At 39.5% G+C, this 562,795-nt stretch overlaps 24 protein-coding genes and 1 long non-coding RNA gene across 37 annotated transcripts; 13 read left to right on the forward strand and 12 right to left on the reverse strand.

The window, feature by feature from the left end:
* Positions 1-8,305: 8,305 nt before the first annotated feature.
* On the reverse strand, positions 8,306-17,085 carry stc1 (stanniocalcin 1). Of its 2 annotated transcripts, none has more exons than XM_015011803.2 (4): positions 16,796-17,085; positions 14,971-15,110; positions 14,633-14,844; positions 8,306-12,831 (listed from the first exon to the last, which is right to left on the reverse strand). In XM_015011803.2, the coding sequence occupies exons 1-4, from the start codon at positions 16,977-16,979 to the stop codon at positions 12,537-12,539; spliced, it is 831 nt and encodes a 276-aa protein (XP_014867289.1). In that variant the 5' UTR covers positions 16,980-17,085; the 3' UTR covers positions 8,306-12,536. The 2 variants fall into 2 exon arrangements, with proteins under 2 accessions (XP_014867289.1, XP_014867288.1); XM_015011802.2 differs by having other exon boundaries at positions 14,971-15,113.
* A 37,904-nt stretch (positions 17,086-54,989) lies between these two features.
* Positions 54,990-58,266, reverse strand: ido1 (indoleamine 2,3-dioxygenase 1). The gene is made up of 10 exons (XM_015011796.2): positions 58,122-58,266; positions 57,523-57,618; positions 57,323-57,442; positions 57,111-57,229; positions 56,989-57,003; positions 56,798-56,897; positions 56,525-56,642; positions 56,389-56,440; positions 55,556-55,704; positions 54,990-55,472 (listed from the first exon to the last, which is right to left on the reverse strand). The coding sequence occupies exons 1-10, from the start codon at positions 58,212-58,214 to the stop codon at positions 55,093-55,095; spliced, it is 1,242 nt and encodes a 413-aa protein (XP_014867282.1). The 5' UTR covers positions 58,215-58,266; the 3' UTR covers positions 54,990-55,092.
* A 4,882-nt stretch (positions 58,267-63,148) lies between these two features.
* Positions 63,149-72,691, forward strand: rhobtb2a (Rho related BTB domain containing 2a). The gene is made up of 10 exons (XM_015011798.2): positions 63,149-63,517; positions 64,962-65,163; positions 65,272-65,375; positions 65,450-65,635; positions 66,559-67,499; positions 67,589-67,707; positions 69,666-69,816; positions 69,920-70,008; positions 70,280-70,385; positions 70,623-72,691. Exons 1-10 carry the CDS (start codon positions 63,456-63,458, stop codon positions 70,823-70,825), a joined length of 2,163 nt encoding a protein of 720 aa, XP_014867284.1. The 5' UTR covers positions 63,149-63,455; the 3' UTR covers positions 70,826-72,691.
* Positions 72,692-75,270: 2,579 nt separating this feature from the next.
* On the forward strand, positions 75,271-137,297 carry pebp4 (phosphatidylethanolamine binding protein 4). The gene is made up of 7 exons (XM_088008967.1): positions 75,271-75,404; positions 77,732-77,835; positions 78,011-78,143; positions 101,393-101,488; positions 125,906-125,951; positions 127,431-127,544; positions 137,085-137,297. The coding sequence occupies exons 1-7, from the start codon at positions 75,309-75,311 to the stop codon at positions 137,174-137,176; spliced, it is 681 nt and encodes a 226-aa protein (XP_087865093.1). The 5' UTR covers positions 75,271-75,308; the 3' UTR covers positions 137,177-137,297.
* Positions 137,298-143,998: 6,701 nt separating this feature from the next.
* On the forward strand, positions 143,999-152,571 carry egr3 (early growth response 3). Its single transcript, XM_014982251.2, has 2 exons — positions 143,999-144,681; positions 147,169-152,571. Exons 1-2 carry the CDS (start codon positions 144,528-144,530, stop codon positions 148,245-148,247), a joined length of 1,233 nt encoding a protein of 410 aa, XP_014837737.1. The 5' UTR covers positions 143,999-144,527; the 3' UTR covers positions 148,248-152,571.
* A 179-nt stretch (positions 152,572-152,750) lies between these two features.
* On the forward strand, positions 152,751-186,438 carry bin3 (bridging integrator 3). The gene is made up of 9 exons (XM_014982255.2): positions 152,751-152,879; positions 158,921-158,969; positions 161,909-161,949; positions 165,694-165,755; positions 168,388-168,524; positions 173,860-173,900; positions 179,793-179,934; positions 181,652-181,786; positions 185,134-186,438. The coding sequence occupies exons 1-9, from the start codon at positions 152,872-152,874 to the stop codon at positions 185,278-185,280; spliced, it is 762 nt and encodes a 253-aa protein (XP_014837741.1). The 5' UTR covers positions 152,751-152,871; the 3' UTR covers positions 185,281-186,438.
* A 58-nt stretch (positions 186,439-186,496) lies between these two features.
* On the reverse strand, positions 186,497-205,154 carry acsl2 (acyl-CoA synthetase long chain family member 2). Its single transcript, XM_014982246.2, has 20 exons — positions 205,066-205,154; positions 196,518-196,732; positions 196,301-196,415; positions 195,446-195,510; positions 195,253-195,342; positions 193,556-193,655; positions 191,963-192,141; positions 191,828-191,860; positions 191,584-191,635; positions 191,352-191,425; positions 190,961-191,038; positions 190,746-190,880; positions 190,525-190,659; positions 189,124-189,292; positions 188,955-189,043; positions 188,761-188,877; positions 188,379-188,522; positions 188,175-188,276; positions 188,019-188,090; positions 186,497-187,927 (listed from the first exon to the last, which is right to left on the reverse strand). Exons 2-20 carry the CDS (start codon positions 196,728-196,730, stop codon positions 187,790-187,792), a joined length of 2,100 nt encoding a protein of 699 aa, XP_014837732.2. The 5' UTR covers positions 196,731-196,732; positions 205,066-205,154; the 3' UTR covers positions 186,497-187,789.
* Positions 205,155-205,737: 583 nt separating this feature from the next.
* Positions 205,738-216,265, reverse strand: prkg1l (protein kinase cGMP-dependent 1, like). Its single transcript, XM_014982249.2, has 19 exons — positions 216,076-216,265; positions 215,827-215,950; positions 215,484-215,650; positions 214,474-214,587; positions 212,035-212,140; positions 211,768-211,831; positions 211,537-211,614; positions 211,289-211,383; positions 209,978-210,043; positions 209,757-209,834; positions 209,586-209,682; positions 209,322-209,461; positions 208,235-208,324; positions 207,863-208,004; positions 207,630-207,793; positions 206,512-206,634; positions 206,301-206,363; positions 206,128-206,194; positions 205,738-206,032 (listed from the first exon to the last, which is right to left on the reverse strand). Exons 1-19 carry the CDS (start codon positions 216,263-216,265, stop codon positions 205,949-205,951), a joined length of 2,052 nt encoding a protein of 683 aa, XP_014837735.2. The 3' UTR covers positions 205,738-205,948.
* Positions 216,266-217,804: 1,539 nt separating this feature from the next.
* On the forward strand, positions 217,805-223,489 carry ubl4a (ubiquitin like 4A). The gene is made up of 4 exons (XM_014982278.2): positions 217,805-218,008; positions 221,428-221,533; positions 221,625-221,845; positions 222,868-223,489. Exons 1-4 carry the CDS (start codon positions 217,961-217,963, stop codon positions 222,973-222,975), a joined length of 483 nt encoding a protein of 160 aa, XP_014837764.1. The 5' UTR covers positions 217,805-217,960; the 3' UTR covers positions 222,976-223,489.
* An 86-nt stretch (positions 223,490-223,575) lies between these two features.
* Positions 223,576-234,302, forward strand: LOC106914988 (dynamin-1-like protein). Of its 2 annotated transcripts, XM_014982270.2 has the most exons (18): positions 223,576-223,913; positions 224,368-224,490; positions 224,986-225,127; positions 225,368-225,406; positions 225,599-225,645; positions 225,741-225,812; positions 225,900-225,986; positions 226,121-226,283; positions 226,706-226,826; positions 227,376-227,714; positions 230,266-230,386; positions 230,475-230,630; positions 230,714-230,803; positions 231,307-231,405; positions 231,615-231,731; positions 231,822-231,931; positions 232,082-232,241; positions 232,362-234,302. In XM_014982270.2, exons 2-18 carry the CDS (start codon positions 224,389-224,391, stop codon positions 232,416-232,418), a joined length of 2,022 nt encoding a protein of 673 aa, XP_014837756.2. In that variant the 5' UTR covers positions 223,576-223,913; positions 224,368-224,388; the 3' UTR covers positions 232,419-234,302. The 2 variants fall into 2 exon arrangements, with proteins under 2 accessions (XP_014837756.2, XP_087865100.1); XM_088008974.1 differs by lacking the exon at positions 225,368-225,406.
* An 8,088-nt stretch (positions 234,303-242,390) lies between these two features.
* disp3 (dispatched RND transporter family member 3) lies at positions 242,391-256,778 on the forward strand. Its single transcript, XM_088008975.1, has 20 exons — positions 242,391-244,456; positions 245,324-245,543; positions 245,632-245,768; positions 245,860-245,994; positions 248,028-248,188; positions 248,330-248,505; positions 248,624-248,715; positions 248,844-249,008; positions 249,996-250,157; positions 250,831-250,968; positions 251,043-251,179; positions 251,261-251,430; positions 251,507-251,637; positions 251,941-252,125; positions 252,293-252,419; positions 253,029-253,174; positions 253,284-253,443; positions 253,545-253,658; positions 253,764-253,936; positions 254,987-256,778. Exons 1-20 carry the CDS (start codon positions 243,478-243,480, stop codon positions 255,341-255,343), a joined length of 4,065 nt encoding a protein of 1,354 aa, XP_087865101.1. The 5' UTR covers positions 242,391-243,477; the 3' UTR covers positions 255,344-256,778.
* A 2,108-nt stretch (positions 256,779-258,886) lies between these two features.
* Positions 258,887-298,957, reverse strand: bmp1a (bone morphogenetic protein 1a). Its single transcript, XM_014982259.2, has 20 exons — positions 298,121-298,957; positions 286,395-286,508; positions 282,555-282,680; positions 282,139-282,256; positions 279,940-280,118; positions 279,547-279,652; positions 273,297-273,421; positions 271,159-271,274; positions 270,451-270,553; positions 269,902-270,018; positions 269,442-269,587; positions 269,155-269,350; positions 268,830-268,955; positions 267,454-267,614; positions 266,530-266,710; positions 266,291-266,416; positions 266,041-266,168; positions 264,556-264,769; positions 264,202-264,452; positions 258,887-260,323 (listed from the first exon to the last, which is right to left on the reverse strand). The coding sequence occupies exons 1-20, from the start codon at positions 298,263-298,265 to the stop codon at positions 260,189-260,191; spliced, it is 2,913 nt and encodes a 970-aa protein (XP_014837745.2). The 5' UTR covers positions 298,266-298,957; the 3' UTR covers positions 258,887-260,188.
* Positions 298,958-300,063: 1,106 nt separating this feature from the next.
* kansl3 (KAT8 regulatory NSL complex subunit 3) lies at positions 300,064-313,678 on the reverse strand. 6 transcript variants are annotated; one of them, XM_088008968.1, is made up of 21 exons: positions 313,498-313,678; positions 311,769-312,041; positions 311,468-311,638; positions 311,272-311,362; positions 310,836-311,021; positions 310,604-310,732; positions 310,157-310,273; positions 309,960-310,058; positions 309,604-309,675; positions 309,427-309,501; positions 309,171-309,328; positions 307,470-307,722; positions 306,919-307,075; positions 306,530-306,607; positions 306,119-306,292; positions 304,594-304,681; positions 304,248-304,375; positions 303,753-303,862; positions 302,821-303,019; positions 302,028-302,146; positions 300,064-301,210 (listed from the first exon to the last, which is right to left on the reverse strand). In XM_088008968.1, the coding sequence occupies exons 2-21, from the start codon at positions 311,975-311,977 to the stop codon at positions 301,205-301,207; spliced, it is 2,619 nt and encodes an 872-aa protein (XP_087865094.1). In that variant the 5' UTR covers positions 311,978-312,041; positions 313,498-313,678; the 3' UTR covers positions 300,064-301,204. The 6 variants fall into 6 exon arrangements, with proteins under 6 accessions (XP_087865094.1, XP_087865095.1, XP_087865096.1 ...); XM_088008969.1 differs by having other exon boundaries at positions 313,637-313,659; XM_088008970.1 differs by lacking the exon at positions 306,530-306,607 and having other exon boundaries at positions 313,498-313,677.
* A 559-nt stretch (positions 313,679-314,237) lies between these two features.
* Positions 314,238-315,476, forward strand: msmbl (microseminoprotein, beta-like). The gene is made up of 4 exons (XM_014982279.2): positions 314,238-314,346; positions 314,536-314,617; positions 314,726-314,840; positions 314,942-315,476. The coding sequence occupies exons 1-4, from the start codon at positions 314,344-314,346 to the stop codon at positions 315,069-315,071; spliced, it is 330 nt and encodes a 109-aa protein (XP_014837765.1). The 5' UTR covers positions 314,238-314,343; the 3' UTR covers positions 315,072-315,476.
* Positions 315,477-317,338: 1,862 nt separating this feature from the next.
* On the forward strand, positions 317,339-342,915 carry antxr1a (ANTXR cell adhesion molecule 1a). Its single transcript, XM_014982272.2, has 18 exons — positions 317,339-318,397; positions 321,572-321,643; positions 321,724-321,795; positions 323,516-323,597; positions 323,767-323,800; positions 324,835-324,914; positions 325,501-325,569; positions 326,686-326,766; positions 327,265-327,325; positions 329,035-329,133; positions 332,583-332,652; positions 332,779-332,857; positions 333,137-333,232; positions 334,613-334,654; positions 336,095-336,190; positions 336,322-336,489; positions 337,302-337,382; positions 339,944-342,915. The coding sequence occupies exons 1-18, from the start codon at positions 318,216-318,218 to the stop codon at positions 340,358-340,360; spliced, it is 1,881 nt and encodes a 626-aa protein (XP_014837758.2). The 5' UTR covers positions 317,339-318,215; the 3' UTR covers positions 340,361-342,915.
* Positions 342,916-343,873: 958 nt separating this feature from the next.
* Positions 343,874-362,522, reverse strand: LOC106914987 (glutamine--fructose-6-phosphate aminotransferase [isomerizing] 1). The gene is made up of 19 exons (XM_014982268.2): positions 362,418-362,522; positions 360,745-360,852; positions 359,305-359,412; positions 359,082-359,207; positions 358,916-358,974; positions 358,683-358,817; positions 358,540-358,601; positions 358,320-358,399; positions 358,123-358,231; positions 354,410-354,573; positions 353,121-353,216; positions 351,987-352,084; positions 351,704-351,824; positions 351,315-351,472; positions 348,563-348,677; positions 347,809-347,936; positions 347,314-347,481; positions 346,481-346,642; positions 343,874-345,433 (listed from the first exon to the last, which is right to left on the reverse strand). The coding sequence occupies exons 1-19, from the start codon at positions 362,422-362,424 to the stop codon at positions 345,389-345,391; spliced, it is 2,049 nt and encodes a 682-aa protein (XP_014837754.1). The 5' UTR covers positions 362,425-362,522; the 3' UTR covers positions 343,874-345,388.
* Positions 362,523-363,418: 896 nt separating this feature from the next.
* On the reverse strand, positions 363,419-367,481 carry nfu1 (NFU1 iron-sulfur cluster scaffold homolog (S. cerevisiae)). The gene is made up of 8 exons (XM_014982291.2): positions 367,363-367,481; positions 366,437-366,537; positions 366,113-366,248; positions 365,621-365,687; positions 365,003-365,120; positions 364,834-364,897; positions 364,574-364,748; positions 363,419-363,815 (listed from the first exon to the last, which is right to left on the reverse strand). Exons 1-8 carry the CDS (start codon positions 367,431-367,433, stop codon positions 363,783-363,785), a joined length of 765 nt encoding a protein of 254 aa, XP_014837777.2. The 5' UTR covers positions 367,434-367,481; the 3' UTR covers positions 363,419-363,782.
* Positions 367,482-367,485: 4 nt separating this feature from the next.
* cunh9orf78 (chromosome unknown C9orf78 homolog) lies at positions 367,486-370,575 on the forward strand. Its single transcript, XM_014982290.2, has 9 exons — positions 367,486-367,671; positions 367,828-367,887; positions 368,396-368,447; positions 368,533-368,603; positions 368,699-368,776; positions 369,123-369,320; positions 369,443-369,579; positions 369,671-369,775; positions 369,868-370,575. Exons 1-9 carry the CDS (start codon positions 367,589-367,591, stop codon positions 369,963-369,965), a joined length of 882 nt encoding a protein of 293 aa, XP_014837776.1. The 5' UTR covers positions 367,486-367,588; the 3' UTR covers positions 369,966-370,575.
* A 268-nt stretch (positions 370,576-370,843) lies between these two features.
* On the reverse strand, positions 370,844-374,975 carry med22 (mediator complex subunit 22). Of its 2 annotated transcripts, none has more exons than XM_014982294.2 (5): positions 374,865-374,975; positions 374,533-374,679; positions 374,340-374,420; positions 373,669-373,877; positions 370,844-371,654 (listed from the first exon to the last, which is right to left on the reverse strand). In XM_014982294.2, exons 2-5 carry the CDS (start codon positions 374,653-374,655, stop codon positions 371,468-371,470), a joined length of 600 nt encoding a protein of 199 aa, XP_014837780.2. In that variant the 5' UTR covers positions 374,656-374,679; positions 374,865-374,975; the 3' UTR covers positions 370,844-371,467. The 2 variants fall into 2 exon arrangements, with proteins under 2 accessions (XP_014837780.2, XP_014837778.2); XM_014982292.2 differs by having other exon boundaries at positions 370,844-371,660.
* A 703-nt stretch (positions 374,976-375,678) lies between these two features.
* LOC106914993 (AP2-associated protein kinase 1) lies at positions 375,679-399,671 on the reverse strand. Of its 4 annotated transcripts, XM_088008979.1 has the most exons (19): positions 398,852-399,671; positions 395,058-395,176; positions 394,560-394,668; positions 393,998-394,140; positions 393,746-393,867; positions 393,577-393,658; positions 393,107-393,239; positions 392,891-392,994; positions 392,618-392,697; positions 391,912-392,075; positions 391,423-391,598; positions 390,410-390,598; positions 389,472-389,659; positions 389,004-389,194; positions 388,863-388,931; positions 384,756-384,857; positions 383,563-383,724; positions 383,174-383,260; positions 375,679-377,944 (listed from the first exon to the last, which is right to left on the reverse strand). In XM_088008979.1, exons 1-19 carry the CDS (start codon positions 399,009-399,011, stop codon positions 377,142-377,144), a joined length of 3,183 nt encoding a protein of 1,060 aa, XP_087865105.1. In that variant the 5' UTR covers positions 399,012-399,671; the 3' UTR covers positions 375,679-377,141. The 4 variants fall into 4 exon arrangements, with proteins under 4 accessions (XP_087865105.1, XP_087865102.1, XP_087865103.1 ...); XM_088008976.1 differs by lacking the exons at positions 393,998-394,140; positions 394,560-394,668; positions 395,058-395,176; positions 398,852-399,671 and having other exon boundaries at positions 391,423-391,595; positions 393,746-393,892; XM_088008977.1 differs by lacking the exons at positions 393,998-394,140; positions 394,560-394,668; positions 395,058-395,176; positions 398,852-399,671 and having other exon boundaries at positions 384,789-384,857; positions 393,746-393,892.
* Positions 399,672-439,001: 39,330 nt separating this feature from the next.
* adrb3a (adrenoceptor beta 3a) lies at positions 439,002-461,613 on the forward strand. Its single transcript, XM_014982296.2, has 3 exons — positions 439,002-440,778; positions 456,799-456,999; positions 460,719-461,613. Exons 1-2 carry the CDS (start codon positions 439,511-439,513, stop codon positions 456,980-456,982), a joined length of 1,452 nt encoding a protein of 483 aa, XP_014837782.2. The 5' UTR covers positions 439,002-439,510; the 3' UTR covers positions 456,983-456,999; positions 460,719-461,613.
* Positions 440,785-455,464, forward strand: LOC148157716 (uncharacterized). Its single transcript, XR_015764284.1, has 2 exons — positions 440,785-444,427; positions 447,580-455,464. It is a non-coding gene; the product is annotated as an uncharacterized LOC148157716 (long non-coding RNA).
* A 26,076-nt stretch (positions 461,614-487,689) lies between the features above and the next one.
* On the forward strand, positions 487,690-491,517 carry prlhr2a (prolactin releasing hormone receptor 2a). Its single transcript, XM_014982297.2, has 2 exons — positions 487,690-488,752; positions 490,181-491,517. Exons 1-2 carry the CDS (start codon positions 488,292-488,294, stop codon positions 490,809-490,811), a joined length of 1,092 nt encoding a protein of 363 aa, XP_014837783.2. The 5' UTR covers positions 487,690-488,291; the 3' UTR covers positions 490,812-491,517.
* Positions 491,518-494,340: 2,823 nt separating this feature from the next.
* rab11fip1a (RAB11 family interacting protein 1 (class I) a) lies at positions 494,341-509,388 on the reverse strand. 2 transcript variants are annotated; one of them, XM_014982300.2, is made up of 6 exons: positions 508,647-509,388; positions 501,281-501,717; positions 500,227-501,148; positions 497,076-498,752; positions 496,383-496,485; positions 494,341-495,518 (listed from the first exon to the last, which is right to left on the reverse strand). In XM_014982300.2, exons 1-6 carry the CDS (start codon positions 508,994-508,996, stop codon positions 495,315-495,317), a joined length of 3,693 nt encoding a protein of 1,230 aa, XP_014837786.2. In that variant the 5' UTR covers positions 508,997-509,388; the 3' UTR covers positions 494,341-495,314. The 2 variants fall into 2 exon arrangements, with proteins under 2 accessions (XP_014837786.2, XP_014837788.1); XM_014982302.2 differs by lacking the exon at positions 497,076-498,752 and having other exon boundaries at positions 508,647-509,381.
* Positions 509,389-511,655: 2,267 nt separating this feature from the next.
* adgra2 (adhesion G protein-coupled receptor A2) lies at positions 511,656-560,963 on the reverse strand. Its single transcript, XM_014982298.2, has 19 exons — positions 559,558-560,963; positions 539,401-539,472; positions 521,230-521,301; positions 520,295-520,366; positions 520,123-520,194; positions 519,422-519,585; positions 518,353-518,566; positions 518,088-518,252; positions 517,803-518,001; positions 517,572-517,721; positions 517,124-517,285; positions 516,687-516,887; positions 516,382-516,571; positions 515,721-515,929; positions 515,505-515,632; positions 515,297-515,420; positions 515,066-515,214; positions 513,857-513,946; positions 511,656-513,712 (listed from the first exon to the last, which is right to left on the reverse strand). Exons 1-19 carry the CDS (start codon positions 559,857-559,859, stop codon positions 512,296-512,298), a joined length of 4,152 nt encoding a protein of 1,383 aa, XP_014837784.2. The 5' UTR covers positions 559,860-560,963; the 3' UTR covers positions 511,656-512,295.
* Between the last annotated feature and the right edge of the window lie 1,832 nt (positions 560,964-562,795).

The following is a 562,795-nucleotide window of genomic DNA, read 5'->3' on the forward strand; positions in this document are numbered from 1 at the left end:
AGTCAGTTTTGTCTAGTGTACAACACTCTTGCAAGGTTTCATGAAAGTCTGATGAAATCTGAGTAAGCATCAGAGCTGTCCTAGTTTAATACTAACTACTTCCAACAGCCCCTCCACATGTTAATGTACCCTTAGCGATGGTACTCAACCCTGAGTCTCCAACATCAAAAATAGATTTACACACTAATTTAAAGTTCATTGTAATTTTTTAAAATAATATTCAGATGATATCTCTTCATATCTTGTTATGATAACAAATCATAGCAATGGATAACAGATCAAATTCCCGTTCTTTCTAAATGATCTTTCCAGAGAGCTGTTGTTCTCTGGGAAGCTAAATGGATTCAGATCAAATTAATACACCGGTTGATTTATGTATTAATGTGTGAGATCAATCAGTTAGTTAGGTATGCAGTAGCATCATTTAATTTAATGCTAATAGCTGCTGCAGGCGTTTTACACTTTTTGCCAGTGTTTGCTTTAATTATTTTTCATTTGAATTTTTGGGCCTAGTTTATGCAGTTCAGAGTTTATTTTATTTTAGTTTGGTAAATGGCATTTGGTTATTCTGCCTTCACTGTCATGAGTATGGATGGGGTTTTGTGTTTTGTTTCTTTAATAAGGAATCTAAGAATTTAAACAACACTGAGCTTCTAAAAGCCATTTTCTTTGTAGAAACCTACAAACCTGAACTTCAAAAGCACAGATGAAAAAGAAGACTTTCTGCCTGACACCCAGGGCATTGCTGCGTATCCGATTATGATGGGTTAATTACTTAATTGCTGCAACAGTGATCTCTGAAGCCTTGCAGCGGTGCTTTCTTTGTGAGTACTGTTGCTTAAAAATAATCAGAACCTTTCCTGTTGATTTTTCCCTCATGTCCTCTATCTGCAACATAAGAGGTACAGTTTACCACCAAAACCAGTAATTCATCATGCACAAAATAGGCGACTGACGGCAGCTGAAACAGTTGATGGGGTCAACTTACAGGGGGGACAAATTAACCCAAACTCCCTACAGGCTAAAAGTTCTTGCTAAAATGTGTCAGCATTATAAACGTCTCACCTGTAGCGTGACAAGTAGTTCTGTGGTTTACATTTCTTACCTTCCTACCTACCCTTTGGTTTGCACAGACGTGTAGCAAACATGAGAGATGTCATTTTAGACAGAGTGAGCTAGAGGCTATAAATGAGCTGCAGAGTGAGCGACGTGGAATACCAGAGTGAGCATCAAAAGCGTGATTTTTAATTTTGGAAAGTCGCTGAAGTGGAAGGCGATTGGTCAGCGCTCTACACTTAGGATTTGGCGCTCATTTTCAATACACCCTGAACAACATATCAAATTGCAATCATCATCATCTTAGATGCAATATGTTATAGAGTAATAATTGGAATTGACTTTCTATTGTGATATTCAACAACTGCAATGTCTCCATGCATTCTGCTAGATTTCCTTAAATAGAAAACCCTTTAAACTCATTTGAATAATGAACTGAACTTAGTGAACTAGGATTAATTGTAATGGATGCGTGACTGAGTTGAAATTAAATAAAGTGCCTCAAAATGACATTTATTGTGAATTCTACCAAGAATTTAATTCAAATATTGTAAAATGCATGTTTACCATGTATTGGTACAACCTAATTTCCAAACCAAGAAAATATTGTCATGCTATGCTTTGATGCTACCTAAGGTGTAGGAAGTAGAGAGCCCTTAAAACATCTGGATGTAGGTGGATCCGTTTTTAACGTTGTACACCTGAACTAGAAAAAAATAAGATGGTGAATAATTTTGACATTTGCTCTTTTTAAAGAAAAAGGATGAAAGATTAGTCATCCTTACCAATTATTTCATTTTAATTGTTTTGTGCCAGTTCCCAAAACCAACGCACTTTACAGAAAACTTCAATCAAATCCTTCGGATAGATTCCATGCCAAATATGAACTTTAATCACAAATTGATCTTAGTTATCAAACAATACAGTCTAGTCGCATAAGACGGCAAAAGACGGCAAAAGACTGCAACAAGTAAATTCAGTTTAAAAACAAAAATCAAAGAAAGCTACTGAATAAAACTGAATTTTATCATAAAAAAAACATTACGTGGACCTGTTGTAAACCATACCAATGTTGATTACAGTGCTGACACCTGCATATCTGTGTTTCATTTGACATGTTTTACAGAAAGGTCTGAACTTGATCTGAGCAGAAACTGCGAAACCCCGTTATGGCCACGAGATGTCGCTGCTGCACCGCGTCATGCCACATGGCCTTGTTCATTTGGTTCCACCAGCCGCTGTGGTGAAGGCGGAGTTTCACTGCAGGCACAGCACAGCTTTGTGAAAATGAATCATGAAAGAACCGGGGAGCCTAAAGCACTTTGCAAAGGTATTCACCCCCCTCGAACTATCTCACATCGGCAACAACAAACCCTACTATATTTATTGAGATTTTACGGAAAAGAAAAACTCAATTTAGCACATGATCGAAAAGAAAAAAGGATGCATAGTTTTATTATTGTTTTTAAATTATTGTTGGCAAGAGTATTTACCGTAAAGGTAAAGGTAATTTTATTTCTATAGCACATTTTCAGCAACAAGGCAATACAAAGTGCTTTACGGGAATTAAAAGGAAATACAAACAAAATAACAAACCAAAGGAAAGAGCAAAAGAAGAAAAATAATCTAATGTTGATCTAAAGTATGAAAGCTAGGTGCTCCTGTTCAGGGTTGCTAAGTATCTAACTCCATTTCTGGGCTGGAAGAACAGGAGTCTAAAACGTATTTGCTAAGGTAGAGGCGGCCAAGAGAGCCACAACTCTGTAAATAGGAGAATCTGTCAACAAGGCAATTAATAATTCAGCCTTTATAGAAGACTATCAAGAAGAAAGCCATTGTTAGAAAAAAAAAGTGACTGGAATTCTTGACTTAAGTTGTCAGAACTTATATTTGGGACACATCAAACATCTGGAAAACAATTGTAATGGCCACAACATGTGTGATGAAAACACTAACACTGAACGTGACTCTGAAAACACCATGCGTACTGTGAAACATGGCGGTGGTAGCATCATGCTTTGGGCATACGGGGGACATGAAGCAGCAGAGTCGATGTGAATATGTATGGAACTCAAGCCATGCCAAAAAGTCTGCCAGCTGGATGACAACTCTAAGGTTACGACCACAGCTTGAATGGTTTAGATAAACGCTTGTGTCCAAATGGTCCAGTCAAAGTTCAGACCTAAAGAACCTGAGGAAATGCTCGGGAATGAATGTTGACTGACACTCTGTCTAATCTGACTTGGCAAAGAAGAACGTTGGACGTGCAATTGTGATTGCAGCAAACCGTGATTCTACATTGGCATTACTTCCTTTTCAGATCTTTATCATTATCTTTTTCATTTTCCTTCCTCTTCAGATTTATTCACTTCATACTGCTCTGTCACATAAAATCCAAATAAACTTTGCTGAAATCGGTGGTAGCAATGAGATAAAATAGAAAAGTTCCTCGCATTGTGAATGCTTTTCTGCAGACACCTCATTTGTCTGTAGGACTGGATCCCTTTGAGTTATATGTTTGGCAGGTTCCGAGTCGAAAGCTGCATTAGATTTGAATCCAAGACAAATGCTTTTTTTTCTCTCTCTCTCCACGCAGATGCTTTGGCAGAGATGGAACGTGCTCCGTTTCATCTCTTTCCCCCTGCCACTCCAGCTCTCTCTTCAGTAAAATTTGATCTAATTTTCTTTCCCGTCCTTGGGTATTTCCCCACAGAAATGAAGGGATAGTGATTGCCGGGTAGGATTGGAGTGGATCTAATCTTCCACTGCTCTCAGTCATACTCCATTTCACTGCACATCTAATTTGTCACAGTGCTGATGAATATGCCACAAGTTTCATGGGAAAGAGAAGGACATAATGAATATAAAACACACTGGGAGAGGGAAGAAGCAATTGCTGCACCGCACTAACCACAGCACATTGTTCATTTTCTCCATCAGATTGCTGACACTGTGCTTGCACTATGAGGACATTGCTTTCCTCCCCCAGAATTTGATCAAGAGGTTAAAACAATTTCAAACAATGCGGGTTCTGTTGCTCGCCCTGCATGGCAGAAGCAGAAGCACTACGATCGGTTAAGATCGCTGACTTCAGGACCGCTGTGTTTGCCCAAAGAGGGGAAGGCTGCGTCCCCGTAACGCTGCACAAAACCAGCGTGCCTTTGTGACCTGCAAGGCATTAAATGCAAAAGCTCTGCATGCACATCGATTTCAGGCACATGCATGCTTGCAGAAGGGTTATCATTCCATAGCAAAGAGGCCTATAAATTGTGTTTGATGGCTCAAATATAGCCCGGCATTGATTTGGAAAAGCTGTGACATCAAACAAATACATCCATATACACACACATGCACTCATCGCACGTGCACACGCCAGCAGATGGTATGAATTGCATCTGCATAATGACATTGTAATTTTGTCATTATTCATTATTGCTCTGCTTGTGATTGTCAGCGTGGTGATACACTCGGCAGCGGTCCAAGCAGCGAAATGAATAGGCAGGGTCAAAATTCTGCTCAAATGTTTCCTGGCAACGAGATGTTTCTCTGCGTTGAAAGCTGTAATTGCTTTTAAAAGTTGCCCACTACACAACTACAGCTATGTTACTGGGCTCAAAAAGAAAGAGAGAAAGAAAAAAAAAAACATCACAGAGAGACAGACTTTTAAAGAGACCACATGGTGAAATGAGAAGATGTTGTGTTGTGTCCGTTCCTCTTGTTCTATCTGCGGATTGAAAGCGGATGTCTCTTTAAACAAGGACATGATAGGATCAGCGCGCAGAGCTGCTGCATCACCTATCCGTGAGACGGGAGAACGGCTGATGAGAAAGCCCTTCAGGACTCTTCTCTAAATAGGCATGAAATTATATCTCCCTCTGACTGAGATTAGTGTTCACGGAGCCTCTCGCGTTCTGCCCCCTCTTTTTTCCTCAGGCTCTCAAACCAAACAGTCGCTCTGCAGTTTCAGCTGCTTTTGTGCTAAGTTTAACTAAGTTCATTTTCAGCTGGAGCCACTGTCTGTGTCCCCTCGGCTTCTTTCATGGAGTATTGCAGGATTTATAACACATGCTCATGGCTTGCGGTAAACCAGAGTGATTTATTTTTGTTCTAATTATTGATGCTTGATTGTGTAGCTGTTGTAGCATTCACCACAAAGAATGTAAGACTTTGTTAGTTTCAGGGCATGCTGCACAGAGCTCGCTGCCACAAAGTTAAGCTTTTCAAACAGAGTCTTTGGGAAGGCAGGGGGGAATTATGAAGATATGCAACAAAGTGTATCTGCAAGTTGCGGATCACAATCAAACGTGCAAAAACTTTCATTTTATTGTGTTTTCCTTCATATCCAAATTTGGTGTCGAGCTGAGAGCTATAAGATTAGGACTCTCCGTGGCAGGCTCGACATATCCGTGATCTGTTTGAGATCTTGACTTGTTGTGGAAACAGAGGGCCCCTCTGCAGGGTAATTAAGCCTGGCGACTAATGCCTACAGGAGCTCAAACTACATAGAGGAAGGGCAATTATATTCACATCAGTTCGAAGTTAAATGTTTTTAGAACAGGAATGAGACAAAGAGGCGGAAAGCATACGAAGCCAACGGAGAAGTGTTTCATTTTCCAGCAAGACAGTGACCCAAAACGTTCAACCAACCAGTGAAAAGCTAGTAGATGTGCCTCAAAAGACTCGTCGGTGAAAAGGTTCCTCGCAGACCTTTCTTATTCTTTTTTGTGAAAGGGAAAAAAGTAGGAAAGGAAAAGGGAAAACTGTGTATTCCTTTTCTTTCATTTCATTAATGTTTGTATGTAAAACAGTGAAATGTGAGAAAGTTCACCAGGTATGAACATTTTCCTAGCGTACGATACACCTTATATATTATTTCAGCAATGTGAGAACATGCTTAATGATGCCAAAAAAGAAATAAAGAAAGATGACTGATATAGTCACAAATACACACTCCTTGAGTTATTTACTCTCTTATCCTCTTTCCAGTAAAGGAAATGAATCAATCCTGGAATGAAAGAATTGACTGACTGACTGATCCAGGACAAAAACTGCAGAATTTACATTACCTCACACACACCATGCTCACAAAAGGATCCATGAGGATGTGAGGAAACTGTTTCTGTCATCGGTCTGTTACTGGTGTGCTTCGCTTTTCTTCTGGAGGTTGTGCTTCTGTCATTTGCTTTTTTCTGTTGCTGCCATTGTCCATTTTGCATCTCGCGTATTGTTTCCAGTCTTGCCTTCTCTCCAGTTTCCCCTTAATGTTTCCACATTCTCAAAGAGGAAATTTATCATGCTTCCATAATCCTTCTCTGCTTTGTTGAGTCTGTCTTTGTTTTAGAGTTTTAGCAGGTCAGCGATTACATAAGGCTAAAGTTAGATGACGATGATGATGATGCAGTGAGTGACTGAAACTTTTAGTTTTGATTCTTTAGAGCAATTTGAACTCACTTTCCAACCTTAGATATTTACGAATGGTAGATTTCTAGCTGAACTGGATATGGAGTCATAGCTCAGGAAGCTGGAACGGTGTGTTTTCTTTCTTCCTGCTGCTAAGGAAATTGTGGGTTTCTAATAATTCTAAATTTTATTGCTGTTTTATGTGTGACACATTTACTGCAAGAGACGACAAACAGTTATTAATACCTGTAAAATACGGACAAAATGAACTCTATGGTATTTGTGCCTTTTTCCCCCCCGTGTTTCCATGTTTGTTATGTTATGACCTCAAACTTCAAGTGATAATTTAAATTTTCTGTGACCAACACAAAGAATGGCAAAGTTAATAACAAAAAACGGAATTTGCAAATTTATATCCCGCACCACCTCAGTCAGAAATGTGTAAAACCACATTTCAACACAATTATGGCTCTAAATCTTTTGATATATGTCTTCACTGACTTTACACATCGATGGACTGAAATTTCTGCCCATTATTTGCAAAATGGCTCAAGCCCAGTCCATTTTAGATGGAGAACCATTGTGAAAAGCCCTTTTCTGGTTTTGCTGCTTCGCAGATGGAAGGGATTTTGCTTTTACCTCGGCAGAATTGTTATGATGCATAACCTTAGCAACAAGGTATTGCTTGCTGCAACCCGGACTATGTCCCCAAACCTCGGAGGAGTTGAAAACTAAGCTTCGTCAATATAGACGAAGCTTAGAGCAGGACAGAAGCAGAGAAAGAGGAGAAGGCTCAAACCATCTCTTCCTTTCATTATATTGGGAAAAGGACATGTGTCTGACTCCGATGTCTCTCTCAGCCCAGATTTCCGAGCTTACAAACAGACAGAGATTTAAAGAGAAGCAGCAAAAGTAAATGAAGTGGATTAGCAGTGCTTGCCAACAAATGATTATGTCTTATAAGAAATGTTATCCCCAATTGGCAGATTGTCTTTCAGAGTTGCCCTGTATTTAGTCCCATCCATCTTCCCTTAAACTCTGACTATAGTACCAGCTAAATCATCCCCACTGGATGATGCTGAAACCATCATGTTTCACCTGAGAGGTAGTGGTGTGTCCAGAGGTGTGTTAGTTTTCTCACACAAAAGGTGTTTGGCATATACAGCTCAAAAAGTTCATGTTTTTCCACGCCTGATCGTAGCTTTTCATCCCTACATATTTTTATTGCATCTCCATCGCAACATGTGGAAAAACCAGAAACCAGAGTTTTCCCCAACAATGGCTTTCTTTGTGCTCCACTAACAGTGAACAGCTTCTCCCACCTTAATTGTGAATCTCTGGAGCTCCTCCAGAGAGACTTGACTGCTTCCCTTGACACTGTTAAGCAATTGGTTGTCCTGGATTTTATTTAGGAGTGTTACAGTAAAAGCAAAATGCCTTTTTTTTTTCTTTACATAAAGTGTATTATAAAATGCAATAAAGTTTGCAGATGTAACATAAAAACAAATCTGAAAAGGTCAGGATAAATAAATACCTCTGAAATGAGCCGTATACAAAGATCCCACCCAGTAAGTCAGTGAAACACTGAGGGTTAAATCGCTTTGCTTCTTCAGGATTGTTTGTGGTTTTCCAATGAGACATGGGAAAATATACCCTTTCCTAACCAGCACAGTTTGATAGATATACAAAAAGTCAAATTATAGACGTTTGAGAGAGCGTGAGAGCAGCTCAAAGGGAAGAATTAAGGCCTGAAGGACTTTGAAATAGTAGATGTTTTGTGCAAAAGGTGCCTTAAGATGAGTTCATATGAGTTAAACACGAGCAGAACCACACATTCCACACAGCATGCTAGATTTGAGAAATATTTTATTTCTTATCAGCAAAAGACACACAGTTGATGCATTTGTATCTTTTATGACTTTTCAGTACAGAGGAAAAACCCAAACATATACACAGTGTGGGCATATATGTGTATGGGTATATTTTAAAGTGCAAGTGATTCACAAGGGTTCATCATGCGTTACATAGAATCTGTTTTGAGGAACTTCAGTGATCCATAATAGAGACACGCTTTTGGATCTGATATATTTGAATCTGTAAAAGTAAGCGTCGCTGTTGTATGGAAACGAAAACAGACTTTAACTAATCACTGAAGCTTTTCAAATTAAAGCACAACAATCTAGTTCAAGTTTCGAGGGGAACGAGTACCATGAAACTCCAGAAGTGAGAAGAGGGTTTTAGTTTCGAGTAGTAACAGGAACAGTCTGACAAAGCTCACCACGGGCCAATTTAACAATGCTCCAGTTTCATCTTAAACTCTCAATACCTGGATTAAAATGGAGAAAAGAAGGAATTTAAATAAAAACCCAAGACAAAACTTCTACGACTTTGAGCTTTCAACGGCCGACTCAGGCCTGTCCTTGTCTGGAGACATTCAGTATTCAGGTACATTCTCTAAAATTACTGTTACATTTTTACTTGGTGAGGAAACAGTCGATTTGCCCTTGCCAAATGAGTCCGACATGACAGAAAAAAAATAAAATAAATATGAAGACACGGATCAACAGTGAGACGTCTAAAATGACTGATGCCGAGCTCGTTGTGTGCTGACAGGTTCCAGCATCATACAGGGTAGTTTTAGCAGCAGCTGTTGGGTTTTGGATTTACCCATGGTCAACAAAGATACACACAAATGGATCAAGAGGACATGAAGAAGCCCTGACCCCCTCAGGATACGCGGTATTCAAACTCATCTCCATTCACTGGGTAAGTAAAATATGCCTCAGTTGCACACATGCTGAATGTTTTCAATGCCCTTTATAGTGGTTAAGATGCAAAGTGCAAATTCAAAATAAAATACAAGCTAGTATATACTACAGTGTCACTATAGTTCTTAACTACCCAGTATTTCTTTCGGAACGTCTCCCCCCTCCCCGCCCCTTTTCCCCCTCTGCACAGCATGACATGAAAGAAGCGCTCCTGTTCACAGAACAAAAGAAGAACTGGTCTAGACAAAGCACGGAAAAAGAAAGCATCATAGAGGTGCGATGCCTTCACACCGTGAGTGCAGCACGAGAGCACGCGCATGGTGCAGCTTTACTCACGCAGCGTCAGCTGGCCATGCATGAGCTAAAGATCAATTTCTGTGTTGCAGTGAATCCTTTGCGAGTGATTATTGCATAGTTTGGAATTCTTAGCGTAGCTCATAAAGTGAGACTGAAAAATAAAACTTTTTCTTTCCAAGATCTGTGCTTCACTCTAAACAATCCAAGACAAAATTGTTCTCATTGAAAAGAGACAGCCATCAGTTCCTTTAATGAAGCCAAAATAAAAAATTATATATAATAATAATAAAATAATCACTTTAAAAAAAAAAACTATAGTAATCAAAACAATTTGTGGTGTTTAATATTTGAAATAATTGATATTCTAAATCAAACTTAAATTTAGGTAGAAGTTCGCTTCTATACTGCCTTCTTTGAGGTGCACGTTTTTTAATAAGTTGGTCTAATTGAGCTAAACTTACTCCACTCTAAGCCAACAGTAGCCGTCTACTAGAAGTCCACAGTGCCAAACCATAATCCATCAACCGGGTTCTAATTAAAACAAACACCAGCATGAAGACCCTTCTGAGTGGCCCAGGGCTAAACCTATTTAATCTGAATTATTGTGTTACTGTAAATGAGCTGAGTTTAAAATACAGTCACTTAAGATTGACTGGAAGATTTCATGTTGTGGTGAAAATGAGAGATGCGTCATAATATCAGAAGAAGCTAACGACATTGTTACAAAACAAACTGCCTTTGAAATGAGTTCAGATAAATATGTGAAGTTTGCTAATTTGAATACAGCGAAAACGATGCATTGGTTATGCCGGTCAAGTATGCTAATGTACGTATATGTCTTACGAGCAGTATGATTTCTTCTTAACGTAAATAACAAATGTCTTCCCCCAACAAGACGGTTAGAAACTATTTTTTTTTGTTTGTTTGGATGTCTTCTTACTTCATAGTTTTTAAGAGAAACTACCAGAATCTGCTAAAATTGGTGTTTGCAGTTCAAGGACCAGTCGTCAAAATCAGTGACAGAATAGCGAATAGTGCAGAATATTCCTGAAATAATTCATACATTAAAAAAAAAAAAAAAAAATATATATATATATACTTTTATGATTCCAAAAAAGCACATGCGCAAACAATTGCTCCAAATGGGGATGCAGACAAATGTAGAGCAAGTAAAAGACACTAACAAATGCTCCCTAGGCTTTGTGAAGGCCACTGCAGATTTTGATTTTCCTTGCAATCCGAGGAATATTAGCAGCTGTGGCTGATTGCCAGAGGGACTTTTAATGTATATTAAACAGAAACATTTGACTAATGGCCACAGCAGCAGCTAACAAGCTAACAAACATGGCCACCAGATATAAATCCCACAACTTTAAAGGCAACGGACGCTAAACTGCAACTTTTCTAACTTCCTGTACGAGTTAGCTGTCCTGCAGTGGTAAGTTTAACTTACACACAAACTAGGAAAAGTCGAAAGTATGTTCTAAATGTGTTATTTCTCTTCATGCTCTGCTGTTTAAAAGCACTATTCAGAATAAAGACATTTATATGAATATTCTGATTTATTTGCTGACTTTTGTTCAAAACTAATGCTACATCGCTATGTGCAGAGTAGCCAGACATAGCAGCACATCACTTTCTATGAAAACCAGATTATAGATATAGTGTAGATATATTAGGGAACACTTCATAAAAAAAAATAAAAAAAGTACTTTACACTGGTGTTTGTTTTACTGACTTAGTTATTCGTCACTAAAGTGCACAATGTTCTCTAAAAGTGGACTTCTAGCAAACCACAACAGCAACTTTTGTTTTAAAACCAAAACAGTCTCTTGAAACACCCATAAATTAAATCACCTGACCTGAATGACCAACCTTGTTCCCCTATGGCCAGCACAGAGTCATGACATGGGTCCCATTCAGTCACCAGAGTGTCATCTCGCCTTTCTCTCTCTCTTTTTTTTTTTTTTGGCATAGAGCTCATGTTCAAATAGGAGTCATGTCTAAACTGCTAGTAACCTGTAAACTATGCAAAACTACAATAATGCATAACATAATAAAAACATTAAATAATATAGTAGGAAAATAAATATCATCAAGGCTTTTTTTTGTTTGTTTGTTTTTTTTTTTTTTTAAATAATCAGTCTCTATCTTGATACAGGAAGTCAGTGTTACATGATTCACTTCCGAGAACGACGATCACCGCAGTCCAAAGAGATGGCTGTTCTCACTCTCAACAGTGAACATGTCATTCAGCTACTGCGCGAAAACATTGCTGCTCCGCGCTCAGTTAAGAACTAAACTGGTCCCGCATGTAGCTCAACAGTCTTATGCATTGCAAGTGTCTGGATATAAGATATTTGATAGACTTGGCCACGACCTGGACAATCTTTTTTTTTTTTTCTGCCATCAGAAAATAAATCCTAAACTCTATGTGATATATATAGCTAAACGTAATTTTGGTATTTTTTTTGTGGATAGCATTCAGGGCAGTTTTTATGTGTTTTTTGGTCACTTTAAGGTAACCTCGCGAAGGTTCTCCAGAAACCTCTACAGACCTAGTCCATATGAGCGCTCTTTTAGAGGGCAGATTATGGCTGTCTCATATAAGTTAGTATACAGTACATTTAAGTGTTATGTTAAGTGCTATGACACTCATATCTCATGCTCATAACATACATCTACCAAAAAATTTCAACCAATGACAGTCAAACCACTGACTTATATTCATGAGCGAATTTTGAATAACGACACCTTGTTTTTGTCGGCCACATGTTCAACACAGACTGTGAGCAGACGTATTTGAAATCAGTCAATGAAAGACGGGTTCACTCAAGCCTAACATGTAGGATATACAATATAACAACAATCAAACTGATATCAACTGTATGGGTGGTCCGGTATTCCTAAGAGGTGCATGTTTCAACAACTTCCAAACTAGCAGAGACATAGATTTCATCACCGCTGGGGAATGACCGAACTTACTGGGTGGCTATTTCTTAATCTGAGCCGAAGTTAGGACCCGTCGCTGCCAGGGCGCTTTTTGCCTAAATGACTAGCAGAGTCTCTGTTTCGCAGATTAGGCTGGATCTTGTACATGTTGGGACCCATGGACCAGCGCCAGCGGGTCTCCGCGCTAGTCGGGACGACTGAGGCCGCTGCCCCGGCGGTGGATGGGCAGGGCTTGTTCTGCAGCAGCTGAATGAGCATGGTCATCTCCGGGCCCAGCCGTGGCACCATGCTGGTCCTGATACGGTCAACCGTGTCCTCATCACAGTCCATCAGGCTCTGCAGAAGCTTACCATAAAACCTAGGACAACAAAGAAACAGAGGATTTTTCTTCAGAGATTGCAACATGATTGGAGAAAAATACAGAGCACACATGTGCATTTTTTTGTCACGTTAAACCTCTAACATTGATGCATTTTAGTGGGATTTTATTAGATCAGCACAACGCAGTGCATTATGGTAAATTACAGTTGTAATCAGCTCCTTTAGTTGGACACTTCTAAATACAATTGAGTGCAACCGATTGACTTTACATAGTAAATCAAAATCTCATTATTATCTTTTCTATGAAAAATACTACATTTACAGTCAAAGACAGTTAGAGCACAGTAGTGGGAAAAAACTGAATCATGAAGATCAATGTCAGAGATAAAATTAAACATCTGACAGAGGATTGTTCAATCTAAAACCAAAAAAGGGAAAGAGTGAAGGACGCCTGCACCTTGACCAAGACATGTCCCTCCCTGAACTGACAAATCTCTCAAACAGCATGAGGTCTAACCTCTGGGGGAGCTGCAGAGATCAACAGTGCAGGTGGATCACCACTGCTCACAGGCGTGTCACGATAACAAATTCTGCTGGACGATAAATTGTCCCAGAAGTTATTGCGATAAACAATAATATTGTTGTTTTGAGACCATTTTCAACCAATTGAAATTTTTTGGTAGATGAAGTTGTTTTAATTTATCATTAATAGATTTGTTGCTTACTGCAACAGGCCTAACTAGCTGAGAACTCTACAAATTTGGCCCTTCATGGAAATCTGGCAACAAGAAAGCTATTGTTAAAAAAAAAAAAAAAAAAAAAACGCCACATAAAATATATTTTGCAATTTTCCACAGAACATACAGAGGACAGTAAACACCCAAATGAATGTGTTCTGGCCAAATTTGGACTTTCTGGTATTGTGGAAGCAAAAACTTGAACAGGGTCCTGAAGGTGAGGCAGCAGGTCGCATCATCATACGATGGGAATACTTTTCTCCAGCAGGGACATGTAAGCAATCATCTCAGCCACACAGCTAGAGCTGTGGCATAGTTTGGATCAATGTGTATTCATATATAACAAATGGCCTCAAAAATTACTTAAGTCCAATTAAGAATGTGTGGTAACTCTTGAATGGGGTAAGACCTCTGTTCACAGAATATTAAAACGTAACAAGTCTTCAGAATGGATCTTGAGATATTTTGCAAAGAAGACTTCTACTTCCTAGATGCACAAAGCTAAAAACATATTCCAAGTTGTTCTTTTTTTACTCCTGTAAATGCAGCAAATGCTGGTTCTACAAAGTTTTGACCCAGGGAAATTAAATGTATCTAAATTATAAACAGAAAAAAAAAATCATCAGTTGCTTACAGATCCCAAATATGTTCTACTTTCGGTTGATCTGTCACTTAAAACTGAAATGAAATATTAACAATTTCTAATTTTGCAAGCAAATATATATATAAAAGGTAAACATTTGCAACACGTTGTAAATTAATTAAGTGTTCTTTTGTCTTTCATTTGCATTCATGTCCATGCTGTGTTATCTGTTGTCATGCGTATGGGAGTAACAAAACTGCAGTTCTAGCCCTGACTGAGTCTCGCGCTCCACCCTCCGATTCTTTTGTGTCCACTCCTAAACTGCAATCCAGCATGTATTACAGCAACAAAAGGAATGAAAACATCCAAACTTGATAGTCTTGTTTGATTCTGTCGTACGGTATGGAAAATTACTTAAAGAAAACAAAAAGAAGATCACAGGAAGCTTCAGAAATAAATAATAAATTTAGTGTTAAGCTTGTTAGACCAAGGGGGAAAAGGCGAAGGGAAAAGCTCACCTATTGGGGAAATGACTTGGCAGCTGTGCAACTTCACCAATAGCATCTGGGTTGGCTTGGGCAACGTTGCAGATGCCCAGCCTGCTGTAGCACTCCTCCTGGACTTCGGTTATCATTCTTTGGAAGGTGGAGCAGCGGCGGATGGTGGGGAATGCCTTGGAGATGATGCCGTTGGCGATGCACTTAAGGCTCTCCTTTACAAACGCTTTACCCTGGAAAGAAAAGAGCAGGGCTTCACACGTTCTCATGTCCTGCACAGTTACACCCATGTAATCTGACCCAGCGAGCAGCAATCAGAGAGAGGAAGCGGTAGAGAAAGAGAGATTTAAAGTGTGTACCTGAGTGTCAAATTTAGCAGCACTGTACAGGAAGGACTTGCAGATGTCATGTAAGCCATCTGTGTCGCACGTCGAGTTTTCCAGGCAAGCGAACGCTCCGCAGCCAACTTGGAGGGCACTGTTGAGGCAGCGTGCCACATCTGCTGTGTGCACAGAGAATGATCTGTCAGCATGGGAACCGACAGCGGGTTCACTGGGAATCACTGAGCTCATTACACAAGAGTTGCCAAGGATTCGGCAAAAAGAATGCAGCCAACAAAGGGGAATGTTTCATACTTTGGTGGTTCACAAAAGATGTACAGTCACTCAAGGCTGAAAGTGCCTTGACTGGAGTTTGGACACCTTAAAGCTCCAAGAATCTCAGACTCGGTCTCTTTGCAGGGACTACCGTTCGGCTCTTTTAAGTAGCATTTAAATGACGAGGACAAAGAATAGCAAGGCTGTAGATATATCTCTGTATAGCAAATGAAGACATATCCTGAATGTTTGAAAATTAGTTTTAAATGTTAAACAAAACTGAGCCCTTCAGAACCTGCCATCAACAATTAGCTCAGCTTTGATAGGTGGAATGGATTTTATACATGTAGAAATTATTAAATATATATTTTTTTAAAAATGTTGCATTGCAGGAATGTTGTGTGACTAGAATAGTTATTAGGCTGATGAGGCAAACAATAACCCCGATATTCAAATTCTCTGAAATGGCACGATCCTCAGCAATGTTCACTCATTAGATATTTGTGCCAACCCAACCCCCCCCACCAAAAAAAACCTGAGCTTGGTCCACAGCTGAAATTTCACATTACCCATCAGAACAAAGCAATAAAGCACATTGCTGAAAATCACAATGTTGACTTCTTCTTAATTTTTGATTCAAGAATCCATGGAGGAAGAGGGACTCAGATTCTACCCAACTGAAGAGCCTGCGCTCTCTTTGCAGTCATCTGAATCAGGGACCCTCTGTGTTTGACCCGAGTCAGATAAAGTGTGCCTGGAATAAGGGGCTCAGAAATTACTCTGAAAATTCAGCTTGCCATTCCAAAAAAAAAATCTTATGATGATGAAGCAGTTTCTGCAGGAGAGAATGAGCATCCCTGTTCCCATTTGCTTTGTATCGCTGAGCTAAAAAACAAACAAACAAAAAAAACAATACAAGATTTACATTTTGCAGTGCGTTTTCCTGCAGAATCAGGATTTTGATTCACCACTAACAGATAATAGATTCCAACTAATAGGGTTAAATGATTGCATCTAACCTCCCCACCCCCAGTGGCAGGCAGGTTTTTTTTTTTTTTTTTTTTTTTTTTCTGAGCCAAGCTGGGGAAAAAATGTACACCAATGTAACCTACTTCTATCTCTAACTTCAAAGCTGACATTAAAACGCTACATTAAAAGTCTTCCACTACGCTGATATATGCAGCGGAGACAGAGACTAACAGCATGACACAGCCTGTGCGCTCAGGTGTCAGCACCAAGCTCCATGCTCATCTGTTGCCGGCAGGACACCGGCAAAAACCACAGCGTTAATCCCGCACCCGTGAAGCTACTCGCTCGATCGCACAGAAAAAGCCTGCATAGGCCAAAAAAAGAGAAAGAAAAGAAAGAAAGAAAAAAAAAATGAGGAGAAGAAAAAAAAATCTCCTCGTAGGTAAACCAGTGCATTTGTGTAAATGATGTGTAAATATATATATATATATATATATATATATATATATATATATATATATATATATATATATATATATATATATATATATATATATGTATATAATGATAAAGCAGTGCTCTCTGAAATGTATGCAGATGGAGGCATCTTGCTACTTACAAGGGCTGTTGACAGAAAAGCGTACTCTCCTGGGTGAATAGGACTCGTTTTGCTCCAGTTCATATGCAGATGCATTCAGCACCATCAGGAGAAAAAGTCCGGTCCTCAAAGGCATTGTCCTCTCAGCGCAAGAGATCGCACAACTAAATGCACAGAGACGCTTCCTGCTTTGTGTGCAGTTCATAAGAATGAACGCTCCTGGAGCCTCGGCTGAGCAAATCTAGGCTGGAACAAGTAATTTCCTCCTACTGTGCACTCCTCTCTATCCTTTTGACTTGAATGACAGATTGCACCGATGTCAGGTCTGCACGGGTTTATATGGGAGCGCTTTATGTTACGAGTTCAGCGCTCGGACCAATCACAATCCAGCAGCAGCGTGGCGCTGCTCTCCCTGCTATCATCAATTGATGGAATAATCTAACAGCGGTCAACGCTACCGGGTCATGCAGATTGACATCTGGGCTTTAGCGCCTGATTTACTGTACGATGCAACGTGTTTTCTTTTCTGTTCTGATTCTAATGATGACTTTTAAAGAAGTCTTGCCCGAAAAGTCTTGTTTTAGCATTAAAAATAATAATAATCTTTCAGCATGAGTTACATTTTACTTAACCTTAATAACAGAAAATTGCAGCTCTCCTCATGAACATAATGGCAGTGATGGGGCTGACTCTAAGTAAGTCAAATTTACTTACTTATATTTGACTAAGTAAGTCAAATATATATATATATATATATATATATATATATATATATATATATATATATATATATATATATATATATATATATATATATATATATATATATATATATATATATATATATATATACATATATATATATATATATGTATAAATTCCTCATAATTTCAGGATGAGGAATTCTTTCCAGGTATGGGCTATATGTGCTTTTTACATTTTTCTAAAATCAACGAATCTGATGCCAAATCTGTTTGTTTATAGCAACATGTTGCTCAGCTTTCTGAGTGAGAAGAGTGTCATGATCCTCGGGTTATTTGCATAATTTCCCTAGTGTTTATATCTGTTTAATTTTCAGCCATATTCTTTTCAGTTCGCCTCTTTCTGTTTACTTTCTTAGTTTGTTTTTGTGTTCTGTTCTGTAGATTCAAAACGATGTCCCTTTTTCGTTGAGTACTTTTTTTTATCACCTGTGTTTGTTTTTCATTTTCCATCAGTCTGCCTGTTGGCCTTCACTAACAGGTGCATCTATTTTGTAATCAACCACTTGTATCTTGTTAGCAATCACTCACACAACCAGTATCTAAGCCTTTCTGTTTCCTGCTGGATTTTTCTGGACAGTGTTTCTAGACCTGCATTTGCTGCAGTTTTCCCCTGTAAGTTCTCCATATTATTCTTCCTTACACAATAGTCATTTTACTTGAGTCAGATATGCATTTGGATCCTTTATCAAAGAGCATGTTCCCTGCAATCTAAAGGTGATGGCTTTGACTGCAGCTTCCACTGCTGCCACATACCGGTGTGCCCCTGAAGTTGCCTACCAACCTGCCTATTGATGTTTAAGTGTGTGCATTTATGAGTGCGACTGGCGATTGTGACTGAAGTGTAAAGCGGTTCGAGTGCTCAGCATGACTAGAAAAGCACCATAGAAGTTCAATCCATTTACCATTTGTTGAATTTCTCGTTACGAAAACGGGACCATTAGATTTCCCAGAAAATGTGGACTGCAGACTTAGCTTGAAACTATAAAACTTGAAAGAACTAAAGAGCGAGGTTAGAGTTTTTAAAGCGAAGTTATGTGAAGTTATTATCAGTAATGGCTGCCTCAATTGGAGAGCCTTGTACTATAATGGTAAGGGAACTGCTATCATTAATGATTTCGCAGAATCTCACTTTAAAACGTCTGAACTGTTCTGTCAAATCACAAACGCAATCTCATTTAGGATAAAAATGACATTTGTGAGCATATGTTCTGTTTTTCATGTATCAATTTGTAAAATATAATGACATTTTGTACTTGAGGTCCATCTATAACACACACTTTTCTCCATGGTGGGTGCATCCATGGATTGTACATGCTGAAAACTTTAAATTACTTCTGTCAGAGCTGTTTAAGAATATTACAGTACAGTGGCACCCTGTTGTCATATGTTACATGTTACAACAAAACCTAAAAATCATCACTAAACTTGCTTTCAGCAAACATCTGTGTAACGTCCATGTCTCTTCTGAACAGCTCAGATTTTGCATAACTGGCCAAGTTACACAGACTCCCCAGCTCTTTAACACATTAATAACATTTTTAATCAACAAGTGTTGTAGTCAAATTTAGCAGGTACTTCACCAGATGTCAACAGCCCTGGCTGAATGTCAACCCAAAACATTCAAATGACATATTTCCTTTATCGCTCTGACATTTTCCTGAACCGTGCTCCGTGATGACGCCATTGTTTCTTTGGCTTTAGGAAATCAACTTGACATGGAAATGAGCTACTCACACAAACTGCGGATAATCGCCGCCCTCTCTGGAACTGCGAAAAAGCGCTGGCTTGGAGTCCAGCTGCACGTGCCCGACATACAGAGGATTATGTGTGGGACTGTAAGCTATCATTTATCATGGAGGCCTCACGCCTCCTCACATCGTGCAACGCTCAGCCGTTTCAGACAGGATGGAGGCTGAAATATTCCGATAATCAAAGGAGGGAAAGATTCAGATGGAGATTTACTGCTACAGGTCCCCTGACAGTCATGTAGCGATCCTATTTCTCTTATCACACATGTTGGGGATCAGCTAGTCTCTCTGAGCCAAGCATACATGAACTCCAAATACTAAATAACCTTGATTTATTTATTTTTCTTATCCCTCCCGAGTCAGAAACAGTTAGTAATTCAAAATCATTGCGCCGTCTTATTAATAGCAGGAGTTTAACATCTTGTCAAACTGTTGGATCCTGATGCCTGGCGAGAAAGCCAACGATGGGCCCTTGCCAGCTGCACCAGTGCCCTTTTAATGGAAAAATAAGATACTTTAGTCAGTCTAATGAATAAGCTGCTACCAACTGTCCCACTAAATCTTTCTCAATAATCTAAACACAAACAGTAGCAGCTTACAATTTGGACGAATCGATTCACTCGTTTTTACGAAAGTAAGACAAGAACTTAATGAGGATTTTGCCTCGGTGGCACCCAGCCAGTAGCATATGGAGGATTCCTCATTGATGATGCAGTGTCTTTTCCAGGTTTTCAACCCGATGATGCTGAAATAATAACTCCTCGATGATGTTCTTCTTGATGATATTAACTCCCTGACGTTATTGCGATTTAACAGGTAAGCAATTTCACACTTTGTTCAAATTAAATTAATTTGTCTTGTCCCAACAACACCCTTTTCGCCTCTAACTTTTCTGCTTGTCACACTATAAATGCAACTAGTCTTTTCCTGACTTTAAATTCTGAGCAGCCTTCCAGTTCACTGGTTATTGTAGCACTCAGATTTGTGTGCTGTACGACTGTAATCATGTCGTTGTATGTGTTAGTTTTCTGGTTTGTCTCTTTTTCAGGAGAAGTTCGGTTGGCCGTATTGACAGGTTCAGAAGTTGGTCTTCTTCTTGTGAGCGCTTCAGTGTGCTCTCTTATCTCCTGGAGCTCTGCCATACCACAAGTACATTTGAGACGGCCCTTTGTGGTTTCCTCTGGGGAAAAGCATAATGAATTCCTTTGTCAGGTAGGAGAAGGTGTTATACTTTGTTTTCGGAGATATGACAGGGAACGGTGGCATGGCACGGGAGATCGAGGGCAGAGTTCAGTGAGAGGACAAATCTGTTAAAGAGGATAAACATTGAGGCCGCTGAAACAGCTGAGGGTTTTGCATTCATTTCCATTGAGGTACATGAACTGATTCACTGATTGGAAGCCACTTTGCATCTTAGTTGAATTTTGCCCTAAGCTCTTTGCTGTATGCATTAAAAATAATGCTTCACTTATAACCATTTTACAACGAGACTGCATATTTTAGGTATTTTTAGATTTAACACTGAAGTAGCAAAATGATTTCATTTTATTTTTCTATCAATCACTATCAATTACAATTTTTTTTTCTAAATCAAAAACACAAATTATTTCCTTTTTTTTATCAGCTAAATACTTTAAATGTCAAGGACCCTGTCAACTTGTGCCCACTAGAGGGAGTGTGATTAGGTTTTACTGACTATAAGTCAACTCCCACAGTGCAACATATTCAAATGCTCTAATGTGGTAGAGTTGAAAAGTAGACTTTATGATTATTAAAGGAAATGAAAGACCACCTGCAGGATTACAGATACAAACATTGTAAACCCACTCAGCTCTGGTTTGTTGGCCCTCCCTTTGCAACTGTGAGTGTGCGCCTGTGTTTTGATGTGTGAAGTTTGGCCAGGGGGATAATGTGTTTTTCTCTCCAACTGCAGATGCTTGCGGTGTTCACATAAGAATAACACTTAATTTTGAGGGAAATATTTTAGTGGGAGGTGGGCTTTGGGCAGAATGAACGTACAATCCTTCAGTTAGCTACAGCATCCATCACTTTAGCAACCCTAAAAGCAGGAATTATGTCATATTTAATCATTTTACTATTTTGTCATTCTCTCCTAATACAAATAAGTGAACAAGATTATGAAAATGTTTTTTTATTTTATTTATTTTTTATTGTAAACTGCTTGTGTGAGTCAGATTATTCTGACCAATATTGCTTCCATCACAACCTTTACTCTTTGTGTTTTTGGTCAAACGTGTTCAAGTAAAACATTGAAACAAAGTTTCTGCTAACACAACTGTCAAACAAAGCTCATTTGTGTTATTCACTTCTCAAAAAGCATCTACTTTAAACAAATCTCAGTGTAAGGTGGAATTGCAAGAGGACCAGTAATTAGAAACATAAACCTAAAACATCTCATTAATGCATCAGCAGAAAGGAACGTTTGACTTGTTTTAATGAAAGATGTATCTTCATTTTTACTTTCAGACAGCTGTTTGCTTTTCCTGAGGCTGATGCAAATTTGACTTGATGGAAAAACTCAGATGTTCTACATTCCTGAAAGTACATCCAGTACAAGTTTTAGAACAATGCATCTGCTTAAATAAAACCACAACCTGTTGTTGAGTAACATGAAATATTAGGTTCTAAGTATTGCACACGTGTCTCTCCTGAGGAGGACGTACAGTACTAAGAAAGTATTTACCTCTCCCATATTTCATCTGTTTGCATTTTGTCACTCAGACATTTTTTTGGTCAATAAATCTCAACAAAACACAAATATCCATCCATCCATCCAGCTGAGAAACATAGGCCATTTAGTCCTGGGTCTCCTCCTAGAGCTACATGCCCAGAACAGTTCACCAGGGACGCATCCTGGAGGCACCACAACTGGCTCCTCTCGAAGCAGAGAAGTAGTAGCTCTACTAGTAGATGCTCTTGGAAGACCAAGCATCTTATCCTATCTCTATAAGAGAACCTGGACACCTTGTGAAAAAAAAAAAAAAACAGTCACTTGTGTCTCCGTTGTTGTTGTTTTGGTTGTGACCCAAAGTTTATGAGCATAGGAGAAAGTAGGAACATAAATCAACCTTTAAGTTGAGAACATCATCCTTTGACTTATCTATCAGCACCCGTTTCACTCCAGACTTCGTACCAATCCCCCTATCGATCTCCCACTCCACTTTTTCCCACACTCGTGAACAAGACCCTGAGATAATTAAACTCGTCCACCTGGACTTGACCTCCTCCCCGATCAAGAAACCACTCTACTCTTTCAACCTGATGCTGAAAGAGTAGCATCAGTGGCCTTGGATTTGGAGGCACTGATCCTGAACCCGTCCGCTTCTCACTCTGCTCCAGCAAAAGCTGGTGATTATGACCTGATGAAGCCAATATGTCCATATCATCTGCAAAAAGCAGACACTCAACCCTCAGGCCACCAAACTGGATCTCCTCAACTCCTTGACTGAACCAAAAAATTCTGTTCATCAAAGTTCTGAACAAAATTGGTGACAAAGGTCAACCTTGGTAGAGTCTAACTCTTACCAGAAACGATCAATACTTACTGCAGACCAAGCTCTGACACCCCAACGGCCCGAATCAAAAGGCTTGGCACCCCATTCTCCTGCAGAGCCCCCCTCAGGTTTCCCAGAGGAATGCTTTCGAACGCCTTCTACAAATCCACAAACGCATGTCGACTGGTTGGGCGAACATGACGCTGCTGCGGATGTAGAGCTGGTCCCGTGTTCCACAGCCAGGACAAAAACCACCCTGCTCATCCTGAATCCGAGGTTTAACTATCCATCGGTCCATCCTCTCCAAAACCAGGGAAGCTTAGGAGTGTGATCCCATGTAGCTGGAACACACTCTGTGGACCCTCTTTTTAAATAAGACAAAGATAACTTATTGGGAAAAGCTCTCCAAAACAAGTCTGTGTTAAAAGTAATTTTCCCCATTGTAAAATCAGGAATTACCTGTGATTACCCATGTTATTTGGAAAGCTGTGTTTAATTTCATATGCCAAAACCAGGCCTAACTGCTGCCAGCCCAGTAAAATCAAGTTTTCACTTAAATAAACCCAGTCTAACAACATGGAGTTGGCTAAAAAAAGCAACACATCAACAAAATTATTGACATCTATCAACCTGGACATGGTTACAAATACACTTTTAAAGCTTTGGGGCTCCAGTGAATTGTAGCGGGAGCCGTGATCCACAAATGGTGAAAACAGGAGAGGCAAACAGAGCCAAAACGATCCCAACAGCACAGAGACGACTCTTTCAAGAGGTCACGAAAATCCCCAAAACGACACCCAGTTAACTGTAAGCTTCACTTCCCTCAGTTCAGGTCAGAGTTCATGCCGCCACCACAAGAAAGAGACTGAGCAAAAAATGGCCTGTGTGTTTGTCTCAGTTTTTCTAGAACAAATCCTGATGATCTCTATTAGGAGAACATCTCTGGACTGACGAGACACAAAGTTGAACTCTTTGTGTGTCCCAATCCACCTGTGGCAAAAGTAACACGACCTGGAAAACCTGCTACGCTGGAATCGTGAGTCCTACCGTCTACCAGCAAGAACTGAAGGAGAACATCATCTGTTTGTGACCGAAACAAAATTAAAAACTTTTGGAGTGGTCTAGTCAAAGTTCTGACTCGAATCCCGATGAGGCACATTACTTTAAAAAGCCTGCTCATGCCTGAAAACCATTGAATGTGACTGAATTACAGCAAATTTGAAAAGATGATTGGGCTGAAATTCCTCCACTGTGCTGTAAACGACTCGTATCAAGTTATCGCAGCAGCTTGATTGCAGTCGTTGCTGCTAAAGGCGGCCCAACCTGGGTTTGAGGGGCAATCACTTTTTCACACAAGGCTATAACGGAGTTTTGTTCCCCTTAATGATATACGCCTTAATTCAAAACTGCATTGTGTGTTTACTTGTGTGTCTTTGACTAATATTTCAATTGCTTTGATGTTCTGAAATACTGAAGTGTAGCAAACATACAAAGGGGATAAATACTAATTCACACCATTATAGATTACAATGCACATCTTGCCTCTTTGTGATGGGAAATAATTTTTCTACTTATCCCTTTTTATGTGTACTGACACCCATGCAAACATTTAATTATTAACTTTAATGACCAAAACCACAGTGCCTGTCCCCTCAAAAGGGAGATGTCTCTATGCAGCGCACAGTGGTACCTAGACTACGTTCCCTGCAACCGGCCATCTGGTTTCAGTTCAGATCCATCTGGAATTGACTCCAGCACAGGCATCTCAAGAATACATTTTGGAGTGGTGCCCACATCCGTTCACACAGACAAGTGTTTTCAATTAAGTGATTTTTTTAAATGTCTCTAAAACCAAAGAAAATGAGCAGAGTTTAGGCCGGTGATGGTGACAAACATCACATTTGGAATTAGATGAATCAAAATAACTTGCTTTGATAAATAAATATAGGAGTTTTTTCTTTTTTTTTGTTTTTTTGATGACTCCTGTCCTGGAGTTTGACATGGCTCTGCTCTGTGCGCTGAAGCACAGAGATCCAAGCAGAGAGATCATTTTAAGTTAAAACCAACATGAAGGATCCCCTCACTGCCAAAGCAAAATAACAAATTAGCTTCATATGTTGCAAACTGCTTCAAACTACTAAGAACATTTTAAAGTTTGGAAGTATTTGGCCTTCTTGATTTAATGCCTCTGGTTATTGCCAAAGAATCAGTTTTTAATTTCTCAAATAAGTGACGCAGCAATTTTACTCCTCTGTTTTTCCTGCATAAATGCTAATTAGAAACAAAATAATGATTCTTCTATTCAACTTGCTGAAAAACCAAGAAACAAAATCAACCTTTGAAGAGATTTGCCTGTGTGCTCTGAGCAGCTGCATTTATAATCACTAGTAAAATAAAAAAAGCATTTATGTTGCCTTACTTTAGTTGCTCCAAGGCTTGTATGGCTTCAGTATTTTAAATATCTTTATTGTAAGCTGTAATGTATTCCGAAATATGGAATATATGCTGTCCAATTAAGCGGCGGCAGTGAGTCCACACAAAGTACTAGACCATTTTTTTGTTTGCATGGCAACCCCGGGTTACCATCCGTACCCTTTAAGGTCCCCGTCAGGCAGGTCGCTTCACTCACATTTATGCAAAAATGTTTTACAAATTTAGAACAAAAATATTTTAAACATGAATACTTAGTAAGTTCTTGCTTTTCATTTGTTGTTTAATTAATAAGAATAGGGAGTATTCAGTACTTGAGCATGGTAGCTTTAGATGTGGTCCGACTGCTCTATGTTCCCATCTTGGGGGCAGGAAGGGGCCACACACACTAGTTCCTGTCAGGAAGGATGTTTGTGCAGTCAGCTCCCATATTGTTCAATATGTACAGACGGCTGTCTGCCCTCAGGCTTTACTGCGCCACGTCAACGCTGCATTTTTATCCTTATGGTGTTTGATGCATTAATATCTCCATAGCCCCCCTTTCTCATTTGATTGTGAAACATGCTGGAGTTGAATAAAAATATGTATAATTCATATTCAGCATTCTTAAACATGCCACGATGTTTGTGAGTATTAATACGTCTCAAATGTTTGCACATTTTGTCACAACAAGATCAACAAAACCTCATTAGATTTTCTTTGGGTTTTACTTAATAGGCCTAAATAATAAGTGCATAATTGTGAAGTGGTGACGCCAAAGTTCAACCTTTTAGTGGACAAGCAAGATGCTTTATATGAAGACATACAGCTTAGTGGTGGTGGCAGCATCATGCTGGTGGATGGTTTCCATCAGCAGACTGAGGGATGCTGGTCAGAGTTAAGAGATGGAGTCTAATGAAAAAACATGCCTGTTATAGAGGCTGCTAAAGATTTGAGTGAGTTGGAGGTTCTCCTTCCATCAAAACACCACAGCTGGGTCTATAAAGCATTGAGTCACTTTTTAGATTTTCATTGTTTGAGAAACTCCAAATTATTTATCGTTTGTACATATCAGTTTGCTGACAAAATCACTTTTTGTATACAGCAGGGGAACACAGTGCTTCGCTTCGGATAAAGCAACGAAGCAAGAAAACACAAAAGAGAAGGAACTAAAAGGCAAAAATAAAGACAAATGTGGAAGAAAGTGCAGAGAAAACATATTAAACTAAGGCAAGGAAAACACATACTGAAATCAAGTCAAAGAAAAAGAACAAACAAAAGTTCAAGTCTACATTTAATTCAAATAGTTCCAGTAAGTGTGTTAGTCATAACAGTTTTTTTCTGATTTGAACAAATGTAGCTAAGCTAAGCTGAACTGAATAATTAAACATTTTTTTCCTCATGAATAAAAGTCTTTAGCTTTCAATTATACTCTGATAACACAAGCTAAACTGCATTTGTCATTAGAGGGTTTCTATATCTGTCGCTGCCATCTGCAGGCCCAAGGAGCCGAGCTTACTCACACTTTAAAAAGTATCAAATTTAGACTCACATACTGGCCAGACATTTCTTCTCTAGAACTGCATCAGCTAAAAAATATTTTTCAATCAGTCCAATTTGGTTGTTATGTGAGTGAATACAAATCGAGGTACTTATTAGAAATTGTGTCTTAAAATTTAGCTGATTTACGTCTCCCCTGGTTACACTGAGAACTTCTTCTGTTATGCAAACATTTTGTAGTACACAAGAAATTCACAATCAAAGCGTAACTTTTAAAGTCATAAAGACTTTGTGGAGCTCCTCCTGTCATCTTGTGTTTCTGGGGTATTTCTTTCATACATATAAGGTCTTCAATCAAATAAAAAGCCTCAAAGTGCTAAAATACTCATAAATATTCTTAATTTTTATCATGTTGCTGAACACATTTTAGACAGCGGCACAAGGCTTCAAATTTGGAGGGTGGTTACGGGTTTGATTAATGATGCTGAGTATTTCTCCATGGTCTTGCGGTATTCATTACAACCATGCATAATTCCCAATCAGGGAACACTCCATCATAGCAACATGGCACTCCATCAAGAGCTCCTCAACACAGCTGAGAGAAGGTTGACTTGGTAATTGAATATGACGATAGCTCATGTTGGGGACATCAGCGAGATGCCACAATGTTTATGACGCTATTGCTTTGCGGGGAGATGAGTACACAATCACTGTCTTCCACAGCTGCCACATTTTTCCGTGCCCGACACATCTTTATGGTCAAACACATTGGGGTCTGTTGTGTAATTATATGTAGCATGTGCATTGTGTCACCGAATGAAATATACCTCCAATAATATGCAACTGACTGCTTTTTTCCCCCCCATCTTGCTGCATGGAATTCTGTTCGGTCTCCAAGGTCACAAGGTCTCATTCGGATTTTGTCTCTGCGTTTTCTAAAGCACGTGAGTTGACTTTATGCGACTTAAAAACTTGGAACATTTCCTGAGGTTGCAAGTAAAATGTCAGCGACATAGTTTAGTCAAAAGTACTTCAGGATTTTGGTGTCAGAGCTCTTCCATATCACCTGTATATTGAGACATATTTTTATACTCCAACACTAATACTTCTCTCAACTGCAGTCTGTCTGTGGATGGAAACAGATTTCCTTTGTGTGTTTGTGTGTACATGAAGAGTGATCATTGCTGAATTTCCTTTATGAAGTTCAGTGCAATCTATTAAACAATTTGGGATCATTTGCATGAAGGTATCAAACATGTATCACCTAGTGTTGGTGGTAACGCCATACATCCAAATAAAAGGGGTCAAACACAGTAAAAGTTGAGGTCAGCCCAGGGCTGATTGTGTTTACATGTCAGTAGGTGTGACAGTGAAATTTCACCTTTGTACCCTCCAAATTTGTCTCTTGACTAAATATCTAAATTTCCATATCTAATCCTGGATCTGAAGATTCAATTTCTCTGCCCTCAATCAGAAAGTGACCACAAAAGTCTCTTGGGAAAGTAATCTGCCAGAAAAACTACTGACTTTAGAAGACCCATGTTTGATTAAGCTTTTCATCTTAGGCATTGGTGTCAAGCAGTGATGCTTAAACCTAAATTAATGCAAAGTTTTCCAAATACTACCAACTTCACAGACTTGCAGTCTTTTAGCTCAACATTTTACAAAACGAGAAACAAAATAATTTGCACAAAGTGACTGGTTATAAAGTGCTGCTCATTTATGTGATAGAGGTTTACCTAAAAAGTTGAAATGAAGTCTAAAGGTAGAAAGATTAACACAAACCTTAAAAGTCAATGTGGCTGCCTTTGTTACAGATGTTATTGATAAGAAATGTTTTTGTTGTTGTTTTTGTGTAGTCTTCAGTGCATTGCATTGTAAATAAATTCATCACACTAAAAGATGTGGAGGAATATTTTCATGTTGAAGTCATGCAAAGAATTAACATAATTAAAAAGACACAAATGGGTCCAGGAGATGATTGTATATATGCTGCTATATATGCTGGTCAAACGTCTCACATTGCCCAAAAATGTGCATACAACCCCAAAGACCCTTCAAGGATTGAGTTGGTCGAATGTATGAATTGATGAATCAATGCATAGGTGTAGAAAAAAAAAAGAAGTGTCATTTTCAACCCAATGTATCCACTGTGCTATTCAGAGATGGAACCAGTAAAAAAGTGTTCTGGCTGTTCCCTGGAGGGCCTGTAAGATGAGGGAGTGGGCCACCACAAGCCCACAGGGGGCCGACAGAACTCCTGAAACTAGGCAGGCCTCCAGCTCCCAGCATGCATACCATCCCATCTTCCTACCCTCAGGAAATACTGCAATGGTTTAGACTGGCTTTTCACTGTGCCATGATGCTTTCATTAAACTGGTTCACTCCCTGTTTTCCACTGCTGAGCATCTCTCCCATCTGTGTTCACTCACAGCCATCGTCTAATCTGCATAGGCTCTGGGGGACAAAGAGACCATACTCCTGAGACACAGCAATTCACGATAAATCTGACTGGATTCCCCAGCGTCCCCGACAATGCATTAGCGAGGCTGCATCGTATTGAAGTAGCATCTCGGCTTTATCTGATAATAATAATGATTGTTTGTGCAAACAAACTCAACGTTATTACATTGTTGTTGCCAGTATTGACGCTAATACGGTTCTTCTTCTTTTTTTAAAGGTGTTTTGAATAATTTAGTCATGAGCTATGTAGGGCACTCTTGATTTAGCACAGGGAAAGTTAAACCTTCCTGTTTTAGCAGCGGCTAACCACATGTGTGATCAAAGAGAAGCAACAGAGTTAAATGGTCTTAGGCAATGCTGGTTGCAATGTGAGTTATACTGAAGGCAGATTAGCTGGATCAATTTAATGTGTATTACTAGTTTAAGAAACAGTCAAATTAATGTTTGCATAAAAAGCTAATCTTTAACAGGCAAAGCCCATCAGCAGACCCTAAAGTGGCACAGTGTGAGTTCTTATTATACCGCGCTGCAATCTCAGCATCATCTTCTCAATTTCTGCAAATAGAAATGTGGAGATAAAGTTATGTTCAGTCGCAGCTTCACAATGGGATTAAACAATAGCTGCTCACCTCATTCTGTGCAACTTTCAGACGCAATAGGATGTATGGAGAGCATAGAGAGATATTCCTCATGCTTATAAACTCATCAATGGCAGTACTTACCACAACGTAAGCATGTTGTGATATGTGGTCTATATCATCTGACATGATCAGATGATATAGACCACATCATAACTAATGAGAATAGGCTGAGAAGATTTATGCCGTTGCTCCTTGTTTTCCTGCTCAACAAACTGAGAAGAGTTCACAAAACATAATATCTCTCTCTACAGACGTCTTTTCCTGATTCTGAACGGAGCCCAGGCTCAGATCTCTGTTCCAGTTTTGGTGGAAGCACCAGCGGAAGCTCGGTCACCACAGAGAGGGTATGCAGTATCATTGTGACGTGTTGTTCTCCTTAAAATTCTGCTGCGGAGCAAAACAAAACAACAACAAAAAAAAAACAGTATCCTGCCATACAAATCAGTGACCATCATATCCTCCCTACAGATATCCTGGATGGAAGGCAAGCCGGAGAAATTATTTTACTGACTAAGCCATACACATACTGTGCAATGTAGAAATGCAAAAGTTTTGGATTCAGTCAGAATGTTGCTCTAAACAGCTTCTCTCTCTCTGTCTGCTATTCGGCCCCTTTATGCGACATAAAGATGCACATTCTTTAAAATTACTTCCTGCAGGACCAATTTTTTTTTCCCAAGGTTGCTTTGGTGAACCAGCCTAAGTCAAGGTTAAGATACTCAGGGTTGATTGAACCTGAGCATTTTGAGAAAGTCTGAGCATCTGAGTCTCCTGTTGAAACAAGCAAGAACCACTAAAACTATATACTTACTATTAACTGAAGGACTCTGGACTCAGAGGGCTCCAGAAAGAAGTGTCTTCTCCAGATACCTTCAATTTTGAATAAAAGCTACAGCTGCTCACATGAGCAAGCCAAATTGCCTCTTCAGAAGCATCTTCAGGCTCCCACACGGTCACATGCTTTGAAGATGTTCTTGTTTGCACACATCTTTCTTAAACAACGCAGGCCACCCGAGGCACATCACTCCCGCTTCAGTCTAAGTCACACTCCTACCTGCGGAGGTTCACACTCCCTCCTCTAATTTGCTTTTACGATTTGGTCAGAAAGAGAGCGGCACATTATAGCAGGTATTTAGTGAAGAAACATATAAATGTACATAAATCCTCAATGTGTCACAGCCTCCAAAAAGCATTCATGTCTCCAGCAGGATACCCCATATTTCAAAACATGTTAGAAATTGAATTGCTGGTCTTATTGCTAACATTGTCATACCGACAAACAAAGGAAAAGTTTATACAGGCTTATCAGTACAACAATAAATAATGTCATGGACTTCCATGGCTGAGCAGCTGCATTTCGCCTTTCCATCACCAGATGCAACACAAGCATTCGGGGGAATGATATAAAGCACACTGTCATGGAAATCCCTGAAATGATGAAATATGCCTCTGTCTGATAATCCAGTGGATGAAACTGAATTCGGTAGATGCCAGGTGATCGGCTCTTCCCTGACAGCTCTGTGTCAAGCCAAAGTGGGGACTGCCTTTCAGTAGCTGGGGTTTGCCCCTAGGTTCCAGTGAAAGGTCACAAGACCAAGATGTTTTTGGTCAGTTTTATGCTTCTGACTTTGTTGGAACAGTTTAGAAGTGGCTTTTTCCTGTTCCGTCATCGCTGTGCACTTGTGAAGAAACCAAGGTCCATAATTATATTAACGAGTATATTTGTTGTGGAAGACGTTGCATGATCCTTAGGGTTTAAGTCTGGGATGTAACTCAGCTTCATGTGTCCAAAGGCGGGCGACCGAATACGTTTGGTGATATAATTGTAGTTGTTAAAAGGTTCTGGTTGAATCTCTGCAACAGTCGAGTGTCGCTTCAAGCCTCCCATTACAGTCAGGTGGCACTTCTCACTACTTCACTCTGGAGAAGCCAAATCAGCCCCTAAATTGTGCTGGCTGTGGACATCATTACACATTTTTCTCTTTCAGTCTATTCGGTGAAAAGTCTACTGACAGAAAGGCCTTTTACAGTTTCCAAATATATCAGCTCACCTCTCTGTGCAAAGGGCTAAAAATGGTTAAGCTGCCATGCACTTTCCATCAGTTCGCCAGGAACTGAATGAAACTCTGACAGACAGAGAAGTGCAAACAAGGCAAGGACTGTGTCCCAGGCTCTTCTCTTTGTGTTTCCAGCAGGACGGATATTAACACACAAATAGAATATACCGCTAAATCTAAAACACACACGCGCGCGCACACACACACACACACGCGCACATGCACACACAGCTGCCTGCAATAGCTAAGATTAGCAAGGGAGCAAAACATGGTAAAGTTGTGGTATTACCATAAAGCAAACTGCAGTGGTGGGTCCTAATTATATGTTCGTGGATTTGTCATTACAAATGATTTTTTTCCCATTACGTAGATGGTTTACAGCCGTGGTTTTATGGGGCTGCAATTATGCACAACTGATATGCTAACATGCTCGTAATGATAATGCTTTCATGGTGAATTTGATTTAATTGCATGTTCACCCTTGGAGTTTAGTCATAGTCATTTTAAGTCCACGGCTCTAAACAAAAATAATAGCAGTTGTATACGGAGATGTTTTTACAAAAGTGCTTATTTTTTATTACCTCAGGTCTCATTATGTTTTAGTTGGATTTGATGTGACAGACAAACACAAAGTGGTGGAGGGTTGTGAAATGAGAGGAAAATTATTTAGCGTTTTCGAATGGCTTACCAGTGAAACTCTGAAACGTATGACCCACATTTCTAAATGTTTTAACTATATTTCACTTCAATTAAAGCTGCGAGTTGTTGGGTGGTTTATCTCTCCCAACTTTTAACATTTAGACACAGACAGGTTTTTTTTTTTTTTTTTTTTACAATCTGCTTCCAGACATGCTCAATTTGAGTCATGTCTGGACTTTGACTGGTCCATTTGTGTTTTTGATCAAAATCTCTCCACCGTAGCTCTCTCAGGCTGTGTGTCCAGCATGTGTCCGATTACACAAAGTCATATGTTAATTGGATTTTGAAGGGAGTTGGTTGCACTTGACTTGGGGATATTTGAGTAAAGTAGATCGGATACGTTGGCACACAATGGCTTTTTTCTACTTCTGTAAAAGTTTTTTGATCTGTATATTTTTGGAGTTACTTTTTCCGCAAGGCTGCGGAAAAAAAGTGTAAAGCACAAGCAGTTTTGTCCATTGTTTAGAGATTTTTCCACTGTCACTTGAATATACAATAGTTGGAGCAGTGGCGTGGGTGAACCCTGAACCCAATGGCCTTGCAACACATGCCCAACATCTTGTGTCTTTTCAGTGACCTGTTTTGGAAACTTTCAGACAAGTTTACTTCTTATTGTCCGCAATCGTTAGATGAAGATGAAAGGAAACATAAAAAATCTTGTTGGAGATATTTTCCTGCACTGCTAGGATGTGAGTCAAGAAGTAAGTAAGTTAGAGTTGTTTTATGGCTACTTTTCTGCTGCACCTGTGGGGTTTATGAACCACAGCGAAGCAAAGTTGCAAAATAAAATAATAATAAAAAAAATAGGACTTGATTTCATATTTGATGCAAATATTCATGTTCATACTTTGTAGTTTTGTTCATCTGATAATTTATTTTAAAATCTTCATAAAATAGAGTCATAAGAGTTGTGCATTTAGAAATGTAAGAGTGATTATTTTATTAGTCAAATCTAATGATAAACCTGTTCGCCTGCACAGAAAACAAAATTGAAGACTGGCTGCGTGCACAGTGGGGATTTTGCAAACTGCAGTGTCTGCAAATGTCCTCTCTGGACCTCAGTGAGGTCTTCAGAGCCCCTGCAGCTTCAAGATGTCACGGTTTGCACACACAGCTGGCAGCACAGTGGGCCGTGAATCACAGCAACATCTGATGGGCAGCAAGTATGTTTTCTTTATTATGCCTTTGCTGTGCTGGAGTTCTAGTTTAATGTAACTGTCTAACACAAATCTGAAGGATGAACAAGATTTAACAAGTAGTATAGCTAATAGAACTTTACATAGCTTGCAACAGACAGACACGAACTGATGCTACAAATAGAGAACTTTTACAGCATTCAAGATGAAATTCAAGAATTTTCCCTCACTAAAAAGAAAACAAAAAAAGCACCCCATTTATGAAAGTTAATTTCTACAAAATGACAATTAGATAAAAGTATTTAATTCAAAATAAGTAATTGCACATATATTCAGCCCTTCCAGTCAGTATTTATTAGATGCATGTTTGACTGTGTTGTTGCATAAAGTTTGCGTGGACAGGTCCCAATCACACTTGCACATCTGGAGCGATGTTACTTCATACTTCCTCTCGATGCTGTTCAAGCTCTGACAGGTTGAGTGGCTTTTCAAGTCCACCCATAAATTCTCTGTGGGATCGAGGTCTGGGCTTTGACTCGGCCACTCCAGGACGGGAATCTTGTTGTCTTCAAACCATTTCTCTGTAGATTCGACTTGATGCTTCGGGTTGTTGTCTTGCTGGGAAATAAACGTTCCTTGAAGCCAGAGTTCTCTTGGAGAAGGATACAAAACGTCATTTACATGCGTATCGTATTCCTTCCTTTTCTTTTTTCTTTTTTTATTTATTTTTTGAGAATGGATTTAGCCAAACTCTGAGGGACGTTCAGCGCCTCTGAGATTTATTGTATCCATCCCCTGACCTTTACTTTTCAGTAAGCTTTCCTCTGATTTACTGGGAGCGTTCTTTTGTCTTCATGCTGAAATGGCAGCCAAGAATATTGAGAAACCACTGAATGAACCTTCCAGAGTCTATCTAAAAGTGAACACATCCCCCGTTACAATTTCAGATCTTTTAGAGTTTTACAAAATTTCAGGCCATAAAAAATAATTTCCAGACTTTTTCCAGCTTTAATGTGACACACAGTCACATTCAATGTCTTAAAATATTATTGAAAATCTCATTTAACTTATTGACTCAGGTCAAACACATTATATTGATTAATTAAACACACACGTTCCAAGCTTTTGTTTCTTATTAATTGTGGTAATTTTCTGCTTTAAGAGTAGAAAACATCAGACCAATGAAAACCTGTTTAATACAGAATGACAGACTTAAAAGTATGCAGCTGAAAAGTATATTCAATATCTGCTTGAAGATCATTACTTCCAAAAGGTACTTTTGATCTGACTTGTTATTTGTTTGTCTTGACCTCACTTCTTGGCAATAAATTTTATATTTTTACAAAGTAAGTTTATGTGAAGCCAAATTTGCAAGCTAAATATATTTGCGTTTTTATGTTGGTTGTGGATGCAGTAACTTTTCTTTTTTTTTTAACACCATACAGCCTCTTATGGCGCAGTGTCAGCTCTTCATTGGGTGCAAATTCAATCCAGAAAGATATCTAAATGAACTACCATTTAGTTTATGATTCTGTGTAACGCAAGTGGTAAGAAGTAAAGCTATTCAAGAAGACCCGTTCGAGTGCTTCTTAATGAAAAAAAAGGTCTATAATTCGTGATTTTATTTTTGTTTTACATCACCGATTTCTCTTTCATCTAGTTGCCCACACACAGTGATTTTAAGTAGCACATTATGATGCTCAGGAACTTTAACCAAAGAATTCATGGTTTATGGTCAACGGTTTTATGTGGAAAATGGGAGACATGCACCCAGTAACACATCCACCGAGACTGGTGTTGACTGGTGTTGGAGGAAATATTTTCCATGAAGAAATTCCTGAGCTTGTAAACAGCTCAGGTCATCTGTGATCGTAACCACTCATTTTGTTTTCACCAGCACTCACAGTTTTTCCTTCTTTTCCTTTCTTCTTCTTCTCCTTCTTCTTCTTCTTCTTCTTTTTTCCTGCCCCAGCAGAAGTGATCGGCCTGCATGGGGGTCCGCAGGTGCACATAGAGCCATGTGCTGGTGCACATGAGTCAATTCGAAATTACCTAGCAGCTTCATAGAGAAGCTTTGTAAGCGTTAAATGGCCACCTATGAGCAGTCATAAAGCAACCATTGTGCCGGCGAGTGGGCTGAGTCACATCATTCTGCTTCGGATCTGCATTTACTGTGTGTCTTGATCTCTGGGAGGTGATAATGCTTTTTTTTTCTTTCTTCTTCTTCTTCTGACTGATGCTGTGGGTGTACTTAAATCTTCTTTCATCTTCACGTGACCTGTCGTTCGTTTGTGTTTTCAGCATTTAATCTGAAACATAAAGTCATCAAAAGTTGATTCAGGTAGAAAACAAAGGCAGGCCTGATCTCCTGAAGGATTGCCCTGGGTTTCCAGACTTTGAACACATTTTTTTTCTTCATATTTTGTGATTATCAGCCAACGGAAATCAAAGGTTTGCAGCTCAAATTGCTTGCAAAAAGCTTCCCAGGGATAGTTCAATCATATTTAGTAAATATGACTGAAAAGCATTCTCTTTCTTAAAGAATATCACGAATATGTGCAGCAAATATATTAAAAAGGGAATGTAATATCCATAAATGCAATGTTTAATGCTTTCTGTCATTGAGTATTTTAGCTAAATGGATGAATTACTCCATCATCTTCCATCTCCATAACAACCACATCTCTTCTTGGCAGAAATGTTGTCATTTTGGTCAGCCTGTCTGCTACCTCTGTTATTGATCAAAGGTCTTTCCAATAGCAAAGTGAAATCCACTGGGCTGCAATGCAAACGGAGAGCAAACTGATCACACTTCCTGAATGTGGTGGGCATGTTTGCACTGGTGTATCACTTGTTCTTTCTGCTTTGTGAGTCAGACATTGGACCTAATTGAAACATCTTGCAGGTGCAGCACATGGATGGGTGGGGAGCTGATTTTATCCAGCAGTTATTTCAGATTGGTTAAGTACTTGTTCATTTGTATGAGGCATTTGCTATTGCAAAAATAAATAAATAAAAAATACTCTAAGGCATTATTTACCATTGTATCGGCATTTCTTCCTACAAAAAGGTTTAAGTAGTTCTTTGGATTTCCGTCTTCCATCACTGTGAAAGGGTTTAGTGTATTCCTAAACATGAAACAGCCGAAACATACTGTTTTGCATCCTCTCAAGATTACTGCGTCGCATTTCACTGCATATAGATTATCCCTAAAGCTTATTAACAGAAGAAGGGATATTGCAGTACATGGCAGAGTATTTTTGTTTTGAGAAAAGTGCAAACTTTCTCATGTCACTTCTATGATAAAGTATCACATTGTTGCATTGGCAAGCGTTTTTGATAAATGCCTTCAAATACCAAGGAGCCGTGAACAACTGCCCTCTCACTCACAATCATTAACATCAATTATCTACATCTTGGACGGGAAGCCCGGCGGCTTCCTGTTCACTTGACTTCATTTCCTCCCGTTGCTGTTATTGTATTGTTTGTCCTGTGTTTCTTCCGCTACGCATTTTGTTCACACGTAGATGCACACAAGCATCCGAGACGGCTTTCCAGGATAGAGGCTTTCCATCATAAACACTTCAAAAGGCTTGGCCTTCCTCCTTCACTTTCAGACTCGGTCTGGTTCCCATGTGTCTGGACTGCAGTTCAATCCTCACTTGCTCATACCGAGGCTCATCGGCATCACAGAGACTCTCCCCGGCCTCCCCAGGATGTACAGCTGCTTCTCTCTGCTCCGCTGCCTGGAAAGTCTATCTTTGTGCAGATAATATTAGCTACATCCCCTGTTTACCCACAGCTGAAAAGTGAGCCATTGTATATGGAGGAGTCGGTGTCCCTGGTGGCTCAGAGTCACAGAGTAAAGGGCGTAGGATGCTCTCAAAGATGGAGGGGGAAAAAATAGACAAACATGAGCAGGTGATGAAACTTAGTCGTCCCACGCTATTTTTTGTTACGTTATTACAGAAAGATCACTGAGAGCTGAAAAAAACTTATGGTAAAGAGGAGTGGACTGTTTGGAGCTACACTATATTTCCAAAAATATTTTCTGTGTAATCTAAACAGGGAATGCTGCAGCCTGTTGCTAAATCAATGCCTCGACAAATTAAAGCAATCATGAAAGCAAACAAGGGTTCAACCTGGTACGAACCAAGCTGTACCTAATGAAATGCTTGGAGACTATAGATTTGTTAGACATGATCAAATATTGTTATAATTTCACTCAATTTGATCTTTCATTTTACATATCAATGGTACAAATTGCATTTGCTGAACTTTTCATTTAAAGAAGCTACACCAAACTAGACTCTTTAAAGGAGAAGACATTGTTTTAGTTACAATTCCCAGCTCAGACATTAACCTCAAAAAGTGAATCATTACATTATGTTTAATTGATCAATAAAGCTTTCAATCTGTCAAGGTTTTCATGTGTATATGTACAACTGCTGCACGTTTTAACTTGTCCTGTTTGATATCCAGCTCCCTAGGGGGAGCTGGATATCCCCCTAGGGAGGGGACATCCTCCAGCTGGAGGCTTAAGCAACCGCAGAGTTTGCCTATAACTTGGGCCGGCCCTCCTGGCGACAATGGAAACTGTGCAGGAAACTGCAGAGATGTTATTGGTTGAAGAACATTTAGAATTAGAGGGAGAATTGTCATTTGAATTATAACCATTCCAGCTACTTTACATCTTCCTCACTCCTCCATTCATTGTATTTTCTGCTACATCACACAGCAATGTCGTTTTTTAACATGTTCAATGTGAAGGAGGTTGGGGGGGGCTGTTTCTTATTGTGAAGCTTTAAAGCAGTGTTAAGTTCCCACTGGCTTGTACTTGCTGCAAAGTAAACATGGAAACGCTCTGATTCGCTATCAAGAAAATCTGAATGAGTTATTTGTATAGTAGGAAACATCCTTCCTCCTTGTTGCTCTGTGACTCAACATGAATAAGGTGAAAACACTGCAAGGCAGCATGGGACGGGGCTTTCCTCTGGGCCATGTGTGCAGAGGTTTGGAGTGAGATCTTGCTGAGTCACAGATACTTTTCTAAACCAAACTGGACCGAGATCAGACTGCATCCCTGAAACCTTCGCGACTTTGTTTCCCCTTTGAGGTTTGTAGAAATTGGGAACATTTGTTTTAAAGGACGAGGCACGGGAACTTAGCAAGCTTTTTTTTAATTAAATGTCCAAAATGAACTCTAGTCTGTTGGTCTTGCAGCGCGCTCAACATGAACAACATCCTTTGTAACAGCCGAGGAACCAACTGCTTTCCTTGGCATCATGTGAGGGATATTTTTAGCCCGTGCTGTATGAATTAGGCAGTGTTCAGCATTCTCTCTGTGGGGCAGTTTAGATCTACCTGACTCTAGACTTGCTATTAGCTGTTCTAATAAAGGCCAGATTGTGTGTGGGAAAACTGGTGTTTAATGTGACCCGGCTGCGGCGTGCTGACAGACGTTCCCACCAGCAGTGTAGGACAGAGCCTGCTCCATTTTCCTATCCACAGGAAAAAATGCTATCAGCTCCCTCTTGGTGTTGCAGACTCTTTATTTGCATTATTTTCCCTTGAGAGATCTAATGGCCTTCCATCTTACTTTTGACGCTAGTTTTGAGAGTCAGCGAGTCATTTTTTTTTATTTTTTATAATATGGTAAAGTATATTCGGAGCACTGCAAGAACGTACTCTTCAGGCATGAGCACAATAACCTTGTCACACACTGAGACTGGTAGTGAAAAACGAGAGGACCTTCTTCTTTTTCCTGTTAGGCCAATTATCTCTGACATCTCACTTTTTGCAGACGCAAATATATTTCTGTGAAGCATCGTAGCTGACAGGAAGCAATTTCACATGAAGTTACCGAACGCGATGATCATCAGGAGCTTTCTCACCAACCAGACTTCCTTCGGTTGCTCATGCTGGCGCTTGTTTGAGCTGCGTTTACCTGGACCGGCTCCTTCTGGTCTGGGTTTTTATCTCAGACAGTGTTTCGGTCTGACGTTCACACGGCTCACAACAGACGGAAGAAACAGTTTGGTGAACATTACCCATAATATGAGAACCAAACAGGGGGATGCCCACTTTTCACTCAGGCTCCGTTGTGTTTTAACTAGGCCGTGCAGATTTTGTTACTGACCTGTACAGATTTGCTACTGACGTGGACACAAAAGTTCAAAGTTAAGAAGAAGTGGCAAATAAGGAAGCAAACAAATGCTAAAACTAAAAACCCTGGAGTCTGTCCAGACCAGTGGTGCTCAAAGTTATTTGAAAATTATTTCATCATAATTTCTTTTACATTTTTATCTGCTCAGTATTAAACTAAACAGGCAAAATTTTAATGAAACAACCAACATTATTAAAAAAGAAGTTCCCTGTTTAAAAAAAGTGATTTTTCTTGATCTGGGACTTTTGTTGCCCTCACATTCTTAATAACAGGACAGGAACTGTGATCAGCCTTTCTTCAAAAACACTTGCTTTATGTGGTCAAGTTTAATGCACCCATGTCTGCTTTTAAATAAGTCACAGGATGTTCATGGTCCTGCTTGCAATGAAATTAAAACGAAGCCAAGACTACACGGCCCATAACATGCACAGTTTTGTGTTGTACCAAACATATTTCATTTTAAGAAGATTTTGACAGCATGTTATTTTGAAACGTTTAACAACAAAAAAAAAAAAAAAAAAAAAGGTTTATGCGCCTCAGTCATCTGTGCTGACGGGTCAAATTTGCATCATCTTCAACTGTGGCCACGTGTGACCTCCGGGCTGCTCTCTTGACAATCTGTAAATGAAATAAAAGTTCAGTTTAATACTTTTATTTATAGCTGCTTCAGCTGCTTTTTGTAACCGAGGCATCAAAATGACCTGGGTGTGTTTGGACGAACAAAATTGCTTTTCTTCCTCCAGTGCGTCCGGCGCATATAGTCCTCCTGTATTTAACAGCTTACTAACTAGTGGTTGGCGGCTGACATGTGGGGCTTGAGACACCTGGGCCCAAAGTCCGGATCTACTATTAAACCTCCTGTGATTCATGATGGAAACTGAGTTATCATTCAACCCTCTGGCACAGCGAAGCACGATTGGCGTCTGTGTTTATGAAACAATCTTCTAAGGAGAAGATCATTTTATTAAAGCCGATAAGTGAAAATTTCCTCTGGGTCTACTTGGGGCCGGGCCAGAAGGCGAGGACTCCACAACCACATTTTCCTTACACAGCATGAGTGTTTCTCTCTGTCCAACTTTTCAGTCAGCTCCCAGAACTCCTCACACACACACACACACACACACACACACACACACGCACACACACACACGCACGCACGCACGCACACACACGCACACACACACACACACATGCGCACACACGCACACACACACACACACACACCCACACACACACGCACACACAGCTATGAAAACACAGTACACATTTCACTTCCTTCTCATCAAGAAACATAAACGTTTCATTTATTTATTTTTTTCTTTTGTTTGAGTGATTTCTCTGGAGCTGCATAATAATTCTGAGAAACTTGTGAGTGAAAACGCAGGTTATTTGTCTTTTGAAACAACACAGCTCAGTTATTAAACCTTCACTTTTTCAATGTCGGTCTTAATCAGGCAGATTAAAATGACCAGTTCGGTTGTGCTGGTCCATCATGTACCGAGCCGTAAGCCCCTGACTAAAATCAGCACAGCGCCTTAATGTTGATGCTCTTTAGTGGAAATAAAGCGCGGGCACGCCTCCATCCATCACAAAGGTAATCAGTTCAATAATAGAACATCTGCCTCTCATAATGTTGTGTTCTGCTACTTTAGGAACACAGTGTTCTGCTACTGATTTTTATGTTTAATTTCTCTTGACAAATTAATTTTTGCCAAGGGATAAACGTTTCTCTGCGCATGAATAGGTTTTCTCTCTTAAAAACAGAGGATTAGGGGGAAATAGTGTTTGGAGCTGGATTTATTCAACGAGGATAAAAGATGGATTTGTTTTTTTTTTGTTGTTGTTTTTTTCTCAATTTACAGATACAAAGCTGTTTCTTCCGCTTTTGATTATTTTTTTTTATGCTTCAGATCATTAAGTTAATCCTAGTATCAGGCAAAGATGCTATTTTTTAACTGTCTCTTTTATTTTGTGAGATAATCTCTTGTACTGTTTCAGACAGCTTCACATCCTGAGTTTCCTGCCTGTAATTAGCCTTTGCCACACCCTAATGTTGTCTACCTGACAGTGTCTCACTGTCTTCCTCTGTTTGTCTGTTTATGTTTCACCCTGTTTGCCAGTTTGTTTCTGCCCCTCGTTTCCAGCCTTTCTGCTTTATAATTCCACATTTTGCTGATTCTGGCCCAATTTTCTGCCTCTGTTTTTACCTGTTTTTAAAAGACTGCAGATTCTCTCCATTTTGCACCTCAGACTTTCATTTCTCTCCCTGGTGATAGATTTCAACCAGGTCCTTAATGCAAAAGTAATTACCTCCTTGTTCAGTCATGAATCGAAGGTGACTAATGTTTTTTTTTTTTTTTGGACCTTGTGAGTGCTGAAGTCCCCCCGCAGAACGAGGGAGTCCCCAGTAGGAGAGCCCTCCAGCAGCCTCTTCAAGGACTCCAAATAGGGTGGGTAATCTGAACTCCTGCTTGGCACGTGAGCACAAACAAGAGTCAGAACCACAGGCACAGCGGTGCCACCCCACAACTGTTGAAACGCAGTCAAGTGTCGGAGGCACCCGGTGAGATCAGCTTTGAACACTGGCCCCAAATGAAGCATCATTTTCAGTGTTGCTAGTTTTGCAAAATGAAATATTTCCACAATAGATGAAGAGGAACAAAGGTTCAACCAAACTGAGTCAGGGAGTGAAGAAAGGGATGAGATAGTAACGAATGTTAGAATACGATGAGAGTTGCATGCAAAGTTTTGTGTTTCGTGCAATGTTCAAATATGTTCACATTTCACATTTAGTATTTCATTAGTAGGAAATATTACATGTCTGCTGTCCTCCTAAGTGGACATATGAAAAAAATCCTTGAATGAACAATTTTTTTTATGTTTTTTTTCCCCCTAAATTTTTTTTAATATCTTAAGAAAATCAAAAAGCCCTTGGAAAATAAACATTGACTGAAATGATCATAATTCATGCATGAAAGCGATATTACTTGAGTTCCCCAATTTTCGCAATAAGAAAATTAAGTCTAAAAAAAAAAGCAATCCAATCCATAAAAATTATACTGAAAAATTACCTTTGGCAGACATCTTTCTTATATGTTTTGCATTAAGCCTTCGAACAATATTGGCTTCCCTAATTTCACAAATTATATGGCAGAAAGTACAAGGTCTTAAATTTAAATGTGGTTGTTTCTGGCACAGGTGAACTTGCTTTTGGCAGAACAGATTGTATTAGTTTGTTTTATGAATACTTTTTTTGCTTTTTTTTTTTTTTTTTTTTTTTCAGGACATGATGCCTTGGGAACAGAGACGAGCAAAATGAGCTCAGGCTCGCTCTGTGTGGGCAGAGAAAGGCTGAGCTTAGGAGGAAAAGGACAAAAAGTCTGAAGGTGGTTTTGTTTGGACCAGTCAACCAGTGTAAATCTTTTCTCTCCAAAAGACCGCTTCTATATCGTCAGCAGAACGAATCGGCCAGACTATCTGTTGTTTGTGATGGGATCTTAGTGCAATAAGCAGATAACATTTCAAAGAAGGACAGGCTTTTTTTTTGCTTTTTCAAATTATTACGTGATATGCTTTGTATCAGAAAAGTACTATTTCCATACAAGGACACTGCTCAAGTTCAGCATTGCAGAAGCAAACCAATAAGCCTGGATAGTCATAACTAATATCCAAAAGATAAATTACAGAGAAAGATTAGACCTTAAAGCAACAATATTACATTCAACAAAGTTGTCCAAAGTAACAAGTGGCAGGGGGATAAAACCCATTCACAAGAAAGCGCATTGCAGAGCTAGGTAATACTGACCTGCAAGTGAAATATGTGAACAATTTCTTGCTAAATTATTTACGCTCTTTCAGCTTTTTCACATTTTGTTACATTACAAGTGCAAACCTTGATGTATTTCTTTAGTACTTTCTTTTTTGTTGGTGAAAATAGCCTAAATTTTGTTGTTTATGACTGATTTATAGAACCCGTTTACCGTTTATTGGTCTAGTTTTCATTACTGATTCACAAAATAGTAACTATATACAGTAACTTCATTTTGTTTCCTTATGTTAGCAACATAATAATGTTTATTTTATGCTAGACTGCTTCCATTTTTGTCTGCCAAAGATTCACCCCAGCAACAGCTAAACAAACAGTAAAGAAACAGTGAAGTTTATATCGCAAAACATCGATTTGGGTGTAACTGCAACTTGAGCTCTGATTTCCGCGATGAGTTAAATGCACACAAAGAGGCAATCTCTGCCTATTCAGTTGTTTTTAATTGTTCGTTTTAGTACATAAAGGTCACACATACCAAGGACTCTAGGCTTTAGTCCCACTGACAGAGGGTTAAACGGTGTCACATCTAGGATTACAAACTTTTCAAAATGAAAATCCAATACTTCACTCCCCATTTTGTTTGCAGCAAGGTTGGTGATAACACATGAAAGCATGAAGGAAAATGCAAAAAGGATTGTGAAAATAAATGCAATTTTTTTTTTATTGTTTTTTACTTTTTGCTATGTAAAATCTTTACATTATGCTTTACATGTTTGTCCCCAATTTGATTCAGAAAAACACAAACACACACAAGTTATAAGCTTGTCAGACGTGCTCTCCAGACACTGAAAGCAGCACTGAGGGAGCTGTAAGAATTTCTACCAATCACTGCTTGTGTCTTACACGAGGCGACAGGAGTAGAGCTGCAACACAGAAAACACCCAGACTTATTTTATAGCTTTTTTGTTTTTTTGACACAATGCCTTATGGGCTGATAAAACCAAACCTGAACTTTGGGCAACATTTTCATAAGGTAACTGGAAAAAAAAAATAAAAAAAATCCAACAACACAGAAGTGGCAGCCTCATGACCTAAACTTACATTTATTCACATGGAACAGTTTTTTTTTTTTTTTTTTACTTTCTTTCCTGGTTTGTTTTTGTCAAAGGGCATGAAAATAAAAACAATATGAAATGCCTTTCAGTTTTAGCCAAATACCCTCATTTACCTCACAGAAAACTGATAGATGAACTGAGACAGCAAAATCATTTTTATAAAGGCACATTGATGCAATTTCATCATCTCACGTTTTTTTTTTTTTTTTCATTTTTGTTGTGTCCTATCAACAAATTTGTTTGGTTTCTATAATTTTGTGCAGGAAATTTATTATTACATGACAAAACCTCAGCATGCTCTTTGCAACGTACGCTGGTTGCAACGGGTGGTAACTTGAGCTTCAGTTGCCTTTCTGTCATCTTGAAACAGATTATCTATTCTTCCCTGACATCTGACATCAGTAAAGCTGTGTTCTCCACAGAACTGCTGCTCACTAGACCATTTCTCTTTTCCACATCACGTTCTGTGAAACCTGAAACAATGGCTGTGCTTGAAATTCCCAGTTGATGAGCACTTTCCAAAATTCTCAGACTAACAAGCCTGGCAGAAAATTAATAAATACATTTCGCAATTCATACACACCTAGTCATATTCACAAGAAAATATGAGAAGAAGAGTTTCTGACCAAGTCAGTCAGGCAAGTGGAGAGGTAAGAAAATGTCAAGGAGATGCTGGAAAATTGAGTCTATCAAACACATGATTTGAGACAACCAAATCTGGGGATGCTGGAGTCTTTTGGTATTTTAGTAAGCTAACATCACCGTTGGTTTCTGTCCCTTTGCAGGACAGCTGCACCTGACCTTCTCTCGCTCCGGACTGAGCCTCCATGCTGTATCAGAGAGTCTGCTGACAATAGAGCAGCCGAGGTCTGCAATAAGACAAGTTCAGATCCGGACTGAGAGGAAGTGGAACGGTTGCGATTAGACAATAATTGAATGATTCTCACTCAGTTTTCAATAATTAGAGTCAAAAAGGAACGCATGCGTGTGTGTGTGTGTGTGTGTGCGTGTGTGGGGGTGTGTGTGTGTGTGTGTGCGTGCGTGTGCGTGTGTGTGTGTGTGTTTTCTTTTTTTTTGTGCACAAGCAAACCATCTTCAGCATAGACTTCCTAACTTTTGTTGAGCGAATAAAACATGCGGCATCCAGTAATGGATATAAGTGTGCGAGATCACATATCTTTTCTGGATTAAGCTCGTCACTCAAGCTTCGGCCCACGCTAACATTGAATACGGTGGTGTAACAATCCCGGAGCAGATTTTATCTCCATTTCCTGAGGCTACCAGTATTATCTTCGAACAACTACTGAGTGATCTGTCCCCGAGCTTGTTCCTGGCACCCTTCATCACGCATTTCGCTTCTGCGTGTATCATGGAATGCATGCAAGTGTGTGACAGGGATGGATGGGACATTTCTTTTCCATGTAGAAGACCCCTGGGGAACTTCCTGTATTTTTGTAACATGGATGAGAAGCTGTTGATAACATGAGTGTGTGGGCGCTTGCAGGGAAGGTGACATTAGCGACAGCTCAGAGGAAAAGGAAGTCAATCAGCAGAGCGAATGAGAGGAAGACAATAGTGTGGCATGGTTGCAAAGTCAAGTGGGAAATGTAGGAGTAAACACAATACACACACACACACATGCACACATCTGTACACAGGTCAGAGGAAGCGCAGACCCATTTCTTTGCAAGCATCTATTTGGACAGAGCATGTACCTGCACATTTAATTGTATTTGCATTTGTGTGTGCGTGTGCGCTCGCTTGTGGGAGTACGTGCGTCGAGACACACAGTTGTCTTACTCGCACCTGACAGGGCCAGCAGTGAGTCAGCAGAGGAGTGAGATTGAACTGGTTGTCACACAGCTCAAAGTTGTGTTAACCTTTAAGAGAAAGAGCTGTGACGTCTTCCAGAGATCTGGGGACAAAAACCTTCTGGATGTCATGTTTTCGTCTTCTGGCAAACAAGAGCATGTGTGAAATAATGTGGTCGAACCGGATTTGGAAACATTTTAATAGGTATGATCAAACGTTAGGGAAACTTCCGTCATTGTTTAGAGCTAAAGTATTTGCTTCCTCACATATTTCTCCTCTTTCTGCTTTTTATGTCAGTGTTTAATGACCAGAAACCACTGAAGTCATCAAACACATGTTAGCATAAGACAAATATAACCCATGTAAATACAAAATTAAGTTCTTTAATCATGATTTCATTTTGTTTCCTGTTTCTTAAGGAAAACCATCATTCCAAAGTATCCTGGTTAAAAATTAAAGGGTCACTTTTTCTTTCTTTTTTTTTTTATTTTTTTTTATAAATGATTTACTGTAATAAACCACCTCTTGTGGTTTCCTAGCCACACTTAGACCTGATTTATGCCTGATCTACAGAATCAAGAAATCAGTTCCGTAGAAACTCTGATGCCAAGAAGCAGGCTAGAATATCTCAAAAGCCAACCCATAATTCACCATCTAATGGAAGATGAGAAACAACGTCTGTGGTATCTAAAAGTCTGGAAAAAGGTTTTCAGGCCATTTCTCAGGTTTTGGGACTCCAGTGAACCACAGCGAGAAGGATTAGCCGCGAACGGAGAAATTGTGGAACAGTGGCAATCCTTCTCTGGAGCTGGCTGGCCAACCAAAATGAATACAAGAACTCATCAATTACTCTTTCACTAGGTCGCAAAAGAACCCAACAGCACTGCAGCACTCGCTTGTTTCATTTGAGTCCATTGTGAAATGCTAAAAAAAGAAAAAAGAGAGAGAGAGAGAGAGAGAGAAAAACACTGGACCAACCGAATGAAGGTGAAAATCACTGGGTGTGCAATTCTGGCACACAAATAACGTTTTGGAAGGATTACATCACGTCTGCAGTCAAACAGATTTGTGATGGTCTGGAATGGTAGGAATTTGTATGAAACGACACTACCAAAAAAAACCTTTTCCTTTGTCATCACTGAGGAAAAAATAACTTTTTTGTGTACATTTGGATCACTGACAGTGGTGAGACCAGTAAACAGTGAGGGTTTACTGGTGTGACAGGATTGATCCATTGCTTTGGAAAGACCCCCAAAGCAATAAGTGAATATCGCTCCATTGAAGCACAAAGACCATCTTTAGAACTTAAATTAATATAAATCTATTTGCAGACGTTTTCAATAAATCAGAATATTATTGAAATTGTATTTATTTCAGTATAACAGCGCAGACATAATGGCCTTCAAGCCATTATTTCTGTTAACTGTGAGGATTTTCAGCTTACAGTGACAGAAGACTGAGCATTTAACAATAGAACATTACATCAGATCAATTAAAAAAAAACATTTTTATACTTAAATCTGGGTTTAATGAAAAGTACCTGCTGAAGGTTATGTTTTAAAGGAGTCTTTGTTCTGACATTGATTAGCGATTATGACTGCATATATTTCTGTTTGAAGTGTCTCCATTTTATTAGTTCTCAGTGCATTTTGGTCATTATTATGTCAGCACAGCAGTACGTCATGCAAATCCAACTTATAAAGCAGGACGGACAAAAATCCTCAAGAGAACAACTCCTCTGTCTCAGGTTGATGTCATCCAGACACTGACTTAGTGCTTTTAAAGAACCTGGATTACTTTTGCTCTATTTCACAGCCTAAAATACATACTAACCACTACAAATGACAAATATTTACATATATAGCAAAATGCATAACCAAGTTGACAATTTAGATAATTGATTATTTCTTTTTCTTTTTTTTTTTTAAAGGACAACTTGTATTAATGAAAGCCGTTTTTAAGAGAAGATGAAAGCATGCTGTTTACAATTTCAAAAGTATTTACTGTTTTCAATATGACGACACACCTTAATGGTGAAGATTGTGCAGAGATTTGCAGATATCTTGTAGAAGTATGAAGATTTGCACATGAAAGGGTCTCCTCATGCAAGATTACAATGACATTTAAGGTCTCCATTGAGTTACCACTAGTTAACTTAACTAATGAATTCATTAGTTGATTAATTAAGTTAACTGGTTTCCAGTTGGATGAATATTGGTGTGCCTCAGGGTTCTGTATTGGGCCCTTTTTCATTCATTATTTAAATGCTCCCTCTTGGCTAAATAATTTGCAACTATTATATAATTTTTCTTTGTCATGCAGAGGACACCCAGCTCTCCAAATCTAATTCCTTCCTTGAATGTCTTATTGAGATTAGAATTGTGGTTCATCTCTAAGGTAAAAAGTCAGAAAACGAAATTTTCCTAGTTTCTTCTTTATTATTGATGACTCTCATGTTCATCCTTAATCTCAGGTAAAGAGTCTGTGTGTCACACTTGATGGTACTCTTTCATTCCTCCCCATGCTGCTACCATCCTTGTCCATAATCTTATCACTTCTGCATCGATTATTGCAGGTCTCTTCTTTTTGGTTTCCATAAACTCCAACTCCTGCAGAGCTCTCCAGCCTGGGTCGTACACATGATCCCAGCAGCTTCATGGTTGCCAATAGAAGCTGAGGAATATTGTAAAATTTTAACTCTCACGTTCAAGTGCGTCCACAACCTTTCCCGCCTCTTTTTTTGTGTGACCTGCTGCTCTTTCCTTCTCTCTGAAATATTCTTCTGCTGCTTATTTTATTGTTCTTTTGTCATCCTGTCACCATGGGGAACAAAGCTTTCTGCCGCTGTTGCTGGATGCTTTGTGTTCCATATTGTCATTAGGTACATAGATTCTCTTTCCTTATTTAAATCACAGGTCAAAACACACCTTCTACTGCAGCTAATGGCAGTGGCCCCAAAGGGAAATATCTGGATTCTTTTTTTTTTTTTTCAATAAAGTAGACCATATGGTTCTCATGGCAACTTGTCTTGAAGTGATTCCTGCTGATAATCTTTAATATGCTTGCTTAAGTCCTCTTTGGCAATCACTTTTCCATGCATTGTACAGTCACTAAATTATACTGAAGATTGTCACATAATTGTCCAGACATTTATGTTCAGCTGTATAGAACACACAGATCTCAATAAAAGACAAATTAAATTAAAAACGCAGAGAGAAGTGTAGGTTGACGTGTGCTGCTGTGCTCTTTCCTCGCATTCTGTTATGTAATCTGGCTAAGTAATCTGCACAGCATGCTGCAAGTTGTTTTGTTTGTAAGGTAAATTTCATCCAGTTAAATGAAGAATTACAATTACAGATCGCAAGCTATAAATGAATGGAATCTAATTGATTTTGTTGTAGTGTGGCCAGTATTTTTAATAGACAGCCAAGTATTGTTAATAAAACCAACTTTTGCTTTTCAGTCATGTGAAATTCTGTTGTCAACCTCATTAAAACAGTAGAAATAAAAGTTAGGTCTGTTATTTGAAAGACAGTATTGAGTCAAAGCACTTGTCTTCACACCACTCATGTCCTCTGCCCACAATTTAAAATGCAACTCAAATAATTTCCAGCGCTATCAAATTCACCACATTTTCGTGGCCGTTCGTTTCTGTGAGGGCGAGTGATGATGTAAGCCAGCAAAGCGACACATTTCAACTAACAGAAGATGTAGCTAGAAGGAGCACTATCTTCAAATACGAAGACTAAAAAGTCTTTGTGATGAGATACAGCATGACATACTATCAACGTGACTGAGAGAAAAATGTGACAAAGTTGTCACGAGTGCATTGTTATTTATTCTTTCTTATCTAGTCGGTGAGGTCATCTGGCCGGGATCTTCTTATCTCTGTCACATTGGAGCATCTGTAATCCAACACCTGAAAAGAAGCCTTTCAAACTGGCTCCAAACCACTTAATTTTTCCCCTTTTTGATCTCTGTTGAGTCAGAGAGAGGAAGTAAAAATGTTGTTGCAAGACGAATACATGAAAGGCTTTTCACTTGTTCCAACAGATTCCTTACATGAAGCACTAAGCGATACTTGTGTTTAAAAAAAAACACGAAAAGCATAAAAACCAAAGTGTAGCTGAGACATAAAGTGTGACTAACTGTGACTATTAAGCAAAAATGTGTGTTTGAACTCCCACAACAGAGAAAATGTTGAGGTTTTCCTTGTGTTTTAAGAGCCATTTATACCTGATGGAGCACGGGTGATTCACCATGTTTGCGTGATTACGTGTTTTTGGGAGTGCTTCGAGCGACATATAGAAGCCTTTAACCCCGGGCTAAACCACAACAGTTTTCCTAAAGCTGAAATAAAATAACCTATAAATAACAAGAAATAACAAAGATTCTGATTTCCCCTCTTAGAGGTAGTTCAGAAATCTTAAGTAAAGTTTTTTTTTAAAACTTACTTGAAGCGGATAGCTCTCTGAATGTCTTCATTTTTTATGAAACTTGATTTATAGGTTCAGAAAGCTGAAGCTGACAGCTAAGTACAAAACAATCTTAAAACATCACAGCATTTTATCTGAATGTTTTCTCGTGAACCTCTTAACCCTCGTAATCTTTGCCTTGAATGGTGATTAACAAAGAAATTAGTGATGATTTTATGTAGAAATGGCGGTCGGAGGTGGTGCATTGCCAGTGATCTTCCTGTGTGAAACATTCTGAGAACGCAGCATATAAATTGGTAATAAAAAAAAAAATTAAAGCAATGTCAATAAGATAGTATCTAATTTAATCAATTTGCTTGTTAGTCTTGCTTGAAAATGATTAATATGTTCCATTTTCAGGATTTCTTTAACACAGATCATTAAAGGACTCATCATCTCATCTTTGTTATAATGCTGTTCTATTTAAATAGTTGCCACACAGTTTTGTTTTTAATCTGCAACATCCAAATCCACCTTTTGGGGGGAAAGTAGAAGCTACAACTTGAATTAACAATGCAACTTCTGTGGAGTTTGGTGTAACAAATGCGACAAATAAATGTGCTTTATAGGTTTTTATTGCTAGGGTGTAATGGAAGACCAGGTAAGGAATATGAGGTAGATTCTGTTTGTTTGATTGGCAATGCTACACATAAAACATGAAGTTTTGACAGATTAAAAGATCCTTTTTAAAATACTAACCTATAAGCAGACATTAAGCAAAAACTTGTTATTGAGCTCACATTTAAAAAAAAAAAAAAGTTTGTTGATATAAGTATCGTGTTTTCATTAAGCTGAAAAAAAATCATAATTACCAGAAGTGAAGGCTGTTAAACATCCATCTGTGTTTCACACAATGTGCTTTTAATAATATTCTAATTTACTGAATGGGTCTGTATATGATGCCAGCAGTATTAGTTATAATATTAGTTTATAGCCTTTGGCTTTGAGGCCAGCATTTTGCCCTTTTTGGTACAAGAGCCCTTGAAATGATCTCAAACATGACCCGGTGCGACTGAGGGGTGTGACCAATCAGCAGATAATGAAAATATATCTGATCTGTGGGTGTGTAGACGTCGATGTTTGACAAAGATAGCAAACTCAAGATGAGTGGAAAGTGGAAGAAACACCCAGCCTGCTACTGTGCCGCACATGTAGCCCTTAATTCCCAGCTACACCCTCTCTCTCTGCTGCCAGTGACGACGGTGCTCACTGCTCAGGGCGAGAAGAGCTCCTGGCTTTGCTTGGCTTGATGCAGGCAGCAGATTTCTGCATTCGATTCTGAAATAACAGAATCCAGGATATCCTGTGGTTAACCACCACGGCACGGATATTCGACTGTCTTACCCAAAGGACAATCCTCAGCTGTAACCCTGTTGACTCTGGCAGATGGAATATGGATGTTTCAGTAGATTTCATAAAAACAAAAGGTGTCTCCAAAAGCCCTTTGTCGGGAGAAATTGTGTGTCTAGTTTGATTGGTAAACCTTTTGGCAGTAAGCTCTTCAAGGTCATTTAGGGCAAAAGTGTTTGCCAAACCAAACAATTTTCTGCACAGAATAAGTGTTTATGGACCAGGTGTGTGCATGAGTATGAATGTGTCATGTCTTACAGTGAAACCACCCACGTGACACAGGGTGAAACTTTGGTATCCGCGCCAGCCCAGCCCCGACTACACAATGAAGGCATCCTTGGAGATGGCCTTTGTTTACAGCTGGGTTGTCAGGGAGTCCTCCACATACATGGCAATAAGGAAAAGGATTATTTGCCTTGGCTGTGAAAAACGGCTCTAATCAGATCACCATCATGTGAACTCACTGTTTTCCCTCCCTTGCCACCCATCCCTCCTCATCCTTATGCTTTCCGTTCACCTTTCACCTCCTCATCTCAGGCCTCTCTTGTCATTTCAATGGAGAGAACAGCGCAAAAATGAAATTACTTAAATGTCTTGAAACACATGCTAAAAGCCCTCAGTGGCGGTGAAATCACAACATGGGCAATTGTTTTCTCCCTGGCTTTGGTTCATCTCTTTGCTGGCCAGCATGTAAAAAGAGACAGCATGAGATAAGGGAGATCCCTCAGGTTAGGGGAAATAATACAACTCCAATGGTGATAAGCTGGTGAGGGTGAAGATTACGTTGCCGTTCGTGGCACAATCTGTCTCTTCATAGCTCTGGGTTTTCCACATGTTCCCTCCAGGAAGTGCAGCAAAGCACATGAGGGCTGGAGGAGGAGGAGGAAGACAGGAGATCTGAGGTAACAGCTCTGAAGGGTGATGAATCTCTGCTCTGCATTGTTCATTGTGCTTCAACATGACCACCCTGTTGTGGGGCTTCTCTCTGGAGTTAAGACTCAACAAAAGATGATTATGTTCTGGCATGGACAGGTTATGTTTCAGCCTGTTGCTGGTTCAGTGCGGGCAGTGTGGGTTTCAGGACAACTTTAGACACCTCCGATGAGTTAAAAGTAGGAAGCACGCCCTTTTGTGGAATTAGATAAACCTGTCTCTCTAATTCAGTAGCCAAACTATAACTTCTTTCCTTCCACGTTCATTGTGCTGCCCTTTAGCGCCCCACCTTGACTATATCAGGTACTGCAGTATGTACCGTACATTTCTCCCAGCCCCTCCTGTAGTCTTCAGATTTCCTAGACACCTAACTTTTGGTATAGGATCTAAACTATACCAACTTGTGTTAATTTTTAGTCCAAGGTCTATTTTGAATGAAGAAACAATCTGCCACTCAACAGAAACATTTCAAAAAACTTGTTTTTTTTGTTGTTGTGTTTTTTTAATGGCAATACCACTCTACTGTATTCAGTGAGGTATATTTCCTTTAGAGGCTCTAATGAAGATTTATTTTCCTTGTTGTTACATACAAATATTTCAGATTGTCAAAATAATTCAAATATGACACAAATATATAATGTAAACAAAGAAATGGATAAAGTTGTATTCAAATGTTGAATTTATTAGGAGAACAAAATGTATGTCTGACCTATTCAATCGCTTCAATAGACCCCATCTGACAATAAAGTAGAAAAAAAGCACTCAAAAAGCAACACACCATCCTCCAATTTAAAGAAAGTAAAAAAACATACTTGGGATAAAGTAACGTCTGTCAGTCTGGAAAGGGTCACAAAGCCATTTGTAAGGCCGAACTCACCTCAAGGTCAATGTTCGCGCTTCAACAATCCGAAATGACTCCATGGTAGAGTTCCTAGGCTGCAACCACTTATGAACCACTTATGACCAAATGGCCTGTTTCACTTTATCTAAAAAACATTATGATGAACAACAACATTTTTGGAAGCAGAACAGCCTAAACGAGAATGCCTGGTCAAGAGTTCATGACCATATTCTCAATTGCACTCAGGTTTTGCAGAAGGATTATAATCCAAATCAAACCACCAAATCCACTTCTATGTAACCACAAAACTTTAGACACTTTGGAAAAAACCATTAAGGTTCTATTGAAAATGCAACATTTTCTCTGTGAGAGAGATCAGCAATGTTGGTTAAGGTAATTAACAGACTAAATATTACCAAAGCTCATAATCTTTTCTTAAGGATTTTTCCACACTGACTTACTTTTAACAATGCTCTCTTAACCACCAAACTTCAGGAAGGTTATGTGTGCGTGCTGGCTGCAATTGTCTTAGCTATTTTTTAAGTACATTTGAGCTGAGTTGCACAGCCCATCTTAATCAAAATAAATGACATTCTGTCATCTAATGGCTTAATGTGCTGTAGACAAATGGGTCTGGAGCATTCCTCTGCCACTCCAGGGCAAAATAAAGATGGACTTAGTGGTTTAATTAAATAGCAAGCAATAGAGATGGTTTGAATTAGGGTTTGGACTGAGTAATTGGTTTCCCACATGCTTTACAGATTAGGGATTGTTAACAAGGTAAACAATGTTGATTGTAGGAAATGCAACTGAGATGACTCACTCTTATTTTGACAAACGTGACAATTTTATTAGCATATAAAATTGTGTTCCTACAGCAGAGTTGACTTTATTTATATCCTCATTGATGACAATTCTCGTGAACAGTTTATTTACTTGCCTCGTGCAAAAGGACGTCTTTTGTTTTGTCCCTCACAGTTTTCAGGAAGGTCATGATGCCAGACCCACCGGTGCCCCTCTCCTCCAGCGACGCGGGGGCTCTGCTGACCATCTCCCCCTCTGACTCGTGGCTGTTTTTGCGTAGCTGCCGAGCTTTGGCAGCAGGCACAGTGATAAAGCGGCTCACAACATTGATGTGGTAGCTGCGCAAGGCCAACAGTTTTGACACACAGTCATCAAATGCCTTGCTAAGGCCCTGGTTGGCCTGCTGCTGCACAAAACCCCTCAGGGATGGCTGCAAAGAGATGTCTTCGATCAGTTTCCGGTGGGCAGGTGGCATGTAGTTCCTCATGCGTGTCAGAAAGGCACCTGATTAAAAAGACAAGAGCAACACAGCGCATTGTTATTTCTAAACTTATATTGTCGTTTTATAATTGGTTGAGTTATCTTACGACTTTTTTCTTCATGTTTGACTCCTAGTAGTTCATCAAAGCAATGCAGCAGACTACTTTGTGCAGCGCTTCCTCCAGAAAACTTTACTGGTTCTGTCTGGACGCCTTCGTAAACAAGGCCCTTCGGCATACATGGGTTGTCCTTCCACCTGAGGACGTACAGACAGATTTATCATTTACAACGCCTTGCAAACGTGTTCCTACTTGTTAAAGCTTTTAACATTTTCTCAGGTTACAAACACAAATCTTGATTTATTTCAATAGGATTCAACGTGACCAACAAGCGCAGAGTAGCAGATAAGGGTGTCATAGAAAGATAAATATGAATTGTTTTCCATACATTTTATGAGTAGAAATCATAAAAAGATGTCGTGCAGGCTATGAAAATAAACATACAAAGTTACAATGTGGTTCTTCAAGATCAAAACTTATTCATGTGTTAGAGTGGCCCAGTCAAAGTCGAGACCAAAATTTAACTGAATATGTGTGACCATGTAATCTGACTGAACTTGAGCTATTTTGTAAAATCACACCGGCAAAAGTTTTAGTCTCCTAATGTGCAAAGCACAAAGACTTTGAGCTCTAATTTCAGTGGAAGATGAAAAACATGTAGGCCTATCGTTTTCCTTTTGCTTCAAACTAATATCTACCAACGTAGCACAGAAAATCCCCCAAAAAACTTCAATGTGTGTTTTGGGGATTTAATATGAGACAATATGACAAACTTCGAGGGATATTGACCTGTTTGTAAATCATCAAAAAGCATGTCTGAAATGTCTAAGAAGTTTTCAGAGAGCAACCGTGCGTAGTAAAATTCAAACAGACTTCTGTACCCAGACAGGAAGATCCTCATAACGCCGTAAAAGACTGACGGGTCCACATACACTGCGGGGGAAACAACATTCATCAAGCTATTTATGTGTGTGGCCAACTTTCATCTTTTTCATTCATTGTACATGTAATTCTCACCGTGCATTAGTTTAAGTGCATCATTCATGTCCTGTATGGACTGGCCAATGTTCTCCAGTGCTTTGGTCACAGCCTCTGAGTCGCTGCACCTGACACCATTGATGACTGCGGGAATGCTCTGTAATACAGTTGCACAACAGCTTTTGTCTGAAACTTCATGGCTTTCAAATGATGCTCAGTGGTGATTTTTTTTCAGTCTCCCAGTCAGTCGATCAGTTACGACAGTATTTTTCACGTGTTATTGGAAGCAAGGTATTTGTGAGTCATCTTCACCCTTATTGCAGAAACTCCTGCAAGCTCCACCAGCAGAGTGACCAAGAAGAAACCTTTGACACTGTCACCACCTGGGAGTCTGACCAGCACCTCCAGGTTGCTGTTTTTAATACAAAGAAGCAAAGAAATGTGTAAATGGAAATATTACTGTGGGGCATCAGTAGAGGAAATTTCAAAGGAGAAATACTCACTCCATGTCAAAAGGTCTTGCATGTGAAAGAAACAAAAAGGAGGATTTTATTTTATTTTTTTATATTTTATTTATTTATGTGGAATGTAATTAAAAATATCTGCGGGAAATGTCTTCCCTTACCCCTCTGGATCTTTCTTCCTCCAGTTAGCTAACGCTGCATCTGCATGGGTGAGAATTGATGGAAGTCCTAAGCGCAGTGACACCTCCCAGTAAGGAACAGCGAGGTTTCTTGGCAGCATCTTTAAAGGAGATTATTGAAAAGAATAACCTCACACACCAACCGACTGCAGAAGCGAAGCGAAATGAAACAGGGAAAAGCCGAACTGCATCACCTCCACTGTATCGTTTTCACCTTCTTGCCACACGTAGCCCATGGTTACCATGCCAAGGACCAGGTGGGCAAGCCTTAACTCTCTGTGGCTTTGGAGAAAGTCGGTGCTCAGCAGAGGCATCTGGAGAAGCAGAACAACCCTGAGCAATCGTACAACCGTCAGCAGTGAACTCTGCTGGTGGCTTTATTGTCATCTTTTACCTTGTTGACATGGGAGCGCAGGTCATGACTGTGCACAAGCTCTGGCACACGCAGGGCAATTTCCATCCATGGCTGGTAATAAGGGGGAAGGTTTTCCTGCAAACAGGAAAATTTATAATTGGAACAAATACAAATAAATACCAATTAAAATGGTAAAAAAAAAAATAAAAAAAAAAAGAAAACACACACTGATAAAATATAAAAACTTTGACATATTTATCTTAAAGCTGATGTTAAATGCTGATGTGCCGCAAGCACAAAGTGAAGAACGTGAGAACATTGAACACACGTGGTTTGCACCTTGGAAGTAAGGTCCAGTCAACAAAAATAAAATAAACATGACCAAGATCAACTTCAACTTCTCCATATAAGTCAGTTTCATTTAATACTTGTTCCACATCACAGTCTTCTAACACATAAAAATATAAGCACCGCTTTTTTGTTTATGTGCATAAAAATAAATCAGTAAGAATGAAAGCTTATATTTTAAAGTTTTTTTCCTGAACAGGGCTTGTAAGCAGTCATTAAGATCTCGCATTTCCTTGAGACTGTCTGGATAACAATTAAACAGCATGCAGCATAAAAGTTATTCCACCTACCAGCGGGTCTGGAAGCACAAAGCCCAGTTCTTCTGAAACATAGTAGGAGTCCAGCGAAAAAGGAGCTCCGCGCTCTGTCTCAGCTGAAGCCATAGAGAAGATAAGACAGGAATGAGCCTCTGACTGTCTGAATGGTGCAGGAGACTCCAACCTGACTGGACTGGACTCTGACACAAGCTTGTGTCATGAACAATTAATGCTTACACAACAGTTACCCCTGACATTTACTGTTGCACAATTCCAAGTAAAGCGTAGCAAATCAATAGCTGTCTTCATTTTGTGAATCATTTAGTAAAACTCTTATCAGCCGTCCTGCTGCTCCTTAAACATCCAATGCTGAGAAGTTAACCGCAAGATCGATCATAATAATGATAATAACAATAATGATGTGGCAGATTAAATGCTTCAGAAGGTGATTATTTTGGAATTCAAAACCACTAATTTGCAAAGGTGAGTTCATTAGATAAGTGTTTAAAGAAAGAATAAGAAATAATACCTTTATGCTCATTTTAAAGTTTATTTAAAAAAGTTATCAAGAGTCCATTAATCACACTTAGAGCAGTTCTTATCAGCAGTGCTTCCTCAGCACAACAGATAAATGACTCAGTATCAAAAAGAACAGAATTCCAAGAACTATTCAGAGAGAATCGTGTATCAAATGTATTAAATAAGACTTAAGCAAAAGTCTGCATTTCCTCACCATTGGCATGAATATCAGAACAACGTTGGGCAGTTAAGACATTTGCGTCACTCTTTTTACAGGGTGCAATATTTATATAGCACATTAAACCTAAACGATTAGCACTGGGCTTCCAACTTTGAACTTCTTGCTGATTTTTTCTAATCCAAACATGGGCGTTGTTATACACGCAGCTTCAATAATACACACACCTCCATGAGTAGATAGACACTCTTTAGCCAGAGAAACCACTGACTTTTTGGAGTCATTAACAAGCTGCTGTTACAGTTCAGAGTGGATCTTTTTATCAGTTTTTCTTATCGTAAATCTGTTCTACTTTAATGTATTGGTTTTCTGACATGAATATGGCTTTTATGTACAGTTTATAATTTTTAAGTGTGATTGATTGCCAAGGCCTTCCCAGAAGTGTATAGTTAATTTACTTTATCTGTTCAGAAAGTAGTTTTAAGTGTCTGCACAACGGATGAGAGTGGAAACATATTTTAAAACAAAAGTATAAATCACTGTGTTTTTTCAACAGCCAAAGCTACTGTGTGTGTGTGTGTGTGTGTGTGTGTGTGTGTGTGTGTGTGTGTGTGTGTGTGTGTGTGTGTGCGTGCGTGTGTGTGTGTGTGTGTGTGTGTGTGTGTGTGTGTGTGTGTGTGTGTGTGTGTGTGTGTGTGTGTGTGTGGGGGTGTGTGTGTGTGTGTGCGTGTGTGTGCGTTTGTTTGTAATACCTTGTGGGGACGATTTTCCTGACATATACTACATTGTGGGGACCAATTGCTCCTCGTGGGGACTGGAGCCTGGTCCCCACAAGGGGAAACCCTGTTTATGGGTCAGGGGTCAGAGTTAGGGCTAAGGTATGAATTGAGTTTTGGTTAGGGTTAGGGCTAGGTATGTGATGGTTAGGGTTAGGAAAAGGGTAAAGGTAAGGTTTAGGCTGTAGAAATGAATGGAAGTCAATGGAAAGACCCCACAAAGATAGCAACACAAACATGTGTGTGCGTGTGTGTGTGTATACAGGTGTGTGTGTGCGTGTGCGTGTGTGTATACAGGTGTGTGTGTGCGTGTGCGCGCGTGGGTGTGTGTGTGTGTGTGTGTGTGTGTGTTTATTGATAAAATTAAAATAACATTTTAGAACTAAACTTGTTAATTAAAACCTTTGTTTATTAGGCAGAGGTTTATTATAAAATCAAAGCCAAAATTAATTAACAAAAAACACAATAGCGAAAAGTGTGTCTCTTTTTGATTAGCCTGTGGATTTATTTTAATTGATCAAGTAGATTAATCATTAATGAACCAACAGTACAACATTGCTGATAGGCTGCCTTGATGTGCCCTGAATACATCCAAAAGCACAAACAAATTACATGCCAAGTCTGAGCTAGACTGATAGAGCCATGCAGGCAGCGCTTGCTAATTTGTTGCAGTCCTGCTGATTTGTCCAAGTGTCGTCACTGACACTCCAGCAAGGAAAACATCAGTAAACTTGGTTCACTTGGCTCCGAACCATCCTACTCTAGCCTTTTTGGATTTTTTCTCCTAAACTTTTTTAGCCCCACCCATTTCTTTCTCTTTTCTTTTTGGCTTGTTGGCAAATTTAACCCTCTCCTCTTTCTTCTTTTGTTATATTTATTTTTTGAAATTTATATAAAAAACGATTTTAACGTGACATGCATCATAAGTAGATATTAGATCACCTACATTTTGCTCTCTATTATCATCGTGAGAGAAGAAAGAAGAAATGTTGAGTTGCAGCCCCACCTAGTGGAATAAATGGACCACCGCAGGACTTTTAGCACTTCATCTAAAAAATTTATAAAAAATAATAATTAAAAAAAAAAAGTTAACCATTAGTACTGTTTTGTGCTCCAGGAATTTTTGAACGGGCTGAAATAATGTCACAACATATAAAAATGTTGAAATGTTGTGTTAAAATATTGATCTGTTGAGGGTTTATCAACTGATCCTTGTTGAAATCGGCTTAACGTTGAAGCATTTCTTAACTCAAAATAAATCTGCTCTCACAGGAACATGTTGTGAATGCCCAGGTATAAAGGTCAACTGTAAAATGCTGTACTTGGTGCTGGAACAAGATTAGGATGTGTAAACGACAGACTTCAGTCAGTCATTGCAACCTGAACGGAGCACAAACAGATGCTGAAGAAAATATCCTTTGCCTTTCAAACTCTCTTTGCTGAGAAAGATCAATTGGTTAGGCTTCTCTCAACTCTGTCAACAATGGCAGGCAGTACCTGTGAGTGGTAAGTTAGTTTTCTATTTATGTTTATGTTATTTTTATTTCTCCAACATATTCATAGGCTTGGATTCTGGAAATGAAAGCAAAGCTACATTAAGTAAAGTGCAGATCTAACTTTAGTAATTCACTAAATGTCAATTTTTACATCAGCTGTTTATTGTTTGGTTTATGTGCCTTTCAGGTAGTAAAAATCATTTTTACATAATTTAGTGTGACTTCACCATCTCTTTTTATGCTTATTGTGACAGTTCTTATCATAATAAGTAAAAAACTACAATCTAAAACAGTGTGAGACTTAAACATGTGTGACGTGATTAAAAGGTCAAAATTATTGAGTTAACAACTTTAGTCTCTTATTAGAGTATGAAAAGCTGAATTTGATGGTATCATATTATCATTAGTTCTGAAGGGGACTGTAATTGGATGTAAAACTGATTATATATCTGAACTGACTTAAGCTGAATTTGAAGTGATTAGTATTCTTGTATAATTCTTGTATATCCTTTTTTCAAATGTAATGTAATGGAGATGGAGATGAGAAAGAAAGGGAGATATGTGGGGAAATATTTTTAAAAGGAGAGAGGGATGGAAAGAATATGAGACAACAACCTAGAAGTCTGCTTCTATACCTGCAGAAAGAGACAAAATGAAACCACAAACAACATATGTATATCAGTAACAACTACAACATAAGACAATACAAGATTATTATGGTGTATCTGACAACACCTGGATCTCAATACGTGTGAGTGTATATGTGTTTGTGTGGTGCATTGTAAGGACAATTTTCCTTGTACATGCAACACTGTGGCGACTGATTGGTCCTCATGGGGACCAAAGCCTGCTTCTCACTAGAAGAAGTGTCTTTTTTGGGTTAGGGGTGTGAATTGAGTTTACGCGTGGTTTAAGGTCAGATATGTATTGCTAATGGTTAGGTTAGCAGCAGCCCTGGGTAAGAGTCAGGGTCAGGCTGTAGAAAGGAATGCAAGTCAATATAAAGTCCTAAAGATAGATAAACACAATGTATGTGTGTCAGTGGGCTTGTGTATATACGTTTTCTTGATAAGACTGTTTAATAGCGTGTGGAGAGAAACACACTCAGCACCCAGGACCCGAGGCAGACATAAGATAGACCGAGTCACAGAGACCCAGAGACACCAACACACCAGCAGCGACAAAAGTTGGACATATTTTCAGCTTCACTCGCCCTTGTATGGACGTCTGCGTGTAAAAGCTCGAAATTTTGCACTCACAAATTTCGCCCGTCGCTTGGCTGGAGGAGGGTAAGCATTTGTTGAATGGAGACGGAGAGACTTCCTGTATGTTGAGCCCTTAAAGCCAAATGTTAGAATGTACACTCATTGTGCGTTTAAAAATGGCTCAGAAAATATACCTTACAGTTTGTTAAAAAATGAATTAAATAGTTGTAACAGCTGAAAAATGTGGGGTGGACATGTCCCTGTTGTAATGTGTAATGGGCCCTGCCACTGGGTCTGCAGATCCAAAATAAAAGTAAAATTTTTTAGTTTGTACATTAAATGTTTAGTTTGGGAAATAAATATTTAGTTTCCTAACCAAATGCTTAATTTCCAAGCTAAATATTTAGCTTCTAAGCTAAATAATAGTTTGTGAATTAACTATTTAATTTGGAACTGTGGCAAATGTGAAATTATTACTTTGAAATAAGAACACCCAAATAAACCAGAATATTGCTCTTATTTTTTCATACAGTGTCACTTTTCAAATGGAACCCCAATAGAAACATTTTTCAGAGAATTGACCAGTTTGTTCTGGCGCACCTCTTCTAATGCAGCCCTGGGCAAACGCCCATATAGCCCTTATATATTAAAAAAAAAAAACGTCTCTGCTCGTATCTTGCATGCATCTTTGGACATGCATGTTTGTTTAGACATGCATGTTTGTTTGGACATGCATGTTTGTTTTCTTTGCTAAAGACAGCCTTGCAAGTATTATGCGTTCTTACACTATTGCCCTGTATCTGATTTAGGGTTCACAGTGTACCGACTCTATCGGGGCTGCTTCAGGACAGAAAAATTAGATTTGTGCGACTTTAAAGTGGATCAGTGTTTTGTAATGATCCCCTCTTTTTTTTTTCGTCCCTCTGTGCGCCTGCCTATTATTAGCTACGGAGGCCTTACAGTAAGTGCAAGTTGGCTCCATGACGGTCAGAGCTGCAGCTCTGCAAGCAGCGGCACATTTCAGAGCAGCGGTCGGGCTCCTTGCACTGCGGTCGCCTTTATATGCACTGATCCAGAGGGGCTTTTCACCTAAACGTCAGCGCTCGGTCGGCTATTTTCCAAGCCTCGGTCGGATCACCTTGCCCCGAAGATGAAGCAGAATACGAGCAGCCGTCAGGTGCGAGCCGCATCCGATGGAGCCCCGCTTTCCGACTCGCTCATCGACCAACCTAATGCAGCACTTCCTTTTGTTGCGGTAAGGAGGGCTCGTACGGCATTTGGTATGGCAGCGGAATCAAACTGGTTTTAATCCTTTATCATTGGTTTTGCGCTGGAGTCGCACGGAGCCGGATAAACAGGCTCAGGAGTCAGTGACGGGGCGTTACATAACGTGTAATGCAGCAAAGCCTCATGACTAGTTTGTCTCGGTGGTGGAGGGACAGTCCGCTCCTCATGGTAGGAAATCAACTACTTTATTCTCCTTCTAATATCTGGTGGCGGAGGATGCGAACCGAGAGACTATTTGCATTGTGAATTATGTGTAATATCCGACCTTATAAAAATGATTAATTAATTTGAGAGTTGCGCAGTGTAGTGTTTGCTATTGCAGGAAGGGCATGTTGTAGAGCAATATTTCAGGCGGTGGATCTTCACAGAGGCCCACCTTAAGGTCAAATTGTTAGGTGTCTGTGTGTTAATACATTTGAGTCAAGCAGGGCTGCAGCTTGTGTTGCTCATAGGGAGCCTGTTTTATGAATGAAACGAGCTAGTGACTTAAATAGCAAGAAAGCAGCCTTCCTTTTAATACTGGAAGTGGGGCATTGCATGCATAAGAAATCTTCAGTTTTTGCTAAAATAAATAAATGCCAGGAATCAGTCTTTGGAATGACCAAGAGTCAGCCCAAAGACCCAAGATGCTCGAAGAAGAGGATTACTCCTGACCTGGAGTCTAGGCAGCTGAGGTAGTATGAGGGCGGACTCACTTCATTCAGAAAATGGCAGTGTGATATATTAAATATTGATGACCTTTGGCTGCTAATTCTCACAGTTTGGCAAAAAAAATTATTCTGAGATTTAACGTTTAAACCAAGGAACCCCTTTACCGCTGGGGGCCGGTGTCTTGCAGATTTTGAAAGTTTCATCTTGTCTGAAATAGATAAATGAGTCGGAAAGCCTGGCTGGGAAAGTAATTGTTCCATTTGATCCAGATGCATTAGAGCAAGGATGCATCTAAAGGAGCTGACGCTTCTCTGTGACATTCTAAATCTAGTGAATTTGGACAGAGGATATTTCTTATAAAGTTGGACATTTTGCTATGACAGAACTGACATTAAAATGGCATCGCTATTTCCTCGATGGATTTACATTTTCAATATTTTCCAATAGTCATGGAATTTGTAGAGAGCTAAAAAAAGAGATAGATTGTTTATGCTTTCCAGCAAAAGTTTCGCTGTGTGTTGCTTTTAAAGACCGGGATAAACAAAGCGTCCTCTCTGTTTGTCTGCCGGTCACTTTAAGAATCAGTGACGGGAAACTTGTGAATGAGCACAGGGAAGTCACGAGACCATTCATTGATAGCTCTGCAGGCTGACTGAGCAGTGCAGATGAAAAACAGAGTGAGAGCTCCTATACCATGCAGGATGCCATAGACTTCTGGATCTGAAAGCAGTGTTTTGTTTACGGTTTTGTAATTTCCTCAGGTCCCAGTTGACAGATACTGATATGGACTATGAGAGGCCAAACGTTGAAACTATCAAGTGTGTGGTGGTGGGAGACAATGCAGTTGGAAAGACCCGCCTTATCTGCGCCCGGGCCTGCAATGCCACACTCACTCAGTACCAGTTACTCGCTACGCATGTGCCCACAGTTTGGGCAATCGATCAGTACAGAGTATGCCAAGAGGTAAGTAGGAATGATAAACATTGTTGCAAAATAGCACATCGTAAGTGCCTGTTGTGCTTTGTCTAATTTCCAAAAATGTATGAACATTCATGCTTTGTTGCTGCTCAGGTGTTAGAGCGCTCCAGAGATGTAGTGGATGATGTGAGTGTGTCTCTCCGGCTATGGGATACTTTTGGAGATCATCACAAGGACCGGCGTTTTGCATACGGCAGGTGAGGAACTGCTAAAGGCGATGTTGGTGGGACTCATCCATCATAACTAACCAAAATAATTGTGGCATGTTCAGGTCTGATGTTGTGGTGCTGTGCTTCTCCATCGCCAACCCCAACTCTCTGTACCATGTAAAGACCATGTGGTACCCTGAGATCAAGCACTTCTGTCCCCGCGCTCCTGTCATCTTGGTAGGGTGCCAGCTGGACCTGCGCTATGCAGATCTGGAGGCAGTCAACAGGGCACGGAGGCCTTTGGCCAGGTACTGAGACTTAATGTTACAATGTTTCTTTGAATGCTAGCTTTTCCTGTCAAAGAGATACAAATGAAACCAGATATGTGCATACACTGCATAAAAAGTCATGTAACCTCTCCCCCCCCCACTGACATGAAATCAGATTCGACTTTCAGAGAATTTTTAGAGTAAGACTACAAAGCTTTGAAAAACCCCAGATGAATTTTCAAAGCTTTTTTGTTTGTTTGTTTGATTTAGTTCAATAGTTGCACACCCAACACCCAAGGAAGCTTGAAAACCTGAGAACTTCATCCCAACTTTGAAATATGGCGGAGCTGGTGTCATGTTGTGTTGGTGTTTTGCTCAACAGAATACATGGCATCATGATAAAAAAAGATCATTAAAAGAATATTGAGAAAACATCTCAAGACATCAGTCACTAACTTAAATAAGGCACAACAGACTCCAAGAAGTAGACAGTGATCTGTTATGTTGATGGTAAATTAATCACAAACACAAAATCCAAGTTCTGGAGTATCCATCACAAAGTCCTAAAATTTAATCTCATCAAAAATGTGTGGGCAAAGCCTTAAGTGTGTGTGTGAGCAAGAGAGCCTATAAATCAGTTTCAGGTTCATCAGTTCTGTCAGGAGATATGAGCCAAAATTATGGCAAACTATTGTTGGGAGTTTGTGGAAAAATGCTCAAAATGTGTAAACTGCAATTCCTGCTTCTGAATTTGAATAGCAAAGTAATAAAAAAGAAACTGTCTTTTTATTCTGACAATTAAACAAAACAGAAATTATCCATGTAATGCTAATTTACCTAAAACGGGAAAAGTTTAATGTCAGATAGTGAGGAAAAACAGTCTTTTTTTGTTTGTTTTATCAGTAAATAAATCCGATTTTGGTTTCCTTCCTCTCCAATGGTCTTTTTCTCTTCATTATCAGACCTATAAAATCCAACGAGATTCTTCCACCAGAGAGAGGAAGGGAGGTAGCCAAAGAGCTGGGCGTCCCGTATTATGAAACCAGTGTCGTTGCTCAGTTTGGTGTCAAGGACGTCTTTGACAACGCCATCCGAGCTGCTCTCATCTCTCGCCGCCATCTGCAGTTTTGGAAATCTCACCTCAGAAATGTCCAGCGGCCTCTACTCCAAGCGCCCTTCCTCCCCCCGAAGCCTCCCCCGCCTATCATCACTGTGCCACCTCCCCCCTCCACCACAGAAGAGCACCCGGCTAGCCTGCTGGAGGACCCGCACTGTGCTGATGTCATCCTGGTCCTACAGGAGCGACAGAAAATCTTTGCACACAAGATATACTTGGCAACATCCTCCTCAAAGTTTTATGACCTCTTCAGTATGGACACGCAAAATGAGGAGACTGAACGGCCCCCGCGTGGCCCCCTCTCTGGCAGAGAGCTGCTGATGCGTGCTGCTAGCTTCGATGTTTGTGAGAGCAACGACGACGGAGACAGGGCCAACCTACGGGCGTGCACGAGTGACGGCACCTTGAAGGACTCTGAGGGCGCCCGGCGTGGCAGGCTGCTCTCCTCATGGAGTCGAGCCTTCGTCAGCATTCAGGAGGAGCTGGTGGACGACCCTGTGACGTACACCCCCAGATTCATGACCGTCGTCCACATGGACCTGTCCATCCAGCTCGGGCCTTTTCGAGCAGTGCTTCGCTACCTGTACACCGGTCAGCTGGACGAGAATGAGAAGGAACTCATGCAGATTGCACACATCGCTGAGTTGCTGGAGGTCTTTGATCTGCGGATGATGGTGGCGAACATACTTAACAACGAAGCCTTCATGAACCAGGAAATCACCAAAGCCTTCCATGTACGCCGCACAAACAGAGTAAAAGAGTGCTTGGCTAAAGGCACCTTTTCTGGTGAGAGAACTTTGTTATATTTGCTTCCTCACTGCATTTGACACAGTTATGACTAAGGGCTTACCAGTGTTTCCCTATTGATGCTGCAGATGTGGTATTCAAGCTCGACGATGGGACGATCATGGCCCACAAGCCTTTGCTCATCTCTAGTTGTGACTGGATGGCAGCTATGTTTGGTGGACCTTTCGTTGAGAGCTGCACCAAAGAGGTGAGCCAAGGATAGACTGCATATCAGATGTTCTTTAAAGCTAGTAAACACTTTTCTGTTAAGACAAAATGAAGTCATTGTTTTTACCATTCAAATAAATTGCTCTGCTCTTGTGGAGTCCAGATTGTCAGATTTCTGTTAAGAAAGCCTTAGTAAACAAACATGAAAACCAAGATAAGTTAGGAAGAAAGTTGTGAAGAAGTTCAAAGATGGTTTAAGTTATAAAAAAATATCTCAGCACTTTTTAGAACAGTACCCAATCCATAATCTAAAGAGTTAAAAATGGACAAGTTGGGAAAGAAGAGCATTATTTGAGAGCAATTATTAGTTGTGAAGTCCATTAATTACATTAATAGGAAAGTGGGAAGAAGAAAACCAGTGTTGACAGAAAGAGATAAGAAACCCTGTTAATAGTGTGATGCCAACTTTGCATGTGGAAGAAGGGGGTTTGATGAGACTAAAATTTAGCTTACAAAGGACGATGTGTGATAACAGCTAACATTAAACATCACCAACCAAGAAAGATGAGACTAAATATGAGGCTATCCTGGAATGAAGTTTCTGAAAGCTTGCAGCAGTCTTTGTTCTGGTCTGGTTGGAGGACAACAACAGTAAACAAAGAGTCTTCCACAACAGATGAGAGTACATTCATGTGTTAAAATGGTCTAATCAAAGTCTAGAGCACCTGCTTTTCATAGGTGCTTTCCAGTCTGCCTAACTTGAGCTATCTTCCAAACAAGAACAAGTTATTGACTTAGTGGGGGTGGATATAAAATCTACAAAACTCAGAATTTTAATTGGAAGTGAAGTTTCAAATCATGTAATTTTCCTTCGACTTATTATACACAATTGTGTATATTAAAGTTCCAGTAAAATACATTAAGTTTTTAATGCCTTTAAACTTTTTGTAAGATGGCAAAAAGTTTAAAGGATCTACATACTTTTCCAAGGCACGGCAGGCTGACTTTAGCAGCACTCCACTGGGGAGCTGAGGGATAATTCAATTAGGGGACTCTAACTCTGGTTTAATACTATTAAACTGGCTTTGTGATCCAGACATACTGTAAATCTGTGTGGGAGATACAGTGTGTGTTTTCACTCCAAAGTATAGTGATTTACTAAAAGAAGAAGGAAAAACTTTTCAAAACAAAGATTATATTTCTTAAATCTATTTTTAGATGCACTGACCAATAATCAGCTTTAAGACAGTTTAATTAAAGGGATACTTCTCATTTTTGCTTGTGTCACTGCTGCTGCAGGTAAATACGTTACATAGTTAAACCCAAAATTATTCATACTTGTGGTAGATTTAGATTTACATTGATATTTATTTATTTATTTATTTACCTAGAAGTTTGTATCTAATGGAAAACCAGACATGCATCTCAAATGATAATAAATCAAAGTAAAAGGAGTGTCCGTTTTGAGAATACAATAATAATGGCATGTAAAAAAATTATATAAAGCCTTCTAAAAATGGTATGAACAATGTTTGTCCAATCTATAACATAAAAAAGTTGCATTTTTTCCAGCTTAATTACTAAAATGGAAATCAGTCTTTTCATATATTTTCTAGGGATCCTTTATTATCCTTAAGCATATAGACATTTATTTTTGAGGCTAAATTGAAAAAGCTTTGCATATTGCATTGTGTTATTTTTCTTTTTTCTGCATTATTGCATCATCTGTCGCCATTTCCTGTGTGAACCATTATCTTAGCTCCTATTTCTTTAAGCATTACTCCTTGAAAGGGCCAGTTAGATTTCTGCATAGAGTGAGAAAAAGCCTGTTTCTCACTCTTAGTCCGTTTAGAAGAGACAGAATCTCTATAGACATTCTGTCTATAGAGATATTAGGAGAAATAAGTCCTCTCATAGCAGATGAGCTTCTGGAATTTACAAATCGGCAGAAAATCTGAGCTCGTAAGTAACTCCCCGCCCCGTCTTTCTATTTGTAAGGTGCTGCTTCCCAACACGACCCGGAGCTGCATGCGAGCCGTGCTGGAGTATCTCTACATGGGCAGATTCTGCTCTCGGTCGGACTTGGATGCAATGGAGCTCATTGTTCTTGCCAACCGTCTTTGCTTGCCCCACCTGGTCGCTCTCACAGGTATCGCATTTGCTGTTGCTTATTTCCCTGCACTGGATCGTATCAGAAATAAAGCTGCATGCTTTTTAATTGGTCTCAGACTCTGAAGCGTGTTTCTTTTCAGAACTCTACACAGTAACAGTTTTGACGGAGTCGGCGATGATGGGGACGGATATCGATGGCGATGTGCTGATATACTTGGATATGGCCCAGGTGTGCTCAAGAAACTACTACCAAGAAAAAAAAGCATTTACTTTACATCAGTTTCATGCAAAAATGGATACAAAATTTAATTAACTACTGAAAGTCTTTCAAGAAGCAGTTCAGATTATCTGTAGCACCATATGGAGAAATATGGTGCTATAGAAATAAAAATTTCAAAATTGAGGATATTTATCCTAATCAGAGGTCAAAAATCTCACAGTTTTTAGCTAGAACATCTGACGCTGCACTAAAATAACAATCTGACTTTGAATGTTGACAGTTCCACGGAGCCCAGCAGCTGACTGGATGGTGCTTGCACCACATCTGCACCAACTACAACAGTGTCTGCCGCAAGTTTCCACGTGAAATGAAGGCAAAGTCCACAGGTGCCACATTTAGACTGTGCTAAGATTCTGCTGTTGTCATTGTTTTTCTCATTCTTAACTTGGATTCTGGCACAAATGACTGCAAAGAATGAAGCTGCTGAGATTAATATCTTATTTTCTAAAGTCCTTCATTAAAACTAAATATTTTTTCAACTTTTAGGATAACTTGAAACCATCTTCTTAAAAAATCGCTCTACTGAAAATGTAAATTATTAATAAAAATGTATTCTGATGCAGAGAACCAAGACTACTTTGAGAAACATCGCTGGCCACCAGTTTGGTACTTGAAGGAAGACGACCACTACCAAAGAGCACGCAAAGAGCGTGAAAAAGAGGATTACCTGTACCAGAGACGGCAATGTAAACGCAAGTGGCTCTTCTGGAACCTTCCTTCCTCCCCAAACTCAAACTCACCCTCTGGATCATCTGCCATTATTTGACCAGGTGGTAAGGGCGGGGTCCAGTTTGGAGTCCATCTGTATGTTTGCAAATTGTAAAGGACACAATAGAAGACAAGCACTGATAGCTTGGTATACTCCAAACATTCAGGCAGACTGTTTATCCCCCTGCCTCTGTGGGCATACGCTCCAGGTTTGCAAAGTCAGCTCAGAGTTGTGAATACATTTAAAAGTATTACTCCTTACAATTTCAGACAAACCCCCGTGGTATAAACCGTCTTGACTTATGGCACAGTGGAACAAGTGCGAAGATCAGATCTTGTGGATTGCTAAATATGCCCATATTAGAATTTTAAGTTTAATAAATACAAATTTGTCGCCACAGAACTTTCAACCTGCGGCTATAAATAAATACCAATAACCTGAGCTGACAACTAAGTGCTGCTTACCAGCTGTGACAACCAGCAATTCAACAGTAACTCAAGTCTCAGAGATAAAACACTTTGCCCTCAAGTGTTTGTACAATCTGTCAGACCGCATGTTGATCCTGATTTCAAACTGGAGATAACAAAAGTACGGCTTGTCTGGAAAGAGCAAACTACAGTAATTAATTTGGAAGTTTCTATGGCGATCATGTCTACAAAAAAAAACACACACACACAAACACTTCTATTCCTGTTATTTTTGTATGTTTGTTCAACTTTGCAGAATTTGTACAATAAGCTTGCACAGCTTAACTTGGTATCTCTTGACACACGTACCACCTACATATGGTGATCTTTTGGTCTGTGGCTTTTTGCCACAAAAAGGGCTTAAGTTCACATGAATGGATACAGTGTCATCTGACACAAAGGCTTCCTGGTTCGAGTTGCTCCGTTCTTTCAATTGTCCCTGAATGCAGCTATCACCACTGCTATTCTAAACGGCTTTGCTCAACGTGGATTAATAGCACACATGTTCAACTACATATCTCCATAAAATAGTCCTGTCATTTTGACTGCTGTCATCCTAAAAGGCAACAGATAATGTATTAATCATCAGAGCTGAAGTGATTGTATTGTTACTGTATTGTCTGTGGTGGGAACTTGTTTTTAAGAGATTTGCCCCTTTGAATGTGATTGGTTATTTGAAATCTGTACATGGCAGAGTCAGTGGGTGTCAGTCGTCGTGTTAACTTACTACTGGATGATCTAATCCCTGCCCTTCAACATCACCACAAGCTCTTTCTGAACTCCAGAGAGAAACATATGAACTTCCAGCGGCAGCATACTGCTGAGCAGCATTAGACTGTATCATGCTATGTCAAGACAGGCTGCAGAGGAGACAAAACCAAGACATTTAAGGTCGCTCAATTCAGTTTGTGACTATCAAAGCATCTTTCTGGATTTGTTTTGCACACCTTGCTGTATGTCATTTTCAAGATTGTCATCTACTGTTGCTCTTGATTGTATGATGGGCTGCAGAATGTTTCAGATTTGCAGGCATGGTGCTCAGAGAGGATGGGTAGTACTGTAAATTGTATTAAATATCAGATAAACTCTAATGTACTGCTGTTAACCAATATTGTGCACTGCTGGCAGTGAGCAAAATCTTACTGTATTACTCAGTAAAACTGAAAATAGACTTATCGAAATAGTTTTTAGTTACTGTGCAGCTACTTACATGATGTTTGAAATAACTGAATACTTATTGTGCTGACTTCCAGCTACATCTGTTACATACTTTACTGTACATGCAAATTATATAGGCAGGTAAATTTAACAATGGATTATACTGTATGTAAAATAGAGTTTCAAAGTAAAGTAGATATTCACATATATGAATTATATCATGAAAATGTACGTTACATCCTGAAATCATGCTCTGGTTGTACGAAAACAGACTTTTCATTGCAGCATTAGCTTACATAGTGTCAATTTAAAAAAAAAAAAGTTTTCTTTAATATTGTATGCTATTGTTTGTTCTTTTGACTGACTGGACGTGAAGGATCTAGCAAAAGTCTTTGTACCGCTTTCACCTTTTCACATGTCACGTTGCGACAGGCTTTAAGATATTTTATTGGTATTTCATCCGACAGGCAGCATGACAGTGTCTTTGAGGTGGGAAGAAACTGTCAAAATTCTTCACAACAGACTATTTCTTAAAAGTGTGCGTCTGTGTGTTCTCCCCTTATTCAATACCATGTAGAACCACCTTTATCTGCAGGCACAACTGCAAGTTTTTTTAGGCTATTTCTCTCAAAGCCTTGCAAATTTTTGCCTTGCTAACATTTAAAATTTGCTATGATCTTAACTATGCTGTTGCAGCTGTTGCAAGTTGAGTTGTCATCATAGAAGATGATCCCATGGGGATGGTGTGTTCAGGGTTATGTGCAGTGTTAGATTTACACAACACACTGCATTGCCATGGAGTTCAAATTCAATATAAATTGAACTGGAGACCCTTCTACCACATGCTGGTTCAGGTCCCTACATGATGAGGCAAACTGCAAACAGGACCCCTACAGGCCTTATTAATGCATCTCGTCTGTAAAACTTAGATTAGTAAGATGCATTTATAATAGTTGTTCTGCTGACAAATGCTTCCACCTGAGTTGTTGATCTCTGCAGCTTCTTTGGAGTCATCATTGGTCTCTTTGCTGCTTCTTTGATTAATGCCCTCCTTTCTGTTTGTCAGCCATATCTTGATATATGTGAACTTGTTCCACACTGTTTCCATTTTCAGATTTTGGGGGGAAAAAAAAAAAAAAAAAAAAAAAATATATATATATATATGTGGCGTTAGAGTAACGAGAAGGATATAAATGCATTCAAATTTTGAAAAGCATATTCCATTTTCCTTCCACTTAACAGCCCCTGTTATGTTTGTACCTGCTATGTGGTGGAATGTGAAAGAGGTATGAACACTTTTCATGGCACTGTACATTCAGACCCCCATAAAAAAACAAAACAAAAAAAGAGATGATGAATCTTAATTTACTTAGTAATAAAACCTTGCTTGTATTTACTGCTGACCTTATAAATAAACACCATAGACAGATTGACAAAACAGAAAACTTGATAGCTTTTAAAATGTAAGAGTTAGATAAGAGGTGAGGTTGGCGCTCTAAGTAGCAACTTTATGTAATTTTCAGGTTAGCTAATGCAAATTTAAAATGTTTCTTTGTATTTTTATTAATGCTAACATATCTTAGCACATGTTTCTTGATTGGAAACAATGTAGAGCTGAACTTTTGGTAATTCTGGATGTTGTAAACATTTTCAGTTATATTTAGTAGGTTAACTGCTGGAAGGTCTATAATTTTATATAATTTGCCTTGACAGTGTGACTGCACATTTTCATCGACATGCATTTCATTCCTCAGTGCATTGCATTTCTCAGTGATTCTTCTGTTGATGTTTTGCATCAACAACACCTCATGCCTTAATGTACAGTGTACTGTAGTGTATGGTGATGAATGTAACGTCGTGTAACTGTGGTCACCAACTCGTTCGCTGTTATCTTAAGCGGCCTGGTGCTCCTTGGTGTGTATCTGTAAATGTGCACAACCCATAATTTGGATTTAAAGACTGAAGTTTCATTAGTTACTCGACTTTGAATATTGCAATATTAAAACCAGAAATACAAACCTACTTTAATATCTTTACTCACTAAGGCCAGACTTTGATGACAAATCACCAAATTGTGACACTGACCATGAAATGAATGCAGGGATTTCACATTCATTTCACAGTTTTAAAGTTTCCTTACAAAGCTCCTACCTTTGTGTCTGCGTAGATACAAAATATTAAAAAATATATGGGAAAAGAAATTCAAAATATAAATGTTTGTTCTGGAATTCAAATGTTGCGTACCATAGCTTTTCGCATTAGAGCAATTTTATGCAGTACCTGTTTTGTACTATGCATATAGAAATGCAAACTTGCACTGCTTTGTAGCACAGGTTTTCTTCAAATTGCATTAGGTAAATCAAAATCAGGTAATAAAGAGATCAGATTAGATAAATTACAAAGAGACTGTCAGTCACCGGGGCCCTGTTCTATACGTTTGGGTGCTATATTTCAGCTACAGAAAAGCACAAACCAAAGGGAGCTTTAGGAGCACCAGAAATATGTAGAATATGCTGCACAATCACTACTGCATAGTATTCGAGGCCTTGTTGCGAAACGGTAGAAAGGAAAATTTGAAACATGAACAGAAAAAGAAAAGCTACATATATGAATGTGTTCTCAGTGTTTGAAGTCTGGTTGACATTTTATATGATCTCCAGGTGTGTTTTTTGCTGTCGAGCTGTTTTTATGGTTTAGGTCCTGTAAATCTTTAAGAAGAAGAAGAAGAAGAAGAAGGAAAAAAAAAAGAATCTGTAGCATGTGTTATTGAAAGTGTGTATATAACATTTAAATAAAGAAAAATCTACATGTGCACATGTTCAGTGCGGGCACAGGGCAGTGGTCTGCTTTCTTTTTTTTTTTTTTTTTATCTTTTCATCTTGACATCTGAAACTTGTGCAGCTCCATTCCACATCATGCGCAGAAGCAGCTGCAACTCAACAGCGTCTGTCGTCTCACTCAGAGAGGGGCAAATCTGCGGACAAACACGACAACACAACTTTAAAGTGATGGTAATGCTTATAAACATACTAACATGCTCGTTTTAATCCTAAAGTGTGTATTTTTAGTTGGCTTACTCACTGTTGTTTGCTTCGAAGACACTTCCTACATTTTTCAGCCTCGAAATGTCAGGTGCGACAACAAGCAAGACAAGTGAAGGCTAAACTAAACATGTCCGAATTTAAGCGTTTATAACAAGGACACCCTTTGGTCAGTGAAGCTAATGTTAAAGCGAAAACTTTAGGTCGGTCATGTTCAGTTGAGTTATGACAAGTAATGACATGAAAGCGAAGTGCGTCCTTTTCACAGAAACAGCGCAAAACACCAATAGCATTCAGCGCGCTGTAGGCTGATTTATGCGCGTTTCACTTTGTGTAGATCACATGTGTCAAACTCAAGGCCCGCGGGCCACATGTGGCCCGCCATGCCATTTTATGTGGTCCCCCCAGCATTTTTATAGGCCGATGATCGACTTAAAATACGTTTTGAGCACGAATTGACTACAAACTACATCTCCCACAATGCATTCCGATTGTTACCAGCCAACATTACGGCTTCTCGCCACTAGAGAGCAGCAGAGTCACCTCAAGCTGCTTATTGATTTTCCCAGCGAATAAGACGGAGACATCGACAAGCTAACATCAAAACGTCCAAGAAAAGAAACATCGACTTACAAGTAAGACTGTGAATGAAGATGTGTGTGAGTTGGTGTCAGGGCGGCAGGTCGCGCTAGAATTTTTTGTTATCCGTTATCTTGACCGACAACATATAAAAAAAAAAATAAAAATCGGTCATGTACTATTTTTATCCGTGAAATTACACTCATATTAACATCGGCTATTTAGTCGCATTTTATGTGGTTTAGCTAATATTTACCGTGAATGTAGATCCCATCACAAATTAAGCAGATAAATGTATCTACATCTAAGCGACTTCACTTAAATTAATGTCACTTCACCCGCTGGGGTCTGAACGCACTTCCTCCTGGTTCCCGGTCTACAGAAAAATCCGCCGCGTCCGCAGTGGTTGAGCAGCGCACTGTGCATGTTACAGTCTAATTAACTTTTGCACCGTCATTTATTTCCTCAAGATAAACTACCGGCTCCCCAAATGGATTAAGACAACGTTGCATTCTCTTTAGTTTTCTCTGGTCTGTAATGGAGACTTGAATTTAACGCGCCATTTCAACCAAAGGTTTGTAATGCGCTTCCTAACCAGACGCTCCAAAGCGTCCGGTCCAGAACTCTTCAACACGCTGTCAGGTCCCGGTCAGAAAGACGCATTTAGTTCAGAGTCCATGAGGATTTCAGTTGCCTCTGACACTAAATCTTTGTGTAAAGTCTATAATGTCTGCCCATGTGACTTGTTTTTATTATTTGTTTGCTTACCTTTAAACACTGATTTAAATATTGTAATTTTTAAACTAAGCAGTAATTTTACATCCATGGAAGCTCAAATGTAATATTTAAAATTTCAATACATTAAATCAGTTATTTAACAATATGAGGTGGTGTTTAATGTATTTTTAGCATTGTATTTTTATACATTAATGCTAGGGCTGTTTTCCATTGCTACCATCTGCAACTTTAGATGCATTCCTTCTCTAACACACCTGGACCATTGACTCATTATAAGCCTCTACAGAACTGAATGAGGGAAGTCAACCTTTTGTCTGGGGTGTGTTTTAGCAGGGATGCACTCCTGATTTGTACCGTCAATGTGGCCCGTTGAGGGTGGCCAATATGCTGAAGTGGCCCTCGGTGAAATTGAGTTTGACACCCCTGATCTAGAAGGAACATGAAGCGCTTTATGCATGTTTATTGTGTTGTTGATAAAGTTATGGTCTTCGGGGTTAAGAAGAGCACTTTCAATTATAAAGAGAATCGAATTGGAAGCCCAGAAATGCAAAACATTACTATATATTACACACACTTCATTAGGTACAGCTATCCAATTGATATCACAATCACATGGCAGCGACAAATGTATGCATTTCGGTAGCTAGCGTCGGGGAGGACGACTTGCTTAAGTTCAAAACGAACATCAAAATAGGGAAGCAAAGATCTTAAAGTGACATTAAAGTGGCATTGTTGCCAAATGGGCTAGACTTAGTATTTCAGAAACTGCTGAGGTACTTGGGTTTTTTATTTTTTTTATCCACAAAAATCACTTACTTACAGAGGATGGTGTAAAAAGAGAAAATATCCAGTAAGAGGCAGTTGTGTATGTGGCATGCTGAAGTCAAAGGTCAGAGGAGCAGACAAGATGAATAATATAAGCAACATTAATTTGAGTGAATAATTTTGTTGCAGTTTTACAAATTTATGTTTTTCTGTAGGCTTTGCTCGCCTTGCTTTTGGGGTTATTTGTCTTCGCCTTGGAACCAGTCGAGGCAGAGACAACACAAAGCACCCTAGATCCTCTGGATGCTTCTTTTTGTCAGTAAGTACCATCAGATGCCTCCATGAACTCTGAAATTACCATGATGCTTTTGCTAAATACTGTTTCATTTTTATTTTTGTTCATGTAGTAAATTGTATTTTGTCAATATGTGGCTGACAAGAAACCAAATGTCTTTCTATGAATCTCCCTTTTTTTGCACATTTCATCGAAAAAGTGGTGGGCTGGAAGTAATCTATCCAGAACTGGACATTGACAAATGCCTTATGATTCCAAAGAACAACAAATTGAGAGAGAAAATCGGCACCGTTTGGAAAGCCCCGCAGATCTACTTCTCTGGAGCAGAGAAGGTAAGGATTGTGTGAGTTTCCTAACAGGTTTGAAGAGCATCAAGAGTTACTAAATTACCCTGGAAGACCTGGGACAGTGGTAGCTTGGGATTGAAAAACCGAACTAAATATAAATTTGTGAAAGATGCTTAAAAAGAGTTTTGTGAGGTTGAAAATTGGAAAAATGATCACAAAGGTACGCTGCTGATTTTGCGTAACAGATGCATGTATTTGGGCTCAGTTTGCTTTAAAAATAAGCTTTGTTTACCCAAAATGGCAATGACATCAATTATGATCACTTCATGTGTTTCTAGAAGGACATTTTCACAGCCACAGAACATCAAGCATAATGGGGATATTTATTCCAGATCGTAGACAGAGACCAGATCCTGAGGACTCTGGTGGAAATCCCTGGTCTGACACCTGAATGAGGTGGTTGAAATACATCTCATTCATGACATTAAGTGTATTTGTAGGACATGGGACAATGTCCTACAAAGTTTTGCTTACCATCTAATTGCTAGATTCAGGTGTGTTAACAAAAGTTGGAGAAAAGCAGCCCTCAAGGACAGGAATTGGAGACTTCTGATTAGGAGTAATTTCTGTCAGACACTAGGTTTCCTTAGATGGATTAAAAAATAAATTACCAATTTGAACAATGAACTTAAATGCATTGTATATGCAGAAACAGATTTCCATTCTGTCTGATTGGATTAAATTAAGGTATTTAGTATATGAATGGGATGATTTTTGCAACGTGCATTGAGACGACCTTTGTTGTGAATTAGTGTGATTGAAACTTGATTGAAATTGAAACTTGCATTTAACGTGCAACGTTTGATCACATTTGCAATTATATGTTTTAACCACTAGAGTGCAGCAATACATCAAATAAACAGCATCTACCTCAGCCTCAGATCTACTGCTGGTAACCAAGTAAAAATATAAATAATAAAAAAAACCGTTTCCAATTACTTCCTAAACTGTAGACATGAAATAACATGTGCATCATTTTAAAATTTCAACCAGTCTTCCTGTTTGAACAGCTGATGTTGTACAACCTGCTGCACCATGCTCTTCTTGTTGACTGAGTATTGAACTGAATTAACCAGTGTTGACAGAAGGTGGCACTAGCAACTCTTTTTCAAGCTTCCCCTGAACCTTGCGAGTTGAACAAAGGTTACATTGCACACTTGTAGTTTCTGCAGTGAAAAATGTCATGTAATAGAGTTTAATGTTAGTTATTTACTTTAATAGGAATAATTTTATAATTGCAAAGTTAGATAAAAAAACAATATTGGTTCCCGCTAATGTTTAAATTTTTAAACGGAAGTACAGACGATAGATAATACCTCTGCTTGTGTTTGTGAATCTTGTTTTGACATAGCTGCCTTAGCAGGTTTGGCAAGTTTAGGAGTTGTTTCTCCAAGCTACTTTTACGTAGCTTGAAGAAAACATCTTGCTTCAACTAAAACTAATTAATGTGTTAGAATTAGGATCAGATTAATGTGTAATTTTCTCAGTCCAGAGATGACATAAAAGAAAGTCGCAGTGCTATCTGCTGATTTTGTTTGTATTAAAAAACACTGAATTAACCATTCGTGCAGCTTATTTATTAAAAACAATTTCATGGGTGGACATGCACTCATGACATATATTCTTAGAAGTTTGGTAAACTATATTTAGTACATTCATTTGATACTTATTTATTTTTTCAGTTTTAGCATTTCTTCTGCTGAGCCTCGTTTTGTGTCCGCTGACTAATAGAGACACTTCTACGTTAACTGAAAGCATGCAGAAAATCCCACATCCCTCAAGTGGGAAAACTTCAATTGGAAGCCATTACGATTTAGGAGCTAGTTTTATGAATTCCAGAGCTAAGCAGTCTGGTCCGAACATGATCTATTGCCCTTCTCCTGCCCAAACTCCATTTGATCTATGGTCGTATTATCTATAATGCTGTCTTACAGGATTCTTTTTTAGAGCCAGAAACAGTGTCAGACAGCAAAACAGATTACATGTTAGATTTAATCAATACAAACTTTATTTACTGGCCTTTGAAATGTGATTCTCCATTTTCCCTGACACTCATGTAAAGGCGCACTATCTGAAGGTTTGGGTTGTTATTGGTCTTCTTGTCCGCCGCACTTCTCGTCCACACAACATGCTGTTGGTTTCTCTCTGCCACTTAGACCTCGTACCCGGTAGCAGGATTCCAGAATAGTGGCCGCTTAAATCCGCCCACTGTAACACCCACTTCATTACTGGGACAGGATGCGTGCCTGCTGAGTAATTGTAATAAAACACAGTGGGCAGCAGTCCCATAAAACTGCCTCTAAATATGGACATATGACCAAAAGCAAAGGGTTGCAGAAGCTGCACATCTCCGAATCCAAACTTCACAACTGATGCTCAGCGCAAGCACTTCTGTTTTAGAAGCCTGGTTTGAGCTTATGTAGCTCTTGTTTTTTTCCCCTCAAACGCCTCAAAATTATCTACAGTGCAATGTGAGTGGGATACAACTTGGCTGATGAGACCAAACTACATAAGAATATGGCTTGATTACAGTTTCATAAGCAAAGGTACAATGTGTTAATAAATGGTGGGGACATGCTTGGGATTCGCTGCTAAGAGCTGAGAACATCTAATTTACTTTGATAGTTTAGTAGTTATGGATTTGATTAGTTTAGTTTCATCTTTCTTTAAGAAAACTTATAATTTTTTTTATTTTGGGTGTTTTTTCAACAACCGATTTTCAGGTTGCTGTGTTGCGAGGTCTGACCTACAGATTCTGATTTAGATTAATTCAGTCATATTTTACCAAGCACTATTTCTTATTTCTCATTAAGAGAACCCATGTGCTGCAGGTTCTTTCATAGAGCTAGCAGTTTTGAATCCAGCAGAAAATGAAGGGACTGCAAGATCCCCATTTCTTCTTTTCTTATTTGGATTTTTAATAAACTCCCAGAAGTGCATCAGATAACTTGCTGTCGTTTGATCTGTTCATAAACTGAAAGTTGTAGCAGTTCTTAGCTTGATGCATTTAATGAACGGAAGACAAAAATCTAATTCTCTTTTTTTGACTTGCCGATAACTCACCAGTTCTAATCCCATAAAAATTTGCCAATTAAAATCTTGTCCCGATTGACATTGTCACTCTTATATAGTGCTGTCAAAGAAAAACCTATTTGTGATTAGAAATATTCCTTACTCTTTTAGATTCAACATTTTCCATGTTTTACTATGATTTTTTTTCCACCTCTATCTCATATTTTTTCATCCTTAGTTCCTTTTTGGATATTTAGATTCACTAGAGAAAATAGACATGAGAGTTCATCATGTAACTAGAGGCTCTTTGGAGAGCAATCAAAGTTGGCTTGTGGACAGAAAAATCTTTAAAATAAAGTCGGGCTGCTGAAAAGAGAAAACGAAACATGAAAGCAAAAAGCTCTTTATAGGAAGTAACAAAAAAAAAACATGTTTGTCGATGTCATTCGGATGCCTATGTATTAAGTTCTGTGTTAAATGATTGCTTCTGCAATAAGACGAAAACTATAAAATCCCTGATTGAATTTATTTGAGGTAAAATATATCACTCATTTACATTACAGGTTTAAACCATTTCTGTAGCCATTGCTTGCATGTATAACTTGATTAAATTGTCCTAGAGGTCTAGCTGCAAGCATTGGTTCATGTATTTCACAGCTATGAGTTTAGAGTAATATTAAGTAGGTATCCAGAATGACTTATTTCATTTTAAGTGTGTGCTTTTTCATTTATGTCGTTTGTGTAAATAACACAGACCGCAATCCACCTACCTTTGCCAGATACCTCAAAATTAGAGACGTCTTAGGAGAGTTTTTTTCTTTTTCTGAGGAAGGACTGTAGCCACGGGGCAAATTCTTAGACATGGGGGATTTCAAAGCCTTGTTTTTGGGTAGACACTTTATGCATCTGGTGGATGGAATGAGGGTTTAAACCATTACTGCGATTAGAGCTGCGTCTCTATGATCTCTTGAGCTTGCTTACTGCTGTTAATAGCTGTTTCCTGTCTATTTCCTTCCATCTTTTTCACTTTCTCTCTATTTCTCTCTCTCTCTCTCCGTGAATGATTTTTATGCTTTGCTAAAACATGTGGGGGCGTTGAGAGAGGATTTAAATGCAACGATCCCCCTCCTCTTTTTTTTTTTTTTTTGGTGAATCTTAGTGCTCTTCTCTGCAAGCCTCTGATGACGACAGGGCAGCTTTAAGCCTGGCAGTGCCCACGGCAGGCTGCCGTCTCAGCGCTGCCCACTCTCCTCTGTGTTGGCATGCCGGAGAAAGCGAGGGTGGGGTTCCTCTCTAACAGACCCTGTCATACCCAGGAAAGCCTACATGTCCACCCATGCAGGATTCCTGACAGGTTCCTCTTGTCAGGGATGTTGGAGCAATCAGGAAAAGGGTTTCATTTCTAGCAGGTGGTAGCCCTCAATCAGCCCAGAGTCGATTTGTCTCTGAAGGGCCTCCGTTCACACCTTTTTGTGCCACCTTGGGTCAAAGAGTAAAAATATTTTCTATAATATCTAATTGCACATTCAGTGTCATCAAGTGGGTGTTTTTGGCTCTGATGGATTAAAGAGGCATGTTTGGCGGGAATTCAGAGTGTTTTTTTTGTTTTTTGTTTTTTTCCCTTAGCTAATGTTGCCCCTTTGTCACTGTAACAGTGTTAAGCTGACCCGTATCCTGCTCCGTTCAATCCTGGCCCTGTTGCTCTTTAATGCATGTGATTTATGGAAGCTTCTGAAGAGGAAAGAATTACAACCTCCTGCTACCAGGAGCACTGGCTTGATTAAACATGTTCATCGCTATGAAGCAATAAACCTCCACCTTATTCTCAGACAGGAAAACAATTATTTGCCTCTTGCAAAGCCTCCGAGTGACGCACAGAGGCTCTCACTTAGTCTGTCACAGATCCGATAAAAAAATATATATATATGTGCAAGCGTTTTTTTTTTATTTATAGCCAGCATTTTGAACATTCTTATTTTTCTCACCTTTTTCATGCTTTCTCCTTTTTTTTTTCTTTTTAACCATACTAATGCATATGTGTCTTCTACAGTCACAATATATTTTATTCGGTGAGTTGGCATAATATTCTTTCTTCTTACCTTTTGACCCTAGAATGTAGACAGCTACACTTTCACTTTGTGCAATTGTTGGCAAAATTTAAAAAAAAAAAACAAAAAAAAACAATTTAATATACATTTGAAACATTTTGTATGAATGGGAGGATAAAGTGGAAAGGCTCAAGGAATGCTTTCTAAATCGCACTAGTTAGTTTGATAACACTATGGGCATTAAAGATTGTGCACTTGCATATTTATTGTTTAGCCTGATGCATTAAAACTGTTGAACTAAGCTGCTGCCATGCTCCCATTTTGTCTAGAAAAAGGGTTTAAAGTGAATACTTACCACTACATCAAGAGAGAGTAAAATACATGGGTCATTATTTCAGTTTTCTTATTACTTTTCTTACTCTATCTATAACCTCACGATCTGGGGAATAATAGACAATTCCCTGAAAATAGATTAGCTAGTAGCATTAGCCACACTGTGATTCTTCATCAGTGCAGACAGAGCGTCCGCATATCATAGAATGATAATACTGTTATCGGTTCATTTCTTGAGCGCTACTTGTGTTAATTTCAGAGCCGTGGCACTTATGTGCAGTAAATATGGCAGCTTTGAGTTACTAAGTCTTTTCCATGTCATTGTTTGACATATCTAAAACTCAGATTCAAATTGATCAAACTGTGAATGCTGCTGTGTCAGATGTGTAGAAAGATGGGAGTGTTATTCACAAAAATCTGTATGTTTTTTCATTACTCATACACCAATTAATTACAAAGAAGTCAATTTTTTCTGGCATTTATTAGTCATTTATTACAAAAGCAATATTTTTGTGAAAGAAGCAATTCAATGGATGACAATCATACCATTCATCAATATGATTAAATCTACTTCCATGTGGAATTATAGACATGACGGTTCCTTTAATGAAAATATCGCTGTAAGCTGTGCTTCATGATTATTATTCAGTATCCACGCAGACTCTCTCTTATCAGTTCATATACATTGACTGCATGAACTGTTTAAACAGAGATTCATAATCTGCATGAGAAGTGCTGCTCTGGATACTTAGACAAACACACAAGATTAAATTTCTATTTATATGAGCTACAGCATTCTTTGGTTTGGCAGAGAATCGCTGTGAGATCTGGAGATGACTCTGTCGTACTTTGGCACAGCAAGAAGCCTGCACCTTTTCTTTAATGTTTTCAGCTTGGAGAAATAGAAGTTTGCATTCAACTTTAAGGATTTTTTTTTTTTTGGTTTACCATCAATTTGACAACTATGTTATCTTCAGACTGTAAAACCTTAAATGCAAGATTTTCTACATTCACAGTGCCGTTGATAAACCATTTCTCTTGAACGTTTTCACAAAAATGTCAGTAAAAATTTCTACATTTCCACTCAACCCACGAGTTAACACTTTGTAGAGTCACCTTTCACTGCACTTCTTAACTGTCTTTCGGTGTACATCTCTAGCAGTTCTGTAACTCTACACTGACATGTTTGCCTGTTTTTCTTTGGACAGTTGTCAAAGTATAGTCAGAAAGAATGGACAGCAACGGTGGACATCAATTTTCTAGTCATATTTTTACTTTATATCTCTTGGTCTGTTTTAGTCATCCTGGATGGCCAACCTGCATCACACTCCCTCGTTTATTTCAGCCTCTAAGACGTTTAGTTGCACAACGTCCTGCTTTTAGATAAACTCATCTGCCCCATCAAATCTGAGCCGTTTTTCAGCATGATGCTGTCACCAATATGTTTCACACATATGCTCTATTCTTGCTTAATTTGTATATTAAGCAGCATCAGAAGGCCCATGGTGGTTTGATTTTTTTTTTTTTCTTTTTAAGAGTGAATGAGGTTGTTATTTTCATTTGTAAAACTTGTTGAGGAAGCGGGTGAGCGGGGTAGTTAGTCCTCGCAAAGATTGGAGCATGATAATCACAATTAAATAAATCGATAATTGTGACAGAACAAAGAAGAGGTTTGGAGTTGATTGATACATGGACAGATGAGATTCACCGAGTTAACCCAGTGCGGCCCTCTACCACCATTAACTTGTTGTGTTTTAAAATAATAAAACGTGTTTATTAACGCTTTGGTGCAAAAAACTGATTGAAAATCTATTTATTTACTGCATGTTTATGTCTGTTAAGGCTCAGATGGAACGGCACTGAAAGCAGCCCTTTAAACCATTCAGACTATGAACACAACAGAGACGCAATCAAAACTGTCAGATGACTTATTACCCCACGATAACTCAGAAATAGTCCAAATAGTTTAGATGTATTTTTATTTCTTTCCTACTTACGGAAAGTTTATGTTTATATCATAGGTTTGTTGTGCCTTTCTGTACTAAAGAAAAAGATATAAAACGTCAGATATTTCACAACGAGATATTAACATTCATGGAAAAACCTTACATAAGCTTGTATTAAAGCAGAAATTATGGTGGCTACCGTAAGAAAGGCTTACAGTATTCAATTATGCCGCATGAACTGATCAGTACATTATTGCGAGTGAACGCAAAAGTTTTGCAAGGGAACGCAAAAGAAAAACAAATTCCCCATGTCCCCTGGAGGGCTCCCCAACTTATGTACTTTGATATTTATGCCTGCATTTTTGTTTATGGATGATTCATTACTGGTTTAACGTTTGTATTTGAAGAGTATTTTTAACAATACCCTGTTTGAGTCTGAGTTTCACTGGTAGGTTGTATTGGACTTCATAGCTATACAAAAAATTAATTTCAGTAGTTTTAAAGAGGTAAAATTCAACTTTGTCTCATCCAAAAAACACCTTATTTTAGAATCAAAACTGAAACTCAGAAGTGCTTCTACATAAAATAACGTTTTTTGTTTTCTTTTAATTGTTGAGGTTTCATTTGTCCTGAATGGGGATCAAACTCTGCTGAAGTTTACTGACAGGATTACTGAGGCACTCATGCTGAACGCTGAGGTAACTGACTTTGTTGTCAGTTTCTTTTGCTTTAAAACTAAGTAATCTCAAAGTTATAAGTGATCAAGTGAAGTTTTCTTAAGAACCAGATGCTTGGCTTAGTGGCATTTTACCCAAAATGTTTTGTGCTCCTCATTTGTGGTCCGGCACAGGGTTTAGTTCCAGTTTTGTCCCAATCCTCTGATTCACCTTCTCTAAGAACAGCTTCAGGGCTTCTCATAATGCTTAGCTCTCTATAATGCCATCCCCCTTCATCTTTATTGTCTTAACTCTGCATGAAGAGACAGAGTTTAAGAAAGAAAAAACAGGTTATTGCGTGTTTTAGTGTGAAAGTAAAGCACATTTTAAATGACTTTAAATGTAGACCCTGTTGAGTTTGTTTTTTTTGTTTTGTTTTGTTTTTTTGAGTACGTTTTTCACCTTGCATGTAAAAGCTTATTCCCTTTTCAGTTAGCATTATTCTTGTTTTATTATGTTTGACAAATATATTCATATTGATATTAAGAGGCAGCTTATGGGAGAAGAGATCAGCTCTATTGATGTGTTAATTGATCTGAGGGCAAGATAAAGCTCCTTCCTGTATTAGTTTCCTGATGCTGTAGTTTTGGAAATACCAAAAATGGTATGCAAATTATTTTTTAATCCCCTTACACTATTTGTTTCATTTCGCCCTGACGTTTCACACTCAATTTCTTGCACAGTAGGCTGACAGGCGGACACCCTCAGATTGCAAATTTTTAGATTAAAGAAATGGGGTCCTCATTTGAAGCTTCTCTTCCTTCGAATGCTCGACATTTGATACCTCAAAGTTTTGTTTCTTTTTTTCTTTGAAGCCTGGTTGATAATACACAAACAGAAGATTAACAGCAAGGGAAAAACATTGACCTGTACAGTTAAAGCTATAACATAAGCTAAAGCAGGATAAGACAGCTGAGTCTAAGCTGAGAGAGGAGATGAAATTGTGACCAGTGTTTTATGCTTTTTTTTTTTATTCTAGTTTTGTTGTCCCAAAGGTTGGTGTTTGAAATAATAAGGAAGAGGTGGGATGGTCTTAGATTCAAGAAGCTTAAAATGCAAAATCTCAAATAAGCCCAATTTTTTTGAGCCAATCACGTTGCGTTTTGGTGGGTTTGTGTTGATTGTCTCAACTGACTCACACGCCGCCCCTCCCCAAATAAAAACACTGGAGATTTACGTTGCTTTTCAAAAAATGTATCTAGACATTTATCCAGCTTAATCTTCTTAACATATTAAAGTGATTTGCTTCACCCTGAAGTGGCTGAACTTGAGCGCTCAACGCCCCTCATGGCACTAAGACCTGAGAGGCATTGTGGACACCTTCGGCTCGTGAATACGGAAAAGGTGGGCTTCAGTCAACCTGCTACTTAGCTGTGGAGCTATTGCTGTCCTCCCTGTGTGTCCATTTTACTTTTTTTTTGTTCTGTTATTAGTCCAACTGTTGCACTCAGTCAGGGTTCTTAGGCACATGGCTGTGCCAGCGCTGCCCACACTGTGGTGTGGAGGTTTGGAGCTCTCAGCTTTTGAGCTGAACTGAAAGAGCTCTCTCTCCGAGTAGGTGTTGGTATGATGCTTTGTTTCTTTCTGTGAATGTCATGAAAGGTATGGATAATGAGAAAACTGAAGCACAGTGATGGCGTGATTTATCTGGGTGCCAACTTTGTGCTCGACTTCAGAATTTGGCATTTTCAGATAGACGATGCGCTTAACCTTTTCCTCGGTCCTGATCTGAGAATCAGTTGTGACAGCTACAGTGTGGTTTTATTTAAAACATCATTTCGCAAGCCGGGGAGCTAAAAGGTCCTGGTCAAACTTGAGTGCTGCAAATGTCCCTATTTGGCATTATGCTCTGTGAATTTACCCCGGGGCATTAGTTTTGCCTGGTTTCATCAGCAGAGCTGTAGATTTACAGATGGAGACATTCATTGTAGCTGCTGTTGGTCACCATTTATAATCATTAATGGTAGTTAGTTTAACATCTGTCAATTTACTTTAGAGCTGATGGCTTCATGCACTATGTGGTGGAACCAGAGGCATACAGAACCTTACAGAACCATTTGACCTCTTTCACATTTTGTCATTTTACAGCCTCAAAACATAATGTATTTTTTCAGGATTGAATAAGAACAACCAACAGAAACTACAATATTATTGTAAAATGGTTTTCAACATTAAGAATACAAATCTTAAAAGTATGGAGTGCATTTGTATTTAAGTCAAGTCATGTTTATTTGTGTAACACATTTCAGTGATGAGTGACTTGCATAAAAACATAACAAAATTAAGAAAAACTAACTAAAAATAAGGGGAAGTAATAAGTTTGTAACTCGGACTATAATGGTAGCTCTTCCACAGTCTGTGTCCTTTAATCACTTTGACCAGGGCAGTCTCAGCACTGTGGTGAGCAAGGAAACCAGACCAAAAGATGTTGCAGCGGCTTTTTCAGTAATGTTGCTGATGAATGGAAGGAGGGAGATTGTGTAGTTCTGCAGAAGTGATTGGTCCAGATTGTTTTTGTTTTTTATCAGTGTTTGATAACTGCTGTTTTTAAAAGCTGAGGCACCGGATAAGAAGGATGAGTTCACTATTTGAATCAGATCATAAGGAGAGACTGTACTCCTCCCACACGGTAACAGCGATTAGCAATGACCTGGTGGAAACGCGCATCAGCTGAGCTTAATATACAAATTACTTCTCTACAGCTCCTCCAGAGTTACCAATGGCCTCTTTACTGCTTCTATGAATAATGCACTCTTTGCCCAGTCTGTCAGACAGCAAACCCTAGTTAGATTTGCAGTTGTACCATATTCTCTCCTTATTTTGAGATGATGGATCACACAGTGATCAATGAGATGAATAAACTTTACACTTTTCAAATTAGTGTTTGCTAAAATATTTCAAAACAATATATTCCTTCTTTTCACAATTTTACAGTACATTGTTTTTGTCTATCCCATAAAATCCCAGTGAAATACATAGAAGTTAATGGATGTAACATGAAAAAATGTGACTTATAAAAAACATGGTTGTGGATACATACGAATATAAATGTGAGCCACTTGAATTTATTTTTTACAGATAAACATAGCTAACTTCTAGAAATTATCTTTTTGTAGATCAAATTTTCTATCAATCCTCCTATTGTGGTTCCTAAACTGTGATATTGCAAGGGTTTCCCCCAGAAAACCTGCTAAGCCTGATGGTTGGGCATTAGGCCAGTCATTCATCCCGCGGCCCATCAGGTTTTTCAGTTAAAAAATGTTTAAAGTTGACAGGAAATTTGAAAATATCACTTGATAATTATGTGTTATTAAAATATTGGAAGATTAATACTTGAACGACAACTATAAAGTCTTAAAAAATGCAAACATTTTAAAGAATCTTAAAAAAATAAGTAATGCTTAGCCTGGTGGGGGTACAAGTAAAGCCTGGCAACCCGCCAGGCTTATAATACACTGGGGGAAACCCTGTATTGTATATTTTATTGCACAATGCTCCTGTTTTTATCCGTTTAGTTTTTCTATTACCACATGAAACAGTGTGCTTTATCTGGCTCACCTCCAGCTTTATTTATTTATTTATTTTTTACATTACATGTGGCCACATAACCAGGTGTGAATCTCACACATTTGAAATGTTTACAGATAATGAGTGCTCACACCTGTTTGGAGAAAAAATACTTGGTTTTCTTCATATGGTTAGTGATTAAATGTCAATGCACTAAAGAAAGTAATTAAATTAATTGTCTCAAGTAAGGATCTCTGTTAACATCCAGTCAACACATAGTAATTTACTGTGTTGCATTTAAAATGGGAAAATGGATCATTTCATTTGTCTGCATTTTGCGTGCACTGCTGCACATTTTATAACCATGTACCGTTCCTGTTAGTTCACATCATAAAATGATGTGTAAGTGTTCTGCGCTCTCTTCTCTTACACAAACTGGCAGCTATTTGACCCCTTGTTACTGGGACTGAATGTCTGACAGGTGTGATAATCATACGCGAAGGGAGTCCATACAAAATGCTGTTGAACCCAGCAGAACTCCACGCAGTCGAGCACTTCAAACAAACTACGAGTGGTTGCTGCTTTTTATACCACACAGAATAGAAGAAATTGATTGGAACTGGGAGGCTTAGCTTTGGGTTTCCTGAAACAATTTTTTTTTTCGTCAACAACTAGAGCTTAAATTTAGATCTCCCCCCCCTCGTTTTTGTATTTCTTATTTTTTTTATGTTTTTATTTGTTTGTCCAAATCCTATTGAGTGGTGCTCCAGGTTTTTCCTTGAGTAAATAGTTGATATTATTGTGAGGTTGGAGAAAGGACTTTTTTTTTTTCTTGTGCACAGGAATGTAGATCCCCCCCCTCCCACCCCATGAAATCCTAATTGTGCCTCGGAGGGCTGGTAGGGTATCTGTGCTCAGCTCTGCTCAACAGGATTTGTGTCTGTGTATGTTAGAGTATGTCTCTTAGCTTGAATACGGATATAACCCTTTCATCGCACAAGCTGCTGATTTTTCATATTTGCCAATAGGCTGATCCCGTGCATCTTTATGTGGAACACATTGGAAGTTTTTTTTTTTTTTTTTTTTTTTTTCTCCTTGAAATATTTGATATTTCTTCAGATTTAATAGAGAGTTGTCAGAAGGATGAGCCATATTTGAAAAATCTATCTCGCTAGACCAAGTTTAATCGATATTAAGTGATCAGATGGAGAATTTATAACGGGTCAAACCAGCATCTGTCCTTTCTCCTACTTGAATTATTGCTGTACATTCATCTATGCAAATCCAGTATAAGATCCTTTCTGGCTTCTGGCTGCAGCCGCGTTGCCTCTGGCTTTGATCTGCACGAGTTATCCAGGTTGTTTGACCAAAAAAAGAAAAAAAAAAAAGAATTGCAACAACATCTATATGGAGATTATTTCTGTAGTCATTAATTGCTACTTGAAAAGGGATTGAGGATTAGCGGTCCTTTACACTACTGTCACCTGTCTCTCCTCTCTTCAGTTGTTTTTTTCCCCTTATTTCAGTATCCGTGCAAGTTGGCAAAAAAAAAAAAAAAAAAAATTAAAACAGGGTGATTTATTCAAATGAATCATCAACGCTGGAATTGATTCAATATGTGCCACATTCAGATGGGTGCTATATTATTCCCTAGGGGAGAGGCAAAGATGGAGCTGTGGAGCTGTTTTATTTGTGCTGTCTTGATCAGTGTGTCAGGCAGAGACGCTGAGCTTGTTCTCAATGAATGGACGAGCCCTTGAACCATAAACCTGTACCTCCTCTGATAACAGTTTTTGCATTGTGATGTAAGTGCCATTCTCTGTGATGTCCTCTCTGACAGCACTAAATATATCAACATGCACAAAATGATCTGTCAAAGGAATCATTTGATTTCAGCCTGTTCTCCAAACTAAGGATTTTTTTTTTTTTGAGCCGTGTTTGTATGCAATGCACCATACTGTGGATTTTGTTGAGGCTTCAAAGTAAAGCCCTGTATTGTGGATGTGTTTGTTCCTATTGTTCAGACTTATACTGTAGTTAAATGACTTTGCTGTGCTTTTGTCATTTATAACAACTATGAGCAATCTTCAAGGACTTCAGTCCCATAAAGAATCCAGTTTAACTGGTTATTCAAGCTGCATAATATCAGGAAAATATTTAGTTGTGGTAATATTGCTAAAAATAACATTTCATCTCAGTCATCCCCTCGGATGACTGAGAATCTACAGCAGCCTGAACATTTTCAGGAACAAGAAAGCACGTGCCCCCCAAGCCCCTGCCAGATGTCAGTGTTCCTTGTTAGCAGGCTATTTGATTCAAAGTTTCCTGTGAAATAGTGTTTGAGCATTGTGACAGCAGATGGGCTCTTTTTCTAGAAGAAAATGCTGAGGAAAAACCTAAACGTTGACAACAGTCTTGTTTAATTCTCAGATGTAAACCAGGAGATTATTTTCATGGTTGAAGAAAACCAAGCGTAATTTTGCGGAAAGGTTTGGGTTACAAACCACAAGGAGGTCTGCCAGCATTTACATCATCATCCCCTCATGACAATAGGACAAAGTGCTGGTTGGGTCCAACCCCAACGCTAGAATCAGCTGCTCATGGGATGCGCTGTACCTTCCCTTCTGTCACTTTGTCTTAGAGACACATCTGAACAGCACTGCTTCACTCGGGCCATGGTGGTCCCTTTCAGACAGACGGCGGACTCTCGTCCTCTGGGTTTAAAAGTCTGGAGGTTTCTTTGCCGTTAGTGCACACTCAAAAAGGGTTGCTACTAGAAGGATAGCGCACATTAATGATGAGTGAATAAGAAATAAAGAGCATCTTGTTATGCTAACACAACATGGCTCACATTTCAGAAGGATAATGTATCCCAGAATTATAATGTTGCTTGATTTGATGGGATTCAGCATCTTTGGGTACTTCCTCTTAAACCCAAGCCCTCTCTAATGGGGAACGATTAACCAAATAAAAGTGTACTTTTGGGCAAATTATAAGTTCCTTTATATTGCCCACCCAGTGAGTAAAAGGGAGCATGAAGTTGGCCAATCACAGGAGTTCTTTCTTCTCTCCTCACAGATCTGCAACTTCAGGAAATTATTTTCTTTTTAGATATAGACGGTTTGTCATTCAATCATACATTTAAAAAAATACAAATTGAAAGAAATTTTGTTGCAAGGCTTCAATAATAATAAAGTATTGATGTAAATATATATAATAGAAGAGTAAACTAATGGCAGTTTAGTTTACTTATGGCATGAGGGATGAATCTGTCTTAAACTTAAACACTGTCGAGAATTGCTCTGCACATGCATCTTTTTAAACGCATTTAGTTTTCTCATTGGATAAAATCTTTTTCACTCAATTTTCATGTAATGAACAATCAATTATTAATCTTGACTTGTTTTAATTAAAATGAAATAAAAAGTTAAAACCATCATGATTTATTGTCCAAGTCTCAAACTCTGAGGTTGCATGCCCTTCAGTGCGATTTCTGCTTTTGGGACCTCTGACGTCTGAAATCGCCACATCTCCCTAATCGCTTCTTGAATTACTCAGAACCCGTGATGACATGGCCCCGATTGTCAGACGGGTGGGCTGGTGACACTGGAACACAGACGGTGCTTGTCTGTTTGAAATATTCTTTTTCGAGCTTCCAAGCCCTGGGCTGTCCTCTCTCCCAGTCTCTCAACACCCAGCTTCGCCCACTGAAATAAGACTTCCATACTGGAAAATCCGGCCGTTCAACTGGCAGTCTGGACTAGGTTCAGCCCACACGACAGGGACCCACCACCATCGCCACCACTTCCACCCCTTTAATAGGCACAAGAGTTTGCCACCCCATGTAGATGCCTTTTGGTCGGCTTCCACGGATGGCGTCAATAGCATCTTCCTACACAAAAGTGACTGAACGAAGGGCACACAAGAAAATGTGGGAATAATTTACACTTTCTCACTGTACTACCATCAGAAACCATAATTAATCATGATAGAAAAAAGGTGGAAGCCATCTTGGCTGGTGAAACACGCAGTGCCTGTGAACAGCCCTGACACCTTTAACAGCTCCATTGGCCAAATAGGAATGGGTGTCAGAGTGCTTACAACTGAGCTCCCTCCATGGCAGCATGTTTCCCTTCGTCTTCAGAATTGTGTCTGCTTCATGATGCTTTTCTGCGACAGCTCCGCAAAGTGCAACTGTCGCACTCCTTTATCTATTTTATCCGCACAATGTGAAATCATAGACAGTCTGTCGAAATAAGACCGATAACGTTTTTTTTTTTTTTCTGTCTTTCACTCTTCAGTAGCTGCCAAAATAAAATGTGACAAACACAACTAGATTCGTTTCACAACACAAGTAATTTTTTATCATTTCCTATCTAAACTTGACGTTTTCAAATGCACATTTGCTGAAGCGAGTGGATATTTATTAACTTTGCATGCGTCTACTAAAAACCTCTCAGAAACTTGATTCCTAGATATGTTGCAGAAAAAGTGAGAATGTGCTCACACTTGAACTTTTACAGCCGTCTTGGTGGTAAAATAACAGAAAAATAGCAGATCTTTGACTCCTGGTGTGTGACATGGCTGACAGATTAATTATGGATATGAATCCAGAGCTGCAATTTGCCCTGTTTGACTTTGTGTTCCCAGCAGTCAAACTACACAACAAAAATATTTCCCTTTTGCCTCATTTAGCACAGACGGAGGCTCACTTTTCCGGCACCTGGCCACTTGCTACTTCGGTGTACCTGTTAGTGGTAGTTACTGTGTCTGAGCATGTGCATTTTGCAGAAATGCTTTCACAGTAGTGAGTAGGTGTATGTGTGTAAAGCCACCACTAGAAAGTGTTGAAAGCCTCAGCTAGCAAGATCGCATCCAGGGTGACTAATAAGCTTAACATGAGCACGGCTGTGTTCGCAAACATGGTGCGCTGAAAGAAGTCTTCAATGTTGAGAGAAATGCAGAAACGATTCCTCAGGCTGCTACTAATTCCTTCACCCCCCTCAAGCTTCAATCAGACTGTGAACCATCTTTCTGTTAGCAGTGGATTTATTGCAGTTACAAACTGCAGATCAGAAGTGCAAGACTTAAAAAACAAAGTTCAGGAGAGACTGCCTTTAACTGTTAGTTTATCGAGGAGCTGTGCATTTATTTATTATTTTTTTTAAGGTTAGGGGCAAAATCGAATTTACTTTGAGTGGGAAACAACACAGTTGTACTGTAGGCCATGAAATGTATTTCATTGTCTCATCTTTCCTTCTGTCATGTGTTAATTTGATTAAAATACAGCATATTTGCATATTTCTACGATCAAAAAGAAAACAAGATTATGCTATTATGTAAACTTGTGTTTGTATTCTGCTCTGATTTCTCTTGAACTGCTGCCTCTTCATAGCTCATCCACTCTTTCTGTTTGGCTACTGAGCAGAAATCTAGTAGCTGTGTGGCCCTAGAATATGCAGTTGTATCCACACGTGACTTTCCTCTGACCATGTGGCTCCTCAAAGTGTGGATTTATAAGCCACTTCACACTCCATCCCTGTGTGGGAGGACGCTGCGTTTAAAAATAGGCAGGTTTGGAGGTAGTGAGCGGCGCACACTACCATCTAAAGCGCTTGGTACAAAACACTGAACTATCTCTACACTCTGTGTATGTCATTATTTTGTGTCTTGTTGATCATCAATGATTAATCAGGGTCTGCAGCTGAGATTGACTGTTGTGAAATGTTTCCATTACCATGCAAAAGTTTTCATACTCATTAAAGTTTGACCAATTTTGTTGCATTACAACCACAAACTTAATTTTTATTTTTGGGGGATTTATTCTGAAAAGTGTGGCATGCATTTATATTAGCCACCCTGAGTCAGTTATACTGCTGCAAACAATGCAAGTGTTTTTGGGTATGGCTCTATAGTGGTGAACATTTAGGGACTTAAATCTGTTCTTCTTTACAAAGTAATTTAAGCTCATTCAGATTAGATAGACATCAATCTTTAGGTTGTGCAACAGATTCAGGTTCAATTTGTGTCTGGACATAAATGGGTCAATCCATTGTAACTACTAAATTATCAATACTCTTATCACAATTTGATGTTCTATTAGAAAACTTGTGGACTTTACTTTATATGACAGCCAATCTAAATAAATATGAATTTATTAACCACTTTAAATTACGCAGTGGTTGATCGGTGCACACTAGGCTTTCTCCACTGCAGTTGAACATCATAAATGAGTTTTATATCACACTGTTCATCACATTATCTGACAGTTGTCTTCTTGGCAAAACCATATATTCACCCTGCGTGTTAAAATGCAGAAAGCTGAGGTATTAATACTGCTTGTACTGAGCAGCAATAAGGTTCCTAAGGTGCTACAGATGAGTTGCGGGGGATGTGCTGTTATTAATGGCAATGAGGACCTTCACACCTGGAAGGTTGGTGACCTACAGGTGAGTGCCACAGCCTCCCTGGATTTGCCGTCTCATCTCTGTAGTCCTTTAGTCTCTTCTCTGGATTCAATTACTGCTACCAGGCTGACCTCTGACCCCCCTTTACCACGTTTAACCTCATCTTCTGACCCTAACAGTGTTAACGGTAGTAAACTTCCTCTGTGAGCATCCATTTTTGTTTCACTCATTTGTCTCCTGCTTTTAAATCAACACATTTTGTCAACAATGACTCGTTTTATTTTGGATCATAGCTGATTGAGAAATTAAGTTACTGTAATACAGGTATATCTCAATTCATTAACGAATTAACAAATTTATTTTAGTTATTCAATTGAGAAAACGAAACTCATACTTTCACTGAGTAATATACATAAGTGTTTTTTTCTGTTAAATTAAATGATTTAAATGTAAAGGAAGTTCCTTAGAAGGTTTGAATATTTCAAAAGACCAATAAGAGAAACTTACAGAAATAATACTCTACTTGAAGGAATCAATGAACAGGCCCGTTTTCTTGCCTAATTTATAGATGAGCAGCTATGTGAAAAAAATCTTTCAATTTTTGTATTGAATTACTTGCATAAACTAACTTTTCAATTATAGTTAAACTTTCTGAGATCAGACTGTTATCCTGCAAAAACAGAAACTGTTGCTTATATTATCCTTCCTCAGACAAATCTACTTCAGCTTTTGCTTCAAAGCTCCCATTTTTCTGTTTCTGCAGATTGATCCTTCACCTCACTCTAAGCTGCAGTCGATGGTTGTTAAGCCATGGCCGTCTCTTAATCACAACACAGATACCTGTTAATTACCAAATGAGTTCAAGTATTTTTGCTACTTAAACAGGGATTTGGGATCAATGCATTGCTTTGCTCTGGTTTCAGCACTGAGAACAGTTGATCATCAAGTTGCACATGGTTTGCTCTGCATGCAATGGCTAAAGCAGACACAGGGCAAAGCAATAGGCATATTAATGGACTTCTGCACAGATGACATAGTTTGGTGGTGGGTCATGGATAAAGTATGAACTTGTAAACTCACAGAGGGGCCTCTTCCTTCTCCCTCCCTCTCACTAACTCACCCTCACCCTTCGTAGTGTCATCAGTTTGCAGATCTTCTCTATGAGAGCAGTGATTAGCCATCTCTCTCACTCTCATCCCCAGCAGAGTTCACACAGAGGTAATCAAGTAGATTTTCATCCTTGGAGGCTCTGATTTCCCCATGCCTTTGTTCTTTGGTATCTCCTTTTTAGCCAAAGTCCTATCTGTTTGATTATATTGTCATGGAGTATTGTAAATAAATTTTTTGATACATAAATTTCTTTCGGTTACATTTAAATTACTTCAAGGCTCTTAAGGCAGGTCCTTTTTTTTTCTTTCTTTCTACCACCAACCAGTGCCAGTGTCAGAGATTCCCAGTCTGCAGGGTTGATTTGAGCCGGCGGCGTCTGAGGTGTGGTCTTAGTGGACCGTTTTGCTGTGATCACAGCAGGCAGTGGGAGGTTAATCCCAAGAGAATGGAGGCTCAATCTTCCCCCGCCTCCAGTTTTTACCCAAGGCTCTCACATCCCCTGCTGCATAATGGCCCGGCAGAGTTCTGTGATACCTGAACAGATTTCTATTCTGCTTCAGATTCTCATTATTATGACATTTAGCCATTTGGGAGCTGACCCCCAGCCTTTCTGTAAACATGTAAATTAAATCTGGGATGTGCAGCAAAGTGAACAAAGATATTTTGTATTCAGTGTCTTGAAAAAGTCTTCACTCCCATTTGAAATTGTGCACAATTGGTCCATTACAACCACAGACATTACTGTGTTATATGGAAATTTCATGTGATAAACCAACACAAGATTATATCTAATTAATTTAATTATAACCTTGAAGATTTGCAATTTTTTTTAAACTGTCATTCTGAGAAGTGTGTCATGCATTTAAATTCTGGCACTTTTACTCTAATATCCCTAAATAAAATTCAGTGCAACCACGTGCTTTCAGAAGTCACCTAATTAGTAATGAGGGCATCTGTATATAGTTATATACAGTTAATGCATGTGTAGTATATGTAGAGCTGTGAGGTAAGAAAAGGAATTTATTCTGATTTGGAAGAATGGTGTAAGATTACAAAACTTGACAAAAAGGAAGTGTTGTGAATAACTTCATATATTTATCATTGATACTGATCATATGAAAATAGAGTAAAGGAAAACTGGTAACTTACCAAAACATGGCTGTCCACCAAAACTGACAAGACAGTCGAGGGAACCACAAAACGGACATTTTTGGAAAAGTGTGAATAAAAAAGCCATTCAGTTTATATTTTGTCACAAATAATATAGAGTCTACAAAGAACACGGCTTTGTATGCAAAATACCATGTGTTGAGGAAAAATAACTACACATCAGCATGAAAATACCTTCCCCACTGTGAAGCCTGGTAGTGGTAGCATAGTGCTGTGGGGAGGCTTCAGTAAGGACTGAGAAGCTGGTCAGACAGTTGATAGATGGAATAAATTTTGGGTGATCCTGGAAGAAAAAAGGTTTAACAATAGCGCCGATGTTCACCTATCCACAATGGTTTTGATAAAAGTATATTTATATGTCAGAATGGCCCAGTCAAAGTCAAAAACCAGTGTTTTTGCAAAGTATTAATTCATGGGGACTGAATCCAAAAGCACTGACAATATTTTATTTGAGGGAAAAAAAATCTATCATTTTCTTCCCACTTCTTTGTAATCGGACAAAATAAGTTTTAGGGATATGAATACCTTTGCTAGACATTTAGGTGCTAGAGTTAATCCTAAATATTCGATTTAAATAGCTGCAGCGTAGGTTAATTTTACATAATCATCAAGGTGAAAATCTTAATGAGTAACTTAATGATCCCGAGGAGTAAGACAGCAAAACAAGCTCTGCATTTTAAGGGAAATTGTGTCCCTTCCAGGACGGAGAGTTTTGATATACATTTAGTTTGCTCTAGCCCTGAGAAATTATTTCAGATGGCAGAGTATGCATCTGTTTTTCCCTGGAGTCTTTCACACATATCTGTGTGTAATTAATGTGAATTTTGACAGATGGAGGGAAAAAAAATGTCCGCATAAGAGAGAAGGGTACATGCCACAATGTGTGAAGTGCAAGCTTGATGGGAGCTTCTTGTATTATATTCGCTGTCCATGCCAGCTGGACTAGCAGCTAGAGAAATGTTACAGGTAGAAATTCAAGCTTTAAATGTATGCGGAAATCACAGAAATTCAACGGCCACCATAAATAGGTTGGTGGGTTTTTTTTTGTTAGTTTTTTTTTTGTTACTGTTGGAAATTAATGTGAAGCACTTTTAGTATTGTACTAAATTTAGCTTCATAAAAATCTAAACATATCCTATATCATGTATCTGCATGCAGGGTAATTTTCATGAAATATCCAAGAAAGTGCAATTTTGTTCAATAGTAATTGTGACTGGAGGTCATTTTTTAAATTAAAAGCTTAATTTGCCTTTTAGGCTGTGTGTGCGTGCGCTGTTGTTTGAAACCGTGCTATTTCTGAAAGCATCGGGGTCTGACTTAGATATTAGTATAACTACATTATCACACTTTTTTTTTTCCTGCCTGGTAGCAAACATGTAAAAATGAGGATTACAACTCTGGAGAAGGCAACAGGTCATGGTTGGTAAGCTGCCCGGGGGGGTCACTGATATAGAGTCACTTTTGACAGGCTGTGGAGGAGGCTCTATTGTTACTGGTGTGTCTGGATGTTACCTGCAGGCACTATCACTGAGACTACAGTATTATCCTATTATTAGGCTTAGTTGTTTACGCATATTACTGCTTGTCAGGTAGGCAGAGAATCCTTCTGAAAATGAGCATCTGCAGAAAAAATACATGACTACTTCTTTATCTCATTCAAGTACATCGGCTTAGGATAATTTTCAGAGGCCTGTAAGAATGTCTTCATAGGACAAAACAAACATAAATTTAAGATTTCTGTTTACAGGGAAGCATTTGATCCTTTGAAAATGTTTTACCACACCGCCAACAGTGTTATTTGGCAGTCGGCATCAGAACGTAAGAAAAGCGGCACCTGTTTTTTTATGTGTTCGTCCTGATATCATTATGGTCTCTGCTTCAATTGAAAGTGCATAGACTGTAAGAGGGACACTGTGTCGCTGTTTGTAGAGGAAGTGAACAAAATAAAAAAAGCCCATCATATGGTCTGGCAGATTTTGGGCACCAGACCAGGGATGACAAATGTGCTCTTGCAATAATTCAATCTGCTCTCATAATTCTCTAACTTTTAGGGACAGACAGAATGAAGATCTTTTTTTTTCCGGCAATTAAGCCGCCAAATCATCGTCCAATAACTGTGATCAAGTGTTAGTTAAGATGCTTTTTCTCTCCATTGACAGATTGAGGGGTATAAAGATACTTGGTGAGTGGCAGAAAGTTACTGTGAATATGTTAACGAGACGATTCTGGTGTCGCATCCAAAATGTTGTCATTTTGTTTATGTCACAGGGAAGATATTAAGTTTAAGTAATGACAGAAGGGACGGCGCTTGTTTGAGAAAAGAATAAGATGATCAGCTACAGTTGATGTTCTCACATATTTCTCACTTTTAAAATAGTTTTTTCATGTTAAGCCAATATTTTAGGCTTGACAGTTAAATTTGATAGTGAAAGAAAAGTCCTAAATCTTATTTTGGGAGGTTGTTGGAGAGATGCACTGATCTTGCTTTTCCTGGCTGATATCGATTCTGAGAATTTTCTCTCAGGCCAATAAACACCTAATGGAGGGAATAAATTTCTGCAGGTTTCTAGACAGAGGTGGCAGTTTTGAAGCGAACAGAAAATGAAGCAGTTACAGGATTTTCCATATTTGTGCATCAAAACATGCATCCCTAACCTTTCATTACAAAACTCACAAAAGTAAATCAAAGTGCCTTCTGTTAGTTAATGTTTTCTTAGACTAAAGATGGTGGCATTTCTTAATTTTGATGCATTATTACGAATCAGTACCTCTGCTTTGATTGGTTGATTGATGAACCTCAAACTTATTAAATAAAGTTAATGACGCAAGAAGAAACTCGACAACTGAATCACAAAACTGAATCCAAAAATAACTATAAACAGCACACTTAAGGCAATTATTAGAACCGGTTTTGAAGCCAATAAGACCATGCCTGCCTGTGTTTAAAAAGTAATAATGTGTAAATGTTTGTATGTTTACATGTAGAAAAAGATGTACGTCCTGGTGATGGTTGATCCTGATGCTCCCAGACGCTCCCAGCACCCTTCTTACTGGAGACACTGGCTGCTTGTGAACATAGAGGTACAGTAAGTCTCCCAGAACTTCTGCTCCTTCACCTCTTTGGTTTTGCCGATGGTGATACAGGCGGTGCTTTTTATTGGATTAGAAAGTCATACAGTATCATCGAAATTTACAAAGTTGTGTTTGGTTGCTTGCTTTTTTTTTTTTTTTTTTTTTTTTTTCCCAAAGTGTGCATTTTCATAATCTCATGGTCTCATTTGGCACATCTCATGTTTACATCTGCATCAGGGCCGATCGTAAAGCCGAAAAATTATGAATGGTTCTTTAAGCCGAACTTGGTTACAAAAAAACGGTGCCAAGTTTGAAAATGTTAATTTTTCATATCATGTATCTTGTGCAATAAATGCCTGTGACAAAAGTGTGGGAGTAAGTCTTTCTAAATGGCTGTGAAAGTTTGCAAGGCCCTGTCAGCAGCAATTTCCCTCTGCTGCGCAGTGCCTGGGACGTGTCAATGCGAGCGTGTGAGACTGAGATTGGGGAGAGCAGCATGCGAGGCGCACACTTTTCCTCCCATAGTGCTCCAGTCCCTCAGCTCCCCCTTCAGTGGAGAGATCTTGGCAGAGTGTCCTCCCTTCATCTGTTCCCCCAGGCAGAGCAGCTCCCCCAATGATCCACACTTCTCCATATTTTACACCCCCGAAATGGGCACAGCTCCGATCCCCTTATTTCTCTTCGTATTTCACTCCTTTTTATCCATTCGCTTGTGTTTTCGCATTCTTGCATTCTAACGCCAAATGCATGTTGAGTTGTTGATTGCCTCAAATATTTTGAGGTTTGCAGACATTTTTTATAATCCCTTGGGAACTGGGAGATCAACCCAGTAGATTAGAAACTAGGGGTCTGAAAAGCAAGATCACAAAGCTGCTTCAGAGATGTGTCGCTGCTCCCTTTAATTTTTTTTAAAAGACTTGGTTTTTAAACTGAGTGAGTGCCACATCGATTCAAAGATCCAAAAGTGTTGAATTTGCGAAGAGCTCACAACAGGTTTAAAATTAGCGTTTTTTGATTTGTTCCGCATAAAATTGCTCTCAGGAAATCATTTTTGCAGCCGTGCTGGCAAGCGAATTAAAGATCCAATGGTGTCTTTTTTCTCTCTCTAACTTATGTATATTTACAATAAAATCCCGGGTATGGATTCCCAGTATATCACAAAAATAAAGTTTTCAAAAAAACACTGAAGGTAAACAAGATGCTATTTTTGCTTTTTTTGAATACGAGTTGATAATATCACAGGTGGCACTATTAAATACTATGGTGCATGAGTGTGTGTATTTACATAAAAAACACACACAACCCTCTTTCCTCACTGCCTGGTACATTAAATCAGATTAACCATGTTAGGGCAGTTAGTATTATCAAACTAAATCCAATTTGATAAATGTAAGAATAATAAATGTTTTTTTTTTAAATTAAATTTAGAACTTATTTTTTCTAAAATAGCTGGTAGAATTGCCTTTGACTTGGATCACACATTTTGAGCATCCTTCTACAGACGGTCAGAAGTTTAATGTTGGCCCTTTCCTTCTGACAAAACTGGAGTCTCTGAGGTAGGTCTCAGGCCGTCCTGCTCACACACCCCGTCAGCTCTACTAATAAATAGTTGATAGTAAAGCAGAGTTCTGAATTTGTTGTCCTGATGCCACATTGCAACCGGCTTGCTTGTTTGCTTTGAGGTGCTGTTTATTTGGAAAACTCATTTGAGCTAAAGTTAAGTGTTTGTCTCAAGATTGAGATCCGAGTCCATTATTACACCTAGATCTCATCATAATGTATCATCTTCATAATTATGATAACTAATATTATTAATTGTTCTGACCTGAGCTATCTGGGACGTGTAGATAATACTTAAGAGGGGCCCAAGTTGTAACCTTGGGGTACCTCGAATGGGATTTTTGTCTGGTCCGATGAAAAGAAGAAGCCCGAGTTCTTTAGAAAAGACTCAAATGAGTAAAGCACTTTACCTGCAAATTCAACCCAGCTCTCCAGTTGCTTCAAAAATATGTCATGGTCAATAGTGTTAAATGCTTCTCTGATTCAACAGAACCATCATTGTGGTTCTTTATTTATGTGGCGGTCGTTGAACACTTTGAGGGCCGTCTCCATACTGTGGTGAGCACATTTATTTAGGTGTTGAAACGCACCTTTTGCCATTATTTTACTGATGAATTTAAGGTTTGAGATTGGCTTGTAATTCTGTAAAATAAATCTTAGTAGCTAGTTCTTGTGATTTCATCAGAGGCTGAGGTAGAAAAACCTTTTTGATATAGAAATGTGGACTTGAATAAAGCATGTTTCATACCTGCAAAAAGGTTGTTTTTAAAAGGTACTTTCAGTCTGACAAGCCTCATTCGTTAAATTTAAACTTGTATCTAAAGTTGGTTTGGTCCATGTTATGTAAACAACATAGTAGTTACCTCATTATTTACCTCATTTTAAGGACAGACTGGTATACTGCTAAAAGAAGAAACGTAATCATTTCCACTTCATGAAATTTCACCTTTAATTTTTATTCTCAAGCCTGTGAAGAAAGCCCGGTATATTCACCAGCTGTGAATAAACAAATATCTTTCAAGCCTTCAGATAGACGGCATTCTCTCAAGCAATTCATTTTCCTGTCACTTGTGTGGGTGTTGACCTGCTCTGCCCATGTCGGATTGGCCAATGTGATGAGATGTTTTTCTGATTGTGACTGGTGGTTGGTCAGAAGGGTTAATGAGCCTTTTGAGTGAAGGCAGCTGTAGTGGGAGGTGTTTAATTGACCACGGTGGCCAGGTGACATGACACAACCTCCATTTTGTTTCAAGTGTCAATCTGAATACGTCGGATTTTGCTTCAAGCTCAAGTCTTTTGAATTTGTGAATGAACACATACATCAGCAAATTAATGAGTGCTGATTAAAGAATAATTAGTTCCGTCTTCTAAAGTGTAAAGAGTGCTGCGCGATAATATTCTCGGCATGTTTGTTGATTTTAACTCTGAGGTCATGGTTTCAAATGCCAAACGGATCTGTGTTTTACTTTTTCAACAAGTCAAATAATATGAGCTGCAGCAGCCATATTCTCTTCATATATATTCATGGGTCCAGGGTCAAACAACCTTGCCCTGGTTTGAAGATGTATCCATAATTACTGTGTATTCTTTGGAGTTGTAAAGATAAAGATTTCCATAATTCAGCCGAAAGCGAGGTGAGGTCAGCCTGGACCGAGCAGCGAGCCGCAGCACATTTAAGCCGATCCCTCAGTTAAAGTCTCATTAGAGAAGAAAAAGAAGCAACAAGGACACGCTGAAGTGCCTCGTGTGTTCGTGCTTTGCTCGCTTCTGCTTCGAGTACGAACACAACACATGGCTCTTCACTTAACAAAGCATGTGTTGAGGATCTCCTTGCTTTATGTCAGCCATGCCAGAACTCTCTGGAGAGCACGACTTGTAATATTTGAATACTTGTTGCCAGGTTCTGTGCTGCTTACCCACAGCATTATAGAGAACGTAGATGTAAATATTGCTTCCTGACATGGGATGATTTTAGGGCTGTTGTAAACGAATATTTTAGTAATCGAGTAATCTATCGATTATTCTTACGATTAATCGAGTAATCGGATAAAAAAAATTATAAAATGAAATATTGGTAAATCTGGCATAATACCGGTGTTACTATCAGATATCAATATCAGTCCAATTTTTCATATTTGAGCATCCCTAACAGTTGCGATTTTGTAGTTTAGAAAACTAACCTGTAACAATAATAGCTCACTTTCTAAGTTAACCAGAAGAAAAGTTATAGAAAAATCTGAAATTATATTGAATTTAATAACAAAGAGGCAGGCTAACAAATATGCTTATAAAAAATGTCTACAATCCAGCTTTTAGTTTATGTATTCATCTTCAGTGAGTTTAATAGATTAATTAAACTCACCTTGCCACCTAACCTTTCACGCTTTGGGTTTGAAAATACGGGAAATGTCGCCTGGAGTGGGAGGAGAGGGCGAATGAACGAACGTAAGATGGGGTGGAGGGGAGGAAATAGACCAGCGGACTGACGAACCGTTAGACCGGGGGACGAACACGGGGGGAAGCAATACGGGATATTTACACACCTTCACTGGTCACACTCAGAAACTCATCTACCAGCCATGTACGATGCGCTCCGCCACCCGTTTCTTCAGACCGGGATATGAAATTTATTGTGCGGTTCGTCGGTAAAGCTACATTTACACGGTAAGCATCAGCTACTCAGCCGCCCGCCCTGTTCAGTCTATCCGCTCACCTCAGCGCTCTTCCCGCCGTTCGCTTTCAACCAGCAGCCCCGGAGGAGAAATGCTGCCGTACTCCAGGCATTCCCCAGTCATTTTAAGGATGCTTATTGGTTCCCCAAAAACGATAAAAAGTCGGGCATTATCATCAATCCATAAAATCCCCACGGGCCAATCTTGAAGATTGGACTTTATGCCGCTGAGACTTAGCTTTTGTCAACAACTCAGAGGCGGAAGTGAGAGCTCCGCGCAACGCAAATGAAGTCCCGGCCGGAACACGGTGCGCTAACTAATAAAACATAAATTAACGAAGCTTCGAGGCAGGTAAATTTTCCTCGAGGAATTTTAGTAATCGAGGTACTCGAATCATTCGAGGAATCGTTTCAGCCCTAGATGATTTAATGGGCAACTTTTAACCAAATAAGACACTTTGACAGGGCTGTTTTCTGTATAATATTCTCTATTAGATTTTTTTATTTGTCTTACAGAAGTTATAAAAATCTTTGCTGTCAGCTTTTATATTCGTCCATTGACATTGTAAGATGTCTTAATTTTATGTCCTATAAACTTATTGCCTTTAAAGATGTACAAATATATTTAAACCTTGGGGGAAGGTGGTGATCAACAGAACATTTAGCAATAATAAATCACATTATGCAAGCTACTTATTTCAATGGGCGGGATTTGTTTTAGAACAATTCTAAAACATTATTAAAGGTTTAATATAGAGCTATAATTATGGGCAGTACAAGTCTATTAAGTATTTTATTTTTTACCAACATGCATCTTTGGACTGGATGTTATATTAATGACCCAACCAGAGTCCTGAGTTGAATCTGACAGAAACTGTGGCGACAGCTACAGATTGGGGTGATGGCAAAGATGTCTTCCAACTTCCAGGACTTAATTATTTTCCTGGTAAATTCAACGAACGGTAAAACACTGCGAGTGTGAGATGTTTGCAACATGCAGCTAGTCTGAAAACAATGCTCTACTCAACAAAACAAAAAGAAAATCTATTTCACACATAAAAGAAAAAATAAGATGTAAATGTTAAACCTACACCTTGCTTTTTGCCATTTCTGCAGCTGTCTTCATCACTTGTTGCCTTGTCTCAGCTGCTTGTTGTAGGTCACAAATACCAGCATCAGCACATCTTTACAAGCATGCAGAATAACAATGCAGAAGTTACAAACAATAAACAATCATAATTGTATGTTTATATCAACTGTCAAGTCTTTTATCACATCTTTAGTTTGGTCTGCCAAGAACAATTTATTCCACCAATTAAGTGCAAACTGTGTGGCTGGATGTCTTGTCTTCTCTCACCAGCTGTCCACTTGCTTTTAGAATAACATTATTAGATGATGGATATGCATTTTCAATGCAGCTGCCTGTTATGATTGACCCTCTGAGCTACAAAAACAGTCATTTAGAATATTCTTCAACACGCACCCGCGTTTTCACATGAATTATGGACAATTACCAAAATAAGCGTACAACAGATTGTTGTCTCGCTCTCTGAGTCAAATTCCAGATTGTGAGCCTCTCCCTCTTTCTCTCTGCTCTCCTGGAGTCTAAATCAATACAGATGTTCCGGTGAGGACTTGCAGTAATAATTACTGCAACAAGCAAGTCATTTGGATCCGAATGAGTCAGTTTATATAAACATAACACTAGGAGATACTTTTTTTTCTCCTTAATCCAGTAGTAAAATTATCTCCCGTGCTCTTAAGAATAAAAAAAGATGTTCATTGCTGTTACGTAGTATCAGGTTTTACTTATGTGTAACCTAAGACGTCCCTTGCTTAAAGGTGTGTCACTGCAAAATTAATCTTTCTTAGAATGTTTTCTTTGTGAACACAAAGTTGAAGGTCAAAGGTTGTTTTTTGTTTATACAATTCAGAATCTCCTAATCAGTTCTAGATAAGGTCACTTTAAGTTCTGTTTACTCAGCATATTGTGTGATCTTTTGGTCCCCCAATACAATCTATCAATGGGACTCAATCGTATGATTATTGAAGGCCAGATGGACATCTGATTATTATAGTGCACGGGGGGGATATGCATGCTTTAACATCCTCTATTGTTGCAGCTCCCAAAAGAGGAAGGAGCCTGTGTTCTTCTGCAGCTCAAGCAAACACTAACAGTGGAGTATTGTGACGATATTAGACCAGCTGGCTTTGTGTTTGTGAATTCTGCGGCCTGCAGAGATCATCTGCTCCACACCTCAACATGTCCTTTAACTGCTAACTATTAGACGTGTAACCTCTTTACAGCTTTTAATTTGGTGCTAAACTCTTGAAATGATAACACTTTGGTTGTTTTGTCTCTTATTTTTAATATACACCGTTTGGTGATGAGGACAAAAGCTCTCATCCATCCCCCCCCCAAAAAAACAATAAAACTCCACAGTTTTAGTGTGATTAATAATTCCAATGTGTCAGATTTTGCTTAGCACCAGAGCTCTAGAATTGCATTTATTTTATTTATATAATTTATTTTATGCATTATATTTTTAAAAAAATAAATGAGTGAAATGTAGCCATCATACACCTTTGAGCATGGCATGTTCTTACATGTTGAAGACTATCACAAGTGACACTTTAAGATTTTATTTGTTTTTAAAGTCCAAGTAACACATCATTACTATCTTAGGAGCATAAAATGATTAGATTACATTTTGAATGTTTGCAGAAGCCCTGGAGTTTGTTTTTGCGAAACAGCCCATACATATTCTTGCATTGTTCTGTTTTTTCTGTAACCGTACCTACTGTGCATGTAATGATTTAAGTGTTAATTTTTCTGACAGACAGCTGCCCCCATATGGAAGCCAAAAACAGTCTCCCAGAGGCCAGTCGAACCACCGCTAGCTGCACTGCAAGAACAAAGCAGCAATAGTATTATTCATAATTAAACTCTTATTGTGTGCTCTGCTGAATATTTCCATTCTTCTGCCTCTCTCCTGCTCACTCTCGTTCCCCCTCTAAATACTTTGCACCTCGTGGTGGGAACATCTGTCTGGCGTCAGAGTGGAGCCTGGCTGTGCAGATTGGAGCAGGTAGAGGAGCACATTGTAGCCCGGCTAATGATGAGAGTGTCTGCCCTCTCTCTTGGAGGAGACGCAAGCTGCTGCTTCACGCTCGCTCACTCCACTCATACGCCCAGGGAAACAGATTTCCAAACATATGCAGTATGTTTTTAATCCAGTTGAGCACTTCAGTCCCCAGAAAACACAAATAACCTTACGGGACATCCATATCTTATGACAAGGGGGTGGGCGCAAAGCAAGTGAACAATTTTTCTTTTTCATGTGATTTTTTTTTTTTTTTTCTCTCCATCCCAAAGTTGCCAAACATGCTCTTAACCCAGGTTAACAGTTTGGTTGTTTATGGTTTCAGAAACTTTTTCACAGAACATCCTTCTTGCTTCAAATCATGTGATGCAACTTCATCAAATCTAAACTCCACTGACTGCACCTGTTGCCGTCCTTTGTTTAAATGTAAAGCTAGAGAATGAACGCGTTTTACGAACAGATTGTTGAGATTAGCATACATGCTAATTAAATCTGTTTATCTGATTAGTGAAATGTTGCTGGGGTTTTTTAATGTGCAGTACTTTGCAAAAGTATTCATACCCCTTGACCTTTAAATTTTGTCATATTACAACACCAAACTTCCCCAAAGTGTTTTTGTTGGATGTTATCTTATAAACCAACAAAACATCTTTATAAATTAAAAAGGAAACGGTAACGCACGGTTTTCCTTTCATTTTACAAATAAGAATTGTGGCATATTTCTGCAGTCATCCCCCTTCACTTTAATACCCATAAATTAATCCAGTAAACTTAATTATCCACAGAAGGTAGTAAATAATGTTGTTCTGTACGTTGAGCTGTGTGCGATTAAATCTCAGTTCTGTAAACGTATCAAAGTTTCATTACAAAACATTAATGACCAAATGGCATCATGAAGACCAAGGACTACACCAGACAAGTTGGGGATAAAGCTGTGGAGATGTTTAAGTCAATGTTAGATTGTAAAATGTTATCCTAAGTACTAGATATCTGATGTTTAATTTATCATTTGAAAAATGGAAAGAATGATGGTACGACTGCAAACTTACCAAGACATGGCCATTTACCCAAAATGATAGACTTAGCAAGTAGAGTGTTAAAAATAAGGGGATGAAGGAGCTCTGGCCAGTATGCCCTACCTCACTCCAGATGTAAATCCAACTAACATCATTAAATGAATTAACAGTTCATTGACAAATTAATTATGGATAAAAAAAATATATATCAGCTGAATATTTTACATAAAAGTATAAAAGTTTGTTCTATAAAGTCTCAACTATGGGGGCTGACTACAAATGCATGCAAAGCTTTTGAAAATATTTTTTAAAACATTTGAAAACCATAAATTAACTTGTTCCCACTTCATAGCTATGATTTCATTAGGTTTGTCTCATATATCCCGTGAAAAATACTCTGAAATCTGTGGCTGTAACATAGCAAAATGTGAACTGTACTTAAGGCACTGAGTTTGCAGCCCAAATGTTAAAATGTTAGCTTTCAAAGTGTAAAACCTTGATGTTAAGGTCTATATCAAATTGGCTTTCACAAAAATTAAAAGCAAGTACTGTTTTTTTTGTTTTTTTTTTGTTTAACAATCAGAACCCTCCCTTGTTACAAGTCAACAATGGTCCTTAACACTAAAGCGCAGCTGGAGGTGCTTAACATTTGGAGCATGTGCTCATCCTGTCAACTGCAGCCAGATAAATGTCAGAGGTGGTGCTACATGGAGTTCAGCTTTGGGAAGTCATTCTTCACTAAACCTCATCAGATTTACCTCACAGCTGTTCATGTGGTTATGCTTGTTAGCTCCGGCCTTTTTTTTAGTTGTACACATCTGTCTGTTTGAATGCACTTGCATCCAAGTTTTGTTTTTCTTTCATTTTTGAGATGACAGCTCAGGGCTTTCTGGCACTTCTTCTTACTTTCCGACATCTGGGCCCCTACCCTGACCCCCTATCAACTCCGTGGACAAACCTCTTCTAATATTATCGCGCTATCGCCGCTTATTAACAAACAGGTTCTTCTTCAGTGTGGGCTGCTGCTCTCACTGTTCTCTGCCACCTAAAGGGAGAATTACATAAGAATCCTCCGCTCAGTTGTCAGCTCCATCCCCCGTCCATATACTACAAACGCAAGCACATACACACACATTTACACACACACACACACTGCGCTGTACAGTAGCTGATAACCTCCCAAGCCTTTTGCCATCTCGGTAAAAACTGACCTCCCTGCTTTGGCTGCTGTGGTGAGATGATTGAAGAGGTTTCACTGCACAGAGAACATGAGCTGCTGTGGTTTACAATTAAAATAGGGAATGCTGATCAGGGTTTTGGCAAAGAAACGATCACACATAAATTACAGTTTTTACATAAAGCCTGGTGGTGTGCTTGAGGAACCTATATTCCTGTTGATGCTCCTGCTTGATTTAAGACTTTTTTTCTTAAGAAAAAGCATAGATATTGCATTTAAAAATTTGGTTTACTGTGCGTCATTTATTTCTAGCCCGGATATACAGAATAACTCGCATTCCAAGAAAACAAGGACAACCTGGAAAGCCCTCTCTGATCCAGTCTGTCACACTAAAGCCTAGTGGGGGGGGGGGGAAGCACGTTGGACCTTATCCATGTAAAGAGCAGTTTAAAAAACCGCTTGCTCTGTACACATAAAGGCACTTCTTTTAATATGTGCCCCCTTTCTTCACACCCACGGCCATTGTGTATAAAATCCTGTTTTTCCTGAAAAGATTTCTAGTCGCAGCCGCAGACAATGTTCCCCCACACAAGCTGTCGTCTTTGTCATACCCCCCTCCCCTCCACTTCAGTCAGGAAAACAGGATCTTTGGCAGTCGGCCCTGTGTGCAAATTTTTTTGTGCGTTTGGAGGGTACAGGTGGAGGGGGCAGTGGGCTGGAAGGGGAAAGGAGGGGGATGTTGATGGAGTTAGCCTACCTGTTCCTCCTGTAAAGTGGTCAACTTTGAGTGATGTGCTGGAAGGTGTGGGCACAGGAACTGGAATGGGGTAGAAAGGGGCGGGTAAATGAACAAATGTCAGGGCTAGTGGGGGGCTGCCGGGGCTGCGGCTTTGGAATACGCTTCCTCTTCGGGGTGTCTCCTGATACGGTGCGGCGAAGGGGATTGAGTCATGCTGATAAAAACAACTCACTAACAATTATGCTCACCTAATATAGCCCTTACTTAAGTATACAGCAAATCTTGCCAGTTAATTGTACACAAAACAAAGAGTTGACAAAAGACCTCCTGAAGCCAACATATTTTTCCTGTATTTTGGCATGCTAATTAAGTGTGACAGCCATGAATGCAAAGTTGGCAGATATTATGGTGGCCTGTCTAACTTCGAGTGCAGATTATGACTGGATTCTAAAACTATTACTAAAGTAGAGCAAGTGCAAAAATGCAGCTGAGGCTGAGTTGCGTGTTTTAGAAAGTGCCTAAACGGCTCAGATTGTGTATAATGAAATAAAAAACACTCACTTTGGGAACAATTGCTGCATTTATCTGCTAATGTAATTTGGTTCTGTGTGCATTGCTGTAAGAGTACCAAGGTTTTTGATATGGATACAAATCAAACAACAATGCTTGGCTTAGTGTTAGTATTATTAAATAATGTGCCCATTTCTTTGAATGCTACAAGTGTGTAGCATTGTTCACACTGAACAATAGATGTTGCAATTCTTTGCACATTACAATCCGTATCTGCAAGGGATTTGGTGATAAAGTTCCTATTATTCCTTGGAACAGTTTGAAATGACAAAAAAAAAAAAAAAAATCCCCTTTCACCATAAAGAAACCATCTCATCCATGTTAGGCTTTCATAATTTAAGTATGATCGGAACATTTTGTCTAAATAATTCTCCGGATTTGTTCAACTTGTGCTTATTGATATGCTCTCGGACTAACAACCAAAAAAAAAAAAAGGACCTCTGATCCTTGCTATTGACCATCATCATAGCCGAGAGGTTTGTTGCAATGCTGTATTTTTATGCTACACTTGGTGAGAAACCTGTTTACATTCCAGGGTGCCGTATAGTTCACTCCTCTCCGCGGCTCAGTCAGATTCCAAAGCGCTGTATAGATTTCTTTCAGCTGATGAAATTAAAAAGACAGTAGTGTGTGTGTGTGGTGTGCCTTCCAGCAACGTGATTTGCCTGCGAGTTCACGATACGGGTTGAGAGGGGAGTTCCTTTGGGGGGGATTAAATAGCTCCCTCTCTTCGTTCCCTCCTCCCCTGCCCTCCATACTTGCAGAACACAAACAGCTTGCAGGGCTGTGCAGTACTTGTACAACATGTTTTGCCACAGCGCTGCTCACAGGTAACAATAAGCTGAGGTCAGAGGTTAAGAGGGATTGTGGAGCGCGGATTGTTGTGTGTTCCTGTGGCGAGCACGGTGCACACACAGGCACGGGAAGCAGCGCCCGACCGTGTAGCTGGGAGAAAGTGAGGGTGAGATGCAGGGAGCCGCGTTGTCTTTAAGGGGTTATCATCCAGAACAAGACCAACTCTGGTTACATGAAGATATGTTTTTGGTCTGTGCACTGTAATGCCAGAGCAGTCTGAGTTTGACTTCTTTTCCCTGCAAGAACAGAGAGTTACGTCAATGTCCTTGAAGAACTACACGGATTACCACTAATATTCCTGGTCAGTAATTTAATCGGCCCTCTTAAAAACGTGAAGATTGTTTAAAAAACAAACAAACTTGAATTTATTAGCTTTCTACTCCTACTAAACACACATCTTTTATCATAACACTTTTTTATCAACATCAGCTGTGGTGTTTCTGATCTGCTGGTTTCAGGTGCATAAAATTGAGGTCAAACTATCTTTTTTGTTGTTGTTGCTAATGACAATATTTATAAATCTCAGGAGCCAAAATTCAACCAAAAATTAATTTTATTTTACAAGGAGGATCAAATCTGTTGAGACATTTCAGGTGACGTGTATTATGTTCCCAGACCTTCTCTGGCTCACGCGCACAGAGATTCATTTCCAAATACATCAGAGCTTCTTGTTGCTAGACCTGCTGCCTGGCAGGACTCGTTTCTCCCTGAGCCACAGCCAATTAAAGGTTTGCTATTACAGTACCTAGCAGAAATTTTTATATCTCTTGGACTTTTTCACATTTACACTAAATACTCAAATGTGTTTTATTGGGATGTTATGTAATGGACCGATAGAAACTAGTGCGTAATTATGAAGTCACAGGTAAAGGGATTTTAAAATGACGAAATGGTCAAAATACTTACTTGGCTAATGATTGTGCACACAGTGTAACTCCCATTAGACGTTACTCAATATGTGTGAAATGTAATCTCAGTATAAACCCAGCTGTTCTGAGAAGGCCTCGGAGGTTTGTTGAACAAACAGCTTTATGAAGACTTATTACCAAATCAGATAGGTCATGAATAATGTTATAGAAAACTTGAGGGAGGATCACGATATAAAAAAAAAAAAATCAAATCTGTTCATTCACTGAGCAAAATGTCCCTGTTGGGGCAATAATGTATTTACTCTATCCACTATATATCGTGGAGTATTTTTCTGAAGTCTTTTGAATCTGCCATTAAAAATAGAAATAGTATCCATAGCTGCAAACTAGGAGGAACAGGGAAGCTGGTCACTGCTGACGGGAAGATGGATGGAGCTAAATACAGAGCGATCCTGAGAGCAAACCTGTTAGACGCTGCAAAAGACTGGAAACTGGGATGGAGTTTCACCTTCCAGCTAGAAGACGCTAAACGTGCAGCTACGGCTACAGTGGATCACAGCTTATTCTTATCTTAGTGGCCCAGTCAAAGTCTCAAAATCTAAATGAAATGGAAAATCTGGAACATAACTTAAAAAAACAGCTGCATGAATGTGGTAAAAAGAATTTACATCTTGATAGAATTTTTAAATATAAAAAATATTTTGCAGCGTCGTTAATGTAACTATCAAGTACTAATTTAAAGGGATTTTACTACAGGTTTTTTAAACAATTTACTCTACAAATATTTAATCTTTGGTATAGACAGAAAGTCGGTGAAAGGTTGCCAAGATCAGGGTTATGTACTAACACTTTTTTTGTTCCAGAGAAAATATGTACTGTGAGGAAATGCATTAATTGCATACCTGAAAAGCTTATTTAACATAAAGGACACCTGCATTTTTTTAAAATTAATTTCTTGTTTTCCTGGTGCAGTATTTATGCACAGAGGTCATAAAAATAATCATCTATTACATATTAAAGCTGCAATAGCTGAATGATTACCTCATCTGTGGATGCATTCATAAAATGATTAAAGGTTTGTTTCCTAGAAATTTGGAGGAGTTAATAAAAGACACTGTTGTAAACAGTCGGCTTCATGAAAGTTTCTGAGCCCAGATTTTTGCTTCTGTCGTTTTGCACAATGCATATATGGGTGGTCAAGTCCCTGACACCTTGACTGAATGCACCACAGCCATGTTTCGCTTAGCTCAGTTTGTAAATGTGGAAACTGCTGACGGAGTCGCATGTTATTCACTCCAGCTGATAGTACTTAATGCATTTTGTGACCTGTTAAAATGAAATCCAGACCAATGGCGCATAAATTGGGACGCTAAAATATGTAGATTTTAAAGTAACGCTTTTTAAAGCATCCAACATTCCTGCAAATGTATTCAGAACGAAAGCATACGTTTCATAACACAAATCAAGTTACTGTGCATTGCTGCATAGTATATGTTCCGTAAAAGTAGGAATTAATAATGAAGATGCTTTTTGGCCTGAAATTGCTATTCAAACAATTATGTACTTAGTTTCTTCCAACAAATGCATTCCACGTTATTGTTTTGCCTCATAGCAAAGCACCTAAAAGACTAAAACCTTTCATTCCAGCAAAGGCCGCTATTGGTCACCGTCAATAAAAGCATAAAAGCATTTATTTCCCACGTTTGTCAAATTAACAGCATACTCCATCTCCCATAGGACTTGTAAGGTTCATTAACCTTTCTGTGAAGTGGGACAGGTTTCCAGCAGTTACTATAACCTTTGTCTCCCTGCTGCCTCAATTATAATAGAAGAATTAAACATCCAACGATTCAAAACAGTAATTCTACCTCTTAAATCCCTTTGTACCGGCTCTCAGTTGTTAATGACTAAAGACACTGAATGAACTATAGAGTTATCAGCAGATGTAACTGGACTGGAGCAAATCGAATAGCTACACTTAACAGCAGGGTTGGTGCCTGTATGTGTGCAGTTTTTGTTTAAAAGACCAAACGGAGTATTCTGTTATTTTTAGGAAATGTTGCTTTTGTTTTGGATGATAAACGTACATCTACATCATACTGCCAAAAGTATTTTCTCAATTGTCTCCACACGCGTGTAATTGCATCTCAGTTGAGTGATATCTCAAACTTAATCCAAAGGGTTGTGTGTGATATTGGTATGCAGATTTAGCAGATTGGACTCTTTTTTTTAGAAGATATCCACATTGTTTAGGAGTGCATTTAAGGACATTTTTTAGAAGGCCATTTGTGTGGCCAGACACTGATGCTGGAAGAGAAGGGCTGACTTGGTGTTAGTTTGCATTAGCTATTTTGCTTTATGTAATGGTGTGCAGTCATGTTGGAATAGAAAAGCGTAATCCTAAGTAGTTCCCACGGAGTTAGGAGCATGAAGTAGACTTAATTAAAACAAAATCTCAAGCACTTAACATCCCACTAAGCACTTTTCAAATCATCACAATAGAGTATTTCACTACTGCAAACCTTGTCAAGACATAGGTGACCACCTGAACTTACAAGGCGAGCAAACGGAGCATCAACCAGGCAAAGAGGCCCATGATAAACTACTTGTATGAATCTGTTGACAGAAATGTAAGTTGTGTATTCCACAAATCTGGCCTTACTGAAAAGTGGCCAGAACACCACTTGCCACAAGCACATGTACGCCACACTTTGTAGATTTTTCTTTTAAAAAAAAGTCAAAACCCATGTATCATCCTATTTTACGTCACCATTAGTTGCCACTTTGTGTTTTTTTTTTTGTTTGTTTTTTTTCACATTAAATCTTGAACGCAGTCATTGAAGTCTGTGGTTGTAACATGACAAAATGTGACAAAGTTATAAAAAAAGGTTTGACTACTTTTGTGAGCCACTGTATTTAACAAATATACAGCGGTTTGTTAGTTAGTTCCAAAAGTCAGGATCTTTCACAAAAGGATTCAGCAACACTACCATCCTTTCAAAGTCAAGGGAACAGACTCACCTTGAAACACTTAAGTGCTCAATTACACGCCTGTTGATTCTCTTTAATTTCTTAATAATTAGATTAATTGAGTAGGCAAAGAGTTCGTTCTCTTGTCCACCTACTCCTTCCACGTCCTCCTCTCTCTCTCTCCTCCCTCTACGTCATGCACACACCCACAAGATATTGATGCTCATTTACTTTGTGTCAGTGTTCACACCTCATATTATTTTAATTGTCACGACAGTTTAATAAGCTTAAACTTCCTCTCCTGCCCCCTCACATCTCTGCCATCCCTGTATGTGTTAATCAAAATCTAGCATGTGTTTGTACACACCATCTCATTTTCAATCTCTGTGGATTTCTCGTCTTGCAGGCAGAAACCTCTGTAGCCATGGTAAAGATGTGTGCGTGTGTGTGTTGTAACGACGACATACTCAGGCAGGGATTTTCCACTGCCACCCCCGTTAGTGGGAAGCCCTATTTGGGGACATGTCAGCGCCTTGTTTGCTTGTTGTGCTGATGAAGCTGGGGGTGGGGCGAGTGGGCAGCCTTGTTCAGGTTCCAGGATTCCCTTCAAATGAGTCAGCCAGCCCCCTCTCAAACAGACTGTTACCTTGGGAACTCAGGCTTGGGCTTCCCTCAACAGTACTAAAGTACAGACTCATCAGCACCCATACTCCCTTACACACACACACACGCACTCTAAAAGGACCAGCACCGAAGTTAGATGAAAATTAGCTCAGTAGGTTGCTCTCACTTTGGCCGTTTCTCTCCCCCATTGGGTCCAATCTGCTCTCTGAGAATGAGATGGCCAAACCAGCTCAGTCTTTGAGGTGTGTTGCATGTATCGGTCTGAATATATGGATGAGATAATGAGCCTGGTAGCTACTTTAAGTGAGTGATTCCAGTGATGCTGTCCCTTCCTGCTAATTAGCACGACCAAAGGATTGTGGGTTTGGTGTGTCAAGTGATTTCAGTGATGACTGTAGAGTTAATAACTGGACTGTTTATGTTTCCAACTTGGGTTCATTACCAAAGCCAAATGAGTTTCTGTTGTGAACCCATTAATCCAGCAGGCTATTGTTAAGTGGGTTAATTTGTTGATCCATTGAAGCAAATCAAGGGTGACTTCCCCCACCGATTTTCTCTCCCTCCTGTTCAGACCATTTTACCGCGCCCCGCTGATCTCCCACTGAGTTCGCTATCCTACTCAGATGGGTAGATCCTTTTGAGCCTTTTCAGGGGTTTAAAAATGGATGAAGCTTGTGAGAAAAATCTAGGAGCGATGTACTATTCAAAATGAATTCATAGACATAGAATGCAGATATATCAATAATCAGCAAATCTAAGTAATAATTAGGAAGCGCAAAGGCTTGACCTCAACCTGTTGGAACACTTAGGTGCATTAGAGCAGAGGCATCAAAACAACCTTTGCCTTTAGTGCTAGTATCTGGCATCACACGTTACTTGCTCTACATTTCCCATAAACACACCCATAAACTTGTAAAAAGCATTCCCAGAGTCCAAACTTTTACCTTATTTTTATTCTCATTTTTACACAAACGTGTACCTGACCAGGCTCCATAAAGATTGTGCAAACTGACTAAGATTAAGAAATGGTCTAGTGCCGTCTGCTGACATATTGTTCAACTTCAATAAGCTGTCAGCTATGCATCAATGCCATGTCTAGATAACATACAGTGCCTATAAAAAGCATTTGCCTCCTTGGATGTTTTACATTTTTATTGCTTTTAAAAATCAATCATGATCAACAAAACTTGGCTTTTTTTGACAAAAGAATTTACCCCCCAAAAAACTGTAATGTCAAAGTGAAAACTGATTTATACAGAATGACAATTAAATATAAAATGTTTCACATAAAATATGTGATTTTCACATACTGACAAGTCAACTAAAAGCACCTGGCTGACCTAAAGGCCTGTGAAGGAGGACTAGGCTGAAGTAAATTAGGAAGGTAAAGAGGAACAAAACTACTTAAGCATTTATAGGCCAACATTGGGATTTTGAAATTCATTATGATTCAAAAGGAACCAATGAAGGGACAACGGGTTTGTAACTAATGTTCTCTAATGCCCCTTTCCGCTCCACCCAGCCTTGCTGCACTCTTCTTGGAAGTTGTCTCCATGAACCCTGTAACGCATGCAGCTAGGGGGACGCCTCTTGGAGGTGGAGGCTTTGAACCACACCTCCACACATCTTACAGTATGTGTTGCGCTTCATAACTGTGCAACATGAGTCGTCGTTTTTTGAGACAACAGTAGAAGAGAGAGTTGTGCATGTTGCTGTTTTTTAGCCTAGTTGGGATTATTCTGAGATTGAAAATGTTGCGGATGCTGTCGATGTGGCAGGAAGAACAGTATTTATTAATTTAGAAGATGGCAGTAGTTATTTACCATCTAGTACCTAAACAGCCCTACTCATGTTTACCAGCCAGATGCCGAAAAAAAACAGTAGTGGAAACGCTTGCAAAGCAGCCCGAATAAAGTGGAGCCCAGCAGAGTACTTTACAGATTGATTGATTTTAATTTAAGTGTCACAGTGCACATTTATGAATGTACAGTGCTGTCTTAAATATAGTGGATTTAGCAAAATGATCATTTCCATCTGTGGTCCCATAAAACAAACGGTACATTAAAAATAAAAACAATTAAAACAAATAAAAACTGTATATAAAGTGAAAATCCTACTCCGACATCATTATGTTCGGCTTTCACAAAAGTCCCTGTGGCAAACATTAAAGTTGTGACAAGATGAGACAGAAAGTTCAAGGAGTATGAACACTTTCACTAGTCACAATTATTTGCATGCAATCCATCAATTTATGGCACAAGGAGTGTAATAGCCAACAATTATTGACGTTTCCGGGACTGCAACCCATAACACCCAAACACGTCTGAGAAGCTGTCAGGAACATCGTACATACTCTTTGCAGGTATATACTAGCCGGTGACTTTGAAACTCCTTTAGTTGTTACCAGCTCTAATAACACCTGTCATAATATTATACCCTTCTGTAACTCTACATCAGTGGGTGAGCTATACTTAAGAAATTGTGAACCTGGTGACGATTCTCATAAGTGGGTAGTTTTCTTTAGCATTCTGTCTGTGGGCTTGAATTTAAGCAGAACCACAATGATATCATTGAACACCTCTGAAATACTGTTAAACATATGGATGTGTGCTGATATCACAATGAGAAGCTGAAGAGATGAGACTAGAGTCATGTGAGCGCACTCGGTTGTTACATGACAGAGAAATGACATTCAATCACACATTTTCAGTTGAAGAAGTTGTGAATATCTTTAGGCAGTTTCGACTAGCATGTTTGTAAATGTATGATAATAAAACTTCACTTTGTCATTTTATCATTAAAAGAAAGTCCCACGATTTCTCTGTCATCATCAGTGTTTAACCCTCATGCCCCGAGGTTTCTTCTCAGTACACAGACTCTTAATTCACAATAACCCTGCAAATGAATGGGCTGATTACAGCGAGGAAGAAGAGGAGGTAGTCATAAGCACTTGGCTTGAGCGGAATAGGCGAGGGGGGTGGTGGTGGTGGGGGGTGGCTGTGGCAGTACAAGTCCAGCCTCAGAAATAGAGCTGTGAACACCATCTGTCATGCTCTCTCTCCCCGTCTGTTAGCCTGACTGCAAGTAAAAGGGAGAATGATGCTCTGAGAACTGCATTAGAAGAACGTGGGTGCTGATTGTCGTAGGTGTGGGTTTACAGGCTAAGCAAGGGAGGGAGAAGTGGTGGATATTCAAGGAGGTGCATGAGTAACTCTTGCTGACAAAGGGAAGCACGCACCCACACAAAGAAAGAGAAGGGTTCTTGGGCAAGTGGGTATTCCTGCTGAAATCGCACCCCTGCACCCACCCACCGCCTCTTCGTGGACTCCTACCTACTGGCTCGTGTCGGAGGATTCCTAACGGAAGTTATGTTGACACATTATACAAACACACCACTCATCCTCCGGCCTCGGATTGAGGCTTTTTACCAAGTCATGTAACGTATTTAGTTTATTTTCATACAGGAAGAGACATTATCTTGCTAGCCACCCAAAGACTATAGCTGTGCGTGCCTCATAATTTATGCCTGTCATAAATTATGTTCCTAGAAATCTTACTCATTATATCTGATGTATTGGTCCTGAAACTGCTCATGAATACAGTGTCAGGATGTTACGTGACCCACAAAAAAAAAGGCTTGCCATGTAGCTTTTTCTAGACTTTCGGCATTATTCATTGCTCATATCGTGTAGGTTGTTTGAGATCTTGTACCTTTGTTCAAGTCAGAGTGTGAAACGGTCAGTAAGACATAAAAGCAAGCTTTGCCGCAATGAGCAACAGAGGCAGGATGAAATGTGTGCAACACCACAGCTGGAGACACAACAGTGGTATCTGAACAGGCTGCACCTACACTAAACAGAATATAGACTAAGAAAAATAGATCTTTTGGGAAAAGAAAATCTTTAGAATAACCCACAAAGCATAGATCCAATCTCTTTTTTTTTTTTTTTTTTTTTTTTTTTTTTGTAATGCTCTCTTTCATATTTGACTCTATGGTACTGTTTTCCATGATTGCTCATCTCAAGCGGCTCAGAGGTCTGGGTCAGATGTACAACAGCTTGCTAGAGCTTTGTCATCTCGAAGGCAATTTCCAAATGAACATGCTTCCTGTTGTAGTGTGCTGAGCCCAGCATAGCCGCTTTTTCAATGGTGAAAGTAGAGCAACTGGATCCCAGTTTTTCCAGTGTCGATGCAAACTTAGTTTAAGCTTAACCCCCTCTGATCACATTTAAAATCAGTGGCAAAATGCCACATATGCCGAATGTACATGCCAGTGCCAGAGAATCAGCAGCAAGTGCTATTAATCGTTGCAGAAACAACCCAATTATAGCATTATTTATTCTCTTGCTACACTAAGTAGACTCTCTGTTTGCAGTCAGCTCAGTGGATACAAAATCTTGAGGTCTGCTGCAAGTCACAACAGCCCAGCCTGCATTTTGATTAATGTGGCTTTTAAACACTTGGGCGCACTTGGAGTGTGTAAAACTGATTGAATTTTAATGTTGAGATCATAACAAATAAAACTGGACTGTAACATTTTTGTAAATGTAATGTTCTCAACCCCTGTATTTTTGTACCCTTCATCCTGGTACAGTGGAGCCTTGGTATCTTCAGGGGTTAGAGACCACAATCAACTGCGAATAGCTGAGATCACGAAATACAAAAGACTCCCTCCATTTTAAAAGCTGTAGCACATACTGTAATATGCGTTAATGCAGACTTTGGATACTGTTTTGGCAGTATTGCAGAAGCGAGCATCAACTTCCTTATCTCTGCTCCTGGGAGCATAACCAATCAGCACTAAGAAAAAAAAACAAAAAAAAAAACAAACGACACTCGTGGATTGGCAGCTTTCCAAAGACCATTCAGTAGTGTGTCAATTAGCATTGCGTCTGGGTATTTCAGCTTCTCAAGCTACATCTTCTTTAAATATTTTAGATATGCTGTGCAAAACAAATCATGAATAGGTGAGTTTGCTCTACATATAAAACATGATTAAATCCGTGTAAATGTTCTGGATTTATAGCTCCTTTCCAGTCCTACTGACCACTCAAATGCTTTGCACTACATGCACCTTCACCCATTTACATTCACAAATGCATATGTTTATACACCAATACACAAATCAATGGGCAACCAGGGGCACATCAACGTGACTGGAAGAAACTGAAATCATTTCTACAACTTTGAATTGCAAGACAACTATGATACCAGTCGGCCTCTGCTGTGTGCCAACTGTTCTCAAACATATTTGTGTCATGTGTTTGCCATATCTTCATTTATTCACTCAAGTCCCAGTGTTTGAACAATTTACTGGTATAGCCCAATGTAAAGCATATTTTGGCAGTATATTTTGCTGCCAAAATATACTTTGGCAGCAGACTGCTGTGTGTAAAACAATGAATGTGAATGTAAGACCTGAACCTGCCCTACAGTGTCCAAGGCCCGAGACGCACTGCTTCACAACTTTTGTTTTCAGCCCTTTTGAGATATTCCAGGATGGCGTTTTGCTTTTGGTACAAGTCCAGCAATGGATATTCTTGAATCTCAAACAGGATCAGTTCAACAGCCTGGCAGGAGTGAGTTTGGAAATAGATGTAGGTGCAAAAAAAGAAAATGTTGTGCAGGATTTGAAAATGAAAAGACTTTGCTTACTTTGTTTTTGTTACATATGAAATGAAACCGTTTTCTCACCGATTGCTGAAGGGATGTTCAGTCATTCAGCTTATTTGTTAAATCAGATGTTGTCCTGGGAAGACGTGGTTTGTACATCATAGCAGATTTGTTTGGGTGCCAAAACAAAACTATTAGTCTCAGGAATTAGCAGTTCCTGCAGAGCATGATGAGTTCCAGGCTTGGTGTTGGGCCGGTGGTCTTCTCCTCTGTTTTCCATAATTGCTTGCTTAGTTTTAGGGTTTTTTTGTTTTTTTTTTACACAATAGACCCATAAAGATCACTTTAAAAGATTATCTTCAACTTCCTCCCACTGGCAAAAAACCTCTCTGTTGTTCATTTTAGAGGAAAATTCTTCCCACCCCATTTATGTCTGGGTGTGTCTGGGTTTTTTAACATGAAGTAATCAGACGGTGAAGAGAAGATGGAGTGAGAATGTTTCAGCCATTTTTTTCTTTATTATTATTGACGTGTAAAAATCTGTATTTATCTTTTCTGCCTGGTGACCTGGGTTATTTTAGACCCCAGTTGTTTGTTTTGCCTCTTTATTTTTTTAACATGTATGAAATCAGTTGTATTTAAATAACTCATTTAAGACAAAGAACACAACACATTTAATTAAAGTGTAATAATCTGCATGACTGATAACTTAGGTAATCGTTTTTAAGTGAATTTTAATTAATGGCCTTGCCCTTCATTGATACATTTTGAGCCTAAAATTTATGCACACACATTATATCCATATACCTGAGTCATGAATGAAAAATGACATTTGTTTTAAATATGAATAACAAATCAGTAGATTTTTAGACTCTGGGAATATTACACCCCACAGCGAAGACCCCAGAGACCATCACCCATGAAATCATAATGTCTTACAGAGTCCGTCACTCTGAAATCAAGCTTGGCTAAACATAAATCAAATGCAACATTTTCTGCATTTTATTTTGAAGTCTTATGGTTATCAGAATAAGTAAAGATGCATTTCTGCTGCCTGCTATAGACTTGTCTTCTATTAATTGGCAGAAATTCGATGTTGTATTCATTTGCTGTTATTTAAACTCCGTGTTCTTTACTGAAATTAAAAGGCCAAGGGGTGCCAGGGAAAACGAACGAGAGCTGAGCATTAAGATGTGGGAAAATGTTGACTACCTGTTGCTATGGCAATGGGTTTGGATCCTGCAGGCTGCAGGACTCTTGCTGTTTCTAAATAAAGCTATTTTTTTCGCACTGATCTGTGGATGAAGATACTCACAGCTGAAGCTAATCTTCTGAATTGTATCAGTCGGAGTAAACACTTAATACTTTCTGTGAAACATCCTCAACAGCCGTTATGGGATTATAGATAAGATGGAACACAATGAGGGGCACATGCTGGAGTACTGATGAAATCCTCAGTAACACTTGCAGGCTGATTTGAGCTGTGCTGATGTTGATCAAAGTTATAAGGCCAATAGATTTGGAAGAAACTGAATTACAACTGTACATTTCTTAATACAAGGTTTCTGCATGTGTCATGATGTCTTCATATCTGCCAAAATTATATTTTTGTCTTCTGTACAAAATGTGATTAGAAATCATAAAATAAAAATTTATGAAATATAAATTTTCCATGAGAAATGTTTCAATTTGTGTATGTATTTATCTTTACAAATATGTACAATCATTAATCCTAAAAAAAACTATAAACATGGTTGCTCCATTACCAAAATGATTAAGTGGACATACTGTAATATTAGTTTGTTTAGTCCATCTACTTTAAGAGAAGCTAAATAATATTTCTGTTCTCATATAAACTATGTTCAATTTGATTTGAAGTCATCAAGTAAACCGAAATGTCAATTTAAATGGAAGAAAAACGAGGGAAACATTCCTTTATAGTCCATCTTTTGTCCCAGATTGCTGTCTAGTAACACACCACCTTGATTCCCCTGTAGGGGGCGCCTGTGTGCAGAGAAACGAGGACACTAATAGGTGCTCAGACCACACACTCCTCGTTTGTGATGGGGACTTCCATTCTTGCTTCAAGTGGGTTTGGGGCCATTTCACAGACAACATATTTAGTCATTTTCCTCCCACTCAAGGATGCAGCCATCATGTAGTAAATACCCAAGTTTATTAAACAAACGTGTCTGTGTGTAATTTTTGCTGTGTGAATGGCCTTACTCTCTGTGTGTTTCCTGAGAAAAAGGGAGTTCAACATGGCAAATGCATAGTAAAAAAAAAAAATATAAAAATATCTAATGGCTTATGAAATTTACCTGAGTTTCTGATATGGTAATAAGATGTCTGTTTCTAGGCAACAGGAGATTAATATACAATTAATAATATGGGAAATTGGAAATCCTCTCACTGGTTTAATGTGCTTGGGAACTGTCTTTTGTCTGCAGTTTGTTCCTTAATTTTTAGACATTGATTTAACAACATCTCTTGTGTGTTTGACTTAAATTAACCAAAAAAATTGTGATGCTATTCTGCAGAAAAGCTTTGAGTAAATAATTTTTATATTTCAAACAACAATAACATCATTTAGTGTTAGTTTGTAGGAACACTTTTTGTTTGTGATTTGCCTGACTGACGATGTGTTTGCTTTACCAGGGCTACTCGCTGGCGGAAGGAAAAATGCATGGAATGACTCTTACTGGTAAGACTGGAAAAATTCAAGTAAAGGAAACGGATTATCTAAAGCTTCTATTAATCAATTTTGTGGGTTACAGTTCATAAAAACCCTAAATGAGATTCTAGTTCAATTTCTGGTCTACACAATAATGGGGAAGACTGCTGACTTGACAATCATTGACAACCTCTGCCCGAATGATGACCCGCAAGAAAGAAGCTGGCTATTCACCGAATTCTATATCTAACGATATAAGTGGAAAGTTAAGTGGAAGAAAAAAGGTTTAGTGGAAATCAGTTCAAGACTATTTGTACATGTTTTAAAAAAAACATAGCTTATCAAAGTTGTGTACAATAACCCTAACAAAAAATATAATTCAATAATAATTCCAAGAAGAACAAAAATCAAATAAAAGCCAAGAAAAAATGGACAAAAATAACACAGGTAGCCAATGCCTTGAAACAATTATGAAGTGAAATTCTTTCAGGAGTTTGAGGGACATTCACAAAGTTCATCCATGTTGCTTGATGTCCAGTGTGACATTTCCACAGTGAGTGATAATTTGGCGAGCCATGGCATCTGCTGGTGTTCCACTGAGGGCATATTCTGAACAGAACATGGAAAATAACTTTCTGTAGTATTAACATGTCTGAAGTAAAATTGTTTTCTATTTATTTTTTTTTACTAAACATAGTTGGGGTTTTAATTGTAAAATAAAAAAAACACTTGATTTGATTTATTTAAAACTGGTTTTTAAAAACAACAAAAAAAGGACAGAGAAAATGTGCTCACATAACCAAGAACAAAATAATTAGCTTACCACTCCCTTTCTGTTTGAAAAATATATCAATGTGTTTTATTGTTTTATTTCTTTTATATCAGTTTAAAGCTTTTTTTAACTAAATCAGAAAAATAAATGAAGTATATTTTTGAGCTGCAGCTGTAGCATTCCTACAACTGTCTCTGTATATGTAGCATTCATTACATCCTAATTATTTAAATTAAATAATTGCACAAGATACGGGAATCATGTCTTTTTTTTTTAATGCTTCTACATTATTTTTGAATGATGAAATGGTTGGTGATTTTATTTGTTACTACAAATAAAATCACCAACCATTTCATCATCAGGAAGTTTGACAATCATAAACTGTTATGATTTTTAAATACATATGCTTAAGCTATTTGCTGCTGCTTTTTTTTAACCATTCCTTAAAGTAGATTTAGATTCAAATTATTATTTTGTGTTTTAAAATAGATTAATCAAGCAACATCTCTTAAATGCACTCACATGTATATGAGAATATTTACATGGCCATTAGCCAAAACACGAGTACGAGAAAATTGCATACAATTCAGGGTCAGAGTTTTATGGATATACGGCTGCTATTAGTGTAATGCCATCTAAAAAAAAAAGGCAATCCATGCCAGGGTTTTTAATGACTTATAGTCGATACAGCAGCTCAGCATTGCCAGCTCTCCTGATTCTGGTTCTTTGTTTTGCAGATTACCATCCACCGACGCCGCCGCAGAAGACTGGTTTCCACCGTTACCAGTTTATGTTATTTGAGCAGCCTCCTCACACAAAGATATCACTCACTGAGAAGGAGTCTTCCCGAGGTAATCACTCTGCATCTTTAGATCGCAGAAATGTTATCTACAATGACTGTAAATTCTAACGTTTTGTTGCTGAAGATTACAGCAAGACATTCAAACTCATTTTCTCTCATGGTAACCACAACAAATCTCTCTTTCCCTTGATGAAAGAAACTTTGTGGATCAGACACATCAGTGGACTTGTTTTGTCTGTTCTCACAACTGTAAGGTTTTATTGCATCACTTGGAGTTATTTTTGGTGGGCAGTTTTTGTTCGAGTGCATGAACCCCGACAAAGAAAATGTTAATGAGGTTAGTGAGCGAGTCTGCGGCTGTGCTAATGCCCACCAGGTCAAGACGAGTATTACCGGCTCCCACGCACACCTGCACGAGTCCGCCTGGCCGTGTGTTGGTAAACCTGAAATCCCCACTCAGCGGTGTCGGTACACATGAACGTACGGTTCAATTTGAACATTAATTATTGTTGATATCATTACCATATCTTTGTTTGTTTGTCTCTCAGAAGTCAGTCTTGTTTGTGCTGCAGAGCTTTTGTTTTCTTTCTTGTTCTAAAATAACTTTTCCACCGTCTGAAGTCAGTGGGAAGGTGCGAAGCAGCTCTCAGATGAACAGCACAGCAGCTCGCAGGAGGCGTGTCTCCCTGTCTGTTCTACTCGGGTCACAGTCGATGATTTGAGGGGAGATCAGGGCGGTTGGAGACTTTCAAGCGCGGTGCCGGTGAACAAGTGGAGCTGCCAGTCTCTGCTGTTTGAAGTTTTGACAGCTTTGTCAGCAAACAGTCCAAGCACATTAGGCTGAGGTGTGTTTGATGTTTAAAGTTTTTGGGAAAAGAAATGTCAGAACAGATGAACTTTTTTTTTTGCATTTGTGCTACACCCAAGTCACATTTGGGTAATTTCCGGTAAACCTTCATCACATTGTTAAAATAGAATGTTTCAAATATAATGTTTGTCATAAAAGAAAAAATACATATAGTCTGAACACCCCCCCATCCTCCAATTACCCGCCACCCCAATTTTGAAGCAATTGCAGTTAGCGGATCCACCCATCCTTAATCTACTGGATGAGTTTAACTCCCGTTGTCGCACTTCCTCTCTCCTGCAAAATCTATTCAAGGGAAATTTAATTAAGGAATTCACTCTTAGATAATCAAATATTTCATTTGAAGGGTTTGTTCTTGAGAGAATAACTGTCCATATGAAGAGAGCGATGGGATTGGATGTTGAGAAATAAAGGTAACTCATGTTTTACACACACATCTCGGATCATTAAAAAGGTAAATTATTTTTAATGATTCAATTCAAAATGTGAAACTCGTATAGGTTTATCATTTAATTATAGTGTTGGTGAAATTCAAAAATGTAATTTGCCAGAAAATTTTACTATGCAACACTTTTGAAAGAAAGATTTTTCTAAATAACACAATCATAGTGGTGACCGCTTACTGTCCAGAAGAGAGTCTTTATTATGCTTTGGAAAGCCAAAGACGGCATTTTAAAAAGACGCTGGTTGTTCAAAGTGTGGATAAGAGACATATTACCGGAAAGCTGAGTGGAAAGAAAAAGTGCAAAGCTCATTTAAGGGTTTGTGGCAATTTCACCAGATATGGAGTGCAGCTGGAGTGTTTACTTTAAAAGCACCGTATATCAAGAAAATGGATAACTACTGTGGCATTGCTTTTGTTAAGTCAATCTTAACGCATTGGGTACTTCTTGTTTAGCCAACTTGGACACCAGTTTCTGGTGGGAAAATGGTGTTAAATGCAGAACCGAAGTTCAGCCTAACATAGGAGTCCTTATTCTCTGTGTGGGAGTGGGCATGGTGGACCAGGATGGAGTCTGTGTGAACCGGTTCCACCTCTATACGTAATATTGTGAGTCCTCAGCTACGTTGATGGTTTGCTTCCGATGTGTCGTCCCCAGCCTTTTGAAGCACTTCATAGAAACAGGAGTGAGTGTGGCTGGGCAGTAACCATTAAGACAAGATGTTACAGAAGACTTTGGTACAGGGATGACTATGGATGTCTTAAATCATGGTACAGATGGTAAAAAAATGCCAGCTAAAGCCTACAAACTCATACATTGTTTATTCTTAGATCAAATTTACAGAAATAAACTTTTGAAACTTGTCCATTTGAGTGTAATTGATAAACTACCCAAGTTTTACTTTTAGAATAAAGCTGCTGAAACAAATTAACTTTTCAATTATATCCCAACAAGATGCACCTGTATTTGGTTTTGAATGCATCTTTCTATTATTTTACCTGCTGTATTGTCATTAGCCTCCACGACCATGTGCGCAGTATGCACACCAAGACGAGAAGAACAGAGGGAATCCCATGTCTCCCACCTCCTCCGTTAAGTATGTTCACTTATTAGCATCTGTCCTCCCTCCATGTGGTATGACACACAGAGGATTCTTCATAACCGATGACATTAATTGACGTGATTTGTGAAGGAGAGCATTTAGTCGTGGGTGGAGGACTCCTAATGATCGTTTTCCACTTCCAGTAGTGGAGTCATTGACTCAATTTTATTTCTGATTTGCCGTCTCTCTTCTTTTCATCTCTGACCATCAGTTAAGTAATAAGCACTGGCCAGAGGGGACTGAACAATTAGAGGTGGAGCAGGGGCTGTTGTGAGAAACCGTGGGAGTCTGCTTTGCCTCCAGGGTTAAGGTTATGAATGTGGGTCAGTGAACTGATGGAGACAGCTGGTTTGTTACATAAGGATCTACAGGGGGCTGCAATCTTGGCACTGGGCACAGGGGCGTTATCCTAGGGAATCCCCATTGCTCTGGCTCAGGAAGGCTGTCCCTGACTGGAGACTGCCCCTGTGCCAGGGTGGGGGGTGGAGATGGGGGCGCAGGCGTGGGCGCTTAGGCCCTCATGATACTTGTCAGGCACTTGGCAAGCCCTTATTATGTCCTGCTACTGTTTGGTGCCGACATGTCAGTTTGTCGGGGGAAACAGTGTTACAATGCCGGGAGGGAAAACCCGAGGCCTTGAGAGCGGCTGCCTAGTGTTGTTTCAGTTTACACGATACACTCCGCATACACTGTTCACACATCCAGCCGTCCATCTCCTGACCTTAGCAGCCACTCTAAATGTGCAGATCTACCGTCTCAAAAACTGTTTGAGATCATTTGCTTGAAAAAATAGAAACTTATAAATAATACATTGCTTTGAATCCCGCAGCCGCTTTTTACTTCATTTATTTCTGATGGATTGTAAAAACAAGGGTGACGATCATGTTGTATAAAAGAATGGATCAGAGAGGAGTTAGCTGCTGGATCCTACACGTTGCTCATCTTGCTTCCCAGAGCCTGTACTGCCAGCTCAGCACACTCTGCAGTAATTGAAGCCATTTGCAATGTTGTAGTGTGGTAATGGGCAGATCCATGTCTACCACCCACCCACAGCCTCTACCATTAATCAGAGCTGCGAGGAGTCAAGAGAGCCAGGATTTGGTTGCTATAGCAGGCCCAAGTTTTAGGCTGGAGTCAGCTGCTTTAAAGTGACATCTTGACATCTTGAAGTTGACAGGTTTGGTTTAAAGGTTTTAAGTCCTTCAACTCACAAGCTTTGATCTGAAACATTTATCGAAAGCATATAGAGTAATCCTTATCTGTTTTTTTAACACTTGCATTTAAGAGCAAGGACATAATTTCACTATAGCTGATCTGCACAAATGTGTGCATCCCTGATAAAATTTGACCATTTGAGGTCAGATCAGAACTTTCACTTCTATTTCAAATGAGAAAATGGCACACAAGATTAAATCACATACACTAAAAACATGGGGAAATAGGTTGCTAGTGTATTAAAGTTAAACTTAACTTTTTTTAAATTACAGTTTTTTGGCTTTTAGGGTACCCTGGAAGGCATTCTTTGTCATTTAATTTTTATTTTTCCTGGGATTTGAACAAGTAATGTGCAGTTGTGAAAAGAAAATATTGCATGTTCCTTTATTAGTATTATTTTTGCAAATAAAAATTTCACAAATGTGGCAAACATCTGTATTCAGTCTCTCTACATGAACATTGTCCTGTAGTTTTTTTCAGTATGTCTGTGTGAGTCCGTGAATATAAATTTTTAAGATTTGCAGTTGGATTTAGAGCTGGGATTTGATTGGATCTCTAGAACACATGAATATCCTTCGATCGAAATTGCTTTGTTGTAGCTCAGGCTGCATCTTTGGTGTCATCAAAACTGCACAGAATGTTTATCTCATGTCGCAAAGAGTGAATTGATCTTTTTCACTCTAGCAGGGCTCAAGCATTTCTGGTGGATTTTTTTTCTCATCGAAGACGACTTGGTTCTGAAAATTTGCCCCATAGCCCAGACATACAATGCATGTTAGAGATTGTTGTCAAATGTTATGAACAGCCAGTCTTTGCCAGGAAGTCCTGCTGCTCTTTCAGTGCTGCCATAGCCCTCCTGGCAGCCTCATCTCTGCGTTTCCTATCAGTTTTGGAGGAACGTTGTGTTCCTTGTTCCATTTCTGGTGAGATGCACTTGTTGACAATTGCAAGTGTTGTGCACAGATCTATTTAAATTTCCTGATTGGCATTTTTCAGTGAAAAGATCTGTTGAGGAAAGGCTTTCAAAGACAACCTGCAGTAGTTAGGAAACCCAGGGAAGACAACCTAACGTTTGCTTAAGAATCCACCAAACTTTTTGACTAGGTTTCTCTTTTGCAAGCCCACTACAAGATCACAGCTACACAGTTACAATACAAAATCGTGCACATGCAACAAATTTGCTAGTACATTAATTGAATTATCTCAAAATGAGAAACTTAGGAAAATCGTAAATGTATGTACTAAAAAAATAAAGCTTTCTTATTTCAGTTTTTACTATTTAAACGAGTACTGTTGCCATTAATTGTACTAATGTTCTAAGTACTGTATTAAATGCAATTTGATATAATGGAAAATGCATCCTTATTCGCTTAGTTTTATGCAACAGTTGAATTTTGGAGTTCCTATGCTGGTTCATATTGACCAGAGCGATGTTTTGGTTTTTTTTAATGTAAAAACAACTTTAAGTTTGGTGATTTGGGTATTCCCTGGGAAATTAGACTTGTTCACCTCGCAGATCTAATAATCTACAGCATTAAACTGGCAACACATTGAGAGTTAAAATCAACAGGCATGTTGAGTTTTCCCAGGTTAATCCCTCTCCAGCGGTTTTCTACACATCCAGAGATATTGTCTTATGGCTGAATCCCGACAGCAACAAAGTTCCTCATCCTGAAAATAAACACTGCAATATTCCTGCATCTATTTTCATAAGAAGAACCTCAGTCAGGCTCTTACTCTGATATGGCTCCTTTGACTTTACTGCGAGAAAAAAGATTACTGGATTTTGAGTATATCTGAGACAGTGTAAGAGGTTTAACAGGGACACCGCCCACACCACTAAATGTAGCAGTTCTCTGTCACCTCGCAGCAGTCCTGATCTTTCTGCCATACCCAGGCAGAGATGCAAGGTGGAAACAAAAGGAGAGGCAGGAAGACGTTAACATCGCCCTCAGGTCCCACACTATCTGTCCTTTCCATGAGCATGCAGATGGGAGAGGCGGAAACGTGTCTCTGCACTACAAACAAGCACCAGCCTATTTTAGGGTCACTTGTAAGTCTAGACATTCGCAAGGTACCAACCAGCACGATAGCAGCGGGTACTGAGAATTTACTTCGTTTTGGAATGAGCCCCAATGATTGCACAGCTTTAGACAGGATTATGTGTGCAGAGTCTTACAATCGCTGCCTGACTTTGACTCCAGTACTTTTTAGAGAAAATGTTGCTCAACACCGCTGTAAGGCAAGAAAACAAAAACCCAGATGAAAAAGTATTTTTGCTTCATTATCATAATAGCGAAATCTACAACATGACATGTCAGATATGTCCCAGTATTTTATGTAAAGTTCATCTCCGAGCTGTCTCCCCTTCTGCAGTAGCTGTGGGGGTGAGCGACCTCGTCATGGACATGCCGAGGAGTTTGGGGATCTGCAGAGGCGGTGCATTATCTGAGACTGAAGCACAGACCCATAAGGGTCTGCTGGGGCCATGCCCTTTAATGCAGACAGGTCACTTGACTCCATTGCCCTCTCATGATTATTGGTGGCCTCCCTGCTGGCAGTCTTCATTCACAGAGATGACCTGCTGAGATCCAGGTACTCATCTGCTCATCTCCCAGTTGTTATTCATCCTGTTTCCCCCAACTGAGCTCAGAACCTGACCCGAACTCACAGCCACATGGAAGTGTCAGGTTTTGAAACAAAAAAAAAGTGACGGGTTGGGAAAAAAATTGTTTAGGTATCACTCCACAATGCAAATTCTGCTTATTTTTCAAAGATCTCTATAGCAATTAATTAAAATCTTCCGATTTGTGCCTTTGTTAATGGTGAGCTACACCAATCAGGCATAACATTATGACCAACAGTGTGTTATTACACTCTTTTCTGACCTGTGGAGGGATGGACTCCAGAAGGTCCCTGACTGCGTGCTGCGTTGTCGGGCATCAAGATGTCGGCAGAAGGTTTTTCTACCTATAGTGCATCTGGGTGTAATTTGTTCCTCAGATAATGTATCCAGCGATCGACATGATGTAAAAGTACACAACAATAGAAGTCACTAGATAAATGTCAAATAAAATAAAGGACAAGTACCTCGCTCTGACATTGTTACAGCTATTTTATATCTACACCATCAGTTCAAGCTAACAGTTCATGTGGAAATAGAAAAATAACTTTTGCATCTTTCTTTCCCTCGAATGTTTTTTATTTTATTTTTATTTTGTATGTCCATGTTTCTTTTGCATGCCTACTGTGTATAATTTAATCATGTTCAATATTAATATTATTTAAAAGATGTTGCTTCAGTGAAGAACAAGGGGTCAGTAGGAGCATGCTTACTAACCTGGAGCTATGGAGCATCAAACTACAATGAATTGTGTATTCTGACACCTTTCCATCAGAACCAGAATTAACTTATTTTTCAATAAGACCTAGCAACAAATCTGCTTTGCTCGCCACTTGCATTAGTGAGTCCATGACTCACAGCCGGTCTTCCTTTGAACCTCTTTTTACATATTCTGAGTAATGCAGACCAGAATCACAACAAGGTTGTTCTCCCATCCCACTTCTGTAAACCAGTGACTGTCTCACCAAGGAAAAATGCATTTCATTAAATTTGAGAATGATGCAGCCATTCTAAACCTTCTAAATGGGGAAAAGCATCATCGTGGGTCCATTGTGGTTGGGTCAGTATTCTGATGTGACTTTAGATCAACACCTTGAAAGCGCAAGGTGGGTCCCTGCCTAGACCCTCACAGATGGTGACCCTCACTGGTGATATGGATTGGGATGCTTGAATTTTGTTTTGTTCAGATATTGTTGCAACAACAATCAAAACATCTTTTGTTTCAAATCTCAGCTCGGATGATGGCCCTTTTTAAAAGTTTTATTGATTGGTTGGATGTTTTGTATCACTGCCTGGTTTGCTCATTTCTCCATAACCTGGATATTTGTTTTGTTTGTACCTGCTGCTGCTATCTGCTTAACAGAACAAAAACCATAAGTTTTTCTGCTCTGGACTTTTCTTTTTTTTTTTGCCATAGCCTGCTCAAAATTGGACTCATTTTTTTTTATTGTGTGTCTTTGTGTGAGCTGTCTGCAAATCTCTTTTCCAGCAGGGAGAGCTGCAGTTTTGAAAATGCTCTAATGCAGTCGTGTAGCCAGTAACATAGTCACACTTGTCAAGTTTGCTCAAATCATTGTTCTAACATTCTGCTTCTAACTCATCAACTTTGAGGACTTACTGTACAGTTGCTATTTAATATAGTTTAAACCTGAGATTTCTCTCCACAAAAAGACAATCTTTTTCCCTTCAGAGTTTACATCAAATCAGACTGAATTTATACCATCTTAAGCCAGGAGTAACAAAATTTCAACTTGCTGAATTGAAATTATTGAATTGAATTGATAAGAGAGCACCTACATACAGTGTAGACATGAGCAATAAAGCCACTCGAGGAGGAAGAAGCCATTTCTCTAAAAACAAGATTTAAAAAAGCAAGATTAGTGTCAGCAAATACATAGGACAATTTTTGAGACATGCCTGTGGTCTGATGGAACTAAAAAACTGAAGTGTCTAGAAATAAAGATTATTGTTATATTTGGAAGGAAAAAAAAAAGGGGGGGAAGTTTGTAAGCCTGAAAAAGTAATCATCCAAACTGTGAAGTAGGGGGTGGCTGAGTCATGAAGTGGAGGTGTTTTGATGCAGGAAGGACTGGAGCACTTCACAAAAAGTAACATGTGATGAAAAAGGAAAACCCTGTGGAAATATTTCAGTAACATTTCTGAGCCTGGGCCAACTTTCAAACTTTCTTAAAAATTAATGTTCCAAATAAATGATGTCCTCAATCAAATTGGCTTAACAACAACAAAGTCAATGTTTTTCATAGCAGTCACCACACTTGTGTGTGAGAAAGGCAGCCTTCAAACAGACTCATCAGGAGGAATGAACCATAAGGCCCAGCAAACTACTGGGAGGAACTTGTAGAAGAGCATCTAAAATCTTCAATACTGACAGATTTTGGTAGTAAAGATAATCAATGGCTCTCATTTCACCTGTCAGAGATTATAATTGTATGCTTGATCATTGTGCGTTTCTAATGCATGCTGCTGTCTGATGGCCAAAAAGTGACACCATATATATCAGATGAAGCAGAATGTTAAAGATGACTTTTGTTTGGGTTTTTTTAATCCAGGCATATTGAGATTTGACCCTATTTGAGTCCATTCTCTCTATGGATTTGGACCATTTCAGAAGCTGGCTTTTTCAACTTCCCAAGGCAATTCTTGAACAGCTGTTAGTCTAATTACCGCACACATGGAAATACCAGAATGTCCCCGATTCCCTGGATTACAGTACAAAGCATCAAAGCATTGTCTGATGCACATGCAGACATATGAAGATGCAGACACGTGCTCTTTCTTTGTGGAATCTGTTGAAGTTTGCAAGTTTAAAGCACACAGGGTTTTCTTCTTGGAATCATAGTTGTGAATTTGTCCTCTTTTTTTTTTTTTGTTAAGGGAGGGAAAACTGCAGGGAATCAGTGGTTGTCAAAATCTTAGAAGTGATATTGTCATACCAGCCGGATGGCCGTCTGGTGTTTGTTTAAAAGGGGAGGGAAGAGAAAAAAAACAGTCCAGGCGATTGAATCATATCATCTTGCCAATACGTCCTTGCGTTCCCACCTCCATCATTACAGCAACATGTTTTATTTTCAGCAGAGCTGTTCTCAGTGACTCACATCCCAGAGCCATGTGTTGCTCAGTTAGGCCTCAGATCCCTTAAACACAGACCAAGTGGTCAGAAGAAATGCTCTCGTAATGCACCAGAGAGTGCACTCGGAGTACAGCTCATTTCTGGAGTGTTTTGCTGGACTGAAAGCAAACCTTAAGTTTTTTTTTCTCTCAATTCTTTTGCTTAAATGCTAATGAAAATCTGTGTTTTGTGTCTTCTGCACCTCCAGGTAAATGGGATTTCCAGGCCTTTGTCAAAAGGTTTAACCTTGGGGAACCAGTGGCTGCCTTGCAGTTTCTCACCCAGAACTTCAAGGACTAACGGATGCTGAAATACTTCTATCAGAAGAAGAATACAACAGTACAATTATAGAAACTAAACTGTTTCTTCATTTGTATTGTTTCCCTGCTTTCCGTGCATTAAACAGCAAAAATTCTTCAAAGCTTGCACCAGCTTCTATCTTATCGTCGAGTTCAAGAGATATTTCCTCTCCGTGTTGCTCTAGCTGAAGGGTTTTTGATGTCGCCCCGTATCTCTGGTCTCGTGGTTGGGAGCAAAGGATTCGGGAGATAGATTTCAACTTCACTGGGGATTTCTTAATAGTTTCCGAACACGGGCGACAAGAGAAGGAAGACGGCCCTGATATCACAACTTTGTGTGGAAAGAGTTTTTCTAATTCAGGGGCCGGAAACACGTCAGGGCCAAAAAAAGGAAGTGGGAGGTGAAACCGAGACCGCAGCTCAGCCGGATGCTGCAGTGGAACTTGAACTAAAATACTCTAGAGTGACAGGACAAGGGGGAGGGGCTGTCAGGCATGTCATGCACCAAGTTAAGGGAACTTGCTGTTTGTGTCATTGTTTATCATATTTCCATTGACCACTCTCACCCCGACTGGAAACAATGAGTTACTTTCAGGTATTTGGTTTATCTGAAGAAACAGCTGCTGAGTTTTCGATATTTCCTTCAGTATAACTTCAGGACAATGAACCCGTTTTGAACTTGAGAGAGTTGCATAAGAGCCTCACCTGGCAAGTCTGCAGAGGATGGTGTGGGTAAACTTTTCAACCCATCCACACTAAAATGCTCTTCAGACTTTACAGGTCTTTGTAGAGGATGGGTCAGAGTCCCGTCCCCCACCCCCATGAAGAATATTGGTTTCTAACCAGCAACTCTCCTCCCGGGAGCGTTTGTATCAATACCCCAGATGTCTGAAAAAGGGTGGATTTACTTGAGTGACTTTGATGTTGTGATGATCAATCTTTAGTTGGTGGTTTCATTGACCCTAGTTTGGTGTCTCATCAGTGGGATAGGCAGGAGCAGGTAAAGGAGGCTTTTGTGCCTTTGGTGGATAAGCCAGCCTTGGTAACCCCCAATGTGCCCTCTACATGAACTCTGGAAGATCATTGATCAATTGTCCAGCATGTGCTTTGTTTGCCTCCCAGACTCAGCAGTCAAAGCACCCAAGTTCACAAACAAAACAACCAAAACAATACACGCGGGCCCACAGTGAGTGAGAGTGAGAGAACCCACTGCTTTTGAACGCACAATAAGTACCCATCGGTTCGAGTGTTGCTCCTGACCTTGATTTGCTCGTCTTATTTGACTTATAAAATCACATTTCTAACAACTGGCAAGTGGAGGATAATTCCACACTCATTGTGAAGCATGCCAAGTAGGAGAGCATTCTTCCAAAAAACACCTACTTGAATCCATCAGTACAAGACTGAAATGCCAAGATGTGCACTTCCAAATGCACTGCATTTTTTTTTCCCTTCTCCTTTATGTTTTAGAGAGATCCTGCCAAACCAGCTGGGTTTTGCCGTTCAGTTTCCTCTAACGTGTTTATTTTTACTCCAAATGTCAAGAGTTAAATGTTATGATTAATAAAAATTGACAGTTATAGTTCAGTGCTGGAGAGTATATACGCTTCTCACTTTCCCTGATGATGTGAATAAGGCTTTCAATATTTTCTTTAATGAAGTCAATATTACTGTAGTTTATCATTTTTATAATCAGATCAGTTGTCTCATTGGCAAAAAGTGATCCAATATGCAAGATAATGCTAAGGATTATTTCATCATAGTATTTCTGAGTTACTGCATGTTATGAGTTGTGCTAGAATGAATTTAAGAGGAACGTCTGATCAGTTATTATTCCTATAGTTTATATTTCCATATCTAATTGCACATGTTGGATGCGGTTTGAATTCCTCAGGAGATTTGAGTCCTGTCTCAGAGTGAAATTCTTCTTTCATTCATCCATGTTACTGGATAACTAAATCTGTTTTTTTTTTATCTAAGCACATATTTTTATCCCATCATATAAAACCCCATAAAGAAGGTGACCTTTAACATGTCTTCTGGTGAAACTATTGGAAAGTTGCAACAAAAGTGTGGCCGAAAGCTTCAAATTTTTTTTTTGTTTTGTTTTGTGCGAAATAAAACAAAACTTGCTTCCTTTTGCATTCATTAAACTCGACTAGCATCTGTGGTTATTCAAATCTAATTCATAATTTTGCTCCTAAATAAAAATCACAGAAAGCACTGCTATGCTATGCTGTATGCGTACTCCTGCTGAACCCCTGCATACACCTGATGCACAAAGTTTGCAGCTGCTGGACAAAACCCAACACTGTCAAACAAGCTACTAGTTCAGTAGTAAGACCAGGGTTGTCCTTCTACACCCATCAAATCTTGAGGACTCCGAGCCTCTTTAGAAACTGCCTCTCCTCCTAAGATCTTTGATACATATGGGTAACCTCCACCTGTACCATTTCAGCACCTGATTCGCTCTAACAGGTTTGCTTCCAGAATTTCCCCGTTTCTCTTCCATCCATCTTCCTATCAACTCTGACCGGTTTCACTATTCCTGCTTAAGAAAAGCATCATTATGGCCCATCTGCCCTATTCCTTGGTCTTAATGATTCTGTTTGTTCAATGATGTCATCTAGCTGATGAAGTAGGCTGTAAGCTGTGTTGAGACTGAGCTTGAATTACACTCAGAATGACTCCATTTACTATATAAATGTGTTTTTGAGGTCATTGTTAATACTGTCATTTTATTTCAAGGAAACAAAACAGAGCGGGTGGAACACAGCAAAAAACGTGAATCATTGTGTATAACTATACAACACTTTACTGTGATGTAAGAAAATGTGTAAAAGTCCAGTGGGTATAACTACTTTTTCAAATCACTGTACAGGTACATCTAAACAAAATCATGGAAAAAATTTTAGATTTTGTGCCATTCATTTCAGAAAGTGAAACTGTTTCATTGTTCGAAATATTTAGAATATTTTGTTTGAAATATTTTGAGCCCTTTATTACTTGTAGTCTTGGTGATTATGTCTCAAGATAATTGAAACCCAACATTCGGTGACTTAAATATTGGAAACTCATGGTTTCACACCAATTATAACTCAAATGTATCTGCACTGATGTCCTAGAAATGGTCTCTCATTCTGGGTCAGTCACTGATGATTTGAGGTGCCTTTGGTGTTGGTCAACTGTTTTCTAGTCAACCATAATGTCTTAAAGCACTTCATGTTTTCTGCTGCTGACAAGATTTATGAAGATGCTGATTTCATTTTCCAGCAGGACTTGCCATCTGCCCAGACTGCCAAAGGTACCACAACAAGGTTCAATTACCATGGTGTTAAATTTGCTTGACTGGTTAGCAAACTGGCCTGACCTGATAGAGAATCTATAGTGTTATCAAGAGGGAGGCAAGAGACACCTGACCCAACAAAACTAATGACCTGAAGGCTAATGTCAAAGCTACTTGGGCTTTGAATACACTTCAGCAGAACCACAGGCTGATCGCCCCTATGCCATGCCGCACTGATAAAGGAATTTATGCAAAAGAAACCCCAACCAAGTATTCAGTACAAGAGATGCATACTCTTTAGAAGTCTAGCATTCCCGTTAGCATTCTCAGTAAAATAGATATCCTATTTTATTAATCTTGTATAATAGTCACAGTTTTGAGGCACTGAATTGTGGGTTTCCATCATATATAAACCATAATCATCAAAATTATACAAGTAATAAAGGCCTACAATATTTTACTCGATGTACAAATAATTGAGTTTCACTTTCTGAAATGTGACAAATACTGAACTGTATGATATTCAGATTTTTTAGATGTACATTTATGTCAACATCTCTTACCATATGTGACCGCTATCACCTTTAAGCCGCCTTTATGTCTGATAAATTAATGAACCAGAAAATTAAGGAGAAAATCCACAGTGTAGAATCATTTAAGTATTTTTGAATGCATATTGTTTATTTTTATTACATTCTACATTCTGAATAAACTCGTAGATTACGTTGGTGGCCAGCGTTTTAAGCAAATTCTTGGTTGTGTTTAGTTTTAACTAGATGATGGTGGTGAACTTACTGCACTCAGTCAATATAAAATGAAGCGGTATTTGGTCAGTTGTTTCTCCAGGTGGGTATGTTTATATTTCCAGCTGTTTCACCAACAACATGGGATCATTTTAGCCATCTTGATTATATGTGGAAAGAAAAAAAAAACTAATTTGACTATACATCCACAGTGCCTTGGAGGTTTTCCACAGCACTTTAAAATGGGCCTCTGCTTCCATGGAATTCCCATATGCAAAAGAGCTGGGCGATGCGCGCTGAGCCAGGTCACGCCACAAGCCATTGACAAACAATACAGGCCCTCCCCCTTGTGAGCCATCTCAGTCGAGGAAACGAGCCTGCAACAGGTAAGTGTTCCAGGCGGGGTGGCCAACTTTCCGACCACAGAGATGGACACACTCTCGCCCTCCCCAAGGAAAAGCTTCATAGTACAGAGTCCCAGGCCACACCTGGGGATTCTCTGATGGTTTGCATCCATAAACATGACGGGGAACACCGCTGTTTTGTTTTTTTTTTTTGAAAGTCTGTGTGACAGTATGGATCAGGTAGCAATTCTTATTTACACAGAGTAACGGGAAGACGAGGCAGCAACTTTAAGGAGCTAAAACACACACCGACACACACAAGCCATGCGATTATTCTGCAATTATTTATATGGTCAAGTTTTTCTTTTATTTGCTTTTAGCATGGACTTGTTGCTTTAATATTTTAAATACAGTTTTAATAAGGATCTTTGCTTTATGTTGGAGTACATTAAGTCAAATGTTTGGACAAAATTTAAAACTAAAAATATATTTATGTGAAAATGGTAATATCAGCCAGGCTTTAAATATGCAAACATTTTAGATTAAACTCATGAGGATGCTATTGAATGCAATTAGATTTTTCCCACATATAGAGGTAAAAATACAAATGATTTGGTTTCACTGTTTTGTGATCCATTACCTTTGATTAAAACTAAAAAAAAGTAACAAATAGTACAACTGTGCCCCACACAAAATACAGATTATAATTATCTGTAACATATATTAACAGTTATTATTTTGACTCATAGATTCAAGCATGAACGTCAAAGAAATATCCACTAAATTTAATTTAATTTTCAGATGCTTATTGCACAGAACTTATCTGTTTGATGTTCTGCTTTTTAAAAGTTACACTGGGGCTACAGGAAAATGTAACAATAGCTTGTTAATTAGCCCAACTATTTGCAGTTCTTGCCAGTCTCTTTAGTAGATGTATCACTCATAGTTTGTCATCTGTAGTTTTAAACAGTGTTACCTTAATACAACTGTTGTCTGGTATACCTTGAGTTTTCAAAACATAAAAAAAATCTGTGCTCTTTGTGACCAGAAATGTTTACACACTCGGTAGCTGTTTCTCAGTCAGCTGATTGGCAGTACACAGAAATACTTAACAGATTTGAAACTGTAACTTTAAACCATGAGATAGCCTGATATGGTTTGGGGATTTTTTTTTTTAATATAGATATTTTCGCAGTGGGCAATTAGAGATGGAAATACATGTCTAGGTCAGAATGTTGCAAAAAAAGATCGGGCTGTGTAAGAAAAAAAAACTTTAGTGTTGTCATTCTACTTTACCTAAAGTGATCAGACCATACTTGGCTACTACAAGAGGCACGCTTGAGTGTAAAGACTTGCGTTTGGTAATGAGACATGCAGGATCAGCGACTGCTCTGTTTGTGTAAGCCCCCCAAACACCAAGGATGATTCAGACTAATTCTCCCACACACTCTGTTTACACTTATGCTTCATTGAGTATTATTAATTTCTTAGGTCTGTGTATGCAAGCACTGACATGCCATTCAATATTTTCTGAAAATATTCCAGAGGCCTTTGTTTTGTTTGTCTTTTTTTATAGAAGTTAACGACATATGTATAATACAAAATTAGAAAATATTCAATAATCTCTTCACCCCAATTTAACCACTTGTCATGACTAAATAAAGTTGTTTTTTTTTCACATTGGTTATTTGTTCCACCAAGTTTTTTTTTAGTTTATTTTGTGTGTGTGTGTAACCAACTAATTTATAGAGGGGGCTTTTCTCAAATTCACCAAGTACATGGTTTTGTTTGTTTTTTCACAGTTTGCATGCTGGTTAAAATGCGAACCATGACGTGTCGTCCACTGTCATCTTTTTAAGCGTCTGTGGCTTCCGATCACTTTTCCACTACTACTACTACTACTACTTCATCCGGAACTCGCATGTCCAAATACAGACATGAATGGGCGGGGCCGGACACTGCCTTATTTGGAGTTTCCACTCTGCCGGTTACTTGGACTCCAAGTCAAAGCAAGCCTGTGCAAAGCTTTGCAATATTTACAAGCGATTAACTCCGTCAATTACTGTCTTTGTTTGACAATGATGCTGCTTGAAAAGGAGTTTGGAAGCAGCTTTCTGCAACACAGCGCCGCATAAAGTGTGTGCAAGTTCACAGGGAGAGGGAGAGAGAGGGAAACAATGAGGGAGGGGGGGGGGGAGTGGGAACACCATTATCCAAAGTTCTGTCTGAACTTTTCGGGACAAGATGAGGCGTGATTGTAAAGTCAACAAAGCACGTTTTAATATCACGATATAATATATTGTGGGAAGATAGTCGTAAATTATGGATAAAGTTCATTGTGTGAGTGACATGCTTTGTAGCCACAACACTCTACAGAAGGTACCACAAGAACTGAAAATAATCAAGATTATGTGCTGCCATTATTTTTACAAGGCCAGGGAAGAGGACGCAGCTGGGCGCGCTATCTCGATTTTTGTAAACTTAGATATCTCCCTCGGAGTCTTTTGCCTCCACTATAGTTTCCACTGACTGACGCGCGGAGAGCCTGCTGATGGGCGCCCATGTCCATATATGGTCATCTACGTCACACAAATGTTCCATCCCCCTATTTAACACGGGTAGACTGGAGTCCCCTATCCAGCTCCAATAGAGCACGCAGAGCGGCTCCTCTTGTTCAAGCAACACCACCATCATCTCCTCCTCCTCCTTCATTGATTCACAGACTTCAAATTCCCTCACAAGCAGCCTGTCAGCTTCCACAGTGATCAGATTAATAACAATAGGCTGCGAGCGCTCAGAGGAGAGACAACCGGCGCTTCGCGTCCTCCGCGGGATACTTTGGATAGCTACAGCTCCGGGATCCATCCTGCGCCTGCCTCCTGCTACCCTTCGCCCGAGCAGCACCTGTGCGTTTCTCCGTGTGTCTACCTGGATACCTGCGCGCTGTCCTCTGTAAATGTCGGACTGAACATAACTGCTATGACAGGGAAACTAGCGGACAAGATCCCTCTTACCATGAGCAGTTTAATAAACACGATCCCCGACAGTCTCTACCCGGAGGAGGACATCCCCACCTCTATGAATATTTTCACCAGCACGGAGTCTATAAACCACTATTCACAGATGAATACAGGTAAGATTTTTTTTTCCTCTCTCGAATTTACTAGCTCTGTTAAAAATGAAGCTCAGAGTGCGATGAGCGGGGATGGCAACAGTTGTCTTCGGACTTGGAGCACCTGTTTGCGCTCCCACTCTGTTGCGCACAAAGGCAGATTCCTTTAGTAGCCCACACTTTAGAGAGGTCAGGTGTGTAAATCACTTAGTATACCCATTGAAACGTAGATATAGGTAGTGACTGTTTCTGATTTTATTCATTTTTTTGTTATTGTTTGAATGTTTTGAGTCAGTATTCCGTTGCCGAAGCGTCAGAATATGAATCACAGCGTGAAAACGCAAACGAACACAACTCATTTCACAACTAAACACGCGGTGATGAATAATTCTAAAAAAAATAATAATAATAACAATAGCATTAAAAAATCTGGAAAAGATGTGTTGTGATTTAATTTCTCAAAATCTGAGATTTTTTTTTTTTTTTTCATGGAAGAGTTTTTTTTGACGAAGATTGCAGAAAATAGATTGACTCCTCTGAATGAAATCGGTAAGTGTGCCACTGCGGTTAGTCCATAGTGTCTCAGATTTGATATCTACTAGCAAAGGGGGGGTCAGCTACTTAAAACAATGACTTTCATTCACAACTCTATTAACACTGTTTTAGTAGGCGTGTGTGGGAGCTTTCTCCTATGTGAAACACGCTCAAAGCGCATGGCCCATGCGCCACCTTATATTTCAGAAATTATAACAGCGGGCATTATTAATTGCATTCGCTTATTTATTTTTTTAAATAAAACGGTTTTTATACGTCTGTTTGTTTAAATTCTTTCTATTCATTTTGACGCGTACGATGATGCACTGTGCAGGCTAATAATATTACAAGAAATCTAAGAGCTAAAGCTTAATCTTTTAAATGAGAGAATAATGCTGAGAAAAATACAAAATCTCTAATTTTCTACCCGTTAATCTTTCAATTTAGCGACTTTCACACGCGGGTTTATTAATCAGAAGTTCTGACCGCCATAAAATGATGGAAACACACGTAGTTTTATTTACCAAGACATAGCCCTCCTTGATTTATCACAGATGTGTGTTTGAATTAAGCATGCGCCAGGTGTTAAAAGAAACATGCTAATTTTAGGCTTAATATCCATTAAATCCAAGTGAATCAGGTCATGCATAAGCCCTCTACATTTTTATTTGTTCATGCAATAAAATATAATTATCTGCTTTATTATTGGCTGTAATTCAGAAAAGGATAGGACAGCTATAAGAGTGTTTCTGTTAAATTGTTAATTTTTGCTAAAGTTTACATCATACAGTGTTAAAATGGTTACTTGTGAGTATTTATTTAATGTAAATAGAGATTAAGCACTAACTGTGATTTAAGAGGAAAAACAGGTGTGTCATTACGAAGAAAAAGAGTACAGACCTTATTTTGTGCCTAAAAATTTATTTCATTTTCAGGTTAAAATTGAAAAAAAAAAAAAAAAAAAGAAAAAACAATCTATAAACGTAATGATAAAAAAAATCTCTTAAGGTTTACTTTATTAATTTAAAATCCACAAATAATAAAATGATCCCTGTGTTTTCACAGGTCAAATAATATTTTCTGAAAATATTTTTGTATTGCCTTATTGCTACATGATTTTACCAGCCAAATTTCAGTGGCTTGTAATTGTTGAGAGCAAACATGTCTATATGGATCCATGCAGAGTATAATAGGTTTTCATTTTAAATTCTTATTGTGAAAGAATTATGCTTAAACTGCAATACATTTACCTTTTTGAGCACAACCGTGCCACAAATTCATCACTATTGATAGGTGTGGTGTGCAATTGTTGTTCATAGCATCTTTGATAAAGAAGAAAGAAAATGAGCACGAGCGAGTGTGTGTGTGTGTGTGTCTGTGTGTGTGTGTAAATGCGATGTTATAACAATAATAGGAGAAAAACATAGAGGAAACACTGAAATCTCCTTACAGATGTTCCTTTTTTTTTTTTTTTTTGCAAATGTGTCTCAAATTCCTGAGCATTCTGGATTTGGCGTCTGCCCTCATAATCCTCCCTGCTGTTAAGACATCAAATCTTGCCATTCCTCTTTGGCTGTCCTCCTAAGGGACACAATGACTGGATCACAGGGGGTGTTTAGGTCTTGATTTATGAGAGCTTGTGGGATCTGCAAGAGAGAGAGACACCACTCTCTCAGAGGCAGCACTCAAGTCACTTAACTTCCAGGTCTGACAGGGCTCACGTTTCTTCTTGAACTGTATGGGATTTTTTGTAATTATTCTTTTATCTTTTGTCACCTTTTGAAAAATATGCAACAAGGCTTTATTTTGGGACAAACCAAGAACTGCTAGAAAAAGTTCATTTGGCAAAAATAATGTTAATTATCTAAACTTTTTTTTCTTAGCTTTCTTCTTGGATGATTTTAAGTTCATGTTTTTAGAAACCAGGAGGATATTTTGCTCATCTTCTGTGTTTTTTAATCTTCTTTCATTTAGATAATATCATGGATCTAGGCATGGGAAGCGAGAAGACAAGCTCAGACATACAGTATGGATCCAGCTTCCAGTCCAACCGCAGTGGGCAGACTGTCACGTATCTGGGGAAGTTCGCCTTTGACACTCCTCCTTCAGGTGGCATCGGTGGCTCTGGCTGGTGCCCCGACAACAACATCATAAGCCTCGTCAGTGCGGGCATTTTGGGCGTCTCTCCATCACCCGGCACGGTAACGACGCAGACGCCGTCCTCTGCAGCAAGCATGGGTGGACAATCATCAGACATGGAGCAGGTATACGGTCCTCCGCTGCCTGCCTATTCCACCTGCAGTGACCTGTACCAGGATCAGGTCTCCTTCCACCACAGCCCCGCCACCAGCACGGCTCTCGCCTACCCTGGAAATGAATATCACTCAACGTCCAAAGCCCCCATGGATGGCAGCCTTTTTTCCATGATCCCTGACTACAACCTTTTTCATCATCAGGGAGAGGTTGGCGTCATGGAGCACAAACCCTTCCAGACCATGGACCCTATCAGAGTCAACCCTCCGCCAATCACGCCGCTGGAGACCATCAGAGCATTCAAAGACAAGCAGCAAATCCACCCGGGTTTCATTGGCGGGCAGCAGCACCCACCCCAGCACCATCCGCCACCTCAGACTCTTACCCTCAAACCCATCCGTCCTAGGAAGTACCCCAACCGTCCCAGCAAAACGCCTGTTCACGAACGGCCACACGCCTGTCCTGCGGAGAACTGTGACAGACGCTTTTCGCGCTCAGACGAGCTCACGCGTCACCTCCGCATCCACACGGGTCACAAGCCCTTCCAGTGCAGAATATGCATGAGGTCCTTCAGCCGGAGCGACCACCTCACCACACACATCCGCACGCACACGGGTGAGAAACCCTTCTCCTGCGAGTTTTGTGGACGCAAATTTGCCAGGAGTGACGAGCGAAAGAGACATGCAAAGGTTCACCTGAAACAGAAGGACAAGAAGCAGGCGGACAAGAGCAGCGGGGCGGCCGGGAGCCACAGCACGCCGCCAGGCTCCTGCGGGGGGCCAGCGGTGGGAGCGTCATGACCATCACTACATGCACATGGACTAGACCCTAGCCAGAGATTATACAGAGACCTGGGAAGTACAGATCACATTCACTATGAAATAAATAGGTGATTCTCTTCTTCTTTGTTTACACTCTGGCTCTTTTCAGTTCCTTCTATTTTGAGATGGACGTCTTTAGTTTAGGTCAGAGGGGAAGGGCTGCTTTCCTCTTGTCTTTTAAAAGCAATTCAGAGCCTCAGCTACTGTAACATAGTGTAAACACAGATATGGGCACTTCAGCACATTCTGCCACAGAGATCTTTGTGTATCACTAGGTTATGAGGTGGATGTGTCATTTTTACAGAAACTGTTTTCATTGAAAGAACGTCAGAATGCATGAGAGAGGCTGAAGAAAGGAGCTCAGTGAGAAGGTGTATTGTCTGGGATGTATGCATTAATATCATTAGGCTGTTTAAAAGTGCAATTGGTTATATTTGTGTATCATCATGATTCTATTAATTGTGGCCCGTGACTGTATTTTTTTGATATTTTTGTTCAAATGTAGTGTGTTTTTTTTTTTTTATATTTGAATGTTTCTTTTGTTTTGTTGTTTTATAATTATTATTTTTAAAGAATGTGCCAAATGTATTGCAGTGATGCAGCCAACGTTGTTCCTTATATTTGTTCCTGATATTTGCCAAACCCAGGAGTGGCATCAGCTTAGCACAGCTGTGGAGACAATAGAAAGATCAGATTCCACACACCAGATTTAGACGAATCTGCACAGTTTGTCTGAATCCAGGTTATTCCAGAATAGGTCACATGAAGCAAATCCCAATGTCTTGTCCTGTTTCGTGCAGAAACATGTCTGCAGCAACTGATGCCTTTGCCAATACTTATTTATTTTTAGTCACTGTGAGACACCCTGTGTGTTGTTTTCCTCCTTTTTAAAACGTGGTTTGACGTTGTGTTACCCAATGTACTTTCTGTTGCTCTTTTTTTTATATAAATACTCAATGATACTGTTTATTTTTCATGACTTCTGCAATATGCAATTGAGTACACAGACATATGCCACTCACACACAAATTAAATCATCTAAGAGCACCGTTGTAGACAGAACAAACTATTTAATTAAAAAAAAAAAACAGTGGGTTGCCAACGAGACGTTAAAGAGAAGATGAATATGGGCCTTGGCATGTCTTCTCATTTTGTAATGCTTAAACTACCAAAAGATGAGCAGAAAATGGTAAGAGACAAATAATAAAAAAAATCAACGTTTACATATTTTTAATTCAGAGACTGGACTGCAAATGTACGTATCCTTCTTTTTGTACAGTATACAAATATGTATGCAGGTAGCTAAAGTAGAAGTTTCACTTTTGTACTAAAATGTCAAATGCACTGCAGTTCAGTATTAAATTGTGCATAAAAGTGCATTCCTTCATGCACACTATGTAAATACAGACATCTGCATTAACAAGAACTCTCAATTGACTGAATGCTTGTGCAGAAAGTGTCCTAAGATTTTCAGTAAAATATAATATTTTATTGTCAAAATGTTGTAGATCCCTGCAGTATAGTGCCAGATATGTTGTCCTACCTTCCACTGAAAAAAAACTCAGAAAGACAAAAAACAAAAGGATGGCACCATCTGTATGCTTAACAAGGGAGACCAGTTAAAAACAGCACTAATGTGTTCTTTGAATAAACTGCTTTTTTTATTTTGTGTATCTCCATTAAAGAAATATTGGTTATTTTAATTACCACAGCCTCTCGGCAGTATAAAAACACTGGTTATTTGTAAGACATTCTCCTAAATGACTGAACCTATTCATAAACAAAATACATTACGGATCATGCAAATAATTCTCACTAATGACTCCTCACTTACTTTACTCATTTTTAAACTGAAAGAAAAAGGTACTTCTTTTGTCTTTTAGCAAAACATTTTCTGTGAGCCATCAATGACTTCACTTGGATCCAAGTATTTCTGTTAATTATTATTAAAGCATGTTTGATTTAAGAAAAAAAGTTAGTTTTACAGGAAATACAGTTTGCCTTACTTTCACGGAGTTTAAACACTTAAGATTGTTTTACAGGCTTAGTGACAGACATCAAAAGGCATATTTGTGCAATTCAAAGATACATAAGTAATTGGAGGAAATCAATTTTAAAAATTGTGAAGACTATAAATAAGGAAGGCAGGAGATGCTGTGATACGCACGTTTGACAAGCAGCAAAGGAATCACACTAAAAGAAAAATTGGTTGGACTGACTTTGTCAAACAGGAAGCATGCTTCCTGACGTTCTTTTAAAACCTGATTCTTAAACTGTATTTTCAAATTTCAAAGAAAACAAGTTTTACTATTTTTTTATTCAACTGTTTTTTTTTTTGTTGTTTGTTTGTTTTTTAACATATTTTATTATTTCATTTGTTGTACTTTTTGACGGAAGAAAACTGCTTAAAAAACAAATACTGTACCCATCAGCACACACAACGACTGGACTAAAGGAGTTTAGGAACTGACTAATGCAGAGGTCAAAGGAAAAGTGCAGACCAACAGTGCCACAGAGAACCCAGTGCATGCAGTAAAGAGCTCTGAAGGCCATCCATTCTTTTTCCTGAAACAGTTTTTACTGCTCTGCTTCCTGGCAAGTATCCACTTATTTTCCAATTAATTTGGCCTCAAAGGTTGTTTTTTTTCTAAATTCATCTACATGGTTAAATGAATAGTCCTCCTTGCACTTATGTGAAAAGTTTAAAAGTTCTGACTGCCCACAGCTGTAAATCAATTGGTGTGTAGCACGGAAACCTATAGCTCCACTGCATTGGTTGGACTTTGGCCAAATAAAGTTTCTCCTTCCGCATATGAAATATAAAACCTGACAAACTAACACAAGTCTACAGCACCAAACTGTTTGACAACTATTTTTCCAGAATAAAACTGTTATGGACCAGGTTGTATCTGGTAACAAGCAATAATCATATAGGGATCAGAAGACAAAGAATAGACACAACATAAAAGACAATAACAAAAAAAAAAAGCCTGTCATTAATGCTAGTTATTCAATGTTATGAGTTCAGACTGAAGATCATTTAGACCTTATTTTACTAAAAATATTTCTATCATGTAAGAGAACATTATGCTTCTGTTGCTTTGTGTTGAAGAATGATGAAAAGGTAGGCAGGGATAACAGCAAGAATATATCAACATCCAAAATGAAGCCATGTAACAATATTTAATCAACCCCACTGTGTCTGTTACACTTTGTTTTGTATGTGTTTTTGTAAATTTTGTAAAACTTATATTATCCCTCCACTACTTGCTTTCTCAATAGGTTGGCTATTACAACACAGGCTGCACAATTGTCTTCTGTATACCAATTACTGTAATATAAGGAGGCCATGAGAATTCATGAAATAACTGCTAAACTCAAAACAAACTAATTTAAATGTAATTTTTTTCCACTAATAATTCATTATATTATGTGATTAATACTCTGCTGGCCAAAAGTAGTTGGCTGAACGGTTTTCAGCTCCATGATGAATTTGTGCCAACATCATCAGCCATCATTACGCTGAACTGGGTTGCAGGGTTGGCTGATCAAAAACAATCCATGACAATAACTCCAAAGGAGCAACAAATAAACGTAACCCCTGTCTGCTTGTAGCTGAAGGCAACCTTGTGCTAATATTTGTGCATTAATGTTTGATACAGATTTTGTGAAATTGTCCCTGTGCCAGGCACTGAGCTTTGCCTCACTTAAAAACTGAAAGAAAAAAAGAAAAAAAAAAACCTAACATGATTTCAATAACATGTAGATATTATTATAGCAACTCATGTCATCTTATGGACTACAGGGTGGCGTCAGGGATTCAGCAGTGAAGCTGGTGTTAAAACAGAGTCGATGCTCACTGTTTTCTGTTGTGCTGTGTTTCCTTTCATTACCAAAATATCCTTATGTTTGCATGTGCACGGAAAGTGCCACCCACACTTTCTGGTGGTGGCACTCCCTTTTTTTAAATTTTGCATGAAAAAAGTCACATGGGTAAAAAGGAACAAACCTAACAACAATGCAAGATGGATTACTGGAAACACATTGGGATAACTGTTCTGTTAGCTTTTTTGTTAAAGAAAAGGGGTCTTGTTCAAAGTGTTGTGGATGTCTTTTGCCTATTTAATGTTTTATTACCTTATAATAAGGTCATTTTATGAGGAGCTGAATATTTAAATTAATTTTACTATATCTTTGTGATAGGGAGATGTGCTCCCCTGTTTACCTGGCACTTCAGTTTGTTGTAATGCAAATGTTTTGTTATTTCTATGTAAGTACTTGAATAAAGAAATATATAACTTGCCTTGTGCTTTCCTGGTTCTCCACGTTTCCTGCAAACACACACACACACAATTAAAAGAACGTCATAAACAAACCATTTGATAACAAAATTATTTTATGAGTTAGTATATTCAATACGCCACATCTATAACATTTGCTTAGCTCTGTTCATTATATATATAAAAAAACAACCTTAGAGGAAACTGAAGCGTGTCGGCTGAAGTAACTTCCTGTTGAACGCTCGCCAATGGAGTGACGGAAAGCGATGTTTCTGAGGAGATAACACTATTAACCAGGCCCAACGGAATAAAAGTCACTCAAAATGAACTGGTATGTATCTCTGCTACATTCTAGACGTGTTGCTTATGAATAAATTGTAAGACGAGCCATTTTCCGTAATTACCGAGGAGCGAATAATCGCCTGGGGCTCCGGCTATTTCCTGGAAGCGCTAGCCAAACTACACTAGCAACGGAGTTAGCTTTAGCATTTAAACTCCGTGACTCACAAATATAACCTTTTCTGGTTGGGTTTATCCTTGTTAATTTTACCTAAGGTAGTCTAAAGCACATAAAACACTCGTTTATGATAGAATAATTTCTAGCTGTATTTAGTGTCGTCAACTTTGATTGACTCTGTAATAAGTGTTTACCTAGCTATTATTACAGTGTTTCTTAGCCAACAGTTCCATACTGGTAACTTAGTACTCGACAACGAATCATATAAATATATAAACAATCTCCAATATATTAATAGCCATTAATATCTTGGAGATTGTGCGTCTGCTGGTACCTTCTAGTTTTAGGGATTTAAAGAAGTTCAGGTAGTGTTTCAAAGAGAATGTACATTTGTTGTATCTAGTGGTCAGGGCAGCAGGATCGGTGCAGATCCATTATGGTTCTCGGAACCCACTGTCCTGTAAGTTTTAGAGGTTCTTTTGTTCATCATACCTGAATTATATTGAGTAGCCAATAACAAACAGGTGCTGAAAGTAATGGCACACAGGTGAGATAATTAGAGCATTTGACTTAAGTTACCACCCTTATGCCAACTTAAATACCACATTAGTGTAAATGCAGTGTTTCCCCCCCTTCCTGATTTCCTATTGTTTTTGTTAAGTGTTTCAGAACATCAAACCAATTTAAATGTTAGTCAAAGACAACACAAGTAACAGCAAATACCGTTTTTAAATGGAGATGTCGAGGGCGTAATCCAAATTCCACACCACTGTAAGTGTGAGTGACATGTCAAAATTATATATATTTTTTGCTGTAAAATCACAATAATTATTTTGGCATGATTTCCCTACATAACACTTTAGCTCTTAAAGAAATAATAAAAAAAAAATACTACACAGCATTTCTTACTATTCTAATAAGTTTGGACAATTTATCCAAATGTTGCCAAGAACTATCAAGATTTAAGAAAATATTCTCATTCTTGGGGTATGCATTACAGTAGGAACATTTTATGCAGAGGTAATTTAACAATTCATTATAATTTTTCCACATCAGTGTTATCATGATTAGTTGTAGCTGTAATAGTAGCAATATTTTTTATAATTTCATCACTCTTTGACAAACACACTCAGAATGTCTCCTATATTAAATGAATTATGTCAGGGATACATTATAGTCTAACTCTTAACACACAATTCACCCAACATTGTGACTGTTATGACCAGAGAGCAAACTGATTGTCTTTATGCTATTTAAAGTTTAAAGTGCTTTATACCTGGATATGGTTGTTATTATGAAGTGCATTGATGCTATGAGTAGTTATGTAAATAGTATAATTATCTTGCATTCAAGTGTAATCAGACCCTTGGTTACAGTGCTAACAGTCAAATCCGAACACCAGGTAACACGCAGCTCCGGGAAGAGAAAGGCTGTCATCCTCAATGCATCGCGCCAGTCATTTGAGGGACGCCTATTGGTCTCCCAAAAAATGATACAAACCTGGATCAGTCTATGAATTAGAATACCCTGGACCGAACTTGAAAGTTGGACATTGTGCTGCTAGCCCTTAGCATTCATCAACAACTCAAAAGCAGAATTGAGAGCGTTGTGCAACACAAATAATCAAGCGACCGGAACACGGTGCACTTAATAGTAAAGCATAATTTATCAAAGCTGCAAGGCAGATAATTTGCCTCAAGGAATTTTAATAATCAGGATACTTGAATCATTTGTAGAATTGATACAATTCTCTTTGATACAACAGTGTAGTTTCTGTATAGGTCTATCTCTGCCAGTTCCCGATCGGATGGCCCACAGTGTGAAAGTGTTTTGCCTCTATACGTCTCTGAACTCGATCCATGTAAATGGAAATGGATTGTTAATAATAAAGTGAATTGAAGCAAATTGAGCTTGGCAATGTTACACTTCTTTTGGTTTGTGTCATTCACTCTTCATTATTCATGAATGCTGCACAAGTGGAGACAAAGAGAAACAAACCTTTTTCCATACAATTGTGACGTATATGCATAAGAACTAACTTTACAGTGTTGTACACATTCTTGGTGTCATGCCGTCATTCACTTCGGCTTAACAGTAATGACTGGCAAGCAGGACTTTTGCCATCATGTACTGCCAACCAGAAGGTCAAGAGTGGACAGCTCTGTCACTGAAAGGAACCCTTTATTGTCACTGCTGACTGATGCATTCCAGCATGGCCTGCACACTAGGGTTTATGACGTAAGAGGTTTGACTTTGGGGTCATCATCAAAACAATTCCACTTCCCAACATCTTCAACCAGCCCTCTGTGCTCCATGGAATATCTAAGGTCAAATGATGCCGTATCTCTCTAATGGTGTACACATTTGCAGTTTTAGTGAAAAGCCATTGGGTTTTCCAGCTAGTACATAATGTGTCCCCAATAAAGAAGACTGTTACGTCTTTGTTCTTGCCTACGTGCTTACGTGACGGTGGTGACGTGTATCTTATTACAGCAGACATCAGATACCTCTTTAATTGCTTGTTGGTTAACTTGTTAATGGTTCAAAATGAATCAAGGAAACATTATACTCTCTTTTTTTGTTCCTGAAGAAAAGCTGCACAAAATATTACCAGAAACACTGTATATTAGAGTTCTTAAGTTCTCATGATTGAATATTTATTTCCATTTATTCTTGTTCATATTTACATAAAAAAGCTAACTGATGGTAGAGACGAAATGGCTACCTTGGTTCAAAGTATACCCCTTTTTATAATGAATTGACAGTTAAAACCCTGTTCATTTACCACAATGCTAATATAAAAAATTCTGGCCTTTTGATTTTTCAACCAACAGTGTCAGACATTGCGATTAATAGATGTTTCTTTGACATCTATTAATCGCAATTAATAGATGTGATTTTTTTTATACAAATACAAAAAAATTGTTGCATATGCTTAATAAAAGTAACCCTATCGTGTTACATTTTCTTTCAATTGCATAAATACAGGGAAACTTAGATTTTTTAATCAAGGTTGTCATACTCTGATAATCACCCACTGGACCATGACTAAACCTGTTATCATAATTTAGAAACAATACATTCAGAATATTGCTGAGAGGGGATATGTGACTGATTGAAATCATTAAAAACAGTACAGTTATAACAGCAATAATAACAATAATTTCAGTTAGTTATAATGTACTTTGCATACCTTATGACACTGCTTTGAAAAAGACAGCGATAACTCGTGATGATCCAAAGTGCAGTTACATCTCTGGACAACAATTTGTTTAACTTAAAATTAGGACTTCAGAATATTGCAAATATATCAGAAGTGCAATATCAGTATCATTATTACTCGTGGCTGATATATTCTGAGTGTTATGAAGTTGCATTTTTCATTCTAATGGACAGATTCTCACAGCTGAAGACACTGGACACAAACAACACCATCCAAAATGCTAAAGGTCAGAGAGTGTAGGAAGCATAGTTGAGAAAGTAGGTATATATTGCACCTGACATCGTCATCGCAGTTTTTACCAATATTATTGCAGTCGCAACATTTTCTACTATTGGGCAGCCCTACTCAAAATATTCCTGTGTTAAACTCTGTTGTGGCTTATTCTGTCAGTTGTTCTTGGTTCACAAGACCAGATTCACAAATGTTTCTCAATGTGGGAGGCCCAGCTGAAATATTGTTGTGTTAGTGAGCTTTAGAAATGATCAGCAGAGTCTGCAATCCTCCTTTTTTTATCACATTCTTTCTGTTTGCTCTTTTCACTTTCAAAGCACATTTCACTGTTTCTTTTCCACATCTCACAGTTTGAGTTTCTTTTGTTTTTTTAAAGAATCGCTTACAATCTTAACCAACAAAATTTTTAGGTAAAACTAAAATTCCGTGTCTTCTTTGTGATCAGACTAACACTAAAACCAAGACATTTATTGTTTTACAGTGCTTTGATAGAGCCTAAAGGGATGTTTGCAGTTTTCCTATTTAATTCTTCTAAACAGTTCAAATGCAGTTTCGGAGTTGGATTTTTGCAATAAGTGCTTTTAGATACAAAACTCATCCAGCAGGAAAATATTTTAGTTTGTTTTTATAAAACCATAAAATTTCTTCCTTGATAGGTAAAATTATTATTGTTTCTTTGTCAATTAGGAATTTCTGCATTAGACATAGGATCTAGGAATAAAATTAATCTTTCTCGTATGCAGGTTATTGTTCCAAATATCTTCAAAATATAAAACACAAAAGCATTTCTTTAATTCACTTTTGTCATATTTCGTAGCTATTACAAAGGGTACAAGTCATCGTTTAAACTAAAAGGTCAACAAAGTTCTCATGATTCATGAAGACGTGACATACATGTGGTGAAATTGCCACTTGGAGATACCTAAACTCATGAAGTACACTGGTTATTATTAGAATCTGTATATAGCAACAGTTGGACTCAATCAATGGGATTCCCAAATGGCGGTTTAGCTTCATCTCTTACATTGGGAAAACTTATTGCAACATAGGAAGTGAACGTGGGAGGTTGATGTCATCTCTAGTTTCGGGAGAACGCTACTTGGTCCCCAGCCAGCGTTTACACTCAAGCCCATCTCTGCCAAATTATGTCGCTGTTGTGTTCAGGAATGCCCTACAAATCTAACAGACGGCTACGCTAACATGACACTGTTGTATATCTTCCAGGTAATCAGAAAAAGGTGAGTCATGTGAAATGTAGTTGACGAATTTCATGAGTTTTTTCCACAGCGGCTCACGCAAACTAGAGTAACAGCAAGTGAACCCACTTTTTTTTTCAAATAAAAACAAAAACATGTTTATAGTGAAATGACTAATGTAACTAAAAACAAGAGGAATACAAATAAAATCCAATGGGACCCATAAAATAAACGGTGCTTCCAAATGAAATATTGTCCTCACTCATACTTGAAGCATTAGTGACATCAGCATACTGTTTTGGCTGCATTAATTCTGCTGTTGTTTGACCAAGTTGACCCATATAATTTGACAAAAGCTGTCTTCAAAAAGCTCTTTCTCACACTGAAGCGTATTCTGATTGCACAACGAGGCCTTACATCACACCCTCACTTTTCCATCTCATTAATCTACACACCTTTCTTCTGACGCAGCTGCTGCCTCTCCCTGCCTTTCACCAGCTACTGGCCATCGTTTAGTGTAGATTTTACACCATTGGTGGCATATCAGTGAAAGTGTGCAGACAAAGACCTTTGTAAAATGTGTTTTTATTTTTACCTTTTTTTTGTGAACCCCAAGAACACTATGCCTGGCACCAGCTCATTAAGGCAAAGGACAGAGTTTTGAACTGTGGATTAACAATAGTGTTTTTACCAAGAACGGTTCTGTTTCTTTTTCTTTCATCAAAAACAGCCCCAAGGATCTCTTTGTGGTTCAGTGCCTGTATATCAGATGTTTCATTTTATTATGAAAATTGCATGCTTGATACAATTTGCGCAAAAACACAAAATGTTGTGCTGTTTCTTGGCGCTAATTGCCACTGTCTTTTTGAGTAGTAGCTCATGGGTTCCTGCCTGACATTCAGGAGAAGGCATAATACCCAAATACACAATAAGCATCTGTGTTTGATTGCCAGCTGGGGTCATCATGCAGCGCAACCACACAGAGAAGAGGGTACAACCACTTCTGTTGAGTGATATCCGTTTGCTGTGGAAGCCAGATGTGATCAGCGATGACATGAAGTTAATGTACATGGCACTGACTGCTTGTTTGAGAAGAATAGAGATTAACAGCCTCCTACCGTCTGCGTTATGGAATCCTCAGACCAGTGCTGACCTCTGCTCAGACATCATGTCGCTGATGACAATCTTAGCATTCAGTGATCTCACCTTTTTGGTGGTCATTTTTGTCTGTCACCTCTCATTGCTTTTTTTTTGTGTCGTTCCAGGATGCCGTTCAAGATTGGACAGCCGAAGAAACAGATAGTCTCTAAAACTGTAAGTCTCTAAAGCAAACATTTAACAGCTGAAGTGTTGTTATTTATCTGTTTAGGTAGTTCTTTTAATTTTCACTAATTTAAAAATATATCACACAAATATTGTCATATTGAAGCTAGAGGAATTTTTGGAAAGCAATTTGTCAGAGTCATGTCAGGGCGACAGAGTTGATTACCTTGAAGTTGCACCGAGTGGGTGTTCCCCTTAGTAGCAAAACCACTTCCACTGTAATGGGTCTGTGGCCCAGCAGTCCCTGTAAGACTGGGTTTCCAGCTTCCTGTGCCATCCAAGGTAAAAACCATGGAGTGGGTTACACGCAGCCCCGTCAGATGATCCACTTGTGACATTGTGTGAACTATTTCCTGTATTGTTTTTGCCCTTGTGTTTAAATTCAGAAGCCCACAAAACCACAAGACAGGAAGCCATTATGGTTGTGTAACTTGTTCGACATGTTTCAAAGTGGCGATGGACAAGCCATCCAAATGCCTAATTAGAACCAATTTACATTTGCGTGTAAGTCAACTCAGTATGTCCGCCTTCTTCAACAATCCTGTCTGGCGTTGGCATTCTGGTGTGACTAGAAATAAAAATAAAATCTATAATAGCAACTAGAAATTTTTCGGTTGACCACCTAAGTAGTATTTAAAGAGAAATTATAAAAAAAACAAAATAATTATACAGGTTTTTAAAATCTTAATTCACAGGTTTAATAGTGTTTGAGGGTAGATTCAATTAATGTTGTCACCATTGCTAATGACAGATAAAAAAAAATTAATCTATCATTTTTAAAAATATAAATCTAGATGCTTAATTTCCAATTAAGTTGTCTTTTCCCCGGGCGTGTCTAATGCTCTTGAATGGGCTTGGGGGAAACAACTACAATACATGTGTTAATAATCTAATCTAAATTGCAGTAACACCTTTTGAATGCCATACATAACTGCGTCATTAATTGTTATATAATTTCTATAGGACAGTCATAGAGTCAGGGTACACCATACTTGGTCCCAGTATGCGTAGCATCGAGAGAACCGTCTAAAATTATGCGACAACTGGAGTGCAGAACCTAAAACAACTAGTATTATCAATGAAGGAGATGAGTGTCTAAATGGACAAACTTTTCTCTATTCAGACACATTTGTCCAAAATATGCTGGTAAGGAAACATAAATGCAACTAATTCCAAAGAAAGTATTGATGATGTATTGCAAAGTAGCAAAATCAAAAAACTTGTATATGTGATGATTGTTAACCAAACTGTGGATGAATCAATCTATTTTTCTTCTAACACAGTTAAAGTAGCTTGTAGACCACAGTAAACTCGATATTTACTTTTTTCTTTCTTCTGTTCTGAAAATTCCTGACAAACTTCATCCTGTTGTAGTTTTTGGTGATTAAATGTAGCTGACTGGTAGACCTGTATATGTGAAAATTAGTCAACATTAATGTTTTTAGTGGACACATTTGTATGAATATTTCTTTTTTTTTAATTTCTTAAACCTTTTAACAATAGTTGCAGCTGTTTTTTCCAAACCGCTGTAGGTGCAGAATAGTCCCTGGCTGTATTCTGCAGCACTACTAGTGTGTTTTTTTTGTGTTTGCGTGTGTGTGTGCGTACGCTGCATACCAGTTTATCTTCAGTCATTGTTCCATTCAAAGCAACCAAGGCAGATAAAGCGTCTGTCTCACTGTTAAATAAGCCGGGTTATGTAAGCTTTCAAAAGTGGTTTTAAAGTATTCATGTACTTTAATTTAGGTGGAAAAATAGCAGTTTGGACACTCTGTCTGGCTTTGTTGCAAACCACAGAAACACAAGTACCATGCATGACCATATGATGAGATCACCCCGTAAGGGCCGCTGATGAGCAGACAGAAGTGACAATGAACTGTAGGTTTTTTAAAGCCGCTGAATGCCAACGTCAGAATCAGATCTGGTATCCGTCCGCTACGTTCTGTAGTGGATAAATGCTTCAGGTTTCAGTTTTAGTTTGCTTGATAAACTCTCTGCCTGTTTGTGTTAGTGCGCAGACTTCACTAAGCCGACCACTTCGTTTTTATTTCCATCGGTTTTAATCGCTTATCCTTTTTGATGTTAAATTTACATCTTAATAAATTAAACAAACTCATAAACAATAACTACAGGTAATAAAAATAAATCACTGGCAGGTTGCATGTAATTTGATGCTACAGTTTTTTCTTTCTTTCTTTTGAAGTTACACTTATTACTGAACTAAGGACATTGTTTGCTTATATCCCTTTTGGTCTCATCATATTTAACATTCTGAATTTCCACTCAGGGATTTTAGTCATCGGGAGCATGATATAAAATGTGTAAACCTTCATTCAACTGTTTATTTTGTGGTACATAGTAAATGTACCAGTTCATTGTAAAAAGTAATTCAAACTGAAATAAGACAGTCTTGTTGAAGTCAATGGGTTTAATCAATTGTTTGAAAGATTAGGTGAGAAAAAATGCTTAGCCAGCCATATTATGTTATAATTCAACTTTAGCTCTTCGTATGTATCGCTTGTACTTCATTGGAGAAGAAAAAAACAAAAAACAGACCGAACACGCAGTTGAGTGCCTCATCAATGTGTATTTGTAATTACAAGACAGTCACAGAATGATCTTCTTGACAGTATCACTACTCTCCATTATTTTACTGCACCCACTTTCCACCACTAGCATCACATGCACACTGCAGTTTGGTTAACTAAGCACCTCTTTCACTAAATTAAAAGCGTAATATTCAAGAAATTTATTTTAACATGTCTCTTTTCTACATATCTGCACTTGGCATGATAATGAACTATACCCAGATTAAAAGGTTTAAAATCTGTTATAGATTCATTGAATCTGCTCTATTGGTTTAATTAACTTTTGATACTATCATACTCTTTTTCCCATTTTAAGTTGACTGCCTCTTATTTCTTTTTTAGGTTGAAAGAGACTTTGAGCGCGAATATGAAAAGCTCCAGAAGTAAGTTTGCTTATACAAGCACTGTCAATAGAGAACATTGATATTTTATGTGTAGCATTTTTATCTAGTTGGATTGTATCATTCTAGTATTACTTTTATTTGCAGTAACATATGCCTGTTTTGTTAATCATTATGATAAAAATTATTAAGGGCAAGTTTGTGAAACAATGTTTTGTGCCATTGCTTTGGTGAACGGTGGTTTCTTGCTCACCAAATCTATCTTCTTTATATTTTTATTACTGTTAGTTTTCCTTTTTTTCTGCATGAAATTTTTATTGGCTAAATATTTTCATTATAGTGTCAAGTTTGTAAGCATTTCAAAAGTATTGTTCAATTTTGACTGGTTTTGTGTTGTACACATGATAATGTACAAAGGTTTCTGATCATTTTACATAGTTTTAAAAAATTATAATTTGTTAGAAGTCGCTATTTCAATGTGTTCATGAAACTGAGGAGACAGAAATATATAGCACTTAAAATCTCAAGATCACTGCATGCAGAAACTCCCTGAGGGCCCTGAAAAATGAGTGGGAGCACAGCTTTCCACTCAGGTTTTGTTGAGTAGGAGGGCCCTTTATCAGGAAGGTGTGGTACCAATAAACCTTATAGATGAGTCAGAGCAGCGGGCATGTGCAGACATTTAGGTTCTCCACCCTAGAGATCCATATCAACACATCGCGGTGCATCCATGGACTACAAGCAAAACACTTTCTGACATTTATCCTATCTGCATTTTGGCAAGTCGTGCCTGCCTTGTGCAACTTTTTGAATGGTTATCAGATATAAAATGTTTGCTTTTTTTAATAATCATATTATATTTTTTGATAAGTATATTTTATTGGTATTTGTGTTATGACATTTTTAGTAATGTTATACTATAAGTTTGAAGGAAATATAAATTTTATAATGATTTGCTGAAAAATCAGTTATTAAAGCCATATATGTAGGCACATATAAAATAAATTAGATATACTGCAGTATAACACTGGAACAATAGGTTTTGAACTTGTTTTTGACCTTTAATTTAGTCTTTTAAATCCAAAATGTCTTGTTTTTGTTTATAGCCTGACATATGGCATACATGAATGTTTAAATCACATCCAGTCTGATGCAGCAGCAGGTTATACCTTATTTCAGGAAATATTGACAGCAAGGCTTTAAACAAAAGGCCCTTGCTCATCATAAGGGGCTCCAAAGATAACATTCCTCTGTCCCAAGCTATGTTGAATGAGAGTTTAACTCCACCCACCGACTGGCTAACAAATGATGACAGTAACCATCCAGTCTTAAACAGAGCAATTGATAAAATCAGGATCCATGATGATGACTTAAAATAAATCTGACATGCATTTCCAAATGTTTTTGAATCTCTACTACATTGGACGCCACCCAGGGCATCTGTGCTATAAATGCTTTAAAATAAGTGCAGTTTCATAAAGATTGTGGCTGCACAGGCCTACCATGGGTGCATTGGTGCAAAGAGTAGCAGAGTTACCAGTAGGTCACCCTATTATCACCTTCTGGAAAGAGAGTCAAGGCGTTCACCTGGTAGTCATTCAGAAAGGGTCTCTCACTGTCACCGAGTAGAGAGGACAGCAGTATTGTGGAGACGTTGTAATGGAGGAGGTGGTAGAAAAAGGCAAAATTGTGAGTGTATGGACACAGGTCTTAAGCAGTTCTGGCTTATTTACACAACAAAATGGCTTTACCCATCATTCTGCAACTTCAACTTGAATTCCCTAGCCACATATTTTGATGCTTTTCCTTTGCAGGAATCTTTTAAGGAAGTCTCGTAGTTTTCTGTTAGTTTTTCTCCTGGCTACATTCCCACTGTAGGAACCTGACCAAAAGAAATACATCCCCAAAACGACCCTAAAAGGAAGGCAGCACTTTTCGGATGAACTCTTAGCTAAAGTGAAGCCTTGTGGTGAGATGGTGCTAATTATGTTTAACTGGTTGAATGTTCACAGCATTTAATCTCCTGGTTTTTTCTAACTGGAGTTCATATTCCCTGCTAATTTTCATTAGCGATATCCTGCATTTTTATTTGCAAACAGCATTTAAACCCATCCAATCCCTGCTGAATGTCACACAGACAGGTTACAGAGGTTTCATTCAAGTACAAAGATAAAATCTGCCAACCTTAGTGAAAAGCTTTAATTAAAGGAGCCAAGGACTTTTGCTTTCAGGGTAAATGCACACAAAAGAAGGTAACACTCTCAGTAAGGCATTTTCAGACTTTTAACAGGTAAACTAAGAATAGTTTTTTAGTGTTTATGTTCTGAAATGCAGATTAACGTGATCACATCTCACCAGGATTGTGGATTATTTTCACATTTTAAGTGGAGCAAAAGTAGTAGTACAAAATTTCTTTTAGTTGGAAGTGATTTGAATTTGACGTCTGATCGTAAACGCTATTGGGGTATAGAATAAAGATCTTGTGACATTAATTTCAAGAATTCATAGTCAAAATGTGCCTTTTGGATTTCTGACCTCATGTTGCTCTGTTTCCAGTTTAAAGAATAAATAACTTTTATTAGATGAGATTTTTCTGTTTTTCTTCTTTGCCTTTAATATAGTTGGGTGTTTATAGTTGTTGCATTTAAACAAATATATGATGAAGGCAATATTTCTTAACGTTATTGCAATGTCAGTAGCATGTTGAACTCAAAATACATGTAATATATTGGCTGTTTGGAAAGATTACTCATGGTTTCTTGTTTTAATGCTGCTTGGTTGTACATTCAGATGTTCTCAACAGGTGCTTAATCCCTGTTAAATTTTCACGCAGGGCTGGAGCCGTTTGCTTTTTTAAAATTTGTAATTGAATTCATTGTTTAACAAAGTCTCTTCTGTTTGGTAAGGTTATCTTTCTCTGATATGAAAACTTGTTTGATGACCTGAAAGAACTTAAGTGTGACAACGAAGCAAGTACAGAAGAAATCTATAATCAGTCAAATACCTTCACACAACACTGAAAATAAATAATTAACAAATTATAATGATCTTAAGTTTTTTTTATAATTTATGACTATATTAAGCACCTGCTAATGTGTCGATTTACCTTTCTATGGAATTATCTATCAGCTGCTGGATATTTGAAGCTCTAAAATTATTTCCTCCATTTTCAAGATCCAATTTCTCAAATCTTTTGCATTTTTTCTCATGTTCTTACACTATAAATCCAACATTTTAGCCTTGCAGTTATGGTGTTCTTCATTTTTATGATATAGTCCTATAAATAGATGGAAGTGAGCCCCGACATCATTGCATTTTTTGTCAAATCAAGAGAAGTGATGTGATATAGCTGTCTCTTGGGAGATCCTAAACCCCCTTTTTGCCTTAATTGATATAATGAATGGCATGTGTTTTCATACTCACGAGTCTGGTAATTGCCTTTTTTAACAGCATCAGTGTAATATGTGGAGTGGAATGATTGAAGATGTTAATGTTTTAGAGCAGAAATGTAGTTTACAATGCTAAAAAGATTCCCAGTACTGGTAATTAGCCAACAGATTTTATGTGGAGGCAATGAAATGTTTAATTTTTTTTCTTGAACTATATTTTGTTTTAAATTAGTTTCATTTTCTATGTTTCATCTGTTTTGATTTATACATGAACAAGTGAAAAGGAACTTATTTTCTACATTGATTTTTTTTTTCCTGCACACTCGGTCCCAGATATAATTTTTTATTGCAGTAGATGAGGAGTTATCTGATAAATGTTCTCCTTCTTCTCCAACAGGCTTGAGGATCAGACAAAGAAGCTTCACAAAGACATGAAGAAAAGCACAGAGGCTGATTTAGGTGTGTTCTGGTAAAATACTTGTCTTATCAGTAGAGTTTTCCATTCAGATCCATCCACTTGTTTCCCAACGTACTGGATGTTGCTTAGCAGGTTTTACCAGGATCGTAACATGCAAGTGTTTTCTTTTTTTCTTTTGTTTTTTTTTTTCTTGTGGTGTGCTAACGACGTGACAAATAAAACAAAAGGTGCTTCCGTCTAAATCTTCCTTTTCAAACTCTTCTACAATCTTGTTGCCATTGTATTTCATCTTACATTTAGTGCACTGCTCAGTTTTGGCTTTGATTTGTATATCGTCTTTGCAATCATTTGTTTTTGCACTTGTCTGCAACAGCAACCATGTTTACTCAACATGTATTTGCTTTTTTTTTTTGGTTTTGGATTTGTGTGTTTGTGAAGTAGCAGTAGAAATGGCCTGTGGTAAGAAGTCGGTTGTGGGGGCGGCGGAGCAGGAACGGATAGAGGAGCAAGAACCTCCTTCATTTCCTCTCCTTTGTGCTCTGGAATATGGATGTTTGCATCATCAAAGTGTCATAGCTGTCAGGGCCTCATTATTGTTAATGGATTCCATGTGCTGCTTAGGTCCCATCTCCACCAACTTTTAACCCAGCAAACAACCAGACCTGCCCTGAATGTCAGCGCTGTAATAAACAGATGACTGTTGGTTATGTTAGCCATCCTTTCCTTTAAGGTAGCGATAGTCTCAGCTTTGTTCACACATATATGATCAGGGGGAAATGTTAGGGTTACATTTTGAAATTACAAAGGATTAGTAAAGCTGCAATGGTAAATTGAGTTTCAGAAGTACTCATAGCACTCATATGTTCACATTTTGTCACATCGCATCCTCAAACTTCAATGGTTGCTCTGATTAATGCTCTTCTTGTGTGGCCTCTTAACTTCAGTAAAATACATTGAAGTTTGTGATAGTAAGTTTGATCTGGCATGAATATTTTTGTAAACGCCCTGTTTATTCCAGTGAATCCTACTACTTAATTGTCCATGGACAGACTCAAACTCTGCTGACCTGGTCTGCAGCCAGTAGTTCTTGTCGCATTCAGCAACCTCTGTGAACTCGGACTACCATTGCCAACTCCAGTCCTAGGCGGTTTTGTCTGAGTCTGCCCGTGGAGCAAGTGACTCAGTACAGAGATGGGTAAATAAACATGGAGGATTGCCAAAATGGAGACCTGGCCACCCAGCTAGAAGGGAAAATCACAGGGCAGTGACAGCTGCGTGGCTATGACTAAGTTTTAACAGAAAAATGTTTACATCAACCACCTTGTGTGAGCTGTTTCATTTTTTTCCATTCTGACATTATATATATATATATCTATAAAAAATACTAATAATTTACCCAAGTTCTCCTCAGACCATCTTTTGAATTGACTCTTCTATAATCTCAATTAAAACAACCCAGTGAATGATTATTCAAAAATGGGACAGCAGTTATTATAATCGTCTCCGGGGCAAAATGCAACAAGCATAAAGCTAGTTTCAGTGCAGGCCTTCTTTTCACCTTGTAACCCCTGTGCACATTTATCATAACAGCACCAAAAAGCCACCAAACCAGTTTTATTTGTATTTTCTTCTCCACTTCCGAGCCAGAAGGAAAAAACGCTTTTCTCAGCAGCCGTAGATGGCCTCATGGAGACAATCAACCAATGAAAACATTACAAATGCAATGCTTAACTCTTTGTTTCACTAAAGTTAAGTTTATTAAAAAAGTTGGATTAGATAACATAAGCTCACTATCACTTTATCTCCCCTCTATTTTGATATCACCACCATGTAGGCCTATGCTTTCATCGCTGCATATCGCATCGCTGATATCGCAGATATTTTCCATCAAACCCATGCACAATAACTTCAGTATCAGTTCTTAAACGCTATTGGTCTTTCATTATCACCAGAAATTATCAACACATCCAGATTTATCGCTTAAATCAGACATTGAGATTAATAAACAATGACACACTGCATGTTGTAAAAAGCTGTCCTAATCAATTAAAATGGAGACCGGTTTGCAGATATAATGAAATGGGATTTGTTTTTGTAAACTGTCTCCCTGCACTTTGATTTTCTCCAAAAACTGAAAATAATGACGGTGGGAGGATGAAACATTTAGTCCAAGAGACATTTTTAGTGTTGTGGTAATCTGGCTCCATGCTGGTTCTTTGGCTCCGGGAAATCAAACTGGTTATTTTTATGTAACCAGTAAAGAACTGACTAAACATTCCTGGTTTTTAGCACTGGAGCGAGCCTCTTTGGTAGAAAAGAGAAAAACCCTAAAAGAAGCCCTAATCTGAAATGTGCTCTGTGTCTTAACAAAGTGCCATGTGTGCAGATTAACAGTAAATTTTGCTGTGAAGAAACATGGCAAAGATTCTTGGTGAACTGGTGAATATTCAAAACGGCAGGCAGGCAGCCCTGCCAACCTCTGATTTTTTATTTTTTTATTTTTACAATGGGGGGCAGCATTGTTGCCATCTTTCTTTTGCTTTCACTGAAGCCTTTAGATACCCTCCCACATACAGGATTCATACACTGAAAAAAACGCTTAAAGCCTTTTTGACACAGTTATTTGGCAATGTTTTAACAGTGTTCTCTGTCTTGTGCATGTATGGCTGTCAGCCATGTCTAAAGCAGCAGTGAAGATCTCTGCAGATCTGCTGAGCAACCCACTGTGTGAGCAGGACCAGGCCTTCCTCGACTCCATGACTGCTTTAGACACAGCCATGAAAAGGATGGATGCATTTAACCAGGAAAAGGTGAGATTCATTCCTGCTAAATTTCCCTTTTTTTACATTCTTTGTCGGCTTTGTCTTGGCATTCGCTATTAAAATGACAGTTTTATCGGGTGTAGTATTTTTGTTAGACATGCATCGAAAACTGGACAGCATTCTGTTAAATTTGGATGTTTTTATATTTATCTATATTGTGTAGCCCGTGGGCTAAAAACTATTTCTCTGTGTTTCCTCCTTTTGTGTTTTGTGAAAAGTATCTATCGTATTGTGCTTTAAAAGCTCAAGGTGTTGGTTATCAGCTGCGAGACTGATGTTTGTGACTCACTGGTGTCCAAAATAACTCAACAACAATGGTGGGGCTTTGTCTAGGGAAGAAAACCTGCTACAAAACTCAGGAATTATTCACTGCCTATATTGTTACTTCGTATCTTCTTCCTATTTATATATCATCAATTAAAAATAATGGTGGGACTCGATTAAAATTATGATCTGGTTAATTACAGGGTCTATAATTAATTGATTGCATTTTCATCAAAAATTGTTGGCAAAATGTGCAATCTACTATTTAGGTTATGCAATCATCAGATGGGTGCACAGAGCTATCCCACCCATTCAGTTTTGAAGTGTTTTTGGAACACATGATCATTCATGGAAATTCTTTTAAAAAATTAAATACTTCTTTAGAAATGCTGACTGTGAACGCTGACATCAGCGTTGAGGACGTCTGTGCTTGCTGCAACATGTTGTGCATTGAGTTGGTGTTTTTAGGCTTGAATAGCCATGGTTACAGGCTAACAACTTATACATCAATAGCGTCCCGTATGTTGTTTTCTTTGACGCAAATATTAAACCCCAAAGGGTCAAGAGAAGTGACTTTGTGGACCATCGCTGTTTGTGAACATCATATTTGCAGTTTATACCACAATATCTCTGATTTTAAACATTTTATAGGTCTTGTATAATATTCAAGTTTTCTGAGAAACTGAATTTTGAGTTTTCATTAGTTTTAAGCAATAATCTTAATACAAATTTATAGCCCTATATTTACATAATTTGCAGATCTGGAAAATATATTTGATGGGTGTTCTCACCATTTTCCATAGTTTCTTCACAGCTAATCTGAAATTGATAGATAACTTTCCACTGCATAGAGTAGTCTTGGTTGCCCTTCCACAGTTTTATTTCCATTGACCTCTTCTTTATATTTGCCCGGCATTCTCCAGTCTGTGATTATAATCATTGCCACAGGTACTTATAATGTGAATCATTGTAGCAGTGCATGTGTGCATCCTTAAGGCAGTTCTCTCTGAAGGGTAGACACTTAAACAGCAAACAATACAAGGCAGAGAAGGGGAGATCATGGAAAGGTATGTATTTTTATTTTTATTTTTTTAAGCTTTGTTTCTTGACTCATTGCCCAGCCAGAAGGTGTTCAGGGCTTTTCACATTTGTTATCTTAAAATATTTCCTTTTGCTTCCATATTTTACTGTCAGCCAGAATGATTTCATACTGCAATAGTTAACCACAGGGAGAAAATAATTATCTTTGCAAATAGTAGATAATATAACTCTTGCTAGAAACCATCACGTAATATTACAAGAACCATAGACCCATATGTCACCTGGAAATGTACATATTTGCTTTTGAGGGCATGGTATATTTTTGGTGTTTGTCTTTTTCCGTTTTGCTTCTGGAAAAAAAAAACAGTGATAACATATTGGAGGGAAACAAATTAGTACAACAAAGCAGACACTTTTTCAGAGTTTGCTCTTGACCTTAAAAGTCTTAAAAATGTATGTTTTAAATACTTTTGGTTAAAAATGCCTTACAAATGTTAACTTCATTTTTGTAGCACTTTAAGCAAAGTGCTACAAAAAAAACTGTTATGCAACCAGTTGCTGTGCAGCAGGGATTAGACACAACTAAGAGTAAAAAAAAGTAATGCGTCATCAAAAGAGTAAAATCACACTGTATTTGGTAGGATTAGCTCAAACTTAGGATAAAACTGATTTGTAAAACTCTATTAAATACACTAAAGCACATAAAATAAAAAAGGAAATATTAAATCAATATCAGCAAGGGCTCCCTCACCTCTGTTTGTCTCTTTGAACATTTAAAAGCATCTTATTGCTTGAGTTCACTGATCTAAACCAAATCTGTTTGTGTAAAAAGTACTGTCTGGATTTTTACATAAAATGGGTTGTGTGGTTTTATTTTGATAAATCTAACAGATGTAGAGCAACAACAACATTGCAGGAAGGGATTTATCAGCACACGATGAATCCTCTGTGTGAACCAGCCAACGAAGCTGCCTTATAGTTATTTGTTGTACAACGTCGCTCTTGTTATGTTATCCAATACCATCTTTCATCTGTTATTTGTTGACAGAGTTGTATTTATTTTTCTTAAGACAGGGAAGTTAAATAAATTATTTAAGTTAAATAATTTCATATGGGCCTTAGATTTAAATTTTAAAAATCTTTTTTATTTTTAAGTCTCCTGAAACCTGCCATAACCAGGAATTGCATCACAAAGTTAAGTAATGTGATTTAACTTTAGGATGTAATCCAATGTTTTTGGTAAAATGTCAGGATTTTTTTTGTTATTTGTCTGGGTCCAAATAAATAGAAAGTGTCTTCAGTGTTATTGCGGAAGTTGTTTTGTCCCCCCGAATATAAAACTTGTAGAAATTAAGGTTGGCCACAAGCAAGAGGCTATTATTCTGAGACTGTCACTTTTGTCCCCAAAGTTGCTGCTTCAGCTTTACCATACCAATTTTTCAGACAGCCCATAGTCACACTTCATCAAATTTTACTGGAGCCATTTTGAGTGACTAGACAAAGTGAAACGTGGGTTGGACAGTGTGGTTTGTGATCTGGGGTGCGAATGTCCCAGGACTCGACTTGGTAGAGAACCCTGGAGATCGCTTTTGCTTGGACCGTGTTCAAAACACAAAGCTTATTTATTTATTTTTTTCAACTAAAATACGGAGAAGTGGTTTTTTTTTCTGCATTTCTTCTAACATTAATTTGAAAATACAAACTGCAAACTGATGCTCACTTAATTTTTTTCATGTTATCAAAACACACAGTGAAAAGCAGTTTCAGCATCAGGACTTTACATTGATGACACAGTTGAGTTATTGTCTTTTTTGCTCTTTGAGTCTCAACAAGTGAAAATCTATTAGGGTTCTGTTCCAGATTTGGACCCAAACTGCTCGTCTACGCTTTTAAATATTGGCTCGAACTGAGCTAAAGGCAAAATAGTGATTGTGAGAACTTTCTGGTCAGTCCAAGAGTGTGCATCACCTCTAGGTTTGCAAGGTGTTTATAATCCAGCGCCGCTCTCCAGAACACCACTCTGACTTCTCCCTTCAAGCTGGCGGTTGGTTCTGACGGCACAAACGGCAAACCTTGTTGCTCAAGCAAAACAGACACAAAAGCAATCCACCCTTTGCTCTTCTCCGCGTTGAGACGAGATGTTGCGCCGCAGGGCCCGCGAGTGAGAAAGCCAGCAGATAAAACGTGCAGCGATAATGAAGGCAGCAGTGGCCCAGGTCTGTGTGTTTATTTCTGGGGCTGAGGAGGGCGCTCAGCCCCGGCGGCGCACTGCTACCGAAGCTGAGCCCCGGCGTAGATGGCGGCAGCGTGGTGGAGGATGCTCCGTTTGGAGGGATATTGATTTCCTCAGCGATCTGTGTGTATTTTTGGGAGGCCTGTGTGCCGGGATGGCCTCTGCCCCGTGACTCACTGATGGAGACTACTGCTTGAGCATCAGGCCTCAGGCTTTGTGGGGCCTCCAAGGAATTGCTCTGCTCCCCACCCTCCCCCCATCACTGTGGGAAGGGGCAGAGGGTAGAGGGCATCAGCATGCTTAAGCAAATCTGTTGCTGTTATTCTCCCGCCTTACTGCGTGTTCTCACCTTAAAAGCGGCAGCGCAGCTCAAGTCGAGGAGGGGAGGGGATGGAGCTGGGGATGTGAATATGTAAAACAAAGAGAATGTGAATTCCCATGTACTTATTTGTTATTGGTTCTCTGTTTTCCCTCAAACCACCATCAACCATTTTGTAGTTGGAAATGTGCACAACACTCACTGAAGCAGTGAGTGTTGTGTTTTTTCAGAGATGGTCAGGGCACTTTCACAAAGCGCAGCTCTGATCTTGCTTCCTTGCTGCTGTGTGATGATTGACTGTCCTGCCAATAGAAAGCGAACATATGATTACTGTAGCGGCTCATTGTTCTCATGCAGCTGTCGTTCCGCATTTCTCCCTTTAGACCCCGCTTCACTCTCAACAGCATGCTCATCACTTGAGTTGATTGTCTTGCTGGCACTGCGCCGTTACGCTGGCTGTTCTTGTAGTCGTTTTATCTCTGCAATGTAAATGACGCTAAAACTTCATTAATTGCGCACCAACTTCTGTTGATGGGACTTGGGTTTTCAGCTCGGAGGCCTCATAATGTGTTATTCGTTTACTTCCATTTAACACCCCCAACCTCTCCTTCCCTCCCCTGTCGGTTCTGACAACCAGAAGGAGAATGCTTGAAAATATAAACTGTTATTGTTAAAATGTTTGTTTGTTAAGAACTTTCATCTTGTAAGGCAGCCCACCCTGCACAGGATTTCAAATCAGTTGGGCTTTGCTTTCATGTCCGTCCCCTGACAGTTCCATCCTTTTGTATCGCAGACTCGATGAATATTCAGGGATTTCTCCTCGGGGCTTGCGTACAATAAAAAGAGTCAACGTCATGAAAGTTTCTTTGCCAGCCCTCCTCCCCTTTTTTCCCTTTTTTTTTTCTGTTTGCTCATTTTGCGCTATACATAATTATTGGTGTTTGTGTTGTATTGTTACTTTGCCACTAATTAGAAAAAAGATGTAGAAGCTGTTTGGGTCTTTGGTTCAGGGTTCTTATGCGGCCTAAAAAGTCTGAAATTTAGTTTAAGTACTTTCTAGATCTGGAGAGATACAGGGAATTAATCCCAGAAAGACAGCTTTCTGGGATTAATTTATTCTCATCTTTTTGACCATTCGTCCATTCATTCATGCTTTCATAGTGTTTACACATCATCTGCCCATTTGTACCTCCTCCATTCATCAATTCATCCATCTATTATGTTATCCATCAAGTTCCCGCTCATAAGTCCATTTTTCAATCATCCATCTGTTTAACAACTTTTACACATCTGTCATATATAATTTTTATACTCACACCTTTAAAATGAGTTAAAAAAACATAGACAACTTTGGAAATGCGAGTCTGGAGTTTTTACATAAAAAATATCTTCTGATATAATGCAAGTCGACAATTATGTTTTCTCTTTTGGTGCGTTTAATCTTAACAGTGTCCTTTTTATTCCAGGTCAACCAGATCCAGAAGACCGTCATAGACCCTCTAAAAAAGTAAGGGTTACTCTTAATTTTTCTATTTGATTTTGTTTCTTGTGTAAGTGCTTTCAGGTTTTAATTTTCTAGCTCAGGTCCAAAAAAGGGAATTTGTGTAACATTTGGTTTGAGTGGCTGAACAAAATGATTGTTTTACAAGATGTTGTTAAAAAAAAAAGTTTTTAAAAGCATTATTAGAGAGGTCAGGTTTCATTTTGTGGCTTATTTTTCATAACGTATTCACCACTGTGGGTCATTTAAGATGAGCGCCATAAACATTTTTATTGTCTAAACCCTATTCTTCCAGGATTGAAAGCAACGCTGTTATGCAATATCACAGGAAGGCCTTCAGTCTAACTATACAGATTGTAAAAATGAGCAGAGCTGCTGTGGTCAGAATGTGTCTGGAAGAAAGTTTATTTGGTTCCCATTCCTAATATTCGCCCCCATTTGAGAAGCCGTGAGTGCTATTCCATCTCATAAAGGTCCCTCTGCTTACTTTCACACATGTGCACGCACACACAAATGCAAAGCAAAGTTACTGGAAGGAGTGGCTGGGCTATCCCACCCAACTTCCGGCCTGCTAGTTAAGGAATCGCTTCCTCCTGTTTGCTCCTCCCATGATATTAAACATGTGCTAAGAGGACAAAAGCAGAATCTTTCTACAGCAATTTTTTTTGCTGACCTTTCTCCCCCCCATAAAGCTGTCATTTTGAGAGTGAGGGGCAAGGCGGGGGGAGAGGGGAATCACCTATATGAAGTGAACGCGCTGTGAAAACATGACGGGGTTAGGTCGGTGTCAGTGTGCGTTTATCCCTCTCTCCCTCATGTGCTCCGGCGGCGGAGCAATGACAGGATGGAATGGTTCTAATTTCCTCTTCCTGGTGGGCGGCAGGCGGACGTGTGGGTAGGCTCAGAATATGGCACAGGCCCAGCTTCCTGGGCCCAGAGCCGTGGATTGGTTGAGGAAGAGAACTGTCTCAGGACAGCACACACTCTCTCACACACACGCACACAGACAGCAGCCCAGATTTTCGAGGGTGGGGGTGCTGAGCAACTTGTGCTTTAACATGATTCTAAAATAGAGCAGTGGAAGCAAGTTTTAGTTTCAGTGCCAAGCTGAGCTGACCTCCCCGTTTTAATTTTTAGCCTCCCTAAAAGACAGCATTTCCACTCATTAATTTATAATGGTGTTGTCCATAGAAGAAGCTAAGACACGAACCTTGTTGTGCGTTAAAGCTTCCATTAGGATTCCATTAGTGCTTCATTAATTTTTTTGTTTACTTGTCTCTAAATATTCTTGCTTGTGATCTTGTGGCATTCTAAGTACAACTGGCAAAATTCTGAAAGGACGATTGTAAAATTAATGGAAGACTCTCACTTAGTTGCGTGTGTGTGTGTGTGTGTGTGTGTGTGCGTGTGTGTGTGTGTGTGTGTGTGTGTGTGTGTGTGTGTGTGTGTGTGTGTGTGTGTGTGTGTGTTAGTGTACTCAACATTGTCCTTCTGTAACTGCTATTTAAGCTTTTGGCATCCATCCTTTCTCCTTTAGTCTGGTGAAGTGCACAGAAAACAAAAAACAAATTTAAAAACAGCCCTCCTCCACCATCAGCTTTCCTTCGGAGCTGCTTGTGAGTTTCATCCACTCAGTGGGGTCACTAAGTGACATCACTGTGTTTATGTGGGGGGGAGGGGAGGTGTGTGGGCATGGAGGCATTTGTGTTATCTAGGGCTCCCTAACGTAGCCTTTCTGCTCTGTTGTTGTTTTGGGCGAGACAGAAGTCAGGCCTGTTTTGAGACCTTTGACCTGGGTTGAGCTTGGACTGAGCAAAAAAAAAAAACAAAAAAAAAACAACCCTGCACCACCCGTCTCTATCAGAGGAAGAGCGCTCCTGATGCAGGTCCAAGGGCTAAAGCCAAAGGGACTTCATGGCCCTTGCCTGACAGCTGAGGGGCAGAGATTCAATTCTGGCTGGACTTGTTGAATTTTTATGACTGTTAAAGTTTATAATTTCCTTATTTATGAAGAACATCACTGAACAATGCTTTTTGTGAATGTTCTAAGTTCAAGTGAACAAAATGTGAGAATCAGCAAAGCAGATTTTTTTTTTCTCTAAATTCAGTGCTTTGGATTATGTGAGTCTAGAACCACTTATGGTGCTTTTGATTCTCCATTTTAGCTTTTATAGCTTTAATTCAATATTTCTAGATCTATAGCTTATAGAAATAGATGTGTAGATCTGTTCTAGAAATCTTAGCAGATTTCACTACTGGGTTCAGATCTTATCTGTTAGCTGTGTTGTTATTTTAAATGAAGCCACTAAAAGAGCCTAAGGGTTCCTGTCCACTGTCGCTGCATGCTTGCACACTATGAGAGATTGTTTCACGGCTCGATGTCAGTGACTTAATGAAATCGGCTAATTATCCTCTGATGAATAAACTTTTTTCCCTGTTGGTATTATAAACTAAATTTGAGTATTGCATTGTAACTGGGATAAAATTATGTATGTAATGACTTAAAATCTGTCCACATGTTTGGATTGTTTTGATACTTCTTGATGGAAATTGAATCTCTGTTATGTGAAGCACTTTGCGTTGTGTAAATACTGTTTAGTTGAAAAGGTGTTGTGTTTTACAGATTTCTTCTTTCTTAAATGTTTTCTCCAGTTGCGGACTATCACTCTCACTTTCTGGCATTCTTAAATCTCAGAAAGGGCTTTGTAACATTTTTCCAGATGATCTGATGCTTTTTGAAATCTTTCAGGAAGATTATATTTAAATGTATTCTTGCCAGGTAACAACCAGGCCAGAGTTTATTTGATGAAGCCGAGCTCAGTTTTCTAAAACAACTGTAGTTCAATCAGATTTCATTCTTGATTTACCTTTTTCCAGAGAACAGTTTGGATAGCTTTTTTTCCCCCTTAAATAAAGAAGTTTTTAATTGAAAATTCAGAATTTTGTATTTAGGTCATCTTTATCCAATGTTTTGTTTGATGGTGATCTAAAACATGTAAATATGACAAAAAGAAACATGAGAATTATTTAAGGGGTCAGACACTTTCACAATGTTGTAATTTCCTCAACATATGGGCAATAATGTTTCAAGGAATCATTTTTTAATGTAGCCTTTATTTTTGTTAATTAAACAGCAAACTATGCATTTTTCATACATGCAGCATTCATGAAAAATGCTGCATTTTTCATGAATAAGGACATTTCTAGTGCCAGAAGTCTTTGTTCTCTTTTTGCAAAGGTTTTTCTTTCTGAAAATAAAATGTATCAATGAAACAAGCAACTAAATCATAGGAGCGAGAGCGAAGTCAACCTATTTTTAATTTTGAAGGCTGTGAACACCTCTCCATGGTTTATTGCTCTCAACTGTGTTATATCATATTCTACCCAGTGACAGACATAGAAAGCAGCTATTATATATTTTCAGCCAATTTCTGTGACTTTTCTCTACGTTAGTAGAATCGAGTTATGTGATGGTGAAAGTCAACAGGGACACCCGGCCTTCCAGACTGAGGGAGTCTAGACCAGACTTGGGCTTGGCTGACGCTTCAGACTGGCCTGCCTGTGGATTGGCAGCTGCTCATAAACACACTCTGCTCTATAAGCTATTTCCATTCAGCCTGTTCACCACAGCCTGACCTGTCACATGCATCGTGGTGTGCCCTTGGCAGCATCCAGCCCGACAGCCCTCGATAAAGAATGCAACTTAGACTTTGCCTGCTTGACCAGTAGCTGCTCGGCCAAGACAGGGACATCGAGGGAACGCTATATATCAAATTAGCTTGTTTTATGGTTAAAAGAAACATAATTTTTGAAGGTTATACAAATAATATAATCATAAAAGACTTTACCAAAAGAAAATTAAAATTGCTTTGAATTGACATTTCCTCAATCGTGAAAAAAAAATATATATACCGCCAAAAAAGTTTTTGTAATTCAGTTTATAAAGTTCTGATTCATTACTTATGGGTTTCTTTGCCAAGAGTTTCTTTGTTTTATTTCTGTTTCTTTTCTTTTCTCCACAATCTTCTCCAGCCTGCGTTTCTCTCTGTTATTTCTGCTGCATTGTTTCTGTCCAATCAACTTTTCCATGCTGTATTGCACCTCAATACAGCCCTTTGTGAATGGTCCTCTTCTTTAGCGGTGACTTTTTGTGTCCTACCCTGCTTCTCTAGCACATTAATCGCTGCTGGACAGTTGTCAAGTCAGCATTCTCCCCCATATTACTTTTTGAATTGACTTATTGAAGTGAATTAATGCCCTAATTTATTGAGACACACCCATAAACTATTAAGAGGGCCTAAAGAACCATCTTTGGCTCTAGAACCCCAGGTTGAACACCCTGGTCTCTGTAAACACTTTGGAATTAGCATGTGGGATAGGAAGAAGGGGAATGGTTGAGTGATCATCCGCTTATAATTACATTTTTTTTCTCATTTATGGTGACTTAGGCAGTAGTGATGTGAGGTTTCTGAGTGCTGTCAGCAGCACTGTCCCTTCCTAGGCTGCAAGCCTCAGCCCGTTTATGTTTGGCAGAAGAAACGGGCACCAGGTGAGCTGCGCTGGGGGGATATTCTATTAGCCTTCGTGTCATGGAGAAGTTGGTGTGCTGCTGCGTTGTCATCAACCACAAGAACTACGTTGGAAAGCACTCATGCCTTGAGGCCAGTTACATAATCCCCTGGCATTTGAAGTATGTGTACGCTGGAGCAGATAGTAGACTCAAGGATCGGCTTCCACCCCTGCCATAAACTGGGCCAAAGTGGGATTTTATAAATAGCGGTAGAGCGTGGGCTGTGGGGCTGGGCTGGGCTGCGTGATGTCACTCAAACACTACTAGACCACTCCTTGCTTCACTTCCTGTCGGAAACAATCCCTGCTTGTCTGGAAGAGATCCTCAGCGCCTTCCCCCTTTTTAACCAGGCAGCCTCCGTTAAGGCGCAGCACCAGACAGAGCTCTAATCTAGGATTTCACAATCCATTTGCACGGTCTCGGTGGTTCCCTGATCTGCCGCACATAGCAGGGCAAGGGTTGGCATGGAGAGCAACGTAAATCACGGAGCCCACACATTTTGCAGCTAATAACGCTACACCTAATGGCTGACGTTAAAAAAGCGACCGTAGTAGTGTGCCTACACAGCTGATGAAGCGCTTTAAATGACTCATTCAGAATAGGTTTATCTAAATTTTTCATTACGACTGTTTTTACTTCTGACTCATGTGTAATCAGCACCTGTAAGAGTAATCCTCCAGGCCTGCTTTGGGAAACTGTTTTCTCTGGTTTTTGTTTATTGCTCAGATTTTATTTGCCCTAATTTAAAATCATTTTCCACGTTGTTGTCATTTAAGACTGCACTTAAATCTGGTCAATTTATACCTCCTAAAGTAAAGAAGATGCAAACAAAACGTTTTAAGTTTTTATTTTTGCATAAAATATTATCATACGTGATAATATGTTTGTGTACGGTATTCCCGTCTCCCATTAAAAGCAGCCACAAAACCAGTGCAACAAGTCCCAGGATGAAGCTCAGACTCCTGTTGCTAAGTTACAGATGAATGTTTTCCTATTTTTAGTGCACAAGACCAGGATTCTTGTTGCAAGAATGTATTTTCATTTGAAATATGATAATTGTCACAAAATGAATTGTTTCATGCCACCCTGAACTATAGTAATTAGATAATAGATGAGAGGAAGCTTAATGCTGAGCCGTCCTCTGGGGGATGGAGAGCACCTCTACAATAAGATGTTGAGTAGAGCCATTTTATTAAATCACAGCGGCTTTTATGATGCAGTGCACTTTCACTGTTTTCAGTAAGTTCAGCTATCTTTTCCTTTTTTCCCCATCACAGTCTGGGAATTGTTTTTACTTCGAGTATTGCTTCATGTGTCTGTCGTTTCAGGTACAGCGGCGTCTTCCCCAGCCTCAACATGGCGGTGAAGCGCCGGGAGCAGGCTCTCCAGGACTACAAGCGCCTGCAATCCAAAGTGGAGAAGTACGAGGAGAAAGAGAAAACGGGGCCAGCTATTGTCAAACTTTGTCAGGTATTTTGTTTGGCACTGCCACACACGTCGGCGCTCTAAAAGTCTCGCTCTAACTTCAGCAGCAGGAGGAGGAGGAGGGTTCACCTGCTCTCGTTTGTTTGTGTCCTGAGAACGGAGCATCGTAAGCGTAAAAAAAAAAAAAAGACACAAATGCTGACTGGATATGAATAAAGTAGTTTAGCACATGCATACAGTACATGTGCACTCTTTCACCCACGCAAGCTGCCAGGCTCTCTCAAGTTGTGCCTTTTTGAAAAAAAAAAAAAAAAAAAGGCACTGCTGCACATCTACAGGCACGTAATTGAGAATTGTAGACACACACATGCACGCACCGCGAGGCCACTACATAAGCGTGCACATTCACAGATAATGTTGCAGCGCTGCCTATGCTATTGCCTCTAACACATCCTCACATGGTGAGCCACCCACACACTCTGAGAAAAGCTCTGTCAGGGGAACAAAGCCTTGAAGAGGCCCAACATCCCTGCCCTTTGAATCCGTGCGCACTTAAAGAAACGATCCTCGCTCAACGTTTTGTTGGCCATTTCAGCGAACATATGCGGCGAAATAAAACCGGGGCGAGAGGTGCTTATCATAATGCTTGCACATAAACAATATGTTAGTGTATGATTATTGCAACTTCCCCCTATCCCCCTTAATAAAAATTCTCACCCTCTCACAATTATTCATTGTGCATTCCATAACTCTATGCCTACAGCAGACTACCCACTAATACATTCACACAGAGATCAGTGGTGCTGGAGTCCACTCACAGCCAAGTCTGCCCACATTACCCACTCCTCCTCACTGTGGTCGTGATTACAGCCTTTTTTGCACTGCATCTCCGTGGGAATTAGGCAAATATATTTCATAACAATAAGAAAAACATGGTGGCTCAAGTAATGGATTTACTCAAATCTAACTCGTGTCAGAGTGGGTTTTAGTTTTGTTTATCTGGAACTTGTATATATTTTCTTAACAGAGTAAATGATAACAGTGTACCATTTTAAGGGCTTATAAACAATCTGGAAATGCATTCATTCAGTGATTCTTCTACCCATCCATCCATTTTATAAAAAGGTTTGGTGTTTCAGGCTCAATATATAAAACCTGGGTATTCTAGAAATATTTGCTTTTCATTCACAGTGAGCATTTTCTTTTATAAAATCAAAATGAATGGCTTACCACCAAAATACATTAAAGACCTGTTGGTGTTGTAACAACTTTCCAGACCACTCAGGTTCTTTGGTTCTGGTTCTGCTCTGCATCCCCTGAGCCAGAACCATTCAGCTTCTATGCACCACAAATCTGGAACAAACTTCCAGAAAACGGCAAAACAGCCGAAACACAGTTCATTTGCGTCAAAACTAAAAACCCACCTGTTTAGAGCTGCCCTTGGTTAGCGAAACATTGATCAACATATTTGATGTGTGTTTGCTTGATGATGGCATTTGACAAGATGTAATGTTCATTGCTTGTTTGATGACTGTATGATGTTTTTATGATGTGCTGAAATGTGCTATACTAATAAACCTGACTCAAATTTAAAAATAAGAAATCAATCAAGAAAGGACTTCAAACTGGGAGTTTGAGTCTGGAAAACATAAGAAAAGTTGCAGGAACCCTGAGTTTTCTACATTTAAAACAGGCTATATGTGACCTGTGCTTTTCTCTCTCTTTTTTTTTTTTTTTTTTTTTGTTTTCTTCCACACTCCAGGCGAAAGAAGAGCTGCGACCAGTCAAGGAGGACTTTGAGGCCAAGAACAAGCAGCTGCTGGACGAGATGCCCAAATTCTACCAGAGCCGCATCGACTACTTCCAGCCCAGCTTCGAGGCTCTCATCCGGGCACAGGTTAGCAGACTTCCCCAGAATCGCAGCCTGATGAAGGTTCCCGCAGCTGCAGACACGCCCTGTCAGCAGGGAGCTGTTAACAGTGGATGAAGTGTCTGATGAAGGGTGTGTTTAACGCAGGCAGTCTGTCTCCCTCTCTGCGGTCCTAATGTGATTAATCCCCCAGTGACGGCCCACACTGCTTTGAGGAAGGCCTCGTCTGTCTGGCTCCGCTGCAGTCCTGCAGGCCTTCCTCCGACCTGGAGCTCGTCTTTAAGCAGCTGAGTGTCTGAAGTTAGCGCCGCCGCGTCCCCCCCCTCCCCCACCCACCCGGCACAGACCTGCTTGGCCCATGTCATTTCCTCTTTGGGACAGTCACTGGCACACTCCTAATTAGCAGATTAGATTATCTGTGACTTATTGTCAATTAAGGAGTTTGCCGATGCACTTTGAACTTGCAAATGTAATATCAAACTGTGCCCAACAGAAATAGACATACAAATGACTGGGATTAAATTCAAGCTTATCTACCTGCTGTTGTTCTCATATATATATATATATATATATATATATATATATATATATATACACACACACACACACACACACACACACACACGCATACATACATACACACACACATATATATACATATATGATGTGTGTGTGACTCCAGCTATGAAGTACAGCACTCTCCAGAGGATGATAAGCGGACTTGATCCTGAGCCATGCACTTCTCTTCCTCCCCGCTGTGTCAGATAAAGGCACAAAGGCTGCTTTTGTTGTGAACATTAACTTCACTGTATCAAGTCTTTTCCAGTGATTTTCAGAGGAGGCACAGGCCAGTATGAGCTTCTCACAGGACAATAACCTTGAGTGAAAATCAACTCTTCAGGCTGATACAGGTTTCTTGTTTATTGTTTGATGGTTTGACCTGAGGATTCTCATTTACTAAATTCAGATAATTTTTTTTCCATAATAAATAGAAATTTTAGGATTATCTTTTGTTTGATTTTTACTTAAAATCAAAATAATTTTAGTATGTCCTGTTGGCTGATGCATTTAGAGCCTGAAACTTGAAGATCTTAGTTTTTATACATTTAATGAATAAAAGGGAAATAAAATTAGATTTTTATTTTTTTTAAATGGTATTATAATTCAAATCTGACTTCACCCAAAAAAATACAAAAATGTTATTCATAACAATTACCATTCCAATTAATTTATATATGACATTTTATTCTGCCATTTTGATTTTGCTACTTGGACTTATGTTAAAAAATAAAATAATTAGTCTAAACACCTGTTAGATTTAGCAGTTGCTTTGACGTAAATACTCCTATTGCAGGATATTATAACTGATTGTCATTCTGCTTTCTTAAACCAGGCTCATGTTTGCGAGGTTATTTGGTCGGCACAGCTGCTCAATGCTTTACCAGCTGTAGCTTTTAAACAGCGTTACCTTACCAACCGAGCTGGGTGGTGCTCGTCTCCAGCTCCTTGAGAGGGTTTTGGCTAGAGAATTTTTCTCTAAACAGCACAACGTGTTTTTATTGCAAGCACAAGTAAAGCGTAGTAACGTTGTTGCAGCCATCTGATTGGAAGTGTATAGCGACAAGAGTGCTACTCTGTGATTTACACAGCTGGGACAAGACCAGAAAAAAAAAAAACTGAGGTCACTCTTCTGCTTTCTCTGGTGTCTCAGTAAGAGGACGTTAAACTAGAAGAAAGTGTATGTTTAGTGGTTTTGAAACCTTTAAAAACTTTATTAGCAGCAGCCAAAGCTACACAGTTTAAGAGCTGTCCCAACCCTGGTCCTCACAGCACATGGCCCTCCATGTTTTAGGTGTTTCCTTGCTTCAGCCCAGCTGATTTCAATTGACGGATGATGAACAGGCAGTTTGCTGAATCAGGCACATTAAAACAGGGGAACATCTGAGACATGCAGGGCAATATAAGGTATTTTGTAATTCGTCCTTGGCTACAAATCTGTCATACAGCTGCACACAGGTGGGAGTCCTACTAAAACGTACCTACCTATCAGGCAGGGAAGCTGTGCTGCAAAATAGTTCACAGTAATTGTATTCAACAATTTTCTGAACACAGCATTTATTGGAGCCATCTGGAAACCAACTGTAGAAATAAAGTGCTAAGAGCAAAATTAACAACCCCAGTCATATTTCTGACTTTTGGGTTCCTTTTTATGGCAGGATGACAAATTTCTGACCCACTATTTTAAATTTTTCTCATTCACTATAAACTATACAACTCCCCATCTCTGTTGCATTTTTGGTTAATTTTCTGCTTTCCTCTTTGTGTCATAAGTAGCTGCAGGTGTGTGTGGCCGTGCTTACTCCCAGCAGTGAAATAGTGGCTTTGGACACAGAGGGCACAGTGATCTGGTGTACATTATCATCACCGTTCTTCTGGACATTTCCGATGGCCCTTTCAACAAGTCACTTTTGGGGGAAAAAAGTGTATCCGTTTTACCCCTACAAACAGCAGTAACCCAATACTTAGAGCCCACTCATGTGGTTTAGGTGGCACATATTGGTGTAAACAGGCAATGTCTTTCAGACTGAGCACTTAAAAGAGCTTGTGCAAAGTGGTTGGAGAGACCTGACATTATTGCTTCTGGCTTGAAATCCTTATTATACTTCTGACAAACTTCTGAGTCAACAAATAATTCGATTTAGTAAGTAAATCTCCCTCCGCTCCCCCCCGTCTCGTTATCTTGGTCGGTCGGGTTGTTTTATTCTGCAGCGGAAAAATCTATGCTGTTCCACGGACGCCTCGCGCGTCCCCTCAAGAGCGTGGCATTGTTTGCGTTGCTGTTTGAATAAATATTGAGATATGCTTGTAGGTTTCAAGGGGGTTTCATTTCCCAGTACTTTTATTCTCTGCCTACTCTTCTTGGAGTCCTGTAATGTGATTAAAGTCTATTAATCATCAAAGCAACTCTCCAGGGAGCCTGACTCATGCACTAAGGGGAAGAAGCAGGGGTGGGAAGTGTCAAGAAAGCTTTCAGTGAACACTCCATCTCTTGTTCAGATTGGGAGAGAAAAGCAGGGTCACTATCCACTCAAGTGCTGGCTTTTTGAGGGCTTTGTGAGAGTTGTTTGATTTCTGCGGGCTCCCTCTTCTTCAAATCACTCCTCATTAGGAGAAGACGTATGAGACCGGCAGCTTCCGACGTGCGAGTCAAAGCATGATCAGACTGTGAGATTAACGGTGAACAAAGGTCTGCGGATTGACCCCTGAATACATTTGTTTCAGAGGAAAGATGGGGATTATGGTTTTTTTTTGTTTTTTGTTTTTTTTTCCCCTGCCATGACACAATCTTTTCTTGTGTGTTTTCTGCCCGTCAGGTGGTCTACTTCACTGAAATGTACAACATCTTCAGCCAGTTAACGGAGCAGATCGACGAAGCCGGGCTGACTGATGAGCAGAGGCAGAAGGAGACCGAGGCCAAGCTCAACGAGCTGCGCTCTCTGTCCATCGTCGCCGACGACTGAGGGGGGGGATGCCGGAGATCGGGATGTGCTCTTTTCATCACTCCCTGAATGGATTTCATCCCCTCCAAACCTCAGGAGTTCAGATGGACAGCAGTGGCCTGAAAATTATTGGTGGTTTCTTTCATTGGGGCCCCTCTTGTTTTGCACTACATTCTGATGTTTTTTGTTTTTGTTTCCTCTCCTTCTTTGCAAAGACGTTGTAATGCGGAGCAGCTGAACGCCACGTTAACTAAGCCATAAGCCAATATGTTATATTCTTGTTTTCTGTAGTAATGGAATCAGGATGTGTTAAAGCAGATTATAAGGTTTTACTACGTTATTTTAGAGAGTTTGTTTTCTAATGTTACATTTAAAGAAACGTTTTATTGATCACTCGTGTTACTAAAAGTCTAAATAATTTTTTACTAAACAGGACTTAAACACAAACATCTTGTTTATTGTAAAAAAAAAAAAAAAAACTGTTCCTCTTTATCTTCTTGTGATATTTAAGTGACTTCTGTGCCATCGTGTGTGAGGGTTTCTAACGTCTCACCTCTGGCATAACGCGTCTCCGCTGCCCTGCTGAAAGGTTATCCTCTCAGACGGGAGAGAGGAACCGTCTCCACCAAGAAAAATGCTTGTACTCCCTCTAGTGGGAATTGCTGCTCACAGCAACCGGCTTTCCTTTTGTTCACAGCACCCATCCTTTGTTCTATTGTTGGTGAGAGTATGTGTTAGCGAAGAGCCTCACACATTGTTGGCATGCTAGAAAGTCCCTTCTCTTCACCCTCAACACCAGGGTTGGAAGCCAGTTTTTGTTTCTGGCCTCCTTTAATTTTGGAAGGAGTCGCACTTTGTTTTCACTCTCTATTGAGATGAGCCTCGGTATGAAAGCTAAACTATACGGTTATGTACACATTGGTTTCTCAGCTGTGACTTTGTTTTTCTGTCTTTCTTTCCTTTGTATGGTAACAAGTTGATTTGTTTCATTTTTATATTGTTTTGAGTTGACCTCTGCAACCTAAGTTGTTTATGTGGCACAGAAATAACTTTAAAAATGAAGGTGCTTTTCTTAATCAGTTAAATTATTTTTTAAGAGTTGATCTTTCTTTTTACAGAACTAATGGGATTCTTTGTCTTTATTGTGTTAATCTGTCTAATGAAGTTTGAAAAGAGGAACCAGCTGCTTTCTCATTTGTATCTCAGTCTGAACATGAAGAGTCTCAAGAAAACTGTACAGGTTTATCAGTTCACATTTTATTTATCACTGCAGATTGAAATGATCTTTTATTCTGATGAGCTTAAATTAAGATATCCTCTGTACAGGTCTTACCACTGAGCTGAGAAAACCCTCAAAGCATTCACACCCCTAAAACCTCTCACCATTACAACCATAAATAAACGCATTTTATTGGGCTTTTTGATAGACCAACATGGAAGCCCATATTTGAGAAGAAGTAAATTAGGTTTAGTTTTTGCTATTATTTAAAACATAAAACTGCACGGTGTTCATATATATATATTTAATGTATGACAAAATAATAAAATCCAGTGCAATGCAAGGATGGCATAATTAAAGTTATTGCTAAAAGAAACCATAAAAGCTCATGTGTTACAGATAAATGTACGGTACTCATTCAATAAAAAAATATTTCAGCTCTTCATTAAGCTTCTAGATCTACTTTTACTTCAGAGTTTTAAAATGAACCCAAAGTTGTTAAGATGTGCGTTTGGTTAAGATGCCAAAGAACTGAAACGAGGGACTAAAATAAAGTTATGTCCATTAAATCTGACATAATCCAGTTCACATTTTATAATTATCGATTTTGACTGATCAAAGTTTGTCTAGCTGGCAAAAGTAGCTCTTTAACACAATGCCAAAAGTGTTGCTTCATGATATTTAGGGTGAAAACATAAAACTCAACTATTTGGTACTATTCAAATAAATCGAATACCGACCGTGAAAAAGCAGGAATTTTACATGGACATTTTGTAGGCCTCCTGCATTTTGTCACTTTACTAAGATCCCAGTGAAATACATAGCAATTCATGGCTGTAACATGACAAGACATGTGAAAAGTTCAAGGGGTTTAAATACTTTTACAAAGTGTGCTTATACAAGTCCCCAACATCTGTACAACACAAATCTACAAGCAATCTAGCTTTCATGAGCAAAATGTCCCTCGTACACACAGACCCTTAAATCTCCTAGAAAGAAGTGCAGCATGATGAAAATGTGAATCTCTGCCTCTGAAGGTGACTTCCTAATCATATTTGTTATTCTGCTTTCTACAAATAATAGAAAGCAGTTCCTATTACCAGTGAATAATAGGAAGGCATTAGAGTCAACGGTGAGATCGTGAATGCTTGGACGCACTGACCAGAAATAGAGTTGCCACAAAACATCCGAGTGAAATTCAATCAAATATCAAGTGGAGTTAAAAGTGTTTGAAAAACAAAATATCACCACTAATCATCTTCAGGTACCATGGACAGCATTTCCCTTTGTAGACACTCAGGTGTTTTGGAGTTAAATCGGAGTCTTGTACATGTTCGCTAGCTGTTGTTGAAACACCCTGCGGATGTCGGCGCGCCTGCTCTTTAGGGTGGGCGTGAGAAGGCCGTTGGCGGTGCTAAACATCTCCGGATGTAAATAAAGATCCTTCACCTGAGAAAACACAAAGAGAAAAATCACCGTAGTGTTCTTGGCTGCTGTTAAATTTGATCTGAGATCAGTTTTGATGTCACAAACAAGTCACCTGTTCAAAGGACTTGAGCCCTGCTTCCTTCCCCACAGCCCTCATGTCTTCTAATACTGCGTTCTTTACATCCTGTCAGAGAAAAAGTTTGCTCAGCTTTTCTTTTTTTTTACTCTTTCAAGCTATTAGATGAAGAACATTTGAAGTAGGACTTACTGGGTTTTGACACAGTTCCTGGTAGGACCCCACAAAGGCCCGCTCCTTAGCCCATTCAACAAACACCTCTTTGTCAGGGACAACTATACCTACGACATAGGACTGCCGACATGAAGCACAACAGAAAGTCAAAACATCTCACACTCTCTCTTGGTAGCGTTTTGCCTGCGGATTGACTGAAAACGACCTTATCGAGTGGCTCACCTGCAAACTGTCTCCATGCACAAACACCTGGAGGACGGGAACAGAACGCATGTAGACGTTCTCTATCTTCTCTGGAGCGACGTATTCTCCCTGGCACAGCTTGAAGATGTGCTTCTTTCTGTCGATGATGCGCAGCGTGCCGTTCTGACACAAGACATGGAGTGACGCGAATATTTTCTCATTTAGACAAAAGACAGTTTGCACGTAAGCATTAGTAACCGCTAAACCTATTCACGTATTTTCAGCTTACACGTTGACCAACAGAGAGTAAAGCAGAATTCTGAAGAATTAGAATGACATAAACTACATTTCATAGAGACAAAACGTGAACAGTTCTCTCTTGATGGCCTCCATTATAGTCTTGACTATGTCCCAATCTTACTGGAAGCCACTGGCCCACATCCCCAGTGTGGAGCCAGCCGTCACTGTCCAAGGCCTCTGCTGTCCTCTCCGGGTCCTTCAGATAACCCTTGAACACACTGGGGCCGCGGATGCAGATCTACCGAGACAAAAGGACAGAAAACTATCTCCAGGATCCAGGCTAGAGGAGAACATGCGACATATCATAAAGCTCACCTCTCCTTCTCCATTCTTAGCAAAGTAATTCATATCAGGGATGTCCACCACCTTCACCATAGCGCATGGCAAAGGAGCTCCAACATGACCTGAAGACAAAACAAAAGAAAAAGGACATTTACGTATCTGATGAGGACATGCGGGCATTTTAAAAGAGCAATATCCAAACCTGTGCTGGAGTCTCCTATCAAAGAGAAAGTGCAGCCTCCAGTGCACTCTGTCTGTCCGTAACCCTCACATATAATGCAGCCCATAGTGGCCCTGAGGAAGGACAACACCGTGCAGGAGATGGGTGCTGAGGCAGTCAAGGCAAACCGGAGATTACCTCCTAAACTGGCCTGAAATACAGAGTAAAACAAAATCAGCTTTTTAATATTAAAAGAAAAAAAATGGTCAAAAGACAGCCATGCTATGGATCTGAGCTCATTTCTGTCTGAACTTTTGTCGCCCTTGGTCACAGTCTCCCATCTGAATTGATACAGCAAGCCAAACTCCTTCGGTTCTACGTCGCATGTGTGAATGCCTCTTCAATGCACTCCCACAGGTCCAATATGCTGCTGGTGATTTTTGGCATCAGCTGCTGGAACAATTGTGCTTCTCTAGAGAAGCTTGGATTCGAATTTGGTGCAATTTGCGAGGCTGATTATTCACAGGTAATGTACGCACTAACGCCATGCCATTTAAATTCAAGCGATGCACAGATGAATAAAACAGTCACGATAAAACAGAACAGAAAAAATGTTTTTATCCATAAAATAGACTCTGAAATATTTCTAGTTTTTAAATAAAAGTATTAGAAGTATGGCTTTATCAGTTATATCGCTTGACTCAAATTGAAGACGCAATAAAGGACCGGTATTGTTAAATAATGAAGTACGGTGGTGGCAGTGTCATGATATGGGGCAGCCTGATGGGAAGAAACATCCAAGTAAACCAATAGTACCATATTATGTAAATATAATTCGGTGTACCTTAACTTTTGAATAAACTCATAAATAAGGGCAGACTAAATAATTTCCATTTTATGAATACAATATGTTAAAACTATTATGTTGCTACTATGAAACCAAGAAGGATTCTTCATAAAATTCAGACAATCGTGGACATCTTCTTTATGAGACAACAACAAAGTGTCTTCGGTCAGAGGCTTCTTCATAACCGCCGTAATACAGACTGTTACAGGAGTTCCTTCCTGCCACCAGCATCTTCAAAACCTCTTTGAGAAACCCTAGATAACGTTACTTAGGACATTTAATTTCCCCAAGTAACTGAATTAAAGCCACAGAAACAAATGTGGAAGAAATGCTGAGACAAAATTTACAGATGCCACTGTGGAATCTCAGTATAAAATGTGACATCATTAGTTTTAAGTAAATGAAGGTAAAAAAAATAGTAATTTTTTGTTTCTATTCTTAATATGACAGACTTTCACCTAAAACCCACCAGCAGAACACCCTTCAGAATACTATACTGTTTTATAAAAAAGAAAAACGTGAAAACCCTGATATAAAAGCAACACCAGGAAACCGACTTGGGAGACGAGGCACTTGTGTGTTTCTCAGACTCTGACCTGAATTTTCTTGAACACCAGTTTATCCCACAGACTGTCGTTGCGCACAATCCCCCTGCAGAGCTCGGCCTGCTTTCTCCTGACAGCGTAGTGGAGCAGAGCCCGCTGAAACGGAGAGGTCACCGAACCCAGGACCTTGGAGGAAACCGGAGGAAAGTGGAAGAGGTGAGAACCGCCTTTCTCTGGGGCCTTCTCACGGCTTAGCCGAGCGCTTCACTGACCTTGTCGTAGATGCGATTAAGAATGCGGGGCACAACGGGGAAGAGGGTCGGTTTGAGAGTCTTAATGTCGTCCATGAGAAGAGAAACGTCACCCTGGAAGAACCCCACTCGGGCTCCGTAGCAGTACATTGTGAGCTGCGACGGAGAAGGATTTTATTTGGAGCAGACAGAGAGAGAGGAAAAAAAAACAACAAAAAGCTAAGACGATAAACTACCTGGATCATCCTCTCGAACATGTGGGCAAGAGGCAGGTAGGAGATCGACACATCCTCTTGTCGGATCACAAACGAACCCTGAGAGGCGACAGGAAGAGAGATGAGCGAAGCTCGGGGGAGAGATTACGTTCAGGCAGCGGGATTATGGGCGAAGCCCCGCAGGCAATCAAACGCGTCTCTTTAGCAGCAGCTAGACAGCACAATCTTTAGACAGGGGCAATTAGTTAAAGTATCTCACAGCGACACGGGGCAATCAAACATCCAATTAATCATACCATTAGACACAGCAGGGAAGGGAGGGGGAACAGGTTTGAGATACAAGCAGATGGGAGTGCGACCCTAGCTGCAAGGCTGTTCTCAATTACACAAGGAGGTGGAAATGTAGACAGACCTCCAGGATCTTAATGACAGAGGAAGTATTGGAGGCGATGTTCCCGTGGGTGATCATGGCTCCCTTGGGCTTCCCTGGATAAATAAACAAGAAATTATTGCCGTGCCCTGCACAGCAAAAAAGGAACCTACAGCGGCACCGCAAAGAAGGCCTGCATGTGGGCACAGAGGGCCGTTCCTCTAATGATGTTAGAGAGGTGTAATTACACAGAGACCTCTGAGATCAGGCGTACCTGTGGTTCCACTGGTGAAGCAAACCACGGCCAGATCCTGAGGCTGGGGCAGCTGCGGCAGACAGCGAAAAATATGAGAACGTGACTCAGGTTTAGAGAGGAGGAAGCCCTCGGTCTGGGTCATAAGTGAGTGTTAATGACATCTTGCTGGACAGGGGCAACGACAGAGTCGTCGGGCGGGCACTTAGGAGGTCATGAATCAGTTCGGTGCGGTGACGTCGCGGCTGAGAGATGACAAACTCACCACAGGATCTTTGAGGTTCTGCTTTCCCAGCTCCTACAAAAGTGCACAGTTTACACACGGTCACCGATGGGAGCGACTGGAAAGCACGTGTGTTTGAAAAAAAAGAGTCTCCGCTGAACGCTGGCACCCACTCACCATGAGCTGCTCCCGGTTCAGGACGTCCACCTCGCACTTCTTCGCCCGCTCTCCAAAGGTTTGGCTGAAGTCGTTGAACAGAACCAGACAGGAGACTTTGGGAGTCGTGCCTTTCTCTTTGCACTCCAGCAACAACGCTGCCCTCTCCTCTCGGTCACAGACAACCAGGGACATCTCAGCTAAACACACACACACACACACACACACACACACACACACACACACACACACACACACACACACACACACACACACACACACACACACACACACACACACACACACACAAACAAAGGTTTGCATCAATGTAACTTTTGGACATTCTGAGCAGCTAAAAACCACAAAGCTGCAGGTATTTTATTGGGATTTAATGTGGTAATAATTACTCACTGAGGGACAATACATGTTATTTATATTCAAACCAACACAAAGCGGAAGGAAAAGCATTTTTTTTTTCTTTTATTTTGTTTTAACAAGTAACAATCTGAAGAGGCATGCATGTGCATTCAGAGCCCTGAGTGGAACCGGCTTTCCCTCTAACATTTTTCACATTTGGAGACTAAAGTTTTTTGCCCTCGTTTGAGGCAAAGCATCACAAGCTCAGTCGGGTGTAATGGAGAAACACGGCCATGAATACAATTGATCTGATCGTCAACGTTCGAGTCTTGGTCACACATTTTCAGTTGGATGCATGTCCTTTACTTTGACTGAGCCATTCTAAGGAATACATTTTGATTTAAACGTTCCAATGTGGCTCTGTTGAATCTTTATGGTTACTCTTCCTGCTTGAAGGTTAAACTCCCCCTCAGTCTGAAGTCTTTTCCTACTTTGAAACAGTTTCCTTCCAGGGTTTTCCTGCGTTTACATCTGTCCATCTTCACCACTTCAAAGCTTAAAATATTATTTTTTAACATAACTCTGGCTTAAACTTCTCCACAACTTCTATCTCTGACTTGTCTGCTGTATTCTTTGGTCTTTTGTGATGCTGTTTGTTTACTTATGTTCTCAACGAGGCCTTCACAGAAAAGCTGGGCTTCTTCAGACTGACAATAGCGACTGTCGGTATAAAGGCGGCTGAATAGAAACGCACAACACACTTTTCATATTTTTAGTCATTTGAAAAAGATCCAAGGTCACAAAGGCCTGACTGCAGCTGCACTTGAAAAGTGCTTGATATTTACCTCAGTTGACTCCATGCTGTATCTCCTCTAGTTTCTTCTTTTCTGATACTTATTTTAAAGGTTCAATGTAGAAACATTTTAAATGTTTGAAATGATGTCCCATTTTTAAAAGAACAGAGTTTAGCAGGAAGATCTTAGTGGTTTTAAACAACCACAACACCAAAGTCCCACCAAAGAACAGCTTATTTAAACATACAAAAAATACAATAAAATTAAATCTCAGATTGTTTTTGTCATAAAAAAAAACTTTAGAAGAAAGTTTAACAAACACTTTGTTCGTGATGATCTCTACATTTTCTCTATTGACTCCGACTTGTTTGTTCTGCTGAGGTTCTTCTTTTGTTTTGTTTTTTTTAAATGAAGACTCAGAGTTTGAGACGTGAACCAGGCAGGAAGATCTTGGTTTTCTCACCAAGGTTGAGGATGTGGACCATGGCCTCCGTCCCCAGCGTGTCGTACAGCGGAACCAGAGCCATGGAGTAGGTGTAGCAGGCCATCTCTGAGATGATCCACTGCCGCCAGCAGAGGGAGACAAAGCAGCATGGTAAGACACACACACACTGTTGAGCATTTAGGTAGATGATTACACGCCACACATTTAAATTAAGAATATTTACACAAACTAAAGACACGTTTATTAGGTATAAGAAGAAAGTGCCTGTGTGGAGTAATGCAATAAATAATCCCATCTCCTTTCAGTTATATCAATTTGACATTTCCGTGGCATATAGCCAAAGCGAACAACAGTCATTATTATTTTACACAAAAGCAGGTAAAATGCAACATCAATCTTTAAAATGTAAAAAAAAAAAAAAAAAATCAATCAGTTCATTAGTATGAATTTCTCAGTCATTAAGTAAAAGTTAATCTGATGACATGCTTGTGTCTCTCGCCGCAGTAATGTGTTATATATGTACATTTGCAACAAATAAGATCAAACAACGTCTGATTTAAAGCAACAGTTTCTGTTTTCAGCCGTAGAAACCCATAATAACGACTCTCTGGGAAAGTCAAATGAAGCTGCTTAATTTTAACACCTCATCCTCTCACCGCTCCTGCATAAATAACTTTAGAATTAAAAAATGAGCTGGTTTGTAAATGATTTCAACGGCGCCAAGGACGTAAACAGCCTGCCCTCCTAATGGACGCAATTAAAGGACAAAACATTTTTATGATACTGAAGACTCAAGAGTCGATGCTGAGCCTACCCTTTCTGCACTAATCCAGCAGTAAAACGCTTCACAGTATGATTAATGTAAGGTGATGTGTGTCTGAAAAAAAAAACAAGCTTAAATCATTGGAGGAAAAAAACCCCCGCAAAATTGAACCAAGTATTTTTCTTCTGGTTTCTAGTTATGGGTGAAATAATCTACCAGTAGAACTAGAACTTTTTCCATCAACATCAATAAATTATTGACATATAACAAGCTCATATTTCTTCCTGAAAAGTTACTTGTAAGTTAGTTTTGTCTTATCCCAAAGTGTCAAAAGATGTTTGCACTAGAAACTAGACAAAAGAAAGTATACCTGGTAATATTTTATGTTTTTGCAGTGAGTCCATGAGGTGTTTGTGATGAAATAAAGGGTTTAATTTCATCAGATATGGAATAAAAATCTAGCAAAGCGTCCACATGCTACTTAACAAATGTAAGGCATTTTAGGCCTCCTTTTTACATAATTCATCACTTTTTTTAATTTAAGATGCCAGCAGAGGCCTGTAGGGCCTTGAATGAAGGTTTTAGGTTATTTATCTGAGTGCCGTCTGTCCTCTAGGTGAACCTGCTGTTGGGGAAAATAGTTTTAAACATTTTCTGTTTGCAAATAGTTTCACCTGGTATGCAGAGGAGCAATATCTGCTTCTCTGAGATTTTTACTGGTTTGTTAAAATAATTTCCTTCTGAGACCATTGTGTGTGTGCAGCTGCTCGTGAGCAGAGAGGCGAGCCAAACACGCACGCACGCACGCACGCACGCACGCACGCACGCACGCACGCACGCACGCACGCACGCACGCACGCACGCACGCACGCACGCACACACACACACACAGTAGGTTTCGTCAAGCTGTCAATGGAGACGATTTAGGTTGGCTGAAAACATGAATTCCCACCTCTGGCCTGTTTGGAGAGTAAACCCCAACAAACAGCTGGCAACCTTTGGCAATCATCCCGCTCCCCATCCACTGAGCCTGCTGAGCCACCTGGAGGGTTGGAGAGCTCCAGTCAACACACAGTAAAGACTGAGGCTTTACACAGGAATGGTGCCGTGACGGACGGAGAGATCAAACTTTAGTCGCATCAAACCTCGGAGTAGGAGATCCACTCGTAGGGCTGGCCTGGCTTCCTGTAGCCGAGACATGGACCATCTCCTGCAGGCCACAAAAAGTTACCATTTATACAACAGTCGCAGTCGCTGCGTCTGAATGCGGCAGGTCTGACTTTTAAAGCAGGACAGTTTATTTCTTCCACCAGAGGCAAGAAACAAACTTTTTACGCACTTTTACAATTTGCTTTTGCACTTGGATTGTTTTTGTTATTTACACCAGTTGGACCGTTTTACACTATGTCACAACACAAACCCGTATTTAACTGGGATTTTATGTGATAGAGCAAGACAAAGTAGAGCATAACTCTGAAGTAAAAAGGAGCTGACAGCTGCATTGTTATTCAATCCCTTTTAATCTGATGCACGTAAATAAAATCTACATGAGCCTTCAGAAGTCAGGGAGTTTAGATTTACGAGAATATGGATCTAGCAGAAGAAAAAAAAAATGCAGAGACAAAAGTAAGAATTATATGGTGGACAAACAGGGCAATTTTAGACAAAAAAAAAATACTTGGTATAGACGGCAATTTGACGAGCTTAAACTAAAATTTTTAAGTGTAGATGTGGGTACCTGGAGAAGACATGCCTTAAAAGAGACGCGCTAAGCACATCAAAAGGTGGCGACACAATGTATCAATTTCTGGGCCTGAATGGAAATATCAAACGTTTCAGACATGAGATGGTTTAAAAAAAAAATAAAACAAAAAGCAAGTCGTGTATGACTTTCCTTCCACACTTCTACACTACTCTTTGTGCCACTTCTCACACAAAAATCATAGTAAAATGACATTTAGCGAGGCATGGTGGGAAGAGAGCCCTGCTTCATCCATCACCTGATATCCTCAGACCTCTCTGGAACATCTCATACACCGTCCTGATGTCATCGTAGTAAAACTCCAGCAGATTGTCATCTTTAAGGAGAGCAGATCTCCTGCAGCTGGGGTCTCCCTGCGGACAGATCAAACATTTACCGGCGACCAAACACTCTGCCACGTCGATGACATTAGCGCGCAGCCAAAGGCTTAAATGTCAGCGGCGGGGGCCACTCACGTCGACAGCTACAGACTGGGCTTGCAGATCACAGGGAGGACGAACGGGCCGGGGCCGGGTCAGCAGCCAGTACACGGTGAAGGACGCCAGGGCCCCCAGCCCCAGCAGAGAGGAGGTCGACAGGGACGGCAGGAGACTCCACAGCTCCTCCGCTTCGGAGCCTTTGAGTCCTGCGTGGGAGCAAAGCGAACGCAACCACTCCTGGAGCTGCATGGCTGCGAGAAGGAAGCGAAATGCCCGGAGAAATGCATGAAAATGACATGGTGCAGAAGCAAATGTTTAAGTCTGCGCACAAAAACAAACACGGAGATGTAATTTATTCTGCTGCGCTGCAGTTCTCTCTCTCTTCTTTTTTTTAAACCTGTACATCATTGTCCAGTTTGCTTGCAGGTATGGCACAAGAAATGTTAGAAAATGGTTGAAAATTGTCTTGTGGTTTGTATTTTCTTTTTTCAAAATCTTACATTTTAATAAGAAACACCAAACACTATATGAAAGATTTCAACAATTTTATACAGTGCGGCTGAAATTGGTCGCCCCAAGAAAAGCCCTGCACATGATGCTGCCACCTCCGTGTTTCACAGTTGGGATGTTCTTCCCAGGCTTACAAGCACACCTGTTTTTCCTCCAAATGCAACGAAAACTACAATTTGGCTTTTTATGTTTCTGCTTGAGTAATGGCTTCCTCCTCGCTGAGTGGCCTTTCAGCCCATGTCGGTGCAGGACATGTTTCACTGTCCTACCAGCTTCAGCCAACATCGAGGGTGGATTTGATCGTTTCTGTCCAAAACCCGCTAGCCTCTGGGACAAAGAATCTCTCTCTTTCCTGACTGAGGAGATTCCCATCGTTGGACATTCCCATCATGCCTATTCTTCCATATAATAGTTTGAACAGATGAACTCTAACAAAATTCCCAGACGTTGTTAAAGTCTTCCTAAACCTTGTGGGAGAAAGTGCTGTGAACTGATGAAATAAAATCCTTTCTAAAGTTTTGGCAGCAACTTTCACCGCCACCCACTGCACATCACCATGAGACCACCAAGCATGAGGGTGGCGGTGTCATGCTCTGGGGTTACTTCTTAGATAGGACCGGCGTGGGTTTTTTTGTCAATGCAGATAAAATTGTGAACAGTCCAGAATATCAGTCAGTTTTGGCCCAAACCGTCCACAGAGGGAGAGCAAGCAGAGTTCTTCTGATTAATACAGATTTTATTGGGTATCTGAGCGGTAAAATCTGCCCACCTGCCTCAAATAAAAGCCAGCGAAAATGCAAAAGCGTGGAATCTGGCTGAATGTGTGGTCAGCGGCCCGAAGGCTTGGCACTACTCGGAGAGAGAGAGAGAGGGAGAGAGAGAGAGAAAGAGACGAGGAGGAGAAGAAAAGGCTTGGGCACAAACAGGGAGGGCTGGTGGAGAGACATCAGGAAGTAGAAACGATTGGCTCAACAGAAACAGGCGCTGAGGTAACTCTCAGTCATGCTCTGCCACGGTTTCACCCGAAAGAGAGCGGAAACAAAACAAAACAAAAAAAAATCTGGGTGAGTACAGTAGCGAGGAGCTGACGGAGGAGGAGGATCAACAAGGTCCGGCCCTAATGATTCATGGCCAGACTCCACTGCTCATAGCAAAGCTGAGCGTTTGATGGATTGAACACAAACAAACTCCATAACAGCGTTCACACACAACAGGGAGCTAATGTCACCCTCTCTGGCAAAATGATTTCATCTAGTTTCACCAGAAAAACAAACTCATGTCACTGAATAAATCCCTCCACTTCCCACTCTGACGCCCGTTCTTGAATACCCCTCAACCTCTCACCTACTTTCTCCCCCCAGCACCCGATCAGGAGTGGGAGAAGGTTGGAGGTTCGAGGGGGGGTACCAAGCGGCATCTCACATCCCTCCCTCCCCTCTCTTTTCTCACCAGGCTGACGCTACGCCGCTTCCCTTCCTATTCTTGGGTAAAGTGAAGCCGCACTCGAACCTCAGAGGATTTCTAATCTTCGCCGAAGCAGCAATTTATGCGAGCGAAAGCCGTTTAGTTTCCACTTTACACCTGCTGAAGCAGCAAAGCAGCCGTTGATCCCCTTGAGGGCTTTCATGAGGGTAAACAAATGGAAAACAAAAGGCTTGACAAAATGTGACATAGAAAAAATGACGGTGTGCAGCAAAGAGGGCTTCCTGCAGTCCCCCCCACCCCCCTGCCTCATTTCTGTCTCTCCTCGACCCCCATCCATCCTCTCTTACAGGCTTTCATCGGAGCTCAGACAACAACCATTGTACTGCCAGCCTTTTACTCCTCAAAGACGAGACAAAAGAGATGACAAACACACGTGAAATAAAAAAAAAGGGAACTGTCAGTCTGAGCCATTTCCTTTTTAAAATGCTACAGAATCCCTAAGTTCTCATGAGAGCAGGAACCATTTTTTTTTATTTGTAGAGAAGTGATTTTATCATCTTTCAATGTGAAAGTAAGAGTTAACCTTCATACAGAAAGGTGTAAGGGAGCAGAGTGCCTGGTCACAGCGAGAAGGCAGGTATGTAGCAGAAAGCCTGGAGCAGTTTGCATGTCCACGCACATGCCAGCAAGCAGAAACACAGCAGCTGGTGAGAAACACAAGTAACCAGCATCAAATGCTAGAGGTGGGAAACCCAAAACCACAGCCGGTTTAAAACCTGCATTCCAGGTTTTCAGAAAAACCTGGAATGTGACATAAAGATCCCTCTCTCTCTGTAGTCAACAACCGTATGAAAAGTAACGGTTACATGTTTTTTTTCTTTGGGGGGGGGGGGGGTATGGGGGCCTAAAACGCTCAAAGTGTATGATGTTCTGCTATTCAGAGGAGTAATTAAATGGGGAACCCAGCTGGTCAATCCTTCCAGTTCCACTTGAACCCAACAAGAACAAAACTGCTTGTGGTAAACACATTTCCATTTATAGCTGTAGATTTACACGGCCATCCACAATTATCAACCACAGTAAAGATCCATCAATCCATTTTCTACACCTACTTATACTTTTCAGGTTTGTGGTCGTCGTGCGAGATGAAGGGCACAGTGTGGAAATATCTGACCTTTAATGCAAGTGCATTTGCTCAGTGGGGAAAATTCTCAATATTTTTTTACCAACATCACCGCACATCTAAATAATAAATCTAACTGAAGTAATTTTTTTTCTTATTTTACTTTAGAATGTCAAGGAATTCTTGACTTGTATTCTAGGCTTTGCTGTTTCGAAAGGGTGTAAATATGACAAATCTCCAAAATGAGATCATGCCCACTGATAAGTACAGCAGAGGATCTGTGATGCTGTGGGTGTGTTTTTCGCTAAGGATCTTTACACAATCCGTACATAAAATCTTAATACGGTAGATTCTACCAAAGAAAAAGAAAGGTCATCATTTTTTCCCGTCAATCTGATAAAAATGATCCAAGTTAACAGACGTAAGATCGACCTTCTTCTAACCGCTTCAGTCCTCAGGCCTAAATCCTGAAGAAAACCCACAAGTCTGGATAATCTAAACAGATTGAATCTTCAAAGATCCCTCTCTCTCTCTATTCACCCCAAGCTTGTGGAACAACCTCGACATCTTTTCCGCACACGAGGATCACGATGCATCCAAAAGTACGCTCCAGTTTCCTGACACATCGACACGCGGACAGAGGAGGGTGCAGATCGAAGCGATCAAACGTCAAGTCTGTGTGAGTGATGACACTTCCTCCTGAGCCGCAAACACCAACGTGGCATAGAAGACGACACAATGACAGAAGGAGTAGATAACAGCAGGCGGGCCACTTAAGTTTGAGCCTTCAGAATAGGATGAATAGAAGCTGGACAAGAGCAAGTGGGACGTTAAGCCCTGAGCTGAAAGGCTCTGTGTTCAGGCAAGCTTGTGCATAACTGTGTGACGAAGTAATCAATAGTCTCTACTCGCCTATTTAAAATCTCCGCCACTTGAAGGCCGCTTTTTTGTAGCAGAGTGGATTTTTTTATTTTTTTATATATAATTTGAAGTTATTTTTAAACGTCTTTTCAGGTTGAAAAGCTTCAAAAAAGAAAAAAATATCACAACGAAGGTCTAAGAGAGCACTTTAGATTGTTGTCATGGTAATCGCATAGTGCACAACATCATCCAATCAGCACTGCCTAATCTAGGGCAGATTTTCTCATTTTCTGTACTTCAAAGAATGATAGCTGTGCACTTCGTATGAGTGACTGATTAGTTTCTGGGTTTACTTTCAGAGTGTGTCCTCTTCTCTGAAAAGACATATGTATTTTGACTCATTAGTTCATTTGAGCGCCTCCACTTTTTTCCATACACTTTTCACCACATTACTTCTGCTTACTTTGTGCTATTTCAACCATTAAACTTTTACCATAGTCTGCTTTTGGTAAATCGTTTGTAAAATAAATGTGATCATCTTGGGTCACGCTGAAATGAATGAACCATCCCATAATTTCTGTAAAATTCAGCTATCCTCTTTTACAGCTAACTACTTCCGCGTAGGTTCAGCTAGAAACGGCATTCAAACTTTAAGATGTAGTCAGTCATATCCTTTAGCTAATTCTGTTTATTTCAGGGGGGTTTTCTTATAACTTTTATGAATTTCATAAATTCCTTCCCACCTTAAATGCTATTGAAGGCTTGAATACTTGCAGAACTTTTATCTCATTAGCTTTCAAGCTATTTTTGACCTAAAAACAAATATTTCTTAAGAGTAGTGAATTAATGAATTAATGTTGGCCAACCTGATAATTTGGACTGTGTTACTGTAAGTCAACATGCATGTGCTAGCCTAGATGCTACGATTATTTTACCTAGTTTTAATTTTAGCTTTTACATGTTTTTTTTTTCACACTACATGGAGTATGTTACTGTAGGTCAAGATGTTAATCCTAACCTAGAGGCTATCATTTGTATTTCAACTAGCTTTAGCGTTTTAGCTAATTTATTACTTTAATTTAGCTTTGTAAACAGTGTTCTGCATGAATTTCTAATACTCTGGGTGCGATTTTTGCATTGACTTAAAGTTTCCTCTCTCCTACAGTTTTTCTCTTTGCATTTTGCAGGCTTTTGCTTTATTTTGCTGCTTCCACCTATTTTCTTACATTTCTGCATGTCTTCTGCAGTGAATTTCAAATGTCTGCAATTTTCACTAAAAAATGCATTCTATGCATCGAATGCAGAGAATGCATTCAAGCTGCATTCTCGCAGCAAATGCACATTTTTCCATGTAAAATTTAACCTTAGACATGTTTTGTAGAGTGATAATTATGGTCAGAAAACTCTGAAATGTGTTTTGGCAACATCTGCGACGCAGCTTGTAAAGTCAAACAGGAAAAGATGGGACAATAAAAAAGGTGAAGAATTTTAATTTAAATTCCACTTTCCATTTAAAAGTGGCAGCTGTAAATTATTTTCAAGAGTTTACTGTCAAATACTCAACGTGACTGTGGTAAAAATAATAACTCTGAAGGCTGCTTTGAACACAATGTACGTCTTAAAAAAAGAAACTTATTTGCTCTGGCAATCAGCAACAAAGTGTTTTTTATGATTGAAACAAACTTTTTGGTCATGATCATTACAAGAATGAGATGAAGTGTAAGTAAATGCTTTGTGCAGCGGCTAAGTAAGCTTCTGTGGTGATCTGAGCAACGGCAGGGAATGACCCAGAAAACTACAGGAGGTGACATGTGCAGGGGGAGGTTTTGCAGCAACACCACAGAACAGGCAGAAACCATAGCAGTGGACTCTGCACAGACTCCCTCCACTAAGTTGTTGGATTGTGCTTGTTGTGTAGATATAGCCAAATCCGGGATATGTGCTTCATAGTAAAGCTATTTTTTTACCTTCATGCGGTACGGGGGAGAAAAATGTATTGAGGGACGGCTTTACATCTTGCTTCTTGACTTTCCAAAGGACAAAATGGGGTCTCTATGGGCCTCAAATTTACTCAAAACCATCCAGGCCTCAAACAATAAAGGCTTTGTTCCTCTTTTTTTTCTTCCGAAGTATTAAATCTTCACTTTCCTGCCACTAAGAAGAACGAGACTCTAACATGACATTGTACACTAAGGCTACATTCCACTTTCCAGGCATCACCTTCACATATTTCCTACTTTAATTTAGTGCTTTAGAACAATTTCAGTAATTTATGGAGAAACAGGAAATATCAAAAACAATGATTAACATGCACTTTAAAATGAATACAAAGAGAGGAAGAGAAGCATCAAAAACAAATCCACAATATCACATTTATGTAATTAAGAAGCATTTTGCTGAATGAAATGTATTTTATACACCTTTGTTTACAGTTACGGAGGTTAAATGTTTCTTAAAGTTTCTGACTTGGTTTTGAGACTGCAGAAGGGATTTTGACAAACTCCTTCACTCAGATCATCTCCGGGTCTTGTAGGTTTCAGGGCTGTCGCTAGGCAACACAGAGTTTCAGTTCCCTACAAAGATGTTCTATTGGGCTCAGGTCTGGAGACTGACTGGGCCACTCCAGGACCTTGAAATGCTTCTTAAAGAGCCACTCCTTAGTTCCCCTGGTGGTATGCTTTGGGTCACTGTCATGCTGGGAGACCCAGTCACGACCAATCTTCAATACTCCCAGTGACAGAAGGCAGCTGTTGCCCAAAATCTCACCATGCAAGGCCTCGTTCATCCCCTGCTCAATGCAGTGTAGTCGTTCTGACCTCGTTGCAGAAAAGCACCCAAAAGCATATTTCTGGGACGGTGTTCCTGGGATTGTTCTTATTTTTCTCCTTCCTTCAAACACGGCAAAAGGACTTTACACCAAGCAGTTATATTTTGGTCTCATGTAACTTCATGACCTCGTCCCACGCCTCGTCTGGATCATCCAGACGGTTGTCGGCAGACTTCAGGCGGGCCTAGACGAGTGCTGGCTTGATCAGGGTGACCCTGCTAGTGCTGCAGGATGTTTAGTGCATGACTGTGTGCCATTACTATGGTAACCTATGAGGCAACCAGATGTTTTTTTTTTGTTTTTTGTTTTCCCCAGCAATTGATACTGAGCTGATTTTCCAGTTGAATTGATTGAATTTTTATTATTCAATGTTGAAATCATCAGCTGATGAAAACCTGTAAGCTGTAATCAACATTGTCAGAATAGATAAGTAAGATTTGAGCCAGAGGCAAGGCCACAGTAAGTGCAGCCTTCCCATAAAAGGAAGGAAATGAAAAATGTATCAATCCTAAGCAGGTTTTTGGTGTATATCAGAAGATTCTGGATATTATAAACACTCGGATTTTCTCTCCAGTAGAACTAACTGGGAGGCAATGCACCGAATAAATCCTCCCCAAGGACCAATGCCCCAGTCTACAGTAAGGCTGAGCAACCAAGTAATGCAGCTGCAGCGAGGCCAGGAACTGAATTTCAATCACACAATAAATAAATCACATGCAGTGTTGGAAGAAGTCTGTAGCACGGTGCAGATCCAAGAAACATGAAAAATTGAAAACCACTAGATCCCCACTATCTCTAGTGATACAAAGCTAAATGTCAGGTAAAAGATCAGGGGATATGGCAGTAATTACCCTGGATGGTAGAATAATTTGTCACGACAATGTTCAGTGGACACAGAGCTGAAAATATACTTGAATGGCGTAAAACTGATCTGAAGAGTCGGGAGAGGATAAATACCAAATTTGGGGGCTATGAGGGCAAGGGGCTGTGGGGTTGGAGTTAATGCTTCAAACAACTTGTGTCAAAAATACTTGAGGCGGTCCAACTAAATTCAAACGTTATTCTTTTTCCCATGATTGATTTTCTTTTTGCTTATTTTCACACATTTTCTTTAAAAAGCTACAGTATGTTTAGTATGCTTCATGTATTCTATTCATCAAGAACGACAAGCTACAGCTGTTCATTCAAGTAATCTAATATCTGGCAAGTACTAAAAAAAACAAAACTTACTATGAAGAAATAAATAAAAATTATTTTAACTTAGATTTTTATTTATTTATTTATTTTTTGGATGGGGAGAGATGATTCTGTTTTCCTATAAAAGAAAAAGTTGCATTTCTCAAATTTAAAACGTGCAATAATTAGTTGTTGAATAAAGTACCATTATCTATCATTTATTCACAAAAATAACAAAATAAGAAAAAAATAACAAGAAGAAAGTAATCTACCATAAATTAAACGTTTCTGCGGGGTTATAAATCACAACCAGTTCATTTTAAGCTAATCAATAAAACCCGAATATTACAGTTAGTATTGTGCAAATTGTTTCGTCTAAGAACCTCACTTTTGTTCACATTAAAACCGCTAAAGTGCGTTTATTTACACCTAGTACAACCGTTTTAGCACATTTTCATTCATCTCCTCTGAGATCTAAAAGCTGCAACAGGCTCTCAGCTCCGGAGTCTGGGAAAAAGTCTTAACAGCCTGCTGCTGCAAAACTTTTCTGCTTGGAAAGCTGAACCTCCAAAGCAATAATAATAATAAAAATAATAATAAAAGCGTTGGTTTTTCAAACTCAGAACAACCCAACATGGTGCGAAGCTGCAGACGAAACTTACCTGAGTACGAAGCAGGCCTGGGAAAGGAACTTTGATTGCACCGCGAGTTTTAGTTTTCCTGCAGGAGATCCATCAGAATTTGTTCACGTGTCAAGTTACGACACAAAAAGCTTTTATTTCCGGTTAAACGTGTAGAGTAAAACTCATTCAGAAACTGCGACGAGGCGTAAAATATGACATGGAATGTCTTGCTTTGTCGAATAAGAATGATAAATTAAGCTAAACGCTTTCAATTGCTTCTTTAAAATATAAATCCACAATTTCAGCACTTCCATGTCCAATTGTTCATTGACAAATTAAGTAGTACAACAATAACAATGATAATAATAGTAATCATAAATTAATATGAATCATCATCAGTCATGGGAGTTGCTTTGTTTTTAAATTAAGCACCAGTGCGTGTGTTGGAAAATACGGTAGCATAAGTAATAAATACGCGCAGGCCAAATCAACCTTAGATTTGTGATTTCATTAACACCTGCGCATGAGTTATTTTATTTTGAAGTTAGAACGCACACTTCCTTTTTCTTCCTTTCGGAGATTTTGTTTGCAAATCTTGAACAGGAGCAGACGTCAGCCTTTGGGTCCATTTCTACTTTTTAGGAAGACACCGCCCCACAAGTCTCACTACAAGAATGAACACTGAAGAAGGAGAGAGGGGGGGGGGGGAAGTTTCGTACAACATATTTGTTTATTGGTTTTCTTTGGACTTGCAGAAGAAGAAGAAAAAAAAAATCACTGAATTCTTATGCGTGTAAATCTATAAAGGTTTTCTGCGCCTGAAACAGTCTAAAAGCTTTCGGGCGGAGGAGGGTGGTTAATGTCTCAAAGCAGTATCTGCAGGTTCTGCCTCAGGAAAAGCGTCTCGGTCTGAAATCTGTTGTCAGAAATCCTCCCAGTTCGTACAGAGCTCCACGGCCTCTGCAGGGTAAAGTGCGCATGTAGCGCTTTGCAGCGGAAGGTTGACCTGAAAGGCAAAACAGCGGAGTAAACAACAAACAAACAAACAAAAAATGTATGACAAAACAGAAAATTAAGTGAGTCAAGCTCATTATGTCATACTTTTGGAATAAGTGGAGGGGTTAATTTCCTTTTGCAGAGTCCATCCCAGTTGAATCCATCAAACCACCTGAAGAAAAACAGAGTACCATCATCATCATCATCATCATCGGCAACACTGCCTTTCCAAGCAGAGCCCAGAATCTGTATTTAATGAAATCAATCCATGCTCTCACTTGTGTTTCTGAATGGCCTTGGCCCCGTTTCTCTGGCTGCTCAGTCTCTCTGAAGGGTTGCCCCTGGGTGATGAAAAGCAAAACAAAAATAAACAAGCAATGAATTAATCACCCACTTCATGTCCTCAAGTGATGGAAACGGGATAAAGATGAAGAAACACTAAAATCCATCGAAATACAGTTTTTTTTTCTTATTAGAAAGTATTTATACCTGCAAAGCTTCTGTATGAAATCGCAGGCATCTTTGCGGAATGACTTTGGGAATTCAATCTGATCGACGCCATTAACAGTGGCGGTGAGAACCTTCAGCGGGTCAGAGCCATCAAACGGGAGCCTGGACAGAGAAACACCATCCGGTCGGGAACCTTTGATCTACAGTGATGCGCAAAAAGTATGCACACCCCTTGAATTTTCCCACATTATGTATGGTTACAACCATAAACTCGAATGCATTTTATATGGATTTTGAGTGGCAGATAAAATAGAGATGGACATTTCTAAGGTGGAAAGAAACCAATAAATGTTTTTTTTTTATTTATTTATTTTTTTTATTTGTGTTCAGCCCTTAGTCAGAGCTTCGCAGAACTACATTGAAATTACAGCCTTAAGGGGCATCTGCCAGCTTTTACATCAAACCCTGCTTGACAAATATGGCTACATTTCTTTGCTCTATTTCTTCTTGGCAAAACAGCTCAAACTTAGACTGGATGAAGAGTATCCATGTGCAGTTATCAAATCCAGGGATTTCAGGTTCTAACACATTAGTATATATTTTTCAGAACCCCTCCATTGTGCCTGTGACTGTTTTCTACAAATTATATAATGTTTTACAAGTTCAGCTTTAGTCCCATGTGACTAAAGAATGCTTTTCCTCGTGTTCCATAAGTTTTCTTTTTTGAATAACTAATGAACATCTTTGTGAGATGTTCAACGCTCTGGATGACGATTCAGAACACGTTCCAACTTTAAGTTTCTCCATTACTTTGGAGAAATTTATGTGCTATATTCACAGGTGTTCACGATGCCTTTCCTTCACTAATGTTCTCTAATCTACCATAAAAATGAACTCCTACTTACTAATTTACCAATTCCCAGTTCCCTAGATTTTATTTACACTAATCAGAGTAAACGAGCTCATGACAAATTCATAACCTTTTCAGATTTCTCTTTGTATCACAATAAATCTCAACAAAGCATGCACAGTTTGTGGTTGTAGTCTGAATGTGAAAAACCCCCAAGATGTCATGTCTCTTGACAAGACTTTTTACTTTAAGATCATCCCCAACAACACTTTAACAAATAATGGCTCCTCAAACGTTAAAAGCTTACCTACCGCTGAGAAGCTCAAACACAAAAACACCCAGAGACCAGAGATCTGCGGATGTACTGTGGCCTTTGCTCAGGATGATTTCAGGCGCCATGTAGCCCGGAGTGCCGCAGAACGTCCACGTCTTCTTACCCACCTCAACCCGCTTCAGACATCTGGAGCCAATCTACGGTACACATCCACGCGGTCAGCATTACCACGGTAAAACGCTGAGCTTGAATCAGTTGGTAGTTACCAGTTTGCCATAACCCTGCTCATCCAGAACGACGTTTTCGGGCTTGACATCTCTATATACGACTCCTCGACAGTGAAGAAAACTCAAGGCCTCGACAACACAAGCTGTGTAGAACTTGGTGCTGCCGTCGTCTATGGATCCTCTGAAAAATAAAGGAGGAGTTATCAGTCTGAGAAAATCAATAAAAGCAGCTGTCACTGACCAAAGCAGAATACATTACAACCAGCAACAAAAGGTGACGTGACAAAAGCCAAAACAATCTGTGGTTTTTGTTTCATTGTAATAAAGTCTGAATGAAAACAGTGAGCCTGGCATTGATTATTTTCAGTGCACATTATAAAATGTGACCTCGCTGCAGCTTCACATACTCACTTCTCTTTGAGGAGGCGAGACAAATTCCCACCCAGACAAGCTTCTGTCAAACTATAAAGATGGTCAGCATCTCTGAACGTCTTGTACAGTCTGTAGTCAAAACATAAAGAAAATTGTTAACGTCACCATTCTACACGAATGTTTCCCCCTTTTTCGTACTGTAACCACTTTAATGGACTTGTATTTATTGTATTTAAGAGGGGGTTTATTTGGTAGACAAATAAAAGTGATGCATAATTACCTGAAGGAAAATTATACTTTGTATTATTTTAGTGTTAGACTTGGTGTTATTTTGTGTCAATTAGCCACTTTCCCTCAGCTTGTTAGTTTGTTACTCACGCATCTACTCTTCATTCTCTCAATTAATCTCATAGTTATCTTGTTGCTGAATCATCTTCTTGTCATTTAAGGGTCAGTCTGCTGAATCACCTCCTTGTCAGATCTTCCTTTGTTGTGCACATCCATGCTAACTTTCTTGTACTCCTGTTTCTTAATTGTTCCTGTAGGGCGTCCCCCAGCTCTCCTTGTGCTTGTCTCTTGTTTTGTGAGTTTCGTTCCAATAAATGATCATCTCCATTAATCTGACTCTGCCTTTTTCCTGTCTGTGCACAACTTCTATTTGTGCTGTGATGAGCTTCTCCAGAGCAACCAAGGCCTTTACAGCTGTTTCTCTTCCTGAACAGCCAGTCAGTTTGGGTGGGTTGTCATGTCTTGGTAGGTATACAGTTGTCCCACACTCTTTTGACATTCAGGTGCTCAAACAGTGCACCTCTCTGCTGTGTTCTTTGGTTTTCGTGATGCCTTTTGTGTAATATTGTTCTCTAATAAACATTTGAGGCCTTCAAAGTAGTGGTTTAAAAAAACAAATGCCACACTGAGATTTTTACACCTACAAAAAGCTTGAAACCCACTTTTTCAAACGTTGCTACAATTATGTGTTATTTGAGTTGGTCTCTCCAAAAAATATAAAAAATAAAAAATCCCAACATATTAAGATTTATGGTTGTGGCATAACAAAGTGTGAAAACGTTTAAAGGGTGTAAATACTTTCGCAATTTTTTGAAACGAGTTGCTGAATGGGTGATACCTGACAATAAATGGACAGCGGGCCTCCATCAGGATGCTGCGCTCTCTCAGAATGTGCTCTCGCTGACCGCTGTTGAGAATCAGCTTCTTCTTGAGGACCCTCATGGCAAAAACACACCTGGTGTTGCTCTTTAGTTGCACCTGAAAGCAATGGAGGGGGCGGGAGGGGGCGGAAAAAAATCAATAGCCTTGTGGAAAGAAAGAATCTCAATGAGGCAGGAGCTCTGGGATCGGTGCGATTGTGAGCGAGAGATCAACTCTTTACCAAATCCACGTGACTAAACTCCCCGAGTCCCAGGGTACGAATAATCTGGAAATCGCTTAAGGTGGAAGCTGCCAGGGAGGCAGGATCCTCCTTTGGCCTGAGGAGGAAAATACAGATGAAATTGTGTTTTTCTATGGATGTAAAATAAGGTGCTACTGCGTTGCTCCTCACTCGACTTTTGATTCATTGCTCTGCTGCAGCTGTGGAGGGCTGTCAGATCCTGAACCTTCGATAACATCTCTAAAGGTCCTGAAACACAAGCAAGTAGTGAATATTCCTCATTTTTCTGGACAAAAAGAATCAGAGTATGTATGCAACACATAAGAGCATAGAAACTGAATCAGATACTCTCCAAATGCATATTATTTAATCTGCCCAGATTGTCACCTTACCTTCTGTCTATTACCAAGCATGTCACTTCTCCAATAGCCATCACATTTACAGGCTGGATGGTTTCTCTGAGAGCAGAGAGAAATAAAGAAAATCATAAGAATATAATTAACACATAAGAATCAGACATGCATTCATCAACTGCAGGAAAGTACTTCATTTTTAGGCTGTGAGGTCATTTTTAAAACCAAGAACTGGCTGCACAGATTAGAATTTATTCTTTATATTCTACACAGATTCAAAGATTGTAGAGAAACTCAGATATGAACACAAAATCTATAAACAAGAAGCATCGATGGTTAGGGCAGGGCTTTTTATTTTCCTATTAGTGGTTATGACTGAGAGCTGCAGGAAGTTTATCTTCCAAGCAGTAATGATCGGTTTGACAACACCCACTGGATTGACCAATACTCTAAACAACAGAAACATTCAGAAAGTCAGTAAAGAACCAAGAAAGAAAGCTGTAAATTCACAAATATATTAAATCTTCCAGAGACAGTACAAATCAACTGAAGATGCAAAGATCCTTGCTTTTTAACATATGTAGATAAGTAAAAATTATTCAGATGTGCTACCCCAGCCTCAAAGATCCAGACTGTTCCACAGATTAAAGAAAATTGGTTAGAATGAACAGGAACGATTTGGAGACCGTTACCATCTGTGCCTATCATGACGGCGAAACAGTTGGAGCCCCAACGCTCAAAGTGGAGAAAGTTTTACATACAGCTGTCAGCGTTAACAGGTCCAACAGAGAAACATTTCTGGATGAAGATGGCACATGGCAGGAAAAATGCTTGAAGTCAATGTGAAGTCAATTTCTAGTGCAAATATCTTAGTACACCTGAAGTAAGACAAAACTAACTTACAAGTAGCTTTTCAGCAAGAAACAGGAGCTTGTTTTAAGTGAATAATTCTTTAATATGGATGACAAAGTCCTAGTTCCAATGGCAGATTATCTCACATATAACATGGGAAAAATATCTTGTCATAGGTAAAAATGGAACAAGTACTTTTTTCATCAATATTAAAGGAATTATTTACTCAAAACAACAATAGTAAGATTTTGTGTTTTTGAGGTGAAACATTAAGACTAACCTGCCTGGCACAAACGGTGATGTACAAAGTTTCTTAAATTCCTCTTTTCCTCACCCTGATGCTCAGTTTGAACTTCAGCAAATGTTAATCCCATGTGATTGGCAGATTTGTGCCAATAGGTTGTGTCATTGTAACAAAGTGGGACATGTGTGTATACATATTTAATTAATTCTCTTTATATAGTGATATCTTTGACGCTCACTAACTCTGTTTCTTACCCACAAAGAGCTTTTTCTCCAAACCACTGTCTCTCTGAGAGCTCGGCCAAAACGATCTGCTCCTGACGGCCTGGCTTCTTCTCTGTCACACTCACCTAAAGAAAAAAATGGTGATGAACACTGCAGAAAAGAGGCACCATTTATTTTCCCTATCATAAAATAATTACTATTGCTGCTCTGACATTTGGACTCGGTCTGAGCCCATTTCTCTGAAAGACAAGCTGCTGTTAGAGAACATTTAACTTTACCTGGCCTTTGCTAATGATGTAAAAGGTGTCTCCGACAGCTCCCTGTCGAAAGACGTAGTCACCATCTGAGTAATTTGTCTACAGCAGAAGGAATTTTTTTAAAAAGCAAGAAAAGAAAAGAGCAGTGAATGTCTTCACTTTTCCACAGACGAGACACAAAGGAAGATTGAAGCTGAAAATGTTACCAAATTCTGTTTAAAAAAAAAAAAGAAAGAAAAAATCAATCTGTACCTCTTGCACCTGATCAAACAGTTTACTGATGACATCATCTGGCAACGACTGAAGAAAGGGAATGCTGCACAGACACACACACAAAAAAGACCTAATAACATTTTTCTTATGTATAAAAATAAGTTTTTACTTTCACAAAAAAAAGAAGAAAAATCCTAATCTATATTTCAATGATTTCTTACAAACAAAACAACAATAGAGATCCGGGAGTACAGAATAAACAGAAGCAGCAGACAATATTTAGAGTTTCGGGGGTCTGACGTTCACCTTCTCAGCAGCTCCACTGAATGAGAAAGGCGGCTGAGGCCACACTGTGTGAGAACAGAGTGGTAACTCTTGCGGTCGATAGCCCACAGCTTGCTGTCTGTTTGTGCTGCAGATCAAAAGACAAAGGCAAGAGGAAATGATAAAGGTTGTGTCAGTGACACGGGCGCTCTGATATAAACACTGTAGACAATAGCAGAGACTCACGCCGCCCGCAGCCCGTTGTGGCTGAAGAGCAAAGCTTCGGCTGTGCACTCAGACAGCTTAGGTCAGGGCTGCATTAAAGATGTCTCCCTTTTTCCTCGTACAGAGGACACTGAAGATAAATCTAATCTAATTCCCTCCACCATAAATACCCCCTTTCTTTATAATAGAGTTTGAAAGAGGTGTAAATTAATAATGACCCGTATTGATTGGTTCACGGAAGCTTCCTGCAAACGGAAGTAGATGTCCTCGAGACGCTCTAATTACATCCAATATCTAATCAGATGGTTCTGCCCTGATATCTTAATTTCCCCGTTCGAATATTCTCTCTGTGCTCCTAATTTATCACCACATGACATCTCATTGGTGGCTACTGCTTTTTATTTCAGATCTACTTCGTTCAAGTCACACGGGTCTTTCTTGGCGCAAGTCTTTATGCTGTTGTCTCCCATAGGAAGCTTTGCAAACATTTAGACCTCTAGCTTTTTCATATTTTGTCGTAATGCAGCTACAAATTATAACATATTTTGTGTGATAGACAAACACAAATTAGCACAGAATTGTAAAGTTTTAAGATAAAAGACACATGAATTTCACTTTTTCCTTTTTTTTTTTTTTTACCAGTAAAAAGATCAATTATTTTCATGAATCTAAAGCTTCTCCTCATGGCACATTTAAGCAACCACCTTCTCCATTATTATGCCTGAAATTCAGCAAAAGGGAAGAATGAGAAAAAAAAATATCAAAGGTTGAGCTTATTGCCTACACTTAAAGCACTATGGATGGTGCACTCCACATGTGCTAAAAGGAGTCCATCACCAGAGCCATTCCAGCCTAAAACAGCATCTCAATGCACAACATGTTGCAGCAAGAACAGACGTCCCCACTCCATAGTCCAAATTTCTACAGAAGTGTTTGTTCAAAGATCCATAAACGATCGTGGGTTCCTAAAACACTTGAAAGCTGAATGGTTATAATATCACTTTACACCAATCTGATAGTTGAATAACCTAAAAACTGATTAAAAATAATAAAATTTGTTGTTGAGCTCTTAAGAGTTTTTGAATTGAAAATTATGCTCATTTTGTCAATAAAGTGCGATTAAATACAGACCCTGCAATTAACTCGATTAAACATTTTAATCAAGTCCCACCACTAATACTGTAATAATAATACCTGAGCAGGGTGTACCATGCACAGGTTTTCCCACTATTTTACGTCCGTTACAGAAAAATCCCAATAAAATACTTTAAAGTTTCTGGTTGTAATGGAACAAAATACAAAAAAAAAAAAAAATACATATGTTTACTAATGCTATTGAATTGTCATTGTATATCTGTTTGACTTGGATCACCTGCTCCTGTATCACCACACCGAAGCCTCACTGGCAGCGTCAAACACAAAGCGAAACTATTTTCAGGTCAGGAAGGAGATGAGCACGGTGGGCCCTGAGCGAATCCAAAGGGAAAGGATGACAATAATGGGCAGGGAACAAAGGAGGACAGGCTGTCACCGTGAGTTCAGGATTGTTACCAGGGAGCAGACAGATAGCTGAGAGTGGTAAATTGGAATGGCTGGCTGCTCTCAAGATAAAGAAAGCAGCTGAAAGAGAGAATTAGATGCTCAGCGATGGCAAATAAAGTGATGTTTCTTCCATTTACACTGATCCCAGCCGCTTCCACAGCCTGTTTACCCGCAGCTAATATTTATTTATTTGTGAAACCAGGCCAGATATCTGTGGTGACAGCCGAGAAAGTTTTTTCCCACAGGGGCTGAGATCGGATGAGGGGAAGAAATGAAAGAGCAATGTTTGTGTTAAAAGGATTTGTCCACTTTTTTTTTTTTTTAAAACATGGGAGCTAAATGATATTTTCAGAGCGCCTATTTTTTGTAAATGTTCTGACTAATGCATGCTTGTTGGGAGAACACCGCTGGCTTATGAAGCAAACTATTGCATGTTTGAAATTCCCCCCATCTCTGAAAAAAAGAAAAAAGAAACATGTGAATGCGCAGGGCTGTCTATGATTTCAAAAGCGTCTTTGATTTTAAATTCCACAGCCGTCCTCCGTCTCACACCGCACAAGAGCTCTGTATTCTTGTGATCTTCACAATAATTATTTATTTTTCCGTCCAAGTCAAAATGAATGAAATAGGGCCCCCCCTCATCAGTTTTCCCCTGTGACATTCCTCGAGTGATAATTGTATTTCGTTGTAAAAAGACGTCAACATAACGCTTACCTGAGACAGAGTAGGTGTGGGTGGAGTTGTAGAGGAGCGCCACCTCTCCAAACATGTCCTCCGGCTCAAAGGTGAGCACCTTCTGTCCATCTTTTGTCACGTCCAGTCTTCCTTCTGCCAAGAAAATAGACAAATTGAAACATCATATGAACATCTTCGCAGTTTTTCATGTTAGCAAAACATAAAAAATATTACCATTGAGGTTTTAAATGACAGACCAACATAAAGTAGTGCACGATTGTGAAGTAGAAGAGAAAGGATATGTGGTTTTCAAAATTATTCATCACTGAAAAAGCTTAAAAGTTAATATTTGCTGCAGTTATGGCCATAAGGAAGTATTTTAGGGTATGTCTCTGCCAGAGCTGTACAGCCTTTGTGAAACATCTTAATCATATGTAAAAATCAGTTTTAATGATTTTTACAAATTCTCAATTGAATTTGGGTCTAGACTTTGACTAGGCCACTCCTACACATGAGCATACTTTGATCTAAACTAAACAATCGCATTGTAGCTCTGAGTTTAATGCCATTGTCCTGCTGGAAGCTGAACTTTTGCACCACTCCGTTTTCACAGTTCATGGGATATAAGTGTTATGTAAGGTACAGACATTTAAATGCTTGCTGTGTACTTTTGTGTCAAATGATGTGGTGTGTTTGAGGGTGAGAGGTTCAGTGTAGACACAGCTCATTCTGTAGAATAAAGCAGGGAGATGGCACCTTGCAAACAGTTTCACCTCTTCAAGGAACCATTAGCCATTTTTTCTGCTACCTCCTTAGATTTCAACCCAGAATAACAGCATAGATCCCTTTCATTTTCATAACTGTGCTTCAGAGTGGCATGCAATCGTGTCCAATCAAATCAACAGCCCGAGCCAGAACGCAACAGAATGGAAATTTTAAGAGAAGAATGTAATCACATTTGCAACGGAGCACCTACAATCCAGGCTAAGTCCTGATAAACAACTTGAAGTGAGATGAATGTTGTTGATCTTAAGAAGACAATGACTTACCTTCCAAAACAAAAGCCTGATCCCCGGTGGTGCCCTCCTGGAAAACAAAGCAGCCCTGATTGATGGTTGCTCGGCGCATGCAGGCAGTGACTGCCTTGATTTCTTCTTCATCAAGGTTCTTCAACAAGTCATTTTTCAAAAGCGCCGCCTGGATCAGCCTTCGAGATCTGAAGATATAAAGACATGACGCATATGTCACACTGTTGGTCATTTATCACCTTGAACGCAGTCTGCTGAAAGCTTGCAAGACGTCTTGAAGGGATACTTGTTGATTAGCAGTCAACGAGAGCGAGAGTTTTCACTCAGAGCTGGTATGATCTGAGAGAACAGCGCGTGCTCTTACTCCTGGCTTTTGTCACAGCTTCTGTGTGAAACCACTGCGATTGTCATAGGGTCTGGACTGAAGGGCTCTGAAATGACTGTCTGCCTTTTTGCACTCCGGTTGTCCTCAATTTGAGCTGCAGAAGCTACAGTAGGAGAAAAACAACACGCACACACACAGCATGTCAGGATTCTAGGTCAGGTTAAAGCTTGTGGCACTTGTTGCCCCTCCCAAGATATCACACATTAAAAAGCATCAAACCCTGTACACCTGCTACGACTGCGGAGGGTGCAGGGAGGGAGAGGGCAGTTCTGTAGCGGTCTAGTTCTTCTTGCAGCCTACGGATGAGTTCGTCCTTTGTGTCCAACTCCAGCTCTAACTCATCTATTAGTGTGTCCCTCTGACGGAGCTCCTCAATCTTGAGCTGCAGTGCAAACTGGAGGTCCCGAAGTGTACCCATCACCTGCATATGTTTAGATAGATAGATAGATAGATAGATAGATAGATAGATAGATAGATAGATAGATAGATAGATAGATAGATAGATAGATAGATAGATAGATAGATAGATAGATAGATAGATAGATAGATTTAGTTGTGTTTTTCTATCCTCGTATTTTACTCAAAGAAAATAGAAGACAACAAGAAATGAAACTGCAATGACTCTACAGACACTTGAACAAACATAACAAAATGCAGTAAAATCAATGCACATACGCGATTTCTGGCCAAACACACAATCCGATCTCTTACCCTATCGATGCAGGGGTGATTGTCTCACTTGTCTCCTGCGGGTCTGTGCATGTCTGCCAGCGGGCAGTCCGTGCGACAGGTGCACATCTCTTCTGCAAGAAAGCGCCCAACTGAAGGATGCTCCGCTCCTCTCTCCCGCTGGCCGCGGCTGCACAGACGGCGCAGCCAGCCAATCACATGACCCACGCCGTCCGGGAGAGGGAGGGGGTAATGACAAATGCATGGACTGGATCCGAACTGGGTCAATGGGTCCTTGGAGAGTGGTTGAAGGAGCCCATGGGAGGATCCGCCAAACTGAGCGAAAAACATTAATCATTTCACTGGAAGAAAGAAAGGAAGAAGTGTGCGTCAGGTGTAGACTTTGTACTTCTTCTGTCAGTGTTTGTTCTGAGCGTTTTATGTATGATCTTTTACCTTTTTCTGTGAAATTGTGTATTCCGTGTCTTTCAGTAATTTAACTAATCATGAAACCAATGATTAACAGAATGCTCTCGATAAATGTGTTGACCCTTCACACACCTGATAAAGCCCCTTCTAGAAGAAAACCTTTTTGTTGTAGTGTTTTATTCTATGAGAAACTACAGAGACAGACAGACAGACAGACAGACAGACAGACAGATAGATAGATAGATAGATAGATAGATAGATAGATAGATAGATAGATAGATAGATAGATAGATAGATAGATAGATAGATAGATAGATAGATAGATAGATAGATAGATAGATAGATAGATAGATAGATAGATAGATAGATAGATAGATTTTTTTTCTGTAAAAAGCAGTCTAATTTATACTACAGTATAAATTGTAAAAACCGCGCCCACTGCTCAGAGCTATTTAAAAATTTCATGGATCAGGTAATGTTAACTCCTTGCAGACTGGTATCCTACTGTAAGACTTATATTTGAGACTATTCAACAGAGACCCATATCACATGTTGATCAATATTGCATTTGTAATTGAAAATTACAAATTTTCAATTGTAGAGAATTGTAGAGAATGTAGAGAATTGTACAAAATCACTTGTATGGATGTAAAGCATTTGCCACTTTCTCAAAGGAATGAGAAACTGCTTTTTATGTGCACAAGTGACCCAGTGATTTGAAGATGAACAAGTAGTTGTATTAATTTCAACTCTGTTCTGAGAAGTGCACCAAAGCGACCGAGAAAAACGTCAATAAACGTGTGTGGTGACATCTATTCAGAGAATGACTAAGTTTAACCAGAAGGCGGCGCTAGTGTCCGCCGAGAGCTGCTGCTGCTGCTGGAGAAGAAGATGGGCCACAGTTAAAGGGAGCAGCAGTTTTGTTACGAACTATCAAAAACCTTACTAAGAGCGTTTTAATATTTAAACTTTCAACATATTTCTGCTGCGTTTCGTTTGTTCGAGGTGTTAGAAAATGATCCTCACCGTGAAACCGCTTCAAGGAAAGGAGTGCAGTGTTCAGGTAACTTACACGCAGCTAATGCACACAATTGGCTAACCAGGTGAGCTAACTGCGGTGGTTCACTAACAGGCTGATGCTAATCCTACTGAAGTAAACCACAGATACGTTTTCAGTTAAATTTGCCTAAAATGCACTGCTTAGTGCAACTCGGTTGGTGGGTAAATAAAAAGTATCTCATGGTTAGCATGATGGCTAAACCGTTAGCGGTTTGTTGTAACATACTTTCTAGAAGCCTTTCTCTACAGGCCAATAGAGGAGATAAGAGGGTACACTGCACTCTTGAATACTTTTTTTAATTAAAGGACAGTTTCAGAGTCTGTAGCTGTAAATAGTTTAGTTTTCTTGCCACAATATAACTAACACCTAACAGCAAGACACCAGCATCTTGAAAAATTTGAGACCGATTACTCAAGAATGCGCATAGATGTTGTCTTGTTCCTCTCATATTTTAGGCGGATAATGCTGGAAATTAATGCACAACCAAGAAATAGACTAAATAACGAAATACTACTGCTGTTTTCATCACCAGGGCTAAGATTTTTGGAGAAGTCTTGGGTATGTCACCAAAAAAATAATACTCAGATATGGACAATTAATATCTCAATAAGATAATTTGTTTAGGTTGAAATTAGGACAGCTACAACTTGTGGGGAATGTTGGTGTTCTTTAATTTACATTAAACCTTTGAAAGAAACATTAAAAACAGCCTAATTAAAAAATGTGAGTGGACAATTGTAGTTCAAAAAGCCATCTTGAAGTGTTCTGCCATTTTAATGTTTAGAATGAGTATCCCTTTATTCAGTCCAAAGCTCAGGGTGGATATATTTTCACATCTAAAAAGAGCAACAGAGAATATGCTTCCTCAAAAGTAAAAAAAAAACATGAAAATGAACTATAAATTATGTCAATGTTGGAACATAATTTTAACCTTTCATAGGCTAATAAGGCATGTACTCATTTGAACTTTTATTTATTTGACACTTTAAAATATTAACTGTGCTGTGACGTAAAAATTGTAACCTATCTTCTGGTAAATCAAACACAATTTTGTTGGACTAAAAACTTTAGAAATAAGTTCCAACCATGTGGCTGATAGGAAGGTTGAACATTTAAAATAAATGTCAAAGAATATTCTTTGTACATTTCTTTTACACTATCACCAGGAATTTACAAAACTGCAACCAGCAACAGTGAAAGAAAAGCAGTTTGTCTTTAGCAGTACAGCATAGACAATGGCATTATCACCAATCAAGAGATTGGGGTACAAATTAGAGTTGATGGTAATATTTTTAGCGTCTTCCAAATCGTATGATATGGATGGGGGTGTTTTTGTTCTACCTTGAATAAATGTCTCTGTAGCGTCGCAAATGTGCAACTACATTTAATGAACCAGGAATTAGTTGGTAGTTTTAGCACCCAAAAAGAGATGGCAGAACTTTGAACTGCACTAATTGTGAAAAGAGCAGAGATGCACGAATCAATCGGTCAACCAGTGGTTAGAATCGCCCAATTTTCTTTTGATTTGCTCCGTTCAGAGAATGATTTTACTAAGATTAAAAAAAAACCTCAATTTCCAGTCTTTAAATGCATCAAGCGAGATACTTTAAACTTTTATTTTAGTTGAAGTAAATCTGCTAACAGTTACTTCCATGGACTTTAATTGGGCATAATTTTGTAATTTCTTCATTTTCGGTTTTACTCGAAGCTATTACCTCTGTTGGAATTGGCAAACATTTTCCTATTTTTCTTTTTGAACATCGGATTTGGCAGGTCATATGTCGAACAACACCGTGACTCCGTGTTGACCCTAGACGACCTGAGTGGAGAGCTCAAGCAAAGATGATTTTTGAGCAACAGAAGCTCTTTGGTCCAGAATATCTTCTGATTCTTATTAAACATTTGACAACTGATTAATGTTTGCACATCAGGCTTTCTAATTACTAACTTGAGAAGGCTGCCATATGCCGTCTCTTTCGAAGGAATTTATTTGCCGTATTGTTTGCTCCAAGCTGCCATTGTGACTGCAGCCAGAATCAGTTCCAGATGTCACATTTGTCTTGTGTTCACAGCAGCAGTTATTTCTGAAAAATGTGCAAAGGCTGTAAATCAGCCTTGTGAACATTTTTGTGTAATGTCATAATTATACCAGTTATTTATTTATTATGTTTTTAACAAAACAAGTCAGAATCACAAGCACTGTCAAAAGCAGATAACGGTCACTTATATTTTCACAAACCAACACTGCTGAAATTACGTGCTGCTAGTTTAGTCTGTGACCTCATAAAAAAAGGCAAAATATGAATTTTGTTAAGGAAGTTTATTACTAGTTAATGTCTCCCATTAATGTTTTTGTTAGATGTCCAGTTTGCACAAAGATTTTGGCTATAAGCTACAAGATGTTGTGACTAAAGGTTATTGTTTAATAACAAATTTTTACTTTTTTTTTAAAGAATAATATCCAGATTTTCTACATCAGAGCCATAAATTCAGACTTTTTTATTTGCATACAGCCAAATGGTTTGCATGACCGAATCCAGCAAATTACTGTATTTGACATCCTCTTAATTTGTAGCATTTCGTAGTTATCTTACTGCTGAGTTGCTTGATGTTTTCCTTCATCCCCGTCGTCTTCTATGCTTTCAGCCTTCGCCTCCAAGTAGTGGCTCCTCCACAAAAACCCGGTGTTAAAAATCGGTGGCAGTGAAAGCATTCCCGTCTCCTCACATTTGCAAAATTGCTCTTGAACACACTGCAGAAAAGACGGCCAGCTGTAAAATTGCCTGCAGATGAGATCATAACTTTCCAGTGATGCGTTTCTCAGCGAGATGGGAAAAGCCAGTTTCTGATGCATCGCATCATTTGGATGTTTTGCTGCGTTTGTGCGGCTCATTCCGCATGTTTTGGAGTAATGCAGCTGGAGACGCATGATGTTTTGGTGGATGGTAGGCCTCGGTCTTTTCTCCATGAAATTTAATTTGAAGATGTAAAAAAGATCCAGAGAGGTAAAACAGTAGTAAGAATTCATTTGAATAAGATTCCAAAAATGAACATTAAAAATTAAACATTGCATTGTAATCCTTTATTTTGTGATGGCAACTCACCATTGTCAAAACAGAAGTGTGGTATTAATCATATTTGAACTTTTTTTTTTTTTTTTTTTTAAATCAGATGATAATCTTACTGTTATTATGCTGCATGTCCAGATAAATGAAATGCCTGTGTATCCTTACCCAAGCACAATTTTTCACTCACTTGTGAATCAGATAAATTTCAGCTATTTGGCTGTCACTCAATTGTTTGCCGTGAGATCATTATCTGGGTAACCGTCTGCAATGTGGAGGAGGACAAATAAGATACGATGGATCCGAAAGGGAATTGCGCGAAGCTGCGACCGAATCATTGTGCTGTTGATCCTGTAGGTCACCGAAGATGAGAAAGTCTCCACGGTGAAGGAGCTCGTGTCTGAACGACTGAACATCCCTGCAAACCAGCAGCGGTTACTCTACAAAGGGAAAGCGCTTGCAGGTAGACTTACCGACAAGCATCTCACAACTGATATACATCCAACCGTCCTTTTGTTTGAAGTTGTGGTAATGGATTGTCACGTTTCTCTCAGACGAGCACAGACTGAGCGATTACTCCATTGGGCCCGAGGCTAAATTGAATCTTGTTATCCGTCCCGTGGGGGAGAGGGCTGCAGCTCCGGGGATGGCAGGCGGCGGCGGCAGCAGCAGCAGCAGCAACCCGCAGGGAGGAGTGTGGCCGATTGTATCCACTATACTAGCCAGACACTTCAGTCCAGCAGATGCAGCTAAAGTTCACGAACAGCTTATGAAGGTACTAATATGCATCATGTAAAAAAAAAAAAAAAAAAAAAAAAAATCCACTTTCTAAAGCTGTGTCCCTTCAGCTCCTCGGCAAGTAGCAGAAAATAATCTAGAATTTTAATTGCTCGTGGCCATGACTTTGGCTTCACTTGCAGGATGCAAATGGAATATAAAGAAGATAAATGCTTTTCAAAACTTTAACGTATGATTCCATCTTACCTGGTAGTGCAAGATTAATTTAGATTTAGAGAAAAGTTATCATTAAAAGTTGATTTAAGGTGGTTTTTTTTCTTGTTTTAGCAGTATGCAGTGTAGATTGAAAATGGTTCCAAATGAGGAAAATGTTTATTTTAAATTATGTACTTTTATCAACATAATTTAAAGAAAAAAAAACATTTTAATATTCCATTTCAAAAATATTTGCCTTTTTTTTTCTCACACTTTTATCAACTACATTCTGGCTCAAAATTATTCATATTCTGGTCAGATTTAGGTTTAAAATTATTTTTATTCAACCAAGAAGAATGTTTCTGTTTCGCAGATGACATCCAGAAAGACAACAAAGCGATGCTAAGTCATATATTTTAATATAAAATCTTGAAGAACCATATCCATAGTCTCCAGTCTCTGGTTCGATTCCCAGCCAGAGGCCATTTCCAGCATGTCTTCCCCTTCTCTCTCTGCCCTTCTTCCTGTCCAACTGCTGATGAATAAAGAGCCAGAAAATGTTTTATAAATTAATAAAATAATGCCATGTTGAATATTTAGACCTTTCTTAGTAATCAATGACAATTCTTTAGGATTGCTGACAATTTTAAATGTTTCTACTTAATTTTTACCATTTTTCTTTTGTGATGATGATCTCCAAGCCTATTAGGTTGGAAAGTCTCCATCCCATCACTCTAATCTGAAGATGTTTTTTTTTATTTATTTATTTTTTTTAATGACATTTCCAATATCTTCAGGTACTGTATGTTATCATGTTGTCTTCTGTTTCTCCCTGTTACCTTGTCCCTCTTCTATTCCCTTAAGGATTATGAACGTTCTCTTCGACAGCTCAGCCTCGATGACATTGAGCGCTTGGCGGGGAGACTTCTTCACCCTGAAAGCGAGGTCATGGACGCCTCTTACATGGACTAATCATTCATAACTTAATTCTTCTGATGTTATTCTCAGTGCTTGAAGATACAGTGTTTAGACGGAGAGAAAGGAAAGAATCAGTTGAATCGTGTGCCTGATCTCCAGCTGAATGATCACATGGACAGCTGAATATCTCAGCTTTTTTTTTTTTTTTTTTTAGCCGCCCAGATAAAAAGGACTTGAATGAGAAGATGTGGTTCTTTTTTTCTCTGGCCTTCATCATTGATGGGTGTTAATGACTCACAGCCTGATCACACAAGATCTGAATACAATGGAATAATTTATGCTGTTATTTTCACATGATCTCTGGCTGCTACATTTCCTAGGGTGTACTAACTTCTACTGGAGGGTATTTATTATTGTCTTGAGTGATAACTTTTATCTTTTTCCAAGAATTGTGGACAACATGTCTTATCCCATAATAAGACATGTTGTAATGCCATTGTATGATTTGTAAATATATTTGTTTATATGTTTGCAAACATTAAAAGTGAAAAAATTTCTTTCACCTTAATTTATGGGCTGGTCTTTGTTTATTTTTATTATTATTATTTTAAGTCTCCTAGAAGAGGTCATAATAGGGGACAACTATACGGAATTATTTTTTATTTCCTAAAAACATATATATAAATGTTAGATTTTTTTTATATTAAAAAATGTTTAGAGAAGGATTTCAAAAGATGGCACCTAGCAGTTGACTTTTCTTCCAACCAATCCCACGTCAGGAAAACTCGTGATTTCAATTTTCTGACCAATCAGACTTATGAATAGTAATATGGCACCGCCTCTGCCGTTGAGGGACAGTTTGTTCATTTCACTGCTAATTGTGGATATCAGTCCGAAGAAAATTTATTTATTTTTTGACACTCGGCTCTTTACAATAAGCATGAGAACCCGACAGGTTGGATAAGGGAGGATATTTACTAAACTACAGGAAGGTAAGCATTAACAACGGTTGTTTTGAGGGCTAAACTAGCATTAGCAAATCACTCATCATACACTTCCTGCCTTTAGCCAGCTGGGGTTAGCGTAATACCGACTCCTTTGGTCAGTGTTGCAACAATTTGTTGCAGTGTAATAATACTACATTCTGCTACCTACAACATGTAATCCGATTTTATATTTATAAATCAAGGTTTAGGTTGTGTGTAACGTGAGAGGATTGCTGTCGGTTTGGGATTGGGGCGTTTCTCCCCTCTCATCAGGACCACTTCTTCCTGGAGCGAAGCAACCCGTTGCGTTCACTTAATGGAAAATGTATTTTGCCATTTGGTACTAATGGCAAAATACAGCTTTTACTGTAGACACAGATTATAAAAGTCACTGACATTTTCACTTATCATACAGGTGAACTTTGTATTGTTTCTAACATGGTTTTCTCAAATTATTAAGAGTTCCCAGTCCTTTGGGAGGATGGAGACTCTGATTCCCACTATCAACCGGCTGCAGGAGGTCTTCCTGACCGTGGGGGCAGAAATCATACAGCTTCCTCAAATAGTTGTGGTTGGAACTCAGGTTAGTCAATAAAATGGGTAATCAGAAACTAAAGTGTCCCTTTCAGTTTATTCTACAGGGCAGGTAGCTGGAGAAAGAAACAACCTTGGACTGTAAAGTGCATTTGAGAGGTTTTGATACACCTTGAATTTCTCACAGGTCTGTGTGCATTATTGGAATTTAAGGTGATAGATCGATTGATTGAACATGGTTCTGTAGCTCGTTCATAGCTATTGATCTCGATTTATATGCTAACTATGGTACAGACCTGTCCAGAACCTTATTCCTGGCCTTTCTGGTATACTCCTTTGTCTTTCCGATGCTGTTTGTTCTCTAATGTCCCGCCCCCCAAAAGGTTTGAGGCCTTTACAGAACAGTTATTCTTATCCTGAGATTAATACACAGGTAAATTGTACTTTTTAGGTTACTTCCAAAGGCAAGGAGTTACATTTGATTTCATTTAGGGGTATCAGTGTATGTGGACTTATTTACACTAATTTTTTTTCCCTACAACAGAGCAGTGGGAAAAGCTCGGTGTTGGAGAGCCTAGTCGGACGAGATTTCTTGCCTCGAGGATCAGGAATAGTCACAAGACGTCCCCTCGTCTTGCAGCTGGTTAATGTTCCTCCTCTGAAAGAAAGACTAAAATCTGAAAATGGTACCTAAGGATTAATCTTTCTTATTTTATGTCAGTAAAAGTGTTTTCAGTTTAAATGCCTGAACTGAGACTAGATATGGCCGACATTTCCGTGAAGTTATGGAGACGGCTTAAACTTGCTTATGTGTTCTTCTTTCTTTGACGTACTGTTTGAACTTCTGCTTATATCTTGTGCATCTTTAGTTTCACTTTTCTAACATAGAGCCTTTTTTTCCTCTTCTTCTTCACCACTTTTTTTAGGAAACGGGATTAAGCAAAATGCTCAAAACAGCTATCCAGGTCTCTGTATATTTAATCTGCATGAGCTTGTCTGTTTTCAGCTTCATTCAATTTTTCATTACGTTTTTCACTCATTTTGTACAGTATTCAACTCAAACAGCGCATTTGTGTTATTTTTTTAAAATATTTTATATTTTTACCTACGTTTCATCTTATTTGCATTCTGTTAAAAGAACCTCGTTTTTTGTTCAGGGATTAAAGCTGAAGAGTGGGGTACTTTCTTGCACTGCAAGAATCAGGTATGCTTTTCTTTGCAGTTAGTTTTTTTCCTTGGTTGTGTGTCACAAGTTAAGTTAAATGTGTAACACATGTTTTTCTGGCCTACATTTCGCAGATCTTTACAGATTTTCAGGAAATCCGTAAGGAGATTGAATCAGAGACAAACCGAGGCACGGGCGATAATAAGGTATAAAGATTTCTTGAAATTGGATCAGAAAGTAATATTTGCTTTTTCTGTTCTGTTATTGTTTGATACACATTCCTTGCTTTCCAGGGAATCAGTCCTGATGCCATAAATCTGAAGATTTTCTCCCCCAATGTTCTTAATCTGACTCTGGTTGACTTACCAGGAATCACCAAGGTAAACTCAGCCGCCATTTGTTTTTCCTTAAAAAATAAAAAAATGCCTGTAGTGAAGTCAGAAACTCTCATCAGTTTGCATTGTGTGCTTTGAATATTTTAACATATGTCACTTCCCTATTTTGGGCACTCCAGGTTCCTGTTGGGGACCAACCTGAAGACATTGAAGCTCAAGTCCAAGAAATGATCCTGTCCTTCATCTCCAACCCGAACTCCCTTATCCTTGCAGTGTCCCCGGCTAACTCGGACTTGGCCACCTCCGATGCGCTGAAACTGGCTCGTGAGGTTGATCCAGAAGGTAAGACGTCTTGTTTTCTTTCTCACGGCTCATACTAGCCACAAGTAATCAGGACTGAGTGCATTTTAAATGATTGACTATGAAGGAAGATTTCTGTGTATTAAGATGGTGAGAGAGTACAGTTGTCAGCGTTCAGGCTTTCAGCAATTACTTTAAAAAGGAGCGTTGCTCTCACAGTGCATTTTGAAGAGTTGATGGATCGCTAGATGTAGTGCATGTAGATGTCTTCTCAGAGGCTGTTGGATTGTTCTTGGAATCTGTGCAGTGATTGGAAATCAGGCTATCTGCATCCGTTTAAATGTTCCATTTTATTATATACATTGTAGTCGTGATATGTTCTGTACTACTCTACCTGTGAGCTGTGATATTGACTTCTGTTGGGTTTTGTTTTTGTTTGTTGTTTTTTTTTTTTTATCTGTCAGGTCGTCGGACACTGCTTGTTGTTAGCAAACTGGACCTGATGGACGCTGGGACCGATGCTCTAGAAGTCCTTCTGGGTCGAGTCATTCCCATCCGGCTTGGGATTATTGGGGTGGTAAACAGGTTTGGAATTTGATTAATTTAGGTTTGATAGTGTTGTTTTGTTTTTATTCTCTCTAAAACCAGGAAGCTAGAGCACATCACCACAGTTTTAAAATCCTAACACTGACTCCCTGTAGCTCAGAGAATAGACTTTACAATAGCTCTGTTAGTTTATACATCACTGAATGGTTTAGTAGATGTGTGATTCCGATCACAGATTTTTCCAGACCACTCATGTAGATTTTTGGTTATGGAGAAGCAGCATACAGTTTCTGTGCTTCATTAATCTGGAACAAATTTCCAGAAAACTCCTGAAACACTGAGATCCTTTAAATCAAGACCTGCTCAGAGTTTGTCTGATTCCTAATAACTTCAATATTGATGATTGAATTTGATGGATATTTGCTTGTTGATTTTTATGACGGCATTTGACAAAATGTAATGTTAATTATTTGTTTCATAGTTGGTTACTGTGCTACGTTTTATGCACTTTTGAACTCCGTTGTTCCTGAAATGTGCTACACAAATAAACTTGACTTGATCAGTGATTTCCCTCCTTAATCTTTCTAGGAGCCAGCATGACATCAACACCCAGAAGACCCTGCAGGACTCGTTGAAAGACGAACAGGCTTTCCTGCAGCGCCACTACCCCTCGCTCGCCTCGCGGGCCGGCTCACGCTATCTGGCCAAAACTCTGAGCAGGCTGCTCATGCACCACATCCGGGACTGCCTGCCAGACCTCAAAACCAGGGTGACGGTGCTGAGTTCCCAGTACCAAGCACAGCTCAACAGCTACGGTCAGCCGGTGGAGGATCACAGCGCCACTCTGCTGCAAATTGTCACCAAGTTTGCCAGTGATTATTGCAACACCATCGAGGGAACAGCCAGGCACATCCAAACGTCCGAGCTGTGAGTGCTTCCTCTCTCTTTCAGCTTCTTACCCTGAAGGAAATGTTTCGATCAGAATCAAAACACGTGTGTGGTTTTTACAGAATCGACTTTTTTTCTCAAGCTATTCTTGCAGTTAAAAAAAAACAACAAAAAAAGTATGCTTTGAAGGTTTACTTTTTAAAAATCATTTATATTAAACACGTCTTAACCCTTCTTTTTATAATGTGCTTATTTTTATCTAAATGTCACAGTTTAAAAAAAAAAGAAAATGTGCATATGGGGGGTAGTAACTTCAAGCTAGAATGTAATATTCTACATTCATGGTTTCCTGTTGAAAATTTAAACAAAATTTAATGCAGTTCACTTAATGGGGCTAATTTTAATATGGTCAAATCAGTTAAAATAACATCACACAGTAATAATGAGTCAGTATTTAATCCTATAGTAAAGTGACAGCAGCATTTTATTAACTCCCTGCCAGAATTTCTCACAGACTCTTGTTTGGTCTAGTGGCTCATCTTGACATAAGCTCCCAGCTTTGATGGTTTAATTTTTTTTATTAAATATTCAAAGATACTAATTTGTGTCAAAACTAACTCGTTCCCATTTGCACAAACCTTTCCAACAGCAGCGCTGAAGTAGCTGAGGCACTCTGCCCCTCCCCTCCCAGAGCAAATCAGCGAACTGCACCTGGGAGTTATAAACTCTGCTAACATGGCGAGTTTATCCATTATCCTCTAGTGATCCTCTTTAGGCGACGAGGCAAACACAAAAGCTTTGTTCGGAGCATCTTTCCCTCTGAGTCAGATGGGAAGGGGAATACCAGAGGATGCTGCGTGCTAGCTGCGCTAACGCTACAACACTCGTGTTTGAGAGATCCAAGTTTTCTTGATATCATTCCCCTGACTTATGCAAACACGCAGGTGGGATGGGAAGGCAAAGGGCGACGGCAGTATTTTCTGATGTCGATGGAGGCAATGATGAATTAGCCACATCTAAAATCCACGACCGACGTGGAGGATGAGACAGCTGAGGTGTAACAGAAAACATTTGAGGAGAAGGCAGAGCTCGTTCATGAGCCTGACCCACTGAAGAGTAGATTCAGTTCACCTCCATCATTCTTATTCTCCTCCTGCTTGAAACCTGCTTTTCTTCCTGAACCCCAATCACATCTCTTGCATTGTTTGCTGAAGCTTGCTCATGGGCATTTACCCGAATCCCTCCTTGCTTGTCTAATCTGAACTTTTGGTTGTTGTTGTTCACTTCTCAGTAATTTCCTGTCTCTCTTCCTGAAACCTCATTTTATCTTAAGCAGTTCCTTCACTGGTGATCCAGGGTTTGTTATTGTCGAGGCGCCTCACTGATCCGGTGGGGATAGTTTTTCCTACACAGACGTTTGACTTTAATAAACAAGCCATCTGTGTCAGTGGTGCATTTAAAACGTCAAGGAAAAGACTGGATTTGAGCTTTGAAAACTTCAACAGGGAGAAAACTAGTATGCTTCAAAATAACTGTCTGTTTTTTCACATTCAGACGAGCTGAATAACTAAATTAATAAAATAGTTGTAAAAATTATTCATGAGCTCTTGATGGAGGTTGAACATAACTATACAGACAAGGTGATTGCTGCACAATACAAGGGCTGAAAAAAAAAGATAGGTTTAATTGTGAATAGGCATTTATTGAAATAACGGTTAACTGATAAAGTAACTGATTAACTGGAGTTTACACATTCAAAAAATGTAATTTGCTTAAAATAAACACATTCAGATCAGTACAGACTGTATGAAATATTTATATATTGAATTTAAGATAAAAACATGTTTTACCCAAAACTCCTCAAGAGGCAGCTTTAGCTTCACCTGGTTCCAGTTCGCTAAAGGAAAACTATATTATTGCATTTCAGGCAATACAATGTTTATTTCGTGAATTAAATACATTTTTTTAACTTAAAAAATGAATTTAATTACATGTTTATCTGCCACTTTTCATGTATTTCTAGTGTTGCATTAAAAAGTCCAAGATATTTAATTAAATGAACGCAGAATTTTCAGAATAATCAATTACTAAAAAAAAAAATCATTAATTGCAAAGCTACACGATTCACATTTCCTGAATGTGAATCTTAATATAGGAGGCCTTTTTTTTGCTTTTTTTTTTTTTTAATTTATTTTATTTTTAAAGGAGAATGGTGTCAAGTACTGCAAGTATTAGAGCAGTACGAGATTAAATAAACGAGTAATGTATCAACATGAGAACTTATTTTAACCACTTGTTGATCAAATGTTTGACATGCATTAAAAGGAGAGGTTTTTAGCTGTTTCTGCAGAAGTGGGCAGGCCGGTCCCTGGGTTGTGATCCAACGCCTTCAGAGTGTGAATTGAAGTGTTTTAAGCTTCTTCTTTTGGGACTGTCCAGCTCTTCAGCTCTCTCACCAGCAGGCGATTAACGCACTTGAACGTGTCGAGAGCAAATATTGACCTTAATGTTTTTTGGCGTGACCGCATTTCATTTGGGCTCAGTTACCACAGCTAACTCGCGCTCACAGCCGCACCCGTCTCCCATGCAGCTGCGGCGGAGCTCGGATCTGTTACATATTCCACGAGACTTTCGGCCGCACGCTGCAGTCCATCGACCCGCTGGGAGGACTGACCGATCTGGACATCCTCACCGCCATCCGCAACGCTACGGTGAGCCGCTGATGTCGTCTGTGGCTGTGTATTCCTTTCGTTTCGTGGTGGAGAGCAGGTAAATAATTGTACTGCTTTCTCCCTGCAGGGTCCGAGACCTGCGCTTTTTGTGCCCGAGGTGTCCTTCGAGTTGCTGGTGAAGAGGCAAATTAAGCGTCTGGAGGAGCCCAGCCTGCGCTGCGTCGAGCTTGTTCATGAAGAGCTGCAGAGGATCATCCAGCACTGCTCCTCCTTTAGAACTCAGGTTAGTCAAGAGAATGTTATCCACTTTCACTGTCATGCATCAGTGGTTTATTTAATTAGAGTGTGCCTCTGTGTGTATTAAAGGAGCTTCTACGATTTCCCAAACTGCATGATTCCATTGTGGAAGTTGTGACTGGATTATTGAGGAAGCGCTTGCCAATCACGAATGAAATGGTAATCCGCAGCTTCACTATGATAATTCTGGGTTAGCTGCTAGCAACAAAAAAGCTATTTTTTATTATTTATTTATTTTGCCTGAGATCAGTTTCCAGTTGTCTTTTTGACCGATTCCACATTTCTTTCTCTCAGAACAATAAAACAGGAGGAGAAATCAGTATGCTGCCAGTTTTTGACCAAAGTTGTGATTTTAAGTTGAAAATTCAGGAAGAACAATGTCCTCCAAATTTATGGATCAAAACATTTGTACCATTGTAACATTTTTTCTCCTGTTTGACATTTATTTGCATAGTGTCTCATTGAGATACAAGGTCTCATTTACAAGAGAGAAATATATTACAAAAAAATATTCTGAATTCTCTGTATTTGATCTCCTGATCAGGAGGAAAATTGCCAGAATCTGATCTCAGTCTGATTGATTTGTGGACCTCTATTAATTATAGGAAACAACAAAATCTTACTGACATTCTGAGCCATTTTGTTCTGTTTTTGTGTGTCAGGTGCACAACTTAGTGGCCATAGAGCTCGCTTACATCAACACGAAGCATCCGGACTTTACAGACGCAGCGCAGGTCTCGGCATCCGTCAACAGTCAGCAGGTACAATTTGTTTGTTTGTGTCCTACAGCAAACATTCACGTCTCTCACTCATCCTGACAAATCAAACAGCAGGCGCTGCGCTCGACGAAGCCGCAGTCTGTACGCTTCACATCCAAGCGTTACAGGATGTGAGATTCGCACTCGGTGAAATTGCTTCTTCTTTTTTTTTTTTTTTTTGCCCATTGCCTTTGTTGCATTCCTGCTCTCAGGCTGACGCCACTGATGGAGGGAAGCGGTGGAAGAACGAGAAGGTTAGTGAGGAGAGAACTCCAGCCGTGGGGTTTGGCAGCCCGAGTAAAAGCCAAGCCATTAACCTCCTTGACACGGTGAGCGATGGGATCATTAGAAGCGCGAAACGTTTAGGATTTAATTGATCGCGCGCGGCATAAAGTTTCACGTCGCGTCCTGTCTTCCAGGCGATGCCCGCATCCCGCAAACTGACCGCGAAGGAGCAGCGGGACTGCGAGGTCATCCAGCGACTCATCAAGTGCTACTTCCTGATTGTTCGAAAAGGCATCCAAGACAGGTTCGATTTGACTGGGACACACCCAGAACGCCAGAGGCCCCTCTGAGTCGGTCGCTCCATTCCGCTGTTGTTGATTGTCACTCTCTGACTTTTGAAACTTTCTTGGCTCTGTATATGTGTGTGTGTGTGTGTGTGCGCGCGTGCGTGCAGTGTGCCCAAGACAGTGATGCATTTCCTGGTGAATCATGTGAAGGAGCATCTGCAGAGCGAGCTGGTGGGTCAGCTCTATAAGCAGCCGCTGCTGCAGGAGCTGCTCATCGAGTCGCAGGAAACCGCGCAGCAGCGCATCGAGGTCGCTCAGATGCTTGAGGTAAAACTGAAGGACGCTGCTTTTAAATAAATAACAAACAACAAATACTTTCTTTTTTTTTTTTTTAGGTCCAGCAATTTAACCATCTTCTTTTGCCTGTTTTGTTTATTTTTCCCTCAGGCTCTTAAGAAAGCCAATACGATCATCTCAGAGATTCGGGAGACGCATCTGTGGTAGCCAGAAGAAATTGGGTTGCTTGATCAGCTTTGAGTTTTGAGTGTGTGTGAGTTTACTGTAGACCGAGTCTGTGGAGCAGGAACACCTGAAGCACATTAAGATCAGCTTTTTTATTCCCCCCATTGGCTTTGTTGTTGAGCACACCGAGGCTGTGTTTAACTGTGAATGTTAGGTACAGAGGACCATTATTTATCCACTCAGGTCAAAAGTCGTCTTATTTAAGTTATACATGTGGAAAAACAGCCAGGAACAAAATCTGTTTTCTTTTGGATATTTTTTTTTTTTTGCTTCAGGACAAAGTGTTTGTTTTAATTTAGAGGATTCTGCTATAATTGTAAAAGTATTGTAAATGATATGTGAATTAATTATGCTTCTATTTTGTTATCAAATGGTGTTAACCCTTTGCAGTTACCAGATGCTAAAAGAAGTGTTAGATCCAGAAGTCTTAACTTTTTATTTCAGCTTCAGCTTGTCCATCACACTGTTCCTCCAGATTAAAGTCCTTCTCAGTAAGCCAGAGAAAATGGTGGAGTAACCAAAACGTTTCCACGACTGTATGAAACATAGAACATTGCAGGGCTGCTGCCCCTCCTCCACCTGTAGCTGTGCACTGCCATCAGCTGGCTGAAAGCAGGATATTAAACTTTTCCCTCATTTACAAAAACAGACAAATTCGGGTGGTTGGAAATATCTCTGGTTTTGCCAAATGCAGATCCTGATGGTGTGTGAACCAAAACAGCCCCGCCCCACGTTGTTATCAATGTAGCGCTGTCTTAAAGCTGCAGTAAGCAATCCATTAGCGACAGTAAGATATGAAACGATAAAACCAACTGGACTGTGCTGCACGTTATAACTTTTGTGTAAAAACTGTGATGCCATGAACCCGTAGTCAAATTTTCTCTCCGGCCGTTTTCCCCCTTTGCTCGGGAGAGCTGGTGATAAATTCAGAAACCAACACAGCATCGATCGTAACACTGCAACACAACAGTGAAGACGCACGCTGCAGTCAATTTCCTAAAAATGATTCTGTGACTAGATGTTGCTTTTTCTGTAGCTCTGGCAAATATCACCGTTTATTACTGAGTCACATTTGCATATCAGCTCGTTTGTATTGTAGCAGCTTTTGTGTGTTGTCATTAAGGAAAGCTGTCCCACCATTCATTTCCATGTTTGGTTTAGATATAGAGAAGGAGCATCACTTAGTGCTGATTACTGAAATGTCTGTCAAATGAAGCAAATGCAGAAGTAGAACTGTTTGACTTTATATGCAAAAATAGTTACTTTGTTACATTTTCCCAGATCAATTCCTAATTTCTTATCCGCTTACTGGTGTTCTTTGAATATGCCCTTAAAGTGAATAACTCAGGATTCAGCTATTTTCCTGTATTTTTTTTTTTCCTTTCACTGATGTAAACATGGACCCAATGTTACCCAGATCTCCCTCCTTCTCTAAATATTTTAGAAAACATTTCATCTGTTGCTTGTTTTCAAGTTTCATGGTAGTGTGCAATCCTCCTTAAGTTTAGCTCTTTTAAAAAATGAGCAGGGTTTCTACTCGGTCTGGGAAAACATTCCTTGTAATTTTTCCATCCATTCATCCTAAATGTGATGGGTACAACTGGAAATATGAGTTTTTATGTAACCATTGGACAGTAGCGCCATAGTCCTGCCCTAAAGTCACACCTTATGAACCCCGAAGCCCCCTGTTTACCTCCGCATGTATGTGCTCAGTGTGCATGTGCAGACGTGTGAATGAACATGCGTTTTGTACTATTTAAATGTATATTGTATCGGCTGCTGCCTCTGAGTTCATGCCTGCCAATATTTGTGATACATGTCTGTTGAAATGAAGTCCAAAAGGCTCATTAAACTTTAAACACTGGAGACTTTATGAGTAGGAGTTTGTTTTTCTACATCAGATATGTTATAACTCTCATCTCACACACGCGCGCGGTCGTATGCACCTCCAAACCTGCGTTGTTTGGGGTCGCTTCAGAGCGACCGCCCCGATTCTCCTTTGCTTGATGAATTATTACCTTGTGATCAGTCCGGCTTGCACACGAACAAAGGGAGTTTGATAGATGTTGGAGAAAACCTGGAGAGCTGCTCGTTCCAGTTAGACGAGAGCAGGTGGGGTGAGGATGCCACAGTCAGAAACAGGACATTTTTTTTGCGTTTTTCAAACATGACAACTCCAATCACTGCTCTCTCTTTAAAGCTTGTTACAGGTGCTGAACGCAGCCTGAGAAGCAGGTGGAAGTTGTTTGACTTCTCTGACAGATGGAAAAATGAACCTGCGGGCTAATAAACCCTGATCAGTTGGCTATTTTAATCTGCCCCTCACCGTAGCCAGTTATTCTGATCACCCTCTCATAGCACACCCCACCAACTGAGTCTGGACCAGACCATACCAACTCCAGCATGATGAGAGGGGGCTCTGCTGCTGCATCAAGGCAGCTCTTGTAACATGATCCTCTCTACCCAATCAAATAAGCACTCATTCCCTGAAAGTGACACTTCTGTCGAGGTAAAAACACCCCGCTCGGCTTCTTTTTTTTCTTCTTCCCTTTCAGCATCATCGTGTGTGGGGGGTTTCTGAGCTGCGTCTCCCTCCTTGTGCTTCTCCCACCATTGGGCCAGCCAGCAGAGCGTGCTGAACAAAGCCACGAGAAAGGAGAGGGAGAGAAAGAGAGAGAGAGAGAGTGAGGGGAGCTTCTGGGGAAGAAATGTCTCTCGCTGACTCTGTCGCCTCGACAACCGGGTAAGAAAAGGAGGGGAGGGAAGCACCAGAACAGGAGGGAAAGGACTTGGGCGCATTGAAGGAGAATAAGAGCTGGGTGTTTGAATCAGGAGATTCCAGCCGAGTGAGGAAAGAAAGTGGATTTATTTTTGTGTGTGGCATTTTCTCATAAGGGCTCATTGGGTGGATCTATCGCTCTTACCTGTGAGTTATTAACTGTGAAAAAAAAAACAAACAGTTTAATCTTTTTTTTTTTTTTTCTCCCGTTCAGATATCGGCGCATGGAGCAGATGAAGCTGCAGAGGTCAAGTTCAGCTTTATAAAAGTGGACCGGGCAGGCCTGAACGCTCCACCTGTGATTCCTGTGTGATCAGCCTCAGGTAAGTCTTCCTTCGCCGATCAAGGTATTAGCTTATTTACTTATTTAGGAAATGCAAATAAGCCGACTCCTCGCCCGCTAAATGAATGTGAGCTAATTGGTTTCATAAATCACTAAAAGTTTGGGTTAATTAGTGTCACTGCGTGTTTTTATTGGCAAATTATGCAGCCGATAAAGAAAAACTAAAACAAATTTTGGGCTTACTTACTCTATTTTTTTATTATTATTTTATTCAGACTGTAAGGAGGGGGAAACGTATAAATGTTTCATCTCCACCATGCTTCACTCACCTATTGCATGCTGCTTCTGCTCCTCCAGCAGCGTGAGCAGCAATTCATCAACAATGAGAGAAATGAGCACCTCTGTTCACCCAAATTGGATCTTGAGAGTTTGAGTCGAAGCATAACACTCAGGCCGTGGTGGAGAATAGAAAGCACGCCGAATATAAACATCATTCTGGGCGCTCATGCATAAGAAATGTATTCATAGAGCACCGGTGGGGGAAATCAATGCCTCTTTAAATTGGGTGCTATTCCAGCTGACTTTACATCAGCCTGATACATGTGTGTGTGTGTGTGTGTGTGTGTGTGTGTGTGTGTGTGTGTGTTTGGGGGCCAAGAGAGGCAGCATGTGGTGTCCATATCAGATAAGATGGAGAGGAGATAAACTGAAGACGGTAGAGGTGGGAGGGAGGTTTAAAGCTGTTGTCAGAGGCAAGGTTAAAAATCTCTCACCTCTGAGGGGAAGAAGACGCAGAGAAAACGCAGAAAGATTGAAGGGTGGAGAAGAGCAGCAGAGTGGAAGGCAGAAAGTGAACCTAGTGCTCGGCGATGCCGAGAAAAATAGGGATAGTTGAAAGATTCAAGAGGCTGGCACTGCAACAAGATCCTGCTTCATCCCCATGACACCGACTTTAAGATTTAGAGACAGGTAATTATTCAGTCTGAGTTTCTGTGGGGTTGGGTTTTTTTTGGGGGGGTTTGGGGGGGCGGAGGGTTTATGTCCCACATCATTGAAATATCCAGTCATGAGGAACTTGAATATTATTAAATAGTTAGCAGTAACTGATCTCACACGGGTTTGTAACAACAAGTCATTAATTGGGTCTATAAAAACAGCACACCCTGCAATTGGTCAATTACACCTTGTTGTTGCCGCCTCACTAAGTGCTTAGTCACCAACAAGATTCTGGTGGAGTTCCTGATGGATTTTTGATCAGGCTTTCTTTGATTTAGAGTTGTTTACAAGTAAATGTGTTTTATTTGCTTTGCTAAAACTGATGTCCAATCTCTGGGAAGAAGCAGAAATCCGATCCGCCTCATTCCTCTCATGGCACACCTGGTTGGTTTAAGATCTGGAGATCAGCTCTTTTTTGTAAAACCCCACATTATGATTCCACCACCAACATGCTTTCAACACGGCACAGCATTCTTTGAGTTTAATGTTCCACTTTTACGTCTCCCAGTTTCCAGTGCACATCTGGATACACACTGTGACCACAGGACAACATCCTTATCTTATCTGAACACACCTCTTTACCGCAGATGACCTTTTAAAGCGTCTGTGTGGTCAGCCGCCATCATTAATCGAGCTTGAAAGATATTTGCGTTTCGAGTTGTTTGTCGAGCAGCTGGTTCTCGTAACAATAAATGTTCTTGACTGAAAACTTGCAATGCCAGCTTCTACGTCGTGATAGTTTAGGTTCTGGTTAAAATATTGTTACAGATAATAACCGATGCTTAGATACAGTTATTTAAACTATTAATCTCTGTAACTGTACACAGCTGGATGGATTTTCTAACTTCGTCCTTTGATGAAGGATGAAGCATGTTTTTTGTTTAAAAGAACCAAAAAACATGCACAGTGAAGCTGCCAGTGTACACACTGCAAGCATTTCATTTTGTTATTTTTCAGAATTATGGGTTACTGCTAGTGCAGACATAACATTCAGGTTATAAAAACAAAGTAGAAAGCATTTTTAATACAGAAATGCTGTGTTGTGGACAACAAACATTTGAGAAGAAATGAGCTGGTAGTTGTACTGCAGGCGGTCATTGGTGCCATCCACAAGCATACTGAGCAACAGGACTTCATTACTAAAGAAACTGATTTTTCAGAGTGCTGCAAAATATATTAATGCAAAGTTAAAAAAAAAATCTGTTAGGAAAATATGCATGAGCAATGGGGATAACCACAGCCTTGAAGGGATTTTAAAGCAAATCCAAGAGTTTGGAAACCAAGAAAAATCTTAAATGGCCTCAAGTTATGCAGAACATGGACTCCACCTGTCGTATTCCTGGTGTTAAGTTTCTCAGGAACCAGAGACAAGTCCACAACTTCCTTACCTCCTTCAAAAAACGACTACGGGGTGTCGGAAAGAAGACGAGAGACACCAGACCCAACAGCGGAGGAAAAACTGATGGATGCTCTTAAAGCAACATCTGGTCTCCTCTACGCCACACTGATTTGATACAGTAATTCATTCAAAAGCAGCCGTGACCAAGTATTGAGTGCAATATGGAAATATCCATGGAGACGCACATATTTAAAAAGTCCTTTCTTATTATGTAATATTCATAATTTTGGGTTTTCACGAGCTGTTAGCCAGAATTATCCAAATTAGCAGAAATTAATTCCTGAAATGTCTTGTTCTTCTTTTTTTTCTTTTTTTTTTTTTAAATGAGTCAATATGACGTTGAGCAGAATTGATGAACTCAGATATTCTCGTTTGTTGAGATGCATCTGTGACTTTGATGCCAGGTTGATTTCAACAAACCCACAAGAATGAAATATCCAGATTTAAAGACCCGTCGTACCACTTTTGCTGCCCTGGAAAACAAGGAGAAAATTTGTTGCCTAATTTTCACGGTGTCCACACGCCTAAAAGATAAAATATTTATGATTTTCTTTTTCGCTCACCGAGCATCTGATATTCGACTGCCGGCTTCATCCCTGCGCTGCACAAAGAGCCTCCTCGCATGCAGCTCATGTTCTTCCCACACCAAGACAGATACAGCATGAACACCCGAGCTACAAAACTTTGGGGAAAAAAAAAGAAAGAAAGAAATATTTAAAGCTCCAGAAAAAGTTCCCAAGTGAGTCCGACACGAGGGCGCGCAAGGTCATCCGGTAACACACCATACATTATACAAGAGGATGTTCATTCCTCACAGAACATGCACACAGATTCTCTTCGTTCTGCTTCATGCACTTATCAGTTCTATTTTAGGTCCAGGTGCCGCATTTTAAGGAAAAACACAAAACGGTGATTCACTAATGACAAAATAGCTTTAATAATCCAGGCGTTATCTGGGAGGCAGCTCTTTTTTCTTTTTATATCCCGACAAACGCACAATGCGGGAAGTCAAATTGCAGCCTAGCTCTAATCCTCACCTGCATGAGGGTTTAAATCAGCCGTGTTCTCTTAATCTTTGCAGAAAAACAGCAATGCTGAACAAATCCGGCGGCTTGTAAACACATTAGTTATACCGCGGCTCCGCAGCTCTGGCGGTGCTTTACAGCTGTGCATTGCTCATAATTATGGTGCACGAGGCTTGATTTTTCTTGAATGCGAAGAAGCATCAGACTCATCAGAGAGGGAGAAAGGATGCGTCCCTCAGGCCGTGCATCACTCTCATTAGCTCTGCTCCCCTTCACTGGCAGGTGTCGGTAGACTCACCCAGACGGATGAGGGGTATCGCAAAGCTTTGCACATGCACTCACGATACACTGCGACTCTAAGAAACTCGTCATTGGCTCCAGGAAATCAGCACATCAAATTGGATGTGGAAAGAAATGGAGTTGTGGAAACGTAACTGTACACTCCTAATCCAGTTTGTTCTCCGTTATTAATATCTTTGCTTTTGAACAGCTGATAAGTGCAGGACTGTGTACTTTAGTGGTCATTAGCCAAGCTGTTCTCTCCTCTCCACTTTCTGTTCCACTCCTCTCATTATGTCGCTGCGCAAGTCCGGGAGTCTTCTCTTCTCTTCTCTTCTCTCCTGACGACACAAGAAGTGGAAGTGGCATTATTAAAATGAAGCAGGGAAGACAGAAATGAAACGTAACAGGGTTAGGAGAATCTAATTATCAAAATCCACCAGCTGTAGTCAGTTTCATTGGCAGCCAATAAAGAATTATAGGACACACATTTGTCTTGGAAATATCACATAATTGATCTTCTCTGTTGAGGTAATGTTGCATATTGCAGCACATAAAACATTTGTCAGCAATGGCTTTTGCTGATTGCAGATAACCGATAATTCTACCTTCACACCGCAGCCAAGGACAGAAAATTATGCAGCAACTTGTAAAGGCAATTATACCTATTGAAATTTTTCATAATTTGCCATTTTCCAACCAGAGACAATAGGTGTTTATTGGGATTTTATGTGATGGACCAGCAGAACAAAGTGGCTCATTATTGTGAAGAGGGCAGGGGGGAATTGATACTTGATTTTCAAAGGTTTGTCCAAATAAAAGAGCTGAAAATTAATGTTCACAGATTTTCCCCAATCGGATTGAAGAAATAAAACCTTCAGTCCCTCAAAAGTAGAAACCAAAAAGATCCGCAGCTGTAATTGCAGAAAAAGGTGGTTTGACAAAGTATTGACTAAGTGGAAAGGCTGAAGAGGCACAAGCTCTTTTATCCTTCTTAATTCAGAATTAGAAACTGTGTAATCAAGTAGCAGATGAAAAAAAATTAGCTGAATAAGTCAATAATTGCAGTTGTACTTTAATCATAAATAAGTTTGTTCTCTTAAGAGTTCAGGAATTTCACATTAACGCCGTGCCTCCCCCTTTTTAAAAGTCCACTTTGTCTTAATTAAAAAAAAAAAACTACAAAAAAAACTATCGTGGTTCAGATGAACAAAATAGCTGAAAATTGGTGTCCTTTATAGAATATCGGATTCAGTGTGAAGCTCTCAGTTTTCATTTCTAAAGGCTTTATTATCTATTACATAAAAGGAAAAAATTTGCCATTAAACAGCATTAGCCCGTCTGAGTCGTGTGGACATTTGATATTAAAATCTTTCTGAAAGTGAAGAGCAAAAACTTTTAATGACGGGCTCATTACAGATGTCCGTGAGCCGCCGCATTATCAGTGAACTGCAGTCTGACTTTGTCCCACTGTGGAAGATTTAAATTTTTTTTTTCCACTGGAAACATGAATACATTGTCTGCTTTAACTGCAGTGTGCAATATGCATGGGTTGGTATGAGTCTCCTGGTAATGGTAACCTTGAGCAAAACGGTTTCGTGCGGTGGCCTGTAGTCATAAGATATCACTGCTTTTATACAAGCGTAGACTGTAAAATATGTATATCAGGATGCAATTCTTTTTATTTGAAGGAGAGAAGGGAAAAATTATACTTTCTGCTGCTGAAATACCGTGACATGTCTTAATAAATCGATATGCAAAATGAATAATATCAGAGCCTGCTAGAATCCCCTAGAAAAGTTGAATTGAACAAAAAGACCAGCTTTTAACAAACTGAGGAAAATATTTTCCAGTTTAAATGTTACACCTGCAGCATTGATTGAGCAATCATTTGACACAGCTTCCTGTGTCAGACCTGGGAAAACGTTTCGTGAACACTGTGACTTTTGCAAACACATCAGCAGCTAATGGCCTTTTTCCATGTTTATTTGTAAATGCAGGATTGAATACAGAATTGTTTGCAACACATACCTGCTGAAGAGCAAATGTAGTAATCGGTAGAGGGCTGAACATCTTGGAGGACAAAGTTCCAGAGAGAGCAGATTTTGGATTGCTACTGGTTGCAGGATCTCATCTTGTTACGTCACGGCCCCCACATGATGATGCTGCCTCTACCAAAAACTGCTTAGCATTAACAGGGAGGATTTGGCAAGTTTTTAATGGGGTGTAACTCACTTCCTCAACTCACACATGCATCTGACTTATAAATGTGACCCTCAAAATGACATCCAGGAGAAACATAAACTTCCCGCTCTATTACATTTACTCTCTTCTTGTCTGGGGAAATTGTAAAATGGAGAGGAACGCTTAAAAATAGATGATAATATCTAGTGCTGCTTGGATTTACTCATATCTGTGGTCATAAAATGTACGTTATGTTCACGTGCAGTTAAAAAATGATCAAGTTTAAGCAACATGAAAGGTTAGCTGTGCTATAGCAGCGCATTGGCTTTATATATTTAGGCCATTAAAGTGTCTCATGCACTCTTGTGTTGCCTAGGCTCAATATTGGTGTATTTACAATAAAGATATGTGTCAAATTTATTTTGATTTTGATGTTAAAGCTGTCACAGTAACATTTATACAAAGTATGTTTTTTTACATATTTATTAAAACTGTCATTATGTTGTGGCAGCATAACATAAGACAGATAATGTGGAAAAATCAATCTCGCCATGGCCCCACTGTCATCTGCAGGAACAACCAATCACAGCCAGGAGGAGGGGTTTTGCACTTTCAATCATCCCTGTGTATGCGCTGCTCCCACCCTCCCTCTTGCTCTCTGCTACATTGTAGCTTCTTTCTTTCAGTGAGCATGTGGTGAGTGTGCAGATTTACATCAGATAAAACACGATTTACAGCACTTAGACCTTCTTCCTGACTCTGATTGGTTGTTTTTGGCTGTATTGCTGCATATTGCAGTAGTTGCACAAGGAGGAGCTTGATTTTATTGTCAAATGGATTATCTCTTAGTGACAATTTTAAGAAATGTATAAAAAACTTTTTTGTAAATACAATTACATACTAAAGCTTTGATTATCTAGACTTAATCAAAAACATGGTTTACATCATTTCCACATCATAACTGTTGGTTATGATGCTGTATTTCCAAATTGCCACATTAGTCCTTCTTCTGGGTGAGAGAAAAGCAGCCTCTTTTTTTCTCTCTCCATCTGTCACTTTCTCTGGCATCTCATTTTAAAGGGCAATATAAGTTGGTGGTTTTGATGTCTTGACGTTTTTAAGACCTCGGTGCACTTTGAATAACCGAACACTGTCCTAGAGTGAACTTCAGAGGACAAAATAAAAGTCCCTAAATCAGCTTGGCCTGGCGTTTAATTATGAATTCCAGGTTAGTCTGTGAAGAGACCTTTGTCTCTGCTTTCTTTATCGTTTGTGGTATTGATCGAGCAATACAAACAGCCAATTCCTTTTTATGATGGATTTCACTTCAGCTGCGGGGCGGAGCGCAGCTATTGTTCACACTTAATCGTGATTCAGCGCCTCACCTGACTGACCTTAGAGAGCGGCCCTTAAAGAGCGCAGATAAATTGCCGTAGTTGGCGAGCGCTCGCTGCCGTCGGAATGCAAACCGTCTGCGGCAGCGCATCACGAGCATGAGAGTCTAAATAAGAGGCACCCATTGACACCATTAGGCAAGACCCGTCCATCACAGGAGATAAGCCAGCAACGGTTTCTAATACCCCTCTTGCGCTTTCTGTCAGTAATTAGACAGGTGAGATTATTAAATTTTCTACACACACACACACACACACACACACACACACACACAGCTGCACCTTGACAGCCACCAGTGGACTCTCTCCAGGTGATAAGGGCTGACAGGGAGAGGAAGAAAATCACAGCTTTTACCCCGTCTCACCCCCAAGCTCTTGTGAGCAGCATCTCAAAGCAGAAAGCTGCCAACCTTTTTTCTTTCTTTTTTTTTTTTTCCTAAGCACTTGAACCCCTTCCCACCTCACCCCCTTCCTTTAATTTTCTTCATATGAGCCCAGCAGTGGAGGACCTTGGCTCACAGCAACTCTAGGACAAACTTAATTCCTTCACACCCTCGCTTGCTCAGGACAGATTTGGAGGGTTCCCCCTGTCCTTCATTTTGCCTAATACTTGTGTCAACTGTTCGTAGTTCGAACATCTATTTCACGCTCGCAGTTCTCTCTCCAGAAGAGAGAGAGAGCAAGAGCTGCGAGCGAGAAATAATGAAGCGGTGTAATGTGTCGCTCACAGGTGCCAGCATGGATGTGGAGGACGAGGCGCTGCTGTTTTGCACCAGCTGGGGTGAGGAAGAGGAGGAGGAGGAGGACGGGGTGGCGCACGCTGCGGGGCACGGCTGCTTGTCGGGGACTGCAGGGGGCTGTGGGCTGTGGAGGGGAGTGGGGTGGGTCTACACACAACCCTGGGCCAGCGGGGTGGTCCTTGGGGTGGCCTTCCTCATGCCCTGCGCCCTGTTTGCCTACATGCTGCTCTACTGCCCTCCTCTGGACATAGACCTCTCCTACAGTGCCTTCGAGGTTCACAGCCACTTCTCAGCTGAACGCTTTGACGCTCTCACCATCGCTGTGAAGACGCAGCTGGGGTCCTGGGACAGGCGCAGGCGGGACGTCGATGACACGGAGTCTGGGGACCTCAAGGAGCTTCTCCTGGAGAAGCTGGCGGAGAGGGGAGTTTTCGACTGGACAGAGGGGGAGAAAGAGAAGTCCTCCTTTCAAACAGGCAGCACTTTAACACCAGAAGAAGCCAGAGAAACGAGAACTGAGCCCGACCCGAGTCAGGAGGGGCTGAGGAGGGACAAGAGTCCTGGAGGCGAAGAGGAGCAGGGATTATGGGACAGGAACTCCTCCCTTCCGCTCATCAGGAAGCGCAGATTTGCTCCTAATTACTACATGCAGAGCCAGGCTCTGTGGAGGATCGAGCTGGTGTTTGTGGCTCAGGGGAAAGGAGAGCGCAACATCTTCACTCCGGAGCGCCTGGAGACGATCCACCATGTGGAACGTCTCCTCATGCAGCATCCGCAGTTTCATCAGTTCTGCTGGAAACCCATGGAGATTTTAAGGGATCTGCCTCTGGGGCCGTCCTACTGCTCCCCACCCAGCTCTCTTCTGTCTTACCTTTACCCCAGTGAGAGAGCGGGGAAGATATACTACGATGGCATAGGCCCAGATCTGGCTGATATTCAAGGTGAGTCAGTGTCAAGGTCCCACTTCATCACCTTGCAAAAGCACTGATGCCCACTGAGCTTTTTCCACGTGATTTCATGTTGAAACCACAGACTTTTGTGTTCTCTTGTAGAGATTTATGTCATGAAACAACACAAAAAGTGTAGAACTTCTGAAGAAGTGAAAATTAAAAGTGGGTGTTAAACCTTCTCTACAAACAAAACTCTGTCTTTCCTTGCATGCAAAATACTATATGTGGTGGAAAACTGACTCTTCAACACACAGTCAAGCATAGTAGTGGCTGCATCATGCTGTGAGGGTTAGGAGTAGGGTTAGGGCTCCATCAGAAGAACCACAACCCTCATCACAAAACGAGAGTTACCGTGGATAGATTTAGATGACAAGTTGTGGTTTGAAATGGTCTACTCAAAGCCCAGAGCACAATCCACTTAATCACCCATGACAACTCTTGAGAACTGCTGTGTAATCTGTCAATATGGGATATTTTGCAAGTACAAAAGACACAGCATTTCAAACTATATGTGGAAATCTGGTAGAGTCATACCCACAAAAGACTTGAAACTGTATTTGCAGAGATGTGGTTCTTCAAAGTATTCATTCAGTGGGTTGAGCATGACTGCACGCAACATTTTAACAGTCGTATTTATATAAAATAAACATATTTTAAAAGCTACATGGGCTTTTATTTTCTCTCTACAGTTACTTGTGATATTTTGTGTTGGTCTCGCAAGGCCACCAGTGAAATGCATTGGAGGTTGTTGTTGCCATCTGACAAAATGTCAGAGAGTTCAAGGTGCAGGAAATGTTTTGTACCATCAAAGACGAGCTAACCTGCCTCCTGCTTTCATCTCTTGGCGCTTTGTTGTAGGCTCCTTAAGTCTGGCCATCACCCACCCTCAGTTCTACTGGTACGTGGATGAAAGTCTGTCCCCCGAGCGTCTCTCCTCGGCTCTCCTGCGCAGTGAGATCCACTTCGGGGCTCCGCTGCCGTCTTTCTACTCCCTGCAGGACCGAGCAGACGAGCAGAGAGCTCGCTTCAAAAACTTTGTGGTTCAGTACGCAGGCATGCTGGCCAAGCAGTCCACCAGGTCAGAGACAAAAGGGGGTTTGGAGCACTAACAGCCTCGCGGTACGTATTACCACTGCAGATTGTTTACTTTGCACTTCCTCTTACAGTGAGGTGAAGGTGCTGTATGGGGGGACGGAGCTGTTTGATGATGAGGTGAGACACACCTTTTACAACGATATGATGTTGGCCGTCATCAGCGGAGTCTGCATCACTGTGCTCGTCTACATCCTCACCTCGTTTTCTGGTACAGCAGGAGCAGTTTCCCATTTTATTTTTCTTTGGACTCGTACGGTAGCTTGGAATATTAACCGGCTCGATTTCTGCTCTCTTTGAAGTCTTTCTGACGTTCTTTGGACTCGCCGCCATTGGGCTGAGCTGCTTGATGGCTCTGTTTTTGTACCACGTTGTCTTCGGGGTGAGGTATCTCGGCATTCTCAACGGAGTCGCAGCGTTTGTTATCATTGGGATTGGTGAGTTATTAAAATCTTGCTGAAAGTTTGTTTTTGCTTATTTTTTTTATTGTGGAGGAAATATTCTACAAACAGCTCTGTTCAGCAGATATAAGCCTTTAATTCATAATTCGATTAGCATAAGAGCAAAAATAAGACAAAACAGGCAAAATCTTTCCAATGGGTCAAACTTTGTCTGCCTACTAGCTTCTTAAAAGTAAGAAGAAGAAAAAAAACCTCATCTATATTCTTTATTAAAGCAATGTTTGAACACGTACCCGGAGCATAAGTTAACATGATTACTCAGGGAACTTTAAATGTGAAGTCAATCAGGGCCTCAAGCTGTAAAACTGGCTCAAATGTAGAGAACTTAATTAGAGTACATCAAACGGTGCTGAGATTTGGCTTTGGTTATTTTTTGCTGATAAAAAGTGACTCCAGTAGAAAATCACAGCAGACCTACTTAGAGAAGCTGAGCACTTGCTTACACTTGTTCTCTGGGCTTCTGCTCAGCTTGGTGGGTTTCTTTTCCAGAAGTGTCAGTCGCTGCCATGCGCCAAAACACACAAGCGATTAAAGATTTTTTTTTTCTTTAGAGTGGAAAAAGGATGTTCAGATTGTTACCACAGATCTGGATGTGTGTACTTTGTTGAAGTTGATTGAGCTGAAGCTGCAAATGATCTTTTATATCAACTATAATGAACCAACTTTTGTCCAGCACCTGAATGAATGTAAAGATTATCTGACCAGCATATTGTATTTCAGCTGTTCTCAAAATACTTGAGTGACATTTTTCAGCTAAATGTTATAATTTTTTAGCTCCTTATAAAAAAGTCCATATAATTTGATCAATAAAGCTGTCAGAAAAAATGATATCAAACATCGAAGATTCAAGTTCCTGTGAGATGCATCAGATGTCTCGTACAGTGCCTTGTTTACGATCTTAATTCTTTCCTATTTTGTGTCACTGCAATCACAAAATTGATGTGAACATAAAATAGTGCATATGTGTGACAAAAATACCATCATGAATACACCATCCTTGCGGTGACAGGTGGTGATGGCAGCAGCATGCTGTGGGGATGCTCTTTTTCGCAGCAGGACATTGGAAGCTTGTTTGGTTGATGGGAAGATGGATGAAGCTGAATACAGCACAAACTGGGACTGAATAGTTCTGACAGAAATCCATTGGACTGAGCTGCGGCTGTTTTATAAAGATGAATAAAAAAAAAAATGTCAGTCTGGTAAAGAGATACGCCAAAAAGACTTGCATCTGTAATTGTAGTCAAATGTAGTTCTAGGGAGAGCTAAATAGAAATGCATGCCACACTAGAAATTTTGGTTTTCAATTACATGCATGCCTTTTCCTTCCACTGTACAATTACGGACGACTTTGCGTTAGTCTGTTGCGTTAAATCTGAATAAACTGTAGTTAAAGTTAAAGTTTGCGTTTGTAATGTAACCAAGTGTCATAATTCCTTCTTGAGACGGAAAAGGTTGTACATATTTTTGCCACATCTAATGTTTTTGCGTATAATATTTCCCAATTTTAACTTTTTTTTGCTGTTATCTGTGTTTACTAAATATTAACAAATTGGAATCAGCTGTGTGTTGTTTTGCATACTTGGGCTTGTAGTGAGATAATCTCAGTACCTGGTAAAGGCCAGACCATATGCAGATTATATGGAGTGTACTTTCTTTTTTTTACCACAACAGTAAAAACGATTACTACTAATTGGATCTTGTGTCGTCATAACAGCTGCTCTTGTCTGAGTTTGTTCCACCAGTCCAAAATGTGCAACAACTAAACCCAAATTAAACTACCTCTTTAAAAAATTGATCATGTCCCTTTCTCTTTTTCACAAAAAAAAATATCCCATATTTTCTAGTCTCTATACTAAACCAAGCTTTTTATTTCAATGTCCGCTTGCAGGCATGCAGTTTTGATTTGCACTCAATGTAATGAAAACATTCAAGGGTTTTGTTACATTAACAAAACGAACCGCACCGGTGCACAGATAATAACCGACGTGCTTCTGCTCTCCGCCTCTCAGGGGTGGACGATGTGTTTGTGTTCATCAGCACCTTCAGACAGGCCTCCCATCTCCGTCGGCCCCGCGAGCGAATGATCTACACAATAAAGACGGCCGGCCGGGCGACGTTCCTCACCTCCTTCACGACCGCGGCCGCCTACGCCGCCAACACCTTCTCTCAGGTAATCGGGCGAGGAGAAGCGCGGCGTTTTAACTGAACGTCTGCTCGGAGTCTTAACGACTCCTCTGCAGAGGATGAATAGAAGTGCTGCTCTCAGCAGACAGCCATTTTCACTCGATAAGCACAAATTGAATGTTTGAAGGTCCTTTACACTGTGCTGCGCTTAACTGACACTCAGATCCCAGCCGTGCATGACTTTGGCCTGTTCATGGCCCTCATTGTCAGCTGCGCCTGGCTTTGGGTGTCTGTCCTGATGCCAGCAGCCCTGTGTATCTGGACCCGGCATGTGGAGCCTCACGAACACGACTGGATGAACTGGTGAGCTCCTGTTTCCTCACTTTGTTGGAAGGTGTTATTTTGTGGTGGTGGTGGCTGCGCGCAGCTTTGACGCGCTCCCACCAGCTGCCTCTGACCCTAAACTGTCCTCTCCCTGAAGCGTGAAGCTGCTTTTGGGCTTGTCAGCGAGCTACAGCCCTCTGTCAGACGAGGATGATGATGTGGCACTTCTGTCGGTGGACATGGAGCCAGGTGAGATTATTATCTCCTTCACAATGACGGGATGGCGCGGTGGGGGGGAAACGGGACAGGCAACGATTCCTGGGCTGTAAAAACGCAGCTGCTCAGGCGTCACTGAGGTCGTTCTCCTTTTTCGTCAGGCTCCTGTGACACAGACAGCGACGGAGCCATTATTTCCCTGACGGTGGATGCGCCATTATCCCCCGCAGGACAGCATCAGATGGGTGTGGTGAGCACAAACCTCCAATGGTGCTTGAAGCACTTAGTGGCTGAGCCGGCCGTGAAGCACCGAAAAGTGGTTTTAGGTGAGACATGACATGAATTCACTCAGCCGCAGCCATGAGAGCGACGCCGCTTGATTAAAATACTCACATAGAAACACAGACACATTTGTCTGTGCCCCCGGTAAAGATATTACAGCCTTAAAAATCGATAAATAAATCAATATTTTATTGCAGTAAATTAATCTCACACTAAAAATATTAGAAAACATGACTTTTAAATTGAAAGCATTTATTTAGAGGGAAAAAAAACACTAATATACATGTGTTGTTTTTTTTTTCTTTTTCATTATAGTGGTGATAGTACTATTGGTGTTAGTACTTTGTACAGCTCCCCCTGTTGACAGCACTGACTCTTCTATAAGTCTTCTCAAGACTGGATAAACCATATAAAGAGGCAGAGAAGGACAGTCCTGGATCTATTGCATCTAACTCTAGTTTGTAGTTTGCCTTTGAGCAATTACTGAGTTGATTTCGCCATAACATTTGCAGAAAATCCTGTTGAAATTCCCGTTGATGACCAATTTTCAGTTTCCTGGAAAAACAGCATCACATGTCCTCCATTGTTTAGCAATTACTGTGAGGTGCTTTTCCTTTGTTTTATACCAAAAACCACCTGGAAATTCTTCAGCCAAACACAATTTCACCTCTTTTTATTTTATTTTTGTTTCTCACATCCCTTAACATTTTTACCGAGCTGTTAATGTTTCCGTGGTAGAGATCAGAACTGAAAACGCATCAGGTTGATGAACAAGTGCCCCGTTTCTCCTTGGAATAGTTCAACCTCTAAATGGCCTTAAGAGCATTTTTACGCGTCTTCACCATGGCAACCATTAAATCTGCCCACATCTGCATCTGTTGTGTTTCAACCGGTGAGACTACAGCTGTGAAATGAAAAGCACCTTTCAGTAAACATTCTGTGTCGATGTTCCTGAGGAGTTTCTTTACGTTGCTCAGTCAGACCGTCCTCTCTAGCTGCCGCTGTTTGTCCCTGTCTTGGTTCCCGTCCAGGTGTCTTTCTCCTGGTTCTGGTCTTCTCTGCGGGCTGCTGCTGCCTCCTGAGGCCGGCCACCCACGCCCCCCTCCTGTTCCGACAGGAAACAAACCTTCAGACGCTGCTGGCTCTGCGCAGCAACCTGAGTGGTCAGGGCATCTCCTGCCCCACCTGCTCAGGTGAGACCACAGCGGCTAAAGAGGCTCTGTTGAAAAGGTTTTAAAGCAGGTAACATCCTACCTACCAGCAGTGCATAATTGATACCTTCATTCATTACAAATCCAGGTTTGACATTTAAAATCTAGAATATTAACGAAGCACAATTAAACTGTCTAGTTTAAACAACGATTTTGAAAATCTCTACTTCCTGTTGTGTTTTATGATAGAAGAAACATTTACTGATGTGAACGCTGTAGTAACCCTCACTCAGAGAGATTATGAAGTATTGCGTACGGGACAGGATTAACTATCAGAAGAGAAAGTAAACTATGTCTCGTATTTTTTATGTGCAAGGGAGCCGTGTTGAATTTTGCTGCAGAACTTAAAATTCGGACTTCAGAGAAATAAATCTGTAAATAATTTTTAACCTGAAGTTGACCTCACGGCCTCTGAGGGAAAGGATGTGCATAATTAAATCGCGTCCTTGTATTTAGGATGTGGCAGTGCAGTCATACAATTGCAGTCCCTGTGGTTAAGAACCTTTATGTGTCATTTTCCAGGTCCCCCTTGTGAGTCTAAAACGGCTTTAAACTGTTTCAGTATGTTTGTACATGGAAACTTATTTCCAGCTGTGGTACTTGTTCCAAACAGTTTGAGACGTACTGCCCTAAAGGCACGTTTTTATCACGTTAGGGGTGTTCATGGAAAAACCACATCTGCTGTACACGCATACTTCCCAATCGGGGTTGAGGTTTTCCACGCATCAGCAAAGTCAAAGCACAACAGCTTCGACCGTCTCCATGAAAACAAGCCCAAGCACCAACAACACAGGTAAGAAGGGTAGAAATGATCCTCCATATGCGAGAGCGCTGGTCTTGATGTCTTCGTGTGCTTCTTGGTGTCAGACTCCTTGCTGACTGTGTACATGTCGAAGCTGGCCCAAGGAGGCTCCACGACAATCTACAGGTTCTCGCTCAACACCAGCATCCCGTCGCCGTGGAAAGTGTGCAGCACGGAGCGTGACGAGGTGTCGTCGTTCCAGGTTTGGGAGCAAACGAAGCCGCCTCTGCCACCCGTTCGCGGCACGTACCGCCAAAACAATCTTTTACGTTTGTCTGGACAGGCTTTCAGTCATCCCCAGAAAAACTACACCAGCAGAATGACGGTGTGCGTTTCCCGAGAGTATCGCCCGTACCCGAGCTGGATGATCACGTCCGGCTTGTGCGATCCCCGCCACGGCTGGACCCAGGAGTTTTCCTTCTACGTCGCAGCGTCTCCGCAGCAGAATAGCAGGTGGAATGACAAGTACGGACTCTCCGGAGGGCTTTAGCAGCTTATCTGTCAAATTAAATCTGCCTTCTGCCTTCAGGAGGCTGTATTTTGCTCAGTGCCATCAGAGACCTCATCCCAGCAGGCTGTGTGTCAAAACACCTGGCTGTGGCTTCAGTTCCGGGCCTGACGGACCCTTAAAGGGATCTTTTTATACTCCCCTCCCCAGCGGTACGCAAGCATCTTTGTCTGAGATCATTATCAACATAAAAGTGATTATTCAGTTCATTAGGAAAACACTGCATGCAACTCTCTACCTTGTCATGTCTTTGTCATCTACTCCCACATCGTGAGTGTTGTGACTCGAGAAAAGAAAATGTTGTGATATGACAAGCTTCTTGAAGTGGCACTCTGTAAACCCACTGGAGGATTTTTTTTTTTTTATGTTTCCCACAGCACTCTGGTTGAGCAGCTATTTTTACACTGAATAAACAAACACAGTTGAAAGATTTTCCTCTTGTTCTATTTTCAAAGACTCCTCATCCGCTGCCAAGACGAAAGCATCCAAGACGTCTGGCTTCAACCCGTGCAGCGGCGGCGCTTGTGGTCGCCCAGCTGTGCGTCCTCTGGTCGACACCGGGGCCATGGTTTTCGTCGTGTTCGGCATCCTGGGAGTCAATCGAAGCGAGAACAGGGAAAACCATGTGATTGGAGACATGGTGAGGGGTCACTGCATTGACGCTGATCTCCACGTTGTCCGCAGTGTGTAAATGACAGTTGCCTAAATTGTAATTGCGAGTCCATATTGCAAGACATTTAGAAAAAAAAAAAAACCTCGCAGCATCAGTGTTTCTCTTACATTATTTCATTTTCTCGTTTTCTAAAGGGCAGCGTTATCCTGGATCCAGACTTTGATATTTTCAAGGAGATGGGCCATCTCTGCAAAATCTGCAAAGCGGTTGGTGCAAACAGAAAACTGGTGAAGCCGGGAGGAGCTCAGTGTTTGCCTTCGGGTAAAACTCGCACAGTGTTAACACTGATCCACTTTGTTTTTATCCCAAAGATATTTACTGGCTAAATGTGAAGTAAAGCAAATCGTTGTGTGCCTCACGGCAGCCAATTACATATTGAATGTATACACTTTCTGAGTGCCTTTGTGTCAAAATCACTTTAAAATAACATGGAAAGATAATCATAAAATGTGTGACAAAATAAAACGTTGGCTAAAGAAATACACAGTGCTTTGTTATTTTTATTATTATTTAAAACCTTTATTATTTTATTATTTAAAAACCTTAACACTGCAGGATTAGCTGTAGCCTCTAGCAGGTTTTCTTCAGCTTTACTCTGTATTCAGCTGCATCCATCGTCCCATTAACGCCGACTTAGCCTCCATGTACCTGCTAAAGACATACATCCCCATAGCATCATGCTGCCACCCCCCTGCATGCTTTCTGGTGCGTTCAGGGTGATGGGCAGTGTTGGTTTTCTCAAGAGTAACACAAATTACACTGAAGTGACAAAATGTGGAAATGTTCTAAAGGTTATTAATCTGTGTGAAGGGTAAAAGACGACGAGGAGGAGGATGATGATGATGATGGTGTTTCTTTTGCTCCCGGCAGGCAACAAGCTCTCCTCTGTTCTTCCTCTGCTCCATCCTGAGTGCCACTCCCTCCCCGAGCCCAATCTCCTCCCGGGCCAGCTCTCCCACGGCGCAGTGGGGATGCACGGCGGCAAGGTCCGCTGGTTGTCCATGGCCTTTGAATCTGTAAGTCCTTTAAATCTCGCAGCTTTCCCTCTGCATCTGTAATAAAAAATAAATAAAATAAAAAAAAAAAGCTGTCTGACCGGCCATACCTGCCCTCTTCTCTCCAAAGACCACATACAAGGGGAAATCGTCCTTTCAGACCTACTCAGACTTCCTCCAGTGGGAGAACTTCATCCAGGAGCAGCTTGCCAGCCTCCCACAGACTTCGGCTCTCCAACGTGGTTTCCAGACATGTGAGCACTGGAAGCAGATCTTCATGGAAATCATAGGTAGGTGTTTGATTCGGCTCAGTGTTTTATCTCTGCTAACTGATTAGTGACGTGTGTGTGTGTGTGTTCTTTTTAAATGTAATGAGATCTAATGTGTTTAGGTGTGGAGAGTGCCCTCTGGAGTCTCCTGCTCTCTCTAGCGATCTGTGTGGCCGCCGTGTCTGTGTTTACAGCGCATCCCCTGCTGCTGCTGCCGGTGCTCATAACAATTATAGGTAAGAGACGAAGCAGCTCGCGTACGTGCTCGGAAGCCTTTTGCGTGGATGTATCGAGGTACGGGTTGTTCATTGTTGTTTTGTTTCCCCCCCACCCACCCTCAGGAGTGATCTGTCTGGTTGTGGCTGTCATGTATTGGCTGGGTTGGGAGATGGGAGCAGTGGAAGCGATTTCTCTGTCGATACTTGTCGGATCTTCAGTGGATTACTGTCTGCACCTGGTGGAGGGTTACCTGCTGGCTGGCGAGACGGCTTCCCTTCTGCCTGGACACAACTCTGTAAGGGAAAGCAGATTTCTGTCATAGTCGCAGCTCTAACCAGTGACACGGTGAATGTGATCAAATCTGAACCCTGTCAGATTTGATCACATTCTTGTGAACGATATGTGAGGTTCTAAAGTAAAGCTGAGCCTCCGCACTGGTCTCCAGGGTTTTACTGAGTTTTACAGTATTGTCCTGGATTTAGCTCCATACATCTTCCAAACATCAACACAGCATAGTGCTGGCATCTTGTGCTTAGTGTTAGCTTTCTACCTCAGATACTGTTTTAATTTGCATCAGCATTTTGTTCCCCATGTTGGCTGTGCCCCCAACATGGTTTGTTGGGGGCACAGCTGGAAAAAATGATTTCTCAAGGCGTTCTTTCAACACGGCTTTCTTTTCGCCTCTCCATAATGGCCAGATTTGGATGGATAACCAATAGTTTTCTTGCTGTCAGATTCTCCCACCTGAGCTGTTGATTTCTGCAGCTTCTCCAGAGTTGTCATAGGCTGCTTCGTTGATTAATGCGCTCTTTGCCTTTTCTGTTGGTTTAAATCATGACAAACTCTTTCCATTGTCAGATAATGGGTTACAATTTTCCGTAAGATATTCAAAATCTTGCATAATTTTGAATGGTCTAAACCTGCTTTAAACTTGAAAATCAATTTTCTGTCTTAAAAGTCTGAGGCCTTCACACAACAGCTGGATTTGTGCACACAGGTGCTCACAATTTAGTAAAAAAAAATATGATTGAAAAATATGAAAAATAACCGTCATCATTCCACTGTCATTCTGTCACAACTATGTTCAACTTTCTGTTTGGTCTCTCACGCAGTTCAGTACATTGAAGTTTCTGGTTGTTAAAATAACCCAATGTGAAAAGGTTCAAGGGGTATGAAAGACACTGAAAGTTTTATAGTAATTTCTTTGAGCTTTTTAATTTAAAAAGATTTAAAAGAAAGAGAAAAAAAACACACACCTTTATGTCTCATGAACAAAAGAGACTCTGAAAGCGCTGAAAGAACATGCTTTTAAATCAACCCTTTATTCTGTGTGCTTTGCTTACAGGAGCCTTCAGCCGAGAGGCAGAGGCGAACTTTGGAGGCAGTGAACCATGTGGGCGTTGCCATAGTGTCCAGCGCCGTCACCACGGCAATCTCCACCGTCCCTCTTTTCTTCTGCGTCATTGTGCCTTTCGCCAAGTTCGGTCAGATTGTGGCCATCAACACGGCCGTCTCCATTTTGTTCACCTTGTCTGTGACTTCTGCCTTGCTGGCCTGCATGGCCCCGGCCCGCTTCAGCAGACACCCCGGCGCTGTGCTGAAGGCCATCCTGGCCGTGACGGCAGCGGCGGCCTTGGTGGGGGCTCTGTGCTGGACGGGCCAGCAGCTGGGGGCATCGGCCTGGCGGTCCCTCAGCACGTGAACACGCCGCTGTCCTCGGCTCACACTGATGTCAGACAAGAGCAATGTATTTTCCTTTACCTTCAGGAGAAATATCAGATCAGATAAGTGATCTTTAAAGCACAAAGATGTCAACACTGTCTCAGTAATCGAAAGCTATTTGTTATCTAAGAACAGATTTATTTTACTGGTAATAGTCGGTGAGTTTGACATACGGGGGAACAATCCTTCACCCGCTGAGTATCTTTCTTGTAACTACGTGACTCAGTTCTGTTCTGCCTGTGAGTTGACATGATGACTAGGTTAAGGTACTGTGCTTTTTATTTTTTTTACTTTTACAACCACATACTTCAGTGTAACTTAGTGGGATTTTATATGACTGACCGACACAAAGTCGCACATAATTGTGCCGTGGAAGAAAAACTGCACATGCTTTGCAAATCTAAACCTGGTTATGTCTCGTTCCGGTTAGATGGAGAAGTAAAACAAAAATAATCTGAAAATTACACACCGGTGAACTCTTAGTAATTTGGCTGCTCTGTATTCTGCTTAGAGGCATTAAGCAAAATTAGGCTGACCCCTCCCCTTTGTAGGCCACACTATTCAGGTTTGCATTTATAAAAATATTGAAAAACTACATATCCAGCTTCAGAATCATCTACTGCTTTGTATTAATCTACTATATAAAATCCCAATAAAGCACACTGGAGTGGTTTGTGTTTGTAACAAAGTGCGGGGAAGTTTTAAGAGGTTGGATTATTTTTTTCAAGACACGATGTTCTGTTCCGTTTTATCTTCAGCTTTCAGAAATTCCTGGAAAATGTTCTTGCTTCACTTTGTCGAGTCGTAAAGAGTTTCCGACGGGTTTAACAACACGGCGTCTGACTGTAGTGTGTCAGGACTTTATGGTGAAACATCCTGATTTTTGTCTGATGCCGCGTCTTCTCTCGGAAAGCTTTTACTACGTCCATCTGCAGCTGGACGAACAGATGTATTAACAGAGTTTATACTGTTTGGTTAAACGTGTTGTGTGATGTAAATGTTCTGAACTAAGCTTTTGGAAGCTGCCAGCACACCCGTGCTTGTGAATACTCTTGCGTTATTTTTATGTGATCAGATCTTTAACTGCTTTAAGGTTTTTGTAACAAAAAAAAAAAACAACAAATGGAAAGAATCCTCTCTTCCCGTCCTCAGGTGTACACTCCATCACATTTTAAAAGCACTCGGTTTAACAGTCTCCTGTCCTCGAAGCAAAGAGCACTACTCGTACACCAATCAGCTGCAGCAACGCGCTGCCCTGCAGTGAAGGTGAGGACCATTTGTCAAACCATATAACACGATAATGGCGAGGGAGAGGAACCCACTCAGTCATGGCAAGAGTGGTACGTTTCTGGGTTTTCTTTTTGTGTGTGTGTGTGTGTTACACTTGTGAATGTCAAATAAAGCAGGTGCAGAAAGCCATTTGTCTTCTCATTAGTGAAAGGTCAGTGCTGCGTCCTTCTGCTTAGTTGTATAACGGAGGAGGATGGAGGCGTCGCTGATTGCTTACTTACATACTTACAGTAGGAGCTCCAGCGTCACATCGCTAGGCTATTAATCACCCATACGAAACAACTCAGACTCCGTAAACAGGAGAGCGGTTTATTCTTATGCTGAAAAGTAAAAGGAGAATGATGTTTTGGTGTCACTCTGTCATGTAGTCCATGATTGATAGTCAGAAAGGCCTTGGTGTATTGTTATAAAATGCAATGTGTAGCAGCAGAAAAAGAGACCTGGGTTATCTGAACGTCAGTGGAGGTATTTGTACAACTCTGAAATTTCTTTTTTTTTTTGCTACATAATTTAAGAAGAGATCATTTTCTGCACTACGTGTAGCTGGTATTGTGTCACAGAAAGACCTCTAATAAGATGGTTTTACATCTGAGAAACAGTTTTTATTTGTTGAAATATGTCTAATGGGCCCATTGAGGTAAAATTCATACCAGATGTCCACAATAACCCAAGTAATCCTCACATACCAAACAATACGTGCAAATTAGTCAACAAATGAAGATGGAGGTAAAAAGTTAAAATGTCGCAGGGAAGAAGAGCTTTTGGGTTAGCTCAAAAAGGCACAGAAAGCAAAGAAAGCAGCTCAAGTGTGTTTAGACAGCACTCCAGCTGGTATGTGCAAATGAAAATCAGCACGCTTAATATTAACTGTGTCACAGTGGTGAGATTGATAAAAGCAAAAAGACAGATAAAAAGGATTAAAGTTGCTGAACACACTAATGGAAATTTGTCACAGCTGTATTTCTAAACTTCTGAATGTTACCGTAAGCCCCATTGGAGCTACACTCAAAGTGGAAAGAAAATCATTTTACCATAAACCAACCGCACCAAGATGTCCTCAAAATTTCTGACAGAAGAGTAAAGATAACAATTAAGAGTTGCCCAAAAGCTATGGAGCAACAAAAGACTTGAAAATAGCAGGTGCAGTTATTCACATCAAAACAATACGTAATGTTCTCAATGACTCATCTGCACACTTGCTGTGCAATACTCCACTCCTGAAGAACAAGAAGGTTTAAAGTGTTGTTGCAAATTATTTGGACCAGTCAGTAAAAACTGTGAGAGTACAGCCTGGTCAGAAGAGGGCAAATTTAAAAACGATGTCCTTCGAGGAAGAATAGTTCTGGACTTGCATGGATCCATATGGAGTTAAAAGATCAAAGGTCTGAGTGCCACCAAAAAGTCAAATAAGTATTCAGAGGTAATTGAATCTGAATCGGTGGCTGACCGAGGCTCGGAACAAAGTAGCACGAGGTTAAATAACTTCATTATTTGGTCCTTCATATGAAATTTATATCAACACTGTAACAGTAGCTTCCAAGTGAGGTGTACATTTCATTAATTTGTGCAAATCAGTTTTCACATATAATTGAAATGATTACTTCTGCACTCGTGATCAAATAATTGTTGAAAGCTTAAAATAAAAGTTCACCCTGTCTTTCAGACCCACTCTAAGCATTTGAGTGTGAAGTCGATCTTCATCGGTGAAGACTGAGCTTCTGCATTGAATAGCATGCGACTGAATTTCCAGGTCGTTACTATGACTTGCATCGAATTTAGGGAAATTTTGTTGGAAGTTGTTTTACCTACGTAAAAACTTAAAATCGCAACAGGGAGATGAAATATTTTGGATCACAAATGGTGGTTTTGATCTTCATTAAAATCCAAGGCAGATACATGACAGTGTGACAGTACTTTTATAATTTCTGTGAAGTGACACCCTGTGTCTAAAAAGGGCAAATACTAAATGATACAAGAGATATTAATACGTCAGTCGTGTTTGTTGAGGGTTAATTTCTCATTTAACTTTTGCTACCTTCTCGCACACATCTGACTGAATACTTTTCACAGCAAGTTGGTTCAATCTTTGTCTAAATTGGTCCAAACTATTCCTGTGGGGAAAAAAAAGCGGGTCAGACAGAAAACAGCAGAGCATTCTTTAAACATGGAGCCGAACGACAAACAGAGAAAGTTAGTGAGCAACAACATAGATTAAACAAAACACAAGTGGCTATACATTAGAAGGCTTTTATAGGATCCTTTACACCTTTACATTATATGTGTAACAATAAATACCCCGGCTCATTTGGTCATCGAGAAATGTTTCATTGTACCAAAGAAAAGGCAAGTTGCTCTCAAGAGAGAGAGAATGTACTTTACATCAGAACTGCAAAACAACAGTTATACTGAAACATAAAGTCATATCTTTATTTCACCCCATGTTACAGGGCACACACAATGTTCAAGTATGCCTGAGGAACTAGATGGAGCAATTAAAAAAAAAAAAAAAAAAGAAGAAGAGATAAAATGCATTTAAAAATAAGTGAACTGGCATTGCATTTCACAAAGTTTTAGAAGCTCATGATTTTGGAACAATTCACTGTAAAGTGCTAACTGGTTCGAACTGAAAAAAGCACATGTTCCCTTAGGAAAAAAAAAAAAAAAGAAATCAAACACATTACTTTATACATGGAGGTACAGAAATAGCCAGTCGTCAGGGAAGTAAGTACCAACCAGAAGACATGGACCACATTTCATTTATTAGTCCTTTAATAAGGTAACTGCTTCCCTAATTTCCTTGTTAATGGTAAGAACAAGAATGTTGTCACTGGCTGCCAGGACAATGCCAAGTACAAATGCTGGTGTTGCCACTGTACAGCTTTCCTTCACTCCTTGTAATTACATGCAATTGGCTGACATACAGTTTCAAAAAATCTCAAGTGAAGTCCTTTCAATCCTCTTATGGACAGGAATCCGTGCACCGTAGGCATGAGAGTGAGAGTGAGAGGAGAGGAGAGCAATAACCGAAGAGTGCAGGAGCTGTTCCCATACTCCTCCTCCTCTTCCTCTCCACTCCCCACCCCGCCATGTTGTGGGCTGGCCTGACAAAAGCAGAGATCTGTCCAGCTGATGCCTGCCTTCCTACAGGTCCTGAGAATCCACTGTTTTCCTTTTTGCCTCCGAGTAGGAAGCATGTTAAAAAAAAAAAAGAATTAAAAAAAACTTTTTTTTGGAGGGGAGTGGGTCAATACATTTTCCCCTACTGTCTGCCTAAAGTAGTTGTTCGTCCTCTCACTCCAACCCTAATCCTAAAAAGGTAAAAACAAGGTGTACTGCAGAATGGCTTTACTCCTCACAGTCTGTGGGGGGAGCTAGAGCCCCTGGGTGCTGAGGTGCGGTTGGTGGTCTTGCGGCTGTTCTGTCGAGTCTGATTCGTCTTGGTGGCCGAAGGTTTCCGAGCGACAGGCTGGCGCCTCCCCCGGGGGCCCTTCCTTTTGCCCCTTTGCCCTGCACGGCCCCTTCCGGCCCCCGCTGGTCACTTGCGTGAGTGCAGTGTGTCCTGGAACTTGGTGCTGGTGTAGCGGACATGAAAACCTTTCTTGTTGATTGTGTCGTCAGAGTGGAACTTGATGACAATGGAGTCGCCGGCCGAGTAGATCTCCTCCGGGGGCTGCCAGGAAGGAGGAAACAACAGAGTCACAGGTGGCTTTCTGCTAGTTTGCTCAAATTAAAACTCAAAACTTCTGTCACGCTGGAGCCGAGGTCAAACGGACGCTTGGATATTCTGTCTGAACACAGGTTCCCAGACTGCAACCACAAATTTTATGCTAAGTGACGGACCAACACAAATAAGTGCATAACTGTGAATTGAAATACTTGGGTTTTCAAAGTATTGACGAATGCCTACGAATTTCCTTTACAAATCACCTAATAGATACTTAAAATTTAATAAATCAACTCCATCTTTGGATGATTTTGTCTCTGAAGATCTCAAACGGTCTGTTTAATCCAACCAAGCTGATCAGTGTTGATGGCAACATAGATAGAGCACAATATAGTGAAGAAGCACCAAAAGACTTGAGACTGAAGTGAAGACTTTCTGAACATGCAGCTGGAGTGACAGTGGAATGGTTTAGATGAAAGCATGTTCATGTGTGAGAACGGCCCTGTCAGAGGTCAGATCTAAATCCAGTTGATGTTCCCAGATGATCTGCATCAGTTATTTAGCAAAGAAGAATGGGCCAAAGTATCAGCTTCTCGATGGTAGAGATGGTAGAGATATACCACAAAACAGTTCAGTGATTCTTGAGAATAGGGACAAAATGAGTTTTAATTTTCCCATATTTTTTTTTTTATTATTTCTCAACCTTATGTATGCAAATATGTCAAATAATGTTTAGAAAATATGAAGATGCTAAGGTACAGGCTCCCAGTTGCGAATTTTTTTTAAAAAATTACATTTTTAATCGACCTGACCCAAAACTTTGTCATCACCATCTGACAAAAATAAATCTAAAATGATTTTTAAAAAACCCCATTAGTGATATTTTTACTCAATTTACAGACAAATGCTTCTCAAGAAATAAAATAAATATTATTTAAAACAAAAAACAAGTAAAAGTCCATCTGATGGAGTTGACAGTGCATGACGGAGTTGACACAGAACTGAAGGTGGTGACAAACTAGTGAGTAAAATGAAAAACTTGGTACATGTGAAGTAATGCAATTCATGTAAAATACATTAAAATGAATTAATTGCACAATTAAGTGAGATTTGACAACAATTTCCCTGAAAGAGTCAGAAAAACTCTGACGGAGTTGACATCTGACGGAGTTGACGAAATGTCAAACTACCTCAATTTATATGATGTTATTCTGAAGGAGGCCATATTGTAGCTCGTCAGGTCCATGAAATCTTTACATTATACCAAAATTAAGCTTTTATTTCGCAAAATTTCATCAAAGTTTTGTAAATTGTCAGTTATGGAGTTGACACATCATGGTTGTGACAAACAACTTAGCAATAAAACAGAAGAAAAAACTAAAGAATAACTTAAGCTAACCGGAGCTAACTAGCCCTCCTAGCAAAGGAAGAGAAAAGACAACGTCATGGGGTCCTCAGAAGTTCTGGTGCCCCCCAATAATGCCTGATTTTTTTACATTCTTTTCATTTCTGACGGTGTTGACAAAAACTAAGGACAAATTTCAACGGAGTTGGAAAATATCTAAAAATTATTTTTAATTCAATTTATCGATACTTTTATAATTATTTATATGACTACTTATACTTAATTGTCATAATATATAATTTTAGTATTTCTTTAATTGTTTTAAACTATAAGAATGTATTGATTTCTGCTCCTGGACAAGGGCTTTTACAGGCATCATCCACCGACTACAATGTTTAAAATAAAAAAATATTCAGCAAAAAAGAGAAAAATATACATTGTTGTGCTCACATGACCCAGGTTAGTTTAGTTAGATATTTGAAAAAAATATATTTTGTGTATATTTTATTCAAATTTCATGCTTTATCCATAGGACCTGTTTTGTCCCTATTCTCAAGAATCACTGAGTTACAGCTGAAATCACAGCAAAAGGCAGATCTACAAAGCACTGACTCAATACATATGGACGCCACACTGTTCAGATATTTTACTTTTCAAAACCTCATATCCTTTTTCTTCCACTTCACAATTCCCTTCTATTTTGTATTGATCCAGAGCATAAATCTCAATAAAGTATACTTTATTGAGATTTATGTCTCAATAAATTTCAGTCTATAGACTGAAGTTTCTTATTGTAAGGTGACAAAAATGTAAAAAGCTCAACGACTATAAACCTTTCTCCATGGAACTGCAATAACTACCGAGTCAGATATTGATTATATTCAGGTGCACAGCTCTGCAAAACTGTAAGGCAAACTATGCAACACACACATCACATATGTTTCAACACTTTTTTTTTTTTTTTTTTTTGCAGGATTACATCTGCCAAATAGTTTCTAGAAGAGCAAAACGACAATTAACCGCTTTACGTGAGCACAAAAATATTCAGTGTGAATTTTATCTAAAAAAAACAAAAAACACACATTATAATTAAATGCAAACATCACTTTGAAAAATAATTAGGTCTGTTGAGCGCTGCAACACCAGAGCAGCTGAAGCTTCTGCAGACAGATGTACGAACACCAGGCTGCCGATTAAAGCTGCCAATCAACATGAATAACGCTCTGTATCTACAATGGTCCATAACGCCCCGGGAAGGAGTTGGAGAGACAAAAGAAAAGAGAAATTTGATTGAGGACCCAGAAACTTTGTTAAATTACCGAGAAAGGCCTTTGGCTAAAAGAATGCCTCCTGTAATCATAATGAGTTTTCGCCGTACTCCTGACGGAATGGTGTCATTTCATTTCTACCTGTTTTATAAAAGGAAACTTGATTGAGAAGCTGTTCCCCGGTGTACTGATGGAGCGATGCCCCCCCTCAGAGGATGATTCATAGGAACAGCCAGTAAGAGGCCAGCTTTTATTATAAAAGCATGTAAATTAAATCAAGCTGTTCTTTGGGACGAGGAAATTTGTGTTTCTTTTCCCTACTGGTTTCATTGCTCCAGTCTCCAGCTGCGATGTCTGCTTTAGCTTATTGTTTTGCATTTACAATCCTGCACCAGAGACCACATGGTCTGTCAACACCAGAAGAGTTGCCGCTTGTGGCAACAGACAGTGCCTTGCAAAAGCATTCAAACCCGCTGAACTTTTTCCTGTCTTGTCCCATTGCGACGTTGATGCATTTTTTTGTGATTCAGTGTGAAAGAATAATGTAAAGTAGCGCATAATAATAAAGTGGAAGGAAAAGTATACAAAGTTTTTATGACCTTTCTACAAAAGAAAATCTGAAATGTGTGTCATGGATTTGTATTTGGCCCCCTTTAATTTGATACCATAAAATAAAATCCAGTGCAGAAGTCTCCTAATTAGTAAACCAAATTCACCTTTATGTAATTTAATGTCAGTATACCTGTTAAGGCCTGGAATAACCCTAAACATACAGCTGGAGCTACAATGGAAGCTGAGGTGTTAGAATGGCCTAGTTAAAGCCCAGCCCAAGAGAGTCTATGGCAAGTATTTAAAAAATGTAATTCGCTATGATATTGGCTGAGCTTTGTCTGTTTTATAAAAACAAAAAGACTGGTAATAAATATACCATTACCAGATGTAAATTGTGAAATAGACACATTTTCCAAACGACTTGCTGCCTTAATTGCAAAAAAGTGGCTGAATACAAAATGTACTACACACTTTTCAGATTTTTAATTGTGAAAGATTACAAAAACTCTGCATTATTTTTCTTTGGCTTCACAGATATGCGCTACTTTTTGTTGGTCCATCACAGAATGATTCAAGTTTGTAATTGTAAATTGACAAAAGTTCAAGCGGTGGGAATAATTTTGCAAGCTACTCTGTTAGTACCTTGCAAAATTATGTATGTATTATACCGATTAGTCAAACTCTTTATTGAATACTTAGTGACAGTGAGCCGTTTTTACCCCTGAGCCGCAGTAGCGTCCGAGTCGAGGAGACTTGGTGTCCGCTCCATCAAAGAGCTCCATGTAGTCGTAGCCGCAGTCCGCCTCCTCCTCAATCTCAAAAGTCTGGAAGATCAGCTCTACACCATATCCCTTCTCTGCCGAAATCACCCACTGACAGTCGGAGGCTCCGGGATAGTTATTGTCTCCAAACTGGGCGTGGGAAAACAGATCTTTGGTTTTAACTTCAGCCTTTAGACGACCTCCACATTCTGGACAGACAAGTGGAGGGAAGTTAACGGTTAAATCAAACAAAAAGAGAGAAGATCTGTTTATGTACACACACAACTAAGGATTCCTCAGCTTTACATTTACCTGCAGTATGAGACGCCTCAAAGCCTTTTTTCTGCACCGAGTTATCAGAGAAGAAACGGATGAACAGCTTGTTGCCACTTGATATGATGGGAGGGGGTTTCTTGGAGCCACAGAAGCGACCTAAAGACGAGGCTTTTGCATCTCGCCCGTCGTAGATCTCTATGTGGTCGTACGCACATTCCAGGTGAGCCTCCATGTCGATCTCATTAAAGGCCTGTTACAAAACACAACAAGTGAGATTAGATCACATGGATGGAGAGTAGAACTTACAATGATTATGTAAATATAATATAGCATTGACAATGTCAAGATCTCGCCCCGCTGCTGACATTTTTTCCCCAATTTTTTTTAACCTTTCAGACTTTACAATTTTCAACAATTATAATCTGGATAGTAGCTGGAACTTCCATGATGTTAAAGTTTTTCTAAACATTTTTACAATAGAAATAAACGGGAAAGCTTTTATCACATAAATCACAAAGCTGGCATTAAATAAATTCCACTAGTCTGGATGACAATTTTCTGCTTCTACGTTGTCTGCTAATTGGAAAATCTCTCCAATGAGATCACAGGAAAGCTCATGAAAATCCTTCATGAAAAGCACTGCCATGATTTTCAAAGAATGAAGCTAATCTCGAGTTCAACAGATGAGTGTTAGCGCTGCCCCTCAACTCTAACGAGCGAGTTTGATAATTAACATTATTTCATGGCTGCAGGAATAGGAACCATTAAATAATTAAATACACGTTTAATTAATCATCTGCATTGGCTATTATAAGTTTGCATTTTAATGATTTAATGACATATTTAATAATTAAATTTCCATTACATACAGTGTTTAAACAGTAAAATAAATGCTTATTAAATGGTACATTTAATTAATGATGAGTTTATTTCATCTCGTCCTTTTTGACCTTCGAGTTAGCTAAAAGGAGCAAGTGGCTAAAGCTAGCAGATAGGATGCGTTTTGCACAGCAGCTAGTGTTAGCTAATCTAACATCAATCTTGTATTATTTAATATTGCTAGTAGGCTAATGCCAGCGCAATAATGATACGTTTTCTATGATTTCAAAGACTTCAAAACTGTTAACTTATTGTCTTTTACATATTTCTTCAAAAACGTTTTCTTCAGCGTCGTCGACATAACAGCTTGTCGTATTAGCTTACATCCACACAGTGGTAATGTCATGTTCTCTGCCAAAAAATAACTGGTATCAACTTTGACTTGATTTAGATTCTTGTGTTTTTAGGAAAATTATACATTAATTGCAATTTTTAATATAAGAAACAAACGCGGCACAAGAAAAAACAAAGATGTAGAAAATGTCAGAAGGGGGAGCCACACATCATCAGTAGAAATACCAGAACAGATTCTAACAGGAGCACAGTAAACACAGATGTCCTTGGTTATATTAAGCAGCTCGATTACACACACAAACAATGAGCGATGGAATCAGGCTGAGAGCGGGAGGAAGCGGCTCGTACTATTTTGATGCGGTGGCCTGGAGTGGTGGTGAGTGCCCAGGTGCACGCTTTCTTGCTGGGGTATTTATCTGGCCAGTTAGGGCTGGTAATAACACCGCTAACACTATTCACAGTGTGGTCGCAACCAGCTGTAAAGAAAAAAAGGAAGAAAAAAAAGTGAGAATTCATGTGATGATGTTTTTAATACAAGGACGATGTGTATGCTCTCTGAGCCACAAAATACAGGAGACAGTAATCTGTGGTGGAATACCTTCTTTGCAGTCGTGTTTGTTCTCGTGCAGCACAAAGCCGCTCCTGCACTGACAGCTGTAGCTTCCAAAGGTGTTGACACACTCATGCTGGCAGCCGCCATTCTCCTTAGAGCACTCATCTTTGTCTGCAGCAAATGAATAAAAAAAAAATGGCACACTTGAACTCTTTTTGCTGAATACCAGCAGATCACAATTACCAATGGCAGATACAAAACAGATGGATTTTGAGAGGACTTACCTGAAAAGAACTGGGCTTTGAAGCCCTTTTTGGAGACTGTGTTGTCCGATTTGAACTCTATGCGCATGTTATTGTACTGAGAGGTTATAGCTTCTGGTTTTTCTGCTCCGCAGAACTTCCCGTGCAGCCTAGAGTCTGCTGAGAGCCCGCTGCGTACCTCCACGTAGTCGTACTTACAAACCTGAGCAGAGGAACAACGCATGCGATAAGCTACGGCAAGGTTTGACTGGTTTCAACAGATAACAGCTCAAGATAACAGCAGTCCAACATCATCAGTCATGATAGAAAGCATATTTCTACCTGGCAAATAAATTAGTAGTAGGTGTAGCAAAAGAAAACTGATAAAAAATGCTAAAACAATCTTAAAACAGAAGGACACAAAACAAAGACTCTTCTAATTATCAGCTACTGGATGATCAAAGGAGGTAAAAAACATCTTTGTGGAGACAAGCTATCAAGAAACCAAGAAATGAAGAGGAATTCTTGAATATTGTGCAATGGTTCGGGCTGGAATACCCGATCAGAGGTGCCAGAAATTAGTCGACAACTCGATGCAGATGTAAATAATGGCTCAGGAATTCACTGTGAATTTTTTAAACTTGTACAGAAAAATGCAGATATTGCTACATTTTTGATCAGCCTATGATTCCTTTGTCTTTATTTTCACTAGCGACATAATACTTTAGATTTTCTTTTGAACAGGCATTGTTCTCAATCCCTTCGTTGCATATTGAACTAAAAGCTAATGTAAGAATTTTGAACTTTACTCACAATTGTAAACACATTGCTGTTATTTTGAGCAGAGCTGTATAAAACAACAGGCAGAAGAAGAGGAAGATTATCTGCTGTAACGTTAGAGCGGACGGATGACCGAGCTCAGAACAAACCCGCCCCGCATGGACTGATAAAAACCCCAGTTCTCACGTCATTGCCCTCGGTCTCGAAGACGTCAAAGAGCAGAGTGATGCGGTACTGCGTGGGGGCGACCAGCTGCCAGATGCAGTTCTTGTTCGGAGGATACTCTCTGGGCCAGCCTGGGCTGGTGATTGAGCCGTTCAGCTTGGTGATGAAGCCACCGCAGGCAGCTGGACACAGCACAACACGGGAGGAGGCACGGAAAAACTGTAAGACTCAGAAACAGTTGTGTGGAAAGAAAATAATATTTCAACTTGTTCCCTGAAATTTCGACAGGAAAAAAACAAAAGGAAACAAAAAAAACTTTACGATCTTCCTGTAAAGATCTTAGCAGCTTTCTGTCAGCTCCATGACGCACAATGTTAGAAACTGTGGCACAGGAGCCCTCACCTGACAATTCCTGGCAGAAATAAATGTGCAGTGTTGATCCTTAGCAACTGCAGCAAAGGCTGTGTTGACACATGGAGTTATTAGATGTGGGGAACGTTGGAGTCATAAAAGCAACACTATGAAGCTATTTTTACCAGCCTATGCAGACACTAGATTCTGACTCAGTTTAGGTTTTCACTACATGTAAGAAGAAGACTAAATATAAAATATTATTTTGTGAGGTAATGAGCAGTATTTCTGCTGCTAATGCATTTGTCAACTGAAGTAGCTAATGGGGATTTAGCAATGCATTTAAAATGCATTAATGCTCGAAAAAGTGTTAACACTCATTCTTCAAAAGCTGAAAGTTCAATAGATTTTACAGTAAATGTATGTGATAAACACAAATAGGACATGTTTGTGAAGCAGAGCTGCAACTGAAACCAAATGCAGTTTTACAGTGCTGACTCAAGGCCTAAATATAAATGCTCGACTTTTTACTTGCAATACATTCTGAAAACATTGCTTCATTTTGCACTACTTGTGCATAATTGTTGAGCCATCAGATAAAATCTCATTATATACATCGAAGGGTGCGACTATAATGTGGGGAAAATGTGAAAAAGTTCAAGGCGTATGAATATTTTAATCGAGCCGCAGAGAATAGCATTGCTGTCCACGTTTTATCTCTGCCTTATTTAAACAGCCAAGATGGAGTGACACCTGTCTTCCTCCAGGGGCAGGAATGAAATAAGTGCTTAGACGGCGCTTCTTGCAAACCAGCATTTAGCTCCAAAAGACAACCTATAATTTAAGACAGAAATAAAGCTTGAGTTGTTCTGACACAAATCCCTAAAATCGCAGCGCCCCCACCGGTGCAGTCCTCTCTGCTGGGATCTTTTCAGGTGTTTACGAATGACTGTACTTATTGTATTTGGGTAGCTAAGTGTGTGAAGAGCTTCAGGATGTAAATGACATGGTGAGCGGGGCTGCTGGCCGTCCTCCCCTGTACTTACCCTCACAGCTGCGCTTGTCAGCCGCCAGCTCATAGCCCGGGTCACAGGCACACTTGTAGCTGCCTAGCGTGTTGACACAGCGTTGCTCACAGCGACCGTTGTCCGGTTTGGAGCACTCATCCGTCTCTGGAAACACAAAGACATGTTAGGGACCTTTAGGCTGGGGCCCCCTCGGTTCAGCGGAGAAATCGTCCAAAACAACACGAGTTGGTCAAAGCTGGTCACACGGAGCAAGCAGGACACATATGAGCAACGGACGATTCCTGGAATATCTTGTTTTTTTTTCCTGGAACAGATAGGATATAGGCCCTCTCTGACCCTTTACCTTTGAAGAAATTGGCAGCAAAGCCTGCTTTGTTGACGGAGCCATCTGAAACAAATTTCATCCACAGATGGTTGGAGCTTGTTTTAATGTCATCTGGCTTGTCGTATCCACAGAAGCGGCCCAGCAAGGGGCTGGTTTCAGAGAGCCCGTCACGCACCTCTAAGTAGTCATAAGCACAGCTGTCATGTCTTTCAATCTACGGATAGAAGCGGAGTTTGGAGTTGAGGAAGGGGCAGATTGCAGGTAAAATAATACTCGAGTAAAATGAAGAAAACAGGAGAGCATACCTCAAAAGACTGGAAGGTTAGACCTACGTGGAAGCCCTGAGTAACAGAAATCTTCCATATGCACATTTTGTTGGGCCGGTAGTCATCAGGGTAGTTGGGGGACTGAATCTGACCATTGTCCCTCTTCACTTCGCCACCACAGATGGCTGCACACACAAAAAAATCATTTAAAAAAAAAAGGTCTCTTAACAGCAATATGGTTTAAAAAGGCAGCAGAAAGTTAAGAGTGCAAGAGGTATAAACACACATCATCCATGTGCAAAATGTGGAAATAGTGAAGCTGAATGTGAAGCCAAAATCTGGTCGGCGCAACATAATGTTCTTGACACATGAGCGTCAGAGAGGCCAGAGGAAGGTGGCGAACGTTGCTGCAGCAGCTTTCGGCCACATTTTTTAAAAACGTGGCTGTGATCTCAGTCAACATCCGACAACCAGGCACAGGAAAACAGTCGCTGCTAACCCTCGTAGACGGCGGAGAAGCCTTTCCCGACCCAGTTGCTGCTGCTGCGGAACTCGATCCACAGTCGGCTGTCAGTGGAGATGATCGGCTCGGGCAGCTTGTCGCCACAGAATCGACCTGGGTCAAAGTTTAATGTGCAAAAATTTAGCTGGACATTAGAGTGTCATGAATCATATAAGTTTTACTCAATGAATTTAATGAAAGAAATGTCATGTTGATGAAACTGTAATCTATTGACTTGTTGTTTTTGTGGCAGTTTTGGTTTTTAGATCTCTGAAACTAGAGATGCACCAACCAATCAGAGTTTTTTTCCTAGTACGGACAATGTCTATTTTATGTTTTCTTTTGAGGTCTGATCTCCAAAACCAATCCTGATTGATTGCCTCAACGCAAATAATACCAAGTCTGACAGTAGCTGCACAAAAAGCAGTTTCCAGGTTGTTAAAAGTCAACTCTGGAACAAAAGAATTTCTTGTTTTCTACAAATATCTTTGAATTTTGGACTGCTGGTCAACAATGTCTCCCCAGTTTCATAATCTTCAAACAGACCTTTGAGAGGTGCCTTCCTCCAGTATCCATCGCGGATCTCCACATGGTCGTACCAACAGAGGTGACTCCTGTACAGATCCATGGAGGTGAAGTTCAAGATGATCTTCAAAACATAGAAAGTACAGTTACTAATGTGGATTGGATTTGACTGGACCGTTCTAAAGCATGAATGTGCTTTGATCCAAATTATTCTGATAAATCTCTAAAGGCAAACCTTTACAAACCTAAAATGTCAACTAATAATAATATTTGTGAGTAATAAGGAAATTATTAGGAAAGCAATTAATCAATTTCTTTCTCCTTTGCCATCATGCACTACTTTGTGCATAATTTCATACATACATAAAACACAAAAAATGTGTAAAACTTTCAGAAGCGCGAGTATTTTCCTCAATTCTTGTAAATGTTTTGATATCCTGAAGTTTGACTCTTATGGTGACGGGTTAGGGCCAGAATAAGAGAGCTTATTTTTCAAGTTATAAAAATAGTCATGTATTATGACAAAGTCAACATACTACCAGAAGAAAGTCATAACAATACTAGAAAAGTTATTTTAATGAAGGTAAAGCTTCAATTGTTATCAGCACTTGGTGTGACCAACTCGTCTAGTGTGAGAGGCTCTTTCTTCAAAACAGACAAGTTGTTTGCAAGTTGTGAGCCGAGTCCGACTTAAACACCTCAAAGTTGTTACCGTCTGTACGCCAATACCTTTTCCCCCGGTGTGACTGATATTCTCCAGATGCAGTGCATGTAGGCCGAGTATCCGTTAGGGAAGCCAGGGGAGGAGAAGTTCCCGCTGCTGTCCTGCAGACTGTCCCCGCATTCTGTGCAAAGACACACAGAAAGAGCTGAAGGTCAAGGCCAGCCGACAACCCGACTGAAAACTGGCTGTTCCGAGGTGACCCCGTCCTCCCGTAAACACACACACACACTAAAACTTTGCTTCAGAGACAGATGCTGGATTAGATCACTGGATGTGACAGAAAGGGCATCGCTTTAATGTTTATAGGCACATCTGCTGATAATATCCTCATCCTCACTTCCTCCCCTTCTCCCCCCCCAGCCACTCCAGATGATGATTACACAAAGTAGAAGAGTGTGTGTGAAACACTGTTTATGAGCATCCTCTGAAAATAAACCTGCTGCTCTATAAATAATACAGTCCCCTGGGGGAGGTGATGCATTATGTACATGTTGCCGGGGCAAAAAAAAAAAAAAAAAAAAAAAAGACAAGCAAACAAAATAAAATAATAAAAAGAAACGGCCTTTAGTTTGACTGGAAACATAAGCATTCGAGTGTGCATGGTTTTATTCCAAGCATCGTCCACAGAGCCTCTTGCCAAGTCGAGGAAAGATGTGTTTAAGTCACAAAGGAACACACAGAGTAGCTGGCTGTCTTCAGCTGTCCATCTCAAGAAGTGTTAATTAATTCACAGCCAACTCCGGCTTATTTTACCTTAATACCAGCTAGGAAAACATCTTTTCCTCCTGGACATTGTGCGTAAGCTGTAAAGCTACCAGCTGAGCTTCCAGCAGAGTGTGATCATGCTTGGCAGACGTCTGCCAGTCTTAAACCAATAACCAGGGATGACAAAAACTCTGAGGAATGCTTCGTGAAAGGGAGATGTGGGGCTCTTTAAGAATTTTCCCCAACAACACGTGGAGAGACTCGATCACTGCCTCGTCCTCCTCGACATGCACCACGTCATTCACTCTTCCTCAGGAGGCTGAGTCAGTCGGGAGTAATGGGGCTGAACGCTTGCTCTAAAACTTCACCTTCGTCCTGGTAAATATCAGACGAGCCGGTCCATCTGTGGCAACCCAGCTCCGGGTTTATTTGTTGTGATTTAAGGAAAGATTGAACACATGCAAAAAAATTGTTTTTTCCATGACTTGTGGGAAACTGTGACTGGGATTTCTTAAGGCTTTTTAAAGGTCATTGTCATAAAGGCCATCATTCATGGATGATGGGTTCCATTCAGTAGATTCTCCTACCTGAGCTGAGGATCTCTGCAGCTCCTCCAGAATGACTTGGCTGCTAATTAATGCTCTCTGTGACCATTTTGACAGTTTATTCGGACAGTCATGTCTTTGTACATGACTGTACAAAGACAGTCATGTACAGTCATGGGATATTGTTTTATAACCTAATATTTGACAGAACAACAGAAAGTATACTGAGAATAACTTGAGTTAAGCTTGACTCTAGCAAATGGTTGCAGAATCTATTTTGAGTAAAGAGGATAAATTCATGCCACATTTTCAGATTTTCATTTGTAGAATTAAATTAATTACTTAAGTCATCATTTTACGTCAAATACACAATTATGGGGCTATGTGTCTATTACGTAAACCCCAATAAGGAACAGGGAAGTCTAAGGTTTTAAAGTTAAAGTGAGTGAGTGTGTTTGCCAGGCTCTGTACATCTGTTAAAGGCGTAAAATCTTTTTTAACTCACCAGTATTGAACTCCCTCTTTCTCATCTCTGGAGGTATAAACATGCTGTTTGGCCAGTGGAAGAAAGGCAGGCTTAGTGAGCAGCTACACTTTATACACTGTACAAACAGTGATTTACAGACAAGCTTCTGTCTCCAAAAAGGAAGACAAAGCTGTTCTTTTTCATCTGTTTCGGGGAGAGGTTTCACCTCCCCCTCTTCTCATGGTTGTGTTTACACTCCTTCCATCCTGGGAGACTTATACAGTGTAGCCAAGGAGACACACCATTTAACAGTAGATGTGCACAGAGTTAGCAGCGTCAAGGGAAAGCTACTATCAGGTTATAATGTGTAAGCATGGAAAACAAAATAAAGGCACACAGGAGGCAGGATCTGTTATTTTGACCTTACTCGAGCATTTGTAGAGTTTGCGTGCCTGTGCAATATCGCCCTTGCTAAGTCGGGTTCTCTGGCCGATGGGCGGTCGCACTCCGTTCACGTCGTAGCGTGGCAGGATGGTGTCCAGGAAGATGCCTCTGTTGTTTGGGGAGAAACAGAATGATGCCAAGAGATGCTTTTAACTCAAACAGGCAAGCACTTCATTCCAGCATACATGCACGAAACAAAAACACAAGCATAATTTATCTATAAAAATCATAATAATTGTCAAATTAAAAGTGCCATTCAAAACACATGAATTAAAAAAAATTAAATCACAGAATGCAGAAAATGGCTACAAAAAGGCACTAAAAGTGTAGAAGCCATGCAGTACTTAATTCGAGATGTACAGTAAGTAAAGCATGTTTAAGATTAGCATCATTTTTACCATTATTACAAGCTAATGAGCATAACTAACTAAGAATAACGATGTAAACAGGTGCAGCTGGGGATCACCAGCGTAAAAAAAAAGAAGGTGAAGGTTGGGATAATAAAAAGAAGGGGCCCTAAAACACAGCTCTGGAGGACACCACTGACAGCTGGTGAAGAAAAAATTAAACCAGGCTTGTAAGGAATCAATCACACTTCATACATTGTGCAAATTATGAATTTTGTATATGAAAACATATTGCTCTGAGATAAGATTCACATGTTGGTATTCCATCTGAGTTCGCATTTTAGAGCTAAAAAAATACTTGGAAACACTTCATTTGACGGGTTGTGAATAAGCATGTCATGACACCATCATAAACATGACGTAACACCCGTCATGCACATGAAAGTCTTCATGAATATTTATGACTGTTGTCATAAAGTGTCATTTGGTAAATCATGACACTTTTAATACAAAGTTGACATTATTCAAAATGTCTTTGTTATGATAACTTGTCACTAACCAAGAAATCATGATCTGACATAAATTTGTTATAACAGTATTACTGATTAAACTTTAAAAATTATGTAGCTTTATGTTATTTAAGCTAAATAACAAGTGGACATTCTCAGTTTTTTTTTTATCATCATTATTAAATGTCTAACTTATGTGTTTTTGTGATCTACAAAATTTTGCTGGAAGACAAGCCAGGGTTTCTTTGAGTTTTCAAACTTTCTACTTTTTCAGACGTATCAGTCAATTTCTGAGTGCTTGAATTTTAGCCATAGAGACAAAATATCACATTATTCCACAGTGGTAAGGCTGCAAGTATGGAAACTACAAAAGATCACAGACCATAAGGAAAGACTAGTAATGAATGAACTGATGGCTGAAGAGAAGGAAGAATTGATGGATGGTTGGACAAAAAGAATGATATGAAATTCCACTTGCATCTTTTTTAATGATTTTTTTCCCTCTAGTTTATAACAGACTAGTTGGAGCAGCTTTGCGCATACAAACATCTATCACACGCTGGATGAAAGAGGGAGTAAAGACTGGAATAGAAATATTTTCTGCTACTCTTTTTTTTGTCCAGACTTTTCCACACTAATCAAGAGTAGAAGAGGGACTAAGCTGTTTGTCACAGAGATAAAAAAAAAAACAAAAACAAAAAAAAAACATCCCTAGATCGTTCCAAACGTACGTCTGGGCCTACACCAGGAACCTCTTCAGAGTTACTGAATGACCGTACGGAACAACATGAGCTTTGCGTACAATTCACTTTCTTCCTTTATGCAGATCATAAAACTGATCTGTTTGGGTGTCTGTTAGCTTAAAAAATGTATACTAGAACAGTTTGTGCGGGAAATAAACGTTCTCTTAGATTCAACTGCTGTAACTTGACAGTTTGATAGTTTATCATCTTCATTTTTCCAAGTTTTGGCCAGGAGAGGCTTGGCACGCTGACCGTTCCCATGGCGACATGCCTACCAACGCCAGGCATGTGCAAACAGAGCAGCCTGAGCGAACACTTTGGACTCTGCCTGCCTGACTGTCTGTGAGTCTCCAGGAGCCTGTTAGCTGGCTACTGATAAAAAAAAAGAGAAAAGGGACGCCACTCAACCAGTGTCAGAACAAATAATGGGAGCACAGGCTGATCTCTATTTGAGTTGGCACTGGTCCATCCTCCTGTCCTGAAAAATAAAATAAAAAAACATCGGATGGGGGAAACACAGGGGCTATGGGTCGGAGACTAGAGTGTAGACAAAACGCGTGAGATCAGCCCTGATCGTCCCCAGGAGACAAGGCAAAACATCAAGACGAGCCATGAAATCTTCCGAACAACACCCGCAGGCAGAAACTCTGGCTTCCCACGGTGATTTACTGTAAAACACTGTGCAAACACGCCGGCTAACAATAAGGCAGCACAGAATGACACTGGCACAGGTACATCAGCCAATCAGCACTTCAGAAAAAGTGCCTGGAATGACTTGAGAAAAGCTAACAGGGTGTGCTATTACAGCGGTGTGAAACGTTCCTCAACAGAGGCAATCGTTCTCTGATTCCTAAGCACTCTTATTGATTGGCATGGCCCCATGAATTAGAGCAGGAACGAAGTTACACTGGAAACCGAGCAGGGGTGGATTACCTCACAAAAGCAACAGATTGGCTCTGTTTGGCAGAAAGCTGGAGGGTATTCTGCAAACCTGGAAGATTAAGAGGTTAAATCCAGGTCTTGACCCACGAGTGACTTGGAGTGCAGAGAGTGAATACGGAATCAAATCTTTCACCAAATACCGCCTTTCACAAAAGTTGCTATAAAATTGGGCGGTTTTCCTCTATTTCACTACCAAGGATTCAAATTAACAACAACAACAACAAAAAAAATCAAACTTCTCAAAACAATATCCATATTTCACTGCTAATCTGCATGAACTAAATACTTAACCTGCATGTGGAGGCAAGGGGGCCAGACAGGAATTTCTGTACGTTGGCCTACATCCAGCCTCAGCGTCTGTTTAGACAAAGATTCGCTCTCCACTTCCCAGAATCCATTTGCCACAAGAGCACAGCACTAGATGTGGGAAGAGGCCACAACAGCGAAAGGGTAAACCCAAAGAGGCTATGATGTGGAGTATATGTACAGCGAGGGCTGAGCAGGAGAAGCCAACAGCTGCTTCTTATATCAGACGGAGGAAGCGCTGATCATCGTCTGGGCTGCGTCTTTTTGCTTTGCCGCCGTTCTTGCTTGAAATTTCGAGATCAGATTAGAAATGCTATGATGATCAGAGGTGCTGGCACTTTTCTGAAATCGCCCGCGTTTACTGAAGAAGCACAGTTTAAGCCCTCGACCTTCATTTGAAGTTAGAATATCACAGCTTGTACATGGCAATGCTGCAAGAAGTCGTCGTGCAAAAGGGTGTGTTTATAATTACATTAATGAATCATTGGTTGAGTGAGAGCCAGCCTCTCTGCAGAGGTCCGGTTTGGCTTCGCCGTCACCCAGCTGGTAAGTTAAAATGTGTGAAAAGCCTTAAAATAAATTAATCTTTTATGGTGGCAGCTTAACCTCTTGATGAAAAACTTAACCTTTAATTTGAAACTTTTAAGAAGCGGGGGGTGGGGGGAATCATGAGTAAGGAACTTGTTTTATTAAAATCATCTATTTAACACTTCATAGCACCCTTTATTGAATATTTTGTCCACTCTCTTTTTGGAGCTACTAGAAAACTTGGGTTTCTATAAATTTTAAAAGGTTGAGGGAGGCAGACAAAGACAGATCAGCAATCTCTCTCTCTCTCCCTCTCTCTCTCTCTCTCTCTGTATGTGTCTGGCAAACCATGTTTGTGCTGATTTCTGTGTTTGTTTTGGGTAATTATTTTTGCTGAAAGACCAAATGCTGGACCAGTTCCAGTTTTTCTTGGGCAGAGCCACCAGAAAGGAATTGCGTGCCAAAGGGTTCATGGTGCTAAACACCATAAGAGGGATGCCATTAACAACGGAGGTGAAAGACGCCCACAGCATCAGAAATCCTCTACCGTACTTAATAATGAACATGAGGGACTTTCCGACATATTTATCCATTGCTTCTTACAAAACAAACCAAGAGTGTTTATAAGAAGTAAGGAGGTAATTCGGCCGTCTGATTCATCCGTGTTGCAACAGGAACAAATCTGTACCAGGGAACCGGTGCACCATCGGTCTAGTGGTTGTAATGGAGATTGGGTGAACCAAGGTGCCACTCTTTGCTGTAGTTCTCCAACCAATAATCTTTCTAGATTTGCTTACCTCCCTGACCATCTTTCTGACCGTCTGTGGTGGCAGGATAAACACGGCTGTTCCTGTCTGTCACAGCTCTAGTTGCTTCAGTCTTTTTAATTATTGCTCTGGTTGTATATATGAACAAGTTTAGGAGGGTGGCCTGATGGTTGACACACAACTTCATTTTTTCTCTACTGAAGAGTTGCTAGAAGAAGCATATTTATAACACAGGAAAACATGGAGTCACAAGTAGCTAATTCAGCTCTTATACAATCCCATTAATTTAAAAATGAAAAGTATAAACTGCAAAAAGTTTATTGTGAAGGAATTGTTAGGAGAGCTAAGGGACAAAATAATAATACAAAGAAAATCCTCTAGCCTCTCCAAAAAAAGAAAAACATTTCTTATTTTTTTTATCATCCAAAACAAACAAAAAAATGAGTGAGATGATGCTACTTTGAACACTCCTGTGAGAAATGACAGCAGGACATCTTGCTCAGTTGTAGGTTTCAACAGAGAGCCAGGAATGAGGGTAACTTGGTAAAATCTAAGATTTCAGTAACACTCCTCCAGAATCCGGCTGACGTATTGAAATCATCAATTGTAATCCACGATGCACACATTCAGAACCAGGTGGAAGCAACTTTAGCCAATAAACTTCAATGAACTTCCTCCACTTCTGCAGATGAATGTGTCCGGTTTAATAACTTGCACCCCGTCTGCTTTTAATGCGTTTCCCTTATAACACCTGAGTGTTTCAAAGGTGCCGAAGCGCTTTGCAGCAAATGCTGCCGAAATGAGTTCCTATGCAACCATCCGATTCATCATGAAGGCCTGTTTAAAGAGCTTCCAGGACCATAAAGAGGTGTTTTATGGGACAGGAGCAGAGCTTTAACAAGAAGCTTCATACCACCATGAAAGAGGTGTAAAGACATGTTGCTATGATGAAACAGAGCTGCTGCTCACCTGAATCAGCTATCAAGAACAGAACAGCAGAAAATCCTGATTTTCCCAAAATTAATAATAAAAAAAAAAAGAATTACAATGATAAAAAAAAACCAAAAAAACTGATTTATCACCCAGCTCTAACTAGTCACGCACTACGCAAATCAGACTAATATGGAAAATTAGTCAGAAGAAAGCCAAGAGATGTTTGCGGTTTTCAACAAGCCGTAAAGGTGAGTAAGCAAGCTTGAGGAAGAAGATGAAGGTGACCTAAATCCAAAACACTCCGTCCTCACTGTGAAAACAATGTAGTGGCAGCAACGTGCAGCAAGGTATTGTTTAGAAGCTGCTCAGAGTTGATTTGAAGGTGATGGTAAAAAGTTTGAGATTGGGATGGAGCTTCACGTTCCAGGAGTTGTAATGTGAAAAAGCACTAAAAAAAGTTCAAGGGTGTGAAAACTTTTGTCAAGCACTGAGGAGTTGAAAACAGGGAAGTGGTAAATGGATCCAGACAAATCCAGTTTCTCATTAAATTTCACTTTAACCTATGTGCTTGTAATTCCAGACATGTATGCAACTTGAGTTTGTCAAAATACTGAATGAATCACATTAGTGTTCTCCCATAGGAGCTGCAGCGTAAAGAAAAAAGGTCAAAAAGTGGATTCAGAAACAGAGTGGGATCCTTGTTTCACATCGAAAGGTTTTTAACATCCTCTACTTAGATTCAAAGACATTTTTTTCTTCCCAACACTCTAGTTTATTACAGGAAGTAAGGCAGAGAAGCAAACACTCAGATCCAAACCGACTTTGAAGAAACAAAGGGGGCTTTTTTTTTTTGAAAAAGCAGGATTATCTCAAAAAATGTGTTTTGCTCGTGATTTATTACTAGAGAAGAACTGAGAGTTCCATTATTGCCTTTTCCCAAGATTTGGGAATTTTGCCAGGTTACTCAGCAGTAGCCTGTGGACACAGAGCTGGTGCGTTACAGATCGAGACAAGTCTTTCAGCGATATGCGCTGAAATGGAAAACAGGGCACTGGGTTAAAAGCGTAGAGCTGAGCGGAGAAACCGCTCAGTCTGACTTTATCTGAGACCAATATTCGTGCTGGAGTCATAGGAGGATGGACTTCGCCTGGCGCCTACCTGGAGAATGTGTTCCTAGCGTAATGCATGATGCTATCAAAGTCATAGACTTCTCCCAAAGAGTCCACCTCTCCTGACTCCATCTTCAAGAAGTTATACTCCTGCCCTGAGAGAGAGAGAGAGGGAGAGAGAGAGAGAAAAAAAATAAGAGTTATGAAACAGAGTCAGACTGTAAATCAGTAAGTGTGTCAAAGGTGAGATCACTTTTATATGTACCAAAGCAGATCTAAGAACACATATGTAAAGATGTAAAACTCCTGCAAATCTCTACGCATTTTTTCTTCTGTTCTGTTTTGCAACTTAGTTCACTCTCTCTACGTATGGAAAAATAGGAGGTGGGGATTTTGTGAGAGACTGTGGGGACATTCCTAGGCGAGGTCCGTGCTCCTCTACCTGGCTGGATGTTGTCCCTGATGATGCTGACGTGTTCGTCTCTATCAGGACGCGTGTGTTCGTGCCAGAAGCCGATGACGTGTCCCAGCTCGTGCACCACAATGCCAAATTTGTCACAGTTTTTACCAATGGATATGGCCTGGGGGCCTCCTCCTCGGCGACCCACGTAGGAGCAGCATCTATGAATCATCACACACACACACACACACACACACACACACACACACAAGCCAAGACAAACATTAAAATACCAGACTCTATGCTTCAGGGATAAAATAATTATTAATGAGTTGAATGGATACCAGGAGAAACAAAAGGATCGTGTCTCTAACAGCTCAGACGTTTGTTACTTCTGTTCATCACTGTGCAAATGGATGAACTTCTACATACTTTCTTTCCAAGCAGGAATGGGGAAAATAAGAAGCTGTCACTGTAAAACGCCTTGAAGCAAATGCACATCAGTTTCATGTTTTGACTCCTCTGGGAAAGCTGTCCACGACATTTCTGAGTGAGCTTTTCTTCATGTCGTACCATTGTTCCTGAGGCCAATTTCATTTCTGAGGTCAGACACTGATGTTGGACAAGATCACCAGTTTCCAATCCAATTCAACCCATAGGTATTCTATGGAGGTCGGGGCTCAGTCAAGTTCCTCCACACCGAACCCATTCTTCTATTACTTTATGGACCTTGCAATCATATTGGAGCAGGAAGAGGTCAACCTCAAAGTGTTCCCACAAAGTCAGGTGCATAAAATTGTTCAAAATGTGCCACTGCATCCAATGCTCTGTGTTGCATTAGCTATTATAAGGCTCGGCTGCAGCTGCTCTCATTACACGAAGCTCTCTATGAAGATGGTTCTGGGGCTAATCTTAAAGCCAAAAGGAGTTCAGCGGTCTGCAGCTTTTAAGTCACCAGAAAGTTGCTGTCCGCAGGCATCCGCAAGCCCTCTGATTTTACAGGACTTTCCACTTCATGGTTGAGTTGCTGTCTTACATTTTGCTACAATACCACTAATAGTTGACTGTGGAATATTTAGTAGAGAGGAAATTTCAATTCTGAATCCAAAAGCTCCAGAAAGTCTGAAGAATTACTGCTCAGGCCCCATTTAGAAGATTACCAGGCAGTCTGGCTGCTTAGAAGCAAAGTATGAAGAAATGAAGGATAACACAAGACATTTACTCTGTAATGACTTCAATGAAAGTTGATTAGGAACAGCTCAACAACCTCCGGGTAAGGTGACCCATCATGCATGCACACAGGTGTGACACTCATTCATCTGCCTGAGAAATAAAAATGAAAAAAATTTGAGCGTGGCACCAGAACCTGGCTCTCCACCTCACCGTGACATGAAAGGTTCACTGTGGGAGTCTGCAGGACAGGCACACATATCGTGGCTCAGAGGGCCAGACAGCCGCTCTCTAATTACTGCAAGCCAGCCCGGGCTCTCTTGAGACACGCCTTGAACTTTGCACAGGACAGATGGGGGCCTGCTGAATATGCAGCAGAGTCGAGCTTTCCCACTGCTAACCGCTGCTGCCTGCGGATAATGTCATCCTTGTTGCTTAAAAGGCCAGCTAGCAGGTTAAAAATGGCAACTCGCAGTCAGCTGGTAAAGTTCAGTTTCAGGAGCTGCATCTGCTCTTATTTGGACTGTTGATGTTGAATGATAAAAATCAGTCCAAAGAGGCGGATGGCTTAATGGCTTGTGGGCTGAGGTTGCCCTAAGCCTCTTTTGCTAAAAATATGGTATGTTTTAAAAGACTTAATGAGAAAATAATCATCAGGAAACCAAAAAAAAAAAAAAGAAAAAACCCTTGTGTCTAAACAGATCGCCAGCAGTCGCATAGCAACAACACAATAAGCACCTCCCCTGAGAAAAGGAAAAACGCTGACAAGACATGTCCTCCTTCTGCTCCGTCCTGTACGCCATGAATGACACAGAGACACTCAGCAAGTCCTGAAGTTCAATGAAGAGGCACCGGAAATTCCTGCTCACTGAAAGGACTGTCACTTTCAGAGCTGTCAGTGGGCTAAACAGCACCTCCCCGACTGCAGACAGGGGGAAGCGACGAGGCTGCTGAGCAGGAGACAAGGAGGAGTACTCGCGTGCAAAAATAATTAGCTGTGCATACCGAATACTTGCAGCATGAGCATTGTTAAGTTCCTACATGAGCAAGCCGAAAACCCCACTGACTCACCCGCATGGACGGTAAGTGAAGACAATATAGCTCTCCTCCTGGGTCCTCTCTATAAAGGTCACGCAGGTGTGCTTCTCCCAGTGCCGCATGGCTTGGCGGAAAATAGCCCGCTGGCTGCCTAAAAAGGACCACAGAGGGGTTGAGAAAACACAGCTGAACGAACAAAGACCATTTCCAAATGAGAAATTGTTGACCAATATCGGTAAGCACTCTTCAGTGTGGATGCTGCTACTGACTGCAGACTCAAAAGTATCTACTTTTAGCATGAGATGTTTAAGTGAAGTCAGAAGATGCTCAAAGGCTTTAAAAAACCAGAGGTACTCTACTCACAAATATTATTTTCAGGTTTTTTTTTATGTTATTATGCTATATTTTAAACAGATACAGAACATAGCAAGTCAGTTGTTGTTGCCTACCACTGAAGTTGCCACTGATGACATAGGGGATGACCCCCTCAGGCCAAATGCGCTCCGGTCTGGAGGTGGCAGCCCTTTTCCTGCGCTGTGCAGCCTGTCTGTTTGGATCACTGCTACTGACCGAATCTGTGGATTTAAACAAAACAAGACAACAATCCTTCGATTAATTGAACCAGCAAAAACTAGCCAACACTTTCCATAGAGACAATAGTGAAAGTTTATTGAGCATTTATTCAAAGAGACTCTTTGAACCTTTGATGCTTTCAAGCTCCATAATTAGTCTTCATTTTAAATTCTGACTTTTACTTAATTAAAGAGGCATGTTCTTCAAACAGCATTGTTCCTCCCTTCGCACGCACCCTTCTTTATGTTAATATGAGAGAAGGCAAATTAATTTCACCATTTTAATGTCACTCAACCAGAGACGAACGTTACCATGGAGACCGAGCCCCAACCTAAAAACAAAGATTAACAAAAGAAACATTTCTTTTCTGATTCGATCTGTGTATAAGGTCTATCCAGAAAATATTCACAGCGCTTCACATTTTCCACGTTTTGTTATGTTGCAGCCTTAAACCAAATTGTGCAAAATACCTCATTATGGCAATGTGGACATTTTTTATTGCATATTTTGCAAATGTAATAAAAACATGAAAGCAAAAAAAAAAGAGAAAAAAAAATCTAATTTACATAAGTATTCACAGCGATATACTTTGATCCAACTTTGGCAGCAATTTCAGCCTCAAATTTTTTTTAGTAGCGTCCACTAAGCTTAGCACACCTAGCTTCAGGCAGTTTCACCTTTTCCTCTCTGGCGTCATGAGGATGGATGGGAAACTCCCTGGCATAACTAAGCTTAAAGTAATAATTTATTATTGAATACATGTCTCGTCTGGTTGGAAGTAATGTTAATGTTCTGAAGTGACCCACTTCTCTTCCCACTTCACTTGAGTCTCAGGGAAACTATGAAGGGCGCTAAAGATTAAGGTAATGGAAAAGAGGCCTCACAACCTCAAAACTAAAATTTTCAAAGCATCACAAAAAAATAAAAAAATTGTCCTGCAATTTTGAAAAATAAAAAATAACCAACTTACACAATTTTTCAAGGTGTTTATATATATATATATATATATATATATATATATATATATATATATATATATATATATATATGTGTGTGTGTGTGTGTGTGTGCGTGTGTGTGTGTGTGTAAATGCAAAAAAAAAGACACTTTCTTTTTCAAAGTTCAGAAACAAACTTCTTGGTTGAATTAAAATAAGCCAGGGTTATGATGGAATAGATTAGGTCCAAGCACATTAATGGCACTGGCCTAGTCAAATTCCAGACCTAAGAGCTAACACGTCTGCAAAGAAAAAGAGAACAATTTCCAGTCTGTGAATGACCTAATTTAGTAGAGACATCCTCCAAAATATTTAATTGTAGCAGAAACCAGTACCTTATATTTATTAGAAAAAAAACAACTTTAAAAACCTTGAGTCATTTCACAATTACGCATTGTTTTGCGTTTGTCATAAAATCCCAGCGTAATGGACTGAAGATGTGGTCGTAATGTGGAAAAATTGAAGAGAATGTGTGATTATGTTTGGTTTTTTAGTCCTAAAAGAGCAAATTAAAAAATATATATTTTAAAAGTTGACTCTGAATAACCTTCATGGGAAAACACATTGTTGAAACAGAAGAAAAAATAAAAAAAAGAAGCAGTAAATCTGTGTAGGAGGGGAAACTGATGGGAGTCTGATGAGCAAGACTGAAAAACTGCTGAGATAGCCAATTACATCATTTCCTCCCATCCTAGAGTTGTTGATAAAAAGAGATCATTTTAACGAGTGACACAAACGCCCATTTGTCTCTTATTTTTTTTCTCATCCACCACAAAATCAAAACAGTCACTGTTGACTTAAATCTCCACAAAGGTCTGGGTCATCCCTTGTGAGATTGTTCATTTGTAGCAGCAGCTTTAGAAGCACTATGAAACTCCTGATTTCCTTTCAATTTGACTTGTCCTTTACACAATCTGTAAAGGACAAATCTATTCTGCTGCAGCTCAGTCTGCAGAAATCCATGCTGGCCGCCTGGTGAGAACAATTAGCACGTTCACTTGTGCACACGTTGTGGAAAAATGTTGACAACAGGCAAATCATCTCAGTTCTCTGATAAAACATGCAGAGACAAAGTATGCACAAAAAACTATTACAATAGCTGATTTTTATCATTATTATTGTTATTATATTATTGTTATTAATACTATTATTATATACAACTGATGAAGCGTGAAATCCATTTCATACATATTCTTTAAGCATTTGGTGTCAAAAACACAGAAAATTGTTCTCCAAATTTCACTTAGTCTTACAAAATAATTCAGGCTGCTTGAACTTGTTTACATTCTGCTACATTACATCCACATACATTTCAAAATGTCAACACATGGTGGGCTTCCTTAGTCTGTCAGAAGAAAATTAGGGCCCCTAGGGAGAAAAAAAAAAGTTTTCTGACTTTTTTTTTCTCAGAATTCTGATTTTTGATATCAGAAAACTCTGAGATTATAACCATCATTCTGAGTTTAAAGTGGCTCCAATTCTATTCTGTATATTCTGTACAGTTTAGATGGACAACCCTGGATTTCATTTAAACTCACATGCACATCACACTTTCTGCATTAATAAATAACCCTTTCCTTCCATTTCAGAGTGATGCAGTGCTGTATGTTGGTCTGTTGCATGACATTCCACTTTAAAGTATGGAGAAGTTCTAGGGACATTAGTACTGTAGACAGTAAAATGGCTAATGCTAACAGCAACCCACGAAACATTACTGTAACAAAATGCTGCTCCCAGATTTTGATGTATTTTATGAAAAACTGCAGCTGATAGGCGCTCATTCTGAAAATTAGAGTAGCTTTTCACTACATAAAAATGAAATGTGCTGTGACTAACCAGCTCCAGTGCGTACGGACAGTCTGTCTCCGCTCCAGTTCTGTGACTGAGGGATTCCCGTTCACGCCACAAATCAACCCTCAAGGTAATATTTTAAGATGTTGCAATATATTCTTAATCTTTCAACGAGTCCCTCTCGCTCTACATGCCTGTTAGCAAAATCAAAAGAGCAGCAAACTAGCCCTGTTCAAACACAGACGCCGACTTGGACACACTTGTTGGTTCCTGTTCGCCTGGATCTTACAGAGCAGCAAAGCCTCTGGTCTGCTTTGACTCACAGCTGTTATTTTTTATTCAGCTCCACAAAGCCCTGCAATTATTCTTAAACTTCATCTTAGAGGTGTAGCAATGTGTGCCGATAACCCGTCTTTAGGCACATTTAAAGAGGGCTTAAAACGCACACACACAGTCGTGTTTTCATCGCTTGTGGGGACTTCACATTGGCTTCCATTAATTTCTACAGCCTAACTCTTACCATAATCCTATCCTTAACCATCACATATCTAACCCTTACCTTAACCTTTACCCTAAATCTAACCATCACAGACCTAACCACTAACCCAAAAACAACAATTTCCATCATGGGGACCAAGAAAATGTCCCACCAGGAACAATGGTCCCCATGACCCCACATAGTAGACAGAAATAGGTTCCCATAAGGATATAAAAACCTGGCACACACGCGCGCGCCCATGGCTGCAGGGTGGAGAGGATCCGAGTGGCTTGACAGATGCAGCATGATGTCCTCAGACAACACAATGCCACAGGCAGAAACCAGCAATGTAGCAATTATGGTCATTTCACACAATTTGATTTAGAGCAGTGATCCCAAACATTGTTGCTATTTTGTCTCTGTAGTCCAGTGGGTGCTTACTGTCATTACCTGCATCTGTGTGATTTATGGTCTGGACGGTTCTCTGAGCCAAATCGATGATTCGGTCCACCTTAAAAGATTTCAAGTCCTCTTCATCCAAAGCAATGTCTCCCAGAAAGGCAGCTGAAACAGACAAACAGAATCGGGGTTAACACAGAGCGAGGCATCACTCAGTCACTTCAGATCGAGCAGGCTGCATGCAGTCCAGGCACACAGATGCGAATATACACTTTTCTTTATTTGACTCAGTTCTGTTTATGCTTTCCTTGCAGAGAAATAAAATTAGAGCTGCGGGTCAGCAGTGTGTTGCTTTGGTTTCCAGGGCAGCCGTACCTCGGTTCAGCTACAGGAAGAAAAGAGAGCAACATTTTACACACCATGTGAATTGCATTGCTTTCTGAAACACTGGAGCTGAAACTCAGCTTAGATGTTAACCAGCAAACAATTAACATTATATCTTCAAACACCTTAGCTTGGTGAAGAAGAAGCACCAGAATCAGGTACAGTCAGATATTTTGGACAAACTTAAATGTTTCAGACGATTGAGCAAATATTAAAAATCAGACGGAGACAACCTGAGTAAACCCAAAAGCAAATAACCGATTTTACATTTCAGGAAAACAAAAATCTAATAAAAGCAATCTCTCTGTGTGTGAGAAAGTAATTTCCCCCAACTGGTTGTGACACCCTTGTAGTGTGTTTGAGAGATCTAGATAAGATACCTTCTGGTCTACTCTTTGCAGAATTGTTTACATTAAGCCACATTTGAAGGTTTTGAGCACGAACAAGTTGTTTAAGTGATGATGCAGAATTTCTGTTGGATTTAAATCCAGACTTTGACTAGACCACTACAAAACCTTTATTTTGTTGTGTTTTTTTGTTCTGTTAATGAGCCATCCAGAGATGGACTTCCTGAAGTCCTTCGGATCGTCATCCTGCTGAATAAGCATAACTTGAGCTTAAGGTGATAAACTAATGGCTGGACTTTTTCATGGTTTCTGAGGCAAGTGAGGCCTGGATGGTTTCAGATGCTGTTCTGGGTTCTTCCTAAATAAACCGTCAGTGTGTTCTTGGGGTAATTTTGGTCAGTCGACACCCCTAAGAAGGTTCTCCACTGTCCTACAGTTTCTTGATAATGGTCTTCAGGAGTCAAAAGGCTACAGAAAAGGCTTGGTGACTTTTTCCAGACTGACAGACGCTGATGTATTTGTTTCTTATAGTTCTTGAATTTCTTCAACACTAGTTTTTCTTGAAACTCCACAGGAAGTGTGTTTAAAATCTTTTATCCTACTTCATGTTTCAAGGATTTTACTTAAGTGACTTGATAATTCAACAGATTTGAGTTAATGATTTAATGATCAGATTTGATTTACCGTGCTAGTGAAACTGCACAGTAAAGTGGTTCATTACAGTAAGGTCAAGATTTAACAAAAGGTCGTTTGATTATCTGAAGCATTTTCTAAGGAGAAACAACCCCAAGAAAATCTGTAAGTGGGGAAATCGTTTTTCTCGGCACTATGTGGAACAATGACGTGCTGACACTGCCTCCTTGGAAGAATATGGGGCACCTTGAACGAGTAGCAGCTCTTTAATTAGGCCAAGGAGGTGGAAAATAACCAAACAGTCCCACTTTATGAGGAATGTGAGCTATTAGATTTCCTACTAAGCGCTCCTTTGCTAGAAGCCTTCGCCACAGAGACGGGGTGCTCAAGTTTACAGGCTTTTAACAGCAGCGTGTTTTGAGGATTTATGGCTCAGTTTGTACGCAGGAGTTTGGTTTGAGAAGGTGGGGGAGTTTTCTCTAGGAACGTGGGAAGGGGAGGAAGGGCGGAGGCAGGCGATTCATTTCTGAAAAGGAGATGACATCTAGTAGGGAAGAAATTGGTGGAAAGAGACACATCCCCTCTGCCCACAGCACGGTTCTGAATAGGAAAGGCAGATGTGCAGCAAAGTGGAAAATGACAGGCCTCTGCATGCCTGTTTGGTCGGTCAGTTTGGCGGAAAGCCAGAAAAACCCAGGGGTGCAATTAAATTTGGGTTAATGAGGTGCTCTTCGGTAGTGGTTCTAATCATATTGTCGCCCTTACACAAGCTTTCTCCACTGCTAAACACACACATGTGGACAATTTATTGTATTTGGTTAATTTTTAGTAGGGATACTGCTATGAAGTCTTAGTTTTATTCGATATCTTGCCTCGTAGTATAGATGCTGCCTCTGCTAACAGTAGAGAAGTCCTGAATCAAAACTGAAAACAAGTTGATTACAAAATCACCCCCCATTTAAATGTCAGAGAATTTCCCCCTAACCTTTTCTTTTATTTATTTTACATTAGAATACAGTTGGTTGTTGGATTTACTGACTGAAAATTGTAGGAGTTTTGATGTGTTTAATGAACAGACAGAAACTAAAATAAAAATCCAGACCTACCGCACATCAATCAACCGATTTTTGGAAAATTGGCCAATTCCAAACCCGGGCTGACTGATTAATGCCTTAGAATCCATGCATTTGCGAACTAAATCGTGCTCGACTATCTGCACATGGAGACACAGATGGTCCACGTCGAGAGAGGAAGAATGAAATGGAGAGAAAAATCTGGCTGAAGTCCCTTTTAACCGAAGAATTGTGATGAAAACTTTCTGGAATCAACTTTGTTCAATGCAAACGACTTCCAGCCACCCTGCAAGCTACATAGGACGTAGCGCATAACGAAAGGATAAGAGGTTAATGACAGCAATAAGAAAAGGCGCAAGACGGGGCACGTATGGAGGACGGGTCTGAATTCCTGAGGTCCAGTGGTTCAAAGAACAGTAAATGACCAAATATGAGAGACAAACCTGACTGCAGGCAGCCAGCTCTCATAGAGAGCCATCTGCAAAAAAAAAAAAAACTGATATAGAGGAGCTACCAGATGTTATTCTACAAAGGACGGATGGGGTCCTTGCAGAATTTTTTATATCTTAAAGTCCTTTATTTTGATTCCAAGAAAAGCTGAAATGAACAGAGAGTACCAGAGCTGCACGTGTAGAGAAGAAGTCTCTGAAATACTGTTGAACAGTATTCAATGAAGTGATTAAATAAGGAACCATATGGAGAATAATGTGTTATCACACATTATTCAATAGATTAATTATTCAATAGCATTTATAGCTGTTAGTATTTGCTACCAGCTTTGCACACTCAGAGCCACAACTATTTATCATTTCTTTGGGAAAGCTCAGTCAGACTGGAAGGAGAGCATCTGTGAACAGCAATCTTCAAGTCTTGCAACGGATTCCCAATTGGATTTAGGTCTGGACTTTGACTGAGCCACTCAGCTTTTCTCATAGAACTTCAGCTTCATCCATCTTCCCATCAACGATTACCAACTTTTCTGTCTCAGCTGAAGAAAAACATCCCCACAGCATGATGCTGCCACCACCATGTGTCATTGTACTGAAGGTGTGTTAGGAGCGTTTGCTTCTGCGGCACACAGTATTTTGAGTGAAGCCTAACAAGTTTAAGTTTGGCCTCGTCTGAACTGATCAAATTCCTCACCATGTTATCTCTGTACTCTACTTGGCTCAGTCCAGTCTGCTTTTAAAAAAATTGGATCACATATTTATTAAGAGTAGCCTGTAGTGGCCTACATTGAAGCCAATTGATGAATTTTCCATCTCTCGTCACCCTGGCACTCTGATGTCCAAACCAAAAACAATCAAAATAAACAGATACTGCTAAGAAAATATAAAAGAGTACATCTTTAATGTATGATGACATCTCTGGCTTCTAGGTCATCATATTTTAATTTTCAAAAGAAATGAAGTTATTCAGAATTGTATTCCAAGTATGAGATGCAGGATGAGAAAACGTAGCTCCACTAAAAGCACTTTAAAATCACCTACTGGCTCGTGGCAAACAGCAAATGAGACTTTAGATTTTAACTTTCAGCAGCTCCTCGACAGCGACCTTAGCACCATTGGCTCTTTATTTGATTAATGCACTACTTCTCCTTCACAATTACGTGGCACTTTGTGTTGGTTTAACACATGAACTCCTCCCCCCCATAAAATACAGTAATACAACAGAATGAGATTTGAAATTGAAGGGATATAAAAGGGACATATATAAAATACTTTTGCAAGCTCTGTCCAAATAAAGCACAAGCTTTCACCTCAAGGTGAATGGTTCTACCGGTGATGAAGAGACTGACGTGAATGCAAACTTAAACAGAAAGTGTGATAATGTACAGCCCGGTTAACACTGAGGGCCCATTTCCCCCCGGGTGCAGTGGTCGTCGTAGAGACGGCGCTGCAGGTTTCCGAAAAAAAAAAAAAAAAAACTCACAGGGATTATGAATTAATCCCCTTGTCTCCTGGCTTTAATTATCCACAGACACATGGTTTCAGGAATCTTTTTGTTCTCTGTGCAGGGTTGGGATTGAGGCCAGGCTGTGGAGAAATGCGATAAACTAGATACAGGGGCCGTGTAATAACGTGAAGCGCAAACACAATGACACTGCTGTGTCGCACCGTAGATTATAGCCAAGCTAATGTGGCAGATGGCAAGTGATCACAGGAGAGTGCAGAGCTGGATCCCTTTCCAAACATTATTCATCACGTAGATGTCACCAGCTGCGGATATAAAAATGATAATACGTGTACACTGTAATTAGGAAAACAGCAGAAGGGTGGAAGTTCTTCTTTAGAGGAGGGAATTTAGATTATGCAAAACCAAAGTCCGCCAGTGTTTTTATTTATTTTATTTTTGTTCATCTAAACCACCATAATCCCGCTCATCTCCGTCTGCTTCACCACAGCCAGAAGGATTACCCATCAGAACTCAATCATATTAATCCCATTGATTTGTGTAATGCCCTTTCCTTGACCTCCGGGCCATCAGACGCTCCAGGACCGTTCCCATAAATCTCCATCAGGGGAATCACGCACCGGGACATCTGCTGCGGAAACCTGCACCAACATCAATACTAAGCCGCTATAGACACTAAATATCGGCCTATATTTGGAAGAGCAGCTCCTTTGGGAGGCAGGGCTTATGGGGCCCGGAGGGGGAAGTGGGGGGGGGGGGGGGGGACAGTTGGACGGCATTTTCCCAGAACCGACGGAAACCCTAAATGCATCACAATGCAATGGCGCCGCCTTTCACTGCTCATGTTTGGAAACAAACGCAGCGATTTGAATTCCTATAGAGGCCGACAGCGTATTGCGTTTGGGTGATTACCATGTGATGACAGGGTGAGTATCACTCATTTGGTCTTAAGGGGTTCACCAGGAGGTCTTTGTTTGCCGCTTACCTGAAGATTTTGTGAACTTTTCACGCAACAAAACTTGCAAAGCATAACTTTCTCGAGGCAAACTTTCTCAGAAGCAACGCAACTCTAACTTGGATATGATGGATTGTTTCATGCAGGGCTGCTGTCGTGTTAAGCCGGTATCTCTCTCCTCTGTAAAAACAACACCAGCTGTTATTTCTGCAAAGAATGCTTACCTTGACATTTCCTAACACCACAATTTGAGCTTGAGGCGGGAGAGCAAAAGAGAAAAAAAGAAAAGAAAATCTGTGTAACCACACAGCTCATTTTTAAAAGGTAGCTGTGGTATAATTAGAAGAGAGTGGCTCCAGCAAAGTCACAGACATCAGCTGGAGAGTGAAGTAATTATTCTCTAATAAAGCCCAACGCCTCAGCAACCGCAGCTGGAGCTACTGTCACCACACGGCAGCTTCCATCTGACAAAATAAAGAGCGGCTTCAGTTAAAAGGGCGCACAGCAAGAGGCTGCCTCACCTTTAACACTTCACACTCCATCAAGCCCATTAGCAGATTGGATTCCCCAGCTCATTTTCACCGCCGCTGCTGATTACTGATACATTCCGCTGCCGGTCGAACTCCCGCCAACGATTCATCAGCCTGCCAATCATTTGTCGCACACTATCCGAGGTCGTCTGCAGGGATGAATAATTCAGCATGACCTTTTTAGAGATTTTCCTCTAAACCTGGTTTCGCAATTACGGGTTATGAAGCTAACAAGTGCATATTTGCAAAGCATTAAGAGGGAAGAGAGCAAATCTAAAGTAAATTTTTAATCTGGTCTTTGAATCAAGCAAGTACACTGAGCAGGCATTCTCAAAGCCCTTCAATTAGTACACCAAAAGCTGTTGTTGCCACTTCGGCTCCACACCCAGACTTGGTATTAGCGTTATGCAAGATTAGTTATTGCTTAGCTCTGACGACAAACATATTGTTCTAACTAATGCACTGAGACCGTGCCGATGGATCAGCTCCCTAATCACCCGAAGGGGTCCTGTCATGTAAAGACAAAAAACTCTCAACACTCAGCTTGGGCTCAGCTACAGAGTCTGCATTCCATGATAAAAGAAAAGCATCTGCTTAAGTGTTGCTTAAAGGCCCAATCCTGCAGCAGTCCAGGAGAACAGAGATCCATCACCCTGCCAGAGCCTGACAGGATGGAAGGAGCTGGATAACAAGCAGCATCTGTCTCCAGCTGCCATTTTTTCCCCCAAAGATCTAAATAAGGACATAAGACATAAAGCTATTGGGGAACAGAATGTGGGGTATGTGGACATCGCCAACTCGTCTATCTCTGGACGCGCGACATAGACGATCATCTCTATCAGAAAATATTGTAACGTTTTTCCACTGAGCACCAGTTTCTATGTTTTAATTGTCACATACTTTTCAAAGCATAACATTTCAGTTTAAGTAAGTAAGATTGTTCTTTTGTTTTTTGACCCGACACTGGTGAGGCTTCATCATGTTAATACCACCAGAGGTCTGCAGCAACTTTTGGATGAATCCCCGCTCCAGCACACCTGAGTGGAATGAACATTTAATGAGCAGGTCTTTGCAAAACTTGCTGACATGTCATGGAGGTAATTCTGTCTTTTGACTCATACCCTATATTAGGCCATTAAAAGCTCCACCCTATTCATAAACTCCCTTTACCCTTAATCTGAAAGGTATTCTGCTTTTCTCAGCAATATGCATTTGTGAATTTGGATGATTTTCTGTCTGAGTATAAGACACAGTTTTTTATTTATTTATTGTTGACTTCATTTTTGCTTGTTTGTTTTTTTAAGAGATGCACCAAGATATTAGCCATGTATCGCAATTGAACAATTTTACGCTCCATTAGACCTGATCGGTGATTGGCCAACACAGATACTTTCTCTGGCAATTGTGCAAAATGCTAATGTAAGTTGCTATAGACAGTCGAAGTTATTAACGGTGTGGATAGTGAATAATTAATAACTAATTATAATGGAAAAGTTGCTTAAGGCTCTTCCATATTCCCAATAAATCAATTTAACAATTTCTTTCAATCTAGGGTTGCAAGAACAGCAACCCTAAATCAGAGCCTTTCTTGTCTCAAATGTTAGCTTGGACCCAGCTGTTTCTTATTTTGAAATTATCGTGTAGAAAACATTTCAAGTTGCGCAAAAAAGCTATAACTTGTCAAACAAAAAGAGCAAAGAATGTATTTGAAAATGCTTTTCAGATGGTTTTAATTTGCACAGATACCTTTGTTCCACAACCTGCAGGATTTTGCTTTTGTGTGCAGATTTCCAGCGATGGAGAGAGACACAGCTCCATAACTTTGGCTAGTTTTTGAAAACAATATTTTATCTTACTATAGAAATTTGAGTTTTATAATAGATTAAATCGCAGCTGTCACTGCAATACACCAGTGGCTGCTTGGATGGAGTACTGGATAGGCGAATACATTTCAAGTGCCATGCATTCAAGCTCTGCATGTTAACAATACATTTGAACAATTGGATGAACCCTGAGTGCCCTTCATACCAAATCCTCGGGTCTATTTTAATATCTGTGATGATTGAGCTCATGTTACTGTGATGCAGGAGCAAAGAAAAGTCAGGAAAATGCAGGTTAATTGTATCTCAACACTGGCAGATAGTTTTTTTTAAAATCTGAAAGCAAAAAAATAATTGTTTTGTTGTAATTTAGTGTTTTTCGTGAGAAAGTGGAATTGGGGAAAAAATGTTACTGCCAGGTGAGAGATTAAAATATTTTTTAAATGAATGATTTGCAATTGGTCACAACACCCCTCCACTAATCCTGCAACTTCATCCTTTTGAATTTCTTCAAATTTATTGGGACTCGAAAGAGGAAAGCAAACACTTTGCCATATTTTAAGCCTAAAGCAGGAACCTAGAGTCTGTGTATGTGCACTTCCCCTGTATCAGCCATGCTATTTAAACAATCATCAAAGCTTTCCACAGATAACAAAATTTATCGTTTATGACCAGCAGTGAATGGCGTTAGGAATGACATAAGTTCTGTCTGAAAGGAAAGGCTTGAACCTGCCAGGATCCCTCATGAATGGCCTATACTCACCTCACCTGAGCTGGCATGGCAGAGTGTGGCTGGCCTTGCAAGTCCTTGGCACAAGGTGAATGACTGTCTGTGTGAAGTGCTTTAGCCAATCAGAGAACAGAGTTTGAGGCTTGTGGAAAAAAAAGAGGAAAAATCCCTTGCACGAGCGAGGGATGGGATTGTGAGGTTGACCTGTCTGTGGCTCCAGCCACGGCGGCACAGAGGCTCCGATGCACAGGCTCAGCCAGCCTGGAACCTTAAGTATATTACGATGTCTGCGCTTTGAATCGAGACATAAGTCAAACCACCGAGACCCGGCCGATTATCATCTGAGCAGAAAAACACAACGAGCATGTCTGCTTCTCATCCATTTTTAATTGTGAAAGTGAGTGGGTCTAATATTAGAGGCTTGTTAGAGTCTTAAATGACTTCCTGGGACACGGCCAAGTTGTGAATTCAACAAAAACAAGGCATTTTCCACTGGTTTTAGACCTACATTGATTCAATAAGTTTACTCTTAATGCTCCGCTTGCTTCAGTCAGTGCATCTCTCCATCATGATGGAGATGCAATGACAAGTTGGTAGTTTTAATATTAGGAAATATAATCCTTTCTACTTTGATCTGACAAGCTAGCAGTTCTCCATATTATTAGCCATTTACCGCTCAATTCATATTTATTCATTCATTTCTCCAAAAGATACAGTTCCTCCAGAAATACACATCTTCCTCTGCATCTCTTTCCAGTCTGACCTGGTTGGAAAATCTCCAAGAGGTGATTAAGATGTGCTATGATCAAATATCAAGGAGGCATTCAGAGGCCTGAACTGCCTTAGCTTCATTCAATTAGCTTATTTCAACGAGTAGAAGCAGCATCCCCTTTTGACACAGAGGAGCGGAGGCTCTACTCTGAGCTCCAAACCTGATCTCTAAGGCTGAAGACCCCAAAGTTCAAGACAGAATAGCTCTAATCTATAGTCTGACAAAACGGGATTAACTATCCACAACACATGTATGGATGTTTTAAATCTCAGTTTCAAAATTGCAAGAAGTTTCTACTGAGTGCCAGGCTGAGCTGTGTTTTTTTTCTGGCTGTGTAGAATAACGCAGCACTGTCTCTCCCCAAGTGTTGCTGTACACTGATGGTCAGCTGGATGAAAGAAGGCTACAACACTTTAATCGCTGTTTGAGAAAATTCCTATTCTTGAAAAACAAGGATGGTCGAGAATCTGAAAGAGAATTACCAATCACTATTATTAAGGTAATGTTTAAAAGCTACTGGTTATGCAAAGTAACCAACTGCTTGCTGAATAGAAAGACTATTTAACCAGCTAATGTCGCCCCTGCATATTAGTGTTAGTTTCTAAAGAGCAAAATGCCAAAAGGTTATAATATTCAGAAAAAATAAATACTTGAAATCTGCTACCATATATTTTTTTTATTTAAGTTTGTGCAACTAAATCAAAATAATACATAAACGGAATACATAACCCGAAGTTCATTATGTAACCTTATTTTTGCAGCATTTTTGGTTTGTTTTGTTTTTTTAAATAAAAGCATTAGATTTTGTATTACTCAAGGTTATCTCATCTCCTCATAGTCATGGCTTACTTTAGATAAATAGCCACTGCAAAAAACTAAAAATATTCCAGGAGCAAACTTGAATCCTTATGCATCAGCTAATTTACACAACAATTAGTGAAAAGCTGGTTCCCCACCTCCCCTGAATGTAGCATTTCCCTAAGTGGGAGGATTGCAACATGAAATGCTGACCCCTAGTCACAGAGAGCGATCAAATAGACCGAGTACAGCGAGGTGAGACAAATGGGAAAAATAGAAGAGGAAAGAAAAAAAATCAATAATCCAAGAATGGCCACCTTGCACACGCTGTTCTGGATGAGTGCTGGAAAATAGACTGTCTGAGGCGGGAGGAGCTTCGGTCAAGGGTCGGAAGAGATGGACGGACTAAGTTTATATGGGCGACCATCTTCTAACCACCTGCCTGCAGGCGCGCCCTGAGGAAGACCGTGAAAAACAACTGCAGTATGGCGAAATGACGGTCTGGACAAACTGAGCTGTAATTGATGATAAAGTCCTTGCCAAGGTAAACAGCAGTCACGTCTAGTGATCGTGTAGTGGGAATGTCCCTGCTGAGACACAGAGCTGGAACATCAACAATTAGTCCTAAACTAAATCAGAGAAGAAAAAAAAAAATCAGCACTCATCACAGAGAGCATCATGCGCAAGTGTCCGATGAATCTGATCTTCGGATGACTCAACATAAACAAAGTAAACGCAGGAAGCAACAACTTAATGACTTGAACATGACACACCGATCAACTGGAGTCTGACCTTTGTCGTGTTTACACACAGTTGCAATAGTTCTAAAAAGTTTTACATCCAGCATATGTTCTTGGGCAGATAGGAACGATTTAAAAAAAAGAAGAAGAAAAAAAAAACAAAACAATTGGGTAACCGAGTTGGCAGCATGAAATGTGCTGAGCTGACACATAAAAAAAAAAAAAAAAATTAATTCCCAACTGGGAAGTGCTTCCAGGACATCAGAGGTCATTTTCAACTGAAGCCAGCTCTCTGTATCCGTAACCTGAATACTTTTACCAGATGGAAAACACAATCTGCTCAAACTCTCCCTGAAGGGATTTGGCAAGACAGTGAGTTCAGATTACAAAAAAAAAATAAGGAGAGAGAAAAAAGCTTACAATGGCATCTCGGGTATCTTTAGGACAATTCAATGGTCCGTCTGCTGGAAGTAGAAGACAAACATGTTTATACTGTGGTGTGCGAGCTAAGAGAATTATGTGTGCATAATATTTAAGCTCCACTGTACTCTGTTTTTTCCCCTCCTCCACTTTTTTAGAGGCTGTGTGAAACAGACGGCGGGGAAAAAAAGACTATTTGTCCAGAAAAAGGGGGGGGGGGGTTTGAAAGGGAGATGAAGTTTTAATATAAAAGTCCAGAAATCACCAGATTTTTAAACAGATCAAGAACCATAAACTGTAAACTCTAGAAGATCTTGACATTTCTCAGAGATAAAGCAGCAACTTTTCAACTAGCACTGAAAACAAAAACTTTTCATGGCTCTGCAGATGAAATCTGAACTCTTTTCAGAAAAAAAAAATGTTTTCATCCTTCCCGATGGTTTCATCCGACTATTTCAAACTGCAGAAACTATGCCATTCACAAAACAATTGCACACAATGTTCTCGAGATCCTGCTAAAAACTACATCCACTGCTGTCATCTCCACTAAAAGCGTTTTCCTGCTCGGTCTGTGCGAGCGGCATGTTTCTACCTTCTCTCAAATGAGGAAAATCTCGCCAAAAACGTACAACACCAAACAGAGAGAGGGACGAAATCTCACCAGCTTTACAGGGATCCTTGTAGTCGATCGCCTCTGATGTGGCACTGGGTTCCACATAGTAGCCCGGATCAATCGCCTCCAAATCGATCGCCAATATCACGCCGAGACATGATAGAAGAAACAAACACCTCGCCGAGAGATCCATGTTTGTGGTGGGGGGGAGACGGCGAAAGGCGAGGGATAAAGGTAGAGGAAGAGAGAGGGACAGAGGGAAAGACAGAGAGAGAAGAGTGAGTGAGAAACAGACACAGTGAGAGAGAAAAATGGGAGGTTTTTTTTTCTTCTTTTTTTCAGGGGGGGAACGAGATCCCGCCGGGGGGCGGGTTTTAAATCCAGCCCTCTCTCCGGTGTCTTCTTGGCTCTGGGGGCAGTGATTTCTCTCCTCCAGCTGGAGCTGCGGGTTACCGCCTGAGAAACTTTGATGATATGGCAGCAGCTCCACCGGGGCAATGAAAAAGCTCCTTCAGTCGGTGATGCCCGGCTGCATTTTTATTGCTACTTTCTTAGTCCATCTGGGAGCCTCGACGAGCGCATAACGGTGGTTCTCATTTTTATAACCATCAACAGCGGTTGCCTCGGAAAACCTTTAATTTAGGTCAACAGAAACAAGCTGAAGTAAATTATATCCAGCTAATGAATGATTTATGGGCTTTGCTCTGACTGCATTTGGTTTTTAAAAGTGTCAAATATCTCAGAGTTGCAATTCCAAGGTCTCACGTCCTTGAATTAAAGTTTTGGTTAAACTCAGCTCCGTCTGCCTTGTTTACTTCCGCACACGATGCGCGCTAGGTTCATCCTCGCACGTGCGCCAGCTGTCCCTCACGCTGCCTCACGCACGCGCTCAGACTGCTTGACCTTCGAGGCATTTTTGAAGAATGCAATTAGCGCGCCACCTGTTGGTGTTTTATTAAAACAAATAAACGACGAATTATGAAAAATAAGGTATGCTGTTAATTTATGCAACTTTACTGCCAACTACCTTTATTTTTGGTGTTTCTTTTATGACATAGCAAATACTACACACATGGTTGGCTGTTTTTTTATTTATTTAATCCACTAAGAAGCTGTAAAAACCTTGGCCTGTTACACTAACCTGGCTTTATTCTGTGCTAATGAAGCTTGTATGTTTTCCACCTTCATGCATATTTTTTTTCACTTCCTACCTCAGTCCGAAAAGGTTAATTGGTTTATTTAAATTACTAATTGGTTAACTGGTCTGTCGAAATTGCTTTTGTCTGTCCTGTGTGTCTTTGTGATGGACTGGCAACCTGTCCATGGTTTACCCCTAAAGGATAGATGGTGCATATAACGAATGTTTATAATTACAATTACACTCAGCTACTACTCTTATTCCTACATAGCTTTCCTTCCATTCCATGCTACTTATCAGACAAAATCCCAGTAAAATACATTGAAGCTTGTGGTTGTAATGTGGCAAAAGGTGAAAATACTTTTGCAACGCACTGCATCTAAATGGATCCCCAAACACATAAAAATTACTTATAAGAAGTTCCTATATCAACATGATAGTAAGAAACCAAGTTACTTACTATCAGTTACTGGAGCTGATAGGGGAGGCAAAAGTAAACAACGTTTTTCTTAATGTCTGGCACCAGTTTCCTGCACATTTGAGCAAATTCTGAGGCTTTACATAAGAAGGACGAGACACATTCTTATCTTTATCTTATCTGATTGCTGTTGCTGGGTGGAACTGAAGACGGGAAGTCTGCTGCAATGAGTGCGTTGTATTTATACAGTCTCTGTAAACACAAAATCGTATCCATCCCTCAAAATATAACACCAGAGTCTCTTTACTTGTTAAACACACAGGAAAAAGTGTTTAGATTGGTCAGGCAAAGCAAATGTTCTCAGAGGGAAGAAACCAGTTCAGTGCAAACAAGAAGGCCAAATAAAATGAAAGCAATGAAACAGTACAAACCAAATAAAATTTAAATGGTGGTTTAAGTGGAACAACGTTTTATGTGGGTTTTCCATAGGAACATGTTTAACAATTTCATCTGTGATTATAAACAAATAATGACATTTGAAATTAGTTTAGCACAAATGTGAAGGTATATCAGAGAAACCACGTAACACAGTCAAAAAATGAATACTGACATGATGTTCAGAGGCTTGTCTAAATATTAATACCCATACAACTATTCTATTAATTGCCACATTATGACTGCACAGTTTAATGCCTTTTGCTGTGATTTCATGAGAACTAATGACCAAAACAGCATAAACCAGCAAAGTGTAAGGAAAATTATATTTTCATAATTTCTTAAATAAAATTTGGAAAATCTGAAGGAAACCAGATGCACCAAATTTTATTCAGCGGTAATAGTGTTAAGGAGACTGAATAAAAAAACCATGGCACAATTAAACATTTATACTATTTGTAAGAATCTTTCTAAAACTTCACAACTATTCTGGATTGGTTTGACATGTAAAATCTCAACAAGATATATCAAAGTTTGTGAATCACATAACCAATGCTAAATAGTTGAAGGGGTATAAATATTTTTGCAAGGCTCCGCAGCCAGCCGGAAAGAACATTATGTTTTAAGGAATGATGCTGAAACATATCACACCAAAATTTAACCAACTTTATCAAACAAAAATGTTCAAAATGTTCTAACTGTGACGTTCAAACCATCTACAACAAGTTGCGAGAGAACAATAATCTAGGGTTCGGCAAAAAACGTCAAAGTAACATTTTAGTTTATTTTTATTTGACAATTGCCTTTGTCAGAGCTAATTTACCACAATGCAGGTAGTTTTGTGGCTTACACTCACAATATAATTTTCTCCAGAGAGGATAACATGTGATCAAGTCGTATATCTTGCTGTCAAAATGCCCTACTTAAAAGCACAATGAGGAGGTCTTGCGTTGAAGCTCGAATCCCTCTACAAACACAGCAATCATGACTCCCAAGCTTCTCTCCTCCCAGCTCAACGGGACACCCCTCTGGAGGACACGAGGCAGCTGTTTTTTTTCTGCACGACGCGGGGTGTTGTCTCCATCGCTGCAGGCAGAGAGCAGTCGCTGACGCGGCATCATCTTACAGTGAGCTGAGAGGTTCATTGCTGTGAGAAGGGCACAGTGAAACCCAATGACAAAACTATTCTGTTCAATGACAAAACTGTTCTGTTCAATCTGCAGGAGCAATCACTTCACTTCCCCGTTTTGCCTTCAAGTGCTTGATGCAATTATGTGAGCCGACAGATTCTCACCAAGTGTCGGTTAAAAATATTGGTTTCACAATAATAAAAGAAAAAATCTGTAGTAAAAATTTCATGTCAGCTAATTCTTTATATTTGAAAATAATTTCTGCTGCTGTTAAAATTACAGAATCTTTATAAAACTAACATTTATTGTGATTCTGACACAAACTGAAGCAGATCTACACTAAAAAAACCATTAAATTCAGTAGCAGTTTTTAAGTATTTTTTGTGCAGAATGTGTTGTTCCTTAAGGAGTAAAAAACTGAGTTTTCACTCTGAGCAAGAGTGATGAGTGGCACTCCATTAGCGTTTTTGTGACTGGAAATGATTCAAACATCCTTATTTCTGTCTTTTGGAAGCAAGGAAACACTTTTTTTCCCCCGCAAGTTCACCAGCAGCACACAGGAAAAATTGAGCAAAGACGTCTGCGTGTCAGTTTAATGCAATGTGTTGCAACAACCCAAGTTGAGATTTTATATGTAGACGTTTTGTCTTGCCCTGCGTTCAGTCATCCGTTTCCAAGAGCAAGTCGTAAATTCACCTCGATACGCTTTGGCAGCCCCATTTTAAGGCAGACTTGCGTTCCTAAATCGGTTTGTACGTGCTGACGCACAGGGCAAGATAAAGCCACGCCGTGTTCAGAGGAACTAAAAAGCTTCACCGGGCTCCAGTGACGCACCTTGGGCTCAGCTGATTGAGCTGCCGTCACAGTTTCACCTGCTTGGCTGAACGCTGCTGCGCTACTCGGCTGTGCTCCGCGGAGGGTCACCGTTATAGAAGCCGGGGCTTTCTGCCCTCCTAACAACACACAGATAAAAACCCTGTAACAATAACAACCTAGACATGCTAGTGCTCCATACAGAACATAATTGTGCTTTCTCCCCCACCCCCAAATGGTTAAGACAGGAAAATCAAAATAAAAGGAAAACGATGGACAGATGAGTTTGATTTCAGTCTTTATTGCAACAGGCACAGGAACTGAATAATGCCACGTGTTAATGTTATTTAACTCAGGTGATTGGAAGGAACAATTCACAGCATGCTGCGAGATAATGAGACAAAAACAAAAGAAACATGCGATGATAATTATAACAAATGACTTGACAATGGCAGCAGGCTGGATTGAATGTTTTAATAAATTCACTAAACGTATCCAACATAATTTTATATTCAATTCTTCAGAATCAAATAATTAGGCAATTTTTCCATAAACATGAGTCCAAATGTGATAGTGACGCAGAGTCAGCAGAACATGCGACTCTGCAAACTTTCCACCGGTCGACTCCTTCCGAGTAAACCCGTCTTCACTCTCATCCACAGAGCCGTCCTCTGTGTCTCTGCAATGCCGTAATCCTCTCTGGTCTAAAAATGTCCTGAACTACTGCTTCCAAAACAGAGAGTGAATGAACTCCCCCCCCCTCCGCCCCCGGGCATTCAACGTGGCCGTCGGGTTTTGGCAGTTCGACACATACCAGCGGTCTGATTGGTGATGTGCGCCAAGCCGGGCAAGCTGCTGGCCAGCTTGGCCAGTCCGCCGTTGGTGAGCAGCTGGTGGATGGCGGTGGTTTTCGAGATGCTTCCTGTTGTGACCACGGGAACTGCCCGGAGCAGAGCGCTGCCGCCGGTACTGACCGAGCTCAGGATCGCCTCCTGGGATTTTCCACAAACTACCTGAGAGAAGAAAAAGGAACAAAAAAACTTTTGAGAGATTTTCCTCATCAATCCAGCTTCATAGAATCATTTTAATATTAACATTTCAAATCTGATTAGGGGACTGAAAGACAAAAAAAAAAAAAAAAATCTGTGCAATAGGACTCGTCTTTTCAGACATTTTGTAAGAGATTAGCTTGATGGAAAGATGAATTTTAGTTTTTATTTTATGTTTTGGGATTCTTAGTTCAGTCATGTTACCTAGACTTTCCTCCTTAGATTAAAGGAAATTATTCTCAAGTTAATTTGAGAACACTGTACCATCTGTAAAGCACGGTGGTGGCAGCATCATGTGCTTTTGTTGCCAGTACTAACTGTGGATTTCCCAAAGCGGGTGAAGAACTACCTCCAAATTCACCTCAAATCCACAGCTAAACACAATTAGACACTGATTTCAACCCAAACTAAATGTGGTTTCACAATAGATTACGGCTGAAACAGTTAATCGTTTCAATCACGATAAATCAATTAGTAATATTGGTCAACTAATTTAGTAATCGATTAATTGTCGTCTCTTGTAGCCCCTGAAAACTGTTTACATGCGTCTTTGAAAGCCAGAAATAAATACAACAGTCATGTTAATGAGTGTAAGCAAAACTTCTGACAGCAACTGCAGCGGTTTTATTCCAATACACTCTTGTTTGTCATCATCATTATAATTTGTACAAAGCGTAAAGTTTCTTTCCTCGTGTACCTGAGTGCTGCCTGTGCTTGTTGCTGTGGAGGGAAGGTTAGGAGCTTTGGTAACGATCTCCTGCAGACTGAAACTTAGGCCTTGCAGAAGACTGCTGGCGGAAGCCGGCGCTGCAGAGGAAATAAAAGCACAAACAGCAAATATGCAAGTTAAATATTAAAAGCAGACATTAGGACCAAATTAATACTTTCAGAAACCAAAAGGTTGAACACGTGGACAAACAAAGACAAGCGCAAATGAGGACAATCACGTCCAAAACAGGGGGAAAGGTTTGGATCGGTGACGAGCAGCAATGGCGCAAGAGGTGATCAATGATGATGTTTGCTAAAGTACGTTGCCCTCACACACTGTCCTCATCCAGCGTTCAGAACAGCATTCTGACCCAGGCCAACAGATTACGGTGTGTGTGTGTGTGTGTGCTGGAGCTGCCGTGCTGCGTTCTGTTTGCACAGCTGCGTGCAACTGAGCGTGCGAAGCGGGACAAGACAGAGATACCTTGGGCAGTAGCTGGAGCTTGCACCTGGGCTGGTGTGGAGGACACTGACACCATGCAAGGCTGCACGCTGCTGAATGAGCCTGAGCCTGGGGAGAGGGCACCAGACACCTCTGAGAGACTACCAGACCTGCAGTGACACACACACCACCAGTCTGCTCAGGAGCTACACCAGCAAAGGCTGCTTTGGCCGTCATTCGGCTCTCGAAATTCTGAGTACCACCTCTCATCGATCCCCTCTGCACCAGACACATTGTCGTCCAACAGGGGGGAGGCGTGGACGTGGGCGTAGGTACGCTTAGGGTTTTAGGAGCTCTACGTTGTGCCTGTGAGAGCGGGCAAGCTTACCGCTGGCCTGTGAGGAGTCCAGAAAGCTCCTTGGCACCCGGCACGGTCTGTCCCACTGCCACAGTTAGAGGCTTGCCAGAGACACCCACTGGGAGAAGAGAAACAGAGCCCGAGATCAGGACAGGCAGCTACGGATGGATTTATGAAGACAATAGATTGACTTTCTGCGAATTATATAACACTGTCATGTTTGTGAAGCACTTTGCTCCGCTTCTGTAATATTGCAATACCAAAGCAGAACAACAAAACAGCTTTGGATCGTGTCATTTTGTCTTGAAATCTGAATGTTGCTGGGATTTCTGGTGATTTTATCACTGAATCCCCAAACAATTTCTGAGCCAAGATAAAAAAAAAACATATATAGTTTGGATGTTCTGAAAGAATTATCCAAACTATAAGATGTCAGGAGAAGTATCAGCAAATTAATAATAAAATCTTGCTTTTTTTTTTAAATAGAAAAATAAGTACACAAGCTATCAAAAATAAAGATAGAGCACCAGAGCAACATCATCATAATCTGAAATGATGATGGCGAGGGTTATTAAAAAACTAGATAAAAAAGGATTTATAAAGGTTTTTTAATGGCGATATTGATCCGGACAAAGTGAAGCTTTTAACAACTGGTAGCTATGGTTGCTATTACTGCAGGACGTGACGAGTCCAGGCTTCAAACTCAGAATAAGACTTAATGGATCCAAGCATTATCCTAAAGATATCATCATTTACATGGCGCAGACGTGAAGAATGTGTGGAAAAACTGCTCATTTTCAACTTTGTCTCCACTTGCATGCTGGACTGGTACCCACCACTAACATGCCTCAATATGATGGTGAGGAAATGAGATTCTCTTCAAAATGGCTCTGGAGGTCTTGAAAAACTCACATAAAATAAACAGAATGTTCCACAACTTCTTTGAAAATACTTGAACTTTTTTTTCCTTCTGTGCAAAAAAACGTGTCGTGTTTCAGCGAAAGACACGACTCGAATGGTTGCATTTGGTTTTTCTGTGCAGGTTTTTGGAGACCTTTTAAGAATGTCAAGTAGAAAAAAAAAAAAAAAAAAAAAAAAAAAAAAAAAAGAGAGAAAGAAAGTCGGGGTCACAGGTTCACTCTGTTCACCGTCACAAGTCTCACATGGATTCAGCCTGTTTAAAAGCCACATTTTCTCATAATACTGAACTCTATAAAAAACAGAAACTGATATATATATATATATATATATATATATATATATATATATATTTAACTTGCCATTTCAACGTGTCCACAAATTTTATGTCAAATTTCATTTCATTTCAGGGTTTAAAGTGTGAAATAAATAAATACGCAAATTACACATTTATGAATTAAAGTCGATGATTTTTCAAACAAAGACTTTCCCTAAGTGCTGGGAGCGGCGCACGTCACCCGAGATGAATCATTTTCATGATTAAAGACACACAAAAGTTGGCACTTTGCTGCAACAGGAGAGCACAAACCAAAACACCACAATACGTGGAAATATGGAAGTTATCCAGATTCTCTACCTTCAGCAGGGCTGATGGCGCCTCCTGCTGACTCGCTTTGGGAAACAATGGTAACTTTAATCTTTGCTCTCTTGGAGGCCTTGCTGGGCGTGGGACTGGGTGTCTGCCTCCTCTTGCCGTGAGGACGTAGTTCGTCTCTGTCCAGGCCTTCCAGCTGATCGCTGGTCACTGGAACTGCAGGGGCAAAGAAGCATCAATACACAAAGACAGAAGCACTGAATCAGCCTGAGTTAATAAGGGTTTAATTCCCTCACCAGCCAAAGTATGATCATTTTCACCTCTCTTTTGATTATAGTACATTTCTACATATTTTTGTACTTTTAAACTGGCGCTTTATTTGAACTAAGTGGAAGAGAAAAGACCAGAAGACAGGACAGAGGAGGAGAGGAGGAGAGATAGATAGATACTTACCAAAAATACAAGGAGGGGTGCCAGGAGGAAGATTTTTCCTCACAAGCATGTTTTGTTTCATAAAAGCAGCAAACTGAGCTGGAACGAATCGGAAAAAAGCCAGAAAGGAAAGTTGCAGAAGGAGAGGAGACAAAGAGGATGAGAGGAAAGCAATTTCAGTCACGTTCCATCTCACCCCCGTCGGATGTCGTGACACGATAAAAACGCGCTGCAATCGTTTTCACATCTCGCATACCACGGCGTCTGCTCGCGCAGAGTTCAGCCAAAGTTGAGGCGATTAACTTCCAAAAATGTTTAAACAAAAGGGAGGGTTGTTTATGCTCAGGTACCAGGAATGTGAAAGCTTACAGAGCGTTTTTAATGCATCCAGCGTTGGGAGATTAGCTAACCTTGAGCCTGCTTGTGTGTGAGCACGGCGCCAGAGCGCTGCATGTGCGTCTTGAGGAGCTGCGTGGCCGTGATCAGGCTGGACTTTTGTGCTGGCGACAGACCAGACGTCTTCGGTTTGGGGCTGGAAGTGGGGCTGCTGCAGACGCTGGACAAATCCTGAGACGACAGAAGAGATGCGCCACAACTCTGAGTCAAGTGAAATATCCAGGATTTATTTTTTTATATAGACGAACACTGAAGCTAGTTATCAAGTTTTACACTCTTCTGTGGCAGGAGAATAAGTGTGACCAAAAACGGTGCTCCCTAGTTTAACTGTAAATTATTTATCTTGGCTTGTGGGTCTGGTGGACCTGCTGCATTTTACTGTTTGAAATTAAAATAAAACAACAACAAAAACTTTTTACTTTAAGATACAAAAAAATAGATGTTCACTTCAAACTTAAGTTTTTTATTTCCCCCCCCCAAAATTGTTCAAAAATGTTTCCATTAAACAAATTTATTTCTGTAATTCCAATTTGTGCAACTTAATGTTCACAGGATTGTAACAAACCTCTGAACCTGAGGGTGAAATGGGAACTCTAAGAGCCGGAGACGAAGGTCGACCTCTCTCCACGTCAAAGGGAAGCTCCCGTCGAGGCCGCTTCTTCTTCTCCGTGTCCAGGTCTCTCATCTCCCCGGAGCCGTGACCGTGGCCCTCTGCCCGGGTCAGGACCCCTGACAGAAAGTCAGCTATCTCATCCTGAATGCAGCGGTCCACCATCGTCTGCGTCAAACCTTCTGACTTCATCTTTGCCGAATTGATTCTGTGGAGAAATTCATGGACCTTTTTATTTATTTATTTTTTTCAAAAACAGAAAGTGACATCTGAGGTGCAGCCACTTTAACTCCACACAGTCTCTTTGCCTCACATAAAGTACTGATGTTTTATTGGGTTTTTTTTAAAAGAAAAATTACATTTATTTGGTGGAGAAAAGCTTGATAACTTGCATGCATGAACCTGCAATGTGAGGCTTACTGAATCTCTTTTCAGACATCAGCTGAGACTTCTCAGCAAGAGAAAAATAAACCCAAGCCATTCTGCCGCCTCTGTTCTCTTTGGCGATTCATCCACAGACCAAACTGAGCCAGCTCTGTGCTGCTTACACGTAAGAATGTTGGCGTCGTAGAGCAACTGAATCACCGCAACATCAGGGGAAGCCTGTTCCAACAACACGCCGAGACGGCGTACAAACCAGCACATTAACGCCCCCCAATGAAGCAGCAGCGAAAATCAATGACTGGAGCGCTGCTGCTGCTCCAGCTGAGCAAAAATTAGAAGGAAAAGCTGCGAGCGAGCGCCTCGCCTTCACGGACACACAGAGCTTTGCTTCACCTTTACGGCGCTACCTTGTCCTGATCCCAGATCAGCTATTTGGGATTATAAAGCATTCACCCGGATTCCTAAGAATGTTCCTATTTAAAATGAACTGGGGCCCAGTTTAAAATCCTATAGAAGTGACGTGACCTCTTTTTAATCCCCATTCTTCAATATACGTGCGCGTCTGCTAGCAACTGAGAAAGCAATACAATCGGTGAGTCAGGCGAAATCTGATGAGTTGTCATGTAAGAAGATGATCAGCTAAATGTTCATCGATGCTAAAGCCCCTCTTTTCACACAATAAAGGTCAGAGTGAAACACGTCTCTTAGTAAATTAAATGTGAAACTCTGGGAACTCTCATTTTCCAGACTTTTCAAGATTACATAGATTAATAAATAACATGTTGTTCTTGACAGATGGTGATAAAAGACCACATACTTTCAATAATAAAGCGATAACAGATAAACAGCAGACAAAATGTAGACCTGCAAAAAAATATTGCAACACCACCATCAGTGTGTGCAATATTAATATCCCAGCGGTCTGGACTAATATATTCCAGGTGTGCGTGTCGATGCAATATGGAGTTTCACAGCAGGAGACGCCCACATTTAACAAAAATGACAGAAAGTGCTTGAAAAATCTTCTTTAAAAATAAAAATCTCTTCATGCTGGTATATCTTCACGTCAACAGCTGCATGTTTTGTCAAAGAGTCGTGCACTGATACCACCGTCTCCCCGCATTCTGATTCTCCAAGCTCAGAATATAACAGAGAAAATTTTAAGTTAGCTAACGAAGAGGCGTCAAGCTGCCTCTGGAGGCGTAACAGGACCAGTGAGCTTTTAAACCGGCTCTTGCACCAGTTTAAACCTTGCTCAGGGCGGCGACCGACCTGAGGTTGTCGTCTGCTCCTCCGACCACCACCAAGCTGTTGTCGGCCCTCAGCTTCTCTCTGAACTCCTCCATGCCGTCTGTGGTGCACTGCAGCGCATTCTGCCCAACCACAAACAACACGGGGGTCTTCATGTCCAGCAGCGGGTCGTCCACGTCCTGCAAACCAGCGACACGCCAGCGGCTCATCACAGACCCGAATTCAAGCTGAAGGTCACACTTTCTAACAGCGAGTAGGAGGACAGCTGAGGTCTCACCCCTCTGGGCCCGTTGACCGTTAGGAGCGGAAAGCCGAGACACACGACGGCCGTCAGATACTCCATGAGGGACACCTGGCAGAAAAATGGATTTGTGTTTTTATTTAGAAAAAAGAAAAAAAAACACAAATTTCCATGTGATGACGCGTGATTGTGATAATATTATCCAACTCTTACATGACAAGCGATAAGCGCACCGGCGTTCCAGCCGACCAGGATGATGGGCTTGTGTGGGAAGTGACTGTGAACCTGTCGGACAAAGTTTACGAAATAATGTCACTACAAACATTTTACAACATATGTGGATCTGCACAATTGGTGAACTGCCAAATCATTCTTATCCTGGTTTTAGAGCCATAGATTTTAATCGATAAACACAAGGATTTTGTTAGGCTAGTCATAATATTTACAAACAAAAAAAAAAACAACTTCTTTAGATGATATTTTTATAGTCATAATTATTTTTAATGTACATCTTAAAAACACCCTTAGGAAGCAAGCACACAGTGATAAACACATATATAAAGACACACCTCCATGACTTTGGCTCTGACCGTCCCCAGCATGTGCTCCAAACACTGTGTGATTCCAATATTGGCCCCACTGTTCACATGAGTGTGCACCGGGATGACCTGCAGTAAAAACGGCACTCATTAAAACTTCTATCTGCAAGGAAAGTGAAGTGACTTCCATTCCAAATGGAAAACTAGAACAGAGGGAGCTTTTCGACCTTTCCCAGGCAGGAGAGCTGCGACTGCCAAAACCTCATCCTCCGCGAGGTGGAGAGAGCCGGATTTGTTGGGCTGGACGGCGCGATGAGAATCAGAGGAGAGCCAGGAAGCTTGCACTGCAACATACAGATGAAAGGAGAGTGGATCGAGTCGCATCTATCTGAGCAACATGCTGCGTCTCGCAGTCTTAGTCAAACGTTAGTTTTTTTTAATTCGTTTTTTCCATACAAAATTGTAGTAAAATACATTCAAGTTTAAACCAGGGCTGTGTGATGTAGGGTAAATATGCAATAACAATAATAAATAAATGAAAAGCCGCTGCTAGAAGATTTCTGACACAACAAGCACAGGAAAAACTTTGTTGTAATTTATTCAAGATTTGTCCACAACAACAAAAAAAAAGAAACGCATCCAATAACCACTTTGTCATTAGTCGTGGTTTTTACCGGTTTGTTCTGCGACAGAACCCCAATGGCAGGATCCCAGGGACGCTTCAGCAGCAGAGACAAAGCCTCCGCACTCGGAGCTCCAGTCTTTGCAGACGGCAGCAGCATTCTGTCGATGAGCGTCGGCAGCTTCGCATAAACAGACAAATCAAAATTTAGCTCCCTGATCAAGCAAGGTAATGAAATATTACATGCACCGGCTCCCGGTGTTCGTTCAGTGACTAAATCATACCTTGCTTTTTAAAGTCTGCAGCACATCCAGGTAAGCAGCGAGCATGGGGAGGCTCAGCGACTCGATCAGCGTGGTGTGCAGCCACTGCGTCAGCTTGGTTTCCCAGTTCACGCTGGCGAGCGCGTGCCGCACCTTCCTGGCACACTTGTCTACAGCTATCCTCCGCAGAATGGGCTCGTTGGAAGCCTGAAATACACGGATGAAGAAAAAAACGTGTCGTTACTGATCAAGTGCGACACTGCGGGGCCTTTCGTCTAAATACCAAATCCAGAAAAACGTATCAACTTTTACTCACAGAAAACTGAAGGCGATTAAAATATTCAAGCACAGAAAGAAAAAGAAAAAAAAAAACAAACATTTTGATGCGTTCCACACATATTAACCGCCTAGAGTTGAAAACTAATAGAAAAACAGCAGCGAAAAAAAAAAAAGTTACATTTTCATTGGCCAGTCGTGCCAGTCTTTCTCCCTGTAGAGCTTTAAGGACTTTGTTGAACAACTTGTTCTGGGTCACTGACCAGCCCGTCCTGAAAAGGAAAAACCATCTCAAAACACTGACCTGCTGATAGGTGTGTTAGACTTATGAGCTTCAAATAATGCAGTAGAAGTGATCAATAAGCATGTCTGGTTACTTGTTTATATGTTCCTCCCAGTCATCTGGAGGTGGGGGGCCGTCGGCGGCTGTTCGAGCAAACAGGACATGCCTCTCGCACTCCTTCATCACACTCAGAGCCTTCTGGTTGTCATACAGAGGAACAGGTGTTGGCGTGACCGTTTCCACATCGATTAGGGAATCAGAGTCTCTGTACGGGAGAAAACAACAAAGGAATCGTACAAGGAACTGTTTAGGAATGATCCGCCCTTTAGAGTAAAACGAAAAGGTAGCCACGCGTCTGTTTCCTTAGAACACTTAAATACTGTTTTTATACTCACGATAAAGCCTCAGGTTGACGACGCGGCGTCACAAACAGCGTTCTTGTGGGCCGAGCGCTGCTGGCATCGGGGTGAGCGTTCCACGGTTTGGCGTAGCTGTGGTCCAGAAACACCAGGTCCAGCTCGCGTTCGTAGGCCGACAGCTGGAAAAGCAAGGACGTGCCCATCTTGCGTGCGGATGACTGCAAGTCCTTATCCCCGCGGTGCATCTTCTTCTTGAGCCACGCCCGGCCCGAAACAGACCCCAGCCACTGGTGGGGCGTTTAGATGAGTCTGGAAAAGGAGGAACGGGAGAGCATTTAGAGATGCTTGAAGAAATAAGAAAATAACTTTTTTTCTTGTTTTACTGCCTACTGAGGAATCAGTGTCAGACTTTGTGTTTTGCAAAGTTATGCACTGTTCTCCTCACTGTGATGGCTTCTGAGGGAGAAATCCTCCGTGACTTTTCAGAGTCAACAATCTTATTTTACCCAGCCCAGCGTTACTGCTCTTCTCGCCGGAAGAGGTGAAATCTTGTTTACAGATTTCACCTCTTACGTTGGTTGATTTATCCCAACTGCACTGGCAGTGTTCAATGTGACGTACACTGAAAAGCACATCAATACAAAATAAATTACATCAATTTGAAACCACAAAAAGTATCTTACAAAAAGTAAGAGAGCTCATCTGTTCATATTGGAGGTGGAACAAATAAAATAGAGGTGACTATAGAGGAATTAGTGGAGATTTAGATCATATTATAATAATGTGAACGTGAACAGACCCAAGTGGAGATTGTCCCACGAAGAGATAATAGCAGATAAGTTACTTTTAGCAAGTTTCCAAGCACTTTGTTGGCGAATATGCTAAATAATAATATGTAGTCTAGTACTGAAGTTTCTATTCAACAAAATCACATTTGACTTGTTTCAAAGCTTGAGAAAAAGTTTTCTAAAGTAAATGTTCAACTCCATAGGTTTAAATGTAAAGTTGAGAAACGTAAATAAACCCAGAAATTCTGCCTTTAAGGTGCAGTCGCTGTCCTAGTTTTGAACCTTTTATTGCGATATTGGCATCATGTAAAATATAACACACACACGTCGTATTTATTGCATGCATAAAGCTACATGTATGTTAGCTAATATATTATTTATATTAACGTTATGCTTTATAATGGATGTGATTTTTTTAAACTACCATGCTATCAGGCCTGGTATTGGTATTGTGCAGGACAACTAAACACTGAATCCACAGCTTCAAAAATTATACATGAAATCTTGTCGACCCAGAATATTTTTCTTCGCTATTCATGCTCATGTGTCAATATTCTAGCACACATGAATAATAAAAACTCAAATTACAAAAATGTCCAGTCAGTATGTTGATCTGAGAATGCTTCGTCCGCCAAGAAGCAGTGAGCGGGATTAAGATTTAAAAAAGCAAAAAAGGCTAAAGTAGTAAAACAAAATACAAATTGAGAAGACAATTGTCATAATAAATACAGCTTCAGTCACTGCACGTAAACGTATTTGAGTTCTGTGTAACATTAAATAAATCATGATAACCCCCACCGAACATATCGCATAATTGACTTTAGTAAATATTTAACACTACAAAACATTATTAGCTTGAACAGGCTAAAGACCCTGAGGGCGGAGGGCTGGAGTGGGTTGGCCTAGCAGAAGGATGTTAGCATAGCAAGCTAAAAGCAAATACGTAAGACGTCGCTAGAGCTTTCAGTAAAATATACCTCCTCATCTGATTAGATCATCTTTGTCGGTATGACTTCAGACCGCTTCCGAGCCGAGTAAGTAAAAAAGAGGTTTGTATTAAACAATATGATGAAAATGTTGCAAGCAACATAAAACCACTCTGCGTAAAACCCTTACTTCCCTTTGTTGTCTGGTTTGTTGCCTTGTCCCGCTACAATTCTCCCCCTTTTCCTCGCACTGAAAACAGGCAGGACAGAAGAAGCTGAAATGTACCCAATATGGCAACCCTGCATGTGGCGCCTCAGAGAGTAACGCAAAACATGGACTGGATCACTGCAGTGGATCATAAAGCTGGAAACTGGTTAAAAATACAAAAAAGTAATACAAATTAAACGGACTGTTTATTTTTTGTTTTGTTTTTTTTTGTTTTTTCCAATAAATAGAACAGGGCAATCGGAGGGCCATACCATTAAAACAAGTAAGACATGTATCGTCATTTTTTATCTTTATCACAATAGTAATATAAAATATTCTGATAAAATTCCAAGTCCACACCGCCCACCTCTACACTCACCATCTTAAAACAATCGCACCTACTTCTAAACATGCACAGACACCAAATAGTTGAAGGTCATACAAACCCAAAATTGAGCTCAAGGAGTTAACAGAACAACCCTCCCAAAAAATTATTTTGCATATTTTATATTTTTTATTTGTTTTCCCCAAGGGGCTTTGACCCCTTCCAGTAAATGAAGTAAACACTCCTTTATTGATGTTTGATTCCAAAGGTCCCTGCAAAAACAGTATTTAAAAGACACAGTCCTCAAAGGACATTTCAGCATATTTTTCTTTACCTGGACAAGCTGACAAATCACAGAGCCACAATGGTAAGTTTTATTTAACAATTTGCATTGACAGTTCCTTGTGAGGGTTTTTAAAACTCTTGTTACATTTTTTTTTATGAATTGTTTGCTTGAACTTTAAATGTGCATGCATACATAAAAGGATTGATTATATTTACATAAAAAATTATTCAGTTGTTTATTAAAGTGCACTGTGTGTTCTTAAATCTAAAGAAATATTTGGCGCTGGCTTTGCTGCTCTGTGTCCTGATATCGCTGTCAGACTCTCAGTGCATTTTCAAACACAGGACACCTGGTAAAACAAAACATTCACAGAATACTTATGGTGCTTAAATGATAAGGTTTCTTTGCTTTAAATATTCAAACCCATATCTTGGTTTTGTTTTTCCCTTTTACGGTGCAGAAAGAGAAAATCAGACCCATTGCCAGGATAGTGTGGATTTGACATGGCATCCTATAGGGACAAAATGGAGGAACAGTGTGTGTCAAGTTTGTACTTGTGATGAATGCTGCAATGGGTACGTGCAAAGAAATCTTTTATGATATTGTGAATACAAAAGAACAGTTAGATTTACATGCATACATTTCATTGTTTCTTCTGCTTGCCGTCTGATTTCAGGTATTCAACTCCAAGAAAATTCCCTGAAGATTGTGTTTCTGTTTTTGACCCGAAGTCATGCCAGTATGTTGTCCACAAGAAAGACAACCCATCTGTGCTCTGTCCCGTTTTTGCTGCTGTAGGAAAATAATGCAATTATTGATCCAGTTGATCTAAACATCCTAATGATGGTTTTATGAAATACTAAGAAGATCCTTTAACCTGACTTTAATCTGTAAAGGACCTTCACATGCCTACAGAATAAATAAAGAATACAAAAAATGTACTTGTGACAATCTACACATTTCAGCTCAGCATGGTTGTTATGTGTTTGCACAAATAAAAGATGTTTGACCTTCTGAAATCTGAAATGTACCCAATATGGGTATTGATTCAAATATTTACTCAAGGCTGACATTTTCATCTCCAAAAGGCACAGTGACAAAGGATTTCAAGGAATTAAACCTCTGGTGTCCAAACCTTTTGCCAGGAGTGCCAAAAATATCAAGTTGAAAGTGATCATCGGCCAAAAACATTAAATAAAAAAACAAAACAATTTTACTGTAAATTATTGTCTTTTAATCTAACAGTAAGCTAAATGTGCCACATATTAATGAAACAAAGTAATTTGACTATATAATAACTGTAGATCCACGATAGTGTAATTTCATTTGGCTTTATTGTCTTCTCTTTTGGTTTAAAAAACTTTAGTTTATGCCCAGCTACAAAAACACTGATCATTTTTGTCTAACTGTGTTTAGACAGGTAGGCCCACTTAGGTCTGGTTTGCTGAATGTTTGTGGCCCTATATACAAAAAACTAAGAAAAGGAAAACAACAGTTTCAGTTTCAGTAAAACATTGATTAGCAATGGCAGCCAGATCAAGGCTGAAAGGACACGGCAAAGGCATTTTCACACTCATCTCTGTGGATCTAGTGTGTTTTTCATTCCTAATAAACAGGGAGAACCATATACGGTATTTCTTCCCATGTACGCATTTGCTGTTTGCAGTGAATAAGTAAGCTGCTCTGTGAATGAGTTAGACATGAATCTGAAAAACATCTTTAGGAGAATTTAGTTCGACCTCATATTAATGAAAGCGGGAACAAACATCCACAGATACTATGTTCCTTTTTCTGTAGATTCAGTGTTTTTCACCTTAAAAAGGGAAATACAGAAATGTGATTGCAGCTGGAGTGCCAGCTGCTAAAACTAGGTAATCCAGCTATTGCTTCAGATATTTGAAAGGAAGGAAGAAAAAAAAGAAACTATAGAAATTCATACCACAGACACCAATGTTGATCATGCAACTGATACAAACATGCTATATTTTGCAATTTACAAGAAAACCTATAAAAGAAAATTTATATTTTTAGTTTACACAAGCAGTAAATAAGTCACAGTTGAAACCAGAAGTTTAAATAAACAAAATAAAAACACACTATTTTTTCTTCTCTCCCCCCCCTCACTGTCTGCATGAAGTTAAATCAGGCCAAACTAATCTTGCTTCATTCAGAAACAATATTATTTCTTTTTGTCAAATTCCACAATAAAGAACAAAATGTGTCAGTTTTTTTTTAAATTAATGTTAAAATTCAAAAGTTTACATACATACGTATGAACTTCATTATGACTGTCTGAGGTTCAAACTGTCACTTCAACATTCTCTTTCATTGATGCTTTAGTCATTTTCTTTTAAGTGTTTCATCATTGAATATCCACATCCTGTAACGTTTAAGTAAACAAGGCAGAACCAAACATGCAGCCAAGACAAGGGGACGGTTACCAAAAGGTTTATTAGACACAAAGCGATGGTGTTGAAGTGGTCCTGCTAGATGTGGTTACACTGGCGCGTCTGGGACACAAAAACAGAGATGAGTGTCATGACTGGATGAAAACTAGGGAAAAATAAAAAGAGAGATTTACCAGGAGACAAGCAGGGTCAAAAACCAGAAACTCTTTGAATACTGGTGTCCGCCTCCAGCTGTTAACAGGTCCACTATGGACTGGTCCTTTTTTGTTTATTTTACTACCTCATATCTGGCCACTTTTAAAGACTAAATGCAGAAAGTATTTTTGATCCATATCATAAAGTTTGTACAAATGCTCTATTTTTCCTCATGAAATGTTTCCGTGTATGAAGAACACTTTGGTTTTTTCCCATCATTTCTGAACTGTGAGAATGTTACATGAGATTACTCCAGAATAGATTATGTAAAAGCAAGAAAACCCAAAAAACTCCAAAGTTGTCTGGAGCTCAAGACTCGAGTGCTCTCACACACTTGGGTTAATACCCTTTATAACAAACAATGCAAATAAAAAAGAAAAAGGCATATAGAAGGAACACATGTCCAACAAATGTCTGGAAAGCTTGAGAGATTAGGCTGCCAATTTTACAAACAAACAAAGGAATGCAGTCAGTCAAAAACACTAGTTTATTGCTTGATTGAACACAAGCAAGGCATAAAAATGAATGGCCAATAATCAGAGAGACCATTTGTTCCTGGCACGATGAGATGAGATTAGACAGTAAGTATCTGAAAAGAAAACCATACGCAGACCAAGCATGAGTTATATTTGAGCATTTTCATTGATATCTTGTAGCTTCAAGTAACCTCTGGAATATATACTACAAATAAGAAAATCAAGCACAGCTAAAATATATATCCCACTTCACAAGTGATTTCACGTGATTTCAAATTCCTTCCAGGTGTTTCTTTTCTCCAGCTTTGGTGATATTTAAATGAAATGTTGCAGAAAGCATTGAAGTGTTGGGTGTTCTTTGTTTACACAATGGCAGGGATCTGTAATTACAGATCATTGGCATAGGGTAAATGCTTAAGTGCCAAATCACACAGTGCTTGGTGGGGTCACTGCTGTCAGCATAAAGCAGCCCTTTCCACTAGGTGGCAGGAGTAGTCAGAAGATTATGACGCTTTCACAACGTTGTCCTCATCACTCTTCCCACTAAGATCCAGAGAAAAAGAGAGAAACACATGGAAAGTTTTTGCAAACACATCCAGGGTTGGAGGGTTTTTCTGTCTACATGGCACAAACAAAAGAGCAGCTTCAGATGTAGTTTGAGGAGCTTCTCTCATCCATGTGCCTGCTGCCTTGACCCTGCAGATGAGAGGGGGCCACCAGCTCCTCTGCTTTGCCTCAGTCTTCCTCTTCAAACTCTGAGCAACACTTGCAGCTTTCCCCTTGGATTACTGCATCTGAAAACATCAATGGAGGATTAACAGAAGAATCTGCAAAAAGGATTAATCCTTTCTCCTTTTTTTGTCTGATTGTTATGAAATTTTCTCTAAGTGGAATGATGTCTCAGCACTGGAGCAGGAGGCTCTGGTTCCCAGTTGTGTTTGGTGCCACGCTGGTTCTGCTCACTGCTGTGGATGCTGGACCAAGCCAGGGCAGGAGGCAGCCTCAGCAGTCCTCATGCTTTGGAGGTTTTGATCTCTACTTCGTCCTGGACATGTAAGTTAGCCAACACTTCACCTGACACTCTTGCAGGGGGAGTAAATGGTTTCTGTTTACACGTGTTGACTGATTCAGCTCAAAACGACAAGAATGGTAAATGATGTAACATAAATTTATCCCCAATGACAGGGCATGCAATTCTTACTGCCAGCTACCCACAGCTCATATTTTCTCAAAGTGTGTTACCTAGTTATACTCTCCATTGGCAACAGAGTGCACAGCACATTAGCCTTTAATATTAATGATTTGTGATGTTTAACCAGTTGTGCTTCTAAGTCTAACATGTCCGTTTCACTGCAGTAAATTTCCAAATGCTCGTTAACCACCAGGGAGCTAGGATAACTAGCTTGTTTGGTTCTGACATGCAGACATCTGTGTTTGTCTAACTTGGACTTGACTCATCGTTTTGTGTGTGTGTGTGTGTGTGTGTGTGTGTGTGTGTGTGTGTGTGTGTGTGTGTGTGCATGTGTGTGTGTGTGTGTGTGTGTGTGTGTGTGTGTTTTGGTATTTTTCATCATGTAAAGTCCATTTTACGAACAAATAATTCACTGAGGACCCACTGCTACGTACGGGGTCCAATCCCCAGAGTCCACAAGAAGAAATGCTGTTGTAGGGTTAAGGGTTAGGTTCAGGACGAAGGTGTGAATTGAGTTTTGGTTAGGTTTCAGGGTAGGCATGATGCACTGACAATGGTTGCATTTCCTGTAAGGGTCAGGGTGAGGTTATGGACATAAATGGAAAACTAATGGAAGTCAATGTAAAGTTCTTGAATGCATGTGTGTTTCAGAAATTTCAGTTTGTGCTCAAATGTAGGTCGCAACCTTTTCAGCAGCATTTACCATCCCCAAAGACATAGTAAACTGTCGAGGTGGGGGGAGTTGTGTTGGATGAGCCATGCTAAATACAGCTTTTTCTCATTTGTCTACAGTTTGCCTACTGCCTTAACGCTTTTCACATGTTGTGATTTTACATTCACAAATCTCAAGGTATTTTATTGCAATTTTATGCTATAGACCCACACCGAATAGTACTTAATTCTAAGGCTGACGGGAAATGAGGCATGGCTTTTGGAGGTTTTAAAAGTAAATTCCAAAATCTGGCTGTGTTCATTCATGCATTGATGATTTTTCAAATGTTTTACAAGTAAAACTCAAAACCGTGAAGAATTCATGCAAGAACTGAGTCAACCCCCTGAGTCTTTATTTCTTTTTGTTGAGTATTCCGTGTCTTTTGAAGTGTGTTCTTGCTAACTTTGCAGCTTTAGAGACTTTTAAATTTGGGCCTGTTTTCTTTGTAATGTGACACAAGCGCAGTCAGACGGAATGTCTTTGGACATTGATTTTCAAGGAATGCCCCAGATCCTCAGCTGGATTTAGGTCTGGACTTTGACTGGGCCATTTTAACTCATGTAAATTTTTCGATCTCAGTCGTTTCGATGTACATCTGGTGGGCTTCGCAGCGGCACAGTTGATAGCACCGGAGGAAGGTCCTGAGTTCAAATCTTGGCAGGAGGTCTTTCTGTATCGAGTTTGAATGTTCTCCATGTTTATGCATGGGTTCTCTCCAGCTTCCTCCTTCCTGTGTGTCTCTTTGTTGTTGATTTAACAAAAATTGTTGGCTTACACCAACAATTTTGTTGGGCTTTAATTCTCTAAAAACACTCCTCCTCTTCCCGTATTTCAACATATTGTTTCTCCAGATTAACCTTTCTCTGATGTCCTTCATCTGCCCCCAATGTCTTCTTTGTCCTGGACTCTCCTTCTTACTCTCTGTCAGCTCTGCCTTTCTCCATTTCATCCAGATGTTGAGCCTCTTGGCACAGCTGCTCGAGCTGGGACTTGTGTCATGGTAACGCTGGAAAAATATGTATTAGGAAAACTCAAGGCCTTATGAAAACACGGTTTAAATGAAAGGTCGTTTGATAAGAATCAAACGCAAATGCCATAGGAACCTTCCCGAATGGTACTTTTCTTCCAGCACAGCAGGAAACAGCAGCCTTCGCCATGATCACAGTGCAAGGGAATGAAACCCTCAAGTTACAATATGACAGTGGAAAGGTCAGATGTGAGATTATTTAATCGAGGAGAAAACAGCTGCCATCAGTTAATGTCCTGTCTGACAGAGAAGTGATTACACAGCTGGGTTCATGAAAGTTTCTGAAATCAAAGAATGATTACAGTGACTAGAAAATGTTTCAGTTGCTTTTAGAGGACTTGATACGTAAGTAAGTATGGCATCATTGCTTCATCTTGAGGTTAAGTAGCTCAGAGCAATTTAATGGATTCAGCTGCTTTTTCTGTATTTTACTAAACACCGCAAAGAGAAATACAAGTAAAAGAAGATTTCAACAAAACATGATGGGTAATTAAAGTCCAACAAAATGAACAGAAAATGAAAAGGGAAATCAGAATGCCTGACAAAAACATAGTTGCATCATTCATTGGGAAATGGACGATGCAACTATCATCTATAGGATGATAGTTGCATCATCCAATGAGATGCTCTTCTTCAACTTTGACAAGGAAACTGAACAGAGCTAATGGCAAGATGGATGGATGAAAACAGTGTAATTATGCTAGAAAACCCATTAGACTCCACTAAAACTTGATACGGAGCATCTCTTTCCAGCAAGTCAGTAAATATACATACAGCCGGAGCTACACTTGAATTTTTTAGAGCGAGAAATATTTATGCATTCAAATGTCTCGATTGAGGTCCGGTAATTTAAACTGGGAATCATTGGCATGAGTTAAAAGAGCTGATCACTTTCCATTCAGTCTTGAGCTTCAGCTACGTTGAAAAGAAGAATGAACAACTTTTGGTTCTGAAGATGAAAATAGCTGATAAAGACATAAGATAAACACTTGTAGCTGTATTTGTAGTGAAGATTTGTTCTTCAAAGTGTTCATTCAGGGACATGGATCACTCTTTTTAAAATGTTTTTGTTTAATCTAAAAAGCATGCATACCTTTTCTCCCTCTTCAGAATTATGCAAAAACTTTGCAATGATAAAAAAAAAAAGTAAAATCCCAATAAAAACAGACAACATAAGGAAATACATCATTTTCAAAGGCACTGCACACTATCCTCTCTCACTGTTTAACTCCTTAGACGCTCAGACAGAGGCTGAAGCATATTCTGCTCACGTCAAGCTGTCTGCTCTCTTCTCAGATCCGGAAGTGTGCAGAATCACTGGAATGAAATCTACAGTTTTGTCGAACACCTGGCTCATAAATTCATAAGGTAATAGCCCAGAGTCAGTGAGAAAGTGGCTGTTAAGACCTAATTACTGATCCTGTATTTTTCTGCTCTTCTCACCTCAGCCCACAGTTGCGGATGTCCTTCATTGTGTTCTCCAACGAGGGACGGATCTTGATGAGGCTGACAGAAGACAGGTGGGAGCAGACGTCCCGAACTTGCTGATAATCCTTTGCTTCTCTGCCAAACAGCTTAAAGGAAAGAGTAAAGCTGCAGATTTGGACAGATGTGATAGTTACGACACACGTTTTTTTTATGACCGAGCAGAGAATCCAGACAGATACCTTCTCTTGCTGTAACAGTTTTGTCAGTCGGGACGAGTATTTTATCATTTGATTCTGACATATTGTGAACAGTTCATGAGTTTATATTTCCTGAGCATCCAGACCATCTTCCCGCAGGTTTAATGCTTCCGTCATAAATAACGTTGGTAGACAAACACGCTGCTGTCAGTCTGAGTGACTGTCAGAAGTCGCTACATAGAGAAACACAAAATGGAGACTATCTGTAAAGTGGAAGAAGACTTATCCAAGTGTTTTTAAATGCCTTTACAAAGAAAAATGTGAAAAGTGTGCTCTACGTATGCTACTATATAAAATTAGTAATTCATAGCGTATCTCTGGAGGATTTACAGAGATCTATATATCAAATGGAAGAATCTGGACGGCTACTCATTGTGAACTATTTGGTCTTTATGGAGGAGTAGCAAGAAGAAATCTGCTGGTGAAAGAAAGTCATAAGAAGTCCTGCTTTCAGTTTTCTAGGAACCATGTATGGGATACAGAGAAACATTTAAGAAAGCATCATGAACAATGTAACTCCTGCATGCTGCATTTTTATCTAGTCACTGTTTTTTGTCCAGTTTTCTTGTTTGACAGGGTCTGGTTTTGTTAATACTAATATCCGTCTGTTGATTATTGTCTTGTTTATTTTTTCTCCTCTTAATCTTTGCTTCTTTTGCTCTCTTTCCTTCACTCTTTATTTCTTGCCCCATCCATCTGCTTAGGACAATAGATGGAAATTACACCAATGACTAAATTCTGCAAAATTTAGTATTTTGCAGAATTATTAAATTCTGCAAAATACTATTTTTTTGCAAAATCTAGCCATTAACATGTTTGTTAATGCTATAGTGTCCCATTTTCAATAAATAAAATAAAATGAAATAAAAAAAAAATCATGCAATAAATGCTATGCTTCCGTCCCCTCCATTAACATCATGCTTTTGTGATGCCTTTCTTTCAGCAGGGACATAAAGCTGGTCAGAGTTGATGGAAAGATGAATGCAGCTAATTAAAGCACAGTCTTGGAAGAAAATCTGTTGGATGCTGTAAAAGACTTGAGACTTGGGATGAGGCTCAGTTTCCAACAGGATAGCAAACGTAAACATTCAACGCTACTTACACTGGAACGGTTTAGGTCAAAGCACAGGAATCTGTTAGAATGGTCTAGTCCAAGTCCATATTTAATTCAAAATTTCACTAACTCTTTTCATCCAATCTTACTGGACTCAAACTATTTGTAAAGACAGGTAGGCACCTCGTATCAGTTCGTCGATGTTCTTTCACCGCACATTTGGTTCAGATTTTTACATTTCAGTCTAAATGTGACAAAATGTGTCAAAAGTTTGACCTTTACTGCTGGTTTTGCAAAGCTTCATATGTACTGATCGGATTTTACACATCTGCTACGCATTGCTTGTATTTTCTCAAAGGACTGCTGTTATGGAAACTGCTATTCTGTGACCAAACTTAAGTGTGTCTGGTTTCGTTGGGGGGGATAAATCAACAAATGATTCTGACAGAATAAATATTTTTGATCAGATAGCATTATCTATTCCTCTGGCTTTCTGCACAGGGAACGTATCCGTAAAGGCCTGGAGGAGCTCCAGGCAGTTCTTCCAGGAGGAGACACTTATATGCATGAGGGCATCCAGCGGGTGAGTGAACAGCATCCAGCTCAGAGTTAGCGCAGGCCTCATCGCTACGCCGGCTCCAGAAACAGGAACAATGCAGTCCAGAGCTCCCGCATGGTTCCTGTGTCAGAGCAGGAAGGGGCTTAACTTTACTTTTCACTGTTTCATGCAGGATTTTCTTTTATTTTCACAGGCCAGTGAGCAGATTTACCATGGAAACACAGAAGGTGGGTTTTATCTGTAGCTAACAGAAGCATGGCTCGGCTCCAAGGGTCTTTCAGCTGCACGGGGAAGGATGTTTTGCTGTCAGATTTTATGTTTTTTACAAAGCTTAAACGTTGGAAAATATTTTGCCTCTACTGTGCAAATTATTTTGATTTGTCTTTTAAAATGTCCCATGTGGAAACTAAGTACTGGCTGAAGTGATGGTAAATAGTTTTAACTCTCTTTCTTGAATTATACTTCAGGAAAACGTAAAGTTTTGGCCACAGCTGTAATTAGTTGCCGACAATTTATAATTCAGTCTGTACAGGTAGGCCTAAAATCTTTTCCGTTTTTATGAAAGACAAAACTTACTACACTGTGAGGGATTCACAGAGCATTTTTTAAAATCATTTTTGTGCATTGATGTTTGTAGCAGGGACATTAGGGAAACCGTATTTAAACTCTGTGTGTGTCTCAACAGTTTTGACAATAAAGTGGAACTGAATTAGACTTTCTAAAATAGGAAATATGTGCATATGTCCTAGTACACATGCACCCAATACATGATTAAATGTCCCATACATTGTGCTGTATCATACAGTTTTGTAGTAATTCTCAAATGTCAGTTTCCGTGTGAGTTTTCTGTCACTCTTGGAACAACCAGCTGTGTCCATATTTCAGCAACTCAGGTGTTGATTTAAGACCAAGGTAAAGAATAATTTGGTAGTCCTCCTACGTTATTTCATCCTCCATGTGCTCATCTGGCAGTGAAACTCTCCCTTTGCATGATGCTGCCACCACCGTGCTTCATATGTAATTTTGAAGACGTTTGTTAGAGTTGGTTCTTCCTCAGTCGTGGGTGATGATAAGATTCTGCATGGACCGAAACGTCATTGTCGTTCCAGCGTCTTCTAGGTTATGATCAACCTGAGGGATGGATGTCTTTGGGTTGTTTTGAAGCTTTCTATCCAACTGACCTGCATTTGCCGTCCTATGAATATTCAGAATAACATGAGCCATGACAATAAGACATATTCTTTATCGCTTCTGTGCGCAGGTTACCGCACCGCCAGCGTCATCATAGCTCTGACTGATGGAGAGCTGCTTGAGGACTTTTTCTTCTACGCAGAGAGGGAGGTGAGGCAGTGAAAACAGAGAGAATATGACAAACTTTAGCATGCTACCGACACGCTGAATGATCCAGATGAAAGGCTGCCACGACATGCATCATCTTTTTATCTCCCTGCTCTCTGGGATCTAATGATTTATCTGCTCCTTAGACCTTGCAGGCACTCTGCGTGCAGCAGTCCCTCCGTTATTTTCTTTTATTGCTTCAGATACATGTTGACTAGCCAGGCTGATCTGAGATTCCCCCTAGCTGGAAATGAGCTTCTTGGAAATTACGGGGGGGAGAGGGGGTCTTAATGTCATTAACTGTCAACTGCAAACTCCAGGGTAATAATTTCCTGTAAAATGAACAATCAGACCTACATATTCTGCTTGGCAGACAGATAATAACAGCAGAGCATTGATGTTTTAAGGCCTCTGAGTGTTGTTATGCAGTAAAACGGTATTGCTCAGCTACTTGTAATGTCATGTTAGAGGCAAAAGTCATTTTTAGAGACACGTTGTGGATGATGCTGTGAAAGGCTGAGGTGTAATTGAAGCCAGGCGTCGAGCTTCTTCCTGTTTTCCACTGTGACCCTGTGTGCATACCTGACAGGCAAACCGCTCCAGAAGTCTGGGTGCCACAGTTTACTGCGTTGGAGTCAAGGACTTCAATGAGACACAGGTGTGTGGTTTTGAAGTTTGTTTGTTTTTGCCTCATGACATCAAAGCGTCTCCTTATGTGAGTTGCAACTTCCAACGTCAGCAAAACACAAAAGTGTAAGCTTTGGAAATCCAACTTAAGCGATTTTATTTCTGCAAAGAATAAGTAATTGAGCGTTCGGGATTTGATGCTTGTTAGCTCGATTAATGTGTCGTGTCAAGCCAATAAGTCTTTCTTTTTAATAAACAAATGTTGTATATTTTTCAGTTTCTTCCAGCAAGCTACTTTTGTATTTTTATTAACACTGGCATCCCAAGTTTCCTCCCACCCCCTATTTTGTCCCATTATAATAACAAGCATCAATTTATTTTATTGGTATTTTGTGTAATAGATCTACACAAAGTAGCTCATAACTGTGAGGTCAGAGGTAAACAATGCATGACGCATATAAATCTGAAAAGTGTGGCATGCATTTATATTCACCTCCTCTCAGTCAATAGTTTGTTCTGTTGCAGGGACTACAGGATCATGTTTTTTGCGGCGTGTCTCTTTCAGCTTTGCATATTTAGGGAATGATATTTTTGGTCTAACTTCTTTGGAAAATGACTTATGCTCAGATTAGCTGCTGCTAACGGAAAATTTTTAATCTTTAGTCAATTTTCAGTAGGCTCAAAGAATGAGCTTTGACTGGGCCATTCTAATCCATGAATGCACCTTGATCTTAATCATTTCATCCACCAGAATGATTAGCCTTTTGCAGCCTCTGATAGGTTTCCTCCACGACTACAATGACTGTAGATCCATTCAATAATGTTAATAAAAACATGAATCCATTTTGCACATAATGAATTATTTGTGTGTTAGTCTTTGACTAACACAAAGAGACTGTGTTAGTCTTTATGATTAACACAGTCTCTTCGTGTTAGTCACAAAGAGACTAACACCTCTTTGTGTTAAGTCTGTCACAAAATCCCAATGAAAAATATTCATGGGGTCTGAATACTTTCACTGTCAGCACATGAGGCAACTAAATTCTGACAGAGCAAAATCTTCGGTTGAGTAAGCAAATGTGCCAAAGCTGCAACCAGACCATCTCCCCCCTGTCATTTGGAGCTGTAATGATTTGTTTCATTCTAGTTGGCGAAGATTGCTGACAGCAAAGACCACGTCTTTCCTGTAAATGGTGGATTTGAGGCTTTGCAAGGAGTCATAGACTCGGTAAGCTTCTCTCTGTTGCCACACTCACATTCACACAAAAAGCAGATTTTAATACCAAGAAAACAAAAAATGATTTTACTTAATTGGTCTTCTCGCATTAGCCTCGTATTTAGTTCCCCATTATTTCTCGAAACTATCAGAACACGCATAACAAAGTGGAAAAGTTTTTTTTCTTTTCTTTTGAGAAGCAGTAAAGGTCTGACAGCTGCAGACATCTGGATCAAATTAAGAGCAAACTGAAAGCTGCAGCTTCTTACCCGTGTGTGTGTGTGTGTGTGTGTGTGTGTGCCACTGGGTTATGAATCAACCCTCCTCCTCTTTAGGGGTCACAGTGTACATGTTTCTAGATAAATGTGGGTCAGTCCTTTACAGCTCAGCAGTAACCACACATGAACCTCAAAATGCCCCGTAGCTCAAACTGGTTTACAGTGTGAGAAAAACAAACTCTAGTATTGCTGAAAGACACAAATTGCGCTTGTTTTCTGTTATTCTCCTCAGATTCTGAAGAAGTCCTGCATCGAGATTCTGGCAGCAGAGCCTTCCAGCATATGTGCAGGAGGTAGGACGGGAACGACGAGGCTTTTGCTTAACTTCCTCCGTCTGTTTAATAACTCCCCGTTGAAGAGTGCTTTCTTACCCCGTAGCTTGACAAAGCCTGACTTTTTTTCCTGACACTTAAATAAAAACAAGGTGTAATGTAGCACACTGTAAAGTTTAGCTTTACATTTGTTTTGTTTTGTTTTTTTGAAGGTGACAAAATACAAATCTCACAATAAATTATTCTCACTGCAACGAGTAAGAAAATAAAGAATGTTTCAAATGTCATGCATTAATAAATAAAAAGCAAATTAAGCTGAATTATATTCTGTTAACTTGACAGCCACATACTATCATTAACACACTTATTATTTTTGACAACTTTTCCTTTTTGGCTGTGTTCAGAAGAGAAGCTGATTATGTTTATCTCCATATCTAAAATTGAGAAATATGTAAAAAAAAAAAATCAAATCAAATAAAGTCTCCACCTCAAATGTGAGTTCATGAGGCTTATGAGATGAGAAGGGAAGGTTTGTAGCCCTAACAACCCAGGCTGCTACCCAACAATGTGAAAACTCTCTTTGGCAACTCCAGTCTTCTTGTATTTCCCCACAGTTATGCAAACAGCCTCTAGTGACAAAAATTGAAAACCAAAAACTACAGCCTATTGTATTGAGGTCCACTGGTGTCAACGGCGGTTTTGTTTTATTAGGGTGCTCTGCAGTGGTAGTGGTCTACAGTAATGGAGCTGTCAGGATGTTATTTAAAATTTAAAATCTATCTATGTCACTCAAACTCAAGACGTCCACCTGCACTTTTTTTTTTTACCACAGCATATTGCTTGTTCTAAAATGTCCCTTCAAGCCATTTGCTACTCATGTGTAGGATGGAAGCAAATTTAAAATGCTGTCATACAAGTTACCATTTATTAGGTTACAACACTGACAAAAAGATGTTTTACTGCAGGTGATCATTGTAGGTGAACATGTAGGAGGAACATGGAAGTTGTTTATTTAACTGAGTTAATTTAATATATCAGCTCATAGATGTCAGTATGCATACTGACAGAGGACACGCAAGGTGTAAAAGCCACGATAAAACGTCAACATTTTTGACAACCTGAGAAACTTTGTGCTCACAAACAACGGCTGCGGTTGCCTTACTGGTCCGACTGATGACAGCACTGAGGCTATCTGCTCACAGTGGCGTGCAATGTGCTTTGTTCTCGTCGCTCAGCTTTTGAGTTGTTCTGAATTTTAGGGAGAAAAGTGTTTCCAGTGGGGAAACTGTATTTGGTGGGCAACAATTCCTACTCTTTTATCGACTTTTCCCGGCCTTTGTTTCACAAGCGATTTTTGGGCAAAGAATGATTCTTTTCAATCATTCTTTTCTATGGCACCAATAAGTGGCTACACAGCCACTCGATATACTTGATACCTGTTTGATTTTTTTCTTTAAATCAAGAAAACTATTTGTTTTCTCTTTAAATCAGTTAGTTGTGCTCCAATGTTACATGGATTCATACTGGGTAATGGTCAATTTGTTACAGAAATAGGCTTTAAAACAACCTATTTGTTTGGACAAAAGAGTAGAAACTCAACTGTGCTCTATTAAAATGTCATACTTTTAAGACTTGTAGATTTTTGGATGCCAAAATATGATTGCATTTGTCCATTATCGATGCTGTTGAATTGACGTACTGCACGTTTCTGTCTTACGACCTCCAACCAGAGTCATTCCAGGTTGTGGTAACAGGAAATGGGTTCCTCCATGCCAGAAACGTCGACAAAGTTCTGTGCAGCTTCCGGATCAACGACACTGTGACCAAGAGTAAGTCAACCATCAGCAAACAAAATGTTTCTTACACACGCCACACTCTCTGAGTGACCCAGAGCTGCAGAGCCGGTAACTCGGTTGTTTTACAGTGAAATCAGCTGGAACAACAAGCGTGGAGAGTCATCTGAACAGCTGGAATCGTTCCCGATCAAACAAGCGGCTTTACTGTTGTTACTGGCATTATTGCCGTTTTAAGGCGACATTTTGGGCTGTTTTAAAGGCTGATGAAAGGGGGAGAGCAGGAGATAAAAGAAAGGCTGCACCGCACACAGGGCAAACAGAGATAAAAGGTCTGTATGGATCCAAACAGATCCCCCTCTGGTCTTTACAAGCAGCCCTCCTGCTACGCCTGCTGCATTAGACGCAAAGAAAACTGTTTACCATCAAACGTGTCTGCGTTTCCAGTTAAACTTACAAAGGATTGTAAACTTTTTAACCTGATCCTAGGAAATTATTTTGCGATCTTTATGGTTGCTTTGCACAGGTTATGTTTTCTCGTTGATTGGTCAGTATTTTTCATTTTCTCTTTTCTATGTTTGGTGACTGATTATATTATTGCAAGCTTTCTGCAGAGGAGCCGTCTCCTCATGTCCGCCCAGCTATCTTTCCTCAGGGCAATTTGCTTCTTGAGAATGTTTGCACACAATCTCTCTGTGGAACTTATTTCCCCTAAGAGATAAACTTTAAGGGAAGATAATTGGGTCGTGGTTGAGTCTCCCAGAGATAAAAGCCTTTTTCCTTAGCTGATGCGTTAAGTCCTTCACCTTCCCTCATACGAGGCGGATTTCGTCAAAGTGGTACAAAAGGAAAGCAGCGCTGTGCCACGACATGTGTTAAACAGATGAATTGATGTTTGAGTTTGTGTCTCCAGGAAAAAAGTAGCAGCAAAAACAGTCAGGGCCGCAGGGAGCTGGCAGGTCTTGTCCTGAGCTGCTCTCTGACAGATGTTTCAGTGGAGCAGCGGGTGATTACTGCAAAACATGGAAACATTCTGGGATTCTTTCTTTCATTTTGAGTGCAAAATGAAGATATGTAAACATTTTTTTCCTCTGTTCCTTAAAAAGAAAAACTGATAATAATTTCCATGTTTATTTTTATTTTATTTTTTTTTGCAGTTGAATGAAGTATGAAACAAGTTTATCTTTGGCTCCAGGATGTTAACATTTAACACATTTATAACACGCTGTCCTTCCAGTTCTACAGTTGCTTGCAAAAGTGCTCATACCTTTTGGTTTCCCCCTTCTCCTCTTTCTCCTACTCAGATTGGAAAAAGCGCATCTGTTCATGCCAATTTCCAAATCTTGCCACAGATTCTCAATAGCATTTAGGTCTTGACCATTCTGACACGTAGATATGATTAGATTCAAATAATCCAGTTATTGCTCTGGTTGCATGTTTCAGATTGTTTTCCTGCTGAAGGTGAACTGCCAACCCAGTCTAAAGTCTTTTGCAGACGTTAACATTAACATGATGCAGACAGTGCGATATGAAAATCACCCCATAATTTTCCTTTCACTTAAAAAATATGCACTACATTATCCTTTTACAGTTGTGATGTCAGACCAATATGGAGAAATGCATCATTTTGCAGGACAATAATTCAACCAAAGGTCAGATCTGTTTCCTGTTTCTGTCGAATCCACTTTTTGTTGCTAAAATCTTAGCAAGAGAATTTGATAAATGTTCAATTCGAAGCCAATTCTCCAGCTTTCCAAACATACAAGTTTCTCCTCAGAATCTGCTTGCTGACTGTGCTGCCAGCATCTTTCCAGTGTTTATATATTTGTCTTCTTCCAAAGTTTATCCCTTTTCTTCTAAACTCTGGGTACTTGTCTGCACCTCATAGCAAAACATGACCTCTCCCGGAGCAACCGGTCGAATAAAACATCGTGACGCAGACTGAGGGTGCTGAGCCAAAACTCTTGTCCTCAAAGGGTTTTCTGGAAAATGTGCAGACGACAGCAAATCACTTCCCATCAACTCTTGAACTGGGATTTTCTCCTATACGTTTTTTTTTTTTTTTTTGCTTTAGATGGATCCTTTGAGTCCATGAACATGCTTGGCCTCGTTTGTCGTGACGTGGAGTCATTTCTGGCAGAAACCGGCCACCTCCACCCTTGCTGCCCCTCCTCTGCATTGCTCTTTGTGTCTGTAGGAAAAACAAAACAGTTTCTTATGTTGATCCGGCCTGTTCCTGGGTTTGCTGTCCTCCTGTTAGGACAAGCATGAGCCTCAGGTGACAGCGCGTGTTAGAGAAACTTTTAGAACAATTATTTGAGCAACAGGTGGACTTTCAATGCCTCACAAGAGTAATCACATCCCTTAAACATGTTCAGCTTTTGTGAAACTTCATGCATCTCTTGGTGGTTGATGTTGGAGAGCAACATGAAGTAGTGCTTAGCTGTGGAGTGGAAATAAAAGGTAATTTCAGTCTTTTTAGAAATAAAAATCTCTGGATTTGTTCTCCTCCCCTTCACTCACATAATCCTAAATAAAGTTTTAGTGAAGCAAATTGTGGATGTGTCATGCTGACTTCTGAAATTTCAACAATAATTCACAAGATTCATGTTAGGAGAGTTTGGTGGCCAGTCGGGCGCAGTAGCACCGAATCGGCTTTTGGTGCCTTTGGCAGAGTGGGTAGGTGCCGAGTCCTGCTGGAAAATAAAATCCACATCTCTGCAAAGCTTGCCAACAGAAGTAAGCACAAAGTGCTCTGGAGTTTCCTGGTGGATTTCTGTGTTGACTGTGGACTTCAGAAAACACAGTGGGCCAACACCAGCAGATGACATGGAGCTCGAAATCATCACTAACTGAGGAAACGTCACTGGACTCCACTCTCCCCTCAGACTCTGAGAGCTTCATTTTCAAACGAAATTCAAACTTTGCTTTCGTCTGAGAGGAGAAATGTGGACCTCTGAGCAACAGTTCATTTCTTTCTCTGTTCTTGAAAGGAATTTGTTTGACAATCCTCCCAGTCCTGCAGCTATCTCTACTGCTGGTGCATATTTTCCTGCCACTTGTTTTTTTAATTTAAGAACCTTTCTGTATATATTCTGTGAAAAAAAAAAAAAAAAAATATGTATATGTATATATATATATATATATTCCAATTGTCTGAGATGCTGAATTTGGGGTTTTTATTAGCTGTAAGCCACAGTAATCAAAATTACAAGAAATAAAGGCTTCACTCAGAGTAATGAATCTACATAATACATGAGTTTCACTTCACTCCAAACGTTGGACTTTTCCACAATGTTGAACTTGTTTTCAGATGCACCCGTAATATATTTTTCTCTGCTCTTGACTAACTTTACCACAGTTAGTCAAGAGATTAACCAACCATGTTTGCTTCTGTCAACACAATCATCTAGTTTGCGATCTGGGCTGTTGAAGGCTTCAGCAATTTTTCATAATCTTCTTCTTTTTTCATGTTTTTTTTCCAGTGATGAAGCCTCTGACTGTTGAGGACACATATCTCCTCTGCCCCGCCCCAGTCCTTCAGGAGGAGGGGATGTAAGTCCTTGAGCTCATTTAAACAAATGAAGGGCTTCATAAGAAACCTGCTTGTTGCTTTTCTAAGGAAAAAGCAACGACTGTAATTGACAGCTGAGATGTTCCTTTTTTCTTTTCCTCTCCAAGGGCAGCGAATCTGGATGTCAGTATGAACGAGGGCCTCAGTTTCATCTCCAGTTCGGTCACCATCACCACTGTGAAATGTGTGAGTGTAGTTCTCTGAAGCAGCAGCAAAAGGGTAACATGGTGTTCTTTTAAAGAATAACTCAGAACAATGGGTTTAAATGAAATATAGGTCTAAAGAATCCAGTTGCAAATTAAACCAAGAACTACTTGTGCAGCCATAAAGTCTTGAAATCTGATCTCTGTGACAGATAAAACCAAAAGAGCTTCTTCAGTGCAGAGCAGTAAGCCAAAACCTTTGGCTGTGTTTTGGCACTCGGTGTTTTACGACGCCATGTTGACGATTATGTCTGCGTTACAGTCTGACGGGACCATCCTGGCCATAGCTCTGCTTATCCTCATGCTGCTCCTGGTGCTGGCTCTCCTCTGGTGGTTCTGGCCTCTCTGCTGCACTGTGGTGAGTTATCCATAAGGCTTCTGCGTGTCTTTCGTGCAGCTTTTTGCATTGCAGCAGGTTCCATTTTTTATATTTTACATGCGGTTGTAAAAGTGAAGATTTTCACATATTGTCATGGAGTAATCACAAGCTTTGATGCAGCTTATTGGAATTTTATGCGACAGTCCGTGAGAAACAAACGTGTTGTTGTGAAGTGAAAGGAAAAATGTTGACTTTCCAGAACCACCTTTTGCTGCGACAGCATCTTTTGGGGTATGTGGACGTCTAAAAGGGTGTAATTTTGGAAAAAAGCTCAAGTTTGATCAGAACATCAATTTTGAATTCTTAGCACAGACTCTAAACTGGACTAGCACATCTAAACCATTTCAAAGTGGTTCTGGCTGTGAGTGTCAAAATGTGTTGTTGTCTCTAACATATTGTTTGCATGCTGTCCAAAATTCAGCTATATCCAACTCAAGAAAAAAAATAGAATCAAGTTAATTGCAGGGTTTGTAATTAATGTAGTGTAATGTAGTGTCCACTTCAGTGGTCTGTGTGCATTTATAACATAAAAATCCACAAGAAGCACAAGAAAATGGCTTTTAGATAGCTGTCCACTGTAGTGACCGCTATGCATGAAAGGGTTAAATACATTTGTTACCAGCAGCTGAATGTCAGTCTCTCCTCAAAATTCCCTCCAGAGTTTCCAGTGCTGGAACCTGGAAAGCCGGGAATTGCCAGTGAGAGATGTGAGCTTTTTACGGCGTGGCTTTCACTCTGTGCAGTTTTCCTGTCCTTGTTCATTTAGCGAGTCTGATCAGCAAGAAAGTGTTTTGGACAAACGTTGCAAGGTTACCATGGGGAATCCCAGTCTGGTCCAAGACTTCAAGGGGCAGGGATAGAAACCCACAAAAAAAAAAAAAAAAAAAAAAAAAACTTAAGGTATTTAAAAATCTGAACAGTTGCGTTTATTACAGACCGCATAAAAACTGATCTTTACGAGGTAAAAAAAAATAGAGCTAATCAAATTGTTTGGATCAAATAATTAGGAAAGTCTTCAAGTAAAACTAGCAAGTAAATAATGCTTCAGATTTGTTTCATAAACAAAATTGGTGCACAATAACCGAATTTACAACCCGGTTACTCTTCGTTCTTCCTAATCAATGACCTCAGGCCAAAGGAATCTGGAGAGCAGGTTTTTAGGTCAGCACACTGAACTTGTAAATAGTGGAGACTGAAAAAAACCAACAACAAAAAAACAAAACAAAAACAGTTCCTTGTTGTTGTGTAACTATCTTGTTGCAAAGAGGACCCATTGCTGTGGGTTCTTTTGAAAAATCGTTTTGATTAATCTGTCGTTGACCTTTAGCTTGTGCTAACGTTTTGTTTCCTGTCCCACAGATTATCCACGAACCGCCACCGCCACCTGTGGAGGAAAGCTCGGTAGGGACGGCCAAACCTCCGCCTTTCGTCAGATTCTAAAAAAAAAAAAAAAAAAAAAAAAGAGAAAGGCTGCTTATGATTTACGAGTTCGCAAGCTGCCAGTGTTTAAGTTGTGTAATTGCCCTTTAACTGCTGACTTTGTCAGCTCAAACCTCAATGACCAGGACGCATCATTCATCCACGTTCTGGCTCACAACTCCCGTACCTCATTTTGATAATTCATTAAATGTTATGTGAGTTACTTAACGCCCTGATGGGAGAAGAGAAAAATTGCCTTGCGCTTTATTTGACAGTTTCTGTCTTTTAAATCACAGCTCCTGGGACTTTAGGCAAATAACATGCAAGTTTTGCAATTCATCTCGTCGCTTGACATGGATGTGAAGAAATTCATCGAATCTGATGACCCAACTCATGTCTTTCAGACAAAAATAAAAAATAAAAATCCCCTGTGAAACACCGATACTGGGGGTACACCGTGCTGCATTTAAATTCTCCAAAACGTTTTTTCCATCTCCGTGACCTTTTTTTGCCGCTTGGCGGATCATGAGTCAGACAAGCTGCAAAAAAAAAAGAGCAAAAACTTCAGAGGTTTTATTATTGGAGTCAGCTCAAGAGCCCCGAGTTTGAATGAAGAGGGCAGGAAAGAAAGAGAGTTAAAATCAAGATACAGACACAATATGAAAACTGTTAAATCTCATAAAACATTTTTTTTGTTTTAGGTTAGTAAGGACTTCTAAGGTCATTTCATTTCGCTAAATATAATAGTTTTGAGAGGGATTTTTTTTGTCTTTATTCATAAGAATCTTACCTTTTCATTTTTTTCTTATCTACTTTCTTCAAACACAGTCATTTTACCACTGACTCGCAGTTTGCTGGACCTTTGGTCTGTTCCGCCTGACCAAATTATAGCCTTTTAGCCTCATTATAGCTAATTTGGTGGCGTGCTTAGGGTCATTGTTCATTTGGACAAACCATTTTTGCCAAGAGCTTTAGTTCCCAACTGATGTTGAGATGTTGCTTTAGTTTTTTCCCCCTGATAATCCATTACTTCATGTTTCTCAGTTGTATAAATAAATGATGTGACAAGGAGAGACATTTCTCTTTGCCACAGACAAGAAAACATGCCAATAAAATAAGGCAACCATGTCTCCATTAAAAGCTAAAGTTATGCAGCTTCTCAGTAAGAGCAATAGCTAAAGGGCTTAAAAGCTGGAGCTGGAACAAGCTGAACTGAACACCATGCACAACGACAATGACGAGACAGAGGGAAAGATTGAACTACTATAAGACTTTATAAACATCTTTGTTCAGGCGCCAAGAAATGTGGAGGGAGGCGCTGAATGTCAATTAGCTTTATCGTTTGTCTGAATAAAGTGTTCCTTTTAAGACAACATAGAAAAATAATATTGTGCTAATCAATGTTTATCATCCGCTTCGTAGGACGACGAGGACTTTGAAACCCCAAAGAAAAAATGGCCAACCGTAGATGCCTCCTACTACGGAGGAAGAGGAGTGGGGGGGATCAAAAGGATGGAGGTAAAATGCATGCAAATCTGATGCTGATCAAAAATGAGGACCTCAGAGACAGGGGGGTTGTCAAACATAAAAGATGTTGAGTGACAGTGCAATGTCACTCAGTGCAATCACTGATTAAAGTTTGCCACCAGGTCCGCTGGGGAGAGAAAGGCTCCACGGAAGAAGGAGCGAAGCTGGAGAAAGCCAAGAATGCCAAAGTGAAGATGCCGGAGCAGGAGTACGAGCTGCCGGCCACTCGGGTTCTCAACAACGGCATGCAGAAACCTCCGCCGCCACACAAGTGGTACTCACCCATTAAGGTGACGCAGCAGCAAGTTTGCAGCAAATTCAACAAACCTTCCCATGAACTGTTGATGACTTAAAGCCGAATTACTCGGGGTTTCCAAACCTTGCTTGTCTGAAGTGAGATTACAGCTTTTCCAACATTTCTCCTACTCCGGCAGATAGCTCTCACTCAAAACAACCCCGAAGAGTTACAGATCTCAACTGCTCATTATAACCAAAGACGTATGATCTGTGAAGTACTTGCTAAACAAAATCTAGCGTTTGTCTCGGCAAACATCTAATTTACTAAAACATTCAGAACCGTTTCATAGCTCTGCAGGGACAAAGCGTCTTTCTCAGCTGCGAGCATGTGCTGAGGATAAACGTACAACATCTGCTGAAAGTCATTTCATGCTAGTCAGGATGAGGATAATCAGGTATTACCGTGCTGTCGCATTGAAAAAGCTTTGAGATGTTTGAAGGCAATAATGTCTGGTGACTGCTGGGATGCAGCGCTTTCCTTTAAGGCCAGCACGGGGTTAATGGAGTGAAGCGTTTCCAGTCAGCGGGGGGATTGCTAATAGAAGCCAGAGCGCTGTTGGACTTGACCTCTAGGGAGGAGGACTGCAAAGCCAGCAGTTTGGGAGGGAAAACAGCTGTGTTTTCTGCACACATCCCTGAAATATTTACAGTTTTTAAAAACTATGAGGAGACTCTTCGCACCAAATCCGTTTAAAAACATCTCAGAATTTGTTTTAAATTTCTACCGTAAAAGAAGACTTCATCTGTTGCGTGTAACATTACAGTTTCCTGTTAAAAGTAAAGTTTGATCTCTGATTCTCTGCAGAGCAAACTCGACGCCCTGTGGGTTCTGCTGAAAAAAGGCTACGACCGCGTGTCTGTGATGAGACCTCATCCAGGAGACAAGGTAAAATAAAAACAAAAAAAAAAAAACAACCTCAACGTGGCTCATACGTCTTGGTTCTTGGGCCTTTAACCAAAGACGATGAGAATTAGGAATGAGTATGTTGCATCTGAGAACATATATTTAAAAAGACAGACCAGCTGTCTGCAGTGAAGTGCGAACTAAAAAGCCTCATGGGAAAAATGCTTGGTGAGTTGAGATTCTGAGCACAACATTTGGCTGGAGAGTCCTGCAATGCAGGGCTGTCTGGTGAAGTCATTACAAAGAGGCCAGAGTAATTGCTGCAAGGCCAGCTGCAGTGGGACGGTAACAATGTGATGACATCAGAAGTTGGCAGCTGAGATGTGAAAAAAGAAAAAGAGAGTTTGAGGGAATTTTGTTTGCGATGGTCCTTTACCGCAAGAGTTTACGTAATGCTTCACATTGGGTACGTCAGACGACGAAGTCTGTGAAGAAGCTCAAAGCGGTCGCAGTCTGAGGCATCTTCAGATCCTTTCCTCTCATTTCCCGGTTGCACATTTTAACAGCAATCTGACATAATCCTTAGGTAAATTATCTTGACCTTTTTGCTTAATCTCCAAAGTATGATATTAAACGGTTTTGGCTATATTAAACAACAACCCATTGTACAGTCTGGACCTGATTTGGTCCTGTTGCTTTTATTGAGGGTGGCAGACAACTCTGTGGATGGTTCAGTTCACCAGAGAACATACAGCTGACTTTACCTTAAATGATATCCATGTGAGCACGACTGAGACGTGACGTCATGTTAAGTGGAAGAAACATTAGGAGCTGCGTTTCAAACTGGAGTTTTACCTACACTATGCCAAGCATATAGGGTGGAAATGTATATTAGCGAATCGAATGCCTGCATGAGACACCGACATCTGATGGCCGACCGATGGTGAGCGCTGACGCCGTGGCATAATTATGCCTGTATTTCATTTAACTGTTTACATCCGTCGCTGCCATGATTTTTACAAATTGTTGCGTGGACAAATTTATTCACGTGTGGCTTTAATTTCATGTCATTTCTTATTTAATGGAAACACTGCAATTGTGAAATTGTTGTTTTTTTTACATTAGCGGAATATAGACAAAGGTTTGTGCACATTTGTAGCAGAAACGCAGCTACAAAACAACATGTGACTTACATGTGTGTCGTCTCAACATTAATCCAGCAGATCCTTCCTTTTCGGCTCCAAACTAGCACTATGTTGTTATTCGGCATTTGTTTTCTTTCTCTCGTTTTATTAGTTTTGTCATTTCATTGTATTTGAAACCAAAATGAACAATTTCCTGATTCTCTGGGAGCAGTGTGTAGGATCGCAACACTCAAAAAACAGACTGCTGGTCGTTTAAAAGTTGTGAGCTTCACATGTTTCCCTTTCAAAATCTTTAGAGATTTTCCACTTATCTAAATCCAGAGTTTAGTTGCCTAAAGACGGAAGGCAACCATTATGATAAATGCTGCCATTTTTACAACTCATTTAACTTGCAACTATAAAACATGCAGTGAACGTATGCATCCCATTGTGGATACCTGGCTGCAATCCCATTGAATGTAGAATAAAAGCTAATTTTCTTTTCATATTTGATGAGTTTTAGTTTATCCTACTTGAAAGTACAGCTTTACATCAGTGAATGCCCAACGTGCTTTTTGAAATCAAAGTTTAGAGGACAATGTTTCTGGTTCTTCTCTATAGTTTACCAGTAACTTTGTAATTATATAAAACTAGGAAGACTTCCTTCTTATAAAAACTTTAAAGAACAGTTGAACCTAATTTCCTTAAGCAGTTAAAAACCGGGTTCTTATTGCAATTAGAAATTTCCTGTCAAGCCCTAAACTTTATGACTTAACCAAAATGAGTTCAGGAAGGTGGAAACCTGTTTCTTTTCCTGAAGATGGCCAAAGGAGAACTGAAGTCGGCGCTCTGCATGTATTCATTTCCAAGATTTTTGTATAATTTTTGTATAATTTTAGTGGGCGGCATATAAGTTATTATGTTGTCCTATTACAGTTAGGTTTAATTAAATATGCATGTATTGACGTGACCCTTTGAAAACACAAATGCAACTTGTAACATTCATTAAACAGAGTAATCAGAAAAATCTAGTTAGAATCATCACAATGAAACAAAATTTAAAACTATATCAAAAAAGGTCATTTTATTCATATGACCAAATTTGCATACAACTAAAATGATTAATTTGTTATGACAACATGAAACAAGGTGTTAGTAAGATTTTACTTTTGGACCTCATGAGTTTTTTTTTTGTTTTTTTTTCCACTCTGTGTGGCTCGGTGGGGTCGCATTGACCCCAAGCGCACTTTTGCAAAGTTTTATTTTGTGTGGTTTGGGGAACTGACAGTCTGATGGGACAACTCCGCCCTCCTGCATCTCGACAGTGACATTTGTGGGAGGGTTAAAAGTTAGCCATTCCTTTTAATGGCTAGTAGGGGGCAAAATCAAGACTTTATATGGAGCTATGCAAGATTGTTTTTTTTTTATGAAAGTGCATTTACTTATTCTAATAGAATATTTTCTGTCTTAAATTTTTAGGGCAGATGTATGAACTTCACCCGCATGAAATCACAGCCTCCTCACTACCCCAACTTTAACTGCCACCCCTCACCCATCTGCAGCCCCCCCAGCAGAAGTCCTCCTCCACCACAGGGCTCCCTGCCGCCGACTCCTGGCAGCCCTCAGTCATTTTCCTTTTCCCCGCTTCCATCACCGCCTTCAACTCCTCCTCCTGCCTCCCCCACTCCCTCGCCACCCTCCACGCCCCACCCTTACACGCCGCCTCCCAAACGAGCTCTTCCTCCAACCTCCATGTACATACCCGCTCCACCGGCGTCCCCGCCCACCCCTCCGCCCTGCGCGCCTCCGGCCGGCCCGCTGCCTCCTCCTCCACAGGGACCTCCCCCCGGGCGAGCCCCGCCACCCGCCCGTCCGCCGCCTCGTCCCGGCCTGTAGAGCCGTGGCGTCACACAGCAGAGACGCAAAACTGAAGGACAGCAGCGATCAGTTTGCAGAATGTTTCCTGTGCTTTGAAGCAAGGACATGAAAGTCTTCTGCCTTGTGGAGAGAGGCCAGGGACACTTCCATCCAGCTATTTGTCTACACTGACTTTTGTACGCATCTAGCAGAACAGTGCAATTACTCAGATGCTTGAATTACACTCTACAGTCCATACGAATGAGATCATGCAGACCGGGTCCAGAACATTTGTGCAGATGATGCTCAGAGGTGCCACAGAAAACCTCATAAGTTTGGATGAATCCTCAGGAGCCTCACGGACTAAAACGTCTGCACATTGTCGGCCCTCGACAAGAAGCTAACCTGTACTGGTCATGACATTAAAATGCATGCTTGTCAGTTGTAATATTTCTAATTAGAGATGAAACTCAGGCTTCAAATGTTTTTTTCTTTTTCTTTTTTCTTTTTGGTTTCCAGCAGATTTACAGGAATCTGAAACTCCTTGACATTTGTTTTATGTTTCAGCCACTGCATGCAAAGAAAGCTCCCGTGAGCATTGTGGTTTTACTTGTTTTTTTTTGTTTGTTTTTTTTTTATAAAATTTTCATTACATTTTTTAAAAATATTGTATATCTAAATAATTTTTTTAAAATAGAAAAACTAAAAGAAGAAACATACGATGGTTTGCGATTCATTTTACCTTTGTACCCAGTTGAAAGTAGCACAAGGACAAATACATGAACTACATTCTTGTACATTTACCACTAGGTTTCACTATCAAGGTTTGGAAGCTTAAGACAACAGCTGTTGTAATAAAAAGTGGAATATTTGCTTGATATAGAAATGCTTCAGCAGATCTGTTTATTTTTGTATGTTTTTTTTTTCTATTCAAAATATGCCACATATTGACAGTTTTGTCTTATCCCTTATTACCTTCAATCCATCCATCTATTCTCTCTGTATCCACTTACTGCTTATTGCAGGGTCATGGAAGGTCTGGTATTCTTATTTATGCCCTTTATTTTTGCCATATTTTATGATAAAACCAGAATGTGTGCAATCCCGATTAACTCTACGACTCTTCTATGTTCTTCCTTTCTTTCACCAGCAGCAGCAACATAGAGAGCTGATGCTGCCTCTAGGATCTCACAGTCGAGAAGGGACTGAGTGCAGAGAAGCACAGTAGACCTCAATTACTCCCTGTGAAAGCATATGCAGGGCATGGCTAACACATTCCAGATGTCAATATGTTGCATTAATGTCGCATGCTGGAATGAAGTGATCAACCCTGGAAAATATTAGACTCCATTTAATCCCCAGGAAATGTGGACAAACTGCAGGAAAAAAAAAAAAAAAAGCACTTGTCTTTTTGGGTTTTGGAGCTGGACTTTCTTCTGCTGATCTCCTCTATGCATCACTGCATTCATGTAGTAGCAATTCATACAAAACGAGCCCCAAACAGTTATTGAGAGCTGTGCAGCTATGCTGTGCAGTACTTAAATACAATTTGCTCTAGGCTGACATTCCGTGTTAAAAGTAATTTGTAATATTCAAATTTCCATGAGCTGTAGTTGCAATCATCAAAATGAAGAGAAATAAGCTCTAAGCTACATCACTGCTGTGTGTCTCGTCAATATAACGAGCTTCACTTTTGGAATTGAATTACTGTCAAAGGTCTGTTTTTCGCTGATGTGACTTACTGAGATGCAGCTGTAGCCTGAATAAGTTAAGGACGATATAAAACCAGCTGTGTCCATTTACTCGGTTAATTGCTGTGCCGCTTGTATCCTCTGGCTGGTGAAGAAGGGCCTGCACGCCGAGCTGCTTCACACAATGATATTTGTCCATGAAAAACTACCCTTTGTTGGAGAACTGAGACTATTTCTGCTCAGACTTATGGCTGACTTCTACAGCTGCTCTGCGGTCGCATGTGAAACCATTATAATGCTGTGCATGTGCAGTGAAATCTTCCTGAAAACTGCGCTCGTCGTCACCAACAGCGTGGCCTTTTACCTGAAAGTCATGCTGAAGCTGAACGCATTCCTCCGGCTGGCGCTGTCCGGGGAATTTTTACCCCCACGGTCCCTGGACCGAAGGGGGCCCCCGAGAGAGTCCGCCCGGCTTTCCTCCAACACCTTCAGGAACAACGGCGCCTGTCTGGTCCGTGGCGAAGAACGGAGAGCTGCGCAGTGGTTCAAGTCGGTCCACGCGGTGCTGCGTGTCCTACCTACAATCTGCCGCCGTTCACTGTGCGCTTCTGCGACCTTCGTCCACATGGTCCTGCCGGTCCCCTCAGCTGTGTGCAGATGCCTCTGGCCCTTCGTCTCCACCGTTACAGCTTCTTGGACTTTTTACAAGACCACTGGGGACGATATTTCAAATGCTTGGTAACTACAATCTGTGGTCCGTCTGATTGGGGTTCATGTACTTGAATTTTGAATTCATGTAGCTAAGAATGGGGGGGGGGAGATGTCAATTTTTAACACTTGTAAAATCTCTTAACTGCATTTTTAATGTTTAATTTTAATAAATTAGCTCATAAGCATCTTAAAGCCTCAAGCAAGATATTTCTGTAAAATCAAGCCTGCCCAGGTGTGACATGAAAGCTCAGTTCTTCGGTCTACTTTCATGTGTACTCCCATCCCTGCCCTCCTTCTCATTTTTTTTTTTTTAAACTCCTTTCTCTTCAGCTATGTCTTTTACTTGGGAGAAGCAGCTGAACATTTAAGCCATAAATGTACATTAAAAAAACTGCATGGATTTCAGGAAACTGCAGAAAACCTCTGGAAGTGGTTTCAGACTAGAGAACCAGGGCAGACTGATTTATTGATTTTGAGTCTAGTAAAAAAAAAATGATTTGATTAAATTGCATGGTTTTGCAGAACTGCTGCTTCAGGGGGGGGGGAAAAGCTTGCCAGACAGACAAACCTCTAATTAGTAATTTTCCATTCTTGACTATAAATCACTTTATTTTAGAAACTCGGTATGTTCTTCTCTGATAAGGTCATGAAGGTGTACATATGGTACTATATACACTGTTATTGTTGCAGAAACAAGGGCTTGAGTAGTTTCAGTTTGTAAAGGTTGCTGAGCCCAGGCGTATTTAGCGCCACCAGAGGGAGGATGTGAGGACAAATTTCAATCGCTTTGTAATCAGGAAAGTTATAGTATGAGGTCAGACTACCAAGTCAGGTGATACAAGGAGAATATGGCATTTATTCATTCTACGAGGGCAGATGCGCACAAAAACCAATAAGATGGAACACTATTGACTTATACCAGTTATATTTTCTAAACGTATGCTTCAGCTTTGCCATGAATACTAGCATCCATCATGGCTCGGGTCATTCAGTTTAATTCTATGTAGACGTTTATTCTGAGACATAAATGTCTCAGAATTTATGTCTATCAAAATTGGTTCATCCACATCGTGTTTATGAACACCAATTTATCAGCTTAAACCTTCTGTTTGTCAGTTTACATTGCATAAAATAAAATTGCACCATTGGATTTCATCTTTAAACCAAATAAATTGACATTTATTGTATCTAATAGCATCCCACTGGTCATTTCATCTCACAAAAAGAAAAAGAAAAAGATGAGGGTTATAAAATTACCTGCAACAATATAATCCAGTTTCCTATCTCTCCCCTCCCCCTTTTTTTCCTGGCTCAGGACCCATTAAGGCTTGATTGTAAAGGTGATAAATATCTTCAAACCAAAAGTTTGCATTTCTACTTCATTGCTTATTGGAACTGCAAGTGTCATTTCCCAGGCATTCGAAGGGAAAAAAAAAAAATCCCATGGCTCACAGACACACAGAGCATGTATGACTTTCTGCATCAGTAAACACAACATGGTGATTGCGCTACGTAAACTGCCTGCTTTACAGGCCTAAACATGTTTCATACATTAAAATCCAGCTTTGCTACAAAACACAGTGGCTAAACACAAAATATATGTTTTGGTTTGTGATCATCAAAGCCGTTGCACAGATTTTTGGTTTGATATTTGAAACAGTAACATTCACTTTATAAAATAAAGTACCCTGCACAATAATAAAACAAAATCACTTAAAAAGGAGAGAAGAGGGAAAAATGAGTAAAAAGAAAAGTAACAAATGGTCCCAGTAAGCAATGGCAACTGTCATGGTGGCAGGAGGAGAGCTTCAACTTCAGATAAGCGACGTTTTCATCACTTCATTTAGTTGCAATTAAAAACAAAAGTCAGTAACAAGATCTCAGTAAGGCAACAGAAAGGAAAATATTGTTGTACCCATACTATTACATAATGAAGATCAGTAACATACAAAAGGAGAGGGGAGAAGAGGAAAAAAAAAAAGATTTTTTCTACAATCCGACTCGCAGTGCTACTCCCATATCCTCAGAAGAAAAAGAAGAAAAGTCCGAGATGGGAAACGGACACAAAACAGAGCTGCAATTATGAAGAAGCGATGACCTATGGCTTGGAATGATTACAGTCTATGGTTTACTTCAGCCATGGAGTAAAGCGGTTTAAATCATTAGCTGCCAAGGAAAGTTATCCAACTAACCTACAAATCATTGCACTAAAAGGAGAAAATGAGCCAGGAAGCTCTTTAAAGTAACCGCTCGGAGTCGACGGCTTGAAAGAGCAGCTCCCACAGAGACCAATCGGCAACAAAACTTGCTCACAACTTTCTAAACACAAAACCGTATCCATATGCTCACCGATGACCGATATCTAAAAAAAAAAGAAAAAAAAAAAAACGATACAATGTGACAAAGATGCAAGCACAGACAAATCTTCACTGACGGTAATTTGACGAGGATGCTCAGAGTTTCTAAGGAATCGAAAATAAAATGAGACAGTGATATTCAGAAGGCGCGCCTAAAATGTTGCATTAAAAAAAAAGCATAAGAAAAAAGTGACAACTGGGGAGACGCAAACAGGATGAAGCTTTCTCTTTATACGGATGCTCCCTTGATGTCAGTGTTTGAATGTGTGTCTGCCAGGTTTCTGTCGTCAGGCGATGGAGGGTGGCCGTTACTCTACAGTCACCGACTTGGCCAGGTTTCTTGGACAGTCCACCTGAATTCAAACAGGAAAATTTAACTGATGAATATTTGATAATATAGTAGCAAATACAACAGGACTTCACGTTGCCTTGAGTTGCTGGTCTTAATAAGGATAATAGGCCAAGAAGATGTTCACTGATGACTAAATGCTGCTGGTAAACTATAAAAGACAATTTAGCTAAATCTGTGAAGTTGAAGGAAAATGGCTTTTAGTTTTTTTTCCCTCTCTCTCTTTACAAATAAAATCCTTAACAGCTGCATTCAGCCCTCCTGACTCAGAAGAAAACCACCGTTCGCCGCAGTTCCAGCTGCAAGTTTTTTAGGGTTCGTCTCCATCAGCTTTGCACTTTTAGAAAGTGAACATTTTGCCCCTTCATCAAAAACGTCTGGACTTTGATGGGGCCACCCTTTGATACAAAGCACTGCTGCACATTTGGCTGAATGTTTTGGCTCTAGGGACCAATGCCCTGCATACTTTAGATGTTTCCCTTCTGTCACACACCTGACTTGAATAAGTGGGTGATTAGCACGTTTCTGCAGCACTTGATCCATTGCACGCAGAGTAAGTCATGCAATCTTTTGAAACAGGTGTACTGGAACAGAGACATTATTATTATTATCTAAATTATTCAGGGGAGTGGTTCCTGAGGACTGAAGTTCAGAATCGCTGCCCTAAAGGGTTAACTTAACCAAAAGATGCATCAGTGTTGAGTACTGCAACGTGACCCATCTATTTCAAAAAGACCTTTCCTGAAAAGTCACCTTATCTTGCAAGTTTCTATCATTAAATGAAAAACTTTTTACATTTTTAAATCATCAAAATCATTTCACTTATCTGTATATAAACACTCAGTGTTTATTTCTGGTGATGGTTATCTGCCATGTTTGCCTACAAAGCAGGAGATATACAAAGAAACTCCTTTGGAGTGTGCTGCTGTATAGTTTTTCTGGTGATAACTGAACGTTTTTAGCAAAGAGAATGAAAGTGGGAAGCTTTGAGGATCAGTTTGCGCAGGTACACGTCAAGTCGGTGGTGAGTGAAGTCTGGCACAGCACTTACGTCGTATCCTCTGAGGACAGCCAGGTGGAAGGACAGCAGCTGCAGAGGGATGACGCTCAGGATGCCCTGCAGGCAGTCCACACAGTGAGGCACTTTGATGGCGCGGGAAGAGTTTTTGATGGTTTCGTGGTCGTCTTTGTCACAGATCAAAATGGGGCGACCCTGGAAATCAAGAGAGGTAGGAAAACAAAACAAAAAATGAATATGAGACACAAAGAGAGACTTCCCTGCTCAGATTACCGTCGCCTTTCTTTTAAAGCTGCATGGTGCTACATATTACCGCGGGAAATGATGTCATGTTATAACCGCCCCTCCCCTGTATGAACTGAAGTGAAGAATCAGAGGTGTGGCTCAAAAAGGGATTAAATAAGTGACCTCATGGTCACGTCAGGCTGAGGAACGTTTGATTGTGTGGCAGAGCCGCACAATCACGGTCGTCATTGCAATATCAATGCATGCAATACTGCAACTGCAAATGACTATTTGGATGTGATATTGCATGAATATTTTGCATGCAAATAATATTTTGGGCTGGTTGGAAGCCTTTTAATGCCATACGAGTGGTCCTGATAGTGTTGAGCCAAAGAGACGTGTTAATGTGTGTTCATCTCAATGTTCAGCAATAGTTACATGTTTCCTGGTTTTGTGCAGCTCTGACATATACAAAGAAAAGGGACACTCTATTACGAACGTGATTAATTGTAAATTTTGTCCGTTTCCAAAGAAGTTTATACACGTATTTAAACCAAGACCGCTTCGTTTCACGCAACGGTGCCATTTTTAATATTTTTTGTAAATATTTTCAACAAACATTTAGTTTAGATAGCCCTTACCTGACGTGCGACGACTTGTTGCAGGGCGTTCTGGCATTTGGTGTAGGTGTGGTCCCTCATGATGATCATGATGACGGGCATGAGTTTGTCCACCAGAGCCAGCGGACCGTGCTTCAGCTCTCCTGCCAGGATACCCTCTGAGTGCATGTAGGTAATTTCTTTGATTTTCTGCAGAACAGGCACAGATTAAACAAAGATGAAGCTTAAATTGTTGTAAACCAGAGCCACAGATCTAGCGCAACACTTCTCCCCAAGGAGAAGACCACATAAGACTCAGCAGTTTAATATAAGAATTATTCAAGACTGAATTTTTTTCACACAATACGCAGACATTAAATCTAGATGGTTCCCCTGACACCGGATTTATTTCTAAACTCCTTCCAAATCGCATGTTGCATAAATTAAACGCAGCATTAAAAAGCTCAAATGAAAAGGGAGGGGTGGGGGGCGGTGAAGAACACGAAAGAACGTTCTGATAAAGCTTGAACTGCTCACCAGCGCTCCTTCCAAGCATGTTGCGTAATGGTAGCCTCTGCCCATGATCAGCACGCTCTTCTGCTGGTACAGCTCGGTCGCCAACTTCTGGATCTCATCATCCAAACTGAGAACCTCCTTGATCAGATCTAACAAAAAAAAACAAAAACAAGTTTTTTGTCCTTTTGTCCTGAGAAAAGGGTGATTACGAGCAGCGGCACTTTGATAATTATTCACGTAATCTCCATAGAAGTGCATAATATTTGAGTAGATTTAGATATTTTTAATATGCTACAGGAACAAATATCTACCATCATCAGCTGGGAAAACATGGCTAAATATTTAAATTTAAGTCTCACATACGAAATTACTCTTGGTTCATCACTCCATTTAATGATTGATAAATCTTTAATGTAAATATGTAATTTTAAGGTGATTTTGACCATCTGTGCAGCAGGTAGAAATAGTCTTCTGGACTATACAAGTTCAGCCTGTTGACCATTTATTACAGTTTTGTGCTACAATATGTGCTTCAGGTCCAGGAAGTACACAACAAGCTAAAACCCAGTAGTCTGCCTTCCCCTCCTCCTCCTTTTTGTTCCATTCTTGTCTCTTTTAGTTTTCTCATCCAAGCGTCTCAGTTGCTTTAATAAATAACAGGCTGTGAAAATTCTTTCGTTTTGGTTCCTACAGCTTTTCTTCTTTGCATTTTATCCTTGTACGGGTTTAGGACTTCCCTGGCTGAACTATAGAGAGTGTTTGTGTCTGAATCTACCTGGAAGAACTCTCAGGCCCTGGATTATTTCACGGCGTCTGGGCTGCATGGAAATTCTGTCGTCGCACATCAACAGCGCGAACATGATCAGAGCCACAAACTGGCTGGTGTAGGCCTGCAGAGAGAAAGGGGGAAAAGGATTACAACAAAAGGCCACAAAACGAGTTATATTTATTTGTTTTCACCTTTTTTTAATTATTAAGATGACTACAACGGGATGGTGGAATACCGTTGCCAGATTACTAAACACGTGGTAGTTTTCTTATTTTTGAAGAACTGAGCCTTTTGTGAAGCTCATCGTCTCCCTGTTTTTAATGGGACTGATGCTAATGCATCCCAGATGGGGAAGGAAAGGAGAAGCGGGCCTCGGCATCAAACTGCTCATCCTGGAAAACCTGATGAGTCCGTAAAATTAGGCTTAACGTACCACACTGTTCATTCTAGAAATGCCACGGGCTCAACCCCTCACGCATCTGAGCCTCCAAGTCCGTCGTCATCACCACCCACCCTCTGGGCGAGTTTGGAGATTTTCCATGCCCACTTGTGAGCTTTAAGAGAAGCCAAGTTGATTCACAAGACCCACCGGGCTAAGAAAAAAAAAGTATGTAAGCAGTAAAACCTGTTTTTTCTCCTGATACCACATTAGCTACAAGCTCTCAGAAACCTGATCGTCTTTGTTGTCTGCAGTGATGTAACAACTATATATTCTACATTTCACTATGTTTTAAAGGGTTTTTAAAGTACTGCGTGACAACCGTTCTCTTCAGATATAAGAAACAACCGTCCTCCTTACTGTAACTTGACGACAAACTCTGCAACCCTCCAAGATCCCAATAACTGCTGTTATGTAATTCATAAAGTGGACATCTTCCAAGCTCCATCATCAGATCTGACAAAAGGATTTGCATCAAAGCGTTTAGTCTTAATTCGGCACTTTTTCCATGAATCTTGAGAAGAACAATTGGGAAAAAAAAAAAGAAATAAAAGTGAAAACTGAGTTAGATGTTCCTTGCGGACCCGATGAGCTGGGTTGTAAAATGTTTGGTGAAGGTGGGTCTATGGCTCTGCTCACGCAGTCATAAATGATGGCGTCTCTGAGGTGTGCTCTGGGGCTTTGGAGCAGCAAGACAATCCCCGAGCCAAGATGAAAATCTGGACCAGGAAAAGACCTGCTTCACTCTCTCTCTCCCTCTCTTTGCTTTCTGCACACAAACTTGACTGAGGCTTTCAGTTTTTTTTTTTTTTTTTTGCTCTCAGTCCCAGCTGGAAAATCCTTGTGGTTATGAAAGTGAGAAGAGGGAGAGGCATAAATACCAGTGGAACCGAATTCACATGAGACAAGTTGATAATGTCGGGGTTCTTCATTCCTGCTCTGCTGCATTAGAGCGCAAGAAAATGTTAAGCTCCAAAAGGTGGGAATCGATTGCTGATGTCCTGGATTTCAAACAGTAGTGATCGGATTCTGAGAGGAGCCAAAAAGAGCAAGTCGCCAGCTAGATTAGGCTCAGTGTTAAAGGGTCAGTTAGCTCATAAAGAGAAGGCAGAAGAAGAAGACGGTTGGCTTGTGGCTATGGAGCAATTTCTTTGTTAATTTGGATGATTACTTTGACCAGTAATGACCCATCTTCAGTTTTCAAGAAGAGGTCACCAAACTTCCCAGTGAGTTGCTTCATTCATCCCCTGCTTTGTGTCCAAACCCACCTGAAGTGTTTGCTGCAGAAGTTAATTAGTTGCACTAATCCGACAACAGCACATGGTTTCCTTTGGAGTCAGTAGTTTGTAAAACTCGACAGATTTATGTTAGTGGTGATAGGACAGGAATTATATTTTCCTAGTATGTCTTCCCAAACAGTGGACTGGCATCCAGATAGGCTCTGATGGTTATTCTACAGACTTGGCAGCTCAGAGATTCCACATTATGCAGCAGATTTTAAACAGTAAACTTTGGAGATTTATTCACAAACCTCCATGCTGTGTCTGGTGGTATGATAAACCCAGCAGCTTGTCTTTTCTAATCAGTTTTGGTCGTTTTAAGATTTTCAATAATTGCACCGACTGTAGATGCGAGGAAGTTCAGGCCAGTAGCATTTTTTTTAAGATATCCTGATTTATGAAAACCAACGCATTAGCTTTCCCATCGTTCCTATTTTCCGAAGTGGTGCCGTACTGTGGCTGTTAGAGATTATGTGCATTTTTAGCCACATAATCTCTAAGGAGATGCACAAATAAATGAGAGACGATAAATCAATGAATAGATCTCTGAAAAATTCGTCCTCTCTTCTGAGATCATGGTTACTCCCCTGTATATGTATTACATCATATTTATACCCCGGGAAACAAGTAGTCATGGATCTAATCAGCTTAAAAAATAAACTATAAATCATTATTTTTTTTTTTTTTTTTTACAAGAATTGCTTGTAGTGTCAATTTTATAATCTGTTATCCTGTAAAAACAAACTATTCATAATTATTTTTTACTCGCCAAGTAGATCTACTCAAATTAAAATTGTGATTTTTCTGTATAAAGTATGGATTATTATATTTTTTTTTGTCAACTAATCTTTGACCAACATTTGTGAAAAGCAGTGTCCAAGAATCAAGTTCCAGAAAGTCATGGAGAAACGACTCATTGATCTGGATCCATTTCATACTATGAGCTCTCTTTCAGTCTTTGCCTGTTAAAAACAGCAACACGTCCATGAAGACGGTGGTAATACAGCCTGAAGGAGCAGCTCTAGCTGTCCTGCTTTACCTTGGTGCTGGCTACTCCAATCTCTGGGCCAGCATTAATGTGGACTCCACAGTCCGTCTCCCTGGAGATGGAGCTCCCCACCGTGTTGGTGACGCCGACAGTCAGAGCGCCTCTCTCCTTACAGTAGCGCAGAGCCAACAGGCTGTCGGCGGTCTCCCCTGCAGGGTTGGGAGAAATGCTCTTTGTTAGGGAACTGATTCGGCCAGAAGCAGGACTCCGAGTTAAGAAAGCTTCATAGGAAAGACCGTAAGGCCCACCATAGAAACGTCACACACTCAGGTAAAAATAAACTCATCAATCCTCCAGACAGACAGCTCCTCTACAGGGAGAGCCGAGTACAGATGGGGAATGTGGAGTTAATCAGGTTCAGACAGCACACAGATCCACACCTGACTGGCTGATAAAAAAGCAGACATCGTCTCGGAAGACCGGGGTGTTTCTGTCCAAGAAATCGCTGGCCAGTTCTACCATGACGGGCAGCTCGGTGAGCTCCTCCAGAACCTGCCGGGTCTGAAAAAGGGATAAAAAAAAAACACGTCAGTGTCCTTCTGTTAAAACGAGTCAGTCAAACTCAAAGCAGGGGAATGTGGTCAGACGTAAACCTCCAGCCTGCATCCACAAAGCACAGAATGTAATTATGAGTAAATGGTGACAAGCCGGGGTAGTACTTACAGCTACTCCAGCATGGTAGCTGGTGCCACAAGCAATAAGGATTAGTCGCCGACATCTTTGGATTTCTTTGATGTGATCCTTCAGTCCGCCCAGTGTAACTAAAAGCCAAATAAAACCACCCATCAAAGGAATCCCTGGCAGGAACTGAAATGATGCATTAAGAACTGTATGCAACAGCTACGCAAATATATCCATGTCCAGTCAGGAAATTAACATTTATTTCAATATAGTGTGATGGAAATAATAAAATAAAAAAAAAAAAAAAACAACCTTTGTTGCTTTGCAAAAGTGCTCTTGAGCTTTGCAATATTTTATAACATTACACATTTCAGTGTGACCAAAAAAAAGTAGTACATAGTAGTGAAGTGGGTAAAAAAAATACATGGTGCTACAAATATTTCATTAAAAAAAAAAAATCTTAAAAGTGAGGCTTGCATTTGTAGTCAGCCCTCTTTATTTTCATAATACTAAATAAAACACAGCGCAACAAATTGTCTTCATCTCATCTCATTAATAAACCAAGTTCACCTTTGAGTAGCTTAAGAGTATTAATCTACACAAATCTGGCTCTTGACCAGTAGTCATTTAATGTTAGCCACCAGCCATGCAGTGTCTGGTGGAAGAAAGTCCTCTAGTCAGAAGAGACTAAATTCAACTTCTTGACCTACATGTGTGAAACATCAAACAAAAACACTACACAATGCCCTGAACAAACCATTCCCATTGTGAAACATGGTGCTGAGAGCGTCATGCTCATTTTCTAGTCTGGACAGAGAAGCTCGTTAGCGTTGACAAAAGAATGACTGGAGACAATCGTGGGAAAAAAACCTGTTTGAAGATGCGAAATATTTGAGAATAGCGAGCAAGTTCATCTTGTGGTAGAACAATAACGCTAAACATCCAGCAAGAGCTACACTGGAGTGGGTTTGGGTCAAAACATCCCAGCAATAGCAAGAACAGTTTAATAAAGTTCTTTGCAAAACAAGAGGACAAAATGTTTATTCTCTAGATTTGCAAATGTGTTGGAGAAATCCCCGAAAAACTGGCAACAAAATATGTTGAAAGTTAAAACATTTAAAATGAGATACATCATCAGTGCACTTCATAGAAGGCTAATTTAACCAAATCTCTAACCTGTGTTGTTGTCAAAGTTGATTCTTCCTCTCATGGTATTCACCACAGACTCCGGCTGCTCAAAGATCTCCTTCTGCATGAAGGAGCTGTAGTTGCCTGAGAGATGAGGAACAGAAAATGGGAAAACATTTACTACACGAGCACAAAAAAAATAAGCTGTGATATCTTTAGAACATAGTTGATCTTATGGAGAAATCACTCTTATGTTCTAAGATGTTGCCAACACTTGATTTTTGGATCCAACAACCTTGTTTTCACAGCGTTTCACTAAATGTTCTGACTTCCTAGAACTGCAGGGAGGCATCTCCTTCTCCTCTAACGTATGTTCAGAATTAAGATTAATTATGCAACTTTAAGGAAAAATCTAAAATAACAACAAAGAGGCTTAAAGCAGATGTTTTCGTCTCAACAATAACAAACCGTGACAGTCAGAAACTTTGCTGTTTCTTTAGCCTCTCTTCAACAGCAATGTGGGTCACGCAAAGTAGGTTATTCAGCAGAAAAACTCCAGAGAAGAGACAGAGGAGAGAGAGAGGCTGAGTAATGACAGGACCATAAAGGAATGTGAAGTGGAACCAACATCAGTTCTCCCACTGCCTCCTGCTGGACTATTTTGGAAAAGCAAGAGGGGGCGGGGGAAGCAAGCATGATAGTTTAACCTGAAATTATTGCTGTGGTGACTTCGCTTAAATTAAGATGAGAATGTACTGCTGCACACGGAACCGGCAGGAACTAGAGACAACAAAGTTCAAGAGGGTTCGCCTTTATTTTATGCGACTTGTACATCATTGTTTCAAAACATTTTTATAGGTAAAAGCAACAAAGGAGAAGGAAAAAAAGTGTGATTTTCTTTTAGATGATTTACAGTGGATATTTGTGCAGTTTGATGAATGATAAAATGAACTTGTTAAAATTCTAAAAAGAAGAAATATTCACTTACCAGGCTTAGTCAATAAAAGAAAGTATATTATACGCACATGAAACTCAGATTTTATAACAGTCATAAAATCATTTAATAGCAATTCATCTTCTGAGGAATGCAGCTAATGCAGAACTGCTTTAACTGTTTCACTGATGACACAGTTCAGCTGAAGGTAAATTGTTAAGGCAGCTGAGCTCCAGCGGCAACAAATATGCTGCACAGCAGGATTTTAGGGAAAATTACAAGGCAGTGTCCAAAATCTGGACACTGCCTTTGCAAATCCTTTGCAAATCCTTTGATTTGCAAAGGATTAGTAATGGGAAGATGAGAGAAAATACAAAACACAAAAGGTTGAGCCTCCACTCACCCTTCATAATCTGCTGCAGCTCCATCTGCAGAGTCTGGATGGCGCGGGCCGGGTAGTCCCCCACCCGGCGCTTTATCCTGTGGATGGACAGCCGGCCTTCCATCACGGCGGCAACGTCGTCATCCTCCAGGAAGATCACCCGGTTTGTGTGCTCGATTACAGCGCTGGCGTTACAAGAGATCAACCAGAATCTAAATTAAACATTTAATTCTAGCTACATTTATCAATTCATTTAAAGGTTTTTTTGGCCTTTATTCATTAGTAATATGCCTGGAAGAACAGCAGGGAAAGAAGGGGGAGGACACAAACTAACCAGAGTTCCTGGTCTTGTTTAGCATGATACTTCCTCTGTCGAGGAGATGGTGTGGGAGTGTTAGTCTTCTACCTAATCGGGGTGCCTTGTTCTACCTGTTTGCTGTGTCCACTACAAGGCTTGCAGCCAATTGTGGAGGGGATTTGTTGACCGTTTCTCTGACCTCCCTTCTGTGTTCCCAGGGTCTTCATTATGCACTTATTTTTTCCACTAATGTTTTCTAAAAGACCTCTGGTGCTTTCATAGAAAAGAAGGATTAAATTACAAATATGTCTACTTACTTTGAAAATTAGTTTACTTGAAATGAAATGAAATGAAATTTTATTCGAACATGATACAAATATAAAAATAAAATAGTGCACAGTAACAAGGAGTGCATAAGAAAGAAGAGAAAATACAGATGTTTTTGTTTCAGTTAACATATCATGCTCAAAATGGGGTAGGAAGAAGTGAGAACTTAAACTCCTACCCCCTAAACACTTGAAACTTTAGAGTCCTACTGTCATTAAAAAAATCAAAATCAAAGTGGCAGTCAGAAGTAACAGTTACTAATATTTACCTATACATTTTCCCATTTTATGCTGGTTTGTCTTTCTAAACCCTTACACCAAGTTATCTGCAATACACACCTTATTGCTTTCTGTCACCCATATGTGTATCTATTGAAAATTACCTCTTTGTACTTTCTTTTGAATTGTGTTAAACTATTGCTTTGTTTTAAATCTTCATGTAACTTGTTCCATAACTTTACACCTTTAATTGAAATACAGAAGCTTTTTCTTGTTGTTCTAAAATTGCGGATCTTGAAGTTTGAGTGACCCCTTAAGTTATACCCCCCTTCTCTTTCAGAAAACGTGCTCTGTATGTGCTCAGGTAACAACTTTTTAGATACTTTGAACATAAACTGAGCCATTTTAAATTCTACAAGCTCGTCAAATTTGAGAATTCTGGATTTTATGAAGAGCGGGTTTGTATGCTCATAATAACCGACATTATGGATGATTCTAATGGCTCGTTTCTGTAGGACGGTTACCGGATGTAAAGAGCTCTTGTAATTAACTCCCCACACTTCACAGCAATATGATAGATATGGTAAAATCAGAGAGTTATATAGAATATGAAGTGATTTAACATTCAATACATGTCTAGCTCTAGCCAATATGGATATACTTCTACTGAGTTTACTCTGTAAATGTTTAATATGAGGTTTCCAACTGATTTTGTCATCTATTATTAGACCGAGGAACTTATTAGCAAAAACCCTTTGTAGAGTTACGTCCTCTATTTGAACTTGGATTTCAGTATTTTTATAACAGTTCCCAAAGACCATGATTTTCGTCTTGTCCAAATTTAGGGATAATTTGTTATGGTCAAACCATATCTTTAACTTACTAATCTCTGAAGTGACTGTTGAGAGAAGATGCTCTAAATTGTCGCCAGAGGCTAGAATATTTGTGTCATCAGCGAATAAGATAAATTTTAATACATTGGACACTTTACTGATATCATTTATATAAAGATTAAATAAAATTGGTCCCAATACTGATCCTTGTGGTACTCCACAGACAGTCTCCTGCCAATCAGATTCCACATCTCCCAATTTCACAAATTGTTTCCGGCTCTTTAAATAACTCCTCATCCAGTCAGAAACTACTCCCCTAATTCCATAGCGTTCTAATTTTTTAAGTAAGATTTCATGATTTATTGTATCAAAAGCTTTCTTTAGATCTATAAATATCCCTACTGCCAGTTTCTTACTATCTGTTGCGTTGGTTATTTCTTCTATTAAGTCAGTTACAGCCAGCGATGTTGACCGGTTTGCTCTGAATCCATATTGACTGCTAATAAGTAGCGAATGTTTTTCTATGAATTGTTCCAGTCTTTTCTTAAAGAGTTTTTCCAGGATTTTAGAAAATTGTGGGAGAAGAGAGACAGGCCTGTAGTTAGTGAAGAGGTGTTTGTTGCCAGTTTTATACATTGGTTTGACCTTAGCTATTTTCATTTTGTTGGGAAATGATCCTGTTTGAAATGATAAATTGCAAATATAAGTTAGTGGTTTAGAGATTCCTTTAATTACTATTTTAATAGTTTTCATGTCCAGATCATCACAGTCAGTGGAAGTCTTATTTTTACAGTTATTCACAATGTTTATGATTTCTTCTTCTAGTACAGGGTTGAGATATAAGGAGCTGGGATTATTCTCAATTAGATATTGCTGAGTTGCAGTTTTTGTAGTCGGTATTTTTTCTGCTAATTGAGGTCCTATATTAACAAAAAATCTATTGAAATTATTGACGACACTTTTCAAATCAGTAATATTCTGTTCATTATCTATAAAATAGTCTGGATAGTTGTTATTGTTAGATTTTCTAATAACTCTATTTAAAATATTCCATGTTTCCTTAATGTTGTTTTTATTCCTATCCAGTAATTTATGATAATAGTCCTTTTTACATGTTTTTATAATATTAGTTAACTTATTTTTATATTTCTTATATTTGTTTTCTGATTCAGACGTTCTATGTTTTAGAAATTCTCTATAAAGTTTGTTTTTCTTTTTACATGCCTTTTGTATTCCTTTTGTGATCCACTGTTCATTTTTTTGATTGCTTTTCCTGTTATATTGTTTGATTGGGCAGTGCTTGTTATATAATATTTTAAATGTTTTTAAAAATTCTTCATATGCTAAATTCACATCATTCATTTTATATATTAATCTCCAATCGTAGGCCAACAACTCAGCTTGTAGAGCTTTTAGTGTCTCTTCAGACGTAACCCGTCTGTAATGCGTCTCTATTTTTTGATCGTCTGTTTTGCACTTACAGTCGTAGACTATGAACACTGGTAAGTGATCAGTTATGTCATTCATTAATATTCCACTAGTTAAATTATTTTCCAGCACATTTGTAAAAATATTATCAATTAAGGTAGCGCAGTGCGATGTAATGCGACTGGGCCTGGTGATTTTAGGATACAGGCTTAAACTGAACATGGTGTTAATAAATTCTTCAGTCATTCTATGTTTATTTGGATTGAGAAGGTCAATATTGAAATCCCCACAGAAAAATGTTATTTTTTCTGTGTAACACGTTACTGAGAGCAAAATGTGCCACAAAGTTTTGTTTATGGATTTCAGAGTAAAGGGGGCAGACTACAAATTGCACCACTAATTTTGAGATTTTTACTGATAAATATTGTTTTAGAAGTATACATCTTTTTAGTTCCATTACACAATCACTCACAACTTGTGTTGATCTGTCAAATACAATCCTAATACATTCACGTTTGTGGTTGTAATGTGAACATTTGAAAAGTTTAAGGGGAATACTCGCTAAGTACTGTCAGCAGTGGAAAGGGGAAGACTGCTTTGGGTGACGCAGCAACACAGGCGTCTTCTTACCTCGCGTCAGATGCAAAGTAATACTCCACAGCTTTCTCATCCAACGGGAACAGGCAGGTGTCCTGGTCTGTCCTCGGCAGGGAGCTGCAGCTCTTTTTCTCTTTTCCAGCTGTCGAAATAAAACAATTAGGCCTCTGGTTCCAAATCTTCCTATTAAATTTCACTTATTCGGACTAGAAAGAGACGAGACTACTCACAGCAGCGGTAGAGCACTGGAATATGATCGGTGGACAGCTTGTGATCACTGCGCACTCCCATCAGGAGAGGACTTCCCCTCCTGCACATAAAACACGTTACACGAGTGAGAATTTTACCGAATGTAGGTCCCCAAATAAAGTAGAGAAAGAAGTAGAAATGTTATATCGTCATGATTAAAATAAAGAAGTTTTTATTGTCATATTATCCTTGCATCAGTACCTTGTGCCAATTGCCTCTCCAGGGTAATGGACACTCTTGAAAACCAGGGCAAAAGCTCCTTCCTGCCAGGTAAAACCCAGGTCAACATGTTAAGGAAAGCATTGTATCTCTAATTGCGCATGTTTTTAGTAGCTTTCCCATACCAGCTGCTGGATCACACGCTCTACCAGTGTGGCGAAGTTGATGTCGTCACTTTCGCGATTGTCATACATGTACTTCACCAGCTTGGCGATGGTCTCAGTGTCTGTCTCCGACTCAAATTCATAGCCTTTGCTCTCCTGTGGAATTAGTGCGAGTGGACGAGTCGGTTTTTATGAGACAAATAAAATCAGATTGACTTTTGTCTTATTTTGCAACGAAATAAACATCTGCTCACCAGAAACTTCTTCAAGTCCTTGTAGTTGGTAATAATCCCATTGTGAATCACAATGAACTCTGCAAACCAGAGAGAGCATCGTAATGTTTATAAATCCGTGACAGCTGCACGCAGTTCAAACGATCTGAGCTGGGCCGTTTAGTTTGACCTTTGTGAAACAACTGACCATTGTTCTTGTCAGATCTTTGCGGATGACTGTTGACTGGGCTGGGAACGCCGTGGGTCGCCCAGCGGGTGTGAGCGATGCCAAGGTGAACATCAACTTCAATATCCAGGTCAAGATCTTGCTGTTCTAGAGGTCAAACAGAAAAAAACACGACAACAAGACATTTAAAATGCCCTATCGTTCTATGACTGACTGTTTCGGAAAAAGCTTCATCTCAGCTTACTGTGAATCTCCTCATCGAGAGCCTTAACTTTTCCACGCTGCTTGATCAGACGGATAGTCTTGGCATTCGACTCCCAGTCCTTGCTGTTGCCTCCATCGATGCCGACACCTGGCAATAAGAGGAAAAAACAAAGTTTGTAATTAAATACCTAATAAAGTACCTTAGCAAATTACATCTAGACTCTGTGGTTAAGGATTCATCTGGAATAACTGCAGCTCAATATCCAAACACTGTTTGCCACAATAAACTAATTCAATTTGTTTATTCAATAAACAAATTCAATTAGAATTTTATTTGAATTGAATTTGAATAAATTCAAATCTGTGCAACAAAGCACAGACTTCATAAAGTCTGTGCTTTGTTGCCCAGACTTTGGTTTAAAACAAAAGCCATGCTAAAGCCAGTGCCTGGAATCAATATCTAATCGTCATTAAAACTGGCCTAAGTGGGGCGTGGCTGTGGAGCAAGAGTAAAAGCACGTGACCCACATATGGAGGCCTTAGTCCTAAACGTGGCCATCATAAGTTTGAGTCCTTTGCTGCATGTCTTCCCCTCTCACAACCCGCTTTCCTGTCTGACAACTGTCAAATAAAAGACCACTTAGAGACGAGAAAACCTTTTTTATTAAATGGTCTAAAATGAACACAGCTGGCTATTACAACAGCACACTGCCTTCAGAATGAAAAAAAAACAGATTAACATTAAGCCTTTGAAAAGCCCTGACCTTAACTATACTAAAAATCCAGAACCACAAAACTAACCACAGAATCGAACAAAATCAGCTTGAATCAATTTAAATTAAACACTTTTTTTTTTAAGTGAATAACTATAATAAATAAACTTGTAGATGGCAACAAAATCCATGTAATCAAGGTGCTGAGACATATTTAACCAAATATTAATATTAGTATGTTTGAGGTTGTATGTATGTTTGTAAAAACATCGATAAATTAAAATGTGTGCATCTCGGTTCTTATTTTTAGAATTCACTTAAGATGTGTGTTGCATCATCATCCCACATTGACATACAGAGCAATTTAAACGTGTTATTAAAAGCCATAAATGGATTGCTGAATGAGTACTTCAGTCAATAGAAGCGGTTTTTAAGTCTTGCTGAAAGCTTGAAGCCCTGAACATTATGTGCAATCTTCTCTCATATACACAATGCGTATGGTGTACTTCTTATATCCAGAGTGCACTTGTCTTTTACACACTCCCTAGTACACTAGTAGATCTCAGACTCTGAGTACTTTGACATATGAAAAACAAAAACATTTGAAACAAATTCTGCTCTAAACCAGCAGCCACACCAGTCTAAGGCCTATTTTCCCATATTTTAAAACATTATTTTAAATTTTGAAAGTTTCAAACAATGAGACACAATTGCCTGAAATGGAAAAACAAAGTTGTGGTTATTATGTCCTTCCACCATCTCTTTACCTGCCGAGTCGTAGCCTCTGTATTCCAGGCGTCTAAGACCTTTAAGGAGGATCTCAAGGATGTCACGGCGTGTCCTTGGCACATGGTAGTTGAGATAAGCAAATATTCCTGAGAAACGGGAAAGAAAACAAAGAGATTGCGGTAATTAAGCAAAATGTTTGCTAGGCTAAAATACCTACATCAGGTGGCAGTGATAGTGGTTGTTCAACAGGTGGTACAAAGCTTTTATCTCAGTGATGTACATATAGAGCCAAATTACAACAAAACGGGTCAAATTCATATTCACAGTGTAAATACAATTCAAATACAGTGAGGAAACATGTTGGGTATTCTCTCTGACAACCGACATTAATATTTCTCAAACAAAAATTGTCAATACATGACCATTACATAAGGGAAAACTCAGACTGGTAAGTTATAAAATTGTAAGTACACAAACTGTATTCCGTTTTTGACGAGTACTCGGAGTCAAATATTTGAAATTCAACCATTTGTCAACGTCAGCAGACTTGTGAGTAATCCACAAGAGACCAGTCTTACAGGAGTCTAAAAACAGACATTGCTTTCATCTTTGTTTGCCTTTACAGAACAGGATGCAGAAGGTGGGTCAGTGACGAAGGTATTTTAACAGCGGCATCGGGAAAAATCTTAGTCCGAGACATTTTGATTTTAAGCCATTTAGTATCAGAGCAATAGGTTAATAAAGATTTCACTCTGAGACCGTCTACATTTCAGTTCAACAGCTTCCAGAAGCAAGGACACAATTCATGCCCTGAGGAGAGTGTGAAAGTTTCTCAGCTATTCAGGCACAGATAAATGCAAATCATGAACTTGGGAGGGGGGAAGACAAGCTTGAAAACAGAGACCTCATTCAGCATAGCAAGAGATGGACGGAAGAGGTGAGGGGCAGGGAAAAATACTAAGTGACTCACAGGAACAATCTTTGACAAAGCATTGAGGCTGAAAAAAGCAAACGGTTAATCCGAGCAAAGTGGTGGCAGGTGTCAATAGGAAAAATAGAAACGAGTTTTTCAGGTCCTGTTGGTCTGCTCAGATTGTAAAGACAGGTGATGGGAGACAGATACATGAGCCATCAGTCACAAATGAAAGCGAAGAAACATACTAACAAAGAAACGAGCTATAGACGAAAACCTTATATGCAAATATGTTTCTCTTTAACATAATGCGGGTGGGAAACGCATGCAAACAGAGCTACTGTTTTCAGTTTCAGGACAAAAGCTATTTTTAGATTAGATATGAACATAAAAGGTATTCCCAATCATTTTAATCAATACATAATGATAACAAAATAGCAAGTGGAAAAGTTAGTACGCGTCATCGCAAGCCCCATTAGCTGTCTGACGTTAGACGAAAGAAAGCAGGAATTGTGGAATTGTACTTATATTAGTCTTACTCGCGAATACACACACAAAGAGCTTTCATGTCAAACGGAACGAAAAACAGCAAAGAAATGACTGTTTTATATATAGCTGACGAGCAGCATCAGTAACACCAGCTCATGTTCGCTAACTGGACAGTTAGCCACCCAGCTAACTGCCACCACACTAAACACACAGTCGATACTGTTTTATTTTTGTCTGTTTTCACACCCATATAAGATATGATAGCCTAACATTCTAAATGAATGATACACGAGTAGAATAAGCACTCACCACACATGACTGCAGCGCTGTTGTGAGATTCAGCTACTCAGGTCTAAGGAAGCTGGGGACGCCTGTCAGTTAGCCTCGCCCCCTTTCCGACTCTCCTGAGCTCGAACTGCCTCCTTCAGCCCCGTTTTGATTGGTCGACGCGACTGCTAAGGCCGACCTCCTTCTTCAACACCAGCATCTAATTGGTCAAGCGTCGTGTCAGTCCGGTTGCGCCTACAAATACGTATATACTAATGACGTGGCATGAGGATGAAAAACCGACATCACCAGTAATGGGATGACTGGACTTCCTGTTGGCATCCAGCGGCGATTAAACTAATTAGTAAACCATTAGTGTAATTAATTGTAACGCGCAAATTTCTAGACTAACAAAGCGAAAGACATTAAACCCATTCGAATTTGGACCATCGCCACTCAGAGCATTTCAGTTTATTTCAGTGATTTTACAAATCCTATCATTTTTATTTTAGACAGTAACCATATTTGCAAAGTAGTAGAATTTTATTTTTATTTTTTTACATAGAATTATATCGTGACACATACTTGAAATTTGGTTAAATTACATTTTCTGTGTCTATGTCATATTTTAGGCCCTAACACCCCAACATCTGCATGCACAAACATACAGCAAAACACTCAAACACAATTACATACACATATGCAAATATTCAACCACACACCTACATTGTACACGCTAATTTTAGTATGATTACCACAACAATATTGAATGATATGAATATTTTCAGACATTGTATTTGACAATCTCACACTAAAGTGTTTTTCCAAGACAATGGATTCAATACACTGAAACTACAATCACTACAATCCTAGTGGTTGGTGTTTTGGTTGCAATGGCCTCCCCTTTCTGCAATATAATAGTTTTGCACCGCGTTATGTTTTGGCAATTCTTAAAAATTAAAAGTAATTTTTACTCTCACAGACAAAAGGAAAGTTAAACTAAACCCTGAACATTTAAGTATGAGCCACAGACACAGCAACACTTATCTTAGCAATGTTTATTTATATAAACACAGCATACATTCTGTAAAGATAAAGTATCCAATATGAATTTTCAGCCTATAGGCAGCATTGACTGCTGACTGATTCAGAAGTCGTGTAACACTATGAAAGAATAAATACAAATTATTTCAACTGTACAATCTGTTTCTATGAATTGTGTCCAACATATCTTTCAATTCCTCAAACCAGAACTATAAAACAAAATGAAAATATTTGGATCAATATTGAGAATGTGTTTGTTGTCATCAGAGCAGAGCTGAGTACTTTTATTGCATCTATGGCTTTGATTGAAGGAGGTGGATTGTATAGAGAGGAATATTGACACGTGTCTCTGGTTTCAGTAGTTTAAACTTGAGCCGCCTCCTCATCATCTTTTACCTGTAAGGGGAAAAAAAATATTTATATATATATATATATATATATATATATATATATATATATATATATATATATATAAAAATATATATTTATATATATATATATATATATATATATATATATATATATATATATATATATATATATATATTTTAGACAAAAAATTTAGAATAGTTTATTCATTTACTGCATTTAATATTTTGTCTCCTGTACTGTATCCATAACAAATCTCAGTAAATGTTTAGTATGAGGCTTTTTTTAAACAAAAAGTTTGCTCAAATAATACATTATCTGACACACAAGTGATCTGAACAAAATTAGCCTTTTTTCTGATTATTTATTTAAAAAGAAAGCCATTATTCCCCTGCTGAAATGTCATCTGGATCTCTGGATCTCGATTTTATCCATTTCCATACATCACCACTGAAATGGAGATGTAAGGAAATCTGGTGAAAACATCACCAGATGTTTTCTTTCTCAAAACTTGGTAATAAGGACTTCATTATTAGCGGTCTATTTGCTCATATTGACAAAGGCAGCTCAATGCCACAGCCTTGATATTTTTTTTAGGGAGAAGAAATTACTCAGAATGGCAAACTGAGTTTTTCATTTTCCCAAAACAAAGCATCATTCTTAAAAGACCCACTGGAGTAACTAGATGAAGCACAGTAATTTCAGTAATTTTAACAAAACAGTGTCCAAGAAATAAATAAATAAATAAATAAATAAATAAATCATAACCAACAAAACGTGCAAACCTCTTCAACTGCCTCAACCTCAGGTATGTAAAACTGCAGCATGTTTTGGATTCCATTCTTTAGAGTAACAATGGAACTGGGACAACTGGTACAGGCGCCCTGCAGCTTCAGTTTAACAATCCCATCGTCAAATCCCCGATACAGAACGTCGCCTCCGTCCTCCTGCACTGTTGGCCTGCAGGGTGAGAGCATCTACAAACGTGAAACAGCGACAAACCACAGAAACGGACGCCCCGAAAAGCATCTACAGAACCCACTACCTTATTCGTGTATCCAGCAACTCTTTGATCATAGCAACTACTTCATCATCATCCTCTGATGGTGCTGGAAAAGAGCAGAAACGATAATCATTTGCCACTTGGGAAAAAAAAAAAACAAAAAAAGAAAAAAACATCTCATCCTACAGGTTGAGTAGACTGAAATCCAGACCTGTGTCTGCACTTGGCTTGCTGTCTTCATTCACAATTGGAAGCCCAGAAGTATAGAAGTCCATAATAGCCGCATAAACGTCGGGTCTAATTACTTTCCATTCCACCGTTTCATCGGACTAAGCAAATAAATTGAGAAAGAGAAATCAAGTTATTTAAAGTAATGATGTTGCATTGTGGTACAATAAATTATTCAAATACAATCTAAAGCTTAAGTACACCCGTCATAAGTACGACTGTTGAATAAATCGGGGCTTTTCATGATGCGTCTTAAAATTTCACCTCCTCCCAATGCTTTTTCGTAACCTTCAACCTACTTACATCAATCTGTTTTTTTATTTTAACCACACATCATATTTAAAAAGGCTGAGTTGATTAAAAAAAAAAAAAAAAAAAAACTGGTCAGTTTTCTGGTACTGACCCAACTGTTAGGCATAATCTGCTGATTTTTTTTTTTTTAATGAAAATGAGGTTCTGACCATTTCAGAAGCTTAATGTTAATCTGCTTTAGACATCCCTGAACCAGTCTGGAATTATACAATTATATACATTGGAATTATAATTCATGATGCGTTTATTTAAAGTTTGGACAGGTGCTGAATGCTACACTGAAATTCACCTTTGTGATTGTGATAAAATCAGGGCCCAGGAACACACTCTTAACTCCATCGATCCTAAACAACTGTCTGAAGAAAACAAGAATTTGAGAAGTATAAATATATAACACAAGTTCATATATTTTTATGCACACAACAATCATCCAACATTTTAAAAGAAATGTATGCCCATCTTATTATTTGGAATAAAAGCAGCACAATTAAATCAAACTTAAAGGGAACAGCCAGCTGCAACATCAAGGACATCTGGAGGCTTATGGAGAAGTCAAAAGAACCTGAGGGTTTTTTTTCTTTAACTTTTTTCAGAACGGAGGCTTTTGGTTCCCACGCTGTCGATATTAGGGTGCAGGGGGGAGATAAGCACAGGCAGTTTTTTAAAATATAAACCTACCTAATAAATAAAGTGAAGGATTTATTCTATCAAGTGTGCTTATTGCCCCATCTGTGCTTTAGTAAACAATATTCTGAGAACATTTTATGAAGAAGTTCTAAACCTGGCTAATGGTGAGCAGAATGCATCACGGGGACCAGCAAAATTCATGGTCCCCTCCTCTAAAACTGTCTGCCCAGGCAGAAACTTCAGACTGTTGGGATTTGGTGTGTCCTGTGTCTGCACAAACATGGTCCTTCCTGAAAAGAGACAAAACACAAAGAGCAGAAATGTAGTTTGAGATGCGAAACATTCACAGTGATGTGAATGTGAATGTGACTTATATGTACACATGTAAGATTTTCTCACAGTGCGTGATCAGCACAGTCAATATTGTATCAGCATCCAGGTTAAATGAACAACAGAAAAAAAGAGAAAGAACACAAACCAGGAACCAGCCAGACTGCGTTTTGTGGCCATCTGTTGGAGACTCCAGTGGCTTTTGAGGGCCAATAGATTCTACTGCTCTGACAGCCACTGCTGGCCAGTCTGAAATTTTAGATAAACACATTGAAACACACATGTGAGCATATAAACCCTAATATTAAACAATGTATTCCGGATTGGGAATGTAATAACAGTTACAGATATCGTAAATTACAGCTGACAGACTGAGATCCGGACTCAAGATTGAAATTTAGGGGCAAATTCAAATTAATTAAGAAGAAAATGTCTCTTGCTAGTAAATTACTCCATGCCTAACCGCAAGTATCTGAAGAATGCGATTATAATTCATTCCCAGATTGAAATGAGATCGGATTTGATAAAATATTATCGCTGGATAATCCATCCATCCATCTTCTTACACGCTTCTCCCTAGTGACTTCGTCATGGGTGCTGGTGTCTATCTGCAACGGTCAACAGGCAAAGTACACCCTGGATAGATCGTCAGTTCATCGCAGGACCGCTGGATATTTTTCATTATCAATGATAGTACTTAATGATAATTATTAAATTGTGGCCACAAGTTATTAAGCCGTGCCCAAGTCGTTCCCACGAGTTGTTAGGTCGTGGCTATGAGTTCCTGAAGCGTCTCCACGAATTAAACAAGTCGTGGTCAATATTTTTATTTTTTCTCCGATGTCACCAGACGTTCTCCGTAGACTATGAATAAAATAATGTCTTTTATATTCTTATTCTTATGGTGAAACAAAAGTCTTTCTTTTAGAGTGTGTCTAGTAGAGGTGGCTGCGTCACTCCATGTTTAACCAGCAAGTTGTCCTCAGCGCTTCTTCACACACCGAAAAAAAAATAATTTAACAGAAAACATGAGAGAGCAACGCCTGCATCCAGTTAACCAACAAATATACTCACGGTCGCAAAAATCTTGCTGAAACACCCAACAACCTCCCGACCTGTGCATAAGTCGCCATGTTTGTTTTCATTAACTAAGGAGGACGGAAGTAGTAGTCCTAAGAGGGGGAAGTGACGTATTATTATGTGCGTGTGCTAAATTTCTCCCCCCGATACAGTCGCCAGCTTGGTAACTGAAAACGCAGTTTTAACAGAGGTTCAAAAATAATACTCAGACAGCGTGGAAATGCCGTGTGGCAAAAATTTCAGACGGAGAAGGGACTCGTCCGACGACGAGGACGAAGATAATGGGACTACAGAAGAAGTTAGGTAAGTACTTTAAAGACAGATTAAAATACAGTTGAAGCTAACGCTGCGTTAGCTAACATAGCAAGCTGTGCATTAGCAATGAGGAACTGTAGTTTATGGATGTAAGTGATTTTTAATAAGCTGTTTAACTAGTGAGATCACATTATATATTTTCAGATCGAAAGTAGAAGAGGCAAAAGAGCTTCAGAGCTTGAGGAAACGACAGAGCGGAGTCAGGTAATGCGATTTTATCTGAAAAGAAGACTTTGAAACTTTGAGGAACAGTCCAGCCCTTTTTGTCCTCAGATCAGGTAAGATGCTGTGCGGTGGCTCTTAAGCACCCACTTCAACCAGAGTTCATGCCATGTGAATCTCAGCAAAGCTTTTGAAGGGGTGTCCTTCTCAAAACTGGAGTTTCTTACCCCGGTTGCTTGTGCAGTTTTTTCTTTCACTCAGCTTTCCATTTTTACACTTTATACAGCACTCTGTGAACAGCCAGCTTCTTTAGCCATAATCATTTGTGGCTTATCCTCCTTGTAGAGGATGCCTGTGACTGTCTGCTGGACAACAGTCGTGTCAGCAGTCTTTCTTATAATTGAACGTTTAAAATATATCAATCTGTCTAAAAAAGCTACATTTGAGTTTTGAACTGGTTTATTTATAAACTCGGGGAATATATTGAGGAAAGACTTGCATGTAAAAATGATTATAGATGAGTAACTCTACATTTTTATCATTTATACAGTATAACTGCCTTATTGGTTGGAGAGAAACTCCCACCAGAAGCTGAAATAGACGTAAGTCATGTCAATAAACCCGTATCTTTGTGTTAGTGGAGAGCTTGCTTTAACTTCTGTTTGTTAAACTGAACATTTCTGACAGAATGACCCATTCAAGCTGAAGACTGGAGGGGTTGTAGACATGAAGAAAGTGAAAGACAGGAACAGAGACATGTAAGTGAATGGAGGTTGGTGCTGTGCATATAAAGTGGTTTGATTTCACAGTTAAATATGCCATCTGTTAAATAATGTGACCGATCCAATTACAGGACGGAAGATGAGACAGACCTGAACCTTGGCACATCATTCTCAGCGGAAACGAACAGAAGAGATGAGGATGCAGACATGTACGTATTAGAATTAATTTATATACACATAAATAAATGCTTACATTATTCAGTATTTTAAAAAAACAAAACAATGAAGCTGTTTAAAAAGCAACCAATAGTTTATTTTAATGGCTGATTGGGTCTTATTTTCTAGAATTAAACTTTGAATCAATTTCCAAATCATTTAGAATATCTCTAGATGTCAGTGGATCTGATGAATAGATACTTGAATACATTTGATTCAGTCAGATCAGATGCAACCAGAGGATTTCTCTGAGGTTCCCAAACAATTTGTAGGTATGACATTAAATGTGGCATATCACTGATCAAGCAAGGCACTGGCTTCATGTTTATGTCTTCTTAGGATGAAATATATCGAGACCGAGTTAAAAAAGAAGAAGGGCTTGGTGGAGGCTGAGGAGCAGAAAGTAAAGGTGAAAAATGCAGAGGACCACCTGTACGAGCTGCCAGAGAGTATCAGGGTCAACTCTGCCAAGAAGACCGAAGAGATGTTGTCCAATCAGATGCTGAGCGGGATCCCTGAAGTTGATCTTGGCATTGAGTACGTTCAGACCATTCGTTAATAATCCTGCTCAGGTTGTATCAGAGGAAACCTTTCAAGAACATTCTGCAGTTAGTCACTTCCTTTTAACGCTAAAATCTTCTTTTATATTTCTTTCTCAGTGCAAAGATAAAAAACATCATCCAGACAGAAGAAGCAAAAGCCAAACTCCTGGCAGAGCAAAGGAACAAAAAGAAAGACCAGGGCACTTCTTTTGTCCCCACAAACATTGCTGTAAACTACGTCCAACACAACCGCTGTGAGTTCGTTTCCACGTGCTGTGGTGTTCAAAACCCAGGCGATTAGCTGCTTGTGGAGGAACTGAATGGTTTTTATTTATTTCCTCTCAGTCTACCATGAGGATGTGAACGCACCACAGAGGCACCACAGGCACAAAGAAGAACCCAAAGCTAGACCGCTGCGGGTGGGCGATACAGAGAAACCTGGTCCAGAAGGTATGAGACGTCGGCCACGTCCTGTCAAACCCTCTGCTGTGTAGCAGGAAAACTGTAATAGTCTAAATGACGCTTTCTCTGTTGATCCACAGCTCCGTCACCACCCAACCACCGCAAACGTCCAAACAACGAAAAAGCCACAGATGACTACCACTATGAGAAGTTTAAGAAGATGAATCGAAGATATTAGCACGGAAATACACAACATGTCGTCTTTCCTTGACACTGAGGCATAATGACAGCTCCTGGATTTGGTTACCTACAGAGTAATGATGGCAGTACATCGACAGTGTTTTACCTTGTAATTATTGTAAAAAGCATATGTGGTCTGTTAGGCATGTAACGTTCTGTGCTGTCCCATTAAATTAGGCTCTTCACAGATTTAAAAACTATTTCAATACTTTTTAATAAAAGTGCTCTATTATCCAATATTTCACCGTTTTAACTTTTAAAATATTTGGTTGTTTTTGAGGTAAATAAAACTATAATGTTTGCAGCATTAGAATTGTAATCTACTTGCTCTGATGCAATATTTGTTTGAATATATTTCCACCCAGTGTCATGGATTTGTATTCATTCTGATGTGGCTCTTCAGCAGTCCATGATAAACACCATGTACATATTTACAGTGGCTGTGACAATGAAGAATAAAAGTGGGAGGGGGGGATTTGTAATGTTACAGGGAACATTATAACTGCAATTATGTTTTATTTATATGCATTCCTAATTTTTAATCGTCCATTCAGGTAGTTCTGTGGATTAGGCTGTGCCATTTTCAACAATGAAACGATTTTTACACATTTCTATGCATTGTCGTTTGCTAGTATTAAACATTGGTGCTTTTATTTATTGGTGAAAAATTGCATCTGTCAGATGTAAATCTGATGCTTTGGATCACATCTACTGCACTCAATCACTTTTAATGTTGGTGGCAGCAGCAGAGTAGATTATCCATTGCTGCGTAACTCTGCTAAATCCTAACAGTTTCAGCTTATTTATTTTCTAGTATTCACTTTTATTATTAAATTTCAGCTATGGCTCTCCCTATGAAAATATTCAGGTAAAAAATAAAAGCAGAAACAGCATGTTCTTTAATGTGATCCGATTAGTTTAACAGAGGAAAAAACAAGTTTCACAATATCAATCCAGGGATAAACAAATGTATATAGAATATTAATTAAAAATGTGACACACCAATCAGCTAACTAATAGAATTGGCCACAGTTTCCTTGGTTATGAGATTAACAAAAACATCTTTCCTTTCCTGATTTGTGCATCAATAAAATAAAAAACCAAACAAACTATATACATATAAACAGCTTAGAGGTGTTTATATTTTTGGGCCAGATGGATCCACTCCAGTTGGGCTTATCTGGAGAGGCCCAACTTCAAGGATCTCTCCAATATATTCCATTTACTTCAGTGTAATTTTCAGTGTTGTCTGAAGTAATCGTTTCATAAAAAAATTGAACCGATATCAGGAGGAATGTTGGTGTCAAAACTCACATTTTTGGATAACTGGACCTCCCAGATCATTTTGTTCAGTGCGCTTCATTTCCCCGTGCTTTTCCAGTAAACCGTAAACTGAATTCCATAAAACAAAACTAAACACTATTTTCTATAGTTATATTGGTAAAATCTAAACCACTAGTGTCCAGATTTAGCAGAAATATCCCTGCTTCCCCCCGCCCCTCATGGTTTCTCCGTGACGGTCGTCCCGTGTCCATTGACGTGATGTTGGGCGTTTGCCTCCTGCGACGGCGTCCTGTCGGCCTCCTCTCTGTCGTCTTGGGTCGAGCTGGAGCTGCTGTCCGGAGAGGCCCAACTGTCCCGCCGGCGGTAGGCCTCGCAGAGAGGCAGGTCAGTGCTGTTCCACTGACTGTAGCTTTGCAGCAGAGCAGAAACCCGTATTTGGAGGCAAAGAGTCAGCGCAGCGCAGAAAGAGAGGAGCAGACGAGAGCAGCAGGTCAGAATAAACGCACCCATACAAATAGCAAAGCAACATGAAAGCACAGAATCGTTAGAAGCAAAAGCACAGAAAAAAATAAATACCGAATAGCTTTTGATTGGATTTACAACTTGATTTAAGATGAGCAAAAGGATGAAATTAGTTGCTATTTAAGACAGCAGTACAAGGACAGCGAGAAAGTTAGGTCCACATCAACCATGCTCCAGAGATATTTTTTTTTGTGTACTCTTCAAAAGGAAAATACAAAATAAAAAAACAAAGAAACTGCTTGAGCGTTTTGTCTCCGCTTTATTTCTCAATCATTTTAAGTCCTCTGAACCGCTTACATGGTTACAGACTGATTGGGTGGACACTACAAACGTTGGCACTTAATTGTCTTTATCAAAACACATCTACATAAAAAAAACAAAAAAAAACAAAAAAACACTAGGTTTAGATTCAACCTAATTGTTTAAGTTAAAGCCAGTCTGGGTTCAACAGTACAAATAATTAATGAATTCTAGCACAGACTATTTTTCATTTGTTTCAAGAAAAAATATTCTTATATTGCTTTAGTTCTTCTAATATCTTTTCCAACTTCATATAAAACTTTGTGTTGCTTCCAACAATTCAATGAGTAAAACAGATTTAATTTTTAATTATAGATTTTTTTTTTTTTTACAATTTCAATACTTATCTCTGCCATGAAAGTTAAAATGTCTCATAAATCCATTGGATCCTGAGGACAGTTCAAAGTTCGGATAAAAATAAAAACAGCAGTAAATACAGTGGCTTGCAAAGCTATTCATGACCCTTGCACATTTCAATGTTGCAACCAAAAAAATAGCACATTTCATTTAAGGTTTTATGTGATAAAGTAGTGAAGTGAATGAAAAATGATGCATGGTATCCCTAAATAAAATAAAGTGGCACCAACCGCCAAACCTGTTTTAGTTCAATCCATCAGCCAAAACTGAAAAAAATAAATAAATAAATACCCCAACATTTTTTCTCCAAATGGTAAAACTGTGTGAGCCAGGAAACTAACAAACCGTCTAACATTGTGAAATATGGTGGTGGCAGCATTATGCTTTGGGGATGCTTTTCTTCTGCAGGGCTGCAAAAGCTGCTCATAGTTGAAGGGAAGTGGAATGGAGCTAAATAAAGGGCAATGGTTGAAAAAAACAAAAAAAAACAAAACATGTTTGCACCTGCAAAAGACTTTAGGCTCAAGTGGCGGTTCAACTTCAGCTACAATGCAAGTGTTCAGAACGAAACATCCTGAGACCTTATAATAGCTCTGTCCAACTACTTCCATCAACCTCCATTTAGAGTTAATCATCATACCAACAGTTAAATTGAAAATTGATCTTCTGACACTGTTTAAAAATGCATGGCATAATGTCCAGATTTTTATTTACAAAATATTATTAAAGACATGCATAATTTTTCCTCCACTTCTTTTCATTTTGTGCTGCTTTAAGCTGGCTGGATCACACAAAATCACAATAAATTAAAAGAGGTTTTTGGTTCCAATGTGATAAAATGTGACAATATTTACAGAGTATGAATACTTTAGCAAAGCATTTTTGACATCAATCTCTTTGGTTTATAGAAGGTACCACCAGAAGAATGTGCGATGAACATTAAACAGATGTGTGTCACAAACATGATGACCAGCAGACTGAGAACTGGATATGCAGGTGAAATTGATATGTAGTGTTTGCCCCTTTAAGGTCCTTACTTTGAGATAAAAAAAAAAAACACAAGGCACTTGATTAACAGCATCGTGAAGACAAATGTAAATATGACCTTTAGCTGAGATGTGTGTGGATGTTGCGGATGATCTGTCTGGAGACCCTTTAAACCGGGTTAAAAGCTGAGACAGTACACAATGGGATGACACAGGAGCGGCAGGATGGGGCGGATCTGAGCCTATTTGTACCTGGAGGAGTAATACTCTTCCTCTAGCTCATAGAGGTCCACGGCAATCTCATCTCGGAGCGACGTCAGCTTCTTGTCACACTCGTCTTGCAGCGCACGGAGCTGCTGGTTCTGCTGACTGATGGCATCGTTCACCGAGGGAAAGTCATTCAGGATCAGGAACTGTTTCAGATCGGACACCAGTTTCATCAGGGACTCGCCGGCACGAACCTGGTGCAGCAAAACAGAATGAAAACTGTCTTAAAAGAAAGAAAAAGAAAAAAAAAACTACATGGCCAATCCTTTAAGGTTTATTTTCTGGAGACAAAGTTTTCTGTACATGTATTGGTTGTGGATTTGTAAATTCACATCGTAACCAACTATTCTTCGTTTCAGAAAATAACATTTTGACCTGTTTTGTATTTTTCTTATATGCTTTCAAAAATGTTATTTTTGAAATGTTACATGTAATGAATGTTGCTGTGATTTCTATGCGGAGCCTTTTGGGAACACCAGCGAACTGGATGAAATTGGTGAATTTATTTATATTCACTTCTTTTGCATTTACTAGCAACTTGTGACAAAGTGCCTTGCAAAGGTATGAACAACTCTAGAACACTTTCGCGCTTAATTCTTTTAGTTTATGCAGGAAGCAGAATGTTTAGTACCAATGACGCTTTGCGTCTCACTTACGATGTTTGCAGCTCTGACGTGCATCTCATAGTGGTCTTGCTCCGCTTGAGTGGGTCGCGATACCTGAGTCTCATCCTCTATCTGGACAAAAATAAGAGGAGGAGGTGGAAACTGTGAGAGCGATGCTGTGAACTCTGAGCAGATTTTACTGCTGGGGGAAAAACATGTTAAGAGTGAGAAACCAGAGAGCTGCCTTTGCAGTTTTGACGATTTCCGTGAAGTTGTCCATGATGGACTTGATGTCGTCTTTGAGCCTCTTGTTGTAGTTCTGCAGCAGAGTCTCCTTGCTCTGAGGGAGCACTCTCTGGTTAGCCATGATGCTCAGCAGGACCAGCTCCGTCTGTTTACGTTCACACACGGAGAAATAAGTCAGCGGAACAAATATAGACCGAAAGCATTCAGCCTCGAACAGAAAAGGCGCGTTTTCACTAAACAAAACCACATGACATTAACACAGAGCTTTTGTTTTCTACGATTTAGTACGAATATTTATTTATACGAGAGCCAACTGCAGATATTACTTACTTCTTTAATGCATTCTCAGAAGCAGCATTGTTTCATTAAAAATCCAGTTTGTTGCTCCTCGTCTTCTTCTTGAAGCTGTTTGGCAATTCACATCCGGTATGTTTATGTATATTAGCGCCCTCTAGAGGAAAGTCAGGCGAAGTTCTACCCTTTAGAAAGTGTCTAGTAGTTCGTCTAAGTTGAAGTTTGCTTAAAATTAAAGCGCATTATAAGTAGACCAAACTGCCTGACGTCATTAAAGTCTTCTTTTAACCAAACAGCCTCAATATTGCAAAAGTATTGAGACACCTTTAAATAATCGAATGGAAAAAGAGCCAAAATGCAATCAATAAATTGGTCAACAAATAATTTAACATGCAATAATATAAATACATTTGTAACTGGATATCAAATAAATTCTATAATACTTTAAATATTGCAAGTACACATGTCGCAACTAAATTAAATTGAAAATTTATGTAAAAGCATAGGTGCTTCCTAAACTATTTAAAATAAATTTAGTTATCCTGGAACATGTTTTGGTTGGTTTCCAGCTGTGCTATACCTTCTTTAATTTAGATGAACTCAGAAATGTTCAGAGCTTGGATTATTACTTTAAAACAATCTTTCTCACATCTCTGGTGTGTTCAGTGGTCTTCAAAGTGTTGTGTAGTTACAGACCTTCAAAATCCAGTTTATACTGAGACTTTTTGGGCTTTCTTGATTGAACAGTTGGCCTTTGGAAGTGACAATTGACTAATTTTAACTAAAGTGTCAGAACATAAACACTTGGTAACAGGCATAAAACATAGAAAGAAAAGCAACATGTGCAGAATTTCATTTACATTCATTTAATATTTTTGCTTATGACATTTTTAAAGGCAGGCTGTGCAGCATAACAAGTATTCTGAGTGCTTTTGTTTTATTGCCCAACAGGACTTTCTGCTCTTCCTTCAGAGGTTAGGTGTACAACAGCACTCAAAACTCATTTTACAGCTGACAGAACACATTCCTACAGAACCCTGACTCCGTGTCAGTCACTTTGTGCAATCTTCATGTGTTTAGGCTGGGTGAGACTGTATGGGGAGAACTTCAAACAGAGAAACACAAGTTAACCTTTGGGTTGAAACAGCATGGATTCCCTCTCCAAAAAAGTGCCGTGGCGGGAAACAATTAGTGTAAAAGATTGTATAAACTAGAAAAACCACAAAATATTTTCAAACAGTGAATTACATAAATTAAATGACACATCATCAATCAGGCACAACACTTATTACAATCCCTGGCAGGAATTACAAAGATTAAGTGCTGAAGACAGTCAAAACATTTTCACGTCAGTTTTACAGACTTGCATGTGTCAGTTTGTGCACATTTTGGAAGTAATAGATTTGTTTCATATAGTGTTACATTATAATGTTGTGCACCAAAGACAGTAGTAGTATTTGGTGCTGAAAGCAAGTGCAATCAAATGTGAAAGCAGCTTTAGGATGGGCAAAACACGTTTCGTGCAGCAGGTGAATCTACTCGAATAATGTGTTGAAAATGTTTAGCTTTTTTTTTTTGGAGAACCTACAGAAAGATTTTTGTGATCTGCTTTATTGAATTATCCTTTACCTAGCAATAAAATCAGAGCTACACATAACAGGAAACAAACATCTCACCATCAAACAGTGACGACAAACATTTTGCGTACAGAGAAAAAAAAGAGTAAATATTTTGGATGAAAAGCCAAGAGATTTTATTTTAAAACACGAAAATGGAAATGTCTGTTTTAACTATTTCCAGCATCCAATCCATTAACAAGTCAAGATTAAAAAGGCCCTCAAAACAGACATTTAGATGGTTTGAAGATTCTCTAATGATGCAATCTGCTTTTAACTACCTGTTAAGCTTCTGTGAAATTATGATGCTGAATAGTTTCCCTCTGACAACCACTGTATGGGGTGCTAATCGATCACAGTTTTACAGTCGATCTTAAATTTTCTTTCTTGCAGGAAAAAAATTGCAAAAGCTTCTGCACAAATTCCCTCACAATAAGTAACTGAGGTAGACAGGAAAACAATCAAATGGTTGACCCAACATTGTTTTTAGTGTAGATGCACACTGGGATGAAAGATGACTGACGGGTCGGGGAAGCAAAACTTGCACTACCTGATCTCATTTTAGCAAGTTGAGGATGAGATCTGTTCAAGGCCTGCAGTCCAGCTGCAGCGCTGGTGACAGCATGCAGTAAAGCCAGTTGCAGTTTGCATAATTGATGGGTCCAAATTTCTGCTACATTGCTATCTCAGAGTGTGTTCAGGGTTTTTCTTGCGGTGCTTTGAGGTGAAAGGGTGCAGATACGAACGGGTCTACAGCATTAACTTCTGACGTCCATGATTGAAGCGGTCCGACAGCTTGCCTGCTCAAACCGGGAGCTGCCATCGGCTGCTCAGCTGCGGATCCTTCGAAGTGTCGGGAATATTTGGCCAGAGCTTGAGGGCGGAACGGTTGCTGAGCTACCTGTCCCAGCACTCCTTGATCTGAGGTTAGAGTCTGACCTCCAGCTGCTTGTGGGTACGAGGTCTTCGGCAGAGCAGACAAGACCTCCTTTCTTTTTCCAAAGGGAGCCTGAGAGAACACATCGAGCTGATGCGGAGCTACAAAAGGGGCACGTGGAAATGGAGCATTGGCAAAAACGTCAGCGGAGTCCTCCTGCGAAGTCGGGAAGGGGGCTTTGGAGAAGACATCTGGAGTGACACCAGTCTCTGCTACATTCCAGGAATTATTCTGAGCAAAGGCGCTTGACGTCAATTGATGGAAGGCGGCAGGCGGTTGTGCTGGTGCTGTGTTGGGGGGCAGGGATGAATGGGGAACTACCAGAGGTCCATGCTCTTCTTCGTCTTCAGAGTCCATCAGTAGAGGTCTAGAGCCACTGCAGTCTTGAACAGCAGCAATACTCTCGACTGCTCTCCCCTCCTGCTCCTCTTTAAGTTCCGCCTTCTCCACGTCTTCATCGCTGGAGTGCTCACAGCCTTCATTATTCAGGTCATTTTCTTCAACCTCTTCAGCCTCCTGTCCCTCTTCTAGCACAGTGTAGCCATTACTCTCCCCTTGTACTTCTACACAACAAAGACACAAAAGAAGAAGAAGAAAAAAGAAACATTACATAATACAACCACCACCAGAAAATAACAAGCCGAACATTTCGTCAGCCACACCATCAGCCTTTAGAGTTACTTCACACCTGTGACCAACAAACCCTCTCTACACATCTGTCACTTACAGATCAAAAGGACGGAACGATGACAAACCAGCACAAGACTACAAAATAAACTCTTCTATGAGGAACAAGCCACATAGGACAGACAAGTTTAGCAGCTATGCTATCAAAAGTCTTGTTTCCACAATTTAGCTGCAGGTGTCTCAATCTAACCCTTCTAAACCATGTCAGGGATAAAGCAGTATTTTGAAATTTTAGTAAGAATGATCTAAAATGTGAGGAGTTTAGATGGAGTTAAGCAAGTCTGTGGAAACAAGTGGGGAAAATAGTCACAGATAAGCTGAAAATAGGGACAGACAGGTTAGGACAGATTAGTGGAGGGAGGCGAGTCTTACCTCAGAGGCGTTGGCAGAAGGTGTTAGCTGGTAGTTCTCGCAGAGATGTTAGTTGAAGCCATTAAAAGAAAAGCACCTGTTTGTTTTGTTTTTACTAGTCAGTGCTCTATTTTATAATGCTTTCATTACTTTCTAATGCAACGCATTTGTACTGATCACAGCCCAAGTTATTGAGCTGTGATACATAACATAGCATAACGATGCTATTTTTATTTTTTTAATTGTTATTATTAAAAGACCCCATAAATTTTGGGACTTTATTTCTAGACAACAATTTACTACACATGTAATATTTTCGTCAAATAAAGTCATTTTTGAGGGAAACGATTTTTACATTTGCGATATTAAAAGAAATGCATACAGTTTTTTTTTTATTTTGACAGGTTTTTATTTTCTTAAACACACTTATCAAATGTAGATTTGGGTGCAGTCAGGTCTGGTTTTGAGTACAACTCTGGGTATTTCTGGTTCTATTTACTATGAAATTAAAAAGAAAGCAAAAAGCATTATTTTTTAAAGAATGTGTACTTTGTATTGTTCGTAATTTCTATTTTCAGATTTCAACAAGTTCAGCTGTTTCTTTCTCCATTTACAAAAAAAAAAAAAAAAAAAAAAACAGCCTCTGGAAATTTAGTGGTAGACTACATCTTTAACATTCTTAAATTGTAGTCAGGGGACACAAATTGCCCCTGGGCAGTACTTTGGACACTTTAAAGCATTCTAGAGCACCAGGAAAAGATTTTTTGAAAAAGATTCACTAGAGAGGTGTAAAAACTCATGTGATACCGCGACCGTGTGATGAAAAACATCGACAGATTTGTAGCAACTAATGTAATAATGGCCAAGGACAATAATTTTATAGATAATTAATGTATTATGGTGGTAACTTGCCAAAAAGATATTACTAATAATGACTTATTAACAAGGCTGTGGTACTTTCCAATATAGAGAATAAATGAACAACACATTATTCAATTCATTGTTCCTTTTTCATCAATTCCAGAATTCCAGCACACCAAGTAATATCATTAAGACGTGTAGTAATATTCCTAAAATATGAATTTAAATATCTGAATTTAAAGTATATGAGCAATACGGTAGATTAAGATTTTGTAGAACAACTAAATCTTAAATGAGTTCTTACAAAATCAATTATAAAGAGGAGAGTGCTTTATATTACATAACTTTGAAGACTGAATACGCTACATGAAAATTACAATACCCATTTATGATGTATTGTAATTTAGCAGAAAGTGTTAATTTTTTTTTTTTTTTAAACATGAGGCCTTATGTATTATTACATTACTGGCTAAAGTGGTTACATTTACAGAGGATTTTTTTAATACTACTAACTGGTAAATAATGCCATAACTTCTTAAAATTATTGGTAATGTTATTTGCTTTATTACATTTCCAATAGCTCAGTTTATTATTTAGCATTATCATAATTACCTGTTTAGGTACTGGTTGCTACAAAGTCAAAGTTTTACAAAAACTGGGAATCAGAAATCTTAAGATTCTGATAAGTGCATCTCTAGGTATTATAGAACTGCATCAATCAAAAATGATTGAATAATACAATTGCAAAGGTGTTAATTACCACAGCTAATTCCTAACCATGTGACTTTCTGTGAATGAAAGGAATTAAACTTGATTTCTTAAAGAGATTTATGCATAAACCGTTACTTGTAGCAGTGATGGCAAAACAGAAGGAAATGTGCAGTTCAAGGTTAAATGCAAGGTCAAACTACGCTTAAAAATAAGCTTACAGTGTACAGCAATGCAGTTAAACTTCCTTGACAAAATAAAAGCCACAATTCAAGTGGTGGGATTTTTACATATAACAACATAAACTGCAATGATTGTCATCAAATGTAATGCTTTTTTTTTGTACAGCTGCCATTCAACTCTCTCTCATTATTTGATAAATAAAAACAGGCAGTCACGAGGAACCAAAGGTGCTCCAGAGACATCGGGAAGAAAACACTCCATCGTAGCATCTCTTATAACACAACACAACAATCTGCCGTCACTATAGCAGTAACATATCAGTGGTACAATGGGAACAAGGTGCTAAAAATATGATCTGGGCAGACAACTCAGAAGCACACCATTTCATGTATCGAGTGCATCAACATCAAAAAGCTCTGGCTGAATGATCGACATGAATGGAGAGAAATAAATAATGGAAAACTGGACAGGCTGGGTCATCATTTACACGTCTAAATACACTAATTAATATGCGTGTTTAATCTAAATAAATTATTCAGCATGTTAAATGATGGGACCGCTCATACATATATGACTAAATCCCTATAATTATTATTCACACTATGACAGATATAATGCCTTTAAATAATATACAGTAAAACAATTTAAAATCAAAAGGGCTAAAAATAATGAAATTGAGCAAGAGGATATTTTTGCACTGAAGGTAGTCAATATAAATAGGAGTAAGGAAGAGGGAATTGACTAAGAGCATGGCAGGTCATTGTCCCACAGAAAACAAACACTTGGTGGTATCTGCACTAAACCTCCTTCAGTGTAAGGATGATTACTGAAAAAGTCTGCTTACTCATACTGACCCCGAGAGCAGAACGTTACATCGCCAACAGCAGGATTACAAAATCTCATTTCACTTTGGTTCCCGTCTGTTCACATTAGTGTCATGAGTCGGAAACAAAATGTAAAACTACAAATAAAAATGCACCAGTTTGATTAATACACACATGTGGTGTTATGAAAAAGGCTGATTAGGAGAACATCTTTGTGTCAAACTAGTCAGCCAAAGTTCAAGAGTTTCACCTTTTAAAAAGCAAAAGGTCACAACCATTATTGTTGTAGTTTTAACATTCGTAACACCCTTCATGTTATTCAGACAAAGAAATCTGCATACAACTACTTATACAGTGCATTGGAAAAGCATTTATACCACATTCTGACATGCTAAAACCACAGGTTTCTATGTATTGTGTTGGGATTTTATGTGATAAACATAAAGGTTCAAGTCAAATCAATCAATTTTTAAAATGTTTCCAACGTTTGAGTTCTTCACAGGATATCCATGACTCAATTTAACAGCCAAGTTACTTCTGATGCCAAGTGCCTCAATTCTTAGTTGTCAAGTAATTTCAAATTTAAATCTACTTCATTATACAACTTTGTACTGGTGTATAATATAAAATCCCCCTAAAAATACACTGAAAGTTGTTTTTATATGTGAACAAAACATTGACATATTCAAGGTATAGAAATACTTTTGCAAGGCACTATAATCTACCTCAATGTGAAAGATGCACATGGGAATAGCAGCACAGGACTGAATGAATATAAATTTCTAAGGCTATATGCTCTGTAATCCTACTGAAGCTGTTTGAACACAATGGGTTAAATTAACTAAAACAAATTCCCTTTCATATTGCTCAGAAAAACTTGTTCAATGCAGCAGTAAATGATTGAGTGGTTCCTTAATGTCCCATCTTGTTTGATCCAGTCCAAATCTTTTTTAAAAAGACTCCATCAAAAGGTCTACATCATTCTCAATTTTACTTCTTCACCAACCTCTTGACACGCAGGAACATTTCTGACAGTTCTTTCGAGATTCAACCATGATAAACAAAAAACACCAAGGACCTGTGACCAAGCAGTGCACGCCATGACAGTCAATCACCATGGGTGTATAAACAAAAATAAAAAAAAAAAATTAAAAAAAATCAATGAGGGACATTACTGCAAGAACGAGGAAGCATGAAAAAACAAAGAAAACCCAAAAACAACCATGGTGAAGCCAGGACAGAAGCAGACGATATGCTCAGCCATGAACAGAAAAGGGGAAAAAATAAAAAATAAAAAATTACCAGCGTGGAAATGTCAACGGCCAGTAGAGATGCATGAAACCAGCTTATCACGCTGCTAGAGATGGAGTTGAGGCCAAGGAGGCACATAAACAGAAAGGCTCTGCTGAACCAATCCATGCTGGCTTTTCCTCACTTCAAAAAGGTTGATACAGTAAGTGCCTGTCTCTCCAACACCCTTTTCATTTTTTTTTTTTTTTCATTTTGTTTTTAGGATTGCATTCTGCCCCTTCGACCTCTCCCACCCCTCTAGAGGTCGATGAGCTGATCCACCAGCAGAAGGGAGCGCGCCAAGTTGGGGATGCTGGACTCTGAACTGCCACTGTTGCTGTGAGTGTGACCACCTGGAAAAACGTGCCAGAAAGAAAGAGAGGAGACAGAGATGGACATGGAGGAGCCGAGGGAGGTTTTGAAAGACAAGCAAAAGAAAAAGTCAATAAAAGGGGATCGTATGAAGAAAATTATGAGTAAGGATATGAGGATGAAGGAAAACGATGGCAGAGCAGACAGGAAAAAAAAAGTATGAACAGAGGCAGAGAGAGAAAAAAGCAAAGAATAAGCTGGGGTCATGTTTATACAGCTGCATCATCATAGGTGAGTGTAAGGACTTTCCGCTCTAATATGAAGTGAGTCTCAAGATGAATTATACAGAGCCAATAAACTTCGAATTGGGAAACAATGGCAGTTTAACATTCGGGATGAAGGAAAGAAAAGAGGTAAGGTGAGAGCTTGATGAGCGGTGGGTTGGGGGCCTTGATGTGACAAACACACCCTGACGATCACTGTTACAAGCTAGAGTGAGTTAACTAGGGATCCGCTCATTCATCTTTGTGGTCTTACCAGGTGTGAGTGAAATCCCTGAATTTCTTTAAAACTTACCTTGATTTGAGTTTTTGGGAATGAGCACAGGAATGGGGTCAAACTCTTCATCATTGCCCTTTTTCCCACCAGACAAGAGGAAAGAGTCTGTGGCGAAGGAAGAACAAGTGAGGTAGAAATGGAAGGAGGAAACGGTTAATTCAGAGAGGGAAGACAAGCCAGGAAAAAAGGTGTGTGTGTGGAAATAAAAAAAAGAGACAGATGATGTAGGAGTCAGTCTTAGAATCAGAGTTTCACAGCTTTGAGAGCGTCCACAAAGAAGCCAAGGTTCCTGAGGTTGTTTATCAGCTCTATTATCTATGACGCATACCTAAGTTACTGCTTTCTTTGCTTTCTGAGGTACTTAAAGTGACAGGCTCACACACTCGGGTGCAAAACTAAGGGCTTACCGGCAGCCTGACTGGGTTGCAGATCCTCCTGACAGGATCCGGAGCCGCAACCAGGAGGGCCAGAGGAGAAGGAGGAAGGGAGTGCTGAAACAGGCTGGCTTCCAGCAGAAGTATGAGTTAGCAAATCACAGCCCAGCAGAGATGCCTCCCCAGTGAAAGAATCTGAAGCGCAGCCAAAGGACCAAATAAACATGTTAGAATAGCAAAGGAAGATCCAGTCTGTTAGTAAAGCAAGCTCACACAACAAAACAGAGAGCAACGCAGCAGAAATTAGTTCCAAAAAGTATTCATGTTTGCTTTGACTAAATGTTGAATGCTGAATTTTAGATTTGAGGAAACAAGGTATAAATAACCCAAAAGTAAAGATGAACAAATCAGGTTGATTTTTGATCCTCGTTTTAGTGATTTTGGCAGATTAAATGGTTTTTTAAGGACAATTTGAGGAACAGCATTCAAACATGTTCTAGCCTTCCTGCAGTCACTAAATGATTTAATAGCTACATTAGCAGCTGAAGTGAGTTGGCATCTTCTACTAGGTATTAGCATGGTAGCAGTCTGGGTTTAATGCAAGAGAAAACAGGTCTGAATACCGGCCAAAAGGCCATCATCATTTTCTAAAAGTTCAGTCCGCAACAGAAGTAGACTAATCCAGGCAATGAAACAGAGTAACTTCGCAGCCTTCCTGTAATCTGCTACATGACCAGTCAGCATTCATCAGCAGAAAAAAAAAGCTTCTTTGGTTTGGTTTCTTTTAACTTCACTTTTAAGGATCTCCCTCATACTGAAGTTAGCAAACTAAGTGACAATTTCCAAACTACGAATGTTGCTGTCAGCAAGACCTATTTCTACTTCCATGTAATGTTTTTTCTGCTCAGAAAAAGATTGGATTTTTGAGTCTGACTTACTGATCAAGCTAAATAGGCAGATTCTCATCATCAGCAAATATCTCGGTGCATCTCTACCAAAAATAGTGTTACAAAAAAAATTCAGAGACTCACACTTAAAATTTTGATCCATGTCAAAATGCCACACTAAAGCACCCAGAGCCCAGAGCCAAACATCACTGCTAACAACATTTTTTCCCAGCAGCTCGCTAATCTTATATACTGACTAAAAATCAGCCTTCGATAATTCAATCTCACAAGTTATAGTTATTTATTACATTTTTTAATCTGTGGGTCCAGAATGCTGACCTGGCATGCTGGCAGCAATACGTTCTGGCTGACCTGAATGGCGCTGAGGCTGAGGAGCTTCCAAACCAGGAATCAAGGAATCCACACACACCTCAGCCTTTGCTACACCAACACAGAAAAAATATGATTGTTAGTAATAGACATGAAAACATAAATGTAGTTGGGTGCAAACTGATGGCCTCATTTCCTTTGAAACCCACTCACTATTGGACTTTTTGACCAAAGGGGAAGCTAAGAACACATTCAAATGTGTTTCAGTAGCCCAAGATGTGAAATTTGGAGGAAATGCATGGGGACTGTAACAGGGCATAAAACTTTCTACAAAAGTACTAAAGGAGCCACAGAGAAGGGTAAAATGTCAGGAAGTAGCAGAGAAAATTCAGCGGACTTCAGTCTCTGTATCACTCTCTAAATGAGTGAGAGACAGAAAATAGGGCCTGGTGAGGGAGCAGAGACGGCTGTAAAGACAGAAAAGGCCATGGCTGGGTGGGGAATTTCCAGTAAGTTCAAAACCAGCTGGAAAGTTAATGCAACATGATATATGCATGGGCCTGTTACCAGTTATGATGCATATTGGAGTTTTAAGTATTTTCCATTATCATGCAACATTGCTTTAGACTTTGTTAAAGCAATGCCAAACTGAAACACATCTATAGACAAAGAGACGACGAGCAATAACATTATTTTACATTTCCGAGACAAAGTTACAGCAACCTCAACACATCATGTACTATAAGCCATAAAATCAGTTCATCCTTTTAATCACTGGAGCATAATCTTATCCTGAAACGTCTCCAGAAAGTAATAAAAAAGACAAGCTTACCAAAATTATTGGCAAACTTAACAATCCAAATGTAAGCAAAGCATTTTTTACATTTATGCTTCACTTTTTCAAGTGGATCTCAGTCTAATTTCTTTTCAATTAGTTGTCCGGTACTTTCGGTTTCCCTGGGGTATTAGTATGACAAAAGCCCCGCGTCTTTTTAGCTTCTTCTGTCAAAGCGAAGAGAAGACGACAATCCACTAATTATATATGAGATGATCTGCAAATGACTGAGTAATAGTAGTCCTACAAAACATGTTTGTACCTACAGTCGGAACAAAATCTAAACAGCTAAAGTCCAGTGGCACCAACTTGATCCTTGGGCATAAGGTGGTTGTGAGATGCTGTCAGAGGGAGCTGGCTGACTGGATCAGGACCACAGCCGTCAACCAGCTAAACCATTCCGGCTGTATGGGAAGAAATCCCTCCTCAGCCAGTTTTATCAATTTCAAATCCAAAACAGCTGAACATTGAAGTGCAGTTTGAAGAAGGAGCAGTTTTCCTGATTTAACTGAAGCTCTCAGCTGTGCTCATATGGCTGATATAACACTTATGCAAATAGGCAGCATTTCATCCACGTCTCCATATGTGGCAGTCGCAGTGTGTCCTGGCACGGCTCATTTATTCTAATCAACAGCACGGCTGAGAACAAACAACCAGCTGGCTCTGTATGGGACGGGTGCATTCTTGGTGAGTAAATTCATTTAAATGTTAGTAAGTACAGAGGGCCACAAAATTTTGATTTCCAAAAAGAATTGAATAATATTTAAGACATCCATTAGTCTTATTTGAAAACTTTTTTAGACCGCAGGGGAAACATTAGTGCACAGTAGTAAAAAAAACAAACAAACATATTTTTGCATGGTTTCTTAATTGATTTAGTTCAACTCAACACTGCCACACACTACACAACAGTTAGTAGAGCAGCTGTCCATTCAAATGGCTAAATAATGCTATGCTAAAAAAATGAGGGCACCAAATCTCTTTTTCTAAATCTTGTAAGAACATGTTTTAGCACGATTCCTTTATATTAAAAAAATAAATCCAAGTAACTCTTCATTACAAGAACCTACAGTAAAATTGGTTAAGATAGCTTACCATGTCACATACAATGGTTTTAAATCGGGTGAAACATCTGTTACCAGGACAACACAAACCGAAGTGGGGTGCAATCCATGCACAAAACCACCAATCGGTGGCTGCTGCTCATACTTACAAGGAAAGTGCTATGAGTCAAAATGGGGTGTGGAAGAGACCTTAACACAAGGAATGTGTTGACTCAGGAAATGACACAGCAGATGTGACCTTTTCCTGCCCTGACTATGAGGAAAAAAGGCCAAAATTTATCAAAAGGTATACACAAATCTTTGATTTGTAAAAAATAAAGGTGCTGAAAATTAAAATGTGACGATAAAAAGTTGTTTTTTTCCCCCAAAAATTTTTGTATATTAACAAGTGCTCCATAAAATTACTTCATCAGCAAATGTTAAGACTGTGACTGCTATCCGAGTAAACGTCATTGTGAATCTAACAGATGAGTCATGAAGGGTGTGAAAGATTAATCACATCCTCTTTGCATAGAACAAAATTACTTTGAACGGCACTTGCACAAAGTAGTTCAAACAAACAAAGATGACTACTGCTCAAAGGTTAATCTGAGGAGAGCCTCACATGCTGGATCATCACTTTAACATGACAGAATAATTAACTCTCACTTGTTCTTCGTGGCTCTGGTAAGCCCTCTTCCTGCAGTAAAGCAATCCAATTAACAAAAGGGAATTTGTCCTGCGCGTTGCCATGCGACAGTGAAAGCGCAGAGCTGCATGTGAGATGCCATCTAGCTGAATCTAAGGTGTCTATTCATGGACATGGACAAGAAGCCACTGTGAGGCTGTGAGCTACGTCAACATGAAAGCACGGTGTGCAAATTAACTGCTCCTGTTTTGGTGTGGGCAGTTGGCGTTAGTTTATCTTAAGTAGAATGATTAGATGAAACGAAAACATAATTAAAGAAAATGTATTTAATAAGGGAAAAAAAATATTTGCATTATGTTTTATTTATGGTTGATCTAAAATGACCTGGTAGGATAATTTCAATCACTTTATAATCAGCTCCGGGGAAAGATTTAAAGCAGACAGAGAAGCTAATAATGCTAATTCCACAGCTAGTATATATGCTGTCATTCTGATGGAATAAGAGCAGCAGAATAATTTTCTTTAACAGGGAGTGGCGCATTAAGTCACTATTTACCTACAAGGAAAATAAATAAATATACATGAAATGGGCATTGCAGGCAAGGACGCTCCTGCTAATAAAAACCATTTGTCAAATCACTCAGAACTTAAAATAAAGCTTCAGAGTCCCTACTAGAGTCCATCTCCTAAAAAATATCCAACTAAAATTGTTTTGCCACCAAAGCTTGTCAAGAAATGGCAGCAAGGAGGTTTAAGCGTTTCGGCAAATACAGTGAAGTGGAAACTTTTACTATATGCTGGAATGTTATGAAGAACCAAGAAGGACCAGGACTGGCCATCGACTTCTCTAATTAAGCTCCATGCAGAACGTTTTAAGAGTCTCTCATAACTTTGCATAAACAATGCCATAAATAAAAAGTGGAAACATACTCCAAGAGCAACTTTATGCCATAACCCCAATTTGGTGATGGATACAGGTGCTTCCAGCATGGAGCACAGTGTCAAGTGTCAAGGTAAAAGTGATCACCAAGTATTCCAAGGAACTCCCAAAGCCTTATAATTCCATTAAAACCTGTTCAGTTTTCAAAAATGTGGTGTATTTTTTAGATAAGAGCACTTGAAGTCCATATATTTAATTCATTTTGAACTTCAGCACACAAAATCAAGGTCTAGAAACAAAACAACAACAATCCAATGTTGGTGGAACTGCAAAGTCTGTGAAAAACAATATTTTTGGCAGTCTTAATACTTTACACACACTGTACAATATTTACGTCCAAAAGTCGGAAGGAATCAGAGACCTGACCAAACAGCACAGTGAGCATAACTAAGAGCCTTATATTAAAAAAACATGAGTAAAAAAACAAACTGAGAACAAATGACTGAAAGGTGCAACTAGATAAGGAGCATATATCTAACTGCTATAAAAAAACAACAGAGCATATGAGCAACAAAACCTCTACACATCACCTTTGGCAATGCCACTTAATACTGCTGGAGACACAGACCCAGTCAAATATCAAAGAAAACATTTGGGTATTGTAATAAAGTAATCGGACAGCTTAGAGAAGAATATTGTAACGTTTTACCTGGAAAAGCCCCGAGCTCTGGAATGAGACTTTCGCTGGAGGTGAGGTCTATCTCACCAGGCTGAGCAGCTGTGCAGAAACAACACAGTGTTTTAGATCAATGACAACCAGTGGGTGTACATGCTGCAGCACAAAACTTACACTCAGATAGCTTTGCAAAGTCTTTGTTGAGCAGCTCCTCTGCAGTTAGCTTGGAGAAGTTATCATCTCCAAAGGGGTTCCAGCCAGGCTGAGCATTTGGTGCAGCGAGCGTCGATGGAGCGTCGCCACCTGGATGGTACACATTCTGCTGGGATGAGCAGGGGGAGCCAGAAGGAGTGGTGCTGGCTGACCTGGAACACAAACACGTTTAAATACATGAGGCCAAACAAGCAAAGTGAAACTGAATAGAAGGTGTAGAGTGTTTGTGTGCAGCACTCACTGAGCGAGCTTAAAGACTGAATTAACTGGTGCTACTAAAGCCCAATTCTTCTGGATGTAAAAAGGGACATTTATTTTACTGTTGAGTTCTGCCGTATGAATGAACTCCCTCTGGCCTCCCAGACTCGCTCTACGCTATGAAAAGGACTCTTTATTCCTGGATTGCTGAAAAGAGTTTATTCTGCTTACTTGGACTTGTTGAGGCTGGCCTCAGCTGCGGCTGCCTGGAGCAGCTGGGTGGATTTGCTGACTGGGACTCCAAAGATGGCACTGTGGGTGACATCGCTCAGGATTCGTCTGTGGCCGCTTTTTGGGGCCATCTTTGGTGACGAAGGTGGTGTCAAAGAGCCAGCTTTGTGCATCTCTCTGCCTGGGGTCTGCAATGAGAAGCAAATGGACACAGAAGGTCAGGTTCAAAAACAGCAACACAAAGTTTTCCATCAACTTGGAAAGCAAAGCAGAATCTAACCCCAGACATAAAACAAAGTTAGAGGAAACATAAGGGAAGTGTTATTGGAGGAAATAAGTCAAATCAAAGAAACCATGCTGTGAAATTAAATCACTTCTGGGGAGAAGAAGTCGCTTACTTTCAGTTAATTAAATTAACAGATAAAGACAAAAAAGCCACATGTGGGAAAATAATTCTGTTTGTCAAACATTTGTACATTTTACTTTGATTTGTTTTGTCTTCCAATTTATCGTCACTGCACTTTTTTTTTTTGCTCAGTTTTTTCAGCTGTAAATGCATTACAAAAAACTGATCAGAAAAAATATGTGCATTTATGAATTTAAAAACAAGGTAAAATACTGTAAAAATTAAGTAGAATGTTAATTAATTAATGGAAAGAAGGAAAAAAGTTAACTGAAAGTAAACTCAGGAGAACTTTTAATTTATAATTAGACAATCCATGTTGAGAAAATCGCTAGAACAGAAAGCATACAATTTCTCATCGACTTAAACACATTTCTTGACACTCAATTTCTGTACATTCACTGCCCAAGACGAGGAAGAAAACAGAAAAAATAAATGAATAAATCGGGATGTGATTCGTTAGAGATGACCTCATAGTAATAATAATCAGCCCCGACCCGAAGAGCTGCAAACAGCAGCAGGAGTGAGATGTTACCACATCCTCTGGGGCAGCTGTAGGAGCAATGACTGCAGACTCTGGAATGGGAGCAAGATGAGCTGCGGCTGGTTCGTGGACTACATGCTGCTGCTGAAGATGCAGAGTGGAAACTGGGGAAACAGGTTTAGCTTTGGACTGCAGCACAGCAGATGCATGGGAGGGTGTTTGTTGTTGGTGCTGCAGGTTCTGTGGTCGATTGGGATAACCACACAACCAATTATGAGAAAGGCTTACTGTCTTACCATTGTTCATTACTTGTGAAAACACAAAGGGAAATTTCAGTTTTACATCTTGGAAGGTATTAATAACTCAACATCATCACAGTGAAATATAAATAGACCAGTTTCATTCGAGCCATGATGCCATAAGTGGTAGGATTAATTTTAATCACCAATAACTGAGTGATCCTCTCTCAACATTATTAATTTAATATTATGAAGGCTTACACCATTTGTTTTTGACATTAATTTATTCTGTGCTACTGCACGATATGAGTAAAATGTCATAAATGTTACAATAGTGATATGAGTTGGGATAAGCACATAAATACACAAATAAACGACGCTAATGTCTTTCTAATTAGGGTTCCTGCAAATATGGACACATATATATCCAGCTACTGGAAAGAAAATGCATCTATGATTTACATTTTACTAAAGTGGCTTTTGAATAAGCTGTATCTCTCTATGGTATCTCTCTATATCCATGTTTGGCAATGAAACATCTTATTTCCCTTGTGAAACATTTTCTGCTGCAATAAACCACAAGCTTTACCAAAGCTACCACCCACTGCCATGGTAACATTTAATAAGCTACCATTTATTTCAGTTCAAACAGCTCTTTGCAATTGTAATATTGCATATATTGATATTGTGATAACACTTTATTTTAGCTGGTAATTACTTATCTGGGACAATGTGTAATATTTACACAGTTGTGATTAAAAGTTGTTCCAGCAGATACAATCTAGTCAAACTGAATTTTCATTCAGGCAGTGGGAGGACTCCTACCTGCTGGTTATTGTGAGGGATTAGGAAGGGTGAGGCCTGCTGTGTCTTCATGAGGACCTGCTGATGAGTCGTAGGCTGCGGCTGCTTGTTGCTCGTCTGCGTTAGTTGATGAGCAGCCTGTACAGCTGGAGCTTGCTGTGCAGGTTGAACAGCAGCTGTGGCATTGATTCCAACTGCTGGTAGGGACAAAAAAAAAAAAAAATAAAAAAAAAAGCAACTGGGTCATTCATCTTAACCGAGACATTTTGCTCAACTACTTAAACTTCCTGTCTGTGTTTATTAGCAGGCTGTGCCCCCAAAAAACTCTTTAAATAGTCTTTATATTTTTCTCAATGTTGAAAAACTAATGGCAAAAAGAGTAATTTAAGTAAGAATACAATTGCATAAACTTAATATTCTTAATACATCAGATCCAACACAGTTAGATGCATTTGGGACTAACACTACTAAATAGTAGTCTAACCAGCAATACAACAAAGCAGATTGTACCAAAAGCAGGCGGTGTTCCTGTCGCCACATTAGGCCTCTTGCGTGGGGTGAGAGCTGGTTGGATGGGAAGAATGCCTGATAAAGGCTGCGACTGCGGCTGGCCAGCTTTGGGTCGCTGTCGAGGTGCAATAGAGGTTTCTGTAGTTGGAACTGGGTCTGTTAGCCTAGGGGAAAAAATGAAGAAGAAAAAATAGGGAGCATAGTGAAAAAATTCCTTAGACTCTTTTCTCAGTTGCATGGTTTTGGTTTGGCACGTCTCCACCTTTGAACACCTTGTGATTTGCTTCACGGTACATGTCGAGCAAAAACATAATGAGCTCAACTCTTGCCTTACAGAAAAGTAGAAGAGATGTGCTGCAAATCTTTTCAGTTTTAGTTGCAACTAAACTTATCCAGAAAGAATGAAATATAAAATAAAAATCAGGTATCAGCAGGGCTATCATGATTATTCTTTAGGATAATCACACTGTGCAGCTTCATATAAAGGTATTTGTAAATAAAAACTGCACACAGACACAGCTGATTGTGCCGACTGCATCACTGCAACTCAACAAAAGCTGAAATATAAACAGCTTAATTAGTGACAAGTGGATCATATCTGTTGTGAGAATTCAAGTAAGGAAGACACATTTTAGAAAAAAAGTACACAGAGCTCCAAAAGGTTCACAATAATAATTCAAAGTATTTTATTTTGTCTCCCACTCACCTGGCTTTGGTTTGACTCTTTTTGGCCACTGCTTCACTGGCTCGGATAGGCTCAGGAAGTTTTGAAGGAATTGGGGAATTCTGTAAAAGAAAGACAAAGCCACCAGAAAATAACAGCTGCATTATGACATTGCTACATGTTATTTGTTATTACTGGCCAGGCTCAATCAATACTATTCATTATTTGAGCTTAATAAAAAGTATTAGAGAAAAACAAGCAAAGTTATAAAGCGATTTATTTTCACTTCATACTCCTTCTGTCATGCTGACTTACGTGCAGATTTGGGACAGGACACTCCTGCCGGGCCAGTTTGAAGGCAAAGTAGGACACTTGGTAAATATCTGGTCTCTTGTCAGGATCGGGTTCCAGCATGTATCCTGAGATGTTCACAAACATGGGACACTCATTTTTAGTAAGACATACGAACATTCACACACATTTGAGGAGTTTCGGACATAATTTATCAGGGTGAAACATGAGGTTACTTACTGATGAGACAATGCATTTCCTGGGAGTAACGAGAATTGTCTGGGATAGTGAAGCTACCGTCACAGATAGCCACTTGGCTCTCACCAAAGGGAAGCGTAAAGAAGCAGAGCTTATAGAGCAGACAACCCAAAGCCTGAAAAAACAAGACATTTTACTAGAGATGCAGCAACGTTTAACCTAAGACATGAATCAGCCCAATTTTTTATTAGTTAGTTTTCTGTTTGATTCATAACCTCTATCGCAATCAAAAATATAAACTTTTTTCTTCTTTGATTTCTATGCATGAAAGTTTTTGCAATAATAAAGAAGAAATACTGGAAATTGTCAAAATTGTTAGGTCAGTGCTAAGAAAAACCTGAATATTAATATTGGCCAGATATATTTTCATGGTGTGTACTGAAAAGAAAAACAAGCTCGCAGTTCATTTCCTTCAAAATAATAATACATTTAAAAAAATACTAAATTCTTACCCAAATATCTGCTTTTGTTGTGATGATTTTTCCACCATAAAGGTTGACCATCTCTGGAGCACGGTACGACAGGGTGGTGTATCTAAGGGGTGAAAAAACCCACAAAAATCGGCTTTTGGACTCCGTAAAGCAAACAGAAGGTATTTATTGAACTTTGTAAGATAGATACTTTTTAATTTCCTCTTCTATGACTGCAACCCCTTCAGTCTGTGGGTTTTGGAAATGATTTGTGGCACTTCCAAAATCACAGAGCACATAGTGCCCCTGATCATGCAGGAGAATATTTTCCACCTTCATGTGTAGAAAAATAAGACAATGAAATTATTTCAGAAATGTGACATAGAACTTTAAGCAATTAGTGCAGCTAACATAGAGCTGGCGGCAAGTAGCAAAGGCATGCAAACAAATTAGTCAAGCTTGCCTTGAGGTCTCGATGGATGATGGGAGTTTTGCACTGATGAAGCCGAGCGACGGCCTCACATGTGTCACAAAAAATCCTCAGCACCTCAGCTTCACTGAAGCCGGTCTGTAATCGCTGGTTCATCAGGTTAACCACTTGCCCACCTACAAAAGAAATAAGAGCCCAATGAGAGCTTTGCTACATAAATGGAAATAAACACACACATTACACTACTATAAATACACGTTTTATGAAATAGCTTGCATTTCTCATTTTGTCACATCTTTGAAGTTTGTAATAACTTTTTGTTCAAATGTTGGGGCAAATCTTTTCATTAGTTATTACACTAACTTTGTTCTACATCTTCTGCTACAGATAGTATTAGATCTTTGTTGAATATTTACATGTGTTTTAAAAACCACATGTAAATATCTATGTTTCTTTAAGGAAAACAGCACAGTTAAGCACTGAATGAATGTAAAGCTCTGTTGACGTGGCTGCCATCAGATACCAGGAGCCTCTGGAGGAAATTGAGCTTCGAGTTAAAAAGAAGCAGGAAGTGATGCAGGTTGGGTAGATTTACCTCGGCAGAAGTCCATTAAGATCAAGACTTCCCACACATCTCCAGCTCCCACAGCTGCTATACTGGAGTCCAGGAAACCAACTATGTTTTTGTTGCCTACCAGGTCTCTCTGTGGGCGAAAAAAAGCACACGCACACAAAAAACAAAAATGACAAATATACTTTTAGTAGCTTTTATCATTTTCACCTAAATAGCTCATTTAGCTGTCCTAAAACCAGAAATAATCCTGATAACCATCCACCGTTAGTCATGCTGGGTGTGGCTGCAGGAACTGCGTATTTTCCCCAAGCGGCAACGGCCTCAAAGTTTGGTACTGGACAAACAGATAAGCTCAGAAATCATCAAAAGTTTGATGTACATTTTGTGTACTGAGCAATTCAGACCTAGGGTGCTCATCCAATTACATCTAAGCAACGACTGTAACCTGTTTCAAAACCTCAGTGGACCCAAATGCTGAAAGCACCCTAGTCCCTTTCGCAGTTGCTTGTTTTTACTCACCATAATTTGTATCTCAAGTTTGCAGATCCTGAGATCATGTTCATTGTTGACATACATTCGTTTTAGAGCACAACGTTGCCCTTGGTGAGTTCGCACCAGAAACACAATCGCAAAACCTCCTGCAAAAAAAAGAAAAAAAAGGAAGGAAGGAAGGAAGAAGATTAAAATGCAATCGACGTCTTTGGTTTTCATGTCAGTCATGATGCAAATTGGGTTAGCAAGTAAGATAGTTGATTCAGAGACACATTTGTGTACGTATCTTGCTGACTCTCACTGATCAAAAACAGGAGAAGACTTGGGCACAAAACGTTCCACTTCTGATTTATGAAACCCATGTGAATACCGGTAAAGTCCAGTGTAGCAACAAACATTTGCTGATAAATGCTGCTGCTGGAAACAATCGCAAATTAAAAAGCAAAGAAATATTTGATCAAAGTGTGATTGATCAAATATCACATAGTTAAAAAAATAAAAAACCTAAAATGTAGCCTCTCTAAATATTAGTTTGTAACAAACCTGCAAGTAAAGTGCATTTCAGTCACGTTTTAGATGCACTAGATGAGGACTTGTGTCTGTCTGGACACATATCAGTTCATCATGTTGACGCTGCAGAGCACCATATTAAGCCCGACTTCATGCAGAACAGCACAAACAAAAATGATGTCGCACTTTCTCTGGTATTCCTCCAGCTGTTCCGAGCAGACGCATGTCTACTTTAGTAAATGGTTCATTGTCCAATAACCCCAACTAGGGAAGTACTTGCTTTGAAGTTTCTTGCTTAAAATGTGGGTCTAGGTTTTGGCTTAACTCAATAAAGACATTTCTTGGACAGAAACTTTTTACACCCCTGATCAGTCTTAAAAAAAAGAAGAAAAAAAAAGTTGGACACAGGAAACCATCGTCTCCTGTGCAAAGTTTTACACAAGAGATTTAAAGTATAGACTGATTAAATCTCCTCAAAGCTGGTCTTGATTTTGCAGTAGGGCAATTAAATGTTCTGTGCAAATTGTCAGTATGTCATTAAACTCAAGAAGAACAGCAGCCATCCTCCTGAGAAATCCTGAGCTCAGCTTTCTAAATACATTATCTTAGAAGGGTGAAGAAACAAAAATATTCCTCGAAGTCTTGCACAGCTAATCACTGAAAGCCAGTAGGAGCAAATAGCAAAAGTGAAAAACAAGAACAGACCAATCTGGCATAACATTATGACTATTTTTTTCCTGCTAAAACAGCCCTGACCCATTGAGACTCCGCTAGATCCCTTCCAGTTAGCAGCAGGCTGTCATGTAGAAAACGTTTACGATATGTCCAGCTGGTGATAGAAATTCATCCTCGACAAGGGCTCAACAAACATTCTCAGAATTACATCCCTCAACAAATACAGATAAAAAGTGCATAAAAGAGCATGAAAAAGCACATAAACCACTTAAAGAGAAAGGAATGTTGTGAGCAGTAAAGCAGAAGTGGATCAGGAGTGTTTGTTCAGCCTGTCTAACAGATGCTCGATTCAAAGGGCATCCAGGTTATTGCAAAGATGAAAAGATTGCCATTATTCACTTCATCTTGCCAGTGGCCTTTATGTTATGCCTGATTGGTGTCATTTAAATTATTGAAGTCTTCAGCTTTCACTGAAGTATGGCTATTTTAGCTGTCTAGTTCAATCTTAAGACTATGCAATTCAAGTCTAAGACAGCACTGCAGCATTAATGATAAATCGTATATATTTGTTGTGACTTCAGAGCTTCAGAATAATTTTTCCTTCACACAGTTTGTGGTAGAGCCATGCCCAACACTGACTCATCCGTCTGGCATCGCAAAGCCAAAGACTCTTCCACGTGACCAGGCGGCCTCATGTTTGATTAGCACAGCATGAAGCTACATTTCAGCCATCTGTACTGTTACAGAAATTGGGGGAGTAGAAAGCAAGAACAATTTTAGCAACCTTTTAATAGCACCACTTTGCATGGTTTAGTTTTGAGGAACAATCTGACTGTGATTGGTCTGATTTCAGTAACTGGACATTTAACAAAAAAGATGCAGAAAATAAACAGAGTAGAAACATCAAAAAGAAAAATTATTATACACTGGGCACAATAAATGTAATCATAGGCCTGGGCCTATAAGCAGATAGCATTATAATGCAGATAGTGGTATCTGCATTATAAGGTTATTTTGGTTATGTTACCTTTATTTTGATTTTATTCAGACTTCAAATTAATTTGTTTCACAAATTAGTTGGGTTATCTGTCCTAACAGGCAATATGAAATCATAGGCATGGTGCTCACAGCACAAATAAGTATTTTTTTTTTCTCATTTTCCTAAGCAAATGAAAAGTGTAAGATGCTTCTGTCAACCAGCTGACTGGCATTGTGCAGATGGGGACTAATAATCCATTGCGATATTAATAAAGACTGATAATGTGATGTTAATCTACTCGCACTATTTTGTGCAGCTCTAGTATTTACTGACGACGTGTGAGAGAGGTTAAGAGTAATGACAGTGCAGCCCCTGCTGTCTTGGCCGTCCAATCTGAGGTGCATGTTGGAAATTAGGATTGCAAAGCCTTCTTAAGCAACATATAGCAAAGGTCTATGTTTACAGTAGACTGTGTGACTAAATGACTAAGTACATCTACAAATAGCCGCTGCCTCCTGACGTAACCGATTGTCAGGATAATACTATTCAATCTCCTGCACAGGTGCGCCAGCAAATCCATGTAAATGTGTGAAAAGGACAACTAATCTAGACAACAATTATGTATCTGCAGTTGCAAAGTCTTTCAAGGCCCTGATTACACATCTCGAAGTTATCAATTACATCTTGTCACTAATAGTATGGCTTTCCAGTGACTACAGTCTGGGGTTTGGGATGATGCAAATCACATGGCCCCTCAATTACTATACAGTTTACAAACAACATGACACAAAGAAATACCAAAAATGGCCCCATAGATCAACTGAGTGTGAACAACTGAAACACTAACAGGTGGATGCAGGTATATTAATGTTACTATGTGTAACACATTTAACAGAAATGAATGAGCATAAGGGCAAAATTCTGTGACTGAAAAATATTTAGAAAAGCGTACTACACACTGTCTGTTAAAAGCAAAGGTTATAAAACCAGACGGTGTCCAAACATATGGGGCCTTTCTACAGGAGAGAACTGATAAATTAATCAGTCTTTTTTCATTTATTATTTAGTCACAGGCCCTCTTAGCTAACAAAGCATGGTAGATTCTCATTGCAAAGACAAAACAACCATGGAACAACATGGCATACCTTTTTAAAGATTTGTTAACCATCCCATGCTTAAGATTAACATAAGTTGCAAGTATTTTTTTTTTCACCATTATTCACTTTGAAATACTAGATCTCAGCTGTTCAACAGTGGTTCCCAGTGATGTTTTAGTACACAGACAATGTTAGAATGACTATGGTTCCCTAAATCTGAGCATCAAGAAAGTCTGAATGTGTAAATACCAGTGGAAAAACTTGGTTATATATTTTAGAACCTCGCTGAAAATTCACTTAGGTCCTGTTACTCTCAGTTCTCAAGTGCAATTTGGAAAATTATCTAGGCAAAACAATTTAAATGATTGTTACTGTTTACTTGTAAGTAGGACTATTCAGGCAAAAGTACCCGAGTCAACAGTTTTGACCTCTAAACAAAAAAAAAAAAGAGCAGGGTTGCAACCAAATTAATTTCCGAACGATAAAGTTGTCTTGTGCTAATACCTCACTTTCCCATTTCAGACAATGAATCAAGAGTAGCTAAGTGACACGTAATTCACCTTCTGCAACAATTTCCTCGACAGTCACTTGATATCTTCCGATGCTGAAGACCCGTCCAATAAAGCTCCCACCGCCGCCAGAACCAGTGCCTCCTCCACCAGCTCCCGAACCAGGCCCGGAGCCCGCAAAGTCCCGACGAGAGTCAAAAAATTTCTTCATTTCACCCAGATGCTATCGAGAGTAGGCCGAAGTCCAAAAAATAGTTCAGAGTCGAAACAAAGGCGGCAGCAAGTAGTAGTAGGTCCTAATCCACCGAGGAACAGGTGTTTTCCTCCTGCAGTAGCTTTAACTGAATGATAGCAGTAAGCTACCTTGCAGCTAAAAAATAGTTGAACTAGCTTGAAATAATGCCAAACACTGCTGTCTGAAGAGCCTCTGCTAACTCATGGTTTGGCCAACAGGCGGAGTCAAATGTTCAAGAAGTCATTGTTTTCTGGCTGAGGCGACACCAACACCGGCTGACTATACTAGCCTGGCTGTGAGCCTAAAAAAAATCCCCAGTTAGCCGTTAGCTCACCTAGCTAGCTCCCGAGCTAAGCAGCTAGGTGACAGCTGTCAGTCGATAGACTGGGCAGCCAGGTAGGTCCTTGGTGGCCAGTGTAGCCTATAACACATCTCTATTGGTGTCTTCAACACATAGTGTTAGCCACTTCATTAGCGGTTTTGTCTCATGCTAAAAAACAACAACAAAACACTGCCTATACGCGTCCGCAGCAAGTTGTGGATTGCTGACCAGCTCCAGGTTAGTGACTGGGCTAACGTGGCTACAGGCTGCTGGGGAAGCGCACCTTCTTTCCAGCTGCGGTCTTTCCCTCTGATTGGTCAAAACAACAACAACTTCCTGTTGGGCTGTTCAAGTCTGCTTAATGGTGACACGGACAATAAAAATAAAAATCATAAGCCGTTAATGTCACTGAGTCGATAATGACATTATAATTATAGTTATTATAATAGTTATTATTATTATCATTGATAGCGATAGTAATGGACAAAACCGATCTCATTTCATTTCATTTCATTTCATTTCAGACTAGGAATGAATTATTATCACATTGTCACCAAAAGCTGGAGCTTTAACCCTGACCTCGGGGAAGCTGTACATTTCATCACGCAGCAGGAAGGACCTGGAAGATGGGAACAGGTGGATGTACAGAACAAATGTTTGGAAATGGTGTGCTTGCAAAAAGGTTCGTTCGATTCTTGCAGCAGTAAACCTTAACGCAACTAATCAAATCTAACACATGCATGATGCAGACTGCAGACAACCTTGTAGCAAGTAGGATAACCTCACCACTGACCTTGATATCGATGTTCTGCAACACAGGTCTATGACATATTAAATGCAAACTGAAATAATTATGTAAACTGTTAGACCCTCAGCAGGGCCGAGCTCTGCTGTTTCTCTAGACCCAGTGCACCCAGTTGTCACATCATGCACAATCATGTTTCTATGTGTTTATTTCCTGTACGTGTCCATTTTTTCCACATCAAGTTGACAAACAAAAAAGTCTTCATAGATGTTGCAATTGAAAAATACACACATATGTAGAAAAAAATAATTCTGATTCTTTTATCTTTGTTTCCCCAGATCGTCAAAACTTAAATTATTTTATAGCTGGTTAGTATATATTTTTAAATATAAATTAAGCTCTAATATGCAATCACAGTAAAACATATTGAACTTTGTGGGTGTAACATGTCAAAATGTGAAGCGTTAAACAATGTTAAATTGTTTAATCTTTTTATCCTTTTCACAGAACCAGAATATATCATGCAGGGTCTGTTATATAGTTATATATTTTTATTGTTAATTTTTTATCTTTATTTCTTGTTGTCTTTCAGCTTTTTCCTGGAGGGGTTTCCACAGTGAATCATTTTCCTACATTTAATCTTATCCTCAGCATTCTTTGCCCCTCACACTAACTAACTTCAGATACTCATTCACCACTTCCGCATAAATCTCCTCTTTGGTCTTCCACCTGCATGGTGGCTCCAACCTGTGCATCCTTCTACAGATATATTCGTTGTCTCTCTTCTGAAAGTGTTTGAACCGACTCAGTCTGCCCTCTGACCTTATCTCTAAGACACCTGACATGAACTGTCCCTCTCATGTACTTATTTCTGATCCTATCCATCTTCGTCAGTCCCAAAGAGAACCGTACCATCTTGAGCTCTGCAACCTCCAGTTTTGCCTTCTGTCTTTTTCTCATTGGTATTTTTGTCTAAATCACAACATCGCTGGTCTCACCACTGTCTTTTACACCTTTCTTTTCATTCTTGCTGATACCATGTGTCACAAGTGGTATTTTTCTCCACCCACTCCAACCTGTTTGCACACACTTCTCCCCCTGTTATGCATTTTCTCTGCTGTTCTGGACTGTTTACCCTAAAGTCCTCTACTATCTTTACATCCGCTCCCTCTAATGTCACCATTCCACTTTTTTACACACATGTATTCTGTCTTGCTGTGAGTGATCTTCATTCCTCTCTTTTCTAGTAAATACCTTCACCTCTCTAGTTTTTCCTCTATGTGCACCCTGCTGTTATTGCAGATCACAATGCCATCTGCAAACACCACAGTCCATAGAGGCCACATCAGCATCCCTAAGGCAAAAATTGCATCTGTAGTACTACTTATTAGTTTGAAACCATATGGCTGCTCACAAATGTTCCTTTCTGACCTACGTCTGTTGATTCCATCGCTCTTTCTCACATCTTGATTGTATTGACTAATTAGCTTTACTCTCCTTTGTCTATTCAAGGGCTTTATTCAAATTCCTCCTTTAATGGTGTTTACTTTATTCCGTATTGTTGCAAAAAAAGGGGAATATTTTGATTTTGACAATGAGAAAAGCATGATAGATTTCACGGTTTTTTATAAGATCAACTAATTTGCCCAATTCTTGTGTCTCTGGTGATGTCATTGACTCAAAGTATTGTAGAGTTAGATGGTTTTGTTCTTCAGTACGCTTATAAAAATCTTTTTACTTTGTGAATTACTCACTTATCAGGTTGTTCAATGAACCTGCAAGGAACAAACTATGCAGACACATACTCACACCCAATGACAGTTTTTAGAGAGACCAATTAACCTATCAGTCATGTTTATGGACTGTAGGACGAAGCCAGGCTACATGGAGAGAATCTATGCATGGAGAAAACATGTAAACTCTATGGAGAAAGACTCCAGGCCAGAATTCAAATCCAGGACCTTCTTGTTGCAAGGCAACAGAGCTACCAGTTGTGCCACTGTGCAGCCATTTTGTGAAATTATGCATTATAAATCTATACTTCAGCTGTTGTATTATTCTTGTCAGTGTTCCTTTGTGGGTGAATAAAAGAAACACAACTGGACACCATCTTTAAATCTGAATGTTTCTCCACCAGAGGTCACTGTTTCATCATAGATTAAATGTAGTGGTGCTTCACTTGTATTTTTCTTCTTAAATTAATCGACTTCATACGTGATGTTTTTGGGACGGCATAAAACATTTTTTCTGTTCTTAAGCGATTTAAAAAGCACATTTGATTTGAGTCTATCTCTGTTTTTTTTCTTTGTTTTTTCTTTTTAGCTTATGTCAGTCCTACTGAAAACTCAATTGAAATCATTTTTCAGATTAAACAAAAGCCACTTTTTTTTTTATTTCTGAGGACTGGACGTTGTTTCCAAAACAATAATTCTTGCTCATGTTTTCTTTTTCTGAATTGCTTAAATGTAAATTATTTTTGAAACAGCTTAAGAAAGAAAAATGCCTTTCAGTTCAGACTTTATTCTCAAATCTGTTATTGATACAGTGAATGCATGTATGCATTACTTGCTTACAATGTACAGAACATTCCTTCCAACACAGCCAATGCCTTGGATTCAATCCAATTATATCGTGAAACATAATTGAACAACTGAATATTTGAACCATTAAACCATTTAAGCTGCAGAGTTGATAGAGCGCTTGTGATAAAGATGTATTCTTTCTTCTCTGATTGTCTATAATATACTGGATCTCCTCTGACCAGGAACCCTAAGGTAAACACACTTTGTTCTCATTTTGTCTGTCCTCCCCTGAGAATCAAAACATCCTTACCATTCGGCGTCTGGAGTTCAGATAATCCAGAGAGGCAATGTTGAAAAAAAAAAAAAAAAAAAAAAAGAGTAAGCGTTATGTAAGCACATCAACAACAATGTTTAATGGTGTCTGGGAGCCGAGTTGAGGGGGAGTTGCATCATTAAAGGACGTGAATTTTACTTTGTGGAAGAGGATATCATTACCTTTGTTATGGAGTAATTTCCGTGTGACTTGATTTGACTCCACAAATTTACTCCAAAACAGTAAATTTAAAAGATTTTCACATGTGAAAGTGTTGCTTACACCACGTGTAATACGATGCAGTACCAACTATTTTTTTTTTCCTCAAAGAGAAATTCAAGCAAGCATCACACAGAGAAATATAAGAGAATATATTAATGCAAACATTTTTTAAGGTTTTGCTCAAAATCATCCCTTGAAAAAAGCTACACATTTTAACAGTAATTCATATTGGTCGTGCAGTAGACGTGAAGATGTATTTTTTTGTGTACTTGATGAAATTTTGTTTTGTTCATTTTGTTCAGATTTTCTATTCACCAACGATTGTAAAGTAGAATTGAAATGATTCAGACAAAAAACTGTATTTGACTAATATATTCTGTGTAAATTGGACAGGGGCTCTACCAACTGAGCCACCCAGCTCCTCTTTGGTCTTCTGGTTTGTGGTTAGATGAAACTAAAGTTTTATTGATTGACCGTAATGAAGTAGTGTCGATTTGGTGTAAAGAAAAAAAGGAGCAACACTCAACCTCAAGACGACCATGTTCACAGTAAAGCACAGTAGTGGGAGCAAATGCTTTGGGAATGTTTTCCAACCAGTGGAACAGCGTCTTTTCTCAAAGTAAATGGAATCATATATATATATATATATATATATATATATATATATATATATATATATATATATATATATATATATATATATATATATATATATATATATATATATATATATATATATATATATATATATATATATATATATATATATATATATATATATAAAAGACATGAAGATTCTGTACAAGAACATCAGGAAAATGTTGGTAGATGTAGGAAGAGGAATAGCAAAATATACCAGAGGTGGCATTCAAAAAGCTAGACATCAATTAAATGTGTGCTTGCCATAAAAACCAGTAAAGATTTTTCATTAATAATTACAAAGGATAGATAAATGAAGAGCAATTTGTTTAACTATTTGAACTACTATTTTACACAACGCTACCCTCTTAGTCTCTTTGTGGAAATGCCTATGTCATTAGTTAAATGAAACTAACTTGAAAACTAAATCTGCCAAGCTTATCAATAATCCTGGCCTTAACTTTCTATTTTCTAATTTAATTACTAACTGCTCCTTAGCAAACTCTCACCCAAAACAAAGCCTCTTACTTTTACACATCCCGACCTTTGTTATTCCTTGAAACCAGGAAGTTGCTCTCTTTGACGTGACCTTTCTTGCCATGAAATGACCTTTCATTATCTTCTCAGTGGTCTTTCAGTAAAACGATGACATGTACTGTTGATTGTTTAAGTAAGTCACATCTGTTAACAGATGTGACTTATATTTATAATTGTTAAGAGATTTGCGTTATATTTAGACTAATGCAAATGCCAGCAAATACTAAAGCAAAAATCAGCAGCTCTGACTGATCCTTTGGTCAAATGTTTCATATTTTCTGCTTACAAACTCAGAACTGACACAACACAGAATTAGTAACTTGTCCATAATATGACAGGTGAGCCAACAAACATCCACATTATGATGAAATATTCCAGATCTCATTTTAAAGCAAGACGCTGTAGATACGTATGTAGAGGAGTCAGTTCAAATCAGATTCTAATGAAACAGCAGATCCTGACACGTGAAAGTTTATTTTTGAAACACAGATGTTATGTGGCCGCATGAAAACGTGCTGTGAGATTCCCCTCTGTCTGGTGGCTAGCTTTGGCTTCCAGAGCTATTTCAGATAATCTGATTATTACAATTCTGCAGTATGTTTTTTTGGGGGGGGAAAAAACCCAAACCCATAGGTGAAAGTGCCCACTTTTACTCTGCCAGCAAAAGCATTACATATCCGAGTCTCATCCCACTGTAAGAGAAGCAAATCATGACATACTTGAACAAACACTCTTGACTTTGTTGAAGTTCAACCATAAGGAGGCGGAGGCAAGAGGTGTAATGATTTTCATAGATATTCCAAACATGGATATTATAAAGGCAGTCTGGAACGATTCATTCATGCTTGTATATTTTGAAAGGAATCTGCTTCGACCAAAATGATTTTCCACAAAAGTTGCATCTGAGAACGACACTTAAAATCTTCAAAGATAAATAATTTCATCTAGTAATTCATTTTGCGTCATAGTTTGAGTTGTTGCTCATTTCATGGATCTGTGCCCACACACTTTGTCACTTAATCTTTATTGTACTATAACTAGCAGTAATATTCTCTGGCTGTGCATGGCAGTTTAGGGTCTATTTTTGGCTTTGTATTGATACTTTATGTTGTTTAAATGCATCACATTGTGAATTCTGCTGCTGTTTTCTTCTCTGAATTGATTTTAGAAAATTGAAAACGTAATCACAAAGAAAGGGATGAATGAAATGTGTTCTTGTATGCTGACAGATGCTTATTTAAGATTCCTGACAGAGTACAAAAAATGTACTCACTCCCTTCAATCTGCTTCTTTACTTAAAGCTTGTAATTTATATTTTAAAAAAACTCTAGAGTGCAACATATTGAGTGTAAAGTCTGTTTCAACCTGCCAACCAGTCAATCTATAGTTCACATTTATGTTTAATCAAATTTGTATAACAAGTGGACATGCATTAAAAAAGCTTTTAAGCTTTCAGCATCATACACTTTGGGTTAAAAAATCTTATATTTTTCTCCATGCATCACATGAGACACCATTTCTGTGGAATTCACAACAGATTACAGTGAAAAATATCTCAATCAATAATTAAAAACATGAATAGTTAAAACTACCATGTTCTCATGGTCTATTGCTCATCCATTAATAAGACTACTGGTACCAGATACTAGTGCTGGTAAAAACAGTCTCTGGTTTTGGCCACATGTCCGGACTGAGGGTAGGATTGAAAGACAGAAGCCTTTTCTTTCAAATAAAATATCCAGGTCTGGCCAAAATTTCCCCAAACCTTGCATGGTCTTACAAGCCAAACTGTTCAGGAATTACTTTTTTTCATGAACTTGACTATTTGTCAAGTTGAATGACACCATGGTCAGTTCTAGATACAAGTACGGTTTGACCAAAACCTCTCAGGTGTAAATCCAGACGTACATCAAAACCAACAAAAGAGTAGTTTCATTTGAAAAGAAAAGAAAGTTTTGAATGGTCTAGACAGAGTCCAAAACTAAAGCTAACAAAAAATATGAGGAATCAGATGAAGAAGGTTGTGGAAAGGAAATGTCCTGACTGCCAGTCAGATGTGCAGAATCTTTTAAATGTAAATGTTGTAGCATCAAGATGTGGAATGCTGGCAGAGTCCAATCAAAGTAAGATTCAAACCTGAAACTGAGTCAGGTGTTTTGACAAACTATTAGTATAACGCTGCCTCCATGTTGTTGGAGCTTTTTGCTTTTTTATTGAACACATTTATTCCTTTGTCAGAATAAGTGTACATATTAGAGGTCACATTAAAGTCAGAAAAATATTTGAAATGACTTCAACTGTTTTCTTTTCCAACATCATAAAACCCTGATATCTTAATAGGGATGTGTAGATGTTTTATATCCACTAAACTGAGATAATACCATGTCAAGTAGCGTTACATAAAACTAATTTACATGGACTTATATTCAAGGTAAAAGTCATGTAGACACTTTGTTTTTGGGAAGAGAAGGCAATGATTGCACCTTCTTATTATGAAGCCTCAGTATCACCTGCTCAAACTCAGCGTCAGGACAGTGTTTGCAGCACAGGGACTTACTTCTTTCAACAGGATGTGATGACAGACAGCTATTCTGTCGGCCATTGATGGCAAAGCGGTTGCTTTTGGATTGGACTTCAGATTGGAGTGGCAGCAGGTGTGCTGGCTGGGAGTGGAGGGTGTTGATAGCGATGGTGGCAAACGGCAGCTCTGCCTGGAACAACCATGTAATCTGATGATACTCGTTGCAGCTGCAAAAACAACTAAAGGAAAGAGTAAAATCTGATGCTCTAGAACCTAAGTGTATGGCATCAATGCATAAAGTTTTAAATATGCTTTGTTATGCACTATGCAGTGTCTTGCAAAAGTATAGTTTTCATATCACTTTCAAGCCACATTTTTCACATGTAATGCATTTTTACTTGGATTTAATTTAATGTAACACATAAAATCCCCACAAAATAGATCGAAATTCTTGATTGGAACTTGATAAAATATGAATAGGTAAAGGGGATATCAACACCTTTACCAGGAGCTGCAAATTGAATGCTTAGTATTTGAGACTCACATGAAAACATCTGGTAATAGAAAAAGGCTGAGCATCTCCTCTTCTCATTAGCATGTCTTATTGGCCCACCCAGCCAACCCGCAATCAGTGAAGATCAGCGGAGGCAGGAAGACCGAGGGATGAGGGGAAGAGGCAACGGGTAAACTTCCTGTGGAATGTGGCTCCTACTCTCGCAAAGGGTGGAGTGCTTCTTACCGACAGAAGAGACGTAGCATTTAACCCCATTTCTTCTCTTTAATTCTTTTTGGTCACAGAACACTAGGAAAGAATACTTCCTTGTGTTAGTAAACAGAGATAGTGATTGGTAAAGACAAGACATTTGTTCAGGAATGAGGAAGTTATAGAAATGATGAAGTTCTGAGTGAATCGATAAAAGAAAAAGAATGTCCTTTAGTGGCTGTCATGCTAAGAGTCCTTTTGGGCAGGTAAGAAGTTTGAATATCATTGAAAGGTCGATTTAAACTAAAACTCACATCTTACATAGATCAAAGCAAAAATTCTGAGTGTTTGTCTCCTTTCTTTTCTGACAATATATGAGCTGGGTGTCTTCTATGCTACAGCACAGAGAACATCTGAGGAACAGTCTAGCCCATTACTTCTGAAGTTGTCCCTTGCTCAGATGTACCTGAATGTCCTATTAACACCGCTCAGTCAGAAACAACCAATAAGGGCCAGGAGGAGGGTCTTAGCACTGCCAATCATGCTTCCGTACACGCTGTTTACACCCTCACCCTTGCTCTCTGCTACACTGCAGCTAGTTCCCCACAGCAGAGCCTGCCAGGAATGCTAAGGCTAGTAAGCATGGCCACCAATGACAACAGATAAACAGTTTTCCTGTAATAATGAGTTATTCCTCTGCCAGGGAGGTGGGTTTGTAAGGCAAAATTACAAAATTACAAACATATGGGGGGCTGGTTAGTGGATGCATGTTAAAGATGAATTCATGGATTGTTGTGCTACAAATGCCACAAATTGAGATTAATAAAATTGACTGAATCTGAAAATTTGTAAGACATGTACTAAAATTTACACTGACATAAGGTCTTAGTGTTATGTCCTGTGTTGTTTTTGAGGTTTGATTATTCTGTGTTCATTAGTCTCTTTCTTTGATTAGATCAGTCTTGTATCTATTTGACATTAATTCAGTCTGTTTCTTATCTCTAGTTATTCCGTGTTCCTCTAGTTTAATTATGTTTATTAGAGCTAGTTATTCTTTAGCGTTAAATTCATTTCCTCATCCCCTGTGTACTCTCCCTCGCCCCCTGTGCCACTTTCTCTCTCTCTCTACCCAGCATGCCTTCTGCTTACTCTCCTCACACCTGCAACCCGTTTCTAATCAACCATCTCTTCCTTGTTCAATAATCCACCTCCCCAGTATATATAAAACTCATTCTCAGTTCCTCATTGCTGGTTCCTCGTCTACTCCTACTGTCACTTTTCCCTGGATCCCTGTTTTTGTTTTGGCTCTGGCTCCCTGTGTTCCCTGTGGTTTTGTTTATAAGGTTTTTAAGTTCTATCATTACAGATCATTCACCATGAGCAATGCTTCCAGCTCTTGCCTGCATTTAGGGTCCTTCAACAAACACTTCATGACACTTAGGATGTGCAAAAATATGATAACTTTTTTCCTGTCAGTCAAATGATAGCCACAAACCTTTTGTACCTTATGCCAAAATAGGTGTAAAGTGGCTCTTAGCAACAACTCATTTCAGTGATTAGGAAATATTTTAAGGACAACACATGCAAAAGATTTGCTGACACTCATCCAGTAGTTTGTACCTGTCAGAATTAGCCTTCAGCATCTTGTAACAAGAAAAATAAAAAATACAGGCAGGCTGTCAGAATCAATACATTGAGCATCTCATTTGCTGCCAGGGGTATGCAAGCCTACGATGGGCATTAGTGGTTTCTTTTTTCTTTTTTAATTGTGAGTGAGTGATATAATAAGGTTTTGGAGATTATTTGTGTACATGCATGTGTGTGAGTGTGTGTGAGAGTATGTTGGCAGGAAAGGTGCCACAGTGACTTTAAGGTGACAAGTAGAAAAGGGGTGAGGACCAAAGCTTTGATGAAATGTTTCTGTGCTACAAACAAAATGACACATAAAATATTTGCCTGTGTGTTTATAAGAGATGACAACACATTTCGTCACCCATAAGGCCATATTGCTATAAAAGGAAGAAACTCTCCATAAGAGAAACCTGGTTTCTGCCTTTGACATGAGAAATGAGAACGACGAGTTTGCTGTATCTAAACAAGCATTTGAGAAATGACCCCCTTTTTGACCCAGACTGATATTTTGTATACATGTTACTATAGTGAAAGATTTTACTCAATGATTTATTGCCCCTTTTCCTCATGTTTCTATTTACAGCCCTTATTAATTTTGGCAAGCTGTTTCAATTTTAGTATTGACGTATCACAAAAATGGGACTTCATAAATACCACTTGGTAATATTAGCTATGTGTTTTTGTCTTGAAAAACAGGAATCTGTATCTGTTTTGACATCATTACTGTTCCTTGTAAGTGATGTAATTAAATTACTGTAGAGTACACAGCTTAAACTTCTCCAGGAGAAAGTTTTGAAGATATTTCCTGATGATCATTAACTAGATTACTGTTAGATTTTATCATAATAATTTGGTTTCATAAAAGAGTCCAGAAGCCAAATTGTAACATTTGAGCACAGTGTTCACACGGTCCCCAAGTCTACTGCGCAAAAGCAAATAAGACAAGCAGCTCGTTTAGTAGATTCACCTCAGTGAGGAGGCTTTTTTCCTTCTTCTGTTCTTCGAAAAGCACATCACGATTTTAAGCTGATTTTACAATGTAAGCTGTCCTGACAACTCACCTGAAATTCCAGGAGATATATGTGGGGATTTACATCATCTTTATTCTGCAATACATAATATTGGTTTGACTTTGCAGAGCAATATTGGCACAAATATAAGATGAACACACAGAATAGTCTTAGACCACACAGCTCCATCTGCCAAAAACTAATAGCACCACAAAAATATGGTTTCATTTGGAGAGCTCTAGTGGTGCATCCACAAAAACCACAAAGCTTTATTTTGTAAAAAAAAAAAAAAAGACTTCACATTTTCTTCACATTTTGTACTGTGACCAAATCTTCTTTCAAAGGTGGCACCTGAGATAAAGCACCTTATGCAGAGAATCAGACTTTGTAATATTATTACAGAACAGAACATTTCATGGGCTCTCATGATTTCATTCGACACTTCTCAAAACCTCTTAAAATGTATCCTCTCTATAAATGTGTTGTCACAACCGTAATTCTCTCAGCTTCAAAATGACTACACTTATAAATCAGCCCTTTTTTAATATGCATACATGTGCAATTTGCTGTCTCTGTCTACATTTATTCCTGTCTCCATCTGCACAGCCAGGCTGAAGCGTCATTATATTTAATCAACATCAACTTCACTCAAAACTTTAAAACCAATACAAAGTGGTAATCCTGACTGCATATTTTACTCATGAACATTAAATATAGATTCAGTTGGACGGGGTTTTCAGAAATAGCTGGTTCTTTTTTTAGCTAAAAAGTCAAAGACCAGTTTAAGTTCATCACAGAACATCCACTGCGTACGTGCAGAGCCCAGGTCTTCTCGGATGAGGCTCAGTCAAAGCTTACTTCATGCTTGGCTGGGGAAACAGGTTGACAAACACAAGACAAATGACCAGTCACTGTAAAATGAGATGAATGGTGTGAAGTGGAGCAAGCATTAAAAGGGGTTGTCACACACATCGGCAATGTTTCCTGAATCTGACTTCTCATCTCTGGTCAGCAAAATAACATTTTGGCTGGCAAAGTGCTTCAGAGTGAAATCACCGCCGAGCTTGCCGTGGGAGGATAATGCTTTCTCCTGCTTCGAGCTTGTTTTCAAAGACCCTTCAGATGTTCCTGCACATCATTGAGGAAAATCACAGCAAATGGAAAAAACAGAAGCCATGCCTTTAGGTAGAAAAAAGAAAAAAGAAAGAAAATGCAGTCTGGAATCAAATGTTTTTATACCCATACTGTTTATTACTGTAGCACTAGATCATTTTTATGCAAAAAGTAGAAGCTGGAGAGTATGGTGGATTATGATTATTATTATGTTTTACATATATCTATATGTAAGCAATATATAAGCAATTATTCAAGGCCAAGAAAAGAAGAAAAAATCACATAAGTTAGCAGAGGCACATTGCAGTAGGGGTCGTATAATGATGCGTTCTACACTAACATATTCAGCAGATGGGACAGTCAGATTGTTTTACACTCCTACACATCTCTGATAAAGATGATGTGTTGAAAATCCTATAAATACGTAATATATACAAAAATAATGTTACTTACATTGATTTTGCATGATTTATTTCAGTGAACAGTATGAATGGACTGTTATAATTTCTAAAACACGGTCAGGTAATCCAAATGAATTAAGCATTAAAAAAAAATTTAATTGTTATAGTCATATTTGGCATAATTATTTGAAAATAGTAACCTAAACAAGTGAAATTACATAACTTCACGATGTAAATATGAACCACATTTATGTATTTGGTCAGATGTAGCTGTTTAGCAGTTAATAGACACTAAACATTTTACTGATTTATGTCACCTGTCGCTTTAATCGTTTCATTCATTAAATTAATTAATTATTTGAAATCTTGGTAACAGGGAAATGCCACCAATCAGTTGCAGACGCTGCAGAAAAACAATGCAGAAGTTTTGTGGCTCTGCTCTTTATTGGGTAACACAAGTATAACAAATAAATGTTAATTAATGAGTCAGCCTAATTATGCAGCCAGCATGCAGTTGGACATGCTCCTCATTAAAAATGAAAAAACAACAACAACAAACAAACAAACAAACATTACGTTAATAAGATTTAACAAGGTTTCTTTAAATTTCTCCACAATTTTCCAGGATTAGAAATGAGATTTTCTTCAATTTTAAGTGCCCAATTATGCAACTACAATTAAAAATGTACTTCTATTACTTATTGCACATCTTCACCAGAGGTAATTGTTGAGGGAGCTGCATAAAGACTACATTGTGAGAGCTCAAACCCAACAATAACTGTTTTTTTTTATGTGTAAACCTGAAATCCTGAAAGCCATTTATTTGTCTAAGCCATTTGCATCAGTGAGACAGATAAGACTGATCTAGAGGGGAGTATGAAAGAAAATTCGGTCCTTCATAGTTATTGAGAATTTTCTTTCCATATCTGCTAACTCGATTTTGTCTCCAGCCACAAAACCACTGTGAGGATCAAACTATTTCTCTCCCTTGAAGTCAATGGATATTATCCGACCACACAGAAACAGTTTCCTAGTGTGTTCCTCAGCTGTGGTGAGTTATAAATCACAGCACCAGATTGGTGGGTAAAGTGATGATAATGTGAAATATCCTCTGTTCCCACAAATCACTGGTTTGTGTCAGCATCGGGCTGGGAAAAGATTGATGACGTATGAGTTTGGGCTCAGCGCCCTGTGCCAAGCGGGATTGCAGCAAGAAGAAAAACACCAGACAAATGTCGTTACCTGAAAAGTTTCAACCCATTTCCTACTGCTTTAGCTGCGGATCTAGATCAACGCAACACATCGTCATATTATTAATGTCTGACAAGAGCCAGAAAAGAGCCAACTTTTGTTGCTGCAAAAGGATATAGTACAGAGTGAGCGTTTCTACTTTTTTTTCTTTTTTTTTTTTAAGTCTGAATTGATCAACTACACAAGGCAATTTTTATCTTCAAAGCAGCGTTTCCTAATCTAATCAGGGATGTCTAATGTGCCCCATAATCAAGCCAGTTATCATAAGAGAAACATTTAAAATGAGCTGCACTTTGGTTGTGTGCCAGTAAGTCACAGCTGATAAAATTACATCCATTAATGTGATACGCTGTACGGGGCAATCAGCTTCTCAGCAGAGAGCTGATCGTTCTTGAATAACCCACCTCCGCAGATCCCAAAAGATGATCAGTGACAACATGACGCGGTTGCGCAAGACTGTGATTAATTCTTAGATCACAAGCCTTTTTTGGCGTTGTTTTCAGGATATTTGTATCAAACTAAACAGGAACACCGTCATGAAGCAATGAACTCATAAAAAAAAAATATTTCATTTGATAACACTTTGTACACCCTGAAATAACAGACATTAACAATTACTCCAATCTTTTCCGTTTTTACCAACATTAATGAATTATTGTAACCACAGCAAAGCACAAATTAAGTGTGCATCCATGTGGAATGAGCAGTTTGTATGTCTAACTTGCCATTGCTGGGAAACTGTGGGTGTTACGTGGCTTTACTGATGATGAAGCACTACACAAGAGCAGCTGGAGCCAGTTCATTAATATGCTTCTATTTAATTTATAAATTCCCAGCATAGCTCAAGTAGAATCGTGGCAGCACTCTGTGTGGACCAAAATCGCATATTTATTTCTGTTGGAGTCGTGTCCATTTACTGTTCAGTAAGAATTTGCACACTTAAAGGAAAAATACAATTAGTGATGTGCAACTAAACGCAAAAGAAGTAAGTCAGTATTTTTACCTATAGTTCAAATTGCACTTTAAAAATATGCATCCAAATTGTCCTGAAATGGTGTTTTCTGCTGAGGACACGATGGTTTCTCCCTCATAGCAGACACACAAGGAAACATCCTGGCTGTTTCTTTTAGCCACAATGTTGGTTTTATGCTGCTGGGACAGAGGTTGGGTTAGGGTATTTTTAAATGAAACGATGTGGAGCAAAGATGAGACTGGAAGTAACCGGACTGTTCTTCAGTGGCCCATTTCTTAATCTGTAAAACAACTTGATCAAAAAATAAGAGAAATGTTAAGATTGTAAAAATGATGACGTATAAAAAAATGTCAGGGGGTTTGTGTTGATGGCTTTAGTTCATACCAGAGAGTGAGTTTATTCACTCCCTTAGAAGCAAAGTAGTTAGGATAAGCTAGTGTTAGGTTAGCTGAGTTTAACATTTACACTTTGACCAAAGAAGTGAACATAGAGTTAACAGATTAACTTATTACACTGCAGTTGAATTTATATGTATGTATGATTGATAATTAGTACTTTCCTGGAGGTCTATTTGCATAGTTTATTGCTGTATTCTCCTTACTGAATATTTATATTATTTCCTGTAGATTATTCCTGTCATCATCTGCAATGTTTCTTTTTTTTTTAATTTCAGTTCAGGCCTTGGCATAATCTGTTCCCTGTATTAATTGTTGCTTTAAAAAGTCTTGCCATATCAGTTTATTACTTTATATTTGATTTCTTAGTTTGTTCTTGCATTTTGTCATTTGAATGTTTCCTTAGATTAATACTAAGCCTTCAATCATTCTGTTATTGTGTATGTCCTCCTCAGATTCTCAGCAGACAAATAAGAGTACGCAAAAATGAGCTACACTTAAATATGTGATTCCATTTTGTGTATTTTGTGGGTGTGTCTGCTGCAAGAGGACCTTTAGAGTGTCTCCGTTTATTGAGCAGCTATCATTCAAGTAAACAAACAAAAAAAAAGAGACCGACTTCAGTTGTGGCTGCGCTGCAGCAGGGGTGACCCAAGGGATGACCATGTGGAGACCAGTACGAGGGCCTGAGAACGAGAGAGGAATGTCAATGTACCAATTCACAACTAACTGTGAAGTGCCGTGGAGGGGCCTGGAGCGAATCCCCGAGGCACTGAAAATACATATATAGGTTCATGCAGCTAATTCTTCTTTTCCTGTTTTGAACATATACCTTGCATCTCAAGGGAGCAAGCTTTTGAAGACTGTAACATTACCGAGGATTCTCATTGGTCTCGGCAAAATTCCCACAGCTTCCATTGGCTGAGACCCACTGTGTGCGTATGCGTGTGTGTGTGTGTGTGTGTGTGTGTGTGTGTGTGTGTGTGTGTGTGTGTGTGTGTGTTTGTGTGTGTGTGTGTGGTTGTGCATGTGTGGGAGATTAGTTTGGGTGTAAAGTAACCCAGACATTTCTAAGATCACTGTGTCCACCCAGCCTCAAGCCCCTCCATCTCCACCCGCGAGCTTTCATTTCCCCATGTTATCTGCTGGATTGCTGATAACTCTTGTCTTACAAATGCAGCGCTGTTGTTTCAGCTATTATGTCCTTAATTCGCCAGAAAAACCTGCACTGCTGCCACTATCAAAATGAAGCCTACAATTCACATGTGAAAACAGAGCTATTCTCCCAGAAACTGTCTAGGCCATCTGTGGTAAGTGGAACAGAGTTTCCTTTAATTTTTGTCTTGTATTCAGGGTTGCGTAACTTATTTACTGATTAGCATCTCCCATGTGTCGCTCTACAAGTGTCTGACATTGTCCAATCAGCTAAGATCATCACTAACGCCGTGGCATTCCTACCCTTCAGGCTGCAGGTGGCTGTGAGCTCAAGGCCAGAGGGCAAAAGGTGAAAGGCGAATTTATTTAAGCTGGAACGAAAACTAGAAGGAATCTTCTAGGTGACGTAACATGTCTGGATTTAAATGAAACGGGATGCCATCTCACTGGTGAGGTCACTCCTCAGAGATGGAAAGGATGGTGCAGTAAAGGAAATCACAATACAGCTGTTGGTGATGAAAGGCTGCTTCTTAGACCTGACACTGACTGCTACATTTTTTTGTGTATTATTTAATCAAAGAGAAGCTATTCTTGATTCTTGAAAACGAGGAATTGAATAGCTGATTTAAAAAAAAAAAAAAAAACATTGGATAACATGGGTTGATGGAAAGTTTGACACCCTCTAAGATTTTTTCTGCATTGCTTTCAAGGTTTCCAGTCACTTACGAATAGCTGCTCATGTCTTAATGTCGTATAGCAGCTATCGAACAACTCGCCCACTTCATCAGTCATCTCCTCTCTTATCAATTTGGCAAAACAAAAATATGCTAAGCTAGCCAATCTCCTATTAATATGGATTTTGGCCATATACAATGAAACTATTTGTTAATGGGTTTTTTTTTCCCCCCCAAATTTGTTGTCGCTCATTATTTCGAGAAGCGCCAGAGACAAAACATGGTCCTTTGCAATCGTGCCATCTGGGCTTTACCTGCTTTGCAGGAAAACACAGATGGAGGTCGAGTTTACTCAGCACACATGGCAACGCCGTTCATTCAACACGCTGACACGAGGAGCTGGAAATTTCCTTTGTGCCGTGATCAAAGTTTTATAAAAAGCACAGTGGGAAAACCTGATTCACTGATGTTCTGGAAATTTTCTAATTCAGGAGAATATGCACCTGCTGTGAATCAACAGGGAGCTTTTAGACAGTTATTAGCAAGCTGATTTTATTTCTTCATTTTGAATGCAACTAACTTCAAGAATACAGAAATAAATTAGTGGTGCGGTATTACACACGTGGACAAAATTGTTAGTACCCCTCTGTTAATGACCGAGAAATGCACATTGGTCACTGAAATAACTTGAAAATGACAATAATGATAATAAACAAAAATGCAACATGGCTTTCGAACTATGGTTTAAAAGAATCATCAAATTCCAGACAAAAATGACAGTACTGCTAAAATATATTGAAAATAATTTGACCATAAGGACATGTTTAATTAGCATCACAGATGTCTTCAAGCTTGCAGTCAGTCAGTTTGTATATTGAGAGGGTGACAAGCATGAACATGAACATGGAGTTCATGAACTACATTGTGGAAAAAAAAAAAAGTGCTGTCAAGTGTCAGATGGCTTGATCTCAGTCTCAAGTCATGGTTCTTCCATCAGGAAAACCCACAGCTAAAAACACCCAGGAATGACAAAGAGGAAAACATTGGGCTATTCTGAACTGGCCTTCTGTGAGCGCTGATCTAAATCCTATTGAGCATCTGTGGAAGAAGCTGAAACCTGCTGTCTGGAGAAGTTAGCCTTCAAACATGAGACAAGTGAAGCGGCATAGCGCAGAAGACAACCAAACATGCAGCAACTCAAAAAACTGTAGCTCAGCAGAGAAGCAAGATTTTATTTTCAGATGAGTGAAGAATTACATGAGAAGACATTATAAGAGACGGCAGAATAGGGTAACAAACAGTCGTGACTGAGAAAGAAAAAAACATTAACAATTTAAAAGCAGCACTTCTGACTTCATGGTTGTAAGATTCTAAGTTTAGGACTCAATAATGTGAAAGACTGAGATAACACTGTTTAAATCAATCCCATTTAAAGTTTGAGGCATTGTAACAAGAGCAAGCAACAAGAGCTGCATGAGAAATCACTGAAGCACTTTTAAGCTTTTTTATTCAAAGCTTTATTTTGTTATGAACTCTTCTTTTCTTGAATGCTTTTTTTGGATGGAAACATCAGAGTGAACAGGGTTTATAATCCCATATTAAGGCAACAAAAAAAAAAAAAAAAAAAAAAAAAAGCCATAGCAACAGAGAGGAAAATTTAAAAAAAAAAAAACTTTATTGTTTTTAACCACTACAGACTAAGAAGTAGCTTTGTGCAAAATCACAAAGTTACCTTGAGGGCTTGTAGCCTCTTCTGATTCCTCACTTAGAAAACTCGCTAATACTTTCACACAGTGTGGAAACTAGATCAAATATTTGTTTTCACTTTAGTGGCTTGAGTCCCTTGTTTTGCCTGGAAGTGAACTGTCGTCATGAAATGTGGTAGGCTTTCTACACACACACACACACACACGCACACACACACACACACACACACACACACACACACACGCACACACACACACACACACACGCACACGCACACACGCACGCACAGACACACACACGCACCCATGCACACACATGCACACAAAGAATTTGAACAAACAGGCACACGTGCAGAATGCATGAAGTGATGGATGAAACTTCTGTGCATGGATGCTCATGGAACATGTTCAGCCACTCAGCTAAATATTTGACCAGGTGACACAAAGATGCATTTGCCTGCAAGCTCAAGTCTCAGGGGTAGGAATTCTAGGACAGAAGCAAGAAACCAATGAAACCAGACAAGCTGATCAGTTTTGATGTTATTACATTTACACATGTTGTAATTTTGAAACACGTTTCAAGGAAGAAGCTTGAAAAGGTATGGTGGTGCTAGCATCACGCTATGTGAGCGTTTAACTCCAGGACGGATGGGTGCGCTTCAAAAAGCAGATGGAGACTTGGTGCAGAGCTGCTAGTTATGTGGAGCGCTGCACTTTAGAAAATTACACCACTTCTCGTTCTGCTAATGCTGACCCTATGGATAACTGGATGGATTATTTTACACATGCACAATGCAAACTAACATCCAAGAAACCGTAGACTTCTGACACCCAAAAGAGCAGCTGGCCACCATAGATATGCAGTTTCTGTCGCTCTGTTGTGGCAGCCACAACAACACACCTTGTCGTTGTGTCATTTGTGGCAGCCATCTGCCACAAATGACACAACATACAGACACAGCATACAGACACAGACGGTTCATTTATTCATTCTTGAACTCAAACGTTTGAAGAAAAACGTGTGACTTTGCAACACCTTCCTGAGCTTTGTGAAATCTGAAGTTCCACCTAATGACTGGCATCTGTAGAGACCAACCTTTTTTTTTTTTTGTCCAACTGCGGTCTTATCTAGAGCTAATTTAAAAGGTGTAAACATACGTCCAATAAATGATCATGGTAGCCACTTCCAGAGAGCAAAGGCGCCTTCTTAGAGGACATTTTGAGTGATCACATTTCTGCTTATTGCCTGATTCGGTGTCATTCGTTATTATCCATCACTACCCAACCACAAATTGGGGCCTTGAGGTTAGCGCTGCCCACCTGATTGCATCCATATAACTCTGTTGCTGATAGGTTGGTAATTACAGGAGCAATTAAAGTCTCAGTGACATGTAATCCTATTAGAAAACTGACCTACTCGTGTAAACTGTAATGAACACTGCGTAATCACAGTGGAGCTTCCCACTTCCTTACCCTTCATCTGACCTGAGCACCGGTGCTTCTTACAAACTTGACTGACTGGAAACAAGGTTACACAGTGAGCTGAACAAACAGCTGGCAATCTGCAGAGAAGAAAGCGCAGGGAAATCCAGGAGGATGAAGTCTAAAATGAGCATGACATTCAACACTTTGAGATGTTGTTTTGGTTTAAAGGGCAGCCATCAGAAGTTGAGCATTTTATATAAGTGCGTCTTAAAAATGTGGCATTCACTGCCTATTATTCTGTGTCAGTGGCGAGGCAGTACCTTTAATGGCTTCGGGAAAACAAGACTTGTTTCTCAAACCATGTTTTTTTTTTCTACGTAATGAGGATTGGTTTCCTCTAAGCAACAAGATGTCCTGTTTGCATTTTTAAGCTGCTAGACTGGCCTTGCCGCAAAGGAAAAGCCAAACACAGGGGCTGGCTGTTCTATTTAAAAATCAGCAGAACAGGTTTAAGCTTGTCAACTGCCTACATATACCATTAGCAATGTGAGCAATGTTCCAAAGCAAAAAGGAAGCTGGCTGAAAAGATGCTATCACAGGGTCCACGCTCATGTTTTCATACCATTCGTATCCTACAGCTGTCTCAATCTGCTGCCTGAAACTGTGCCCTGCTATCTTCTCCTTCAACCTTATCCCTCCTTCTTGCATGCAATCTGACATTCGCATCTATCATTTTACTTGTCCTGCGACGCCGTCTCCCCACTGCAAATCAAGCATTAACGGGCCAGTCTGAATTCTTGCACACATACAGGTAATCGGGACTTGTTACTTTAGAAAGCGACTCTAAGGTGTGTCTTTCTAATCACAGCCCAGCCGGCGTTGAAGAGGTGAACATGTCAGGGGAATTGCGTGCAGCGCAGGAATTTTATAACAAAGGAAGGCAGATGCCGCCTTCCCCCCCAACCACTTGCATGTCCCTTTATCTGTCAAGTCCCCTGGGATAACCCACAGAGCAATTCCTGAATGATGCTTGCACCTAGTACAACAAACACAGACTACGGGTTGATTTTATGACGCATAGTCCATCAAAATAAAATCACATTAGTACATGTTGTTCTTGTCAATGAGGGATCATTCAGTGCTAAATTACACATCCCAGTTCCCCTTCCTCTACATTTCCTTTTCTCAGCTTTATCTTCCATCAGCATGTTAAGCCTTATTACAATACGCTTCAAATGGCGCCAGGGGTTGAGCCCTCTGGCAGAGTCTTAAAGCTGCAGTCGTTCTGGGAACCAAGGTTTTTTTTTTTTTTCCTAATTCTTTAATAAGTCTGTTCCCCATTTAAGATGACAAAAATGTCATAAAGAAAAACTGTTATTTTAATGATAATTTACAGCCTTTGGTTATTAAAAGATGTGTTGTCAATAATTGAAAGAATAAGTTTTTTTTTATAAACATCAGGATTACAAGAAATCTCAAGGAAATGTTCCAGTGAGATGTAGCTCCCGTTCTATCCCTCTCAAATGGGTTTTATAATTAAATGCAAGAAGGAGGAAAACAAAAACTCGGCAAAGTAAAATGTATTTCAATATGCCAGACAAAAAATAAGAATGTGATAAAACTATTTTTTAAAAATTCTGAATGTAGATTTGTCTACATGAAAAGATGATATATTCAGATGGACTATTTAGATATATTTCCAAGCAGCATTAGTGTTAAGTATCAGTCCAAAATACATTTGAAACAAAAAGCTGACAAATCATTATGCATAAAAAATTAGATTGTTGTAAAAACAGATCTTAATCCATTAATCTTAAATTTTTTTTTTACATACTATATAACTATCAAAACAGTCAGGCAAGGACAATAGCTATGTAAGGTTATTTACTAAGACTAAATTTAGACTGTTGATATCCAAAAATAAAAGAAAATACAGTAAAATAAAATAAAAAATCTGAGATATTTATTTATAATCATCAATCAAATATGTTATTAATTATCATCAAGTTTAATTGGCACATATTTAATTAATTTAAGCATAAATTAGATGCATATAATAGATGTCCACATGTTGACATTAAATACGTATAATAAAGAGATTCATTGTGAGGTCATTTGTAAGGACAAATACAAAATGACCAGTATCTGTGTTACTTGTTTTTCTGGAAAAACTTCTTCTAATCTTCATTATCTACTTTTTATTTTAGAGTCGTGTTTTGGTGAGGAAATATATTTGAGTCCAGTGTGCACAGTAGCATACTGTTCTTCAGCAGGGGTGAGGAGCTGTGAAAACACCAGTATGCCTGCTTCTTCTCTTTGCTGAAGAGTCCGGTGTGTTTCACTGCCTCATCAATCATTTGCAATTTCCTGCAACCTCCACAAAAAAAAAAAATATATATATATGGGTCATTCTATAATTGCAGATACATTTGATATCCAGAGTCATTATTTTTGGTCTGGTATATTAAAATATTTCAATTTTTAAATGTTTTCGTAATTTATTACTCATTTTAATGGATCATAATATTTAACAAGTAAAAACATTTAAGTAAATACATTTAAAATTGTTTTATATAGCTGAAAAACCAAGATTTCTTGTCGTCCGAGTTGGGTACTGTCTTTTTTATTAACCTGAAAAATGATGCAAAAACCTATGTTTTATTATTTTTCTTTGGTGAATTTGTTTTTTCTGTCTTTTTTTAAACTGCCTAAAAGGTCAATTTAATAACAACATCACATTAAATTGACTCAAAATACCCTTATTTTTGAAAAAATATGTGTCCGAGAATTTTTTGTCAACTCTGTTACCATATGGTTTTGTCCCTGTAAATCTGGGAAATTGCCTTCTACGGCTATATAAACTGCATAAAATTAAGTCATTTACTTTTACTGATAAGACCTGAAACACACAGAGGTCTATGTGCCATTCTCTGGGAAATATTTTAGTTTAAAAATCACAATCACCAGGTGTTATCGTTTTCAACGTCAATCTTGTTACCAAAGAATCATGAGAAAAATACAACAGATTTTTGATCAGACAAGTTTTTTTAATGGTTTTTAAACCATTATCTCAGTGGTGTCATGTTTTTTCACAATTTCTACTCACAAGTGGAGTTTTTAATAAAAATGTTTGAAATTGTCAATTCTGTTACTGTCAACTCTGTTACCAAATAGGGTAACAGAGTTGACAATAACAGAGTTTTCAGTTCTAAATTATTATGGTCCTGTCAATTCTGTTACTAACACCAACTCTGTTAGGTAACAGAGTTGACATGTTTATGACATACTTTCACCAAAAAAAAAAGGAAAACTGTTGTCTAGAGCACCATATACATTGTTGGTTGACTTCTGCTGTGATTTAGTATTACTGACCAATTTTATTTCTAAAAGAATGATGGTTTTCAATGAGTTTTAATGAAAAACGTTTGACCCTATGCGAACAACTCTGTGAAAAGTTGAGTATCTTTTGATTGTTTAAAATGTATTTTTAAGTAAAACATCTCCATTTAAAGTATTTGGGTAGTAGGACACTTGGTGTAATGGAATAAAAATATTTTAGTCTGCTAGAATTTATTGTTTTTTTCACTCACTGTCTATATTGTCCGTAACAGAGTTGACATAACATACCGCAAAATATACGTTTTTTCTGAGAAAAAATTATAAAATATGTAGCTAATGTTTGGCAATTACAGATTTTTTTAAAGTTTAATACCTTTTCAATAGACTACCTAAGAAAATTTTTAAGAAATGAAAAGTTTTTTTTTGTCATTTCTTGAAGTGCCAAATGTATCTCCAATTATAGAATCACCCATATATATATATAACTGCGCTGTTTTAACCGTAGTATGCAAAAAAAATCTGAAACCTGTAACCTTCAGACTTAATTTTTTAAAATGGAGGCTTAAGCAAGAATGAACATGTAAGCTGAAAGCACTTCTACACTAATGCAATGTAGTTTTGCATTAGTGATCTGATCTGAACGGAAACGTTTGCATTTTTATAAGGATCTGTAAATATCGTCAGTCAATAAGGGTGAGCAGGATGTATATGCATCCTGTAAATGGCAGAGACCTTTTGATGCTTTTTTTGATGAATGACTGACAGGTAGAGATTAGACGATGTCTGACTCGAACTTAAATTGCCCTTAAAAGGACATGTGTGAGGGCCCTGCATAAAAATATGAAGACAAGTTTGGAACTGTAGGTGAACGAAAAGCAAACAAACAAAATCACAGCATTCATCATGGAGGAATGCCTTAGAAAAACTCTTCGACTTCATTATGTAAACTTTGTATTTGCCGTGAAACTCTCATCTAAAGTTCAAGAAATTGTCGAGTCTATTTAAAAAGTGTTTGCGCCTTGCAGACCTCTATTTTTGTTCTTTGTGAGGCTTAAAGGTTTTACATAATCATATAAATGTAAATGTGAGACGTGGATATTTTGAATAAATACAAAAACTAGTTGTCAAAATATAGATTTATAGCTCAATAGACGTACATAAAAATATCACATGTGTTTCTGTCACATAATTGTAAGGAATTGAGGGGAGTATTTCTTTCTGGTCAGTATGTGTCATACCTCACAAGAACCCCAGCGCAAAACTCCCGGGAAGTCTTCAAAAGTTCCATCTTTGCAGCATTTTTCAGTTTAGTAGCCATACCCTCTTCAAATTTATGACCAATCACAAAATATTTGTTGGACGCCACACAAGAAAAAGGTTTTCTCGGAATGCGTATCAAGAAGAAGCAGAAGGGGGGAAAAAATGCTGTGGTTTAGTACCTGCAGCCACAGGAAGAATGATTTTTTTTTTCTGTTCTCGTGAAGTACATTCAGGTTTTAGTACAACACTTCATAAACAGGACATATACTGACTGTCAAACATTGCAGACTGTGTTTCTCTCCTGATTCGGGACCTGGATGAACTGCTGTAATTGATGGAACCATGAATTCTGCTCTCTAATAGAAACTCTTGGTGGAGAATGTCTGGTCATCAGTTTGTGAACATAAGCGCAAGTGCACTTGGGTTTTGCAGCTGAACAATAAGCAGAAGCACACCAGCAAGTCTACCCCTTATTAATAAATAAATAAATAAATAAATAATCTGGAGAGAGGATGGGGCTAAATTTGCTTCACAGTGAAGTAAAAAGACTCATTGTTTGATATTGGAAACATTTGATAGCAGCCAGTTATTAGGTTTTGGGGCTGATTATTTCTGCGGTGCTGAGTTGGTTTGCAGAGTTATTTTTTGTATATTTGGTTTTTATATTAAATCAGGGTGTCTTTTGTCTGATATAAAAAAAATGTTTCATGACCCAAAACATCAAAAACAACAAAATCAAAAGAAATCTGCAAGGGGTAAATATGTTTTTGTGCCACAGTGAATATGAAGAAAGACATCAGTGCGCTACATACAAAGCTTTTTAATTTTACAAAAATGTAAACAATCATGGAGTTTTATGTCAAAAGTCATTTTAACTAGCTAATACATGTGAGATAAGTGCTACAAAGACCCCATCAATCCCACAGGAGCTATAATCCGGTACAGAGAAAATCATCAGATGCAAGTCAGTAAGAGCTAGAGAAAACATTTTTGACATATGAACCTCATAGAAACCTAAATTAATTAGGAGTGGGGTCTTTTTCCAAATGAGAAAAAAAGCCTTAATATATAATCACAGTCTCTGATTTTATGCTTTTAGTAATACAGATTGAGCGTTGGATTAAGCATATTAATCATAGGGGTTAGTAATCTAAGAATATCTGTTAAAGTGGTTTATCTGGGCTTAATTTCATATTGCTTGAAGGGCTGTTTGAAGGAGGCACAAGTAATGTTTTCCTTCCTGGATCTTACTCCAATTATTTCTAGACAGCTACTTTTTAAAATGCAAGAGTCCAAAGGCTTTATACTCTTTAAAGAGCTTATTTGGGTCTAAATATGAATTCATATAAAACAGCACTTGCATTTTATAGCCATGGCTGCCAAATTAAGGTGAGTTAGTTAACTCATCTTTTATTAATTTAGCTAAATTTATTTCAGTTTTTGAGGATTAGTGCGAGGTTGTTACGAGGTAATAACGCAGGACTTTTGCAGAGAGATGAGGAGTTAATCTGAAGTAACTGGAGGCATTTATTTGGTCTGATGCACTTTATTGGAAACACAACACGATACACATGAAATCTGCATGTGGTGCTCTAAGAGTATTTATTTGGTAAAAACACGTTAATTATAATCTGTCTCAAAGACTCTAAAACTTACAATTACAAACTTTATTGTAATTTAAAGTGAGCAATATTCATATTTATGGCACTGGCATGTATGACTTGAATTTAAGGCTATGTGTTGGCCTTAAATTTGTGTTAGGCTGTTTTTATGTTAGGACAATGTGAACTGGCTTGGCAAAAGACAGTCATTTTTCACAAATGAGATCAATTTTGACAAACGTCTATGTTTTGCATATTTTTTTCCTCCTCGTCTCTAACCCAAACCTGGAACACTTTGAATTTAGCTGAATTTAGACCAAACAAACAATATGTTCTTTGTTGTTGCTGCTCTGTTTACTACCTCTACAATGATTTGTTTAATTGCCTTTAAAGTCTATTTCTAATGTTTTTTCATAATTAGCTGGCAGAAAATATCAGAAGACCAAATGCGATCAATGTTCTTCTCAGGCTGTTGACTTAGGATACAAAAAAAAAAAGTGGCGTAACATATATGGCTTTATCGGTCTCAGAGGGATATTTTTGAGAACCGATGACATGGCACACTGCTGCTTATGCCAAAACCACTTCTATTGGGTTGTTTTGTTAAATCGACTTGATAACATCTTGATGCATATTGTTCTTGTGTCAACATTGCTGATGACTGGTGGGGTACTCTAAATCAGCCTGAATTTAGCTTGTTTAAAAGGCGTAAAGGCGACTTGCCAGCGCTGCGAAAACACTGCGCAGCTCAGTTTGTGCGCAGCTGTATTTATTTTCCAGCACACCGATCTGTAAAATAGTACGGCAAGAAATATTGCAGGCGAGGTGTTGTTGGTTTATTTTCACTGAATTGCATAAACACCCTTACTGAACATCTTGTGACACGTGTAGTCCAAGCGACAGGTTGTAAGTCTGTTTAACAAAAACAAGGTTTTATAAAAACATTATATTTTTGACACTTAATCCAGTGAGATAGAAAATTGAGAAAGTATGAAGTAGTTACTGGTCACAGCAGTATTCTATCTGGTGAGGAAATCATGGGCTGATATGATCATGGCCCCAAGATATGAAGGTCTCTGTTTTAAACTCGACACCCAGTTGTATCTATAGCTGAAGCCATTTATTTGCATTCACTATTTGGAAAGATGTAGGACCCTTTTTCCTTGTTGTCTGGCACTAAATCAAACTACACCTTTCCTGTTTTAGGTCAGCGAGGATTCCAACAATTAAGCGAAATGCCAGAATAATTTCTCCTCAGAGGACTGGTGAAACTGAGTCAGGATTGTTGGCTGTCTCTGCTTACAGAGATCCTGTCTTTCTGATGATCCCTCAGTTTACCATCTTTATCTGCCTCAAAGATTAATTTATGCCTAAGGTTTACCTTCTTGACTCACTTTCTTAAAATTTTGGTTGGATATTTCTATTTTTTTTCTTATCTTGTTGACCAAAATAACAGCAACAAAAAAACACCCATGCAACAATTGCGATCGTTGCCAGATTCACCCTTTTCCCTCCAAATGTAATTATGGTCATTATGGCAAATACTTGTTTGCACTCTGTAATGAGGTTTTTTGTGTTGCTTTTGAGTGACCTTTTGTACTATGTGGGCACTAGACTAATGTCATTGTTGGTAATGACTCTCACTTATCAGCTTTAGCTAGTATTTTCACAAACCACTGCATGTTCATCTCTGGGAAACAGTACCTGAATAGGATGCCATGTTGCACCTTGATAATGTTTCCATTGAAGCTTCATCCAGTTTCATTTGACTTGAGGTGTGCGATAAAATTTAACAGGACAACATTTAAAGCTCTGGTTGTGCAAAACACTTAAAGATAAACCCCACTCTCCTCATATTTCCTAAAAATCTTTCACTTCACACTCGTGTGGGATTGGCACCTCATTGTTTTTATATATTTGTTTTAACATCATATTCTTGTGCAAGGTTTAGAAGATGACAAAACACCCCCTGCTTCTCATGTTTGTCTTGGGCTTCAGTTTCCACTTTCCTTCCACACATCTGAGATCATTTCTTACCGTCTTTCCTACGGAGGTTTCTAATATTCTTAGTAGCCAAGCGTGAAGGCTGGGCCTATACAACATACATGAGAACAAGCTTTTGATTTGAGGCAAGACGAATAGAATCACAGATATACAATCCATAAGGGCTCACTGTAGGAAAGTGTTCAGGTGAAGTGATTTTGGGTTCAGACTCAGGTTAGATTCTGAGATAAGGTAATAAATAGAAGTGAGTGTAATACCCACATAAAGCTGTACACGAATGGGGGAGGGAGTATGGGTGTGCTTTTTTCTTTATTATTTGCACTTATCAGGCATCTCTCCACATATTAAGTGTCTAAATGATCTGTGGCTTGTCCAGATACACCACAGTTACATGGAAAAACTCTGTTTTAGAACAAAAATTAAGGGAGTCTTCCTTCAAACCCTGTAAATTGTAATCAAGAAATTGATGTGCGGTAAGAACGCTTAATGTGGGGGGTGTGGTAACGTTCGAAATACAACATCTCTCTTTTTTTTTGAAACCCTGTCACCAAAGTACTGCACACTACAAGCTGTGTGGAACATTTGGTCAGTGGAGTAAATGATCTCAGATTAGAGCTGTTTATGGTCCTGTTACCAAAAAAGGCTGATTGAGTTCCCGCTTACAAGTTACAACTTATCAAATACAGACTTCAGGCAGCCAGGGAATGTGGCCGGCACAGGGCGTTTATTAGGCAAAGCCCAGAGGACCCCATCCAATAGGGTTGGAATTTACATTATTCTTGGAAGTGAGTAAATACATTTCCGTCCTTCACTGTGAATGTACATACTCAAATCTGCCATTAGTGTAGCTTGGGAACATATCTGTGGGCTTATTTTTAGAAATCAGCGCAGAAGAGTCTGATGCCATTGGCAGAATATCTGCATGACCATCGACAGTTGTGATGATACATGACCTGGAAATGTGGCACACACACTCAGAGAACATAGCAGGTCTGTATTTCAATGGGTTGAACAACATGAGCGTCTTTATCTGAATCTGGAGATATCATAAGGGGGATAAGGATGACTAGTCTCTGAGGTTATTCCTAGAACTCCTCGTATCTTTCGATCTCGAACATGATGAGAATGAGTTTTAATCTGTTCAAACCCGTCTGTCTTCACACAGGTCAACCATAAGAAAAAAAATAAAATAAAATAAATGGTGCCCTGCAGTCTAGGGCACAACCTTTTGCAATTGTGTCATCATGCATTGTTTTGAAGGGAGTTACAATCTACTTTGAGATCTTGACATTGTCTTTTTTAAAATTCAAGTGTCGTACAGCAGTTTAACAAGTGTTTGGGACCATCTATCTCCTTTGTAGACTGATTAATCACATAAAATAAAACCAGATATTTTAAATTGGTCGATTATTTTGACTGCAATAACCTAAAAAAAACAGGCTTCACCATGTTAGTAATGTTTGTCTTAGGGTTTAGTTTTCAGAAAAAAGGAAAACCTGCAAGGTTCAGTATGGTTTTTCCTCAACCTCCTTTACCCTGATACTGAATAACTAACCCCAGTGCAACCAACTGTCTTTAGAATCTCTTATTAAATTAGTAGATCTTGTCCACTGTGTGTAATTCATACCTCAAATCCAACTGGATTAGGTTATTTAATGATTCCCCCAGATTTAAACATCTGACTCAGGATTCACCACCTGAAAAGGAAAGAGATGGGTCCAACTGCAAACCCAGCAAAATATGATTGTCCACTAAAACTGACAGACTGGGCAAGTAGAGGGATTAAAAAGCTTCAGGGTAGCTCTGGAGGAGCTGCAGAAAGTGTAAGTCCAAGTGGGTGAAACTGACGAAAGGACAGTGGCGAGCAGAAAGACATTTTGAAAGAAAGCCATAGCAAGTTTTGATAAAGTTCGCCAGAAGTCGTGTAGCGAAACATCTGGAAGGTCAGATGAGACAAACTGTTCTTTACATGTAACATGTAATGTGTGATGAAAGCCTGGTGAGAACGCTGTCCCTGTACAGTCAATGTGATGATGATAGTGTCATGTGGTGGGAAGGCTGTTCTTAAAGCTGATCATAAATGCAGGGAAATCCTGAAAGACAAATATCAGAAGCTGTAAAAGACTTGAGACTGGTGCAGAGTTTCACCTTTTGGATGGGAAACTTACAGAAGAACTATGAAATGGTTTAGATAAAAACATATTTATGATTTAGCACGACCCTGTTGAGGTCTAAAAACTCTATTAAACCGATAAACTATGGCAGAATTTCAATAACAAAGATAAACACAGGTTTTATGTCCAATCTGACTGAACTTTAAAGCTAATTTTCAAAGAAGAAAAGTCTCTTGTTGAGCATATTTAGTAGAGATGTACCCCGAAGCATTGGATGGGGTGGCTGAGCAAACACAAGATTTTCATTTTAGAATGATAAAGAGGTCTGAATACTTTTAGAAGACAATGTATGCTTGAAGACACGGCATAATGTGAGTTTGAAATGCCTAGCGTGAAATGTCTGTCAATATCAAAGCAAAATGCCACACAGCTGCAATTAATTTAGATGAGTCTGCAGCTTGATGCTTTGTGGTTATTGTTTTTTCTTTTCTCTCTCTCTCTTTGCTCTCGCTGCCTTTCGTGCGCCCTTATTGCACTCTCTCATGCTCAATTAACTCTCGGCTGTTTGGTCTCACATTCTTGCCCAGACAAGACCGGCATTGGTTCGAACGTCAAGATTTCTCATGTGGCTAATCTTTATCTGGCATGTGTACCTGTCAGATGCAAACTCACCCAGTGGGCGATGTCGCCGGGACATGAATCAATGATGCAGTGAGACCACAGGAAGTAGACAGTAATCATCATGATAAATGTCAACTAAATTCTGGCTGGCTTCAGACGGCCAGCATGCAGCTGACACTGGATGCAGTCCCTGACTGGTGCAGGACCAGCAGGGACCTAAAACAGTCTTTCTCTGTCTGAGTGTTCCGGCGCCAGCTCCGCAGACCCCTGCCTTCCTTTCCCGGTCCCTGATTCAGAGAGTTAGCTGAGGCAAACCACTTCTTTTATTAAGATTTAGGGTCACTGTTTTGCTTTTAATTCATTGATTCCCATTAAGAAATATGGCAGACCTTGTGACTTTGAATCTCTCTAATTGCATCTTTTAATGGCTATCGGCAGGAGCGTTGCAGATTTACAGTGACACATCGACCTGATTCCTCCGACAAATATGTGTATATATATATATATATATATATATATATATATATATATACACTGCTCAAAAAAATAAAGGGAACACTCAAATAACACATCCTAGATCTGAATGAATGAAATATTCTCATTGAATACTTTGTTCTGTACAAAGTTGAATGTGCTGACAACAAAATCACACAAAAATCATCAATGGAAATCAAATTTATTAACCAATGGAGGCCTGGATTTGGAGCCACACACAAAATTAAAGTGAAATGCTCCCTTTATTTTTTTGAGCAGTGTATATATATATATATATATATATATATATATATATATATATATATATATATATATATATCTTGCAATTTGATCACATGCAAAATGCAAAAGTCACATTTATCTTAGATCTCTTGTTTAATGAAAGAAAACGTCAGCGTGGTTTTTGCTCTTGATGTGTTGTGACAGGATCTTCAATTAACAAAGCAAAGATGCCTAATTAAATGGTCTGCAGCCAGTGGCTTTATGCCAAAGGTACTTTTGGTCATTAGGAGCTGTTGGGGTGCTATCAAAGAAAATAAGACTCCATTATGCAAAATGGACACCTTACAGGCTGCCTGAAAAGGACACTTGTAGAAGAAGAAAAATTAAGCCAGTGTGATGCAGCAATTAAGCCTTACAGAATAGACAGATGCAACGACGCTGAATAAGTGTCCTGATGAGGCACACACACATAAATAAAATACTGACACAACTGCTATGACTAAGTTAAGAAATGAGGCATCACGATCACTTTCCAGAGACCCCCCACAACCCTGAACAGGATGAGTGATTCGAAGAGGAAACAGGTGGATGCACTTCATGGAGCCTGAAGGGTACAACTGGGATAAATATAATCCAGCGTCGGGTAGTGGTGTCATCGCAGTAAAGAGGAGGAAGCTTTGAGGCCGAGAAAGTGTGTTAATTCTCAGAAATGCTCAACAAATGAGGCATTAAACTTGAAGTTATCTCGAGTTTCTGTGATGCAAGTGAATATTTTAGAGTTAAAGGATGTGATTAATTGATTTAAGTCATGTTTAGCACAGCTTGCATACATTCATCACATTTCTACTCTAATATAAACACTTAGAAAAAGTATCCATGCTCTTTCAACTTTTTCCTCATTTTGTCACATTACAGCCTACAATTTTTGAATAAAATTTAATTAAACACAAATACTTTTTCATCCAAACGCTTGTCTTTTAAGACATCCTCTTTTTCTATCCAAAGCAAAACATCTTAGTGGAAGGAAGTTAGTTTTAAATCTAAATCTACCAGAGGGAAGAATCATTTTGAACTTGGGACACAATTGTGAAGTGGAAGGAAAATAGTTCATGAGTTAAATTCTTTTTTTGTTGAACCAGATTTCACTGAAATTGCCCCAAATTTCAGGACAACCATGTCCTGGTAGGATTTCAGATCAAACCTTGTCATAATTTTTGGATAATTTGAAATGACAAAATATGAATACTTTCCAAAGTTACAATAACATAATATAATGTAGTATAAGTTTTTATCATGTAAAATATCTCAAATCTAAAAAATATGAGGTATGCAGGTAGATCTGTCTTATTTGGAAGTCTGTTCTGCAGACACCACATGTTGCGCATGTTGCCGGCCATATTGCCATATTCATGTTCTTCCATGTAAGTGAATGCCTGATGGAAATGTGACATGGTGTGAAATCTGCAATGTTTCTTTTGACTTTTTCTTTGAGGAAGAGGACATATTGTGCATCTTGGGTTTCCCCTCTTTTTTCTTTTAAGCATCTGTGAAGTTGACCCTGACGTGACAACAAAAAGAGTTGTCTTCTCCCACAGAAGGGTAGGTTCCCAAACAGCTTGAAGTGTCTTGTTTATTTACAATACTTCCTCTGTTACTTATCTACGTCACTATTTGCATGCGATGCCTACCTAGCAGCTAGCTTGGCATGGTTTAAAGAAAAAATGGCTGCCATGCACTACAACACTCTGGATCAATACTTGAAGCAAACAGAAACCCAGAGAGGTCAAAGGGAAAAGGATGTAATATATTGCATTTCAAGCAGATTACATGATGAAAAAACAACTTTTTGCTACTTTAAAACCTATAATTGTTTTGTCTCAACTGTCAGTAAACAAGAAGTTCTATATTTTTATTTTATTTCTCTATTTAAATTTATGATCAGGTAGCTAGAAAAAGAAAAAACAATAATGAAAGCTAATTACACAGAATACGAAAGAATGGCTCAATAAATTTTCTTTTAAAAGTTGAACAGTATCACTTTGGCAAGGCCAGCACTCAATTTGTTTTTTTTTTTTATCAGGAACATGTGTTTGACATTGGAAAAAAACATGTTTGTGTTCATGCAGAGTTGTCAAGATGAAATGCTTAGGATGGCCTCCAAGACCGATGCCGATCTGGGACATCTCTCCCAAGAGTCCTGTGTATGAGACGGCCGAGGCAGTGGACGCCCTAATACCCCTCAGAATTCGCTGTGAAGATCCCCAGAAACCCTCAGCATGTGGTTCCACTTAGAAAATAATGAGGGCGAGTTACCCACGGCATGAAAGCTGTGGAAGTCCAAAAATCTCGACCTTGTCTCACCTCAACCCACCACTCCATTTTGCACATCTGGTGGAAGACGAGATGATCTTTGGGCTTCGGCTCCCACAGGATGCAAACAGTTAGGAAGAAATGTTCTCAAGTCAAAAACATTTTTTTTCATTCATACACAGCCCACATTTTCCTTTTTCTTTTTCAGAATCTGTTATGCATATTAGTGTAATGAGCAGGGTTGTACCATGCTTATTTAGCCTAATGGAGAACTTCCTGTTCAAAGCAATAGAAAAAACTAGCAAACAAACAAATACATAATAACGTCAAAGTGTTTGGAAAAGTATTTCTGCCCCTTAAGTTGTTTCACATTATGTCACTTTGCAACCTTAAACTTTAATGTATTTGATTTAATTTATATTGTGATCAAAGAGTTGTGCATAATTGTAAAGCAGAAAGAAATGAAGATGTATGGTTTTTAAAATAGTTCAAATTAAACTATGAATTCACCCTTCATTAGTGAAGAAACAGTGAGCATGAAGATACACCGCTCACTCGATCTGAAATAAAGTAACTTAAATCTGTCCCTGTCTTTTTTTTTTTTTTTGCTAAGTCATAGGAGCGCCACAGCAGATCCAAACAATTTGAGGAGGCAAATCACCTGCAGTCTACACAGCTGAACATTATGCTGACCCCAGCATTTGCCACTTAACATAAGAGAATGATTGCATGCACAGCCTCTTCCAGTCATGGGAGTGCTGGCAGAAATCAGATGGCGTGAAATGAAATCTGGGTCCATACTGTCCAGATGGCCACAGAGAACCAGAGCTGTGCTATTTGTATTGACAAAGAAAAAGCATATGTTTCTTTTTTTTTATCACATCTTTTTATATGTTTCCATGGAGAGGAACAAAAACATTCCCAGCATAAGGAACAGGCTTTAGGAAGATGTGTGAATGCTTGGATGACTTTCAGCTGGCCGTCATGAATTGAGCAAACTCTGGACTCTTCAAAAATCAAGTTTTAGAGATGATAAACCCTTGCTGCCATTTCTGAGATCAAAATCCCAAAGCACACTAAGAAATTATATTAAAAAAATATTTCCTCATATTAGATGCTTTAAATGTACCCGAAGCACATACTGTAGCTGTACATAGGACATGATGGGAAATTCTTTGAATGGTTTATTTATCGGCATATAATAAAAAAAACTCAGCCATTCAAAGAGAAAGTAATATGGTAACCTTGGCCAACGACAGCGTTATGCAGAATATAATACTGGTGTTACCACTGCAGACCTGTATGCGCAGTGGTGAGAAAGCTGTCACGCCTGAATTCACTATCAACAACTCCGCTTGTGCCAGCTGCCGTGCTTGACTGGACAAGAACCAGGTCCAGATTCACCAACGGCATCTTCTCACGCAAAGACAAATGAGCAGCTGCCAAGCTGTCAGTTCCCAAGCAGTGACCTTCGTCTGAAGAAATGCTCTCTGGTGGGGCTCCCTCTCTGATGAGTGACAAAGTGACCCAGACAAAGGAAAGAAAAACCAGGCATTCAAACTCCAACAGCGATGAAGGGAGGGGATGACATAAATGTTATTATTATTATTATTTTTTTTTTTTAAAAAGAGGCATACCTTCACAATTATTAATGCATCTGGGCTCCTTCTCAGGTTTGGATTTCAAAAATGACTTTAATTAAGATTAGTCACTCAGAAAAACTCTAAAAGAACAGGTCTGGCATAGATAAATGTGCCGGCTTGCTTGCTTTTCGCCAAGAGTTAGATAAGAAAACTGACACCCTTCGAATGTCACTATGTTAAACAGGAAACTGGTGCCTGCAGCTGGTTAGCTCAGCTTGATGAGAGTGGAAACAAAGGAAATTGTTACTTTCCCCTAAATTAGGCATTTTTCATCACATATCTTGTTTGTTCAATCTATGCATATGTGGCACTATGAAAGAGAACAAGGTATGAAAATAGAAGCCCCCTCGCCCCCCATTTTATTTTAATGCCAAAGCTTACTTACAGCGAGAAACTAGCGTTGGAGTTTATTGTACCGAGGGTTTCGCCATTGGTGGGCGCATATTAGGAGCAGTTACTATACCCGCTGTGCTTTCTGTTCACAGGTAAGTTGAGTCTCATATATATATATATATGTATATATATATATATATATATATATATATATATATATATACATATATATATATATATATATATATATATATATATATATATATATATATATATACATATATATATATATATACATATACACATATATATATATATATATATATATATATATATATATATATATATATATATATATATATATATATATATATATATATATATATATATACACACACACACACACACACATAATAACGCTAGTAGCCTCTGATAACTACCGTCTGGCATTAAAGAGGTGCTTCAACAGAACTGAACTGCCGAGCTAAATGTGAAGCCGGAGTTAGCACCAGGCTAAAGTAACTATGCTAATGGCTCGCGCTCGTATTGGCTCGGTTGGTCGGAATAGGGCCGCAAAATATTTTCTAAATATATGTATTGTTTGAGTTCAGTTAATGACAGTTATGTTGGAGTAAATGTACAGCAACGTCAGTTAGTGAGAATGAGTGTTTACTGTTGTGCCACTCTTTGATTATTGTGTTTAGCGGTTGACTTATAGCACATATTATGAGCAGCTACTTTAACCGCTGTGCTTTCTGTTCTCAGTTTGAACTAAATATGCTACACCAGAAGTGACCCGGCCCATAAATTTCTGCTGTGTAACACATAAACAACCCAGATAGCACACGACGTTAAATCAACGTTGAATTATAGTTAGAATTGTTGATTTTTGGTTGAAGTCGACAAATGACGGTGGATCAACCATCAAACAACCATCCACCTCTAGCCAATTAACTAACGTTGAAACTGTCATTGAATCAATGTTGTTTTGTGGTTGAAATCTAATGACTGAAATGCCGATGTCTGATCAACATCTGATCAATGTTGAATCAATGTCAGCTGTTTCCCCTCTCCTCCTCATCAGTGCTCTGGGTCAGAGCATTTTATTACTGAGTGGGGGTTATCACATTTAAATTAAGCACCGTAGAGGACAGTGCGTGGTGATTCCTTTCTGTACATTTTCTTACTTGTTCATAACAATTCTCACTGACTGTTTGTGTGTGATATATTGACACAAAAACATCTACAACGAACTAAAAGGAGTGTAGCGGTCCACCCCCACCATTTACATGAGTGGGATGGCCCAACCACACAGCTGCTTCGCTGTTGGCGACCTGAATGCGACCTGAACGTTAGGTCACATTTGAATCGGAAAGGTGTCGGATATGGTCTGTGCTGTTCAGACTGTCATGAAAGATTGGATACGCATTACGTCAAAAAAAATCTGAATTGGGTCACCTCAGGCTCCCTGCAGTGTGAACGCACCCTTAGTGACAACATCTTCTGCACACTTGTTTTCAGTCAAGGTTCAGAAGACTTTAGACATGGTCCACATGCCGCCTTCTGCATTTTCTAGTTTAGTAAAGTTGAGCAGCACAATCTGTCATGGCCTCTGTCGTCCTGTCAGAGGCTGCTTGGCACATGGCTTTGGTTCAGTGACTGACTGTGTGAGGTGTTGTTAAAGTCCTCCTGAGAGGAAAGTTTACTCTTTGCCTTTTCACTTGCATGCTCAAGATGGTGGGATTTAACATAGCATTTGATGCAACCTTTTGAATAGTCTTGCCTAAAAACTTCCACAGTATCTAATTTCAAATTGAAACTGAACCGCACAAAACAAGTGCACTGCTAATGCTGCAACAATAGTTTCTATCTACATCAATAAAGTTTCATTTCATAAATTGAACTCGCAAATTAATTCTGAAATACAATGTGGACAGCTGTTTCTCAGATATTTAGTCGTCCGTGAACTGTCCACATTTCTCCTTAGGAGAGTGTGTTAACATGTTTGGTGAGAGGTGAGTATATGGTGAACTTCCTCTCTGGAGTCGTCCATCTTCCATCCACCCCAAACTTTATGAACCACTGGCGAAAGTGTAAGTTCAAGCTGCTTGAAGAAAGCAAATATTCATAAGTCCTGTAGATATAAAACTCAACGTGGGAGTAGGCACAGAGGGGCTGCAGCTGAAGACATAGAGGCATTCAAACCAAAGAAGGAACTGCTTAGTGACAAAACAGCTCAGCAGAAGAGCACAGTGTTGGTTATCTTAAGAGAATCGCATGTAAGGTATTTGCCTGATTGTTCTTCCTCGGCACACTGGATTGTGCAACAGAGAGATAGCAATCTATTATTTTCTTTACAGCTGTGAGTCAAACTGAGGGCACTTATTTCCCTTTCTTTGCGGTTTGGTAATAAATACCTTGTGGTCTGAAGTGCTGACCACAAGCTGCATCTGCAGAATTCATTTGGAGGTTTAGAGATAAACAATCAAAATAACAATTAAGCAATTCAACTTTTAGATTAATAAGTGCATAATGTTTTCTTGTGTAGTTGCCCTTACGTAATTTAGCAGTTTCGTAACATGAGCAACTTTTAACTGTGATTTTCTCTGAGTGTAAATCTTGTCCTCTTGGAGTCTAAGAACATGTATTTTTGTTTTTAGAGTGATTGCTGACGTTAATGTGAGAGAATGATTGTGTCTCTGCAACATACTGGCAGACTGACCAGGGTGTGCCCCTCTTTAACATGATGACAGCTGAGATACTGTGGCTATTTATAGAATTCTGATTATATAATTCTACTTAGCAAACTTGCATTATTTTTCACAGGGTAAATAAAACAGGGGAGTAATGGAAAAGACACAACTCATGATTGATGGGCCACATAAGTTGTAATTACAAAAACACTTACTTAAATATTTATCCATCAGCTCGTTTTCTGTGACTGCTTACTTGTGTGTGAAGTTTGGGGAGTTCATCAGAACACATAGGAAGGAGAAGCTGCTGGTTACAAATCAGAAAAAAACGGATGAATCAGATTTGTGAAGGTCCATAATTCATTTCCTTACATCTTGACTGACTTCTGTTAGTTTAGCCATTACATCACACACTAAATCAATGTGTTAGATGTGCTTTATTAAATGACATTCCCAAACGTGCCTCCATTTTACTCAAATCTTGTAAGTTAAATTATCAGAAGGGTATAACGCCATGACAGTCCCTTTTAGGTATACCATTGAAATTGTTTAAATAGATAATAGTTTTATGAAATGTAAACATTTCCCTTTGACGACGGTAGGAAAGAAAAATCTCTTCCACAGTATTCTGGCATTGAGCAAAAACAAATAATTTTAATAAAATTAAATTATTTAAAATAAGGTTTCTGCTGATTGAATGTCAAGAGAAAAATGCTTTGCTTCTTTAGGTAATTTATATCAATATATATATGTAGATATTTGGTTTTAATTGTACATGAACCAAAGTTTCTCTGTGTGACTCTTCAATATGCACAGCTCTATCAGAGTGCTGATCCCTGAACCGCTTACACACACACACACACACATGCGCCCGCACTCACACACACACACACACACACACACACACACACGCACACACGCACACACACACACACACACACACGCACACACACACACACACACACACACACACACACACACACACACAGTTAGGCTCCTCCTCTCTGTCTACAGTCAGGGTGTGATTACCACCAATACAATCTTATGGAACCTGCACAGAGAGAGAGAGAGAGAGAGAGAGAGTGAGAGAAGAGTTTGAAGTCACTCTGGTTGTTCTTGAAAAGGCGTCAGTGTTTGCTTGATCTCTACACAGCTCAACTGTTGCATTGTGGTCATAACAAGATTCTTCAGAAAACCGCACTCGGTGGACAGATTTAAATGGTCAAAGCGAAACTTTTCGCACTCCAAAACTTTTTTTACTTGATACTTTTAAATTTTTCCTGGACTCATGAACTTGATGGAACTTTTTTAGTTCTGTGGACAGTTTGGATTCATCGCTTGGGAGAATATGTTGCTTATTTTGGAAAGATGGAGAACCACCACTCCCATTTGAGGGCTGCCAGAGCAGAACTCCCAAGGTGCGACATGTGAGCATTCTGTGCAAGGAAGAGAAATAATTTGCAGGGGAAAAACTGCAAACACTGTGTTGAGCGGATTTATGTGTGTGATTTTTTGAGTCAAATCTGTCTTTTTGGTGATCTTTGGACGTCTTCAACTTGTGGTGAGTTGAGCCAATGAAAGATGAATTCCTCAAACGAAACATTTGAAACATACCTTAATCCACCGGGAGAGTGGTTCTCCGTCATGGCGGTCATCATCATCCTGGTCACTGTTGTTGGAAACCTGCTGGTCATCATCGCTGTGGCACGAACCCCACAATTACAGACTTCAACAAACATCTTAATCATGTCCTTGGCATGTGCAGACCTCATCATGGGGGTCCTCGTGGTCCCACTTGGGGCCATTTATGTCCAGACAGGTAACTGGCAGCTTGGCGATACATTCTGTAACCTCTGGACTTCAATCGACATTCTGTGTGTGACGGCAAGCATTGAAACGCTTTGTGTCATCGCTGTCGATCGGTATGTAGCCATTACAAGACCACTGCGATACACAGTTCTACTCTGTAAATTTCGTGCAAGAGTGATAGTCTGTGTAGTCTGGGTTGTGTCTACTTTAATTTCGTTTGTACCAATTATGATGATAGATAAAAAATTGTGGCAAAAAGACAACAGCAGTTGTTATGAAGATTATAACTGCTGTGACTTTGTGGTTAACAAAGAATATGCTATTTCATCCTCGTTAGTCTCTTTTTATATCCCACTGGTAATAATGATAGCTGTGTACGCACAAGTCTTTGTTATTGCTGCACGACAGGTCAAGCTCATAAAGAAAGCTCGGCCACGTTTGCAGAACGAATGCCCTGCACAGACTCAAAGTGGCTCCAACTTGAACAATCTCCTGCCTCCAGCATGCATGGGCTCCAACAGCTTCAACAACGTGGTGAGGAGGAAGAGCACCAAGAGGAGACCGTCACGACTGCTGATCGGTGAACTCAGAGCCATCAAGACTTTGGGCATCATCATGGGGACCTTCACGATATGCTGGCTGCCGTTCTTTGTTGCCAACATTATCCAAGCTTTTAACGAAACACAATTGGACAATCGGCTGTTCTTGTCTTTGAACTGGCTGGGTTACATCAACTCTGGTCTCAATCCCATCATCTACTGCAGGAGTCCAGAGTTTCGAACTGCTTTCAAGAACCTAATTGGCTGCTCGTGGCTGTCCACAGTGTGGTTAAACTCTTTTTATAAGGAACTGCGGACTCGCTGCTCCTGTTTTCTGTGGCAAACTGAGTCGGGCACTGAGGAGTCTTTCCAAAAGTCTCCAGGCGGTAAGACTGGCGGCAGTGGCAGCCTGGGCAGCAGAAGTGACGAGATGTCTATCGGTCTTTCGCAGTCCAATGGCAGCACACAGTTCACCGACTGTTTTGAACCAGAATCCCAAATGTAAGTTTCTCTCTCTTTTTTTTTTTCTGTTTACGACTTTGCCATTCTTTTATTCATTCCAGCCGTACAGGTACATCATGAAGCTCCAATAGTTTATTCAATGTCTGAAGATGCTAACACTACACTTTCCATTAGGCATAAACTGAGCTAGTTGGAAGAGACTGCAATCCGAAAAATTAATCTTGATCAGCTCTTATTAGTAATCAGCAAGCCAAACAATGAAAAATGTGATTTTTTTATTAAATAAATGCATTAAAATTTTGATAACTGGCCATTTTCAGTCTGGAAGTGCATCAACCAACAGTATGCATCCTGACGCAAAATTACTTGCTGTCAGTACGCAATTAAGTGCAACTTTAAAACCACAGTCAATTATTGTCATTGTGGATGTAAACATGTCAAAACAACAACAAAAAAAACACAACATAAAAATATTTAAAAAGAGCTTATTTCCATAAACTTTTACATATAAGTGAGGATAATTTTGTAGTTACTTCACTCTATTTTGGATTCAAGTTAAATTTAAATGGTAAATTTATATATACATATATATATATATATATATATATATATATATTTTTTTTTTTTTTTGGATCGACTGAAAGAGCAGTGAGGTTATTCAAAAAGCTTTGCAAATATCTTTATTGTAGACACTGTTGTTTTGTTCCTCCATGTGTCCAACATATGATACGTAAGAGGATCTCCAACATGTTGATGCAATGATGGGAAAATATACAGCTCAGAATCAATTTCACAGGGAATCAGTGTCATTTTCATGTTTTAGATAAATACACAGGCAGTAAAGAGCTGCATCTAGCATATTTGATTTGGTTTCACACTGGAATGCTGAAGTTATTTTTTACAATAAAAATCTACATAATGCTTTTACATCAGTTAGTGATCTGAAAATGTTGCACTTTTGAGGATTTAAAGTTTGAATAAACCTCTTTCTCCCCATTTTCTCACAAAAAAGTCAAGGTATAATTGATTTAGTTTGATCATCTCTAAACTTTTAACATGCATCTTATGTTTCTAGATTTTACAAAATACTTGTTTTTGCTCAGAAACTAATTTTGTGTTGAAATTCCCAAGTTTAAGAACATAAAACTTCCTTAAAGCAATAACGATACTTTTCTATATTTGAACACTCTTGAAATTTGCTTTATTTTGGCTGAAGAGTGAAATATACTGAGCAGCACGGTAAAATAAAATCTATTCTGAAGAAGATTGAAGTTCATATTTTGATTTCTAAATATTCCTCTCTGCATTAAATATTACACTTTCACATATAAAAGTAAACAAAAAAAATATAGGTGTTTTAGATAGAAAAACCCCGAAATAATAGGTGGGTTATTTTTAAATTAATTTACAGGTGCATGTGATAAATCTAAAAGTACATTTAGCATTACAGCAGATGGTTTAAAAGAACCCATAAAGAGTTTTTCCATTTAATCAGTTGCTGGAGGCTGATTGGTCCGATCACATGGTGCACAGGGGTTGACATCTAAATGTTGTGGGCTTCAGCCTGTCGGTGGGCCTCAGCGAGCCCTGCCCAACGCTCCCTGCAACAGATAAATCTTTTATCACTAATGCACAAGACTTCCCCCTCATAACAAGACAGCCTGTTTACAAGACTGACAGCCAATGAGATCATCCCTGTTGGGCTGAGGCAGCTGGGGCTGGGGAGCTCCGTATTTGATTCATAGCTGATCTAATACGCTGGCTGTCAGTAGACCGACTGTACACAGTGTAGCGGCAGTCATATGCCATAACAGTATTTGAAAATAGAATGAAAGTGAAATACAAGAACTACAAAAATAATTTGAAAAATAAATTATTTTCTAATTTATGTTCATCTTTAGATCAGAAAAACTACATTTTATCAGAATTTATAATATTTTTGTAAATAAAAATTTCTGATTAAGTTATCTAGACCTAATCAGTTCTGAACCTCTTAATTAATTTTTTTTTTTATTTTATTTTATCCAACCACTGTCAACTCCCTCATGACAAGACCGCATGTCGGTAATACCTGGGCAGGGAATGCGCCATAAAATTATTATTAAATATTTACTCTACACACTATGTGTAATTTGTGACGACACCTCAGCCATAAATTAAAGACATCCATGGGCACACAATACAAAGGATATTTAGGGCCGTATAAAAGTCTTCCATAAAAGGAGCTCGGTGTGTTCTGCAGTAAATCAGCCCAAGGGAAGGCTCAGCCGACTCACCCTACGCTCCGAGCAGGATTACAAACGTAAGCAGGAGCAGTTGATCAAATATGAGGCTGACGAGTGAAAGACCTAAAGATGGGCTTTAATAAAGGAAATCATAATCTTTTCCAAATACACACTAATCTCCGAAAAAAGAGCGAGAGAAAAAAAAGATGCTTTGGAGAGCTAATACTACCATTTTTCAAAGGAGCAGTCCATTTCAGCACTTTCTACGTCAAAAATAAAAGCACAACTGGGCAGCTTAGTTCCTGTAAAACTGAGTAAAACTGACAACTTTGGTAACAATTAAAGCACGAGGCGGCGTAATGCAGGGCAGATTAACGACAGTGATACATCCTCAGAGATGAGAAGCCACCGGGCTGGAAAGGCCGCTCTGCGTGGAGACATTATCAATAGTTACTTTTTTTTTTTCATAGAGTACATGCTGGCACATCAGCACTGCCCTCATCAACATTTAGAGCACACCTTTGGCTTGTGTCACGCACACATGTTACATGGCAAACACAATTCTCTGAAGGTTTTACTCCATGACTTCTAAAACTGAAGTCCCATCACTATGCTACAGTTTGCTTTTTTTTTTTCCTGCATAAAGACGTTGCAGAAAGAAAAAAAAAAGCACTGCACTAAATGTTTAGTGAAAGATGTGGCATCATTCTGTATGGTTCTTTGACACAAGTGTTGAGATTTAAAGTGTTGTGTTGGAAAATACAAAAGACTTCCATTAAAGCCTAATTTTTCAGAAACTTCCAAATTTCTTGCCAACCCTGACTTCGAACTCTAACATGGCTGTTATGCATTTAAAAATAGATTATGTAATAAAATCTAGCTGAATCGTCCCCACTGTGTGACAAAATTCTCACTTTATCTCAGTCAACATCTGTGTAAGAATAAGAAGTGCAAAGCTAAATGAGGCTGAAATGAGCATGTTGAGGAGAGTTATGGTTATGCAAGCAGGGCCTGGCCTATGGAAGTAAATATGTGCCATCAGAATTTGAATAAAAAATGCATCCGAATTCAATTTTTAAAAAAATTCAGTGTCATTATTTGTACATGTTTGCAATTTTCATATGTTAAAAAAATTCACATTCCTATTTCAAAGATAAAATTTTCAATATATATTTTTTCAGTGTTAAAAAAAATTCAGCATATAAAAAAATTCAACTTTTAAAAATTCAAATGCAATATTTTCAGTGTCCTAAAAATTCAACTTGCTCAAATTCGCCGTCTCAAATTCAGCGTCTAAAAATTCGCTGTACAAAAATGGCAAGGTTACTTCAGGTCACAGACATTAGCAATCGTTGTCAGATTTCAACACCCAGCCAATCACATGACGCAGGTGTCATAGTGAAGAAATACCAGCATCACCGAGGCTAGCGACCATGGAGGCGAATGCAAACCCAACCCCAACGGTGAGTCTATGCTTTCATATTTCTGTAGTATATTTTATTTTGCGCATGAGGTTTGATACATTATCTTAAAACTTGATTTAAAACACGGGTTTGGGCCGTTGTTAATCTTACACCATGTAATGCTAGCATATTAGTTCTCGCTACCTCCTAGAGACCCCAGTCCCTCCCCCCTTCTCCTTCTCTTGGATGTCCCACACCCATGGGCGTAGGAAGCGGGGGGGACACGGGGGACATGTCCCCCCCAATATTGGAGAGAGCCACATTCGTCCCCCCCAATAATTTCACTGCAGTTGCGAAGAATTTTAAAATCTTCCACTCCCGTGCTTTTATTTTGAAGGCGCATAACAGCGCATTCAGCAGAGCGCTTCCTGCCCCTCCCCCCTCTGAACGGCTCAGAGTAAAGGCAGCAGCAGACAGAGTCAGAAACTCCGTTTGAAGGAGGTAAACTGTCTGTCAGGAATGTTGCCATGAATATCGCTCGTTTATAACATCTTCTTGTCAGTTTACTTTCATATATAGAACTAAATCTTTTTGGTTAAGCCGTTTTAATTCTGGAATAGTCACATGTCCAAAATTTTACCACTAACTTTAACAGTTGGCTAGTCTAGTCACAATGATTTAGACTGAAACAGCAGCAAAATTAGCCTTTTTATTATTTAAACTGAGCAACACCTGATCATACTCGACCACTTAACATGTATTTATATATTATATTATATTATATTATATTATATTATATATTTAGGAGAACAGCAGTGCTAGAATGATGTTGAAGAAAGGTGAAGAAGCTCTGGTGAGATCTTCATTTAGTTTATTGAAATATGTATTAACTGTTTTTAATTTTTAAATAAACTAAACTATTTTATTATGAGAGGAGCAGGTCAGGGAAGACATCGGAGAGCCAGTTGGCGTTTCAGGGTGTGAAGATATAAAAATTATATTAATTATAATAGAACCAGAAAGGAGAACAGGAGGAGACTGATGTCAGGTTGATTTCTTTCAACTTTCAATATTTTTTCATTATTTCCAGTTAATGGTTAGAAGACAATAAGAAAAGTGCTTGAGGAGAGGTTTAAAAATAAATTAGTGAAAATTTTTGCTACACAGTAAATAGAGTTGAGATGTATAATAATGTATACATCTGAAAATTAAGTTGTTTAAATTCTCATTCTGTATGATAAAAACATACGTTTTATATTTAGTTCACATTCTGACACTGTACATTACTGTAGTGTCTGTTGTAAATCCATGAATCCATGCAGAAACACATATCCGTAGATATTTTAGTTAAATGTTTGCGGCTGAAAATGACAGGAGAAAAAAAACATTTAGTCTTTTTGCCTTGGTGTTTTTCTTGGATCTTTGGTAAGTTACTGAATGCAGGGCTGGGAAGTGAGACTGAGTTAACAGTGAGGAGCTAAGGTGTCTGTTAGACGTGAAAAGTATAATTTTTGTTTATTTTGTAGATCAAACTGTTGCACTGATGTAGAGAGATGTTCAAGAAGAACAAAACTTGTTTTTTTAGATTTTATTTTTGTTAGTCAAACTGCTGTATTGAGTTTAAAACTGTTGTGTCTTATTTTATGAGCTGTTTTCTACTTTGGTTTTAGAAATAAGTAGAACCTGTTCAATTGCCAGTCAATTTATATCAATGCATTTTGACCAATAAGATACATCAGAATCTGGTCGGCTCTGTGCTACCAGAGTATTTATCTTGCTAGTTGTGAGGCAAATGCTAAAGTGAGTGTTTATCCTGGAATGACAGTCATTATATTATGCATAACTTTAATCTGACTATTGGATTGTAAATAGTAATGTGTTAGAATACTTGTTACTGAAACAAGGGTCAGATTAGAGTAACGCGTTACTGATGTGTTGATGGCATAATTGTTTGACATTTCTGCTCAAGCTATTTACTCATCTGTCAGGTTTCCGATATGCGTCCCCCCCAATGACAGACTCGTTCCTACGCCCTTGCCCACACCCAATGTTCCTGTGTTTTATTTCAAAAAGAAATACCACTTGCGCCAAGTCTAGAATCTTTTAAGATAACTGATGGATGGCGACTTTCCGGGTTTTGTTTGTATGCTGTCTTAGGTGAGACCGAGACAGGCAGTCTTAGTAAAGTCGTAATTTTCCGGGAGATGCTACCGCTAATGACCGCAGTGAAGTTAGTTTCAAGTTGGATATTCGATATTCGAGCTCCGGGGAGTAAGCGGCGTTTAGCTCAAGGTTGATCCGATTTATGAACGCTACTGTCGGGCAGCGGTTCTCTATCGCTCCCGGCCGCAGCGCCCGAACGTTCACTTAGGGACTATCAACAAATTACCGAACCAGACATTCCTGTCAAAGAAACGTTAATGCCTTGAATTGTAACCAACGAACTAATTGTCAGTGCTAATTCAGGCTTTTACATGAGCCAAAATAGCATCTATAAAATTTTAAATTCAATATTTTCAATAATTTTAATATTAAATAATATAATGGTTTCTTCAATAGCTTCCAGGTCATGTGACCTAATGACTCAGAATCACTTTGAAATAATTATACTAGTCTCTTTAGATGAGGCACATTTGTTTTCCATTTTAACATATTTTTTTTTATCTTTTAGCAATTTGTTTTGTCAATATTTAGTATTTTTATTCAATAGCTTCAAGGTCTTGTGACCTATTGACCCAGAATCAGTGTGAAATTGTTCTAGTATCCTGTATAGATGAGGCACAGTCATTTGTTTCATATTTAAATTTTTTTTTATTTTTAGCAATTTTATTTGTCAAAATTTAGTATGTTTTTGCAATAGCTTCCAAGACGTGTCCTATTGATTCAAAACCACTTTGAAATTGTTTTACAAATCATTAGAGATGAGGCACCCACATTTTTCCCCATTTTAGATCTTTATCAATGTTTTACATAATTTAAATTTACTAATTTAAAAAAAAAAGATTGGTGTTTAATAGCTTAAATTTCATGTGACCCACTGACAAGGAATAAAAAGGGCTAAATGGAATAAAAATGAGTGTGCCCCACCTATCCAGTCTAGTAGAATAATTTCACATTGATTTTGATTAACTTATGGGTCTTATGACCCATAAGCTATTGAAGAAAAATCAATCAATCAATCAATCAATCAATCATCTTCCCCTTGTCTGCAGTCGGGTTGCGGGGTCAGCAGAGGCCCAGACTTCCCTCCCCAGCCACTTGTTCCAGCTCCTCCAGGGGAACCCCAAGGCGTTCCCAGGCCAGCCGAGAAACATCGTCCCTCCAGCGTGTCCTGGGTCTTCCTGTGGGCCTCCTCGTGGTGGGACGTGCCCAGAAGACCTCACTAGGGAGGCGTCAAGGAAGCATCCTAATCTGATGCCTGACCCACCTCAGCTGGCTCCTCTCAAAGTGAAAAATCAGCAGCTCTACTCTCTGTCCCTCCTAGATGACTGAGCTTCTCATCCTATCACTAAGGGAGAGCCCAGACACCTTATGGAAAAAACTAATTTTGGCCGTTAGTTTGTGATTTTGTTCTTTCAGTCAAGACCTTTAAGCCTATGCCATAGATGAAGGTAGGGACGTAGATCGACTGGCAAATCAAGAACTTTGCTTTTTGATCCAGCTGTCTCTTCACCACGACAGACTGGTACAGCGCCCACTTTACTGCACCAATCCTTCTATTGATCTCCTGTCCATTTTGCCCTCATTCTTATGGATTCTGTATTTTCCTCCATCTCTTTTAGCCTCTTAACACGCTGCAGCATACATAACCATGTTTATATGTGACTGCTGACATGTAAACAGACTGAAACTGATTAGAGTACCGTTTAGGGAGGGTACAGACTGCAGAGATGAATAAAAAGCTAAACTTGCTACAATCTTTGCCTCATTGGCCCAACGCTGGACGGTGAATGTAACATCAGAAGCATGATGTTCCATTTGGATGATAAGTATGGCTTGTGGAATTTGATCATCTTTTAGCATTAAAGCTTGTTTTTTTATATATAACCAAATCTGATTATTTCTCAAGGTCATTTACGATGAGTGGTTCTGGTCGGGTCCTGAAACTGGTTAACGGACATGGGTGGTGAACAGAGACAGAAATGAATGAACTCCAACAGTGAACAAGATCCTAAGATGCTTAAACTCCTCCACTTGGGTCAGGACAATCTTCCCTGACCCAAATAAGGCGCTCTACCCTTTTCCAGCTCAAGACCATGGCCTTGGATCTGGAGGTACTGATCCTCCTCCCGGCCGCTTCACACTCATCTGCATCCTGCTCCAGTAAAGCTGTAGATCATGACCTGATGAAGCCAGTATAGGGCCACATCATCTGCCAAAAGCAGAGGTGTGATCCCAAGGCCACCAAAATGGATCCCTTCAGAACCCCGGTTGTGCAGAACGTGGCCTCGGACAGAAAACACCCAAATCCAAAAATCTAATCAAATTTTATTTATATATCACATTTCAACAACAAGGCATTTCAAAGAGCTTTACACCATAAAAACACAAACATACAAAGTCATAGAAACACGACCAACAACTGAAACATTACATTTTCTCACTACATATCAGATTGTTTATTAATGTTCCATTAATTAGCGCATGGCTCTCATCTCGGGTCATGATGAGATGAGACTATTTCTAGTTAGAACCTCTCAACCTCACACACCAGCTCAGGCTCCCACCAGAGAGGTGATGCCCACTGATAAAAAGTCTTATCACCCAGGGTCAGATGGCCAAGGTCCCCTCCCTCGGCCTTCTAACATCCCACATTGCACCCAGCCCTTTTGGCCCACAGTTGGTGAGCCCTTGGGAAGGTGAACCCACTGTTGGCTGAGCCTGGCCAGACTCCATGTGTTTTGGCACCAGATGCTTGCCACGGAGCACCAACTCCAGGCCCGGCTCCAGGGTGGTGCTCTGGTGACCTGCGTCCAGGTGAGGGGACACTGTATCCATTAACTGTGCTCTTCATAAAGGGTCTTGGGCTGCTCTTTGTCTGGTTCATCACCTCTAGCATTGGGTGACCCTACAAGGGGTATGAAACCCCTGACAGCATAACTCCTAGAGTCACTTCAGCACTCAAACCCTTTCATCACGATAAGGTGGCAGCCTATGGAGGTGAAGAGAAAATAGGAAATATATTTTTTAAATACAAAATTGCCTAAAAAATAATAAAATGGGTCAAAATGAATTAAAAATGAGCGTACCTCATTGTTCCAGTCTACTAAAACAATTTTACACTGATTTCGAGTAATTGGGTGAAAGTTTAGTGAGAACTCCTGCTCGGGTTCTCACTAAAACCAGGAAGATAGATCACATAGCACCAGTTTTAAAGTCCCTACACAGACTCCCTGTAGCTCATAGACTAGAATAGAAAAATACTGCTGTTAGTTTATAAATCACTGAACGGTTTAGTACCTCAATACATTACAGATCTGCTGTTGCATCAACCTTCCAGACCCCTCAGGTCTTCTGGTTCTGGTTCTGGTCTGCTCTGCATCCAGAACCAGAACCAAACAAGGAGAAGCAGCATTCAGCTTCCATGCACCACAAATTTGGAACAAACGTACAGAAAACTGTAAAACAGCTGAAACACTGAGTGCCTTTAAATCTCGACTAAAAACCCACCTGTTTAGAGCTGTATTTGAAACGTAATCAATTACGAATTTAATGACAGTTCTTAACTTAATTTCTTTGATTGTTGCATGACTCTGTGTTTTCATATTTTTATTATGTAAAGCACTTTGAAATGCCTTGGTGCTGAAATGTGCTGTTCAAATAAAATTTGATTGATTGATTGATTGATTGATGACCTAGAAGCCAATATAAAAATACCTACAAATTATAAAAAGGACTCAAATCGAATATAAATGACTGTGCCTCATCTATACAGACTGGTAGAATTATTTCAAAGTGATTTTGAGTCATTAGGTGACATGACCTGGAAGCTATTGAATAAAAACCCTCAATTTTGGTGAAAAAAATTCCTAAAAAATGGAAAATTATTTAAAATGGGAAAAAAAATGACTGTGCCTCATCTATAGAGACTAGTAAAACAATTTCAAAGTGATTTTGAATCAATAGGTCCCATGACCTGGAAGATATTGAAGAAAAACCCTAAATTTTGACGAAAAAAATTAATAAAAAATGGAAAATGGCTAAAAATGGAAAACAAATGTGCCTCATCTAAAGAGACTAGCATAATTATTTCAAAGTGATTCTGAGTCATTAGGTCACATGACCTGGAAGCTATTGAAGAAACCATTATATTATTTAATATTAAAATTATTGAAAATATTGAATTTAAAATTTTATAGATGCTATTTTGGCTCATGTAAAAGCCTGAATTAGCACTGACAATTAGTTCGTTGGTTACAATTCAAGGCATTTATTAACGTTTCTTTGACAGGAATGTTTGGTTCGGTAATTTGTTGACAGTCCCTAAGTCAACCTTCGGGCGCTGCGGCCGGGAGCGGTGGAGAACCGCTGGCCGACAGTAGCGTTCATAAATCGGATCAACCTTGAGCTAAACGCCGCTTACTCCCCGGAGCTCGAATATCGAATATCCAACTTGAAACTAACTTCACTGCGGTCATTAGCGGTAGCATCTCCCGGAAAATTACGACTTTACTAAGACTGCCTGTCTCGGTCTCACCTAAGACAGCATACAAACAAAACCCGGAAAGTCGCCATCCATCAGTTATCTTAAAAGATTCTAGACTTGGCGCAAGTGGTATTTCTTTTTGAAATAAAACACAGGAACATTGGGTGTGGGACATCCAAGAGAAGGAGAAGGGGGGAGGGACTGGGGTCTCTAGGAGGTAGCGAGAACTAATATGCTAGCATTACATGGTGTAAGATTAACAACGGCCCAAACCCGTGTTTTAAATCAAGTTTTAAGATAATGTATCAAACCTCATGCGCAAAATAAAATATACTACAGAAATATGAAAGCATAGACTCACCGTTGGGGTTGGGTTTGCATTCGCCTCCATGGTCGCTAGCCTCGGTGATGCTGGTATTTCTTCACTATGACACCTGCGTCATGTGATTGGCTGGGTGTTGAAATCTGACAACGATTGCTAATGTCTGTGACCTGAAGTAACCTTGCCATTTTTGTACAGCGAATTTTTAGACGCTGAATTTGAGACGGCGAATTTGAGCAAGTTGAATTTTTAGGACACTGAAAATATTGCATTTGAATTTTTAAAAGTTGAATTTTTTTATATGCTGAATTTTTTTTAACACTGAAAAAATATATATTGAAAATTTTATCTTTGAAATAGGAATGTGAATTTTTTTAACATATGAAAATTGCAAACATGTACAAATAATGACACTGAATTTTAAAAAAAATTGAATTCAGATGCATTTTTTATTCAAATTCTGATGGCACATATTTACTTCCATACTGGCCTGGGTTAAATCAGGTAGTCCAAAAGTGCAGTTTTCTATTTGTGTGTATGGAAATTACAAACAAGTAGCCCTGTGGACTTCTAGAAATAATTTAAAAGAATGAGTTACAAAAACCTTACCAGCACATATTGATGGTATGAGCAGAGTAAAGCAGATTACAAAGTTGTGGCATAAATGTTTCTTATGACATTTTTAATACTGCTAAAATAAATTAATTTATTGTTGGCAGTATTGATAAAAATAAAAATGTGGCTGTGTCTCCACAAGAGGTTGTGATGACGCTGGACAACAGCAAGGCATGTGGGACAGACAGAATCTGCTGATCATTTAAAATATGCGAGCAGGAAACTGGAGCGTTACCTGATACATTATTGTCTGTCTTTTCAGTTCCAATTGATAAAGCTGGTGAAATGAAATAACTACAGTCACTTGTCCATGGTCAAGTTTTCCTCCAACCAGTTAATGTCTGGTTCAGTTCTGCCCCAGTTTGGGGCTTCTGCAAAATCTCTGTTCCTCGCTATTGTGGGTGTTAATATGGGTCGGCTCTCTGATTATGTTTGCAGCGACACTCAGCAATGGAGAACTTCAAGACTGTGTTTTAGATGGACTGAGATAAAATCAGACATTTAATTTTGTCTTAAATTCATTGCTGACCCAAAGATAATGAGAACAGTTCAAATTATTTTTATTTTCACACCGGTCGGCGCAAAACTAACTCCACACTGCACAGTTTCTGACTTTTTCATTGTATCCCAGTTCTTCAGAGAGACTTGCTTGGAGGGCTGCTAAATCACGACAATTCAGCTCTAAAAGTTGACCCATGAGTTCCTGGCGTTGCTCAAGATTAAACTCAAAAGTTCGCTCTTTCAGACTGTGCAGCTCTCTGATGGAAGCATGTCTTCTGCAGTGGTTGAATAGTTGTTTAGAGTTTGCAGTGACGTTAATCACTGGCCAATCAACAAATGTAGTCTGCTCTCAATCAAACATTAAATGAATATGTATATTTTTGCTTTAACAGAAACTTTAGAGCTATACAACAGACACAACAATACCATTTTCACATGTTTAATTGATGCTGACAAGTTATTTCAAAAGTTGTACAAAGTCTGGTCAAAATTCTTACTTTTTGGTGTGTTTATCAGTCAATGTACATAAAATGGGGAAGCTCTGTATCAGTTCCTTTCGGTGTCTCAGATGGTGTAAGACAGGATAGCATCCAAGGTAAACCTGGACAATTTGTCAATGCTTTTAAATTACTGTGGAACGGGCTGTTAGTAACGGGATCATCAAGCACTTAATGTATGCTGATGATTTAGTAACTTTTTGTTCTTACTGTATATTGCTAGCCTACAAAGAGCTGCTGCATTTGTGTTTGGATAGGAAGGAAATTTTAACATAAAATATGATCCTAAGCGAAGCACCACCAAGGCTGTGCTGAGCAGAGTGGACTCCAACCTGATGTCCTGTGAAAAACTGTGGCATTTATTGATGGAGGCTGCTGAGGGCAGTGTGAGCCAAATGTTTGTAGACTCAGATGCCTACATGCCCTGTGTTACAGCGTAACCTCACGTACAGATGTGGGTGTAGGCTGTGCAGCAAACTTCATGATGGATACACTGACCAACCCTTTTACTTTTAATTTTGTACTTTGTGGACTCAGGGGTATTTGAGCCCCTGTTGAAATGTTTTTAAACTGTGTTGTTTTCCGTTTATATATGTCCAAAATAAAGTAAAATGAATGAATAATGAAATGTTTGTTGCACATTTGACAGATACATGACAACCACTGTTAGCGAACACAATCCTTTTATTGTTTGAATGTATAAAGTTCAAGGAACTACATTGCTATTAGCGGGTAATGCTAACAGAGCTTAGCTTGTTCATGAACCTAACAGTTAGCGTACCAAAAGTCAACAAACCAGTTGACTTTTGTTGACTTGAGGTTGGAAAAGGCTTATGTTTATTTGATGCAATTCCCAGATTAAAGTTCTGATTACAGGAGCAGATAGATGGCTAATAGAACCAGATCTTGGTTTGCTGTTATCAGCCTCAGTTTCAACATGGAGATCTGGAAATATTCCCTTCTCTGACTTTACTTTCAGTAGTTCAGGTAAAAGCAAAGACAACTCATGTTTTTGTGGCAGTCACCGCCTAACCCTACATCCTGGTTACTTTGCTTTGTTTACTTTCCAGAGTGCTGACTTCAATTTGTTTTAGCACCACTTACAGAAAACAAGTATCACAACTGTCTTCTGTAGCCTATCACAGTTTAAGAACCACATGGGTGTAGCATTTAAAAAGGGATTTTCAGAGTTTTGTATTTGCTTTGTCTGTCATGTTGAACTTGAAATCGTAGGCAATTCACATTTCAGAGGTTATTGCAAACCAGAGTTTCTGTGTATTTGTAAATCATCTTTTTTATAAGTAGATGATTTATGGATAACTGAGGGACCAAAACAATAATAATAATTATAATTATAAAATGGAAAGTAGACATTTTTAACCTACTAGGTTATGTAATTTAACTGGAGGATGAGAATAGAACAGGAATGAAGACTCATTTCCTGATGTCAAATAAATGTAGACAAGCCATGCTACAGCACAAAACTATTAAAGCCATTAGATTTACAGAAACATGCTGTGACTGCAACTCAGATTTTTATAAAGCTGAGGTTTTGAAAATGTAGTTAAGAAAACATTAGTGAAGACTGCATCAGACACAAAAGACAGAACTGAAATATTTAGTAAAGTTATGCAAGCATAAAATTTTGAATCTCAGTGAGTTTTTCCTTGGTTCAATAAAGGCTAAAAATTAAACAATTAAAAAATGAAAACCACTGAGGGTTTTTCTGATGACCAGAAGATCATACTAAATCATTTTTGTCTTGAACTGCAAAACCTCTATGTCCAATCTACGTCATCACTAACAAGTGATAAATACTTAATATAACATTTATCCTATGCTGTTGTTGAAGGAGCATATTTCTAATTTTACATTCATGTTTTTGAAAACAGCAGAAAATGAAAACATTTTCCTCAATGGAACATTTAATATTTTTAGAAAAAGGAAGAAGCAGGCTGTAGAAATTTTATGCATATGATTCTTGAAATGATATGGGAAATCTGCCAACATTTCCCTTTTTATTATTTAAAAACGGCGCTGAGTTCTGCCCCTCTTTGAGAATTTAAGGTGGAACAGTGGAAAGTATATAAAATACCTGCACAGATCATCTTTGTGATTACACAAACAGATATAGTCCCATTAGCTTTATGAACCAAATAAATATCTTCAACTTCGTGAACCTATGACTTCCTTCTGTTTGAGTGTAGGGGCAATGTTAAAAACTTTGTTACATGCCATCAAGTATTTCAATAACTCTGCAATAATCTCTGCTCTTCTACTTTCCAGTTTTAAGAGGATCTGATTACAAAAACTAGTCATCTTAGTAAGACAGGAACCGGTTTACGAGTGACTCCTCTGTCTAAAATTGTAAAACCCAGAACAGCTATGTCAATAATTATGTCGGGTAACGTTCTTGTGTCTTGTGTAATAGATCTAAAAAAGTTAATTTGGTTCTTACTCAGGATTGATTTTGTATCCCAAAGCACAGATTTTACAACAATATTTAAAAATAAAAAGGTTGTCTTCTTTCTTTTTCCCTTCTTCACTGCACATGCAGGTTTATTCTGAAATCAGCATTCAGTCAGTCTATTGATCTCTTTCCCCCTTTAATTCTTCAACCATAAATTTATGTTTTACATTTAGACTTAAAGCAACATCATCTTGTCTGTCTATTCAATAAAATGGTGGTTGGACTTTTAGGATTTAAAGGGAGGTTAGTCAGATGCAGACTAGAGAGCCTAAGGAAATATAAATAGCTTAAGCAGCTCTGCTCTAGACTTCAAATAAGTCTGATTGGTTAGTAGAATTAAAACGTTGCTAGGAGAATATTAATTTTAGTTGCAGGGCTAAAATATAATCAAAGTGCAAAGCATATAGATTTTCCTTTATTTAATTTTTTTATGCAGAGAGCTATAAATAAAGCCAGACATGTCAGAAGAACTAAGATGACATGAGAGAAAATACAGACTGATTACACCCGTCGGGTTCACGACTCTGATTCTGAAAATATCGTGCAAGTTGACGGCTCATGAGAAGGAAGCTAGATATTTATAAATAACACAAGTCTGCACTGTAAATAACCACAGCACTGTGTTATTAAAACCAGTCGTGCCATAGAGTTGGCTAAATTGGTGGAAATAATTGGAAATGTATCTTATGGTTGCTGTTTAGAAAAAGCCTGAGGGAAAACCAGTGAAAAGTATTCAAAGGTTTTTCTACTTTGTTACACAATGTGTAGGTTAATTATTTTTCTTTCTTTTTTTTTTTTTAAAACTGCTAAAGTGTGTCGTCTTCCATGTGATATGACCCATTGTTAAGAGGGGTTCTGCACGGAGCGCATATAATCAGGCATGCATTGAAGCAACTTTCCACTTTGAATGTGTTATAGTAGGGGCCTTGCAGACTCCTGAGTTATGAACTCTATAATTTTTGGATTTTCTCCTCAGCTTGCTAATTGTACTTCCTATCCGACTTCACACAGTACCTTGTCCGCTGTGCATTTAGTTAGCTTAGAGTGAGATCAGACCAAAGAGAGCATGAAACGAGAAGCAGGATAAAGGAAAACGTGGAGCTGTTGACCTGTGGGTAACACTGCCTTTGATGCCTTTATGATATCTGCACTAATCACACGACATCAGAAACTTCCAGCATCCAAGAGTTTGACAAGTCTCCAGGAACACAAAGAAAACTTTTAGGTGTTTAGATGTGGTGCAAACTGTAAGGTGAAATGGCTTTGTTTACCATTACAACAGTAGCTAAAGTGAATGCTATGTACATACACGCACTTTCAGGAAAAATCATTTTGTTTCCGTTTGCAGCTCACAGTAGTTACATTAATTTCTGTGTCCAGCTCCAATACTGAAGACTTCGTTGGCGATTTATCCTGCAAGGAAGAGAAAGTCAGGACAAACGCTGACCTTGATGCACCTGCACGAACGCCAAACGGACGAACACCCCACCAGTTTGAACCTGTCCAACCAGGTGGTTCTGCTGGGGCCGATGTGGAAGCTGCCAATGGTGATGGGCCAAACTGAGCAGAAACTGTTAACTGGTATTTATATTTCTGATTTCTTTTACCTCAGTGATGCTTTTTGAATTTGGTCTCGTTCATCCCTCAGCCTCATGTTGTGTCTTAAATTGATGCTATCTAGGTTAAAGACTTGTTCCATTGTCTTTTAGCAGGTCAGATACTCTATCCCCTTTAAGCTCACAGTTTCACGATAAACCCATAACCATAAACACCCAATTATATATCACTCTGTCTTTTCACATCATCCAAGTCAGTCAACGGAGATCACACTGTAGGGGTTACAGAAGCCAATTGCTTCAAACTTGTGGCATTCACTCAACCAATGCAAAATGTCCTCTGCCTAATATTGAGCTCCGTGATGTGATCCCCATGCAGGCTGTTCAAATACAAGCTAATTTGTTGTTTACCATTCTGTATCGAAAGCTGGACATAGATAATCTCCTATAGGACAATAGAAAAATGTTTTCTTAGTTTTCTCTTAGTTTAGACAGACAGTGGAAGATCTTTGTAGCATTAGTGTCACACTAATTCTGCTGTCCAGTATTCCCCCTTGCACTTTATTGTGATTATGGGTTTGTGGCTACCTCCTGAGACGGGTCGGGGTTGTGATATTGACGGGTTTTATGTTTGGATCTTTTGCTTCTCTGTGTCATACAAGTCAATCCTCGTGTATTGAACGTGGAGATTGCATAAGAAAAAGATTGTCTGAAAAGAGTTTCAGTTTTAGGTGGCTAAAGAGAAGCCTGCTCTTTCAACTCAATGATTCTCATCCATATTTTTAATCACACAGCAGGTCCATCAGTAAAGTATAGACGCTCACAACATCCTTTAATGTCTCATGGCAATAAGAGCCTAAACATTAGGCGCTTATTGCCTAAAACCATATTATAAAGATGGTTTTATTTTATCAGTAAGTCCAGCAAAAGTCCATGAGACACAACAGAATCAGATGAGATGTAAAGTTCCATACACTTTGCATTTTATTACTTATTTATAATTTTTTTTTGTTTTTGAGAATTTTGGCTAAAAATTCCTGATTACTTGAAAATCTGAGAAACAATAGAAAATGTAATGATTCGACTATGTATCATATTTTATTATTTAGAGGTTTAATGACTATAACAATATTATGATAGTTTCCATTGTGACGTCTGTCTCTACATATTATGCAACTAATATATTGAATATATGAAGGATTCTCAAGTGTAGTTTATATTTTTCAAATCTTCTTTACTTCTTGGTTGTTTGTGGATTCTGAGTACAAATGCAAAATGCAACAGTCTATAAAGGTTATTTAAATTTGTAATTATATATGGATTTTAAATATTTCTAAAACAATAGTTTTCTGTCTACTTTTGAATCAATGACAAATTGTAGCCCACACACACACACACACACACACCCACACACACACACACACACGCACACGCACACACACACACACAAAAACACATAACTAAAATATGGTTAAAAATTGATCTGAGTTACTTTATCATCTGGTCTGAAAAAGAAACAAAATTTCTTTCATAGATTGGAGACAGGACAAAACTGCAGACAGGTCCTCGAGACGACCACTATTATTTTTAATGAAATGACTTGAAGATGCCACAAAAATCACAGGCTTAGGAGAACACACACAAAAGAACGAATCAAAAACGAGCCGCATTGTAAACTGTTTCTCTTATTCCTTTCCCAGACAGCAATATTTGCTCTTCCGTGAAGCTTACAATTTGAGTTAGTTTATTTCTTCCTGTAAGGGCACGCACTGTGGAGCCGATAGCATCACACTGCGTGTCTTGTTGGGAGGCAGGAGGGCAGCAAACACAGAAGAAAGAAGATGAGGGAACATTCTGTAATTAGCCAGAAAAATAAATAACAGGAAAGAGGTGCAATGCTACTTTTCATAAGAAAACCAGAAGTAGAATCAGATATTTTTTTTTCTGATAGGAGCTGAAATACTGTGCAGGGCGTGTCTTGAACAAACCAACACGGCAGAGTCACACTAGAGATAGGAATCTGACCAGCTTAAAAATACTTTATTCTGGACGCCCCCGAGTATAACTCTACAGAGCTGTAGCAAATATATAGAAAGTAGTGAGTAAAATAATACAATATGTGACAGATATACACAAAACCTAAGTACTATTGAGATACCAGTGGACATAGTTTGCTCTTTGGTCTAGAAATAACCTGTTATTTATTGCTCAAAGTTTGGTCACAGTTCTTTATTATCTTACCTACATATCCGAGTATTTTTGGAACATTTCTTAGTCATGTGTGATAAAATCATGTTTTCTAAACTCTGTCCACAGACAGTCACACATAAATATTTACAAAAGAACAGAAAACATCTGCTTTGGCCCAAACATGCCATTGAAGGCTTGAAAACAGAACTGGCTTTGCTATTTCTCTGTTAGAAAATAAAACAGGCCACTCCCAAGAACCAAAGGCATTTAAATTACTTGGATAAAGACAATTTAGAGTTGATCACAAAAATGAAAAATGAAAAATAAATTTAAAAAAAAGTGTAAACTCAAGTTTTTGATTTTTACAACATGATGTTGAATCTCCTTTTTAATCCGTCCTAGGAATTTTTTTTAATTTTTGTTTTTTCTTTTTTAGTTTTTGAAAGAATTATACTTTGTACAAAGTAGTATTGATTTTTTTTTTCTTTTATGGGATTTTTGCAAATCTGTATTTCAGAGAAAAATGTGACATGTTCAGAATTATACAACTGGCTACCGACAACACGGCACGTCTGAAATGAAGAGAATCTGGAACAAAACGACTCGATGCTACTCAACAAACTTATATACCAGTGCTTTTGGGAATCATCACCAAACAGTAGGAATGGAAAAATCCAGGCTTTATTCTGCCGACCTAACAAACCAGTTCTGTGCCATTTGTTTAATTTAAAAGCCTTGAACAAATGGATGCTTGTGACAAAACACTAAAACTCTGGCAGCATTTGAGTAAATGTGTTTACTTCTGATGCATTTCTGACCAGTCTGGTGTCTCTCCCACACATTGGCATCAGCACTCTCTTTTCTCTTGGAAGCTGTTTATGAAATATTTCACAGTGAGCCTAACTGTCAGAGTTTTCTTGTAAATTTTTATCCTTGCTACGGTAATGCTGCTGAACAAAACATTGTTTTGAGAACACCATCTGTCATGCCACTCAAACGCTGTAAGCGCATCACTTTTCTCACACTCACAGCAACAAGTCATTTGGCCCTAATAAAGCCACTTTATGCTTCTGACACATGTTTGAGGGGAAGAAGAGAAGTTAAAACATCTAATTTCATTTGGCTCAGACACTGAGAAAAAGCATCTGAGCAACAAAGGGGCTGTTTTTGGTGGATGAAGGGACATCTACCCTCCTGAAATATCCACCAAGCTCCTCAATGTTTATTTCACTGAGAATATCTGGAAATGTACAAGCACACACTCCATACAGTCCTCCATTCATTCAGTATATTCATGTCAGCATAAGCACACTCTGCTGTTCAAGCGACCAATTATTATTGGTGCAGTGCACTTTCCTATTAAGTTCATTATATTAGAAAGTTACAAATAAAACACTTGGACAATGGATTGGGTATTATTTAGATTTGTGCTGTTAAGATCTCTGGGTTTTGTGGCATTAAAATACAAGGAATATTGAATTATATATATTCCTTTATTGCTGTCTTCATTGAAAATGTGTTACAGTAAATATTAACATGTGCATCTCTTTACAGCGGCAATAAAAGGATGGCTGAACTGATAAATGTTGATCTACTGAAGCAAACTGTTACTGTGACTCCTCCTGCGGCGTCTGAGACCAATCGGCCTTGAAGACAAGTCAAAGTACAACAACAGCTGAACGAAGCTTTCCCCCAACAAGACGGACGGATTGATGAAAAGCAGCAGCTTTGGCTCGGAAAGGACCGCTGCAACTTTTTTATTATTTTTTATATTTTTTTCTTAAGGCAGGACATCGACTGCTGTTGCGTGCTGCTCCACAGACATTTGTTGACACCAGATGTACTTTCTGCTGCCATCCACATGTTGACGTATTGTTTACAGAGAGTGTTCCTGAATAAGACAGATGCACATTCTAAAAGCGTTTCTAATCCTTCAAACACGGCGTACAATATGAGCCCTGTGGTCACAGAAATGTCAGCTTCAACTAATTATTTACAGTGCATTAAGTGGTAAGTTATGTATTTATGATACACCGAATGTGTAGCAAAATGACCGGTTCTTTCGAGGCTGGTGTCACTGTAGAGACACTTTCATCACACAAACCTTTCCATACCAACAAGCTGTGCAGTGAAATATTCAACTCTGTCCTGTTTTTGTTCTGAGCTTTGGCTCTTTATTCGCACAAATGTCCCTCGACTCCCTTTTTTTTGTTATTGTTGTTGTTGTTTTTTTTTACTTTGTTATAACGTGAAAGTATCTGTTATAAAACCTTCAATATGATTCTGATTCGTACATGTTTTTGTGCAAGCAAGGTACAGTATTATAAACTGCAGGTAAATATGTATATCAAGTGAATTTACTATATGCTGTGTTGCTTACAAGGTCTATGCCAATATAAGCTCAGTAATGCACTCCAAATAAAGAGAAAAATGGATTTGCAAAAGGGAACTTTGCTTGCACATTCTCAATTATTACACAGTTGTGCACAATAACAGTTTGGGGTAATAATATAGTGGAAAAAGTTGAGGTTTTTTTTTTTTGAATGAGTTGGCAGGGATGTAGACTAGTAAAGGAAAACAGTTTTCAGAGAAACTATGAGGGAAAAGTTCTGATATAAGGTACAGTTCAAGTTCACAAAAATAGGAAAAATGTATTTCTTTGTGTAAACAATCACAAGGCCCGTCTTTATTAAGAGCCATTTCATTACAGACACCACCTCTGCTCGGTAGGGACACGGCTCAGTAAGAAGTATGTCCTGTTTTCAAGTGCATGCAAGCATATCTATAGCAACAGTCCTGAATTGTTCATTGAGACATAGCTACTTGTGCATATTCAGTTTTTTTTTTCCTTTCAGCCTTTTCAATATTTTAGTTTTGAGAAATGTTCTTTCTGAATGCAAAACATTTTCCTTTTTTTTTTTTTTTTTTCTAAATTAGCTGCACAGGAGCTGAACTTCAACACCATGAGACATTAGATAAGGCTAATCTCCTGAACAAATCCCACTGCAGGGCTGCAGGACAATGGATCACATCTCAATTGAATTATGCAATAAACCCATGATAAACAACTTGGTAACATTAATTCATTTTAAACACAGTTGGGTTTCGATGTGCATTAATTACCTCTTAAAATAGCAATTTAAAGCAGTTGCAAAGAAGTCGTTTTGTACTGCAGTGAATATCACTGCAAAAATAATTACGACTGACTAAACTGTACAGACGCTTATTAAAGTCAGCATTAGGTTTATGTATGGTGGCTTAACTTGTTACTTTTTAATATTCTAAGTACGGATCTTTAAAGTTTTGATGATTTCTGCATTTCTTGTCACAATGTAAAATAAAACTAGGTCATCACGCGATTTTACTTCAAGAAAAAATAAGATGAGTTGAATCTTGGAATATAAAAGAAGGGTTTGTTAATTGTTTTTCATGGCCTTAATAAAATCAAATTAGTTCAGAACTATTTAAAACATTTCCCTTTGATGGACTGGCAGACTTATCAGATGGATAGATATTAATAATACATAATAATTAACCATAATTTCAAAATATATGTAGAGATCTTAATTTTTATTTCACTGATTACGTTTCAGAGTTAAACAACCTGTACGCTGTTTGATCTCCATCTATAAGTCTAACTGTGTTAAACTTGCGAATTATGCTCAACATTTGCAGGCAGAAATTTTATCATTGTTAATTTATGTTATTATTATTATTATTATTATTATTATTATTATTATTATTATTATTGCAATCAAATAGTTGAACAACTTTAAATATTGCATTTCTGTAGCACTTGGTACTAAACTGCCAAATTGTTCCACTATGATGCAAAACATCTTGTTTATTCAAGTCGCATTCATTATTATAATAAGGTTTTTAAAATGTCGAAAACAACACATTCGTTGTTATGCTTTCACTACACCAGAAAGGGAAAGGAAGAGAATGGCAACTCAGGACAAAATAAAGATGATTTTGTGTACGGTGACATGTTTTCATTCCTTCCTCTTCTCCCTGATCCCCGTTCAGATTTATCTCAGGAGGCCGTGAGGGGTCCCGACCTCCACACTGGGAGCCGCTGTTCCACAACATTGAACACTGGAAAATTAATGTTGCTATGAGCTTCCACACCTGCAACAACTTTCCTCCCCACCACCACTCTGTGTTATTTCTGGTAATCATCCACCCAGCAAACCTACTACTGTCCTGTTGCCTTGTGTTGTGCAGCGAGGGTCATCTGCTGTTATGACAGGAATTCGGATAATTTGGGACCTCTAAAAAATAAACTAACTGCAGATTGCAAGACTTTGAGAAAACAAACTGTGCGCAGCCTTCAGCTGCGCCAGCTGTTCTCTCTGACTGCAGAATTATCAGAAGCCGCACCGAGTCAGAAGTGGAAACAATTATCCCGTCTGAAGTTTAGCCTCGCTCCTATCAGCTGATTTCTGTTACGATGTTTTCCAATCAGATACAAATCAATTGTAGACATTTGCTTAGGGAAAAAAAAATATATATATAAAAATAAAAGACAGTGGTCTGATTAGTTGTAAATACAAAATGTTTATTTTTTTGTGATTAAATTTACAAATCAGCAGCAGTGTTTTGAATATGTGACAGATTTGTGTGCTTTGATATCACTACAAGACAGATGCATTTATTGGCTACAACTTTATGTTACACAGTTCATGAGGGACATACAAATAAAAGAAAACATTTCATCAATAATTTTAAATAAAATGTAAAATTAGTAATCCAGTACAGAACGTCTTGTGAAGCCCTGTTTCCCTCCTGATGACACACAGCTGTACATCGGTCAGGTTCAAACACTCACTAAATGTATTGAGCAGATTAATGTCTGGATGTGCCAAAATGTTCTCCAACTAAATGAAAACAAAACCAAAGTATTAGTCTTTGGACTAATATAGTTTAAAAATGATCCCCTACCTTCAATCTGTTGGTTTAAAATGCTCCGACAATCTGGGGTTAACATTGGATCCTGATCTGAACTTTGATAACCACATCAAATCTATCATAAAACTGCATATTACCACCTAAAAGGTATTGTTAAAATTAGACGACTTACTGTGTGTCCCCACAAGATTCTGAACAATTAGTTCATACCTTCGTTTTTAGCAGACTCAATTACGGCAATGGCATTTTTACTGGATTATCAAAAAAAAAGAAAAGCAACAAGGCAGCTCCGGTTTCTCCAAAGCGCCGCTGCAAGAGTCCTTACTAAAACAAAAAGAGATCGGCACATCATTCCAGTTCTGAGATCCCTGCACTGGCTTCCTGTTGCTCAAAGAGCAGAATTTAAAATCTCCCTAATGGTTTATAATAAAAACCCAGACTACATTTCTGATCTTCTTCAACCCCACATTCCACTCAGGCCTTTAAAATAATCAGAATCAAACCTACTAATTATTCCCAGAGTCAGAACTAAACACGGTGGAGCAGCTTTCAGTTCTTATGCTCCAACACTCTGGAATAAACTTCCTGCTCACTGTCAGACTGCTCCTACCTGGAGTTTATTTAAAACTTTTTATTTATAGTTGTCTGTTCTTACATTTTTTAATTCTATTCACTTAATATTATATTTAAAACTTTTAATATTTACTCTGTCTATTTTTAATCTGCTTGATGTTTTTTTTTATCTTCTTGAATGTTGTTTTTAACTTTTTTTGTACAAACACTTTGAATTATCTCTGGCTGAAAGGTGCTATATAAATAAAGTTGCCTTTGCATTGCCATACCTGTAACTTAATTAAACATCAGGATTTTTGGTGATTTATTGACACTTATTGGCTTACACCCCCCCCCACCCCCTAGTTGTTTTTTACTTACCTTGGATAAAATCATGGTCGATAAATTGATACGCAATCATGCACCTTATTTTGGCCACAAAATGTGGAAACGAGAACACACAGGTGAAATCAAACAAGTACATTGGATATGTACTCCACATCCAATATATGTGGAGTGCATAACATTTCAGTCGCTAATTTAGTAGTTTGTACCTCTGTCAGTTCAATCTATAAAGCAAAGTCTCTAATTAAACATGAAAAGGTTCAATGGGTGTTACAATCAGTTTGAAATGTAAACTTTATGCTTCCATGCAAGACGCAGTTAGGTTGAGAAAATACACAAAAATGAAGCAAAGCAATATTTACCATAATACCACTAATTAGGCAGCAAATGAATTCATGTAAAGTGGTTTCCAAACTGGTGATATATTACGTGTTAACTGGTTTAAGTAACATGACTGCTTGTTAATGAAGACAAGAGGACGGTTCTAATTCATGCATTACATCCTTATCCATCATCATTTACCTCAGTCTAAATAAAGTGTACAATTTCTTTCCTTGCTCCTTTGGCTCTGAACAGAATTTGAAACAGGACTCCAGAGTCAAACTGCTAAATTAAATAGTGGATGTGTGTTTCCTGTCTGTAAGTCTTCACTCTTGATTACTGCATGCACATCCAACACTCTAAATATGCAGAAATCTCTTTAGCAGAAATTTTCCGTCGCTTCCCAGCTTCGGCTGAGCCAGCAGCGACGCAGCCAGGTGTTACAGCTCAGCTCACTTTCCTGACGCGACACACAAATATTTCCAGGATTTGTTTTGCTAGGAGAAAAGACAGCAACCCTTTGACACCGGTGTTAGACTTCAGAGGTCCTCGGGTCAGACACTGGAAAAGCCAGTCATCTTCCACATTATTAGATAAAGGATTACAGATTCAACCCGCTGACTGAGGCACGTACCAGCAGGTCTATTTTTAAACCTTTGCCATGACATCATCTTTCCTATAACACTCCAATGATTTGACAGTAGATTAAAGTCGTCCGAGTTCAACAGAGAGGGTTTTATTTTTTCACGACGCCACATCAACAACTTTTTTTGTTGTTGTTGATCCTGCATGAAATATCAATTCTTCAAGTGAGTTGCAACCTAAGAAATTTAATAGTTTTACAAATTTCAATCTTAACCTGCCTGTCCATCGGGGTATATAATGTAGAAATGTGTAGGTGTGAATTTCCCATCGTTTATTAATATGATGGAGGCTTTCGCTACTATTTAGATAGAGATATAATCTCCACCGTCCAAGTTAGAATGCCTAATATTTTCTAAGAGGTTTTACTCTAAGATTGTTGAAGTCAAGTGAAGTAGACAGTAGGACGAGGTGCATCTCACTGATGTCCTGTTCTTAAGGCAGTCCTGTTCAGATAGCTGAAAAACTAAGTGCCTGGTTTGCCGTCTACTGCCCTCTAGTGCAGTGTTTTCTGATGTTCAGCTCCCCATAGAGAAGTGCAAAGTGTGGCCTGGTTGTGTGTCTGATCTGTAAGCTACAAGGTGCTGATTCTGAGTTTGACGTTTTGCTCTGCTGATTCTGAGTTTGACGTTTTGCTCTGGCCTGACGCAGAATCATCGTTATAACTCGAGAAGCTTTACAAATTTGGCTGAACATGCGGTATTTATTTTTAATTCAAAATATATTTTTATCTGTAAGAAGAAAAAAAAAAGTTAAATTCAATTCAGTTTAGGCATGTAGCAGCAATTCACAATAAATGTGAACTCCAGGCACTTTATGAAAATTCTTTTATCATCCTTTATTGCACGATACAATAAGCTCAGTTTATAATTCAAATTAGATTAAAATGTTTCTAGGGAAACCCAGGAGACTGCATCGAGTCATTGACTTGCTGTATTCACTCCTCCTGGATGAGCATGAAGAGACTAAGTTAAAACCTTACCTGCAGTAAATGATACTCCTGGTGTCTTTATTTTATGTCAACACAGATTATTTGGTCCTAAAGGCTAAACTGAGGAGCAAAGCGAACTTCTACTGTTTTTGAACTTCTCCAGTCTCAAATATAACAGTGATTAATGAGAAATAACTGTGGTGTTATGGTTCATAAAGCACTTGTATTTGTTATATATCACAATAAAAAACATTATGTAAAAAAAAAAAAAAGTTCATAAAACAACATTGTTTTGTGGAAGCTTCTTGTAAGCAAATATAAACAGTGTTAATCAGTAGTGCCAATCATATGTGGGGATCCTCAAGGTTTCATCCTTGGACCTGGTTTGTTTTCATTGTATACATTGCCTTTGCAATGCTTTGCTGCTGGTATCTGAATTGATGTTTGCAATGATATGGAAGTAAACAGTTTCAAAAATGGCCTGTCCTGCAAGTGTGAAGTTAGATTTTCAATAAAAATAAATAAATAAATAAATAAATAAATAAATAAATAAATAAATAAATAAATAAATAAATAAATAAATAAATAAATAAAACAGAAATCATTATATTTGAGCACTATCTGTATGGACTGCTTGAGATTTTCACATAGTACAGTCACCCTCTAGTTAGGAATTGCGGCATGCTGTTAGCCAAATCCTTTACGCCCATACAATAAATTGGCTCAACTGTAAAGATGAGCTTTTTTTCCCTATGACTTCTCACATAGGTCATTTTCGTCCTAAAGGTTTTGAAAGAGTGATCTGTGTTTTAATACATTCACATTTGGTTCACTGTTGTTCACTTAGACCAGTCATCACAGCAGGTGGTTCAAAATGCTGCAGGTATGTGTACAAACAGAAACTAGACATCAAGAGCATAAAACTCCAAACTTTATCATAAGCCTCAGGAACCAAATCATTTGGATTAACGCCACATGACAAAACTAAGAGAGTTAGCAGCAGGTAATGTTTTAATTAAAACTTTTTTGCAAAAATTCTCAACTATGCTTTCAAAGGTTTATTTAATCTCTAAAATAAAGGCAGCGCCTCAAAAACTCAAAGTGGGTCACTTGAAACTCTGGGACCATAGATTCTGTAAAGAGAATGTAAATCACCTGGTGGTTTCATAAAAAGTAAGCAGATTCACAAGATGCCAGCAGCAGCAACAACTGAAAAACCTTGATGAGGTCATGAAAGTTGTCTTTTTAAGTTGTCAGTTCTCTAAGATGAAAAAAAAAAGTCTCAGCTGCTTCTTAGTAAAACGGCTAAATGATCACTTTTATCTCCAGCGGTGGTGTCTGTTTGATGGGAGCTCAATGTGATGGCAAAGGTAAACGCACCAGACCCACAAATTAGGCAGTCACAAACTCATCCATCACTGTTGCCTGGGTGACATTCTCCAAATACGTGCTGCAGCTTAGCAACAGCACCCAAACATGAGTCTCGTCGCTCGCATGCTGTCGGTTCTGGCTGGGTTCCTGATGAGCCGACCCATCAGTGGTGATGATGAAAAAAGAGACGAAGGGGGCGGTCGACCATGGTGGGAGACCTGGGACGTCATGTTTACCAGTGAACCTCTGCAGAGTCGATTCCTGAAATAAGGCAAGGCTGAGCCTGTGGGCAGGAAGAGTCGAGGTTTTATTAAAACTTTATTTCGTCTTGAAAAAGAACCTACCTGACAATTGGCTTTAGTAAAAAAAAAAAAAATAGCACAATATGTCTTTTCCCATTCAGCATGTACACAGTGTACATGTCACTGCACTGCAGCTACAGCTGCTATCTACTGATTTCATTGTGTTATAGCTGGTCATTTCTCAAACCATAATCAGACTTTTGGAGTTTAATGCATAAGAAAAGGTAAAGGTCTGACCAATCTAAATGCGCTACAGAGATTTGAAGGATGAAAGATTTTTCATGATGTAAAAGAAAAGTCAGGCAAACACTTCAGATGTCGCTAAAAAAGAATTGCTCTATATGTTGTATGCAAAACCTTGTTATTTTCACTTAAATCAGTGAAACGCTTAGAATTTAATAGCCTTAACTCTCCTTAAAGTCGCTTGTGCTAGAAAATGTAAAATCTGCTTAATGTTACGGCTCCAGCAGCTGAAAACTACAACAAGTTCAGAAATGCTGCTTCTCCCCGATGGACAAAAAAAAAATAAAGACTTTAGCGCCTTTCACCCTATTGTAATTACATGCTGGGGGATCAAGATTTGCTTTAGGCATCTAATAAAATACTGCCTTGATCCTCCCTGCAGATTCACTCAGTGTTCCAGGCAGCAGGGATCCAAAGAAAACCCACATGTATTGTTACTGGGATGTAATCAGAGGGGCGCCGGTTTGGAGAGGCTTCTGGAGGATGAGGAGAGACTTTCAGGGTGAAGTATTGTTTTTCCAGCCTCCGCCCACAGTCAAACCGAGCCAGACCTCTATCAAAATCAAGGTTTTCAAGGTGATCTGTGAAATCAACCTTATAAAAGAGGCTGGACTAACATCTTCTTTATCAGACAAATAGTTGTTTACTCCAGCTAAAATCATCATTGCTTTCTTGGTTGTGTTTATTTTCATTTTTTTCCACAGGCAGAGACTTTTCTTTTCTTCCTAGTTCCTTTGCAGATGTTGTTATGGAAAATAGGAGCAAGATGTTGGCCGATGCGATAATAGAAATGAGCTCTACTCCATCATTTTCTCATTGCTCTGTGCTATACTGCGAGACAGCAGTGCAACAAAGGAGGAAACAAATGCATTGCGAAGTCATTTCTGGTGTGAAATTGATTTACTGTACAAGCCTGGTTCTCTCCTGCTTCCATAAAAGAATGCAAAAGGTCCCTTTAATTTTCTTTCCTCTTGTTATTGTTAATGTTGGCGCCACACAAAACAAAACTTTAATTAATACTTTTCCTGAGTGTTTGTCACCAAAGGCTCACGTACCCTCAGTTACTCCGAGTGCAGCTCAATAAATCATTAATACAATGGAAAAGTTCATTTATTTCAGTCATTCAATTCAAGGTGTGAAACTCATATTTAAATTCATTGGACGCATTATGTTAGTTACAGTGATCACGGTTTTCAGCCTACAAAAGCACAGAAATTAATTTCTAAAATTTCAGCAATCCACTGAGTAATATAAAAATATTTTCTTTTACAGAAATGTTATGTCTTGTCCGTATTGCAGTCTGCACAATCGAATGAAAGGCTGGTGACTCAACAAGTTGTCCAGTACAGTCAGTGATTGCCTCCGAGGCGAGGGTCAGAGACAAAAGGTAATAGCTAAAAAAGTTGGCCGTGTTGAATCTCGATATAAAAATGGAAAGTTAAGCGGAAAGAAAAGGCGTGGAAGAAAAAAATGCACAAGCAATAAAGATAAGCAGAGGAAGTAAATGTTGCATTTCACTTGGAAATTGAGGTTACAGAGTCCAGAGGAAGAGAGTGGGGCCGTGTTAAGATCTTGTGTTAAGATCTTGTGGCAATAGTTTGTGCGATAAAATTCGTCTCGTGAAGAGCTACTCAGCATGTGCTGTTCTCAAAGCACAGCAAAGCAAGTTGTGAGAAGAAGAGTGTGACAAGCCCTGAGCAGTTTTTAAATCATTTATATGGAAACATTTTGGGGAACGTTGTAAGAAAAATCATGATTCGCTTGTGGTGAACTTTGATGAAAAATTCAGTGTTGCAGATAATTCTCTCTTTTTTTTTTTTTTTAAGTAAATCCTGATCCATTGTTAAAATGTACATGCTGCTTACACCACAGTAAAAAAAGAGAAAAACAAAAAGAGAGAAATATAGTTCTGCCATATCTCATAGTCCTCCTTTGTAATGCTGCCCATATAAACACCTGCGCCGCACTGAGTCAGTGCACTGTCATCCTTGTCCAGGCGTCTTATTTAGTCCCTGATCAGTTTTCTTGACCATCATCTTTGCCTGCTTCCTGTCTGTACAGTATGCGACTCTCAACTCCACTTAATGCACCTGGTCCCTGATTATTGCTTCAGGGATTCTGGATCTATTCTGCCATGTCTGCCTGTCTTGTTACAGACTTGGACCGATTTCCTGACCATTGAGCATTGTCCTCCACGGTGTTCCCAGTGAAGAGGATTGGAGTGTGTACACTGGCATTCTCCACCTTAATTTGATATATCTTCTGGTTTGCACAGGTTATACCGCCTCTACTGAGTCCCTGTGAGGGAAACAGTCTTCCGGTAAGCAGACTTTGGAGAACCAATCTTGCCATAATAAAGAATGAATACAAAAATAAATAAATGCTCCATAAATAAATAAGCATATTATTATGGTGAAAAATAGAGTGAATAAATTAACATTGGCAGTAATTTAATTATGCAGTGAGACATAAATGTCTTTATCCAACTAGCTTCTTTTTTTAACATAGCGTGGTGAGTTTTGTTGGAAACGGCAGAGCTTCGGTTTTACTCTGATAGATAGTTTGTGTGTATTTCGGGCATGTTGCACTGCCATTGCTGCGTGTTTTACCGGGTGTGCCTCGTTAGCCTTGTTAGCATCTAATTACGTTTTTTATTTTTCATCAAGCTGTTTAGTGTTGAAGCTGGGTGTGGTTGAGGTAGAAAATATTGTTTCTATCAGTTAGATGACCTTTTTCCCTGATAGGTGGATATGCAATAAGTCTATATCGGTAAATGTATATCTTGTGTTTTTAATTGATCTTGTTGGGGCAAGTCCTAATGTTAGCATAGTAAAAATCACCTTATTTATGATCCGTAATAGTTTTTCAGCTTAATTTATTCATGTTTTCCATCTTTGGTATAATCCATAATCAAGAAAACTACCACAAATATTTTTTGTACTGAATAGATCACTTTATCTGAAATGAATCTATACAATACACGAGTTTCACACTTTACACATTTAAATCCATTAACTTTTTAACAATGTTTGAATTCTTGGCATCTGGATGTAACTGTGAGGGAGCAACGTTTTTCCTTGTTTCTGAATGATGATCAGCACTGACTGATAGCTTTATTTCTTTCTAATCCCGATATCAGCTGGACAACATCACTGTTCTGCCATTCACCTGGTGAAGCTCTAGTCTTTTGTATGCATGTGTGTGTGTGTGTGTGCGTGCGTGCGTGCGTGCGTGCGTGCGTGTGTGTGTGTTAAAGCAGCAATCCAACTTGTTAAGCTGCAAGAACTGTATGGCTATTTGCGGGGTCAGAGTGTGTGATGACCACATGGCTCAGTAACTCAGGGCAATGAGCTGACGAGAGAGACATGATTGGTAATAAAAGATTTGAGTGCTTGAAAATGATCTTTCCTGCTTCATGAGAAGATGACTCATGACACACAGGATCTACGTGTTTTTACTCCGACTGAGACACAGTTTAAAATGCTATATCTCATCAGAATCGGTTCGAAACAAAACTCGTGCTTTGCCAGTATGATTTATTGAGCACCTTTTAATTCTGTACTGATATTACACTATAATCTTTTTTTTTTTTTTTTTAAATAGAGCTATAGAGATCTTTAAGGCAGGGTTAGGTTCTAAAATATAACACTGTGTGTCATCAGAAGACCAGGACATGGAAGCTATGGATATGGTTTTGCTAAAAGAAAGTCATAAGAAGGTGCAGCATGTTGGCAGAAAACTAACACTAAGTGTCTCACCATCAAGATGGCGAAACATGGTGGTGGCGACGTCATGCTAAGTAGAAACACATCCCCAACAAAAAAATATGCTGCTGTAATTGCAGCAAAATGAAGTACTGACTCAGCAGGCCTGAATAAAAGTAAGCACTACGTTTCTCTGATTTTTATTCTAAAATGAAAGCTGTGAATGTCATGTTTGATTTTCTTCCCACTTTAAAATTGTGAATTACTTTACATCTTCCATAACATAAAAAAAATACTCCAAATAATTTATACACTGGAAGTGGAGGTCTCAATGTGACAACATTAGAAAAAAAGTTTAAATGGTATGAATACTTTTCCTGGCATCTTAAATTGGCCTCTCATGTTTTGAAAGACCTAGACAGCTTAGACATTGAATTTGATCAAGCTCAGACAAAAAATAGAAAATAAAACTGCACAGATTTGAATTATTCAATGCACACAAGCCTCTTCAAGAACAAAATAACATGTGGCTATATTAGTATTTAGTTGTCCTGCTTTTCCTTCCCTTGTAGTGCAGCACAATTTTTGCATATCAATGAATATTTACAATTCTGAGCTTTATGCAAGTTTTGAAATGCATTTAGCTCATAATATACTGAAGCAGCCATAGGCCTCAGCCTTAATCAAATCACTTCAAGCCACTTTTCCGATCATACTCATTACATAAACAGGAGTAAAAAACCCTGCAATGCTCCTCTGACCTTCATCAGTATTAATTAAGTTATTATTCAGAATGCAAAATAGGATTGCATGATTGCAGAAGATTTGATTGCTTCTTGTTTTTCCTCAACAAACCATTTTTCACCATTTTTATCTATCTTCTTTTCCCTGTCCACCAGCTGAAGTGTGCGCTGCCCACTGTTGGCCTCATCCTGAGCACAATCAGAGACCATAACCTGGACAATACGATCGGATCAGTTTTTCTAGCTCAGAGCACCTCCTGCTGATCCTGTGCCTTTTGATCAAGACTCTAAAATCTTTCTGACCAGAGCTTTTCAGCCCCAGCAGAGCGCCGCAAACGCAAAAAAAAAAAAAAAAAACTGTCTCCTGAACGTTAAAATGTGCAGTTTCTGGTTCACCCGGTTTCACTGCTGCAGGTTCAGCTGTTGCTTTGTAAATGCCACAATGCTGTTAAAGCTGCAGGAATACAGAGCACACGACACTAAAGCTAATTTAGTTTTTACAGCAGAGGTATATGCAACATTTAATGTATCAGAGAGCAAGCTGCGAAGGTAATGAGCAGCATGGATTCATGTTTCATGGGTGTAAATGCGGCATAAACAAGAGAGATCGGTTTTAATGAAAACCTTTGAAGCACAGCTGTGGAGGGATTTTTCTCATAAAACATTACCTTCTAATATCTGACTCTTTCTGTCTTCACTTTATGTAAATTAAGACGAGATTAAAATGTATACTTCTGTTATTGAACTCTGTGACTGAGTGATCTCCAAAAAGCCAGTGCTCTGCATAGTATCACTCTGTGGTTTAATTGAGGAAAATGCACGGCTGTTACTTGACTATTGTGAAGACTGAGCAAAAAAGTTCTCGCAAGCTTCAGTTTAATGGCAATTTAAGGAGCTCTTTGGCTGATTTTGTACAATTTGCTTTTTTTTAATGAAGTAAACTCAAAAAGCAAGGAAAAAAGCAAGAGAAAAATGTGATTAATTAAAAACAAAACAGAAAAACTGAAGGTCAAACACAGTAAGAGGTGAAGCAGAGGTGAGAAATAAGACAACTTGACAGAGACTGGATGACAGCAAAAAAATGTATGTGCTGCCAGATCTGGTCACTGACGGATGGCTGCCTTGAGAGGACAAAAAAGGCGAGGAACCTAATTAGAGGTGACGACTGAGCACAGAGACAATACCAGCTAAAACTATTGAGAGATACTGGGATATGGATCAATAACTAAACAGAACATGAAACTTCCTCCTTCAAACTTGTGACCTTGCTCGTAATAGTCGTTCCTCTTTGCCATGATTGCTGTGTTCCTATCCAGTATAAGAACACACATCCAAGTATGTGTGCGAAAACCAACATCCGTCCCGCATGACCGCTCGCCGACTGTTGGAAATGAAAAAAAAGAGAAAAAAAATGTTATATCCTGCTCAAGATCAGAGCATTTTTATTATCTCCTGATATTGAAAGAGGATGGATGTACCTTGTTTTAACCACCACTGTAGTTTCGGAGCCAAAAATGTAATTAACAACCTTCCTCAAAGAGCTCACTCTTGTTTGAGCGATGCAGACAGAAATGAGAGGATGGGGATTTCTTCGGGGCTATTTAACACAACACAATTCACCGTGAGAACATCCAGGAAGGCCTCAGACGGCTCCAGCATCTCCTACAATATTGACTGCCTGGTAAACAGATCACAGTTTGCGTGAAGGAAGGATAACTTGATCAAGCGGGTGGGTGGTCTGCAGTGCGGGAGCCCTGCAGGAGCCTTTTCTCCTTGTTTTTCAGTAATTTACACACCTACACTTCCAGTCCAACTCAGAGCTCTGCCGTTCTGTAGAAATGCTCAGCTGACTCTGCAATTTTAAAATGTTTATTTTTCTTTTTGCCGTGGGCGGTCGTAAACCAGTTCACATTATTTAAATCCTGTGAGTGGTGGACGCATTTGTTTTCCCCCGCCCTCCCGATAGCGTCAGGATTTGAATGATCAAGGGTTGCCATGGTGACTGGAGAGAGTTGATCGACAGCGTTAAGCCCAGTTCACACTGAACGATTTTAGAAATGTCGGCCGATTTTCAAAACCTGAGAGACCACACAGGTCTCACACTAGCCGACCAAAATCGTAGGTCCAACAGTCGGCGATCGGGCCCGATCGTGCTGTGAGAAATGTATTTTCTGGCTTAAAGAAGAAGTTGTCTCCGGAGATTTATGGTTCTGTTTTTACGTGGCGGGACAATTATAATCTTGAATTTTAAGAAGAAAAGCAGATGGAGTTTAGCAAAGTAGGAGTTAACCATGGATTTATTTTGCAAAGAAATGTTGCAGCTGGTAAACGTAATAAGCAGCACCGCCCAGGTTTCAAACAAAACACAAATTGGGCAATACTGTGTTAGCAGTCATAAACCTTTCTTTAATTAGAGCTTATAGTGCATGAAATTGTTCTAGTACAGCCTTTAATAGTCTAATATAATGACTACTTTTAATGGTGTCTATTTGTCCCTGTTTGGTGTTTTCTTTTGACTGATTATATCGGGGGTCGGGGGGTTCCCTTCTGCGTTAATGAACTGTGATTTTATTTAGCGAGAGGTCTTTAGTCATGCTGAAATAGTGAACAAACACGTTTTAATTTCTAGGGTTTAGTATTTTGAATGCATCTATTCAAGGTGCATATATGTATGTGTGCTCTTTAATTATGTAGCCAGAATGTTTTTTTCTTACATCTGTATGAACAGATGCTTCAATGGTGCTGGAGGACATGGGGCATAGCCCACCTACATCAAGTTTTACGCATTTGACAAGGCAGCTGAAACAGATCACCAAATCAAATCAGTTTGCCTCAGATTTTCCAGGAAAAAATCATTCTTTCCTGTCACTTGCATTATGGTCATTATGGTAAAAACCAACTCCTTGTTCTACGCTTTGCTTCGTACAGAGGGTCTGAATCCGCGGCTGTTGAGAAACGATTGTTTCCTGGATGCCTGGTCTCTGTTTGACTCTCTGCATCTGATTTCACCCAGATGCTAAAACGTTTGGTCGTGACATACGTAATGAATCAGCTCTAACTTGAAGGGAGCAACACAATAAAGCTGAAGGGAAAATTGAGGGCACTGTAAACAGTCATCCCTTCACTCCTAAGAGAGAAATGCTGAGCAGACCAAGATGGCAAACTGCAATTTACAAAGCAGTGCAAACATTCAATGTTATTAACTTCGTCTGTTCTCTGATTGGCCAGGATGAAATGCAGCCTAAGAAGTTGAGCTCAATGGGACAAATCCAAGATGGAGGACATGAGAATTGAGCGGAATGAGTGCAACAGCCACGCTAATGTGGCGTACCACAAAGTCTGGTTTTGGGCTCTTATAGTTCTTTTCATATCCATTTTCTCTTTAGCATGTTTTATTTCTTGTCACTCCTGTATAGACTATGTTCAGCTACATGTCTCTAACACAGAAGACCTATAGCTTTTTACATACTTGCTTTTGGTTAGTTAGTTGTTTTATTGGCCTCTTGCAGTATTTTTTGTCTTGTTGTGAAGCACTTTGTAATAGTTATTCTGAAAGTCAGGTAAGCCACATCATTATTTAAATGAAATCTGGTAAACGATCCAAATTTTGGTATCTTTCAAATCCAAAATTTGAAAGATTTTAATTCATTTTGGATTATTTAGGAACTGAAATATTTTATATTTTCTCTTTGTGTTTTTCCACTCACATAAGAATGTTTCTTTTTTTAAAATTGCGCCTGAATCACACAGCAGATGACTATTCATCTGGAAGCATCAGTGAGCGGTGCTCGCGTCACAGCAGTTCTCTAATTCTACAAAAGAAATATCATATAATTTAGGAAAACACGTCGCTTTCATCTAACTAACTTCTCATCCTCGGCAGCCCTGTTCTCCTCTGAGAGATGCAGCATTGTTGTCGCTGGTCACTGTTTAGCTCTGTGAAACAGGTTGGAACACAGTATTTAATGGAGGCAGAGTGCTCAGTCTTTTCATTTCAGTGACCCAAAGTGATGAACCAAGATAATCAGCACACACCACCATAAAGAGGCTGAGGCACTAACATCTATTCAGACCCCCTTTGATTTAAATCTTAGCATACCTGCAGGCCACGAGTGTAGGCTGCAGGATTTCTTTTTGAGAAAACTTGTTTACATGGTTACCCACATGAATAAATGTTTATCTTCTATATGTAGTAATAAAGGGCACTGCAAGGTAAGCAAATGACATATGAAACCATGAGTAATCAGGAACCTTTGCATTTTTTAAGGTCAAGTTTTGACCATATGATTTGATATACAGACTTTCAGTGATTCAAGTCCAGTTCGAATGAATGGCTGAATGATTGAATGAAAAAATGAACAGAAAAATGAATGAATGAATGAATGAATGAATGAATGAATGAATGAATGAATGAATGAATGAATGAATGAATGAACTATGCATCACATAGCAAATCCACTGTCGGTTTATCATAAAACTAGGTTTGTTTTTGCTGTCTGGTTTTAGATAGGTTTTGGTTTTTAAAAAAAATGTTTTTAGTGATTTAGAAAGTAAAAGCTAAAGCACTGTAGTCCTCATTAGGCTCAGTTAGGCCCAGTATTCATAATGCAATAATAGGAAAGAAACTTACACAAAAAAAAGTTTCAAAGCAAACACACACACACACGCACGCACGCACGCACGCATGCACGCACGCACGCACGCACGCACGCACATACGCACAAGGACCGGTCTCATATGTGCCAAAGAAAAGAATCTTGATTTTCCCCAAGATATTAAGGAAACTATTTTGTGAATCAGGGAGACAAAAGTGACATGAAGGAGTAGATTACGCCAGAATTGTTACTAATGCACACAAAAAAATTCAAATTAACTGTACTTTTGCCATTTTATGCTTGAAGATAGGTGTAGAAAATAGCAGTGAACAAAATACAGTAAGATCAAATGAAAAGCTGTGGCTGGTGAAATAATTAAGGACACTGAAGTGATTGACAGGAACCCATTATTCCCTTTAGTGAAGATATGGACGGCAAACATTGTTATCCCTGACGGGCAGAAGAAAAAGGATTAAATGGAGAATAAAAGACAGTGAAAAGATGAGGGTAAGGTACTTGTTAGCTTAGTGGGATTGATTGGTGGAAGTGTAGCACTCAAGTTTTTATCAAGTAATTATTATTAGCTCAGCTAGAGTCTAGTTAGCGGGCTAGATTTGTATTCACACACACTTAGCATTTGCTGAAGTTTACGTCATATGGAGTGAAAATAGTCTCAAAATATCTAGTGGCACTCCACTAGTGCCACTAGAGGGAGTTTGGATGAGCACCAGCGTGTTCATGTCACTCTGAACCTCACTCCTGTTAGATGCCACTTTCTGTTCTTAAACCACCTATCTGTTAAATTGTCTGGTCTGGGAATCGTAAAAATAGATGAATATCTGCGTTAGAGCAACATTGCTGCAATTATCGTATATGCTGCTGATTTATTTAGCCTGTTTAGTCAAGGAGTTCTGCTTTTGCAGGATCAATCCTAAGATATTTTAGACGTCCAGGCGCGTGAAGCATCAGGGTTCAGAACTTCCTGAGACCGCGCTCATAAATTTTGCAACTGTGTTCTCAGCAAAGGAGATATCCTCAAAACTGAAGCTGATCCAGAACTACCTGAGTGATCTATGGGACCGTATCACCTTGCTGCTCCTGCCATGGGCAGTTTGAGTGATGAGGTGGGGAAGCAGCTTTCCTGTGAGAACGTTATCTGGGTAAGCCTGAAAGCAAGCAGACATTTTGAGAATAATAATAAACTAAATTAACCGCAAACTGGTATTTTTAAGTGAGCGGGTTTGTTTTGTTGCTAAATGAAATTCAAGTTTATTGTATTTATTTATTTATTTATTTGTCAACCTATGTTGGTTTCTACAGTCGAGTTATGTTTTGAAGCACACTAGCAAGTCTGAATAATATGGATAAAAAAGGTTTTGGGTTGGCCTAATCAAAAAGTTTGGACTAAAATTTGATTGAGATGCTGTAAAATGACCATAGATGAGGACATTGTTGTTACAAAAAACTGATTTTAACAAGCTTGCAAAGATAAATGGGCCATAATTCCTACATTGTCGATGTAAAAGACACACTTGATGGCAGATGTTTTCGCCAAGGGCAACAACAAGCAAATGCTTTTCCACATTAGGCATGGTTGTTTGGACAGACTAGTAATGATTTTTATTTACAGCATCTGAACTTCATTTATATGCAAATCTTGTGCCCACATATGGCTTTAACTCTATCAACAACTCTATCTTAGTGTCTGAATGTCAGACACTAAGAACTTGAATATCTTTTGCTGTTTCTTTTTATGACGACAATGAACCCTCTGGTGTAATTACAGGGTGAAGGAACTCATGTGCAGTGAAACTTATCAAATCAACAAAGTGATGGTTCAGTTCATTAACCTTTCACAGCACATTAAGGAGTTCAGTATTTTAACTAACTAAAATCACCAGAATGAGTGGAAACACCAGTCATAAGCATCTTTGCAGCCTTTTACATTCTGCTTTGAAATAATTAAACCTTAACCCTTTCATGCATGAATTATGATCCTTTGTGTCAGGATTTTTTTCCAGTTTTTTTTTTTAATTTTCTTAAGGCATAAAAAGGTAGAGAGAAAAATTTGTAAAAATTATTTTATTTTATGTTTTTTATGTGATCAATTGTAATTTTATCCAAATATAAAGTTATTTGAAAAATACATCAGTAGTAATGTTTTTTAGTGGTTATCTGATGTCACAATATTTATTTTACCTGCAAGAGTCGTCTACAGTAGAAGGAGGGACCGGGTCTGTCGGCCATATTGGATTTAACAAAAACAATTTCTTGCATTTGCAGCTGATGGCCAGTAATTGATAGTGTATTTTATGATGCCTTAGTGTCCACTTCAGTGCTCTGTGTTCATTTTTAACATAAAAATCCACAAGAAGCACAAGAAAATGGCTTTTAGATAGCTGTCCACTGTAGTGACCACTACGCATGAAAGGGTTAAAAACAATCATAAGAACCCTCAATAACATTGAAAACTCTTTTTTTTCAAACCATGGTTAGATGAGAGGGAAGTTCAGGCAGTGACTTGTCAATTGTGACCCTTTTGTTGCAATTTTAACTCAACTGAAGTCATAAAATCAAGATAATGCATGGAATCCATACCATCTTACCTGGAGCTGTGAATCTTTGATCGAGCTCAAAGCGTTATCACAGCAGGGAAAAAAAAAACCCCAAGTGCTTTCTTCTTTGGTCATCCGCTGCTCTGCTCTGCTCAGCGCGCACACACACACACACACACATACACACACACACACACACGCACACGCACACACACACACACACACACACACTGATGTCAGTCGATACAGCAGGGCAGTCGCCTGCCATGTTGTAAATGTGTAAATAATTGTCCATTGAACCTTTTGTTGTTTCAGAGTAGACCTTTCATTTGTCCCAGCAAGAAGCAGATGCAGGCAGTAATTTGAGGTGCCTCGAACTGAAGGCACACTAGGCTTCAGTTGTCACAGAGGTAGCAGGACTTCAGAGGCTCCTGCACTTCCGCTATGAAAAGGATGAGCTGGCTGGCAGAGATCAGTAATTAACTATGACTCAAACTGAGCATTGAGAAAATGCTGCTAACAAAGAGGAGACCATCGCACAACCTAAGTGGCAATTATTGCAAATTGTCTGGCAACACAATTGCCTCATTGTTTCAAGTAGATTATGAATAGAAGTGATATTCTCTGTGACTCCCTCCAGATGTAGCATTTAAAATTTCTGTCTTTCAACGAAGGTTTAAAGTCTTAATGGCCTTTTTTTTTTTTTTTTTTACACGGAGATGCGTGACTCGTTGTCACAAGCTTTACCAAGCCTGAGTGATATCTGAGTTCACCAACCGTTACCGTCAGGAAATGAGTAAGAAGTGGAAGACTTTTTAAATGGCAGGCATTAGAAGAGGAAATGCATGCCGTACAGGCATCCTGTTAGGAAACCAGGCAATTAGATAAAAATCTGACAAAAGTGAAAAGGTCATTTTGGAGGGAAAAAAAAAAAAAAGCTGGTGTTGACTGTTGGAAGAACAGATAAGGGGGGAAATGATCTGGGTCACTGCTGCAGCCTTCCCCAGGGTGACCGTCACAGAAAGCCATAAATATACATCCGTTTGGTGGCAAGGGCGGAGTGGAAGGCCCAGTTCTTGGAAGTAGGTTCTGAAAATGTAAGAACATCGCAGGGTAATCATGAATCAAAGGAGCACTCGGTTACACTGATGAAGTGGATAACTGCGATGCTTTTAGCAAGTTGTTAGGCATGTTTTCACAGATTTGCTACAAAGCACTCCCGAGTGTACTAAAAAGCATTGTCATTAAGGATTGCAGCCAGATTTCAGCTGTGAAGAGGCTTAAACACGTCTGTATTGTTGGGCTTTTGTGCAAAAAAGAAAAATAATAAACTCTTCTTGATGGAGAGGCTTCAGAGCATTTCTCATTGTGTTAAATGGACTAAATGTCAGTTTTGCACATCAGGGATAAGATTCCTACTTTGCTGAAAGCCAAAGTGACCATTAGGTAGCCTACCCGCGTTGCCATTTCCTCTCTGAGATTGCATCATGAGGCTATTAGCTTCTGGTCAAAGTGCTGAAATTTGAACCAGCACCTCAGTCTTGCAGCTCCAGTCTATCTTATTTTTTTTTTCTATTCTGGTGATGCTCTGTTTAGACAGGTTGGTGTTCTTTAAATATATGGCTCTTGGTAGATGCACAAAATGAAAAAAAAAAAGACATTTAGGTGAACACTGTGGATGCACCCAGTGAGGTGAAGGAAGCAACTGAAGGCAAGTCACATTGTAGAAAAACCTGTTAGAACAAGAAAAAAAAGAAAGAAATTCAAAACAGCACTGCAGAAAAAGTATGGAATGGGTTGCAGGGCGTCAAGGTTGTCTTTGCAAAAGTCGTAGAAACTGAACATTTCGATCAAACTCGATTTTTCAGCCCTAAGTGAACCAACAAGTTCACATTTACCTTGTGTGTTTTCTCTCAGTGCAGTAGAACTGTAGACATGAGAAACATTTCTGAAATTCCTCACAAGTCTTCAGTGAAAAGACTTGCACATTTATGTTTAACAGATTTATCATGTTTACAATCTCAACTGCAAATTCGCGGCATCAGACAGGACTGTGCAATAATGTTCGATTTGGATCTATTAGAAAGCTGGTTATTATCCTGAGGGGGAATTTAGAGATTATCATAATCCAAATTCAAGCACATTAAAAAAAAGTAAATGAAGATTTGTTACTTAAATTTTACATGTTGGCCAACGGAGTTGGAATTATGAGTTTTCTGACAGTGATGTAAAGCTGTTTGTAGGCTGCAGAATTTGAATCGTTGCTTCACCATCCTCTTTCCAGTCCCAAGTTTCGTTTTGCCAATTCTGGTGTTTTTCCTCGGAGAGAAGTGATCTATAAATGTGGAGCGCTTGAGTGGCTAACAACATGCTGAGCCTTATTTAATGGTGCTGGGAGCTGTTATTGAGCTCGACCAGTCAAGTGTTTGTTGCTAAAAACAGAAAATTCAACTGATATTGCATTATTTTGTAATTTTCCTGTCAAAAATAAATAAATAAAAACCACCTGGGGAGGTTGGAGGGGGGTGGACTGCAGCTTCAGTTGTTTGAAAAACAAAAACACAAGCACTTACTTGATAGTGTTATTATTTTGGATGATAAATGTCATAACAAACGGTGATCAGTAGAGCCTATGCCTAAACCGAAGGGTCTTTTGTTAGTAAAAACATCAACAACAAAAAAGAAATTCTGCAACTCTTAAGTTTTCCTTGAACATCTAGAGGAGATCTTAAGCAGCTCTTTTAATTTTCCATCATGTTGTTTATTCAATATTTGAAAAAAAAAGAAAAGATTTTGACATTTAGAAAGACATTTAAAGGTTAAATATCCTTAAAAATAATTAAGTCAAAAATCATTGGAACTCAAATTGAAAGGCAAAATGTTCACTTGCTGTTTAATCAGAGGCAGTTCTGTTTGCCTCTTCGGGCAAAACAACCCCACGGGCATATGAATTTTTGATATTCATGAAACGACAAGGAAATTACTTTCATGGGGAGAGTACAAGGAGGAAAGGAAACTACTGCTCTCTAGGAAAATCATAAGGCCTAATAGACTGTGACAAAAGGCATGTTTGCTTTAAAGCAAACGAAGCAACAAGAACCTCATGCAAAACCGTGAAGCACTGGATCCTTCAACATGACGATGAGACAAAATGTATTTACTTGACAGTTAGTCACTGACGCCCCCCCACAACAAGGAGGGAAACCATTTACTACTAAAGAAATGACCTGTTCGCAGAAAGTCGAGTGGAAGGAAAATGTGTGGCCTAAAAACAAATACAAAAGTAACAGGGACAGCTTCAACCTTTGGAGGAAAGTGAACTGAAGCTCATCCTATAATTGTAGGGGGATTCATGAGGAGCGTAATTCAAGTGGAGTCAGTTCTTCAAGAGCTGCTGCACAGACATTTCCTGGACAACTGTCATGTTCCTCTTGTTAAGGCATTTCATTGCTTTAAAGCTGCAGTGTGTAAGTTTAATAAAGAATACATTTTTACATGTTTAAAAGGGTCACGTTGTAGTGACAGTGTAATATGAGACAGACAATCCGTGAAAAGATTGATCTCCTCCACCTCCTCCTTATTAATGTCTGAAGAAATGAGCGTCATTTAGTCGCTGATAAATGAACTAATGGCAGAGAAACAATTTACAGTCCAGGAAAACTGTTTATCAGCGGCTATGCTAGTTAGCCTTAGCATTCAAAACTGGCTCTGCTGTTGGATAAAAGCTGCAATGGCAGCAGAGAGGAAGGGGGAAAGAGGAGTGGTTTGAGCCGGGCCACACATGATTGTGATTGACAAGTGCTAAGACCTGCGTCCAGGCTCTGATTGGTCAATTCTAGATAGCACTGGGATCACTGGGAGAAGGCAGAGGAACTTGATTGTTTTTGCACATATTATCTCTCACAACATGGTGTCACCTTCAACAAATACGTAAAAAAAAAAAAGTTAAAAAAAAAAAAAATTCTGGAAAAAGTTACATGCAGCTTTAATCGCAGCATGTTGACCTTTAAATATTGATCAATGACAATTTGATCAACTGGATTTGTGTCTACAAATGAATTTCTGCTAAAGGCCACAGCCAACTCTGCATACAGAAATAAATAAAAGAGTATATAACCTTCTATGTGGAAAAACACTGGTTGTGGCGCTTCATCATATTTCCAGAACAACTGATTGCAGGTTTTTATCAAGTGACCTTTCGTTCACAACAAAGGGTGGGAATTTTCTTGCAGACAGACTGGACATAAGCAACGTTACTCGTTCTCAACGTCTCAAGTAGAATCTGGCAATCAGGAGCTCCAGCGAGGTAGGAGGTTTTTGTACTTTTTCCAGCCAGCACCACCACTGATTACAACTGTCTTTATAGGAACGTGTCTAAACCTTAGAAACACTAGATAAAACCCCCGTGGTGAGCAGAATCCCATAAGGATCCGGACCATGTCTAGTCATAGCTTCACACAATGATGGGGATTCAGGATCAGCCCCTGACAGCATATAGTGCAACCTTTTCCTCTGCTGCAAACTGGCTTGCTTTAGAGAAGAAGGGGAAAAAACAAAAACAAAAAAAACTGAGATTTAATTTACATAAATCAGCCACTGCTCTGAATGTACAGCTCAAAAAGATGCCACTTAGTATTCACATTACATCACATCCTTGTCAGCCTGCCCCTTTGCCCTTTCTACAAATATCCAAGCATAGAAGGATACAATTCAGACCCTGCAGTCACGTGAACAATAACAAAAAGGAGACATTTTGCCCATGAAGAAAAGTTATTCTTACAGAAATCCATCACTCCAGTCGTGACTCATATTAACGTCTCCTTTCGCCTTATCATATATATATATATATATATATATATATATATATATATATATATATATATATATATATATATATTTTTTTTTTTTTTTTTTTTTTTTTTTTTTTTTTTAAACATTCCCGGAGTGAGGGATTACTATAAGATCACAAATGGAGCTAGAACTCTCTCCAACATTACAGATGCTGAGGACGTTTGAGTTTTTCTGTTGGATTTGAGGGCTTCACCACCTCACAAACTCCTGCACTCGGCCGAGCCGTCAGTCAGTTTCGAGGTCACAACTAAAGCGATCCGTCTCCGAGAGCCGAACTTGTTGATTTTTCCTGCAGCGCACAAACCCGCTCGCTTATCTGAGTCTGACACATGAACAATAAAAGCGCACATCTGCTGCAGCCTTCATCTGAGAGAGGAGCGCGCAACGCAGCAACTCCTCAGAGGAGGCGCACAGAAGCGCGCCTGTCTGTCGAAGTACGACCCTGCGACTAAAATCTGGGAAGTTGAGCATAAGGTAAGAGGATTTAATCGTCTTTGAAACAAAATGTGTCGGGTTTTATTTATTTATTTATTTTGTAACCCAAAGATAATTTAGCCTGAGCAAAAGTGAGGACTGGATAAATAGGACAGAAAGAGAAATTACGCGCGAGAACGCTTGTCATTTAAGGGAATAAGTAAAGTTCTTCAATTATGTTTGCAAATCATTCCATCGGTCTTCAACCAACTATGTCCAGATGTCTTGCCTGACATTTTTTTCTGCATCCCATGGAGACAGTGGCAATAAATAAACACCTTGAATTTCAGGGGGGAAAAAAGCCAATGTGAGAAACAATAAATATCAATCGGCACTACTATTTTGGTCTAGAATGTGTAAAATTTTATTCCAAGCACACATCGACATTTTTAGGAGAAATGCGTTCCTTTAATCTGAAATCCCACGTGCCGAACCGTTTATTTCAAGCGTCCTTGTTGTTTAAGCTGAAAATCTTAAGAAACAAGTCAGACTTTTTAAATGCTGCCCGCAAAATTGGGAACATCAGCACATCCGTACCGCGTCATCTACTGAGCGCACAATCTGCTTCTGCTGCAGCCTGCGCTGTCTGGCAAGCTGCAATTAAATACCGCTTAACAGCTGATTAGAAGAAACAACTACACGCATTTAACGATAAATATTGAATTACCTCGTCTTATAATCAAATGATTTTTTTTCTGTTTGATTTTCTTTTAAATATCCGTATTTATATGCGCTGATTAGAAACATAATTTTAGCAAGGTTTGAATAGATTTGTTCTCATCGTGCATTTGAACAGACATAAGTTCATCTTGTAATTCATCACCATCCACCTATAATTTAAACAGCCTGAATGGAAATTTTGAAAATGCAAGTTTTTCCTCATCAATTTGCTTCCCACCTGAGTCAATTATCCCAATCCTACCCCTGCCCATGCCACGCACTGCTGGGCACTTCAGGCCGCATGTATATCCTTCAAGCATCCTTACATGAGCTAAATATAGTGCACCCAGAGCCACCACCTCTGGCGTTGTGCACATGAGCGCTGCGCAGAGCAGAGCATGGATAGCAGTTTGTCCACAGCAGGTGAGTCACTCAGCAGGATTTGTTTTATTATTCAGTGTTTCAGCTGAAGGTCTGCTGAAGCTACACATAAGCTGAAGAGAGCACTTCTACAGTATACTTGATGTCAGAATTACACTGCAGCTGCAACTTTCATTCATGCCTTTGTGGTCTCTAAATATGGCAGTGAAATTATTCCATTTAAATGTGTCACTTGAATCGTTCAGTCAGGGACTCTCATTGCTCACACAAAGTTCTGAGATACATCAAGAGAAAGACAAAAGTACGGACATCGCCCTGCCTCAACACCACCGCTACTGTAGACACACAACTAAGCCCACTTACAGCAACAAGTTTTCTGCTACGACTCTTATAGAAAGATTAAAAGGGGTATTGTTGAAATTGAACTTCATATCACGTTATAACGTTATTCCCTCATCCAAAGCATGCCTGGGGTGTTGCTTTAATCTCCTGTGGCAGCCGTTCAGGAGAATCTCCGCCACACAGAACGGCACAACACAGCTCCTACAGACTAGCGTCAGCGACTATTAGCAAACAGCTGGTGAAACTATAGCATCTGCTGAGCTCAGCATACAAACCACTTCTCAGTCCAACGCTCCCAGGAGAAGCCCTGTTGTGATGATGTGCTGAGGCGGGCATGTCGCAAAGGGTAGGAGCTTGTTAAAGAGACAGAGGTCCAATTTCAAGGCGTTCAATTACAAAGTCAAATTTCTTTGAAATCATGGGTTTTTTTATATATATATGCAGCATTTTTATAACAACATAATGTAACATTTCATTAGATTTTCTGAAATGCATGTTATTTTTGGAATGAGTGGGAAAGTAGGCATCATCTACATAATTCAAAATAAATAATACAAAAAACATAGTCACTTAATTGTGCTTTATAAGCACCATATGTGCCTGGAAAACACAGAATACCACCACTCTAAAAAAGTAAATAAATAAATACAGTGGAGATTTGACAACTCTCAAACTATATTTAAAAACATCTATTTTCAGTAATGCCTCAGCATATGGTGTCCCTATTAACAAGAAGGCCTTGAGAATGTTTTGTTTGTGTGTGTGGGTGTGTGCGTGTGTGTTATTCACAACAAATAAAGGTACCATAAACATTCAATTAAAAGAACCAGTTAACTGTGCAGACTTAATCAGTTGAGATCTAGCCACTATAAATGCTGCATGTAAGATTTTGAACCAGTAGTGACATAACGCAGTAGACCTGAAAAACAGTGAAATACGCTGTTTAATTAGCACCAATTTCAGCCACTTGTGCAGTAAAGCTTTCTTACTCACCATCCAGGAATAGAAAGACAAATAAGGAATATTAAAAAAAAAAAAAAACTTGATCAAGCTCTATTACGGATAACTTCTGTTTTTGCTTCTTTTGATCCTCTTTGGCCAGAGGGCCCACTTCAGTAACTCCACCGTGAATGTTGTCTGACTACATGCTGCACATGATAGTAAACATGATTTCCTCCCTTCAGGTCCACACCGTCCTCTCTGGATGGAGGGCACAGGCAGCAGCTGGACAGCCGAGCACAGCGCCACGTACGTGCAGCGCGACGACGGCGGGAACGACACGGCTCCGGTGTTTGAGGTGGTGCTGCAGAACAGCTCCTCCACGCGCATCCCTCAGTTTGCTGGTGTGGAGCTACTTCAGTCCTTCAAGCTGCTTATAATACCCTGCTACACCCTCGTGGCCATCGTGGGCATCCTTGGCAACTACCTCCTCCTCTATGTGATATGCCGCACCCGCAAGATGCACAACGTCACCAACTTCTTCATCGGAAACCTGGCTTTCTCTGACATGCTGATTTGCGCCACGTGCGTCCCCTTCACCCTGGCCTACGCTTTCAACCCTCACGGCTGGGTGTTCGGCCGATTCATGTGCTACCTGGTGTACCTCATCCAGCCGGTGACGGTTTACGTGTCGGTGTTCACGCTTACTGCCATCGGCGTGGACAGGTGAGTTTGTCAACGTGTGGAAAGCTCAAATGCAGAAATTTTGGCGGCGACATGTTCGTTTCTGGTGAAAGTGTTCACTCTTTGCTGCTTTGCGATAAGCAACAAAGGTATGACGGATTATATGAAGTAAGAGGGGAAAAAATGACATAATTTCAACTTTTATTACCAAAAGAAAAATCTGGAACAATATGGCATGGATTTTTGTATTCACTTCTCTTTATGCTCATATTCCTTAAAAACAAACAAACAAACAAACTAATCCAGTTGCCTTCAGAAGTTATCAAACTTAATTAGAGACCACCTGTTTCCACCACGTTGCATGGTGACAGTATTCCAACAGTGAAACATGGTGGTGGCAGCATCATGCTGTAGGGAACCTTTTTCTCATGGTTTACTGAGAAGATGAACCAAAGATAAAGGGGAAATCCTGGAAGAAAACTTGAGACCTGAGACTGTGGAAAAGGTTCACCCAGCAAACCTTCACCGAAAGTCAGAACTACGATGGAATGGTTTAGGTCAGAGGAAGTTTGTGTCAGAATGGCCCAGTCAAAGTCCAGACCTAAAGTCATCTGTTGCTACTCAACTTGACTGAACTTGAGCTATTTCGCTAAGGAGAATGGGCAAAACCTTTAGATGTGCAGCTGCAACAGCCGAGAGAGGCGGCTCTAGGAGATATTGATTTTTGAATGCATAAAGATACATTTATACCTGCGTTTTTCCTGCGTTTACTTTATCACATTAAATCCAAATAGCGCACACTGAAGTTTGTGGTTGTTAATGCAACAAAATGTGAAAATGAAGAGTTGTGAGTTACTTTAGTTTGCTGCACTAATTTAATCAGAATTAAGGCCCTTCCACATGTCCTGAACTGCACCCTCTTAAGAAGGGGACATGCATGAGAGGATTAGAAATCTTAAGGCCGTTTTCTATGTGCACAGCAGGGCTTTTGATGAAGATTCCCTGTCATCATAAAAGTGTTTTTTTTTTTTTGTTTTTTTTTTTCAATTCTTTCTCACAGTGTTCTTTGGCTCTGAGCAGATATTATCCATTAACCTCGTCTGTTTGGTTTATTCAGATGTAAATCTACCTGAATGTAGGACAAGCAGGATGAAAGATGATTTGTCATATTGTGATACATTTTCACTGTCGCTGCTTTGCACAAAGTCTACCCTATCTGACCCGAATATTTTTGAGGCCAGAACAAAGTCGTATTTTCCCGGTTGGACAGTACGCATTTTTGCTTGCAACAAGCAATTTCTGAAGTTTAATTTGCAGCACTTCAAAGCTTACAACAGTATGTCAATTCCTAATGGCAAGCATTGACTGAAGTTGCTCGTCTTCCACCCCTGCAGTGAGTCATGTATGTTGACATTTATTCCCCATCAGTTTCCATCCGTCTCTTGTAACTTTCGTTCTGCTTCCTCTAAGATATTACGCCACCGTTCACCCGCTGAAGAAGCGCATCTCCGTGTTGGCGTGCACCTACCTTCTGTCTGGGATCTGGCTGCTGTCCTGTGGCCTCGTGGCTCCTGCTGTGGCTCACACCTACCATGTGGAGTTCAAAAACGAGGGCTTCACCATCTGCGAGGAATTCTGGATGGGTCAGGAGAGAGAGCGGCTGGCCTACGCCTACAGCACTCTCCTCATTACCTACGTCCTGCCTCTGTCGGCGCTCTGCATCTCCTACCTGTGCATCTCAGTCAAGCTGAGGAACTGCGTCGTGCCGGGCCACCACACCGAGAGCCAGGCGGAGGCTCAGCGCCTGCGCAAGACGTTTCGCCTTGTGAGTCTCGTGGTTGCAGCGTTTGGCATCTGCTGGATGCCCATTAGCGTGTTCAACGTCCTGCGTGACATTGACATTGATCTTATTGATAAGCGCTACTTTCTGCTCATCCAGCTGCTCTGCCATCTGTGCGCAATGAGCTCGTCTTGCTGTAACCCGTTCCTCTACGCATGGTTGCACGACCGCTTTCGCGCCGAGCTTCGCAAAATGTTCACATGCCGTCGCCGGATTGGCATCTCTGCCAACAACTGCGCCACAGCCAGCGTGGTTTTGTGAAGCTCCTCTGCTTCGTGCCGCAGTCGAGTAGATTTGTCTCATTCTGATAACTGTCTGATCCCGTTAAGGTTCAAGTGCGGAGGAGATCTTGTCAACTGGGTCTCACTTAACCTTAAAACAAAACAAACAGACAAAAAACAACCCCTTGTTCTACACGTTTGCTTCTGAGAAACAAATGATTGCTTCCTGGAGGTGTGGACTGTGTTGAGGTTTTAAATTTCACCCAGTCGCTAACATTTAGCCATGACGTTATGTACTAAGCTTATTGGAAATTGCCTGCATTGTAAACAACTATCCTCCACTGTGAACAGAGACGTGCCTAGCAGAACGAGGCTGCTGCTGATGTTAATTCAACATTTGACATTTGTAAGCGTGACCAAGGTGGACTGAACAGCTTCGATCATGTCCTCCGCTGCCGTTGCTAAAACTACAGGCAGACTACAGGAAATCTACATCATCGTTCACAACTTCTCCTTCTGTTCGCTGATTGGCCAGGATGAATTTCACCCAGAGAAATCGAGATCAATGGGAGAAAGCCCAGACAGAGCACAGAAGAGAGATGAGAATCTAATGTAATTGCGTAGAAAGGCAATGGCCAGACTAGCTCCGAACTCAGTGTAGCCATATAATGTAAAAATGTAGTGTCCCATTTTGTCAACTGTTGTTTACTTACACACTGAACTGAAAATAAAATCAATTAAATGTATATTGTTGGGATGTCAAATTTGATTCATTTCTCTTTTTTTGTTTATTTTAATATGTTAAACAAATAGTTGTGTAGGTTTTTGTTAACTTTCATAATTATGGCTCACAGCTTTAATCCAAACCTGAAATTCAGTTTCCCCAAACATTTTTTACTGTTATGCTTTGTCCTACATGATCATGGAGGGAGACTGGTGACTTAGCAGATTATCTGGAAGATATTACAACTTGCAAAAGATGTAACAACAACCTCGAAAGGATTGCAAAGCTAAGTCAATTCAAGAGTTTGGTGGAAATTCACAAGACGTGGAATGTGGGTGGAATCAGTGCTTCAAGAGCCACCAGACACAGGCGTATCCATCTGTCACATTCCTTGAGTTAGGCCACCTGTAAAAACCAGACACAATGCAAGAAGAGCCTCACCCGGGCTAATGAGGAAAACAAAAAGTTTTTCTACATGGTTTAACTGATGTAGATATGTTTTTTTTTTACATTTTACTGGCCATGTCAAAGGTTTGCCTTCTCTTCTCTTTTCACACTATAAGAATTCGGTAACACTATTTGAAGGGGGTTGAATAAGACTGTCATGACACTGACATGACACTGTCATGAACATGAATAAGCCTTCATGAATATTTATGACTGTTGTCATAAAGCGTCATTCGGTAAATTATGACACTTTTAATACAAAGTTGACATTATTCAAAATGTCTTTGTTATGACAACTTGACATTAACCAAGAAATCATTACTGATATCAATTTGTTCTAAAAGTATTACTGATTGCACTTTAAAAAATTAGGTAACTTTATGTTATTAAAGGTAAAATTTAAACAGTAATGATTTCTTGGTTAATGTCAAGATGTCATAGCAACGACATTTTGAATAATGTCAACTTTGTATTAAAAGTGTCATAATCTACCGAATGACGCTTTATGACAACAGTCATAAATATTCATGAAGGCTTATTCATGTTCATGACAGGTGTTATGTCATGTTTATGACAGTGTCATGTCAGTCTTATTCACCCCCCCCTTTCAAATAAAGTGTTACCAAGAATTCTGATGTTGCATTGTGGTAGTGTATGGGTGTTGCTAATTGGTTGAACCAGCAGCTTGATATTTCATCAGGGGCGTTCATAACAGAAAAAAAAACCCAACTGCTGATCGCATGCAGCAGCCACTTACTGGGAATAAAAGAAAGAAAGAAAGATTAAATGTGAGCGTGCTGTGGTGTAATGGTGCGGCGCAGCGTCACACCATCACTTCTGGGTCTAAAAGCATGAATGCTGGGTTAATTTTAGACCTGTAATTGTAGGCCTGAGTGTGTTTGTGTATGGTTGTTCTCTGATGGATGAGCAATGTGTTCAGGGTTCATCCCACCGTAAACACAACTATGAGCAAAGTGAGTACAGAAAATGATTGAGTTAAGAATTGTTGGTGCCAAAAAAAAAAAAAAAAAACTTGCATTGATTATTAGAGGTGATCATGAGTGTTATCTAAAGTTATCATCCAGTATTTTATTTCCACTAAATATATTCTGACTTTAAAAAACAGTATAGATTATAAATAAATAAAAGCTAATTCCTCTTTGCGTATTTTATGACATCACAAGAGGCATGTGAATTGAGCTGCACTATGGCAGATGAGCAACGTTTCACATATTATAAAAAACATAAATTTTAGTAACACATTTGTTTCCAGTGTTGCTGGATGTTTCAACATTACAGGCTTGTACCATGAGTTGTGAATATTTTCAGCTTTTGTTCACCTTCAGTGAGCTGTGAGCACATCAGCTCCGATGCCTGTCTGATACTTCAGCTTATTCTAACAGTTTCTTGATTTCTGAGCGTCAAGAAGTGGGAGTTTTTCTCCTGTCTTTCCTTTACTGCTAATTAGATCGATGACATGAAAGGCCTTCTTCCTTTTTGCTTGTCTAAACCGTGGCTGAAAGGTTCTTTTTTTTTTTTTTACAATAATGACCTACAAGTAAACATGAAAAAGTAATGATTAAAGTACCGGCATTCCTTCCTTAAAAAAAGTGTTTTCAACATGAAAGTTTTCAAAAGTTGTGCGTTGTTGTTGCCAAGTAGCTTCTATTTCATAAGCGTTTGTTTTATATATAAGACACTTTCTTATATACATAGGTATATAAGAATATATATATATATATATATATATATATATATATATATATTCTCCTACTCCACCTATAAGTGGAGTATGAGAAAGAGGCATGTGCTTGGAAATTGCTTTCCTGAAGTTTGGTCCAAATAATATTTATCAATCTTTGAAGGCAAATTTTAGACTGGTACCACTGGTGATTCTTTTTTCTTTTAATACCTTTACATACATTTCTGGAGTTCCTCTTTCAACCTGAACATTTGAAACATTATTTATCGTTGTTGACCATCTGCACCTTGCAGGATGTAACTGTTTAATCTCTTCTTAGACAAGTCAACTTTTATCTATTTTTCACTATCATTTTCATACCCAGATGAGAAGAGGATTTAAAAAGAAAAAAAAAAAACTTGGTTTGATTTAGTAGAAGCTATTGCAATAGGTCATATTGCATGTTTCCATGGAAACACCTTGGATCCATATATTTTTGGTTATGACAACAGGCAGCATTATTTCCTTCTTAGTGCAATTCAAAACTGGCGCAGGTGGGAAAACCCAGCACCTTACTTTGAAACCAATTAAAGATTGTAGTTGTAAATGGCACAAGCCTTTTGTTTCGGTACCAAATTCCATATTGTAGTTTCTTTAGACCAAATATAAAATAGATCTTCTTGATACTATCGAACAGAAAACATCTCAGACAAACAATCTGGTAATACTCAAGTGTCTTTATTCCAAATAAAGCAAAATTACAGATTTTTATGTACCAATATGTTGGATAAATACTTCACCAAGCTATGCATTCCAGAGATGAAAAGGAGATGTTTTCCATCTAATCTTTGGAAATAAAGGCTTGAAGGCAGTCGTCTACCTACTGTGTGTAAATATTTCTGCAAAGGCTTTCATTAGTTTGACATAGGCAAGGTTGCATTAGTGTCGTCTCTGGTTAACATTAAATACGTATAGGAAGACAATCACAGTGATCAATACATTTATCAATTATACAAAGGCAGGTTTCGGTACTATTGCTTTTTCATATCCTAAACTGTGTATACGCTGCTTAAAAACAAAATCATATAACACACATTATGAAGTAGCTGCTTGCTTTCAGCCACCAGGTTTCCTAAATAACAGCTCCCTGTAGCAACAAAGGGCACAAAATCCCTGAAAAGACTGAAAGGACCGTGTGATATTCCACAGTGTTCGCTACACAATGATGGATGTTGTCAACGGGTTACAAAACAGATGCTTTCAAAAATAATAATAAAAAAAATATAGAATATAATAATTAAGACTTCAGCATTGGGAGGAAAGCTGAAGTGAGTGAAAAGCGATGGGTTTGGGATGAATCATCAGGAAGCAGTAAATTACACAAAGCACCAGAGTAAAAAGATCAAAGAGGTAAAGGCCTTTGACTATACTATATAAAGTTCATTAGGTGTGGTTTTAAAACAACCCAATCAAACGGCAGTACCTTAGAGTTAAATATTGTCTTTTATCTCAATTATAAAGCTTTGTTGCTTGTTAGTGATGCTAAAATCCGCCGAAAATGTTTCCCCTCTAAAACTAATAAAAGTGCATATATTTAAAAGACATTCATAGTGTATCTACCTCTCTGAACGACGACAGTACAAACATTTCTGAAACGTAAAGAGTTCATAAGCCAGGCTCGCTCTGATCCCTCACACTGGCTTGGCAATGTTGAGAGTCTGCAAGATGGTGGGCTTCTCCTCTATGACCCGGACCAGCAGGTTGTCGATGTACTCCTCCAGCTCTGTGATCTTGGCGGCTTTCTTGGACAGGTCAGTCTGCTGTTTGACCACCAGCTTGACCAGCTCCTCGGTTGTCAGCTCGCTGTAAGGCCCGCTCCCCACCGACTCTTCCAACTGACGGAGACAAAGACATCATTTGATTTGACTGCTGGAGAAAAATGCTTGAATACATATTACAAGAGACAGGTTTACATTTACAACCTGTCACAGTGAGAAAAAAAAAAGTTTGCTATATAATTTCTCGACGTGAATTTTCTTAGGCACATGCACAGTGCCTTGCAAAAAAACATTCATTCTTTCACACTATAATAATTTGTGTAGTTGACTGGGATTTCAAGTGATACAGAAACCCAATATAGTGCATAATTGTTGAGCAGAATGATGTGGTTTTTTTTTTTTTGTCTTTTTAGGCAGAAACCTAAAAAGAAGAATTTAACTTTCTGTTTTTTGTAGAATGGATGACAAAAAAGACTTTTGTTGTGTGAATAAATGCACCAGTGGAGGATAAACCTGAACAAACTGACCTCGTAGACATGAGCAAATTTCCCTGGTAAGAAAAAAATCTGTAATAAATTAATTTAAGCGGATTAAACCAAAATTCTTACGACAGGATTTTGACGGGGATAACATTACATGACATTATATAAAGCTCAAAAAGTACATTTTACATGATGCTGCCCCTTTAACAAAATATGTTGCAATAAATACCTTCCCAAAATTACTGAATAATTCATTTGTATTTTAATATCAACTCCAAACACATAACTCCAACATCATAAGTAGTAGTTGTTGTAATTAAAAATATGCTCCTCCAAAATAGATAAAGGCATTAAATCCTGAGTTGTTAATGGACATTTGAAATCGTAAATTAACAGAAAAACAAACTACATATTTGCACTCAAAGGTGTTGAAAATTTTTGAGTTTTTTTTTTTTTACATTTTTCCCCTCCATTTGAAACATGTGTTGTTATGGTTTACCTTAATTTTTCCAGCGGTGGTGTCCCAAACTCTGTTCTCTTTTACAGCAGAGGAGCTGGTGGATTGGTTCTCAGCTGAATTCAAGGGCTTCACTGGATGTGGCCTGTTAAAGAAAAAAAAAAGTTTAGGTTACTGTAAAGTCCACATAGGAGCTAAAGTGGGTAGTAAACTGGTGTTCAATATGTTAACAATAGATTCTAAGCAGATGTTAAAACCAATTAATGTAAAATTAAAGATCACATATTATGCTTTGGGGGTTTCTAAAGCATTATTGTTGTTAGTCTGTTTTTCTGTGACTTGGACACATTTCTACCAAAGAGCTGCCTCAGTGCTGGAGCAAAAAGAAGAGGCGTTAAAGAGCAGAAGCTAAAAGAGTGTTTCGCAAGTAGAAAACAAAAGTTTAAATGGACCCTTAGCCGTTCCCAAATGAAACTGTAATCTGTAAGTAAGGATAATAAGGACTTCTGAAGAATCATCCACCATAAAGTGATTCCAGACCAAAAAATGGGAAACAAATAAATCAGAATGAGGACAGTTTCCAAGAGCCAGAGTCAACAGCGACACCCAAGATCCACATGAAAAACCTCGCTTCCTGCCTCTGAACGCACCATGGTGGAAACAGTTTGATCACAACTGAATCAGAACAAAAAATTCCCCAAATACAAACTCAGGAATCAGCCTGTTCGATCTCACCTGCGTGGACTCAATCCTTGTCCACTACTGACAGGCTGAGCTTCAGAGGGGGACACCCATGCTTTCAAAAGCGGTTTTCCCCCTGACATATTCTCTGCCTGTGTTGCTGGATCCTCCAAAAGAACAGAGAGGGGCTGCGAGGAAGGAAAAGCTGAAGTTGCAGCAAAAGGTTCAGCTGGTGATTGATCCTCCTCCCAATGCATTTCAGGCTGTGGTGGGACAGATGCATTGGAGAGACCTCTTCCAGAGACCACCTGATTGGCTGTGGGTAAGGCTGTCGCCTCTTCAGGTCCCGGTTCTTGCTTTGGCATAAAAACACTCTCGGAGCGAATTGAGGATGGGAGAATCCTTCTTCTCGATGAATTTCTCCTTTGGAAGGCGGGACTGCCCGGGTTTGGTTGCTCATCCTTTTTTCTGCTCTCACCTTGTTTGACTGAATCAAAGCCATTTACATCAGCAGATGGTTTGTCCTGATTTAAGGTGTTATCAGAATTACCTGGCATCCCTCCTGTTTTGTCAGGTTTCTGTTCTCTCTGCACGTTGCCTGAAAAAATATCTGCTTCCTGTTCATGCTTCAGCTGTGCCATTGTGTCCTGAGGTAGGCGTTCAGAGCTGGAAAACTGATTAGTCTGTGCAATGTTCTCCTTTTCCTTCTTGTTCAAGCCGCTCATGTTTAAACTGGACAATGCTTGGATGTTCGCCTTCGCAGCAGGCTCCTCTTCGTTTGCAGGCTTCGCGCCAATAGCCCTTTGTCTTGGTTTAGCTGTTGGTGCTTCTTTGTTCGAGGCGACTTTTCTTTGATCATCTGTTGGGGTTGTATCAGAAGCAGCCAATCGACTGGGTGTAGGCATAGCCACAGCTAAGGAATACAGCTCTTTCCTTTCTCCGTCTTTTGACTTTCCGGTGCTTGTGGAAGACGCTTTTACAGATAATGGGACCGCAGGTGAGCTGGACCTCAGGAGAGATTGAGGAGTGACCTTCTGACCGTGTCTCTGACTGGAGTCCACCACTGCAGGAGGGACCTGAGAGGCCATGTGCTTAGGCGGAGCAGGGGCTGCCACCTTTTTTGTTGACACAGGTCTGGTCTCCTGATGTTTCTTGATAGCAGGAGTCTCCTGCGTTACTTGCAACCGAGGTCTTGGTTCCTCTACTGGTCCATCTACGCTCATCTCGGGACCCATAAGTTCAGGTGCACCCTCTCTATGCTTCAGACTGAACTCGGAGACCAGGTGGTCCCATTGAGTTTGGCCTTTCACACCGTGTCTCTTCTGGGGAAAGAGCATGTTGTAATCCGGAGGAGGCCGAGAAACCTTCATTTGCTGTGATCCATCATCGTCCACATACGCAGGGTTCTTGAACTCTCTGACATGAACCTGATTTTCTTCAGGCTGGGTTCTCTGTGCAGGATATGAGGGTGGTAGGGCTGATCTTCTCCTGTGATCCGCCATGGGGGGTGAAGATCCTTTGTGTCCGACAAAGGATAAATCTTCTGTGCTGCCGCGAGGAGAACCAGATGGGCTTACATTAGGTGGAGCCAACGATGAGTGCAAGCTGGAGAAGGTATTGGGGGAATCTGGTGGAACGCTAGAGAGGGTAGACTCAAATTGGGCTGGGGAAGGACATGGCTGACTGGGGCTTTGGTAGTCAGCTGGTTCAGACTCCAAAATCTGAGGCAATCTGCCAGGGAGTGAAAACAAAGGCCTACAAGTCAGTGTGACCAAAGTCGCTTTTAGCAACGCACAACCCGCCACCAGTTAAACCAGCGCATCACACGTCAAATTTTGAGAAAGGGCTTTATAACTTTGACAAAGAAAGTATAGAGATGCACCAATCAATTCTCAAGATTGACATGGAATAGTAATAACCAGGTCAAATACTGGAAAAAAAATAAAAATCTGACGTCTTCCCCCTGTTCACAAGAAAGACATCAAGTCAAGATCTGTGGCAGTTTGTGGTCTTTACTACCATCTACGAACAAAATTTACTTTCAGGTGGGATTTTTTTTTTGAGGTTACAAAAATCCCATAAAAGTTGGATATATACATATTAAATCCTAACTGTGGATATCCTCTAATTTTCTCTTGAACTCAAACTACTACTTCTATTAGTGAACATGCATCTTAGTTTTTTCTATATCGTATGTTACATTTAAATTTGAAAAAAAATAAATAAATCAATAAAAACTATGATAAGTGCGTCATATTTCAAAGAAAAGTATTTAGTATTGGCTGGGAAAAGAGTAATTGGTGCATCCCTAATCAAAGCAGTGCTTCCCCTCCTAAAATAAAATAAAAAACAAATAATTAGCACTCCACTGTTGACCATTAAGGCCAACCACTAGACAATCATGTTTATTTTTAGCTGCTGCTCAGTCATGACTGTACAGTACACCGAGATCGTCACATATGATATACAATAAGCAAAACAGCAGGCTTGACGAAATGTGAAGAAACTCAATGACGTTAAATATGACCTTGAAACGACACAGCCTTGCCCCGTCTACAAACTGTAACCGCTTAAACCTTAGAAATCAAGTCTGAGTGTAAATCAAAAAGGGGAACAACAAAAACAGTCTTACCATTTTGACCAAAAAGCCTCCAGATCAGTCCAAAAGACAAGCAAAGAGACAAAAAAGAAAAGCTAAAAATCAGCCGCAGTCTAGAGTTGCACAAAGAGAGAGAGACGCCACGGCTTAGTGACTGCTTATGAGCTCTGGTCAGTCCACAACCTGCTCAGCAGCATCTTTCCTAACAGCCACGCCTACATTCAATGGCGAGACAAAACTAGTTTAACAGGTCTGTCAACCACTGGCTGGGACTGCGAGCTGAGATAATGCAATTCTGCTAAAAAGGCAGAGTCACAGTGAATATCAACAGGGTGAAAACTTGTGCAATGCCCCAGTTTCAGTGTTTTGCAGGGAAGAGGAAGAGTGCAAGAGTTTTTGATTATATGTTTATGTGAATATTGCTCCAGTATGTGTTTCCGTTTATGCAGTGCACTGCTTAAAAAAAAACAAAAACAAAAGTATATGGTAGGGTATTTACATTTCAGTCAAGCAGGACTACCAGGAAAGGACAGCTCAGGGTCACAAGGTTGCAGTGAATGGAATGACATAACTGGTGCAGTTTGGTGTAAACAGTGCAACACCTACCTGGGTTTGACTGCAGACACTTTGGCAGTACGGTTGAGGAAGAGCGTGGCAGAAGGCGTTTGCTGGTTGCGGCCGAATTTCTGAGGGTCAGACGGACTTTCGTTGCTGACAGGTGGAGGATCTGAGTGGAGGGGGATGTTGTCGAATGGATTAGTGGAGTGGTGGGAGACGGGGAGGTCAGGGCTCTTGGACTCTGCTGCTGCAGGAGGCTGCTCGTCTTTGCTTTGCTGCTGCACCTCGTCCTTCTTGTCTTCCTTCTTTCTGATCATCCCGAACAGAGATGACAGCCTTTCACTCATGGAGGCCTCTTCCTGGCGTTTCTGCTCTTCTGCTTTCCGGCGCTCCTCCTCAAGCTTCTGGTTCTCAGCTGCTTCCAGCCTCTTGCGCTCTTCTTCATGCCTCTTCTCCTCCTCTTCCTGTTTTCTCCTCTTTGCTTCATCCTCTAGATAGCGCCTTCTCCTCTCCTGCTCTTCCTGCTGCCTGCGGTGCTCTTCCTCCTGCAGTCTCTTGGCCTCTGCCCTGTATTTCTCCTCTTCCTCCAACCTCTTGGCCTCTGCGATGCGCTTTTCCTCAGCCTGCCTTCTATTCTCCTCCTCTTGATGGCGCTGTTGCTCCAGCAGTTCTTTATCTGCAGAATCGTGACTGTATGAAGGCACGGCTACACTTTTACTGACGTCTGCAGAGACAGAGGTGTGTTTGTGGACGTCCTCCACAGAACCCAGGCCTGAGCTGTTCAGACTGACAGTAGATCCGGTTTTAGCTTCGGCCTCCTCTGCGTACACGTGGCTGCCGTTGATGCACAGGTTGTTCTGCTCGCTGTTGCTGTGCTTGGAGCGGCCCAGTAAGGAGAACGCACCCACAGAAACCTTGCTGTCAGAGCTTCCTGTTCGCTTGTGCCCCAGGAGTTTGAATTTCTTTTTTCCTGCAGGAGGAAGGGAAGTGTGAGGTCATTGTTGAGATGCAAAACACCACATTTAAATAGCACTGCACAGCAGAAGGAAGCCAGAAATGTCAACACAAACGGAGCACGCAGCATGCAGGGAGGTCAAATTACCTTCAGAGGGATCCACATTGAGGCCAGACGAGCGGCTTCCAGAGAGCGATGAGTTCTTTTCAGGGAGCGTCCCGAGTGTAGACAACGACTGGGAGATGTTACGCTGCAAGTTTGATTTGGAGGCGAAGGGATTCTTGATTTTTGACTTCTTCTTTACACTGGGAGACTGATTCAGCGACTGCGCATCGGCTTCCCCCTCACTGTCTGTGAGCACTTGGCTGACAGGGGGGACGATAGCTGAGATGGAGTCTGATGCACCCTCCTTTTTTTTCCCCTTGACTTTGTCCTTCAGCTTAGAGATGCGAGAGCGCGGCTTGTCCTGCATCGAAAGGTCGAACATGCTGGCCGACATGTTGTTTCTCATGAACTGGATATCTAGGAGCACCTCCCCTCGCACCTTGTCCTCCTTTCCAGTCTTGTCCACCAGTTTGTACCAGCTGTGATAAGAGCAGAATGTGACACATGAAATGACACCATTTTGTTTTATGACAAACGTCTTCAAACGAGCTTTAATATGCACAGATTACCCCCTGCAGGAAACTGTCGCCTTAATATGACACCGCAAATCAAAATGTGGCCTGAGACATTTATTAATAAAGTCTGCTTTAGATGTTAACGTTGCATCAGTGCATACAGCTAATTTGTACAGAATACAGGAGGAATAATACTAGCTGAACATTTTTGGGATTAATTTTTGTATGAGACTAAGAAAAAAAAAAAAACATTTCAAGAAACATATTTTCTAATAAGCAAAGTGGACATGAAATCTAAAATGTGACCATTTTTACCAACATGAACTTTGCTTCTCCATTCAAAATGCCCTAGGCTGATTTCAGGTCTAATCAAAACAACTCCATCCCACGCAGGGCGCTCCCAAGTCTGAAAACGTAAGAAGCTTATGACCTCATCAGCTGAAACGCTGAGAAAAGGGATTCGCTTGAATGCCTGTTAATTATGAGATCCAGCAAGCTTTGAAATAAGTCATAATTAGTAATTGCTGGCTACCTTAGTTTGTTTTCTAATTTATATATATAATCTTTGACGTTTTTAATATAGAAGTTCTACACAAACCTTAATCCTGGTAGAAAAAACAAAATAGAGAAAACTTTAAGAAGACATTTTGTAAGAATTGTTCAGCACAAGCCTTTTTTATCAAAACTACTCAAACCTAAAATAACATTTATTGAGACGTAGAGAGTTGTTATAAAGGTTAAAATTGAATTTTTTTTTTATGTTTTGTGACTAACAGCAGAAGAGCTCAGTGACGGTGTGTTTACTTAAGCCCGTCACTTTAGCTTTTCAGATTTCTCTGTTTGCACCCTGAAATATTTTGACATATTAATTTGCTGCGTTTCTTCAAGGTTCTTGTCAACGTGTCAATTTGTTCACTACAAACACATTTTAACAAACAACAGCTGCACAGTTTTCTTAGTTTTCTCTTGCTTTCACAACTTTTTTTTTCTTTTGCAAAATATTAATACATTAACACCCTAGTTATTAATATAAATTACTTTTGGAAAAATGAGACCAAATGAGTGCCAAAAATATCGGCACAACAGCCTCAAAACAATTGCCAAACTCAGGGTGGGGTAAGAATTTGGAGCAGCTACATGACCTGAGCGCCTCGCAGGCATGAAGCTGATTAGAAACCCCATACTCCAACCATCGGGTTCTGTAGTGAAATAAGGAGAAAATGATCCCGCCACAGACAGAGGCTTAAAAAAAAAATCAAAGTATTAAAGGAACTATCAAAATTTGATCCTTAGGACACATGAAATGTTGTGGAAAGACGCCCAGGAGAGCTTTGCTTGACAAAATGCCAGCGAACACAATCAGCTGAAGGCATGCTGTAGAGACAAGAGAACCCAAATTCCTCACTGATGAGAGCAGAAAGGTCACCCCAACCTGAAATACTTAAAGATAGCGCTCTTAAACTAGCTTTGCAAGAGTTTCAAGGTTGCTTTGTTTTTGTTTTTTTCTCCACATGCACACTGTCTCTGTATTTTGATCTATAATTTGTAAATAACACTGTGGGATCAGATAATATGTATATAATCTCATGTTCTGAAATATGAATCTCAAATGACTTAAATGTTTAATTTTAACTACAAAAAGGGTTTTCAGACAGACCTGAAATGTAAGCAAGACGATGCACGTGCCTAGTTCAGGTGAATACAAGTTAGGTTAGATGAACAAAATAAAATGTTTAGTTTTGTTTGGGGATATGTTCAAATGGAAATAGTCATTAATGGCATTAAGATACATAGCAAAGATAGAATCTAACAAGCTTGTTTTTAACTAGAGAAATTAGAACAGAGTGCATCTTATTTGTGCCAAAATTAATTTTTTCTTTACTGTGAATAGAACAGATACTGCCAACCTTACAGGTCATGTATGTAAGCAATGCAGTCAGGCTGTTATACATGTATACATTGTTGGACAATTGTGGAGTAATTTATTGTTAGTGGGGAAAAAAAGTTTAAGATAAGAATAGTGATTTATGATGATGATAATCCAAATTAAACCTGAAACTCCAATAACATGGTTGGGAGTTTTAGTTTCATTCCCGCACCCACTTTTAGAGTCATAAGATCATCAATAAATGACAATATATTTGAAAATATGATTAAATGGAATTACTGCACAATGTTTCTTTGCAAAACTTTACTCCTTAATGCAGCCAATGTACCAAGTTGATGCTTCACCAAAAATAAAATGTTATCTTATTGAATTTAAGGGAATGTTTGTTACTTTTAAAGTGACTACGGTTCACATGTTTTGTTAGTGACAAGGTCTGTATTTTATGCTTCCTGGCAACAATAATGCAAGTAGAGTTGGGAATCTACCATGTTAAATTACAGTTATTGCGAACAAAGATCACAGAGATATAAAACGATGCAAGTAAACATGCAGAGACCAAACATTAGGGTGATAATTTGAAAGCAAACTGAAGTTTGATCCAGCTTATCGATTTTTAGCAATGTTTGGCAAAATGACTTCTTCATTAAAAAAAACAAAAAAAAAAACAAGAATGAACATAAATTGTTGTTGTGGCTGTGATTTTGGATAATAACTTTCTTGTGGGGATTTGTGCAGCTTCGTGGGTAATCTGTGTGAACCGACCTTTGAGCTGGCTCTCGTGAAGAGTGAACTTGGACAATACATTTCCTGTACAAAAATCTCACAAAGCTGGATTCCTTCTAATAACTTCCACTTCAAATACTTCATGAATGAAATTAAACAACTGTCTTAACGGATTGGCATGATCAAGCTTTGCACAGTTTGTTCCAGGTGCTTTCGCGATGCTAGAATGGGTGCAAACAAAGCTGGACAATTGCAGCATTGTTCAGGCACCCCCAGTGCACACCCCAGTCTTTTTGTTGCGCAGCATCACCACTTATTGTCTGTAAGGGCAGGTAAGAGTGTTCTGGACGGCCCTCTTTAAAATGCAAACCAAAAACAAAGTAATCAGAGGCTGGTAATTTCTGCTTTAATCACTCAAATTTGACAGTCATAGATATACCAATACGGTGGTACAATGGCCAATGTTTTCACTTTAATAGCTTTTCACTTTGAAGGTAGACTCCTACAGCTCTCCGACTTTAAAGTACAAATTCATGAATCAATGTTTTTCTTAATCAAATTCCTGAATGTGCCAATCTTATCCATATTATTTGAGGAGATTAAGAGGTCTGCTTAAGACATGAATCGGTGCATAAAGGCCTGTCTGGAATCAACAAGTTAGTTATCAGCAGTGCATGTGGGATTGCTTCACCGAGTTTTCCTGTCGTAGCACACATCGAGACAGCCGCTTGTGGGAATAACAGCCAGGAAACAAGTTTCGGAGTGAACCAACATTCCTCACGCACTTTCAAGCCTGCAGAGGGGATCTGTACGGCATGTGCAGTAATATGAATTACAAAGAGTCTAATTCAAATATTTCACATCCTCCCTAAACTGAAACGGCTGAGTCAAACGATCCCTAATGAACCACAAGTAGAGGCCAATAACACTCTCCCAAGTCAGGCGAGAAATGGTTTGTTGCTGTTGTTCATAGCAATTACAGGAGGGCGGGCATCAAAAGCAAAGACGTTGATATGGTTATTAAAGGCATGTCAGGGTGTTTTCAAGTTCTGTTTGTTTGCATATAATAGAGCTTTAACCCTGACGTTAGGTGCTTACTGGTCCTGCTGGACAGGTTTCCTCTGTTAACTGCTAAAAGCACTTCTGTTTTAAATGTAATGATTAACCTGACACTGAGCAGGAATAAGCTGATCAAAAGGAGGCTCACAAAAAAAGAGAAAATCTGGCTAATACTGTGTCTTTACTGTCAAAATTCACTAATATTCAATTGTTAGGAGAAGCTTTCATAATAAATGAAAATAATTTAAAGGGCACTGCAAGAAAGAAGTGTTCAGCTTCGATTAAGTTCAGTGTTACTGCTGGGTGAGTTTGTTGGCTTTGGTCATACGTCAAGACAAGAAACTTTGAATGTAATTGCTATGCTCTGCGTTTACACAAAAACAGAGGCTCAAGTGTCTGGACACCCGACACTAGGCAACCGAGTCTGCAAGACCTGTAACTTCCTCCATGATGACCTCAGTGTACTGGTATCTCGGAAAAACATCCCAAGGCACTTTGCAATGAATTATCAGCACCGAAGAATTTGGGTCAATCAAATTCACCCACCACCTCATTAATGTACCTGCATCTGTCCAGTGGTGGGGCCTATTTTCCATCTTTTGCCTTCTCGCTGAGATGTTGAGATAAACGGTGGGTTTTGGGCAACGTTTTATAAAATACTGATGCTCCATTTTATCAGTCAGTCACTGAAATTACTCATAAGTCACACATTGCTCAACGGCACCGTCTTCTGAGTTTAGAAATGTTATCAGATTATTATTATCAATAGTCATAGAGGTGCGCAAATCAGGTTTGATCTGAGATTCTTGTTTTCTGCCAGTATTTCATCCGATAGCTGAAGATTATTTTAAATGACTAAAAGAAAAAAAAGAAGAAAAAAAGGAAAGGAAAATTGATGAGTTTCACAGACAAATCCCACAGAAAAAAATAATAATTTGTATTTATCTTAGAGTTTTGGCTTTGAGCCAAATGTTTTGAGTATATGGCTCAAAGTAGTTTAAACTCACAAATACTGATGCATTTGTCAAGAAAAATGGTGGACATTCTTAATTTGAATGTATGTATTGATAGAGGAAAAAAATAAATCTGATTGGTCAGTATTTGAATTATTGACCTCCGATTGGTGCCAAACTTGTTTAAGTTAGCCGATAGGTGCATCACCGCAACATTTAATTGTTTAATAACATTAAAGTTGACAAAAATGTATGTCTAAGTGTTACGATTCTAAAGAAGATTGTATTTGAGAGTTCAGATCTCAAACACAACCTGAAATTAGTATTGACAAGTAAAAACCTAATCAGTGAAATCACAAGATAACCAAAGATGTCAACCTATGCTTTATAAATATGTTTAGAAGGATAATCAATATATTTTTATATATTCTAAAGATATTTACTGCAGAAATGCATATGGCATCCTGAAAGGAAAGAATTCCTACTTGCAGCAACAAATTGTTAAAAATAGAGTCAACATTTCTCAAACAACTTTTGCATAAGAAGAACAGAAAAGAAAAGACTCCCTTTCAGGTATAAAACAAAGACTTCAATGTCACACACCGTCTCAGCACAACAGGGAGGAAGGACAGTAATCTAACACCACACACTTCAAGGAAAAAGCAGAGCATCCAATTCCTGTCTGCACACTAAACCTTGTGGGAGTCTGAGTGAGCAATGTGGGTAGAGAGAACGAAGGAGAAGGAAACAGCAAGATCTGAACTTCGACACTGAGCTATAAAAACAACCTCAGCAAACATTAGACATCATAACCAATGAGGTCATTTCAGAGCAATATCAAGGGATCTCCTGACTGTCTCAACTCAGTTTATCCAAAAGGTAATTTTAAAAATAAAGGCAAATTATGAAAACACATCAAGAGTGACGTAAACACGGAGTCCGACTTAGGCTTCTTTTATCTGTACATTTTCTAACAAAAGAGGGTGTAAGCCTTCCAATTCAGCAATCAGGAAGTGTTATTTTTGACGGTAGCTACACTCGCACTGTACGTCAAGCCACGAATGTCATCCTGCTTTATGTAATGCACCGCTGGGTGTGGACACATGCAGTGTACGCATCTAAATGCGTATGAGTGAGATTAGCATGGTGTGAGGACGACTCCCTCATCAAGTCGGATGACTTCAGACCAATTTAGCGAGTAAAAGTTCCAGACAAATATTTGGAGCTGGTCTAATGATGACAGACAAAGCAGTGAAATGTTTTCAATTTTTTTCTAAGCTAAAATTAACAACAGGGGAGCAGATATGAGACTTTCTATTAAACTTCAACTCTGAGACATGCAGGAAAGAAGAGTTAAAACATTTTCATCCAAGAAAAAAACAAAACAACAACAACCCATAAATACATCCCTGCTTCTTTTAATTTTAATACAGTTCACACTCGCATACGGCTTACTTATTATACGCCTTCCCTATGCAGGCCTAAACCCCATCACTGGCTCAACCATGATGGAGCTGGAAGGTTTCTAAAATATTAATTCAGAAGATAAACCCTTCAGGATGGGAAAAGGACACCGCTGGCCTCAATAAACCTCAGTATCTAGGGTATTATTCTAAAGGTGCATAAAAGTTCAACCCAGATCAGGTTCCTCTTTAAACAAAAAACAAAAACTGGTTTCAGTGGAGCTTGTTGATAAACTACAAAGGATATTTTAATAAAAAGCACTAAAGTCATCTTTAGAAGAGCTGTCTCACAAAATAAAATGACTAGTAATTAAAGTTAGTTTTAAATGATCATCTCTTGTTTAATTTATTTAACATTTTAATATTCGCATGCTAATTTCATTTGATATTTATTCTATACGTTTATTTACTGTATAGTGCAATTATTTCAGATTTAAAGTTATTTTAATGGGACATTTTCTGAGTTTTTTTTAACAATTTAAATATTAGGTTTAGAATGAAAGTTATTGTTGTTGCTTTTGGAAACATTTGTTTCCAAATGTTATGAAATTTGGAAATAAATTTATTCTGATGGGTCTTTTTTTGTAAAATGTAAAGTTTTAGTGTACTAAAGTTACTTTGGTTGGTCATTTTTTCCCCCTTGTAAAGTACAACTGTTAATGTAACAAAGTTTAGTTTTAAAGATGAGAAGGTAGCTGTGTATCTGCGTGTTTAGGATTAATCTTATTAACCATAATCAAAACTGGACTTAAGCCAATAATAAAATGTTTGACCCAATTTGAAGAAAACGTCTCTGAAGCCACTTACTCTGTCTTCTTGCGGGACTTATTTGCATGATGATCCAGCAGGTTGACCACGGCCTGGCCCAGGAACTTGTCCAGTCCCACCTGGGCACGGTGCATGACTATAATGTACAGCGTACAGCGCTCGGCGTTTCCCGGGTGGAAGAGCGGCAGGTCAAACGATGCCTCCTCTTTCCACACCGGAGCGACACATTTCTCCGCCACCGAAGTGGAGAACTTGTCTTTGGCCACCTGGATGATGGCGTAGGCGTCGTTGGTGCCATTCTTGCCCTTGGTCCGCAGGTTCCGAGCCTGATGCACCGTTACCACAACACTCGTTGGGAACAACTGCTGGCTCTGGTCGAGCAGAGACATCTCTAAAAGTCCGTCAAGTTTGGCCAAAAGTTGACTCGAGTTGTTTAGTAACAATAACTTAAAACGTTTAAGTGCTGGCCAACCTTATTGTGAACTTTGATTCTTCACCTTCGCCGTCCTCCGTTGTTGTTGGTGTCGATTACCTCAGCGTTTGTTCTGTTCAGGAAGCTGGGTGTCGTAATAGTCCACCTTCCTACTTCACCCTTACAGACCTGTTTATTAACTTCTGGTGAACATTGCGCCGAGTTGACAACGTCCGCGCTGAGCTAGCCAAGATAATGCATCTTTCACTGAGTGGCTTTCTGTAGAGAGACTTATAAACACAACTCCCTCTTTAAAGCTCCGCCAAGTTTCACAGCTCACTTCCCTGATGCCATCAGTCCCCACCCACGGGTCTGCATATGGCCCTCTGATTGGCTGAAATAAGTGTCAGTTCTTTAAAGTCTGACTATGATTGGACAGAGCAAAGTACCGTTAATTTGTTTGTCCCACTGCTATGGACAAGATAGACAATTATATGACAAACCACAGTATATTTATGCAAATTTTCATTTTAAAACACAAAACAAGTTAAACATATTTGTCTGTTTATACGTAGAAACTAAATGCCACATTTTTGGTGAGTCGGGGAGAAATTTATCTCACGCGAGTTGTCAACATGAAAGCAAACAATCTTTTATGAAAAGAGCTTTAATGTGTGTTGGGAATATTGCGGTGTTGGAACATATAAGATTCGGAAATCGGACCCTCACTGACTGGACGCTACCAATCTCAAGTTATAATTAGGTGATGCAGAAACACCAGGGACACTGTCCACAGTAAAGATAGTTCAAACTTATCTTGGAGTGAGAGTGTCAACTAAAAACTCCAAAATTCTCATATCAACTTAACTAAAATTTGGAGCAGAACTCTCCTAAGCCAAGTTTCTCTAAATTAATTTTTTTGAAACACAAGACTCAGTTGCAAGAATTATTTTTAAATAACTCAAGGTGAGACTTGAAATCTGAATACACTCTACCAACCAGGCACAGTAGAGTAGGATCATGCTGAGGCTCTGCTTTGCTAGTGCATTATAAAAAGAAAAGGAAGTAGGAAAGATCTAATACATGGACACAATTGTGAGCTCCAGCAGGACAATAAAACAAACTGGTTAAAAGTCAGATCTGTACCACAAAAAAAGAGGAAACTTAAAGGAGTTCCACTATTTCTGATTAAAAAGAGTAATAGAATTTTGTCAGGACCTTGTTGATGGCTAGAAAAAGTGTACTCTATGAAACTTGCCAGAGGACATTTGTTCTACTGCACATGTAATTATTATGTCTAAAATTCACCTCGAATGTATAATTTTGTCTCTCTATGGATTAGAGAAAATCGACAATATATTTAAATGTGCAAACTCAATTCTTGCTTTTAAAATCAATTGAAAAATGTTATGCTTCAATACCAACCTTATCTTTCAATGCATTGTTAAAAGCACATAATGAATGTGATCATAGTGTTGAGCAGTGTATTGTATGCAAACTTCTGACTGGAACTTAAACTTGTTTTGAAGACAGTTAAATATTGAAGTCAATTAAATATTCATAAGGTGGCAGTGATTAAACCTACAGGACAACTTAATTCAAATAGACATGTGAGTAAAACGGATCTGTTTAGGAGTTTAAATTAGTTTGCCACGAGAGGTATGACTCACAGTCACATCCTGGTTTGGACTGAAGTCATTTTACCCACAAATCATTCATCACCAGGAGCATGTTGAAACAGCCAAGATTAGCAAACTGTAAGACCTTACCCATAAAACAATGGAAAATTTTACAGTGTTGTAGGCAGGCATGGTTTTTCCTGTTTGGGTTATTTCCTAAACATACTAAAAATAGAAGCACGTCTGTGTTTGTTGTACATATACTTATATGGACAAGTACTTTGTGAAAACTAATTGAAAAGGACTTAGTAAAAACAAATTTATATATGTGAAATAAAGTTCGATTTTTGTGTTTGGAAAACTTTCAGTCTCAAATGTTTTGTTGCTATCAGAGCAGTGAGTCCAACATAGTTGAGGGGGGAAAAAGTCTTTGTCGAAAGTAAAAGTTGTCAATACATTTGAGAATAACTCTTTTTCCCTTCATAGAGTGGCTTGTATATTCTTGAACATTTCACATTTTGTCTTGTCACAAGCACAAACCAAAATTTAAATGCTATTTTATCTGACAGACCAACACAAATTAAATGGAAGACACATAGTCTCATTGGACATTAAATCTAGAACACTGATCTTTTATCCTATCGATTTTTTGTTTGTTTTTTCTTCAAATTTCCCTTCATAAATATTACCTGTGGAGGCTTGGTGAAACAAGCCAAAGTAATCATTACTAGATCAAATCATGTAGCTTTTAGCCAATCGAATTGCACTCCTTTGATCTCATGTCACACGGTAAGCTACAGTAGTTAGCATGTCTATCATGTGCAAAGGTGAATAAAATACGCCTTTGTATTTTATCCTGTTCATTCCTACAGAATAAAAAACACCCTTGTATTTTATTCAATGTGAAAAGTTCTGAGAATATTTATGACGTGGAATACCTTTGTAAGGCACTGTATATTGTTTTCTTCTCAAATCATAAATAAAGGAATGTTATCAGAAAACAGGTAACTTCAACTATTGTCAAATATCCCACACTTTTAATTCACTCTGAGATCGTACAACACCCATACACAGCTCTCTTTATGTGTGTGCACATACACACATACGCACACACACACACACACCCCCACACACACACACACACACGCACACACACATCCACACACACACACACACACACACCCACCCACACCACATACTTACACACAACCACACTGCAAACAAGTGCATACATGAGCACATACATTAACATAAGTGTCAAAGGTTTCCTTCAGATTAAATGCATATACATGTGCTTTGGAAACAGACGGCTTTGCACTCCATTTTATGCTATAGTTCAAATGCATAGAAAATTTACAACTAAAACAATAAAGCTTTCATGAGGCATCCAAATACAACATCAAATGCCAAATTAAAATATCTTTTACACATTCTTTTGTAAAGTGATTAAAATAAATGTGTATGCTCGAACATGTCAATAACAGAAACTGCCTTAATATTTCACATCAAACTTACAAAGCTACAGAGGCAAACGTACCAGTTTAGGGTCCTGGATGCCTTCATGATATTATATCTTAAATTATATAATTGTTAAGTGGACGTTAAAACACAACCCGGTCATTTCATTAAGGTCATGCATACAAGTTCACCCAAAATTTTATACTGTGGTTTCACTTTTCCACAAACCAGTTTTCATTCCAACAGAACTCTGGGATTGGTCCGTGCCACTCATGTCCTGCTCAAGCTCGAGCACCGAGATTTTCAGGGTGCCGTTTGGGGCAGCAGCCCCGGGCACGGTGTTGGCGACACAGTTCAAAGGATAGGAGCAGCGCTTAGTTTCTCGCTCTGCAGATGCTGCCACTTTCAAGTTGTCTCTGCTGGAGCATCGTCTTTGATTGCTGTGCATGGCCACTCTGCTGGCAGCAGAGGGCGGCAGAGGGAAGGGTTTGCGGCTCCCGCTGCTGCCCCCGTCGCTCCCCTCAGAGGGGCTGGTGGCTGCCGACTCCCCCACTCGCTTTCCGTTGGTCAGCAGGGTGGCCTGGTTCTCTGAGAGACTGTGGTGGATGCTGCCGTTCTCACTTGTGGCCTGCTTGTAAAAAGCATGCGAGGAGTTGAGGTGCTCCGAACCTGTCGGCCCTAAAGCACCAAGACTGCCCCCTCCAGCAGTCCTCAGAGCTTTCAGGCGGTAGTGACCTCTGCCCTCACCTCGATGATAATGTTGACTACTCCCTTGTTTAGTTCTGCTACTCACTTTTTTTCTCTGGGGATGTACCGGGGCCGAAGAGTTTATGGAGGGAAGGACATTGTTTGTCGGCTTTGTGATGTTGTCTGTACTGGTGCTCGTGTTGTTGCTTGTAGGGACTCTTGAAGCGTTGCTGGGATTGTCCTGTGCCACCTGCAACAGGTTTGTGAGCTTGCACGGCCCAGGTCCGACGCTGCTGATCCCGCTCGGCGTGGACGATGACCTGGCTGAGGACGAGTTGTGAGAGTCAGCGGGTGGATGGCAGTTGATGAAGAGCTGGGATCCTTGCTCCGATGTCTGCACTCCACTTACAGTGGTGCAAGTGTTTGTGTAAGTGGACATCGGATGGGAGCGACGATAACCTGGGCAGCAGCCCAGCCACGACGTCTGCACGTCACGGCGTCGAAAGCAGTGGTGCACCACCAGAAACACCCCTAAAACTGTGGCGACTATCCCATAGAGACAGCTGAACAGCAAGCTTGCGCGCCCTGTTAGCCACACTGCCATGGCTCCACAACACCAAAGAGCTGCGAACAGGAAGTGGGTGGCTACCAGTATAGAAAACTGTGTCTTCAGCGAGTACTGATCCTCTGGAGGGGCGGCTGGGGTTATAGGTCTCCCTGCTGAGTCTGTGGAGAGCAGGCTGGTGCTTCCTGCCAGTGCAGGATGGCCCTCTGTCCCAGGAGAGGACAGGGTGGTTCCTGTGCATTCTTTGGACACACGGTGCCTCAGGCGAAGCACAGTGCACAGGAAATAAATCCAGGTCACCAACACCACTAAACCAGCAGGGACAAAGAAAGATCCTAGACTTGAGCGCCAGATCAGCCAGCAGCTGAAAAAAAAGAGGAAAGGATGGTCAATGCAAAACAAGAATTTCTTTGTGTATTTAACGCTGAATAAGTCAAAGCTGCACCAAGCAAAACAAAACAAAGTCAAAAGATCACATTTCTAGAGGATAAAACAGCAATTGACATACTAAGGGCTATTGTCTCCATAGTTGTTGACGTTGACAGCTGCAGTGATTCCACAAATGATGAGAGGAACTCCATCGGCTATTAAATAGAACCTGAAAATACAAAGAGAAATGCTGTGAGCACAGTTTCTGAACTTTAATAAACCAAGATGATGTATTCCAAAATAAGCAGTGGGAACTTCGCATCAATGTTGACTCTGAAAGAGCTCTTCCCTTTTGACGTTTCATATATGTAAATGAAGATGTACATAAACAGAATCTCGTGAATCTGAAATTGTGATCTAATAAATCCTTGTGTAAGTACTTTACATTTTTAATTAGATTACCACATGCAGTCCATAGTCTTTCAAAGCACTGAAATAGCCTTTCAACTCAGACTTTGTTAATAAAAGGCCTTCTTCAGCATCATTACCTAAATGATAATGCTTTCTTACAATCCTTACACTGTGGAAACAGGGGGCGCCCACCTGCCACTGAAAATTGGGAAGGTTGTTTGACACACAACTGCCATGTAATTTTATTTTTTTTTCTTCACCCACTGATATAAGGGCGTCCTGCATGGGCGAAACTAGCACCACTTATTGGGACTAAGTGGTATACGTTGACCTAAAATATTGATATTGTTCATTTTTGAGTTTTTGAGCTACGCAATCCACTACACTATTACCAAACAGACAGTCAAAAGGGAAAAGGGTCAGAGCGCATGCCAGAAGTCATTGATTTATCACCTCCTGACCCATTTGGTTCTGTGGACAACAAAGGCACTGACTGGAGATCCAGTGAGGTCAGGGGCACAGTGCACAACTGCAGTTTTAAGATCACAGGCAAAGGAAAAAAAAAAAGGGTTGGGGAACAGAGGGAAATTGTGATGAAGACAGTGCAGTCTTTGAATCACCCAACTTCAGTTTATGACAACTCCCACAGTTTCTGTTCTGTTGGTGTCACAAATTCTTCCTGCCCACATCTCTAAAATTATCCGGTCGCATGTCTTTTTCTTGCCTCACAGCTGTACTTGGTCGGTCTCCCTCCTCCCTTTCTAAATCAGAAGGACTATGGTTATCGCGCACAATGACTGCCTTTATGGGATGGCAGTTTGGGTGGTCGAGCATAGGAACTTCTCCAACTGTCTAAAGTAAAAAACCATATGGACGGCACACAATGCTGTCATGGTGCAGGAGGTGAGTACGGGATTGCGGTGGCTTGCTCACTGACCTGAGCATAGGTCGCTGAGTAGGTGGAGGGGAAGACTCTCCTTCCGTCTGCCGGGGCGTTCTCCACACGGCCTCTTTGTAAATGACCCTGGCGCTGACCCCAATCCACAGCAGTGTTGACAGAGAGGAGTAGTGAAGAGCGATGCCCACCTGTCACATACAGCAGCAGTGTGACTGGATGTGAAGCATGACGTGCAAGCAGTTAAAAATAGCACCGCGAGGTAAAACATACTGCCTGACAGACAAGAGGATAGCTGGTTAGGCTTATGCCTCCTGCATAAATAGCCGATGTCATGGCGATGTGGAAACAGGTGTTCAGCAGAGTGTGCCAACTTTTTCTTGATATCTGTATGGAACTGTAGAAAACATACAGGAGAGAAAATTATTAGAAAGAAGCAGCAAATGGCCAGCGGTAGCAGGAAGTTCGACCAACACACTACCTGTGGTGTAGTATGTGCGTAATGATGATGGTGAAGAGGCAAAGAAGCAGCACTGCAGTGCATGCGTAGACCACAGGGTGGAGCACCCTCACAGAGACTAAGCTGGAGTTGGGGAAGGTGGGAACTTCCTGGAGAGGAATTGAAAACGAACTGGGTTAAGTTTTCATCAACAATCTGTCACAGTCACCCTGAATTAACTGAGTGCGCTTCCTTTACCTGCAGCACCGCATAGTTGCCGAGCACAGAGCAGCGCATCAGTGAAGTGCTGCTGTCAGTGTGAACAAGCTGGCAGCCTTGCTGGGTCCAGCCTCCCAGTTTCCCTGGTTCTGTGTGGCTCCACTGGGCTGCCACTGCGTCGGTGCCCGGGGTCAAGTGGCGCAGGGATACCCAGATGTGATCAGAATAGTTCCACATGGTGCAGCCGTCTGTCACAGAGTGGGAGATATTTGTCAACATAAAACTACACAGATTTTTCTCTGTTTTTAAGTATAAAAACAGCCTTTGTCTTGACTGCAAAGAGTTCAAACAAAGGCACAGATTGCCAGAAAAAGGCAAGGGTCCGTGCACTTTTACCCAGATCTAAAGTTATTTATGTAATTTTGTTTTTGCAACAGAAGTGTTTAGGTATCGAGTCTGTAAGATGCAACAAGTGCAACATTTGATTAGTAGCACTTGGTGCAATTTGTGAGACCTAAAAAGGAATATGTTCAATATCTAATTATCAGATTTTTGGTATTTGACAACACAAACTTCTTGACTACTAAGTTGTTTAGTCCTTATGAGGATTAAGGATCTCATTGACTACAGATCAAAGAGAGCTTTAAGATATTTTGTCATAGCAAAATGAAAACAAATAGTTGTCTTTTTTTTTTATTACCAAGGCCTACAAAGATGACAGGAGTGTTGACACTTCGTCTGCGAGATTGTTCAACGGCGTTGCTTGAGTTTGGCAGTAGAGGAAAAAAGCTTCCCGTTCGGAAAGCCACAAACTGCAGCTTGCAGTCCGCAGCAGCATCCGGGGGAAACAAAGTGGCTGGAACAGTCACAGAAGCGAGAGCTACAGAATTCTGAAGAAAAGAACAAAAACAGCAGGGAGATTTTAGTAAATAAAGTCCATGATTATGGCTTCACACAAAGAGATACGTTTGGTTGCTAATGGAGCGGCAGGAGGAAAAGCCTCACCTTCAAGGGGAAGTTGGTGAGGGAGACGTTATGGGAGCCAGTGCTGCAGCGGAAATGAAGGAGTTGCTGAGGTGCAGACTCCGACGTCTCCACTCCTGGCCGTCCTGTTGGCAACTCGCGGTGGTAATATGCGGTGCAGGTTATACCGGTGAAGTGCGCGGGTCGGATCAGGTGAGCTTCCATCACGATGTTCTTAGACACCTTCAAAAATCAATTTGAATATTAGTGAAAAGAGACACTCCACAAAATGTTATGTCCGTCGAAATGAGACGATTTACACAACCACTCCATGGCTTTGTTTTATCACACGGGCAAATTAGATCACCAAAAATAATTTAATATTTTCATGAGCGCCCTACAATTTTGCTATTGCAGAAGTACAAGAAATATGTGTGTCACGGAAACAGATACAACTTTAGATCAAAATTCTTACGTACCACAGAGAAGTCTTGTGCTCCACCGTGTAACTGAGGCCAGGCTAAAGTTTCCAGAGAGTAGACGATGGAGCTGCACGCTCTTTTCTCTCTCTGAGCAAGAGCAAGGATCTGGTCGTCCACCTGCATCAGGTTGCTGCCCATATCAACGATCACCTCCGACAACTACAGCAAACACAATTTGTTATTCATCATCTAAAAGGATGAAATCATTAGCCTTGAAAAAAATATTTTATCTATTAAAGTCAAAAGGACGCGTAGTTTTAAAAGTTTGCTGCTAGTGTTGATTTCAGTTGGGTCTTGTTGAGAAAATTGTATACTTTGTGGTAAAAAAAGGGAATTAGAGAATTATAATTTTGCTTAGTTCTTAAAGAAAGATCCAATCAGAAATCGCATCTCAAAACAATATGAGTGCATCGCTAAAGAGAGTGAACTTTGAAAATGTTCTCACCTCTCGCAGCTGCCTGACGTATTCCATGAACTTCTCCATTATCTGGGCAATATACAGCACATCTACAGAGTCAGTGAAGCCAGCCACTTCCAGCGTGTATGTCCGCACCTGATGGGCCACGGTGACGGCGTTGGACGCGTTTATGGGTGTCTAAAATGGAGACGTAAAACAGGGTGAGTTTTGTTGCCAGGCCGTGAGTCGGCGTACGGTGGCATCGACGGCGTTACCGACCAAAATGAAGGTATGCAAGACACGAGTGATGCCGTTGGTGTACTGGCAGTTGGAGTAGTCGCCCTCGTGCCACTTTCCGGACCGGTCACAGTATCGGGAGGCCTTTTTCTGCTCCGTTACCCCCTCCACAGACAAGGAGGGGTAACGGAGCTGCAGACAGTACTGGTGGGAGGTGATGCCGGCCAGAGTTCTTGGCCACCTGCGGAACAATAAAAAAAATAAAGCTTTCAGTGAAATGCTGAAACTCAAATCTACTCAAAGTAAACCACTGTCATGACAACTAACCGGAACTCGCCGCGGTTGTTTAGAACTTTATCTTCTGGGCAGAAGGAGGCGCTGTTCTCCAGCACTACGATTTCAACAGTGCGCGAGGCATTGCCCCGCCCAGTAGTGACCACACACTCCCACTCTCCACTTGCCTCCACGTGAACGTTGGATAATATGAGCTCGCTGAATGCAAACAGATTGTTTTAAACGACTGGTGCTTTTTTTCCCTCTTACTTGGACAACACATCATAGACAGGTTCTCAAAGAGGAGCAGATACTGTACCTGGTGATGAAGGTGCAATCATGCACCACGCTATCCTCCAGCTGGACGCCTCTGTCGGGGTCAGATGTCACTACTTGACCATTGTGACGCCAGTGTATGCTGGTGAGCTTGTCCATCAAGGCAGCAGTGCAGTGGAATGGCAGCCGGTCGCCTCTGAAGACCACCTGACGCTGGGACGGCAGCAGCGACAGGGTGTGCAGCTCCAGTGGACCGTCTGAGCAGCAAAGTGTTAAAGGACATGTGGTTAGCTATTACAGAGGAAAGGTGGCTGCTGTCTCACTGCCCACCTTCAGTTAAATGTGCCCAGATTAGCTACACTACATTTGAAAAACATATTTTTAGCCTTTGGACTAGGCAACCAAAGCTTTATTGTATCCTCTTGAAATTTTAGGTGATAGAACAATACAATGCAGTGCATAGCTGTGAGGTGGAAAGAAAAGGATCTTACAAACACCATATCATATCTGAACTTTGACTAGGCCCTGATCTAAATCATTCCTAAACATTTCAATTGTAGCTCTTGCCTATATTCTTAGGATTCATCTGTGACAAGTTTCCCCTGTGACAAGCTATTCTGCAGCTTGCAGAATACCATAGGTTATTTTTGTGGGCAATAAAGGGGCTGAGGGGCAAAAAAATGCTAGCCATACGTTTCAGATTGTTTTTTCCAACCCTCCCACAACTTTATTGTTCAAATTGACACGTATCGTTTTTCTTTCATGTCTCAGTTCCAGACTACTTTGTGTAAGTCTATTACTTAAATCAGAATCAATTGCAATGAAGTTTGTGATTGCCGTGTGACAAAGATTAGCAAAAGTTCTAGCAGTATGAATAGTACTGCAAAGAACTGTGCTATGAATTTGCTTTTCAGCAGCAGCCAACCGGACGCAGACAGCAGCAGACAGTTAAAGTAACCCACAGGGATGGATGCCAACAAAGCATTGCTGAAACTTGTGAAAAGATGGTCTTGAGCTTCATTACAGAGTGACAGTCATTTGCATGGTAATGCTCTCTGAACTAAAGCGGTAACCCGCCTCATTCCTGCGCCTCAGTGAAGCCAGGAACTCACCACAGCTTAGCTGGCTTTCTCTCAGGCCTCGCAGGGGCTTTCCCCTCAAGGTCCTCGGGAAGGCGCACAGGGTATCTTCTCCCACACGCACCGAGCTGCTGCGGAGGAAGCTCGGCATCCAACGCAGCCCACAGTCACAGGACAAGTAGTCTGACACGAAGTTTCTGCGGAGGGAAAAACCATTCATTAAAAAAAAAAAAAAAAAAAAAAAAGAGTCATGTGAATTCTACCTCTGGTTAAACTCATGGAAAAGCGTGGAAATGAAATGAAACAAATGCATGTTTTAGCTGATAAAAACTACAAACTGTCTTAGATTTTCTACAGTTCTTAGCAGAAGTATTTAATTTTTTATGGGCTTTTTCGACTTTTTGCAACATTATAAGTAAAAGTCTCTGCATTTTTCTTTTCCAGGACTTGTTTTATTCTAATTCTAGAAAATAACAATTCTGAGCAACTGAGATTGTTCATGTGTTAGAACTTAGTGCATACACTTTACATGCTACACTGTGAAAAATGTAAAACATGTAAAAAGTGTACACTTTTCCTTCAAATTCACAATTGTACACTACTTTATGTGCTCTTTCACATCCAATTCTAAGAAAACATATCAACTTTTGTGGTTGTAACATGTAAAAAGTGGAAAAGTTTGACTGCCCTCCTGAGGAATTGAGTTTAATTAAGTCACTTTTTTTTTTGCTCACACTTGTTTGAGGGAAGGCAGCTCCTCAAACACGCCTGGATCCAGGGTTGAGATGATGTTGCCAGAGAGGTTTCTGTAAAAACATAGATTAGGCATGAACAAGCTCTCTTGTTACCTCAACAGCAAGTCAAAGTTGAACACATTTCAGTGTAGCTGATGGGTCTATGTCTTACAGCTTGGTGAGGTTGGTCAGTCCCAGGAACATGTCTGTGGTCAGGCAGCCGATGCGGTTGTTGGACAGGTCGCTAAACGTGTGAAAGAACAAAAGAATGTGTTAGCTATTATCAAATGAATATCTCCTTGGCAACAGATTGTTGTGTCTTGACTCATTCATTGCCCCCAGATGCTATATTACATGTCCATTTGACATGCAGCTGAACTGGGCCGGCCCTCTTCTGTGTCGGCTCAGACCACAGCAGTATGCAAACTTCAATTTCAGAATCGTAGAATCGTAGTTCACATCTCCCTTATTAGGACCCCGAAGGACCCGACCGAAGCTTTATCATCAGCAGGGTAAAGCAGGGGCCCCTGTTCTACAGTCCACCCCTGAGTGTGATGTATAGCTGAAGCCAGAGAGGGATCTGCTCTGCTGCACCTCTGACACTACCCAGCAGAGAGCTGTCCAGAGCATGTGTTTATCTCCCCCTGTTTGTTTTGAGAAGCCCCAGACCTCGCAGGGAAAATACAAGAAGAAGGAGGAGGGAGGAGGGACGAGGACTCATGTGGCGTGGCGCAGACAAACACTTTCGACCCACGCCACAACCAAGCGTCGCAGTAACAGAGATACAAGACGTGAGCAGCAAGCTGCTGCACAAGGCTGGCTTGTCACATTGAGTGCCTTGTGAGGAGGCTCGGAGTAGCCCTGATGTTTTCCACATCAATCCGCAGGGATGACATCTGATGGTTTTTACTGATGTCGAATGAAAAATTCAGGCTTAAACTGAACATAGCAGTTGTTTTATAACATCTGTAGCTGCCAAAAGAATTAATATCTGTTTAACTCAGCTACTGACTTCCGGATAGAAAAGGAGTTTTCATTAATTTACACTTGCGCGTTTGTTGCTCTGTGCGTAATCACACTTTGAGGGATGTTACTACGTCTACTCACAGCTTCCGAAGCTCAGACAGGCCTTGGAAGGCTCCGGGCATGATGGTGCTGATTAGGTTGTGCTTCAGATCCCTGGAAACGGGGGAAAAAAGAGAAATGTTGGTGTGTGCATGTAGAGATAATAATCACAAAGATTCTCTGTTTTGCTTTTAATCTGCATGCAAAATGTTCAGGTTTTTATTATATGTCTGAGCACCATTTCTGGAGAGCAGTCAGTTCACACATCTTGGGTTAAAATGTTGAACATGCAAGTAAAGGATTACATGAAGCCCATTTATGGTGCAAACAAATTTCAAGTATGAATCATTACATTATGTACTTAGCAGTAAGTGCCATTTCTAGTTGGTTTAAACACCTTTCTATGTATTATTACAAAGGACCTTTAACAAGTTTACTATTAGTGGATTCCTGTCAGTTTATTGGAAACACGGAGAGGGAGCACTCACATTGAATCCTATATGAAGGGAAAGTTAGTAGACTTTTTGAAAGTAAATATTTAAAGATGGATACTTTCTGGGTTTACTAGACCTTTTCCCCCAGGATTATTAAAACAATTTGAATCAGTTTCAAGGGAAGGAGCATCAAAAAAAAAAAAAAAATGCTGCTAAGGGACAAGAACACAACCGAGTTCCTACTGCTTGGACAACAGATAGCTTGAGCAGTGAGTCAGCAGCCCGTCTATCAGGGGAACCACAGATGTTGCGAACATTAAGTTCCTCAAAAGAAAATGTGTCAATTTGACATGCTTTTACTTTATGTGTCCTCTGCGAGTACAGAATGTCTGAAGACATCCATGTCGCCGAGGAATGCCAGGTCAAACACATTAAATCAATAAACACTCCCCTCCAAATGTACTTCTGCATGTTTAACCCCATAGGTTAGTTGCAACATTGTCTTGTTTTTTGTGTTCTGTCTGAGGCAAATGATGGTTATCTGCATCTTGACTTCCCTTTCAACATGCAAACGACTGTGAAGTGGCTTTTTAGGTTCAAAAGATGTGTGAAAAAAATGTATCTGTAGAATTAAAGTTTCAGTGGGATGAAGGACAGCGTTTCCAGATAAGTGTTTTGACTGTTTCACTGCTGAATCGCAGTTCAGCCATAAAGAGCAAAGCACAGACTAATTAGGTGTAGAAAAATGATACTTTCTGCTGCTTCCATTCACCACTGCTTTGATTTACACGACCTCTGCACAGATCACAAAGTTGAAGTGTTTTGGTGCAACAGCTGTACAGAGAAACATGAGAGCCATGGAGAGCTTTTAAATCCCTTAATAGAGTGCTGGTTTGTTTGTCTTCAAGCTGCTTCTCTCAAGAACTTTTGTTGGACCTGATGCAGGCCATTTTTCTTTTTATGGTCTTTATGCAGCTGTGTTCAAAGTAACAGCAGTCCAGCATCACCAACCAGATCAATCACTGTTGCTGGTAGACATTATAGAGTAATACAAAACCAAGAGATGCAACAGTCATGACATGGAGACTGCTGATTATGTGAAACGGACTGACAAATTGAAAGAGTCGTGATTAAAAGACTGATAGTGTGGAGTTTTATATGTGAGGTAATCGATCATGTGAAACACCACATGTTTTATTGAAAGATGATGACAGCAAATGTTCTACATGCTCGTTATTGTGCCATCCGCTATGAAAATCTGTTTAAAATGGATAATTGCAGACATTGTCCAGAAGAACAGCGCATGCTGACCAAAAAGTTGGTTACAGAAGAGAAAATACGTGAACAAGTTCAAAAATTAGCAGACATTGAGGTGAAATTATATCGAGTCCTCCAAAATGGAAACTGATATGACAAATATTAAAATAAATAAAAACAAAAAACTGTCATTCTAGGGACTGAAGAAGAGCCAAATTGGCAACGATTAGATGATCAACTGAAGAGTGATCAGGTCATTGTGGTGTAAAGTTATCTGTGAGCACTGAAACATTTAATTATGTCAATATGAAGCCAAGTTCTAGACAAAAGCCCCCTACAAAGTCCAAATGTTGAAAACACACGTTGAGCTGAAGAGGTCACAGTTTACTGGTTTAAAGCAAAATGGAGCAAATGATTGAAGTGATGTTTGTGGACAGTGTGTACAAGCCGCCGTACACGACGGCTCAGGCATCGTGATGTTGGACCTGATGCACATTGGCATCAGTGATCAGTTTAATACAGGACATATTTGTGGTGTTCCAGACACAGAAAAGAATGAACCTCTAGATTCAAGATTGTTACACACTTTTGGTATGACAATGCTCCTATGTGTTGGACGCTGTTTGGTTGTAATGTGAAGATAAAAGCAATATAAAAAATCGCCATTGGTGGCGCTGTTGCTGTGCACAAGAGATGTGAGCTGGACCTGTAAAGAAGAAGTTGAAGTTCCCCGTTCGAAAATAAACGTTGCTATGTGCTATCTCTGCTTGGATATTATTTTATTTGACCTAGTGTATCATACACAACAATATTGTCTTTTGGTGAACAAAATAAAGTTCATAGAAAGCACTTTTCAGAAACAGTGTCTACACAGCTAAATATTAGTTAGGTAGGGCTACTAGAAAGCTAACTGGTCGAGCAATTTGACGAGTTAGCATCTGTAAATGTAGCATTCGTAGCTACATTTGTAACATACACATGTTACAAAGGTAGCATAACATACAAATGTAGCACAGAACTGTAGCATTTGTAAATGCTACATTTGTAAATGTAGAATTTACATTTTGGGTAAATGTAGCATTTACAAATGCTACACTTGTAAATAATTTACAAATGTAGCATTTGTAAAGAAAAATGCTACATTTTGAACATCCCAATATTTCTTTTTCCTCACTTGCTATTATAAATAGATTGATTGAAGAAATTCATTTTTTCTTCTTCATGTTTTGATTTGGAGCAGCCAGTGCAACGTTTGCAAATCATTCATGTGTTTGGGAGTAAAAGCTATCGTTAGCCTTTTTAAACATGTTGCTGTTATTTTGAACACAACTGTAAACACATATAAATGTTTGCTGTATGAATTATTACAATCATTTCTAATTTCCACTGTGCTCTGCATTGACCACAGTGGAAACAACTGAAAAAGAAAGAAAAATTATATTATCTGTTATAATATTAATATAATATAATATAATATAATATAATATAATATAATATAATATAATATAATATAATATCTATTATAATATCTGTCTTAGGGAAATATTATGTTAATATTACACAGTAGGATTTTTATACACATTTTCCCTTTTAAAAGTGTTTTTATCACAGCAGGCTTAATGATATGGATATCTTTATCTCCTTCTGGATGTTTCATTTCATGTTATCTACTGCTGTTATCTACACCCTTCTCTCGTTTCACTTTCCGAACTATTTGTCAGTCTACTCAGCCAGATGTTACCAACCAACCTGCTTATGTTTGGAGCCAAAGACTTTAATGACTCAGTGGAAGCAGCAGAGCTGAATTATGGGGATGGATATGTATCCACAGGACATGAGAGTTTCTTCTGGAGCTGATACAGGAGTTATTTTTTACAAAAAAAAACAAACAAACAAAAAAAAAGATCTGTAATGTTGCTGTTTTGTCTTTTTCTTTTTTAACCACAATGGCTCAGTAGTATGGAAGTCCTCATGGGACTTTTGGGGCACTTTTCCAACAATGATTATCTGTGATTGCTGTTCTTGACCACGCCGCCTCATGCAGTTCAAACCCTCAGGCATCTCCTAACCGCTGCTCAGTCCATTTTCCAGGAGATGAGCTTTTTTGGGCAAACTAGGGTAAGGGAAATTGTTTTAGAAAATAGCTTCCAGCAAAAAAAAAAAAAAAACTACAACATTTTTTGTGGTGGTGCTCCGCTCAACAGATTATTGGTTTTGTCCTGGTCCAAGATCTTTCTAAGCCCTTTCTCATATGATTACAGACAGAAGAGAGGTTCTAATGATGGGGCAGAAGCTTTCTGGACTCAAACCAAGGCATTGTGTTGGATAGAGCACAGCCAAGCACCGTCTCAGACAGGATGTGAGGAAATCATTATTTTCATAAAGGCTGGCACATATGCATCCAATAATTTACAAAAACATGGTAAAGATAAATATAAATACTTTCAAGTGTTTATGGATCTGTTACAGTTTATGTGCTAATCGTCTTACTCTGAATATACTTTTTTTTTTCAGTGTGTCAGTTGGATTTGTTGACCTGGACAGCAGGAGAACAAAGCTCCAGCTTCCTGTTTGTGTGTCGCTGGCCTCATTAGCGTGGCGTTGAAAGGTGAGGCATTGCTCACCATTTCCTCTCCCTGAGGTGTTTCTCTCTCTGTCTCTCTCTCTCACTTTCTCTCTGTCTGTCCCTTTCACAGATATAAAAATGTAAGCGTTTGCTGTGGTAATGCTGGCCTCCATGCATTTCAATCCAAGTTTCCCATTTGATGATAACGATGCTACAACTATGACTGTGTATGTCGAAAACCAGCTCAGATTTAGCGAGGAGATTGATATTTTGCTTTCAACAAGATGAACAATTAAAATGTTCATATTCTTTTAATAAACCCCGTTTGCACTACTGCTGCTGCCGTACTGAAACTGTAGTTAGCATGAGTTAATTTGCTTTCATCTGGTTATAAGGGGATTATTTTATCAGCCTATTTTGTATTTGTGTAATGCCACTTGATTATTTGTTTTATGTAGATTTTTGGTGAATGTTCTAACTAATGAGAAAATGTGGGACTCTGTGCAGAGCAAAAAGGGAAAGAGAATTAGTTTATTTTAAATGATAATTTAGGATGAATATATCAAAATTTCATCCATCAAGTTTGTACACTTTCTTAGTCCTTCATCTAACATGTATGTTTTTGGATGGCGTTAAAATGCTTAAGTCCTCATCATCACGAATCCAAAATGTTATTTTCGAAAAATAGTTTTTGTTTTCAAACTGGTTTAAATTTAGAAGTTTTATCCTTGCAACAAATTTGTCATTCTACACTTTAGTGCACAAAAGTCAAAAGACAAAGATGAAGGTTTTGCTAAAAATAGTGTGGCCTAACAAGACCACACAGCAAAGTGAACATGTTTTGCTGTAAATCGGGGATTTACTGACGTAGACCTGTGTATCCAACTGAGCTGCTGGTTTTAGCCTGAGGTCTCTTTCTTCATTTGTCAAAAGATATTTCTGCTTTCCGAGGAGAATTCAAATCTTGGGTTTACAAGATCACAGCACGGGTTTTCCTTTCATCCCTGCCCATCTGAGGAAACTTGGACAGCTTGTACAACATGGAGTGAGGGAGCGATAGATTGCGCTGCACCGCAATGAAACATCAGAATATTGGAGGTTGAAAGACAATGCTCAAATGATCCCATCATCACTTAAACATGTACGCACAATGCAGATGTAAACCAGTCTGGTTTTGTTATGTTGAGAGAAGTCTTTTTTTAATCACGAGTCGTTCTGCACGGTCATTGTTGTGCGTAGAAGCTCAAACTTGGCTTCGGGATCTAACAGGCCACAACAAAACAGCATATAAAACACGCAATCGGGTTATCGCAGATCTGTAGAAACCAGAGGTGTACAAAGCAACACGATGTTACCAGCTGTCTGTCACACAGCAAGTTTCTGAAAGTGAACCATTTAACACTATCTAGTGGTGATGCATTAAAAAATGAACTGATGAGTAGAATCGGTCAATTTTCTGCTTTATTGGGAGCTGACCTGTGACTAGTCAGAAACCACAGCGTCCAAACTTTTACTCACTCAACAAATGCATCATACCAAATGCCGTCTGGCTGCAGCATCTACAACACGCTTACTGTGAGAATTCAGCTTAAAGTTATTGACTTTTAGCATCAGTGAGGTGTTCAAAATGGCTTCCAACACAAAACGTGTCATGTCTGCATGAGTTTCTTCAGGCTGTGAGAAAGTGAGAGAGAGCAAGACTTTCAATAAATAACAGAAAGACTTAACTGAGTGTAGCAGTAGTGCTCTGTTTGATTATTTACAGACTGACTATATGTGGAAAGGATGGCAGACTTTTTAAAAATCACAGAATTAAGGTACACTCTCATACAGGGAGTGCCATTTTGGTAATGCTAGCTCTACTTGCTAACATCAGATTGTAAAGCCAGATTAAAATGTCAGATATTGAATAACTCTGGCCTTGTCTTAAAATGTTAGTGAAACAACTCCATAGTGACAGCTCTTCGATGAGTCATTGCTGCTAATGTCGCTCGTTATTAACTGGCCAGGCTAGACGGAAAATGTTTTAAGAGCTCTTAATTATAGGTCTTTAGGAGAAACCTGCTAAAATTTGTATTGGCAAGAGAAAGCTTTACCAAAGTAAAGCTCAGGAAAGCTCTGGTTGGTGTATCTCTCCCTAGGATGCGGGTGAAGACATATAAACACATCCCAGATATGTATTTCCTGTTTGAATAAATGGGTGAAAAATCGTTTGTGCATGGATCTACTGGGTAACAATAGCTAACCATCTCTGATTCATTGCACTCTCTTATCACCAAGCTGGGGAATGTGGAGGAGCTCCCACCGAGCCAGCAGGACGTGAGGCTCATGTGTCACCATCTCAGTCCACCCAGAGCCTCAGCGACTGAGCCTTAACACTCAACTGTACACTTCTGATTTGTTTCCAGCCTTATTTTAAACCTGCAATAACTTTAGCTCCAGGTTTCACCTCAAACAGAGGCGATGACTTGTGTCTACTCCCTCCAGAGTTGGCTTTCGCTCTCCCTGACAACAGCTTCAAAGCTCAGCAGCCTTGACACCGATGACAACAGTTGTCATCGAGCGAGAGGACAAACGCAGAGAGAAGAGTTACTGTAAAGCCTTGTTACTGCTGAAAGTGAATAAATCTTTGTTAAGATCCTAGAAATAAATGTAGCTTTATATTTTTTTTTCTTCTACTGTGCTCCTCAGAAGCAACATTTTTCATTGTTGTTGTTGAATTATGACCGTGAGCGGATTAGATTATGGACTCCAAAGTGCAGTGCACTATCCAATTCTCCAAATGTAGTCTGTCTAACTTTACTGTGACAGACTCGAGCTCCCTCCCCACCAAAAAAGGAACAATTGTCTGACATCTGAGGCTGCAATTAAGAATGTCCTTTTTTTTGTCTCTCTTCATTCCTCATAAACTCCCCCTGATCAATGGAGCTGTTCCTCCGGCTGTTCTGAAGAGTCGCCACTCTGCGGGTGTGCAGGGGATGAGCACCTGGGCCCCATGCAGCCCCACAGAGGAGCCATGTGCTTGTACGGCAGCGGGAGGGTTTTAATGGAGACGTGGAGTGCTCTATTATCAGAAGGCCAGCAGCAGGGCCTGGAGAGCGGACATTGTTTGAGCCTTTGGGCCAGGAGGGAGCCGGGAAAAAGCACTGGAACTAAGCAGTGGCCGCTCATTATCGCCAGGCTGCCGAGGTCCACGCTGTGAATGGTCCAGTTCTCAGACGTCTCACCTGGTTAAATAAAGATTAAGTATTAAACAAGGAGTGGAATCAAGAGTTTCCTGCTGATGATTATTCAAGAAAAAGAAATAACAATTAGGGGATCAAATCTTTACTTTAAACATACCTTTCTCTTGATTTCAGACCAGTTTGTTTCTAATAAGTACCTGGTATTAACTTGCACCTTGGCTGCTGACAGAGATCACTGGAGACCATTCCTATCCCGCGTGTCATTTCCTGTCTGGTTGCCGTCTCTCGCTGAGGCCCTCGCTCGTTTATTTTTACAGTTTCCTTTTTCTGCTTTTTTTACTAGCTAGCTTTCCCTCATAGGGAGGGGCAGGTGGGTTAGGGGATTCAGAACTGAGCAAAAATTGCCCCTGCATTTGGCCCTGTGGAGCCCACCTCCCTACTCAACAACACACTTGCTCACAATGGGGTCTCTGTAACGCAGGGCCCAAACGAGCTCCTGCCTTCCCCCAAAACAGGAAACCAGGATTTGCAGAGCTCTTGTTTTTTACACTAATTTCCTGCTACGCCACTCCTTCCCCAGATTATTTTCTTTCTTTTTTTCTGGTTCCTCTCAGATTGGATACACCTGATTGACTGTAGGGTTGGAAGTAACTGCTGTGCTCGAGCCAGGAAACATCGAGAAACAAAAGGTACAATTATTTTCATAAATCTGGTGTTATGCCAGCTGGCATGTGCTTGAAATATTTCTCTACAAGCATATAACGTTTTTCATTGATCATAATGTGCAGATTGCACGCATGACAGACGCGGACATAAACTCTGCATGGCAATCAGCAGTCTGAACGGGCATGCTTTTAAAAGCATACTTTTATTTGAATTCTCATATTACCTTAGTTAATTATATGTTTCTATAATCTGTAGCACGAAGAGATGAAGACCGTCCCTGCCAAGAGAAACATTGTAACCATTACTGGCTCCAGCTGAGGCTTGTTGAGAGGCCAAACTCAGTGGGTTTTTAAGAGACCTACAACCAATCAAAGTATCCAAAAACAGACATTTCAGTTACGGGTTTGATGGTGCAGGCACAGTACCTTGCAAAAGTTTTAAAGCTCCTTGAACCTTTTCATGTTTTATGACAGTAAAACTTCAATGTGCAGTTTATTTGAAATGTATGCGATCAATCAACACAAGGTACTGCGTAATCGTGGAGCGTAAAAGGTTTTCGATATATTTTAGAAACAGAAGTCTAGAACGTATGGTGGGCATTTGTGTTCATTCTGCAGTGAAAGTGCCTTTAACACGGATCAGTTGCAGGTTTTCACATCTGTTAATCCACTCTTGTGTGCAAAATAGCTCAAATTCAGACAGATCGGACGGATCATGTCAGGGAATGGCAATTTTCAAGTCTTGCTGTAAATCCTCAGCTTGGACTTTGACTGGACCATTCCAATACATAAACGTGTTTCGATCTGAACAGTTTTAGAGGAGATCAGGCCGTTTGCTTAGCTGCTTAACTTTAACCAGTTTCCCTAACCATGCTCAACATGAACATGCCCACAGCATAATGTTGCCACCATCATGTATCGCAGTGGTGTTGGTGTGTTTATTTATTCAGAAATTAAAATTGAAAACAGGTTAATTTTGTGACTAACTATGTAGCGGCTGATGCCAACCGGGTGTGATGGATTTTATTCAGGGTTAATAAAAGTAAAAGCGGAAAACATGCATACCCATGACACATAATTTTTGCTTTTTATTTGTAAAAAAAATACTGAAAACTCCTTCTCAAGTATGTGCCATTTTGTCTTGGTCTTTGATTCAAAACGTGTAAAAGTTTAAGTCGAGCGCAAATTTAATGCTGTTGACAGGTGGTTTTAGGTTAATCAAATGGATACCGACCTTCAATGTCTTTGTTTAGACCTAATTTGGACCCTAGTTACATTTTTAAAGGTTTAACTTTAAATTATTTCCAATAAAAAGATGCTCGGAGACACCTAGTGTTGGTGCATTGAAGTCGCGTTTGACATCAGTTTCTCAGTAGATTTATTTCTCCAACAAAAGTTTTAAAGACAGTTTTTCACTTTTCTTTTCTCATCAAACTGAAGTCAATATTACTAATTGACTTCCCATTGAAAAGGAGCGTTTTATCCAGTAGGTGGACCACAGGCTGCAGAGAGCCTAAAATGGAAGGAGTGACCAGAGAGCCAGCCAAAGAGCTGACATGTAGAAAAAGAGGAAAAGGAGCAGAAATGGAAGTGAAGGAAGCAAATCCAGAGACTGCTTGAGTTCCTCCAGAGGACAAAAAATGCCAACATGTTTGCAGAAAGAGTATGTGACAAAGCAAGGGGGATATGAAGCATACAATTTAGTAATGGACTTATGAGACTACTTGCTCGCTGTTTGAATAAACCCCCAGAGCCTTGACTGCAACACAAACACACCCCTTTCCTACAGTTTATCTGAAAGACACATCTGGAGTCTATCAACTCCAGCAGCACCCCCTTTTCTGTTTCCACTCTCGAGTACGCTTAACCCCTTCCTCACCTGCTCCACCCCTTAATGTCATACAGTCTTATTAGGTAACTTTTGCCTAACAAGCAGTGACTCACTGTTGTGTGGGTGAAAGCAGACTTACGCAAATGTGCATTTTGTTGTTAAGTGGAAACAAGATTCCTGTCTGCAACCTCCACAGCTGTCCTTTGTTTCCTTTGGAGTGGTGGGTTGCTGCAGTCTGACCCTTGTCTTACTGAGCCTATTCACAACTGAGAGGTTTCTCGCCATTTCTGAAAATTAACCACTGTTTTTTAACCCACTATAATGCTTCCCACTTTTGATATATCATGAATATAATTTGCTAAGTCTGGGCAGATATAAAGTTAATCTCTGTTAATGTAAGACAAACTGCAGTAGTACTTTTTTGTCTTTCTAACCCTTCCTCTTCCTCTTCATGATCCTCTCTGTTTAACCACCAGTGTACCATGTTTAGCCAGCTTGGCTCCACTTCCCTTGCATCAGATGGTAAAGTTGTTTAAGTTGGACCTCTTCCTAACCCGAGCTGCACAGAATGGCAGAGGTAATTTCGCAGTTCGCTCAAGAGAGACCCAGTCGCTGTGACCAAATGCAACCTTCTTGTAAAAGCAGGCAATATCGTTTCCAAAGGTTATGAGCTGGGTTAGACTAAGCATGAGGCAGTAAAGAATGTCAAGGTTTTAAAACGGTTTATGGTTCAAAACCACAAAAATTTTCCATCCAACTGTTGCTACAGTTCAAGGTCCTTTCTATGAGACATCAGAGAAAGTGTCGGAGTGACCTGAGGTTTCTCCAGCTGCGTGGGCACAGCACTGTCCCACCCACATATGTCGCTGCACCCTGCCAGTCAGCTGGCTGAAGGAAATGTCTTCCACTTTTCCTGGTGTGGAATCTTAAGGATCATATCATCCATCACATTTATTAAGCTGGCATGTGAGTGAAAGCAAATAACTCTCGCACTTCTAAATCTCCGTCTTATGCTGAAGAAGGACTCTGCCTGTAAGTGTGGTGATATAGTAGCAACACAAAAGCTGACGGGTTAATTAATCACCAAATTGATTAAAAGGGTAATTAGTATCATCATCCAGAAAATTGTGGATTAAATGAGATACAGGTTGTAATAGCTATTTTGATTTGAGGCAGTCTGAGACTGGGGCACATTACATTATTAATTAATGATTAATGATAAACTGGAGGGCAGGAAGCCAATCAAATCCAGGTGGTGAGTTGATCGAGGCTGCGAGAAGCAGACACTTCTGACACTGTGTTGGTCTCTAGTTTTCACTTACAGGGTCTTGTTTGTCATATTAAAAGTACCTGTCGAAAATAACCTTTAAGCAGGTATTAAACTAAATTCACATTCCAGTTTTCACAAATATTATTAGTTTTTGGTCTGATGTAATATTCTAATTTTAAATGTCATGTTTTCATTACCTGTACCTACCAAAAATGAAAGGTTTCAAGCAGCCATCTGTGTGTCGCTAATCTATGAGGTGTTTTACTTTGTGATAAACTCACTTTTTACATAATATTTGGATTTATTGAATGGAAATAATGCTCTTTCTACACTCTTAGCATCATAGCATGCATCGTTTCGCGTTTGTGTCAAATTAGTTTGCACACATTATATGTGCATCATTACAACAAAATTTACACAATTGCTTATCAAATATCGCAGCAATAACTCAACAGAACCATCACTTGATCTTGTGCAAACACTTCAGCTGAATTGATGAAGATTCACTTACATCAGCATGCTGAATGCTTGAAATCAAAAGCCAAACTGATAGTGTGACAATTTATTCAATTAAATTGGCTAATATTTATCTGACCACTTGCAGGCCTTCATAAGCATTAAGTTACATTACTTATTGCTCTGTTGATTCTTAAATATTTATTTATTTATCTTTATTAGTTTAAAATACAGTGTTAATTTCAATAAATATGTACAATTTAAATTGGGGGACATCAAAAGTGACACAGACTCTAAAAGCGTGACACAGCTCCACGTCATTTCTTCACAGTTATTGTTTTGACTGCAGTAGCAGTAATAGCTGCTTTTGTTTCAAATGAGAACAATTAGATCATGCTATTTTGTTTAAAACTATTGTGTACATAATATAGTATCATGGAACTGGGGTATTTTTACTCAAGGTAAAAGCATTTGTTACCAGCCTTTTCAGAGTCTGGGGCCTAGACTCTAGGCCTTTACATCATTTATCATTCTGTCATGCAGATGTTTTCTACGCATATCTCTTGCCCTGTGTGAGTCACTGGTCAAAATTTCTCTCAAAACCTTCTTATAACTTGCTGCTTTTGCATGCGTAAATCAAAACTAACCCTAAATTTCCTCCTGTTGAAGAAAGCCAATGTGAAATCCGCCTAATATTTTGTGTGCCTTCTTCTCTAAAATGCAGCAGGCACAGTAGTATTTTTACAGTACCTACTGTGTCGGTCACTTCAGACTCTTTTGGTGACATATCCTGTCATGCTGCCAACACCTCAAACCATCAAATACTCCCAACCACAAGCCTGGCTCCTGCCTCTCAGACCTGTCCACTTCAAAAGCCCTGCTGATACCTCATCCATCATCTGCACCCCTCCTCTCTGCACCCTCTCTCCATGTTGGGTGAACACAGACCTGGTAATGAGGGCCCCTTGTGCCCTGTCTGCCTGTCCCGTGTCCCATGGTGCAGTGGGGCCTAGTTGGACACTAGCCAAACTGCCTGGGCCCTCTTTGCTCATTATTCTCATTACCTTACCTCAAATCAGCACAGGACAGGCTGCTGGGATCTGTCCACAACTCATAAAGTTCTTGGCTCGTTAGCGCAGCTGCCAGTGAGAGCTTCTGTCATTAAGGGTTTGCGCTGAGGTGGAGAAACTCAAATAAGTACAGAAGAAGACGACTCATGGTGGATCTTAAAGGGAATTTTGAAGTGAGGCTCTGTTAAGGTTGCAAGCAGGTAATATCTTACCTGCAGATAAATTGTCTTGTAGGCGTCATGTTAACTTTGAATACACAAATATCACGGCTTTATGGTACTGACGCAAATATATAATATGCATATATAACACATAAAGCCCGTATCACTGCAGTTGTCTACTGAACATAGATGAAGTTCATGGGTCCTGACACATCCCAGAGTAACTTTTACTTTCAGCCTCAAGGTCAAACTAATGTACTTAAAACCATTTAACAGGACCTCACTAAAACACTCCAGACCTATATTGTAAAGGTAAATTATTGTGCATGCAAAGAGCATGGACTTCTCCAGGATCCAGATATGATTAATGGTTGTGTTCGGCCCTATGGCGGTGGAACGACACAACATATTCCAAGATTCAAATGTAGATGTTGGATGGAAAGTCCGTTTAAAAGAGTTACAAAAACACAGCAGTCCAGTAAAAGGGCAAAAACAAACAAGCCTAAATTGCTCCTCGGTACTTGGGTGGTTTGGCAAGTTTCGAAGGCAACAGTGGCTTTGAGGCGTTTTGTCCCAATGAAAGAGCTAACTGTGTGGAGTGCTGCGCTGTCTGGCCCCAGCCTGAAGGAGGGTGGCCTGCCCACGAGCTGGATTCTCCCAACACCAGCAGATCAGACTGCTTTCAGCACTGAATAGATGATGGTGAGAGGGGAGTGTGGATGTGAGTGCGTGTGTGTGTCTACCAGAAGAATTACCAGACACTTTTAAAAATAACAGCCTATATGTAAAGCTTTCCATATTAGGAAGTAAAGAAGTCAATGTTGGAGTCACACCAGAAATAGGCCAAAAGGGTGTGTGTGTGTGTGTGTGTGTGTGTGTGTGTGCGTGTGTGTGTGTGTGTGTGTGTGTGTGCGTGTGTGTGTGTGTGTGTGTGTGTGTGTAGTTAAGGGAGCAGGCTTTGTTTATCCTTGTCACTTTGGGGCAGAGATGCAGTGTAATTCCCTGATGTGTGTTTACTCAGCCCCAGTGGGCTGGCCTTTGATTACAGCACTGACCACATAATATGAGTAAGTGTTCACAACTACTGCAAATGACAAGCACATGTAGACGCCAAACTGGAAACAATGAGGGACCTGAGGAGTCACTGCGGGGCGAGGAGACAAAACAAAAACTGTAATCTCGCAGTATGACGGAAACTAACAGTGAAACGTTCGCTGTAAGCTCACATCCCGGTCGATTCCATCAAACCCTTCCAAGGCTACAACTGTAAATTTCAATGGGCCGTTTTTTTTTTTTTTTTTTTTCTTTTACAACAGACGGTGATTTTCCTATGAGCTCAGATGTAATTACAAGCTGTGTTGAGTACTCAATTAAAGGTTGGAGACGTCAGAGAGAGCGGAAAGACCTCCACTGCTTTGCCTCTGAGATGAGGCCGAGGCTGCGGCGGAGGAGTGAAACGCGGTCCGCATGATTTATGTTATCTCTTCACAGCAAATGCTTGCATCTCCCACTGTGGACCATAAGCGACTGTGTGTGTGTGCCTGTGTTAGCTGAACTCCATGTTGTAGTGAACACAAACACACATGTCTGACCTCTCCCTCTGCAGGTCACCGTCAAATCTCATTGTTGGATATTCAGATCAACCTGTTTCTCCCGCAAATGTCGTCAGAAGTTCTGTGACAAAAGTATTATTTGAATTTTTATTAGTGCTGGAAATATGTATGATTATAAATACTTTGGATTCAATTTGAATCTACAAATAAAACATATAAATCTTGATATTTAGTATGCAAATGAGCTAAATTAGGTTTAACTCTTGCTGTTGCTTCAAAAGCAATCTTTCATATGAGTAGAATATGTATTTGAAGGCATTAGTGTACATTTACCACTTTGGCTGTGTAAGTAGTTTGAAGCAAATTCATACACAAGTTGCTTTTTCTCTCTGCTCCCTCTTGGTTCCATACTGTCATCTTTTATTAATATCTCTGGTCATTGCTATGCAGATGATATCCTGATGATGTACATTTCTTTTCCTCCAAACGAGGCTTCAAAACTGCACAATTTGGTAAAATGCCTACATTCAATAAAATAAGCTGGATGTCTAACTGTTTTCTTACATTAAATGAAGAAAAATAATCTTTGCACCAGACAAATTAACTGTAAAGTTAAAGGAGATCCTTGGGTTTCTTGGTATTTTAGCAAAAATCTAACACTAGGAACCTTTGTGTAAATAATGACTCAGTTTTTTAAATTTTTTTAATCACTTTAGAAATATGTAGCCAAACTGAGCTCCGTTATGTCTCATCATGAAATGGAAATCTTCATCCTTTTGCTTCATCTCGTCTGGATTACTGTAATGCGCTCGGCACAAGTCTAACCAAATCTTCCCTGGACCAGCTGCAGTCTGTAAAAAGTGCTGCTGCTGCCAGGCGTCTGACTAAATCTTCAACATTTTCTCATGCAACTCCACTGCTAATGGAGCAAATGCTTTTGTGCTTCCAGTGCTTCTTCATGGGAAGTAACCAGTTTATATCAGCGGACTACTGCATCGCTACACCCCCACCGGGTCCTCGAGGTTCTGCGATCAGGACCAGCTTACAAAACTAAAGGAGACAGTTTTTTCTTCCGTTGCTCCTACACTGTGGAACGCTCTGCCTCTGTCACAGAAGATCTTTAAAAGTCACCAAAAATCATACTTTTTTTAATCTGCTTTTATTTAATGTACTCTGTATTTTTACTCTTTGTTGAAGCACTTTCTGATTTTTCTTTTCTTGAAAGATGCCATATAAACAAAGTTTTAATTACTTCCATTGCTATTAAGTTTCTGTGCTGCTTGCCCTTCATATCACTTGCTTCTGAACCCAACGTAAGGACTCACAGAGACAACCAATGAAGTGAGCCTGCCTCTGAGCACAGCTGTTGTGTCAAGCAGAATGAAGCCACTATGGGAGCCGCTCCCTCGCAGTGATCCAGTCGGCTCTGTAAGTTAGCTAACACCTCTATTTCCAGGCAACAGCAGGCGCTCTTTTTCTGTCCTGTCGACTGGTGTTCTGGTTTGGGAAGCTGGCACATCAAAGGTTGTTTTGAAACTTTGAATTCGTCCTCCCTTTTCATTTTGCCTCGAAATTAAAGTTCGGCGTTTCAGAATTCTCATCCGCAAATTCCCTTTACTTCAATTTCTGAGACTCTGTAAGTTAGATAAACTTTCTATGAAAGTTATTGTTTAAACAGCTTAGATAATATTTTGAGTAGATTATCTCAAGTGTTTATTTTACAACCCAATTGCATGCCGCTAGTTTTGTCCCTGCATCAGGTATACAGCTCTGTTTGTGAGCAGGATCAGGTTACCTAACCTACTGACCCTGCGACACCATAAGGAGCTCTGTTAACAAAAACAAGCAACTTGGGTTCATTTCACATGACCTCCTTTGAGCTACCATCCTGTTTTGTTTTTACTTCAATATCCATGATCATCCAAATTGCATTATCACATTTTTGTCTTGTGATTTAGTCCTTCCCACAGATCGATTGAGTCCGTGGTGCAAGAACTGACGACTCTGGTGTCCTCAGCGTTCTCTGCATATTTTTCTCGCCATTCTTGACTGGCACGTCTGACGTGAGCTCCAGTAGATAGGCACTAACAAGTCAACAACTGCGGCAAATTGCCGTATTTTTCTTTCTTTCGACGTTTTTTTAGAAGCTTGTTAGCTTCATGGGTGGCAGCTCCGACTGGCATGTGGTAGTAATATTCTGTCAACATAACCACAAACCTCCCCAGCAAAATAAGCGTTTCTGCCAGTCTGCAGGAACCAAACTGGAGCTGCACATGTTTATTGTTCCCATTAAGATTTACAGGGAAATAGACAAGACATGCTGTTGCATCACAGAGTACGTAAAAGCAGCAGTTTGCTATAAACACCGACCTACTGACCTCTAAAGACTTGATTACTATCCTGCTTTTATATATATATATATATATATATACACACCACAATAAACGCCTCATACCTAGCTGCAGAGAAACTGCAAACAGTTTGTGGCTAATATCAATTTCCTAGTTTAAGACTATATCAATATTAATGAATTGGAGGGTATTGTTCTGTTAATGCCCAACTGTGTCTAAGATTAAACCTTCTGATCTGAATTATCATCCTCAGATGAAAGAAAATTGCTAAGGATGTTGAGCAACAACTGGAGGATTAAGCACATCATAAAAAAAATATCCATGGAAACTGTTGTAAAACAAGTATCTGTGTCCTCAGAGGGGTTATTAGACTTAAAGGACCAAAAAAAAAAAAAGAAGAAGAAGAAGAAGAAGAAGCATCAAATCTAAAATCAATTCCTTCCAGCTGCACAAGCAAAGCATTTTCAGAAGATCACTTCTGGAGTCGGATGAGATGAAGATTGAGCTATTTTCCATAAACATGAAGCAAGTTTGGGGGTAGCAGTGGCACAATATATTGAAAAGCTGTCATCATTGCAATACTGAAATATTGCTGTTGCCATGCAAACAAACCCTCTGATATCCAAAAATATATTTTCACACTTTAGTGAGCAAAATCAAAAGCTCAGTGAGAGTTGAGACGGATTGTGAAGATGTAACAGAAAGGGAGTAAACAGGACAGTGTTGTTTAATGTTTTGTCTCCATCATCCCCCAAAAAAACAGATTCAGGACAATCTTTTCTTTTAAACACTTTAACACGTTAAAATCCTTTGAATTTCTTCCCTTCTTATCTATTGTGTGTTTATGGCTGCTGCACTGTCAAAGAAAGCTCCACGACTGTCACCAGAAGCCCTGAGAATTGTGTCAGATTCGTCCCTGGCGTAATCGTGTCCATCCCGTGTCTCACACTCCATTAAGATTAAGAGAGATTATGAGTCTGTGAAGGAGGGCCAGACTGTTTGAAAGCTGCAGGTAGATCTGCCAACGCAGTCCTCTTGCCAGAGATCTCTCTTATCTTGTCTTCTTGAGTGGAGTTTATCAAATAATGAAGGGCTGAAGTGTAATTATGTGAGGTTTTCAACATAACTCTGCGATAGCCAGTCTGAGTGTATCATCCTCCCTGCTGGAATCAAGCCCATCTCAGGGGAAATGCACACAAAGCTGCTCAGATTTTCTCTGATGCCATTCATCTCTGGAAGGGCAAGTCCAGAGCCAAGCGAAAAAAGAGGCATCGCATAAATCTATAAAATCGGTTACAGCTGATGCACAAGTGATGCCCACTAAAATCTGGGGGGCTATTCTAAAATGCCAATTGTAGAGCAGAGGCTGACAGACATTTAGGGTTTTGTCAAAAAACATAAGCTTAATACTCACAGCTTTTCCAAGGAGTTAAGTCCAATGAAGGATCCATTTCTCAGAACTCGGATCTTGTTGTGGCTCAGTATTCTGCGGATTGAGAGAAAAAAATACGTTACAGATCATCTATTTTGGCCCATTAGGAATGCAAAACTACCAGTCTATAACATCTATTTCACAGCCCATAGAGATTTAATTACACGTGAAATGAAGAACAAAGTCAAACAATGAAAGCAAGAAAAAAAAAACTTCACTTGCTGCAGTCACATGAGAGATTAGCCTGACCAGAGACATTAGCTAAAGATGGCTGCTATTAAAGTTAAGACAGCGTAGGACAGGAGAGACGATGTGATTCCGATAATCATTCAGAATGGTTTTTTTTAAAACATCAAAAGAATGTCTTTACTATTGTGACGCAGGCCTTGTTAATTTCTTCTTTCACTTGGCGTATATGGCTCTTGTCAAAGGCCAAAGGTCAGGGCATTGCAGCGTAGAGGAATCAAGGATATGATCACTTTGTCTGGCATGGAAAATGGAACCATCAACAAACCTCTGACTATTTACAAGTCATTGTACATAGTTCTGGGCTGCACAGTGGAGCAGCGGGTAGAAGTGTTGCATTGCTTTCTGCATGGAGTCTGCATGTCTCCTCATGCTCTCTCTGGGTACTTCTGATTCCTCTCCCAGTCCAAAAACATGAATGTTGGATGAATTGGTCTCTCCAAACTGTACTACAAATGTATGAGACCCTGAAGCCCACAACTCATTTTAACTCCATTCTAGTTAACATCAGGATTTATCAGCAGCTTCCCACATAACTATTAGCACATAAAGTGATAACAAAGCATTTTTCTGCATCTTCTAAAGTCAAACTTCAAATGAACGCTTTGACAAACAGATGGCAAAAGTTTAACAAACTGTTAAAATAAACTATTACTGGAGTTTTAAACACACGGTGGACATATGGCATTTTGAGGTAAGGGTTTTATTTTTCCCATTTATAGGCTGGAAGTTTTCCATTCAAGACTGCAGTGCAAACTGAGATTTTTTATTTTTTATTTTTTTACTTAGTTTCTTTTGTGTGATAAAATACAACAAATGGAAAAAGACAAAATCCAGTTGCATTACTTTAAAAAAAAAAGTTCTTCACAGTATTTATGGTGGTGCATGCGTAGAATTTAGTGGGGTGGAACTTGCTCTGAAACCGCACCATAAATAAGTATTTATAAAATAAATATTACAGCTCACTATGAAACCAGAAAAGTCAGCGCTGGTTCTTTTCAATATTAAAACTTAACCGACATCTGTGACCTCGCCAGTTTAATTTTAAGGCAGCAGACTTCTGCACGCTTGCCTCGTCTCTGTCTGGATCCACAGACCTGCCACGGCCTCGCCCTGGCAACTGGCAGCGATCATTAACACACCCTTCAGTTTCACATCGTCTCTGCTCCTACCGCATGGTGCTTAATGGGCTGTTTGTGACATTAAGTGCGTTCTTAATCGAGAGAGGGAAACTGCGTGTGTGTGTGTGTCCCTTTAAAAGTGGGAGCTGACTGTGAACAGTCTGTTGTGAGATTTACAGATTCAGCAGCAGCCGTCAGCCCCCACTGCTCCCCCCCCCCACCCCCCCGTTTCCTGCCACATCAATAAAAACGCTGCCTTTAACTCCGCGCCTTCCAGCTCAAGTTAATGACCACATTTAATCGTCCAGTCTTGGTAATATGGGGATAAACTGGACTGACTCACCTCTTTACTTTCGTCTTTTACAACCACCCACGACATCAGAACAGTTTGAAAACAAAAGCCGGTGCATGAAGCGAATACATTTTTAATCCAGTTACCGTAGAAACATTGATTGATATTGTCAGGAAGTAACATTTCCCATAATTACGTTGTTTAAAATCAAAAGTCTGACTGACTCCTCCCCACTAATAATAACTGTAAACTTGTTTTACTAAGCTTTCGAGACAAAAATAATTGTAATCTATTTAATACAGTTGCTTAATATGTTCCTTACTAGAGTTATGTTTCTATAAAATGTAAAATAAATAAATGAAAAAGAGGTGATGTTTATAAACTCGTATAGAGTCTCTGGTTAGAGAAGAACAGCCTTTTCACGGCGTAGCCTGAATTTGAACCCATGACTCCTGAGCCGTAAGGTCTTTCACTCAACTTTGGGCACAGAATCTATTCTATAAATGGATGCAGACCGAAGCTGGAAACTGCAGAAGACCCGGAAGTGGCTGAATAATTCAATACAGATAGCAGAAAGTCACATCTGGGAAAGACACAAGGCGTTTAAACTCAAAGCAGACAGTTCAGATAAAGATAGTTCCTTTTTGGCTGAGCTTATTGTGCTGAACAATGATTATTTGACGGGGGTAGGACACATGTTGGCTTTGGTTGTGCTAGGATGCCCATATGTGTGTCTGTTCACAGGGACAGCATGTTTCTTTTCAAGTGTTCACACTACAACCATTGACAGAGGTGCATATTAATGTGACTTGTAAGGTGCAAGTCACAATTTGTCATCATAATTCTCAAATTAACACATTAGAGCAATCTAAAATATACATTTCTCCAACAGACCGTGAAAATCAAATGCTTGCAAGAGCCAAGAGGAGTTGTAAAACCTGGATCTTTCTGCATGGGGCCCCAAAGCCTGAAGTTTGAAGCGTAGCTATAGCGAAACACATTGTTCTTTCACAAACAATGCAGGGAGCACAACTCTGAGAAAGAGGGCCAGGCACAACTCTGTAAACAGACAGAAATAGTCAAGCATTCCCATCAGGCTAAACAGGAAACCCAGCCAATTAGCTGTTTATTCGGAAACCGGTTTCGGAGGTCAGGGGTTGTAGAGAGAGCACTTCCTGGACAGCCACCAGACAGACGGAGCAGTGTCCGGAAGCAGGTGACAGCCGAGGCAGAGCGGAGTGCATCTTTTCATCCCCAGCAGCGTATAAAGAAAGTGAAGCAGCGACTCCATCCCGCAAGTCCACAATAGTGCAGTGCTGGATGGATCACTCCCGAGGTTTTGGCTTACATGAGTTGCTTGTTTCTGCACGCCATGAGACACTGATCAGATGCCAGATTGGCCCAATCTGCCTTCAAGACCTATCGGACGTACAACAGCACACTCTGCTAATTTAGTTCAGACTACACCGTGGACTCTATCTTCAAACCGGTTTTACCGTCTCTTATTCACTTAACCCCTTCAGAGCACAAAGGGGTTTTAAGAAACCAGATGAGCTAATTCAATTTATCCAAGCATGCAAAAAAAAAAAGAGAGAGAGAGGCCACATGTCAGGCTTCAGGATCTTCTTCAGCCATTTTATTTAATTTATTTATGCAAAGATCAAAAAGCTTAAAAGGTCATATGAAGAGGGAAAGGTCAAAAGGAAGAACAGCTGCGAAATTGTCTTCTACTTTTCTCTCAGTCTCAAGAAAGAAACTAATTTAATCAATAAATCAATCTGCACAAAAGAGAGATGAAGGTTTTTTTTTAGGTTTCTTGAAATAATAAAATACATGATATTTCCCATATAAAAGACATATTTCACAACTATCCAGTGACTTTCTGAGGTGAAATAAGTTTAAACTGTTATGATGAACCTCAAATATGAAAGTGTGGCATGACATTGTGCCATATATTTAACTCTTATTTTGAAATATAAAGGAAGGACGTACTTTTCTTCATTTGTCCTGTTGTGTCAGACTCAAATGGTTAAGACTTCAGTTAAATTACCACAGAAGAAGAATCCACATCTCCAGTCCACTTAGTAGTAAAATAATCAAATAATGACAGACAACCAATCAATGAGAATACTAAGCCTGGCTAATCGTTAGTTGCTAATGATGCTAAAGTTAGCTGCTGCTTCACAGGCTGATAATTAAAACTAAAAGCATGTTTCACTGTTAATTATTGATCACTTCCTGTTCAGAATCAAATATAAGCTGAAGTGAATTTTCACCACTTTAGAGTGTGATCATTAATTATTATACTATATACTATATTATATTAGAATATTACTTTGTACTGTTAGCACAGTTGTTTATTTGGAAGCAAATATGGCTGCAATAGTATGTCAGTCACAGTAGTTTCACATCAAATTCATAGTAAATGAAAAAAAATGAGGGGTGTTGTTTTCAAAAGAAAATAAAATCCCTACGGTTTTCAAATTAATTGTTTTGGGAAACAAATAAATCCAAGTAAAAGGTGTTAGACACAAGCTAATTGGAGAAAGTCTCATTGGATATTTGTTCCTGTTAAAGTTATATTGCAAGTATATTGCAAGTTTTTAATTTGATATATTATTTAAAGCTTGCTATGCATTGTCTCTTGTCATTTACTTTTTTTTTTAACAGTATTATTATCCTGTACAGTTATTTAAAACATGCATCTCTTGAAAATCAGGGGCAAATGTCTCAATGAGATTTACCTTTGTTAAGAAAGGGAAAATAGAAAGTCTGACACTTCAATAAAGAGCTGTGCATTTGGTGGATGTGGAAAAAACCTGGTGTTCAACCTGGTGAAGAAAAGCTCAGAGGGAAACGATATTCCTCTGTCTTCTGTCCTGACAGCAGCCAGAATGCCGTAAATCCAAACACAACAGGATGTCCTGTGAGTTGGTCCTTAACACTGAGAGCTCGGTGTCTGTACGCTTTCACTCTTCATCCTGCTTCTCTGCCAGACGCACTTCAAACTTGCTTGATTTTTTTTTTTTTTTTGAAAGCTTTTACAGGAAATACTCCAGTGTGGTTTGGCATCTAGCATGGGATATTGATGAGAAACACTTGAGTAAAAAGCGCTGATTTCAAATGGTCTTTGTTGCCCAGTAAATATTTAGCTGGACTCTGACGGAGATCTCTGCCTGCCCTGATGGTTCCACACCAAACAAACAGAAAAAAGGGTCAGAGAAAAGACATATGTAAGATTCATTAATGGAGTCCACTCTTTCTTCTTCTTTTCAAAATGTGCTGAACTTCATCATGATCAATGCAAGTGTTAAAGCCACTTCTCTCCAATATGGTATTCTTGTTCTTAAATAAATGACATGGAGACAGCCAAACACAAACCAAAGACGGCCAAAGTCTGAGACAAACATAACTACCAAGTGGCTTTCTTGCAATCATGAGAGTGAAGAAGAGCACTATAACACCAAATCTGAATATCAGGAGCATTTAGAACTGAGGTTGATAGTGCACTGAAGGTTTTGTGTAAATACTCAAGAGGAGTCAAGGGTCAAGTGTTTAGAGAGTTCACACATTTGCAAAACTCTGGAGGTTTATTTTCACTACCAGGCACTATCACAGGTTTGTGTTTTGTTTGTTTGTTTGTTTAAATAGACAGTAAACCTTTATGGGTGTCGTCTGGTAGTCAGAAAGATCCTCATGGTCACCTGCTGAAGAGCCAATCCGCTGACAGAACTACCATGTGGATGACTGAATCAACAGCGTATAAAACAAGTCTACTGTTACAGCCTTTCTATACTTATTTTTGTCCATTGGATTGTGAACTGAAGCTTGCAAGTACTTTTGGACACTTGAAGATTAGTCCAGGTTGTGCTTTTGCTTTTGACTGGCTGTACAGCCGGAGAGAAGAACTACATTTCATGGAAGTTACTATCCCTTCTCCAACTCACCTGAATTACCCCGTCAGCGTAATGAACGCACTTAATAACTCAGATCAGCAGAGGCCTCGTAACAATCAATTCATTCGATTCAGGTGTGTAAGGGACAGGGTTACATGTGAAAATTGAGGGATGGTCAACTGGAGTTGGCATCCCCTTTGGTGTCTGGCATTGCAGCTGTGAGTGTTTTTTGACATCATTGCTGAGGGAAGCTTGCAAAGAGGAAAACATTGTTTTTGTAAAGTGTCAACACATAGATAATTCTAAATATTTATTTGCTTTTTCACGCTTCCATTTCTTTTGCGGAGAAAACAAAATTATGCAGGACTGCTCCAACAATCGACCTCTCGGCCACTTAAACACCGATCTAACCCTTTGAGAATAAAAGACTCAAGCAGCACAGGTTTAGTGCGACAGAGGGAAAAGGGAGCCCGTTGGGCTGGTGTGTAAACATCAATTTAACTCTGAAATGGTCCCTTACCCTCAAGGACCTCACGCAAAGGGAAAGACAAGAGATCCTTAAAAGAGTTGGTAACATGGCAAAAATCCAGTCCTGGTTTGGAGACCAGTGGGAGCCACATAATGAGAGTGATTTCAAATAAGGGTCTCAGAGAGTGATTACTGAGTTAAGCTGGGCTTAATTGGCACGCTGATTTGATAATACACATGCTGGCTTGTGCCATGGCAGTGCTTAAGTTAATGTAAAATATGATAGAGAAAAAAAAAAAACCCTGAGGGGACAAATTCTGCTGAAAGCAATTTGATTTGGCCCTTTAACACTAACAACTCTGCATTGTTTGTATTACAACAACAACAAAAAATGTACAGTCAGTTTTTGTCCAATTTTCCTCTTTGGGGTTTTCCGTGTGAGCAGCGAGGCAGGACTGAGAGGATACGTCACTATTTAAGAATATAAACACATGACTCAAAGAGATGAGGAGAGACAACCAGTCACAATGTTCATTGAAACAAAAACGAATGTAATGTTTGTCATCTGTTGACTGTCAGCTTAATGGACTTGCTGCTCAGACGTTTCATGTCACGTTTTAATTAAGATCAACGAACTGAAACTGGGGAAACGACACGGCAACATAACATCATGTACATTAGAAATAATTCATGTTGCAGCAACAGGCGGTATCTCTGTTGGTGGCTGACAAATTTACATTAGATGGGAATTTGTAATTATTTTATTATGAAAAACACAATGTTTGCATTAGATTTAGTTATCAAGTGATTTCAAAGCTCTAAACATACAGAAGTTATATTAAAATGTTTCATGGTAATTTTTGTTAAAGCATGCATAGATATTTTATTCTCTCGTGTAATAAAATAAATTAATAAAATGAATTAGATTTTATTAATTTTAATATGGTAGCATATCATCATTTTGCCACTAGAACAAAATACTCTTTAGAAATAAAACTCACACTTCAACTGGCAACTGAATATTATGGATAAGTGATGTGCAAAAGTCAATTGCTCTTCATGCAAAATGCAAAACACATTGAAAATAGGAAGGAAAATTATACCTATTCTAACAATGATTTTTGTTTCTTTTACTTATAAAAGTCCAGGTCCCTGTTTCACCAGAGTCTCTGTTAGTACAAACCCAGTCAATGGAAGTTGCTTTGCTGCAAATTTCCTGTCAAGCTTTTATGAGCTTTCAAATGAAAACAACCGTCTCATTTTCAAGTTTGTAAACTTGAAAATGTAAATGGCATGAAATTGCTGGATTCGACTGTTTTCTTGGTCTGAAGCTGTCTGCGTCCTGATTTATGGGGTTCATTTTTATTTCTGTAGTATTTTCGTCTTTGGCAGCTTCTGCGTATCATCTGAAAGGGGGGAAGAAAAAGAATAATGTCGCTTCATTTAGACGGAAGATAATATGTTCTGAATAAAATGTTTCATTTTGTCTCTGATGACTGAGGTTTTGGCTCAACTCGGTGTGGCTTTTGCGTCCTCGTATAGTTTCGGGAAAGTAAATTGATTTTACAAAAATGGCTGTCTGCAGACTTTGGAGGAAAGACTGTGAGAAAATAAATAAATAAAATTAATGACGGCGGGTCACTTACAGCCAGCCCAGTATAAAAATAATCTGCTGCAGATGCCGAACAATATCTTATTTTGTTTGGGTGAACTATTGTGGAGTGGCTACTGCTTTGGCTACGTATAATGTTTTTTTTTTTTCATTAAATTATAAATTATAAAAACTGTTTTATGGACTGACCATCCAGTTCACTCATGTGAAATGAACTTGTAAAATCTATGGCACCTTGTGAAAAGTGGTTTGCATTTGTATTCAATCCCTTTCAGTAAGTGGAACCAATTTTCTATTAACGTTTGCCTCTACCAGCTCGGCGTTTCTCAACAATTATCTCAGAAATTCATAACAAAAACATGCTGATAATCAAGTACCATACCAAAACTTCACGGCTATGTCACAGTTTATCAAACAACATCTTAGTCAAATCCTTTGACGTTTGTGATACTGCAGCTACTACTGTTTGCAACCGTCCATAAAAAACATGCAGTCTTGTCTTTCATTGTTGCTGGCGGACACATTCGAAGGGGGAGGCGCACAGACGAGAGATATGGAAGTGCATGAGCTGAGAAACCTCTCAGGCTGGGAGGTGGTTGTGTCATCTTTGCTACAATGAGTACTTTCCAAGAGGCCTCCAGACTGTGAAGGGCCATTCAGCGCATTGGTGCATCCAGAAAGCTTAACCCTTTCGTTGTTAGAAAGACAGAGCTCTACCTATAAGCCTGTGGTCCTGGGAGCCCTTTGCACCCTGAGCCTTTCCTCGGAGAGTCACGACACCGAGCGCAGCAGAGAGACTAAATGCCCTCGAGCACAACGGGCACTTTAGCAGCAAACACATGTCAAGATGTGAATGTGCCCATTGTGCCTGACCCACCAGAGGGCTTGTAGCAGCGACAAGGGAACACTGCCAAGCTGAAAGTCCCATTTACCGCCTGTCATGAAAAGGAGCATCCATGTAATTGCATGCCAAATATTTTTTATGAAATCATCCTGCGTAGCCGAAGTGATTCAGTTATAAAACGAGGTTACAGCATGCAGGAAGAAGGAAAATATTAAATGTGTTTATGACAAAAAAATGCTTCAGTTTTCATTTTTATTAATGAATAATTTGTTATTGTTTATATTCAGCCACTCTTATACTCTCAGTAAAACCCGCTGCATTCAGAAGAGACGACCTCAGTATAACTCCAGGTGTTCTTGTGAAGGACTCAAAGGTATGTTTGAGACCTTAGAGAAGAAACTGCATCAAAACACCAAACAAAACAGCAGACAGCTGTGGAGATGGTAAAAGCAGTGATAGGTCATAACCAGCTGGAGGGAGTTTTGTACATCTCTCTACGAATTGTTCAAGAAGCTGCAGAAAACAGCAAGTGGAGTGTGATTTTAAAGAGTATCGCACAACTTAGACATAACTGTCCACCTAAACATTCAAGCTGGGTAAGGAGAGCATCAGCCACAGAAGCAGCCAAGAAGCCCTTGGTAACTCTGGAGGAGCTGCAGAGAGCCATAGCTCAGGTGGAACAATCTGGACAACTGTTAGTGTTACAAGATACAGCTAAAGCTTGTCCGAGTTTATCTGACCCACTTTGAGGACAAACATGCAGGAGGTAACAAATGACTGGACACTGGGCTGGAGGTTCGTATTCCAGCAGGACAACGAGACTAAACAAACACCCAGAACAGAATAGTGTGCATTAATGGCACAACTAAAGTCCAGACTTAAATCATTTTTGGAATCAGTGGCAAGACTTGAAAGCTGTTTGCATAATCTGCAGCTGGATGTGTCTGCAAGGTCAGGGATGATGAATCCAAATGCATGTCGAGTTTTTCAGAACTCTATTATTCAAACATTTGAATACTACGCAAAATATTCTTCCCACTTTACAGCGGTGCACTGCTTTGTGTCAGCCTATCCAAAACTACACAGTGAAGTGTATGGCTACAGAAACACAAAAATGTGGAAAAAGGTTCAGTGGGTGCAAATGGTTTTGCGAGGCGCTGCAGTTCCCTGTCCTGATGCTCAGCGTAGTGAGCGTGCCTCTGCATCAGATACGTCCAACCGCTTATTACAGAGCGCGCTGCATTGTGCCTGGGTTAGCAGGCTGGGCCAGGGAGTTTGGCATTGCGGTTTCAGGGTGTGTGTGCAGATTTAAGATGCACAAGTGTGTGACCTATCAGTTATTTTTATGGAAAGTGTGCGCTTAACTCTGTGTGTATGCGCGAGTGGCCCAAAAAGCTACCAGTCTAAAATTGAAATCCGGGTTTTCAAAATGTCTCTAATTAGAGAGGGGAGGACTGAGGTCTATTTTGAGAGCTGTGGCGGTGCACGCCCTTCCCACATGTGTGTGTGCACAGGCAAACTAACACACATCCACATATCCCCCGCTCCGCAGTACGTCTTATTAGACGATCCATCAAGTTCTGCAAACAGAATGTGTCCATGGAATGTGTTTCTATACACAATTTATTACAACAGTACAACCAGTGGCCTTTAAAGACATAAACAAGTAGCTGCCACACAATATTAACAAAAGCTGAATCACAGCTGCTTTACTGTAAAGCTTCAAGAAGTTATTGCAAAATTTAAAGTCTTAGATTCATCACAACAGGCCCGTACTGGAAGGTTTACGGCTGCAGAGCAGGAACACAAAGGCCAGTTTAATCACTGTCTAAAGTGTTTTTACAATTTTAATGAGGCAATTTAGTGCATTTCGCTGTTTGAGAGAGAGAAGGAGAGAGAGGAAGGAATGTGGTGTATGCCTGGCTAACATTGTCTCATTGTTCTGTCTCATAACAAGGCTCTGTTTTCTGCTCCTGAGCAAAGATGGCTGGGAAATATGGCTGCTAATTTCTATAATTGTTTTTTGAAAGCTTGTCTAAACACATTTCTGATCATCGTTACTCTCCTAAAATGTATCTAGTGTGGAACAAAAAGCGTTGCTTGTAGCCATTTTTTTTTTTTTTCCTAAATCCCAATGACCCCGTTTGCTACCCGGCAACGAGTTTCAACATCCAGCGCGTACCGCAAACTATTAAACAACCAAGATAGATGTTACAAGAATATGGTAGACCAGCATGCTTTCCAGTGACTGATGTGATTACGTATCGAGGAATATGGGATTACATTATATCTACAAACAGTGGGTTATTGCATCCGCAGAGATTTTAATAAATGGCCAATGTTTTATTTCGCCACTGGCTCTGCCCCTCTGATTGGTGCAATAAACCAAAACAGATAAAAGTGAATGTGGCAATGGACTTTAACATTTTGCAATCTCTTGCCATCTTTATGAAAATCACAACTAAGGACACACATTTATATGCAACACATTGTTTATTGCATATCTTGCAGAACTCATTAATGACATTACCTTAAAAATCCTAACAAGTTGTAAAGTACATCAAGTGGTTACTCTTCAGTCATTAAATGGGCAAAACAAGGATATTTTCTCACCTTCCTAAAATAATGGCCTAACTCTAATGATACAAATGATACAAATAATAATTTGTATTATAAGTGTATTTGTATTATTCAGTCTAAATTTTCTCCTGCAATGTTTCAAACTTTCTTTTGACTCTTAATAAGCCATACTTGTACTACTTATGCATATAAATTGGTATATAATGTATGTTATTGTAAGCTTGGCTGTAAAACACCGTATTCAGATCATAACGGCGCCTCCATAAAATGAAGTTACTGCAATGTGACAATTGTTAAAGAATGCTCGTATCAGAAAGAAGCGCACACAATGCAGCCGCAGCAGCCTCCCCAGAACAGACATTATCTCAGCCTGTATTCCTGTGTTGTTGACCCCGAACAGGAACTTTAAGGGCCGCCGTGGTCAGACACAGGGAGAGGGAAGTTAGCGCTGGCAGAGAAACGCCGAAGTCAGGCATTTTTGGAGTAAGATAAGAAGAGAGCGGCGAGAAAGGAAAAACTAAAATAACAAAAAGCCACTTGGGGGGGATGAAATTACTATGACAACACGCGGCTGTTTTTGCCAAGTTTTGAAATATGTCAGCCGCCCAGTCAACAAACACAACAAGGTGATAAGTGAAATATGCGTTCGGCATCCAAATATGCAGGAAGCTCCGGTGCTGGGGGCGGCGTGCGCTGGTGTCCCACCGTCTGTGGTCTTCCTCCAACGACCTGCACTGGCATAATAAAGTCCAGGGTTTGTGTGGCACTGGCAGGTGCTGCTCCAAGTATCCAGTGTCAGGCCTTTGTTTGGCTTTTTGATTTATTGCTGACCACTGCTCCGCCTAACATGTGCAGAGGAGAGCCTGCTGCCCCTTCCCCTCAACACCTCTCCACACAAAAATAAACCCGATCGCTGCAGGAGCTCCAGCTTTCTGCCCACTATTGGAATTCTCCCCGCTGATAAGAAAGAAAGGCCTGGGACATTTTGTCAACATTCTCCCATCTCAACACGCATGAAACAAGCATAAACCTTGAGAGCAGCTGCAGGCTCCTCAAGTGGCACAGCTGAGCGAGCGGCAATGTGACTCAGAAGATAAAATGGGTTTGAAATGCACAAAGAGATGCGCTGCAGATTTTAAATCACACTGTGGTAAATAAGGAGGGGGGCTTTGAAGTGACACGAATGCAGAGGACTCATCAGACGCAGAACCAGAAAATAAAAACTTTAGGGTCAACCACAGGGAGGAAAAAAAGGGAAACAGACAAACGTGATTAGATTAGATTTATAGTGCTTTGTAAAATTATTCACATCCCTTAAACTTTGACGTGCCACAAGAACAAATTTCAAGCTGTTTTATTAGGATTTTATGTGGCAGAAAGTACAGTGGAAATGTGCTTAGACAATGTTACTCACGGATTTATCTTTGGATTGTGACTCCATTTTATTTGATGAAAACCTACTTATGCACACATTTTATTTTTTTATATGAGTATATTTAGAATGTTAAAAAGAAAATGCAGCTGGGAAGCTAACGTACCATGGCACAATGATACATGATGTGCTATTAGCAGTCATCTGCTAAGTTGCTAATCCAGAAGTGTTGTGTATTTTCCTTGGCGTTGACTGACTGTGAGTGGAGATAAGTAAGAAAGATTGTAGGTGTCAGATTTTGCATTAATACTATGCTAGTTTCCACTGTGCGCATTACGGCGTGTTAAAATGTGTTTGGTGTTTGAACAATTAGCCGTAAGCATTTTTAGAGGGTTCTGAAGTAGGGCTTAATGAAGAAGTCGAAGAGATATAATAAAATCTTCCACAAATAAAATCTAAAAAGTGCGATTGTTGGAAGGTGAACATCCTCGCTGTTCTACAGCAACCTCTACTTTCTTTCTAGATTGCCCTGTGTTTATCTCCATCCATCTTCCCATCATTTCTGACCAGTTCTCCTATTCCTAAAACATTTCGGGTCGTAATGTAACAAAATATCGAAGCGTTAAGGCGCCATGAAGAGTTTCACAAGGCACCACATAAACAAAGCTCCACACACTGCCATAACCCTCGTTCTCTGTTGCTTAAACTTTTAGATGCTTTCTGCTGTAATAATGTGTCATCATAACTTGCTGGCCAAACAATGGCCACATTTTGTTTCAATATTTCCTCGGGGGAATCTGACCGAAAGTTAATAGTCGTGGAAGCTGAGGTGTTTAGCCGCAACAGAGATGCTGGGGTGTAAAATGTCGACATTCTGGAGACTGGACTGATGAGATTAATGTCTGTTAAAAAAAAAAAAAAAAAAAAGCCAGCTTAACTCGAGCTTTAAAAATGACATCCATCCACAAACATGTTCAGATAACCCATAACTTAGATGTGGTTAAAATAAATCAGCGAAAACTGAAGAAAGGACAAACATATTTACCATTTCTAAAAGAAAAGAATCCTGCAAAACGCAAATGTATATTTATGTTTCTGTTTGTTCTGCTTCTTATTACGACATATTGTCTTAGTGATGCTGCTTAAAGCAGCAGGAGCACTTGACTTAACGACAGAGGATACAATATGGACAGGTTATCACCAACAACACTGAGACAAATGAGTTAAAACAAATAAAAAAATAAAACACAAAAAAGAACCATGCACAGCTTTTCTGAAGATTAATTTCAAATAACCACGTAACCTACAGGAAGATCCTGGACTATAAGAGGAACGCAAGATAAAACAATTGACAAGATAAAAACAAAAAAGTACTCATGAAAGTACTGTTTACTACAGGTCAAGTCGGTTGATCAATAATTAGGTCATAACTCAATAGCAATTACGTTATTTTATTTGTGTTCTCTACTGCAAATAAAAAAATAAGTATATGTCAAAAATTTGGGTTATCTGCAGCCATTTTCCAGTCAATTCCCAGTCTGGGGTTACCAGCAACTGGGATTTCTCTCTGTTTATTTTTTTTGTTGGTTTGTTTGTTTTTTTCTTGCCACTCTAAAAGCCGGATTTGTGAAATGCACAATAAGTAGTTGTCCAGTCAACAGGTCCTCAAACCTGACCAGAGGATCTCTGCAGCTTCTTTAGGGGTCAGAGCATCAGAATAAAAATACATGAAACATTGTTTTATATTTGTATTTGTTAAAAAAAAAAATTAATAATAATAATAATAATAAAAAACACAATTTGCCTTCCACTTTACAGTTCCTGCATTTCATTTAGTAAGTCCACCACACAAAACCCCAATATAACAAATTGATTTTGTGGTTAAAGCCTCACAAAACGTGAAGAAAGTTAAAGTGTCATCAGTACTTTTGCAGGGCCGTGAAACAGCCAGAAGTGTGATGTACAACTGTTCTTTTGCCGCCTCTGTGGTTGACGGTAAAAATATATCTGCGCTGCCAGGATATTTTCGTCTCAATCCCATAGAGGCAGACAGACAACACTCATGTTCATTCAGGGCTTCAACTGCAGCTGTCTTGAATGAACAGGGCACGGTGTACCCCCCCCCCTCCGCCCCCCCAAACACTCACACACCCTGAGCATTCGTGCCCACTCGTTTGGGTTGGCACCCACCAGGGCCAAAGCTATCAGTCACTGGTGACGATGACAACTGAAATATGCACGGGGAGGAGTTCGGTTATGACTTTGGTAAAAGCCACAGGAAGAAGCACAAGCCCATTCACACATGAGCTGCCACTGTACATTCTCTCCATTTGTCTGTTATCCATTAAAACATTAAAACAGACACAGCTGCTACCATGGGGCACTGAGAGAGTCTTTTTCCGCTGTGATTTCTAAGTAATGGCTCTAATGCATCAAACCTCTATTTATCTCAAGGCAAACATATTTTTATGATTAAATTATCACAGTGCCTTTGACTTATAAAGTATTCTTGCACCTTGTGGCTTATGTAGCACAGCAATACAAGATAGTCCAAAAGTTTCTGCTAAAAAGAATATTGTCCTTGGTTTAAACAGCAAAAGACGTCGAGTCTTTGACGGTTTCTATAAACTGAAAGGCGAGAATCGACTGAGAGGCCTTCGGGAACTCTAGGGGAGCTGCAGCGCTCTGCAGCTCAGGTGAGATAATCTGCTGAGAAGACAATAAATTAGCTGCTGGCATTCCAGCAAAAATATGGCTTTGTGGCAATGACAAAGGTACTGTTCAAAGAAAGCCTCAAGACGTTCGCCACAAGCCGCGGTGGAGACACAACAAACGTGGAAGAATGTGCCACAGTCAGATCAGACCCAAATTTGAACTGTTTGGCCTAAATGCGAAACGCTAAGTGTGGCAGAAAGCTAACACTGCACATCAATCCGAAGGAACCGCAGCGGTGGTGAAACCCGGCGGTTGCAGCAGCATCATCCCGTGGGGTCGTTTTTTTGTTTTTTTTTCTCCTCCGGGGACGGGGGAGCTGGTCAGAGTAGATGGGAAGATAGATGGAGGTAAATACAGAGCAGACCAGGAAGAAAACCACTTCACATTCAGTCCCAAGTGCTACTTTGCGTCGGTTTATCGCGTAAAATTCCAGCAAAACACATTGAAATTTGTGGCGGCAATCCGAGAAAACGTGAAGGAGTTCATGGGGTGTGATTACTTTTACAAGCCGCTGTGAATGCTGTTCCTTCCGTCACGTTCCTCAAAAGACAAATAATAATTTGGATGTGAAGCGGCGCTTTGGAAGCAAAGTTATGTTGCTTCAAGAGGCGCCTTGCCTCCTCCTCTCCTCTTTCACCCCAGTGCTGCAGATCTGTTAGTCAGGGGCCGGGGAGTTTTCAGTCTCCAGGGGCACATCCCTCTGAACCGCCTGCCAAGCTTCTCCCCGCCATCCCTCCATCCTCTTTTTTTTTGACTCCCCTCCTTTTTACTTCTTTCCCACTTCTCCTACCCCTCACGTTGAACTTTCTCCTCCTCCTCGACCTCTTATCAACCTCTAGCTTTTTTTTTTCTTTTTTCCACTTTCACCCCAGAACATTTCTCTTCACTCTCACCCTTATATCTGCTTTTCCCTTTTCCTTCTCCTCTCTTCCCCTCCCGCTCCCCCCTTTTCCCGACGCAGCGATCCGGCTCCTTTGCAGCCGTGCATAATTAGGCCTAAACACAAGCCTGCGCAGGCTCACATCTGGAAGAAGTTTGGACATGGCAGTTTCCTACCAAGTCGACTAAATATTTAGGTTGAGAGTTACTGCATGTGGATGAACTCATGATAGAAGGGGTGGGAAAAGTAGAGAAGCTGGGGAGCTGCAGATAAAGGAAAATTGGGGACAGTAGGAGCTCATGAGGAAATGTAGAGGTGACGTTCTGTATTCTCAAAGAGGAATATGTATTACTTTGCAAAACAACAACATAAAAAAAAAAAAAGAAGCAGTATTATTAAAAGTGCAGTTCAGGCTCTGTAAAGTAGGAGGTGATAAAACTGGGTTGCTCCTTTTGGGCTGGCAGGAACAACAAACAGCTAGCTAATAGTTTTAATAAACAAATCCCCTCTGGGATTTCCCATGATGCTGAGGGGCCTCAGCTGGAATGTTCACAGGGGCCAGCTGTTGTGCATTACACGAAGCAGCCGGCCCCGGAAGCCAAGGACCGGGTGTCCTTCGGTCCTCGCCTGCTCCACTTGGAAAGAGAGCGTATCTCCAGGAGAGGGAGAGAGGGGCGTTCGTCGAACCGGGGCAGCGGAGAGCGCTCCCCCGCCGCACCTGGGATACTGTCTGCAGGCTCTGAGCAGCCTGAGGAATGTCAGGAATAACACGAACATCAACAAGAGTTCCCAACATTCCACATCTGGAGCTAATGTCTGAATGCATCGGGAAAAACAAAAACTTTCCAGACGCCGCAATTCTCGGGCAAGGTAACAAAAATGGCGCCCCGGATTGTTTGCGCCTTGTAAACGTGCCACAGAGCGCCAAGTGGCCGCACAAAAACAAGCCGAGCAAAATTAGTAGGTGCGGGAACAGAAGATTATCTTCAATCACCTCCACCACTGCCAGCCGAGCCATTTCGGCCTCCACTTTTCAGCAAATGTGTTCTACAGATGTTTGTCTTGCCTTTATTAAGCAAAAACACAAGGCCCTATAAATGGCCTGGTGGCTGGCTCATCGTCTTCATTCTTTACCTCATATGCTTGCTGCAGTGAAATATAATTAACTCTCTCGTGGATTTCTATTGCGTTTTTTTTTTTTTGTCTTTTTCTATTTTTTCACAGAGGAATGCTTCTGACTATCACACCAATGTTCATATCAAAGATAAAACGAATGTCAAAACACGCAAGATCTCAAACACTAAGGTAAACGTTGTGAAATCATAAATTGTCTGACAGCATGAAGTAGGCTACAAGATAAGTAAAAAAATAATTTTTGCTCAGAGAAAAAAGAAAAATCAAACGAATGTGACATACGGTTGTTAATATTAATCGGTTTAGAAAGAGTTAAGCAGTTACTTCTAAGACTTTGGGGATGCTAGCGAACCACAGCGAGAGCCTTTACATACACCTGGGAGCAGGTGGTGAACGTTCCCAGGAGGTAATGGCTCACTAAAATTATTCCAAGAACAACGTCTTAAGGAACAAAGGCATTACTTGCCTCAGTTAAGGTCAATGTGCCTGATTCAACAATAAAAAAACAAAAACAAAACAAAAAAAGAACAAGCAGAAATTGCATCCATGGGACTTTTGACGCTGAAACTATTGGTAACCAAAAACAATGCAAAGGTGAGTCTCACCTTTGCCACAAAAAATAAATAAATAAAAATCTTGTTGAAATTTTTTATGGATTGACTAAGCAGAAGATGGTCTTTCAGAATAAAACAAAGACATGTTACCAACATTGAGACGTGGTGACGGCGAGGCAGAAAGCGCAAATAATGTGGGAATGAGCTACATGTGAAGAAACCCTGAGCAGCTGTGAAGAAAGTTCTGCATTGCAACGGACCAAAACACCACAACCCCCCCCGAAAAATGTGTCACGAACAGATCAGCAATCTATCAAGAATGATTGTGTGTTTTGGCCCGTGTTGAGGCGCTTTCAAGTTTGCTCCAAAAAAGACCACACAATGAAGCGCCTCGTAATTAAAAATATCGAACTTAAAACCAGCGCCGTTCCCGCTCTCAGAAGGAGACGGAGAGGCAGGGTGTGTTGCTGCCTTTTGACGTGAGAGCCGGGTCACCGGTTCAAGCGCAGACTCTGATATAAAACACTCTGAATGTGTTTCTGTTTATTCATGTTTTTTTTGGTGTTTTTTTTTTTTCCAGTGAAGAGTCAGCTGGACCGTGTTGTGGAGGTGGAGGGCTGCAAAGCGGAGGGGCCTTGACTGAGGCAAATTTAAAGTGACAGAGTTGTGTCAAAGAGGCTGGACTCCATGATGGTCACAGAGCTTCTTAGTGCTTCACAGAGACGCTTCCCTTCACTTCGACGTGAGAGTGGATCAAGATGGAGACGTCTGACCTTACAAGTTCAACAACAGTTTAGGGAGTTCACGGTGCAGTGCAAACTAACAACATGGAGGTGATCCAAGTGCAGCGCCTTGCAAAAGTATTCGTACCTCTTGAACGTTTTTTTTTTTTTTTTACGTCACAACCTCAAACGTCAGCATATTTCATTGGCATTATATGTAGAGCGAAGCAAAGAAACACTTGATTGTGAAGTAAAAGGAAAATATTCTCTAAGAATTTTCACACAGTCACCACTGGCTTTAGGTCTGAACATTGGATGGATCGTATTTGATGTAAATACTTCCATCGTAGCTCTGATTGTATGTTTTCATGGCTTGTTGGAGGTGAATCTCTACCCGAGTTTCAAGTTTTTTTTGGATCCTCCAAAACATTTCCTCCCAGGAATGCCCTGTATTTATTGTTGTTTGTTTATTTGAGGAAGAAAAAAAAAGACAATGCACATCATATGATCTGCCCTAGTTAGCCATAAAGGCCAGTTTTCACCTGTAGCCCCTAAAGTAGCATGTAGCTCCCTCTGGCTTCAGGTAACCGGCAAAATCTTTGAGCAGCTTCCCTGTCCCTGCTAAGCAAAAGCATGATGCTGCCACCACCATGTTTCACAGTGTTGGAGGGTGTGTTCAGGCTGATTAGCAGTGCCAGTTTTCTGCTACTCAAAGTGTTTTGCATGCAAGTCAAGTTACATTTGACTCTCATCTGCACCCTCTGCTATGTTTCAGATATGTGCCCTACATGGCTTGTAGCAAACTGTCTTTCAACAATGGCTTCCTTCTGCTTACACTGAGGTCCAACTTTTGGAGTGCATGACCTGTCAACTGATTTTTTCCCCCACCTGAGTTGTAACTCTCTGCAGCCCTCCCAGAGCCACCTTCTCTGATTAATGCTCTCCTTGTCCTGCCTGCCAGTTCTGACGGGCAACCATGTTCTGGTAGTTTTACGGTTTTGCCCTTTCCTTCACATTAATCAGATGATGGATTGAGCCATATTGCTCTAGAGAGAAATTTACTGATCTGCAGCTTCTGAATGTTGCACTGAGTTGCTTTTGAGGGTATCTGAGTAAAGGGGGATTCATATAAATGTATGTCCCATATTTTTTTTGTGGGTTTTAACACACACACAAAAAGAAAGAAACTGATCAATTTTGCGGACAAATAATAATTTTGAAAAGGAACTGTAAGTCTGTGTATGGGAACTGTCATGATGTGTGGTTGAGAGTGGTGAGAGAGACGCCGGGAATCCCAGGTAGTCATGATGAAATATAATTTTAATGAAAAAAACCAGGAGGAACAACAGAAAATCTCAGGCAGCACAGGAACAGACACAGACGTGAAACGAGGGTGAGACACGACGACGATCCGACAAAGAACACTGACAACAGGTGGGACTAAATACACTGGGAGGGTAATCACAGGAACGACACACAGCTGGGATCAATCAAGACAGACTCAGGGGAAAACAGGACTAGACAGACAGAAACTACACAGAAAACACAGATCCTAACAGGAACATTTAAGTAAATAGTGCTAATCCTTGAAAACGCACTTTTCGTGGAGACAGTGCTCGACACGCTTTGCTCAAGCAGTCTGAAAGGAAAGGAAGGGACCTGGATGCACACGAGTGTGTTCAGAAGTTGATGTTTCTACTTACAGAGTGACGGTCCTGTTGGGGAACAAACTGAAGTCCGGAAGTTCAACCAGCTCCTCCTTGCTGCAGCTCACCCTCCTGCCCACAGATTGAGCGCCGTGCGCCTTGGGGCGATCCTCCGCGCAGCTGCAGCCGCTGGTGGAGGCGAGCGGCCCGGGGCAAACCTGGACGAGTCCCGCTCCGGAGGCGGACAGCAGGAGCAGCATCAGTACCAGACGCCCCGGCAGCAGAGGGATGCCAGCTGCGGGCGCAACCATTGTCCTTCGCCTGGATCTCACCTCAGCTGCACCCCCGCCTCCAGTCATCCCATATCTCCACCATGAAGGTCTCGGTTGGAGTTTATGAAAAGGAAGAATGAAGAGGCACGCCGAGCTCACGGGAGTTAGATAAATGAATGACGGGTGAAAGTATTTCGCTCAACAGTGAACTCCCATCTCATCCGGTCATTCCAGAAATATCAGAGGCGCTGATTTCCCAAATGTCCCGTTATGTCATGGCAGCAGCCTGGGCGCACGGCTCCCCTTTGCTCCAAAAGGTCGTTAAATCCAAAGGACGAGAGTCCATCCGGTGGTTTACAGCAGTTATGCCAGCGATGGCTTTCTGGGTCCTGGAAAACTTGGTTGTGACTAACCCAAAAAATAGATTTACTCTTTTTTTTTTTTTCAGTATTCACGGGAGTGTCCAAATTACCGTTATCTTGCCCTCTGAAAGTCAATCCACGCGCTGCTGAGATTTACCGCAGAACTCACGCACATTCATTCCGAGTCGCGACTATTTCTAAAGAAGAAATGAATAAATTAACTTTACTGTCTTGTTCCGATGATTCTTTTCGAAGTTTTCCTCGGCTTTTTCCTCGATTCCCGGGAGGTCCCCGCACTCTCACGCACAGAATTTAGACTGGATTTAAACGGGATGGGGGGAGTGGGGTCGGGGGGCGGAATGAAGTCGGATAAGAAAGAAGGTTGTTCCTCATCTGCTCCCTTCTGGTTCCCCAAAATAAAGCGGGGTTTTGTCTGTACGCCTCTGTCAGTCTCAAAACTCACTCAGTTGAGGGTATACTACCCAAAGTGCGCCCATTCCTTCCCCGTCTGCGCTCTCGTCCCCGCGGTCCTAGCGCATGCGGATCAGGGTCATCCCAGCAGAAATCATAGTCCCAGACCCGACCCAACACTGAACGGGGCCCTGATTTGATGATTATTTTAGGGGACTACTTCCTATAACACCTCAGACAATTTTTTTTTTAATTATTATGTGTTTTTGCGCTCCACATTAATTACATAAAGGTGTTCTGTGCTCTGCCTCCCCCACAGTTACAGTACATGATATGGCTGCTTGAAAATCAAACAGTTCAATAATTTGAACTCGTATTACAGAAATATGCTACCACAGTCTATTACGGTTAATTTACGGAGTTACGGGTAATGAAAGCCCAAAACGTATTTTCAGAGAATTACAATATCGATAAGAGAAAATCCTTTCTAATTCAAAATTGTTATGTCGTGTTATGTTACAGGCCTTGAATGGTCCTGTCTAATCCCAAAGAAAAGTACCGACTGAACGGTCCAGAAGACACTGACACCCTCACAAAGGTTACTTCCCAAAGAAGCTGACCGTTCGCAGAGAGCCACATCCGAGCGGAAAGTTGTGTGGATGGACAAAAATTTGGTAGGAAATGTTGCACAAGCAAACAGGTGTAACCGTAGCCTTGAAAGGAGTGTTGAAGCAAAGATCGTGTAAGCGTTTGAGGAGATACAGAAGGTGGACTGCAGCTGGAGTCTTCAGGAGCTGAACGCACCAACGCATCTATGACATGGGCTTTTTTGTGGTTTTTTTTTTTTTTTTTTGCATTTATGGTCCTCGGTCATTCCTGAATCAAAAGTCTTATCAAGGATGACTGATAAGATGAAAGTAAATTTCACATTTTATTTCCAAATTAAAATTCCAGAGTCTGGAGGCGGACTGGAGAGGGACGGAGTTTACGTCAATTGAGCTGCACGGTGAAGTTTCCACGGGCAGCGACGATTTGGGGTGACATGTCATTTACTGCTGCTGGTCCACTTTATCAAGTCCAAACTCAGTGCAGTCACAGCATTTCAGACCGTTTCCTCCTCCTTCCTTATGCCAACAGTCTTTTTGGAGATGCTGATTTTGTTTTCCTTCAAGAGTTGGCACCTGTCCATGCTGCCAGGAGTGGCGGGTGAAGAGGAATACGAGATTTAGCAGACGTGAGTTGCAGGCTGTTATCAAAGCAAGTTGGGATTTTTTTTAACACCTCAGTAAAACCACAGGCTGACTTCCTGGTGTACAAGCAACCATGGTAACGTCTTGAGTAAATGTGCAGTACGGTACAGTCACTATATGCTCTCGGCCAGGTAGAACTTTATGAATAGTCAGATTTTCTGAGAAGGTACCAGAAATAATAAAATTACCAGAAATAAGAGTAAAATTGTATCACATATTGTGTAATTAGTTTATAGTATAGATAGCATATTTAACTTTTACTGAATAATTGACAGGTATTGTCTTAAGGATAAGCAAATATATTGAGCCTTTAATAACTATATCATAAATAAAATAAACTAGCTAATAGGCAGGATGAAGAAAACTGAGTGTCTCATCAGTTTTGTTTTTGTTTTTTGTTTTTTTACTATGAGATAACTAAAGTATAAATAACTTTACAGTCAAACCATGATGTCATGCAGGGAAACTAATAAAACAACAAGTAGTCTTCGGCAAAAGCAAAATTTCCTCAATAAAGAACAGGGAATACTATTGCTTTGAATTAGCTGCCTCCATCTACAACACAGGAAGGTCTTGCCTTCAATGTGTGTCTGGGCTGGAGGAGCAAAGTGAAGTTATGAATGAATGCTGAAAGCCTCTGGTGTATTGTGTGCCGGAGCAGATCAAAGACTGTCCATTCAATCGGCGGGAACGAGAGGAAGTAAAGACTTTTATAGATAGGCTGCACTTCACTACATTCTATATTGTTCCTGGAAAAAGACTTATGATCAAATAGAGCACTGCAAGCGTGAAAATGAACAAAGACGGCGCGGCAATAATGCTGGTGATAAGTGTTTGTTGGCAAGGCTGTTCATTTTACAGTGTTGAAGCACACAGACAGTAAACCGTTTTGTTTTCCACAGATCCTCCACTTCTCGGGTCTCCCACTTCTCTCCGAGTTTCTAATGGGGTTTTAGTAAAGGGGGCTGAGGAGATTTTTATGGATGAAGATTGATAAGTA

Source organism: Poecilia mexicana, unplaced genomic scaffold (assembly GCF_051168715.1).
Source record: "Poecilia mexicana isolate PSO_F unplaced genomic scaffold, ASM5116871v1 scaffold_9, whole genome shotgun sequence".
Lineage (NCBI taxonomy): Eukaryota > Metazoa > Chordata > Actinopteri > Cyprinodontiformes > Poeciliidae > Poecilia > Poecilia mexicana.

Excerpts from the sequence above, each read along its gene's own strand:
- stc1 (XM_015011802.2), bottom strand. The coding sequence starts at position 16,979 with ATGAACTGCACACAAAGCAGGAAGCGTCTCTGTGCATTTAGTTGTGCG. Across the intron at positions 15,114-16,795 it reads CTTTTCTGTCAACAGCCCTT|CAGATGTGGCACGCTGCCTC; the intron begins GTAAGTAGCAAG and ends CTGTGCACACAG. Across the intron at positions 14,845-14,970 it reads CTGCTAAATTTGACACTCAG|GGTAAAGCGTTTGTAAAGGA; the intron begins GTACACACTTTA and ends TTTTCTTTCCAG.
- ido1 (XM_015011796.2), bottom strand. The coding sequence starts at position 58,214 with ATGGCTTCAGCTGAGACAGAGCGCGGAGCTCCTTTTTCGCTGGACTCC. Across the intron at positions 56,643-56,797 it reads CAGGAGTTTCTGCAATAAGG|AGCATTCCCGCAGTCATCAA; the intron begins GTGAAGATGACT and ends ACTGTATTACAG. Across the intron at positions 56,441-56,524 it reads TGCACTTAAACTAATGCACG|TGTATGTGGACCCGTCAGTC; the intron begins GTGAGAATTACA and ends TTTCCCCCGCAG.
- rhobtb2a (XM_015011798.2), top strand. The coding sequence starts at position 63,456 with ATGGAGCCCCGCTTTCCGACTCGCTCATCGACCAACCTAATGCAGCAC. Across the intron at positions 63,518-64,961 it reads CAGCACTTCCTTTTGTTGCG|GTCCCAGTTGACAGATACTG; the intron begins GTAAGGAGGGCT and ends TAATTTCCTCAG. Across the intron at positions 70,009-70,279 it reads TATACTTGGATATGGCCCAG|TTCCACGGAGCCCAGCAGCT; the intron begins GTGTGCTCAAGA and ends GAATGTTGACAG.
- pebp4 (XM_088008967.1), top strand. The coding sequence starts at position 75,309 with ATGCGCAGAAGCAGCTGCAACTCAACAGCGTCTGTCGTCTCACTCAGA. Across the intron at positions 101,489-125,905 it reads GGCTGCTTGTGAACATAGAG|GGCTACTCGCTGGCGGAAGG; the intron begins GTACAGTAAGTC and ends TTGCTTTACCAG. Across the intron at positions 127,545-137,084 it reads TGAGAAGGAGTCTTCCCGAG|GTAAATGGGATTTCCAGGCC; the intron begins GTAATCACTCTG and ends CTGCACCTCCAG.
- egr3 (XM_014982251.2), top strand. The coding sequence starts at position 144,528 with ATGACAGGGAAACTAGCGGACAAGATCCCTCTTACCATGAGCAGTTTA. Across the intron at positions 144,682-147,168 it reads CTATTCACAGATGAATACAG|ATAATATCATGGATCTAGGC; the intron begins GTAAGATTTTTT and ends TCTTTCATTTAG.
- bin3 (XM_014982255.2), top strand. Across the intron at positions 165,756-168,387 it reads AAGCACAGAGGCTGATTTAG|CCATGTCTAAAGCAGCAGTG; the intron begins GTGTGTTCTGGT and ends TATGGCTGTCAG. Across the intron at positions 168,525-173,859 it reads ATGCATTTAACCAGGAAAAG|GTCAACCAGATCCAGAAGAC; the intron begins GTGAGATTCATT and ends TTTTTATTCCAG.
- acsl2 (XM_014982246.2), bottom strand. The coding sequence starts at position 196,730 with ATGCAGCTCCAGGAGTGGTTGCGTTCGCTTTGCTCCCACGCAGGACTC. Across the intron at positions 192,142-193,555 it reads GGTCCACATCCTCAACCTTG|CTGAGATGTCCCTGGTTGTC; the intron begins GTGAGAAAACCA and ends GTGTGTGTTTAG. Across the intron at positions 191,636-191,827 it reads AGAACCTCAAAGATCCTGTG|CTGCCCCAGCCTCAGGATCT; the intron begins GTGAGTTTGTCA and ends TGTCTGCCGCAG.
- prkg1l (XM_014982249.2), bottom strand. The coding sequence starts at position 216,265 with ATGGGTACACTTCGGGACCTCCAGTTTGCACTGCAGCTCAAGATTGAG. Across the intron at positions 211,615-211,767 it reads TGTTTGATCAGGTGCAAGAG|ACAAATTACTCAGATGGTGA; the intron begins GTACAGATTGAT and ends CTTCTGCTGTAG. Across the intron at positions 206,195-206,300 it reads AAGGCCATTCAGAAACACAA|GTGGTTTGATGGATTCAACT; the intron begins GTGAGAGCATGG and ends GTTTTTCTTCAG.
- ubl4a (XM_014982278.2), top strand. The coding sequence starts at position 217,961 with ATGATCCTCACCGTGAAACCGCTTCAAGGAAAGGAGTGCAGTGTTCAG. Across the intron at positions 221,534-221,624 it reads CAAAGGGAAAGCGCTTGCAG|ACGAGCACAGACTGAGCGAT; the intron begins GTAGACTTACCG and ends CGTTTCTCTCAG. Across the intron at positions 221,846-222,867 it reads TTCACGAACAGCTTATGAAG|GATTATGAACGTTCTCTTCG; the intron begins GTACTAATATGC and ends TATTCCCTTAAG.
- LOC106914988 (XM_014982270.2), top strand. The coding sequence starts at position 224,389 with ATGGAGACTCTGATTCCCACTATCAACCGGCTGCAGGAGGTCTTCCTG. Across the intron at positions 225,407-225,598 it reads TGCTCAAAACAGCTATCCAG|GGATTAAAGCTGAAGAGTGG; the intron begins GTCTCTGTATAT and ends TTTTTTGTTCAG. Across the intron at positions 230,387-230,474 it reads CCGCCATCCGCAACGCTACG|GGTCCGAGACCTGCGCTTTT; the intron begins GTGAGCCGCTGA and ends TTCTCCCTGCAG.
- disp3 (XM_088008975.1), top strand. The coding sequence starts at position 243,478 with ATGAAGCGGTGTAATGTGTCGCTCACAGGTGCCAGCATGGATGTGGAG. Across the intron at positions 244,457-245,323 it reads AGATCTGGCTGATATTCAAG|GCTCCTTAAGTCTGGCCATC; the intron begins GTGAGTCAGTGT and ends GCTTTGTTGTAG. Across the intron at positions 253,444-253,544 it reads GATCTTCATGGAAATCATAG|GTGTGGAGAGTGCCCTCTGG; the intron begins GTAGGTGTTTGA and ends TAATGTGTTTAG.
- bmp1a (XM_014982259.2), bottom strand. The coding sequence starts at position 298,265 with ATGGATCTCTCGGCGAGGTGTTTGTTTCTTCTATCATGTCTCGGCGTG. Across the intron at positions 270,019-270,450 it reads GAGGAAGGCACCTCTCAAAG|GTCGATTCTGTGGCGACAAG; the intron begins GTCTGTTTGAAG and ends ACTTTGACCCAG. Across the intron at positions 267,615-268,829 it reads TGACAAGCGCAGCTGTGAGG|CTGCCTGCGGTGGCTTCATC; the intron begins GTAAGTACAGGG and ends TGCTGTGTCCAG.
- kansl3 (XM_088008968.1), bottom strand. The coding sequence starts at position 311,977 with ATGCACCGCGGGGATAAGGACTTGCAGTCATCCGCACGCAAGATGGGC. Across the intron at positions 304,682-306,118 it reads CGCCATCAGCCCTGCTGAAG|TGGGTGTCTCTGGCAAGCCT; the intron begins GTAGAGAATCTG and ends CTCTTCTCCCAG. Across the intron at positions 303,863-304,247 it reads AGCTCCAGCTACTGCCCAAG|CGCCGGCTTCCGCCAGCAGT; the intron begins GTATCTCTGTCT and ends TTTCCTCTGCAG.
- msmbl (XM_014982279.2), top strand. Across the intron at positions 314,618-314,725 it reads TTTCAAACACAGGACACCTG|AAAGAGAAAATCAGACCCAT; the intron begins GTAAAACAAAAC and ends TTTACGGTGCAG. Across the intron at positions 314,841-314,941 it reads TGTGATGAATGCTGCAATGG|GTATTCAACTCCAAGAAAAT; the intron begins GTACGTGCAAAG and ends GTCTGATTTCAG.
- antxr1a (XM_014982272.2), top strand. The coding sequence starts at position 318,216 with ATGAAATTTTCTCTAAGTGGAATGATGTCTCAGCACTGGAGCAGGAGG. Across the intron at positions 332,653-332,778 it reads GTCCTTCAGGAGGAGGGGAT|GGCAGCGAATCTGGATGTCA; the intron begins GTAAGTCCTTGA and ends TTCCTCTCCAAG. Across the intron at positions 336,490-337,301 it reads AGTGGTACTCACCCATTAAG|AGCAAACTCGACGCCCTGTG; the intron begins GTGACGCAGCAG and ends GATTCTCTGCAG.
- LOC106914987 (XM_014982268.2), bottom strand. Across the intron at positions 358,818-358,915 it reads AGGACTTGAAGAAGTTTCTG|GAGAGCAAAGGCTATGAATT; the intron begins GTGAGCAGATGT and ends CTAATTCCACAG. Across the intron at positions 347,937-348,562 it reads GGGCCTGAGAGTTCTTCCAG|ATCTGATCAAGGAGGTTCTC; the intron begins GTAGATTCAGAC and ends TTTTTTTGTTAG.
- nfu1 (XM_014982291.2), bottom strand. The coding sequence starts at position 367,433 with ATGAAAACAAACATGGCGACTTATGCACAGGTCGGGAGGTTGTTGGGT. Across the intron at positions 365,121-365,620 it reads ATTTTATCACAATCACAAAG|TCCGATGAAACGGTGGAATG; the intron begins GTGAATTTCAGT and ends TTATTTGCTTAG. Across the intron at positions 363,816-364,573 it reads AGGTTGAGGCAGTTGAAGAG|GTAAAAGATGATGAGGAGGC; the intron begins GTTTGCACGTTT and ends TTCCCCTTACAG.
- cunh9orf78 (XM_014982290.2), top strand. The coding sequence starts at position 367,589 with ATGCCGTGTGGCAAAAATTTCAGACGGAGAAGGGACTCGTCCGACGAC. Across the intron at positions 368,448-368,532 it reads CACCAGAAGCTGAAATAGAC|AATGACCCATTCAAGCTGAA; the intron begins GTAAGTCATGTC and ends CATTTCTGACAG. Across the intron at positions 369,776-369,867 it reads AGAGAAACCTGGTCCAGAAG|CTCCGTCACCACCCAACCAC; the intron begins GTATGAGACGTC and ends GTTGATCCACAG.
- med22 (XM_014982292.2), bottom strand. The coding sequence starts at position 374,655 with ATGGCTAACCAGAGAGTGCTCCCTCAGAGCAAGGAGACTCTGCTGCAG. Across the intron at positions 374,421-374,532 it reads AAATCGTCAAAACTGCAAAG|ATAGAGGATGAGACTCAGGT; the intron begins GCAGCTCTCTGG and ends ATTTTTGTCCAG. Across the intron at positions 373,878-374,339 it reads ACGTCAGAGCTGCAAACATC|GTTCGTGCCGGCGAGTCCCT; the intron begins GTAAGTGAGACG and ends TTGCTGCACCAG.
- LOC106914993 (XM_088008979.1), bottom strand. The coding sequence starts at position 399,011 with ATGAAGAAATTTTTTGACTCTCGTCGGGACTTTGCGGGCTCCGGGCCT. Across the intron at positions 389,195-389,471 it reads GCCAGCCTCAACAAGTCCAA|GTCAGCCAGCACCACTCCTT; the intron begins GTAAGCAGAATA and ends TTTGTGTTCCAG. Across the intron at positions 388,932-389,003 it reads CTTTGCAAAGCTATCTGAGT|CTGCTCAGCCTGGTGAGATA; the intron begins GTAAGTTTTGTG and ends GTTTCTGCACAG.
- adrb3a (XM_014982296.2), top strand. The coding sequence starts at position 439,511 with ATGAATTCCTCAAACGAAACATTTGAAACATACCTTAATCCACCGGGA. Across the intron at positions 440,779-456,798 it reads TTTGAACCAGAATCCCAAAT|CTCCAATACTGAAGACTTCG; the intron begins GTAAGTTTCTCT and ends TTCTGTGTCCAG.
- prlhr2a (XM_014982297.2), top strand. The coding sequence starts at position 488,292 with ATGGAGGGCACAGGCAGCAGCTGGACAGCCGAGCACAGCGCCACGTAC. Across the intron at positions 488,753-490,180 it reads ACTGCCATCGGCGTGGACAG|ATATTACGCCACCGTTCACC; the intron begins GTGAGTTTGTCA and ends GCTTCCTCTAAG.
- rab11fip1a (XM_014982300.2), bottom strand. The coding sequence starts at position 508,996 with ATGTCTCTGCTCGACCAGAGCCAGCAGTTGTTCCCAACGAGTGTTGTG. Across the intron at positions 501,718-508,646 it reads AAGTCCCGCAAGAAGACAGA|CTGGTACAAACTGGTGGACA; the intron begins GTAAGTGGCTTC and ends CTCTTATCACAG. Across the intron at positions 495,519-496,382 it reads CCACCGCTGGAAAAATTAAG|TTGGAAGAGTCGGTGGGGAG; the intron begins GTAAACCATAAC and ends TGTCTCCGTCAG.
- adgra2 (XM_014982298.2), bottom strand. The coding sequence starts at position 559,859 with ATGACTGGAGGCGGGGGTGCAGCTGAGGTGAGATCCAGGCGAAGGACA. Across the intron at positions 520,367-521,229 it reads CTGTCTGAGCTTCGGAAGCT|CGACCTGTCCAACAACCGCA; the intron begins GTGAGTAGACGT and ends TCACACGTTTAG. Across the intron at positions 515,421-515,504 it reads ACGCACATACTACACCACAG|TTCCATACAGATATCAAGAA; the intron begins GTAGTGTGTTGG and ends TGTTTTCTACAG.